At 40.1% G+C, this 576,716-nt stretch overlaps 3 protein-coding genes, 4 long non-coding RNA genes and 1 other non-coding gene across 16 annotated transcripts; 4 read left to right on the top strand and 4 right to left on the bottom strand.

Moving 5' to 3' along the window:
* Window positions 1-58,338: 58,338 nt before the first annotated feature.
* On the bottom strand, window positions 58,339-68,013 carry TEX35 (testis expressed 35). Its single transcript, XM_055583651.1, has 9 exons — window positions 67,975-68,013; window positions 67,195-67,245; window positions 66,509-66,577; window positions 65,527-65,583; window positions 64,787-64,846; window positions 59,641-59,705; window positions 59,220-59,409; window positions 58,844-58,887; window positions 58,339-58,574 (listed from the first exon to the last, which is right to left on the bottom strand). The coding sequence occupies exons 1-9, from the start codon at window positions 68,011-68,013 to the stop codon at window positions 58,514-58,516; spliced, it is 636 nt and encodes a 211-aa protein (XP_055439626.1). The 3' UTR covers window positions 58,339-58,513.
* Window positions 68,014-72,352: 4,339 nt separating this feature from the next.
* LOC129654045 (uncharacterized) lies at window positions 72,353-74,218 on the bottom strand. Its single transcript, XR_008715357.1, has 3 exons — window positions 74,118-74,218; window positions 73,349-73,630; window positions 72,353-72,584 (listed from the first exon to the last, which is right to left on the bottom strand). It is a non-coding gene; the product is annotated as an uncharacterized LOC129654045 (long non-coding RNA).
* A 26,773-nt stretch (window positions 74,219-100,991) lies between these two features.
* RASAL2 (RAS protein activator like 2) lies at window positions 100,992-503,880 on the bottom strand. 7 transcript variants are annotated; one of them, XM_055582761.1, is made up of 19 exons: window positions 503,876-503,880; window positions 296,526-296,653; window positions 284,165-284,291; window positions 204,013-204,119; window positions 163,555-163,664; window positions 142,437-142,590; window positions 140,606-140,704; window positions 139,499-140,053; window positions 137,173-137,317; window positions 130,083-130,227; window positions 129,216-129,452; window positions 127,353-127,554; window positions 125,116-125,315; window positions 122,781-123,642; window positions 114,666-114,800; window positions 112,518-112,720; window positions 111,218-111,305; window positions 108,247-108,277; window positions 100,992-105,876 (listed from the first exon to the last, which is right to left on the bottom strand). In XM_055582761.1, exons 4-19 carry the CDS (start codon window positions 204,046-204,048, stop codon window positions 105,734-105,736), a joined length of 3,345 nt encoding a protein of 1,114 aa, XP_055438736.1. In that variant the 5' UTR covers window positions 204,049-204,119; window positions 284,165-284,291; window positions 296,526-296,653; window positions 503,876-503,880; the 3' UTR covers window positions 100,992-105,733. The 7 variants fall into 7 exon arrangements, with proteins under 7 accessions (XP_055438736.1, XP_055438729.1, XP_055438731.1 ...); XM_055582754.1 differs by lacking the exon at window positions 503,876-503,880 and adding an exon at window positions 491,978-492,330; XM_055582756.1 differs by lacking the exon at window positions 503,876-503,880 and adding an exon at window positions 491,978-492,330 and having other exon boundaries at window positions 125,116-125,294.
* On the top strand, window positions 208,080-218,294 carry LOC129653272 (uncharacterized). The gene is made up of 4 exons (XR_008715033.1): window positions 208,080-208,194; window positions 215,037-215,111; window positions 215,941-216,002; window positions 218,002-218,294. It is a non-coding gene; the product is annotated as an uncharacterized LOC129653272 (long non-coding RNA).
* LOC129653273 (uncharacterized) lies at window positions 495,852-511,864 on the top strand. 2 transcript variants are annotated; one of them, XR_008715034.1, is made up of 3 exons: window positions 495,852-495,935; window positions 508,806-508,917; window positions 511,626-511,864. It is a non-coding gene; the product is annotated as an uncharacterized LOC129653273 (long non-coding RNA). The 2 variants fall into 2 exon arrangements; XR_008715035.1 differs by lacking the exon at window positions 495,852-495,935 and adding an exon at window positions 500,854-501,934.
* Window positions 511,865-523,543: 11,679 nt separating this feature from the next.
* On the bottom strand, window positions 523,544-531,493 carry LOC129653269 (uncharacterized). Its single transcript, XR_008715032.1, has 3 exons — window positions 531,401-531,493; window positions 524,349-524,374; window positions 523,544-524,022 (listed from the first exon to the last, which is right to left on the bottom strand). It is a non-coding gene; the product is annotated as an uncharacterized LOC129653269 (long non-coding RNA).
* Window positions 530,460-573,167, top strand: LOC129653268 (quinone oxidoreductase-like protein 2). Of its 2 annotated transcripts, none has more exons than XM_055582753.1 (10): window positions 530,460-530,596; window positions 540,843-540,951; window positions 542,989-543,085; window positions 545,360-545,418; window positions 546,223-546,288; window positions 547,049-547,158; window positions 548,555-548,636; window positions 553,288-553,469; window positions 555,454-555,682; window positions 571,916-573,167. In XM_055582753.1, exons 1-10 carry the CDS (start codon window positions 530,565-530,567, stop codon window positions 571,982-571,984), a joined length of 1,035 nt encoding a protein of 344 aa, XP_055438728.1. In that variant the 5' UTR covers window positions 530,460-530,564; the 3' UTR covers window positions 571,985-573,167. The 2 variants fall into 2 exon arrangements, with proteins under 2 accessions (XP_055438728.1, XP_055438727.1); XM_055582752.1 differs by lacking the exon at window positions 530,460-530,596 and adding an exon at window positions 540,571-540,761.
* TRNAE-UUC (transfer RNA glutamic acid (anticodon UUC)) lies at window positions 557,494-557,565 on the top strand. The gene has a single exon. It is a non-coding gene; the product is annotated as a tRNA-Glu (tRNA).
* Window positions 573,168-576,716: the final 3,549 nt, after the last annotated feature.

The following is a 576,716-nucleotide window of genomic DNA, read 5'->3' as shown; positions in this document are numbered from 1 at the left end:
TGTCTCCCTCCCTAAGGGAAGTCTTGAGGTGCCGGGCATGCACATGTGGGAGTCTGCCTCTGGGGCTGCTGTCTTCATCCCTCCCTTTCTTGTATGTCTTCCACATGGGCTTCTTGTCCTGCAGCTGAGCCCCCACTGGAAGGATCATGGCAGAGCTCAGTGAATTTGCAACCTAAACCAAACCCCCTTTTTAAATACACAAAATCTTGACTGGAACACCAACAGAGAAAGCAAATGAAATTGGAGTTGCTCCCATCTGAGTGGGGGTTGGGGATGCCAGAGTCCCCTTCCTCTCCCAGGATGTTTTGTTGGGCACACGGTTTAAAAACCACCACTGTAGGGCTGCAAGATCTCTGAATTTAAAGTTAGAACACCCAGGTTCTAATCCGGGCTCTGCCACGTAGAAAGAGTGGGGCTTTCAAGAAGTCATTTAACCTCTCTTAAAGCAAAGTTGCTCAGTCATGTCCGACTCTTTGCGACCCCATGGACTGTAGCCTACCAGGCTCCTCCGCCCATCGGATTTTCCAGGCAAGAATACTGGAATGGGTTGCCATTTCCTTCTCCAGGAGATCTTCCCGACCCAGGGATTGAACCGGGGTCTCCTGCATTGTAGGCAGATGCTTTACCATCTGAGCCACCAGGGAAGTTTCCATCCATGAAATGAAGATAGTAATTCTTGTCCCCTTCAGCAGTTTCTGTGAACATCAAGTGTAACCATGTGGGTAAAAGCAGCTGTAAAATGCCATGGAAGTGTGAGACGTTCCTTTCCTTGGCTTCTCCACACATGCCTAGCCCACGACAGCTCCACATCCTTGGATAGGGGACAAAGCCACATCTCTCGGGACCCAAAGAGTGTGATTTACTTACTTGTATGGTTTCCAAAGAGAAATAGTCATCTCCAAGATAATATCTCTAAGGTTTTCCTCCCCTCCATGTTGTTATTTGTGGATGGGCTTCTTCACCTTTTTTCTGACTGATAGACCTACGTCTATGCCTCAGTCGCACACCAGGACGCCCAAACCGGCTTGCCCTCCGGCGCTTTCACCTGGACCACAGAGTCTGACACAGCAGGACTCCATGAGTGCTGGCTGATTTAGTTACTTGGCTTTATGACTCTCCGGGAAGACCCTTTTAGCAGGGAACACCCAGGCCATCTCCTCTCCCCTCTAAGCATACCTCAGGTCCATACAAAGCAAAAAAGCTGAGTCTCTCCTCAGAGTTGTGCCAGAGAAAACGTGATGCCTGATGTTCCCGTTGCTCGGCACTGTCTGTTTCAGCACTACATGCGGCGAAAGGCAGCCTGAGGTGTGATAACACACCCACTCCAGGCCCTCCCACCTGCAGAGCCAGAGGTCATAGGAATGAGGGTGGTGGTGGGGGGAACCCTGGTTCATCAGAAGGGACCATGTCAGCTCCTCAAAGTCATGGGCTGACTTAAATCGTGGTTTGATCTGGACGGTGGTTTAGTAAAAGATGGTGCCCACGCTTGTTCTCTGCTACCTGTCAGCTTGCCCACACTGCTAGGGGTCTCCTTCTATCGTGTGATACTCAGAGTGGGTGGCCTGAGTTGTAATCGTTTCTTCCCAGATAGTCACCAGGGCTTCCCTGGTGGCTCGGCTGGTAAAGAATCTGCCTGCAATGCAGGAGACCTGGGTTTGATCTCTGGGTCAGGAAGATCCGCTGGAGAACAGAATGGCAACCCACTCCAGTATTCTTGCCTGGAGAATTCCACGGACAGAGGAGCCTGGTGGGCTACTGTTCACAGGGTTGCAAGGAGTCAGACATGACTGAGTGACTAACACAGATAGTCACCAGCTCTATACCAAAGGTATATGCATGTTTGTTATATTAAATTGGATTGACTATTTTCTGGGTGGGACCTCAGCCAATGGTACAAATTCTGCTAGTAGAATGGTAGAGTGGTTTCAGGCCAATGATGCCAACAGTCACCTCTGAAGAGAGAGAAAGTTGACTTTGTTAAAAGGCTAGTGGTTTGGATGGCCCATTATGGGTAAGGTAGATGTTGGATTTCAAATGGGGACAACAATTTTACCCTGCATCCCATAGGCAAATAGAGCCTAATGTAGCAGTTACTCAGAAGAGATTTACTTCCTCCTTTTGCACCTGTTTTGACATTTCCTATAGTTTCATAGCCCACTTGACTTTAGTGGAACCACAGAGAGTTTTTCTGGAATTACAAAGCCAAATCTTGCATGTTCTTTTTCCTTTTTTTCTTTTTCTTAAACCTTGGTCCCTCATTTTAAAAGGTTTTACTGACATATAGTTGATGTACCGTATTATATAAATTACAGGTATACAATATAGTAATTCACATTTTCAAAGGCTATACTTGACATATAGTTATCCTGGAATATTGGCTATATTCCCTGTGTTGTATGACATGTCCTTGTAGCTTATGTATTTTATACACAGTAGTTTGCACCTCTTAATCCCCTAACCCCATCTTGTCCCTTTCTCTTTCCACTCCCCAGTGGTAATCAGCAGTTTGTTCTCTGTATCTGTGAGCCTGCTTCTTTTTTGATATTCACTAGCTTGTTATATCGGAGAAGGCAATGGCACCCCACTCCAGTACTCTTGCCTGGAGAATCCCATGGACGGAGGAGCCTGGTAGGCTGCAGTCCATGGGGTCGCTAAGAGTCGGGCACGACCAAGCAACTTCCCTTTCACTTTTCACTTTCATGCATTGGAGAAGGAAATGGCAACCCACTCCAGTATTCTTGCCTGGAGAATCCCAGGGACGGGGGAGCCTGGTGGGCTGCCGTCTATGGGGTCTCACAGAGTCGGACACGACTGAAGTGACTTAGCAGCAGCAGCAGCTTGTTGTATGTTTTAGATTCCACAAGTGAGTGATATCATGCAGTGTTTGTCTCTCTTATGTCACTAAGCACTGAATTTCCTTATGAGTGGCAGAGTCCCATGAAGAGAAAGAATAAATACTGTGAAAGGAGTGAGGTCACTAGCAGAGAATTCTAAGCCTTGAGACTTGAGATGCCTGGCAGCAAGATCCACTCTGCTTGCCAGAGCGGCACTCGAGGCTTTCACTGTTTGGCCTCTTCACACTGCTCAGATCTGCTCCTTGATGTTCCTCTGAAATGTGGTCACCCCTCAGGGCCAGGCTTTAGGACCTAGGTGTTCTCCCAGAGAATGATGTGGGAAGAGACGTTTCTTTGCCTCTTCCGCCCTCTCCACTCCCACAGCCCATCCTTGCGTCTTTCCATGGTGCCCACGAGACATCACCCACACTCCTGTGGCCACTACCCAGCTATCTGCACAAGCGGGGCTCCCTGCCATTCAGCCTGCCAGTCAGCTGTGGATGTGGTGTCACCTCTGTGTCCCAGGGGGACATCCTGACCTCAAGCTCATCAGATTTCAAGCTGAAGACCAGAGAACCCATTGGTGAATGGGTGTAAAATGTGTTTGGTGCCTACACTCAAGATTTAATTCTATGTATCACAAAGGGATAGGGAGTGGATGCGGCAATTGCAATTTCACTTGGTTCATTGGTATTAAATTCCTTCCCCACCAGATCTTTTACCAGAGCTGTTAATTTCTCCTCCATTTTTCTCCTTTAATTTTCTCTGCTTAGGGAGCTAATCAACCATGACAAGAATAAGACGCCAGCAGCCAGGGGAAGAGGAAAACAGGAGCCTGGATCCTCTGCAGTCTGGACCATGGGCTCCTGACCTGACTGTATCCCATCTCACAGGGATGAGTCGTCTCCCCATCTTCCTCCCTGCTTATAACCCAGGCCCTCCACAAGGGCCCTGTCTCCATGGGGCCCACTAACCAGGATGCAAGTCATTCAGTCATGTCCAACTCTTTGCGGCCCCATGGACTGTAATCCACCAGGCTCCTTTGTCCATGGAATTCTCCAGGCAAGAACACTGGAGAAGGTTGTTATTTCCTTCTCCAGGAGATCTTCCTGACCCAGGGCAGAAGTTCAGAAACTGTGACTTTGCTTCTGGGGTAGGAGGGGAGGAAGGAGCTGGCTGTTGCCAAGGGAATAAGGAGTCCTATATGAGTTTAAGATGTTCTTGGCCAGGGAACCGGAGGGTGAGCATGGAGACACGCCAAAGCCCCCAGTGCAGGATATAAAACAGAAGTGTCCCTGGACGAGATGATGGGGCAGCTGGTGACCCACTTTGCATGTGCTCCTGGGAGACTAAAGTTAGTTCTGGCTCACACCAGGTGGAGGGCTTCATTTAGCTCTGCCCCACCACCGTGCTGGGGGCTTGCTACACTTGAGCTACAACAGGGTCTGCCGCCCTTTCAGAGTCATAGATGGGGCTCCAAGTCATCACTGTGTCTGTGTAAAGGCAGGGGAAAGTCACAGCTACTCCTTCCCCTTCCCCCAGGTCTGGACATCATCGATGTAAAGTCTGGCTGATATGGACCAAAGGATTGTTGAGTGTTGCCTAGTTATCCTAAGGCCATCATGTCCTTCTCTCTTCACTCCACCCCAAACCTAAAATATCACCAGATTCCACAAGAGAGGCATTGCTAACAGGCTTCACCAGATCCATTTCCATTCACCTGTCTCCTGTTAGGGGCTTCCCAGGTGGTGCTAGTGGCAAAAAACCCAATTCCAGTGCAGAAGACACAAGAGACCTGGGTTCGATCCCTGGTCTTGATCCCTGATCTCCGTTGGGTTGGGAAGATTCCCTGGAGAAGGACATATTAACTCACACCAGTATTCTTGCCTAGAGAATCCCATGGACAGAGGAGCCTGGCAGGCTACAGTTCAAAGGTTTGCAAAGAGTCAGACATGGCTGAAATGACTTAGCAGGCATGCGTGTCTCCTATAACATTACTCCCTGTGCTTGTCACCCTTCTGACCTCTGACCCCATGATGACCTTCCTTTCTGTGGTCCAGCCTCATTTCCTTATACCCAATGCTCAACTTCTCAGGCCTTCAATTTTCTTCCTTCCTTCACTATGGTTTGCGTTTCCTTTGCAGTGAGTCGCCTTGAGCCATGCAGGCCCCCAGCTGTGCAGGACCCAGGAGGCAGGCACCCTGAGCAGGGTACCTGGAAGAGGGGAAGGGGTGTTGACCAAAAAGCCCATGGGAAAAAAAGGTCTGTGGGTTGTGTGTCTCATCTGTGGGATTTGAACAGACCCTTCAAGTGTTGGCCAGGAAACAAAGGCCCTGTTGGCCATACCCTAGGGGCACCCATGTTGTGCAAGAGGCATGATGCCCCCAACTGTGTTTTTGAAAGACTACACATTAGAAAGAATTTTTTTTTTCTTTTAAAAAGGAGTGGGGACAGGGAGGAAAGGGTGGTAGTCTTAGGATGTGAGACATCCTCTCGGCTGCCTCAAATCAGAGGTTGTCAGGGCTGGATGAAGTCCCATCCACGGCGCTCTCTGTGACCCTGTGGGAGTGTGGTAGGGAGGAGGGCCAGACAGAATAGAGATGGAGGAGCGCTCAGAACCCCTACCTCGGGCAGCCTGCCCGGCCAAGTGAGTGAGAGAACATCCCCTTTTTTGGTCTTGGAGATTAAGGGCAGTTATCTTGTTGGGAAAAAGTTATAGATTCTAATGCTTCCAAAACCGAGAGGCTGGTTGGTGCCTGGATGCTGATCACTAGAACAACAGGCGAGCCAGAGGAAAAGCTGAGGGGGACTGGGGCAGCGTTTAGGAAACTTGTCGCCCATAAAACCACCTGACCTGTATTTGAACATAGTCATTTTCGCTGGCTCGCCGACAGTGTGACCACCACAGAGCAGGCCACCTGCTGGCCTGCTGGGTGCTACATAGTGACAGCAAAGACACAGGAGGCTGTGTTCACAAGGAGTTAAGTAGGGGGAGGTGAGACAGGACCCAGGAACGCCCAGCAGGGTCTGTACGAACAAATATAAGAATTCCTTGGGGGAAGAAAAAAACGAATTCCTCGGGGATAGACAGCAACAGGGCAGATGGTCCCCAGCAGCTGCTACAGACACACAGACACACACAACCACGTGGGCCTCGAGACCAACCTTGGAGACTGACCCAGATTCCTCAGATTGGTTGGAAGCTCTCAAATACTGTTTCCAGTGGTTTATTCCGGAAGAGACGTCGGCTCCTCTGGGAATCACTTTGGAGCACGTTCCCTCTAGAGACCAGTCATAAACATCAGGGACCAGGTCCCCGCAGAGCAAAGTCACTCTATGTAGATGGTGGATCAGGCCCCAATAGAAGAGGCTCAGAACCCAGTAGAAGAGGATCAGAAATAAGGGAGCCTCAAAAATAGTAAAATGGCTGCAAACTCCCACTCCTAAATCAAGCCAGTCACGTTAACAGACCTCACACCTGAGGGATGGTTTTGTTTGTCCATTTCTCCCACATAGAAGGAAACAGGTGCTAAGAAAGGTAAGTTATAAAAGAAAACTCCTGGGACTTCCCTGGTGGTCCAGTGGTTAAGATTCTGTGCTTCCAATGCAGGGGGCGCGGGTTCAACCCCTGATTGGAAAACTAAGATCTGATGTACCGCAGGGCAAGTAAGCCCACCCATCACACCTGCTGAGTCAACACACTCTGGAGCCCGTGAGCCACAGCTAGAGAGTCCGTGTGCCGCAACATAAGACCCTACTTTCCCAACGAAAGTGCTGCAACTAAGACCCAATGCAGCCAAATAATTTTTTTTAATTAAATTAAAAAAAAAAAAAACAAAAACTACTGGCTTATCCTGATTAACTGGGAACAAACACAGAGATGACTTCTTTCCTATAAATGTGAAAGCTGTAGGGAGTGGAACCAGGAGTTCTCAACCAGGGTGCTCTTGGTAATATGGCCTAGAGAGTTTCTTTGCTATGACTGTCCCGCGCATTGTAGAATGTTTAGCCTGTCTCTGTTGACTGGGCCCTAGCTCCGTGTGCGACAACCAAAAATGTCTCCCGACGCTGTCAAAGGTCCCCTAGGGGCAAAGTCACGTGCAGTGGAGTCTCACTGCGACAGATGAAACGGTTGGGGTCCCAGGCTGTACTAGGGACAAGCCTCCCACTCATTTGGAAAGGGCTTGACTTCCAAAATGGAAACAGAATCACAGGAGGGTCAGTGAAGGTCACAGGGCTCAGCATGATCAAATTCAAATAACGTGTGGTGCCTTCTCGAGAAAAAAACATTTGAGGATTTCCAGGGTCGATATAAATTACTTTTATAGCGTCATTAGTTAGCTATGTACAGACATGAAACCAGGCATGTATCCCACAGGCTTGTAACTTCTACAACTATAAAATCAAAACAGCTTCACGATTGTGACAACCCAACAGCAAAGCAATAAATCTTAAGTTAACAGCATTCCTTTAATGAGACAGATGGCATGATTTTGTGGAGTAAACTGCCCCTGGCTTTGCCACTGGGTGCCAAGTCCTCCTGGGGGTAGGGCACTGTCCCCTGACTCACATCTCACACAACACGGTCTCTTCAAACTTCCATGAAAACTCTGGCTGTGAGCCTTCCATGAGGTCACTTGGCAAACGCAGACACCACTCATGAGGGCCACCTGTGCGTTCACCTTACCGGCCTGAGACAATTGAAGCAACACCTCTGGGCCCCAGTGTGATCATAACCAGAGAGTGTTGCTGGCTCTGTCAGCTTTAAGGTGGACTTACAGAGGACCCAGATGATGTACGTGTTCTTTAGAGTCTCATCCAAATGGGAAGAATTTCTTATTTTTAAAGAATTAAAGTTCCCACAGAGAACTCCCAAGAATACACCAGGAGACTCTCAGAGGAGTTCTAATCGGGTCTGATCCTCTTTACAGATGAGGAGGCTCAAAACCCTGAAAACTGCCCTGGGAAACGAGTGCTGAAGCTCAGGGCTGGCTGGAAAGGGGCCTGGGCTCTGGCGGCCAACGCCCTTTCCTCTCTGTCCCTGCAACACATTAGAGAATTCTTACATGAGACTATGCATAAGATTTAGCTTATTGTTTTAAATGTTCATTCAACTGAACATGTCCATTTTTTAAAGTAACTAAACTGATCTAGGGGGTTTCTTTTTACAAATCTCAATCTTTTAGTATTTGTTTGTGCACACTTAGTGCAGGTGTGTGTGAAATACAACACACACATTTACATAAAAGTTCATTAAACATTAACATCCAGTGTAGGGACTGGCCTGGTGGTCCAGCGGCTAAGACTTTGAGTTCGCAATGCAGGGGGCCTGGGTGTGATCCCTAGTCGGAACTAGACCCCACAAGTCATAGCTAACGATTTCTACACGTTGCAATGAAAGATTCCACAGGCTGCAACCAAACATCCCATGTTCCACAACGAAGAGCAAAGATCCCGCGTGCTGTGACCAAGGCCTAGTGAAGTCAAATAAATAAATATATATTTTTTAATCTTGAAAAATATCTAGTTTAGTGAAAAATTGTGAAGCAAAAACTCATGAAACAAAACATTTCCAGTGCCCAGAAGTCCCGAGTATACTTTGCAATCACAATCCTTCCTTTCCTCCAAAAGTAATTGCCACTAAAGGAAACTATAAGCAAGGTGAAAAGACAGCCTTCAGAATGGGAGAAAATAACAGCATATGAAGCAACTGACAATGAATTAATCTCAAAAATATACAAGCAACTCCTGCAGCTCAATTCCAGAAAAATAAACGAAACAATCAAAAAATGGGCCAAAGAACTAAACAGACATTTCCCCAAAGAAGACATACAGATGGCTAACAAACACATGAAAAGATGCTCAACATCACTCATTATCAGAGAAATGCAAATCAAAACCACAATGAGGTACCATTTCACGCCAGTCAGAATGGCTGCTATCCAAAAGTCTACAAGCAATAAATGCTGGAGAGGGTGTGGAGAAAAGGGAACCCTCTTACACTGTTGGTAGGAATGCAAACTAGTACAGCCACTATGGAGAACAGTGTGGCGATTCCTTCAAAATCTGGAAATAGAACTGCCATATGACCCAGCAATCCCACTGCTGGGCATACACACCGAGGAAACCAGAATTGAAAGAGACATGTATACCCCAATGTTCATTGCAGCACTGTTTATAATAGCCAGGACATGGAAGCAACCTAGATGTCCATCAGCAGACAAATGGATAAGAAAGCTGTGGTACATATACACAATACTCAGCCATTAAAAAGAATACATTTGAATCAGTTCTAATGAGGTGGATGAAACTGAAGCCTATGATACAGAGTGAAGCCAGAAAGGAAAACACCAATACAGTATAATAACACATATGTATGGAATTTAGAAAGATGGTAACAATAACCCTGTATGCAAGACATCAAAAGAGACACAGATGTATAGAACAGTCTTATTATGGACTCTGTGGCAGAGGGCAAGGGTAGGATGATTTGGGAGAATGGCATTGAAACATGTATATTATCATATGTGAAATGAATCGCCAGTCCAGGTTCGATGCATGATACAGGATGCTTGGGGCTGGTGAACTGGGATGACCCAGAGGGATGGGATGGGGGAGGGAGGTGGGAGGGGGGTTCAGGATGGAGAACACGTGTACACCCGTGGCAGATTCATGTTGATGTATGGCAAAACCAATACAATATTGTAAAGTAATTAGCCTCCAATTAAAATAAATAAATTTATATTTTAAAAAATAGAAGAAAAGAAAACTCAAACAAAACAAAACAAAAGTAATTGCCATCCTAACCTTACTTCTTATAATGATTCCCTGGCTTTTCTTTATAGTGTTGCCCTCTCTATATGCATCCCTGAACAACAGACTGAGTTCTGCCTGTTTGTGTAAGAGCTTCTACAAATTGCGTCTTGCTTCTTTTGCTCAACATTCTGTCTGTGGAATTCATCCCGGCTATTGTAAATGGCTCTGGCTCTCACTTATCCTTTCTAAGTTGGGCAGACATTTGGGTTGTTTACAGCTTGGGGCTATTAGGAACAATGCTTCTCTAAACACTCTTGTATATACCCTGATCCACAGGAAATACATACACATCTCCCTCCAGGGCATTTTCCCACAGTGGCGTTTCCTCACTCATCAACAGGGTGTGCAAATCTTCAACCTCAGTAGCCAATAACTATCTTCCAAAGTCATTACTTCAATTGAAAGTCCCACTAGCAGTACTTCCCATTATTCTCTGTCCTCATTAGCACTTATTATTGTCAAACTTTAAAATTGTAACTGTCGGGTGGGTGTGTAGAGATATCTCATTATGGGTTTAATTTGCATTTCCCTGGTTACGAAGAAAAAAAAAAATAAGGTACCTCTTGCTTCAGTCATTGGGCACATGAATTTCTTCCTATGTGATGTGCCTGTATAAATGTTTTACTGTCTTTCTATTGTCAAATTTAAATTTTCTTCTTAAATCAATATTACCTTCATCAAAATTTTGTTTGACACAAATGTATGCCCATCTTTCAAGGTACCTCTGCTTACCTGAGGACTATATACAGCTAGAGGCAAAATGTCTAAGATCAGCAAGTTTGGAAGTGATTGTTTTTTCCACTCCAAGTCATTAAAAAGATAACAATAGATATTCACAGAGGAAATACCTATCCAGATCTTTTTTCTTGCCTTCATTTTCCAAATTCAACATCCTTTTATTGAGTTTGCTCCCTCCTGCTTCCCCGTATTTTCCTAGAGAACAAACATACCCTTATATATCACCATACTTTATTAAAATCACCAAGAACAGACAAAGTCATTTATCATTCTATTCTGTATTTCTCAGTGTGGTGTGTTGTATGCACTGTTGTGAGTTAGCTAAATGTCTATAATGAAGTGGTTGAATATATGTGACAATGCAGCTGAGATTTTAAATAAAAGATGCATATACAACTCTAACAGTTATGATATCTAATAAAAAATAAACAGCTCAAGCCTCAGCTCTAGCTTTTGCTCCCCTTATCTCCTTTAGACATTTGGGGATGAGCTCATTGGCAAAGAGCAAAGCCCATATAATCTACCATTAAATAAATTATTCAGTAATCTGTGATGCCCTTGTAACATGAGAATCCCCTATTAAAAAAATAAATAGCTGCTCTGCTTATGGAGGCATGTGCCTACTGTATATAGTCTTTATAAAAGTTGCTTTGCTAGTGAACCCAATTAGACCTCTCTGGTCATCTACAGAATTGATGTTTGTTGCAGGGTTTTTATACTCAACCATTTATCACATGCATATGTACGGGTATGTGATATGTAAACACACACCCAGAGAACCATCAGAGACAGTCCAAGCACGTATGAGCTATTTGTTAGAGCTGTCTCTTTTTTCCCATAACACTTTGGACCCTCAAATAGGGACAAAGTGAGTACGGGACATTCTATAATAGGGATAGGAGTTTCTGGCTGTATCCAAGCAACTGGGTCTCTACTTTTTTTAAAGTAAACATTTAAATTGTCTGCTAAAAGCATCAATTTCCCTCCAGACAAATAAAAACGTGGACACCGAGTTTCCCCTCTTACCTCTCATTTTCCCCCAGGGGTGAGTGGAAGGCCTGGAAGCTGGGGTGGGATCCAGGCTACATGGAGTTGAGGAACTGAGGAGGCAGCTTACAGATCAGAACTGGGCAGAGAGCCCAAATGCATTCTCATTCAGGAAGGGCTAGAAAAGAAATAGGTGTCTATTTTACATAGTTTAATTTTTGATTACAAAAATTCTTATGAATGTAGAAACATAATTGGTATGTGGACTAAGCAATTCCCTCTATTGTAGGCCCATGATGGCCAGAATAGCTCATTTACTCTATTATTCATGCAGTATCTGTCACTTTTGAGTTGGCAATTACTGAAAATGTTTCAACACTGTATCAAGTCATGTCTCAAAAGCAGACACTGATAGAATACTAAGCATGTTGGAAAAAATGTAGATTGATGAGTGAAATGGAATTATGTGAATACTAGTGGAAATTAGGTGGAAAATTTGAAAATTTCCAACACTTCACACAGTTGTTTAGTAAAGAAGCTTCTGGAAAAAACAGTACACGAGACAGAGAAAGACCAATACTGTATGATATCACTTATCTGTGGAATCTAAAAAAACACAGCAAACTAGTGAATATAACAAAAAAGAAGCAGACTTACGGATGTAGGGAACAAACTAGTGGTTACCAGTGAGGAGAGGGAAGGCAGGAGAGGCGATATAGGAGTACGAGATTAAGAGGTACAGACCACTGTGTATAAAAACAAACTACAAGGATATATTGTACAACTAAGGAAATATTAGCAACATATAGACAATAATAGCTATAAATGAAATATAACCTTTACAATTGTAAACCACTATATTGATACCTATAACTTACTCATACTGTACAACTATAGCTCAATTTTTAAAAAGTAAAAAAAAAATAAGATAATGTATCAGAAAAAACAATGCATGAAAGTTGCACAAATGAGTTTACAATTAAAAGCTGAAATATAAAAAGATTTCAGAACTTAAATTACCACAATGAGGTTCTACTACACACCCATCAGAATGATTATAATATGAAGTTGTAACGATATCAATTATTGGCAAGGATGCATAAAAAACGAATCACTCCTACTTTGCTGGTGGAGAACATTTTGATAGTTTCCTATAAAACTAAACAGGCAGTTACCACATGATCTAGCAACTGCACTCTTGGGCAATTATCCCAGAAAATAAAAACTTACATTTTATCTTTATACAAAAATCTATATATGAACGTTCATGGCAGTTTTATCCATAATTGCCCCAAACTGAAAACAACCCAGATGTCCTTCAGTGGATGAATGATTAAATTAACTATGGTACCTCTATACGTTGGAATACAACCCAGCATAAAAAGAAACAGCTTATGAACACGTGCAAAAACTTGGATGGATCTCAAGGGAATCGTTGCTGTTGTTTAGTTGCTAACTTGTGTCCGACCCTTTACAACTCCATGGACTGCTGTGTACCAGGCTTCCCTGTCCTCCACTATGTCCCAGAGCTTGCTCAAACTCATGTTCATTGAGTCAGTGATGCTATCCAGCCATCTCATCCTCTACTGCCCTCTTCTCCTCCTGCCTTCAATCTTTCCCAGCATCAGGGTCACTTTTGAGGGAATTAAATTGAGTCAAAAAAGCCAGTCCCAAAGGTTTCATAGGTTTTTATTTCATTTATATAACATTCTTTTTAAATATGTTATTTATTTGTTTATTTTTGGCTGCACTGGGTCTTCATTGCTGCACTCAGGCCTTCTCTAGTTGTGGCTTGTGGCCTTCTCATTGCAGTGGTCTCTCTTGATGTAGAGCATGGCCTCCAGGATCCGAAGGCTCAGTAGTCATGGCTAACAGGCTCTAGAGTTCAGGCTCAGTAGAGCCGTGGACGGGCTTAGTTGCTCTGCCGCATCTTCCTGGAATCTTCCTGGAACAGGGATCAAACCTGTGTCTCCTGCATTGGCAGGTGGGTTCTTTACCACTGGACCACCAGGGAAGTCTTATATAACATTCTTGAAACAACAAAAACATAGTAATAGAGAACAGGTTGTCAGGGGTTCGGGCTGGGGGTAGTGAGGAGGGAGCAAGATGAGGATGTGTGGCGTTAGACAAAGGTTAACACAAGACATAATGATTGATAAACGAAACTCCACATGTGATGAAATAGCAAAGAACTAAATACACACACATACGACAAGGGAAATACGAATAAGATATGGGGATTAGACCGGTGTCAATATCCTGACTCTGATATTGTACCACAGTTTTACAAGATGTTTACCATTGGGGAAAATTGGGCAAAGAACTTACAGTATTTCCCTGTATCATTTCTTACCAACCACTGCACATGAATCTACCTCAAAATAAAGTGTTCAATTAAATTTTAAAAATTAAATGCAATCTGGTATTCTTATGATGGGCCTTTGTTAACCTTGTTATAGAAAGAAAGAATTCAGGTGTGAAGCTACAGAAAGACCAGTGGGGAAGCCCGAGAAGCCCGGAAAATGTTCAAAGTGGAGGACAAAAGCAGAGGCTGGAGTTATTCCTGCCCCTGTGCATGCACATGGGTGAAGGGAAGGCATCAGCGGAGGTTTTTTGGGCACCAGGGAAGCGTGAGAGGGGAGCTCTTAGCAACAGGGATCTGCTATGTGCTAGTGAGGAAGCTTCCAGAGGCCCAGGAAGGCAAGACATAGCAGCTCCCAATGGGGGCCCAATTTCCAGCCATGAGTTTTTTTTTTTTTTTAACTTCAGTAACTCAAACATCCTTGTTGTTGTTCAGGTGCTCAATTATTTCTGACTCTTTGCGACCCCATGGACTGCAGCATCCCAGGCTTCCCTGTCCTTCGCCATATTCTGGAGTTTGCTCACACTCATGTCCATTGAGTCAGTGATGCCATCCAGAAGACAGAATGAATCCACAAGCTGCTGAAACCCCATCATGTGTGTGTGATGGATTCAAACCACAGAGAACGTGGATGATCTTGGGGTGACTATGCAGGAGTCACCACAGCTTCAGTTGTGCTTCTGTTTGGTTATCAAACTGCAATTCTACTGATGCCCTCTCCAGGAGTGTATTCTCTGCGAGCAATGTGAGAAGGTGCTTGGGTTGAATTGAAAATTTGCCTGAGTTTGCAATTATATGACCTTCTTTATTCAGACCCCAATTAACTCAGCTTTTGGATAATCTATGGTGAAGAAAAAGAACTGACCAAGAATGAAAGAAATGGATGAGTCAATGCAGGAACTGGAAGTCTGTTCCCTGAGACCGTGGGTGGGCTCAGTGGAACCTGAAAACCTTAAGGCCTCACCCCATCTCAGAGCCAGATGTGAGTGGAAGGGGCTGATAATAACTTAATGACTGACTGGAGTTGGGGTGGGCGTCCAGGAGATTAGTGAGAAAAACAAAACAGGCTTAGTACTTAGCATTCAGTTCAAAATTGCAAACTTCAATACTGATTTCTAAATAACAATTCACAGCCTGTACTTTACTGGTTCCTTAATCCCACTTCAGAAAAAGCATGTTCTACAGCATTTGTTTCTTAATAGCTCTAGTTCTGATTATCTGTCATTTGGTTCTTTTGCTGTCCTTCAGGCTCTCATTGTTGTTCTGTGTTTAAAAGACGGTTGATGTCCTTTATTTAGGTATCTTAATGAACCTCTACCAGGCATTTTCAGCTTGAACAGTGAGATCTATATTTTTCACTCTCTTGATGGCCCGCCAGAGTAAAACAGATAGCTCGGGGTAAATATGGAAAAAAGATGAACTTTGGAGGCAGACAGAACTGTATTTGCCAACTGTGTGACCTCATCAACTTATTTAACTTCTCTGAATCTATATAGCAAAATACTTAAAGGTACAGGCTTTAGGAAGATGTGTTACATATATTCAATGAAATATTACTCCGACATTGAAACAAGATGAAATAATGCTATTTGTAGCAACATGAACGAAACTACAAATTGTCATATTGAGTGAAATAAGTCAGACAGAGAAAGATAAACATCATTTGATGTTGCTTATATGTGAAATCTTTAAAAAAAAAAACTTATTTATAAAACAGAAACAGACTCACATACTTAGACAACGAACTTATGATTACCAGGAGGGGATGGAGGGGGGAAGGCAGAGTTAGGGAGTTTGGGACTGACATGCACACACTGATATATTTAAAGTGAATAACCAAAAAGGACCTATGGTATAGAACAGGGAACTCTGCTCACTATTATGTAACAACCTAAATGGAAAAAGAATTTTTAAAAGAATAGATACATGTATATGTATAACTGAATCACTTTGCTGTACACCTGAAACTAACCCAACATTGCTAATCAACTATGATCCAATACAAAACAAAGTTTTAAAAAAAGTTTAAAACAAAACAAAACAAAAAGAGTATGATATGCACTGAGAGGAGATAAATTTTGTGAACTTTGTGTATTTCCACCCAGAAAAGTACAGCAATACATTGTTATTTTTACCAATTGGATTCGATTATATAAAATAAAATGTGCTGTATAAATACATATAAAAGTACAGGCTTTTGGATCAGACCACGTGGTTTGAATCCTAGTACCACTACATACTGCCTGAGTGTCCTTGATAAATTACTAAATGTATTTAAACCTTAGTTTCTTCACCTGTCAAATACATGTCACAGCTAGTTTCCCTCCTTCCTTAGTAATACACTCTTGGCTTTCAGCTGTGCCCATGGCCTTCTAAATAAAGGCCACATTTTTCAACCTCCCAGGTAGCTAGGTGTGGCTATGTGACTATGTTCTAAAATAGCATGTGCAATTTCTGCGAAGTATACTTAAAGGAAGGGTGTGTGCTCTTCTTCATCTCTTCTTTCATCTTATCTCCTGGAATGCAGATATGATGGCAGGGGCTAAGCAGTTATCTTAGACCATGACAGTGAGAGCCATACTCTAAGGGCTGGCAGAGTTGAAAGCTGAAAGAAGCTGCTCTCTCTGAATAGTTTGAACTTTCATTTAAATTCTAATGTGAACAAATACAACTTGTGTATTTAAGTCACTGTTAACTCATGTTTTTTGTCACATGTTATATGAACCTAATCCTAACTGCTAGAATAAAGATCAAAATAGCTACCAAAGGACATGAATAAAAGTTCTTTCCTCCATAAAAGCAATGAGAAAACTTGCCAAAATGATCAGAATCAACTTTTTTTTAAACTCTGAAAATTAGCAAAAGACTTTTTGGTTAGCCTATTTATTCAATTCGTAGGTATATAGTCAAGAAGAACCACTAGATCTCAGTAAGAACAGCAAGCTTTGTGGCATTGTAATATGACCCTTTTCCAGCTCTATGGTGACTTTGAAAATCAAAAGCTTCCAATTGTGCTGAAAATTAGAAACCTTCCAGCCACCGGAGGGGGCAAAATAGGATTGAAGCACCTTTAAAAACCTCATTCCCAGAGAAAGGTTGTTATTTGACTGTCTGGTGATCTTGTGAAAGACCCCACTGGCAAGGCTATCTTTATTTGACCTATGTTGGAGCTCACTCACATGGCAGGCCTTTTACTCTGGTATTTCTGTTGACAAAAATTCAAGGCAATTATTTGATTTTATAGCTGCCTAAAGTGGTAGGTAACAGTTGGGGCAAACAATAAGCTAACCAAAAAATTCAAAAGGAAAAACTGTGGAATGAAATGTTTATAGGAACTTTGAAAACCCTGACACTTTCTTGGGAATCTGCAAGGACGCACCCATTTGTAGGGCTGTGCACATATTCAGAAAACACCTGAGAAAGCCCTAAATTCTCACCCTGAAGCTCTGCAAAGGGAGGAAATAAAGGCTAAGACAGAGTTGTCCACTGCCTGGCTAAGAATTGAAAATGTGCTTCAACACTCTCCTCAGCAAAGACTAGGAGACTTATTAGTTCTAGGTATTTAAAGAAATCTCTGTGCAATCATTAGCTGACCACTAAGATAATTAAACAGAGACTTCAGTGGTCAACCTAACAAAGAAAACAGATTTAGTTAAAAAAAAAAAAAAACACTAAATAAATAACAGCAAAACAAACCTGGGAAGGGTAGAAAATCTGATTTCCAAAGTTGTCACATCATATTTAAAATATTTAAGGTTCAAAAGTATTACCAGACAAGTTAGTAAGCAAGAAAATACAGCCCATACACAGGAAAAAAGCAATCAATAGAAATTGTCCCTAAAGAAGTCCAGACATTAGATTTACTAGGCGAAGACCTCAAGTCAGCTGTTTTAAATTTATTCAAAGAACTAAAATAAATCATGTCTAAAGAAATAAAGTATAAGAATTATATATCACCAGAGAATATTAATAGAAAGATAGAAATGTCACATACACATATACACATATAAAGAACCAAATAGAAACTCTGATGTTGAAATGGAAAATTCACTAGGGGAGCTCAAAAGAAGATGGGAGCTGGCAGAAGAAAGAATTAGCAAACTGGAAAGATAGGTCAATTGCAAGTATCCAGTCTCAGGAACATAAAGAGAAAAGGAAGAAGGAAAATGGATAGAACCTCAAAGATTTGTGTGGGACAGCATTAAGTGTACCAACATATGCATAATTGGAGTTTCAAAAGGAAAAGAGAAAAGGCAAAAGAAAAGAAATAATGGCTTAAAAAGTCCCAAATTTGATGAAAAGCATCAACCTACCATTCAAGATACTCAGCAAACTCCAGGTAGTATAAACTCGACAGATCCACATCTGGACACATCAAAATGAAACTGCCAAAAGCCAAGGCAAAAAGAGAACCTTGAAAATAGCAAGAAGGAATCAACTCATCATATACAAAAAGTTTTCAGTAAAATTAACTCTTACTCCAGTTAAAAGGCAGATATTGGCAGAATGGATAAAAATAAACCAATACAATAGAACTATATGCTTTCTATAAGACATATGTTTTAGACACAAATAAATTGAAAGTAAAACAATGGAAAGAATATATCATGTAAACAGTCACCAAAAGAGAGCTGGAGTAACTATACTGATATCAGATAAAACATTACACAAATTAATTACATGTTATACTAACATATGACAAAATTGTTGCTAGAGAAAAAGAAGAAAATTTTATAATAAAAGGGTCAATCTATCAAAAAAGTCAAAACAATTACAAACCTGTACTTATCAAAGTCCCAAAGGACATGAAGCAAAAATAACAGAATTGAAAGGAGAAATACTAATTCAGCAATGTTATTGGAAACTTCAAAACCTTCCTTTCAATAATAAATCTAAAAATGAGACAGAAGATCAACAAAAAAACAGAAGACCTGAACAGCACTATAAACCAACTAGACCTGGCAGATCTACAGAATGTTACATTCAATAGCAAAATACACATTCTTCTAAAGTGCACAGGGACCTTTCTCTAGAATAGCCCTATGCTTGGCTATAAACAACTCTGAATAATATTAAAATCATACAAAGTACATTCTTCAACCACAAACTGTAAGCCAGTGACAGAAGAGAATTTGGGAAATTCACAACTATGTAGAAATTACACAACATATTTCTAAATAACCCATGGATAACAAGAAAGAAAGGAAAATTAGAATAAAGATATGTGAATGTCTCCTGCATTGCCGGTGGATTCTTTACCAGCTGAGCTACCAGGGAAGCCCACGTAAATGAAAACACAACATATTAAGTCTTATGGGCTTAAAACATGCTTAAGCCAAAACATGGCTTCTAAGCCAAAACCTTGCTTAGAAGGAAATTTGTAACTGTTAATATTTTAAAAGCAGAAAGATCTCATATCAATACATAATCTTACACCTTAAGAAATTGAAAAAGAAGAGCAAACAAAACTCAAAACAAGCAGAAGAAAGTGATAAAGATGAAAGTAAAAATAAAGTACAAAGAAGGGAAAAACTAGAAAACATCAACAAAAGGCCAATTTTTTTTTAAAGATTAGAAAATTGACAAACCATTAGCTACACTGACCAGGAAATAAGAGAGAAGGCTCAAATTATTAAAATGAGGAAGGACAGGGATTACACTGACCTTAGTGAAATTAAATAATAATAAGGGAATACTCATGAATAGTTGTATTCTAACAAGTTAGATAACCTTGATGAAAGGGCAAATTCCTAGAAAGATAATATCAAAACTACTAAAGTCGCCTTTGAGAGCTGGCAACTTTCACACCTTTCACTTCTCCCTGAAACTTCCATCCATAGTTCTTTCATTTTACCTATTGAAGCCACATGACATAATGCTAATCTGAAACCACAGCGCTCAGAATTAACACAGACCTGGTTGAGATTCCTCTTTAACTGCTCCTCAGATGAATGATTTGAGACACATTCCGCTCTCTGAACCTCCGTTCGTTCATCTTATATAAAATGGGAGCAATGATTTATATACAATTTTCTCACCAAAGCAAAAAGCCCTGAACCACAGGGCTTTACTGGTGAATTCTACCAAAAGTTTATAGGAAAATCAACACGAGTCTTTCACAAACTCTTCCAAAATATAGAAGAGGCAGGAACATTTCCTAACTTTCTATGAGAACAGTTGTACCTTGATTACAAAACCAGACAAAGACATCACAAGAAAGAAAGAAAGAAAGAAAGATAAAAAACTAGGAAACTGAATTAGCATATATTAAAATATTTATTTTGCTTTATAATATATATTAAATGACATGGTAAATATAAAAGGCGAGCACGTAGTACTCCATCCATGTTCATTACTTTCCTGTTTTCCCATAATAGAATCACCACTGTTTCCATTCTGATTTCCCTCTTCTATGTATAGTTAATCCTCATTATTTGTGAGTTTTGTATTTGCAAATTCACCTACTTACTAAAATGTATTTATAATCCCCAGATCAATGCGCATGTTGCTTTCATGCTTATTCATGGATGTGTACAGAGTGTTACCACATTTGAGTTGTCTGACACACAGGTTCCCAGCTGAGGCAAAACAAGTCTTCTTTTTTCTTATATCCTTTGGGGGGTTTGTTTAGTGATTTTTTTCCCCACATTTTTGTGCTTTTTTTTTTGTTGGTGGTGATTTCACTGTTTAAATGATCCCCAAGTATAATGCTGAAGTGCTACCTGCATTCTAAGGAATAGTGTCTGTGACATGCCTTATTCAGGAAATACATTGTATTAGATGAGCACTATTCAGGCATGAGTTACAATGCTATTGGCCATGAGTTCAATGTTAATGAGTCAACAATGTATTTTAAGTAGCAAAAGTGTTAGTCACTTAGTCATATCCAATTCTTTGTAACCCTCATGAACCGTAGCCCACCAGGCTCCTTTGTCTGTGGCATTTTCCAAACAAGAATACTGGGATTCGTAGCCATTCCTTTCTCCAGGGGCTCTCCCCAATGCGGAGATCGAACCCTGGACTCCTGCATTGCAGGCAGATTCTTTGCCATCTGAGCCATCTACAAAGCCCTATATTTTAAGTAAGGTGTCTTTAAATAGTTACACACATAAAACAACATTATTATTGATCAGTTGATAAAACTATTGTATCCAGAGGCTCATAGGAACTTAACTTGTATTTCCCAAAGGAGCAATGGTTCACTATTTTTATTTGCAATGACTTTATAGAACATAACTACCATAAGTAACAAGAATCAGCTGTTCGTGTACCCTGCTGTAATAGATTAAAACACATGGTTACAATATGTGAAGCTGCTTCCATCAACAGACTATTTCCCCATACTTTGAATCTGGGCTGGCCTTGTTCTGTTGGTCACTTGACCAACAAAATGTGGCAGAAGGGTTATGCAAGTTCTGGAGCCTACATTCAAGAGAGCTTGAAGTTTTTGCCTTTTTCGTCTTGGACCACTGTCCTGAGACTATCATGTCAGGAAGTCAGCTGAGTCTACTGGAGGAGGAGAAGTCACATGAAGAACTGAGGCACCCCAGCCCACAGCCAGCACCAACTTCCAGAAATGTGAATGAGGACATCTAAAATTTTTCAGTCCAGTCAATCCAACCAAGCATAGCTGTATAAGTAACCTCAGGAAAAGCCAGCATAGAAGCTGCCCATTCAACTCACAGAATTCCACAAAATTATAAAGTGTTGTTGAAACATAAGTTTGCAGTATTATGTTTATAACAGGAGCCCATATCTGATTCACCTGCCTGCTCAGAGTTCAGTGTGGCCATGGGACTTGCTTTTGCAAATTTGACACATGTCACCTCCAGGTGGAAGCATTTATTTGCTCTTGCTTGTTTTCTCTCTGCTGTGGTTATCAGGGAAATGTGTGTTGGTAAGGAAGAGCCTTCAGACTGAATGGAACTCAGAGTCAGCATGGGAGGACAGTTGCTCCGGATAAATGTTCAGACCTCAGATATGGTCTGAGCAACAAAATTTTGTTACATAAATCCTAAGATGTGAAGGCTGTTTTTTACTATAGCATACCTAGCCTCTTCTGATCAACACAGTTGACATAGCACAAATGGAGATTTAAACAGACATTTTCTACACAAGGTATTTTTCCTACCCACCCAAGAATTTCTAGACCCCTTTAGAAAGAGTTTAGGCTGATAGTTCAAAGCACAGTTGGCTATCTGGGATTAATTACAAATATTAATCAGTTTCTTTGAATCCATTCATTCCACATACATCTGTTGGTGTCTTTACTGGTTAACTGTACAAAAGACATTGGGCCACCCTGGTGGTATAATTCTTTGGAGAACAAAGAGCTGATCCTGAATTAGGTCAGTAGATACAGCATGCAGAGAACAGAACACCGGTCAACTGACCTTGCTGTCTTTGCTGAGCTGTGTCCCATTATCATAGTCAAGTTCACCTTACAGCTCAACTAGCTTGCAACAATTTTCTCATGTGTCAAGTAAAATGAGAAGTAAAATGTGCCCTGGAATATAAACGGCTGATAAAAAACAATGGTCCTTAAAAATAGATATAGTCATTTAAGATCTGGTTACATTCCCTGTCTTTGATATGTTAATATACTACATAGTTATATATGTGAATATGGATAACTATTTGCATCTTTATTTTTAAAAATGCACACCAAAACCTCTAGTTATCTCTATAGGTGAGGCCCCGCATAGTGACGGACACTAGTTAGGTTTGCAAATTGTAGCACTAAGTAAGTCACTAAGCACTGCTGTAGTCTCAGTGTTTGAGTCCCCTGAAATTCATGTTAAATCCTGAAACCCAAAGTAATATTATTAAAAGGTGGGGCCTTCGGGAGGTGACTAGGTCAGGAGGTCAGAGTCCTCATAATGGGATTAGTGCTCTTTTAATAAGAGAGGCCCCAGAGAGATAACTAAGCCCCTTCTGCCAGGTGAGGATACAGTGAAAAATCTGACCCAGAGGAGGGTCCTTACCTGACCATGCTGGCTCCCTGATCTGAGGCTTCCAGCCTCCAGAACTATGAGAAATATATTTCTGTTGTTTATATGCCACCCAGTCTGTGGTATTTTGTTATAGTAGCTTAATGGACTGAGACAAGCACTTGGTGGGTTTCTACACAAAACACCCATAGCTCAACAAGGTGGAACTGCGTTAACAAAGAAGATCCTCATTATGGAGTAAGTTAAACATGGGCTATCTCTGGCCATCACACAGAGAGACAGAAGATGGATTTACATGTGGGAAGATCCCCTGGAGGAGGAGATGGTAACTCACTCCAGTATTCTTTCCGGGGAAGTCCCAAGGACAGAAGAGCCTGGCAGGCTATAGTTCACGGTGTTGCAAGAGTTGGGCATGACTGAGCATGCATGCTGTGCGTGCTTGACAAACTGTGGATACACTTGGACTGAACACAAGTGCATTTTCCCACATCGTGGTTAGTGTCTTCGGCTGCTTTAGATTCAGTTCTCAGTTCAGTTCAGTCGCTCAGTCGTGTCCGACTCTTTGCGACCCCATGAATTGCAGCACGCCAGGCCTCCCTGTCCATCGCCAACTCCCAGAGTTCACTCAAACTCATGCCCATCGAGTTGGTGATGCCATCCAGCCATCTGTGTCCATTAAATTAGAATTTAAACCACTGGAAGGGGCTCCCCAGGTGGCTCAGTGGTAAAGAATTCACAGGCCAACGCAGAAGACGTGGGTTCTATCCTGGGTCAGTAAGATCCCCTGCAGGAGGAAATGGCAACCCACTCCAGTATTCTTGCCTGGAAAATCTCATGGACAGGGGAGTCTGGTGGGCTACAGTCCATGGGGTTGCAAAAGAGTCGGACACAACTGAGCGACTGATCACACACACCACTGGAAGCGTCAAGTACTTCTGAATTTCCTAATAATTTGTTTCACCGCGTGGGAATTATTCACTATCTTTCCTGCAGAATAACAGTAGCTCCTTCCTGTGGCTACAATCCTACCTCTACTAGTGTCATTCATTGTCCACAGCAGCTTAGCCCACAGTTTCCATTGATTCTGACCAGAGCCTTCTTTCTTTCCCAGCTACCCTTTTCCCTACAGTTCTGGGTGTTGTAAGCCAAAGTTTGGGACACCGGCAAGGATTCAGTTTGAGCCAAACCAGAAGAAATGGATTTGAATTTGAGTTAAAGGAGGAATGATTTGGAATAGGCATAAAGGAAGAATTCTTGATAAACACTTATCTTCAGGTTTGGAAACCGATGCCCTGATGAGTTAAGCCAGCCCCAGACCCCTTCTTCTATGATGAAACTCCAAGTGTGACCTGCATGTGACCAGGCACAGCTGGACTGCTCCGCTTCCCCTTGTTGACTTTAAAAATGCACAAATGAAAGTTGCGAGTTAAGTTTTATTCGGGGCAAAATGAGGACTGCATCCTAGGAGAGAGCACCTCTGGAGCTCTGAGAAACTGGGCAGGGGGAAGGCCAGTATATAAGTGATTTTTGTGAAGGGGGAGTACATGCAATCATGCACATATTTTTCCAGAAGTTTTCTGCTGGTCTCATAAAATTTTTGCTAGTCATGAAGAACAGCCATCACCACGAAGGATTTTAGTGCTTTTCTAGATATAAGGAGATACAGGAATCGGGCTTGTTAAATTGACTCCTGAAAAGTCTCTAACTCTCTGAAGGCCTGCCCTGCCAGGTTTCCCTCTGAGCACCGAGTGCCTCAATTCCGCTCTCCACCTTGAGCTCCTTTCAAGGAGGATTGAAGGTCAGTGGCTGCAACAGCACATGCTTTAACCCTTGTAGAGGTAGATGGCAAGTGCCCATGGCAAGTGCCAATGTGTTGTTGACATTCTCAGGCCCAACCAGTCCCATCCCACTTCTGCCACACACACCCCCTCCTGTATTAACTCTGAAAGCACCAACTAGTAACAAGGATCTGCTTAAGCCTTCGTGGGGAAGCAGAGGAGGGCACACAAACATCCTGCAGCCGCATTCCATCCCCTTTAGCATCCCTGCCCTCTCTCTGAAGTTCCTCTCCCAACCTCTGTTTCTGCCTCTCCCTCCCATGCTCACTCCACTCCCATCCTCCAGATCCCCTCTTGGAACCCCAGCACCTTGCACTGCCCCCTGAAGAAAAACAGAAACCAACACAACAACATTCAGCACCATAAAAGATCTGCAGGTCCCCAGTCTGGCCCATCAAGCCTCTGGGGATGGAGGTAGAGAGTTAGGCTCAGGAGCCCCAAACAGGAGGTTGACTTGAGGGAAAACTCGGGCCATTCTTCAGCTCTGAAGCAGGTCACAGCACCCCAAGGCTCCCTCAAGCAGCGAGAAATGAATGGTTCTGGTCTCCCTTGAGTTGAAGGCAGGAGTTTGGCTGTGTGGTCTTGGGTTGATCCCTACTGGATGCGTGGTTCTGCAACTGACTTTCTTGGTGAGGCAAAAAATCATGCTACCAAGAATACATCCACTTGCTAGAAGCCTGGACACTTTCCCTAGAGATCGAAGTTCCTGGGAAAATCAAGAATAAAGAGAACAGGGACAAGTGAAAGTAATGGCAGCAATGTTCAATAGAAAATACTCGGAACTAGACAATAGTTTCTCATTTGATCTGACCTCAGACTGGCTGCTTGGGGCCCTGGGAAAAATCACTCAGGATTTTTCTTATCCCCTGCTTCCTCCACTGTAAAAATGGGGATGCCCTTCCTACCTCATAGGGGTCATTGGGAGGCTAAAATGAGACAATTCGTAGGAAAGGATGTTGAGGGGAAAGAAGGCTTAGCAGTGAAACAAACAAGTTAGCTTGCATTTCTTTTTAGCTTGAATATAGAGACTCCAGGATATAGTCAGACCAGCTTTTTCCACATGAGTTGTTATGGCTCCTGACGTGTTGGTGCTTGTGCAGAGCTTACTCATTGTTTCAGAAGAAAGCTCCTTTTATTGTGAAATTGTGAAATCGTTGCCCTAGCAAACTATTATAGGATCCCTGATATGATGGTCAGAATTCCCCATGACAGAGTGTCAAGGCGAGGTTATTTCAAGAGATAGGTGAGCTTGAAGAAGCAAATGGGGTTGGGGCCAGAACCAAAGAGATGCTTGCTAGAAACACAGCTGGAACCAAGTCCAAACAGGCTCGAGAAAGAAGCCAGAATGTCTCAAGAAGGATGGTGGGTAGGGCTGAAGGAAAAGAGGGGAGTACCAACAAGAGCCCTTCATCTTGGAGAGCACACAAGTGTATTAAAAGTGTTTGCCTGCTCAGCCATGCAGTCATGTCTGACTCTGCAATCCCATGGACTGTAGCCCGCCAAGCTCCTCTGGCCATGGGATTCTCCAGGCAAGAATACTGGAGTGGGTTGCCATTTCCTCCTCCAGGGGATCTTCCCGACCCAGGGATCGAACCTGCATGTCCTGCTGTCTCAGGCAGATTCTTTACCACTGAAACACCAGGAAAGCCCTAATAAAGTGCTTATGCATCCATTATTTCACTGACTTCTCTAAATGACCTTATGAGGTATGCGTTCCCACTGACCCTCAGGAAACTGTCACACCAGCTCAGAGAGGTTAAGCAGCTTTCACAAGGTTACACGGCGAGTGCTAGGGCATGGGAGAGACGTGAGGTGGGGTAGTTCAGGAAGTGAGGACATTTGAATACTTTCCGCCACAACTTCTCCAGGACTTCCCTTTCCACTGTCGCATGTTACTAAAGACAGATGTCAGTCTCAAGAAAGGAGTAAATGTTAATGGCATTTGGAGGTCCAGCAGGGCCAGAATTTCAGTGGAAAGGAAAACAAATCAGAAGGCTGCCTTTTTTAGAAAAGAAAATCCCTAACTCTTTATCACTGAAACAAACTCAGTTCATGTGTCTCCCAGGTTTACTTGGCCTCCCACCCCCCCTACCCTGCCCCTCACACACCCCCCACGCACTTCCTTCCACATCCCCCGGTCCTCTGGCTTCAGCAGTTGCTCCTAATAACCCTGAGGGAACCCTGAGCTTTTGCATGATGCATGCAGAATTCCATGGACAGAAGAGTCTGGCTGGCTACAATCCATGAGGTTGCAAAGAGTCAAACATGACTGAGTGACTAACACAACAAAGAAGATAAACAGCCTGTACCCGGGTGTAACAACTGCTGAGCCCACGCTCCAGAGACCCTGAGCCGCAACTACCAGGCCCACGTGCTGCAAGTACTGAAGCCTCTGCATGCAGAGCCCATGCTGCGCAACAAGGGAAGCCTCCACAGTGCCACAACGAGAAGCCTACACACCGCAATGAAGTGTAAACCGCTCCCTCCCACCACCGCTGCAACTAGAGAAAGCTCGCACGCAGCGACAAAGACCTGGCACAGCCAAAAAAAAAAACCTTTACACATATATGTGACAATCTGTTACATGCATGAAAAAAAAAGTGCCATGATCATAAGCTCATGGAGTGAAGGCATTTTTAAATCCCCCAGAAGAAGCGGGTTCTGGAAACGTCAGGTGCAGTTGTTCTCACTAGGTGGGGTTGGGACGTAAAAGACAAGCCTTTGGGATCAGTCATGGTTTCCACTTGCTGTCCCCTTCCAGGAATCTGTCACACGTCACATTTGGTAACTTTATCAGGCAGGGCCATGGAGAGGCCGTGTTTGAGGCCAGAGTGCAGCTGTAACCTGAGTGTTCCAGGGAGTGGCCCTGGCTGGTCCCCAGAGAGAGCTGCTGTCAGGGGAGCAGGGCCAGCTGGAGCCAGGAGGCGGGAGCTGGGCGGCCCAGGCCCCTCCCTACACCTGTGAGAACCGCACGCCCTGCTGGAGAGGTGGGCGCTGGCCTGGACACGGACCAGGGAAGACAGACTGCCTCCCACCCGTCTTCCTTTCCTCTGCCTTCAGTCAAAACCCACTCTGCCCTTGAAGCCCGTGTCCTTCCCTTCCTCTCTCCGTGGCTGCCTTTGCCTGATGGTCTCAGGCATCTCTCATGCACAATGCAAGCTCCACACTGACCTTCTGACCTCCAGCTTTACTTTCCTCTCATCTGGGTCCCACCGTGAGAGCATCAGAATCGTGAAGGTGGAGATGAGGGTGGGACATGCGCAGGAGTTTAGGGCAGATTCTCAGGCCCTGCCCTGACCTAGTGAATGACACTTTTCCAGGTAGGGCCCAGGAGTCTGTATTTTTAACAAGTGCTCCAGAAGATTCTGCGGCAGGCAAAGTCATCCTGTCCTTGGCTGTCAGTCGAATCTTATTTAAACACAGATTTTCTCATCTCACCCCCTAGGTATGGATACCGTGGTAGGGATGGGATGGGGGTGGGTGTGTCTAGAAATGCCAGGTGAACTGGTGGGATCGGCCCACCTACAGTCTCCTTACCTGAGGGATCAAGGTGCTGCCATCCTGGGAAAGAACTCATCTCAAGAAAGGAGGCATTGGAGGAGGAAATGGCAACCCACTCCAGTACTCTTGCCTGGAAAATTCCATGGACAGAGGAGCCTGGCAGGCTGCAGTCCATGGGGGTCACATGACTGAGCATACTTGCATGAGGAGGGGTGGAGGGAGATGAGTTGATAGCAATAAACAGGTAGAATTGAAAAAAAAGAAAAAAGAAAGGAGGCAAGACAACCTTGACTACATAAGGAACACAAGCTTCAGTGAAGGCTGAGGAAAGGCTGGTGTTTCATACCAAAGCAATGTCTGGTCCTAACCCATGGACCTAGGGAGGAAGGGAGCTGTAAGTAGAAGCTGGGAGAACCATTGCACTAAACTTTGACACACAGACACAGACACACACACACACAGCAGCAGCAACAGCACTTTTATTTTTTTTTTAATCTTTTGGGCTCGACGCAAGGCATGTGGGATCTTAGTTCCCTGACCAGGGATCGAACCTGAGTCCCCTGCATTGGCGGCACAAAATCCTAACCAGTGGATCACCTGGGCAGTCTCAGCAGCAGCATTTTTTAGAGGCCCTTTGGGGAGAGCATTTCTCCCACTCCGCCAAAGGGCGACTATAGTGCCACAGGGCGTGGCATGGGCAATGATGCCCGATTAGAGAATGTGAGGACAGCCTGAATGGCAGCAGCACCCATGAAGGGACACCAGACCTCCTGCTTTAAGATGAAGGTCTCCCCGCTCTCACATCTAACCTCCCACTTTAGGTTCATCAGCTTCTTCCCGAAGGAAGCACCCTGACCTTAGTCGTTTCAAATTTAACCTCCACCCTCTGCATGTGGTTAGGCTGCAACTTCTGTGGTAGGTCTGACAACTGGTGATTGAGGAACTTAAAACCTTACCAGAAAACCTGAGAGCTGGGGGTCAAAGCGAGAGAGAAGCTACAAAAATCTTGGTAAATAAATACTTAGCATTCACTACACAGAAGAACTGTACAAAAAAGATCTTCACGACCAAGATAATCACAATGGTGTGATCACTCACCTAGAGCCAGACATCCTGGAATGTGAAGTCAAGTGGGCCTTAGAAAGCATCACTACGAACAAAGCTAGTGGAGGTGATGGAATTCCAGTGGAGCTATTTCAAATCCTGAAAGATGATGCTGTGAAAGTGCGGCACTCAATATGCCAGCAAATTTGGAAAACTCAGCAGTGGCCACAGGACTGGAAAAGGTCCGTTTTCATTCCAATCTCAAAGAAAGGCAATGCCAAAGAATGCTCAAACTACTACACAATTACACTCATCTCACATGCTAGTAAAGTAATGCTCAAAATTCTCCAAGCCAGGCTTCAGCAGTAGATGAACCGTGAACTTCCAGATGTTCAAGCTGGTTTTAGAAAAGGCAGAGAAACCAGAGATCAAATTGCCAACATCCGCTGGATCATGGAAAGAGGAAGAGAGTTCCAGAAAAACATCTATTTCTGCTTTATTGACTATGCCAAAGCCTTTGACTGTGTAGATCACAATAAACTGTGAAAAATTCTAAAAGAGATGGGAATACCAGACCACCTGACCTGCCTCTTGAGAAATCTGTATGCAGATCAGGAAGCAACAGTTAGAACTGGACATGGAACAACAGACTGGTTCCAAATAGGAAAAGGAGTATGTCAAGGCTGTATATTGTCACCCTGCTTATTTAACTTATATGCAGAGTACATCATGAGAAACGCAGGGCTGGAGGAAGCACAAGCTGGAATCAAGATTGCTGGGAGAAATATCAATCATCTCAGATATGCAGATGACACTACCCTTAGGGCAGAAAGTGAAGAGGAACTAAAAAGCCTCTTGATGAAAGTGAAAGAGGAGAGGGAAAAAGTTGGCTTAAAGCTCAACATTCAAAAACTAAGATCATGGCATCTGGTCCCATCACTTCATGGGAAATAGATGGGGAAACAGTGGAAACAGTGTCAGACTTTATTCTGGGGGGCTCCAGGATCACTGCAGATGGTGGCTGCAGCCATGAAATTAAAAGATGCTTACTCCTTGGAAGGAAAGTTATGACCAACCTAGACAGCATATTCAAAAGCAGAGACGTTACTTTGCCAACAAAGGTCCATCTAGTCAAGGCTATGGTTTTTCCAGTGGTCATGTATGGATGCGAAAGTTGGTCTATGAAGAAAGCTGAGTGCCGAAGAATTGATGTTTTTGAACTGTGGTGTTGGAGAAGACTCTTGAGAGTCCCTTGGACTGCAAGGAGATTCAACCAGTCCATCCTAAAGGAGACCAGTCCTGGGTGTTCTTTGGAAGGACTGATGCTAAAGCTGAAACTCCAATACTTTGGCCACCTCATGTGAAGAGTTGACTCATTGGAAAAGACTCTGATGCTGGGAGGGATTGGGGGCAGGAGGAGAAGGGGACAACAGAGGATGAGATGGCTGGATGGCATCACCGACTCGATGGACATGAGTTTGAGTGAACTCCAGGAGTTGGTGATGGACAGGGAGGCCTGGCGTGCTGCAATTCATGGGGTCGCAAAGAGTCAGACACGACTGAGCAACTGAACTGAACAATAAAAATAATAGGATGTCACACAGAATAATAACAATATTTGTGACATTTTTGCTTATCTTTGTTAATTTCCATTAGAATGTATAGGAAAATGTTAGGATCTTTTTTCATTATATATACATATATTTTTAAAAATTTTATTCATTTTTTGGCCATGTCGAGTGGCATGTGGGATCTTAGTTCCTCAATGAGGGATTGACCCTGTACCCCCTGCAGGGGGAGCTCAGAGTCTTAACCCCTGGACCACCAGGGAAGTCCCCTCTCTATATTTTACAGGAAATCCTTGTGAGTTAATTATGCTTTGCCCCTATGCTATACATACTGAGGCACACTGCCCTTACATTCTTGCTTCTTGGTTTAAATACCATCCTGGGTTTTTTTAACTCAGAATTGTGAGCTGTTAGCTGCAGGACTGCTCATAGGTCCCCCAGCTGCAGTATCACCTGGGGAAATGAGTAACTTGGATGTTTGGACAGAAAACACGCAGTTGTCCTCTTGCCAGGGTCAGAGAGTCCTCTCTGCTTGAGATCTTTGAGCCAAAGCTCATGCATCTCTGCTTCCCTCTTCTTGGATCTCACCCACATTTAAGGCCAAGGTCGGTCTCCCCCTCTGTTTTCTTCCACTCCTCCCTGGCCATCTGCTTTCCATCTCTAACTTCCATATCTTTCTTAGAACTCCTTCAGCTAAAAGTTCGGGAATCAAAGGAAGAGCTGGAGGAGGCCAGGCAGCACTGGGACCCCAGAGAAGGCAGGTATGCCCATCCTTCTCTCAGCCCTTCATCACTTTCTCTGGCTTTTCCAAAGGGTGGAAGTTGTGGCTCAACACCAAAGACAGGAGAAAGAATCTGCCCTTCTCACTTCCACAGAAACATCCCATGGACAGGCCTCCATGCCCTGGCAGGGTCACAGACCCACTCCTGCACTCACCTCTAGGGGAGAAGATGGATGCTACGACTGGTCACTCTCTTTATGCACCTCCTTACCCTCATCTTCCTATGACCCAAGCTCCAACAAGCAACAATAGAAAAATGGAAATCCACCATCACTTCACTACTAGAGATCTTTCAGTCACTTCCCATTCCACTTAGAAGAGAATCCCAGAGTTTAGCCCTGGCCTAGATTACCACAGGGTTTGGCCTCTGTGATTTCCCACCCTCATCTCCTATTTTCTCCCTTCCTATGGTTCAGCTATATTGGTACCTTCTTACTCAACCTCGGATAAAACAAACTCCTTCCTGCCCCAGGGCCCTGGCACCTGCTCCATCTGGGATGCTCCCCCCACCCCACCCCCTCTGGAGCCTCCCATGGCTGGCTTCTTCCCTGCTAAGATGTCACAACTTCAGAGAGGCCTTTCTGCATCCCCCATGTCCCTCCATCACACTCAACCCCTTTACCTTGCTTTATTTTCATCACAGCATAAATAGTCACCTCCTTCTTTCACAATTATTTATCTACTTGTTTACGACTGTCTCCTCAGAACATCGGCTTTAGAGGCCAGGGACCCGTTCTCCTTGTTCGTAGGTGTGACACACCCCAGCACCTGGCGTTAACTAGTGCTCAGCAGTAAACAATGAATGCAGACCTGGAGGTGGGGCGGCTTAGGAAGGCTGGGCTGTGGAAGTGGCACGGCCACTGGCAGGCACCTGGATCCTGGAGATAAGCAGGCCTACAGCTTTGACAGGTGAGCAGTGTTTCTTGGAGAAGGTGTGGGTGTCAGACGCTGAGAGTGGGTGCTCTTCCCTGCCACCTTTTCCAGTCTCTCTGTCCCCTTCCAGTCTACATCTGATTCCCATCCTCTGCTTTTCTCAGACTCATTCAAACCTGCCTTCTCACTTCTTGATTTTATAACGCCTATCACATAGATTAGAATATGCCAATGCTTTATTTGCAGTTGAGAAAGCAGCTAGCTGTTCACCTGCTTTCTAATACACACAGATAGTTTCCTTAGGCTGTTGTCAAAAGTTGGAAGCACTGTTGTTTCTGGCTCTTTCAAAGCCTAGTACAGTTACTAGTTAGATGGATTTGCCTTTAAAAAAAAATCTTATAAAATGATACAACATAATGATATTATTCTTTTGTTAAGCAGCTCTCAAACTGTGTAAAATGAGTGGGTCACAGGAAAATGAGCTGACCCTTAGACGCGTGACTGAATTTTTTTGCGTCTGAATTCATGTTTGTTTGCAATATTACACACTTCACAAAATTGCCCTTCCACAGCACCAGATTCTTAATTAAATGAACACCACTGCTGCAATTCCCTGATAAATAAAATGAACATTTCCACATGAATTAGAAATGCCAACTTGTTAATAGCTTCCCTGAGGTTTTGTTACAAAATCAGCACTGTTTTTGACACTGTTCAGGCATAATACATACCACGTGCCAATCTAGAAATGAGAATATTTTTCAGGCAGTTGCTTCCCAAGTGCAGACTGGATATTTCATCAGTCAGGTTTCCTCTCATTCCCCTTATAATCCATGACAATAGTTAATTGGTTAGAAAAATATCTCATATTGTTTTACTTACTTTAGTGAGATGTACCCAATTCAGATCAGTTGGAAGACAAAGCTGTTCTGAGCTTATTAAGATTAGAAAATTTACAACATTTAAAAAATACCAGGGCTTCCAAGGTTGGCAAAGACTAAGCGACTGAGCATGCGTGCATACACAGGGCTTCCTTGGTGGTCCAGTGGTTAAGAATCTGCCTGCCAACGCAGGAAACAGGGGTTCGATCCATAGTCCAGGAAGATCCCACAGGCTGTGGAGCAATTAAGCCTGTGAGCCACAAGTACTGAGCCTGTGCTCTGAGCCTGGGAGTCTCAACTACTGAGCGCATGTGCCCTGGAGCCTGTGCTCCACAACAAAACAAGCACCACAGTGAGAAGCCCACGCACCACGATGGAGCGTAGCCCCCACTCATCGCCACTGGAGAAAAGCCCATGAGCAGCGATGAAGACCAGTGTGGCCAAAAAATAAAACAAATAAATCTTAAAAAAAAAAACAACAGATAGTAAACTTCCTAAAGGCAGAGACCTTTAGGTCTATAGACCTATAGTTGACTATACCCATATTTGAAAGTGAAAGTGAAGTCTCATACAGATGGCTAACAAACACATGAAAAGATGCTCAGCATCACTCATTATCAGAGAAATGCAAATCAAAACCACTATGAGGTACCATTTCACACCAGTCAGAATGGCTGCGATCCAAAAGTCTACAAGTAATAAATGCTGGAGAGGGTGTGGAGAAAAGGGAACCCTCTTACACTGTTGGTGGGAATGCAAACTAGTACAGCCACTATGGAGAACAGTGTGGAGATTCCTTAAAAAACTGGAAATAGACATGCCTTATGATCCAGCAATCCCACTGCTGGGCATACACACTGAGAAAACCAGAAGGGAAAGAGACACGAGTACCCCAATGTTCATTGCAGCACTGTTTATAATAGCCAGGACATGGAAGCAACCTAGATGTCCATCAGCAGATGAATGGATAAGAAAGCTGTGGTACATATACACAATGGAGTATTATTCAGCCATTAAAAAGAATACATTTGAATCAGTTCTAATGAGGTGGATGAAACTGGAGCCTATTATACAGAGTGAAGTAAGCCAGAAAGAAAAACACCAATACAGTATACTAACGCATATATATGGAATTTAGAAAGATGGTAACAATAACCCTGTGTACGAGACAGCAAAAGAGACACTGATGTATAGAACAGTCTTATGGACTCTGTGGGAGAGGGAGAGGGTGGGAAGATTTGGGAGAATGGCATTGAAACATGTAAAACATCATGTATGAAATGAGTTGCCAGTCCAGGTTCGATGCACGATACTGGATGCTTGGGGCTGGTGCACTGGGACGACCCAGAGGGATGGAATGGGGAGGGAGGAGGGAGGAGGGTTCAGGATGGGGAACACATGTAAACCTGTGGCGGATTCATTTTGATATTTGGCAAATCTAATACAGTTATGTAAAGTTTAAAAATAAAATAAAATTAAAAAAAAAAAAAAGTGAAGTCTCTCAGTTGTGTCCGACTCTTTGTGACCCCATAGACTGTAGCCTACCAGGCTCCTCTGTCCATGGGATTTTCCAGGCAGTAGTACTGGAGTGGATTGCCATTTCCTTCTCCAGGGGATCTTCCCAACCCAGGGCTTGAACCCAGGTCTCCCGCATTGTAGACAGACTGAGCCACTACCTAGTATTTAGGTGGCTAACTTGGGCATGGCCCGTGGCCTCCCAAAGCCTCAGTCTCCTCATCTGTCAAATGGCCATAATACTAATGACCAACATTTCATAGGCTTGTTGTGAGGGCTAACTGCTTGGAAAGCACTCAACCAAAGGCCTGTTTTGTAGTAATCACCTAAAAGAGATTACCTGATTGTCGTTAGGCTGAAGAGGACTCAGTCATTATTGCTTGGTGAGGATGACCTGGCACTTGCTATTGTTCAACAAAATTGTCCCAAGCCCTTCCAAGAAGAGATCCCGTTCAGCCTCCTTCAAAGAATGGATGACTCATTTGTAGTTCATAGTACTATTTGCATACCAACAATTATTCTGCTGAAGTCCTTTAAAGAGCTGCTTTCTTAATTAAACCTAAATTTCTCCTTGAATGCCTGTTTGTCCACTGAACTTTCTTAGTAAATCTTTTAAGTGTAGTAGAAGAAAGTGTCAGTCTAGCCTGACCAAGTACATTCACATTTTAGGTGTGTGGCACACAAAAGAGTGAAGCTATGCTGTGTTTTAAATCAACAGAGCAACACACAGAACCGCCGCTACAAATGAGGCTCGTTTGTTTTTGAGACAGAGCCCTGGTACAGTCTCAGTTCAATGTCAGCCGCCATTCTCTCCTAATTACCTTCTTTGCTTTAAACTCCCTTATTTAACATTATTTCCATCTTGGAACAGAGTCTTTGAATTCATTATGGGGACCTGCAGTTTCCACTTTTTCATTTATTTAGAAAGTCCCCTGGTGGTGTGTTCAAGCTTAGCCAGGCATTTCATTATTTTGGTGACTCATTTCTTCGTTCCAGAGACGTGATAGCAACAGCAAGACAAAAATTAAACAAAACGTTAACTGAGTTAGCTAGGACATGCCTGGGCTGCCTCGAGCAGGCGAGGAGCCTAGAAGAAGACATCCAGGCAAGCCCCCAGGCTTGTTGCTAGAGACCTCTCCTCACCCCTCCCACTGCCAGCCAGGCAACCTCTGTATCTGTGAAGTGCCCCTATATCATTGCCTTAAGTTCCTCAGAGCAACACGAGGCTGGAAAGTCCAGTTCACATGGAGAATTTCTGGCATCCTCAGAATTCTGTACTAGAAAGTGGTGGCACAGGGAGACGGTCCCAGAGCCCAGCCCACAGACCAACCCCCGTTTCTGCCCAGCAGGCTCTGGCACCGTGAAAACTCTCTCATGGGGCTGGTGGACTTCCAGCTCTGTGTCCAAGCAGACACTGCAAATAGCTCCCCCTTGGCCATTCAGGGACTGGCAGTGTTGTCTGTCCAGGAGAGACAGATGTGAAGAGGGGCCTATGTGGCCCAGAGCACCTGGGGAATATTCCAGAAGTCAGAATATGGACTTAACCCATGAAACTGCTGCACCAGGAACAGGCTTCCTCTTGCCTGGATCTAAAGGCAGCGCTAACGAGACATCATTCGTCTCATTGAGGAAGTGGCTTCCCCCCCGAAGTGGATACTAGAGAAAGGAGTCCAGTCAAATCCAGTTAAGACTGGATTTGTTTTTTTTTTTTAATACTGTGGTGTATTCTGCTTGTTATAAAACTTCAGATGAGGTTAAAGAAGGGGAAGAGCTTAGATGCTGGTGTTGCTACAGGCAGCTCCCTGGAAGAGGTAAGACCTGAACCCGATCTCAAATAAGCATCTGGGGACCATCTGTCCACTGTATTTTTTATAAGAATTTATGACGGCCTTTTCACTTCATGTCACCATCAGTCAGATCATGCATTCTCTTGGGACATTTTTTCTCTTTGAGTTTCTGTCAGTAAAACCACTCTGGCAAGACCTTGGTTTTCTGCCCATCTCAGTTTTGGGTAGCCCTCAGAATGGAGTTTGCTCTTGTTTAGTCTCTAAGTTGTGTCTTACTCTTTTGTGACCGGATGGACTGTAGTCTACCAGGCTCCTCTGTCCATGGGATTTACCAGGCAAGAATACTGGGGTGGGTTGCCATTTCCTTCTCCAGGGGATCTCCCTAACCTAGGGATTGAACCCAGGTCTTCCGCATTGCAGGCAGATTCTTTAACATCTGAGCCACCAGGGAAGCTCAAGAGACCACTCCTTAAAGACCACCACTCCCACTCCTCACCTCCACTGCGTGTGCTTAAATGGTTTCAGACGAATTCTACCACATTCAAGGGCTAGGAAGGTTTCAGGATTTTCAGAGGCAAAATGTTCTGTCTGAAACAAGCGTCTCTGGATTATGTCTACATGACATAGGCACGTTCCTCCCGGCCCTCCAAGTTTGGCCCAGGATCGTCCCCCGGTCCTTTGCTTGGTGTTACAAGTAGCAAATCAGAGTGGGAACACTTTCATTTTCTCTGTCTCCCAAATACCATTTTGAGATGGCCTGGTGGTGACTTATGAAATAAATCTCAAGGCTCTGTGTAGCTGTATCTACTTGTCCTCCCCATGAGCCAGAGCGTGTCCTTTGTGACGTTCATATTTATAACTGTAAAATTTATTCTTCGGTTTTAAGGCAGGAAATGGTGACTGGCTTTCGCAGCTCCAGAATCAGAGTAGAAAAGGTGGGGACGTGGATTCCTCGGGTCTTCAGTGGAAAAGCCGAAGATCATTTTCCTGGCTTTTTGATGAGGTGGAAAGACTCTGGTTTGTGAATCACAGCAGCTGGGCTTGATCCCTGAGCCCCTCTTCGTCCTTTGTTGCATATACCCTGGGTGTTCTAGGCACCCAGGATGCCCAGGTGGGCAGCACCACGTTCAGTGGGGGATTGTGACTCAGGGCCAGCTGTTAGCCTCCCTCAGCCTTGCTTTCCTGCTCTGTAAACAATGACATGGACCCCTCTCGGGGAGAATGAGCAAGTGTAAGAAGTGGAAACACACCCCTGGCGCTTGCATGGTCAAACAGATCTTTCAGAGTCAGTGACCCGGAGCCCAGCGGCTCCCTGGAGGACCCGGGTATGCTCCTGTTCTAGTCCTGGGCTAGAGACCCTGCCCAGCCCATGGGGTCCCTGAGGCCTCTGTGGCTGCTGCAGAGCAAGTTGTCTCTGGTTAGCAAATAAGCTGATGTTTCTGTAGCTACAATCCAGAAGATTCCTGCAAGTCTAGCACCCTTCTGCCCAGCAAGGAAATGCATTATTTCTTTCTTAAAGACCAAAAAAGTAGTGGAAAACACATTGCAGAATCTAACTTGAAAATATAATTTTTAGAAAGTGACAAGACATTTTAGAAAAGTGATATTTTGAGAGGGTTCTAGATGCATCTGGAGCTGTTATGACCCTCTCAAATCTCTCATCTCAGCCAGAACCCATGTGTCCTCACAGAGCTGAGGGAACAGTCATTTTCCTGAACTCTCTTGAACAGTTTCTCTTTGGATCTGGCTCCATGTAATTGGGCAGCCAGTGTCTTGGGGACACAAAGTCAGAGGAAATTCTGAGCCAGGCACCATATTTGCTAGGAAGGTGGTATTGTTGTTCAGTTGCTCAGTCGTGTCCGACTCTTTGCAACCCCATGAACTGCAGCACACCAGGGTTCCCTGTCCTTCACTATCTTCCAGAATTTGTTCAAACTCGTGTCCATTGAGTTGATGATGCCATCCAACCATCTCATCCTCTGCCGCCCTCTTCTCCTGCCTTCAATCTTTCCCAGCATCAGGGTCTTTTCCAACGAGTCGGCTGTTTGCATCATGTGGCAAAAGTATTGGAGCTTCCACCTCAGCCCACCCTTCCAATGAATATTCAGGGTTGAATTCCTTTAGGATTGACTGGTTTGATCTCCTTGCAGCCCATGGGACTCTTCACCAGCACCACAGCTCAAAGACATCAATGCTGGGAAGGTAGAGAGAATGTTTTCCATTTCTCACTTCTTGCTCAAAGTGCAAAAATGACGGCCTGTCTGGCCTAGTTACTGCTTTCTGTATCTGCAGCTCTCCTGGCGCCAGCTCTCAACTTCTCATTAATGTTCTGTGATGATCCCCTCCTGGTGGAGCATCATCATCATCGCACGGGGTTATTAGAGGGCAGACACCAGCAGGGAAGGTGCTCTGGGCTTACTCTCACAAATATCATCTCTTGTATTATCACAGCAATTACAAAATACTGCTCTTAAAAATGCAATAAGGAAATACCCAACTCTGTAGACTCTGTATATCTGTCTGCCAGCTTTCTATTTTTATGATAGCAGGTTGAGCCAGACAGGAAAGTAAACCCCAGGGAAATGTAGTTACTTAAAGTTCTTCCAGGAGATAAGGACATGTAGACATTTTCTAAATTTTATTTAAAAACATTGTTTGTGCCTCTCTCATTCCAAGAAGAATAAAAAGAATGAAAGAAATTGTGATTGACAGCGCAAACATCTAGAGTTCAGGAGGCTCAGCTCAGAGGAATGGGGGTGGGAAGGCAAGGGAGGTGTTTTAGACTCAGATCAGAACCATTTAAGAAAAGAAAATTACACGGTTGCAGAATGCAGGTTCCATAATAATGGCTGGCAAATGATAATTTCATTTCTTACAGGATTTATCCAATGCTGAACAACTGTTTGAGGCTTCCCAAAATTCTAGGCTGATGCTAATAAAGAGCTTATCTACTGAAAGAATGGAGCTCAATGTTCCAGTGAGGTCAGGAGAAAGAAAAATAAGTAAAACTAGGCCTGGGAAAGCTGAAGAGGCTGAGTGCAGGGGAAAAAATGCTCTAGAGTTGCTGAACCTGAAGTCACACCAAGCCAGAGGAGACGCTCAGAAAGGAAGGAGGACCTGCTGACTGTAGGCTTCTCTCCGTGAAATGTAGTGCCCCAAAGCTTCGGCTGGTATTGCTCCAAGTGGAACCTAGCCACCATGCCTGGGAATCTCTTCCAGTGTCTGTTAAAATGCAGATTCCTGGGCCCCATCCTCATCTTCTCGAATTAGAATCTTTAGGAACAAGAAGGTGGAATCTGCATTTTATACAAATAGCTCAGGGGCACGGTATCCTGACGTTGCTCTTCAGCTCTCGGACATAGTTGGACAATGAACTTGAACGAGGGCCCTGCTACATGTAGAGAAACATCCCAGGGGTGTTGTGGATGTACCAAAGCAGCAGGAGGCGGGTTAGTGCCCTAAGACCTACACTCAAGGCCCGCGCGTAAATCCCCAGGTGCCTGTTCCAGCTCCACTTCCCTGTTCCCCGGCTTCACTCTCCCCAGAAAGCTCCAGTGCTCGTCAGTTGTTTCTCTTCTCACAAACAAAAGGCAGATTTGAATTGGGCAAATGGGGCATTGCCCAGAGGCAGAAGAAGGGGAGACAGCAGGTTTCCACAAGCATCTGAGAACCTTGGAAGAAAGTGCCAAACAACGGTACCCAGGAGGGCCCCCACTTCATCCTAGCTGGCCTGGGCCCTACTTGACAAGGTGTCTAGTCCAGCTACTCTCCGCTTCTCTGCCTCCATCTCCCCTCTCCATTCCCATCTCCCAGGACAGCATCCCATTCCCCTATCCGCCCCCCCCCCAACTCCCCAATATCTGCAGGAGATCAGGATGTGACAGGCTGGTTTACTACCAAATCAAGAAGGCTGACCCCAGATCTGGCCTTGACCATTGACCGCCTTGGGCCTTCTCATTTCACTTTTCAAGAGCTCCCCTCCTCCCTGCCCACCCCCCTCCGCCCCCACTTTCTTCCCCGGGCTCCAGCACATCTGTGGCCAAGCCCTTGTCTTGGAGGCTGCGAGATGAGAATCCCTAGGAGAGACGTTTCTGGAAAGCAAAGGGAAGGCCTCTGTCGGAACCGAGCTTGGATGAAGCTGCAGCGGACCTCCCAGGTCGGAGCTGCGAGGCCGGGGTCCTCTGTGACAGATGGAGGGGCCCTCCTCCTCCGGGGACCCTTTCCTTAAAAGTCAGCCCCAGGCCTCTGGGGCTCAGCTCCCTACGGAGTGCGGCGCCTGCGCCACCCAGTGGGCGTGGTGGGAACTGCACCCTGCGAGCCCGGCTCCCTCCCTCCGCTGGGGCTGGACACCGAGACAATGCCTGGCGCCGAGTGATCCGCGGGATCAGGTTGCTATCATTCCCTTACCGGGAACGAATCCACTTTTAGCAAAAGAAGAAACCGGAATGGTAGTAATATCAACAGCGTGGATGAAGACAGTAACATCTACTAATTTCAGTGGCGCCTGAAATTTCTCCCAGTGTCATGTTCTGGGCGGGTGGACTGTATCACAGCCCGTGGCAGAAGCGAGAGGCCTTATTACCAGTCTATGCAAAGGGAACCTTGAGGTCCATGCCTTAGTCACAGTCATTTATTCACTGAGCTCCCTTGTCCTTTAAACTTCAGTCCCTGACATGGGAAGGTAGCTGCCCAGGAAACTGCACTCCGCCCTGGAGCCGGGGTAGCTCTCTTATGGGTCTCAGAGCTTCTTGGAGAAAGGCTGGGCCAGGGGAAGGGAGGAGGGCTTCAGAGAAAGGAAGCGTGTTCTGTGGTTCACCTCCTTGCCCTGAGGATGCTGCTTCCGGCCCAGTGGTAATAGAACACGTGAATGGGGAGGAGGGAGGAGGGTTCAGGATGGGGAACACCTGTATACCTGTGGCAGATTCATTTTGATATATGGCAAAACCAATACAATATTGTAAAGTTAAATAAAATTAAAAAAAAAAAGAACACGTGAATGCTGGGGGCTTGTCCTCTGCCCACCAGCCTTTGACATTGCCCTCTGTCTGAGGTGGGAATAGGAAAGTGGTCCCTGGCAGCTGGAGCAGGACTCCCCCAGCCGACCAGGTCTGCATGCCCACACCTGAGGCTGCCTTAAAGCCCTGGATACCTCTCCACAGGGGGCTGGGAGCCTCACTGAGCACCATTTGTAGAAAATCAAGACATCGTGAAGACATGCGTGTACACATGCATATATTCGCATGGCTTTCTCCAATAGGTATTCAAGGGTACCCACAAGTTACCTCCTCAGAGAAACTTCTGCTCACCACCCTAGGACAACAGCCCCTGATCCACCTCCTGCATGCCGGCATTATTCTAGGCAGAGGGACAGGGTAAAGACGGGACAGTGACATTCAGAGCCAAGAGAGGGAGGGGAAGTGGTAGAAGATGAGGTGTGAGAGGTGGCGCAAGGCCAGAACAGGTTGGGGCTTGTCAGCTAGAGTAAGGGAGGTGACTTGTTCCTGCTGCCCAGTCCCTCCACTTCTCACCCCCAGACTCACACACAGCCTGTCCTCCGTACCTGCTTCAAGTCCCACCTCCCCCAGGGAACTGTCCTGATTCCAGAGGCCACAGATCTTGCCCTCACACCTACATCTCACACTGCCTTCCTCCTGCCCCATGTGGACCCTGCTGCACCAAAGTTTGATGCTCCTTAAAGACATGGAACAACAGACTGGTTCCAAATAGGAAAAGGAGTACGTCAAGGCTGTATACTATCACCCTGCTTATTTAACTTATATGCAGAGTACATCATGAGAAACGCTGGGCTGGAAGAAGGACAAGCTGGAATCAAGATTGCCGGGAGAAATATCAATAACCTCAGATATGCAGATGACACCACCCTTATGGCAGAAAGTGAAGAGGAACTAAAAAGCCTCTTGATGAAAGTGAAAGAAAAGAGTGAAAAAGTTGGCTTAAAGCTCAATATTCAGAAAACAAAGATCATGGCATCTGGTCCCATCACTTCATGGGAAATAGATGGGGAAACAGTGGCTGACTTTATTTTGGGGGGCTCCAAAATCACTGCAGATGGTGATTGCAGCCATGAAATTAAAAGACACTTAACTCCTTGGAAGAAAAGTTATGACTAACCTAGACAGCATATTGAAAACCAGAGACATTACTTTGCCAACAAAGATCCATCTAGTTAAGGCTATGGTTTTTCCAGTGGTCATGTATGCATGTGAGAGTTGGACTGTGAAGAAAGCTGGGCACTGAAGAATTGATGCTTTTGAACTGTGGTGTTGGAGAAGACTCTTGAGAGTCCCTTGGACTGCAAGGAGATTCAACCAGTCCATCCTAAAGGAGACCAGTCCTGGGTGTTCATTGGAAGGACTGATGGTGAAGCTGAAACTCCAATACTTTGGCCACCTTATGCAAAAAATTGACTCATTGGAAAAGACTCTGATGCTGGGAGGGATTGGGGGCAGGAGGAGAAGGGGATGACAGGATGAGATGGCTGGATGGCATCACTGACTCAATGGACATGAGTTTGGGTGAACTCCGGGAGTTGGTGATGGACAGGGAGGCCTGGCGTGCTGCGATTCATGGGTCACAAAGAGTCGGACTTGACTGAGCAATTGAACTGAAGACTCTTAAATTTATCATTGTCCAGTGATGCAATCCAGATTCCTGCCTTCTTGTTACCTGGCAGCTGGTGAGGGATGCCAGGACCCCTAGGGCTAGGGCCAGGGAGGGGAAGGGCCCAGGAAGGCCAGGACATAATGAGTAGGACTGCCTGAGAAGGGATGTTCATGGGAGAGGCCAAACCAGGAGGATCCCAGGGCTAGGGGCCATGAGCAATGCTGAGCTGGCCAGCGGTGAGAGCAGGTACACTCGGGTGGGGCTGAGGCAAGGGGAAGGTCAGGTGGGTCCCACCCAGAGCGGAATAAGGGTGTGGTAGGAGGTCAGCTGAGTCGTGGCCCCTGTATGGGAGTGGGGCGCCCCTCTGGGCTGAGAGTGACAGGCTCCTGCTGGATCAGAGGGAGGCCAGGCAGCACCCACACAGGCTGGGGAGACGTCCAGCCACCTCTACCTGGCAGGGAGGCTGTGGTGAGAGGACCTTGGTCTACCCCATGGTGAATACCTGGGAATGGAATTTTGGAAACTCAAATCATGTTTTCCCTTGAAAGTGTTAGTCAGTCATGTCTGACTTTGCAACCCCATAGACTGTAGCCCGCCAGGCTCTTCTGTCCATGGAATTCTCCAGGCAAGAATACTGGAGTGGGTTGCCATTCCCTTCTCCAGGGGATCTTCCCAACCCAGGGATCAAAGCCAGGTACTCTGCATTGCAGGCAGATTCTTTACTGGCTGAGCCACCAGGGAAGCCCATAATGAATCATAATTGCTTAGAAACTGCCTGCCTCAATTGCCAGGGGGCCGTGGCTTCTGACAGACTGACTTTAAACTCTCTGTTCCCTGTCAATTAGCCAGTTTAGCTTTCTGCGGTGGCCCTGATGAAAGTCGCCATTCAGCACCAGCCCTAGATCCTGCGGAAGGGATATTGTTGCCATGGAGATGGAGTCTGGGCTTGGCACTGCCCGCTTAGCCGCTGGGTGTTCCTGGGGTTGACTCATAGTCCAGCGTGCAGCAGGAGGCCACCTTTGTGGACCCCAAACCTTTCCTCCCCCAACTTGATCCCGACCACGACTTCCGCTGGCCAGCTGTTGATCCTAGATGCTTGCTACCTATGTGCTGCCAAAACCTGCAGCCCAGGAGCCCACGGCTGAGCCCACAGGAGCCAACCTGTGGCCTCCTTGGATCTCAGCCACACCTGAGACCCAGAGAGAAGCAACTCAGGTTGGACACAGTGGCTCCAATCGGCCTCAGGTGACTCACAGCAAACAGAATGATGTGGACGCCCAGTGTTTCACTTACCAGCTCACGTTGTATTTATCTGGCAGTGGCTGCACCAGCATTTCCCAGCAGGTTTACCCAGCTATTTAAATATGAGCAAGCTGGCTACAGTCCTCTCTCTCTCTGGCTCTGTGTCAGGATCAGTCACCTGGGGGGGTTGGGGCAGGGCTTGGTAATCACTGAAACCGCAGGCCTCCTGCAGAGATTAAATAGGGCTAGGGTAGAATCCTGGGCATCCCTGTGTTTCCAGAGCTTTCCAGGTGACTCGCCCATGCAGGCAGGGTTGAAACCCACAGACACACTACCTCCACCCCCAGTGCACTCATAAGCACCTCTGCAGCCTGGTCCTGCCCTCGGCTGGTGGACCTCTGATGTGAATTCAGCTACTCTCATGCCTCACCCGTAATTATTTCTGTATCCAATTCTTTCTCCTTGAGTTTTCATAAGGTTTAAGTTTCTGCTTCATTTTTGGATGGTGACTTGAGTGTCTCGTTCTGTAGAACACCTCTGAAGGCAAATTGTTATGTTATAGAAAATCTAGTTATGAGTAAGTATGTTGAGAAGGAAACAAGAAAGGTGATCTTATTGTTCTTAGTTCTTACATAACACTTTGTTATAAATCTTTTGTTTTAGTTTTTTTTTTAATTTTAGAGACCTTTGAACATACACCAAAGTAGGTAGATTAGTATCATGAACTACCACACACCCATCAATCTGCCAACCCCCAAAAATAACCAAACTGGTTCCATTTCCCACACACTTCCATTTAGCCCATCTTCTATTATTTTGAAGCAAATCCCAGATATCATACTATTTCATCTGTAAAAGTTTTAGTAAATCAAAAAAGAACTCTTTTTGTATCATAGTCAGTAATTCCTAGTGTTCAAATTTTCCACTTGTCTCTTAAATATGATACCATTAATATATAAAATATTTAAAAAATGATACAAACGAACTTATTTACAAAACAGAAACACTCACAGACTTAGGAACTTACAGTTACCAGAGGGGAAAGTGGGGAGAGAGGACAGATAGATTGGGAGTTTAGGACTGACATGGACACACTAGTATATTTAAAATGGATAACCAAGGACCTACTATATAGCACAGGGAACTTGGCTCAAGATTCTATAATAACCTAAATGGGAAACAAATTTGAAAAAAAAAAGGCTACTTCTATGGGTATAACTGAATCACAAATCACTTTGCTGTATACCTGTAATCAACTGTGCTCTGATATAAAACAAATTTTTTTTTAATTTCCCAATTGTCTAAAAATTGTCATAAATGGATTTTTAGGAAAACAGTTTGAATCAGGGTTCAAATGAGGTTCATCTGTTGAAATTGGTTGCTTTGACTTTCAACTGCTTTAATCTTTTTTTTTTTTCCTTGTAATTTGTTTGTTGAAGACACTGGGTTCTTTATTCTGTAGATTTAACCACAATCTAGATTTTGCTGCTAACCTTTCTGTGGTATAATTTTACAGGATCTCTGTCCGTATTTTTTTCCTGTAAATTGGTAATCGAGAGCTTAATAATTTTCAGATTTGGTTTCAGTGGTGGATATTCTTCCAACAGGAGGCATGTGATGTCTGTCTCTTTCCATATTAGATGCTGCAGATGGTCAATGCCTGAATCTTTTGAAATATCTGTTTCAAAATAGTGATATCTGATTCTATCATCTTCTCCTTCATAGAAGTATTCTAGCTTATAAATAAAGGAGGAATGATAGAATCAGATACTACTATTTCTCTACTGTTTCACACCTAAGGTAATTATTTGCTTTCCTCCATTTACCATTTCAAAACAATGAACTGCTTTCCTACCATCCTCCAACAGTGAACAGAGTTTAGTTTCTAGTATTACTATGAATTCATGGATTTTTAAACGTGTGTTTCAATTCGTTGCAGTTAATATTCTAATTGATGCTTCCCGTTTTGACCAGTGTGAGTCTCTTCCACTTGATTCCTGAATATTTTAAGCATGACAGGAGAAGGCAATGGCATCTTACTCCAGTACTCTTGCCTGGAAAATGCCATGGATGGAGGAGCCTGGTAGGCTGCGGTCCATGGGGTCGCTAAGAGTTGGACACGACTGAGCGACTTCACTTTCACTTTTCACTTTCATGCATTGGAGAAGGAAATGGCAACCCACTCCAGTGTTCTTGCCTGGAGAATCCCAGGGACGGCGGAGCCTGGTGGGCTGCCGTCTATGGGGTCGCACAGAATCAGACATGACTGAAGCAACTTAGCAGTAGCAGAGAACACTATAATCCCTGGTGGCTCAGTGGTAAAGAACCTGCCTGCAATGCAGGAGACGTGAGTAGACGCCAGTTCAATCCCCAGGTCAGGAAGATACCCTGGAAGAGGAAATGACAACCCACTCCAGTATTCTTGCCTGGAAAATCCCATTGACAGAGGAGCCTAGTGGGCTACAGTCCATGGGGTGGCAAAGAGTCAGACACAACTGAGCACAGCACAACACAAAGACTTGTACATTTTAAACAAGCCTCATCTTGTATGTTTTCTGCTTAGACTTAGAATCAGCCATCTCTCCCAAGGCCCTGGTGCCTTTCAGTGGGAAATGGTATTTGGAGACCTCGTTTTGGATGTGCAGAGTTTACGTACTCTTTCTATCTGACCAAAGTGTCCCCAGATTTTAGTTTCTCTATCCTGGTCTTCGAGTAGGTATTGACTTTAGTTCTGAGGCCACTAGCACTGAATCCACAAATGTTGATGAGCACCAGGTGCGGAGAGACAAAAAGAGCCTTCAGGTGTAGACAGTGGATGGAGGAGGAGGAGGCTGGGGGAAGCCTGCGAGAGCAGTGTTTCTCAAACATGAATGTGCATGTGAATTCCCTGGCAATCTTTTTGAAAGGCAGAGTCTGATGGAGCGGGCCTGAGGGGCCTGAAATGCTGCATATGTAAAAAGCCTCCGAGAGATGCAGGCATGCTGGTCCTCAGCTGCACTCTGAATGGCCAGGCTCTCCAAGTAGTAAGTAGTTAGTGGGGTGTCAGGACTAAACGCTGAAGGAACTCAGAGCAGGGATGAGGGAGCTGTCATAGAGGAGGCGGCATTTTGGCAGTGGCTTTTCTTAAGAACCAGGAACATAACAACAGAGCAGTGGCATCTTCACTTTTCAACTTTAAAGAAATTATTAAGGTGTAACATTCGTAGATCAAAGAGAACAAGATCCAGTTTTTGAGATACAATTAACACACTATAAAGTTCACCCTTTTAAAGTGTATACTTGAACCATCTTTCATATAGTCATAGAGATCTATAATTATTGGCACTATGTAATTCCAGAACATTACCATCACCCCCCAAAAGAAATCCCATATCCATTAGCACTCATTCCCCACTTCCCCCCGCCTCAGGCCCTAGCAATTACCAATCTATTTTATATCTCTGTGGATTTGCCTATTCTGGACTTTCAATATAAATAAAATCATACTAGATGTAGGCCTTTGTGACTGGCTTCTTTCACTGAGCATAATGTTTTCAAGGTCCACTCATGTCATAGCATGTATCAGTACATCCTTGCTTTTTATGGTTGAGTAATATTCCATGGTATGAACAGATCACATTTTGTTTGTGATTCATTACCAGCTGATGAACATTTGCTGTTATGAATAATACTGCTATAAATATTCATGCACACGTTGTGTGTGTGTGTGTGTGTGTGTGTAGCATATATTTTCAATTCTTCAGGGTATACACCCAGGAGTGGAATTGCTGGGTCATAGTGGTAACTCCATGTTAAAGTTTTTGAGGAAATGACAAACCGTTTTCCAAAGCAGCTGCATCATCTGTGGTTTGAGGAATAAATGTTTATACATAGCACACACTCGTATCACAACCACCCAGGTCAAGAATAGGATATTATCAGCACTCTCGAACCCTCCCCTGAACCTCTAATTTGACCTCTGTCACCACCAAGGGCTGGGGCTTTGAGAGGTAAAACCAGGGGAACGTGCCCTGTGGTGAGAGCAGCCTTATCAAAGGCATAGCAAACCAGGCAGGGCTTTACACCAGCTTTAAGTCCTTCTATGTGGACACATACCACTTTTTCCTGTTGTACCCATGCCTGGTGAGCAAACAGGCTTCCTCCCGCAGTGCTTCACTTCCTGTGCAGCCAGCGGACCCTTTCAGAGCAACAGCAAGCCCTGACTTGGGATCCTCTGGGAGGCCCCGGAATTGGGGTTGGGCAGCTGAAGCACGGAAGCAATGTGCCCAATGCCCAAGATTCGTCCCGAAGGACAGCTTCAGGGCCAAGCACCCTGGTGACGCTTCTGCAGGGCCAGTGGCTGCCGTGGGGGAGTCTGCCTTGGCCATGGTCCTGTCACCGTCCCTCCCAACCCTTCTGTGTCCACTTACCTCCCACCAGCAGGCCCTTTGGAAAAACCCAGGCTTTCAGAGAGGCAGGACTATCTGAGCAAGTCTCCCACAAGCAGGGAATTGAGAAGGGGCAGCAGTCAATGCAGCCTCCTGTTCTGCCATCAGGATCTTCAGAGCGTGCTCCACCAGGAGGTGCTCCTGGGAGGTGGCCCTTGCAGAGGCCAAGCCTGCCATCAACCACAGAGAGGCCCCAGCTCTGGGAGGACCCTGCTCCTGCCTCAGTGGTTCTCCTGCATCCAGCCCTGCAGACCTTCTCTCTCTGGTCTCGACCCAGCACACACACGCGCGCGCGCACACACACACACACACACACACACACGTCACAGTCATAGTCACAAAACTCAAAACTGCTCAGAGATGTGTTACCGACCTGCAGATCCTTGACTTGCCAATGACTTTTCCATACCAGTACCCCCACCGGAAGTCCCTCCTGCCAGCTCCTCTAAGAGATCGTGTGAGACCACCCCACCCTCCCCAAATAGGTGTTCTGGCTTTGTTTTCAGAATACCACCCCTGACACGAACAGCCTGAAGTTGACATGAACAGCCTGAAGTTGTCATGTCCTTTCAGCCCGCTCTCTGGGAATCTACCACCTAGAGGCGGATTTGGTTGGGTCTTCTTGAAAAGACGAACAGTGTCCCTGGGAGGACCAGCCTGCTGCATGTCAGCGTGTGTTAGTTTAATGGGTGACTCGGCTGCCAACACTGAGCTGACAAGGGCAGCTGCAAGCCTGGGGGTGTGGATGGGGAGTGGAGGGTGGAAAACCCTGGATCATGGTGACCATGATGGACAGGGCAGGTTGGGGCATGCTGCAGGATCCCTGGGCAGTCCAAGGCTCTGGAGAGATTCCCAAGTCAGGGTCTAGAAAGGAAAATGGGAGGAAGCCAGAGACTAACTTCTTAAGGTTATATTTTATATGCACCAGGCAGGGGCTGGAAGCCAACTTCCCTTCCTCTTCCCCAGGGTCCTCTTGCTCCTACTGGTCTCTCTTCTTCTCCTCTTCCCATGCTTACTTTCCTCTCCTCCACACTGCCCTTCCCCTATTCCTTTCCTCTGACCCTGGAACAGAAAATAGCCTTATTAGCTCTATTTCCTCTCTATTAAAGACTTAAAAGGCTTTAGCCTCAGGATCTAGCTGTTGTTATGGCATCACTTGATGGGTAAAATGCATGGTCTAGCCCTGCGCCTGACTCATCACAGGTGCTCAGCAAGTGCTGGTTAAGGGAATAAAAGCATGAATGAAAGTGACTTCATTTTGAGTTGCTAATGCCAGATCTGGAGGTGGACTTTTGGAACCCATCCCTATTTGAGTGACCACTGACTTTCCTGCAGGCACAGATCAGAGGTTTCTGTTGCCCTGGGCTCCCACAAGATTCCAAAGATGAAACCAGGGTGGGACCCAGGATCCAGACCCCTAATTTTGTGTGATTTATTTTCTTGCATCTTTGCAACTTTTGCTTCTGGAGGGGGCCAGTGGGTAGGGACTGATGGGGTCACAGCGCCCTCTGCTGGTGTATTTTCATAGGCAGTTTTTGCATATCTGGGTTTATATTTAATAATGTTTACTTTTGTCTTTAATGGGCTTGGGCGAGACTGGGAATGAGGATTTCTGGTTTTATGACAGGCTCATTTTTCATGAATGTCAAGACTGAAAGTGCCCCTTGGTGATAAAAATGAGTGTCAGGGTGGGCTCCAGACAATAATTTAAGTGAAAGCAGGTTTTGGTTTTAACAACCTCCCTGGCCCCAGTGCGTAAGTGTCAGGTGGAAACACCTTCTGCTCCAGGCTCAGTGCTGTATCTCTGATAGTAGCAGGCTCTCTCATTTGCTTTTAAGAGGCACGCATGTGGTTTTGTCTGAGTGAGCTGAGAGAAATTTCTCCAAGAGTGAGAACCAAAGTTGCCCACAGCGGGACTGGCCCCTGGACAGGGGCCGGCGCTGAGCTTTCTGTACTCATCATGAATCGTGGCTCCCCCAAAGCCAGGCGGACACTAAAGAGCTCCCGGGTAGGAAGGTAGTGGGCAGAGGGAGAGAACCCAAGGCCAAACTAACCCAGACTGTGGCAGCCTCTTGCTCGGTGAAGGCCCCTATTTTCCATACAGCTGATGGCACAGCACGGCTTCTCACACTAGAGCACACTGGAGTCACCTGGGAAGTCGTGTTAAAATGCAGGTCCTGATTCAGTAGGTCTGCCATATAGCCTGAGACTCTGCATTCCAAACAAGCTCCTAGATTATGCTGATGCTGCTGGTCTAGGGACCACACAGGGAAAGCAGGAGTGTAGAGGAAATAGATTCTGACATCAGAATGCTCAGGCAGAATTCTGACCTCACCTCTGCCACTTATGCTGTGACCTTGGACAGATTATGTTCATTACCTTCTCTGAGTCTGCTTCGTCCTGCACAAAATAGGGAAGATGACCATTTACGTGACCTCATAGAAAGACAGAATGACTTCATGGGGTTGTTGTAAGAATAAAATGAAACGATGCAGGTGAAGTTCTTAGTGCAGAGCCTGTAGTGTCCAGCACATGGCAAATATCTTTATACTCATGTGTCCACCCGGCAAGTGTCAACCCCCTGCTGTGCCCTTGGCACTGTCATGGGCCCCACATTGAGCAGTGACAGAAACACAATCTCTGCTCTCAAGGAACTTACATTCGAGCAGAAGACAGACCACAGACAAGTGAAATGGATAGGATGTGAGCTGGTGCTAAGTGAGCTGCAGAGGCCAACAAAGGAGAATGAGGAGGATAAGGAACACAGAGCATGAGCATACTGTTGTTTGTGCAGACTGGGAAGTGTCACTGGGAAGGTGACGCTGACATATATACACTGCTGCTGCTGCTGCTGCTAAGTCGCTTGAGTCGTGTCCGACTCTGTGCGATCCCATAGACAGCAGCCCACTAAGCTCCCCCGTCCCTGGGATTCTCCAGGTAAGAATACTGGAGTGGGTTGCCATTTCCTTGTCCAATGCATGAAAGTGAAAAATGAAAGTGAAGTCGCTCAGTCGTGTCCGACTCTTCGCGACCCCATGGACTGCCGCCTACCAGGCTCCTCTGTCCATGGGATTCTTCCAGGCAAGAGTACTGGAGTGGGGTGCCATTGCCTTCTCTGATATATAAACTGCTGCTGCTACTGCTGCTAAGTCGCTTCAGTCGTGTCCAACTCTGTGCGACCCCACAGACGGCAGCCCACCAGGCTCTCTCGTCCCTGGGATTCTCCAGGCAAGAACACTGGAGTGGGTTGCCATTGCCTTCTCCAATGCATGAAAGTGAAAATGGAAAGTGAAGTCGCTCAGTAGTGTCCGACCCTCAGCGACCTCATGGACCACAGCCTTCCAGGCTCCTCCATCCATGGGATTTTCCAGGCAAGAGTACTGGAGTGGGGTGCCATTGCCTTCTCCAGATATATACACTACCATGTGTAAAATAGATCACTAGCGGGACGCTGCTGTATAGCACAGGGAGCTCGGCTCGGTGCTCAGTGATGACCTGGGCGGGGGGCGGGAGGGAGGCTCAAGAGGGAAGGGACATATGTATATAACACAACATTGTAAAGCAATTATACTCCAATTAAAAAAAAAAGTTCATTTGGATTTTCTGTAAGATGGGGAAAATTCAAATGAACTTTCTGGCCAACCCAATATATGTTAAAACTCAGAACTGTACATTTCCAAAATTCAATGTATGCAAATACTTTAAAGTAATAAAGACTATTTTAAAATGAAAAAAAAAAGAGAGAGAAAGTAATTTTGAGGGGACGACCATGTGGCTAGCTGAAGAAATGGGAGGGACCATTTGTGAGTGCAAAGGCCCTGAGGAAAGAGTGTATATGGTGTGTGTAAAGAAGAAAGAGGAGCCCAGAGGTGGTGGGGAAGGAAAACAGGTAAGGGTGAGTGTGGAGGAGCAGGGTCCATCCTTGAGGGCATTGCCAGCATCAACTTTGGATTTTTCTCTGAGAGAAAAGGGCAAACGCTGGAAGTTCTGAGCATAAGAGCAACACAATCTAACTGACATTCTAAAAGGATAAGTTTGGCTTTTTGGGGATGGACTGTGGGAAATCCTCCTCTACTCCAGGAGCACTGTGATTGCTCAGGCGAGAGAAGAGGGTGGCGTGCAGAGATCCCTGGGAGCAGTGGTGGGAGGGTATGTATTCATGGCTATAAACATCTACCCACATTCATCTTGTTCCCTATTATCCCTTTTATTTTTGGCTGCACTGAGTCTTAGTTGTGGAATGCAGGATCTTTGGTTGTGGCATGAGAACTCCTAGTTGCAGCATGTGGGATCTAGTTCCCTGACCAGGGGTCAAACCCCAGCCCCCTGCACTGGGAGTAGAGTCTTAGACACTGGAGCACCAGGGAAGTCCCTCCTCTTTTCCTTTTAAATTATCCTTTGAGTGGGGTCCATTTGCCCCTTCCTCTGGGTGAACGCTTGGCTAGGGCACAACTTCATTGACCACTCCCAGGAAACAGAAAGATCCAAGGTGCTTCTCATCAGAAAGGATGTGGGGAGATCTCACCTGACTTTGTGTCTATTCTTAAGGGTCCTTCCTGGGCCATCTTTCTCCTCCTTAAAAAAAAAGAAAAGCTGTTAGTTTTATTATGCAGATAATGCAAGTGCCTTATAGAAACATAAGAGATTATAGATAAACACAAAGAATGATGTCAGAAATTGTCATAATCTTACTGCTCAGAGAAAACCACTGCTATTATTCTATTCTTGTATATTTCTAAGTCTCTTCGGTTCATTCAGGCTCTATGTGCATGCACTACACACACATATAAATTTTTTACCAAAAAAATGGGGTGATATTTGAATACTATGTAATACACCAATACTATTGATGGCATTAAATATATTACAACAACATATTATTCTTAATGTCAGCAGAGCATTTCATTTTATGGGTGTACCACAATTTATTTAACCAACTGGTGTTCATTTATGTTGTTTCTGATTTTTAAATATATACATGTCATAAATGACTCCTTGATGAGTATCCTTGTAGCTAAATCCTGGCAGCCATCTGTAATTTTTTTCCCTATCTTTTAAAGCATCTGATACATATCACCAAGTTGCTCTCAGAAATATTTGTGTGAATTAGACTCATCCTGGAGTTGCTCATCTCCCTACAGACACATGACCCATAAAAAACAAAATGAACATTTCTTGGTCACATTTAAAAGCTGATGTTGATATTAAAGTGTCAGGTGGGCAACTTTGCACCATTTTGCTTCACCACCTGCTGAAGGCCCATTCTTCATCTTCTGGGTCCTCTAGGATTGGAATTAGGGTCAGGCTTTCAGACTCACTGTTCAATCTCTGAGTAAGATCTGGATTGGATTTGGTTGTGGGTTGTTTTTTTTTTTCTAATATAGAGGGAAGTACCAGAGTCACCTTGGTCACACTTATCAGAGGGGAAGTCACCTTTCAAATATTGAAGAGGGTGCAGGGAGGCTCTAGGGATCCCTGAAGCCAGACAGGAACACTTAGGAAGGTGGGTGGGAAGTTCATTGCCATGGAAATGTATATACTCAGACCTGTTGCACCCGGGAGAGATGGGGCTCCTGACCATGGTGGTGGATGCCTGAGCCCACCCTTACCCACCTTCTGGAGCTGGCGGCAACCTGTGACCAGGGAGAAGGGAGGCTGTGAGTGCAGGTCATACCAGGGCCCAGGGCAGTGATGGGAAAGGATGATACAGTCTGGCCTCCTTCTGGGCCCAGCCCTGCCTGCCCAGCTGTTTCTCTGGTGACTCCTTGAGTCAGGGCCTGGGGCTGCAGCACCTGTTACCTGTGGGTGGGCTGGGGTGAGCCACTTGCCCTTCACTCTGCTAGAAATCAGACACCGAGATTAGAAAGGAAGGATACTGCTTTACAAGGGACCACTCTGACCTCTAGAACAGTCTCAATCCCCATACCATCTAATAATTTCTTATTGATTCATTTCCTAATATATACTTCCTCTCAAAACACTTTTTTTTTTTTAATATGGAAGTAGATCAAATCTCATTTCATTGCAGACCTCACTCTGACTGGAGTCAGTCCAGGTGTTGGGAAACTGCAATGGAGAACTGAAACTTTTTAATCTGGGAAAGGCAATTCTGACTTTGTCATCGTTGTTGTCAGAGTCGTCTGGATTTTTTTGAGAGTTGAATTCCTCCACATATGCTCTCATTTAGCTCTCACTGAAAGTGAAGTGAAAGTCTCTCAGTTGTGTCTGACTCTTTGAGACTCCATGGACTATATAGTTCATGGAATTCTCCAGGCCAGAGTACTGGAGAGGGTAGCCTTTCCCTTCTTCAGGGGATCTTCCCAACCCAGGGAATGAACCCAGGTCTACCACATTGCAGGCAAATTCTTTACCAGCTGAGTCACCAGGGAAGCCCAAGAATACTGGAGTGGGTAGCCTATTCCTTCTCCAGCAGATCTTTCCAACCCAGGAATGGAACTGGGGTCTCCTGCATTGCTGGCAGATTCTGTATCAGCTGAACTACCAGGGAAGCCCTAGCTCTCATTTCACCACTTTGAATTAGACGTGGTTACATTCACATTCCAGATGAAAACACTGAGTCTGAGAGGTGATGTGACTTACCTGCAGCCACACCATTGATTCATGTCCAGAGCCAGCTCACCCTTAGATTTGTTCCTCTTTGATCTCATCTCATTGCCCTTGGAAACACAACCAGCCCCAGAGAGTCACAGAGCACTGGCCCAGAAGTCAGAAAACCTGGGTTCTGGTCTTGGCTTTGCTACACATGGGCTGTGTGGCTGAGGGCACTTCACTGCACCTCTCTGGGCCTCAGAAGCCTCACTGTAAACTGAAAAGATCTGACCACTCTCTGAGATTCCTTCTAACCATGGGGCTTTAGCTCAGGCTTATTGGGTGGTAACAGAAAGCCGCTTTGCTTAAACAGAAATGGGCGCTGTGGTCCAAGGGTCTGGGACTCTCATGAAGCCAAGCCAGGGGCCAGAACCAGGCCAGCAGGGCTGAGGCCAGGCAGTGGTACTTGCTGCCCCCTCTCTGGAACTGCACGAGTCTCCACTTCTCTCAGCTCCTCTGTTTTCAGTCTTCTCTCTCTGCAAAACGGTTTATGTTTTCTGCAGATTACCTTTCTCTGCTTCTTTGGCCAATAGTGGCAGATGCCTCCCCAGCTCCTAATTACAAGACCAGTTCTGGGGGCCAACTGAGTCTCCCCAAATTCCAATTTCAAATTCCCAGGGACAGAAATCGACTGGGCAAGTTGAATCGGCTGTCCACCTTGTTCTGATCAATTGGGTCCTGTAGCACAAAGCAGAAGTGGTGGCCCAGGTTGGGGAAACGCGCCCTCCCCACAAGAGGCTCTGTTCTCAGGAGAGGAGTCACATCTTTTCAGAGAAGAGACAGGTTAAGCATAATTCCCTTCCAGATGAGGTGACCTTGAAACCAACAGAAAAAGCACAAGCTCACCAGCAAAGCTGGCCCATGGGAAGTGTCGGCAGGAATGGCAGGCTGTGGCTCCCTGAAGGTCTGTTCCTAAGGGTAGACACGACAGCTGTTTGACAGCCAGGCAGACCTGTCCCCCAACACACAGTGTCGTCCTTCTGCTGCCTGTGAGTTGGATGACGTGAAACTGGGACACAGGGGAGCTTGGAAAGGTCAAGGGACAGGGACTGCAGAGACCATGCCACCAGTCCTCAGGGCTTGGTTAGCACTGCGCGGTCATTTGCACAAAGAAGACTCAGCGCTTCAGCTGATCCTGGCAGCTGTTTCCCTGATGACCTTGTTTCAGTTCTTCAAACCGGCACATGGGTGATCTCTCACTGTATAACAAATTGCCTCAAAACCTAGCGACTTAAAGCAACAAGCATTTATTATTTCACAGTGTCTGTAGGTCAGGTAGTTAGGAGAAGCTCTTCTGGGTTCTGGCTCATTGTCTCCTCATGAGGTGCGGCAGTCAAGCGATGGCCAGGGCTGCAGTCTTCTCAAGGCTCAGCAGGGGCTGGAAGAGGGCTACTCACACCAGTGTTGGCAGGAAGCCTCGGCTCCTTGCCATGTGCCACTCACCATAGTCCTGCTTGGGTCCACACCCCATGGCAGTGAGCTTCACCCCGAATTGGTGTGCGAAAGAGAGCAAGATGGAAGCCACATGTCCTTTATGACATCATCTCAGAAGTAACACACCATCACTTCCGTCATATTCGATTCATTAGAAGCCAGACACTCTGTCTTGTCCTCACTTAAGGGGAGAGGAACTATGTTCCTCTTCAAAGAGTATTGAATTTGTGGGTCTATACCAAACCAGAACTGAGCACAGAACTGAGCCATACAACGTTCTCAAGTGTCTGGAGGTTTGGGAGTCAAGGGATGGGGTCTGGGGGTTGGGGGGAGGTCCTCTTTGGTGGCAGAAATCAGTCCCCAAAGATGTTCTAATCTCCATAACTTGTGAATATGTTATGTTATACAGCAAACGGGAAGTAAGGTTGATCATCAGCTGACCTTAAACTAAGGAGAGTAGCTGGATTATCTATGAGGGCTCAATGTAATCACAGGGGTCCTTCCAAGTGGAAGGAGGAGGCAGAAGAAGAATCAGAGTGATCCTGAACACTATTTACAGTAGCTAGGATACAAAAGCAACCTAGATGTCCATCAACAGATGAATGGATAAGGAAGCTGTGGTACATATATACAATGGAGTATTATTCAGTCATAAAAAGGAATGCACTTGAATCAGTTCTAATGCGGTGGATGAAACCGAAGCCTATTGTACAGAGTAAAGTAAGTCAGAAAAAGAAAAACAAATATTGTATATTAACGCATATATATATGGAATCTAGAAAAAATGGTACTGATGAACTTATTTGTAGGGCAACAGTGGAGATGCAGACACAGAGGACATTGAACTGAATCCAAAGAATTTCACTCATGGCAGCATAGTTTGTTGAAGTCCGATTTTCTCTGAATCTTTCTTCATTCTCATTTCAAGGCAGCAGCCAGGCTTCCCCTTATCTTGGTGGAGGGATTTTGGGCAGGACACAGCATGGGGCAGTGGGAGGTCAATGGCCCGCCCCCACCTTTAAAGGCCTCTGAAGGGCAAGGTCTCCTTCAGGTGGGGTGGGGATGAGGAAACATGCCAGAGAATAAGGGTGGATCCTCAGAGCCCCAAAAGGGAGCAAGTTCCCATGAACAGTGGAGCCTTAAGTCCTGCTTGGTAATGAGACCACAGAGGGAGGCAGTGCAGGCTAGACCCTGGGCTGAGGAGTTCCTCCTATTGCCCAACACACACACACACACACACACACACACACACACACACACACTTCTGGGATCATACAGAATAGCATAGGATATCTTCAGGGCCTTCCCTTTGACCTGGGACATCTGTAGAATCAGGTAAAGTGGAGGGAGGCAGTGGAGACACTAAGGATGACCTAAGGATTTCCCTCTGAACCATGAGGAAGCAAGAAGAGAGGCTGGAGTCTGAAACACACTGATTTTGATCTAAAAAAGTGATACTCCTTCCACACTCAAGTTTGAGCCTGATATTCAATACTTTGACTCCTGCTTTGGCTTTAAATGAAGATTTTACTCTCCGGGTGGAAGAAGCCGGGGGCAGGGTGGTATGTGAGAAGGCCGCAAGCCTTTCAAGGATAGTTTCAAGGAGTGGGGAGAGGCTGAACCCAAGCCGCTGATGTGTCCTGAGGCAGCATTAAGTTGGAACTATGTCCTCGGTCACACAGGAGTTGAAGTACAGATAAATCAGAAAGCAGGTCCAGACGCCAAGGGTGAAAAGGATGCCCAGGCGTGGTATGGAAGTTTCCTGTTATATGGGGAGAAAGTCAGGAGCCTGAAGCGAGGTCAGCTGGGCAGCTGGCAAGGCACCCTGCCCTTCACAGAGGCCTCTGGGCAGCCCCCAGGCTGAGCTAAGCAAGTCCTCCTATCTCGAAGTGCCACGCCCTCTAAGGCCTGGCGGATGCGGTGGGGGCGGAGCCTGCACAGGCTGGGGTTGATGGGAATGTGCCCTGGAGCACCGCCTTTGGGATGACTGGACACCCGATTGAGACAAGGGGCTTGCAGGGATCTACCTACCCCCGATCGTAGTTGTTCTGTGGGGTACACAACAAACATTTCTCCTGTGGAGGACAGAAACGGCACAAGAAAGATCATTTTTCCCTGGTCCAAGATGGCCAGGCTGCTGGGCACCTCATCGGGTCTTGCTATAGGAGAGGACAGAACAATATAGTTGCACTTGGGAGCGGGCGCATCCAGGGTTGAGTCCTACTTAGTCATGGTTTCAGAATCTCCCCAGTCCTAGAGGGCAAGACCCCAGAGTGGATTCAAGACTAGGGAGGCATCCCCAGGCCGGGAGAGGAATGGAACCCGGGGAGAGAGCCCAGGGGAGGTAGAGGGGAACAGGAGACCAGGGGCGTTAACACTGGGGCAGGGTGGGGAGGGCTTCACTTACAAAGCAGGAGTCGCACTGGTGAAGGGGATCCATTGGGTCTTTTGGTTGTTGTAGCGCCGCCATCTTTTTGTGAAGGGAGAGTGGTGCTCCACCAGCCCCATCCATTGTCCTGAGCCGGAGCTGTGGCTCTGTGTCTGTCTTTCCTATCAGCCTGAGTTCTTGCTGCATCTTCAGTCCTCTCCTAAGGGGACTGGGGAGTCAGGAAGGGGCAGAATTGGGGAGAATAATTTTCAACATGAAAGGAACTCACCAGTAGCATGGGTGGCCATGGAGGGTCTTGACTCCAAAGCCACTGGGGGCAAGAGAAACTAAGACAGCTCCTTGAAGGCTCTGGGAGTCCTCTGAACTTCAGGGACATTTGGCAAAGAAACGGAAGGAGACTCTTTAGGGATGAGGAGAGATGGGGGCAGGTTGTACTTACAACTTGCTGTTCTTCTGTATATTTATTAAAACATCCATCTTCTCATCCATATCCTTTTGCATTTCCTTCCAAAAGAGAATTCAAAGCTAGAATCATCATCATGAAGGGCTTCTGAAATCCCTTTCTCCTGCTTCACTCTGTGAACCACTGTGAGGCCACCTCCGCATATTACTTCCTCAAGAATCCTCACTGGCCCTGGGTGAGGTAGCTCACAGAATGTCCATGACACATGCCACCCACCCCTCCTTGTCTCCTTCGCCATTCCACGAGGAAGCTGAAGCACAGGCAGAGTCCTTAGGGGCTGGTTCAAAGTCTCCAAGTGAGTTAAAGGCCAGGATCTGTTTTACCTGATCTTACACCTGAATGAACTGGAGAAGGAAATGGCAATCCACTCCAGTACTATTGCCTGGAAAATCCCGTGGACAGAGGAGCCTGGTAGGCTACAGTCTATGGGGTCGTAAAGAGTCAGACATGACTGAGCGACTTCACTTCACTTCACTTCACTTCACTTCACACCTGAATGAAACCCTATCTGCCTTGGTTCAATGCCTATAAAATCATGGAACCAAGAAAGCAAACCTTATGACTCCTAAAGACACTTCTGACTCCAATGGTCTGACCCCTGCCATGTACACAGATCCTGGATATCTGTGTTTGTTCCATCTCTTACTCAATTCCTGGCAGAAATGGTCAATGCAAAACAGATAATAGTGCAAATGGCTCCTCACATGTATTGTTAGGAACTGAAATAATAATAAAGTCTTCTTGGTAAAGTTTAGAGCTATAAAATTTGACCTGGAAAAATTGGAGAGAAATAGTGGTCACAAAGAAACTCTAAGATGGCTGATGTTATTACTGATAGTCTCTGTTGAGGACAAAAATAGGGTTGGATTGAATATCACAAAATATAAATAAAAAATAATTTGCTTCCAGGAGAATCATTTTAATAATAAAAAAAATGAAAGATTTGGGAAGAGTTTACTGATCTGGGGTAGAAAATTAATCAAGGAATTCCTGTCAGGATGGAAATGATTTCCCAAAAAGATCTTTTTGAAAAGCACTTAAGTGTTTGTATAAATTTTGAATAAGATATTTGTATTCATAAGTAAAGTCAAAATATCCTTGAAGTCAAAATTCCCCCTCGGTCCAGGGACTTCCTCGGTGGTCCAAGGAAGATTCTGAGCTCCCGATGCAGGAGGCCCAGGTTCCATCCCTGATCGGGGACCTAGATCCCACATGCTACACCAAGACGTGTGCCACAAAGAAGACCTGGCACAGCCAAATAAATAAATGTATTTAAAAATCTCCCCTGGGTCCCAAACATCAGAGTCAATACATTCCACTTTCTTAGAAGTCTCACCATCACTTCAAACTCATACTTCAAACTGATCTCCATCATGTTCTCTTCTAAATTTGCTGTTTCCCTACTGTCTTTGTGACTGTCATCTCTTTCTTCTAGCCGTCCAGATTAAAACTGGTGTCATCATGGACGCTTGCCTCTCCTATATTCTTTCTACTGAATCAGTCACCAAGCATGCTGTTTTCCCTTCACTGCATCGTTCGGATTGACCCTTTTCCTTCTGTTCCTACACTGGGTCCAGCCTTCTTCACCTTGAGCGGGGATGCGGCTTCCTGTTTGATATTCTTGCTCCAGACGACCCCCACCTGCTCCCTGGTGCCCCCACCCCCACCCCGCCCCAGCCACCTTGCAAGCAGCTGCCAACTCAGCTTTCTGAAGTGCTGTTCCTAGCATGTTCTTTGATTAAGAATCTCCAGAGGCCTCTTACCGCTTACACAACCAAGTCCCAACCTGTCTGCCCGTCTTTCAAAAGCCTTCATTATCCATCGCCTTTGTGCCCACTCCGTTTTATTTCTCACAGTTTCCCCCAATGATCCCACTTATATGACTGATCTCCCCACTGACCGTGATAAGCTTCTCATTCCTCCTGCTTCCATGCTGTGTGCAAGCTGCTCCCGTGCCCAAAATAGCCTCCTTTGTGCCTTGTGATACCCAGCCCTACCCACTAACAAAACACTTACTGTGTTTGCATTTTAATACAGAAATAGCACAACCCTTTGCAGAAAAATTGGACAATACAGAGGAATATAAAAGGGAAAATTAATCTCATCATCTAGTGATAACAGCAATTAACCCTTTTGGTAGATTTCTTTCCAGTCTTTTTTCTATATAATTACTTACCTATTTTTTTTCACCTAGTTGTGATCAGCCTGTACATTATTGCTTGTATCTTGTTTTTTAAAATTCTCATTATAAGCATTCTTTCTAAACACTGTCTCCTATAGTTAATTTTCATTATATGTTAATAGATATATAATTTATTTGACTGTTTCTCTACTATTGAAAATTGTGGCTGTTGACAATTTTTTGCTGTTATAAATAATCCTGTGATGAACATCTTTTTATATGTACCCATGCAGGCATTTCTGATTATTCTCATAGGTTAAATTATGAGAAGTCAAGGAGTTGATAAGTCATGGGGTTTTGATATTTTTGATACCTTTTGTCTAAATTCCTTTTCAGTTTTATACTAACTTGTACTATGATCAGCTGTAAAAAGCATTCCTATCTTGATTTGTAATTGTCATAGATTAAAACTTGGTTTATTTGAATGTGGCAATTACCTAAGTTGTTTTCATTTGCATTTATTTGTTTATTCATTAGGTAAAACTTTGTATTTATTGCTTTTTAGTAATATTCTTATCTGTGGATTGTTCACATACACCCTTTCCCCATTTTCCTATTTGATTGTTAATGATTTGTGTGAGTTTTATATGTTATAGATAAAAACTTTTTGCCTATGTCAATCATATTTGTGGAAAATTATTTCCTTCAAACTGTTGTTTACTTTCTAATTATGTGTATGGTGCTTTTCTGTTATGATTTTTAAGTTTTTTGTATTGTTAAACATATCAGTATTTCTTTTATGATTTCTTTCATTGTAATTATATTTAGACCATCCAGTAAAATACATACAATTTATTATTTTTTTTAATTCACGTTATAGACTATTTCAGTTTGTAGTGTTAACTGAGTTAAGTTTTCCCCTTATATAATCAGGCAATATTCTTCTTTTTGTTTAATTTTTATTGGAATATAGTTGATTTATAATGTTGTATTAAAGTTTCTGCAATACAGCAAAGTGAATCAGATAAACATATATCCACACTTTTTAAAATTCTTTTCCCACGTAGATCATTACATTGAGAAGAGTTCCTTGTGCTATACAATAGTTTCTTATTGTTATCTATTTTATATATTGTAGTATGTATATGTCAACCCCAGTCTCCCAGTTTACCCTGCCTCCCCTGCCCCTCCCCACAGTAATCATGTTTATTTCCTTCATCTGTGGCTGTGTTTTTGTTTTGTAAGAAAGTTCATTTGTAACATTTTTTAAGATTTCACGTATAAGTAATATGACATTTGTTTTTCTCTCTCTGACTTACTTCACTAAGTATGACAATTTCTAGGTCCATCTATGTTGTTGCAAATGACATTACTTCATTATTTTTTATAGTTGAATATTTCATCATATATTCTTAATATTAATAATCTTGTCCTCACTGATAATTTCAAAAATCATCTTATTGTATTTTAAATTTTATAGAGCTGTGGTGCCCAACTGTGAGCATATAATTGAATCAACTGAGGATCTTTAAAAATTACCAATGCCCAGACCTCTGATTTAACGGCTATGGGGTGCAGCCAGCGGTAAAGAGAGGCAGCTCAAAACCACAGTACAGGTGATTCCAAGATGTGGCCAATGTTAACAACTACTGCTGAAGTGCTAAGGACCTGGTTCTCATCAGAAGCAACCATCTTAATCATGTAACAGCATTTTGAGCAATGGTGCCCCAGCTTGGCGGAGAAGGCAATGGCACTCCACTCTAGTACTCTTGCCTGGAGAATCCCATGGACGGGGCAGCCTGGTAGGCTGCAGTTCATGGGGTCGCTACGAGTAAGACATGACTGAGCGACTTCACTTTCAGTTTTCACTTTCATGCATTGGAGAAGGAAATGGCAACCCACTCCAGTGTTCTTGCCTGGAGAATCCCAGGGACGGGGGAGCCTGGTGGGCTGCCGTCTCTGGGGTCGCACAGAGTCAGACACGACTGAAGCGACTTAGCAGCAGCAGCAGCATACTGCTTTATTTCATTTGTCTGCTTATCCTTGGGCTGTACCACCTTCGTTTGATTATTGTGACTTCATTATGAATTTTAATATCTGGTAAGGGTAATGCCTCTTTACAACTCTTGAAAAATTTATAGGTAAATGAATTTGCCTATTTATACTTTTACATTGGTTGTTCTCCTGGGGAACATGAATAAAAGCCCAGGCTGCAAGGACCTGAGCTCTGTTTCTTAATATTAGTGCTCCCACTGATTCTGAAACTCAAAGTTTGAAAACTGCTCTTCTAGAAACTAGATAATCTTTTCAGTAATTACTGAATTCAAAAATAACCTTATTGGACTCTTGGATAGATTTGCATTTAACTTTCAAACTTTTAGCCTCACTGTACCACCCATTTTCCCTAGGGCACTTCCCTGGTGAACCAATGGCTAATACACTGAGCTCCCAATGCAGGGGCCCAGGTTCAATCCATGGTCAGAGCACTAGATCCCACATGCCCCAACTAAGAGTTCATGTGCCACAACTAAAAAGATACCGTGTGCCACAAAGAAGACCCGACACAGTCAAATAAATAAATATTGAAAAAAGAAAAAGACTCACTTTCTCTAAAATGACTTTCTGGTTACCCCAGTCCACATTCACTTGTCATGTCTTTAAACTCCTACTTAAGTGACAACTGGTCATCATTTAACTTTGTACTTGCATGGCTCCTGTGTGCTCAGCCCGCCAGGTTCCTCTGTCCATGAGATTATCCTGGCAAGGATACTGGAGTGGGTTGCCATTTCCTCCTCCAGGAGATCTTCCTGACCCAGGGATCAAACCCTCATCTCCTTGGCTCCAGCATTAGCAGGCGGATTCTGGTACTTACCTGTTATTTATGCAATAGAGTTTGAGTCTCTTACTAGATTGTAAGCACTTTCAGAGCAGGCTCTGGCTTCTCCTTCCATGATTCCTGGTACGGTACTGGCCCATGGAGGGCATTCCGTAAGTACTTACCTTCATAATCTCCACAAATTCCTGGAGTTTATCAAAATCCTTGTCCATTACATCCTTTATCTAGTGAGGAAGAAAGGCACGCAGCACATTACTGAATGTGGAGTTGTCTTTCAAGAGTTTTAAGGTAAGTGCTGTATCTGCTCCCCTGGAATGAGCTGATAAAGTTTAAGGAATGTTCTAACAATGACTTATTAAAGCCACTTCTTCCCAAGAGTCTGTGAAGGGTAAATGCATGTACCACCAAGTCACCACCAGCAGCAGCCTGGGCATAACTTGGATCTGGCCATTGTAAGGCTGCCACGTGGAACCCAAATCACAGCTCCAATTACACACTCTTGCCTGAGTATTTTCTTTGTTCACAAATATACTATAGGTGATTTCATCAGAGAAACAAGAGTTCTTGGTCTGCAGCTTGCTCAGGGGAGGAGAAATTGGTCCCTGATGGCCTCCAAATTCCAAGCCAGCCCCTCTCACTCTGTTACTAAGATTGTATCTCCCCATCCTAATCAATGAGACACCTTAGAGAGCCCTTATCATTCCAAAATTGGATTTAAGCCTCAGACATGAAAGAGACAAATAACCTAAGCTGCCTGACACAAGCACTCCAGGGAATTTGGGCTCAGTTAGTTGGATTGCTCTTTCATGCGATTTTCGAATTCCTTCACTATTCAGAGTTAGGTGTTGCATTTTCCTGGGAACTACCCTTTAACTCCATGAGAGGTAAAGTCTCATCCTGTTACCTGTTTTATCTCCTCCATTTTTTCCTTCAGCTCTTCCCGCACTTCCCTGAGTTCATTCTGAGGAAATAAAACAGAGGAGTAAAGAAATGTCTTGGATGGAAGGGAAACAGTCAAAAGAAGGAAAGATAAGATCCTGGGGCATAAGGAGCAGAAGATCATTGCCAGCAGGGAGGAAAGAAAGGATGCTGTTAAGAAAATAGTACAGTGGCATGCACTGTACCTCCGGATGTTGATGCACTGGGAAAAGGTCACACACTCCCTGCTGTGGTGTGGCCACCAAAATCACACGGTCTAAGTCTAATGGCGAGGAAGCATCAGACAACCGACTGAGGCCATTCTACAAAACAAATGATTTGTAATCCTCAAAACTGACAGTGTCGCAGAATACAAGGTCGAAGAACTGTTCCAGATGAAAACAGACATGGAAACTGGGAGCCAGGTGTGATTCTGAATTGGATCCCAAACCAAAAAATTTATACCCTCTTTTGTTATGAAAGACATTGGCAGGATAACTGGGGGAATCAGATTAAGGGCTGTAGATGAGAACTGTATCAACATGAATCTCCTGACTTTGATGTCTGGATGATTGTACTATGGCTGTGTAAGAGAGTGATCTTGTTTTGAGGAAATGTATACTGAAATTTCGGAGAACCACATGCTTGCAAATGGTTCAGGATATATATATAGTGTGTGTGTGTGTATATATATATATACATATACGAATATGATAAAAAGAGAAAATAACATGATAAAACATTTGGAAATCTGGGGGAAGAGTATACTAGAACTCACTGTACCATTTTTTGGGAAAATATTCTGTAAGCCAGAAATAATTTTAAAGTAGAAGCAGAAGGCGTGAAGTTGCAGGGGCCGGAGCAGAACTGCAGGGACCAGCAGTTTATCTGCCCCATACATTGCTCCGTCAGCTCCACCTGTTCACTGGGTTGGTCCAACCTGCTGCCTCCAGCGTCCCTACACCTACCTTTAGCTCCTTTGTCCCTCCTGGTTTGGTAAATGGCCCTTCTTGTTTAGCTCCTTTGTAGTCATATGTCTGTCGGTTGAAAACAGAAACACAGAACATTGGAAATAGCCATTGTGGGCAGAAGAGGCAAGGGAGATCCCCCGTAGGTTCGGCTCCTTGCTTCGGGCCTGGGCAGAGGTGAGAGCTGGTGGCCTGGCCCCACCAGCAGCAGAGTTTCCTCAGTCCTTCTCCTTTGTCTGAGCCCATCTCATTCCACTTCCTTCCTGGCCCGCTGGGCCTCAGCTTTCCATGCCCTCAGCAGTCATGCTCACTCCCGCCCCAGGGCCTCTGGGCGTGTGGCTTCCTCCAGCCCTGGTGCGCATCCTTGGCCCTCCAGCGGCCGGAGCCTTGTCCTCTCCAGGCTGAGGAAGGCCTTTCTGACAGCCCCCCAGACCTACAGTAGCCACCCAGTTTCGGCTTCCTATTTCAATCCCCTGTATCGTAGGTAACACTACCGAATTTTTCCTCATTTATTTATGCATCTGCTTTGTTCTATCACAGCAGAGTGCTCTCTCTCTCTCTCGTGTATCTGCCAGCACCTGGGACAAGTCTTGGCCACCAAGATCAGCGAATGACCCCTGACTCCAAGTCACCTCCCCAGGGGTCTCAGGCCTGGCTGCCGGGATGGCATCAAAAAAGCTTCTTACTTTGATCGGCTCCGGCTTCAATTCCAGGCAAACTGCCTTGTAGTTCTTGCTCTGCAGAGAGGGAAGGTGGGATTCAGGCTGCCAGGCATCAGGCTTGAGGAGGACTAGGGAAGCTTGGGGAGGACTGGAAAAAATTGGGGAGGACTCCCTCCAGCTCAACTCTGCCTGTCCAACTGCACTTAAGATCAGGCCCACACACCCCCAGCCCCTGAGCCAAGTCAACTCACATTTTGTCATGTTAAAACCCGCCTGTTCAGCAGGCTGCCCTCTTCTTGATGGGGGGCAAGGTCGGGGGGCTGGCAAGAGCACTTTGAGATAACTGAAGGAAGCTGGCTAAGTAGTTTTTCGGGAGCACTGACTTTGGAGGTAGACAGACAGACTGGAATCCTCGTCTCAGCCATCCTCCTCACTGGTTGTGTCAACTTAGGCAAGTTACATAGTCTCCGGAGCCTTTATTTCTTAATCTTTAAATTGTGGGTGATAATTACTTTTATTTAATGAGCTTCTTCTATGCCTTAATCATGTGGGTCAGAGGTAAGCCTGGCTGGGGTCATGGCTCCCAGAGTGGCTGGAGTTGGGGTGGACCATTTCAGTGCTCCTCGTCCTAGCGGGGAGTCCTTGCCACCTCAAGGCCTGGGGTCCATTCCCCACCCTCCTTCCAGGCTGAGAGGCTAGCTACCTCACGCTCAGAGGGAGAAGGAAAAGCCAAGGGTGTGCTGGGGACTCTCTGTACCCCCACTCCCGCCTCTACCCAGTGGGCGCTCAGCGTTTCCCCTTTACCAGGCTTGTCTTCTTCGGTTCCACCCTCTTGGCCGACATGATGGAGGAGGCCAGAGTGTTCTTCCACTTCCCAGCCTCCCCTCGACGGGCCCCCGTGACCAGGCCACTGTCCTAGGCAGCTTACAGGCTGAGGTCAGGAGGACCACCACCTCTCTGTGGGTGGAACAGCTGAGGTCACAATGCCCAGGACCTACACACCGGCCCAGAGTGTCACTGCAGTGTGAGCCTGGGGTGTCTTGGCCACTGAGAAGAGGACCTCAGGCAGGGTTCCAAAGCCACGAAGTTTCCCTCCGGCAAGGGGGAGGGGGACCCCCTGCAGAGTCCACCTGAAGGACCGCAGCCTGTACGGCCCAAGCACAAGGCACACCCTGGAGAAGGAAAAATTGTTGGCCACACCCCAGCAGGACCTCCCCCCACCCCTAAGACCAGGAGGCGGCATCTGCCCTCAACAATGAGTTTCTCCTCAGAGACCACTCACCTCCTCTCCTGGCCCTTCCTTGAGCCTGAAGCTATTTTGGGTTGAGGTGCCCTGAAGTTTCTGCAGTTCATGGTGTCCGTGCTGTGCTAACTCGGGGCTCTTGGTACCAATCTCGGCGGGATGATCTCTGATGCCCTGGCCTGACTTTACAGCTGGCCCTGCCCCTCTGCCCTCTTCCACCCAACTCCATTCTTCCTCCTGGTTTTTCTACCCTCCCGGAAGAGAGTCAGGGCAAAAAGCAATAAGTAGACTGTGAATGGTGAGAATCCTGGATGATGGGCAAGGAAGGTTACTGAGGCCATTCTGAGGGTAACTGTGATTTGTGTTTAAAAGACAAGTGGACACAGGGTGGGAAAAGGAGGGTGGGATGAATTGGGAGATTAGGATTGACATATATACACTACCATGTGTAAAACAGATAGCTAGTAGGGATATAGCACAGGAAGCTCAACTCGGTGCTCTGTGATAACCTAGATGGGATGGGATGGTTGGGGGGTGGTTGAAGGTCCTAGAAGGAGGGGATATATGTATACTTATAGCTGATTCACATCGTTGTATGACAGAAACTAACACAACATTGTAAAGCAATTATACTCCAATTAAAAAAAAAAAACAACCCACCAAAAGAAGTCTAAACAACATGGCCTCCCCTGAGACCTAAAATTATTCCATATCTGGGTTAGGAAACCTAATTTCTCTTCCCTCTTATCCTTGGGTATGCCTTCCTCCCTCTCATTTCAAATACTAGTTGCTCCAGAAAGGGAGGGCCAACTTGGAAATTCCTAGGACACACAATACAGGAAATGATGCAAATTGTGTGTTAAGTATGTGCCCGCATCCCAGACACGACTGATTGCACTCACCTGGCCATTTCCTGGGCCTGTGCCTGTCCTTCCCAGAGGCCCTGAGCTCTGGGACTTATTTTGCAGCTTCCATCCTCGGGACAGACCTTGATCTCAGCCCATCACAACCAAAGGAGAATGTCTGTCACTATTCATCTGGGGAGGGGGAGGGTGGGGGCAGGAAGTGGTGGGGAGTTTTCCAGGCTCCTTTCCCCCTCGTTCCAAATGAGGGGTTGGAACGCTAAGTCCTTTGACCACTGTGCTCCGTCCTTCCAGATCTGCTGACCGCATGGCAGGAGGGCCCTTTTTTCACAGGTTTCCAAAGATCCCACAGGCTTTAGCAGGAAACTGCAGTGAAAATGACTGACTCCTCAATGTTTACCAGCCTAGTGAAAACGGGCACCATCTCCTCTTTGTTGGGGATTGAGCTCCTCCTGGACCTGAAGAGAAATGTCCCTTTGTTTGGGGGAGCACTTGTTAAATGAGCCTCCTTCTAGGAAAAACTCACTGACCCATATATCAAGAAATTGGGTGTAAAAGAAATCAAGGTCTTGTTGTGAAACTGCTTTATAAAGTAGAAAATTTACACAGACACACACACACACACACACACACCATCATCATCACCAATTTGGACATCATGATTTGGACAGAAATTTGACCACAGACCCACATTTTGCCTTCATACAGTACTTGCTGTTCATGCCCTCAAATACATCACTGTTGTTATCAATATGTCCTGGAAGGGCTGGGGATATGTTTAATAAACCTAAATAAATGAGTCTGTTATTTTCTTCTCTAAGATTTTGCAACCGCTTGAGGCCCTAAGTGAACAGGAACTAAAAAGCCTCTTGATGAAAGTGAAACTGGAGAGTGAAAAAGCTGGCTTAAAGCTCAACATTCAGAAAACGAAGATCATGGCATCCGGTCCCACCACTTCATGGGAAATAGATGGGGAAACAGTGGAAACAGTGTCAGACTTTATTTTGGGGGGCTCCAAAATCACTGCAGATGGTGACTGCAGCCATGAAATTAAAAGACACTTACTCCTTGGAAGAAAAGTTATGACCAACCTACATAATATATTGAAAAGCAGAGACATTACTTTGCCAACAAAGGTTCGTCTAGTCAAGTCTATGGTTTTTCCAGTAGTCATGTATGGATGTGAAAGTTGGACTGTGAAGAAAGCTGAGCACTGAAGAATTGATGCTTTTGAACTGTGGTACTGGAAAAGACTCTTGAGAGTCCCTTGGACTGCAAGGAGATCCAACCAGTCCATCCTAAGGGAGATCAGCCCTGGGATTTCTTTGGAAGGAATGATGCTAAAGCTGAAACTCCAGTACTTTGGCCACCTCATGCGAAGAGTTGACTCATTGGAAAAGACTCTGATGCTGCGAGGGATTGGGGGCAGGAGGAGAAGGGGACGACAGAGGATGAGATGGCTGGATGGCATCACTGACTCGATGGACATGTGAGTCTGAGTGAAGTCTGGGAGTTGGTGATGGACAGGGAGGCCTGGTGTGCTGTGATTCACGGGGTCGCAAAGAGTCGGATACAACTGAGCGACTGAACTGAACTGAACTGAACTGAGGCCCTAAGTGGGAGCAGCCTTGTGATGTGGGTATTACTGTGGTATGGTATAACTTTGTTCCATGCAGGCCATAGGCCATTCTTACCTGAAGAATGTCAGATAGACTTTTCCTAAACCCCCTTCCCGGCAATAATCCACTGGTCCAGGGCAAGAAGTATATACAACCCTCCAATGTTCCAGTGGAGTTTGGTGAAAGGGGAGATTCTGAACAGAGAAAGAAGCAGCCACGTGTTTCCTTTCCCCAGGCCAATGACATTTAGATTCTCTTTTCTTTACAAATGTCCTGTTTTTCAGTTTCATGATAATCATGTAGTGTACAGGGTAGGGGCAGTGGGAAGAGAGGGGTTAAAAATGGCTTTAGGCCTCTGTATTTGACCTCTTGTGATTCCAAAGCTCCAGGGTCTGGTCTGTGATGAAGCCTGGGCCCAGCCAGAGAAGGTGCAGAGAACGTCATCCGTGCTGAGGGGCCCATTTGACCACAGGGGTCCCAATGTTCTACAGCCCTTTGATTCACAAAGGAGCCCAGAATCCTGACAGCTGTGGTCTCTGGACAACCTTGCACGTGACGTAAATGACCAACTCCTGGAACACCCTGCCCCATACTACAGTGCCTACTACTGACCCCCTTCTTGTGTGTGTATGTGGGGGTCCCCCTAGCTTCAGGGGGCCTCTCACAGAAATTTTATATCATTGGTTACTGTATTGTCCCATGTAGCTGATTTATATACACCTTGCCTCTACCCTGGGCAGGGTTCAGACATCCTTTCTCATTGACACATTGGTTACTATGCAATTTCTGATCCTTCCTGTGAACAATGTATCAGACCTCAGCTGGAATCAAACTCTATGCTATTGTTTCTATGGCATTTCTATCATGTGAAATTCTAGTACCTCTGTTTCAGAAACAAAGCATGATGTTCTCAACAATTAATGGTAAATCTCCAGCTACTGCAATACAGCTGAAGATAAGTGAAAAGTCAGAGCAAAGGCTTTGTGTGAAGATGGCAGGCTTTTTTCTCCTGTGTGTTCACCATGACAAGGACGCCTTTGCCAGGGCCTCCCAGGACCCAGGGGACCTGTTACTATCCCCACAGTCGACCGTTACAGAGTGGCCTGCTGTCTGAGATAAAGAGCCACCAGCCATCAGTGGCTCCCCCTACTCATGCCAAATGCAGCTCCTGGGACCTCCTTGCTTGGCTGGTGTCCCTTTGCCTTCTTTGTTTTTTTATTATTTGTTTGATGTGGACCATTTTAAATTCTTTATTGAATTTGTTTTATGTTTTGTTTTTCTGGCTGCAAGGCATGTAGGATCTTAGCTCCCCAACCAGGGATTGAACCTGTGCCCCCTGCACTGGAAGGCGGAGTCTTAACCACTGCACCACCAGGAAAGTCCCCCCTCATCATTTTTCACAAAGAGTGACTTCACTTGGCCTGTTCTTTGTAGGCAAACATGCACAGATACTCTATTTTTATCTTTTTGCACCAAGACATCTGAGATGAAGACCTTTTTTTCACAAGAGTTTGAAGGCTCCTCATGTTGGTTCTGCAGGGAGCAGTTTCTCCAGCGGGACTGTTCCCCTGCTCAGAAGGCTGAATCCACAGGCTCACCCTGGCCCCATCCCAGCCTTCTTCCTCGGGGCCACTGGCAGCACCCGGGTTCCTCTCCGTCTGCTCCTCTCTACATGGCTCTCGGGTGTTCCTGGGTCACGTGACAGACAAACACTTTGAGAGGAATTCTCTGGGCCCCGAGCTCCCACTTGAAGTTGAAAAAGGAGGCGTAAGCGAAACTGCTTTCTGGGTGGCAAAACTGGTGTGAAAGTCGTTCCCTGGGCAAGACAACTCAGAGGAAACCCAACACTGAAGCAGGCCACGGTCATTTGCTGAAGGCCCTAAACATAAGCATTAATTTCTTTCTATCTCATTCTTGATTAAAACAAAGCCCTCTTCTTGTGCCCCCACCACTCTGGCACCCGTGACAATGACAAGCCTCGCAGAGAGCTGTGAATCGAGGGGCCCTGCCTGTCTTGGCCACACACCTCACTGGCAGGTCCTTTATCCAGGCTCAGGGCCAGGCCGGGTCTCAGCAAGGAGCTCCGGGTCACTGTGTAGGGGACTCCACAGCAACACCCCGCCTGCTCATTCAACACTGAGCCCCGCCTGTGTGCCGAGCGCTCTGCTAGGCGCTAGGAGCACAAGGATACCGGACGTGGCCCTGGCCTCTAGGGACTGATCACTGATGGGCTGACAGGGCATCATTAGAGCCACACTTGCAATATAGTGAGTAAGGTCAGGGTGCTGAGAGCCCAGGGAGAGGCTCAGCCCGGTTCTCAGAGCTGGCTCTCTCTCATGTTCTTCTGGATCCCATTCCTGGCCTAGTGAGCTTCCCACTTCCCTTGACTTTAGAGAATTTCTTCTCTAAACCCGGCGCGGGAGGTGCGGAGAGCCACGTTACCTCCTACATACCAGACTTTCCCGTCGCAGATACCCGTCTCGGTCTCTGAAGATGACACGCTCCGCCCAGCTCAGTGGGGCCGTCTCCTCCATGCTGGGCCCTGTATGGCGAGTGTCTACTGTCTCCAGCACAGCGAATGGGTCTTCCTTCTGGCAGAAAGAGGTGCTAGCCTGTCCCAGCAGGGGTGTTGGGTACCGTATCAGCCTTCTCTGCTGCATCTGGCCCAAGTTCACTTTTACCTGGCCTTGTCACTCAGCACAGCAGCTGGAACTGGAGTTAAATCTACACATCCTCTAACAACAGAGCAAGAAGGTGTCCTCTGAGCCGCCTGTATGTCAGGCGTTCACCACCTCCCAGTGTCATAACACATGCCCATTCCCAGAAGTCCTGTGGGCGCCTGCCTCAGGAAATAATGGGATGTTCATAAATGGAACAACCTTCTGGTTTTGTGCCTGGATCTCCCTCAGCTCTCTGCTCTCAGAGAACTGGAAAACCGCAAGCCCCACGGCCACACAAAGGAGACTTTGCAGGGCCGACCTGATGCCAATGAGATTCGTCTTGCTGACCTCACTCACGAACCTCACCTGGCCTCCGCCCTGCTGCTCTCTGCCAGCCCCCCGCCCGCCACCCCCGGATGTTCTACGGGCCTTCTAATGTGCCTCCCACTTGGTTAGTTGGATTAGTCAGGGTTCTCCAGAGAAACAGAATCAATAGGACATCTATTTATATATCTATCTGTCATCTATCTATCTAGACATTTATCTTAAGGAATTGACTCACGTAATTACAGAGGCTGAGAAGCCCCATGATCTGCCATCTGGAGACCCAGGAGAGCCAATGAGGGCAGTTCCCTTCTGAGTACAGAAGACTGAGGTCCTAGCTATAAAACAGGCTGAGAAAGGATTATTTCTTACTCAGTCTTTTGTTCTGCCTAGGCCTTCAACAGATTGGATGGGGCCCACCCACATTAGGGAGGACAGACTGCTTTACTCAGTCTACCTATCCAAGTGCTAACCTCACCTAAAGCACCCTCACACACATACCCAGAATAATGTTTAACCAAATTCAGCCGACCCTTGAACGTGGGTTTGAACTACATGGGTCCACTTACAGGAGGATTTTTTTCAGTAGTAAATACTGCAGTGTTATGCAGTCTGAAGTTGGTTGAATCTCCAGGTGCAGAACTGTATATACCAGGGCTGACTAGAAAGCAATACAGACTTTTGACTGTCCAGCGGGTTGGCACCCCTATCCCCCACATTGTTCAAGGGTCAACTGTAGGACTTCCCCGGTGGTATAGTGGATAAGAATCCTCTTGCTGATGCAGGGGACATGGGTTCAATCCCTGGTCCGGAAAGATTCCACATGCTACCGAGTAACTAGAGCCCATGTGCTACAACTACTGAGCCTGGGTGCTGTAACGACTGAAGCCCCTACTCCTAGAGCCTGTGCTCTGCAACAAGGGAAGCCAGCACAACAAGAAGCCCAAGCACCACAATTAGCCCCTGCTCGCCACAGCTAGAGAAAGCCAGTGAGCAGCAGTGAAGGCCCAATACAACCGAAAAGAAATTATTTTATTTTTTTTTAAAAAAAGAAGGGTCAACGGTCTCTGAGCACCCTGTGACCTAGCCAAGTTGACATAAGATTAAACATCATATTACCTGTCTCTGCAGTCTTCTTGACCCATCTCCTCGTTTTCTGGAGCACAGCTCCTTTCCTTGAGTCGTGTCAGATGTGGCCTGATCTCGTGGTAATAACTGACCTCTGGCTTGGCCTCAGGCCCTGCTCACTGGGGCCCTGGCCCCTGGCTCTTCGGTACCAGATCCCTCCTTCCTCCTTTGTCCCTGTTGGAGAGCTTCCTCCCACCCCACTGCTGTGGCTGGCAGTTTAAGGCAAAGGTCTTCCAGGAAGACATTTCACTCTCTCTCTGCTCAGCTGTATGAATCAGCCCATGCAGAGGGGTGGGGTGAGGGTGAGGGGCCCACACCTCCTCCTCTGCTCACTCAGGGTGTTTTGTCCCCTGACACCCATCTGGTAGGAGGGTACTTGTCCATACCCTCCTGGTCCCCTGTTATTCCAGGAGGGAATGCTGTATTTCTCAGATTCCCTCGAGCAGCCCTTGACTGTCTCAGCCCACTTCTGAGCTCATTCTCTGCTCAGAGCCCCTGCCCTAGCCTCTCCAGGCTCCAGAATCTCAGCCTGTTGCTCTGTTTGGTTAATGCCAAATAGGTGCGCAGATGAGTGGGGCTGTAGGCGTGGTTTGCTCGAGGGATAACGCAGGTATAAAGTCCCTGGCTGGCCCATTGCTAAGGAGGGACTTTTGGTTTCCCTTAAGAGGGGCTTTGGGCTGGTGGGCCTGGATTCTCTGGTTCAGCGATTTCCTAGTGATCCTGCCAGCCTTCTTTCCTTACAGGTTAAACTAGAGTCAAGGGCTCACCTACAGGGATATGGGGAATCACAGGAATAAAATAGCTAGTGTCTTAACCAAGCATTTTGAATGTGTTTATTTTATTTAATCCACACAATGATCCTAAGAGGTAAGTGCCATGTTCTTTCCATTTTTCGGACGAGGAAGCAGTTGCAGAGCTGGGTGGAAGAGCCATGAAATGAAGCCAGGCAGCCTGGCTACACAGCCAGCAGGTTTATCCTCCTTCCCAGGCCACCTCAGTGGGAAAGAACCCTCCTGCCAATGCAGGAGACGCAGGTTCAATTCCTGGGTCAGAAAGATCCCCTGGAGAAGGGAATGGCAACCCATTCCAGGATTCTTGCCTGGGAAATCGCACGGACAGAGGAGCCTGGCGGGCTACAGTCCACGGGGTCGCAAAGAGTTGGACACCACTGAGGACTCAACAACAACATGTGGTTTGCACTCAACTAACTCCTTCCCCTTGGAAATGCAACCCCCCAACAGCATACTTAAAATGAAAAACTTAAAAGATATTAAAAGGAAATTAATAATGAATTTATTAAGTTATTGAAAGTACTAAAAGGATGAAATAATTGCTGAAGAAAATTATGTAAAATAGAACAAACCAAGAAGTTCACACATATATATATACACACATACAGTTATATGAAACAAAAAGAATTCAGTAGCTTGGGAGAGAAATGATCAAAATTGGAGATAATGCATGTGAGTTAATGAAAAGAAAAATAGTCAAATTAGGTAAATAGTATCAACTCTGGAAACATTTACTTTTCCCCAAATTTTTATTGTAATAAAACACACATAAAGTTTACTGTTTTATCTTTTTTCTCACCATGCTGTGCAGCATGTGGGATCTTAGTTCCCCAACTAGGGATTGAACCTGTGCCCCCTGCATTGAAAGGGCAGAGTCATCACTGCTGGGCTGCCAGGGAAGTCCCCTCAACCATTTTTAAACGTGCAGTTCAGTGGTGCTAAATGCATTCACTGTGCTGTCAGCCATCGTCACCATCCACCCCCACAACTCTTTTCACCTTGTAAAATGAAAACTCTGCACCCATTTGTTACCAAGTGAAACTGGGGTCTGCTCGCCCCACATATAGCAAAGCCAATCAATTGATACCGGCTTATGGTGAAGGAAAGTACAGTGTTATTGCAGGGGGGCAAGCAAGGAGAATAATCAGCTCATGTTGAAAAGACCTGAACGCTGATGACTTTCAAAAATGGGTTTCCAAAGGCAACCTTAGGGGTGAGGGCTGCAGGGTGTACTATCAGCTTGTGGACCTCTGATTGGTTGGTGGTGACACGGTGATGTTTCAGGAATTCTAATCATCACCATCTGGTTCCAACCCACCTGGGGTCCACATGCTAACCGTCAGCATGCAGCCGTCATCCCCCACCTGGCAGGGGTGGGGAGGGGTCTTAGTTTTTGCAGAACTCAAAGGTAAGTGTCAGATTATTATCTATACCCCTTTAGGAGGAACTTGGGTCCTGTGACTCTGTTTTATGGTTAAAGTGTTATTTAAGCTGTTATATTCTTCTTCTTGCTTGACTGCTTTTCCTTTGTTTCTGCATTCCCTCACTTCCCTAGTTAGTAACTGAATGGGTCTACTCTTTGGAACTCAGGGAAGGCCTAGGAGAAGAAAGCTTTTTTTTTTTTACAAACAAGAAACTGGGGACACAGAAAGACTTCTTTCCTTGGGAGGGCAATGCAGGGTTCTGCTCAGTTTTATATTAAACAACTGTCCATTTCCTCCTTCCCTAGTCCCTGGCAATCACCATTCAACTTTCTCTTTCTGTGAATTTGACTAAGTAACTCATATAAGTGGAATCATACGATATTTGTCCTTTTGTGGCTGGCTTATTTCTTTCAGCATAACGTCCTCAAGTTTCATTCATCCTGCAGTATGTGTCAGAATTTCCTTCTTTTTGAAGCTGAGTCATTGTACCACGTTTTGTTTATCTTTTCATCCTCAATGGACACTTGGGACGCTTCCGTGTTTTAGCTATGGTGAATAATGCTGCTATGAACATGAGTTTACAAATATCTCTTTGAGTCCCTGTTTTCAATTTTGGGGGGCATATACCCAGAAGTGGAATTTCTGCATCATAATTCTTTTTTAATTTTTTAAGGAACCTCCATATGGTTTTCCACAGTGGCTGATTCCCCCTGACACGTGTTCCTGCATCTCCACACCCTCACCAACACTTGTTATTTTCTGTTGTTTTGATGGCAGCCTTCCTAATGGGTGTGAGGTGGCGTCTCATTGTAGTTTTGGTTTGCATTTCCCCCTGGGTCAGGAAGATCCCCTGGAGTAGGAAACGGCAGCCCACTCCAGTACGCTTGGCTGGAGAATCCCATGGGCAGAGGAGCCTGGCAGGCTACAGTCCGTGGGGTTGCAGAAGAGTCAGACATGACTGAGCACACATGCATGCAATAACTAGTGATGTTGCATATCTTTTAATATTCTTACTGGCCAACACATTTACTTTTAAAGGAATAAAGTAGAATTTTTAAAAAATCAGTTATTAAAACAGCACTGAGAGGGGAAACATAAATGAAAATTTTGAGCCACAGTGGAGTCCAAGGGTTCACATTCCTCCTGAGGTACAAGTAAAAAACCTGTCTTCCGGATGAAGGAAGGCCGGCTGGCTGCCCAGTACTGTGTGCTACCCACCACTAGGTAGCGCCCAAGAGCAAAGGACCGGGGTGTCTCCCCAAGGGATCAAAGAAAGTGTCCATCCGGATGATGAGGACTGAAAACGGAGGCTCAGCTCTTACCAAATGGGTGCACCCCATGTTTCTTGTTATGTTTAACATTTGTCTATAAACATGTTTTGACTTTGCACCTATGATGGTTCCGAAGAAACAGGGCATTTTATAACAGCATAAAGAATAATTAACACATCAAAAAAAAGAAAGTGTCCAAGGAAGGCTCCAGTGACCTGTTCCAGGAGCCCCACTGCCTTCCAACTATGTGGGCATTTTGAGAAGCTCTCTGTAACAGAACTTTTCCCTCAAGCAGGAACAGCCCCATGGGGCACACTCGTCCAACAGTTCACATCCACACAGAATTATCATACATTGCTGGTGGGAATGGAAAATGATATAGCCACTCTGGAAGAGAGTTAGCAATTTCTTATAAGCATAGGCTTACCACATGACCCAGCAATCCCACCTCTAGGCATTTACCCAAAAGAAATAAGAACATATGCCCAAAGACTTGTTCATGAATGTTCATAGCAGCTTCATTCATAATGGGCTCAAACTGGAAAACAATACCAAACCCGCCAGCAGGACAACTGAATAAATAAGGTGTAGTGCCGTCTCTGGGGTCGCACAGAGTCGGACACGACTGAAGCGACTTAGCAGCAGCAGCAGCGTTTCCCTACAACGGACTACCCCTCAGTGATGAAAAGGAGTGAGCTACTGATATATATGACAAGATGGGTGAAACTGACAGACATTTTACTGTGTGAAATTCCATTCAAACAAGATGCTGGAAAATGAATCTACAGCCACAGAAAGTAAATCAGTGGTCGCCTGGAGCTGGAGTAGGGGAGGGACTGCTGAAGAGGGCAGGAGGGAACATTTTAGGGTGTTGGAAATGTTCTATGACTTGATTGTGGTGGTTCCACTGGTACATGCATTCTGCAAAACTGATCAGATTGTGCACTTTAAATAGGGGCATCACAAAACATATAGGTGCATCTTATTCTGTGCACACAATAAAATAAAAAAATAAGTGCACCTTAAAACTTTTAAGCTGGTTTAGAGACAAACAAGCAGATGATGCAATGCTTCTTCCACACTAGGATTTGTGCAGCCTATCATATCCACTGCAAAGATTATTTCATTTGATCCTCATAATGTCATTGAAAAATAGCTTTATGACCCTCCTTTCGCAGATAAGAACTGTTTAGGGAAACCCTTCCCCCAAGTCTTTCCTCCTGTGATTCTCTTACTCTCACATCATATCACACCATCCTCACAACTTCTGATACCAGACATACGACAATTTTCACCCACAAGGAGCAATTCTCTGTGTCCTGTAATTTAACTCAGTCTGACACTACCTGGAGCTTGAGTCAGATCCCATCGGTGAAGGGCTCAGTCCTACAAGCCTCTCCGCCCCCCTCCACCCACTTCAGACGCCAGTCCCTAGTCCAGGTGCTTTGGACCAAGTGGCTGCAGATGGAAGTTCCCACGACCCTCTGCTCAGGTACAACTAATTTGCTAGAGCGGCTCACAGGTCTCCAAGAAACATCTTACTCACCAGATTACCAGTTTATCACCAAGGGATTTAACTCAGGAACAGCCAGATGGGAGAGAGGCCTGGGGCATGGTAAGGACTCTCCCCAAACCTCTATGCATTCACCGACCTAGAAGCTCTCTGAACCCCAAACTTCTGGGATTTCTGTGGAGGCTTTTTTTTCCCCCTGTTTTTTGGCCATACTGCATGGCTTGTGGAATCTTAGTTCCCTGACCAGGGATTGAACTCAGGGACTGAACCCGCAGCAGAAGTGTGGAATCTTAACCACTGAACCGCCAGGGAAGTCCCTGTGAAGGCTTCATTACTTAGCCCTGAGCGATCATTAACTCTGAAGGATAGGGGGTTGGGGCTGAAAATTCCAAGCTTCTCATCATGGCTTAGTCTTTCTAGGTACCAGTTGCCATCCAGGAGCCCACCCAGAGTCACTTCATCAGAAAAAAAAAGAAGACATTTTTGTCACTCAGGAAATAACCAGGGCTTTAGGAGCTCTGTGCCAGGTGGTGCTAGTGGTAAAGAATCCGCCTGCCAATGCAGGAGACATGAGAGACGTGGGTTCAATCCCTGAGTGAGGGAGATCCCCTGGAGAAGGGCATGGCAATCCACTCCAGGCAAGAGCCCGGAGAATCCCATGGACAGAGGAGCCTGGTGGACTACAGTCCACGGGGTCGCAAAGAGCTGGACATAACTGAATGACTTAGCACATACGCGCCAGGTACGGGGTGGCAGAGACCAATATATATTTTTTCTATTATCTCACAGGCATCAAGGCTCTGAGAAAACCTCTCGAGTTGTGCTGGCTGGGTATTGTGGCCACAATGAACATCTCTAACAGAGAGCATGGACAGACGGTCTTTAGCAGCTCACTTTGCAGAAGAAAAGCTGTCTACTCTCAGGGAGCCTGTCCAAGTAATAAAGAAAGTATGGGAAAAATGCTACAGGGGCTACAGATCTAACTGGTCTGGGAGAAGAGATACATGGCGACTGTGGGAAAGTGAAAATTGTAGCCCCGCGCGTACCTAAGGCGGTACTGCGTCCGGGTGGAAATGCATTCCTAACCTGGCGGGTGGAAGAGGTGCCACAGGAAGCTTCCGTGAACGCTTTTGCTTCCCAGGGCTCATGCAAACCAAGTGTTTGTTCCTGCTCCCTTGGGAGGCCTGCTGCTTCCTTCTCTCTGTCCCTTTTATCCAGTTGGGGTTTCCTGACACAACTCAGGGAACCAGAGCTGTCCTCGCTCCCCTTTATCACCGGCCCTCCGTGTCCAATGTAAGTCTCCTCGTTGATTCATATTCTCAAGATCTCCATGGGTCAGACAGAATCTGAGGTAGGAGGGACCCCAAAGAGAAGAAGAATAGCAAAGCTCCTTCGTACAAACCATGGTGCCTCCTCTTCATTGAGAGTGTTTGCTGCACTTATTATGGGATGGAGCTTCCCTGGTGGCTCAGCAGTAAAGAATTCACCTGCCAGTGCAGGAGAGGTGGGTTCATTCCCTGGGTCAGAAAGATCCCTTGGAGAAGGAAATGGAAACCCACTCCAGTATTCTTGCCTGGGAAATCCCATGGACAGAGGAGACTGGTGGGCTACAGCCCATGGGGTCACAAAAGAGTCAGACACTGAGTAACTAAACTGCAACAGCATTATGGGATGAGGGCTTTGTGACTGTGGCCCAGTCTTGGCGGTCAAGGAGCTCTTGGAGTCGTGGGAGAGAAGAGAAGTGCATGTGGAACCCACAGTACCAGGAGCGGCCCTGGGGGGTGGGGGGATTGGAGGCTGTGCCTGACCCCACACTCGCTGCACTGCCCCAGGGGTTCCCCCCCGGGAAGCCTAGCAGGTCCCTTACATCATGAGACCGAGGATACCTAAGCGAATGGCTGGGTGAGAGGGTTCTGGCGGGGGTGGTGTTTCCTGGGCCAGGAGTGTCGCGATCTCTTCCATCCCCAGAGAGTGGCCCTGGCACACATGGGTTCTGCCACTGGGAAGAAGTCATCTGAGGCCATCGCTGCACAAGAGAATATTGTGCAGGACATTATTGTTGAAGCATGAACAATTTTTTCCTCTTTCCCTTTGCCCTTCCAATCAGAGGGGCTGTTTGCCCTTCCCTCCCAGGAAGGGTGTGAAGGGGTGGAGGGCAGGAAAAAAAAGTCTTCCAGGCTTTGGTTTCCAAAAGCTTAGCTCTTAGGGGAATGGAGAGAGTTGTGGGCATAAACAGGATGTTGGGAGGGAGGGTGGACGGGAGAGAGAGAGAGCTGTTCTTGGTTCCCCCAGAGAAAGTGTCTTGGCATCTGTTCTGTGCTTATTTGGGGTTGGGGGTGGGCAGAGCCTAGCCTGGGTGGGGGGCACTTCTATCCTCACTGAAGTAGGACTTGTGGGAGGGAGTCCACACCTCCCCGCCTCATGCTTTGCAGTGACCTGAGCTTGAATCACTGCCCTACTTCCTACCCTGGAGTTTTGAGCACGTAATTTCCTTCTTGGAGCCACAACGTTCTCACCTGTAAAATAGGATCATGACAGGTACTCCCTGGCGCTGCGGTTGTTGGAGGGTGGGCAGGGAAGAGAGCGCAGCGAGCCTGGCCCACACACACCAGCTCGCTTTCCCTCCTCAGGCCTCCCTTTTCTCTCCTTCCACTGGGCCCCTTGTCCCTCGGCCCTGGGGAGCCCAGGGCTCTCACCTCTCAGGCCATCCTCCTCCTCCCTCCCGCAGCAGCCAGCCTGGCCGGCTCGCCCCTCCCCAGCCTGAGCCCATTGCTCATCCCGGTAACCCACCTCCCCTGCCACTTGCAGGGGCACAGCCATCTTTTCTGCTCCTCTGTGTCCGAGCACCTCACACAGTGGCTGGCCTGCGGGAGGCACTGGGTGTTTGTTCAGTCAAATCTGTACAGGTGAGTAGGAAAGAGGAGGAGAGTGGGGATCAAGAAAGAAATGACCCGCAAACCAGGCACAGCCTCTTCCAGAGCAGGGGTGACTTTCCACCCGCTGTCCTGTCCTGCGTCATCGTCATGCCGGTCATGGGGCTGCGACTGTCCCTCTGCACAGCAGGTAAGGCCACCGCCCGGGCAGGAGGGCACCGGGCCCCAGGCACGTCCAGAGCAGGGACCTACAGGAAAGGTGGCCCTCCCTCAGAGGTGGCAGGTGAGACAAGTGGGAAGAAGTGACTGGTTTTGCAAGTCAGCTTGATGGTGAGAGCAGCCTCAGCTCGCCCTCCCCTGCCTGCATCTCCCCACCCCCCACAGCCGCCCCCAGCCCACCCCCACCCTCCAGGGGTCAGAGCCTGGAGTTTGCTGTTCTGTACAGAGTTTCAGTCCTTCATTTCTTCATTTACGCATCTAATCGACACACACAGTGCTAGTAGGTGCCAGTCAGGAATGGCCCCTGACTTCACAGAGCCCTCACCCTAGTGGGGGTTAGAGACATTGGGCCAAAAGCCAGGAAACAAGATCATCACGGAACGTGACTAAAGCAACGAAGGAGATGATCAGGGTGACGGGCAACTGTCACAGAGAGAAGCTTGTGCAGGATTTTTTAGTCTAGGGGTGGGAAGCTTTCTCTGAGGAAGGGGAATTTGGGCTGAGCTTAAGGGCTAAATGAAGGAACCTTGAAGACTAAAGCCAGAGAAAGGCCCTGAGGCGCTGGGCTGAACCTCATGGATGAGCTGGCTGTGTGCGGGAGCAAACTGGGGAGCCTGAGGAGCCTTCCTATGACAGCGGGCCAGGACCCACAGGCCTGGGGGCTGCGGTAAGGAGTGCCCCCCTTCCCCAGTAGCCTGTGGGAATGACCAGGTAAACAGTCAGAAAGGCCCTTCTGGTCGCAGAGTGGGGAGCAAGCTGTGAGGGCTGGGGACAGAAGCTTCGGGGCGGGTGCTATGCTGTCAGTCCCAGGGAGGGGAAGGTGGCTTGAGCCAGGTGGCAGTGCCCACGGAAAGAAGTGGAAAGTTCAAGAAGGTCCCAGATACACGCTGGCCGTAGAACTGACGGGATTTACCTAGTCAGAGACAGGGGGTCATCGACAGCAACTCCTGGGTGGGGCTTGAGGTGCTGGGGTGAGGGGCGCCTCACGATGGATGGGCTGGGAGGACCCGGACAGGCCGGATCCGCGGGGTGGACCTGTGTGTGTGTGAGAAACGGACATTTGGACGTGTACACCCAGCTCAGGGGTGGAGCTGTCAGCTTATGTGTTTCAAGCCAGGAGATCAGCTGGGGCAGCAGGGTTTTTCAAACTGTGGGTTGGGACCCCTTAGATCCTAAAGTCAATTTAATAGGCCACAGCCAGTGATTTAATTTAAAAAATTAAACAGCATCGGACAAAAAATTGTCAAAATGACTCACCTCTCATAAGAACGATTTTTTTATATTCCCTTTTCTCCATCTAGGGGTCCTCCAGCTTCTCTCGGCGACAGGCAGCATCTTCTCGGCCTCTGGTGGGTGTGAGGAGCGTCACTGTTTTCGGCATGTGCCTCGTCAGGCCTTTCCTGTGTCCTCCCCAAATGCACATCCTTGCCCTTCTGTGTGCCCGGTTTTGCGGTCTTACTTTCTTCCCCTTACGGCTCTGGTTTGTGGCTGGTTTCCTCAAGGATCAGGACACCCCGTCTCCCACCCCAAGGCCCTGGGCAGAGTAGTTCTTAACTAGTCCTCCTTTGCGGGCCACCTCCTCAAGGGGATGAAGTCAGGAAGGAAGAAAGGGAACATGGGGTTCTTGGTTCCTGTGAGATGTCCGATGTGCTCATTTGTTTGTTCACTCATTCATTCATTTTTAATACCTCCAGTCCCTCTGATGTGCTGGGTGACCCTGGGAATATAATAAGGCTGGTTCTTTGCTTCCAAGTTGCCTTGTCTGGTGGAGACAGATAAGCCAAAAGGTCCTTTTCCCTATGGGCTTTAAACAAATTCTGATGCTGGTCCCAGCGAGACGTTCAGATCTTTGCTGTCGGTGGCCTGGGCATCGGTGTATTTGAAAAGCTCCCCAGGTGATTCTAATGAGCAGCCCAATGATAAGCCCGCGAGTCCTACATCAGGGCAAAACCACGCTCTGACAAAGGGCCTTGCCCTGGGAGCCCCACCCACGGTCCTTGGGCCCTGGCTCTTTTCCCACTGGGTGGCCTTGGCTAAGTCACTTAACTCTCAGTGACTTGGTTTTTCAATTTGGAAAACAGTCGTAGTGATGTTTAACCTAGAGAGTTCTTGGAAAGGATTCAGTGAGCTAATGGCACACAGGGAGCGCTCAGGGAACACTCTACTGTTATTAAGCCCTAACAAACGTTCAGGGCTGCTTATACAAAGGGAGCCTACCAGGATGGGGCAGTGGGAAGTGGGAGACAAGAAATGCAAGGTGGGGGCACTGAGAGAGCAGGCTGGGGGGAATGAGGGGGTGGCTAGTCTTTCAGGCCAAGAGAGAGGCTTGTGTGAAGGCCCTGGAGGCCGAGTGGAGGGTGGGAGCTGGGGGGCGAAAAGTGAGAGGAGAGGCCAGGAGACTGCCCATGGTGTGGCTGGACACCTGGGATTCGCGGCTAGGGTAGGGACAGTGCTAAGATGACAACTCTCCCGCCCCAGCCCTGCAGCTGACCAGCGAAGGCAAGACCTTTTGGCGGGTGGCGGAGGAGCTGAGCTGGTCCGAGGCCCTGGGGTACTGCCGGCGGCACCACACGGACCTGGCCGACCTGCACAGCATGAGCGGCTGGAGCAGCATCAGGGCCCTCTACTCTCTCACCAGCAGCCATGAGGCCTGGATCGGCCTCTTCTTCGATGTGCGCCTTGGTGGCCTGAGATGGTCTGGCGGCTCTTCCTTCAGCGTGTTGGCGTGGGGCTCGTTGCCCACCTTCAGGGAGGGCCTCTGTGCCACCCTGTATTCAATAACCTTTCTCCCCAGCCTGGGGGCTGCCTGGTGCACTGCCCGGAGGCCCTTCATCTGCTACTACGGTGTGTTCAGAGTCACATCCGGGGCCTGGTCTTCCTCCCAGGATCGTCTCTCAGGAGCAAATGAGACAGAGCGAGTGAGCGAGCATGGGTCTGGCTCAAGTTCTTTCAGAGCACTACTAACTGACTGTTATCTTAACCCTCGTTTGCTACATTCTTCTCTGCTGCCTTAGTTTCTTTCTCTTCGGTCCCTCATTCCGAAGACTCCATCAGAGAAAACAGGTGTTAATTAGGGTAGACAGAAAGTAAAATCTGGAATGTTCCATTATGTCCCCTCCTTCTGCCAATTAAGGATCTGGGGAAAGAGGGGAAAAAAAGGGAGGGAACCAAGAAAGTCAGGTTGGGGATGCATGTGCATCTATGCAGAAACCAGAGCAGAATCCAGGGTCTATCTCCTGATAAAGCACAGTGTGGTTTTGTCTCTAGGGGCTGGGGGCATGTGGAACAGCCACTCCCTGGGAGAACCCCTGCTTTGGGGAGGCAGTTGGGTGCATCTCTGCAGATAACCCATTTACTTGATGCACGTGGTACTGGCTGTTGGGAAATGGCCCCCCCGCCACCATCCTTGCCCCTGGCTGGCTCCTCTCTACCCAGGCAGCCCTTGTCTTAAAGGTTCTGAGATCACAGAGGGAATAGTTATAGACAGCACCTTCCTTTAAGAAAAAGAAAAAAGGGCAATTTCTGCTTTTCTCTCAGTCAGCCAAGGCCCATCCCAGCTCCTCACATAGGGTCATGGAGGGCCAACCTGATGGGTCCCCACTTCTATGCTACACCATGCCCATCATGGGGCCTTGGAATGTAGCCCAGAGTAGTCTAGGTTTGATCTTGCGATTCCCAGGCCAGAGGAGTGGTGAGTGTGCCAGAGTGGGCGTGGGAGTCCCCTTGAAGGAACAGTTATGTTGAGGGAGCTTTCCCCAACCCCCCTGGAGCCTTTGGACTCTCCCTAGATGCTTCTTAACTGCATCCGCGTCTCTCCAGCTCTGCAAATCCACACACCAGCACAGCTCTCGTTGGCATCTGCCTGGCCCCCTCCAGCCTGTTCTGTACATAGTAAAATCTTAAAAATGTAAATTAAAAAAAAAAGTAAATCAGATCAATTTGCTTAGACATATTCAGTAGGTTTCCTTAGCACTTCTAATCACAGTCTTATACACGTGGTCCCATCCCTTCTCAGCTCTGCTCAATATATTCCTTCCTACTTCTTCGCAAGGCTGGCTTCTTCTTATATTCTCTTCAAGAGCAAAGAACTCACTTTGCCTTACTCCTGCTGCTATTTTTCCAGGGCCTGCAATAGCATTTGCCACACAACAGGTGCTCAGTATATATATTTATGGAACACACGTGGATGGGAACAAAGGAGCCCACTTACTCTGGAGCTAGGTTTCTCCGGGCTTCAACTTGGCAATTCCCAGTGCCCGCAGAGGACCCTGGGCAGCCCCACCTCCACCACATAACATGTGGCTTGTTTCACAGATCCTACTGTGGGGCCCCACACCCTCCTGGAGCCAGTTCTCAGCCTGATCGCCACTCCAAAGCCAGGTACATGCCCGGGGCTCCGCCTTCCCTGGCACTGGTCCATCTGGAGCAGGTGACTGTCCCTCCCCCCAAGCCCGGGATGCCTTGGCTTTGCCCCCAGGCTGACCTCAAGCAGAGGCTCAATGCCTTTGTTATTCATGGGGTGGGGGTGGGGGTGTGTGGGGGCGTGTGGTTCTCCAACCAGCCTGTGGTAGAGTCCAGCCTAGCCTGCACCCCAGTCTCTGATGTCCCCACCCCAGTGACTTGGGGGTGGTGGAGGTGTGGGCAGTACCTCTCCACAGTTGAGGCCCATCCACCTAGTCAAAGTGAGTGAAAGTTGCTCAGTTGGGTCTGACTCTTTGTGACCCCATGGAGTGTTGCCCACCAGCTTCCTCTGTCCATGGGATTCTTCAGGCAAGAATACTGGAGTGGGTTGCCATGCCCTCCTCCTGGATCTTCTTGACCCGGGGAACAAACTTGGGTCTCCTATCTTTCAGGCAGATTCTTTACCATCTGAGCCACCAGGGAAGTCCACATGGTGAGGGGACTATTACTGCCCCGGTATTTGACAAAGAGTTTCTTGGTGTAGAGAAATTTCAAAGGGAATTCACTCCTCAACCAGCTCTGTAAAGTTGGTTTTCTGCATGCTGTGGAACACAGCACCGTGGAGTGAAGACACAGGCTTCCAAGGCAGGCATACCTGATTTGAACCTCATCTTGCCACTTAGTAAGGCATGAGTTTGGGCAAGTCATTGCCTCCCTGAGTCTCCCCTTCCTCCTCCGTAAAGTGAGGTCTGCTTCTGGGGATTATAGTGAGGATTTTAAAAGATGATTTGTGCTGCAGGCAAAGCTCAGGGCTGGTGAGAAGAGAACTAGAGGTGCTTAACAAAGGGTAGCTTTAAAAGACCAGTTTGAATAGGGAAAATTAGGGAAGTATTAGGCAAATCTGGATGGGACTTGGTAAGCAGGCAGGAGTCAGAGCTAGGGAGGCCATATTTGAATCTGAGGATATGAGTCCCGATTCTGCAAACAGAGGTGTATCCTTTAACAGGTTTCTGGAATCAGTCCATGCCAAAGCACATCCTTTCCAAACTTCCCTTGCTCTGAATCACAGATGTTTGTGTGCTGCCCATAAGACAGGCCTGGCCAGGGGCAGGGTAGGCGAGGGCGTCTCGATCTGTATGAGCTCCACTGGAAGTCAGGACCATGAATGTCCAGCAGCCTCCTGTCCAGCAGGTGTGCCCCTCACCAGCCTTACCTCTTGTCCCTGGCTCTCCTGATGTCACGAGCCTGGGAATACCACACGCTCCCTCTATCCTGCCTCAACCTTGGACCCTCCTAAGAGCTGGTGTGGCAAGCACACTCCCTGGAAACCACAGAAGAGGCTGATTCTAAACCAGGATTATATTAGCCCCCTCATTACCTCCCTGTAAAGTTTAACCCTACCACTTGAGTGTTTATTATTTGCACATACTCTGTTAAATCATATATATTCATGACTTCATTTAATCATTTAAATTAAATACATTTAGGTACTATCCCTGTGTTGTTGTTCAGTCGCTCATTCATGTTCAACTCTTTGTGACCCATGGACTGCAGCATGCCAGGCTTCCCTGTCCTTTACCATCTCCTGGAGTTTGCTCACACTCATGTCCATTCAGTAGATGAGGCCATCCAACCATCTCATCCTCTGTCAGCCCCTTCTCCTCCTGCCCTCAATCTTTCCCAGCATCAAGGTCTTCTCCAGTGAGTTGGCTCTTCACATCAGGTGGTTAAAGCATTGAAGCTTCAGCTTCAACATCAGTCCTGCAATGAATATTCAGGGTTGATCTCCTTGCAGTCCAAGGGACTCTCAAGAATCTTCTCCAGCACCACAGTTTGAAAGCATCAATTCTTCGGCACTCAGCCTTATTAATGGTCCAACACTCCTATCCATACAGGACTACTGGAAAAACCATAGCTTTGACTAGATGGACATTTGTTGTCAAAGTGATGTCTCTGCTTTTTAATACACTGTCTAGGTTGGTCATCCCTGTTGTACAAATAGATAAACTGAATCTTAGTTCTTAACCCCTGCTCTCCCTAATGCACGTCCTTTTCCCCAGCTGCTGCTGTGACCGGTCCTTCATTCTCCCAATCTGGTATTTATTTATTTATTTTTCCAATCTGGTATTTAGTCTGCCTATAAAATTATGGATTTCATCAAACCTAACACCTGAGGATGGGGTAAGGGCAAGTGTCGGACTGGGACTGTGTCTAGCGGTGATAAGGGCTGAGCCGGCAGAGATCCTGGACCTCAGGCCTGTCTGTGGTCTCTATGTTCTTTACTTACAGTTGAGGTTCAGCTGGGCAACCTGTTCTTCAAGCGATTTGACCAAGAAAAGATGTGGCTGGAGGCAGTGGGGTACTGCTGCAGATACCACACAGACCTGGCTGACCTGCAGATGGTGACTGAGGAGATGGACAAGGACTTGAAATCCATCACGAGTAACACTGAGGCCTGGATTGGCCTCTACTTCAGCGCAGCCTCTGGGTCTCTGAGGTGGTCCAGCGACAGGGGTTCCAGCATCCCTGCCTGGCTGCAGCCACCTAAGTTTGGGGCAGGACTGTGTGCAGGTCTCAGTAGCTACTGGAGCTTCCCCCCCAGAATTTCTGCAGTGACCTGCTTTTCCCTGAAACCCTTCATCTGCTTTGATGGTGAGTGACAGTCACCCCCACTGGCCCTCGGCCCACCCAAGGCTAGACTGGGATGAGAAATGGGTTTTTTTGGCAGCTGGAGATGTTGAGGATAGATCTAAGGAAGTAGTTCTAGATTCTGTAGGTTATCAGAGTTCTGGAGCAGGCTTTAATTTAATTCTGGGGGATCTTTAAAGAATAGAACGGACCCCATCCAGTCTCTGGGCATTAGCAGTTAGCAATGGAAATTACTTATTTGGCAACAAAGAGGTTCAAAGTGTGGGCTTTGGAATCAGATTTTATTACTTGCTAGAAATAAGGTGAACAGCATCTCTGAGCCTCCTTTTCCTCATCTGCAAAAAACCAAAATGGCATTGATGATGCACCTCATATGATGGCTTTGAAGGATGAATGAGAATGAATATAAAGGACCTAGATGAGACCTGGACTCAGAGTAAATGCCCAGTAGATGTTAGCTACTGTTACTGTCCTTCTCACCACAAACACATGGGAGCCAGAGGCCTACCTGGTTATTCTGGATCGTGTGTGTGGTATGTCTCCTCAGCAACAGGCTTCATCCTGACTGTTCTTTCCATCTCCCTTTTCTTCTCTTTTGTCCCTTCCTTCTTATTTTCTTTGGTTTTATTGAGATATAGTTCAGTCCTTAAAATTCACTTTGGAAGTGGCCTGTATAGTGAGATTTAGTACAACCCAGTGGCCCAATCATCACTACTACCTAATTTTAGGACAACTGTATCACCCCCAATAAGAAACTCCTTACCCTTTAGCAGTGCCCCTCCTCCATTCTCTCCCACCTTCAGTCCTGGCACCCACTAATCTGCTGTCTCTGGTTTTACCCATTCTTGGCTGTTTCTTTTTGTGTTTTGGATTTGATGAGAATAGTGGTCCTTATCTATAAAACAGGAACAATGGTTCTTCCCTTGAAGAGCTGCTGTGCGGAATAAAGATCGTGAAGGGACCTCTCCTGTGACAGCGCCCTCCCGAGCTGGCTTCTGTAACGGGAGGCTGATCGTCAGTGTCTGGGGGGGCTCTCACCGGAGCAGCATGTCCGGAGTGGCAGACCTGGGGTTGCTGTGTGCTCCCCCATGTCAGCCTTGCTCTCACACTCCCCGTTGGCGTTTTCTTACAGATCCCACCATCGGACACTGGGATTTTGCAGCCCTCCCTCAGCTCTTCTACACGCCCTCCTCAGAAGTGACCATGGGGATGATGCCCAGGCCAAGTACACTCCCCTGTTTTCTGCTCCGTATAGGGTTGCTTTGAGCCTGTTCTTGGCTGAATTCAAGGGTCTCCAGGGCCTGGGATGTGGAGAGGGTGGACTGTATACAGTAGCACATGGTGGGCCCCAAGTGATCCTCCCAAAAAGGCCAGGAAGGAGCCGGAAAAGAGGTGAGCCGCCTGGGTGGGAACCATGGGCCACTTACAGAGCGGCAGTTCCCTGGCCCCTCACTCTGCTGGGCCAGCTGGGGTTCAGAGGAGAAGGGCTCGGTTACCATCAACCTCCCTCCTTGAACGAGGCCACTGGCCTTGCAGCTCCCGGGCCAGGGGACCTGTGAAAGTCTGTGTAGTCTCTCTGGTGAGGTCAAGAGACAGGAAAAGGGGAAGATCCCCTCACTGCCCAGCTGTGTAGTGCTCCTGAGGAAAAATCACCTGAGGCCTCTGAGGTCCAGAATCCAGACGGGGAAGCACAATAGAGGTGCCTGTCAAATCCCTTCTTTGGGAGGAGAGAAGATGAGAGCTGAGTTGTTGGGACCGTGTGTGGGGACATGGCTGGGAATCACAGGGATACTGTGCCTTTAGCGTTTTAAAATTCCTGAGGCATTTTCACAGCTATTACCTCATTTTGCTTCCCATGAGTTCAGAAGCAAACTAGGATAACTGAGGGCAAAAATCACAGTTCTGGCATCTTTACAGAGTCGGACATCAGACAAAGGTATTGTTGCCCTTTTTGAGGACACAGAGCAAGGAGACCAGCTCATGGACACACAGAGCTTTATTAATTCCGGGGACACAAGGCAAAGGCAGGGCCTGTTCTGAAGGCTGACAGCCAGCGGGAGGGGGGCTCCTGACAGGCAGTGCTGCCTGTGGTCACAGGCCTGGTGGGAAACACAGGGAAGGGCACTGTCCCAGCTCCTGTAATTATCCGAAGATCTCCTGGAGGGGGTGGTCTTGAAGTTAGCCTGCAAAGGGAATGGAGGGGGTCTGAAGGGGATGCTTAGGGCCGAGCCGGGAGGCCTGGATCCTGTAGGGGTGGGGGCCCTGTGAGCTGCTAAGGAACAAGGGGTTGGGCTGAGATGCTCGGGGGCTTGCTGGTCACCCAGGCTCTACCAGGCGGGTTCAGGAGCTTCCCCTGCCCGCCGCCGGGCTCCGCCCTGTCTGCCACGGGTGTGCAGGGCCAGGCGAGGAGAAGCCGCCCGGCGACTGCAGGTGCAGGGCCCTGGAGCCCCAGGGAAGCCTTCTCTCTGCCGTAGGCACCAGCTTCGGTCCCGCAGACGCCATGAAAGGTCGGGTTTCTGCAGGGCCTTTCCCACAGCAAGTCAGCCCGGAGCCCTCCGAGCTGAGCTCCAGCACCGTCGGCCCCAGCACCTCCGCCTCCGCAGGCCCTCCCGCACCCCAGCCCAGAGGGACAGCGTCACCGAGCCCTCCGGCCCACGTCCCAGTCCCCGCGGACGGAGGGCCCTGGATTTTGCCGGTCACCACCCAGAACATGTCCTTTGGTCCTGCGCCCCCGGCCTCCTCTCCGACGCCTACCCCGAGCCCCACGGAGCTGCTCCACTGGAGGAGCCCCGCTGTCCCTCAGGGAGTGACTGAGACCCCCCCCCGGCCTCCACCTCCAGCCCTGCTCCAGGCCCCGCACCCCCGGAAGACTCCGGTACCCAGGGTGGGCCCGGGAGGCCGCAGGAGGACGCAGCGGGCCCCTTGCTCGGCTCCACCCGTGGGGCCTCGGCTCACCTAGGGGTGATGGCGACCCCTGGGGCAGCCACATCCAGCGGGTCCAGTGGTGCCGAACCTCTGGGGACAGAAGAAAGCACCGCGGAGCCTTGGAGCTCAGGAAGCTCAGCTGTGCTCCAAAGAACAAACATGCGCCAGAAAGGGCCAGCCCAGAGCCAGGCCGCAGGCCCGGAGACAGCTGGCAGCCAGCCATGGCCCGACACAGGTGCCCGCCCGCCCGGGGGTTGGGGACCCCGGCTCCTCCTTTGGGGAGACCAAGCCCTAGTTTCCATGCCCGGGCCACCAGTCAGGGAGCTTGAGGGGGTGGGGGTGTGTGTGTTGGGCCACGTCTCCACTCTCTGGGTACCTTCCGGATCAGTCCATGGGGGAGTGAGTTTACCCCCTCATGCTCCCTGGATAATAATTTAGGGTGGGGCGATCTAGGGGAGGAAAATTATATTTTGGCTAGAGGAGTCTAACAGTCAAGGGTTAGACTGTTGGGTCCTCTACTTACTGTGTGGTCTTAGGCAAATTTCCCAACCTCTCCCAACTTCATTTTTCTCATCTTTAAAGAAAAATACTAGATGTCACGAGGTATCGTTCAGTGCCTGGCATCTGGCAGACATTCAATGAATGGTAGTTGTTTCTAATCTCAATTCAATAGTTAAATACTTAAGTGATTCATTCCGTCTGTCATCCCTGTCCTTACTTGACTCAACAGACAGGGTTGGCCTCATTCTCATTTTATTAATTATAAATGATTATGAATGATCACCATTATGAATTATTAAGACTGAAATCTCACAGGCAGGGGCTGTTTTATCTTTTATGCCTCTTTTTATCTTTCCCAGGCCTAGGATAGTGTTTTGCATACTGGTAGATGATTTAATTCAACAATCCTTTCCCGAGTACCTGTTTTGAACAAGGCAATGGATACCAAGATGAGCAGAACCTGTTTCCTGTTTCTAAGAGAGTTTAGTCTAATAAGGGCTAATAGAGACAACTAGGACAGTTTTTGATGAGTACTGCCCCCAGAAGGGTGAACCAAGAGCCTTGACAGGAAGATGACTCATTCATTCTGTCTGGAAAGGTGGTCAAGGGACAGAAGGTCATGGAGGATTTCACCAGGCAGCAAAGGCTAGAAGGTTCTTCTTGGCAGAGGGAACAGCATGAGCAAAGACAGGTAGACGGTGAACGTGTGCGGGAAAAACAAGCAGTTTGAGGTGACTGGAATGTCTGTCACATATTTGGAAGAGAAGTAGCAAGGGATGAGGGCTTCCCGGGTGGCGCTAGTGGTAATGAACCTACCTGCCAGAGTGGGAGACATAAGACCCTTGGGTTGGATTCCTGGGTTGGGAAGATTCCCTGGAGGAGTGCATGGCAACCCACTCCTACTGGGATGCTCTTGCCTGGAGAATCCCTTGGACGGAGGAGTCTGGTGGGCTACAGTCCACAGGGTTGCAAAGAGTGGGACACGACTGAAGCAACTTAGCAGGCAATCATGCACGAATCAAGGGATGAGGGGGAAGAGGTGGACTGGGCCAAATTCTGAGGGACTGGATCCTGCAGTCAGTGGAACCATCAGAGCTTTCTTCGCAAGGCAGCACAATGCTCAGGTCTGTAGTCAACAGAAGCAAGGTGGTTATGATGGCAGTAACGGCGACACGGGGCAATGCCTGTGCCAGGACGCTGAGGGAAAAAAGATGATTCAACGTTACGCGTGTAACACTCACAGCAACGCTGAAAGGAAACGTCAACTGTGCTTAGAAAAAAAGAAGAAAATGTGTGAAAATGTTAACAATGGTTACATTCAGGCAACAAGAATATGTGTTTCCCTGCCTTCTGTGCTCCTGGACTTCACAAAACTTACTCACGTCACTAAAGAAACGTAGAATACTTTGGGTGGGGAAAGAAGAGGGCACGTGGAGACACAGGAAGTGTGTGTGGGGGGGAAGACTTGCACAGTCTGGGAGAGTGAAGTCGAGGTCAGAACTGGAGCAATGGGGTGAGCAGGGACTTGGAGCTGATTTCACATTGCTTGCAAGTCATATTAACTGAAGAAATATAAATACAAACATATTTTGCAAAATGCTCAGCTTTGCTCACTGAATCACAGAAATGCAAATGTATTTACATTATTATTTTTTTTAACTTACCAGTTTAGCAACGATTTGGAGTGATAATGCTGATAAGAATGTGAGAAAATCAGCACTCTCAGATGCTGGATAGTGCATTAAACTGGTGTTCCCATTCTTGTAATGTGTGTCAGTTCTGAAATGTGCATACTCTTTCATACAGAAATTCTACCCTTGGCAGTTTATTAAGGAAATAATAGTACAAGGTGCACACACACAGTGATGCGTACACGCCACACACAGGTTGTTTGTTGCAGCATTGTTTATTACACTGAAAAACTGGAGGTGAAATCTAATGTCCATTGAAAGCAGATTGATTAAATAAGTTATGTACATTCAACGAAATACTATGCAGCCTTGAAAGAGAATAAGGTAGAACTTTATGCAGTCAAATTAAAAAATTCAAGTGTGTGAAGGATATTCTATAGCAAACTGTTAATAGTGGTTGTCCCTGGGTCAGGGGAGGGGACACTTTTACTTAAATACTTTACAATAATATATCACAAAACAATATGGTTCAAATATTCCATATTTGAAAAAAAAGACATCTGCAAGGCACTGACAGGACTTTGGTGACTGAACGTGAGAGCAAGTGAGGAGGGAGGGAGCAGCTGGGGTTATGTGGGGTCTCTGGCTGGAGAGCCTCAGGGGATGGGCAACCAGAAAGGGGGTGAGGGGGTTGCTGAGCTAGGCTTTGGAATATGTACTTTGAGGTGCTACCCCTTGATGGAGATGCTGGGGGTCCCTGGGTACCATGGTGGGGCTCTGGCATACCATAGTATGCTGGCAGACCACATAGTGGGATTGGGCTTGGGGTAGGAGCTACTAAAAATAAACATTTGACACTGAGGAGATATAATATTGCCCAAGCCCCACAAATCCTGGTATCAGAGACACTTTATGAGGGATGATGATGTAGACACGGGGTACATGAGCCTGTGGGGTAAGTGAAGGGTCTGGGAAGGACTGAGCTTCCCACGCTGGATGGTTTCTGTAGGATGGTGGCTGCCCAGGCCTGTCTTCTAGCTCAGGGGCAGTTACCCATCTCAGACCACCTTGCTCCTGGCTGTATTTGCAGTAACTCTCTTATTTTCCCTCTTGTAGGTGTGACAAGTGAAAGGAGTGGCACCGATATGACAGGCACAGCTCCTGCCACTCAAGCCCAACACTGGAGCTCAGCGAATCACCCAGAATCCACGGAAAAAACTCCAGCACCGAAACCAGGTAATTAACTGCTTCTGGCTACCAAGTTTCTCACTCTCAACAACCAATCAATTAAATCTGGACAGCCACTCCTCAGCATGGGGCACTCAAGACCTTTCTATGAAAGACAGCATGACATGTTGGGAAGGGAACAAGGGTGAGGATCCTAGAGTTAGCTCCCCGATGACTGTGAAAGCTCAGGGAGCAAATCTCCTCTTTCTCACCTGCAGAAGGAATGTGGTAAAAATGACCTGCCTTCATCACAGGGTTGTTCAAGTACCCAAAGAGATAGTGAGGTGCTTTATTAACTTTATAAGGTGGTCCTGTATGGTGCTGTAGTTCCTAGATTGCAGTGCTCAGGGCCAAAGGCTGAGCTTGTTTATAGGCTCGGAGAATCTAAGAGTTTTCTGGTGTAGAGTTGGCTTTTATAAATGTGGGTCCAGGGAGAGGTGAGTATTTCCAGCATGGTGTGGAACAATCTACTTGATAATTTTATTGAAAGGAATTCCCTGGCAGTCCAGGGTTTGATCCCTGGTCGGGGAACTAAGACCCACAAGCTGCATGGCGCATCCCCCCACCCCACCAAAGAGAAAACTTTTTTTTTTTTAAAGGAGGAAAATACAGGAGATAGAGCAAAGAAAATAACTGCCTGAGGGTGGCCAGGTTATGGGAGGAGAGCAGCAGTTACTCCACTCATGAGACTCTACTTTTGGCCACTAGCTGGTTTCTTTCTTCTCCTTTTAAAGTCCTAAATCACCATGTAGCCTCTATGGTGTCCGGTGGGCACTCCCTGATCGCTAAGAATGTGAAGTTTTCAGATGGCAATGAGATAATGTGCCTTGATCCAGGTAATACTTTCTTTTTCAGGGCAACTCTTTGGAATCCTCAAAGCAGATTTTCTCATCCCGGTTCTGATGGACCCAGAAGACATGAAAGACCAATTTCTGAGTGAGGTGAGACTTCTGTCCTCTAATTCTGATCAGTCAGATGACTTGACATGCAAAGCCATCCTGTCAAAGCCAATACATGGAGAGATAGTCTTGGAAAATGAGCTTATCTGTTACCATTGCCATCCTTCTGGCTCTGGTTCATCATGAAGGCTGGTTCACGCGCTCGGATCTTTTCTAACATTTTTCCTGAGCTCTTAGAAAAAAAAATCTATACAGCATAGTCAGAAGGACCCAAATTTGGATGATGGCTTTGCACTTGCTAGTGGTGTGACCTCGAGCACCTAAACTTGCCTCTCTGAACCTGTTTCCTCATGAATTAGGAACAACCATACCTAACTCATATGGTTGGTATTTGATTAAATGAAGTATTCCATAAAAAAAGTGTTTTGGAAATTGTCTGGCACATAGGAAGTGCTCAATAAACATTAAACATTATTATTATTATTAAATTATTGTTCTGAATATACATTTGTTCCAGGCTTTTGTTTATCTTCTCCTATTTTTTAAAAGTATCGTGAGACAGGAAATTGTGACGAGGAAGAACTGTTCCTAAATATTGTGACAAAAGCCCCAAAGTGATTTTCAGATATGACCTAATGGCACATTTTTCAGTGATATTAGATAATAATCATAAGATGTCAGAGCTAAAGTTCTTCATAGGTTATCTAGCCAAAATCACAATTTTACAGACAAGGAAACAGACTGATATCCATCTGTCAGCTTACTGCAATTTACTCATATGCCAAAGAAACAGCACAGAGGCAATTCATTCAAAAACCTCAAAAATGGAAGTTTCTAGAAGAGTGGTTGTGTGTGTGTGCACATGTATGTGGGCACACGTGTCTGCCTGGTGGTGGGGAGGAAACTGGAGAGCTTTTGGTGCATTTTTCTATTGAAGGCAAGTGTTAGTCACTTACTCGTGTCTGAGTCTTTGTGACTCCATGGATTATAGCCCACTAGGCTCCTCTGTCCATGGACTTTTCCAAGCAAGAATACTGGAGTGGATAGACATTCCCTTCTCCAGGGTATCTTCCTGACCCAAGGATCAAACCTGCATCTCCTGCATTGCAGGCAGAATCTTTACCATCTGAGCCACCAGGGAAGCTCTCACTGAAGGAAGAACAGGTGCAAATGATGCAATTTGGCCTCCGATAAAATTTTTTTTAGTAAAAGTTCAAGTAATAAGACTGCAGTGCTGAGTGTTAAATCTACAAAAGTCAAGGTACCCTCCCCCTTTTCTGGGTCAGGGGAGGGGGTTCCAAACCAGAAACCATCTACATTTTATTTTAAATTAAAACCAATAATGGGAAAATTGGGGTCAAGATGGGAAATTCCAGCTTTTGGTCACTTGTGTTGGAATATGGCTATCCTATATTAACAGAGAGAATTTCTATCACATATTTAAAGGATGGAATTGGCAGGGACAAGGTAGAATACATATTATCATTTTTACCAGCATTTAACATCCCAAACAGGAGGCAAAAAAAACACCTATAGCCAATTTACCCAGTTCCATGGATGGTGACAGAAGCAACATTGTAACACTCACACACACAGTGCTCAGAGCAAGATATGGACTAGCGGCCATTAACCTGGCTGAATTTAGAATCCCTTGGGTAATCCCTGGTCCAGTCCTTAGAGAGTTTCCATCTAATTGTTCAGTGGAGGGCCTAAAGGCGCATCTCCACGTTCACTTTTTCAAGATCTCAAGTGATTCTGATGAACAGTCAGGATTGAGAATTCTTGATTAAGTCATTTGTTTTAGGCCCCTTTATCATTAAACTTTGTGTGTGTGTGTGGGGGCGGGGAGTGGTGGTCTAACAAACTTGATTTATGTACTTTCCTATTGTTGAAGGCACTAACAACAAAAGGCAGGTAGCTGGAAGGAAGCTAAGAAAAGTAAAGGGTATGGCTGGACATAAAGGGTAGACAGGTGGACAGTTAAGGGCTAAGACTGGAAGGTCCCAAGATAGCATCAATGATAGTTTCTCCCTTTTTGATCTTTCAGATCCAAGACGTCTTAAAACTTACATTAGGTCATGAGCAATTCAGATTGAAATGGGTCGGCTTCGAAGTGAACAAAAAATAACACGTCTACTGTGATCTTGCACAATTTTCTCTGGATTTTGAGTGAATTTTAGTCTTTTAATTCCTAGTAGAATAGAAGAAGTAACTAGATATGTGAGGAGGCTAACTGGTGGAATTTGAGAACTAAACTTAGCATGTAAGAAAACTGCTTATGGGACCTGCATCTTGGGGTTTTAAAGAATGAAACAGGTAAGCAGAAGATGGGGGTAATGTGGAAATAATAACCTTGAGAATAATAAGCAAATAAGAACAACAACAGCAAAAAAGTCCCAACTAAACAACACTACCCTGAAACAAACCCTGTTAATCTATTGAGGAATTAAGAGAGGCCAGTACTGGTCTGGAGTGCTCAGTAGGGTTATCCTTCCATTTTCTATTCAGTTACAAGCTGGTAAAGAGATTTCAAATTTTCCAGAATGAGGAGCTTTTTAAGGGTGTTGTTACAATATGATGCATGTTATCTTTGCCCTTCAGCTAAATATTTTTTCCCTGTAAGTTGGGAAATTCTAAGACACGCTGTTCTTCATGTTAAAATATACCTTCAGCATAATATTCCTACATAGATTTTGTTACTGGTTCTTCTCCAAGTGTCCTAACACCCAGATGACATGCTAGAAATCAAACAGTAATATGTCAAATACAGTAGCAACCTTAGTCTGAAATGTTTAAAGTTAAAGTTTATTTGTATTCTTCATAGGAATATCAATAAAAGACCTCAAACGTATCTATATCTGTACATGTACAAGAACTGTCAAAAATTATTCACAGAACAAAAATAAATCTTCTTTTAGAACAAACCCAGGTAATGAAATGCTGATATGGATCTCACATATGGAACAATCTAAGTGCTACCAGCACAAAAATATGGCTTTAAAAATAAAATAAAATCTTGGGTTTTGTTTCTCTAACGTGTATTTCTTTCTTGAAATAAAAAATAAATTATTTAGAGCTATCATTGTAAAATAGTCATGTGTTTTAACACACTCTTATTAAGGCCCTGGAGATGAAGAACAAAGTCAAATTTAGAAGGTAAGTTCCTTACAGGTGTGATTCAGGTTAATATGCTGCTGTCTTGAGTTAATGTAATGAGGAAATGTCTAAGCACCAGTCAAAATTTAACCTTTACTATTTCAAATTTTCTGCAGGATAGTGGTCATTGAATCAACTAGTATTTAACCTTTTGGTGAACTGGGAATTGAAATTTTCCCTTGGGAGTGTAGAAATGACAAAAAAATGATATTTATTCTTAAATTTTTATACATCCCACACAGATGATTGAGGCCTCCTAAAACACAGTTTCTGTGAAAATCTTTTTACAGTATATAAATCTGGCTTTAAGGTTCAAACTAAAACATTTCCTGGGAAAAAACAAAGGCAATGAACACTAAGAACTGAGGAGAAAATTAAAATGCTGCTGAAATATGGACGCAAACCACCACTTGGCTCCTTGGGTGGCTCATGGCCAAGCCTTACTCAAACACCTGAGGATAAACCTATCGGGAACCACAGCTACTTCTTTCTGGACTCGACTCTCAGATCAGCGACATTCAACTTTATTTCTATGACTTCCCAAGGTATCAATAATGTTATCTTGGGTTCTTGAGATAATGTCAAACCAAGTCAATTTCAAGTCACTTTAACATATATACATATAACACATATGGTACATTTTAAAGAGGAAAGAACCACTCTCATACAATCTAACAGATGAGGGCATAACATCTAAAAATCTCAAGACGTTTGGGAATCACTGCTTGATGAGATGGATTAACATTCAGAAAAAGGAAGCCCTAAGAATCATGTGTTTTGCGTGGGTGCCCACATCGTGTTTCTACAGAAACTGCCTTTCTACGTATCTCGTATATTTTGAGATGGGGCAAAGGATGATAAATCCTTCTGTTTCCTTGAACCCGTTGGGCTTTGAAGAAGACTGCTGCGCATTAGCCCCTTTTGGATCATGTATCTTCTCAGGTTCTTTCACTCTTCATAAGATATTTATTCTACCTCATGCAAATTTCATCACTTTTGTCCTTCCTAAACTCTAGAGCATTCATAACTGGGTCATGACAAGAGAATGCTTCTAGAACTAACCAACAATCACTCAAACACAGAAAGAGAGTCTACTTAAAAATTTAACACCCCAACATATCTTGCTTTTAAAAAAGGAAACAAAATAGGCCCTTTCAATGGACATATTGATTAAAAAACCAAAGTATCCCAAATCCTTGGCCCTCAGGTACGGGGTGCGTAGGCAACTATTTACTGCTGAAGTGAGCAGGAGATTTCACTGAAGTGAAAAAGGGAAGGGGAAATGAAGAAGCAAGCCCATAATGTGTAGAAGATGGCCCCTGGAGAAGCGGCTGAAAGTACAGGGAAGCTGTGGAGTGGGCTCCAGAGCCGCTGAGTCCGGCCCAGTGACAAGTCTAGTGTGGTGTCAACTCTAGTCAGGGTCATGTGGGCCTTCGGTCATCCCAAGGAGGATTCCTTCCCCAAGTTCAGTCCCATAACCAGTCTTCTCAGAAACTCCAAAATGGAGATAACTAGAACTAAACCTAGATGGAAGGCAGAACAATCTAACCAATCTCACTCGATGGCAACGGTCCTGCTCTGGGGCTTCCAAAAAAGAACTGCTCTCAACCCAGTGCACCTCTGGGCCAGACAGAGAACTGAGGGTCGGCAGAGCTACAGATCTGTAAACAGACTAGGATCCAAAAAGCTTTACCTCGAAAGTCAAGTTAATTCTCAAGGGGATACAGCAGTCCTAGATAATCCTACTTTTTCTTTCATTGTCCAGCACCATCATAGGAGACGGTAGAAGTGGACCAGAGAAAGCTAATTCTGACCAATTCAGTGACAAGTGCAAAAGGCCAAGTTACAGCAGCATGATGAACTCATTTTACCACACTTCTCTTACAGCAGGCTGCCCTGGAGCCCAGCAGAACCTGGGTAACAGTGCCTGGAACATAGTAAGTGGTCAAGTGTTTCTCTTAGTTACCGAGTTACAATCTCCCTTCCATCAGGGCTTGTATTGCAGACACTCGGAATGCGATGACCTGAAGGAAATGTTATTACTTCTTGCTGCTTCAGCTCAGAAAGCGTATTGCTCCAGTGAAAATAAAAGGGAAGTATTAAGCTCTTTCCCTAAATCCTGCCAATGTTTGTCCTTATTAATGGCCTAGTCTGGTTGTCAGCTAGACAAGCATTCTGCCAGCACTTCATATGATTTCCAAACTCCAGCATTGGTCCACGCTGCACCCCATCACACGGTGACGTGTTGGGTGTTAGAGAGCGTGCAAGATGTGCTATCTTAATCCACCCACTTCTCTTCAAACACGCACCTCCTCCGAGTAAAACAGAGGTGTGTACTTATTTGGGCTGAAGAAAAGCCAATTGAGCAATACCTCCATAAAAATTATTGGCTTGTTGCTGACTTTCTCCATACTTAAAAAATCTTTTGGAATAAGTTCTGTAAGACTGCAGCATTCTCTAAACAAATACTCAGAAAAAATATTCAGATAGGAATAAGCTCAAAGGATAATCTAAAATTTAACATCTGGCAACTACACTGAACTTCTAGCTTACCTCTGATTTTATTATTTGTGTATACTCTTTCCTCTTCATTCAAGATAACCTGATAATAACAGAGGGCTGCATAAGCTATACAAACATTTTGGGCATCTAATCTTCCAAGTGAGGCAGCCATCTCAGAAGCTCACATAATGCCGATAAGATGTATTGCATCCATCAAAAACATAAATTTAAATTAAAAAAAAAAAATTTGGTTTTGTGTGTCTCCCCCAACCCTCCAAAATAGTTTATCAGACCTCTGTCATCCATAACCACTACCCGAGAACTTCCAAACCTCAATGCAAGACATCACCAACGATACATACTTAAGGCCACTGAAGCTGACCATTCTTTTACCAGGTTTTCTGAAGGCTTTTATAGAGAATGGCTAGAGCTAAAATAGTCACAAACAAGAACAGACCTATGTTTACATACCCTCTCCCCCAACATTGAGCACTACTTCAGAATTGGTAGTTTTTTTTTTTTCCTATTCAAATAAGTGATTTTGGCCACAGTATGCCCTCAACTTGGAGGGAAAGGGGATAAGAATTTATAAAATCATGACCAGGGGTCAAGAAAATACACAAGTGCCAAACTATGTGGCCTGATGTCTGCAGATCAGATGAGCACACCAGGCAGCTCCTGTTTTAGATCTTCGACAGGCAGAAATGGGAATGGTACAGAGGGGACATATTTCAAAAGACTGCGGGTTGGGGACCATGTGAGGTTGTTGAAATACAAGGTCAAACACAAAGATCTACTGGAGGGCAGTGCTTAAGAGGTCAGAGTGCAAGTCTGCGGTACAGTGGAGGGAAGCTTGGTGACTCTGCTGGGGCATCACCCAGAAGGGGACCTGATAAATGTTCTCTCATCCCCTTTGTAGTTCTAAGTACTCCGTTATGTGGAAACACTCACTCCATGCATATGGCTTCCTCGGGTGTTTTTTCCCCTCCCTCCTCTCCCTTAAAAAAAAAAAAAATCCCTAAAGTTTATAATTTAAAATAAACATCATTAACTTACTTGAGAAATGTGGTTGCTTTCTCAATATAAGCAATTGCTTAGATCTTGCTTAATGAGATTCTAACTCCTTTTAACATTAAATCCGACAGCATAGAAGTCAGGAACTTTTCCTATTTGTGCAGTTATATGTACATATGTGTGAATATATGTGTATATATACTTGTCTATATACTATCTGTCTAACTTGTAACATTTCATACTTCTGATAATCAAGGTTGCATTTAAGATGACGTTTCACACCTCTGGGGAAAAAAAAAAGGAAGTAAATGAACTTCCAAAACTGTTTCTGTCCTACAATAAAGCCATGGATGACAACTAGTGAACTGGGTTATTATTGCCAAATATACAAAGAGCATGGGAATAACAGCTGGAATACGCTGTCCTCCCAGTTTCAGTATTTTATTTTTCATTAAGAGTAATCACAACTTTTAAGAGAGCAATGCTTCTGATTTGGATTTCTTGTCCAAATTTAAAAGAAGAAGCAATTTAAAAGTGAAAGACTGAGATAAAATTACCCTGCCCCGACACCTGCTAGTACACTGGATAAAATCTTTATCCCAAACCAGAGTTGTAACTTACAAATAGAAGAAAAATTTTTAATTGGGAACTATTCAGAGCTTCCTGCTATGGTATGATATGGTTAGCCCTTTTCTGTACGGAAGAAAGGGTGTTTCTTTCGGATGGCTTATGGACAGTAGATCTGAATAACCTCTCCAGGGGAGAGTAAACTCTGTTGGTGATGACTGCTCCCACCACGGGGGAGGAAAGGGCAAGTGGGTGTGTGAAGATGAAGATGGTTTCTAGAGACACAGATATTTATAGTTTTGTAAACTCTAAAGAGGAAAAAGAACACCTTTTATTACAACTGGGGTTAAAAAAAAAAAAAAAGCCCCCTACCTAAAGTGGAAAAATTTCCATCTGCTACAGACAGAAGGAAATGAACATCAACAGGAGTTCAACAGAAACCCCTCCTAGAGTCCGGTTTCAATGCAACAGCTCTTATCTGCGTCCTCTGGGACAGTGAGTCCCCACGCAGATCAGCTGTCCATGTAGAACCAGTCCCGCTTGATCAGTGGGATGAACTGTTTCGTTTGGATCTTGGTAATTTGCATGTTTTCCTACAGGACAAGGGAACCAGAGCGGGGCTTTTAACCTGGCAGATGAATCCCTGAAAAATTCATTCTCACCATGTCCTGTCGCGGTCCGTGTGCTCTACCAGACAGATGCGTGGTCTCTACCTACTGAGCGGCTGGGCTCGACTCTCATTCACGTACACAGTTCCTACATTTCCTCCTCTAACAACTGCAGTGCTTTCAACAAGAGGACAACAATAATAAAAATAGCAATAGTTAAAAAGGTAATCTACATTATTAACTTCCTTTGGGTATATTACAGTGGTATTTTCTGTACACGGCCCAGAACTAAGTTCCCTATGTACACAGAGACATGGGGTGGGGGTGGGGGAAGCGTCGACCTTGGAAGTCTTAGCCTTATGCCCTGAAAGACAAGGTTCCTTTCTCCATTCCAGACTTGCTCGCCACCCTGCTGTTCTGAAGCAGCGGCATTCTGTAAACCTGGTGGGGCTGGGGAGAGGGCTGGGGACAGGAGAGTGGGGACGTTTCCTTCTGTCTCCTCCCACAGTCTGTCTATTTGTGAGGCCCGTCCGTCAGCAGCTGCTGTTTTTGAATTCACCATTCTCCGTGATGGAAAGCTTGGTGGGGTTGGTGGGGGAGATGCCATTTCGGACCTGCATGCTGTACCGTTCCTTCACCTGGGTCAGCGCGCTCATCAGTCTGGTGTTGGCCGAATCCAGGGACACGATCCGTTTTTCCTACAACACACCAAACGGGGCTTTATTCTGGCTCCATGTGGGCAACTGCGCCGTAATGCTCTACCAAATGACTGTTCTAATTAATGCTTTCTATCAAACAGCAGTGCACATGATGCTTCCCAGACAAATGGAACGTCTCTGCCTCTTTCTGCACCCGAGTCAGGCCAGCTTCCCCTGGGCCCAATGGGTTTGTGTTTCTTTTTCCCCTTCAGCATTGCAGGGTTTGTTACTCATCACCCCTTGGGACCCTAAGACATCACATAAAAATGACACCATGTGTTATTCAGACTATGAGACAGAGGTGTCAAGCTGCTTTGCTGTAGTAAGTGCTTTGGGTCAAAACTTAAACACAGGAATTAGGTGGCAAAGAAAGAAGCACCAGAGGTTTCATTTCACAGAGGAGAAGTGCATGTGATCTATGGGTTCTCAGCCCCCGAAGGGAGCACACCGGTCACATGTGGAAAGATTTCACGTGGTGCTCAAAACTGAAACAGTACATGGCGGCAGTTTATAGTCACCGACAGAGTGAGGATGCGACAGCGAGAGGGGGAGGAGCAGCCAAAAGCTAGACCGAGGGGTTATTTGAATGTGGGAAGGGAGATGTGGCCGGAGGGGGATGCCGGAAACATAACACATGGAAACAAACAGAAAACACAAGCTCCTAGACTCATTCCAGCTCAGAGGTACTCCAGGAAAGCTCCCCAATAAGGAAGACTTCTTTCATTTTACTTTTGAATCTCAGAAAGAAAAAAAAAAAGAACCTTAGAACCAATATCTTGGAACCAAAGACTGTTGAATACACGCATTAAAAAAAAGAGAAAAAAATGAAGGATCAAAATGGCAATTAGAGAAAAGCAGACTCATCTAAATTTAAAAAAAATAAATAAAAATCATCCCATCAAAATATCATTAGTTTTGCAAAGACTAGGAGAGAAATCCTAATCTTAGCTTCAGCAGCTAGGTAAATCATTCTAGAACCTTTCCAACATGAAGTTGCCATTTTCCAGAAAACAATTAAAAAAAAAAACACGTGAGGAACAACCCCCCCAGAGCCAAAAACAGGTTTCCTACCCAGGGATTGTTTTCATTTACTCAGGGAAAAGCATGGTAAGGAGAGTCATGGTCAGGGTTAGAGAGGACGCACAAACGTCCATGTGATGGATGCTATTCCTTGCTGTTACGGGAGTAGCTCCACACGGCTGTGAGCAGCGCTGCTCTGCTGGGAAACATGCTACCCAAGATGCAGAAGGAAGACCACTGCCCTGAGGGGGACGTTTAGGGAGAAAGCATATATTGGGTTGGCCAAAAAATTCATTCGGTAACAGCGTACACAAACCCGAATGAACTTTATGGCCAACCCAATACAACAGTAGCATCAGGTAAGGCTTCCCTTTAATCTGCTTTTGGGGGTGGGGTGGGAATCTATATGGAGCAGGGCTGGTGATCAGTTTCAAAAGTATGAAAAAAAACTAGCTCACACTTGTTAATATCATTAAATTTTTTTTCCTTTCCCTGATAGAGAACTCAGGAGGTAAGATACATATATATAAAAAAATAAGCATTATTAATTAACCACAAATCTAGCATAAGATTTATACTCTGGGAAGGTAACTTGTTTTAAGGATAAGCAAAACTTGAAAGAAATAAAGAACTACTAGGCTTTAAAAAAGATAATAATTAAAAAAAAAATTACTGCCAATGGAGTTTACTGAGGTAACAAGTTTAGATCTTTTAAAAGTCAGGAAGTAAGGGTTGGCTGGTGACTACCAGGGAAAAGGGGGTGGGAACCAGATATGATGTTCCCCCCTACTATGGTTAGAAATGATCTCTGAGCAGAAAGACTGGTAATATCTCAAAATGATTAAAAAAGAAGGTATTTCAGTATTAGGATAAATTATAATGTCCCAGTTCTAAGGACTAAAGGATTCTCTAGGGTTGACCCAAAGAAATTAGGCATTCATGAAAAATTATTTGACTCATAAAGGGTCAAAAAGAAGGCTAAGAATGGCTGTATTTATTTATTTCCTGCAAGAGTAACAACTAAAGTCAAGCAACCCTTTTATTCAACAGTTGAAAACTTCCAAGTGGACAAACTCCCTTTTGTAACTTCCCCTCCAAGTGCCAACCTTTCAAAATAAAACAAACAAACAAAAAAATCAAACAGGGACTTTTGAAAGTCAAGTTCAGTTGGCAAAAGATACCTTGACATTTTCATTCTGCCTGGCGTGAACGTCAGAGCAATCTAGTTCCGGCCTGACAGGAAGGGCTTTGAGTGTGGGGAGTGCAGGAGCTGGAATGTGTAGGAGGCCAGTGCATCGGGCCAGGGCTGGGAACTGCTCAGCTAGAGAACGGACGGACGGGGTTACTTGCCTGTTTGCATAATCTCATCTCCATTTATGACCTGTAATTTAACACAGTGGAGATATCACTTGCAACAGTAACTAGGCAGCTGCTCGCTTCTCCTAGGACGCCCTTTTCTGTTCTCCATTTGAGTCACCTGGAGAGATCCCTGGAGCAGGGGGGAGGTTGGGGTGGAAGGTGGCACAGTCCCTGGTCTGATGTTTAAGAAATGACCCCTTAGTACCATCACCAGGATCTCCTCTCCTAGGACAGGGTCACTAGGGGAATACTCATCATCTCCCAGTTCCAGTTAGAAAGCGGCTGACCCCAGGGGGGCCGCGGAGCATGAACTGACTCTAGGAGATGAAGAGGCTGAATTCAGGGTCAAGCCTGGTCTGGAGGGGCACATGGCTGCTGAGAGAGATGGAAACCCATTCACTGGGTACTTGTCCTGTCCTGTTTTGGGAAGTGTTGGGCCCGATGCTAGTACAAGGAAAGCAATTCACTTCAGAAATATTTTTTAACTGCCAGTGGCACCAAGGCAGGTATCAGGGGCACAGAAGTAAGTGTGCATTACCTCGCTGGGAAGCTTTCACCCCAAAACATGTCTTCATTCTAGCAAATGTTGCTGGAAGGGTTGCTCTGCTCCATCAAACACTTAAGATGTTAAGTTACTTATTCTTTCAGAGGAAGAGGTATTTGCTATAAAGGACACCAAAGGATTTTCACAGTCTTTTGCTAGAAAAGGATTTTTAATGTGTCAGTGAGATAGCAGCTAGAATTGGGAATCCCCTTCCTTTTAAGGGGATTATAATTTTTGAAAAGCTAGCTTTAGTGTTTATCATCTGTGCTGGGCATCATGCGATGATTTTCAAAATGTGGTCTAATGGACTCTTCAGGTGTGCTTTAGGGATCCAAAGTGAGCCTCCTCTTAAAATTTACTATATAGTAATGCCTGTGTTTGAATGTGTAATTTATGATATTTAGCTAACCTGGACATGATTTGATCCATTAGCTGAGAGAAGGCCTTGTTGTTGAGGGGTCAGGAGGAGCAGCTGGAAAGGGATCTATGGAAGGTGCCTCTGGTTCCACCAAAATAGTCCATAGAATCAAACCATTTGAAAACCACTGCCTTGAGGTATGGACCCAAACTACTGTCTAGTTTAGCCAGACTGCAAGTCTGACATTGACCAGTGCTTTGAGGATAACAGTTCTCCCATTCTGGAATGATGACACCCTCCTGTTAACTGAGAGAAGGCCCTTTCTTTCCAGAGCTTTTGAGCCCTGATGAATCTGTTTCCCTCCTTTGCCTTTACCTGCTATGCCTATGACTCCTGCTTCATGTCCAGCCATCTTACCTAGAAGTCAAAATCGGGGGTAGGGTAGGATAGAAATCTTCAGAAGCTAATGATGAGGCTGCCTCAACAGGCAACTAGGAAATCGGACTGTATGCACACAGCCATGAGTGGGACACCCCTAAGCTCCCTTTGCTAAGGCTGTCACGGTTTTAGACCAGCGGAAATTATTAAAACAATCTGTATTATCTCATCAGAACTAAAATCTATTTGGGTGTAGTTATTCATAGAACTCTCTCTCATGTTGAAAAATCCCAAAGTGAACACTTAGCAACACTAGTTTTCCTGACTAAACTGTCTTTACCCAGGCTGTTTCTCTTAAGCCTCTTGGATAAATGCCTGTCGAGATAGCCTTGTCTCTGCAACCCTTCCTTCTCTGTCATCCACCCTGGGGACACATTTAAAGAAAGGACCAACTAAGAACTTTCTTCTGATTCTTAGGAGGTCTAAATATCTGGAAACTAGAGTTCAAGGGTCCAAATCTTTCTGGGAACTGTGCTGACAAGAGAGCATGGGAACTCGCACTTGACTTCTGGGTCTCATGTGTATGAGGGAGTACGAGGCCCAGGACGCATACTTTCCGCGGTGGTGCTTTCAGCCTCACTCCCTATTCCTTTGAAAAATGTACCCCATCCCACATTAGCTCTGTCAGGAAACCAGAGTGGGAATGGCATGTGTGTTTAAGAATACTGGGTGGTTCTACCATAGACTGATACTGGCTGAGAGCGAGAGGAGAAAGTGGGACACACAAAGGCCTTGCTCCCATTTTTATTTCAGACTTACAGAAACGAGATGATACTTAAGGGTGAGAAACACAAGCCTGGCTGGGTGGTCTTTAGGGAGGGGATATATTCAGTGGCCAAACCAGCCACATCCAAACGGCACTTGCCTCTCGTTACTTGTTTCACTCTAAGAAATACAACTGTGTTTTGCACTGAAAAGATGAAAAGGCATTAGAAACACTTCCTGGGTTTTGCTCTGAGAACCTGTGAGGAGCCCCTGGCCATCATTGTGTCGTTAGCATCACAGGTAGAAGCTACAGGGAGCAGACACCCAGGTTCTGATCTCATCAACTGTAAGAGGCACTCCAAGCACAGCAGCAACGGGGAAGGGCGGCCAAGTGAACCCCAGGCACCGATGCCTGTCATGGAACCAAAAGAATAACAAGGCAGGGTGCCTTCTGCAGCCCTGTCTTTCCCCTGAAGCTCAACTACTGTTTGGGGCCAGAGGCTGATGGCACAGTGGACGTGACTGACGAGACCGTGAACGTCACAGCCAAGCAATGGTCAGTGGAGGTCACAAGCCAGACACATGCAGTGGACTTTTCACAGGTGCCCCCGAGAGAATGCCCTCCTTTCCAGAAGGAAAGAAGTAAACCCCGTCATGCACCCGGTTGAGATTTGTCGAGCACCTGTACTAAAGCAGGCTAAAACTTTGCTGGGTTAACGGATTCGTCACCAGTAAAGGAAGGAAAAGGTCGTAGAGGTCGCAAAGAAACATTTTAAAAAAGTCTTTAAAAGGTAATGCCAAGAACTTTCCAATGAGCCGTTTTCTGTTATGTGCCTTGGTGTTTGCAAAGGATGGGAAGTCGGGAGATAACAGTTATGATAAACCAGTTGCTTCCACTAGACTGAGAACCTGCTTACCTGTGCATCGATTATTTTTTGCTTTGCATCAATAACTGCCTGCATCTCAGCATGATCCTTCTTCAGTTCCTCTTCCACAGCCATTAGCCTAGAATGGGGCGGGAAGGAGAGACCAACAGCTTCAAGGAGCGAGCAGGCTAACACACAGAACAAGACACCCACACTCAGGACAGCTCAGCGTTGCCACTCCTTCCTAGCGCAAGATCTGCACTAGGCTCTGTCTTCTCACCTGCCTTGGGAGAAGACATTCAGAGCTGATGCCTCTCCTGGGACTGGATCCCAAATGTTTCCATCTCCTCTGCAGTAGCACTCTCACCATCATTATCTCCCTGTCTTCTATCAGATCCTTTCCTTAGCACAACTTATTTCATTTTAAAACAGCAAATCTACTGACACAAATCAAACCCTTTTTTAATCTCATTACTTTGTGACAGCTGACCTTTCCTGCCCCTGAACAGCTAAAAGTCCTCTGAGTGTAGGTCCACATAGTAGGTCTACTTTTAATCTCATGCATTTCATATCTTAATCCCCTGATGTTTAACCCCATGGAAGGGCTCTCAGTAAGACTGCTAAATCCTTCTGTGCTGCTAAACAACAGACTTCTTTCGACCTGCCTACGGCACTTAACAACTCTGAAGCACAGCGGTTATGAGCATCAAGCTAGGGCTTGACTACCTGGCTTCAAACCCCAGTTGCACCACTAAGTGACCTTGGGCAAGTGACTTAATGAATTTGTTGCCTGTTTCTTTATTTGTAAGAGGAGAATAATAATAATAATGCTGACCTCAGAGGCTGGCATTAAACAAATTATCAGTAACAGAGTAAACAAATCTTATTTGTAAAGTGCTTAGAAAAGTGCCTGGCCCACAGGCAGTGCTATGTAGTGTTTGGTAAAATTGCCCCCCGCCCTTGGTCTTCCTTGGACGTCCTTGGCCCTCTGCCTTGATTCTCTGGCTCTAAAGATGTCCAGTGTCTTAGACCTCTCTGGACTTGTAAAAATCTAAATTAGTCTTGGACGTTGGATACTGACACTTTTAAAATTCAGTTTTGCTCTAAGACCTGGTAAGTGAGTCACTAAGTTTTAACTGTTTCTGATTGTTACAACTAAAGGAAATTTGGCTACCTCAGAGGAAGTGCACTAAGGTCTCACATGTGGAAAAGTGTAAGAGATACAGCCAGCCTTCACCCCTGTAGAGAGTATCATGGAGGACATGCAGTGCTTGCTTTAGGATCCTCTAGCCATCATCCCACCTCTTCGTGCCCCGAGCCAGCCCATGTCCGCTGCCAGGCGGCCTCTGACCTGCTGATGATGCTCTTCATCTGGCTGTCCTTCTCCTCCTGCTGCCTGCGCAGCCGCTCCTCGCTGTCCTCCAGCCGGGCCTTGTACTCCAGCAGCAGCTTCTGCATCTGCTGCTCCTGCACTAGCAACCGGCGCTCATACTCCTCGAGTCGCCGGCTGGACACTCGCAGGCGCTCCTTCAGTTTGGTGATTTCCTGTTCGTACTAGAGCAGAGGACAAAGAAAAGTGAAAGTGTTAGTCGCTCAGTTGCGTCTGACTCTTTGTGACCCCATGGACTGCAGCCCGCCAGGCTCCTCTCTGTCCATGGGACCTTCCAGGCAAGAATACTAGAGTGAGTTGCCATTTCCTTCTCCAGAGGATTTTCCTGACCCCAAGGATAGAACCTAAGTCTCTCTCCAGCATTGCAGGTAGATTCTTTACCATCTGAGCCACCAGGGAGAGCAGAAGAGAAGAGGTGCCAAAGACAAGGAGAGAAGAACTAGAGTTACCCTGGTTTTAGATGTCAGTGATTGATTTTTTTTTATCAAACCCTAAGCAGTGTAGCTGGATGCTGGGTGAGCAGCCATTCCATGGGCTGCTGATACTCTTCAAAATGATCCCCAGGCATACATGGTAATGGAGCTCTGCCTGCCTCCTAAAATGACATCTTAACTCTGCACTCCAAATCTATATATTTATATATCATTCTCCACATTAAACTAGAGGTTGCTGCAAGCCACATCAATACCAATCTGTGATGGTATCCAACGGGAACAGGAAAAAAAAAAAAAGAAGGCCAGGCAGGCACTTAGAAGCTTAAAATAAGCCAAAAGCCAGCTGTCTACAAGAGAAAGGCTTCTGTAGCACCTCCTGTGTTGTAGGATCTCTGACATGGCTTGACTCATCAGATTGCCATTCTTTCACCCTTAGAATCAGCCCTTTAAAGAGCAAGCAGCACTTCTGTAGTGACAAGCTACTAAATCAATACTTTTATACAATATATTCTATCTGCTTCCTCCCTGTCCATGGAAGTGTAAAACACTTGGGTTCACAGGCTCTAAGCAAAAGGCCCACGTGTTCTTTAACACTGCCTCTCGGCCCACTTTTATGATGTTGTTCATCTGCCCAATTTGCCACTGCTTGTTGGAACACATATATACGCCTGTTTTCTCAGCAAAGTTTTATAGAACAAACTCTCACTCAAGTTTCATAGAATTCAGTTGGTTACCTGGTCCCTTCTTGTACTGAAGCTGCTGTGGTTGAGGTCTGAATAACTGGAATGTCAGATTTCTGGATGAGGTAAGAAGCATTAAGTTTTCTTGTATATGGTCAACTCAAATTCATTAGTCATTAAGGATAAACCTATATGTTGCTTTGTAAAATGCAATGTATTTTCACGTCGTATCTCATTTAATCAACAATTGGACAATTAGCTTCTGCTTATCCAATGTCATGGTCCTACACTATGCTTATTAATCCAGAAGGTCAAAGATGACAGTTCTTACAGTCTGAAGAGGCAGACTGCATCAATAAGCACAGCTTTTAGGGTTATGCTGATAAACAGAAGCTAGTTGTCTGGCTAATTAAATGAGATAATGCTGTACATGACATCATGGTTCTTGTGTCATAATCCTTTTTCTTCATGTCAACTTTTCTTAACAAAACTGAAGCAATAGTTAATGTCTTTTTTTTCAGTTTTTTTTCTTTTGATGTTGGTGTCTTCTAAAAATCATCTATAGCATTACAAATTCTTTATCCAGAAAAGGAGAAAAGGAAACAAAAAAAGGCAAAATCACTACAAAGATATAGAAAGGAAGTCTGGTCCAAGGGTAATTTTGGACGTGTTTAGTTATACAGAAACACAAAATATTCACTTAAAATGATTAGAAATGGATAACAGAATTTTCTTGAAATTCAGGGAACCCATATTAAAACAAAATATATATTAGAATGCATTCTCCCCTTGCACTAGAGCTTGATGTCAACTTGATGGACATCTCTGCATATTTTCACATGCAGCCACTACTGAAATAATATACATGAATATGCATCGAAGGGTTAACATAAGAGGTGAAGCTGAACTTGGGGAGATCACGTTCCTGGCTAGATGACCCTGTGGGTGGTCTGCCAGTGGGGACAGTAAGTCAATAAACGCAGACTACATCCTACCTTCTCAGCATGCTTGGCTTCGTCCTGATTTTGCTCAGTCTCTTCCACGTCCTCTTCATACTGCCCATTGTTCAGAACCCAGGCTGCTGTCCTCTCGACTGGGGACATTGTGGCGGAGTCCACAGGTGACTGAACCTGCATCAGAAATACCCGTTAGCATTTCCTGAAAGAGCTCATCTGCAGTTATGTTCCACAAAGACAGCTATTCTTGGAAGGCATAACTGTGATCCCTGTTTTTTGATAAATGCTCTCAGTTCTAAATAATATTACTGCCAGGGCTGGGGGTGAGAGAAGAGGATATCCACTGGTATAAGAATAAATATTCAGAAATATTGTAAACAGAAATCACTTCTAAGAATCTGCCTCCCCACACCACCCCCCCCCACCCCCAAAGAGGAAAAGCCAAGGCCTTAAAACTGTTAATTAGTCCAGTGGTTTCATTAGGTCATTACCTAATGAAATTACAGTGTTCACAGAGGAGAGAGAGAAAATGCAACTTGATGGCTGACTGCTCGGGTGAGGAAACACCTGTTTAACCAGGAATGCTCAGGAACCAAGGAACCATTTAATGCTAAACAACTCACAAGGTAGCTAACCAATTTATATATCAGAACGCCAAGTTCTTAATTTTCACATCAGCCATTTAGGGAAAGAGAAAAAAAACACTTTTCGCTACTGGTGTTTTGATATTGGTCATTTTTATAGAGCACTGACTTCTTGATGGGTTAAGATCCATAAGTTCATATTTTACCAGAAAGTTTCTTGATGAATATAGCATCACAACAATGGATATCAGCCTAGTCCAAGGGATATTTCTATCCAGTTAGGAGAGCTAGATAAACTGCCCTTTTGTAAGGGCAACAGAAAAGGATGCAGAATGAAAAGAATTCTGGCCTTGAGTAGCAACTCTACCACTTACCCTGTCCCTTAATCTCTTAAATACTTTTTTCCATCTATTGAGTAGGGTTATCACCACCACCACTATCCTGAGCATCTCCCTGGGAGTTCCGAGGATGGAATAATACAATGTATGTAAAAATTCTTTGGAAACTACAGAGTACTATAGAACTTAGATGTTATTACTATATTTATCTTAGAAACCTGGCACTGGATACGACAATTTGTATTAGGCTACTACTGGGTTTTCCTGGTGGCTCAGAGGTAAACAATCCTCCAGCACTGTAGGAGACATGGGTGGCTCGATCTCTGGGTCGGGAAGATCCCCTGGAGTAGGAAATGGCAACCCACTCCAGTATTCTGGCCTGGGAAATCCCATGGGCAGAGGAGCCTGGCATGCTGTAGTCCACGGGGCTGCAAAGAGTCAGACATGACTTAGTCACTAAACAATAACGACTGAACATTAGTGGTTCCTTCCTAAACAATGCTGGAAATAGACAGCAAGTTATTTTTCTCTAGCTTTTCTGAGAAATAGAAAAAAGCATTTTCTGTGAGTTAGCCTTTTTATAATTAAAATAAATTTCTACTCTATAAATAGTTGGAAGGGTATTTTCTTTCTCATGCAGAGCTATAAGCCTTAAGAATCTTTATCTTGTTCTGGAATAAAACTTGGTTAAACTCTAAATATATAGATATTTTAAAATAAGGAGTATTTTGATCACTTTGAGGTTTAGAAAGACTAGATGAAAAAAAAAAAAGTGGATGCAAAAGCAAAAAGGTTATTTGGGCAGACTGAAAAATATTCATACAAAAGTAGTAGGAGGGACTTTCCTTGGCGATCCAGTGGTTAAGATCCGCCTGCCAATGCAGGGGACGCAGGTTCGGTCTCTGGTCGGGGAAGATCCCACACGCCGTGCGGCGACTAAGCCCGTGAGCCACCAACTGCTGAGCTCAAGCGCTCCAGAGCCTGTGCTCCACAACGAGAGAAGCCACAGCAAGGAGATGCCTGAGCGCTGCAGCTAGAGAAAGCCCGTACGCAGCAATGAAGACCCCGTGCAGTCAGAAAGAGATATAAATACAATTTTAAAAAGTATGAAGATATTTCTTAAAGATTTGAAGAAGAACCTGGTTTGGTTGATTTATACAGATGACGGATATGCATCTATAAAAATGGCTTCATGCCTGTGGTACACAAAAGCAACTGGGAATGAACTTCTAGAAATTCCTTCTTTAAAGCCATTTTCTCCACTGTCTCAAGAAAAACATAAACATGTCTTAAACTGCAGTCCCCTCAGTTCTCAAAGTCTAACCTTCATCGCCACTGTGGTAGGGATGCTTCTTATGCTTCATTCATTTGTGGATCATTCTTATTATTTTTGTCATAACCACATTATCACTGACATATTATTTATTATAATCAATAATAAAACAACCATTTCCAGTTTGCTAAGCAATATTATCAGTAAAATCATGAGTTTGATGTTTTATATATATTTATAAATAATTCATATTAATAGTCAAATATTTTTCTAATATACATTAACATAATTACATGATTAATTAAATACCTTGTATACTTAAATTGAGTATCACACTTTGGGAACACTGATCTATAGAATTCATTTATATTAAAATAGGTGATAACTATCTACTTCAAAAGTTATTATGAGAAACAAATGAGAGAGCATATAAAAGCAGTTTGTAAACCACAAGTTCCTTCACACACACACACACCCTGGGTTCTCCCTCTACTGGATTTTGAAAGTAAAGCACAATACATTGCTTTAGTATTGGCAGAGAAAAATAGTTTAACAAGGGGTTTAGGTTTTACTTGACGTATGTACACCTGAAAGGCAAAATATTATGGTTCTGAGTCTTTAAAAATTAATAGAAAGTCCATACTTAGAGGAGACAAATGTCTTTTTAATTTCATAATCTTATCACTTTACTACATAGGGTACAGCAAAGCTGCTTTTCTGTGAAACCAGGATTTTCTTTTCAATTGCTGCTTGAGATAAAACAGTTGCTAAAATGAGTAACTTTACTGTTTGTAATTTATAACTTCAAGGAAGCTAATTCAATAGCTTTCTGCTTTATAGTTAACGATATATTGCTTGAAAGAACTTTCCTTCCCTGTGATTTGTTACAAGTAACTAATTAATGAGTGCCAATAAATGCACTACAAATTAATAGTATCCCTAAGAACATACTAAGGAGAGATCTTAGCCCCTAGAAGCATATTGAAAACAACAACTCCTTAGGTAATCCGGGCACTGACTGTAAAGTGAGAAGTTGGAAAAGCAAGAGTTAGTTCATTTCACTGGTGGTGGTGGTAGCTACCGTATCAGCACAGGGACTATGTCCAGTGAATTATAAGAGGGTACACTGGGAACTGGGCATTTCACCCTATTCCTATTTTACTGGTTAAATCTGCTTTTCCTAATATATATTCCTAGTACTTTGCACGGCCTACCGTGCACGCATGCTAAGTTGCTTCAGTCATGTCCAACTCTTTTTGACTCTATGAACTGTAGCCCACCAGGCTCCTCTGTCCATGGTATTCTCTAGGCAAGAGTACTGGAGTGGGTGGCCATTCCCTTCTCCAGGGGGGATCTTCCCAGGGGTCAAACCCGCATCTCTTACATCTCCTGCATTGGCAGGTAGATTCTTTACTAGCACCACCTGGGATGCCCCATGGCATATGGTAGGTGGTCAGTAAGTTTTGAAAAAATAAATCAGACTAACATAACTACTTGTATTTATGATAAAACCTAGAAAGGGCTGACTAAATCTCTGCAAGGAGATCAAACCAGTCAATTCTAAAGGGAATCAGTCCTGAATATTCATTGGAAGGACTGATGCTGAAGCTGAAATACTTTGGCCACCTGATGCAAAGAACTGACTTGCTGGAAAAGACCCTGATGCTGGGAAAGATTGAAGGCAGGAGGAGAAGGGGACGACAGAGGATGAGATGGTTGGATGGCAACATAAAGGTGATGGACATGAGTTTGAGCAAGCTCATGGAATGGGTGATGGATACGGAAGCCTAGTGTGCTGCAGTCCATGGGGTTGCAGAGTCGTACACAACTGAGCAATTGAACTGACTGAACTGATTATAAAAACAGAAAAAATAATACTGAACAAATAAGAAATAGTTATCTATACTGGAAGACAATAGAGGTGATATTTATTTAAAAATTATTTTTATTATAATATATTCTTCAAATGAAAGAACTAAATACTGTCTTTTATATTTATTTTACTGGTCTTATGAATGCTGGTCTTATTTCTTAATTAGACGCTCAACCCTTGAAGCATGGCCCCATATGTCACAGGATTTTTTTTTTGAATGGTAGTGACTATGTCATTGTGCAATGGATGCTCAATAAAATATCATCCATTTACTATTACTTTGGATTTTCTTTAGAATTCATACCAAAGTACAGTTTATCATTAGGAGAAAGATACCCTATGTTTTTCCTCCAATCCTTTAGAAGTACATCAAAGGGCTTTTTCTCAGAGATTGTTCCATCTCCTTTATAAGATAACAAAATTTATTTCTTCTAGTTTATAGTCAAACAAATTGAGAGGAGAGATTGATAAGTTGCTTAGCTATAGCCTTCAGAAGAACATTTTCTCCACTGATGTTCAACAGTGGATCATAAAAGATGAAAAAGATGAAATGAGAAGGAGCAGTAATTCCTAACAGGAATATCATCCTTCTGAGATAGAGCTTATATAGGGTGTCTCTGGGAAAAATAATTTGTTTTAGGGCAAAAAGGGCCAGAGAAAGCAGTTTCTATTGATCTTGGTTAGCCTGGCTATGCTTGAGGCTGACTGAGAATAGGCCAGTTCCCTGTTTAGTTACTAGACATAAATAAGACATGCTACTTTCAACTTCCTCCTAATCTGAAATAATCAGGTTCCCAAAAATGAAGGCCACTTCTCCTATCAACACCAAAGAAAGGGCTGACTAAATCAGTAAACTCTGAGAATCCTAGAAGAGGTTGGTTAGGGGATCAGATCAGATCACATCAGATCAGTCGCTCAGTCGTGTCCGACTCTTTGCGACCCCATGAATCGCAGCATGCCAGGGCTCCCTGTCCATCACCAACTCCTGGAGTTCACTCAGACTCACATCCATCGAGTCAGTATGCCATCCAGCCATCGCATCCTCTGTCGTTCCCTTCTCCTCTTGCCCCCAATCCCTCCCAGCATCAGAGTCTTTTCCAATGAGTCAACGCTTCGCATGAGGTGGCCAAAGTACTGGAGTTTCAGCTTTAGCATCATTCCTTCCAAAGAAATCCCAGGGCTGATCTCCTTCAGAATGGACTGGTTGGATCTCTTGCAGTCCAAGGGACTCTCAAGAGTCTTCTCCAACACCACAGTTCAAAAGCATCAATTCTTTGGTGGAGGGGTCAACAAATCCCAAAGTGAAAACTGGAGCATCATTCTAATAGACTTGGCAAATACCTAGTTAAAAAGCATCTTCAAATTGGAATTTCTAAGGTTAGGTAACATATTGTATCTGTACAACTCATATATTGTAAATAAAGTCTATTATGCACACAGAGTATATGACAGATCAAAAAAGATGAAGAGGAAAATGATTAAAAAGCCAAAAAGGGTCCAAAAATTAAAAGATGGCTTCCTAAAATATTCCTTCTCTGTAGATTGTTCAACTTCCTACTCAGTGGATGGAGAAGGACTGAAGCTAGTTACATTGTCAACAATGGCTGCTCCTTTGTGCCAAGATACAAATGGAATTTGCATGGGACAAAGCCTCCAATAAGTATAAATGCCTGTAGAACAATCCTCCAAAGAAATCCTCCAGTATTGGGGGAGAGAAGAATTCTCCAGCATAATAATTTGCAATTAAAATATGTAAAGGAATTTATGTAAAAAATGTGCTGATTAGATAGAACATCAGAGGCTTCATAGGAATGAGATGAGAAAAGCAAGCAGGAAAAAAAAAGAACCGAACAACAACAACAACATAAGCTTGAAAGAATAAACCCATCTGCATAGAAAAAGTCAGTGTTAGGGAAAAAACCAGAAATATGAGCAATCAAAATACAGCGATTTCCAGTTTAACTGATATGACAGTGGCATTACCAGCAAAGGCACAACCAGAGATGAATATTTAAAGTTGTGCTGGGGCATCTTGCTATGGCTATGCCCCACTTCAGGACAATGTAACAGAGACGTTCCCAAGCTCATTAATGGCTATGGCTAGAAAGCATTTTAATTGGTGTCTGAAGACCATTTTCATTTGCTACCTTCATCCATCTGGAAAGTTTTCTATTCCCACATAGAATCATGTAGTGCTGCCATGATAGGTGTTAAATTTCCATATAGCAGAGATATTACAAATGACAGTTTCAGGTGGTCACACAAAAGGCTATTTAATTTACAATATCTATAAATAGTCTGAATCATGGATCCTGGGAACTGAGGACAACATGATAAAGCAGGGAAGGGTAAGCATTCTTCTTTTCTGTTTAGGGTTTGAACCAAGTCCAACTTTGCAAAGTAGGCAGAGGGCCCTCTGACCTGTCTTGCCCCTCTCTGCCAATCTGATATTCTTCTCTACTCCTGCTCTCATCCTCAGGGCCTTCATGTTGCACTTAATGCCCCATGTAGACACTTGCCTCTACACAGTATTCCATCTCTAAAATTACTTTTCTCTTCTCCTCTCAATAAACACTTCAGTTCTCTTAAAGGGGCTGATCTCAACTAGAAGCTAGCATAAAAGCAAGTGTGGAAACTTATTCACAATAAGATGTGAAAGACTGATAGCTTCCTAACACAAATTAAATGTATATAAAACATATATATACACACAAAAGATATATAGAAAAGCATTTTCATTCAAAGAAAGGAAAAAAATTATATAATATAATCTTAATGTAAATTTTCTTTTTTCCTTTTCTTTAAATGAAAATGTGCATTTAATCAAATGAATTAATGAAATTTTGGGAAATATAACAAAAAAATATGAAAAATTTAAGACTGAAGAAAAAGTATTTCTCAGAAAAGAAGTGACCAACTAGGAGGTTTTGCCAAGGAACTTGGCTACCAGAATCTACCTAAGTTTTTCATCCCTTCTTCTACTTCTGTATCCAAGGATTCTGTAAACATTCTACTTTAAAAAAAAAAACAAACAATAATTATCAAAGTAGTGGCAAGGGCTCTGATTACAGCACAGAGGAGGCAGAAAGAGCCAAATCAGTAAATGCCTATCTATAAAAATGGAAATATATTAAAGAGATACATTGGTGCCTCATTGCAGTCTCCTCTGACCAGTGATTCTGCTGACTAAAGGATTTGTCATAGAACTTGTTTAATCACTTGTTTAATGATTAGTTTTCAAAAAAAATTCAATGAAGCTTTTTAGGAGAAATTTCTTTTTTAGATGAAAGTAAGATATGTATATATGTACTCTTAGTTTATTTCGAGAGCAAAATATGTCTAGGTGCCTCAAAATGTAATATGTAAGGAAGAAATGATTAAATTCTTAAGAAACCTTTCTTATTTGTGAAGAAAAAAGTTTGATAATTTTATATTAAGTTTAGATGTGATACTAGCTGGGCTTGTCCATGTAAACAGAGAAAGAACAGATTTGCATAACCATTTAGTGAATACTTGTCAACCACCTGTGTTTCTTTCTATATTATGACCTCTCTCCTTTACCTTGCCTCTACAGGTGTTCAGCTTATTTTTCTAGTCATTTTCAGGAAAAGGTGCATGGGACTTGCTATTTCCAGAGGGAACTGGGGTGTGGAGTAGAGAGTAGGTATATCAAACTCTTGGCTCAGAATGCAAAACTTTAGTTTGGAATCTTAAGAGAAAAAAATAAGGAGGATAAAAGTGCAGATTCCCAAAACACATCCTAGTTGATCTGGGCTGTAGATTTCATATCTTAAGTTTCCAGCCATTCCCTCAGCATCACAAGATTTGTGCTAGATGCTGAGAGGTAGCTCAGCTGCTTGAAGAGATGGAAAGGTGCCTGCGTGTTGAGTCAGGCTACATTCTGCTACCTCACCTAGCCAGAAACCTCCCAAACTTTTCATTTCCTCTTTCCATTAAAAGGTTGCAGAAGATCGTTTTAAGCCGAAACCCTGTTAGTGACGGCATTTCCCAGTGATGTATGGACAGAGAACCGAGGACACAGCAGGACCAAGCGGCAGGCAGTCCCGCTCTGGCGCTCGTCCCTACCTGCTGGGTCTGCTGCCTCTGGATGGCTCTCACTTTGGGTACCGGGCTCTCTCTGGAGGAAGAGGACTGCTGTCGGGACCGGCTCCCGTTCTGCAGGGGCTCGGCCACCAGAGCCGCCGATGCCACCGACATGCTCCCGGTGCTCCGCAGGGAGGCGCTGTGCGGCAGGGATGGCGGGGCTTTGGCTCGGGCGCCCAGCCCCGCCGGGTCCATCTTCCGGAGCTGGGTCTGCCCCGTGCTGTTCTGCCGCGGCAGGGCGAGAGGTATGTGTCTGTCGGGCATGGTGTGGCGCCTGGAGAAGTCCTCACTCTGCGTGCTCCGTTTGGTGAAGTCCTCCATGCTGCTGTTGCTGGGTCCGCTGAGTTTGAAGTCTTCACTGTTACTTTGGCTCCTGGAACTGGCAGTGCTTAGGTTCTCCAAACTGGAGTCCACAGAGGCCTTTGGCATTGCAGGAATGGGGTTACTGAGGTGATAGACAGGGTTCTGGAAGGACAAGGGCTGGAGGCTGCCTGGCTGGTTCAAGGCTGGGTGCAGGGGCCTTCGCACTTGGGGTGCACTCTGGGGGGTGCTCTGGGTCTCCCGCAGTTGCTTGATGCTGGCCACCTGAGTTATGGAGAGCTGGCTTCCGGTCAAGCGCATGGGCACGTCGAGTATCACAGACGGATGCTCCGCTTGGGCCGCGTGCGTCTCCTGAAGGTCCATGAGGGAGATGCTGCGGCCATTGGGGAGGCTACTTTCCTTTTCATCCTTTTCCGAGTAAGTCATGCTCTGGGAGGAGGCTTGCTGGACCAGCAATAATGTCTTCCCTCTGAAATAACTGTCTGTGTTGTCCTGGCTTGGGGATTTTAGTTTGTGCAAATCACTGTGAAAAAGGAAAGGACCCTTCATTACTCCTGAGGCAAATTTAACAGTTAAGATTTCCTCAACTCAGGCATATAAACTCCTCAGAAAGCTCACAGGCCCGGTGAGCCTTCCTTACTAGTTTCTAAGCCCAGATTTCATCATCACAATACTCAGAATAAGATCCAACATTTTCAGTTTTTCGCCAAAGGTAGGGGATAATACTGGAGAAGGAAATGGCAACCCACTCCAGTGTTCTTGCCTGGAGAATCCCAGGGACAGGGAAGCCCGGTGGCTACCGTCTATGGGGTCGCACAGAGTCGGACACGACTGAAGTGACTTAGCAGCAGCAGCAGGGGACAATACTGTGTAGACCACCTCCCTCCCTGTCTTAGATTTTTACTAGAATTCCAATCATTTCCTAGTTAGGTTTTAAACTACCCGAGGTATTCCAATTCACAGTTAATTGGTTCTGTCTAACCCTTCCTGGTAGGCTGCAGTCCATGGGGTTGCACAGAATCGGGCACAATGAAACAACTTAGCAGCAGCAGCAACCCTTCCAGGAGCCCTCAGTGTACAACCAAAGGATCCCTACTACAGGCACAGGTCTTGCCAATATAGAAAACAAAGTCTAAGTGTTAACATTGTATCCACCTGTCCAGCGGACACTGCTGCCGCTAAGTCGCTTCAGTTGTATCCAACTTTGTGCGACCCCATAGACCGCAGCCCACCAGGCTCCCCCTTCCCTGGGATTCTCCAGCCAAGAACACTGGAGTGGGTTGCCATTTCCTTCTCCAATGCATGAAAGTGAAAAGTGAAAGTGAAGTTGCTCAGTCGTGTCCGACTCTTCGCGACCCCATGGACTGTAGCCTACCAGGCTCCTCCATCCATGGGATTTTCCAGGCAAGAGTACTGATATTACCACTGGAGTGGGGTGCCATGCAGCCTGACACAACCAGTTCTAAATTGATTTCAACTGAGGTTCTCAGATCTCTGAGTGCTACAATACATGAAAATACCAATTTCATAGAGCCCTTAGTCTTCTATCAGGCAGGACATATGTTTTTTTAAATCACTCATTCCTGTCTGAAACTATAGCCTGCCAGGCTCCAATGTCCATGGGATTCTCTAGGCAAGAACACTGGAATGGGTAGCCATTCTCTTCTCCAGGGGATCTTCCTGACTCAGGGATCGAACCTGGGGCTCCTGCATTGCAGGCAGATTCTTTACCTTCTGAGCCACCAGGGAAGCCCAGGCTTTTTTATTTAAATAAGTTTTTTGAATATAACTCTACAATATCATTTTAGGAGAAAAGTATCCTAGATTATGTGTATTATTATGACAAACAATTGGATTTATCTCAGAAGATTCTTTCCAATTGCTCATGAGTTTAAAGCTGTAAATTCAAGAATGAAGTTCAATAGATTTCCCCACAAATCTCTAAACATCATCTCCCTCTGAGGTAAGCAGTTCCAGTTCTTTCCTAAGTTCATACCTGTCAGTAGGGTCTTCAAATATTTTCTGCAGCCCAGAGGAGAGGCTTCCACTGACATTTGGACTGGAGTTATGCTCAGTGAAGCGTCTCAGTTGCTGTTGTATTGGTGTAGGATTAGTCAGAGATTTGGTAATATCAGCAAGAACACGAGGGAGAGGTCCCAATTTTGCCACGGTTGCCTGTAGGAAGGAATTTTCACCCTAATTGGATAATAAGCATTGCGATATCCACCACAGATTGTTTTTGGGATAACGATGCCATTGATGGAGGGGTGGAGGTTGGAGGGAAGGGTAGGTGTTTGCGTATGGGAGTGGCAGGTTCATAATGCATTGTTATGGAGCAGCAGAACCATGGCGTCGAGATGAATGGAGGAGGCGAAACAAGATGCAGCAGACATTGAGGAAAGAAAGGAAATAGAAATTAGGATTATGCAAATAAAAATTAAAAGACATGCTCAAAACAACCAAACTATTGCCATTCCAACTAAAATAGGCATGCAAAGCAAACTAAATCTTTGGGAGGCTGGTAGATCAAGGGAGGGGAAGGGAGGGGAAGAACCAAACACCTTCTAACCAAAAAGGAATTTAGGACTAGAGGGCTGGCTAGTGTGATGAAACTTTCAAAGACAAGGGATCATGTGAGGAAAGAAATGCATGCCAGCATACAAGAAGGTGATGCATTCAGGGGTCCAGAGCACTGCAGGCCACACAGTTGATCACTGTCATCCGCTAGTCATTTAACCTTGGGAATGCTGACCTACTGCCAACTGAATTTGCATCAGCAAGACAATGTTTTTGTTTAAACAGCAAGATCAGGTAAACTCTATGAGATACATCTAGAGGTACTGCTGGTTTCCAAGACCAAACAGATTAATTAAAACGGAGAAAATGTGTTTACACAGTAAAGCCTGTTAAAAAGACTTTGCCCCTGAATAAACCAGGTTGATTTCACAAGATATAAATGTATCCACAGCCCACTGATGGTGTTATTCAGTGAAGAATAACCTTTTACAACTTGCTTTATCCATCTCAATCATTTTTTCCTTTGGGGAATTCTCTTTCTCACGGGGTCTTATGGGAATCCTTAATGATTAGGTAGTTTTATATGGCTGCCTCTGGGTTTTCCTTGTCTCCTCAACAATCAGTAGACTCCTGGTTGAGGACAAAGGCCATCTGAAGAATGTCTTTACTCATTCGACTCTCTTGAGCCAAGATTCTTATTCAAGGAATTTACCCTTAGCATAGCCGCAACTTAAAATCTAATGGGTCCATAAGAATAAGAAACAGTATTATTTTATAAATGTGTTGGTACCAGTGGACACCCTACCATTTATATGTCCTTACGAAACTAGTCTTTTTTAATAAGTTTTACTCTCTTCTTCCCCATTTTATTGGTGTGTCATTTTTAAAGGTAATAGGAAATGGAGGAAAACAATTACAGAAAAATAATTTAAATAATTTTGTTTTCTGCATTTATTCTAACATACCACCACAGATACTTATAAAGTACCTGTGGTAAACAAAAACATCAATAAATAATTATTATGATAAACCTAGCCAAAATATGTTAGACTGTTTTCCATAATAAATTCTATTCCTCTTTGCAAAATTCCAGAAGGAAGAAAATGATTGACAGGTATACATTTAGTTATTAATATGATATATACTTTTTAGCTTATAGTCAGAAAATAAAGGATTAAAATGATCATTTTCTATATTAATTCACATCTGCAGAGGAAAAAAATAAGGATTTTCAGATCCCGTATAACTCTATAGACACCAATAGTTATAGTAAACCCTCTGACTTGCATGATAAAATAAATCTCATGGTAAGTTACTTAAACACAATAGTCTCAGTATTTTCTTAAGTCCACACTTTTGTTAGAAATTACCGTATGAGGTTTCGTCTCATTCTACACTCCATGAATAACGCATCACACATCAATATTCAATATTAGTTTCTAGGCAAATACACACACATATTTATAGAGATATATACCCCATTAATCAAGGTAACTACTTTAAAATAAATGTTAATAATTTCATGAATTTCCTGGTTGGTTAGGGCACACATTTTACTCAGAAATAATAACAATTTCCTCCCAGACTTCTAGGTCAAAAGGTTGCTTTCAACTAGCAGAGAGCATGAATGTGATCACTCCGTAGACACTCTCCAGAATTCTTGTGGCTCAGGGTGCTCTACCTCCCGTCTCCCATTGCCCTTCCAGCCTACTTTACCTTATCAAGTTGGGAAACTACTTCCCACAGTAAGGAATGCAAAACTGAAAGCTCTCGGCCCAGATCAATGTAACCATCAAAGCCTGGGGTGTTTGAGATAGTGTCTGGATTAGAGATCTCCAAAAGAAAGCGCTTCATTCCACCCCATTCATGTTCCAAAAAATCATTCATGAATGCCATGTATTCCTCCTTGTTACCAAATCTGAAGTAGAGGGAGAGAAAATGAGAAAGAACATATTCAGGAAAAGAGATGTGATCATTTTGAATTGACTTTACACAGAGCTTTTTTTTTAGGGAGGTGACTAATTTGTTTTATTATTTGTAAGTGATAAGTATGAAAACATACTTTCTTAATATTACATTAATACTCAAAAGCTTTGAATAGCTTTCTATTCTCTATAGGGTAAAGACAAAGTCCTTTTTCCCTGGTATTTAAAGCCAGTATAAACATTATCAGTATAAACCTCAGTATCACTAGCTTCTTCAAAATCTCCCAAATATAGTCTACTTCTTTTCTTCTCCAAACCTTTGCTTATGCTATTTATTTCTACTAGAGAATTTCCTCTCTTCTTTGTCTGTCTAGGTTGTAGCTATCTTCTGGGCCTAGCTTAAATCCAAAGAACATGTTCTAAAATAAACTAGCAACAATTTTTATAAGAATTAGATCAAATATGGGTAAACATAGATTCCTCTGTTGGCATATATGTTGTGCACACAAAGTTAAACTCGTGCACTTTCCAAGAGCCACATGCTAGAAAACAGTGTTTCACTGAAGTTCTAATTTTTCCCTTCAATACACTGCTACTAGAAACATACTTAAGCTTCAATATTGAGAGAATCTGGGATCAATTCTGCCAGTGTGAACTGCTTCTCAGTGATTTCTTAAAATTATTTCCTATAAACTATAAAAATTACACGAACTTAAGAAAAATTTGAAAACACTGAAGAGTAGAAAGAAAAAAGGATGGCTGTACCAACTCCACCACACAAACGTATCTGCTGTTGACAGTTCAGTGCATTTCTTCTCCAGCTGATTTCTCCTAACTTCTTTTTGAAAAAGTTTAAAACTACAGAAAATTTCAAAGAATATACAGTGTACACCCAAAGGCCATTTACCTACTTCACCAACCGTTCACATTTTGCCAAGTCTGTTTTCACCTTCTCTCTTTTTTTGATTGAACCATTTTAAACTAAGTTGCAGACATAACCCCTAAGTACATTAGTACCTACTTCTCTAGAATAATGAATAACTCTTACACATACCAATGCCATTATCACACTGAAACTTTAAGAAAATGTTATTTATAAATCATCTCATATAGAGTTCCTATTTCACCAGTTATTCCCAAAATGATTTTAATAAATTTTTTTCCAATTCAGATCCAAACACTGCCTTGTTTCTTTTATCCAGAATAGTCCCCACTTCATCTTTTCCATTTTTCATGATATTGACTTTTTTGAAGGGGTCAGGCCAATTCCTTCCCAACTTTCTTATATTTAGGTTTTTGCACTATCATATTGGGGGATAAAAGCATATACACCATTTGGTGTCCTCTCTTTTTGGCTATCTCTTTTTTAAAATAGCACTTTTCATTTAATATAATTATATCTTTATCATTTTCCATACTATTCATAAACACATTTTGTAGTAGCTGCATATATTCCATTGGATGCACGGATTACTTAACTATTCCTCTGCAAAGTGAATATTCAAAGTGATGTCAATCTTTTTGCTGTTTTTAATAACATCACGATGAAAACCATGTAACATGAGTGATGAGGTGCCCCATGCTCATCTAAAGGTTAGGCCTCATGTACTTTTAAGTGACGTTTTGAGAAAGTGGTTACGGTAGCTCCGCCTACTTGGCAAAGTTGGCCAGGTTCTGGATGACCTTGGCAATGAGAGTCAGAGTCCGAGATGTGCGGTCATCAGGATACTCCTGCATGAGGTTGAAGAGACTGGGAGACATGATGGCCGGGCACAGAAAACGGAGAAACAGTGAGGCGCTGATGAGCCGCTCACTGATGTCCTGCTTGCCGCGGTTCAGGCACTGGTGCTTCCAAGATGCAAACACTTCTTTCAGCTCACGAGGAAAAACACTGCGGAAGAAAGAAAGACCAAAGGTAAAAGTGCTAGAACCCAAAAAAGCCCGGGTGGATCCCACTGTGGCCCCACAGAGTCAGACTATGAGGAGGGAATAACAGAGAGAACTCTTGATTCACGGCTGAGAGGTGGCGGACAAATCATAGACATCCAGATGGAGACCAGAAACCTGATGCTGTAAATCTCAGGAACTAGTGTAAACTAGGTTTTGCAAAGTGGGAAGATGGCATGCAGCTCCTCACTAACCCATTTGATTTACTCTAGCTCAGCGTAATCTCTCTACAGACTGCTCATCACAGATCTAAAATCTTACTGACTGCTGGTGAGAATAGTGATCAGAAATCATTAACGTATCTGTTTGGACACTAGTAAATATGTTTAAAAGTCCTTAAAGTACTTTTGGTATTCGAGGATGTGGGGTTAATATTCTGGGGAAAGATTACATTTATGTAGGTAGTTCAGGGGGACTTCTTACAATATAGGTTTAGATTTTAGACAAAACTGTATTAGGGAAACTTTCAACTTCTCTTCCTTTGGTTGGGAAATCACAGTTAACACTGTGATAACTTTCACATGAAAAAAGTCAAGTTCCATAAGCAGGGAATGAAGCACTGACAGCTGCTCACCAGTAAGAGTTGATGATCTTGCAGAAAGCCAGCTCACAGCACATTTTCAGGTTGCTCTGATGGTCCAGAAGTTCACTGGATGAACATTTGCTGGGATCCACTTCACAGTTTTCATCTGACTCATACAAAGCTTTGATGAACTCCCCTATTTGAAGAAGAGATGATGATGGATCGGATAACTATAAATAGTGTCTTCCTGAATAGTACAAAAGAATTTAGGATTTCTGTACTAAACTGTGTAATAGGGAACTCTTTCTGGTGCCTGACACGGCGGGCACAAGACTGTTCACGAAAGGTTATTGTTTTGGAAGCTAAGATTTACCACCTGCTACATGTCATGTTTATTTTCCTTATCCTGAAGTGGAAAAACAGCACTCATTAACATTGTCATCATGATATTTATAAAAAGAATAATGAAACTACTTTAAAAAATGCTACAACTTTACACCTTTTATCTGAAACCACAAATATATTTAATTAGCAGGAACTCATTAAATGCCTCTCTACGTTATAAATAATGTTGTTACTATTTTAGAAGAATAAATACCCCAGGTCTGACTAAATAGCCCGCCTAAGCTTTTAAGGGCTAATACTGGTGCCAAACTGAGTGCCAAACTCAGATTCAAGTAATTCTAGGCCTACCTCTCCTAATGGGGATAGTAATTCAACAGAGCACACAGCACAGCATCCCTGTATATCATTTGGATGTTTTTCCAAATAAATTTAGTTTAGATGCCCTGTTCATACATCTTATCCTTTGTAGAGATATGCCCAGTATTTCCTGAAAGAACAAATCTTTACCTAATCTCTTTATCCTCCTTTATGAACCATACCTTGTATCTGTTCTGTTCTATGCTTCACGCTATTTTGTGCTTACTTGGTCACACACGCGTCTCATCTTCAGGATGAATACCACTGAAGATCAGGGACTGGGTTCTATTCAAGTTCAAATCCCAAGCCTATCAAGTAGCTTCCAAAGCATTGCTGCTGCTGCTAAGTCGCTTCAGTCGTGCCCGACTCTGTGCGACCCCATAGACGGCAGCCCACCAGGCTCCTCCATCCTTGGGTTTCTCCAGGCAAGAACACTGGAGTGGGTTGCCATTTCCTTCTCCAATACATGAAAGTAAAAAGTGAAAGTGAAGTCGCTCAGTCGTGTCCGACTTCGCAACCCCATGGACTGCAGCCTACCAGGCTTCTCCGTCCATGGGATAAGAGTACTGGCGTGGGTTGCCATTGCTTTCTCCCCCAAAGCATTGCAGGAACTCAAAAAATAGTTGTCAGAAATGGTAGTATGGTTTTCTTTTTTTTTTTTTTAATACGTCTTTATGAAAAAGGAGTAGATCTTTCAAAGCTCCTTCCAAATCTGTTCATAGTAACTGAAGTTCAGGCTAGTTACTAATAGATATCATGGAAGTGAACAGTAACTTCTACAAAAAAATTAAGAAGTAGAAGCAATAACAAAGAGTATTTTCTATCAAAATGGCTAATACTAAGGTAAAGGAAAGATTAAAAAAAAATGGCTGTGATAGAGGATGGGAAGTGATTATTTGGAAGTAAAATGCTTGGAGGGCAGGAATTTAAATGATGCACAGAAAAGAAAGTGATGCAGAGAACAATTAAAGGCTATGGAACCAGACAGATCTAGGGTCAAATCCTGGACCCATCACTTAGCCAACCGTGGGGGGCCTGAAAAGTCACTTAACTGGTCTGAGTTTCGGGTGCCTTATTTGGAAAATAGTGTTAAGAACTCCAACCCGCTGGAGCTATGGCGAGGAATAGGGCATGAAAAGAAAAGTGTCTAATATGGTGCCTGGGTACTTAGTAGGGGTCCCCACAGTAAGTGTTATGTACATACTTTGTAGTTTTAAAATAACTTTTCATCAAGTAAAAAAAAAAAACCAAAGTTAGTAAAATAACTTTTCATCAAGTGAAAAAAACCAAAGGCTTTTAAATTGTTTACCAGCTCTCATAAGATTTCTACTGAACACGTTCTCAGTGTCACCTAGGCTCTGTGCGCCCACAGATTTCACCTCATTTAAAGAGTACCAGAATTTAAAACTAAGTCATCAATGTCAAATACTTGATGTAAAAATCAATCCACCTCTAAATTTATATCATTAATATTTGGCTTAATGAGTTGTACCTATTCTGGGGAAATAATACTAACTTGTGAATTCTGAGAGTATTTTTCTCTTTTCCTTCAAAAAAAGAACCAAATAAATAACTCAAGGGTCTGGAAGTAAATTGACTGTCTAAAGTTTTTTTCTTTTTACCTGATTATAATTAAAATCCTCAGAAATTGAGAAAACTCTTTTCACTTTTGAAACTATAACCTATGTGTCTGATAATGTGGAAAGTACCACACTGAAAAGTGAACTTTTATAGATCTGCACCTACAGGCTGTTTTGCTTGCTTGCTTGCTAAGTCGCTTTAGTCGTGTCCGACTCTGTGCGACCCAATAGATGGCAGTCCACCAGGCTCCCCCGTCCCTGGGATTCTCCAGGCAAGAACACTGGAGTGGGTTGCCATTTCTCTCTCCAATGCATGAAAGTGAAAAGTGAAAGTGAAGTCGCTCAGTCGTGTCCGACTCTAGCGACCCCATGGACTGCAGCCTACCAGGCTCCTCCGTCCATGGGATTTTCTAGGCAAAAGTACTGGAGTGGGGTGCCATTAGCTAATTACAAATTATTGAGACAGATTTAATCCTTTCACATCTGCTCTCTGGCCTTGCCGGGGGCCAGCGGGGGTGGGGGGGTGGGGGGTGGCGGTGGTGCGGCGCAGAGATTAGGGACAAAGAGGACAGGTGTTTAAATGTTTAAATTTGAGTTTGTCTACAATGTTCTAGGTCAGGAAGCAACAGTTAGAACTGGACATGGAACAGCAGACTGGTTCCAAATAGGAAAAGGAGTACGTCAAGGCTGTATATTGTCACCCTGCTTATTTAACTTACGTGCAGAGTACATCATGAGAAATGCTGGGCTGGAAGAAGCACAAGCTGGAATCAAGACTGCCGGGAGAAATATCAATAACCTCAGATATGCAGATGACACCACCTTTATGGCAGAAAGTGAAGAGGAACTAAAAAGCCTCTTGATGACAGTGAAAGAGGAGAGTGAAAAAGTTGGCTTAAAGCTCAAATTCAGAAAACGAAGATCATGGCATCTGGTCCCATCACTTCATGGGAAATAGATGGGGAAACAGTGGAAACAGTGTCAGACTTTATTTTGGGGGGCTCCAAAATCACTGCAGATGGTGACTGCAGCCATGAAATTAAAAGACGCTCACTCCTTGGAAGGAAAGTTATGACCAACCTAGATAGCATATTGAAAAGCAGAGACATTACTTTGCCAACAAAGGTCCATCTAGTCAAGGCTATGGTTTTTCCAGTAGCCATGTATGGATGTGAGAGTTGGACTGTGAAGAAAGCTGAGAGCCAAAAAATTGATGCTTTTGAACTGTGGTGTTGGAGAAGATTCTTGAGAGTCCCTTGGACTGCAAGGAGATCCAACCAGTCCATTCTAAAGGAGATCAGCCCTGGGTGTTCTTTGGAAGGAATGATGCTGAAGCTGAAACTCCAGAACTTTGGCCACCTCATGCGAAGACTCATTGGAAAAGACTGATGATGGGAGGGATTGGGGGCAGGAGAAGAAGGGGACGACAGAGGATGAGATGGCTGGATGGGATCACCGACTTGATGGACGTGAGTTTGCGTGAACTCTGGGAGTTGGTGGTGGACAGGGAGGCCTGGCGTGCTGTGATTCATGCGGTTGCAAAGAGTCAGACACGACTGAGACTGAACTGAACTGACAATGTTCTATAATGTTTCATTATCTCATTACTTTCTAGCACCCAAATTTCATGTGTAGAAATATGCCAATAGGTATGGATATATTATTGTTAAAAGGAAATTTGCCTCCACCGTCAATGGCGGGAGTCAGGCCATTTTAGAGCCCTTTCCGTATGTCACAGAAGATGGTGTTTCCTGTGTGTCACAGGACATCAACACGAAATCTGATTTCAATTAGAAAAGTAAAAGGGGTTAATGGATGAAAGATTTAAGTCTAATTGAGGCAGAGTCTATGCTATCAACATTAATGCTTTTAATCAAGATAAATGAAGACTGGCTAAAAAGCAGGCAGATATTCTTTAATTTGATTGGCAACTTTTAACTCAGTTTTCTCTGAGCATTCTTCAGGCAGTCTGCAAATAACATCTATTTTTTTTTTGCCCAAAGTGTATGAAATACAGTAAAACTTGAATTATTCAGAGTGCTCAGCTGTACTTATTAATGTGATTTTTTGGTTTTACTAAGACTTCACTGTGAAGTTTTTTTTATTTAAAGCTTACCATGAAGTCTTATTTAATTTTATGATTAGAGGCTCCTGCTGTAGCAAGTACAGTATCCTATGATGAAAAAAACAATCTTTCTAAGGGAACTGAAATTTTTGGACTTCTTCAGGGTTACTTTTGGAAAATCACTTATTACTATTTTGAACCATATAAAATAAGTCTTAATTTATACTGGTGCTAAGATGTATTCTGTAAATTGTTTTCAAAACAGAATTTGTCATAAAAAAATAAAATACAGGAGGAAAATTAGATACCAAGAATCTAGGATTAAAAGGCTAACTAGAAATATGGAGAGTTAGATGGGGAGAAGACAGCAGCATCTCTGTCCTGAAGAAGCTTACTAATTAATTTTGCTTGTGTCTTGGAAGCAGCACTCATTTTCACCACCCTGGCCCTTGCTCTTGGGTTACAAAAATGATAACAGAGATCTTTGTGGGGTTACGTGAATTTCTTCCCCTGCTCACTGAATTTTCATATCTCAATGAGCCAATCAGATATTTAATTATTAACTGTTCTATCAAAGGACTTGTCTCTCCTTTTCACTTCAGGAATTATTTCATTTGGAAATCCTGGTTAGTACATGGAATGGTGGAGTTTGAATATTTGATTTTTAAGCAGTAGATGGTCAATAAATATCTACCTCTTTATCTCCCCAGAATAGAGAATACTGTTTGAGATGCATCATTATTGCTTTTTATAAGGTGGTGCAAATCATTAAAGCAAACTATGATATATAATTCATGATATGACTGTAATAAGCTTTTTATATGACACTGATTCTGTACCTTTCCTAAAGTCAATGAAAGTCCATTTTCGCCATTCTTCTAAATTCCCATTAGATCTTAAACTAAAGCATATGGCTTAAAAAAAAAATGAAGATAGGAAGCAGGAGAAGAAAAAATTTACTTCTCTAGAGTGGGAATTAACTGCTACTACAGTGAGTCCAGCACTCACAGTCCAACACGGTGTTTACCTGCTGTTTCTCAAGCAGTCATTCACTTTTTACCTCCTGTGACCTGGCTCCTGAGAACAATCCCAGGCATCACTAATGAGCAAAATCAACAGCCATGTTTTTGTTTGACTCTTTACCTTCCTTAATCTCTGACTCTCTTAATGCTTTTTTCCTCTTGGTATCTAAGACTCTTTTCCTTCTTCTTTTTTTTTTTTCGCACAGGCATGCACATTTCCTCTATCTCCGATCTCTTCTCACATTCCTCTGCTTCCTTCTACACTGTAAGCCAGGAACACTGTCAGATCTGTCTTTGGCCCTATTCTCTTTCTCCTGTAATCTGGTAGTTTCACTGATTCCTTCCACATGGGTAACTTAGTCCTAAACTTCACCAGCCAGCTAGATAGAAGTCTTGGGATGTCCTGCCTAGAACCCCTGGGACTTCCCACTTGAACTTCAAGTTAAATACAGTGAAGTGAAAATATCATTTCTCATTCTTTCGAGAGTACTACTTTTATGTTCTCTTTCTGTTAAGAATCTCATCATCAAAAAAAAAAAAAAAAAAAAAAAGACTCTCATCATCTTTCTTGTCACTCGCAAAGGCCCCAAATTCACTGTAATATTTGACTTCCTCCCCTACCACACCCTGCCCCATTCCCACAAACGGAAGAGTTGCCAAGTCCTATTACCTCACTGGTGATTACCTCATTCAGTCTTATTTCTTGCCTTCAACACACACCTGTCTACTCTTGACAGTCACATGTGACTATTGAGCTCTTGAAATGTGGCTACTGCAAACTGACCATGCAATAAATGTAGATAAAATACACATAATTTCAAAAAGCATGAAAAAAAGTAAAGTATTTTGTTTATAATTCTTATATTGATGATATATTAAATAATATTTGGATATACTGGTTTGAATAAAATGTTATTGGAATTAAATTTACCTGTTTCTCTTGCCCCTTTTTTATACTGTGACTACTAGAAAATATCAATTACATGTGACTCACATTAAGTTTCTTTAGGACAATGCTGTTCTACATTCTGTGTGAAAGACTGGGGACATAAAGATAATGACAATGTTCTTTAAGGAACTCATGTCTGCTTTATCATAATGTACAATGAAGTGCCAAGGACAGTGCCTTACTCTAGTGGTAACACCTGAAGTTTATGACCAAACATGGAGCTGAAAGTGGGTGACCTAGTCAGTAAGAACTACTGATTGGAGAAAACTTAGTTGTCATGACAAAGCCTGTAGGTCTTGAAGGCAGAAACTGGGAGTCGTGGGAACTGGCAGGACTTTCTCCGTTGCTGATGCACGACAACAAATGCTAACACTTTCAAAACTTAGGTGATGTATTTATTGGGTTGGCCAAAAAGTCTGTTGTAGTTTTTCCATAAGATGGTATGGAAAAACCCAAATGAACCTTTTGCCAACCCAATATATCATGATGTAAATACCCAAGACTTCAGAGGAAACGGATCAACTAGATGTAACATCTCATTACTAACATCACTGTATGTCTCAGAATGTCAGGAACTTGAGGGCATGGGGGTACTGCCTGTGCTCATGAGCTTTCTCATGGTACATGGTATAAGAAACAGATCTTCTATTCCTCCCCTGGTGAGTATTGCCGACACTTCCTACAATTGAAACTCCAATTTTAACTCTTTAATCAGTTGGAACTAAATAACGTTCAGAATTTGAGTTCCAGTTGGTTGTTTCATGAGGGTGAAATAACCTAAAAGTCAAAAGGGAAAGAATAGAGATGTTTTTCTTCTCCATACCCAGTGCGTCGTGAAGATACTGTTGTCCCACCAGCTTGAGGTATTCCTCAATGGATTTGGTGGCAATGGTGTTCTCTCTGAAGATCAAGACATCATGTTCTCCACAACGATCCACCTCAGACATCACCAAGTCCGTCAGAAAATCCTGGTAGAATAATGTTCAATCAGGCAGAAAGCAACTGAATGTGAATAAATACTACACGTTAGGAGAGACTGATGCAATGTCAGACATCCTGGGAATGCTGCTTTAAAACTAAATCTACCAGATTCATTTGAAGGGAAAAGGTCAGTCAGGATAAAATTTGAAGTGTTACCAACTTACCAACCTTAAGTTAAAAATTCCTTCAAAGGTTTTCCATTGCACTTAGGATAAAGACTATAATCCTGCATGTGGCCTGCAAGCTTCTAACGCACGGCGCACAGCGCTGTCTGTTCACCACAGAGGTTTTTGCAAATGCTGTTCACAGTTCTGCTTCACTCCCACCCTTGCTCCGCCTCCATTTCTATGGCGTTAATTCCCTGGATCCTTTGGATTTTAGTTTGCGCCTCGTTTCCTCAGTGAAGCCTTGTCTGACCAACACTGCCTCTGAACTCCATTAGTCAGGACCCCTTGATCCACATTCTTGAGGCACCATGTATCTTTTTATAAATCTGCACTTCTCACTGTAATCACACATTTCTGTAATTATTTTACTAATATCTGTTTTTCCCAGAGACTGTGAGCCCCATGAGACCAAAGACAGTGTCTATTTTTGTTCACCTCTATATTCCACCGTTTAACAGTTTCTGACACATATTAGGTGTTCAATATAAAATAGTTACAAATTGGTCCATAGTATCAACATGAAATTTCTTAAACATCTAAACTCATTTTCTACGTGAATTATGTATGTATATATCTCCAGCCATCCATTTATCCATCCATTTACTCATCCATAGTGAAGGAAGGCATAAGGAGAAATGAAGCCCTTAAGAAATAGCTGCTTCGTTTCTCAGTAGTCTTAAGGAACTTAATTTAAAATTCAGTGTTCATTATTCAATTTGAAATCTGATAATGTCATATATTTTGAATATTATATATTCATTGGATATTTCAAAGTCTCCAAAATAAAAAACAGAGGGAATATGCTGCTTTACTTTTATTTTAAAATTAAGCATTTCAATATTAATGGGGTTCACTCTGGGATTTTTTTTCATCAGTGTGAGAGCTGTAGACTTAGGAATCACTACTAAAACTCTTATGCTAAGGGACAGGAAGAAACCTGGGGGTGATGGTAACACTCTGTATCTTGATTGCTGTGGTTTCCACGGGTACCTAAACTGTCAAAACTCATTGAATTTTCCCCTTTAAATGGATTTGGTTTATAATATGTAAATTGTACCTCAATAAAGGTGTTAACAAACCCTACATATATCCTTGAACCTCAAGCAAATGAAGAACAAAAAGAACATATCCATACAATTTCAAAGATGAGACTCAAAATTTCAATGATTTTTTTTTAACACCAGAAAGCTCAAAATTATCATTAATAAATTCAACCACCAAAATGACGATCAATAGGAAGGCAATTAAATAAGGAACTAAATATTGAATATATTGATATATTCTGATATGTATCAAGAAATCTTAAAAACACTTCATTGTTCGGTTCTAAATAAATTATTCTAGCGGTGAACTCCTCTAGATCTAAAATAGAATTTCACCATGATCACTTTGCATATAATATAATGCAGACTTTGCCTGGTTAAGTGAGCACGCCTCGCAGCACTGATGATTACCACAGTTCAGGCTGATCGGCGACTCTATCAATTGTTTAATGTTCTTCATACAATTGGTGTATTTCTCTTTCTATCTTTCTAGATTTTTACTTCTATCCAGGATGAACTGAGGTAAGGCTATCATGAGACAGCTAACAATAACATCCCTTGGTATTTTAATTCCAAATTCAGACATTAATCTCATGAAGACTCTTGCTAGTGACCAACCTGATTCAGGAATACTTCCTTCTGTGACTAGGTGATATATATAGTCATCAGTCAATCTTAATTTAAATATAGTGTGGAATAAAACAATCATACAACACACTTTGGAACTAAAGAGAAATAATCTTGCACACACTGGGATTATTACACCAGTCCTACCATTTATTTTGTTCGGTGATAAAGAGCGAGCGGTGCTATCTATATTTTGTGCAAATAAACTTTAAATAAATACTTGTTAGACTCTTCATTTTACTTCTTTAATTTTATAATCTCCACTTTTTCTGAATCTAAGAACCAATAATAGGTTTCCTTTCTGGGCAATGCAATCCCCCTTTCTACTTACCTTGGCCCTTCCCGTGCTTTGAAGAATGTGCACTAAGGCACAGGCTAGCTCTTCTTTATTTCTCACACTGATTACTGGTTCAAGAACAGAACATAACATGGTATAGTTGCTGGTGACAAATTCTGCAAACTCTTTGTATTGCTCCATAGGCAGAATGGTGATGGTTTGGAAACGTGATTTAATCCGAATAGAAGGTCCTCCTGTCTTTCCTTTGTTGGGTGTAGGTGTACTCACTGGGTACCACTTTTCTACAAACTGGCGACCAGTCACACTGGCAGTGGGGATGTTGACTAGCCCTACATAATTATTCTTGTCTTTTTTCTTCTTTTTTTCCACATCTTTATAAATGTGAACTGTGATGCTATGAAGAGGTGGAAGGCTGTAGAACTCAAAATGTTCACCCCAGAAGATATTGTCTGCTTTGGTCTTGCTGGTTGTACGAGCAAAGAGGGTATCATCAAGGCACAGTTCACAGAAATATTTCTTTTTAGGGGCAAGGTCCTTGGCTTCAATAATCCATAAACGGAGAACATTTTCAGCTCGTCTACAATTGTCCTACAAAGAAGTAACAAAGTTGTGTTTGAGAGCCGAAATCCCAGAAAGACAACATTTTCCTCTTAAAGTAAGTGATGCTATGTACTTCATTAAGGGCAGTCATAAAATAATGAAGGGGATTGCTATCTCATCATTCAAGATAACAGCAAGCTCTTAGAGAGCCACAACATTCTATTTCACTTGGGTTAAAGAAGTAACATCCTGTAATGGAAATTCTCGTATAGCCAGTCTTATGGCAACTGGATTAGCTTTCTGCAAATGAGATAGAGGTATGTAAGTAATTAAGAAATCTGTGTTCTAGTCCCATTTCTATTGTGTATCATACTCGGTTCTCACTTAGTCAAGTAACTTCTCTGAGTCCTCTTGTCCACACTGATAAAATCATGATACTGTCTGCAGTAAGATTATTTTGAGCACAAAATAATAAAACACGTGTTTGTGTTTAAAAGTTCTGTAAAATTTAAGGTATTATTAATATTACTGTATTTCCCTTCAATCAACTTACTGCTTATAGAGTTATACAGTTTTTTGGACATTCAAAGCCACTCTTACCTTATTTGGTTGAACTGTCCTGCGCAGGTTTTCCATCCACTTATCTCTCTCTGAAGCAGAGTTACAACTGAAGCATTTACTTCCACTTAAGTAGGTAACCTTCAACATAAAGATTAGAGATAAGGAAAAGGAAACATAGGGGTATCATTTAAGAGTTGGGGATATGCTGTGAACCCAAAATGATATGGTAACCAAAATGATATTTGCTGGCTTTGTGATATCTATGTGTGTGTCTACATTCACTTTTTGCTTTTTATCTACTTAGCATCTATACTTTTCTCCAGGTAAGGACAAAGGTCACTGAGAATTCAGCTTAGGAATCTAAAACTGGCCTACAGTTTAGAAAGAACAAAACTGAAAACCTCTAATTAAATTAATATTTTTAAAAATTACCTGCAAATAAATACCCTCAATTCTGAGTGAGTTAATAAAAAAATAATTAAAAAGGGAAGAAGATCTCTAACAGCTTATTTCTTGGGAATGCTTTCACACTATAATATTACAGAAGGCTATTACATGAAATTGAAAAGAGTTAGTAGTGTTGAATTAATTACTCTGGAACCCACTTCTCTTCTATTAGGCAACCAGTCAGTTGATTTCCAGTCATTAGGTTAGTTTGAATATTATTATCAATGTCCTTTAAAAAGGAAGTATGTTGTCTCTATGTCTAGTACCTACCACCTGTCTCGGCACACAGTCTGTTGAACTGATTTCCACAAATATGGCAAACTTTAAGAGACTTTTATAAAAAAGAACACCAATAAATGACCTGTCCAAATTGCTAACGTGGCTCACATAGTAACTTACTCTCAGCTTATAACCTAGTGAATTAGATCAGATGTTACGTTCTGTCTAATATGGTAGCTACTAACAACAGGTGGCTAGTGAGCACCTGAAAAACAACTAGTCCAAACTGAGATGTGTGGTTAAGTGTAAAACACACATCAGATTTTGAAGACTTAGTTTAAAAAAAAGAAGGTGAAAAGTTGATAATTTTATTTTAGCTACATGTTGGAAGTGGTAACATTTGGGTTTAATAAAATTTAAAATCACACACATGGCTTTCACTGTATTTCTGTTGGATAGAGCAGGTCCCTAAGAACAGTTATCAGATATATCTTTCAACTTTTACAACATCTAACATACGACTCATCATTAGTAATTTTGTAAGTCTGTGCTAATTAATTAAATCATAATGCTAACAAGTACACAGATGGTTTTGAAATTAAATTTTCAAATGGCCAATTGCATACATTAAGTTTGGGAAGGGAAAATTACCTTATAAAAAGTGATAATTTCCTGGTAAAGGGCAGTTTGTTCACTGAAGAAATTAGGCACATGCAATGTGCCAGGAAGCTAGCTAAGTGCAGAAAATAAAGAAGACATGATCCCAGATCTTGAACCACTCAGGTTTTAGTTAGTATGGTTTTGGTATTTTCCCCTCAAAGAATCATTAAAATTGGGGACTTAGGTTTTCAGAAGAAAAATAGTAATGTACTGTGTGATATCTTTCTCAATACCAAAAGATTAAAATACTAACAATAATTTAGTATTAATCTTGTGATCTCTGCTGAGAATGTACTAAGAATTCATTTATTTTGAAAGCAGACAAAGCCAAAAGGAATGAGAAACCATCATTAATAACTTTAATTACCAACATAATTAGATTAGCAGATTTCTAATTTTTCCCCTGTAAGTAGGTAATTTTCAGTAACTGAAAACCAGTTAAAATGATCAAATCATCAATAATACAGTAATGCAATCACAAGAATATTGGATAGAAAATCTCTTTGCTGTCTTACTACTCTTCGTTTTTCCTAGACTTTCCTACCTCAAAGCAGAAGTCTTGTCCAAGGATGCTGCTATGGAGTGGCTTTACCGATACAGGCTCCCCTCTACCGAGATCCAGACATTCCACGGCACTGCATGGGCTCAGCAAAGATTCATGAGAACGGGACTCTTTTAGTTTAGGCAGCCCACGAGACCTAAAAGTAGAAAAAGATATTTATGGTAGTAGTGTAACTACTTGGCCAATAAGAAAATAAAGGTCAAATGCAATGGAGGTTTAACAACAAATGGATAAATGCCTGAAGAGAAAAATATATCTGTAATAATGATGATAGGATCATATTCATGGGACACATAGAAACCACATATATATTCATGTGTGTGTGTGCACACATACTTTCTTTTTTCAACAAAACACAAAAATGTACTATAACATCACTAATCTCAAGGGAGCTGGAAGCTGCCCCACAGACATTGTTTTTTATTCTCATTCCTGTGCTGGAGATGGAGAAATAGACACCATTCAAGGTAGCCTTACGCATTTCTTTTTTATGCAAAGGTCTTATTTAAAGACAAATGGTTTCTTTTTTTCCCCCCATGCTATAGCTTTATCCTCTACTATCACTGACAAAGTAGTAGTGGCTATATCTTCACTGCTTTGGCAGAATAAACATACATATACATACTCAGAAACAAAGCCAAACTTTTCAACACAAGACCCTGCTTTTCAAAAGGTCTGATTTTCAACTCAATATGGAATTCTTTTCTGGCAAGCTTTTGTTTCTATTTATGCTTTATTGTACAAATATGAATGAACAGTAAAATGCCTTGAAGAAACTTCCCACCCTCCAAAGAAATGTTCAAACTCCCATCTAGAAGAAGAGATCTTTGTCAACACCATTCAGGGGTTCTGGTTCATTTTGTCCCCTAGTTGGAACGTGGGGAATTGCGACTCTTGCCACTACAGGAGCTAGTACTTCACTGCCTGAAGCCAAACAATATAAAACACAATATTCTTGAATCCAGAACTGGATAGCTATGCAGTTTTACTCAGTAATTATAGTATTTATTGACTGAAACACTCAGAGTTAAATACATATATTTTAAGTAGAAGTACTTAGTAATGGAGATAAAAAGAAATGTCTTGTAGAAAGGTATTTGTTTTTGTAAAATGCATTAAATAAGCAGCTTCATTCATTTCCTTGAAATAACCATGTTAACATTAAAAGGAACTGAAATACTTAATGTCAGAGTAGCTTGCAGTTAAATTATAAAGTAATAAGATATAGGAAACTAGTACTAAAGGCTGCTCTTTCCCTTCTGGTTCCATTCCAACTCTGTTTAATCAAATTCCATACATACAGTAAAAAACATCCTAAGACTAGGATTTTAGTCCATTCTTCTTTCCACACACAAAACATGTGTTCATATTCAGTAGTCTTTTTAAGGTCAAAGAGTCAATAATTACATTTACCGTTGATAATACAAAGTCTGCACAAAACCCACCTAATGTTTTGTACATAAAAATAGAACAATTTAATAGCTCCACATTTATTTCCTTTTGTTCTAGTGGATAAAACAATGTCATGTTATATACTGTCAACACAGCATATCAACTATAAATAACTAAATGCAAAAACAAATTTTAATGTAATTACCATACAACCTTTCCCAGTATGCTTCATGGGAAGCCTGGTTGAGGCAACAGGATACTATAACCGTTCCTAAATACAAATGAAACAACAATTCCAGCCCCTTTTTCCCAGGAGGAGTTGCCTGGAGAGGAGAATTCTCTCCCGCTCTGGGAGTAAGCCTCTCAACAGGGAAGATGAAGAAGGCATATTAAATAAGACATGCGACAAAAGCTTTACTTTTTTAAACTCTCTAGGAAAATATTCTAAGACATAATGTTATCTCAAATCAAATAAATGTCTACCTACGTGAAGCAACTGTACAGCCACCTTGGAGTGCACCCCCAAATCATAGCGCTGCCACATGTCACAGCACGGCAAGTCACTTTTCTGAACTACATCTCAGAAGACAACTCTGGTTAGAAGACAAGAACCAAGAGAAGATAGTTTCCCCTGCTGCCTTCAGTTACTGATAGCGTCTCTGAATAAACGTTTTCCAGGTGTATGTAACTTCAAGTCTTCAATAGCAGCAGAACAGAAACACATGAAACGGAACACGAAGTCATCTTCTAAACCAGCTGGGGGACAGGCAATATTCTTCTTCTCTTCTTCAGGCTGCATCCAGCCCCTCAGGTAACATAAACAAGGTTCCTGGGCTCTAGGCTGGGCCTGTTGCCATGGTGCTACACCTATAAGGAGATTAGAGCCCAAGGCAGCAGGGAGAAGCCGCCAGTGTGAAGGACTCAAGGAGCATGCTCTGCAAATGTGACCATTTTAAGGCAGAAAGGAAGGAATAGTGAGGCCCCACCCATTCCCATGAACAATTTTGGAGTCAGAAGCTATAGGGAGAAAACTGAGGCAATTCTGGGGGTGAAGGGAGAATCTGTTAACTCTGCCAGAGAACAAAGCAGTGATTTGTTTCTGGATAATCCCCAGCCCCCTACTAAAAGGTATTCCCCTCGTTCCACCTTGCAAGTATAATCTTTCTCTCACGTCCATTCTATTTCCTTTGCTGTCCTAGTTTAATGTTACTAGGTATTGTTTTTCATTAACTTACCTGAGTTAAATATTTTTTTCTTTTTAGAGAGGGGGTGGATAAAATTCTTTATTCATTGTATGCATAATGCTGAACAAATTTCATTTTGATACTCAGGCATAATTTTCAAATACAGACATAAAGAGATATTACAACCAAGCCACCTGGAATTAGAATTCAAAATTCCTCCTGGTTATGGAAATTTCAAGTTGTTCAGGATCTCCTTATTGTTCAGCATTTATGGATGTTTGTGTGTGTATACACACCGATACCAATGGATTGAACACTACATCTGCTAAACATTCAACGTTGCTACTGAATAAATAAGCAAGCCCTTCCTGTATTGGGAAGAAAGTGTCTTGGAGAAGACAGAAGTAATTCCCAGAGAAGCAAGCTTACAGTAAACAGGAAGATGGAGCAGCCTGGGAATGGCAGTGGTGAGGAGGCATTATCTGTGCAAATATGAAAGTAATCCCAACTCCCCTCTAAGTCACGTTTACCTCCTCCTGTACCTTCCTATGAGCTGATTTTTCTTAGATCTGCTAACTAGAGTTTTAGCAGCTTTGATTGTCACTATAGTTTACTTCTCTAAAGGAAAGAATGTGGATTTATTGAGAGAAAAATGGGAGTTTGAAACAATTCTCAGTCCAATCTGACAATGGCCTTCATCAAGGAAACGAGCCTTGAGAGTGGACATTGTGAATTCGCTAATTACTGGTTCTCTTTCTGAGCCCTGCACCCGCCTCAACTCCCATCATCCTAAACATCATGTAATAATTCAGGGTTCAAATATGACTATTTCTTGGTTTAATTGGGAACCTGCTTCCCACAAGCAATTTTAGTTCTAATTAAGGAAGGCTATATCCTTCAGTCAGTTCAGCTGCTCAGCCATGTCCGACTCTTTGCCACCCCATGGACTGCAGCACGCCAGGCTTCCCTGTCTATCACCAACTCCCAAAGCTTGCTCAAACTCATGTCCATTGAGTCGGTGATGCCACTCAACCATTTCATCCTCTGTGGTCCTCTTTTTGTCTTGCCTTCAATCTTTCCCAGCATCAGGGTCTTTTCCAATGAGTCAGTTCTTCGCATCGGGTGGCCAAAGTATTGGCACTTCAGCTTCAGGATCAGTTCTTCCAATGAATATTCAGGACTGATTTCCTTTAGGATTGACTGGTTTGATCTCCTTTACATTTTGGTTTACAGTCAGTAGATAACACTGAATTCTGTGTGAACTCCCAGAGCTCTAGCGATGTGAAAGGTAAGGGTTAAAAATCTAATTGCTTTGCTGATGAAAATTACCTGCTACTTCTGGCCTATTTAAGAGATAAACTACAAGGCAGGAGTAGCCTTCTATCACCCAAGACAGTGAATTAATATTATATTGCTTTAACCCACATTACTAGCTGAAATCAGTCTTAAAAGACAAAAGTAAAGTCGTGGGGGGTGGGGAGCCAACATGCATGCCATTGAATTTACTGAAGAAGAAGAAAAAAAAAAGGAGTCAAAAGACTCTGATTAGTGCAATGTTAAGTAAAACACAGCTGGATTTTTCCCAGCTCAACCATCCAATTTTTTAAAAGCATATTTCCCCCAAAGCACCAGTGGTACTTGGATGCACTAGCTCAATCTGCCACATGTTAACAGATTCAGTTCCAAATGTAGGAAACTTTTAATTAAAAAGACAACTGAAAAAATAAATGCTTATTGCCACGCAAAATTCTGTACTCCAGGGCAGGTGAATTTCTGCTTGGCGTGGCAATTATGATTCCAAACTGCTTCGCTGAATTCTTGAAAAGACAGCTCAGCCATAAACTGGGTACAGAAATATATGTTTGTGTTCACCAGCGTGTGTTCCTAAGGCACTTTATCTTGTCTGAAAATTTTCCAGGAAGAAATCAATAAAATTCGGTATCCTAGTACTCTAACCAACAAATTTACAAAGGGTCTAATCATTTTTTTTAAAAGTTGCATCTGAGCTTTCACTTTGGGGGAAAGACAGCTTTACTTCCTTCCCAGATTTTATTGTTTTTCAACCTGGTATCTGTGAAACCATCCAACTGATGTTTTCCGTTTGAAAGAGCAGATACTTTCCTATACTATAAAAGTTTCCCTACCTGGATTTTAGGAAAAAAAAAAAAAAAAAAGGAAGAAATTAGAGCTCATTCACCAGAGTTCTGCTTGTGTGCTAAAAAAACGTCCTCTTTGAGGATCCTTACAGCACCAGCTGCAGTGAAAGCCAGTCCCTACTGCTTATATTACTCACTGGTTTTTATGTTTGCTTAAAAAAAAAAAAAAAAACAACCACACAACCGCTCATGCAAAAAGCTATTTATGGAAACATAACATGTACTACTGATCTTCCTTCTCTCTGCTCGCAGCCTCTAGACAGGATGGTCTAATGAACCTAGCTGCTGATGGTGAAGAAGGATGTTTGTCAGCCTGAGTTTTCACTTAAATAAACCCACGGTAAGGAAATTTATCATCACAGTCAAAAACGACATTCAGCCTACCTTGGTTACATACACATGCAATGAAGGTGGACACAGAATGAAGACAAGATTATAGACATTAAAACATGTTCTGAAGGGCGAAAAACTCACCCAGCCTTCCATGACAGGCACTAGGGGAAAATCTCCTTACAGAAACTGTACCAAACTATAATACACCTTTTTTGTTCTTAAATTGCAAATGGAATAAAATCTACTAGTGCTTGTTGAACAAATTCAGTATAAACATCACTGAATTAAAACAACTGTACATATAAACAATATAACAATATAAACAATACTGAATTAAAAAAAAACATGAAACTAAACTAAATCACACTCACAAATGAATTCAATTAACACATTTAAATAGTTCAAGAGTAAGTGGGAAGATTAGTAACTATTCTTCCCTGAATTTAGACTTCAGTCTCACCATAAGATTTAAGTATGGGTGAAAGGAGGATAAAGAATTTAGAAATTGATGAAGTTCAATGACACTTCTTCATCATTCCTAAATTCATGCCTATTTGCTTTCCCACTGGTTTTAACCATTATTCGGTTGAATAAATGAATATATGTCTGAATCCATCTACTCATTCAATAGTTGCTTGGTGCACATTATGTGTCAGGCACTACACTAGATACAGATGGAAGTAAACAATGGTGAAGAAAAAAGGCAAGGTTGTTGTACTCACACATAGTTTATCATCTAGTGAGTTAACAAGCCATTATACCATGTGATAAGACCTAGGGAAAAAAAGATGCAAAAATGGCTCTGTGGGCACTTAGTAGGGGCCCTGGTTCTTTAGTTGGGGATTCAAAGAAAGTTTCATGGCGGTGAAAGTAATGTGATGGAGTGCTAAAAGTCATTAGGTAATTAAGGGTGGAGTGGAATTAGCTGTATGCAGATGTGGAGGTCCTGAGGGTCTGAGAGGGAATGGTCAGCATGTGAGAAAGCCTGTAAGAAAAATACAAATCTGGGGTGTTTGAGGAACTGAGAGAATTCAGCAGCGTGGCTCTGCTACAGGGTGGATGTGTGCTGGGGCGGAGAGAAGAGGCGTGGGGAATAATGAGGCCTGAGAGACACTATGATGGGACCAGTAGTAACGCGGGTGTTCCAGTTTGATCACAAAGCCAGTGAATGAACATAGAAAGATCGTGAGTGGTGGAGAGTGAATGACAAGATCAAATGTGTATCTGAACAAAGTATACTTTGGCTAAAAAGTGGAGAAAGGGGTACAGAGACAGGAGAGAAATACTGAAAGACTTAGAGACTGGCTCATAGATTATGATAGTAATCTGAGTAAAGACCATGAACTAGAACAGCAGAAATGTGAAAGAAGTAAATGGATTTGGGTGGTAATTGGAAGGTAAATAGGGCTCCCCTGATAGTTCAGTTGGTAAAAAATCTGCCTGCAATGCAGAAGACCCCAGTTGGCCTCCTGGGTTGGGAAGATCTGCTGGAAAAGGGATAGGCTACCCATTCTGGTATTCTTGGGCTTTCGTGGTGGCTCAGATGATAAAGAATTTGCCTGCAATGTGGGAGACCTGGGTTCAATCCCTGGGTTGGGGAGATGCCCTAGAGAAGGGAATGGCTTCCCACTTCAAATTTCTGGCCTGGAAAATTCCATGGACAAAGGAGCCTGGTGGGCTACAGTCTATGGGGTCACAAAGAGTTGGACACAAGTTAGCGACTTTCATTTCACTTCACTAGGAGGTAAACAGGCCTTAATGACTGCAATCCTGGGGACATCAGTGAGATGGCAGAGTCAAGGCTGAGTCACTCAGTAGAAAAATGGTAAAGTCCTTTCCAGAGATGGGAAGTGAGAGGCAATGCTGGTTGAGGCAAAGGTGGAAATAAAATCAAGTTTAGTACAAGTTTAAGGTTCCTATGTGAGTAGATGTTTGCTACAGACTGTTCTCCCCAATCTATGTTGAATTACTAACCTCCAATGTGACTGTATTAGGAAGTCTGACCTTTGGGAGGTGATCAGGTCGGGACGGGGCACCCCCATGAAGGGGATTGAAAGTGAAAGTGAAAGTCACTCAATCGTGTCTGACTCTTTGTGACCCCATGGACTGTATAGTCCATGGAATTCTCCAGGCCAGAATACTGGAGTGGGTAGCCTTTCCCTTCTCCAGGGGATCTTCCCAACCCAGGGATTGAACCCAGGTCTCCTACATTGCAGGTGGATTCTTTACCAGCTGAGCCACAAGGGAAGCCCATGAAGGGGATTAGCGCCTTTATAAAATAAAACCCAGAGAGATCCTTTATAAAATAGACCCCAGAGAGATCTATCACCCATTCCCCTGTCTGAGGACACATAAAAAAGAAAGGCTTTTGAACCAGGAAGCAGGTCCCTACCAGACACTGAATCTGCCAGGACCTTCATCTTGGACTTCACAGCCTCCAGAACTATAAGAAATAAATTTCTGTTGATTATAAGCCACCCAGCCTATGATGCTTTATTATAGCAGCCTCAACAGAGTAAGACAATGTGAATACTGAAAGAGAATATGCAGACTGAGAAAAGGTCCTAAGAAAATAATCTGAGAAATGCTAACATTTAAATCTACAAAAGTGAAAGAGACTGAAGACAGACAGAAAGAAAGACAGAAGGAAACCAGGAGACTCAGGTATCATAAAAACCCAGGGAAGAGAACTCTTAAAAAGCATGGGCCGTCCATCACTGCACAATACAGAGGGTGTTAAAATATTAATAGTAGCCACTGGGTGTATGAGCTGAGAGATAATTGGAGACTTTGGCAAGAGCAGTTTCAGTGAAATGATGAGGATAAAAATGAGACTGCAGAGGGCTAAGGAAATGAATGGGATGTGAGAAAGTGAAGACTAACTCATGAAGACTGATGATGAAGGGCTGGCAACTGGGAAAAGCTATAAGGAGGAATGAGGTTGAAATGGCACTAAAGAAGGTTTTCTCTAGTTAATCATTTTTTTCCTCTTAAATAATAAAGTAATACATGCTCTTGGTAATACATTCCAAGAGCTCAGAAGGACAGAAGGTGAAAAATATAAATAATGGTACCTCCCTCAATCTCCTAGAGAAAATACTATTAATGATTTTTTTGTGAGCCTCCTAGAAATTTTTTGTACAGACAACCAATTTGGTATACATATACATATGTGTATGTACGTATATACACACAAATGGATTTCTACCATACTTTTTTCCTTTAAGAGTATATTCTGGAATTCTGTCCACACTGGAAATATAGATATAACGTGCCTCTTTTTAATGATCACTCTGTACTCCCTTATATGGGCTTACAGAACTTTAAGCAATAATTGACAACCATCTACATTTTTTTTCTTTTTCTTTTCCTTTTTTTTTTTTTGGTGATTAACACCCAGGTTCAAAAAGTATCTTAATACATATACTCTGAAGCACATGTGCATGTATTCATGGTTTAAACTTCCAAATGCTAAACTGCTAGATCATAGGGTATACACATTTAAAGTTCTGATAATGCTAACTTATCCTCCATAATAGATAGTTATCAACTTAAATTCACACCAATAATGAATATGCTATTCATTTCTATATGCTATCACCACCAAAATGACACAGGGCTGAATTTTAAATACCTTTGGCAGTATAATTGGTAAAAACTGGTATTTCATTAATTGCTTTAGTATGAATTTCTTTAAATGATGAGGTTGAACACATTTTAAATGTATATCAATATACAATCAACTTCAGTTCTCTATTCTGTAAATTATGAAATGTTATTTCATGTTCTTAGACCATTTTTCTAATTGTTGAACTTAACCGATATGCAAATACTATTTGTAAATTAATTAAATTAGTATTTTTTCTGTCTGTAGAATTATTTCCCCCAGTTTATGCTTAGAAAAAATTCTTCCATTCCAAGAGCATAAGAAATCCAGCCTATAGTTTCTTCTACTGCTTTTAATTTTTCATTCTTTCCACTTGGATTTGGAGGGAAGGGACGATGATAGGAGCATAGTAGAGTGTTTGCTTTACATTTTACCAAATTGTAAAAATATAATGACTCATTAATTATTACTGCATGGTAATCTACTCTTAATAAGAGTTGTTTTGAGTATGTTTGTGCATATGTGTATGTGTGTGCATGATTTTTCCCTTTTTTTCTCCTTTCTCAATAATTTTCTCAGCAGGTGAGGTTTCCTATCAACACATGCAACAAAGAGTATAATGGAAAAGGCAATTAACTTGAAGCCAAAAGCCCTATGTATTTATGCCTGCTCAAATCACTCACTAGCCATGTGACATGGAACAAATAATTTATTCTTTCTGAACCTTAGTTATCTCATTTGTAAAATATAGATAACGATTTTTGGTCCTATACTTCCCACAGTTATTGTGAGAATCAAATACAATCATCTATGATTTTACAAATGTCTCATAAACTACACATACCATACAAATAGGACTATCATTGCAAACATAGCTTTTCACAGTGATATTACATGCATTAGTTCATTTTACATAAACTATTCATCTGGTTGAGGTTAGGATGGCTATTCTTGAATTATTCCTTGCTGGAAAAATATGAAGACAGAAGGAATAAATGTATGGAAATAAAATTTTTCTACTAAGATAAAGCAGTCTAAGTGAATTAAAATGCCATTGTGATATAATCAGAAACTTCAGTTGGATTTTAGCCCACAAAACTAAGGGCTCCTTAATTGGCCCATACCAGTAAACACTGTTAAGGGAAACTAATCTATAGCTAGACTGTATTGATTAATTAATGGCCTGGAATCCAATAATTTCTGAGAAGCTGTCATTCTACCTAAGTACACCATACTGAAGGAGATTCTTTATTATCTAGAATTTGTTTGGATTCTTACCTTTTGTTTCAGGCCAAGAAATTAAGTACTGTAATAGAACAGGCATTGTGGTAGAGGGTGGGGATACAAAGATTGTGTGTCTACTTGCGGAACTTCCCATCTGCCGTGGTAAGCAGAAACATGGAAAGATAAACTCAATAATAAGGTGTATACACTTGGTCACGGGTGGGTATCTGGCGTAGGTGCTTAGTTTAGGATGATGCATAGGAAGAACAAAGGAAAGAAATTAGGGAGCATGTGACTCCTAACTGGGGTATTGTTGCATCAGTATGAATTAGAAGTAAGCTTGTCAAAGGACAAGGTGTAGGAATAGGAAATGGTTTGGGGGACAGAGAGGGCAGCAAGATTAAAAGTAGAGACATATGAACAGTATAGTAAGTAAATGACAGACTTCTGGTAGGAGTAGAAGGTGATAATGCTGAGTTAGGGAACAGACAGAGCCATATTTCTACCTGTAGGTTATGCTGAAGATCGTAGATTAATCAAAGTATTATATACATGTGATGAGATATTAAAAGTGAAGTTTCAGATTGAGACTCCAAGATAAAACAGATATTGCATGCCAAAGTAAGGTATAAAGACAAACTGCAGAATTTACAAAGGGAAAGTTTTGGAACGAATTCCATTACCTTGAACCTCTCGGTCAGAACAAGACTATAAAAAGTGGTGAGTATGGAGAAGGGAAAGGATTCTCTGAGGGAGAATTTTGGAGAAAGCTGTGAGGCTCACCCCTTCCAGCTACCCGCCTCCCCCCAACACACATAAGGGTTTTAGGTAGGGAATGCATATAAAGTGGAGTTTGATTTTACCTGGGAAATCTAGAGGATGGGAAATGGCTAACTTTCGGTAGCAGAGCCCAAGTTGATACTTTTACATAAGGCTGCAATCTTAGAGGTTTGTCAGGGCAGAAAATTTGTGGATATTTCCTGTGGACCAGAGACTTGGAAGGGTAGAAACTAGAACAGCAATTCCTACCTAGAAACTGTGGAAGGAGTTGCAAATAAGTATCTAGAATAAAAATGTACCCACAAAACTAAAAAAAAAAACAAAAACCAACAAAAACCAGAAACAAAAACCATAGGTGAGAGTTCCTCAGAGATGATGTATTTCTGAAGAATTCCCCAAAGCACCCCATGATAGAAGAGTTGTGTTAAACAACTGTCAGGCTCAGAGAGCATAATGGAAGGCTAAGAGAGTTTTGGGCTTCCCAGGTTGTGCTAGTGGTTAAGAACACGTCTGCCAGTACAGGAAACATAGACACAGGTTCGATCCCTGGCTCAGGAAGGTCCCTGAAGGAGGGTATGGCAACCCACTTCAGTCCTCTTGCCTGGAGAATCCCGTGGACAGAGGAACCTGGCGGGCTACGGTCCATAGCGTTGCAGAGAGTCAGACCAGACTGAAGCGACTTACACACATGCATGCAAGACGGTATTCACTGTTTTCTTATTCCCTTTCCCCGCCCTTCTGTCTCCCATTGCCCCAGATCTGGAGAGTACCTACAACCACGGGTAGGTAAGCTGGATGGGAAGAGTAGATGAAGAGAGAACTAAGTAGTTTATAATATTTCCTTCTCCAAAACCAGACACATTCTCTGCAATTTGTTTGGCTGGGGTAAGTATGCGGTTTTGATTACTATTTGGAGAGAACATCCATAGGCTCTGGGTCAAGACCTTTATTTAGAGTAACTATAGATTAACTACGGAGAAGGCAATGGCACCCCACTCCAGTACACTTGCCTGGAAAATCCCATGGACGGAGGAGCCTGGTGGGTTGCAGTCCATGGGGTTGCTAAGAGTTGGACACGACTGAGTGACTTCATTTTTCACTTTCATGCATTGGAGAAGGAAATGGCAACCCATTCCAGTATTCTTGCCTGGAGAATCCCAGGGACAGCGGAGCCTGGTGGGCTGCCGTCTATGGGGTCTCACAGAGTCGGACACAACTAAAGTGACTTAGCAGCAGTAGCAGTAGCAGCATAGATTAACTAAATGAATTGTAAACTTAAATATAAAAGCAAAAAATCACAAAACCTTTGGAAGAAAACTTAGGTGAAAATCTCTTGGGACAGGGTCACAGACACATACTCCACCCACCCCCCCCCATAAAATTGCTGGTGGAAATGTAAAATTGTACAGGTACTCTGCAAAATAGTTCAGCAGTTTCTTAAGCAAGAACTTATATAAGCAAGTACTTATATAATCTAGCAATTCCACAGTAAGCTTGTGTACTTACTGTAGAGAAATGAAAACTTATGTGTACACAACTGTTCATACGGGCTTTATTCCTAATAGCTAAAAACTAGAAACCAATGTTCTCCAGTGGGTGGTTGGTTTAATTCTGGTACATCCGTATAATAGAATACTACTCAGCAATAATAAGGAACAAACTATTGACAGATGCAACAATTTGGAGGGACTTCAAGGGCATTTTATTTAGTGAAAAAAATGCCACTCTTAAATGGTTACACATTATACAATTCCATTTATATAACACTTGAAATAACAAAACCATAGAGGTAGAAAACAAAACGTGGTTGGTAGGGGACAGGGATAGGTGTAGAGAGGGGGGTATGACTGTAAAGAGTAGCAGAGAGTTCTTTTCTGGTAATGGAACAATTCTGTATCTCGATCATGATGGTGGTGGTTATACAAATCTACATGTAGGATTAAGCTGCATAGAACTATACACACACACAAATAAGCGCATATAAAAATTGGTGAAAACTGAATAAAGTCTGTAGTCCACTATCAATGTCAATTACTTGGTTTTGATATTATACTACAGTTATATCACTGGTCTTCCCAGGTGGCTCAGTGGTAAAGAATCCATCTGCCAATGCAGGTAATGTGAGTTCGGTCCCTGGGTTGGGAAGATCCCCTGGAGGAGGGATCTTCAGGATTCATACCTGGAAAATCCCATGGACAGAGGAGCCTAGTGGGCGACAGTCCATGGGGTCACAAAAAGTCGGACATGACTCTGACTGAGCACACACACACTATTGGGGGAAGTGCTTGCAAGACCCTCTCACTTCTTGTATATGAATTAAAAAGAAAAAGTTAAAAAAATTGGTTCTAATGAGGAGAAACAGAAGAAGCTGAGTATCTATATCCTACAAGTGAACACTACAGTTACTCTTAAATATCTCCTGACAGAGAATAAGCAGACTTTAAAGCCATACTTGGTCAGTGAGTCTCAGAATTGAAGACATCACTGCAGAGAATTTTACTTGAAGGACATTTGAAGGAATTGAGAAAATTCTATTCCATGTGCTTACTTTTACCTCAAGATGTTGATAAATTTAAGTAGCACTTCCAGAGCAAGGTTGGCAACCTGACCAGCATTCAAAATCCTGGAATGCCTGACAGTGTGGTATGACCATGGTTTTTCAGCAATTTCAAATTTTTAAAACTTTTCAAACTGCATTTCAACAAAAGGTAGACATATCAGAGTCTTCTCCTGTCCCTACACCCTTTCACATGATATGGCTTTAATGTGAAAATGCTGCCAATATTGATTCTAGGAAGTCACTTTACTGGCTTTTATCTGATTAGATGGCTTTGGAACAATAATGACTGTGACATCCTATTGATTTTGCCTCTAAAATGTTTCTCCTATCTTGTCTCTGATTCTTCATCCCCACTGCCAAATACCCTCTTTAGAGCCTTCCTTATTTCTTAAAATAGCACCCCCCCCAACCCTTAATTGGAATCCCAAATTTAGTCTCTGCAAACCAAGTCATGTGAAATTCCACTGCTGGATTAATCTATATATGGCACAATTCTAATCAGGTCACTTCCTTGCTCAAAAATGGTTAACGTCTCCCCACTGCTTATACAATAAAATCTAAACTCCCCGTTTGACATTCAAGGATTGTCCTGTGTATGGATTGCTGGGTTGAAAATAACCTCCACTCAGAATTTTGACAACACTGCTCCAGTGACTTTTGATTTTCAATATTCTATTGAGAACTGTAATGCAATCCTTTCATTCCTCCTTTGTATGTAACCTAATTTTTCTTTCTAGAAGCTTTTAAGGATTTTTTTTAAGCCCTGGTGTTGTGCTCTTTCATGATAATGTGAACTGGTGTGTGTGTGTGTGTGTGCTGGAAAGTCTTTTGTTATTTTTCACTTACTGGAATATGGTAGCCTTTCCACTATGTACATTTATATTTTCTTGTTTTTGGAAATTTTCTTGTATTATTTCTTTAATAGTTTCCTCTCCAAACTTTTCTAAGAAAACTCTTCTTTTATTAGAATCTTCTGGATTGATTTTCTCATTTTCTGTTCCACTTTCTGGGAAACTGACTAGACTTTAGTTTACATATTTTAATTTTCAAACTCTTGTTTCAGTGGGGTTCCTTTTCTTACAGCATATTATTGTTTTATAGATGCACAACCTTATCTTTTGAAAATATTTATTATGCTTAGAAGTTGTTTTTGGCTTTGTGTGTTGTCTCTGTTTCTTCTGAGTTCTTTTTTTTTTCCTCTCTTTTTTATTTGTTTTTTCCTCCTGCCTTTCATGGTGAAGAATTTCCTCAATATCTGGAGATTCTTGGCCATCTGTCTTTATTTTAAAGCATGAAAGAACTCAGTGGAAACTGTGTGCTGGAATACAGTTTACAGATTAATGAGCGTCATTGCAGAGTACTTCCTGGCCAGATGTTTTTTAAAAAGTAATTTAACATCTTTATTGAGATATAATTAACATACCATAAAATCTACCCATTTAAAGCACACCATTTTCAGTATACTCAGAATTGTGCAATTATCACCACAGTCTAAGCTTAAAACATTTCATCACTCCAAAAAAGAAACCTCATGTCCATTAGCAGTCATTTTTCCTTCATTTCCCTGCCCTATATCCCCAGCCTCCAGCAGCCATTAATCTGCTGTCTGCATAGATTTGCCTATTCTGGACATTTCACAGAAATGGAATTGTACATTCTGCCGTCTTTTGTGACTGGCTTCTTTCACTTTCCGTGAAGTTTTCAAGCTTTGTCCATACTGTAGCATGTATCAGTACTCCATTCTTTTTTTAAGACTGAATAATACTGTATTATGTGCATGTATCATCTTTTGTATATCCACTCATCAGTTAATGGACATTTGGGTCAGTATCATTTTGGGGCAATTATAGATAATGCTTATAAACATTCATGTACAAGTTTTTGTGGGGACATAATGTTTTCACTTCTCTTGTATATAATTAGGAGTAGAATTACCAGCTGAAATTGTAATGTTGCTGCTGTTGCTAAGTCGCTTCAGTCATGTCCGACTCTGTGAGACCCCATAGACGGCAGCCCACCAGGCTCCCCCGTCCCTGGGGTTCTCCAGGCAAGAACACTGGAGTGGGTTGCCATTTCCTTCTACAATGCATGAAAGTGAAAAGTGAAAGTGAAGTCACTCAGTCGTGTCCGACTCTTCATGACCCCATGGACTGCAGCCCACCAGGCTCTTCCACCCATGGGATTTGCCAGGCAAGAGTACCGGAGTGGGTTGCCATTGCCTTCTCCAGAAATCGTAATGGGGGAACATAAATGTTGGTATCTTTTTATCTGGTTGAGTTTCTCAAATTTGCTCTGTGATAAATGTAAGCCTGGCTGCTAGCATTTTAGAGCTGGGTAGGAGCTGAATCTTTCCAGAGCTCTGAGGGGTAAGCTCTTTTCAAGTCTGTAATTTCTTGCTCTCTTCTTTTGCTTATTATTTCCATCCTGAAGAGTACTCTCTCCATGTCTATTTCTCAGTTCAAATTATACTTGTTTTTTAAGGAATAACTCACTGCCACTGCCCTCTAAGGTCTTTCCCAATCCACCCAACAAGTAATCTGACCTCCCTGCACCATTTCTTCTTGGATATTTACTTCTTCTGTTGACTCCTTAAGGTTGGGCTGTGTCTTTACTTCTCTATATTCCCTGGTAGCACATGGCTTTCTACTCTGTACATAACTCTCACAATTACCTATGTTACTGTGTAACAAGATATTTGGTTTTTAGAAATATTATTTGGCAACATTTTACTTATGTCTATGCCCCACAGTTTCACAAAGGAAATTCTAAGTTTAAGAATCATTATAAATTGATCCCCAAGGCAACCTTGGCACCAAATTCTATCAGGGCCTTACAGCAGAGTTTATGACTTGCAGATCATTGACTAAACAGACCTGCAGGGTCTTTTGGATCAATTAAGTCTGCATGTTAAAATAACCTTTTAGTCTTTTGCACAGAAAAACTTACTGATCACATATAGTAAACCTTCTTTAGATGAAATGGACTCACTTACAACTGCTTTTCTGCCATCTTTAAGCAGTAACTCAGACCTCATGAGAATAATTTTACATTTTTAAAATGTAATGAGTGCTAAATAAGGTTTGAAGTTATCAAAAACCTTGACAAATTCAAAATATCATGATCACTACTTCATTATCCTTCTGATACCCCAGATAGAATATTTCCTCCTCTTGAAGGAGAGAGAGAAAGTGAACTGAACAGCATTATAATGAGAAATTTAATGAGAAAGAGATCCCTGGCTTCTTGAGTTCAGAGTTCTGGTCAAATTTGGACAGTTAAGCCCACAAAGACTGACATGATGGACCAAATGAAAATCTAAAACTTCTATATAATCTAGAGACATGATTTTAAAACACAAGTAACTGACTGGAAGAAAAATTTAACAATATGAGTAATGCTGCTGCTAGGTCACTTCAGTCGTGTCCGACTCTGTGTGACCCCATAGATGGCAGCCCACCAGGCTTCCCCATCCCTGGGATTCTCCAGGCAAGAACACTGGAGTGGGTTGCCATTTCCTTCTCCAATGCATGAAAGTGAAAAGTGAAAGTGAAGTCGCTCAGTCGTGTCCGACTCTAGCGACCCCATGGACTGCAGCCTACCAGGCTCCTCCGTCCATGGGATTTTCTAGGCAAAAGTACTGGAGTGGGGTGCCATTGCCTTCTCCGAATATGAGTAATAGTGGCTTACAATCCCTTGTAATAATAAAGGACTACTCCAAATCATTAGATAAAGGACAAATAGCTCAACAGAAAATGGGTAAAGGGACCAATAAGCAAGTCATAGAAGAAGAAAACTTCTGAAAAGATTTTCAACTTACCTGGCATTAGGGAATGGAAATTAAAACAAAGAAATGTCTGCTACCGCTACCTGACTTTTTTGTGAGGGGCAATACAGCATAAAGTTAAGAATGTACACTCCAGAGCTAGAATTCTTGAATTTGAATCACAGTACTGCCGTTTTCTGATGTGTGACCTTGTGCAATTCACTCATTTCTCTGTTTCAGTTCTCTCATCTTCAAAATGAGGTCATGAATGTAACTAGGGTTGTTATAATGATTAAATGAGTTCATTTATGTGAAGTGCTTGACCAGTGTATGACACGTAGTGCACACTGTGTGTGTGAGTGCTAAGTCGCTTCAGTTGTGTCAGACTCTTTGTGACCCTATGGATTGTAGCCCGCCAGTCTCCTCTGTCCAGGGGTTCTCCATGCAAGAATGCTGGAATGGGTTGCCAAGCCCTCCTCCAGGGGATCTTCACGACCCAGGGATAGAACCTGGGTCTCCTGCATTGAAGGCAGATTCTTTACCGCTGAGCTAGCTGGGAAGCCCAGTACATACTGTATATGTGTTTACTATTTCTATTCATCCATCATACTGATAAAATATAATGGTTGTTTGAAGGATAAAAGTAATTTTTAATATTGATGTATAGTTGCTGTACAATGTTATATTAATTTATGCTGTACAACAAAGTGACTTAGTTATATATATATATATTTCCCTCCGCCCCCAATAGTGTTTTCCATTATGGTTTATCACAGCATATTGAATCTAGTTCCCTGTCTATACAGTAGGACCTTGTTATTTATCCATGGATAAAAGTGAGCCTAATCTATGGGTGGGAATGGAAATTAGTACAGCTTTTTTGAAGAACAATTTGATATTGTGTATACTTCATACTAGTAGTTCTTCAGAAATCTAACCCCATCACATAAGGAGAGAAAGTCACATAACAAAAATGGTCATTACATCTCTATTTTAAGCCCAAGAATGGAGAAACAAAATATTCATCAGCAGGGAAGTGAAGTACACATGTTACAAAAAACTGTTATTGTTAAGAATTATGTAGACTTATATGACTGACATATAAAGTTGTCCAAAATATTTATCCTATAAAGCGAAGTCACAAAGTAATACATATAATATGATCCTACTTATGTGAAAGGCTTCCCTGGTGGCTCAGTGGTGAAGAATCTGCCTGCAATGCAGGGAACTTGGGTTTGATCCCTAGGTCGGGAAGATCTCCTGGAGAAGGAAATGGCAATTCACTCCAGTATTCTTGCCTGGGAAACCCCATGGACAGAGGAGCCTGTTGGGCTATAGTCCATGGGGTCGCAAGAGTCAGACACGACTCACTGACTAAACACCAACAACACCAGCTTTATGGAAACAAGCAAAATACACATATGTATGCATTTGTGTATGGATTTTTTAAAAAAAAAGGTTTGAAAATATACAAACCGTTAATGAGGTTATTTATATGGGAAGAAAAGGAAGGTGAAGAGGGACTTTTATTTTTTAAGCTGTACTTAATGTATTGAAACTTTTTTCTTTTACACAAAGACACAAGCATTTTACAGTACAATTTAGAAACTGCAAAAAGGGGTTGCTTACTTAGGTTTGCCTAGAGTTTCTGCAGACTTGCTATAAGAATAGAAATGTTTTTCTACTTAGATTTAGACACCATATACCATTTTGGAAGAAATGGCCTGATTTCAGCAACTGATGCATATGGCACAAGACCAGGGGTCTTTGGAAAATTTTCTTAATGATACCAGTAAGGTTACCAATTTGAAGAACTCAGTTGATTAAGACCTTGTACCTTAGTTCTATTTATCTGTGTTTTCAGATGATCTGACGGCAAGAGGGTCTTTTTTTTTTTTTGAACTGTGATATATTCAAACTTCTAGTGAGTATATCCCTATATAAGAAGAATATAGTTTCTGAAAAATTTCTGTTTAGAAAACCTCTATAAATGGATCTGAAAGACAGAAAGGATTATCTAATATTTGAGATTTATTAGCACTTTTTTTTATTATGCTGTATTTATTTAGTATGCTGTATTTGAGCCAGAAAGATACTACTGTTGACTGAAGCAGAATAGCATGGACGTCACATATAAGGAATTTAAATTATTGGAAAGGCTGAAAATGTACTGCCTATGTAATAGCAATAGCAGAGTCCAGGAGAGTATAATCCCTTGGTAATTCAATCCAAGAATTCCGCTAGGCTACCTAAAGCAAAACAGAATAGGAGAGAGCACTTGGTCTGAAATTGAGAAAGTGATATTTAGTGCAAGTTTATAAAATAAAGTACACCTACAAAAAATATCTCCTTGTCTTTCAAGTTTATACGTGATGCTACAGAGTTCAAGGAACTGGTGATTGAATTAGGAATGTTTTAGTTGCTATACCATATCCTTGTCCTTAAAAACCAATATTCTGAAAAATCTTGTCATTCTATTTTATTGAGACTTATTTATAAAATGATTTGAATTCTTACAATGATGAAAGTTGTAGAATAATAGGAATCTAAGGGAAAATATGAGAATAAAAGATTTTTTTAAATGATTACCTTTAAACAAAGAGGTATAAAAGAGATATCTAACAATACAATTGCACTGCAATTGAACATACTTGCAAATTTCACAGAACATCTCTAAAGTGGTTCAAGGATAAGAAGAGCTGATAAAGCTGTAGCCTCTCATCAATTCAGTATAGGGGAAAAGTTACTTTATTTATGAAATAAGAGTAACTCTCTGCTTGGCAAGTCTATAATCTGCAATTATGAGATTACAATCTATATTTCTACTTATTATGTCGGTAGCTGGAAATAATGGACTTATTACTGAAAAGAAAAAGAAACACCCAAGTATAAATAGGAGGATCATTATGAAAGGCAGACAAAAGTTTAAATCCAAACTCTACTAATTAGCTGTGTGACTATGGGCATGCTTCTCAATCTCTTTCGCCTTAGTTCCTCATCTGTAAAATAGCATCTAATCTCACTGCATTACATGAGAGACGACATTAAAAATACCGGGCACAGAGTAAGCACTCAATAAATACTGCTGATGGTGGAGATGTGTCAAGACACGAGAGTACCATTTCCTAAATTTTGAGCGTTGTGGAGACATGAATGATTACAAATGTGTCCTAGCATGCATTCAATCATTTCAGAAGGCTGCTATCCTTCAAGAGCTATGCATGTGAGGTTTGCTCAAGCTGGTAGTACTAATTATTGAAATCCAGGCTTCCTTTTTTAAAAAAAAAAAAATTTTTTTTTTTACTTATTTATTTGGCAGGGCTGGGTCTTAGTTGTGGCATGCAGAAGCTTTGATCTTCATTGTGGCATGTGGAATCTTTAGTTGTAGTATGTGGGATCTAGTTCCCTGACCAGGGATCGAACCTGGGCCCCCTGTATATTGGGAGCAGAGTCTCAGCCACTGGCCCACCAGAGAAATCTCAAGGCTTCCTCTTCATACATGCCTTCTAGATGTGACTGTAAATTAATAAGGCCGAGTCCATATAGTATACACAAAGAGCAAGACAGCAGTGAAGACCATGGACTCAGAGCAAAGTTGCCTAAGTTTAAATACCATTTTTGCTATTTACTAAGCAGAATAAACTTGGAACCTCTGTTTCTCAAACTTGTCATCTGTAAAATGGTGATAATATTAGTATTTCTCTTACAGGGTTATTCTAAAGATTAAACAAGATAAAGTATATAAAGCATTTAGGATAGTGCTCAGAAAATGTTAGCTATAGCCATCAGCATCCCTTAAAGCCATTCTACAGAAGAAAGATACACCTTGGACCACTAGAACACGATTCAACAGAAATAGCACAACTGACTCTTAAATTAGTTCTTAGGTATCTGCACACTCTCCAATATTATAAGATTTTTAAACTGGTTTGGTATGTAAGCTAATATTTTGTACCGTGCCTCAATATGAGCAAGACAAAAAAGTAAATTTTTTATCAGTTCTCTAGGACTATCACTGATGCACAGTTAGAGAAGACCAAAGTATCTTACCAAAATGCACTGTAAAATTGCTTTCTGTGTTTTAAGCAAGTGAATGCCTACCTGTCATCGGTATTGCGAAGAGAGGGAAGCCGAAAGCTCGTGTTTCGGTCAAGTTTTGATTGGCTTTTGGTCCTCTTGATGGAGCCTTTTAGGCGCTTGCTGAAGAACCCCTAGAATGAAAAGGCACAAGGTGATAGGAAAAAGAACAAAAGGGGAACTGAACCTTGCTATCTCCTAAGTCGTCTGCACTGCCTTTATAAAAACTACTCAGATTCTTATAATGAAGACCAGAAACAGAATCCAGCTTTTAATTTTTTAATTTGTAAAACACAGTTGCTGGAAACCACTTGGTAATGTGCTAAAATTCTTTTTCTTCCAAGATAACTGGGAGAATTAGAGTTTTTGATGGCACTTAAGTTCTTATTTCTTAAACTGTCTCTATACTAGCTATGGTAAAGAAACTTCTAACTTTTAAGGTCATATGTTGGTGGTCTCAACAGTGGCATAATTTGATCTGTGTCACCTTGGATATGGTATTTATGATGTTAACTTTTAAATATAGTTTAACTATTTCAAAATGAAATTGGTATGTATCATTTATGAAACCAGTGAAGCACCTAGACTTCAGAAGAGCAAACTGCCTTATAGTTTTTAGCCCCTGCTTGCTTTGTGCCACTTCTACCAAACCACCCAGAGTGCCTTGAACATCGTCCAGTCTTAGCACCTGGCAAATAATGGACATTCAAAAAAGCTTGCTAAATACAAAAAATAAATACAAGAATGAACATCAATGAACATTTCTTTTAAGAAACAATTCTACTGTTGGCAGATGAAAGGACATCTTACAGAGGTACCTCAAAATGTTTTGACAAAAGACTGTAATTCAAAGAAAAGTATTTTGATGCATGGAAATGACTCTAATCACCTGGTGATGAATATTATTAGCTTATAGAATCTGTGTACAATAATATTTCCAAAAGGAAGAAAAAAACACTAGGCCAATAACAGCATATCAAATCTGTTATATTCTTTTAGTTACCATTAAACCCCACTGTTTTGGAGTAAAGACTATATCACAATAAGCTAGGTTACACTTATCTAATAACTTTACAATAATAAAATCTCACACACAAATTTCACACACACACAAAATAATAATCTCACACAAAACACAGTACGTCTCTCTGAGCAGGTCAAACGTGATGGGGACCTGGCTCTGTTGCTATGCTCACGCAGGGTCTTGTGCTAAGGGTGGCTCCATCTCTGTGCTTCTACAGTTGCTGGAGCAGGATAAAGGAAGTGTGGGGAATCCTGTACTTGCTCTGAAAGCTTTATGTCACTAATGGTCTCATTTTATTAGATAAAAAAGCCACATGACCACGCCTAACTTTAACAGGGCAAGAATGTACAATCCAGAAAGATAAGTGGAGATATCCGGTGAACAGCAGAGTGGACTACCACTGCTATTCCACGCCAAGTATGGTTTGCAAACACATAAGCACTCTGAGAGAATGATGGAAATTACTTATTTCAATCAGAATTGGAACTATTTAGCTGACTGAAGAAAAATGCTTATGTTATTTCTTGTTCTTGTAGTCCAAAGAATAAGGATTAAAAACTAGAAAATATCACATAGACAAAATTCCCTAAGCTGTTTTTTATTTCCCAGGTTTTTTATTATAGGTGTTATTGAGATTGATTGGAGGGAAAAATACAAGGCTATTTTTAAAGTACTATATTTCCTAGAGACAGGCATTTGCCTGGTTTCCTGTATAATCTTGGCATCATTAGGGAAAGTCACTGCTATTTGTTCTCCAAGGCAGAGGTTTCATTTACTACCTTCTATAATTCAAAAAAGATGAGTCATCACATTTTCTTAAGAATGAAGTCAGCAAGTAGATCGAAATTTATAGAATTCTATTAGGATCATTTATTGTTGGTTCAAAAACCACAAGCCTAAGTTGAGATTCAGCCCAAGGACCCAACTAAATACCATATATAAATACATTTCTAACAAAACTATAGTTAAGTAGTTAACTGAGAATGTACTAGTAGATGTTCACTAATATAGTACTTTATCTTTCTGTGGCACTTTTATCTTATACTTCATATTTTAATCCATTTATTTATTAAATATTTATTTTATATGTACATGGTATAAAGCATCATAACAGCTATTGTAAGGGTACCAAAGATTAAATAAACTCCTTGCCCTCAAAAGGCTTGTAGTTTAATACAGGACTAGAAATAAATATAAATATATATAATACAACATGTATTAGGAAGGTACATGTTCTTAATGCCTGACATATTTAATCACAAAATAAAACTATCTTATTTCTTTGAATCTAGGACAACAGTGATTGTCACACCATTATTTTATGAATACTAAGAAAAAAAGCTGCCAATTAAACTGTAACAAAGTGACATCACTTAGACTCTTTATTTTGCATTAAAGAAGTTGTTTTTTTAATGACTTAGGTTGGCAGGTTTTGTCATATATCACATAGTGTACACAAAGAAAGAACATACACAAAACTGGTTAAGGTATTTAATGCTTCTTCATTCTTCTGAACTATTTTTTTTGACTCAGAGTAGTTGTTATTCATGTTTTTCCACAAAATACCATGATATATTCTCTCTTTTAAGAACACTGATGATGAATGGCATGTTTTAAAAGATAAACTATGGAGATGTTAAAAGATGAAAAAATTTACATCTCGGAATTGATGAAACATGGTATTATTTTAGAGAGGTACATAGGAAATTATTTCAGGAGTTCAGAGAAAGAAGAGGTTGCATCATCTGTTGAAATGAAGGGACATTATATGGAAGAAGTGGTATATGCTAGGTCCCAGAGAGAAGACATGATTTGGGTTTGGAGGAATTGAGGAGCAAGGGTACTCTATGGACCACAGCATGAGAAAAACACCACACAGGGTATATATTAAGTAGATTTAGTTTGGTTGGTAAATTATGAGTTGTAACGACAAATAAGATTGGGAAGTTGATTTGTCCAGCTATTGGGTTTGGGTGGACTCTGGGAGTTGGTGATGGACAGGGAGGCCTGGTATGCTGTGGTTCATGGGGTAGCAAAGAGTCAGACACAACTGAGTGACTGAACTGAACTGAACTGAATGTATAATTGGCAGAGACGAGATACCCCACGTCCAAAGTCAGGAGCGGTGGCCGAGAGCAGACACCCCATGTCCAAGGTTAGGAGCAGCAGCCGTGAGGAGATACTCCACGTCCAAGGTAAAAGAAACCCAAGTAAGATGGTAGGCACTAAGAGAGGACATAAGAGGGCAGACAGACTGAAACCACAATCACAGAAAACTAGCCAATCTGATCATATGGTCGACAGCCTTGTTTAACTCAATGAAACTAGGCCATGCTGTGTGGGGCCACCCAAGATGGATGGGTGATGGTGGAGAGGTCTGACAGAATGTGGTCCACTGGAGAAGGGAATGGCAAACCACTTCAGTATTCTTGCCTTGAGAACCCCATGAACAGTATGAAAAGGCAAAAAGATAGGACACTGAAAGAGGAACTCCCAAGGTTGGTAGGTGCCCAATATGCTACTGGAGATCAGTGGAGAAATAATATAAGAAAAAATGAACGGATGGAGCCAAAGCAAAAACAACACCCAGTTGTGGATGTGACCGGTGATAGAAGCAAGGTTTGATGCTGTAAAGAGCAATATTGCATAGGAACCTGGAATGTTAGGTTCATGAATCAAGGCAAATTGGAAGTGGTCAAACAGGAGATGGCAAGAGTGAACATTGATATTCTAGGAATCAGCGAACTAAAATGGACTGGAATGGGTGAATTTAACTCAGATGACCATTATATCTACTACTGTGGGCAGGAATCCCTTAGAAGAAATGGAGTAGCCATCATAGTCAACAAAAGAGTCCAAGATCCAGTACTTGGAAGCAATCTCAAAAACAACAGAATGATCTCTGTTCGTTTCCAAGGCAAACCATTCAATATCACAGTAATCCAAGTCTATGCCCCGACCAGTAATGCTGAAGAAGCTAAAGTTGAATGGTTCTATGAAGACCTACAAGACCTTTTAGAACTAACATCCAAAAAAGATGTCCTTTTCATTACAGGAACTGGAATACAAAAGTAGGAAGTCAAGAAACACCTGGAGTAACGGGCAAATTTGGCCTTGGACTACAGAATAAAGCAGGGCAAAAGCTAATAGAGTTTTGCCAAGAGAACGCACTGGTCATAGCAAACACCCTCTTCCAACAACACAAGCGAAGACTCTACACATGGACATCACCAGATGGTCAACACCGAAATCAGATTGATTATATTCTTTGCAGCCAAAGATGGAGAAGCTCTACACAGTCAGCAAAAATAAGACCAGGAGCTGACTGTGGCTCAGATCATGAACTTCTTATTGCCAAATTCAGACTTAAATTGAAGTAGGGAAAACCACTAGACCATTCAGGTATTACCTAAATCAAATCCCTTACAATTATATAGTGGAAGTGAGAAATAGATTTAAGGGACTAGATCTGATAGACAGAGTGCCTGATGAACTATGGATGGAGGTTCATGACATTGTACAGAAGACAGGGATCAAGGCCATCCTCAAGAAAAAGAAATGCAAAAAAGCAAAATGGCTGTCTGAGGAGGCCTTATAAACAGCTGTGAAAAGAAGAGACGTGAAAGGCAAAGGAGAAAAGGAAAGATATACCCATTTGAATGCAGAGTTCCAAAGAATAGAAAGGAGAGATAAGAAAGCCTTCCTCAGCGACCAATGCAAAGAAATAGAGGAAAACAACAACAGAATGGGAAAGACTAGAGATTGCTTCAAGAAAATTAGAGATACCAAGGGAACACTTCACACAAAGATGGACTCAATAAAGGACAGAAATGGTATGGACCTAAAAGAAGCAGAAGATATTAAGAAGAGGTGGCAAGAATACACAGAAGAACTGTACAAAAAAAGAGCTTCATGACCCAGATAATCACACTAGTGTGATCACTCACCTAGAGCCAGACATCCTGGAGTGTGAAGTCAAGTGGGCCTTAGGAAGTATCACTACAAACTAATCTAGTGGAGGTAATGGAATTCTAGTTGAGCTATTTCAAATCCTAAAAGATGATGCTGTGAAAGTGCTGCATTCAATATGCCAGCAAATTTGGAAAACTCGGCAGTGGCCACAGGACTGGAAAAGGTCAGTTTTCATTCCAATCCCAAAGAAAGGCAATGCCAAAGAATGCTCAAACTACTGCACAATTGCACTCATCTCACACACTAGAAAAGTAATGTTCAAAATTCTCCAAGCCAGGCTTCAGCAATATGTGAATCATGAACTTCCAGATGTTCAAGCTGGTTTTAGAAAAGGCAGAGGAACCAGAGATCAAATTGCCAACATCCGCTAGATCATCGAAAAAGCAAGAGAGTTCCAGAAAAACATCTGCTTCCACTTTATTGACTATGCCAAAGCCTTTGACTGTGTGGATCACAATAAACTGTGGAAAACTCTGAAAGAGATGGGAATACCGGACCACCTGATCTGCCTCTTGAGAAATCTGAATGCAGGCCAGGAAGCAACATTTAGAACTGGACATGGAACAACAGACTGGTTCCAAGTTGGGAAAGGAGTATGTCAAGGCTGTATATTGTCACCCTGCTTATTTAACTTATATGCAGAGTACATCATGAGAAACGCTGGGCTGGAGGAAGCACAAGCCGGAATCAAGATTGCCGGGAGAAATATCAATAACCTCAGATATGCAGAAGACACCACTCTTATGGCAGAAAGTGAAGAACTAAAAAGCGTCTTGATGAAAGTGAAAGAGGAGACTGGAAAAGCTGGCTTAAAGCTCAACATTCAGAAAACAAAGATCATAGCATCCGGTCCCATCACTTCATGGCAAATAGATGGCGAAACAGTGGAAACAGTAGCTGACTTTATTTTTCTGGCTCCAAAATCACTGCATGGTGACTGCAGCCATGAAATTAAAAGATGCTTACTCCTTGGAAGGAAAGTTATGACCAACCTAGATAGCATATTCAAAAGCAGGACATCACTGTGTCAACAAAGGTCAGTCTAGTCAAGGCTATGGTTTTTCCTGTGGTCATGTATGGATGTGAGAGTTGGAATATAAAGAAAGCTAAGTGCCAAAGAATTGATGCTTTTGAACTGTGGTGTTGGAGACGACTCTTGAGAGTCCCTTGGACTGCAAGGAGATCCAACCAGTCCATCCTAAAGGAGATCAGGCCTGGGTGTTCATTGGAAGGATTGATGTTGAAGCTGAAACTCCAATACTTTGGCCACCTGATGCGAAGAGCTCCCTCTTTTAAAAAGACCCTGATGTTGGGAACGATTGAAGGTAGGAGGAGAAGGGAACGACAGAGGATGAGATGGTTGGATGGCATCACCGAGTCAATGGACATGAGTTTGGGTAAACTCTGGGACTTGGTGATGGACAGGGAGGCCTGGCATGCTACATTCCATGGGGTTGCAAAGAATCAGACAACTGAGCGACTGAAGTGAAGTGAACTGATAATGCTGTATCTATCTTAAAATCCACCACAGAGATTAAACCTTAAAATTATGGTTGTTTACAGAATACAGATAAGGGAAATTGTAAGACGGCCCAGAGTGGTTGGTGAGGTAGTAGAAGCTACTACAAAATTCTGTTTTCATTTCCTTGATATAACTGAATTATGGTTTTCATCTGAGAAGACTATTTAGCTCAAAGCTTGGCTCCTTCTATACCTTTGCCTGGACCAACCAGGTTGCACTGAGCCTTCCAGCAACATTATTCCCTCTTTGAAGCCTCAGAGTGTACGGTATGTCCTCTTGCCCACCAGCCCCTCTGAGCAATTCCTTATATACAGGTCAGTAGGCTCTGTACTGTGAACAGCCCTAGCTACAGCTGAGTGGATGGGAATAATTGACCTAAAGCTACCTAAGAGAATGGTCCTGGTAACGGTTTTACCTCTAAGCACGTGGTATCATCTGGAAGATACTAACTGCTCTAGCCTGATCCCTAGCCATTCCCTGCTTAGTGCTTTAGACACCAGCAACTCTAAAAGCCTCCAATTTGTCACGTATCTCTGCTACTGCTCATATTCCGTCCCTTTTCCCTGTTTAAGTCATCCTTTCAGACTCAGCTGAGCCATAATCTCCTCTAAGGTGTCTATTTTGGCAATCCCTGATCCTGTTTAGATTAGTTGTCCCTCCTATGTGCTTCCAAGAATCTATAGATATAGCCAGTGTTACATTTAGCACGCTGCATACCCACTGATGTGTTAACAGTCGTCCCTGTTAAATTCTGAACTTCTCAGGACAGGGACTAAACAATTTTTGCATTCCTGGGCAAGGTTGGTATCTGGCCATCTAGTAGGGGCCCAATGTATGTTTGTAGAACTGAAATTAAAAAGGCAGTGAAATGAGTAAAACCCGTCATGGTGCTTCTGGTCAAGTGCCACCATGGAGAGAACAGGGAACCCTGAGTCAGGAAGTATGGCTTCAAATCCTGGCTCAAATTTCTCCTAGTTGAATGACACTGGACAAATAATAACTCTGAGGTTTCAGATTTCTTAGAGGTAAAATGAGGATTAAAAATTTCTCTTCCTAAGGCCATCTCAAAGAATAAGATAACTGAATGCGAAAGTACTTTTAAAGTAATGGAAAATGGGTACCTATAAGTATGAATTGAAATAAATCTAGGTTGAGAAACTACTGAACAGGTTGGTGAAATCATGATTTTTTTCCTTCTAGACACTACTGCAATGAAGAAAGCAAACTAGAAATAATTCCCACAGCATCAGGGATTTGGGGCTGTTTTGCTCAGTGATATATGCCAGTGCTGTAAGTGGTACCTGGTATATCGTAAGTGTTCAGTAAACATTTGTTGGCTAAAAGAATTTATTGAAGGCCTCCTGGGTTATCAAGCACTGGCCAGGTGCTTTCCAATATGTGGTGACATTTAATTCATGGAACAACTCCACAAAGTAAGTATTCAATAACTTGATTTAAGTAATAGAGTTTATAGGTGAGGAGTCAGAATTTAAATCCAGTGTAATGCTAGTACTGAAAAAGCTTCATTTATTCATATATTTATTTGTCAGATACTTGAGGCACTTGAGATATATCAATGAACAAAACAAACAAAACTCTTTTTCTTCATTAATCTTACATACCAGTGGAAGGAAGCAGACAATAAACAAAGAACAAAGTAAATTAGCAAAAGAAAGTGAAGTAGCTCAGTCGTGTCTGACTCTTTGTGACACCATGGACTGTAGCCCACCAGGCTCTTCCCTCCATGGGATTCTCCAGGCAAGAATACTGGAGTGGGTTGCCATTTCCTTCTCCAGGGGATCTTCCCAGCTCAGGGATTGAACCTGGGTCTCCTGCATTGCAGGCAGATGCTTTAACCTCTGAGCCACCAGGGATTCAAGAGAAAACCACTGTTAAAAACAGAGCTGTGTAAAGAGGATTGGGAGTACAAAGTGGTCATTGCAGACCTCATGAAGATTATATTGAATAAAGATCTGAAGGAGGTGAGTCAGCCTTGGTACTTCCAGCACACACTGGAAGGGAAAAGCATTCCAGGCAATGTGACTAGGCTCGGCAAAGGCTTTAAGGCAAAAGCATGCCTGGTATGATCAAAAAAAGAGTCAAGAAGTCACTTAGGCTGGAATGGAGAAAGCAGTAAGAAGAGTTGTGGGGAATGAGGTCAGAGAGGTAGCATGATGGTGCTGGTCTGGGGAGTGGGGTAGGCGGTATGCTGTGTAGATCCTGGAGGCCACTGTAAGGACCTCACCTTGTGCTCTGACTTCTAAGGAAATATACAATGAGAGACAAGACCATTCAAAGCAGTCATAAATAAGTATTTGATTTTCTTAGAAAAATACTCTCAGCTATGAAACTTTAATATGATTCTAAGCAGGAATGTGCAATATATGAGCAGTTCATTTTCTTCATGAACAGTTGATCACTGTCTATCAATAGCTGAGATATGGAGATGTTCTCTGGCTTTTCCCAAGTCACAGAGCTGCCAAGTGGCAGAGTAAAACTTCAAGTTCAGGTGGTCTGACTCTGGAACTCTTGCTTTTTAACCATAATACTGTACTAATTCTCCACATTCTAATTTCTCTTTGAATACTCTAAGCACTATACTATAATGCATTTTCCCATGTTCAGTTCAGTTCAGTCGCTCAGTTGTGTCTGACTCTTTGTGACCCCATGAATTGCAGCACGCCAGGCCTCCCTGTCCATCACCAACTCCAGGAGTTCACTCAAACTCACGTCCATCGAGTTGGTGATGCCATCCAGCCATCTCATCCTCTGTCGTCCCCTTCTCCTCCTGCCCCCAATCCCTCCCAGCATCAGAGTCTTTTCCAATGAGCCAACTCTTTGCATGAGGTGGCCAAAGTCCTGGAGTTTCAGCTTTAGCATCAGTCCTTCCTGAGAACACCCAGGACTGATCTCCTTTAGAATGGACTGGTTGGATCTCCTTGCAGTCCAAGGGACTCTCAAGAGTCTTCTCCAACACCACAGTTCAAAAATGTACACTATACTTAATTTCTACATGTATCTTATTATAGAATTATACATCACAAAGAAACAGAAATGCAATATGACAATTCAAAAATATGAGAGGAAAAAAGAAAACAAATTAAAAACCTCCACTAATATGACATTTGACTTAGAAAAATTTGCTCCTAAGGCTCCTATCTATAAAATTAAACTAGAGTAAAATTGAAATCCTACTGAAGTTACTTTTATATGTAACTGATTCTGTGGTTACTGAGAAAAAAAATCCAAATATAAAATTTTAAAATAGATGAATACCAGTTAGGAAAATCTCTCTCTCTCTTTCACATAAAGTTATGATATCTATGTCTTATGTTAATTTGGAGAGTAAATGATACTCCTATAAATGTACCCTAAAAATCCCATAGCATAAATGCAAACAAAGGAGAAGACTACAAATAAACTTGATTTCGTCCTTCTAAATGACTCAAACCTAGTCTGAAAGAACACCAATAAAACCCTTCAAACAAATCCTACCCCACCCAGGTTTCCTTTGAAATGCTCTTGCTACCATTTACAGTTCTTAAAAATAGTAAAAAGCTTACCGTTTTAAACAACAACACTCTCATGGCAATTGATACAACTAAAATGACTTAGATTAAGAAGTTGATACTCTTTTTTTGTCAAAATAAGGCTTAAAATTAGCAACAGCCAGTGAAAGATATAAAATCAAATGGTGTCTTTCTCTGGAGCTTGGTGAATGTTAAGATAGCGATAAAAGTTGTTCACCACCTACAGATTGGAGTAACCCCCAAAAGACTGAACTTGGCTATCAGGGCATGATTGGTAACTGAAATAAAACTGCTGCTATGCAACCGCTCTCAGAAGCCTCAGTGGTGGTGATCAGACACTGACTTGCGGGCGTCCTAGCGTTGCTGCTGTTCCCTTAAGACATAGAGAGGCAGCAGAGAGACATGTCATCACCTTTCTCACACACACACACACACACACACACACACACACACACACACAGTGGTGTGCAACAGAACCTTGCTTTAATCCTGTTTGAGACTTTTCCATATCAGTGACCACACAAGGGATTAAATGATTCTAGGTGATTAAGTAATTTTAATAGCAGTTCCTTAAAATGTTCTATGACTCATACCAAGAAAATGTCACCTTCTAGAACCCAGGTGAGAACTGTTTTTATTCTTGCTTTTTAAGTTTCAGTTTAATGAGTAAATTAGTCTCTGTGTGTTTTGTATATTTTAGCTCTTCATATTACTATGGTTCATAATTATCTAAGAAGGGTTATGTCATACATAATGGACTCTCTTGCTTGTTCTCTTAATGTAACTTAGGAACTTGTAGATGTTTGATAAATGTTAACTAAAATCTAATTGTAGAAAGCTAACAAGGAAAAAGGAAAAGGAAGGGTAACTGAAAATGTCAAACTTTACTTTTCAGTTATAATATGTTACTTAGTTTATCTTCCAGTTGTTGGAAGTCTAAACAGAAAGGGAAACTCCAGGTAACAAGGATCATAACAAAACAATAAACAGCTATAAAGTGCTTTATAGTTAATAAGCAGCTTCAGTGTGAGTAATTTCTCCTCTAGTGGGGCTTTTTGATTTAGGGTTATTTGTTTTGTTTTTGTTTGTCTACAAATTTGAGCATCACAGAGGAAAAGAAAAGGTTCTATCATAAATTACAATTGTTTTTTCTAGCGCAGAGCTCATGAATCAGAATCTCTGGTGTGAAGCAGATTGGATTTTTGACACACATCCAATGATTCTCTTTTGTTAAAGGAAGTGAAACTTTTATTATGAAACTCTTAAACATACAAAAGCACAGAAGTTAATAGAGTGAACATATATATGCACTAATTATATCTAAACTATGCCAATGATATTATTAGATTATATTAAAATATAAAAGTAAAATAGTATTATATAACATTATAATTGTTGTGTGTGTGTGTGTGTGTGTGTGTGCGCTAAGTCTCTTCAGTCGTGTCCAGCTCTTTTTCAACCCTACAGACTGTAGCCTACCAGGTACCTCTGTCCATGGGATTCTCCAGGCAAGAATACTGAAGTGGGTTGCCATGCCCTCCTCCAGCGGATCTTTCAGACCCAGGGACCAAAACCACGTCTCATATGTCTTCTGCACTGGCAGGTGGGTTCTTTAACACTAGTATCACCTGGGAAGCCCCATAATTATATATAGCATCATAATATAACTTATTGATATGCTTACCACTAGAAGATATAAAGCATACCTTCTCTATCCCCAATAATTTGCTGTAAAGATTTATCTTCACTTGATACAACACTGTTCTGCCATATTTCTTTTGATTATTATCTTCCAGTTAAAAGTTTTTAAACCTTTTATTTTCAACTTTTTATGTTTTAAATATATCTTTTCTATTAAAAATTATATTCATATAAGAGTAATTTATAAACAAAATTCACTATTTTTTAGGTATACAGTTTGATGAGTTTTGACAAATGTGTACTACTACAGTTGAGATACAGAATATTTCTATCACTCAAAGAATTTATTTGTGCCCCTTTATAGTCAATCCCTTCCTCCTTCCTCAGCCCTTAGAAACCACTCATCTGATTTGTTCCTAGAGTTTCATCTGTTCTAGAATGTTATATAAATGGAATTATGTGGTAAGGAGTCATCCTTCACTTAGCATACTGGTTTTGAAATTTATCCATACTGGTGCATGTGTTACTAGTTGCTTCCTTTTTATTCCACTGTACAGATGTACCAAAACTGGTTTACCCATTTGCCAACCAAGACTTTTGGGATGTTTCCATTTTGGATCCATTAAGAATAAATCCGCTAAAAATTTCTGTAAACAAGTCTTTACTTTTTAACAAGAGTTAAAAGCCATTGGAAATTCACAGAGGAATAGCAGAAAAGAAATGGTGACTGACTAACATAAATATTTCAGTGAGGTGAGTGGGGCGGGGATCTTGAGAAGGGAAGGAATCTCTGATATTTTGTGCTTTACATTTGGAAAAATAGTACAAAGAGTTTTCCCTTGTCCAGATTCATCTAACAGTAACATCTTATGTAACCATAGAATTATTATGACTTCCCATTCCCAAGTGGCTCAGTGGTCAAGAATCCACCTGTCAATGTAGGAGACACAGGAGATGGGGGTTTCATTCCTGGGTCGATCCCCTAGAGGAAGACGTACACTCCAGTACTCTTGCCTGGGAAATCCCATGGACAGAGAAGCGTGGCAGACTACAGTCCTTGGGGTCACAAAGAGTTGGACATGACTTAGTGACTGAGCGTGCACATAATTATGAAAACTAGGAAATTAACACAGTTACCATACTTAAGATAGGCTGGGATCTGGGACCCTTTGCTGCAGTGCTTGCACCTGGATAAGCATGTCCTCCAGCAACAAAATACAAAAAAACTATAAGGAACTAAAAATAACTGCATGCATGTAACATGTGCAGTTGGGGCAAATTATGAACAACAAGATACAAAAAGACCAAAAGCCCAAATGCCACTTCTGAGGAGCTGGAGCAAAAGTAGGGTACTGTGGATGCTCCCTGCACACAGCACCACAAAGGGGTGGGCAGACTACCCAAGCCACTTCTCTGGCTCAGCCCCTGTACTCACCCCGACCCTCACTCCATGTAAGGAACCTGCTCGCCTGCCCATAAGGAGACAGCAAGGAAAATTATTATCTGCTTTCACTCCCTCCTGCTGCAACAGGGCCCAGACAGAGCCCTGTCTGAACTTCTCGTCTCTTCTTACCAGTTGCTACTGATTAAGGTCAAGAACCATGGTCAGTGACATACTGACTGAAATTACAGAATTCTAATTTCACCAGTTTATCACTGTACTAGTTTTCTATTGCTGCTGTAACAAATTACCACAAACACAGTGACTTAAACAGTACAAATTTATTATTATACTGTAGGTACGAAGTCCAACACAAGTATCATCTGGCTAAAATCAAGGTGTCAGCAGGGCTTTATTCCTCTCTGAAGGCTCTATGGGAGAATGTGTTTTTTGCCTTTTCCAGCATTTTAAGGTCACTCATATTCCTTGGCTCCTGGTCATCTTCCTCCATCTTCAAAGCTAGCAGTGTAGTATCTCTCTTAAATGTTCTCAATTTCTAAGGCCTCCTGTTACTTGCCTGGGAAATTCCATGAACAGAGGAGCCTGGCAGGCTATAGTCCATAGGGAAGCAGGCATCAGTCACAACAAAGCAACTAAACCACCACCACTACTTGTTACTAGAATGAAACCACCTGGATAATCTAGGATACTCTTCCTACCTTAAGGTCATCAGCCTTAACCACATCTGCAACAGCCTCTTTTGCCATTTATGGCAACATATTCATAGATTCTGCATATTAGGATACGTATATCTTTGGGAGACCATTACTCTACCTTGCACACATAATTTATGTAATTAGTTTCTTATGGGTGGGCATTTAGGTTGTTTCCAATATTTTACAATTATAAACGATGCTGCAAGGAATACCTCGTATATATGTATTTTCATAATGGTGGAGGCTGTATTTTGAAGGCAGACAGCTAAAAGTGGGACTGCTGGATGGAAAGGTACATGTGCAGATTTGCTAAAATCCCTTCTAGAAGGGCTGCACCAGTTTGCATTCCCATCAGCAATATATGAGAGTGTCAGCTTCCCGTCACCAACTGAATTTATCATACTCAACAGTTTTTGGTAGCTAAAAGGTGAGGTAGTATCTCTATGCTGTTTTGATCTGCATTTCTGATTGTATGAACGTTGCTTTTATATGTTCAGAAAAATTTTTATAGTTTTTGAGAATTATCTATTCATCTCTTTTTTCAATTTTTCTATTGAGGTTTTGATAATTTGTCTCTCATTTTTAAGTGCTGATATCTATATGTTGTGCATCGGTAAGTTGTCTTTTAACTTTATGATGTTTTTTGACATGTCTTAAAATTTTTTTTTTTTTTGCCTCTAGCTTTTCAGTAACCATTCATTAAAGAAGAGTGTTTTTTAAAAGTAAAGAGGAATTCCTCTGTTTTCTTCTAGTAGTTGTATGGTTTATTTTTTACACTTAGATCCCTAATCCATTTGGAGTTTACTCTCATGTAAGGTAAAAGATATATCTCACATTTAATTTTATCTTTTTTTTTCCCCCAAAAAGGGCCACTCAGTTGTCCCTACACTATTTATTTTGAATACCAACTCCTCACAAAATCCTTGATTTCTCTAGAAGGACTTAGTCTCTCACTTTTAATTACCTAAGATCTTTTGTTCATACTACTGTTTTCCTGTCTTGACCGATAATTCTTGGTCTTTCAATTCTATATCCCCTTCTGAGTCTTAACTCCTAAAGGCAAACATTATTGAGCTCATCATTATATTACTTCAATGCTTAGTATACAGTGGGCTACCTAATATATATTTGCAGAATGCTAATAATGATTACCATTCAATATCACAGTAATCCAAGTCTATGCCCCAACCAGTAACACTGAAGAACCTGAAGTTGAACGGTTCTATGAAGACCTACAAGACCTTTTAGAACTAACACTCAAAAAAGATGTCCTTTTCATTATAGGGGACTGGAATGCAAAAGTAGGAAGTCAAGAAACACCTGGAGTAACAGGCAAATTTGGCCTTGGAATACGGAATGAAGCAGGGCAAAGACTAATAGAGTTTTGCCAAGAAAATGCACTGGTCATAGCAAACACCCTCTTCCAACAACACAAGCGAAGACTCTACACATGGACATCACCAGATGGTCAACACCGAAATCAGATTGATTATATTCTTTGCAGCCAAAGATGGAGAAGCTCTATACAGTCAACAAAAAAAAGACCAGGAGCTGACTGTGGCTCAGATCATGAACTGCTTATTGCCAAATTCAGACTTAAATTGAAGAAAGTAGGGAAAACCACTAGATCATTCAGGTATGACCTAAATCAAATCCCTTATGATTATACAGTGGAAGTGAGAAATAGATTTAAGGGACTAGATCTGATAGATAGAGTGTCTGATGAACTAGGGACTGAGTTCATGACATTGTACAGGAGACAGGGATCAAGACCATCCCCATGGAAAAGAAATGCAAAAAAGCAAAATGGCTGTCTGAGGAGGCCTTACAAATAGCTGTGAACAGAAGAGAAGCAAAAAGCAAAGGACAAAAGGAAAGATATAAGCATCTGAATGCAGAGTTCCAAAGAAGAGCAAGAAGAGATAAGAAAGCCTTCCTCAGCGACCAATGCAAAGAAATAGAGGACAATAACAGAATGGGAAAGACTAGAGATCTCTTCAAGAAAATTAGAGATACCAAGGGAACATATCATGCAAAGATGGGCTTGATAAAGGACAGAAATGGTATGGACCTAACAGAAGCAGAAGATATTAAGAAGAGATGACAAGAATACACGGAAGAACTGTACAAAAAAGATCTTCACGACCAAGATAATCACGATGGTGTGATCACTCACCTAGAGCCAGACATCCTGGAGTGTGAAGTCAAGTGGGCCTTAGAAAGCATCACTACGAACAAAGCTAGTGGAGGTGATGGAATTCCAGTTGAGCTATTTCAAATCCTGAAAGATGATGCTGTGAAAGTGCTGCATTCAATATGCCAGCAAATTTGGAAAACTCAGCAGTGGCCACAGGACTGGAAAAGGTCAGTTTTCATTTCAATCCCAAAGAAAGGCAATGCCAAAGAATGCTCAAACTACCGCACAATTGCACTCATCTCATACACTAGTAAAGTAATGCTCAAAATTCTCCAAGCCAGGCTTCAGCAATACGTGAACCGTGAACTTCCTGATGTTCAAGCTGGTTTTAGAAAAGGCAGAGGAACCAGAGATCAAATTGCCAACATCCGCTGGATCATCAAAAAAGCAAGAAAGTTCCAGAGGAACATCTATTTTTGCTTTATTGACTATGCCAAAGCCTTTGACTATGTGGATCACAATAAACTGTGGAAAATTCTTCAAGAGATGGGAATACCAGACCACCTGACCTGCCTCTTGAGAAACCTGTATGCAGGTCAGGAAGCAACAGTTAGAACTGGACATGGAACAACAGACTGGTTCCAAATAGGAAAAGGAGTACGTCAAGGCTGTATATTGTCACCCTGCTTATTTAACTTATATGCAGAGTACATCATGAGAAATGCTGGGCTGGAAGAAGCACAAGCTGAAATCAAGATTTCCAGGAGAAATATCAATCACCTCAGATATGCAGATGACACCACCCTTATGGCAGAAAGTGAAGAGGAACTCAAAAGCCTCTTGATGAAAGTGAAAGAGGAGAGTGAAAAAGTTGGCTTAAAGCTCAACATTCAGAAAACGAAGATCATGGCATCTGGTCCCATCACTTCATGGGAAATAGATGGGGAAACAGTGGAAACCGTGGCAGACTTAATTTTTTTGGGCTCCAAAATCACTGTAGATGGTGACTGCAGCCATGAAATTAAAAGATGCTTACTCCTTGGAAGGAAAGTTATGACCTACCTAGACAGCATATTAAAAAGCAGAGACATTACTTTGCCAATAAAGGTCCGTCTAGTCAAGGCTATGGTTTTTCCTGTGGTCATGTATGGATGTGAGAGTTGGACTGTGAAGAAAGCTGAGTGCTCAAGAATTGATGCTTTTGAACTGTGGTGTTGGAGAAGACTCTTGAGAGTCCCTTGGACTGCAAGGAGATCCAACTAGTCCATTCTGAAGATCAGCCCTGGGATTTCTTTTGAAGGAATGATGCTAAAGCTGAAACTCCAGTACTTTGGCCACCTCATGCGAAGAGTTGACTCACTGTAAAAGACTCTGATGCTGGGAGGGATTGGGGGCAGGAGGAGAAGGGGACGACGGAGGATGAGATGGCTGGATGGCATCACTGACTCAATGGATGTGAGTCCGAGTGAGCTCCGGGAGTTGGTGATGGACAGGGAGGCCTGGTGTGCTGTGATTCATGGCGTTGCAAAGAGTCGGACACGACTGAGTGATTGAACTGAACTGAAGTGAAGTGAATAATGATTAAACTGAATTAGGAAAATTCCAATTCAGTCAAGAAAGCAGGGAAAAGATCTAATACATCTGAAGGGAAAAAATAACCTCAATATTATTAAAATAAAACCAAATCTGGTATTTAAAGAGGAAAAAGTTAGTATCTGAAATACACACTTATATAGACCACCCTCAGTTCCTGCTAATGAGGTATATGTTGATTTTCTTACCACTAGAAGAGACTGATGATCTTAGTCAAGTTCACAGTGTATGAATATTAAGGAAGATGGCTTTCAGGAATCAAATAATTAGAAATGAAGGGTCAAAACTAAGAATGAGAACATTCCCCCTAAGTGAGGTCTATTAGTCTGTTGGACAGTCTCCCAGAGGTTATCATGGAAGCCTGAAAAAAGCATCATATAATATAATATGAAAGATGTTTTTTCATTGTCAGGGGAGATGAACTAGATGAATTTAATTGAAGTTTTCTAGCTCTCATTTCTAGGACTCTAAGAATAACAGCATTGCAGATGAAGGAGGGTTTTGGAACCTATTATTAAAAAAAAAAAAAAAAAATTTCCTGCCTCTGGTGAAACAAAATGCACCTAAAATCCATATTATGGAAATGGTAGTGAGTGAAAGGTACAAAGTAAAACAATCTAATTACTAGCCAGGACAAGCTCTTCTTTTTCTTTTTTAAGTACACAATTAAGTGGAAGAAGGCAGGGAGATGGGCACCAAGGAAAAGATTTTACTAGGCATAGTTATATAACTTCTAGAGGCTACTTCCTAACTGTACTTCTTTCTAATCTTGCAAAAATTTTCTTCTATTATGAGTTTAGGCTTCAAAATAATAACAAATTGGTTCTTAGTATACAATACCTTTTAATCTGCAAACCGGCAAGATCTTAAAATATTTGTGTGATATTTCATTATCATAAAAAAGGTACCATAGGCCTCAGAAGAGGTCAAACCATTTTCTCTTGGTCACACAAGGGAGATGCCAGCTGAACATACATTAAAAAAAGCTGAATATACATTAAAAAAATATGGGTCTTACAACTCTTTTCCCTATTCTTGGTCCAAATTCTTAAATGCTAATAAGATTCTTGTACTGATACTCTGGCAGAATTAAGAAGGCAGGTGACACTGGCCTTAGATCATATGGGCAGAACAGTGCGAAGCCTTTCTGAACTGCAGGTGGCTGATTTTAAGAAGTGCTGCTGAGTGACAGGGATGGTCTCACTGAATGCATGAACCATGAGCCCAGGTGGCCAAGGACAGATCATCAGGGTTGGACCTTCCCTTCTGCTAGATGTACTAGCTTTTTCTTTTTTTTCCATTGAACTTTTTAAAAAGCAGACCACATTCCTACACTTTCAATTATAATTTGAGTGAGAAGCAAACTAAGATAGTCCCCACGAGTCACTCTTTTTACCATTAATCTCATAGGGCTTCCAGTCAAAGAAAATGTTTTCTTTCTACTCACTGTATTCCACCCTTAATTCTATTTTCCTTAACAGATAAGGTAGAATCTTTTTTTTTAATCCAATATATAAAGTTGATTAATTTGAAACAATCTACTAATGATAAAAATGTTATGGCATAAAAGGTTAGTGTCTTTGCAATGTGTATATCTTGGGCAATCATGAATGTCACCTGTTTATTGACTTTTCATAAACAGATTAGGAAGAAGAAAAGGTCAGTGCTGGACTTAAATGAATAAGACAAGTCTTGATTTTCTAAGAGTTATTTTTTCTAATATTGTCCTTATTTTTTTAAGTTTCATTTTTACTGAAGTATAGTTGATTTACAATGTTGTGACAGCCTCAGGTGTATAGCAACGTGATTCAGTTACAGATATATATATATATATATATTTTTTTTTTTTTTTCAGATTCTTTTCCTTTACAGGCTATTATAAAATACTGAGTATAGTTCCCTGTGCTATACAGTAGGTCTTTGTCATTACCTATTTTATATACAGCAGTGTGTAAATCCCAAACTCCTATTTTATCCTTCCCATTCCCCTTTCATCTTTGGTAACCATAAGTTTGTTTTCTATGTCTGTTGATCTATTTCTATTTTGTATATAAGTTCATTTGTATCATTTTTTTTTTTAAGATTCCACACATAGGTGACATTATATGATACTTGTCTTTGTATTACTTTACTTAGTATGGTAATCTCTAGGTCCATCTATGTTGCTGCAAATGGCATTATTTCATTCTTTTTTATGGCTGAGTAATATTCCACTGTATATCACTGTATACCACATCTTCCTTATGAATTCATCTGTTAATGAACATTTAGGATGCTTACATGTCTTGGCTATTTTAAACAGTGCTGCAATGAACATTGGAGCACATGTATCTTTTTGATAAGGCTCTCTCTGGAGATATGCCCAGGAGTAGGATTGCAGGCTCATGACAGTTCTATTTTCAGCTTTTTAAGAACCTCCATACTGTTCTCCATAGTGGTTATACCATTTTTATTACCAAAATTACAGTAATCAAAACAGTATGGTATGGGCACAAAAACAGAAACATAGATGAATGGGACAATGGACTTTCACTAGAAAAGCCCAGAAATACACCCATGTACCTATGGTCAAATACTATGACCAAGGACACAAGAATATACAATGGAAAAAGATAATCTTTTCAGAAAAATGTACTGGGAAAACTGGACAGCTACATGTAGAAGAATGCAATTAGAACATTCTCTAACACCACACACAAAAATAAACTACAATGCATTAAAGACCTAAATGTAAGACCAGATACTATAAAAGTCCTGGAAGGAAACAAAGGAAGAACACTTTTGACATAAATCGCAGCAATAGTTTTTTTGATCCATCTCCTAGAGTAATGGAAATAAAAATAAACAAATGGTACCTAATTAAACTTAAAAGATTTGGACAGCAAAGGAAACCATAAACAAAATGAAAAGATGACCTTCAGAATGGGAGAAAATATTTGTGAATGGTGCAACCAACAACGGATTACACTCAAAACATATAAACAGGTAATATAGCTCAGTATCAAAAAACCAAACCACCCAATCAAAAAATGAGCAGAAGATCTAAATAGACATTTCTCCAAAGAACACATTCAGATGGCCCAAAAGCACATGAAAATATGCTCAGCACTTCTAATTTATTAAGAGAAATGCAACTATAAACTACAATGAGGTATCACCTCACACCAACCAGAATGACCATCATCAAAAAGTCTACAAATAATAAATGCTGGAGTGGGAATAGTGAAAAAGGGAGCATCCTAGAAGAGTAGTTTTTAAACTGTCTTGCACGCATACATGCTTAAGTAAGTAAGTGTACTTGCTCAGTCATGTCCGACTCTTTGCAACCCCGTGGACTGTAGCCCATCAGGCTCCTCTGTCCATGGGATTCTCCAGGCAAGAATACTGGAGTGGGTTGCCATTTCCCTCTCCAGGGGATGTTGCTTCAATTGCGTCTGACTCTTTGTGATCCTATAGACTGTAGCTTGCCAGGCTCCTCTGTCCAAGGGATTCTCTGGGCAAGAATACTGGAGTTGGTTGCTGTGCCTTCCTCCAGGGGATCTTCCTGACCCAGGGCTTGAACCTACATTTCAGGCAGATTCTTTAAGGCTGAGAATTCTTTAACTGGGGAAGCCCCTAAATTGTCTTGACTATGTATCAAATAAGTAAAATACTGTTGGTGTGCATTCCTAAAACTTCTCATCTATAAAACTGTAAGAATGTTTTGATATATGACTATAAAACAGTCAATAACATAAAAATCTTAAAACAGTGACACTTTAAAACTCAAACATTTATTATTTTCTTTCTGCAACCCAAGTGGACTGTGCAGTGTACTCTCTGAGGTATGTACACTCATTCTGGAGACTACCAACTAGAATATCACAGACCAAGGAAGGCAACGATACAGAAAAATGGTAATGGGTAAGTGTCCACTCTGAAGGAAGGACAGAGAAGGTCAAGGCTAATGTTAAGAAGACACTGGAGTTGAGTTCTGAAGGATGAAAATACTTTTAGGGAGTATAGAAGGTGGCCTTAACAGGCAGAAATGTACAAAGACACGTGGGAAAACGTGTTTGAGGAACTTAAGTTAAACAAAGATGGAGCACTAAGATACAACACTCTTCAGTTTGGAGGCTTAGAAAACTGGGGGTAGGGAAGAGGGTATTGAATATAAAGAAATGAGACTGGAAGGGCAGCTGAAAACTAAATAATGAAAGGCTCTCTGTGCCAAGTTAACTTTGGTTTTGATCATCCAGTAAAAAACAAGTTATATGCCAAAGGTTTCAGCAGGTAACTGATGATTTTTGAAGGAAAAGTTAGTTATGTCTGAAGACATTCATATGAGGGAAAGGAAGAAGGGAGAGAGGGAGGAGAGTGGAAAGAACCCACTGTGCAAGCCAAATAAAGTGTTCAAAATTTGGTCATGTCCATGGGCATAGGGGAGAGAACCTTCCCTGATGGCTCAGTGGTAAAGAATCTGCCTGCTAATGCAGGAGATGTGGGTTCAATCCCTAGGTTGGGAAAATTCTCTGGAAAAGGAAATAGCACCCCACTCCAGTATTCTTGCCTGGAAAATCCCATGGACAGAGGAGCCTGGCAACCTACAGTCACAGAGATTCCGATACAACTTAGTGACTAAACAACAACAACATGGGCATGGGACCAAAGAGAACTGCTAAAACACTTTAAGCAAGGGAGAATGACCAAGCTTAAATTTTAAAGAGCCCAGTCTGGCAACATTGTGAAAGCTTAAGTGGATGAAGGAGGACTTGGAGGCCAGGAGATGAGTTAAAATCTTTACTGTATTAGATAGGACCAGCTATACACTCTGAGGGGTTTAGTGAAAAAATATTAGGGCCCTTGTTCAAAAAGCAGGAAAACAGTATCATTAAAGATGATAAAATAAAAACATTTCCCAGAGTCTTTCTCTCTCCATTTGCCATGGTATTTTTACTTTGCTATTTAATGTCATGCTCCCTCAGACCCTCAGACTTCAGAGTAACCTGGGGCCCTAGACCACAGTTTAGTGTGTGGGTGACCCACTGGCTACCAGGTTGCCCTTCCCCAGCCACCAAACCCATGTGCCTGGCCCAGGGCAGGGAAGTTGAGCCAGGCTTCTTCCCATGGCTGCCACTACAACTCACTAGGATCCTGGAATTAAGGATGAACAAGAGGCTTGCCTCAACTGAGCTGTGGTCTCCAGCCACCTGCCAGACACCAGTGAAGATGACAGGTGGGGACAAGGACAGCCCTGCCAAGAGTGTGCAGCCCAATCCCTATGTTTCTCATGCTTGTGCACAAGTTATAGCTTGTGAGAGCTGTGGCTCAGTGAAGCAGAGGGTCAGGAAGGGTGGCTGGGATCCAGGGGATAGGAAAGTGGGGAACTCAGAATCCATCCCAGAGAGGCAGGAGGAGGTGGAACCGTGCCTTGGTTTCAAGCCCCTGCACATGCTCCATTGTTTCACTGGACTTGATTTACAAAACACAAATCCAAAAACAAACCATTAAGCATTTGAGATGGCAACCACTGAACATTAAACTCCATGAAGATGGCTTTCTTCTGTTCAGGCCCTGTACACTGCACTGATCTCATGCTCAAGAAGCTGGTTGTCTCACAGGTTTTTTGCTCTGAGAACTGAAGAAATGCATAGTACTACACAGTTAGAAGTTCAGAGGGAAAAGAGTTTTTGGGAAAAACACAAGTGGGTATAGTTTGCAGCAAGCTGAATTTAAATTACTATGGGGCACTGGAACTAAGTGTTAGGAAATACTAAAAGAAGACTGCTGCTGCTGCTGCTAAGTTGCTTCAGTCGTGTCCGACTCTGTGCGACCCCATAGACGGCAGCCCACCAGGCTCCCCCGTCCCTGGGATTCTCCAGGCAAGAATACTGGAGTGGGTTACCATTTCCTTCTCCAACGTATGAAAGTGAAAAGTGAAAGTGAAGTTGCTTAGTCGTGTCTGACTCCTTGTGACCCCATGTACTGTAGCCTACCAGGCTCCTCCATCCATGGGATTTTCCAGGCAAGAGGACTGGAGTGGTGTGCCATTGCCTTCTCTGAAAAGAAGACTGTTTAGAAGAAGATTATCCAAAACAATATTTTCTATCTTCTGATTTGTGGATCATTAATCACACTGCTATAAAAAGTCATAAAAACATCCCTCTAATATGAAGATCTCAGCACTAGCAAAAGCTAAAAGAATATTCCATGCAAATGGAAAAGAAAAGAAATCTGGGGTAGAAATACTTATATGAGTCAAAATAGACTTTAAAAGAAAGACTGTAACAAGAGTCAGAGAAGGACATTACATAATGATAAAGAGATCTATCTAACAAGAAGTTATGGCAATTGTAAAGACGTGTATCCAACAAAGGAGCACTTGCATACATAAAGCAAATAATAACAAACAAAAAAGGAGAAACTGACAGCAAGGCAATAATAGTAAAGGACTTTAATATCCCACTTACATCAATGACAGATTACTTAGACAGAAAATCAGTAAGGAAACATTGGCCTAAATGACATATTAGATGATACAGATTAATAGTTACATGATGAGAACATTTAATCCAAAATAGCAGACTGCACATTCTTTTCAGGTGCACATATAACATTCTCCAGGATAGATTACATGTTAGGCCACAGAACAATTCTCAATAAATTTAAGAAGACAGAAATCACATCAAGTATCTTTTCTAACCACAACAGTATGAGACTAGAAATCAACCACTAGGGAGAAAAAAACACTCTAAAAACAGCATGCTAGTAAACAATCAGTAGGTCACTGAAGAAATCAGAAATTTAAAAGAATACCTGGAGAAAAAAGATAAATGAAAACACAGGGATCTAAAACCTAAGGGACAAAGAAAAAGCAGTTCTAAGAGGTTTGTAGTGATACACGTCTACCTCAGGAAACAAGAAAAATCTCAAATAAACAATCTAACCTTATACCTAATCTGCAAAAGAAGAACAAACAAAACTGAAATTAAGAAGTAAAGAAATCATAAAAATCCGAAAGGAAATATTCAACAAGTGGTGCTGGGAAATCTGGTCAACCACTTGTAAAAGAATGAAACTAGAACACTTTCTAACGCCATACACAAAAATAAACTCAAAATGGATTAAAGATCTAAATGTAAGACCAGAAACTATAAAACTCCTAGAGGAGAACATAGGCAAAACACTCTATGACATACATCACAGCAGGATCCTCTATGACCCACCTCCCAGAATATTGGAAATAAAAACAAAAATAAACAAATGGGACCTAATTAAACTTAAAAGCTTCTGCACATCAAAGGAAACTATTAGCAAGGTGAAAAGACAGCCTTCAGAATGGGAGAAAATAATAGCAAATGAAGCAACTGACAAACAACTAATCTCAAAAATATACAAGCAACTCCTACAGCTCAACTCCAGAAAAATAAATGACCCAATCAAAAAATGGGCCAAAGAACTAAATAGACATTTCTCCAAAGAAGACATACAGATGGCTAACAAACACATGAAAAGATGCTCAACATCACTCATTATCAGAGAAATGCAAATCAAAACCACTATGAGGTACCATTTCACACCAGTCAGAATGGCTGCGATCCAAAAGTCTACAAGCAATAAATGCTGGAGAGGGTGTGGAGAAAAGGGAACCCTCTTCCACTGGTGGTGGGAATGCAAACTAGTACAGCCACTATGGATAACAGTGTGGAGATTCCTTAAAAAACTGGAAATAGAACTGCCTTATGATCCAGCAACACCACTGCTAGGCATACACACTGAGGAAACCAGAAGGGAAAGAGCACCGTGTACCCCAATGTGCATCGCAGCACTGTTTATAACAGCCAGGACATGGAAGCAACCTAGATGTCCATCAGCAGATGAATGGATAAGAAAGCTGTGGTACATATACACAATGGAGTATTATTCAGCCATTAAAAAGAATACATTTGAATCAGTTCTAATGAGGTGGATGAAACTGGAGCCTATTATACAGAGTGAAGTAAGCCAGAAAGAAAAACACCAATACAGTATACTAATGCATATATATGGAATTTAGAAAGATGGTAACAATAACCTTGTGTACGAGACAGCAAAAGAGACACTGATGTATAGAACAGTCTTATGGACTCTGTGGGAGAGGGAGAGGGTGGGAATATTTGGGAGAATGGCATTGAAACATGTAAAATATCATGTATGAAACGAGTTGCCAGTCCAGGTTCGATGCACGATACTGGATGCTTGGGGCTAGTGCACTGGGATGACCCAGAGGGATGGTATGGGGAGGGAGGAGGGTTCAGGATGGGGAACACATGTATACCTGTGGCGGATTCATTTTGATATTTGGCAAAACTAATACAGTTATGTAAAGTTTAAAAATAAAATAAAATTAAAAACAAACAAACAAACAAAAAAGAAAAAAAAATCAGAAAGGAAATAAATGAAACAGAGATTAAAAAGACAATAAAACAATCAATGAAACTAAGAGTTGGAAATAAATACAACTTTGCCATTTCACCTTCCAGGGTATCTTCCTGACCCAAAGATTGAACCCATGTCCCTGTGTCTTCTGCAGTGCAGGTGGATTCTTTACCATTGAGAAAGCCCTGATACTATACATAGAAAATCTTAAAGATATGCCACAACACTACTAGAGCTCATTAACTAATTCAGTAAAGTTGAACAACACAAAATTAGTACACAGAAATCTGTTGCATTTTTATACACTAACAACAAACTATTAGAAAAAGTTAAGGAAACAATCCCATTTACAATTGCATCAAAAAGAATAAAATACTTAAGAATAAACCTATCTAAGGAGATAAAAATCTGTACTCTGAAAACTATAAGATATAGATGAAACGAATTTAAGTGACATAAACACATGAAAAGACATACCATGTGCATGGATGGGAAAAATTAATATTCTTAAAATGACCATACTACCCAAGGCAATCTATATATTTGATGCAATCCCTATCAAAATACTGTATAGTCCATGGGGTCACAAAGAGTCGGACACGACTGAGCAACTTTCACTATCAAAATATTAAGGGCATTTTTTACAGACCTAGAACAAATAACTTTAAAATTTGCATGAAAACATGAAAGATCCTGAATAGCCAAAATAATCTTGAGAAAAAGGAGCAGGGCCAGAGGAATCACACACCCTGACTTCAGACTATACAACAAAACTACACTAATCAAAACAGAAAGGTACTGACATAAAAACAGAAACCCAGATCAATGGAACAGAATGTAGAACCCAGAAATAAACCCGTACTTATGTGGTCAATTAACCTATGGCAAAGAAGGAAAGAATATACAATAAGGAAGACAGAGTCTTTTCAATAAATGGGAAAACTGGGCACAAGACTGGAAAAGGTCAGTTTTCATTCCAATCCCAAAGAAAGGAAATGCCAAAGAATGCTCAAACTACAGCACAATTGCACTCATCTCACACGCTAGTAAAGTGATGCTTAAAATTCTCCAAGCCAGGCTTCAGCAATACGTGAACCGTGAACTTCCTGATGTTCAAGCTGGTTTTAGAAAAGGCAGAGGAACCAGAGATCAAATTGCCAACATCCGCTGGATCATTGAAAAAGCAAAAGAGTTCCAGAAGAACATCTATTTCTGCTTTATTGACTATGCCAAAGCCTTTGACTCTGTGGATCACAATAAATTGTGGAAAATTCTGAAAGAGATGGGAATACCAGACCACCTGACCTGCCTCTTGAGAAACCTGTATGCAGGTCAGGAAGCAACAGTTAGAACTGGACATGGAACAACAGACTGGTTCCAAATAGGAAAAGGAGTACGTCAAGGCTGTATATTGTCACCCTGCTTATTTAACTTCTATGCAGAGTACATCATGAGAAATGCTGGACTGGAAGAAACACAAGCTGGAATCAAGATTGCCGGGAGAAATATCAGTAACCTCAGATATGCAGATGACACCACCCTGATGGCAGAAAGTGAAGAGGAACTCAAAAGCCTCTTGATGAAAGTGAAAGAGGAGAGGGAAAAAGTTGCCTTAAAGCTCAACATTCAGAAAACTAATATCATGGCATCTGGTCCCATCACTTCATGGCAAATAGATGGGGGAAACAGTGGAAACAGTGTCAGACTTTATTTTGGGGGGCTCCAAAATCACTGCAGATGGTGACCGCAGCCATGAAATTAAAAGACGCTTACTCCTTGGAAGTAAAGTTATGACCTACCTAGACAGCATATTGAAAAGCAGAGACACTACTTTGTCAACAAAGGTCCGTCTAGTCAAGGCTATGGTTTTTCCAGTGGTCATGTATGGATGTGAGAGTTGGACAATAAAGAAAGCTGAGCGCCGAAGAATTGATGCTTTTGTACTGTGGTGTTGGAGAAGACTCTTGAGAGTCCCTTGGACTGCAAGGAGATCCAACCACTCCATCCTAAAGGAGATCAGTGCTGGGTGTTCATTGGAAGGACTGATGTTGAAGCTGAAACTCCAATACTTTGGCCACCTGATGTGAAAAGCTGACGCATTCGAAAATACCCTGATGCTGGGAGGGACTGGGGGCAGGAGGAGAAGGGGACGACAGAGGATGAGATGGTTGGATGGCATCACAGACTCAATGCACATGGGTTTGGGTGGACTCCGGGAGTTGGTGATGGACAGGGAGGCCTTGCGTGCTGCAGTTCATGGGGTCACAAACAGACATGACTGAGTGACTGAACTGAACTGAATTGAATATACAAAGGAATCAAACCAGACTATGTTCTCATACCATATACAAAAATAAATTCAAGAGTGGTTAAAGACCCAAATGTAAGGCCTCAATCCATAAAACTGCTAGAAGAAAATATAGGCAGTATGGTCTTTGACATCAATCTTAAAAAATTTTTGGAACTGTCTCCTCAGGCAAAGGAAACAAAAGCAAAAATAAACAAATAGGACCACATTAACATTTGCACAGTGAAGGAAACCATCAACAAAACAAAAAAAGCCTACTGAATAGAATAAAATGTTTGTAAACAATAAATCTAACAAGGGCTTAGTATCCAAAATATACAAAGAAGTTACTCAACTCATCATCAAAAAACCAAACAAGCTGATTAATAAATGGGTAAAGGACCTGAAGCGATATTAAACAACAACAAAAAAACCCATATAGATGGCCAAAAAACACATGGAATGATGTTCAGCATCACTAATCATCAGAGAAATGCAAATCAAAACCACAATGAGATACTACCTCACACCTGTCAGAATGGTTATCATCAAAAAGACAACAAATCTGACAAGGATAGCACTGAATCTGTAGATTGCTTTGGGTAGTACAATAATTTTCATAATTAATTTTTCTGATCCAAGAACATGCTATATCTCTCCATCTGTTTGTGCCATCTTTGATTTCTTTCATCAGTGTCTTATAGTTTGTCATTTGTCTCCTTAGGTAGGTTTATTCCTGGTTATTTTATTCTTTTTGTTGCAATGGTGAATGGGATTGTTTCATTAATTTCTCTTTTTGATTTTTTGTTGTTAGTGCATAGGAATGCAAGGGACTACTGTGTATTGATCCTGCAACTTTACTAAATTCATTGATTAACTCTAGTAACTTTCTGATGGTATCTTTAGGGTTTTTTATGCACAGTATCATGTCATCTGCAAACAGTGAGGTTTATTTCTTCATTTCCAATCTGGATTCCTCTTCTTTTTCTTCTCTGATTGCCATGGCTAGGACTTTCAAAACTAGAACAAAAAGTTTTTATGATTTGTATGGAAACACAAAAGATCCCGAATAGCCAAAACAATCTTGAGAAAGAAAAACAGAGCTGGAGGAATCAACCTTTCTGACATCACACTATACTACAAAGCTACAGTAATCAAGACAGTATGGTACTGGCACAAAAACAGAAATGTAGACCAATGGAACAAGACAGAAAGCCCAGAGATAAACCCATACACCTGTGGGCACATTATCTTTGACAAAGAAGGCAAGAATATACAACAGAGAAAAGACAGCCTCTTCAATAAGTGTTGCTGGGAAAATTGGACAGCATCCTAACTGAACATTTCCTAACACCATAAACAAAAATAAATTCAAAATGGATTAAAGACCTAAATGCAAGGCCAAATGTAAGAAAATATAAAAACTCTTAACAGAAAAACACAGGCAGGACACTCTTTGAATTGTGGTAAGATCCTCTTTGACACACCCTAGAGTAATGGAAATAAAAACAAACAAATGGACTTAATTAAACTTTAAAGCTTTTGCACAGCAAAGGACGCTATAAACAAGATGAAAAGACAACCGTCAGAACGGAGAAAGTAATTGCAAATGAAGCAAATGACAAAGGATTAGTCTCCAAAATACATAAGCAGCTCATAGAGCTCAATATCAGAAAAACAAACAACCCAATCAAAAATGGGCAGAAGACTTAAATAGACATTTCTCCAAAGAAGACATACAGATGATGAATAAATACGTGAACAAATGCTCAACATCGCTCATTATTAGAGAAATGTAAATCAAAACCACAATGAGGTATCATCTCACACCTCAGAACGACCATTATCAAAAAATCCACAAACAATAAATGCTGGAAAGAATGAGGAAAAAAAGGAACTCTCTTGGAAAAAAGGGAACAGTGGGTGGGAATATAAATTGATATTGCCACTATAGAGAACAAAATGGAGATTCTTTTAAAGATTAGGACTAAAACTACCATATGACCTAGCAATCCCTCTCTGGGCATATACCCTGAGAAAATCACAATTCAAAAAGACACATACTCCAATGTTCATTGCACCATTATTTACAATAGTCAGGACATGGAAGCAACCCAGATGTCCACAGATAGATGAATGGATAAAGAAGTTGTGGTTCATATATAAAATGAAATATTACTCAGCCATAAAAAGAAACAAATTTGAGTTAGGTGTAGTGAGGTCGATGAACTTAGAACCTATTATACAGAGCGAAGTAAGTCAGAAAAAGAAATATTGTATATAACACATACATATGGAATCTAGAAAAATGGTACTGATGAATCTATTTGCAGGGCAGGAATAGAGATGCAAACATAAAGAACATAAAGAACAGACTTGTGGACACAGCTGGGGAAGCAGAGGGTGAAGTGAATTGAAAAGGTAGCACTGAAACATATACATTACCATGTGTAAAACAGATAGCTAGTGGAAAGTGGCCGTATAACATAGGAGCTTAGCCTGGTGCTCCGTGACAACCTAAAGGGGTGGGGTGATGGGTGGGTGGGAGGGAGGTTCAAAAGAGAGCAGATATATGTATACTTGGGCTAATTCACACTGTTGCATGGCAGAAATCAATAGAACACTGTAAAGCAATTATCCTCCAATTAAAAGTAAATTCAAAAGACAACAAATAAGAAGTGGTGACAAGGAGACATGGGAACCTTTATACACTGTTGGTGGGAATGCATTGGTACAATACACTATGTATGTACACTAAATTGGTACAATCACTATGGAAAAGAGTTCAGAGGCTCCTGAAAAAATTAACAATAGAACTACCATAAGATCCACCAATTCCACTTCTGAGTATATATCTGAAGGAAACAAAAACACTAATTTGAAAAGATACACACATCAATGTCCAGTGCAACATTACTTACAATAGCCAAGATACAGAAACAACGTAAGTATCTGTTGATAGATAAATAGATGAAGAAGATGTGGTACGTATGTGTATGAACATGTATGTTTGTGTGTTATACACATACACAAGAATGTTATTCAGGCATTAAAAAGATACAATCTTGCCATTTGTGACAACATACATGAAACTAGAGGGTATTACACTAAGTGAAATAAAGTCAAAGAAAGAATGACAAATACAGTATGATCTCACTTATACGTGAAATGTAAAAACAAAACAAATAAAATAAAATGAAAATGGACTCATAGATACAGAGAACAAAATCGTGGTTGCCAGAGAAGAGACAGAAAAATAGGAAGGGGACTAAGAGGAACAAACCTCCAGTTATAAAATAAATAAGCCAAGGGGATTAATACAGCACAAGGAATATGATGAATAATACTATAATAACTTTGTTTGGGGAGAGATGGTTACTAGACTTATCGTGGGGATCATTTCACTGAATGCAAATGTCAAATCACTATGTAGTACACCTGAAAAGAACATATCATTGTACATAAACCAGATTTTAATCTAAAAAATAAATGATAAATTGAAAAATCACAGATGTTTAATATAAAACAAACAAAAACTTCAAAGATCCAGTAGAATGGTACTGGCATTGGTTATAAAATTAAATGGTCCGATGGTAGGAAGGCACCTCAGGGATACCATTGTTACCAGCACTGCTTGAACCTTGTTGACTATAGGTATAGCTAAGAGGGGTGAGAATACCTTTATGTACAGCTAACCCTAGTAAATTGAGAAGTTGGCAAGGTTCCCTTTACATATTTCTAACTTTCTAACATCTTTGAAAGGAGAAATCATCTGCTATCAGTTATACTTAGTGGCTAACTACATGCTCCCCTAACTGGGTAATGGCCCTTCAAAACATTTATCTCTAGTTGTGATATGAAGCGTTAAGCCTCTTGTTGTTGTTTAGGTGCTAAGTCACGTCCGACTCTTTTGCAACCCCGTGGGTCGTAGCCTGCTGGGCTCTTTCTGTCCATGGGATTTCCCAGGCAAGAATACTGGAGTGGGTTGCCATTTCTTTCTCCAAGAGATCTTCCCTGCTCAGGGACAGAACCTGTGTCTCCTGCATTGGCAGGCATGTTTTTTACCACTGAGCCACCAGGGAAGCCCAGTTAAACCTCTACTTCCCATTGAAACAGAAGAAAAATATCTTGGCTTTGAGGAGATGGCTTTATAGTAGTACACTATCCATAAGAATGAAGTATAATTGAGTTCATCCTACCCTCTTATCTTAAACAGCCATCTTTTCCTGTGCAAAATAAGTTGAAATCTCCACTAGTTAGCACCACTGCAAACCTATTTCTAGGAATAAGCATAGATTGAGAAAGGTTTCCCTCATTCTTCGATTCTTTCAAGTTTAGGCTCTTGGCAATATTCTCAGCCATTTCTGCTCCCTTTTCCTCCAGGTATTTGCTATTTGCTCTCTAGCCTCCTTAAGGGGTCATATCTAACCTTAACCCTTTTTTCCCTCCAGTTTTATATCCTAGGGTAGTTATCATTAAAAGATTTAAAAATCATAGCTGTCTTGGTTACAAAACAATTTGAAGGTATACTTAATATTTAATATCGTCAGACTATAATTTTTCTTTTCTGACATCCCTATATTTATTACATTATTTTTACCTGTGGTAGTAATATTTTGATAGACATATATTATCAATATATATTCATACATATATGAACAAAAAGGTATCACTGCAGGATGATCCTGGATTTTAGATTCATGTAGATGGTCAGGAAAGAGAAGGAAGAAAGATTAATAAAGAATCTTTAAGCAGCAGAGGAAAGAATTTTAAGTTTCCTGGAATACAACAGCAATGAGAACACAAAAACTGTAATAGTATTGTAGCTCAGAGGCCATGAATTCAAATTGAATATTTTACTGCTAAAACTGAGCTTCTTAGGCTGATCAGAGGTTACTCTGCCACAATAAAACATGCATTTTGCAAAATGAGACTGGTCATCTGGACTGACTGTGGTAAACACTTAGAAGGGCAACTAGAACACAACACAACTTGTCTGTGAGTGACAGCTGGCCACTGCGGGACTATCACTGCTGGTTTTTAATGGTTGGCTTGAAGGTACAGGAGGAGGCACGGGTGTTCACAGGGAGGACACTGACCAAGATGGGATCCTAATACCTTAGCCAATCATTTAGGCAAATAGTTCTCAAGCTTGGATTCACGTCAGAATCACCCGGAAAGGTTTTAAAAAATACAGAAGACTAGGTTAGGGTCCACAGAGTGTCATTTAACTGGTCTGAGGTGGAGGTCTGGCAGTAGTATTTTTTGAAGTTGCTTAGATGATTTGTTTAGACAATGAACACTTTCTGGTCTTTATTAAGTGGGCATGAAGCTTTCTCTCTCTTCGTTTAACTTGGAAAAGCAAAGACCTGATTGAGTATTCTGTTCAAAACAATGGCTAATACTGAGTCTGATAATCACACAATATTTAAAAGATGTAACATTTCTTTTTATTTCTTACAAGAATTTAACTTAGTCTACATGTATTCCTCTAAAGTTTTACTTTCTTCTAAAAACTACGCAAAGCTTTTATCTTTTGACAGTCTTTTGTATCTGGTATATCTGACTGGGAATGCTAAGGTGTCACTGTGACAAGAGCACAAGGAGGGTTACACAGGAATAGTTGGCTACTCCTGTAGTTCAACTTTGCTTTCTGGCTGTCTTGGCATATATTTTAGTGCCTGAATTCTTTCAGAGCCAAGCTCAAAGCTAATACAAATGAAGCAGCTGCAACTGCATTGTGTTACATTCACAGGGAAGGCCAGCTCAGACCATTGTGTTATGGAAATGAGAACACTGAGCAGGCACCTGGCCCTGAACACAGCCGCTTTCTTTTAGCCAAAGCTAAATTGATGGCATCCTCTAAGGAGAAGTGATACAGAAATCATAAATATCAATAGTTACTTTATAAATAGAATATTAAAGAAAGCAGCTTGTTCCAAAAACTCAGGCAATGTGAAACAAATACATACAGTTACAAGACGTTAGCTTATTCCCTTTCTGAGTTAAATTTAAGAACCCGGATAACTTTTATTGGTTTACTTATTTCTTCCCAATCAGTCTTGTGATATCATTTAAATGTAGTTTTAACAATATGTAAGACATACAATGGATGTTTTATTTAAAAGAAAACATAAATAGGACAAAGGCAAAAACTCTAGCAGGATGTTAAAGAAAAAATGAAAAACAGGATCTTTAAAAATAGATAAAAACTATCTGAATGACTAAAATTGTTCTTGAAGAATCTAATAGTGAAAACTCAGATCTGCAAAAACATTGTGAACTTATACATATGTATGATACCTAAATGGCTCAAAGAAATATCCACAGAGATAAATCATTAAGTAAAGAATCCTATTTAGTTTCACTTTTCAACAGAAGTAGGAACAATAAACACTATATAGATAAAATACCACAGCCCTGAATTTTAAATATAAATTAAGATCTCTTTGTTGAAGAGAAAAAAAAAAAGTAACTATTTTGCACAGGTGCACTCCTTTAAAATGATCTCTGAGTAGCTATTAAACACTTTAGTAATCCATTTGACTAGAGACATAACCTGTAATATCAAGAGAGTACGTGTGAAACATAATCACTTGACTCAGTTCTTAGATAACTCATATAGCTTTTACCCATTTAACAATTAACTTGTTGCTGGGCATTGTAGTAGCTGCAAAGATAAGTAGAAAAGATAATTTATTGTCTAATGAGGGACAGAGACTTATAAACAAATAACTGCAATTGGAATTAAGGTGAAGAGATATGGAATGAGTGTGGAGGAAGAGCAGAAAAACTATCCTGCAGTTCAGTTCAGCTCAGTCACTCAGTTGTGTCTGACTCCTTGCGACCCCATGGACTGTAGCACGCCAGGCTTCCCAGGTTATCACCAACTCCTGGAGTTTACTCAAACTCATGTCCATTGAGCCGGTGATGTCATCCTCTGTCGTCCCCTTTTTCTGCCTTCAACCTTTCCCAGCATCAGGGTCTTTTCAAATGAGTCAGCTCTTCGCATCAGGTGGCCAAAGTACTGGAGTTTCAGCATCAGTCCTTCCAATATTCAGGACTGATTTCCTTTAGGATAGACTGGTTTGATCTCCTTGCAGTGCAAGGGACTCTCAAGAGTCTCCTCCAACACCACAGTTCAGAAGTATCAATTCTTCAGTGCTCATCTTTCTTTATAGAAAACTATCCTGCAGATCTCTGCTTTTCTTATTCCTATGATTAGATAAGCTTCCCTGATAGCTCAGTTGGTAAAGAATCCACCTGCATTGTAGGACACCCTGGTTCGATTCCTGGGTTGGGGAGATCTGCTGGAGAAGGGATAGGCTACCCACTCCAGCATTCTTGGGCTTCCCTTGTGGCTCAGCTGGTAAAGAATCCGCCTGCAATGTGGGAGAACCTGGGTTTGATCCCTGGGTTGGGAAGATCACCTAGAGAAGGGAAAGGCTACCCACTCCAGTATTCTGGCCTGGAGAATTCCATGGACTGTATAGTCCATGGAGTTGAAAAGAGTTGGACATGACAGAGTGACTTTCACTTAGATGATTAGATAAAAGGGCAAATATATTTAAACATTCCCAAAAGCCAAGACTTTGCCTTAAGCTATAGGTTCAGTGGCCATATAAGTTCTCTTTTTTATTTCTTATGTTCTTATATTTAAACTTATTAACTCTGCTGTCTACTACCTGCATAAAGATGGATTAAACTAAATAAGGAATATATTGATACATGAATATACTAATTATCCATTTTAAGTTTTAAAAAATATAAATTTGGGGGAATGAGGGTGATATACAAAGGTTTAAAGGGCTCATTGCCATAGTTCTTCCCTGGCTCCCTTCTGCCTTATCTGGCAGTAGTCAGCACAATACAAGCAATGCTTACTCTCTGGCTTCTGAGGATCTCCCTAAGGCTATCCGCTACTCTAGAACTATCAGGGAGTGTCAGCTGAAAGGCAGGGGTGGGTGCTTGACTGGCCTTCTATCGAATGATAGCCCCAACTCACCTCTCCCCCTGAGTTGAGACAGTGGTAGCAAGAAGAGTCCCTTAGGTTAGAGTCAAGTAATTTACCAAATCGTCACAGTATTTACATAACTTGGTTCAGCTTTTGAACCAAGACAAATATTTCAATTAAACCAACCTTTAATGCTTTAATGGCCAGTAAAATTTCATTAAGTTTTGACAAACAAACCCACTCACAGTCTTGCCCCAACCTACCTCTTCACCTTCTAGCTTGCCATTTTTGCCTACATGATTTCCAAGTCTTGCTTCAGTGAAACTTTTCTATATTCCCTGGCAGCGAGAGTCACCTTATGAAGTGCATCTTTCCAAAATGCTATTCCCCCAGCCTGGAATACTATCCTTCCCCTGTCAACTATTTTCATTCAGCCTTTGAAATGCAGCTGAAATACTGGCTCCTTAACAAAGTTTCAGCTTACATAGTGAAGTGTTAAAAACCTGTGCTACGATGCCCAACTACCTCCTTACAAATCTGGTTATTTTTCTGTCTCTTGCTATAGACTATAAGTTCTCTTGAATGGAAATTCTGTTTTGTTCATTTCTGTTTCCCCAGTACCAAGTAGTGTGCCAAGAAAGTATCAATAATTGCATCAATATCAGTTGGTGAATCACCAATACTTTGCCCAAAGTAAGCATTCAAGAAGTGTGCCAGTGTCAACAATTTCCATCAAGACTTGTTAAAAACCTATTTCATCTGCCTTCAGTTCAGTTTAGTCATTCAGTTGTGTCCGACTTGGCGACCCCATGGACTGCAGCACGACAAGCCTCCCTGTCCATCACCAACTCCTGGAACTTGCTCAAACTCATGTCCATCAAATCAGTGATACCATCTAGCCATCTCATCCTCTGTCGTCCACTTCTCCTCCTGTCTTCAATCTTTCCTAGCATCAGGGTATTTTCAATGAGTCAGTTCTTCACATCAGGTGGCCAAAGTATTGGTGCTTCAGCTTTTATTATAGTCCTTCCAATGAATATTCAGGATTGATTTCCTTTAGGATTGACTGGTTTGATCTCCTTGCTGTCCAAGGGACTCTCAACAGTCTTCTCCAACACCATAGTTCAAAAGCATTATTTCTTTGGTGCTCAGCTTTCTTTACGATCCAACTCTCACATCCAAACACGACTTCTGGAAAAACCATTGCTTTGACCAGACCTTTGTCGGTAAAGTAACATCTCTGCTTTTTAATACACTGTCTATGTCTGTCATAGTTTTTCTTTCAAGGAGCAAGTGTCTTTTAATTTCATGGCTGCAGTCACCATCTGCAGTGATTTTGGAGCCCAAGAAAATAAAGTCTGTCCATTTCCGTTGTTTCCCCATCTATTTGCCATGAAGTGATGGGACCAGATGCCATGATCTTCATTTTTTTAATGTTGAGTTTTAAGCCAGCTTTTTCACTCCCCTCTTTCACTTTCAGATTCTTTACTATCTGAGCCACAAGGGAAGCCTCACCTTCCCTCAGTAAGCCTAAAGATAGATCTAGGAAGAATCAAGTCCTTTTGGAGAGTCCACTACCAGCTCCTTTTGGGTCCGTCTGATGGTTAATGTACTTGCTGTTCACCATAAAGACATGTGTCAGCAAAGACACCTGAATCTTAGAACCACAAGTACATGTGCTTAAATCTCACCCCTACTCCTTCATAAAGTTAATGTGAAAATGATCTTTGAGGTATTATAAAAAGTAACAAAGTTAAGTATCTCAAAGTTAGGTTCCTTTTTGTACTGCATTCCCAGAAAGTCTTTTGTGACATTATAAAAAAATTTTGTGTTGTTCTGAAAACTAGATATACTCTTCTGGCAACATTTAAGTGCTGTAAAGTCACATTAGCTATTGGGATCACATGGAGATTTAAAAAATACACCCTCTGTGGAAGTACTGCAGTGTCTCATTTAGCCAGCACATTTTGGTTTCTCTTAAAAGACTATAAATTATTTATCCAGCATTATCAAGGAGAGAGGAACTTCACAAACCATATTTTTCTGAACAAGGTTCATAAAGTTTCACATATCTTTAAGACTTTAAATATTCTCAATGGATATATATCACACAATATTACACAGTTTTTCACTTTTTAAAAAAAGCCTGGTATAAACAATAAAATTTCACTTTTCCCTGATGATTCAGGACTATTATTATCAATGTCAATTACTACATCATGCACCACCCATTCTGTAATACAAAGGTACCTTTAAGGACTATTGATAAGTATATAAAGCTATTTGCCTTTATCCTAAATGGATTCAGGTTGTTTTTATGACTCTTTGTTTTCTCATTTCCTCTGCCTCTTTCTTCTACTCACTGCCTTTTCTTTTTTTTTTTTTAATTAAAAAAGCCTTGTGTGCCGTTAAAAAAAAAAGTTGCAATCTGTGTGTTCTGATAGTTATTTTTCTAAATAATTGTCTAGGTGAAGACTTATGAATCGCTAAATTTTACTTAAGTGCATGGGTTTTGTGACTGCAATTTGCTATTCAAAGGCCTATTCTTTGCCTCAGAGTTTCCAAATCCATGAGGTGGCCGTGATTGTAAAAAGAGTAACAAAGGAGGGAATTCCCTGGCTGTCCAGTGCTTAGGACCCTCCTGAAGTCCAGCCCTGAGTAAGTGGTCTGTGTGTGTTAGTTGTTCAGTCCTGTCCGACTCTTTATGACCTCAGGGACTGTAGCCTACCATGTGCCTCTGACCATGGGATTTCCTAGGTGAGAATACTGGAGTGGGTTGCCATTCCCTTCTCCAGGTAAGTGGTCTGTATGTGGTGCTAATCTTCATGTATATGCATCACTGGTTTATTACTTTTACTCAAAAATAATTAGTCTTATTATTAAGGTCAACCTTAAATTAGCTGTTAATTTATTGTTTAAATATAAATTAAAACTGTTACTGCTAATTAATTCAAATTTTAAAAACCCAGCCATGACTTCAGATTCAATACAGGAAGTACTTCAATGTTACCACATTGCAGAGGCAAAGTCTTCTTCAGTTACTGATATTATAAAAAAAAAAAAAAAAATTAAGTATTCACTATTCTATTCTAGCACAATGGCATGAAAACTTCAAATTCTAACTCAAACCTTTTCACCATATTCTGCATATAGATAGATAGTTTCACTATATTTGATTGGTTTCGTCAGGAAAACAACAAGGGGAAGGGAGAGAAAAGACACTTTTTTCATTCATGAAAACAATTTTAAATATATAATTATGTCTGCTAGAATAAAGAAATTTAATAAAAGGTATAACATCCAGTATTTTATAATTCCTCTCATAATCTGATTGACTATTAATCCAACACTTGCTTGTGATCTTTAAAAATGAGAAGATTTGTAAACATTTGAAAGGTGTCACAGGAATAGTTATCCACAGACTCTACAAGACTGAGATATAACAAGGAAAAATCTCGCTTCCAGGATTAATGCAAAATAAAACATTCACTTTGGTTAATTTACAGGTAAATGCCAGCTAATACATCTCAAAATACCAGTTCTACCTAAAAGGTCATCCTAACTTTAAAAAATTGTATTGGAATAAAAAACACAATATATTAACTTGGCTAAATTTTTTTTTAATCCTTTTTTTTTCCCCCAATAGAAAAGGCTATTTCTACTTTATACTGATTTCTGTTATACCCATAATAATGACCAACTACACAGATGTTAAGTCTTACCCAGTTTAAAAACAATTAATTTTAATGATATGATTAGAAAGTAAGCATATTTCTTATTCAATAAACAAAGAAAGTGGATGAATTAAAATCTGGTCACTCCAAGTTATATCGAAGAGGTTGAAACAAGGGCTGCAACTGGTGGTCAGCTGACCTGTTCACTTACAGACTTTCCATCTCAGCCTTCTTTAGTACTCAATACTGACTCTCATTACTGTCTCATCAGTTTAAAGAATATTTTTAACAGGAATACTTCTTCCAGGGTATTTCTTAAGCACTTACTTGGGTGTCTAAAAGATGGCTTAAGCAAAGCACAGGCCTAGTTTCAGGATTAGAACTCACAGCTGTCTAATTCTCTGATAAATTGCTCTGCAACTTTATGAGTCTTATCGTTCTCTGCTTAGGTTCCATCACTTAAAATAAAATGTATGCCCCATTCTTTAAAGTAAAAAAAAAAAAAATCCTACCCACACCTTTATAGAATTATGATAGGTTTAACTAGTAACTTGATAAAGAGATTCTTGAGGAGCAAAATGTTTTGATTTCTTAGCAACTGTCTCTTACTCTAAAAAGAATAAAAGTACTCTTTTAAAGAAGAGCAGCACTTACTGGTACTTTGAAGGGTGAGGTATTCGCAGTGTCCATAGAGTTGGGTTTCTCAGATGTAGTGGTCCCTGAGATACTCCGTCTGCGTGGGGACCTTTCTGCTGGCACCTCTGGATGAGAAAAAAGAAACATTGATAAAAATCCAAATTTAGGATCTTTCACTAATCTGTAAAATTGTTTATTTTTTTTCTCACAAAAAATCAGTTTGCTTTAAAGATACATTATATTCTACATCGAAAATATAATTTGTCTCTTTATCTCTAAACAGATATTATCAAGACATTAAAGAAACTTGGTCACTGTTAAGAATATGCCTCAGTGTGATAGTTTGTATCTTTATCTATGCACATATAAAAAGTAATTTCCTCTGAGTTATGTTTAATATCTCTAAGTTCACTTAGTATTTGCATCTCACAGTATAGGAATCTACTGCTTTATGTCAGCCATATAAGAGTTAACAGAATCCAATTAACTATTTTTTATATTCATATGAACAAATTTAGCCTAGTGTTGAACATGATTTGATGGTGTCTGCACAAAGGTCAAAGTTCAGTTCTGTGCAGATAAGATGACTCACCAGCCTGCAACCAAAAGTCCATGAGAAGACAAAAAGCTGCTGCTAGGATAAAATAACATATATGCTTATGCAGATATAAAAATAGCTCAGCTTCTCCTTGTTCTGGCAATATGACCTCACTAAGATCTAACTCTGGGATCCTAAATCTGTGCAAACTGACCTAATGCATTTCAGATTTTGAAGATCATGTGGTATTCTCCAATTTAATTACTATATGCTATATTAAGGTTACATTTAAATTTTTTTATAGAGCGATACATATATATGCATATATATATGCACATACACACGCACACACAGATGATAGATATATACATATTATACCTTTATCACAACTGCTTCCCATCTCCACTTCAACTGACAGACATATAGGAATCCAGCTTCTCAGACAACATTAGATAATCTCAACATGGACAAGAAAAAAAAAAAAAAAAAAAAACACATCCTAAAAAAAGTATTCTGTGTTATCTTCCAGATCTTAAAAAATAAGGAGTAAATTGTGACTCCGGAGACTGACATTTTGATTCCTGCTGTTCTCCCTTTAAAAGATAGATGCAGTTTAAACTTCCATTTCTGGCCTCCTGGCCCCTGGGATCCGTGCTACTTCCACTTAAGAGAAAGCGTTTTTTCTCTGGCTCCCTCCCTGTGTCTTGCTCTTCCCCCTCCCTCTCTACAGCTTGCAGAGAGCAAGCGAGAAAGCAACACACAGGACTGCAGCTATTCAATCAATCGTTCCGGACTGCACATCCTCATTAGTTCCTTTCAGGCTATTAGCGGACGCCCAACCACTGCCTCCCCTCAGTTACAGCAAATTTCACTGTATTGCACTGATCTACAGAAGAAAAAACATTTCCTGAAATTTATATTCAGCTAGTGCCAAAAGGACACCATTTTACACAGACCCAGTAATGCACACAAATCAATCCCGCCTATGAAAATCCAATTGCGAGTGCTTACTCTATTACTATCTTTGATGCTGGACACTGATTTTCTTTCCATGACTAAACGTTTCTTCACAGTGACATCCTGACCAGTAAGATATAAGCCAAATCACAACAAGCCTAATGACCGAGAGGCTGACAACATAGAGTCTTATATGCCTGCAGTACAAGAAAGTTCCAAGCTATTACTGTGTTTTAAAATAACTTTAAGTCTCTCAACTTCCCCCTAACCATCAGTTAAATGAACCTTAATGTACAAAGCCATTTTCAGAATTAGGCACCCATGAATCCTAGCACATTTCTAAAAAATGGTAGTACAATTCACGGGAATGGCACAAAGCGCTGAATTTAAACAGATCGGTCTGTCAAAGCACACTGAACAAGACCTTCAGACTTCAGGAACATGACTTTAAAGGATGATTATCTAAGTCATGCAATTCAATCTGAAGGGCAGGCAGGTGGAGACGGGCTGGTGAAGGTAGAAGAAAACCTCATCTTCCCTCTGCCCATTACTGATCATTAGAAAGATACATGAGATTGACTATTACAATATAATATATTTCAGTCTCAGAATAACTGATGGAAAAACCAAATTGGGAGGAAAAAAGTCCCATTAGCAAGGATAAAATGATCTAGTGAACAGTTTTCCTTGACTTGCAATGTTCTGGCTAAGGAAAAAAAAGAATTTCCTTACTGTTTTCCAAACATCTAATTTTAGTTTTCAGGCATATGAACTCATTACGTAAATATATTTCAATGCTTTTATCTATCTGGAATTATTTTGGCTAAAATGAGCAACCACATTTCAAACCCTAACAATACTTTCTTTGTTGTACTTTTCTTTACATTCTCTTTCTGTATTACAAAAAAAAAAAAACCCGAACTCTGATGTAGATTAAAGAACGTCACTGGGTTCAAAAAGAAGAAATTAAATTACTTTTGACGTTTGAACAATTGTCTTTAAAGAGGGAAAAGTAAGGAAACAAAATAAGCTAAATCAACTGGTGATAAGAGGAGGAAGTCTACACTTCTTGACTTTCCCAGCCCCCACCACAACGCAATTTATCTATTGATGCAGAAAAGGCCTTTGAGTATTAAGGTTGTTTAGTGACCAGAAGATTCGTAACTGTTTGAAAGTTGAGAAAAGAATGTATATCCCCAAAACCAAAGTCCACTTTGGAATAAGGGAGTAGCCTCAGGAAAAGCAGAATTAATAACTTGCTGGATTAGTCACAGGCTGGCCAGCATGCTAAACTGATCTGGCTACCTTCAACTTTAAAGCTCCAAGCAGAAAGGAAAGCTGCTACTATGCTCTTAGTGCTACATTTCTGCTGATTTGGATGGAAAATCTATACCAGTTCCAGTAGGCCAAAATTAGACAGCTCTCTACCCTACCTGCCTCATGCTACATACGACTGCATTATTTTTCCCCTGCTGTAAAAAATGAATATTCACTTCATAGTCACAATATTTAATTACAGTCATGTTTAAAATATGCTCACTCTCTTAAGACAAGAGGCATATGATATTGTTTCGGTGGATAAAGGACAAAAACTAATTTGTTCATGTTCTCACCCTCTAAAAATAATGTTTTTCATCTTTAGATTAAAAGGTAAAAAAAAAGTTATAAAAAGCCACTTAAGTTTTAAATATATCTCTTCATTTCTTTTGCCATTGGGTATGAACTGAGATGAGGTGACAACTTAATAACAACGAGAGGTAGCCTCCACTACAGCTCCACGTAGGATGATGTACTGAACAGAGAGAATACTTGGGTGCTCTTTTTACCACCTTTACTATCTGTGTGATTATGTGTAAAGCCATTTCAACCTTTCCTGCTCTGGTCTGCATTAATAAGCTGGGTTATTCAGACCAACCAGAGATGAAGACAAGATGAACGAGTTTATCTGCTTTGACACAAAATTAGCTTTTTGAAAGAATGGGGCTCTCTAAATCCAAAATATATTATTGCAATGTCATTTCCTCAAAATACACATTTTCTTCTATGTCAACGTGCTTTCTTTTGAAAAGTGTGGTAAAATAATTGACAACTGGATAATTATAAGGACAAAGGCCCTTTTGGTGGAAGATGTGCCTATTCAACAAACAGAATTCAACCCTGTCTTTCAGACCTAACAGTGTGTTCATGGCCTTCAGTTTACTTATAATGAAGCCAATGTAGCAGATGGTGTTTCAGGGAGGGAAAAAGGAGGACAGAGAAAGGGAGATGAAGAAGTACAGTAATTTCACTACAGTAACCATAGTGAATAGGTAGAGGCGCTGAGAACTGATGCTTTTGAACCGTGGTGTTGGAGAAGACTCTTGAGAATCCCTTGCACTGCAGGGATCAAACCAGTCAACCTAAAGGCAATGAGTCCTGAATACTCATTGGAAGGACTGATCCTGAAGCTGAAGCTCCAATGCTTTGGCCACCTGATGCAAATAATCAACTCCTTAGAAAAGACCCTAATGCTGGGGAAGACAGAAGGCAGGAGGAGAAGGGACGACAGAGGATGAGATGGTTGGATGGCATCATGGACTCGATAGGCATGAGTTTGAGTAAGCACTGGGAGTTGTTGATGGACAGGGAAGCCTAGTGTGCTGCAGTCCATGAGGATGCAAAGAGTCGGACACAACTGAGTAACTGAACTGAGAGGCACTGAGAAGGTGAGTGAAAGCCAGTACTTAAGGAATTGAGGAGGTCAGCCTAGTAGATTTATCAGGGAGGGCCATTGAAGACAGGGAGGCCAACACAAAGCTTCTAGAGTAAAGTGCAGCTGGGAGGCCAGTGGGGCTGCAGTCAGGAAGTGGGGATAAATAATAGCAGAAAGACTAAGAGGAATTAGGGCAGGCATGTTCAGATCATGCGGGCTTTGTAGGCCTACACATAAGGACTTAGCTTTTTCCTCTGAAAGAAAAACCACCTGGTGAAATGCACCTCATCCAGATTTACAAGTCACACAAAAATACTATGGAGTACACTGAACCAGACAGTTAAAAATGGTTAAAATAGTATGCTTTATGTTATCTGACTTTTACCACAGTAAAGAAAATTTTTAAATAAAGAAATACTTTGGAGATACACTTCCTGACACTTTCTTAATTTTTTTTAAAGGATTTTGAATAGTGAATGTGTTTGAAATGATCCTATAATATTATTACGCTCAGAAAGAGATTAAGGCAATGCTTGTATGAACTGAGGGTTAGGTTCCAAAGGCCTGTGCAAATACCTTAACTGAGAACAAGTATCTGTTATGTAATGTCATTGTGATCAAATATAAGTATCAACTATACTTACTTTTTGTTCAGTCACATTTAACTAAATTTCATACACCATCATGTCATATATACATATACTCAACAATAACTACCCAGCTAAAAATGTCACAAATTCTGATAATGTCTACCACTTAGAATGAGCTACCTTTTTTTTTTTTTTAAGTGGAGGAGATGATTCAAAAATACTTTTTTAGGAGGAAAAGATGTACTTCAAAATTATAAGCACCTCTTTTATTAATAATTTGTCTAAGGAAGAAAAATTTTTATGGTAATTTGAGCTACTATTAAATGTTTGTAATGTGCTAACCACTGGGCCTAGTATCTCTATTAGTTCTTGGGGCAGTAGTAGCCAATTTTTTACTGAGGTAGTAGCCAATTTATTATTCTCTTAGATGAAGGTGGAGGCAAAATTTAAGAAAAGATAATAACCTTACCAATATGAAAGTAATTTCAGAAAATTCAAAACAAATGATAAACAGAATGAATAAAGATATTTATAAAGTTTTAATTTGGTGGATAATGATGTAAGGAACCAAAATATCTTTCTCACAGCAAAATTCTCTAGTTATGACAGACCAGAAAATATTACATATTCACAGATGCAGTCAGCTGGCATATATAAATACTTTACTAAATACTTCACATTAACAGCAACCCAAGCCAATTTCTAGTAGTTTTGTGTACAGAATTATAAAACATGAATGAATGTGAATGCTCTGTCAATTTTAATTACTCACATGTCCCATTAATATTTTTGACATTATATTTAGTAAGCAAGGATTCTAATATCATTGTCAAAAAAAAATTCTTTAATTCACTTCAAAAACTTTAAAAAAAATCAACCTCTCAACAAATCATGATAGAAAATTAAATACACACCAAAATGTGTTTCTTCACCCATTTAAGTCACTGGAATTTCAATGTATATGATGTTACTGTGAGTGAATCCACTTCACTATCATCATAAATGATGACAACAATAAATAGGATGTGATAAGTTCATGGCTCAAATCATTAATGAATGAGTTAAGCAAACAACTCATTTCTCCATGCTATGAATTCTAAATTAGGAGAATTCTTCTTCCACAGGAGGCACAGAAGACACTTTGGAACAGAAAAGGAAGGAAGGAACAATATTGGGAAATGGGCTTGTACCTCTTTAGTAAGAGGGTCTTTAATAACAAATGGCAAGTGTGAAAGAAAAAAAGGCTTCATGACATTTCATACTTTTTGCTGGAGGATTCCTTAAAGGTAATGGGAGCTTAAAGATGCAGGTAGAGAACAATTTTATGAAGGAAAAGTGACAAGAGCAAAGAGGAGAAAATTACACTCTGCATTTATATAGCTGCTAACACCATAGCACCTGGGTGTTTTATAGACTTCACCACTTGATTTTCAGTAGGACATTTCCCTGCCCTATCCCATTTCTACTGCTGTAAAGCCAAAGCACTGATAGTCACTACCATCCAGCTGCTCTGAAATACAAATCCCCAGAGCCACTTTAATTCATCCAATTTGTATCATTTAGACTGCAGTACTTCACTCAGACAAGCAGTCCTTTCAAGTTTGCATGCCCTCGACACATTTCAATACGTACAAATTGGTGCTAGGTACAGAAATGTAGTGAATTCTCAGAAAGGAAAGCCATCCGGTCTCTCCCACCTTTTCTTCACCTCAACAAATTTATCCTTTATTATTATTACTTCTAAAAATTCTTCTTGTTAATATAGTAGGAGAGCAGATATCCCTCTGGTCACGCAATCTGAACACCCACAAGTGTATCGTTTCTTTAACTTAGGGTTTCACATGATGATAATGGATGAGATGATAGAGCACAATTTTTACTGTCAACCAAAAAGACTAAGAAAACAGTTTAGGGATATTTATATGGTTATCTGGGATTCCCTGGTGGCTCAGACAGTAAAGCGTCTGCCCACAATGCGGGAGACCCAGGTTCGATCCCTGGGTTGGGAAGATCCCCTGGAGAAGGAAATGGCAGCCCACTCCAGTACTCTTGCCTAGAAAATTCCATGGATGGAGGAGCCTGGTGGGCTACAGTCCATGGGGTCGCAAAGAGTCGGACACTACTGAGCGACTTCACTTTCACATGGTTATCTTGGGCTTCCCTGGTGGCTCAGATGGTAAAGAAACCGCCTGCAATGAAGGAGACCTGGGTTCGATCCCCAAATTGGGAAAAGCCACTGGAGGAGGGCATGGCAACCCACTCCAGTATTCTTGTCCGGAGAATCCCCATGGACAGAGAGGAGCCTGGAGGGCTACAGTCCATGGGGCTGCAGAGTCGAACACGACTGAGTGACTAAGCACAGCACATATGGTTATCTTAAGTTTCAAATACAAAGCATATCTCTGGTACTTAGTGATAACAACTAGGGATCTTAGTAGTAGTAATAAAAGTATAACAAAGATAACTGCAATACCAAACTATCGTTTTTATTCCTTATTACATGGTAAGTATTTTATGTTAATTTTCTCTTTAATCCTCACAAATCTCTGGAATTGGAATTATGCCCCCATTTCACAGATGGGAAAGGAAGGAGATGATCTATTACTCCACTCAGTTTGCAGGGCTGGTAAAGGCAGAATCAGGATTAGAACCCATGCAGTCTGGATCCAGAGGCTATACTTTTAATTACCATGCATGCTATCCATTCCCCTTGTGTTTTGTATCGTGGACTGTAATGAATAAAAAGTAAGATAAACAATCATGGAAACTCCAGTTTTTCTCATTTCCTCTTAAAAATAACTCAAAGAACTCTAACAAGTGCACATGGTTCTTCATATTTTAAAGAGAATTAAATCGTACTCTTTGGTGGATAATTTACTGCAAACGAAACCCCATCAAAGGAAACTCTCAATCCTGGAATGCTGATGCCAATAAGAACATTCTAATGAAGAAACAAAGAGGGGTGAGGCAATGGGGTAAAGAAGGAGAAAAGTTAACTTGCTTAATGAAATGGTAAAAAAACGAACAAAAAAGGAATTAAGCTATAAAGAATTTCTACTACTGATTCTTTGAATTAAAAAGTAGAAAAAAGCTCTCCAAAAAATAAACTGCCCTTAAGGGGATGGATGAATAAGCAGAGCACAGAGTTTTTAGGGTAGTGAAAATATTATGTATGGTACTGTAAGGTAAAGTACATGTCATTATCTGTCCAAACCCACAAAATATACAACATTTAGAAACAATCCTAATGTAAACCATGTATTTTGGGTGATTATGATGTTAGTGTAGGTTCAGCAGCTGTAACAAATGTACCACTCTGGTGGAGGATATTGATAAGGGGGAGACTATGCATTTGTGGGGACAAGGGGACACAGGAAAAAAATCTGTAACTTTCTCTTAATTTTGCTGTGAACCTAAAACTCCTCTAAAAGAACAGTCTTCAAAAAAAGAAAAGAAAACCCATCCATCTGTCCACTTAAAGTAATTTTCAGTACACTTAAGTGGAAAGGTAACTACTTAGGTGAATTCTATAGACAAACATTGATAAAAAGCTTAAGACTTTAGGTTTAGAACGAACAGTCTCCAAATAACTAGAAAGCACTGTTAAGCATAAAACAACTGTTTTGAACATTTCAATCTAATTATTTATAGTGAAGTGAAAGTGAAATTGCTCCGTCGTGTCCAACTCTTTGTGACCCCATGGACTCTAGCCTACCAGGCTTTTCCGTCCATGGGATTTTCCAGGCAAGGGTACTGGAGTGGGTTGCCATTTCCTTCTCCAGGGGATCTTCCCAACCCAAGAATCGAACCTGGGTCTCCTGCATTGCAGACAGACGCTTTACTCTCTGAGCCATTTCCTTAATTTCATAGCTTTGCTTTGGTGAATAATATTTTGTCTTCCATTCTGGAAGACAATATGTCTTCTAATTTATGGAGATATTCTCAGACTTTACCTAAACTTTTCCTATAACTGACTTAATAATGTGTTCTCTTTATTAGTATGTTTCAAATATAATTCTGGATAAATCTGATTTATTCATACCATGATTTCAGTGTTCATCTCTAAAAATCTTTTGTAAAAAGATCTGATTCTTGATTATATCAGGGTACTTTAAGACTAATTTGGGTTTTATTCCCCAACAGACATTAACAGAAAGCACTGAAAGTACTGAAAATATAAAAATATATCAGCCTCTAACATAAAGATGAGAAATTAATCATCTACTGAGGACCAAATATGCATGAGGTGCTATACAAAAAACAAAAATCTCTACAGTGAAAGTAACAGAAAAAGGAGAAACCTATTATCTATAATTCTATAATGTTGATTGGTATACTTCAGCCACCAAACACGGTCAAGTCTCTCTTCGAATGTTGGCTTCATTTTGTTCTCTGTATTTCCACTACCATGTATCACTCTAGTGCAGGACTTTTTATTTTCTCATTGTAGATAATGGCCAGACCCTCCTAACTAATCTCATTAACTCCTGTCTCTCTGCTTAAAGCTATCCTGATCACCATTACCAGATTAAGCTCTCTAAAGCATTACTTTCTTGATATAATTACCTTCCCAGAAATCTTACAGATAGACAGTCACACATTGAAAAAAAATATCACCTAGCTCCTACCTTACGTACTCTTTCCTGCCAACACTTTGCAACAAATTGCCTTGGTCAGATGATCTCTGATCTTAAATGGGCCATATTAATTTCTCTGTGTCTGTCTTTGTTAATGGTGTTCACTTATCTGCCAAATCTAAGGTAATCTTCAATACCAATTTCAATTCATCTGCTTCCATAAAGCCAGGCCTAATTATTCACAATTCTTTGATTTCCAAGTAATATATTTGTGTAAGTTCCCATTACTTGATTATATGTTCTCTAGTTTGGGGTATCAAACTACCTAAATTTAGGTATTTGAACAATGGCAATTCTGTCTAAATTTTCAAAGGAAATAAATTTTAATAAATAGAACTCTCTCAATTTTAAGTATTTCTCCCACAATGTTTCCATAAACTGTTTGCATCCACTCTTTTCTTGCATGGAACACTGAAATAGAAGATATATGGTAACAAATAAATTTTAACTAAACAACTAAAAAATAGTTCAGCATAGTCTGTTGACTTCTTTCTCCTTTAATAAACACACGTGATCTCACAGAATTGCCAATTTTTTTGTATGTTAAAATGATAAAATAGCAATTTCATATGGTTCAACTTAATTCATAATAAAAATGTTAATAAATTTTCTATTTATTTCTAATTCACATATGGCATTAAAGCATACACGCCACTCCAGTACTCTTGCCTGGAAAATCCCATGGGCGGAGGAGCCTGGTGGGTTGCAGTCCATGGGGTCGCAGAGTCGGACACGACTGAGCAACTTCACTTTCACTTTTCACTTTCATACATTGGAGAAGGAAATGGCAACCCACTCCAGTGTTCTTGCCTGGAGAATCCCAGGGACGGGAGAGCCTGGTGGGCTGCCGTCTATGGGGTTGCACAGAGTCGGACACGACTGAAGTGACTTAGCAGCAGCAGTCAAGTTTAAAAATTACTCTCATTTTATGTCTATTAGCTTAAGTCTTACACTATAATTGAGATTTTGGTAAAGAAACTTCATGGGAGATTAAGTTTTTCCTTCTATGCATCATTCTATTTAAAAATTCACAAATTTTCAGGTTGTAGAAGCACACTTAAACATAAATTAATCAGTTTAAGTCTTGATGAAAGTGAAGTCACTCAGTCGTGTCCGACTCTTGGCGACCCCATGGACTGTAGCCTATCAGGCTCCTCCGTCCATGGGATTTTCCAGGCAAGAGTACTGGAGTGGATTGCCATTGCCTTCTCCAGGGGATCTTCCAGACCCAGGGATCGAACCCGGGTCTCCCGCATTGCAGGCAGACGCTTTACCATCTGAGCCACCAGGAAGCCTGCTTTCTTGGGATATCTGCTCAGCTTGATTTCCTCTAGTTTTTTATTTACATACCCATAAAAGAAAAATTTTTAAAGAACTTCTTCCCCCTCCCCTTTTCTAAGGATATCCCCTCAACAAAGGATGTAATACTTAAAAACTCTAAGGTAACCATGACCACCTATGGGCTCAATATGAATTCAATTTCCATGCTCAGGTTTTAGCATGGTTCTTAGCATTTTTTTTTAATTTAGATACTAAAATGTCTATTTATTCATTTGCAATAAAAAACTGAACTATCACTGATTGTAAATACTAATACAAGTGTGATCCAGCGTTTTCTTCTTTTTCAGAAGTCAAGCTATATGTGAAATCAAACCACAATCAGTGGTACACTTTAAACTACTGATTCAATTTCTTTAATGACTGTAAGTAGTAGAACTACTTACATTTTTATTCCTACTGTAGTCAATTTTAATAAATTATATCTTTCTTTAAAATGTTCATTTTCTCTCATCTTTTTCAAATATATTAGCATAAAGTTGTTCATGATAGTCTGTTAGGTCTCTGATTTTTGTAACTGTTCTTTTTCCCATTTTTAAGATTGTTTACTTGTGCTTTCTCTTTCATCTTGATCAAATCTTGACAGTTTTATTTTCACTGGACTTCTTTAAGAAACAAATTTTAGCTTTATTGATTCTGTTTATTTCTGCCTTCTGTTCTATTATCATCTGCTGTCATTTTCATTATTTCTTTCCTTTAACTTTCTTTTGGTCTATTCTTTCTTTTTCTACCTTGTTGAATTTATTGAATGCTCAATTGGCCCACTTAATTTTATTCTTTTCAATATAAAAGATTAGGGCTATAAGTTTCACTTAATAACTATTTTAGCAATATTTTATAAGTTTTGATATGTACGATTTTTAGGATGTTCAGTTCTATTTCCATTGTTATTTTTTTTGAATTTTTAACTTTAAAACTTTCCAAAAAGAAAAGTTTTAAGAGTAAATTTTTTTGGTACTAATTTTTGACTTAGTTCATCTATGATCAAGAGAATATGTTTGTATGATATAAAGAATTTGATTTGTTGAGATTTATTTATGTCTCAATCTATTGTTGGTTTTCATAAAGATTCCACATATACTTCAGAAGACTACATAATTGTCGGACTTCAGAATTCTATTGTGTCCATTAACTGAAGCTTACTGTGTTTTTTTTTGTATCTTCTATACCTTCAACTCTCTGTCCATGGGAAAGACTAAAGGCAGGAGGAGAAGGGGACGACTGAGGATGAGGATGGCATCACCAACTCGATGGACGTGAGTTTGAGCAAGCTTTGGGAGTTGGTAATGGACAGGGAAGCCTGGTGTGCAGCAGTCCATGGGGTGGCAGAGTTGGAAACAACTGAGAGACTAAACTGAATACGCTTAATAATTTTTGTAGATAGGGTCACAGATATATCAATTTCTCTGTATACTTATGTCAATTTTTGCCTTATAAATTTAAGGCTTTGTTTTTAAGTGCATATAAAACTGCTACAACTTTCTAGTGATTTTTATATTTTGTCACTACTATAGGGATCTCCTTTATTTCTAGCAACATTTTTTGACATAAAGATCCATTTGATTTCATTTTCATGGCTACGGTAGCTCTCTTTTAATCAGTATTTGCCTGGTATATCGTCTCCCAAAACTTTTACTTTTATGGAAGTTTTTTTTGTTATTTTTTGAGAAAATTATTTTTTTTTAATTTATTTTTTTGAAGTATAGTTGATTTATGTGTGTGCGCACACTTAGTCGCTCGGTTATATCCGACTCTGTGACCTCATGGACTGTAGCCTGCCAGCCAGGTACCTCCTGTCCATGGGGATTCTCCAGGCAAGAACACTGGACTGGGTTGCCATGCCCTCCTCCAGGGGATCTTCCCAACCTGAACTCAGGTCTCCTGCATTACAGGCAGATTCTTTACTGTTTGAGCCATCAGGGAAGCCCAGGAATACTGGAGTGGGTAGCCTATTCCTTCTTCAGGATACCTTCCTGACCCAGAAATCAAACCAGGGTCTCCTGCATTGCAGGCATATTCTTTACCAGCTGACCAGGAAAGCCCATAGTTGATTTATAATATCATGTAAATTTAGGGTATATAGCACATGATTCAGTCATACATATACATATATATCCTCTTTTTTAGATTACTCACCCTTAAAGGTTATTACATGGGTCCTTGTTGGTTATGTATTTCATATACGGTAGTGTGTATATGTTAATCCTAACCTTCTATTTTGTACCTTTCACCACCACCACCAAACTTTTGCTTTAACCTTCCTAGGTTCTTAGGTCTCTATTTTTTTTTTTTTTTTTTGGCTGCACCATGTAGCATGTGTGATCAAACTGGTGTTCCTTGTAGCAGAAGCTGAGTCTTTACTACTGGACCACCAGGGAAGTCCCACTAACATCTCTCTTATTCACAGCATTAAAAACAAAGATTAAGTCTAACATACCTTACTCTTAACATTTTCATATATTGTGTTTTCTGATATAGTTGGATTTTATTTTTACCATCTTATTTTTTCTAGTTACTGTATTTCTATGCTTTTTGTTTTTCTATTTCTCAGAATGACCAAGTTTTTAAAGTTCATTTTCCCCTCCACAGCTTTTGAAGCTATACACTCTATTTTTACTCTTTTAATAGTTGTCGTTAACATTTTAACATGTGTACCTAAAGCCTAGAGCTAGTTCTGATTTTTCACCTTCTGTTGAATAATTCAAAGATCTTAAAATACTTCAATTTCAATCACCCCTTCCTATCTCTGACATAACTACTATTGTCCACTATTTTAGTTTTACCTTATCACAACAGTGGTTATGAATTCCCAGGGGATTTTTGTCCTCCTCTCTCAACAGTCCAGACTAAGATAAATAAGATCTGTCAATTTTTGTGAGCAGATTTTTAAATTTCCATGTTCACGCTTCAAGGAACTCGTCCTATGAGGGACAATGGGGTGGGGCGTTCAGTTCTAATTCCTCACTTCAGTCCCTAAACCTATCTCCTAGCTTGTGACCATTATAACTTAACTTTCAGGAATTCTGAGTCAGAGAAATGCCCCCAGGGCAATTCACTACCTGGATTTTTTAGTTGTTATCTTTTGTTCTCTTCCTGGGAATTTTCTTTCCCTCCAGAGTGGAGAATTCAGCTGTTCAGTTTAAAATGTTTGTTTCAACAGATACTTACTTGTAAGTTCAGTATCTTAGCTCTCTCTTCTATCTAAGAAGATGCACAAGTCTCCCTAATTTTAAAAGACCTTTTTCTTTGTGTCAGTCACAGGTTTCTCCAGACAAGAGACTTAACCTGTCTCTGTCGAGTCCCTTGGGCTGCAAGGAGATCCAACCAGTCCATCCTAAAGGAAATCAGTCCTGAATATTCATTGGAAAGACTGATGTTGAAGCTAAACTCCAATACTTTGGCCACCTGATGCGAAGAATTGACTCACTGGAAAAGACCCTGATGCTGGCAAAGACTGAAGGCAGGAGGAGAAGGGAACAACAGAGGATGAGATGGTTGGATGGCAACACCAACTCAATGAACATGAGTTTGAGCAAGCTCTGGGAGTTGGTGATGGACAGGGAGGCCTGGCGTGCTGCAGTCCATGGGGTTGCAAGGAGTCGGACACGACTGAGCAACTGAACTGAACTCACTGTCTCACCATCTTCTGTCTTTCTCAATATTATAAAATCTGACTTCTCCCTCAGTTCTAATGAATCAAATAGCACTGATACCTTCACAGGTTATCAAAAGTCTCCTAATGTCCAATCCAGTGTATATTCTGACTTTTCTTGGGCTTTTGTAACCAATGACACTACTGACCGCACTGTTGACCTTTTCCATCTTGTTTCTGTTTTTTTGTTGTTCTTTAGTCTCTAAAGTCATGTCTGACTCTTTTGTGACCCCATGGACTGTAGCCTGCCAGGCTCCTCTGTCCATGGTGTTTCTCAGGTAAGAAACTGGAGTGGGGGTTGCCATTTCCTTCTCCAGGGGATCTTCCTGACCCAGGGATTGAACCCATGTATTCTTTACCGCTGAGCCACTTGCAATAACACACCATCCTGGCTGGCTTTCCCCCAACCATTACGACTGTTCTGTATCTCCTCTTTTTCTACCCACCCTATTACCCCCATCTTTGGCGTTCTTCAAGATTCAGTTCCTGCTCTCTACTTTTTCTCGACAGTCTCTCAATAGTACATCACCTACAATTGCTTCAACAGTCTTTCTTTTCTCTGGTGGCTCCCAAACACCACTCTCTACCTGTGACTTCATTTCCAATCATCAGAACTATATTTCTATCCAGATGTATACCAGTCCCCTCAAACTCAATATATCTAAATAGAAATCACCCTCTCTCCTTAAAAACTAACTCCCTTTTCCAACTTCTCTGTTCTTAGTAGTATTACCATCCTTCCAGCTTCAAAAACAGTCTTTGATTCATTTTGTTTCCCATTCCTCAGATCAGTCATAAATTCTGATCGATCCTTTGTAATCTGTCTATTCATCTCAATTATTCATCTGAACTGTGCAAATATTCATGGGTACCTGAAGTGTACCTGGGTACTGAAAAGACAGAGAATTGAGCCCCTGATGTGAAGGCATTCACAGACTAGATTAATAATAAATAAGGAAACACATAATTATAATATGGAGAGTTAAATGTTAAAATAGAAGCACTTATTTCATATCTGGACTACTGTCATAGCTTTCAAAGAGGTTTAACTGCTTCACGGTTATTCCCCCAATGTGACACTTTCAGATATGTCTTCCTAAAAAAACGATCTTGACCATATCTTTTTCTTGTTCAAGAATCTTAATTCTTCTCAATTGCTTTCAGGATTAACACTGTCACTAATTAGCCTGTGATGAAAGATCCTAAACAGTGAGCCACCAAATATCCTTCAAGTATTATTTCTCAACACTTCTTCAAATGAACTTTCCATTCCTTTCAAATCAGTTTACTCTTTAGACATGAATATAATTTAATATTCCTCATGACACTCCCTTCATATAGCAAACTCCACCATTTCCATAAAAATACATTCTATCTTTGAAGATTCAGATTAAAACCTATCTCTATAAGTTGATCTTCAGTATCACTAGCCAAAAATGATGTCTCTATTCTTCAAAGGCTCAAAGCAATTTTTTCCTGGATAAATCATCTTACAATCAGGTACTGCTTTATTTTATTTTTTCCATTGTTGTCTTGAATTATTAATTCTTTCTCACTTAATTGTACATAGTTCATGTTTTCTCCCCAACCAAACTCTATGCTTCTCAGCAGTTCTATCTTCTATTTCTTTGTATCCAGCCACAGTACCTAACACAGTATCTTGTTTATGAGCAAGATTTGAAACAGGGGTAGGGTTTGGAAAGTTCAGTTTGGATGAAGGAACACAGATGATATTAATAGAAGAAACAGCACATGCAAAGATTAGAAAGGGCAAGGTTTGTCCCAGATAGAGAAAATTAATCAATTTGGTAGAATGAACGGTCCTCCCTATCTCTGGCTTAGCAATGCCAAAAGGAATACTGGGATGTGAGGTGGAAGGGCCAGAATAATTTCTAAAGTAAGGAGTTTTATCTGACAGGTGATGAGGGAGCCATGGAATTTTTAAATAGGCTAATGAAGAGGGCACGGTTTCATAAGTTTCATCAAACAAGCAGTGCACTAAATTAACAGGAAGGCCTGAACATCAGTTGGGTAGCTATTGTGCAGAGATGAAGTAGTGGATGAACCCTGACCAGCACTGAGTGCTTTTCTTTCATCTTTCTCTCCTAGAGGGAAATCTGCCATAAAATTCCTTAGGTAAAGAAAGACAGTTGCATTGGTTATCTGATTCAATGTCCCTTTCAGTTCCACTTATCCTAGATTCACCATAAAGCAGATTGCTTTCTCTTGGCATCTTCACTGGGAGAAGCACATTTTCATTAATGGTAACTACATTAGCAAATGACTCGTAAGTTATTCCAAGCTATATCAAAGAGAGTTTGCTCCCACTTTAATGAATGCCTATTTATCCACAGATGGAGGTGTTTGCTATCCATGGTCAGGACTGAGCTTCAGTCCCTAAACTAAGACTGGCTATCACCCAGGGCTCAGCCCTGCCACAGTAGATACGGGATACCTAGCTATCTACTCACTCACTCACTAACTTCTTGCTACAGCCCTTGAGCAGAATCGCGACTCTGATTTATTTGTGTTTTACCTATTATATATGCCTAGGAGGTTTCCTTCCAATAGGTGGATAATTTGTAGGAATTTGTACTTTTCTTCTAAACATGTCCTAATATCCTTTGTCTTTATTATCACTATCTGTGGTTAAAGAAGAATGGGAGTGGGGTGGGAAGGGGGCACAAACTATAGTACTTTTTGTTTACCATCTCTATTTATTTGGTCAAATCCTTTTTAGGCATAGTAGGGAAATGGCCATAAAAAAAGATAATCTAGAGGATTGATAATCAGAGTTCATAAAAATATCATGCAAGAGCAAAGGAAAGATCTTTAGTGATGACTGCTTTCCCTGCCCACCATGCAGTGGTGGTTGGTTTTACTCAGGAATATTGATATTTGCTTTTCTTCACTGCTATTTCTCTATGGGTGTGGGGGAAGGGATTGTGAAGCAAGTAGATTTAGAGAGGCTTCAGAGAAATGAGGAGTTAAGAGATACATGCATTTCTTAAAGTGACCCAAATGCCCAAGATAAGTGAGGCGATGATAAACAAATTAAGAATAGGATTAATATCTAAATATATGTACCGAGTCTTTGTAGAATTAAAAAAAAAGATTAAGATGATTTTATACATCTAAATTGCATAAAAAAAGAAATCATTTGTGGAATTTTAAAGTTGAAAACCTAATTGAGTTAATAAAGTAGAAACGTATGCTAAATATAACAAAAGAAAGTAAAATAAGATAGAGATATCTTTTGGAATGGCAGAAGACTTTTCACAGGTCACAGAGAATACTCATGAGGAATAAATTAGAACACCATCAATTGTGCCCCTTTATAATAAAGGTATACTAGTATTTAGGGAAACATATGAAATTAATCAAATTTATAAAAAAAGATAAATTTGAAGGTAATTATTAATCTAGCAAAGTATTCACAAGTATAATTTTTATAAATATCAAACTCTATTAATTTAAGATATCTAAGTGCAATGGATTTATAGCCTAACTTTCCTAGGAATGTATTATATCAATAATACCATAACCAATAATTGCTTTACTTAGAAATTTATTAGAAAGCACCCGTAAATGGAAAGTTAAAGTAATAGTTGGTCCTTGTGTTCTCTTTTACATACTCAGTAGAAATCTTATATATGAACATTACAAATATTTCAAACCTTGCATAAAAGCTACTTCTTGATTCATATGTTGGCTTTTCTTGCACACAAAGCCTACTCCCACACTCACAAGCAAGCCTCATCTCTCTGTATTGAAAGGCATAGTAAAACAACAATATATTTTGGCAGGTAGAAGTTCTCTAAATACCACAAACAGCTGACCAGATGACATGGTAAGCCTTGCATGGAGCTGGCACTCTTTGTTAAAGCCAAGCAAACTGTCTCTTATTTCTCATAGCCAATGTTGGTGGCACTATTTCTACAGACATAAACAAAACTTGAAAAGCAAACAACTTAAACAAATTCTGTTAATTCCTCTTCCCCCTTTTAAAAATACAAAAGTGGATTTTAGACAATTTGGGGGTGGGGGGGCGTCATGCTCCCCAAAGTAAGAGAAGTTCAGACAACAAAGGGTTAAAAGAACAAGCAGAGCCCTACCGTACCCAGAAATGACAGAAGGCTCTTCTCCTCTTCCGTGCTACTATCCAACCACTCGGCCACATCACCGGGGGAAAGGAGACTCATTCTCCAGCCAGAAAACTTTTCCATACAGAGCACAAATACTGAATGATGGAGCGGGAAAAGAAATATACACAGACTAAATTCTTGGGGGTCTAACACCTAAATTGCTGGCTAGGCAGTAATAATGAGAGAGAAATTGTGATCCTCCCTCTACTCTGAATTCTGTCTCTGTGACACCAACCTAATACAACGGGGGGAGGGGGAAGAACATAGAGAGGGTTAAAAGAGGGTGATAGAAGAGAAGGGAGGAAAGGTCTGTCCTTCAGTCTCTTGGTGTTAAGCTTTAGCCTGAAAGAAAAGCCAGCATAAAACGGAATAATAATTTGTGTTCAATGTCAGGAGAGAGCAAAAGGAAAATAAAGAACAAAGATACTCAAAGAAAAAGAAACAGGTTCCTACACTGAGACAGCTTAGATAACCGGACAGCACAATAGCTAATCAGTTAAGTAAATCATATCATCAAACAAAAACAAAAGCAAAGGAACAAATTCAGCATTTTGTTTTGTTCTGAGAAGAAAGGTTTTCAAATTCCCTTTCAGTCTGCCTAGAGAACTGCAGCCCCTAACCCTTTCCTGCTTTAGCTGTTTCAACAGCATCCCAGCCCCCTTGACGAAGATTTCCTGCAAGCAAAGGCAGGTTGATAAATCTGTGAATAGGAAGCTCTCATCCCTCCTTTCTTCTGCTCCTCCTCCATCCCTCCCCCCACCTCGCATGGCGACTGCATTGATCGACAATAATGGAATCTGTAACTGACTGCCAACAGCAACATTAAGGATATTACAAGTCCACTTCATAAGAATTTGAGCCGGTGGTCGGAACTTGGGGGCAACTCTGGGCTTGTAGTCAATAGCTTTGTCTTTCTTAGCCAGAAAGAAAAGGGTGTGTGTGTGTGCGTGCGTGTGTGTGTGTGTGTGTGTGCGTGTGTGTGTGTGTGTAAAGGAAAGAAGGCTGAAGCCTGAAAGAAGTAAGAGAAGTGAGCTTGTTGGGCTAAAGATTCAGAGATCCATGAACGGAGCAAACTACTGTCCTTCAACTCCCGTCACACTTACAATGTCATTGCAAAGGAGTCAGAGCCAAATGGATTTTTTTTATGTGATTTACATTACAAAGCTACATGGTTTGATTTAGGATTATCTCACAGGCTTATACCTTATTAATAGGCAGAGAAAAATCAAGCAGAAGATGTATTTTGAGAGACCCATAAATCACTAATATCCCTGTTCTCTGGAGATTGATTGGGTTTGTTACTGTGAAAAAAAAAAAATCACTCAGAGCTTTCCCCTGCATTAGCAAAACATTAGCTCTGTTCCCCACAATCCACTCTTTCTTTCTATTCTAGCAATCTGCCTTCAGAGAGCATTCTTGCTGCTTACGGATTACTATCTCAATATACTCTGAATCCATACCCTCTTTCCCACGTTTACTTCATTATTCTTCATCTGGACTCTTATTCACTTTGTAAGTTCCCTGAGGACACAGCTTTGTAACCCTGGCAGCTAGAGCAGTGCCTGGCACTGAAGGGTTCACTTAATATTTACTGAAGTTTTGGTTGGCTGCTCTGAAAGTTTCAACAGCTTCCACTTTGGCAGGAGATCTCAGGCTGGATATTTCAGGATCTCTTTTTAAAATTAGCCATTTTGACAGACAGTGACTTAAAAGCTGTTCTAGCAGTGGCATCAATTGATTAAGAAAATAGAAAACATAAAAAAGGGGGAGGGAGGGTAATATGAATTCATAATGTTTAAATAAATCTGTATTTTGTTACTCAAAATAACTACATAAAATTGAAAAATAGTAATAAATACATATAAAAGACTTTTTTATTGAAATGTCTTGCTTGCTTAGCATCTAAGCATGGATTGATAATTCCTTTGTACTAACTTAATAACACACCAGTATTTCTGGAGCTCCCCGGTTGAAATCATTGGTCTAGAGCACCAAGTTCAAACTCTCTGGTGAGATATGGCTCTTATTTTTTTTTTTCTTGGTAGTGGCCCTCAGACTCTCCTTGGCTCAGCCATTCTGCACTGTTTACATCTCTCCAACGCCTCTTCACGTTTGACTTAGAGTAATCTAACAAAAGTAGGGAAAAAAGTCTACCTCCTTTGTTCTTTGGTGTATCTCTAACACGATCATTATCTGGCACACAGTAGGTGCTCAAAAATTTTTGTTGAATTTCATACTTCCTGTGAGGTATCATTCAACCATACGTACTTGACATTGAACTAATCCACTGAGGCTCAGCTCAAATATCACCTCTCCAGGTCTTCCTTGGCACTTTAATGCAGAGTTAACAGCTTTCTCATCCACACAGGCACTGTTATTACTCCTAGTACTTTTCCGAAATATTTTGTTTAGATAGCTATTTCCTCCGCTATACCTTTCGAAGGCAAAAGTGTGCTCTACTAATTAAAAAATTTTAATGCCTATATATAGTGAATGATTAGTAAATGTTCATTGTATGATATATTACTGAAAGACTGTGAGCCTATATACTAAAGATAGATTAATACAAAAGGATCCCATATGTTCCTGATGTAAGGTTCCATACCACTAGTCTCCAAATTAACAGCCAAAACAGAATCTAGTTAAGGAAAAGGTCTTTTATGTATTAAGAAAAGGCTGTACAGACAGAAAGGCATCATCAAAATAATCCAATACTATAAACTCACCTTCTGTAAACAAAATTAGCATATGAGGCACCTAAGAAAAAGTTCTAGGTTGAAATTTTCTCATAATATATAGAGTATCACACTGTTTTTCTTTGCTTACAATAGAAACTTAATTTGAATTAGTCCTCCTGATGTAAAATTTTCCTTACAGATAACGCAATGAAATTTACCTGAGAGTATAACCATTTCTATAGTGGACTGTACATTTTCCTAAAATATGAGCCAAAGACTTTGAAATACTGAAAGTTGGGCTCACAGTTAAGAAATAATGCCTGACTACAGTCTTTTCAACAAATGACCAAATCCTGTAGATTTTGGTGGTTTATTGTGTGCCTGAAGTGTACTAAGGACTTTAATCAACATTAATCAGCATTTGTTAACTTTATTCCTTATTTTCCTAATAAGGAATTTCCAGATACTGAAAGTATCTGGAAAACGTGACTGAAAGAATTTCTACTTGAGGGCATTTATGTTTTCGTGTGTGTGTTTGTGTGTGTGTGTGCACACGCACGCACATATGCGCATGCATGTGCTGCTCACCGGGCTATAACTTACTGAAGTATTTTCTAGACACTTTACTAAGTGTTTTACATATAATACCTCATTTAAAATTCTTAAATGACAATGTAAGATGCGTATTATCTTCATTTCACAGATGAGAAAACCAAAGATCATAAAACTTGTTCAAGGTAACAAAGGTAGTCAGAGAAATGAAATGTAAACTTCTCAATATTTGGCCAAGGTTCCCTACTACACTAATCTATATCCTACAAGGACTAATTTAGGCAGGAGTTAGCTAACTTCTCCCATCGAGGGCCAGACGGTAAACATTTTAGGCTTTGTGGGCTATACAGTCTCCTTCAGAGCTATCTGAACTCTACTGTGCATAAGTGTGTGATAAGTCTCTTCAATCGTGTCTGACTCTGTGCAACCCTACGGACTGCAGCCTGCCAAATTTCTCTGTCCATGGGATTCTCCAGGCAACAATACTGGAGTGGGTTGCCATGCCCTTCTCCAGGGGATCTTCCTGATGCAGGGATCAAACCTGTGTCTCTTACGTCTACCTGCATTGGCAGGCGGGTTCTTTACCATTAGTGCCACCTGGGAAGCCTATTAGAGCACAAAAGCAGTCACAGACAATGTTGATGAAAGGGCATGGCTGTATTCCAATACAACTTTATTTACAAAAAAAAAAAGGAAAAAACAAGCTGTGAGGTATTGTTTACTGACTCATGATTTAGGTCTACACTGTCAATTCAGTCAATATTTTTAAAGTAACTAATACATGTATAGTTGTCTGCCAGGCCCCTATGATTGAAAAATAAATAAAAGAATTATTTGCCTTGGTCAAAAAAGTTTTATTTTCATTTTAAGAACTGCATGACTGTCTTTTTATTTTATTTTCAAGACACTGAACACAAGTTATTTCATTTCCTTAGTCTCAAAGTCCTATAGGAAACAATTTTTATTCAAACAAAGAGTATAAAACATGTAGCTCTCTTCAATTACTTAACATTCCTGATTTTCCTTATAGCTGCCTATTCTTACACTTTCAGATGCACCTACTTGACAACATTAGTGATGAGTAAGTACCAAGCACTGTTCTAAGCCCTAGGATTCAGTAGTGGAATGAAAGGGGCAAAATCTCTGCCCTCATGGAGTTTATGTTCTGGGAGGAAGAGATAAACAATACATAAGATTAAAAAGTAAAATATATATTGTGTTAGATGGTGAATAGAGCTAAGGAGAATAATAAAGCAAAGAACAGCAATAGGTAATATTTGAGAGGTCTAAATTTTAGAGGTAGCCAAGGAGGGCACCTCTGAGAGACTGAATTTTGAGTAAAGGTTGCTAGGTTTCCAGGAAGAGGGAAAAACTAATAAAAAGGCCTAGAAGTAACAATAGTCAAGAGACCAGTGCAGGTAGATTGGAATGACCCTCATCTTCATAAAAGAAGACAAGGTCTGTGAAATAATAGGAAGCCAGATCATATAAAGTTATAGGGTCTTTGGCTCTTGCTCTTATTCAGATGAAGACTTTGAGGCAGGAGTAGTTCATTAGGCCTTACTTTCGTTTACATAAGAGCTTTATTGAAATAAAAGTCACACACCATAAAATTCATCTTTTAAAAGTGGTTTTAAATATCTTCACAAAGTTGTATAACCATCACTACAACTTAATTCCAGAACATTTCCTCATCTGAAAAAGAAATCTTGTGTCCATTAGCAGTTATTCTCCATTCTTTCTGGGCTTTCCTGATAGCTCAGCTGGTAAAGAATCCGCTGGCAATGTGGGAGAACTAGGTGTGATCCCTGGGTTGGGAAGATCCCCGGGAAAAGGGATAGGCTACCCACTCCAGTATTCTTGGGCTTCCCTTGTGGCTTACCTGGTAAAGAATCCACCTGCAATGTGGGAGACCTGGATTTGATCCCTAGGTTGGGAAGATCCCCTGGAGATGGGAAAGGCTATCCACTCCAGTATTCTGGCCTGGAGAATTCAATGGACAGTCCACGGGGTCACAAAGAGTCAGACACAACTGAGCAACTTTCACTTCCATTCTTTCTAACCTCTCGGCCCCTAAGGCAACTACTAATCTATGTTTCATTTTTACGAACTTTCCTATTGTGGACATTTCATATAAATGAATTCATAATGTGGCTTTTGTGCCCGATTTTCATTTACTTGTGCTCATGCTGCAGCATGGGTCACTACTTAATTGTTTTTAATGGCTGGATAGTATTCCGCTGACAGCCATTTGGGTTCTTTCCATTTTTAAAAATTATAAATAATGCTGTCATGAACATTCTCCTGCAAGTTCATGTCTGGGAACCTTTACACCTTAAAAGGATACCCAGGACTTGCCTGGTGGTCCAGTGGTTAAGAATCCTCCTGCCAGTGCAGGGGACACAGGTTCAGTCCCTGTTCTGAGAAGATCCCTCATGCCTCAGAACAACTAAGCCCGTAACTAGAGTGTAGCCTCTGCTCTTCACAACTAGAGCACATTCAACAAAAAAGAGCCAGTACAGCCAAAAATAAATACAAAAATATTTTAAAAGATATCCAAATAAGATGTATCATATAATCTGCTCTTTCCACACCAGAAATTCTAAAATTGTACAGCAGAAGAGAGTTATTTTCTAATTTTACAGGTACCATGTTTTCCTCCTAATTCTTCTAGGATTTCCATCCTTTTTGAAGAAACAAAAACTACTGATTCAGTCTCTTTTCCCCTACTCTACTGTTCTTATACACAGGAAAAGATAATGAGCAAAGGCAAGTAATATATGAAAATAGATCTTTTTATAAATTGATAATTAAAGTTGGCAAAGTTGGCAGTCTTTTTTTTGGGGGGGGGTAGTTTTACATTTTGATATAGTTTAAAACTTACATAAAAGGTGCAAGTGGAGTACACCTACCCTTATATACCTTTTATCTAGATTCACCAACTGTTTACATTTTGTTACCTTTGCTTAATCATTCTTTCTGCGTATACTGTTATTTTATATAGACATTTTTCTAAACTATTTGGGTACCTGGAGGCATTATGCCCTTTACTGCCAGTGGCTTCAGGGTATATTTTCTAAAACAAAGGACATTCTCTTATATAATCCAGAACAGCTATCAAAATCAGAAAATTTAAAACTGATATTGGTTGATATTTTAAGGATAAAATTAAATTTGCCTCTATGTGCAAAATCTACTATATTATATTTTGGTATCATACAAAGTCTTTGAGAAATAAACTGACTTTAAGCAATGGTGACTGAGAAATCATAAGTACTGACTGCAAATATAATTAATTCAAAGAAAGTCTACATCATATAAAATAATGTCTGTTGTATTTTTAAAGGATTACTACTGAACTTACTAACATTCAATACACTGTTGTGATAAAGGACTAGAAGTAGAAACAACTAGTTTTCAAAAAAGGTAACTAAAGGATAAGTAAAGTGACTGCATTTCCATCGTGATATTCTTTTGGATATGTACAACCTTTTGCCTCTAAAGTGAATGTCAAACCATAACGTTTCCTTTTATTTGATGAGATGTTTTACTATAAGAGGAATAGAGCTGAATTTTACAAAATCTTCAGTTCAATACATTTAAATAGTACCACATATACACATATATATGTATATGTGTTCCTCAAATCACTTACATATTATAAGCTATATATCAATGAATGCATTCAAGCATTGTTTTCACTTGTCAGAAACATTATGTTATAATTAAAGCCAAAGAAATAATGAAGCTAAGCTGAATTTTTATTCATTTGGATTTAGGAAGCAGCACTTTTGAAATGTGAAGCCACAGAGAAATATGGATGTTAACACTGTAAGAGGCATTCCTATTGTATGATTATTTAAAACAGGTAATATCCTCCAGTGAAAACTGGTGTTAAAATGTAAAGCAGTTTTTTAAATAAAGGTAGTAACACTATTATCAAACAGAAGCTTAAAAGTAATGTGTCAAAGACTAACGGCAGATTTTGCTTGAGGAAGTTGATGACTATATAGAATTAAGATAATTAGATTCCTTAAACACTAAAGCTATTATTTTAAGGAAAAAATGTAAATAAAGTGACAACTAGTTAATGAACAGAAAGTTCTTTCTCAAAAAGATCCAGAAAGCAGCTAACATATAATTATTCTTAAATTAATTTTCTTTAAAATAAAAAGTTAAACTTTACAATTAATTTTACTCAAAGCAATTCCTGGAGTCTATTATTTAGTACCTAACACAGTATCAAGCAAATAAACCCTCAATATTTATTGAGTGAGTGGGTAGACGGATGGGATAAGCCTACACATCTAAGATTATCGATGCTATGCAAGTAAAGTGAATATATCTTCTGTAACATCTCTAGAACCAGCAACAGTTTGAACATTTGTATCATGAACAATAAAAGATCAAATATATTGTGTGTTTAAAAGGTACTGAAGGTAGTACATGAAGTGCTTTGCATATGCTAACTGAAAACTGGCATTTGCCATCTGCTTCTACAAGACTTAAATCACTAGTCACTTCAAGCTGCTGACCTTCAACACACCCTGAAAGGAGTTCAGGGTGGAGATCAGGAATGAGGCACTCTGTGCTGGGGGAAAAACGTGTGGAACAGGCCTTCAGATAATTATTTTTAGGAGATGATTTTGTGAGCCCCAATTTTTTCATATCTAAAAAAATACTAGAATTCTTAACATATATACTTACTTTGCCCCTTCTCCCCCCACCACACACAACCTCTTCAGCACAGTTACTCTACTCAGAGCTAACTGACATCCTATAGTCCTCATTTGGCCCCTAAATAAAACTTAACTCACAATTCTCGTACTGTGTATTTTTTTTTTTCAGTCAATAGAGTTTTAATCTCATTTATTCCTCATAACAACCCTGTGTGGTAGTACTATTTCCCCCATTTTATACCTGCGGAAACTAAGGTTTAGAGAAAACAAACTAAGGTTTAGAGAAAACTAACTAAGGTTGAGAGCAAGCAAGAAGATCAAACCAGTCAATCCTAAAGGAAATCAACCCTGAAATTCATTGGAAAGACTGATGCTGAAGCTCCAATACTTCAGCCACCTGATGCAAAAAGCCAAATCATTGGAAAAGAGTGATGCTGGGATGCAGGTTTGATCACTGGGTTGGGAAGATCCCCTAGAGAAGGAAATGGCAACTCACTCCAGTATTCTTGCCTGGAGAACTCCATGGACAGAGGAGCCTGGTGGGATACAGTCCATGGGGTAGCCTTTGAGACTTTGCGACTTTCACTACACTTTGACTAATGCTGGGAAAGATTGAAGGCAAAAGGAGAAGGGGGCATCAGAGGATGAGATGGTTGGACAGCATCACTGATGCAATGGACATGGATTTGAGCAAACTCCAGAAGATAGTGAAGGATGGGGGAAGCCTGGTGTGCTGCAGTCCATGGGGTCACGAAGAGTCAGATACGACTTAGTGACTGAACAACAACCACCACCACAAAGATTGAGAGAACTGACAAAGTCACACAGTCAGTAAGGGGTTGGAGGTGGGAGGTGCCAGGAGTTAGATATTCCTTTTCGAGAGTTGACCCTCCTAACTACATTCCATATTAGAGTTTTTTTCTATAAAATTTTTAGATATTTTGGGAAAGGTTTGAAAGGTGAACAGTTATTAAGTGGGAAGCAAAATTGTTTATATTGTTCAATGATCTGAGATAGCACAAGAAGGGTAAACAAATTGTGTAGTAATCCAAAGATCCCAACAAAATCGGGAAGCCAGATCCCATAGTTTCTAAAGTGAAGGAATGAAAAGATCAACTTGGATTCATAGAGTATAGACATTTGTTTTATTGCTTTCTACCTTTCTGATAACCTGTTTGTTTTTCACATGTATCTTTTAACAAAGGGAAAGTTAGTGCATTGGCACACTTGGCACAGGGTAAGTACTCAATATTTGTTAAATGAATGAATAAATGAAAATATTTTTCCAGGCCTGATCAGAATATGTGACATGGGTATTTGACCCTACAGGTATTTTAATGAGGCTGTTTGATGCTGTGCTTGACAGATTTGCTACTGCTACTTTTACAACGGAAACCATGTCAATTTTTATCCATCATATTAAGTAATTTTTTCAAGTTAGGGAATCTAACATGCTTGGAGAAAAAGAAAAATATTTGGTGGACTTAAAAGAAAACCTTACTTTGGACATGTGGTACTTAATAAAAATTAATGGGTACTAATGATTATGGATACATAATGATTATGATAATTGAGTGTATATATTATTACAACTCAAAAAAAATCAAGTGGTTTCACATCTTTTTTGGTACTAAAAACAATAACTATCAAAAAATTTCAATAGATTTATTTTCACTTGGATTGTTAAAATGCCATACAAAGACATGCCCAGAAAACAAACACTGCAATCAACTCTTTATTTTCCTTTGGTTAATATTTGAATATGCTGCAAATTGGGCTTTAGTAAAAGAATGAACTGGAACAAAACAGTTCAAGAGATATGCAAAAATTGCTCCATTTGATCTTAAGTTTAAAAGGCAGAACTTCTTTACTATTATCTACCTGGGAGGTCATTCATACAAAAATGGAACACATAAAATTGTGGCATCTAAAGATGAATCAGAAAACAAAACAAAATTGTTCCTAAGAAGCTCATGGTCTATGTACTTCTCTGATGGTCCACCTTTATTACCCAGATTTAAGGAGACTGCTAAGTCTCTTCAGTCGTGTCCGACTCTGTGTGACCCCATAGACGGCAGCCCACCAGGCTCCCCCGTCCCTGGGATTCTCCAGGCAAGAACACTGGAGTGGGTTGCCATTTCCTTCTCCAATGCATGAAAGTGGAAAGTGAAAGTGAAGTCGCTCAGTCATGTCCCACTCTTAGTGACCCCATGGACTGCAGCCTACCAGGCTCCTCCGTCCATGGGATTTTCCAGGCAACAGTACTGGAGTGGGGTGCCATTGCCTTCTCCTTTAAGGAGACTAAGTATCTTTAATGTCTTTCTCATTTAAACTAAGCTGATCCCTAATGAAGAATACATTAAAAAAAAAAAAAGTACAACCCAAAGAAAGGTAAGAGGATAGTACATTATTATTTGAAGGCATTTTAGGTTATAATTGCCTGAATAATCTACTCTTCTATTTAAGTTTGTACACAGACTGTCATGGTGCTTCCCCTCCCTCTCTTGGAAAACGAACATTGAGTAAGATATTCCTATTGCAACCCCTGACACACACATTTAAAATAAAGTCAAAGTGGATTGAGTATCTCTATATTTCAAAGAAACTGCAATACAACTGGAGCCAGATGCCTCCTCAGGGTTATTAGGAGACAGCCTCTCTGCTACCTGATGATCTCAATCTTTATGCTCAGTTGCTCAGCCTGTCCAACTTTTTGCAACCCCATGAACTGCAGCCTGCCAGCCTCCTCTGTCCATGGGATTTTCCAGCCAAGAACAGTGGAGTGGATTAGGTAGGGCAAAAAGGATTCAAGATTATTTTTCAAAATGTCAGTGCTGGTCTAGAAAGGAGTACTTTCCCTGCTTATCTATCACCCCTCCCTTCACTAACAAATAAGCACCAAAAGAATCACTTATAAAGACTAGGTGTGTCTGAGCAGTCATTCATCCCAGGTTAGACAGCTGAGTTTAGAAAAAGCAGAGGAACCAGAGATCAAATTGCCAACATGGGTTGGATCACAGAGAAAGCAAGAGAGTTCCAGAAAAATATCTGCTGCTGCTGCTGCTAAGTCGCTTCAGTAGTGTCCGACTCTGTGCAACCCCACAGACAGCAGCCCACCAGGCTCCCCCGTCCCTGGGATTCTCCAGGCAAGAACACTGGAGTGGGTTGCCATTTCCTTCTCCAATGCATGAAAGTGAAAAGTGAAAGTGAAGTCGCTCAGTCGTGTCCGACTTTTAGCCACCCCATGGACTGTAGCCTACCAGGCTCCTCACTCCATCCATGGGATTTTCCAGGCAAGAATACTGGAGTGGGGTGCCATCGCCTTCTCTTCTGCTTTATTGACTACGCCAAAGCCTTTGATTGTGTGATCACAATAAACTGTGGAAAATTCTTCAAGAGATGGGAATACCAGACCACCTGACCTGCCTTCTGAGAAATCTGTAGGCAGGTCAAGAAGTAGTTAGAACCAGACATGGAACAATGGACTGATTCCAAATTGGGAAAGGAATACATCAAGGCTGTATATTGTCACCCTGTTTATTTAGCTTATATGCAGAGTACATCATGTGAAATGCCAGGCTGGATGAAGCACAAGTTGGAATCAAGATTGCCAGGAGAAATAACAATAACCTCAGATATGCAGATGACACCACCCTTATTGCAGAAAGCAAAGAGGCAATAAAAGCCTGTTGATGAAAGTGAAAGAGGAGAGTGAAAAAGCTGGCTTAAAACTCAATATTCAAAAAACAAAGATCACAGCATCCAGTCCCATCACTCCATGGCAAATAGACAGAGGAACAATGGAAACAGTGAGAAACTTTATTTTCTTGGGCTCCAAATTCACTGCAGATGGTGACTGCAGCCATAAAAAGACCCTTGCTCCTTGGAAGAAAAGCTATGACCAACCTAGACAGCATATTAAAAAGCAGAGACATTATTTTGCCAACAATGGTCCATCTAGTTGAAGCAATGGTTTTTCCAGTAATCATGTATGGATGTGAGAGTTGGACCATAATGAAAGCTGAGCACCTAAGAATTGATGCTTTTGAACTGTGGTGTTAGAGACTTGAGAGCCTCTTGGACTACAAGGACATCAAACCAGTCAGTAATAAAGGAAATCAGTCCTGAATATTCACTGGAAGGACTAATGCTAAAGCTGAAGCTCCAGTACTTTGGCTACCTGATGTGGAGAACTGACTCCTTGGAAAAGACCCTGATGCTGGAAATGATTGAAGGTGGGAGGAGAAGGGGACGACAGAGGATGAGATGGTTGGATGGCAACATCGACTCGATGGACATGAGTTTGAGCAAGCTCTGGGAGTTGGTGATGGACAAGGGAAGCCTGGTATGCTGCAGTCCATGGGTTTGCAAAGAGTCTGACATAACACAGCGATTGAACTGAACTGAACTGAGAGAGCTGAGGCAGGAGACCTGCTGCAGAAAGGCAGGTAGCGGGAGGGGAGGACAAAGCCCATGGTTTGAATTGTGTCTCCCAAAAATTCATGAAGGCTTAACTGCCAGTATCTTAGGACAGCACCATATTTGGAATACAGCTGCTGCTGATGTATCTGGTTAATATGAGATCATTACAGTGCAGCTTAATCCAATATTGTTGATATCCTTATAAATTTGAGAAATTAGGACACAGAAGCGTGCGAACAGAGATAACACCATATGAAGATGAAGGCAGAGACCAGGTAATGCTTCTACAAGCCAAGGAATGTCAAAGATTGCCAGCAAACTAGGCAAGGAATAACGCAACTCTGGAGAAAACAACCCCTCCCCCCCACTCTTGGATTCTACCCAGTGGCAGACTTAGGGCAGGTAGAGGGGCTGAAAGTTTGTACAATTTGCAGGCTATCTTTAAGAAAAACATTACAAAGTTACAAACACAAATCTCTCTTTTCTGATTTTCTCTGTTTTATTAAAATCACTTATGCTGAAAAGATCATGAGGTTTGTGGCTGCCATAGAAAGAACTTAATTCAACAACAGTAATACAGTCAAAGGTTTGTCCAAGTTCTATAGCCATTTATAACAGAATCATTCATAGTTCAGAGAAAGATAACATCACTTGGCTATGGTGTGGAATCTATGGTAATAAGTCACTGTCTTTTTTTCCTCAAAATGTATCCTCATGTTTCAGCAGTGATATATTTATTAGTCACTGTGAAGAGAGATTCTCAGGTTTTTCTGTAGATAATTTAAAAATAACAAAACTTTAAATCTCTTAGGAAATTCATTAGTGATGTTTTATTAAATAAAATTAGATAAGCAGACTAAAAATATAAGTATGAGGTCAGTATGCTCAGTAACAAATACTTAAATAGTCTAAGGGGTTTTGAGAGTACTAGAAAGGACAATATTTATATTACCAACGACCTACTGGATTTAGTCCTCCTGGCTTTATATCTGTGATGTGGGAGAAATAAATACTTTAATAATATGTTATTATTTGAACTGTGGTGTTGGAGAAGACTCCTGAGAGTCCCTTGGACTGCAAGGAGATCCAACCAGTCCATTCTGAAGGAGATCGGCCCTGGGATTTCTTTGGAAGGAATGATGCTAAAGCTGAAACTCCAGTACTTTGGCCACCTCATGCGAAGAGTTGACTCATTGGAAAAGACTCTGATGCTGGGAGGGATTGGGGGCAGGAGGAAAAGGGGACAACAGAGGATGGGATGGCTGGATGGCATCACCGACTCGATGGACATGAGTTTGAGTGAGCTCCAGGAGTTGGTGATGGACAGGTAGGCCTGGTGTGCTGCAATTCATGAGGCCGCAAAGAGTTGGACACGACTGAGCAACTGAACTGAACTGATGATAGATAAAAGATAATAACCAAATAATCAAAACAAAAGATGCTGAGAGGCAACAGATAATAACCAATACCCCTTCTGAAAGTAATCTTAGAATATTTGGAATAGACTAAAACTTTAATTAAAAAAAAGATATATAAAATAAAATTAAAAAAAAAAAAAAAGAAATCGGAGAACGCAATGGCACCCCCATTCCGGTACTCTTGCCTGGAAAATCCCATGGATGGAGGAGCCTGGTAGGCTACAGTCCATCGGGTCGCTAAGAATCAGACACAACTGAGCAACTTCACTTTCACTTTTCACTTTCATGCATCGGAGAAGGAAATGGCAACCCACTCCAGTGTTCTTGCCTGGAGAATCCCAGGGACAGGGGACCTGGTGGGCTGCCGTCTATGGGGTCGCACAGAGTCAGACTGAAGTGACTTAGCAGCAGCAGCATATAGAAATCAGTGGTTCTGTTATATACAAACATAAAACATTAAAAACGTGTTTTTAAGGTTGGGATTAACATAAAGATATCTATAATCAGCACTTGTTTAACAGGATGTAGGCTCACCAGGGAGAACGCAATGGCACCGCACTCCAGTACTCGTGCCTGGAAAATCCCATGGACAGAGGAGCCTGGTAGGCTGCAGTCCATGGGGTCGCTAAAGAGTCGGACAGGACTGAGTGAGCAGCAGTAGCAGCAGGCTCACCAGAGTCAATTTATGTTATTGGTAAGAGGTTTTAGACAATGTGGTTAAGACAAGCAATAAGGGATATAAATATCAGAAAGAAAGAAACAAGTGATAAATATATGCAGAAGATAAGACATAGTATTCTTTAGTGAGGATGGCAACAAGAGACAAGACAATTAATTGAAAAAAAATACAAGGATTCATTAATATGATCAGGATAAAGATAAATATACAGTATTTAATATATATATGCTGAAAATAAAAATATATAATTCTTTATGTATCAGCAATTGTCAATTAGAAAAATAAAGGGAGAAAAGATTCCATTAAAAAAACCTTATAGACTAGGGATAAGATTAATAAAAATTTTAAGACATTTGCAGAAAAAATATGAAACTTTATATATGATAGACAGGAGTGCTGTTAGATCCACAAGGGAAAAGAAAGACTATTCAATAAATATGGCAAGTAAAAGTTATCAATATGAAAAAAGCATAAACATATAACATAAAAATCAACTCCTCTTTGAGTAAGAGCTTAAAAGTCAAGAACAAAAATTTAAAACTCCTAAGAAAAATTATCTTGAGGCCCTGGGGTAGGAAATAATTTTGTAAACACAAAATATTAACTTTAAAACACTGATAAGTTTGTCTACACAAAATTAAGAACTTTTGTCCATTCAACGATCTTAAAAAAAGAAAGTGAAAGGACAGGTTACAATTTGAGAATATATTCACAATACACACAACTGTTAAGGGTTACTATCAAGAACATAAAAAGAACTTCTTCATCAGTTCAGTTCAGTTCAGTCGCTGAGTCATGTCTGACTCTTTGCGACCCCATGGACTGCAGTATGCCAGGCTTCCCTGTCCATCACCAACTCCCACAGTTTACTCAAACTCATGTCCATCAAGTCGGTGACGCCATCCAACCATCTCATCCTCTGTCATCCCCTTCTCCTCCCACCTTCAATCTTTTTCATCATCAGGGTCTTTTCTAAGGAGTCAGTTCTTCACATCAGGTAGCCAAAGTATTGGAGTTTCAGCTTCAGCATCAGTCCTTCCAATGAATATTCAGGACTGATTTCCTTTAATACTGACTGGTTTGATGCTCTTGCAGTCCAAGGGATTCTCAAGAGTCTTCTCCAACACCACAGTTCAAAAGCATCAATTCTTCGGTGCTCAGTTTTCTTTATAGTCCAACTCTCACATCTGTACATGACTACTGGAAGAACCATAGCTCTGACCAGATGGATCTTTGTTGGTAAAGTAATGTCTCTGCTTTTTAATATGCTAGGTTGGTCATAGCTTTTCTACCAAGGAGCAAGGTTCTTTTCATTTCATAGCTGCAGTCACCATCTGCAGTGATTTTGAAGCCCAAGAAAATAAAGTCTCTCACCGTTTCCATTGTTTCCCCATCTATTTGCCATGATTGATGGGACCAGATGCCATGATCTTATTTTCTGAATGTTGAGTTTTAAGCCAACCTTTTCACTCTCCTCTTTCACTTTCATCAAGAGGCTCTTTAGTTCTTCTTCACTTTCTGCCATAAGGGTGGTGTCATCTGCATATCTGAGGTTATTGGTATTTCTCCCAGCAATCTTGATTCCAGCTTGTGCTTCATCCAGCCTGGCATTTTGCATGATGTACACTGCATATAAGTTAAATAAGCAGGGTGACAACATACAGCCTTGACGGACTGAGGAAACCAGACACTTGGAGGGCACAAACAGAACCTTGTGCACACCAGGACCCAGAAGAAAGGAGCAGTGACCACACAAGAGACTGACCCAGACTTGCCTGTGAGTGTCCAGGAGCCTCTGGGGGAGGCGTGGGTCTACAATGGCCTGCTGCAGGGTCGGGGGCACTGAGTGCTGCAGTGCATGGGAACTTTTGAAAGAAGTCACCATTATTTTCATTACCTCCACCATAGTTTGGCCTCAGGTCAAACAACAAGGAGGGAACACAGCCCCGCCTATCAACAGAAAATTGGATTAAACATTTACTGAGAATGGGCCTGCCCATCAGAACAATACCCAGTTTCCCCTTCAGCCAGTCTCTCCCATCAGGAAGCTTCCATAAACCTTTTTTTTTTTTCAATATAAATTTATTTATTTTAATTGGAGGCTAATTACTTTACCATATTGTATTGGTTTTGCTTTTATCCTTATCCATCAGAGGGCAAATAGAATGAAAACCACAATCACAGAAAACTAACCAAACTGATCACATGGACCACAGCCTTGTCTAACACAATGAAACTATGAGCCATGCCCTGTAGGGCCACCCAAGATGGACGGGTCATAGTGGAGAGTTCTGACAAAATGTGGTCCACTGGAGAAGGGAATGGCAACAACTTCAATATTCTTGCCTTGAGAACTCCATGAACAGCATGAAAAGGCAAAAAGATAGGACACTGAATGATGAACTCCTCAGGTTGGTAGGTGCCCAATAGGCTATGGGAGATCAGTGGAGAATTTCTTCATATTAATAGAAAAATCCTAACAACTCAATAGAAAAATGAACAAGAGAGAAAAATAATTTCACCAAAGCATTAACATATGCAAAAACTATTCAGTATCACTGGCAATCATGTTTTGCAAACCAAACATTTACTCTTCATTACAAGACTAAAATTTAAAATTCTGACAATATCAAGTATTAGGGATAATGTGAATCTCTCATACACATTATTGGTGGAAAATAGTTTGGCATTTTTAGTCACCCTAAGACCCAAAAATTCCACTCCTAGGAATACAGCAAAAAGAAACTGCTGCAAATGAATAAGATACGTTCAAGAATGTTCATAGTAGCACTGATACTGATAGCAAAGTTTAGTTAACAAACCAAATACACTTCAATGAAAAGATGGAACCCTAGTACCAAACCCAATCTAAAATCTAAATTCGTTTGGCATACTCAATAATGTAAAAGTCATACAGGAGTCAAAAATATAAAGAACACAGCAACAACATGGAAAGATATTAATCATATAATATTTAAGTGAAAAAAAATAAGTCCCAAAACAATATATAAAACTTGCCTTTTATATAATGGCACCCCACTCCAGTACTTTTGCCTGGAAAATCCCATGGATGGAGGAGCCTGGAAGGCTGCAGTCCATAGGGTCACTGAGAGTCGGACACGACTGAGCAACTTCACTTTCACTTTTCACTTTCATGCATTGGAGAAGGAAATGGCAGCCCACTCTGGTGTTCTTGCCTGGAGAATCCCAGGGATGGGGAAGCCTGGTGGGCTGCCATCTATGGAGTTGCACAGAGTCGGACACGACTGAAGTGACTTAGCAATAGCAATAAAACAACTAAAACTTAGAAATGGGTATGAAAGATGATTCTCCACCAAATAATGTATATACTCATCATAATCCCAGATGAAATGTCAACAAACATTTTTTTTTTGTTTTTGCCTGGCAGTGGGGGATGATTTGCTTCTACAGTTCATTTGGAAAAGTAAATGTATGAGTGAAAAGACAAATACATTTGAAAAGGAAGAACTACCTAATTAGAGAGAGTTTGCTACCTCAGTAGGAGAAACATATTAAAATCTATAATCATTAAAACACTTTGATATTGACATAGGAATAGAACAATAGAATTGTGGAACAGAAAAAGAATCCAGAAAAAAACACACAGACATTTAGCTGATGATACAGAGCACTTTTCAAATCAGTATGGAAAGAGTAGGCTATTCAACAAAAGGTGTTGAGACAACTGACTCTACAACTGAAAAAAAAAGTCTCATTTCAAAAATACAAAAATAAATTCCAGATAAAGACCTAATCTTACTGAGAAAGGCCTTTGTAAGCATCACACAAAAGCCAGAAATTACAACAGAAAAGAGAGATTAAGGAAACATAAAAATTGTAAACTTCAAATAGAAAAAAAAGACATCCTGAGCAAATCAGCAAGGCTTTTAACAGTATCTATCAAGTGTGAAGTGTAAACTACCTTTGTCTCTATTTCTAGGAACCAGTCCTACAGATATATCAACACAAGCAATTGAACATAGGTATGTATGTATGAAGATGTTTAACAAAAAGTTGGTAGTGGCAAAAACTAAAAACACTAAGTGTTCTTAAGCAGGGGAACAGGTAAATCTACAGTGGAATAATCTGCAGCCTTTAAGGATCTACAGGTATAAATATAATGAAATGAAAAGACATCTTCAATGTATTATTTTTCTTTGAAATATTAAAATAGCATAACATTTTAAAAATATTAAAATAACACCGTTAGATGCCTAGGGATTTCCTGAGAGTTTATAGCATTCTTCAACAGTAAAATAACTTGAGAATGCACAGGTCTATAACTTTTTAATTCAATAATTTAAAAAAATTCAGGACTGTCATTCATCAGTTGATGAGAAATATGAGGCAGGGTCACATGTTCATCAACAGTTAATTTGGCATCAGAATCAGTTTGGCAATATTTGCACAATTATATTGTGTTCTTATTTTATTAAAATATGGGTGGCAGATTGAGAATGAAAATGCTGCTGTCACAGAAAAGCACAGGCCTCATAAAACTAATATTAATGGAAAGAAAGATAAGATTGTTAACCTGCCAGAATTAGAGTATCATTAACTTCAATGGAATAGTCTATATTCAATTTGAGAGGGGAAAAAAAGAAGCACAATTAAGAATCATGAACAAGGGCTTGGTGTTTATAATGTGGATATATATGGTACCCACATTTTTGTATAATCCTCTACCCTTGGGTGTACGTAGGACCCAAGATCTGTTAATAAAATGGGATAGCCACTCCCTTAACTCAGCTGTATTATATGGCAAAGATGAGTACAGTCACTCTTGTGATTAGGCTGCATTTTATATTGGACTCCATCATAGCAGACTAGAGTAAGATTCTCTCATTGACTCTGAAGAAGTAAGTTGCCATGTTCTCGGAGTGCCACAGGAATGAGACCCAAAGGTGATCTCTAGGAGCTGAGAATGATTCCTTCCCAATAACCAGCAAAAAAGAAAGGATCCCAGTGCTACAACTACAAGAGGACTCTGAGCTCTGGATGAGGAGGCAGTCTGCTGATATTTTGGTTTCTGACTTTGTGATACTCCGAGCAGACAACCAACTACACCCTGCCCATACTCTGGTTCTGCATAAACTGTGAAATGATAAATATTAACAGGTGTTGCTTTAAGTCATTGAGTGTATGGTTGTTTATAACAGCAAAATAATAACTAATAACTAATGTAGTGTGCTGACATGAAAACCTTAAGCTTGAGTAAAGCTGATGAAATATGAATGGGCATGAATTTGAACAAACTCTGGGAGATAATGGAGGACAGAGGAGCCCAGTATGCTAAGGTCCATGGGGTTGCAAAGAGTCGGATATGACTTAGCAACTGAACAACAAGTGGAGAAGACTGTTGTAAATGAATACAGAAACAGAGCTAAACACATGCATTTTAATGATTCAGAATTGGCAGGATCAGAAGGAGGGGGGCGATTTACCTGAGAAGAGAAGAGAAGCATGGTCAAGAATATATCATGTTTGTGTTTTTGCAAAGAAAAAGAAGGAATTTAACATTTATTATCTTCTATTTATTTTGTTGGATACTTCCACATTCCACAGTGATGAAAAAGCGGTTTTAAAATGTTTATTTTTCTTCCAATAAAACAAGTAATCACATATCCTCTAAAGCATAGAAATGCTTTTAAAGCAAAATGATATTAAAGCCTAAGTACAGAAAACTCATTAAATTTGTATCATGAACTAATTAATAACTATATGTAAAAATTAATGTGCTTGGTATGAGTACATTTATATCTTTAGATATATATCTACAGTACTATATATATATATAAATTGTTACTACTGTAAAATATTTAGGACATGAAAATTAGTGTTTTATATGTCTTTGAGTGCTTACAAATAGTACTTTGAAAGCTTATGGACAGTCTGGTAGTTCTGTTATTCACATCTTGCAGTTTTCTTCTGAAGATTCACTTACAAACCCAGTCTGTGTGAGACTTTCCCCATCTAACCCTTTAAATGACACCAAATGTAAAGTTCCTGACTGCACACATAGATAGTTCAGGTTTAGCTCAGTTGTGTCCGATTCTTTGCGACCCCATGGACTGCAGTATGCCAGGCCTCCCTGTCCATCACCAACTCCCAGAGTTTACTCAAACTCATGTCCATTGAATTGGTGATGCCATCTAACCATCTCATCCTCTGTCATCCCCTCCTCCTCCCACCTTCAATCTTTCCCAGCATCAGGGTCTTTTCAAATGAGTCAGTTCTTCGCATCAGATAGCCAAAGTATTAGAGCTTCAGCTTCAGCATCAGTCCTTCCAATGAATATTCAGGACTGATTTCCTTTAGGATGGACTGGTTGGGTCTCTTTGCAGTCCAAGGGACTCTGAAGAGTCTTCTCCAACACCACAGTTCAAAAGCATCTATTCTTTGGCGCTCAACTTTCTTTATAGTCTAACTCTCATATCCATACATGACTACTGGAAGAACCATAGCTTTGACTAGATGGACATTTGTTGGCAAAGTAATGTCTCTGCTTTTTAATATGCTGTCTAGGTTGGCCATAGCTTTTCTTCCAAGGAGCAAGGGTTTTTTCATTTCATGGCTGCAGTCACCATCCGCAATGATTCTGGAGCCCCTCAAAATAAAGTCTGTTACTGTTTCCATTGCTTCCCCATCTATTTGCTATGAAGTAATGGGACCAGATGCCATGATCTTAGTTTTTCTTCAAAGTAGTCATAAAAATCTATACTCTCATCAGCAGTGTGTTCTTCCTTTTACTTTAGGTTCTTGTCTAGAACCCAAAACAATTCTTTAGGTTCTTGTTTTAGAATCTAGAACAACTCCTTTTGTTCTAGACCCTTGTCAACATTTGGTACTTTTTTTTTTTTTTTTTTTTTTCATTTTAGATATCTTGATATAATTTTGGTTTAAATTTGAATTGTCCTAATGAATAATGAAACTTTTCATATATTGAATAGCCATTTGGATGAGCTCTTTTAAAATGAGCATTGAAGCCTTGCCTTTTTTTCACAGGTGTGCAAGAGAAGTTAGTTATGTATTATGTTTGGATATTAAAATTTAAAAATAATCTCTTTTTAGACTGTCATAGAAAAATGTAAAATAAGCAATATCTGGATTAAACCTGAAGAGCCTTTAAAAAAAAAAAAACTAGTTTCTATTCTCCTGTAACATGGGTTTGACAGGGGAAAAGAGAAAGAAAAAGTCTATCTTTAAATATTTAATTTAAGAACTAAGCAAAATGAAAATGGTCTTATAATTTCTGACACTGGAAGAAACCTACTGGGAAGCTGTCATAAATCACAGTACTTTACAGCAATAAAATAGTCTCATCCTTGAAGTTCACTATTTCTAGCTAATTAAAATTTCATTGTCAAATACATCTTGCAGTTTGTTCATATTTTACAGTTTCTCAGAAGACATGCTTCTGAGAAAAACTGGTAAATAAACTGTTGGATTTTCTTTTTAAAAAGGACCAGAGGAAAGCCTGCCTTCTGGTTTTAAATATCCTTCCATTTACAAACAAAACAAATAAAACAAGCAACTTCTAAACTTTCTAAAAAGACTCCTGCCTTTTACATTACAGTAAATTTGCTTTGAATAGTACATTTTGGTTTTGTTAATAAAAATGTTTCCAAGAGAGACTTGTTTTCATTCTTTGTAACGACAGCAGTTACTCCTAGGCATTCTTCCTTACACCCTGTTTTTGGTTTTGTTAATAAAAATGGTCAACACTGGCTCCAATTGGGGAAAAAAAAAGCTAATTCTTTGGAAAATTTATCTTAAAAAGCTGATCATCAAATACTAAGTGCTTATACTGTATTTATAAGAAAAAGAAATGAAGAAAACCAAAATTATTAAAAATATATTTCACAATTTTAGCAACTGTCACTGTGCAAATATTTGCAAGTAAAATAATAGTACTCATAAAATAGAGTGATATTGTTTCAGGAAACTACTGTGATGTTTCACTGAGTTTCAAGTGGAGGCAAAAACGCTTCAAGAAAAATATCAAGATGTATGTAAGCTAACTATTCAGTTCAGTTCAGTTCAGTCCCTGTCGTGTCCTACTCTTTGCAACCCCATGAACCTCAGCATGCCAGGCCTCCCTGTCCATCACCAATTCCTGGAGTTTACCCCAACTCAAGTCCACTGTATTACTGTGATACAATTCTTTTACCATATGCAGACAGTAATTAAATAATCTACTATTCTTTCTTTGAGTGATTTGTCTCTCACACTTTGAGAAAATGCTAAGAAATATAACCATACTAAACAAAGTCTTAGAAATGAGCTCATCATAATGAGCTCTTGGTATACAAAAAATGATTATCCTTCCCTGTTCATAGACATATCACGTCTTGTCCCGTCCTTTGACTGAGCAAACTCAATTCTTTCACGTGGTTCTTTCTGTACTCCCTTTGACACACCACTTCTTTTTTTTTAAAAAATGAAATAAATTATTTCATTTATTTACCTGACACTTGGGGAAGGAGAAGGCTAACCACTCCAGTATTCTGGCCTAGAGAATTCCCTGAACTGTATAGTCCATGGGGTCACAAAGAGTCGGACACGACTAAGCGACTTTCACTCACTTTATAGTCTAGGTGTTTCTAGAAAAGGGAATTCTTGTAGTAGGGACCCAAACATCTCATCTTCTCCTATCTCACTGGAGAGACCGGAAATCAAATCAACTACACACAATCTATTTGAAATATAATCTAGCTAGAAAGTTACAAACCAGAGTATTAAAAAGAGAATATCCATTTTTTTTAGTCTTCATATTAACTAAAGGTAGTAACTGTGAGTAGTTAACTATACAACAGCAGCATGCTGCTAAGGTTTTCAAAGGTGCTCTGCAGTCTGTGGAATTAAATGCAATACATCAGAGAAGGCAACTTGTCCAACAGGTTGACTATGCTAGGTGTCACCTGATCCTGAATGACACTGGCTTGATCCTGGCACCCAAACCCGCTTGCTTACTTTAGAAAGTCTAACAAAAGATAGCATGCAGAACCAGGTCATTTTTCTTCTTCAAAGAAGAGAACTCTATTAACCTACACTAACTTCACAACTTGCTATTTCAGCAATTCACTTATTTATAAAATACCTCAAACCTGAGAATGACAGAAATGTGGGGTTTTATAATCTCATTCCTGATAAGAACTCCTCACTGGCTCCCTCTTCACGTGTATAAGTTCAGGGAACTCTTCATTCAGCACAATGGTAAGGTCTGAGTAGGGGTGAGCGAGGTACCAGAGAAGATAAGAGCGAGCAAGGTACCAGAGAAGATAAAGACCTTCATCTGAATTTTAATGACGATTCAGTAAGTCTCTCCTATTTGTCAAATATGCACAAAGAACATATTCTCAGTGGCAACGCTTTAGGCTTCCAAACACAAGCTGACATCATACCCATAATTACATGTGGAGCTTTGATAGACTGAATTCCGATTAGGGCGCGCACACACACATACCCAGAAAGAAAAAAATAAAGAAAAACAAAAGACAGCTGTCTGAGGATTGACATTGCTGACTCATGACTCATTTTCTCGACTCACTGTTTACTGGGAAACAGCAGGACACTACCAGTTATTCTCTCTCCGCACTACAGAATTAGGTATTTTAGAAAGTTTATGCAACCAAGTGTAAGAATCTTGTGAACCTTATTTCACCACACAGCCACCGGCTTCTTCACGAAAACTGATATACAGGCAACTGAAAACAAGAACCACCACAAACAACCACTAGAGAGCGTGAAAGAACAGAAAGAACAAAACCAGTGTGACTCCCTCTTCAGAAGCTGCTGAAGGTCAAGACTGAAGCAGAAGGGGAAACTCAACCATGTGTCTACATAGGATTTCCAGAGTTTTGAGTGGCTAATCAGGTTACCTTTATGAGTAAAGAATTAATTTGATAATTCAGTGTTTTATACATCCAGCCTCAAGCTTCTGCCCCTTGGACTGTCCTTCATCTTTACTTTTGTTTATAGAGATTTCATTCTTACAACTTTAAGGATACAGAACCCAGAATTATATCCCAAAAGTATAAAGAAACTGTAGTGGGGAAGATGTATTAATAAATCCTCTAAATGAGACAAAAGTTTTGATCAACTATAGCCCAACTTTTATCAGAAAAATGTCATGGCTACATTACAGAGCTCTTTACCTTCTTTGCAAATTTAATATATAAACTATATGGATATATATTTCATGAAAAAATTTAGAAAAACTAGTATCAAGAAAAAAAATCATGAGTAGTGAAAATGGGCCCGCTTTCAAAAAAAAAAAAAAAAATGGTCAAAAGAAAATTGTTTCACATACATAGGAGAATTTCTTTCCTCATGCCATTCATTTCATCCTACCCACTCCCTTCCCATTTACAATGTGCCTTTAGTTATAAAATGGGCACCTTATTAGCACAAGTGCCTTTCGAAACATAAACCTGCATAATCTGACATTTGTATTCAGGAGAGAAAAAGGAGTCATGTGTTTCCTTCTAATATTTTTCTCTTTCCAATACACAGTAGCAAACTTTATAATTATCAGATTGGTTAATAGTTTTTTTCAACTTAGGCCAGTAAAATACCAGCAATAAATTAATGACCTGATTGTCTCTAACATGGGGAAATATACCAAGGCCAAAAGTCCATTTTTGTCTGTCTATCTAGCTATCCATCCATCCACTCACTCATCTATCATATACACACATAACATAATATACATGCACGTATCATGGCAGTCCTTTCACATACTCCAGCAGGATAAAAGATGAGAGAAAACTCTAAGCCCTGTGTAACAGAACGTGAACACTGTTAAATTGGACAGAGCATTATGTCCTCATTCTCACAGCCATCAGTCCTCTTATAAACAGTGTGTTTTAATAATGGATTCGGCAGTACGACAAACAGTCTCTTGTTTCCTACTGGGTGGAGAATGTCACTTTGTAATTTGATTTCCGATAGCCGAGAGCAGTAATGAAACTGCTCCTTACAGCTTACTGCTCATCACTCACAGACTTGTAAATCACAACCCCATTTACACAGACTTACTCAAAAACTGGAATAGCAGGTCAAGCTTTAACACAAAAACACTACATCCCTTCACTGTGCTTGGAGCCAAATCAAGCTAACTTGTTCCCCGGGATTGTAAACAGCCATGACAGATCCTTTTGACAGTGGCTATCTTTACTATTTAGCTCACTAGAATAGTGTGGTCTCTCTCAACTCCACAATGGTCTCCAGAAAAATGGAAAGGGCAGCAACCTTTTCAGAGACTAAATGAAAATGTATGAAGACAGATGTTCACTGACTGTTGTGACTCTCAAGATCCTCCACTTAAGTTACCCTCAAGCACATAATTCATGAGCTGAAGTAACAGAGGACCCTTACAAATGGAGAGAAACTGAGCTGGGTCTTAGATAAGGAAGTGACTGCTTCAAACAGTTGGATAATTTTAAAATGTTATCTTACATTAAAAAAATATAAACATAGAGAAGGCATTGAATATGGGATCAGATCAGATCAGTCGCTCAGTTGTGTCCGTATGCTACCCAAAAAAAGTTTTACTAACTTCAATTATACAGAAAATGACTAAGTCCCAAAGTCTTTAAAAGAGATTAAAATCAACTTGAATCTTAATTTTGTATATAGGCATTTAGAATATGCTACAGCTATGTAATTGTTTACATAAAAGCAACATATAAACTGCAGTCCTTTTCCTTAACTGAAAGCTGCTTTTTATTCTGATAAATACCAATACTTTGCTATATATTTTTGGTTTTGAATGAATATGATAACAATATTGATGACATCCATCTGCCAACATCTCCTCCCCATAATATTTCAATCTAGATTTATGATGTATTTGGTCTTTGGGCAATAACTCATGGTACCTGAGCCAGCAGACACAGCATGGACAAAGTATAAAGCCTAAATGTATCTGGAACCATGAGAAAAAAACCAGTAAACTGCAAATAAGGAGATCTGTATTTTCATTTCAATTCTGTTCTAATGCTGTGATCTTGAGCAAGCACCAAATCCCTTACACCTCAATGTTCTCATTGAAAAGAAGAGTGTGGACTGCAGCAGATGACTTCTCAAGTCTCTTCCAGATTTAACTTTCAATGAGCTAATTAGTTAAAGTTTCTGACGTCATCTTTTGGCAAAGGATATTAAAAGTCTACCTTGGTGGGGGGGGGGTGGGGGGTGGTGGGGACAAGCAAAGTTCTCATTTGAACTCTTACTGCTGTCTATGGATCCAACCTGTTGAACTTGCCAAATGAAACAGATTTACTACATGCTACTGAGATTCAGGCAAGGCTGTTACATTATTATTAATGGCTGATATATTTTGTCTCTCTCAGAGAGAAATGGGCTATATCCATTCCTAGGTATCTTAGTATTTCATAAAGAATCTAGGGAAAAACTAGAATAAACATCCACTCCAAATGATTAAAAGAACAAGTAAATGTTGCAGTGTTAGTACTTTGCTATGATCATCACACCTTTAATTTATCTGAGTTTCTCAGAAGGCTATTTTAGATCTGGATTTTGTACTGGATGTTGAGTCTCCACACAGTACTCCTGTGAACTCACAGTTAATGAAAACCAACCCATTTTTTTGTTTTTAAAGCCGATAAGTACAAAAGTAAATAGTCATTTCATTTGTGAATTCTGAAAAAGCACAGATACCCTTTAAATACATACAAACTTTTAACTTCTGTCTCAGAAGGATTCTAGGAACTCTTACCTGGGGTCTGCATTCCGTGAAGTTTCTGGGTGTTGCTAACATGATCTTTCCGGCATGCCAGTCAGAAACTCAAAACACTTTCTATACCGCACTAGCTGTGCTTGTTCACGCTCCTGCTCTCTCTCTCTCTCTCTCTCTCTCTCTCTGTTTTTTTGCTCCCGCTCAATGCCTCAGACAGATTGGAATGCAGAAAAGCCAGAGCCAACGCCAGTCAAACTCACCCCCCCAACCCCCCCTCCCCCCACTTCTTTTGCTAGAGAGCACCGAACAATAGCTATCCTTCCTGCTCACAGCCTGTCTCTTTCACAGCACTGGGTGCAGGCAATCTAGTTCAGGAGAAGCAACGTGATTTACCAAGCAAGGTATTTAATTCACTTTTTCTGTCCCATGGGTGGATGTGTACATCTGTGAGTTTTAAGAAGCGATTTTTTTTTTTAAAGCAATCTATTTCAAAATCTGTCCTGTTTTAGGAATAGAAATATAAAACAAATTTCAGAGATTCTTATTTTGAGTGTTATTGCTGAATTAAAAATATAAACTTTTCAAAGTACAAAGCCCAGGGAAATATCTTACAGCTGATGTATATATAGAAGTCTGTTAACACATATATTGCTATCTTAAAGTCACTCAGTGAATCACTTTATCACAACAGTAATATTTTAAATTTAGAAAAAGAAAAACTTAATTTCTCTGAAACTTTTCATTCAGGTCTTAAGCTAGAACTTCATTTTAAAAATAAACTATAATTAAAAATTAATTTTATAAACAGAATGGTTCCTAACTGATTAGTCAATAAGTTGTGATGAAACTATAGATAGTATCAGTATGCTCAGTCATTATTTTGGTTTGTTTGAAAATCTGACATATTTCTAGGGTTTGTTTTTCTCTACATTCCAAAAAAAGGAGGCAGGTCAATGATGTAATCTTCATTATTGGTATGATGACCTAACACATTATGCAGCTGCTCAGTTGCTGAGGTTAGCATGTCAGGATTGATCAATTAAAAAATTCACTCTTTGAATTACTGAGCGGATTCCACCTGCCACTTCAGACAGTGGAACAGGACAGAAAGGAGAGGAGCACAGTTTCAATCTGTTATCTTTCCTTTCACAAAAGCTGATGGAAATACATTTATTTTATCTCTGTTTACGTGTTTGTATATATATGTATTAAATGTAATATATCTCTCATATACGATCAATATATTTTCACACAGATATATTTGTAATGTATGTACATATATGTGTGATAAATATGAATGTATGTATCTTTGGCACCCTATTTCCTCTCCCCTTTTTTCTCTCCAAGTTTCAATGATGCATAAAGTCTCCTTTAATTCCATCATAATTTGATTTTAGTTATCGGGTTTCATTTTACTTCAAGGATCATAATACTCTAACACTGCATTTTCCTCTTTTACTTTGGGTTTCGTATTTCTACTTCAGAAGAACTATTCCTGTAAACCCTATGGCTACTCAAATAAGAATTATAGGGGGAGAAAAGACATAAAACATTATACAGAAAGAACAAACTAAGAGTTTGATTATGAAGACTTAAGAGACCATAGACTCCCACCTTGCCCTCTGAAACAAAACACCAACACCTCCTACCCTCTTCACACCCAGGTGAGCTTTAACCTTTATCATTATTAGTCTCATATGTTTTGTTAGTGTTTTAGTTGCTAAGTCATGTCCGACTCTTTTGCAATCCCATCGACTGTAGCCTTCATGGCTCCTCTGTCCATGGGATTCTCCCAGGCAAGAATACTGGAATGGGTTGCAATTTCCTTCTCTAGGGGATCTTTCTGATCCAGGAATCAAACCCATGTCTCCTGCATTGACAGGCAGATTCTTTACCACTGAGCCACCAGGGAAACCCAGCCTCATTTATAATCAACCTTAAAACAGTGCAAAGTACAATGAGATTATTTTTACTTACTATTCCTCAGAATATTTCTAAAAAATAGGTCATGACTCCCATTATTATCTTCAAGATTTAGAGTCTAAACGGTGAGACTAAATTATGAGAGAGAGAGATTTCAGCTCAATGAAAGGATGTCAGAGCCACTGCAAGGGACTTTCCGAAGGGGCTGCCTGCTATAAGAGACAGTTAGATTCCCTAAGGCTTCCCACACAGGTTGGCAGCCCATCTGATGAATAACTGTAGCACAGCAGTTCTCAAACTATGCTACTGAACAACACTCAGGTTCTGATGATAAAAAAGAACAGCGGGTTTCTCTAATGGTCCAGTGATTAAGAATCTGGCTGCCAGTGCGGGGGACACGAGTTCGATCCCTGTTCGGGGAAGATTCCATGTGCCGTGAGGCAACTGGGACCGCACACCGCAAGGACTGAGCCTGCACTCAGCAACAAGAGAAGCCAGTGCCATGGGAGGCCTATGTACTTACAGCTAGAGAGTGGCCCCCTTGTGGCAGCTAGAGAGAGCCTGAGCACAGCAAAAATGACCCAGTGCAGCTGAAACTAATTAATTACTTAAAAAAAAAGTTTAAGGTCATTAGTCTGATAAAAAAAAAGAATAGCAATCTTTCCCGAAATGACATAGAAAGTTCATGTATTCAATTTTCTCAAAAGTGAGTTTTTTCTTCTTGAATGTATTTTACAATGTTAGAATCTATTACTCTTAATTAACCTTAAAGATGCCTGGAACAGTTCCAAATTCAGATCAATAATGACATTTTCAGATATTTGAAGGTGAATCAGAACAATAATTTATTGAGTTCTGCAAAGAGTACTTTTACTACTACCTGGAGTTCTGATACTTGAGTAAATCTGAGTACTCTCAAGGAAACAATTTTTTGCATATCCAAATATGACGTTATTTCAACACTCTTCAAAGGATATCATACGCCATATTTTGTTATTCCTATATTGCACCTTTTTTACAAATCTGCGTTCCTGTTTGTAATCTCCCGTTTCATGTCTTCCAGCCTTCCTGTTTGTTGCTGCTTCTCTATCTAGAAGTTTCTTCCTTGCCTGGTCTGCTTGTCATACTCTTATCTACTCTTCAAAACCCAGATTTTAAATTATATTCTTAGGGTGGTTTACCTCATTTCCTATGCAGAGATGATTACATTCTCCTTTGTACTATTTTTTTTTTACTCTCTAGTAGTTTCTTTTTCTTTATAGCTTTCATCATTATCTAACATTATACTAGTACTGATGTTTAATGTCTCATTTCACATTCAGAATATGATGTAGATGAAGAAGGGGCTTGTTCTGGTTTTCAGCTTTATCACTAGAGCCTAACACAGTGCCTGGCTTAATAGGTACGTAGTAAGTGATGCTTGGATGAATGGAAGAATATATTTCATTTACCAAACCTTTTTAAAGTACTTAGACTGAGGTGTGCTTAGAGTAACTTTGAGGACACACACCACAGCATATCCATTTTTCTGATGCCAGAGGCTAGCACTTGTATGTAAGTGAAACAGGAATGTGTGAGTTCAAGTAACTCACTGAAGCCAATCGTAAGGGAAAACGGTCATTTCATCATTTACCCAGTTAAGTCTTACTTATACTAGGTGAAATCCTGATCCCTAGATGTTGATTTTCGAAGTAACTTTAAATGTCCATGAACGCACAGCCATGCATTGAGCTGCCAAAGCCAGGGAAACGCAGCTTCCAAGGTAGGGACTGGAGAGACCAAGAACATCTTCAACTACAACACTAGGAAGGTGTTCTCTAGGAAGCTGGGGAACCCTGAGTAAATGGCTCATCCTCCAGCCACAAACTTAAATTGCAAAGTAACTGAAATCCATGTCCATGCAGAATATCCCTCGTGGGTTTTAAGAGCCTTGTAGAGTCTGAAGAAGGTTTGAAATGATATAATGGATCACACAAGATGAACCCTTAATTCAGCACTCAGAATCTTCATCCTGGTTAGATGAAGGCACTTGAGCCATTTTATTTCTGCAAATAGCCACAATTTTGTCAATATCTGGTTTTACATTTCTCCCCCATACAGACAGTTTGATAGGGTTGTCTTCACTAACCCATCTTACACTGTCATGAGCAAACTCTGTACTTAATAATAGTTCCATTAGGTTGAACTACATGAAAATGCCATTTTTTAAAAGTCAAAAACAGTCAAATATCAGCAATGATCAAATGAATAATATGAAAGATTCAAACACTGGATGAAGGGGGTTGGAGCAGATAATTTTAAATGTCTTTTCTGATTCTGAAAATCTGTATTTTAATTCAAACAGAAATAAGAGCTAAATCAAATTCAAAATTTGGTCATCATCTTGTCAAACTATGGTTCTATTATAACTTAACATAGCACTTTCTTCTTGTCCTTTTTGGAACTAATATAGTGTCTGGCCACAATAAATGTTTAGTAAATATTTGCTAAATAAACAAATGGCTTGAAAACAGGTATAAGTAGACTACTGAAGGCTGTATCTTATGTGACTTTCCAAGCTCAGTGTCAACAAATATTGGTTTTGTTTTCAGAAGGCTAGGATATTTTTTTCCTAGTAATGACTCAATCAAATAGTATGTTTTATAAACTTTGAAGAATACGGATAGTGTATTTTTCCCCTACCCTTTACAAAAGTAATTAGGGAATTCTGACTTTGGTACAGGTATAGACGTCAGTGTGATAGCCATTGGTTGTTGCTGTTTAGTTGCTAAGTTGTGTCTGACTCTTTGCAACCCCATGGACTGTAGCCCACCAGGCTCCTCTGTTAACAGGACATTCCAGGCAAGAATACTGGCGTGGGTTGCCATTTCCTCCTCCAGGGGAATCTTCCTGACTCAGCGATCAAACCCACGTGGTAAAGAAGCTGCCTTTACCAGCTTCTTTACCACTGAGCCACCTGGGAAGCCCCACGACAGCCATTAAGAAACTCTAAAACCATAGGTGCACGATTTTCTGAAAATTAAAGGGCACAAAAATTAAGCTAGTTGAATATAATGAAGTTACCTGCACATCCATTTTCTTATTAACAAATTTTAAAATGAGCAAACAAAAAATCCCATTAATATATGCTGTCTCCTCTTCCAAGCAGATACACATACCAACAGCAGTCAAACTGAGGTGTACATCACTCTACATGCATGCTAAGGTGTACATCACTCCATATGCACACTCCCTCTTCTGAACAGATAGATGATCAGAAATACAGCTTCCTCTAACCACAAACAGTTTCTTTTAATGTCTCCTCAAAAACCAGACTAACATTCTGATGCTGTGGCTTTCCCACTGCATTCTTTTCGGAGTTCGTATTAGAAAAGGAAATCATTGTTTATAACTGGAATGACAAATATCACAGTCACCCACTTACTCAAAAATACCACTGAAATTCTAATTTTTATTTCATTTTATTTGTATATGATGGGACCACAAGGCAAACTTCTCTTTTGATTTAAAAAAAAAAAAAAGGGGGGGCATTATAGGGACCGAGGACCTATTAGTCGGATGGTTAGCAAACACTCACAAGTGTTTAGAGAAGGCACATGCCAAACAAGTGACCGTTCTGATGGCTGCTCAATGTTTCTACAACTCCTGGCGAGGCATTAGAGCATTGCCTTGCTTCTCCAGCAAAGATGATTTAGTAGACTGCATCTGCTTACCTGAAATGGCCACTGGCCAGGAGAAAGCATTACAAAGAGCAGGCAAAACTCACACATCAGTCACCTTTCTCAACAGTCAGGCTCTTATAGGAATAGTGCCATATTTCAAAGGAAAAAAAAACATCTATGTGGAAAACTCCAAGCAAATCTTTTTCTACTTTCAGTGTATGAGTAAACAATATACTATGGAAACAAAAGCAACACTTCTATTTCTGTGAAAAAAAATTCATTAATAAACATCAAAAAGCAACTAAAAGCATTCTGGGGCAGGGCTGGATATTAATGGAGATCTCAGTGTGTTCACGGAGCCAGGGACATGCCTTGTGACATTGGCTCTCCTCATTTAAGAGCTTAAGCTGAACTTTAATAAAGCCATCAAAAACTCATTTTCTTCAGTGCCTTTGAAAATATAACTATCTGCTCAGCTTGTTGATTTCCTGTTAAGCTCATCTACTGTCACAACTGAAGAATTTAGTCCACTTTCCCCATTTAATGCAGATAACATTTGGTTTCAGTAAAAGTATGTCATTAGGCATTTGCTTTTGCCTTAATGTTAAAGAATATTTGTATGTGTGGGCTACTGTTTCGATAAACCTACTTATGAAAAGCAAAAAATATGGTACGGTCAACTTTTGCACATCACTGACACAGTAACGCATACATGTACTATAAAATCCAAACACTACTGCATCATGCAAGTTACGTGGACTTTATTACTTCCATTATTCTCTTACAACTGTCTGAAGCAAGCTAAAGTCTAGTAGAACTCCAAGAGGTAAATTGTGAAGCAAAGAGGACATCAAAAATGGACAACGGACACGTGAAAAGATGCACAATATCATATCAGCAGGGAAATGCAGTGGAGAATGAAATGGCAACCCACTCCAGTGTTCTCGCCTGGAGAATCCCAGGGACAGGGGAGCCTGGTGGGCTGCCATCTTTGGGGTCGCACAGAGTTGGACACAACTGAAGCGACTTAGCAGCAGCAGCAGGGAAATGCAGATCAAAACTACAATGAAATATTATCACCTCACACCTGTCAAAATGGTCATTATCTAAAGACAAGGGACAACAAGTTCTGGTAAGGATGCCACAAAAAAAAAAAAAAAAGGAACCCTCATACAGTATTGATGGGAATATAAATTGGTTCAATTGTATGGAAAACAATATGGCGGTTTCTCAAAAAGTTAAAAGCAGGTCTACCATACAGTCCAGTAACTCCACTATTGAGTACATAACCAAAGGAATTGAAAACAGTGTTTTTAAGAAATATATACACTCCCACACTTATTGCAGCTTTATTCACAATATTCAAGATACAGAAACAACCTAAATGCCCATCAACAGATGAATGGATAAATATGAGATGGTTTATATACCAATGAAATATTATTCAGCAGTAGGAAAGAAGGATAGCCTGACATTTCTGACAATACGCAAGGATCCTGAACACAGTTTGATAAGTGAGGTAAGTCAGACAGGGAGAGACCAATACTGTATGACATAAACTTTATATGTGAAATATAAAATGTCAAACTCAAACAATCAGATAATAATGGTGGTTACCAGGGGATGGGTTTGAGGGGATAAAACTGATGTTTAAGGGTACAAACTTGCAAAGGATAGTGTTTAAACAGGCCACAGTGATCTAATGCACAATAATAAATATAGGCAACAAAATTGTATCACAATTACATAACGTGATAAATAGTGCTACAATGGCTATCATGTTACAATACATAAATGTTATCAAAGTAACATGTTGTACACCTTAAATTAACACAATATTATATGTCAAATAGATTCAAATAGATTTAAGGGCCTAGATCTGATAGATAGAGTGCCTGATGAACTATGGAATGAGGTTCATAACATTGTACAGGAGACAGGGATTAAGACCATCCCCATGGAAAAGAAATGCAAAAAAGCAAAATGGCTGTCTGGGGAGGCCTTACAAATAGCTGTGAAAAGAAGAGAAGCGAAAAGCAAAGGAGAAAAGGAAAGATATAAACATCTGAATGCAGAGTTCCAAAGAATAGCAAGGAGAGATAAGAAAGCCTTCCTCAGCGATCAATGCAAAGAAATAGAGGAAAACAATCGAATGGGAAAGACTGGAGATCTCTTCAAGAAAATTACAGATACCAAGGGAACATTTCATGCAAAGATGGGCTCGATAAAGGACAGAAATGGTATGGACCTAACAGAAGCAGAAGATATTAAGAAGAGGTGGCAAGAATACACAGAAGAACTGTACAAAAAAGATCTTCATGACCCAGATAATCACGATGGTGTGATCACTCACCTAGAGCCAGACATCCTGGAGTGTGAAGTCAAGTGGGCCTTAGAAAGCATCACTACGAACAAAGCTAGTGGAGGTGATGGAATTCCAGTTGAGCTATTTCAAATCCTGAAAGATGATGCTGTGAAAGTGCTGCATTCAATATGCCAGCAAATTTGGAAAACTCAGCAGTGGCCACAGGACTGGAAAAGGTCAGTTTTCATTCCAATCTCAAAGAAAGGCAATGCCAAAGAATGCTCAAACTACCGCACTCATCTCACACGCTAGTAAAGTAATGCTCAAAATTCTCCAAGCCAGGCTTCAGCAATACGCGAACTGTGAACTTCCTGATGTTCAAGCTGGTTTTAGAAAAGGCAGAGGAACCAGAGATCAAATTGCCAACATCCTGTGGATCATGGAAAAAGCAAGAGAGTTCCAGAAAAGCATCTATTTCTGCTTTATTGACAATGCCAAAGCCTTTGAGTGTGCAGATCACAATAAACTGTGGAAAATTCTGAAAGAGATGGGAATACCAGACCACCTGATCTGCCTCTTGAGAAATCTGTATGCAGGTCAGGAAGCAAAAGTTAGAACTGGACATGGAACAACAGACTGGTTCCAAATAGGAAAAGGAGTTCGTCAAGGCTGTATAATGTCACCTTGTTTGTTTAATTTATATGCAGAGTACATCATGAGAAATGCTGGACTGGAAGAAACACAAGCTGGAATCAAGATTGCTGGGAGAAATATCAATAACCTCAGATATGCAGATGACACCACCCTTATGGCAGAAAGTGAAGAGGAACTCAAAAGCCTCTTGATGAAATTGAAAGTGGAGAGTGAAAAAGTTGGCTTAAAGCTCAACATTCAGAAAAGGAACATCATGGCGTCCGGTCCCATCACTTCATGGGAAATAGATGGGGAAACAGTGGAAACAGTGTCAGACTTTATTTTTCTGGGCTCCAAAATCAGTGCAGATGGTGACTGCAGCCATGAAATTAAAAGACGCTTACTCCTTGGAAGGAAAGTTATGACCAACCTAGTTGGCATATTCAAAAGCAGAGACATTACTTTGCCAACAAAGGTTCGTCTAGTCAAGGCTATGGTTTTTCCTGTGGTCATGTATGGATGTGAGAGTTGGACTGTGAAGAAGGCTGAGCGCCGAAGAATTGATGCTTTTGAACTGTGGTGTTGGAGAAGACTCTTGAGAGTCCCTTGGCCTGCAAGGAGATCCAACCAGTCCATTCTGAAGGAGATCAGCCCTGGGATTTCTTTGGAAGGAATGATGCTAAAGCTGAAACTCCAGTACTTTGGCCACCTCATGCGAAGAGTTGACTCATTGGAAAAGACTCTGATGCTGGGAGGGATTGGGGGCAAGAGGAGAAGGGGACAATGGAGGATGAGATGGCGGGATGGCATCACTGACTCGATGGACGTGAGTCTCAGTGAACTCCGGGAGTTGGTGATGGACAGGGAGGCCTGGCGTGCTGTGATTCATGGAGTCGCAAAGAGTCAGACACGACTGAGCGACTGATCTGATCTGATTAAAAGATGGTTCAGATTATTTTTTAATAGAAAATCCATTCCCCAAAGAAAATTTAAATTCTTAAGCAAGGGGAAAATTAATCAGTGGTACTTCTATTCAGTACTTCTGAACCATTAGGATGGTGACAGTAATAAAATTAGACCCTTTTATTCAATTTTATTCTAGGCTCCAAGAGGGCAACTCTATCCCATTTTATGATATTAGTCGTTTTACATTTTCATTTCAAATATTACATTTTGAAATACATATATGTTCCCCCTATTTTTTGAGAAGGGTTATATTTGAAAGTTCCTAAGTAATAATATGAGATTTTTATCTTATTTTAAAAGCTGAGATGAATCATCTGCCAAAATGTAAAACACTGTGGACATGAAAATAACTCCATGAATAATCATTTTTTGGTTTAGAAAATATCAGTAAATATAAAAAATCACTTCAAGAAGTTAAAACTTTCTTCTAAATATATGTCCATACAGTTAAAACAATTTATAATTATCAAATAAAGTTCTACATAATAAGAAATAAGTTAGTCTTCCAGAAAAGGTAAACACCCTGATAGGAAAGGCACAGAATTATGAGACGAGGCACACAGTCAATTTTAAACCAGCAATCCTACCAAAAAACAATAAACAAACAAACAAACAAAAATACCATGTAGTTCAGTAACAAAAACACTACATTCAAGGATTTACCATCTGCTTTAATAACAATTTTTTCTGTCACAATGGATAACATATTTTCTCTTGGCAATAAAACACAGCATATAAATTTACTATTACTGAAGCTAAAAACCATTGAAAAACTTGAAAATCATCTCTGAGAGATTTGTTTCAGTGACAGTAGTTATGTATCCCAATAAAAAATGAAAAAAAAATTTTTTTAACATATTCAAGAATTACGATCATATGCTTGAACTATATTCTTTAACCTATCTTCAACAGTGGTAACTATCAATAGATAAATCTGCCCTAGGATGTAATAAAATCAGAGCACAGATGGCTTGGGCTTTTGAATGAATTTAAATCTAAATAACCTGTTTAACATACTGGTCTTTAAAAATCATATTGATAGAAAACAGAGATGAGTGAACAACAGCTATATTTCAGGGAAGTCTAATACTTAACTGATAATTTACTGGGGTTACAAATTGAGAGATAAAAGAGAGGTTAATGAATTTGCTAAGGAAATAGTCACTGGTGACTAAGGACAGACTCACACTCCTATTATTAGATCACTCAGGAGGCCGTTCAGAGAAGTAACAACAGGAATGTCTGTGTATGAGAACTGGAAATAGTCCTTTCCCCCTTGTGTTAGGAAATAAATACAGTGGTTTCCATCTCATTGGCAAGAGAAAGGCCACAGCACTGACTTTAATTAAGGATATACTTTTGTCCTTAGAGAAGTTTTAGGACAAAATGAGTCTGTAAAATATAATTATTATGGATCATGCTTCACCCTGTACCATCAGCTGTTGCATGATCTAAATGATCATTCAAAAACATATAAAACATTCAAAGCTTCCTAAGACATTTATGATGCATATTTTAAATTCTACACCATACCCAAGCAAACGTGAAATTAAAAAGAATATGATGAATTGGAAAATGCTGTAAATATATACTGCATCCTTGTTCACGGTTTAATTAGACTCAATATTTATTGAGTGTTATTAAGTGCCGAACATGTTATGTTCTTGGTGAAGAAGTTCTCTAAATGATGCGTGAAGTTGCATCTTTAGTAAACAGAATTTCATTCATCAGTTATTCCTAAAACTGCCAACAGCAACAAAACCCTTCATATTCTGTTTTTATATTTTTGAATAAATGACTGCACATTATTTTCCACTAAGTGACAGTAAAACAGATAACTGCTAATAAATTTATTTTTTTTTATGGTATAAGGAAATAACCATTGACAGCGTCATAGGACGCAGGAGTAGAGAACTCTTCCTCTTTTGTTCATCACTCCAAGGCAAGCAGCAGAAAGAGCATAGAGGTTCACAGGACTAACTCTAGGGCCAGATTACCAGGTTCAAATACCAGCAGTGCCAGTCACTACTTACAGAAGTCCTGGAAAAGCACCACCTTGGTTTCATTAAATATTTAAAAAGCAAACAAATAAAGATAATAATAGTACCTAGCTAACAGAGTTTAGTAAGTAAATATTTATTTGCCAAGTGCTTAGAATAATCCCTGGCACAAACCACTATATAAGAGTTTGTTAAAACAAAATAAAAATAGTATTTTGTGTGTGTGGGTGAGGGAGGCTGTAAAAGGCAGGGAGAGGGGGTTGTGTAAGAACTATTAATATCATTCATCCCTGATTTGACATGGCATCTTTCCTTCAAAAAGCTTTGTGATAAATATCTGTATGGATTTCTTTATTTACCAGCTATCATTTACAAGCTATCATTGCCACAGACTGTCTAAACTGTTTTCTTTTCCTTCCATTTACACTCTCCTTCTGTTTTTACGCTTAATTCTTTTATCAGAGAACACTTTTAATGCGTTTATAACATGATCTAGCATACACCCCCTGCAACTGCCAACATGTGATAAAATCTGTGAAAGGAAAGGAAAGTGAAGTGGCTCAGTCGTGTCTGACTCTTTGTGACCCCATGAACTGTAGCCTACCATGCTCCTCCAACCATGGGATTTTCCAGGCAAGAGTACTGGAGTGGGTTGCCATTTCCTTCTCCAGGGGATCTTCCTGACCCAGGGATCAAACCTGGGTCTCCTGCATTGTAGGCAGACGCTTTACCCTCTCGGCCACCAGAGAAGCCTGATAAAGTCTGTAACTTTGTCAAAAGAATATTATTCTTACCAAGAATATCTGAAATAAGACACTATAGACCCTACACTGTAATTATAGGTGCTTTGATATGAAAATGCTGACATTATAAATTACCCAAGGAGAGGTACAAATGAAATGCTCTGTGAAATAACTTCTCAGTAGGTATGTAGGATAGTAGCTTGAAGGATCTTGGGTATATATTTCAAGTAGCAATAGTAAAACAAAGTAACACATCACTCTATGTTCCTCATATTCCAGGCCAGTATTAGCTCAATCTTCTGGACTCACCCAGTGAAATAATTTTCAGGAAAGACTGTGTGGGGCTTACTAGTCACCTGATCATAATGCTGTAATAAAGCGGAACTGAAACTAGCTGTGCTGGGTCTTTGTTGCCGTGCGCGGGCTTTCTCTAGGGGCGGAGAGTGGGCGCTACTCCCTAGTGGTGGTGTACTGGCTCCTGACTGCAGCGGCTTCTCTTGCTGCAGAGCATGGCTCTAGGCACGCAGACTTCAGCGCTGAGGCACACGGGGCTTAATTGCTCTGTGGCATGTGAAATCTTCCCCAACCAGGGACTGAACCCACGTCCCCCACATTGGCAGGTGGATTCCCATCCATGCCTTCACTTTAGCAGCCAACAACATTTATATTTTTTCTGCCACAAATGACTCTGATAAGGCAATTTAATCAACAATATCATCAACCAAAATACATTAATGTATAATAAACACTGATCTAAATATTACTGGAAATAGATTTTCTTCTATACTATTATTAGCAAGAAGTATATCCAGAGTGGTTGAAAGAAAGGGTGTTAAATTTCGTCAAATTAATTTTGGGGTGTGTACTTCATTTCTGATTACATTTTTACTATCTGTGACTTTTTTTTTTAATGAAAGGAGTTGCTTTCATGAAAAATCTGGAATCTAGAATGCTTGTCATGATCTATTAAACAGTACATAGAAGTGCCTAAAACCCTACCATCCCCTTATTCCAATTTGGATTGGACACTCTCTCAGCTATCCAGCTGCCATCCCGGGACTTCCTTTCACCAATATTTTGGGGATTTCCTCTGTCTTCTTCTTGTCCTTTTCAATATTCCCCTTCTGTTACTTGACAGATCGTTTAGCTTGAAATATAATTTCAGTTTAGAAGTCATGTTCACTTGGAACTTTAACAGCACTACTCTGTGGTCTTAGCCTCTAACATTGCTGTCAAGAACTCAATGCCACTCTTACTCGAATGTCATATAGCATATTTTTGTTTCTGTTTTCAATTTCTGAAAACTCTTAGAAGGTCCTCCTCATCAAAGATGTTTTGAAATTTCCCGAAGATGTGCTTTGAAATAGGTGTTTATTTATTCACTGTGCTGAGCACTTTGTAGACTCATTTAACGCGGAAACTCATAACCTATTTACAATTCTGGCAATTTTTCTTTCAGATCTTGACAAAACGTCTCTTAAATAGTGCCATTTTCCCCTGGTCGTCTCATACAGAATAACGATCTTCTGCTCCCTTCCCCACTCAAACCACTCTCTAGATTCTGTACCCCACCTCATTCCTACCCACCCCATTGTCTTCCTGCCCTTTATGCCTTCAGATTCAACAAGAGATCATGATGCTATTAATTACAGTCTCCATGGCATTTTAACAGTTTTCTCATATCCAGTTTCTAATTTAAAAACACTTTTTAGCTTCAAGAATCCACCTTCAAATATAAATGGACACTAGAATATACTGTGCTTTTACAGAAGCTATTAAGAGGTCCTCAATGAAAGCAACTAAACCTTGATATACAAAAATATTAGAATTTTAAAAAGAGTTTGGTAATTTTTAAGTTTTATTCCAAACAGAAAAGAAATGTTAGTTAGAATGAGATTATTCTATTTACCCAGACATTATTACTACAACAACCTGGTCCTTCAGTAAGACCCTCACGAGGCCTGCATGATGGTGTGACAGCAGTGCTGCAACGGCTAAGTCTTAGTGCCCCCAAATTCACGTGTTGAAATTCTAACCCCCAGCACGGTGGGATTAGGAGCTGGGGCCTCCAGGAGGTAATCAGGTTATGAGGGAGGAGTTCTCATAAACAGAACTGGTACCCTTACAAAAGGGACCCCAGAGAGCTCCCATGCCTTCTTCCCACCATGAGTTAGCATATAGGAAGTCAGCAGTCTGCAGCCCAGAAGAGGGCCCTTCAGTTCAGTTCAGTTCAGTCGCTCAGTCGTGTCCAACTCTTTGCGACCCCATGAATCGCAGCACGCCAGGCCTCCCTGTCCATCACCAACTCCCGGAGTTCACTCAGACTCGGTTCATCCAGCCATCTCATCCTCTATAGTCCCCTTCTCCTCCTGCATCAGAGGATCCCAATCCCTCCCAGCATCAGAGTCTTTTCCAATGAGTCAACTCTTCGCATGAGGTGGCCAAAGTACTGGAGTTTCAGCTTTAGCATCATTCCTTCCAAAGAAATCCCAGGGCTGATCTCCTTCAGAATGGACTGGTTGGATCTCCTTGCAGGCCAGGGGACTCTCAAGAGTCTTCTCCAACACCAGAGGGCCCTTAGCAGACATTAAATGTTTGCTGTTCAAACCACCCACTCCATGGTATCCTCTTATCACAGCGGGAACTGATTAAGACAAGTAATAATATGATATAGGAATGTATTATTTAGGCATAAATATAATAGAGTAGTAGTCAAATTCACTGCTAAGTCTTAGGAAAGCTTGTGAAAATTATAGTATAATTCTAATTTATTAACCAAAAAAACACATCTAGTTACAAAAAGCTCATCTTTACCAACGACCCTGTGCTATATCACTTATGTCAAACGTTATTAGAAGAGGCCACGTTTCCCCCTCACTCCTATTCTGCAAGGGGTTTCTTTTTTGGGAGGCTTATCTACCATTGTGTAACTTTCTAGCCTTCAGCGGCTGCTCCAAGGCTATTTTTATCTAACTGTTTTTTGTGTACTACTGATGATAGTCTGCTTGTAAATATATTTTTCTCTCTCTTACTTTCAGTCACTCCCAATGTATTATTTCACTGGCTCCCTTCCTAGATCATCTGGTTCCTAACACACATCTGGATACTTCCTACAATTTCTACTTTTAAAAAACTAATTACAAAAGGTTTGTTTAAATATGCTTTTGACTCTTATGGCACTACTTTGATTAAAGTAAAAGGGAAAAAACTGAAAGACCTCTAAATTGAAAAATAAACTGACATAAAAGAATAATCTGTATCACCAGTTCTCTTCCTATTTCAAGTTTATTTCCTTCCCATCCCAAGAATTCATCTTCTTTTTATTCTTTTCTACCTTGAGTTTATCTTCTTATTTTCTACTCTGCAGAGTTAGAAAAAAATATGCAAAACACAATCAAAATTATTTTGGAAGCAAAAGAAAAAAATGAACTAGATGGGAATTTCCTGTTGTGATATATTAACTATCAATTAAAATGGAAAACAGTTAACCTGTAAATTTCTGAAGAAAAAGAAAATAGGCTGTACATTTCCGAGAAAAGAAGTTAACCAGAACAATCCAACAGACACACAGCTTTATGAGAAACTTGGGAACTTCCTTTCTTGAGCATTGTTACTACAGAAATTAGACGGCAGGTGAGTGCCAAGAGCATGCACGTGTGTGTGTGCTCAGTCACGAATCTGTGTTGGACTCCTTGTGACCCCCTGATCTGTAGCTTGCCAGGCTCCTCTGCCCATGGGATTTCCCAGGCAAGAATACTGGAGTTGGTTGCCATCTCCTTTTCCAGGGGATTTTCCCAGCCCAGGTATGGAACCAGCATCTCCTGTGCCTCCTGCACTGGCAGGTGGGTTCTTTTACCACTGAGCCACCGGGAAGCCCTTAGGGTCATAACAAAACAGGTTTCATCCCTGGAGGCAGCTTCAGTCTGTTTTGGACACAAACACAACTAGATGTTCCACCTCTGATTTACAAATCCTTCTGTTTGAAATACAAACTAAAAAGGCTTTTGTAAGTAGCTGAGCCAATCCTGTTCCCTGCTCCTCCTCCCTCCAAAAAAAAAAAAAGAATGGGGAGGGATGGAGGAGGAAACTGAGAGGGAGGGAGAGATGGGGGATAGGGGAGAGAAAGAGAGACCACTGGCACAACTAAAGTAAGCAATGTTTAGATAATTTGGCTCAACTTATCTAAATCATATATTTTTTCATTTTGGAAAAGTTCCTATAGCAGTCAAAAGCCAAGATTAAGTCTCAAAATTAAATCTCAAGACGCACTATATAAACAACTCCACTCCCATCTTTCTACCTCAAGTTACATAACAGAATGGTGAATTACGGCTGTACTTTAGAAGAAAAGAATTTGCCAAACTGTGCAAGTAAAAATGGAAAAACAAATGAGTAAAGTCATGAAATACGGAGACAGGATATTGCCTAAGATGCCACACCTCCAATTTCTTTATTGGGTTAATTTAAACCTGTCCAGGCAAAATGAGAAACTAACACTTACTCCATTATCTCACTGGTTCCATGGTTTCGTAAGAGTCAGAGAGAACTGAAGTTTGTCTCAAATCAAAATTTATGTTGTTGGTCTTGCATTCTTCTTTCAAACCATAATAAAAATCTCATTGGATAAGGAAGCTGAGGCTGAGGGGTAATGATGAGAAGAGGTGGAATTTGAAGCCAGTTACAGTAACTTCAAACCTTGTGCCATTTCCACTGCCCATGAGTGCCTCTAATAAAGCAACCCTTCCAGAGAGAACAGTCACAGACATGCACTTTCTTTCCTACCACAGTAAACTTCCTATCGATGAAGTAACTGCTAAATCTGCTCTTGCGATTTTGATATACTAATTAATCTTATAACCGTTAACTCCAACAATAGCACACACGTTTGTGCTATCAAGCTGAAATGCAACATAAAGGATAAACTGTCTGGACTTCCCTGGTGGTCCAGTGGTTAGGAATCCCCCTGCCAATGCAGAAGACACAGGTTTGACCCCTGGTCCAGGAAGATCCCATATGCTGCAGGGCAACTAAGCCTGAGAGCCACAGCTACTGAGCTAGTGCACCTAGAGCCCATACTCCACAACAAGCGAAACCCCTGCAATGAGAAGCCCTCACACAGCAACTAGAGAAAGACTGTATAGAGCATGGAGACTGTCAACTGCAAATTGGCACTTACCAAGAGCACTGCCAACGACTGAACAACAAAGGCTTTTGCCATCTGCCTCTATGGAGATTGAGCCCCATGCTGCTATGGCTGTTGACCTTCAACAACCCTCAAGGGAGTTCAGGGTGGAGTGAAGCACTCTGTGCTCCAGGGAAATTGGTGAGACAGGTCTTTAGATAGTTGGATGTTTTTAGAAACAGATTTTATGATCTCAATCCTTTCATCTCCCCATATCTAGAGAAGCACTAAACCCCTTCACGGTGACATCAGATCCTCATGACTAACAAAAAACCTTTTGTAAAATGAGTGCTTCATGCGATGGCACCCCACTCCAGTACTCTTGCCTGGAAAATCCCATGGATGGAGGAGCCTGGTAGGCTGCAGTCCATGGGGTCGCGAAGAGTCGGACACGACTGAGCGACTTCCCTTTCACTTTTCACTTTCATGCATTGGAGAAGGAAAGGGCAACCCACTCCAGTGTTCTTGCCTGGAGAATCCCAGGGACGGGGGAGCCTGGTGGGCTGCCATCTATGGGGTCACACAGAGTCAGACACGACTGAAGCGACTTAGCAGCAGCAGCATGGTATTGAACTCCCCCTTCACCAAAACCTTATATATGGACTTTCCCCCACTGCCGCTTTGGAGCAGTCTCTCAGAGCTATGCTGCCTCCCGGACTGCAGTCTTCATTTTGCCCCAAACAAAACTTAACTCGCAACTCTGAGGTTGTACATCGTGTTTTAGTCAACAAGACTCAGCACAGCAAAAAATTAAATAATTTTTTTAAAAAGATCATTTTCTGTTATTAAAAGGATATATTTTCTCTTACCATTCTGTATAGGAGCAAGATAATATTTAATAAAAGCTATTTACTACTAACAAAATCTTTTAGAAAAAAAAAAAGCATAGGTGTCATGCTCACAAACACTGCTATGGTTACAATATCAACTAGCATGCATGCTGTATCACTTCAGTTGTGTCCGACTCTTTGCAACCCATGGACTGTAGCCTGCCAGGCTCCTCTGTCCATGGGATTCTCCAGAAAAGAATACTAGAGGGGGCTGCCATGCCCTCCTCCAATCAACTAGCAGCACAGCCCAAGAGATCAGATCTGACATGTGCAGCCAGGCACACTGAGTGCTATGACTTGTTAACATGGACAGTGGCGCATACCAACTTCGCACTTATCAGAACCAACAGTGGTGATTGCAGTAACTGTTTATAGTCCTTGTGGCCACGTAATGATGCTAATTCTCTGATTTCATTCCAAAAATATTTCTCTGAAGTGGATGTGGTTTTCCCTGCGGAGGGCGGCTAGAGGGAAAGAATATTTCACAGCTAAGATTATCTTTTACTTTGAAGTGTCTCACCTGAAAAAGTCAAGCAAGGGTTTCTCTAGTGTGTCTCATGTCAGTCATCTGCTCAACAAGTAGTCACTCATTTATTCGGCAACAATGCACAAAACCTGCCAGTTGCCATGACGACACCAAAGTGAAGCTACAGTCTTGTCAACTAAGAAGTTCCAATCTGGTAAAGAAGATACACACCAACAACTTATTAAAAGGGTAAGGACATAGATTCAGTATTAGATGTAAAAGAGGAACTGCTTATCAGAGATAAATGCTATGAATTCTGATTAGTGGAATAAAGGAAACAATTGCCAAGAGGAGATATCTAACTGGGCCTCAGGACAAATGTGATTATCACAGATGAGGGAAGCAGAATGAGAGACTACAGCAAGACAACCAGGCTGATGGCCCAACATGAGCAGAAGCTCAAGTATGAGAATGCATGGGGAACCTGAAGTAGACCTATGAGCCCAGAGAACCTAGAGAATCTGTGATGGGTAAAAAAAAGATGATGTGAGAGAGTCAAGTCTGGTCAGAATACAGAGAGCCTTTAGTGTCATTGCAAATTTGAATTTTATCCTATAGACAACAGAGATCCTGTAAAAAGCATTTAAAGAAATAAAGTAATATGACACTTTCCTGATGGTCCAGTGGCCAAGACTCGACCTTCCCAATGCAGGGGGCCCAGGTTCGATCCTTAGTTAGGGAACTAGATCCCATATGCCCGTGCAGCAACTAAAGACCCTGCATGCCCCAAGGAAGACTGAAGACCCTGTGTGCCACAACTAAGAGCCAGCACAGCCAAATAAGTAAATATTTAAGAGAAAGGGAAAAAAAAGAGCCAACAATAACTTAAAAGAAAGAAGAAAAGAAATATGATTCAAATAGGGCTTTTAAGAAGATAATGCTGAACAAGCAGTGAAAGGAGATACATAGAAAGAAGAAAAGAGAACCGAGAGAAGAGATACAATGCGTAGTTATTAAGGTATCAATGGCACCCCACTCCAGTACTCTTGCCTGGAAAATCTATGGACAGAGGAGCCTGGTAGGCTGCAGTCCATGTGGTCGCTAAGAGTCGGGCACGACTGAGCGACTTCACTTTCACTTTTCACTTTCATGCACTAGAGAAGGAAATGGCAACCCACTCCAGTGTTCTTGCCTGGAGAATCCCAGGGGCGGGGAAGTCTGGTGGGCTGCCGTCTATGGGGTTGCACAGAGTCGGACACGACTGAAGCGACTTAGCAGCAGCAGTAGCAGCATGTAGAAACAAATGAGTAAGTTAAAGTTAGGAGGACTAGAAGGATGGTGGACATTTAGCAGAAATTCGGTCACATAAGAACAGGCTGTAGGGGAGGGAGGGGGTGAAGAAGGGAATTACACAAAGAAAATGGCTTCAGTTTTGAACATTCCAGTAAAGATGTTCAGACGACCAATTGGGAATTCAGGTCTGCAACTGAGAAATTGAAGCCAGAAATAGAGACTTAAAAGTTATTAGAACCAAGGTGGCATTTAGAAACATGAAAACAGGGTAAGTCATCTACTGAGAAAGGACAAAGCAAGCAAAGAAGGGTAAGGATAAGACTTCACAAAAAGGGAAACAGTAAAGAAGGTACAGAGTGGGAGAAACACAACCAAGAGAGAAAAACTGTTGCACAAGACAGGAGAGCTCTACAGAGGGAGGGGAGTCGATTATCACAAACTCTGAAGAGAAAGAGTGAAGAGGACAGCAGTGTGGGAACTCACCACATCTCTGATATGACTGGAAATTTCAGGGTGGGGGTGAAATCAGATTTCAGGTTCAGAACAGAATTATCAGGTAGTGAGCACAAATAAATTGCTTTTAGAAAAGGCTGATGAAGACCTGAGATAGCCTTCAAGTGTCCTAACTTCTAGTCAGTTCTAGAACCAGCTAACACAGTAAAAACTTAGAATTTGCTTGTGATTAGTGTTAGTTGCTCAGTCATGTCTGATTTAATGCGACCCCATGGAGTGTAGCCCACCAATCAGGCTCCTTTGTCCATGAGAATCTCCAGGCAAGAATACTGGAGTGGGCTGCCATTCCCTTCTAAGGGGATCTTCCCAACTCAGGACTCAAACCTGAGTCTCCTGCATTGGCAGGTGGATTTTTTACCATCTGAGCCACCAGGGAAGCCCTAGGGCATGTTGCCTCCCTGTTCCCTGTTGGGGAAACCAAACCCTGGTCTCCCACGTGACAGGCTGGATACTCACCACCATACTAAGAGGATGGTGGATGTTAAGTCAATCAGTGAGAGAGCAGAACTGGGAGTGACTCAAGTATGCTATTTGGGTGTTAACTTATCTAGCTTCTAAAATAGAGGGGACTGGTGCCCCCTTGAGCCATGGGGCGGCTGGCTGCATAGGAGCCATGCCACCCAGGCGCAGGGCCCACACGCTCTTAACAGGATGGTAAACCTGTGGCCACGACGTGGCACTGGCTCTTGTGGGAGAGGTGGGTGCTTGTCCTGGTCATCCGGCTTTTGCTCCTCTACTTCCTCACCAGCACCTTCAAGCAGGAGAAGAGGGCAGTAAGAGATCGGAATCTCCTCCAGGGTCAAGACCGTGATCAGCCCGTTCCGTGTAAAGTACAGTTTAACTGGGGCAATGCCAGTCAGTCCAGCAACCAGTGCAGAACTCCAATCAAGGGAAGCACCTCATCACGGACGAACATGGCTGCGTTTGTGACAGGAAAGATTTGCTGGTGGATGGCTGCTGGGACAGCACTGTCTCTGACACAAAGCAGTACTGCTGTGGCGACTGCCTGTCCAGCAAGCAGATTCTCCTGGTGCGCTTCCTCAGCAGCGACATTCCAGAACCCCTCACGGCAGTTGAAGACCACTTTGAATTGTGCTGGGCTAAACGCAGGACCTCACCCCGGCCTCTTCAGAGGTGGGCCTTGAACACCCTGTCCTGACATCTAACATCATCTAGAGACTCAGATGCTCTTCCCTTTTCATCCTGAGCCAGCCTTCCAGCAGCTCGCACCATGTGCGCTCAGCTTTCTTCCTAGTGGTATTTGGAGATGCTTGCTTACCTGTGTGGGGACACTGTCTTCACCAGAAATTCTGCCTTGTTGTCCTGGGGGTTCTGTCCTCACGGCCCAGGCCCCTGTTGCAATGACTGTGCTGCTCAGCCATGGACAGCAGGAGCCTCAGAAAGTCACCTGTGGGGTGGCCTCCTCCTTTTCTGTCACAGAAACCCTATCTTAAGGTGACTCCTAAGTAGAGATACATCTCACAACTGACTGTAAGTGCTGGTCCTTTATTGCTTTCAACTCCAGGAAATGCAACGTACAGACCTTCAGTTTCCCTGTGATTTACAGAGAAGAACAAAATTCAAGTCTCCGTCAAGGTCCCTTAAGAGACTCACATCTACCCTCCGTGGGCGCTGGCCATGAAGGCTGCCGGCCCACATGCTCGTGCCGCTCCTGTGGTACTAGTATGACACTGGCCCTCTCTGGTCAAGATCGAGGGTCTGTGGGCCTCAGATCAAGATGTCACGTGCTCCTGAATAGCAACGCTCTTTGCCCTCAGGAGTCACATTACCACACGCTGTTCTTTCTCAGAGCCCCACACGAACCCCAGGATTGGGCAAGGTCTTCTTCCTTGCTCTTTTCTGGTTGTTCAGCTGTTGCCCTTGAAACAGGGCCCAAGCCCGCTTTCAGCATTTTTATCTCAGCAGAGGTTTTTCCTTGGGCCTTGTTTGCCTTCCTATATATTTCTGCAGTCTGTGTGGTGGAAATTTCCTTTAAATTCCTCCTATTACTTCCCTGCTGGTTCAGTGGCAAAGAATCTGCTTGCCAATGCAGGAGACACAGGAGACGTGGGTTCAATCCCTGGGTCGGGAAGATCCCCTGGAGGAAGGCATGGCTTTTCTTGCCTGGAAAAGCCAATGGACAGAGGAGACTGGTGGGCTACAGTCTGTGGGGTCACAAAGAGTCAGGCACTACTGAGCATGGGGAAAACACACACACACACACACACACACACACACCCCTTCTCATACTTATCTTCCCAAAGAAGTCTGTCCCCCTAAGTCAGCTTTCTTAGAGGGTGAACTGCACACGCACGCGCACACACACACACACTACTTCTCACGCTTATCTTCCGGAAGTAGTCTGCCCCCCTAACTCAGCTTTCTTAAAGAATGAACTGTCTGACAGTTGTTTGGCAGTTGTTTTTTAGTGTTAGATCCCAGAAAATCTATGCAGTTCACATTGGACTTTTCATATTCTGTGTGTATTCACCAGTGCCAAATCAGACTTTGTGTGTGTGGAAAATAAAATAGAGTAAAATTTATAAATTAAATGCTTATAATAATAAAGTGGGAGGAAGCTGATAAAAAGCATTTACCTATGTTGCTTATCACTTCAGGTCTAAGAGGATGTTACAACTAGCATTGAACAAACATGGAAACTTGCTTTAGTTATTGTCTGATTATTTATTTGCTTAGATTTCTATGTCCTTATTGTTAATTCAATCCCAAATTCACTTCCTGTTTTCTCAGTTAACTCAGATATATCAGTGTGGTCTTCTTGGGGAAGTCCTCACAGCAGTCTTCTGACTGCTCCAGTCTATACTGGGTGTCATTATTCTGAGGCTGTGTACCTGGGTTCTCCTTGCAGGGTTCTCCCGAGGGCTTCCTGCATCTCTCCCCTGTGTCGGATCTCCTATCCTATATCCCACATCCTGCTCATTCTTGGTGGAGAATTTATCCCATTTAGCTTCAGGAGAAATGGTGTGTAGGAGGTAGTTTTTTAACCTTGCATGTCTGAAAATGTCTTTATTCTCGTGTGCTATTAGTGGCTTAGAGCTATATGATACAGAATTCTGCACTGAAATACTCTTCCCTCAGAAGTCTGACGCCCTCCTCATTATCTTCTAGCTTCTGATATTGCTGATAGAAGCCGGAAGCCATTCTCATTTCCGGTCCTTAGTTTGTAATGTCTTCCCTTCCGTTGGCAGTTTGCAAAATGGCCTCTTTGTCATCAGAGACAAATTGAAATTTCCCCCAAATTTGCCTTGTCATAGGCACTTAGTAATTCCTTTTAATCTGGAACGTCATATCCTTCAGTTGTGGGAAATTTTCTTAAAATATTTTGCTAGTGATTTCCTCCCCTTTGTTTTACTTTTTCTGGAACTCATTGTTTTGACTTCCTAATCTGATGCTCTAATTATTTTATCTTTTTCCCCCTTTATTTTCTGGGCTATTTCCTCATTTTCATCTTCTAACGCTCCTATTATTGAGTCTTATTTCTGTTATAATTTTTTAATACACAGCAGAAAGCGGTATTTTGGCTCGGTATTTAATATTCAGTTCTTGTCTCATGTATGTCATATTTTCTCTCTCTGAAGATAATCACAACTTTTTTAAAGTTTTCTATTCCCTGTATATCTCTGCTTCCAAATTTCTTTAATTATTTTCTCATTTGTTTTGGATTTTTTCTTCCATGCTAGAGGCTTTCCCTCCAATGACAACTAGCCTCGGGAATGTCAGTGTCCTTAGGTCTTTGCTCTTGGGCTGGTACATTCTCCAATGACACTGATCTCTTGCCTGGAGGGTAAAGGCAAAGTGAGGGAGACAGGTAGAGGAGTCTCATCATTCAGTTCGCAAGTGTTCATTTTATTCCCTTGTATTTGGTAAAGCACCCTGTGCTCTCCATTTTGCCTGGTATGCCCCAGTCCAGAGACCCTTGAGTTTTCTCCCCCAGAGAACTGACCCGCAACCTTACATTATGGTAGAGATGCGGGTGGGAAGAGCGACTGTCTAGTGGTCTTGGGAAGAGGAGAAGACTGAGGGATCTACTACTATACATTCCTGAGGCCATCGATTCCTGGACTATTGGAAGATTTTGTGGTAAAAATCAGATTGGTTCTTGGCTTTCTTTGCTGCTAGATTAAGAACTGGCTTTCTCAGGTCAGGTAGGTCATTTACCACACTTCCTTTGCTTTCCAGCATTTGATTTATTATTATGTATTACTGGTTTTTGTGGTTGTTTACTTCTTTGCCATTTTCCTTATTCTTGAAGGACTATGTCTTTAAAGGAATATCCCATTACTATAGCTGTAGTGAGGTTTCTGAAAGGAATACAAGTACATGCTTACGTTCAATCAACCATTTTTCTCCCCAGAAGTCTAGGCTGAATCAAAAACCATTCCTGATTGTTTACACCACTCGTTACCATTCCCACCCAATTCTCCAGTCACCAGAGTGGTTTACTGAGGTCAGTATTTCCTCAGAACAAGTTGAGAGTGGCCCCTCACCTGGGCATCCCATTTTAGAGGGCTCTAAGTAAAAAAAAAAAAACGTTTCTTAGACTAACTTAAATATTAACACATATGATACAGCTTTCTCAGCTCAGCAAGTAGCTCGTCCACAGTTAAACACTGACTTCCTTCACTTCTCCTTCCCCAGTTCTTCTGGACTTGCAGCAACCCTTACAATAAATAGCCTTACAAATGACTTAATTGAGTCAGAAAAGGAATCTTTTACTTAAGACACCTTACTCACATCTGTTGGATATTTTACGAAATAAGGACAAATCAACAATGACAATTAAATGACACACACCCCTACTTGTAGGGGTACACATAATTTGCACAACCAGATGTGCAGCACCGCCTTTGAATCACCTTTCACAAAACTAAACTAATCTCTACTATTCCAGGATGAGGGTGAGGAGGAAGATAAAAGGACAAATCAGGAATCTAAACATTCCTTTATAACTTAGAAGAATTGTGGTCTGACATCTTGACTTAAAACCCATTTCTTCATTTAAAAAATGAACATTTAGCTGTTCATCTAAACTTAGCTCATATGAGTGAAATAAAAAGGACTTTAGTACCAGCAGGCCTGCAGCCACTGAATGAGGCAGAGCATGGCAGCCTTCGGGGCCGGGGCCAGCCCCATCCATCAGCCCAGCTACCATAGTCCCAACACAACAGAAAGGCCCACAGAGCCCATGCAGGGGCCTCTGGTGACCAGGCAGAGTGGACTGCTAGTCTCATACAATGTCTCCTATATAAGTCACTTATCCAAAATCAGGAATGTAACTGACCTACTTAATACAGGGGAAGAGAATTAGGCAAAATAAGGAGACAGAAGAATATGTCCCAAACAAAGGAATAAGTCAAAGTTCCAAAAGAAGAACTAAGCAAAGAAGACATGAGCAATCTACCCAATAAAGAATTCAAGGCAATGACTTCATATAAACGTGCTCGGTGAACTTGGGACAAGAATGGATGAACAGAGTGAAAAGTTTAACAGAGTTAGAAAATACAAAGAAGAACCAAACAGAGTTGAAGACTACAATAACTGAAATAAAAAACATATTAGAAGGAATCCAAAGCAGATTAGATGGTGTGGAGGAACAACTCAGTGAAGTGAAAGACAGAGCAGTGGAAGTCACTCAAGCAGAATAGAAAAAAATACAAAAGAATTAAACAAAAACATAAGGGTAGTTTTGAAAATACCTCTGAGACAACATCAAGTGCACTAACATTCACATTCTACCAAAAGGAGAAGAAACAGACAGGGGAGGGCAGAGAACTTACTTGGGGATATGATAACTGAAAATTTCCCTAATCTGGGAATGTCTATAATAATAGTTAAGGGATAGACACAACAAAAGATGTAAAGTATGATGTCACAACATTAAACATGGTAGGGAGTGTTAAATGTAGGGTGGTCAAAATGTGTTCAAAGTTAAGAGAGCATCAGTGTAAAATCATATGTAAACAGGTTGTTACACATGAACTGCATGGTAAGTACAAACTGAAAATATATAACAGATACACACCAAAACGAGGGAAAGGAATCCAAACATAACACTAAATTCTATGAAAAGAAAGCCAGGATAGCAATACTTGTATCAGAAGAAATACACCTTAAAACAAAGACAGGAGACAAACAAGACGTTACATAATGATAAAGGGATCGATTCAACAAGAAGAGTTAACAATTGAAAATACCTACGTATCCCACACAGGAGTACCTAAATACATAAAGCAAACATTAAAGGAAAAAATTGTGAGTAAGACAATAATAGAAGGGGGCTTTAATACACCACTTACCTCCGTGAACAAATCATCTAGACAATCAATAAAGAAACACTGGCCTTAAATAGCACATTAACCTATTTGAATGTAAAAGAAATATACATAGAACAGTCCATCCCAAAGCAGGAGAATACACATCCCTCTCAAGTGTACATGAAACATTCTTTGGGATAGATCACACCTTAGGTCACAAAACAATATCAGTATATTTAAGAAGACTGAAATCATGTTTTCTGAACATAACAGTACGAGACTAGAAGTCAACCACAAGAAAAAAACTGCAAAAACTACAAACATATGGAGGCTAAACAATATGTTAGTAAACAACCAATGGATCATTGAAGAAATCAAAGGGAGAATAAAAAAAGTAATACCTGGAGACAAATGAAAATGAAAACACATGATACAAAAACTATGGGATACTGCAGAAGCAATAGTAAGAGGGAAGTTTACAGTGATACAAGCCTACCTCAATAAACAAGAAAAATCCCAAATAAACAATCTAGCCTTAGACATAAGACAGGAACTAGAAAAATAAAGAATAAGCAAAATCCAAAGATAGAAGAAAGTCATAAAGATTAGAATAGAAGTACAAGGAGACAAAAGAAAGAAAGAAAAGATCAGTGAAACTAAGAAGAGGTTCTCTGAAAAGATAAAAATTGATAAACCCTTAGCTAGACTCATAAAGTATACGAATAAAAAGAGAAGGATCACATAGATAAAATCAGAAATAAAAGAGCTTATGATCAACAGCACAGAAATACAAAAGACCATGAGATTACTATGAACAAGTATATGCCAATGAAACGGACAACCTGGAAGAAATGAACAAATTCCTGGAAATATACAATCCCCCAAAACTGAATCAGGAAGAAACAGAAAATATGAACAGACTGATTGCCAGGAAGCTGAATCAGTAATTTAAAAAAAGCTCCCAACACACAAATGTCCAGGGCCAAAGGGCTTCACAGGTGAATGTTATCAAATATTTAAAGAGTTAATACCTTTCTCAAACTATTCCCAAAAAGTGAAGAGCAAGGAATGCTTCTGAACTCATTCTATGAGGCCACCCTTGCCCTGATACCAAAATCAGATAGACATGACCCCCCCCAAAAAATAAATAAAATAACAAAGATTACAGAACAATATCACTGATGAATATAACATGCAAAAAATCCTCAGCAAATATTAGTAAACTAAATTCAACAATACAATAAAAGAATTATATACCATGATGAAGTGGACTTTATCCCAGGGAAGCAAGGACAGTTCAATACCTGCACATGATACACCATGTTAACAAATTGAAAATAAAAATCATATGATCATCTCAACAGATGCAGAAAAAGCTTCCAACAAAATTCAATATCCATTTTGATAAAAACTCTCAACAAACTGAGTATAAAAGGAACATACCTCAACATAAGAAAGACCATATAGACAAACCCAGAGCCTACATCATATGAAACAGTGAAAAGCTGAAAGAATTTCCTCTAAGATCTGTAACAAGACAAGGATGCCCACTCTGGTCACTTTTCTTCAATACAGTACTTGAAGTCCCAGTACAGCAGAAAAGAAATGAAAGGAATCCAAACTGGAAAGGAAGAAGTAAAACTGTCACTTTGTAGATGGAATGATACTATATATACAAAATCCTAAAGATGCCACCAAAAAAAACTATCAAATAAATGAATTTGGTAAAACTGCAGGCTACAAAATTAACATAAGAAATCTGATGAGTTTCTATACACTAACAAAGAACTACCAGAAAGAGACGTTAGGAAAACAATCCCATTTACAACTGTATCATAAAGAATAAAATACCTAGGAATTAATCCAACCAAGGATTAAAAGACTTGGAGTCAGAAAACTATAAGATATTGCTGAGAGAAATTAAAGACAACACGAACAAATGGAATTCTCACAGATGGAAAGAATTAATATTTCCAAAACGATCATACTTCCCAAAGCAATTTACAGATTCAGTGCAATCTCTATCAAAATACCAATAACGTTTTTCACAGAAATAGAACAAAATATCCAAAAATTTGCATGAAAACACAAAAAACCCTAAAATAGTCAAAACAATATCAAGAAGGAAGAACAAAACCAGAGGAATCACATTCCCTGATTTCAAACAGTGGTACAAGCTACAGCAATCAAAACAGCATGGGACTGGCATAAAAACAGACACAGAGATCAAGGTAAGACAAATAAACTCAAGCTTATATGGTCAGTTAACCAAAGAAAAGGAGGCAAAAATATATAATAGCGAAAAGACAGCCTCTTCAATAAATGGTGTTGGGAAAACTGAACAGCCACATGCACAAGATTCAAACTGGACTACTTTCTCACACCCTATGCAAAAATAAACTAAAAATGGACTAAATACCTAAATGTAAGACCTAAGATCATAAAACTTATAGAATAAAACAGGGGCAGTATGCTTTTTAACACCGCTGTTAGCAGTATTTGTTGGACTTGTTGCCTTAGGTGAAATAAGCAAAAGCAAAAATAAAGAAATGGAACTACATTAAACTAAAAAGCATTTATACAGCAAAGGATATAGAATCACATACAATTTTACACATATAAATTTAATAGCCAATTTAAATACTGACTGCTACCGTACACAGATTATTATTTATCAACATTTAAAATTCGATCTGAGAAACAGACCCAAAGACTTAGAGAACAAACTTATGGTTACCAGGGGGAAAGGGAACGGTAGATTGGGAGTCTGGGATTGACACGTTCACACTGCTATATTTACAATAGATAACCCACAAGGACCCACAGGATAGCATAGGGAACTCAACTCAATATTCTGTAATAAACTAAATAGGAAAAGAATTTGAAAAACAAGGATAGATGTATAATGAACCACTTTGCTATACACATGACACTAACACAACATTGTTAATCAACTATGCTCCAATATTAAGTAAAAATTTTAAAAATTAATGTGAAAAAATAAAATTCTATTTTTTGAAAAATGGAAGGATATGTTTCTTGCAATATTAAATCTTCATTACTCTCATTTTCCCTTTTTTCAATACTATCATTACCATCCTATACCTCGAAGATTCTAGCATCTTTAAAATCTTCGTAAGTTATCTGGATACTCCTAATAGTGAATGTCTTGGGAATAAAAAAGATAGTCATCATTATTTTATACATAAAATCAGATCTCAGATTAATTTAATAAAGAGTCAAAGCTAAGATCTGAATAATCAATATCCTCTATAATTTTGATTAAATGAGTTATCCTTTCCAATAATTTCATTTATGTTTTGGAGAGTATATTCTGTCTTTTAATATTCATTTTCTTCAAAATTTCCTCAAATTTTCATCACATGGGTCAATAAACAGGAAAACATCAGTGCAAGGTTAGTTTTTCCTCAAGGTTTTTCCAATTTAGTTTCCCTCTTTTTGGTGGTATTATTTCAGATCTTGTGTTCAACTTTATTTACACAAACATGAAAACTGTGCGTTAGCTAACACTGACTCTCTAAGACTTTTGATATTTTTTCCCCTATGCTTGGTAACATGTACCAAGGGCATCCTATGTGAAATTGTAATTTTTAAGTACACTTATCAAATACTTCCAGGTTTTGAGGACTCCATGATAATGAAACAAATTTAATGTCACAAGCACAGTTTTTTTAAAAAATCCAGAGATTTTGTAAGTAAGATCATGGGGTACTTTTAAGATTTTATCACAATGTAATAAAACAGAGGCACGAAGATCTCTGCAGCTTTGAGTTACTAGATATTTGGTTTTAAACATGTCGGTTCAATTTCATTTTTGAGAGCTGAGCAAAGGTGCAGTAATGAGTGTTTGCACTTTCTAACCAAACCAGCTTCATGAGGACGTTTCTGATGTTACCTACAAGCAAGATTCTAGCTCATCTCAGGCTCTGACTTTGTTCTGCCCACTTGAGCATCAAAGCATTAACTTTACTGGAATGTCAAAGAAGTGCAACAACCAGACTGGACAAGGTTCTCAATTCATCTTTGTGCAATCCCCCAGCCAGGCAGCAGACAACACACAGCAGTAGAGACACATTTTCTTCTATATATCTATGCATCACAAAAATGTTGCCTACAGTTCAGCTTCCACTTTCTCCCATTTAATACTGTTCTTAAAAGGTATCCAAAGGCTTTTTAAAAAGCTGAATTCATATAGGTTATATTTACATTGAAAATGAATATTTACCAATTCATGTGGTCAACTTATATACCTTCCTGTTTTGTTTTTATGCAAAGACTCTACCATCTGAAGAAGTGATTTGTTTTTGAAAATTCAGCAAATTGTGCTTTTGCATGGTTTGAAAAATCTTTTTTCTGATGAATAAATTAAAATCTGGATACTGTCACCAGGGGAAAGTAGTTTTCTTCTTGGTTTACTAAATTTGGAAATGGGTACTTTAGGCAAGATGTTCATACACCTTAAGAAAATATCTCACTTTCAAGAGAAAAGAATTTGCTGCATCAAAATGTTGTGTCAAATGCCATGGTAAATATAAATTTTGTGTGTCTGGGGTAAACTCCTGAATGCAAGAGACTGGGAACTAGTGAGTGAGAAGGACATTCTATGCTTATCTATTCCCCACCTGCCTCTTCACACACACTTTCTTCTTCTGAGTTCTTGACATTTATTAGGTTCCTCAAAACTGTGCATTTGCTCATGCTGAACAATGTGAGAGGCAGAAATACAGGCCTTCCCAACTTTTTTACATTCAAGTTTCTTTACCAGTTTGAAATCTCCAAAGTACAGTAAATTGGCAGCCACTAACAAAAGTTCTTCACAGATCCTTTACACTCATAGAGCTCTTTTCTGTTACAAATTCTCTGAGGTAGAATAAAAGGTGCATGTTTTTCATGAGTGGGTAATTCTTCATAGCTGACTGCCTCACACCTGAAATCAAAATGCATGCCATGGTTTCACATCCGCAAAAACTGATCTGTCCTCCCTGGAGTTACTCTACTGGAGAGGAAGAAAGAGAGAGCTTGCAAAGGGAAAGAACCCTGCAAAACGAAGGGTTTCCCGGCACACTTGACTGACTCACTTGCAAACAAAATTCTTGTACTGTCATTCTTCTTCTCTGGTCCGTCCTTTACTAATGCTTCCTCATCTTCCTAACCTCTAAATGTTCCAGAGCTTAGTCTTCAACTTTTCCTTTCTACCTAAATACCCTTCCCTGATGATATTCAATCTCATGGCTTCGAACACCATCTATTTGCTAAAAGCGTGTGATCTGTATCTCCAGTCTGCACTCCTCCCTTAATTTCCAGACTCACACATTTCTACTTGTGTATCTAATAAGATCCTCAGACTTAAGATGTCCAAACTGAGCTCCTAGTCAGTCCCACTTTCAAACTTATTTCTCCCAGTCTTAAAAAATGACAACCTCATTCTTCTGGCTGCTCTAGCCAAAGTTCTTCCTTCTTCCATTTCTCACTTCTCACATCCAATCCAACGAGCAAACTGGCTTGCTGGCTACACCTTCAAATATAATCTGGTCACTTCTCAGCCCTTCTGCTACCACCATTATGGCCCAAGTTCTTTCATCTCCTTTCCAGATTATTGCAGTAGCATACTAATTGGTTTCTAAACTTCCATTCTTGCTTCCCTGGTCTCAGTATAGAAGTCTACGGCTTCCCCCTCCCAGAGTAAAAGCCAAAGCTCCCACAATTACCTCTAAGACCTTTATGATATGCCAAAGAGCTCAATGCTGTCATCTCCAACTACATCTCCAAACCACACACAATATACCACAATAATAGCATATACTGTGAACAGTCATCAATAATCTATCTTCCTCAAAGAATTTTCTAAAGGCAGGAATCTTATCTTGTACCTCTTTTCATTCTTAGGGACTGGCATAAAATATATATATATGTATATCTGTGTGTATATATATATATAGAGAGAGATACAGCAATTACTCAATTAAATATTTGACAGTGGAAAATTCTGCCTCAAGACAAATCACTGGGAAATAAAAATAGAACAACAGAATAATTATCTAATTCAACATCAGATTGGCAAGTGAGGAAGAAAGCCTCAGAAAGAATCTTTTCCTCTCTAAAATTTATGAGTGATAACTCCCAGTGCTAAATTTAGGAAATCCACTCCAAAAATGATGATGGATGAGCATGAATCAAGATGGCTGCCAAATCTGTTTTCAAGAACAGAAGGTAGAGGGCTGGCTCTGGAGTACACATCTTAGTCACTTCATCTTAGTTTGTCTTGGGACCTGTACCTGGAATGTTGGCCATAAATTTAACAATGTACTATATATTCCCTTTCTATAAAATCAAAATAATCACTCAGACTATAATTGCACTTCCTCAAAATCAACTGATTTTTGTGGATCAAAGCATGAATAGTCAGAGAATCCTAGAGAAGGTGAGAAAGAGAGTCATCAACATAACATTACAAATAATGACAGCAAAGGAGTTGAAAGAAGGCAACTCTGAGGTAGTCCAGTTCACACAAAACTTATATGTGAAATACAAACAGGCTATAAAATGGTCACACCCAGACAGGTTTGCAACATAACTTAAGCCCACACCTAAACTGGTTTCAACACATTTTAAAGAAGTATAATGGAAACAGGATCAGAGGATAATCTGATTCTTCCAAGTATGACCCCTTGAAGAAGTGTTTGCTAACCTGACTAATGTCTAGAAAAGCAACAAATGTCACAGGATAAAAAGGGAACTAAAGGATTCAAATTCTGACAAAGTTCCATTTAGAAAATGAAAAGATATGAAGAAAAAGGCAAAAACAAACAAATCTTGATTTTAAAAACTACAGCAAAATCACAGAATTATCCATATTAACAAAAAGAGAGACAATAAATGATTGTTTTACCTACCTACAAAGTATCTATGACTAAATGTCTAGGTGCACTAAACAAACCCTACTGCTACAATGTAAAAATACCAAAACAACTCCTGTGTTTCCAATTCTTTCATTATTTCATTTAATATTATTTATATTCCCTTAAAATTACCTATTTTAATTATCTAACTATCCACTGGTAAGTATGAAAAGGCCAAACAGATTCATTTGGTGAGAAACAGAAAGAACTGCTTTGATACTGACAGTAATTTCCTTAGTATGTAACAATTCAAGTGGGGTTTTTTGATGTCTCCCTTGTGTCAGCCACTCTAAACACAAGCCTGAAAATAACTTACATAGGTCGTATATAATTGGCTCAGGTAAATTAGCCTAATCCAACTTTACACTATGCAAGACAACACCAGCAGTTCTGTGCACAGGACACAAGCCATTCGATACTGTTTTCAACCAAAACTGACTCCCTAGTGCCTCAACAGGACCATCTAACACTCTTTAAAAATTTAAAGCCAAGCAGTAAAACCAGAAACAACACATCAATCGACATGCCTAGGATTTTTCTACAACCACGCTAGCGCTCAGATAAATTTTATCTCTGTGAAACAACTTTGCTATCGCTTGGTTATAAAGAATAAAACTTTCTAATGACCTCTGACTATATTTTAAAGTACTTACTTAACAGTAAATGCAAGATGTTTTCTTTTATTGTAACACTCTCAATAACAAGTCCATAAATTACCGGATAAAAATTAGTAATTTCTTTCCTTTTGCATAGTAGCTTACCCAGTTTAGTGGCGCCCTCTGGTGGGTATTCAGGAAACTGACCCTCGGAAGGAACACTGACAGTTCTCCGCAGGCATCGCCCTTTGGTGGAATCCGCCTGCTGTTCTTGTCCTCCGTCCACAGGTATCTAGTAAACAAAAAAGAGATGAAGCTTAATTGTGCCATGAGTACCTTCTGAGCGAATGACATTTTTAGGTGATGATGGTAGGAGTGTGCAATCATCAGAGCAAAACAGAAGAAATGGAGAAATAAAGTCTACACAATGGTTAAAGTATTACTAACCCCTTTCAGGAAGCTTTTCTTTAAAAAAGAAAACGGAAAGATCAGGAAAGGTGAGTATGTAAATGAGCTTTCGTGAAGTATGCACAAATCACATCCAGGTGTGTATCTGCTTGAGGAGCTTGGAACACAAAAACAAGACACCCACACAAGTTAAGATTCTTTCACATCAGAAATCTGTTGCACGAGTTCCAATTCTGCCTACCGTTCAGTAAGGAAATGGAAATACAACCAACCAGAATTCCAAAATTCTTGTAAAAGAAGGTTTTGTTAGATAAAAGTAGTAAAAATCACCCAAATTTTCTCCAATTTTAGAAGTAAGCACTTAGAGATAGTTAATACTAGCATATATTCTTCCACAAGTGAGACTAGTTTTTGAAATTCTAAAAAATATTTTTTTCTGGCATTTTTCTTTCTGATTGTACACGTGGAATGAGAACTACAAATGGTATAAACGATGTTTGCTGCCATTAACTATTTTATAATTTACAGACCAGTAATCATTGTGAAGTAATGAGATGGCTCGAAGTTCCTTTTGCTTCCCCCAGTTTTGGTAATTGCAAAAGACCAAGTCATCTTACTTTGGGAGAAGGGCAAAAACTTTTCACAATGAGATTTTATTAGTAACCTCTATCGGAATTAAGAATAGTGTTCATAACATCTTAAATAGTTTGGCAAACTATGTCAGGAATTATGGTACCAAGGCCTCAGAATCATGCCCCCGCCCCTCACTCAAATGGACACTAACCGCCCTTATCTGAGTTTCAGGCTCAATCACAAAAAGAGGAAGTTACAGAGGGAAAAACAAGAACTGGCTAGGGCCAAGCAGGCCCAAGATAGCGGAAGACCTGATCTCCGGTGGACCTTGATCTTCATTATTCGTTCCCTGTTAATGTATTAGCATGCTACATGACACACCCTCAAGCGCCATGACAATTGGCAATTGCCGTGACAACTGGAAAAGTCCATGTAAGGACTGAAAAGGAGTGCCCCTCAGTCCTGTGTACAAACAGCACCCTGTTCTCAGATAGCTCATGAATATTCCTCCTTCTCTTTACTCAATTCTGTCCTTTTTACCTCAACCCTTCTATATAGACGGTATCTCCACCTGAATGAGGTTGAGAAGTTGATTTGCGAACTAAATTCTCAGAAGTCTCTATTTCTTTGGTCACTGAATAAACTATGTGCCATTCTATTCTCAGCACCAGTCTCGCTATTATTGGTTGTGTGAATCTGAGTGGAAAAAGCACCTCCTCGACCAAGACCCCTCGGCCTAGATTAGGACCCCGGTGTGGGTGCAGGCAACCAATTCGGCAACAATTAATCATAGTCTCTAATTCTTATGGCTCCAATACAGACATTTTTAAACAGATTTCAATAATGACTAGTATTAGGTTCCTACCATGCACAAAGCTAAGGAATTACATGTGTGACATTATGAGGGAGCTATTATTATTATCCCCGTTTTACAGATGAGGAATAATTTATTTCTCCAGGTGATTACTATGGGCACATCAACTGATCCAGCAAAACTGGGACGGATACAAGCTTAAGTGTATCTGCTTCCTGCTTCGCCTCAGTAATTCAAGTCCTATGACTGGGTCAAGGGGACGATACCAAAGGAGGTTTTCTCTGCGTTACTGAGAGTCTGAAGAGCAAAATTCTCATGTCTTCATAGGACTGAAAATTTTCACACTTTATAAAACTAAAACTTCCCCGTTTCCTCATTGCTACAACTACAGTTACTGCTAGTGGAATTAAGAAAAGTAAAATTCTAAAACATAAGGGGATATGAAATAATAGCATCAGTAAAGACATTAACTCTTCCAAAAGCTCTGTAATAGAAAACTTTATGAACAGTAATCTAAGTCATCTGCCCCTTTCAGGATGGAAATGATCTCTACTTAAATAATTAAGAGTAGCGCCCAGAGGTTAAATAACCCCCTGCTAGTAGGGAAGGTAAAAATGTATCCCCTTCCTGACGAAGGACAGAATGGAGGTAAATTTGGGGGAAAAAAAAAGTAGTTTGGATTTTTGAACAAACAGATGAACCTAAATAAACATAACTATTTTTGCAATAGTTCCCCCAAAATGCCTATTATCTGAATTAATGAAGACCTAAGCCACAGAGAAAAAAGGAGTTATTTTTTATATTTTAGGAGGGAATGACCTACTATCTTTTCTGTGGAAACTCATAAAGGCCATAACCAGGAAAAAGGAAGACATGGTTTCCATTATCACATATTTTATCTGTATCATATCTAAGAAGAGAATAAATAAAATATGTCAAGCATCTTATTTGGGCCTAAATGTCACTCACAATTATATTCTCAAAGTTTCAATGCAGATTTTTTCTTTCCCACAGTTGAAACTTAAAATATGATGAATGATTTTATTCACAGCATCACTCTTCAGTTTAGGGCATTTTATTTCTGACTCAGTATAAGGGAGAATAGTGTTTACTTTTATTCTAAATGTGTTTCTTAAGAATCATTTCCTTTTACAACACCATTGATTTGCTTCTTACATAAATTATCCTTTTAAAGATATTGACCTGCTTCTTAAAAGTTAGAGGTATAATATTTTAAGTATCTTCAAATGAACTAAGCAAGAGTTTTACAAATCTCAGCCATACAGCCAAAGAAAATTAGTTTTTAAAAAGACAGCTTTAAAAAAACAATTTTTTCCATTCCAATTGTCCTAATTTAGCTTACTAGTTCACATTTACTTGTATACTGAATTACTCTAAAAGTTGTGCATCTTTCAGGTTCTATAACATGAGAGAAATTTTTATCTTTCTTTCAACCTCTCTTGGCTTATACTGTGCGTCTTCTGACATTTCTTTTTCTTCAAGGAGAGTGGTGACCACCACTCTTTAGCTGCCTATTGTCCAATGTTTGAAAAATAGCTGCTATGTATATTTCTTGGTCCAGTCTTGTGTTGTTTGCAATGGGAGGGCTAGTCTTATACCAGTTACTCCATCACAGCTGATGCCAACAGCCTCCAGTTCTCTCTTATCCAAACTACTAATATAGTCTCTTTGTTGGGGATATTCTGCCCCTTAAATCTATTCTGTATGTGGGTTAACAGAGTATTTCAAAAATGCAATCGTAACCATGTCATTCTGAGGCTTAACAGCCTTCAGTTGCTCTCCTTTGCAGTGGTATTCAAAGAAGAGATGGTATGCTCGCTCGTATGTGGACGTGACAAGAAGGGTACCTCTCTGCTTCAGTTCAGTTCAGTCGCTCAGTTGTGTCCGACTCTTTGCGACCCCATGGACTGTAGCACGCCAGGTCTCCCTGTCCATCACCAACTCCAGGAGTTTACTCAAACTCATGTCCATTGAGTCGGTGATGCCATCCAACCATCTCATCCTCTGTCATCCCCTTCTCCTCCTGCCCTCAATCTTTCCCAGCATCAGGGTCTTTTCAAATGAGTCAGTTCTTCGCATCTCTGCTTCAACCACACTCTAATCTGGAGTTTACCTGCTGTACAGGGCTTCTATGTAAGCTTTTCTACAAAGAAAGGGTTGTTCTGCTAAAAGTGTCTTAAAACCACTATCTTACAGAGTAAGTACAAGGTTCCTGATATAGTATACCAGGTTTTCCACAATCTGGCCACTGTTTGGGTATCCAGCTTTGCACTTTACATTCTAGGAACACCAATTTGCTTGCGTTTCCGTAACATATTCCCTATGTTGCAGTTCAGTGCCTTTGCTGAGTTTGTTGTCTCAGTCTGAAATATTTTTTTTCTCAGTTTCTTCTCTATTCCATACCTGCCAGGTCACTCTGATCACCCTGAGACCTAGGACAGGCATTGCCTCTTCAGGAACCTTCCCTTCTATCAATCCCCTAAGGGCAGGTTAGGGCACATCTCCTGAGATTTCTCCAATAATACATCTTTCTTTGCCACTATACTTATACATGGGATCATAATTATTCATCTGTGCAACTGATTCCACATAAGTTAACAGCTTTACTTACCAGTAGATTCTCAAACCTTAAAACAGTTACAACTCACAAATGAATAAATGAATATTTGATAGGTGGATATGGAGGCCATTTTACACAAACGAAAAAATATAACATCAGCCAAGACGTTGGTAAATATACTATTTTTTTTTACTTTTGGAACCTGGAGTTAGTCAATTTAGCTAGAGCCTCTTAAGGCGGAGAAGTGGGAGAGAATACCAAAATATATTATAACCACATGGGAGGGCTTTAATACCAGGCCATGCATAATTCAGGAAGCACTGGGAAACCATTCAAGATTTTAGATCAGAGGAATAGTGGTCTCTTAATTGGTCTGTCTCCTTCCTATCTTTCCCTCTTCCAATACATCCCACAGATTAATATTCATAACACATAACTCTGACCCCTTTCCTTTCTTAAGCTTCCTTTGGTAATTGGCCATTGCCAACAGCATCTTAATGACAACAGACTGTAGTCCTTTAGAATAAACAGATTTCTTTCTTTTATTCTATCCAGTTTACTTGTGCTATTTATCAAATGCCATTTTAAAATTATATATCCTATTCCCACAACTAAATTTGGTACTGGAGAGAGAGGAAAGAATTGTGTCTTATTCTCTGTAACTCTGAACAGTGAATTCACATACAGGGGCACATTATGTATCTGCTGAATAACTTAAAAGCAGCTCTGAATGAAATATGCCATGGGTAGTTTACTCCAAGATAAATAACACTTGATTTTAGTTATTTGCACAAAGCCTAACTGCTATTTTCATCAATATATCTGAGTGTAAATACTGCTTTCTGAAAGGAAGAAAAATATTTTTAAAATATTTTGAAATTGCATTATTACTACTTTGAAGCCTTTACATTAGCATCCCAGCTTTTAAAATTCCAGATACAGAAAGTAGAGTTTGAATGAAGGAAAAAGGAGCCATTCTTAATGGCTTGTTATCGCCAAAAGAAAGAAACTCAGAAATTAAGCTTTCTTTTGTACTTTTGTATTGGTTGCACTCCGGGGGGTGGGAGTGGGGTCATGATTGTCTTCTCTACGTTTCCCTCTGCTCCTTAATCTCTAGTTTACTTGGTCTTATCTCTTGCAAGCAAAATGGAATTCACATGGCCTCCTACGTCCTCTTTGAACCATGCTGGTGCCAAGCCAGCTGGGGCCTATCCTGGCATCCAGGCAGGGAAGTGTATTTCATAACACATAAGCAATGTTTGCTTGGCACAATTTGCATGAAGCAATTTACTGAATCAGTGAATCATTTCTCAAGGTGATATTCCTGGCAGACTCTCAGCATTCTGCCCAGGTCTATCCTTCTGCTACCTTCCCAAGCGGGTAACTTCGTGCATTCAGCACGCTTCCCATGTACATCCTCCCCATCCTGTTTCCACTGCTGACAGGGAACATGCAGAGTTAACAGAGAGCATTAAGAGATCCCACACACTGAATACATGAGTGAGACTAGACTAATAGAATCCTCCCACATTCCAACAGTGTCTGGCTAAGGATTCAGAACCCTCTTACTTGATCTTATTAACACAGCGATAAACACCCCCATGATTAGTTGATTAAGGTTTAAAACAGCTTTTTAGGATAATTTTGGCAGGAAATTCCTTAAACTCCTTGTTTCAAGGAATTGTGAATTGTTCAACACAAAACTCCAAGGATAAGAGTTATATTCCTCATGATCGTGTGGGTGGAATGTAAAAGAGTAACAGTGTATTCAGGTTCTTCCACTAAAAAAAAAAAAGATTTCTAGTCTTTTCCTACCATGAAATTAACAGAATGTTAAATAAAATTCAAGTAGCAGGTATAACCATGCCTTAACATTTTCTTATCCTAGAGACTTAATCCAGTTTTTCCTACTTAATAATGGTAGAACACACCTGTCTCAAGACATTAAACTGTTTCTGTAAACTTGTCATCCCCTTCCTGGTCTATTGCAGTAACATAACTCATCTATTTCCTTCCAATCCCTTTCACTCAATTTTCAACATGATCAACAGAGTTCCTTTTCTAAGAAGCAAATGTGATGTCATTTCCCTGTTAAATACCTTTCCATGATCCAAATCATTTCCAGAATAAAGTATAAATTCCTTAGCATGGCCTTTAAAGAACTTTATTCTTCACCTCTTGCCAGCTATCCGTCTTCCTTTTGCAAATTATATTCCAAGAATTCTGAACATTTTGCAGTTTGCCAAAGAGATGTGAAATGTTTCTTGACTTTGCATCTTTATATGTATATGGAATATCCTTCCCATCTTTTCCTCCAAGTGAGCTTCTGTTTGTCCCTAAACACATGACTCAGTAGTAAACTTCTCTGTAAATCCTTTTTTTGCTATTCTCCACTTTAAACCATATAGTATCCAAGGCAATATCTTAGTTAATCTTTCCCTTGTGGTAATATTATAATCCTCTTAAAAAATTGCATTGAGGTAAAATTCATGTACCATAAAATTAACCATCATAAAACGAGTAATTCAGTAACATTTAGTACATTCATGATGGTGTGCAGCCACCACCTCTGTTCCTAGTTTCAAATGGGTTTTAACTTTTAATTTACCTGAATGTGTTCCTAACAAAACTGCATTTTTTGCGACCACAATACTGCACACATAATAGGTGCTCAATAAATAAAGATGGAATTTCACATTCAACAACAGAAAAGCATCTTATGGATTTTTTTCCACTTTTATTATCCAATCTTAGAAAAAAAAAATATGTTATTACACCTAGTGTTGAGAGAAGACTTATCACATAAAAAAGAAAAGACAGAAGGTTCGGCTCTTTTCAAACTTAAATTTAAAAAAATGGATATTCAGAAATTAAAAGTTTATAATTTGGCTATTTCAAAATTCATTCAACAAATATTTGTTGAGAATTTACATATGTGTCAGGAACTGTTCTAAGTACGGAGGGATGCCGTATTGAACAAAACAGACAAAATCCCTGCCTTAGCGAAGGGCAACCCACTCCAGTGTTCTTGCCTGGAGAATTCCCTGGACAGAGAAGCCTGGCAGGCTACAGTCCATGCGGTCACAAAGAGTCAGACACAACTGAGCAAATAACGTTTTCAAAAGCTTATATAAAAGAGACAAGAAGCATGATAAATTATATAGCATTTTAGAAGGCGGTAAATACTACAGGAAAAAAAAAATAAGATTCAGGTAATTAGATCAGAATTTCTGAATGGAGATACAGGGAGGGGTTGCAATTTTAAGTAATTTGGTCAGAGTAGCCATATCAAGCAAGTGACATACAAGCAAAGAGCTGGAGAAGGTGAGAAAGTGAGTCATGCAAATATCTGAGAGAAAAGTCAAGGCTAAGGTCAAGGTAGGAACGTGCCTGATGTGCTTAAAACAGGGACAAAGTCATATCCAGGTAAAGGTGTATAATGGGCAGGTTGATACATAAGTCAAGAAAAGAGTTGTGTTGGCTTAAGACATACAATTAAGATCATCAGCTTTAGAGGGCTATTCAAAGTTATAAGATTGGATGAGATTCCTAAAGAAGTGAAGTTCATGGACTGAACTCCGTAGCACTCTCTCATTGAGATCTGGAGAGCAGGAGAGAAATCTCCAAAGATGACCCAGAAGTAACTGCCAGAGAGAAAGGGAGCAAACTAAGAGAGCAGAGTGTCACGAAAAGCAATGTGAAGAAAGTGGTGCTAAGAGAAGGAATGAATGATCAGCGCATTAAATGCCACTAACTTAAAGATTAGGTAAGACAAGAAGTGAGAAGTGACCACTGAATTTAGCAATGTGGAGGTCACCAGTGAGCTAAATAAGCGCAATTTTCACAAAGTGGCGAAGGTTAGAGTGTGAATGAAGTAGGTTTAAGAGAGAATGGGAAGAGAAGAATTAGAAACAAAGTGGCTAGAAGTTTTTAAAAGTTTTTGCATGAAGAGAAGCAGAGAAAGGGATGGTAAATGGAGACAGAAGTGAGATTAATGCAGGCTTATTTTTTTCTTTTTCTCATGCAGAAATAAGAGCATGCTGATAGGAACAATCTAGCAGAGAGCAAAGAGTTGAAGATGTAAAAGAAATAAGGGAGAACTCCCGGTGATATATTCTTGAATAGGCAAGAATGGGCACAGGGAGGGGCTGACAGCTGGACCTTGGATAATCCAACCACAGTGAAAAGAGGAAAATCAATGTATAAGGAAATAGTTGCTGGTGGATGTGTAGACATAGTAACAGAGTTCTCTTGAGTGCCAGAATTTTCTTAATGAAATAAGCAGCAAAATAACAGCTATAAGTGAGGGTAATAGAGAAACAGAGAGAAGGAGTCAGAATATATGAGGAAATGTAAAAAAATCATCTCAGAAATCATTCTGGATTGTGCTACTCAAAGTATAGTCCAAGCTCCTGTACTGCTCTGTTTTGTTGTACAAGTTGTTTAAACAATTTAACAACGTAGAAATTAAGAAGTGTGCTTTGTGTCACCAGTAGATTCATCTCATTTTACAGCACACTCTCTATAAACATGTACAATTTTTGTAATTCTATTTCTTCTTTTCTTATTATGACTATTGTTGAACTGCAATTTCATTTTTTTGTTAAATCTAATAAAAAATTTGGACTTAGACTTTTGTCTTTTTAAAACTTCATATTGCTTCACAATTCATATTATTGTGTTTTTTTATTCATGATGAAGTAGGGAAAAAATTGGTACCTCACCACACATAGATTGAGAGGGACGAGTCCAGGAGAGTTGGACAGTAATTAGACTAGGAAATGTTCTGTGATTGCCAAGGAGCGTTAGAGGCTCACATGAGGTTTGCAGCCATTAGTTAAAGACCATCAGTGTGGTGGAGTGATTCTCTCCAGACACGTTATGCTCCGTGGAAGCAGAGCAGGATAGATGAGCAGCAGGATTTAACTGACCTATCACATTGCCAAGTGAATATGACATGATGCAAAAGGGGGCGGGGGCAGCAAGGAAACAGTATGCAAAGATTAAAATAAGTGATCATGGAATTCAAGCTGGATGAAGAGGGAAGAGAGGGTAACAGAGGTATGAGGGACAGAAAAGTGACAAGATCAATGGCCCATAGGTCCCAAAAGGATTGAAAAATTGTTGGCAAAAAAGGATGAGCTAGAAAGATAGCAGGCGATGGTCAAATAGACAGGCACAATTGAGAATGTGAAGAAGCTGTAGCAATGAGGCAAAAAGATTCTTGGAGGAGAGGAGTTTGGGAAACTTAGAGCCAGTGTGTTGAAGGGATCATCTCTGCAGACACTGGAATCCTCACAAGTGAAGGCAGGAGTAGTGCTGGAGATAATGATGATGAGTCAGGAGCTAAAATCAGTATGAAATGAGGAGAAATGACGGTGTGGGGTGGGGCTAGAAGATGACTATAACATGAGACTCAGAGTTTGGACTTTATAGGGGAAAAGTGGGTGAAGAAACAGGAAGCAGCCGTGAAAGGAGAAGGATGCCTCCCACAGGCAGCCTGGTATGAAGGCCATGAGAGGAAAACAGCCATTGCTTGACAGGACCTCACGCAAGGCAGTGTCCTCAGAAAGCTACAGATTCTCAGGAGATCTAGATCAAGGAACTCCTTCAGAGAAGGGGTGAAAGAAAGAGCTGATTGGACTGATGACAGACTATGAGTTGCAGAGGGCGTAGTGAAAGGGTTGCAAGAGGTGGGAAAGGATGAGGGGAAGGCAGAGACAGAAAAGGGGGTTTACAGAGTCACATGGAGAGTAGAAGACAAGGGTTCCCCTGATGCCTAGGGCTACTCTTGATGGCTAGCATGTTGATATCTGGTAGAAACCAATACAATACGGTAGCACAATTATCCTTCAATCAAAAATAAGCAAATTTTTTAAAAAAGGGATAAAGTATGTAAGAAATCATTTTAGAAATCATCATTCCTCATGGACAGTTATTTCATGGGACTAAAGGGGGTCCAAGCCTAGATTACTCAATTGATCATGGGTTACATCATGGTTCTCTCTAAGGCACGCTCCTGACCTTGCGCTATGTATCTTTAGGCTATTTGGTTCCTTACATTACTAAATTGAAGTAGATAAGGGCAAAAAGATGGTAAATGATTCGTTCCTATCACTCCATACTAATGGCTCTGATAAAAAACTGCTGACAGAGTAGACTGGTTTAAATGGGCATTCTGAATGATCTGTTTATTCAGATTAGATAATTAGAAATATTCTATACTAATATGTACCCTACCAATTTTTATTATGTAGCTACTTAATAGAAACAAAACAACATGTACCATCCTATTCCAGAAAGGGCTGACCTTTACTGAATTATTTTAATAAAATCAAATTTAATTACATTACAATACTGGAGAAGGGTCACAGGTAGGGAAATGGTAACAAAAGTAAGGGACATTTTCCAATGACTAGAGAAAAAGAATAACCAAGTTCATAGAGGGCACATTAGCCAGGCCCTTGCAAGTAAGTACCACTTATGAAAAGAAAAGATGAAAATCGAAATTGCTTTATTGGTATGACCTTGCCTTTACGATGTTAAAGAATGCTGAGTAGGAGAAGAGATGGGAAAGGAAAGGTACAGAGTGGGAGGAGAGAGAGAAGAGAAAAGGGTATAGGGATCCACAGGTAAGAATTAAGAAATGTATTTTTGGTGCTCTGCTTCAACTGAATTCACTTTTATGGAGGGATGACTTATGGAGCTAGTATTCTACTTAACGGCTTTCTAGTTATTTATATATGTTTTTAGCAATTCATCTTTCTCTTTCATTGAATGAGATCCCTTCTTCTCTTTTCCTCCCCATTATCCCTCTTCTTTGTCAAGATCACACTCATCCTTTTTTTATGCTGTGGAGGTTGGGAGCAAGATGGTTTTCTGGCCCTACCAAGTCAACCATCTGATAAATCACCAAGAGGCAAACAAATTATTGGATGTGGAAGAATGTGCACACTGTAACAGTTTGAGGAGTAAAGTAATAATGGTATATATGTAAGTGCAAGGGTTTTTTTACTTAGAAGCACAGAAAATTTACCTGGAACTCAATGTCTGTACTTAGTACATTCTGTCTCTCCAGATCTATTCTTTGCCCTTCTCTCCCTTGCTGTGCTTTAGGAAACAGATTTCTGGAACACATCAAAAGCAATCTTTTTCTTTGGCTTTAAGTTAGGTTTGGCCAGTAGGTAACTGGCAAGAAATCAGAAAGCAGGAAAAGAGAGCAGGCGTGTTTGTTCTCTAGTGTTTCCTCCCTGCTGGCCATTTTTGTTTTGGTAGAGGTGGTGTTTTCTTGTATACAGCCAAAGCTACTGTCATTGGCCCTCTTGTGCAACTACAGTTCTCTGGGTTCCAGAAAAACTGCTCCTTTCCCTTGCCCTGAAGGTCTAGGGTGATAACTGCTTTAATGTGTATACTATCACCCTCTGGTGGGTCCCTTTTGCTGCCATACCTCTGTATACTCCCTTCATTAAACTTCTTTCAATTAATCTGCTGACTGTGCCATTTGTTACTTGTAAGAAGCAAGATTGATATAATTTCTAATAGCTGTGCTGGGCTTAGTTGCCCAGTCATGTCCGACTCTGGGCGACCCTGTGGACTGTAGCCCACCAGGCTCTTCTGTCCATGGGGATTGTCCAGGCAAGAATGGAATGGGTTGCCATGCTCTCCTCCAGGGGATCTTCCCAACTCAGGGACTGAACCCAGGTTTCCTGCATTGCAGGTGGATTCTTTACCATCTGAGCCACCAGGGAAGTCCTTCTAATAGCTGTTGCTGCTGCTGCTGTGTTGCTTCAGTCGTGTCCAACTCTGTGTGACCCCCCAGACGGCAGCCCACCAGGCTCCGCCATAGACTGATATAATTTCAGGGCCAGGTCTACACAATCCAACCCATTCTCATTCCAAATTTCTCAACTCAGTATCTCTTTCACTACCCCGTAGTGAATATCCAGCCCGGTCTTGAAGTCACTGCTTCGTGACAATCATGTGTTCATCACGACGACACTGGCAGCGCTTTGGAACCACTTAAGAGTCTCCATTCATAAAGCCTCCATTTTCATAAGTGTAACTCATCGAGATGCAAATTTAAGACTAGATTATTTTAGGAATTTGGTCAGAAAAGGGAAGTAGCTTTTCTCAGTAACATCCAGCCTCACCTCCTTCTCCTTGTTGAGCAACACCAGCTGGCTGTCTGTGAGGATGCAGTACTTCCGCTCCCATGTTGTCGTGTCGGTGTAGGGCGACTGGCCACAAGACAGACGGTGGGTAGGTGGCCCTTTCACATCTGTGTGACAGACACAAAAACAAAAGGGACAGATCACTACCATGCTTGGTAAATTCACATTTCAAATGGAAGGTGCTTCAAAATCAAGGGAGGTGGGCTAAACATAAACCTAAATGGTTAAGCCGAAAACTTAAAATTCCTCTGAAGAAAATATAAACAGTTTTTTGACAGAGGGAAGATTTTGCCCTATAGTCTGCAAAAAAAGAGGGCTGAAACACTTTGGGAAGAATTGTTAGTACAAATTGGACACGGTAATCACCAGTGGACATGCACTAAAATAATGGGAGATCACTTCAGGGCAAAACCAGTTATCACTCAAAAGGAGGAGGTGGGGGTGACTCAGAAACAAGAATAAAGGATAGATATCTTTCGGAAGAAGATGCTGCTTGCTGCATGTACACTCAAAGAGTACTGCTGAGCTTGAATTTAAAGAGTGAAGTTATTGGCAGCCTACATCTTCAAAATGGCTTTATTTTTGGTCAGTTGTAAAGATTTTAGAACTGGTTAAACTATAGCATCATATTACCACTAGAGGCCAGTAAGATCTTAAAAACAGACGATCTAAACATATTACCCTCAGGGCTCTTAAAGGTTGGAGGCATATAATATAATACCAAAGTTAAATGTTTCAACTATTCTAGAAGTCTCATCTCCTATGTTACTTTTCTTTTATTGAGATATGACTGACATGTAACACTATATTAGTGTATAACATAATGAGTCAATACTTGTATACACTGCAGAACGATGATCTTAACAAGTCTAATTACCATCCGTCACCGTAATAAGTTAGAAAATCTTTTTTCTTTTGATGAGAACTTTTTGATTTACTCTCCTGGCAACTTTCAAGTATCCACTACAACACTGTAATCGCCATGCTGCAGATGACATTCACATGGCTTATTATAAGTGGAAGTTTGTATCCCTTGACCCCCTTCACCCATGTCACCCACCATCCTCTTGCAGATCATCATGCTGTTCTCTGTACTTGTGAGTTTTGTTTTCTTTATATTAGATTTTAGATTCCACATATAAGTGACATCACACAGTATTTGTTTTTCTCTGACTTATTACATTTAGCATAATACCTTCAAGGTCTATGTTGTCATAAACGATAAGATTTCATTTCTTTTTCAATGGCAGAGTAGTATGCTGTTCATCCACCAATGGGCACTTGGGTTGTTTCCATTTCATGACTATTGTAAATAATGACACAATGAACACAAGGATGCATATAGCTTTTCCAATTAGTGTTTCCATGTTTTTTGGATAAATATCCAAAAGCTAAATTGTTGGGCTGTATGGAAAAGGAAATGGCAACCCACTCCAGTACTCATCTGGGAAATTCCATGGACAGAGGAGCCTGGTAGGCTGCAGTCCATGTGGTTGCAAAGAGTCGGACATGACTGAGCGACTTCACTTTCACTTTTCACTCTCATGCACTGGAGACAGAAATGGCAACCCACTCCAGTGTTCTTGCCTGGAGAATCCCAGGGACGGGGGAGCCTGGTGGGCTGCTGTCTATGGGGTCCCACAGGGTCAGACACAACTGAAGCGACTTAGCAGCAGCAGCAGCAGCACAGTAGTTCTATTTTTAATTTTTTGAGGAACTTCTAAACTGTTTTCCATAGTGGATGCACCAGTTTACATTCCTACCAATAAGGCACAAGGGTTCTGTTTTCTCTACATCTTTGTCATCATTTGTTATTTCTTGTCTTTTAGAAAATACCCATTCTCATTGGTGTGAGGGATATCTCACTGTTGATTTTGATTTGCATTTTTCTGATGATCAGGGAAGCTGAATACATTACATATGTGTTGTCCATCTATATGTCTCTTTGGAAAATTTCTGTTCAGATCCTCTGCCCATTTTTCAATCAAACTGCTGTGGGTATTTTTTGTTTTTTACTCAGTTGTATGAGTTCTTCATATATTTTGGATATTAACTCATTAGATATATGATTTATAAATATTTTCTCCAGTTCAGTAGGTTGCCATTTCATCTCATTGACAGTTTCCTTTGCTGTGCAGAAGCTTTTTGTTTTGATATAGTCCTGTTTCTTTATTTTTTTGTTTTTGCCTTTGTTTTAGGGGTGAGATCCAAAAATATCACTTCAAAATTTTTTTAATATGAACTGTTTGCTCATTTGGGCTATTGAAAAACTTGACACATATCTTAACTATAAGTGCATATTAGATCCACTGAGTAAGGCTTTCATGATGTTTCAAGATATATCAAAAGTTCTTTAGCCATGAAGGACTAATTCCTCTCAGAAATACAGTGTAGGAAACATTAAACATTAGAATACATTACTTATTACTATTTAGTTATTACACTAGAGGAGCACTTCAAACTGAAGAAATTAAAAAACAAATGCCCATGAGTGCAGGAGAGTTGTAAATATCAATAATAAATAAGTGCATTTTTTCTATTAGGTGAGAGTCTTCATTACTATTACTTTCCATAGACTTTTAGTCTTTTTATCACAGGATGATAGGTATTTCTGGTACTGACCAACTTCAAGGAAATTCAAATAATTTCCTACATGTTTTATGCTGCTAAGTTGCTTCAGTCGTGTCCGACTCTGTGCGGCCCCATAGACGGCAGCCCACCAGGCTCCCCCGTCCCTGGGATTTTCCAGGCAAGAACATTGGAGTGGGTTGCCATTTCCTTCTCCAATGCATGAAAGTGAAAAGTGAAAGGGAAGTCGCTCAGTTGTGTCTGACTCGTAGCGACCCCATGGACTGCAGCCTACCAGGCTCCTCCATCCATGGGATTTTCCAGGCAAGAGTACTGGAGTGGAGTGCCATTGCCTTCTCCATGTTTTACGCTATAATTACTCAAATATGCATACCTATAGGTGACGATCTGTAGACAGTAAACAGGTCAGTATTCAGGGCATTAGGTGTATGTATGCCTCTCTTCTTACATCCCCATATGTGTCCAACATTGTCATCAGCACTCCTTCTGGCTAACTTCGTTGCTCTCTAAAAGTCTATCTAAACTTGTCGCTTGGCATGTTTAGGGAGCTCATCAACTACCCTCCAAAATAAGTCAAGATCCAAGAACAACTAATGTTACCAGGGCTTGGCGTGACATGCTTACTAATTTTTAGAAGTTCACTGTCTTTCCTCTTCCCCTTGTTTTTCTGCTTCTATCTCCTGTGAACTTCGCACACCAGTACCTGCTGCACAGGTAGCTTCTCCATTCCACACCAAGTCTCTCCTACCTTCAACTCTTTCATTTCAAGCATTTAAAGTTTTGTTTATACTTCAAATTTTCCTAAAATTATCACAAAAAGCTTTAAAGGAATTAATTCAGTAATTCTTGGCAGATAAAAGATTCTTGCCTGAACTTAAAAGCCATGTCAAAGCTGATTTTCTTCACACGATTTGGATAAACAAATGGGTTACATTTTTACCACAATGCAGACCTATTTTTAGAGTCAAATACCAAGATCACTTAAACAGAGAGGGATGCACCTACTTTATGTAGAAATGTGGTGGTTTTGTGGCCTAGACAAGTTTTCACTCAAATGACTAACCTTCTTATGTAAGTTGGCCATGGATGACCTAAACTGCCCCCTGCAATTTAATCTGAATCTTATGATCCACACTGAGCAAGAAGATGTTGATAGGCTCTGTCCGTAAAAACTAGAATATGGAAAACTTTTATAGCAGGAAACCCAGGGTTCCTGACAAAATATCAATCTGCCACCAGCACTGAATTTAAGAAAACCTGAATTATCTTGCCTGTGTCAACCTGAGTAATCATCTTACAGTCTCCCTTAAAGTCCTCCCCTTCTCCAACGTGAGCTTCTCCTAGTTCCTTCACGCTATTGTGAAACAAGACAACGTCTCATGAAGCATGCTGGGGACCCTGAACTACTCCTCTCCAGTGTTAAAGGTAGAATGAAATAGAAAGCAGTACTTCCACATTTTAGTTTTTCTGTCTGTCTAAATTATGAGGTTGATTAGCCATGTCATAAATTTTGTAGTTTCACATTTTTTCCTACTATCTATGGTCCACATTTTGATCACTTTATAAGACTGCATTAAAAGGAAGAAAACAAGAAGTCAGAATAAGTGGGATATTTTGTTCTTTTTGGCATTTCTGGGTTAAGATTTAAAGGGCATTTTAAGTAACAATCTAAATAAGATATTTCTGAAAACCTATGAATTTAATTTATTCATTCTACTGTGTCCTCATTTCCATAGCTAAATGAAGGTTTAATAGTACACTTGTAAAGCCTGTTTACTGAGGCTATATTAAACTCAGGACAAACTCACATTGTTGCCTAATTTCACTTTACCAAGTCTATCAATCCCTCCCCCTCCCACTTTCCCTCACTCCCACCCTCTTTTTCTCTGGCTCTCTTGACATACTTCTAATTTCTGACTTTCAATTGCATTTAGTATCTAAAATTCACTACTGAATAAAGTAACAACTTTAGAATTACAAATAAGAATCTTAAGAGCAAAACTGGAAGGAAATTTTCGATTGCTGCTGTCCAATTCCTGTAAGGATACCAATGATACTGGACATTACCCTTATTACAAAAGTTGAATAATTTTAGAAACATTAATAAGAATCAGCAGTTACACAATGAACCCCATTGGAAAGTACTTCTTTGAGACTGGATATTATTATGTAGACTAATAATTTCCAAAATCTTTGATCTCATGATTCCTTTACACTTTGTAAACTGAGGACTTCAAAGAGTTTTTTTGTTTGTTTGTTTATGTGGGCTATATTTATCAATATTTACCACATGAGAAATTAAAACTAAGAAATTTTTAAAATATTTATTCATTTAACAACAAGAACAAACCTACTGCGTGTTAGCATAAATAACACATTTTTGATGAAATGCAACTATTTCCCAAAACAAAACAAAATAGTGAGAGGAGTGACAATATTTGAAGTTTTTCAAATCTGAATATAGAAGACATCTGGGTTCTTATATTTGTTGTGATATTTAATCTTATGCTTTATGTTGTTTTGGTTTAAGTATAAGTGAAAATCTAAACACACAGATAAACAGTTGGAAAAGGGAGAAATATTTTAATAGCATTTTCAGGTAAACGCAGGTCATATCTTTCAGTTGTTCTTTCAAGTAAAAGTGGTGTTCATGAAAAATAAATGATAAGTCTAGCTCCCAGATCACTTTCCACTAATACTTTCCCCGGAGATAACTGTCATACTTCAGAATGCAACTTAAGTGTACTTCCCCTCTCATCATACAGAATGTTAAAAAGACATAAACTCCAAAGGTTAATATATAATAAAATTAAAGATTTTCACTGAGTTCTCAAGGATATCCTTAAGGAAAACTGGCTTTTTTCCCCCCTACTATCAGTGGCAGAGAAGATTGCATGACTACTGGCATAGCATGGTCCCACAGCCTTGATTCCTGCAACTGCATCAACAGTTTTGCTTATAACTCCTTTTGTATCAGAGTAAATGTCAACACAGTAAAAACAAACAAACAAAAATAATCTTAACCTCAAAGATCAAGGGCACCCTTTCTAGGGTTCCACAGACCATACTTTAAAAACCACCGCTTACATAATAGGAAGGCAATGAAAGATTCTAAGAAAATTTGGTAATAGTTTGTAAGATGAAGTGGGGAAAAGACCAGAGTTCTTATACAATGAGTGGGAGATTAATGTAATGGCCGGGGCGTGGGATGATTAGGGTCATAGACTGGTGACAGTGGAAAAAGAAAGAAAGGAACTATGTGAGTCAAATTTTGAAACAGAAATCAACAATGCTGGTAACTCTCTAGCTGTTTGTGGGGAAAGTACAGCACAAAAGAGCTGAGAGAATAAATAGCAATTAATACAAATACAGATTTATAAATACTCATAAGACAGGTTATATAACTGTAATTCTGCTTTTGTTTCAGCAGGAAAGTTTAAGACAAAGATTTTTCAAGAAAAGGCATACAGAAAATCCAAAAGGGAAGCTTTTAAACTTGAATTTAATTTGAAGGATTCACTGCAATCCATTATATCCACATCATTTCAAAACAGCATTGAAAATACCATTATATTTTGTCTACCTATAAACCTAGAAGTCAAACTCTGGGCCTCTTCAAATGCTAATATAAATTTAGTAACTACTTGACAAAGAAACAACAACAACTAAAAAACTTCTCTTGTATGTGTAATCCTTCCTTGTAACTTTTCCTCATACCAGAGAAGGAAGCAAAATAGCCTATCGCATCAACTGATGAAAAAGAGGAACCAAAATGATATGATAGAGCTGGAAATTCCATTAGGCTTATCTATAAATATCCACAAAATAATTTTCCTCTTAGAGAGTAAGCATTTTGTCTCTTCCAGACTTTGGGAGCATCTCAGAAAGACTTAAGAGTAGGAGAGTAAATGAAGGGATCTGATAGGAAACAGAAAGAGGCATAGAGGAGAATGGAAAAGAATAAGTCTATAATCCAAATATGGAGAGTGTAAAATAAAAAACTGCTTGAGAAATTTTATTTTTGTCTATCATAGCTCCTCAGAAGTTCATCTGAGTTGTTTCTAACTTATATCCATTTACTAACTACAATGTTTTTTAAAATTCTAAAATTCTAAATTAAATGCAACTTGTAAAACTTTAAATCTATTTAAAGTTTTGGCCATCCAAAACAAACTTTACAGAGGATTCTATAAAGAGAAACTTCCATTTAAAACAACCCTAATGTTTCATTCACTCTCAATAGTTTTTCATTAATTCTTAGTACCAACCATTAAAAAAAACACACACATAGTTTTGGGAAATCTACCTATAAGAGGGACAATTAAAATACATTAAAAGAGAAACACATTTCTAACAAGCAGCTGTAAACTGCACAGGTCTGAACTGCTGTAGTAAGATTAGTATTCTCACATATGTGTTTATTCCCATGCCAGAGACAACCTGGCTTAGAAAAGACAAATCTTCCCCAATATTTAAATTTTCAATTATCACATTTTTTTGCTTCTGAATTTGGTGAGAAGTCAAAGTCAGAGTACAAGCATTACTTTATAAGTCTCAGAATTGGAGTGACCACTTTCTTACAGAAGCAAAAAAAATCTAAATAACTTTAAAACAGAGCTATTTGCTTAAACTAGCTAAGAACATGTCAATTTCCCTAAAATGACAAAGGGCTATTTTTCTCTTCACCAAAGTGTCCGGAACAGTTTTATTAGAAGTTCAAGTTTAAATATCATTTATATTAATAGGTCAACTAACATGCTGGAAAAGGTCAATTTTCATTCCAATCCCAAAGAAAGGCAATGCCAAAGAATGCTCAAACTACCACACAGTTGCACTCATCTCACACGCTAGTAAAGTAATGCTCAAAATTCTCCAAGCCAGGCTTCAGCAATACATGAACCGTGAACTTCCAGATGTTCAAGCTGGTTTTAGAAAAGGCAGAGGAACCAGAGATCAAATTGCCTCAAATTGCCAACATCCGCTGGATCACTGAAAAAGCAAGAGAGTTCCAGAAAAACATCTATTTCTGCTTTATTGACTATGCCAAAGTCTTTGACTGTGTGGATCACAATAAACTGTGGAAAATTCTGAAAGAGATGGGAATACCAGACCACCTGACCTGCCTCTTAAGAAACCTGTATGCCGGTCAGGAAGCAACAGTTAGAACTGGACATGGAACAACAGATTGGTTCCAAACAGGAAAAGGAGTACATCAAGGTTGTATATTGTCACCCTGCTTATTTAACTTACATGCAGAGTACATCATGAGAAACGCTGGGCTGGAGGAAGCACAAGCTGGAATCAAGATTGCCGGGAGAAATATCAATAACCTCAGATATGCAGATGACATCACCCTTATAGCAGAAAGCGAAGAACTAAAGAGCCTCTTGATGAAAGTGAAAGTGGAGAGTGAAAAAGTTGGCTTAAAGCTCAACATTCAGAAAATGAAGATCATGGCATCTGGTCCCATCACTTCATGGCTAATAGATGGCGAAACAGTGGAAACAGTGGCAGACTTTATTTTTTGGGGCTCCAAAATCACTGCAGATGGTGATTGCAGCCATGAAATTAAGAGATGCCTACTTCTTGGAAGGAAAGTTATGACAAACCTAGATAGCATGTTTAAAAGCAGAGACATTACTTTGTCAACAAAGGTTTGTCTAAGGAAAGCAATGGCACCCACTCCAGTACTCTTGCCTGGAAAATCCCATGGATGGAGGAGCCTGATGGGCTGCAGTCCATGGGGTCACGAAGAGTTGGGCATGACTGGGCGACTTCACTTTCACTTTTAACTTTCATGCACTGGAGAAGGAAATGGCAACCCACTCTAGTATTCTTGCCTGGAGGATCCCAGGGACAGGGGAGCCTGGTGGGCTGCTATCTGTGGGGTCGCACAGAGTCAGACACGACTGAAGTGACTTAGCAGCAGCAGCAGCAGCAGCTGTCAAGGCTATGGCTTTTCCAGTGGTCATGTATGGATGTGAGAGTTGGACTGTGAAGAAAGCTGAGCACCGAAGAATTGATGCTTTTGAACTGTGGTGTTGGAGAAGACTCTTGAGAGTCCCTTGGACTGCAAGGAGATCCAATCAGTCCATCCTAAAGGAGATCAGTCCTGGGTGTTCATTGGAAGGATTGATGCTGAAGCTGAAACTCCAATGCTTCGGCCACCTGATATGAAGATCTGACTCATTTGAAAAGACCCTGATGCTGGGAAAGACTGTAGGTGGGAGGAGAAGGGGACGATAGAGGATGAGATGGTTGGATGGCATCACTGACTCAATGGACATGAATTTGGGTAAACTCTGGGAATTGGTGATGGACAGGGCGGACTGGTGTGCTGGGGTTCATGGGGTCGCAAAGAGTCGGACATGACTGAGCAACTGAACTGAACTGAACATGCTATATTTTTTAAAGGCAGTTCTTTATTTTTCTGATAAATAATAAAACCCTTGCCCTGCCATAAAACTTTTAAAAATGTGGTGTGTGCTTGGCTATCTTCTACAGGCAGTTTCTGCTACAACAGAAAAAATGTTACAGCTGTCATGTGGAGATAATTTTTAATAATGCCACTAACCATAGCAGCTGCTCAGTAGCCGCCCACTAGATATTAGAGCTAAATGACCAAATTATTTTACAAATGTGTTAATGCTGTCTGCTGGAGACCTAGTGAAGCTGCCATCCATTACCGCCATCAATACACTTTGTGACTCTGCTTCACTCTTAAAGGATGGACAGGAAACACAAACTCTAACAGGATACTAAAATGAAACCTAATTTTATTTTATCCCCCTGCTACCTTTCCACCCTCCATATTCTGTCAAAATGTCAGAAAATATCCTGTTTCCAGAAGAAACAAACAAAAATGTTCTTAGATTGATAACCATCCAAACACTAAAATGACTGTCTGTGAATTCTGTTTTGTCCTGACATCCTATGAATCTTTAAGCTGGCAAGTTGCGTTACAGTGCATATGGATCAATGGCCCCAGTAGATTTAAGTATGGTCACACTCACCTTAGTGAATAATAAACACGCTTTTGATAAAATGTTTAAAATAAAAAATTAGGCCATAAATGTTTACCTTTATGAAAATACAAGTCTTACCATAATTTCCCTATAAGGTCATAACTATTTGTTGAAATGAATTTACATTGCCTTTTAATCTAAGCTAACTATTTTATTTTCCTTCTCAATGAGGAAGGCTTAATTTTCATGCTACTTGATCACTCGTGTCTAGTCAGGAAATCCCCTATGCTCACTGTCACCTTTTTAAAAAGAGAGGACAAGTAAGAGATAATAAAGGATTCTGGTGGATTATTTCCTTTGGGTTTCAAGGGCTTCCCTGGTGGCTGAGTGGTAAAGAATCCGGCAGCAAATGCAGGAGACTCGAATTCGATCCCTGAGTCAGGAAGATCCCCCGGAGAAGGAAATGGCAACCCACTCCAGTATTCTTGACTGGGAAATTCCACAGACAGAGAAGCCTGGTGGGCTACAGTCTATGGGGTCACAAGAGAGTCAGACTCAACTGAGTGACGAAACAACAGCACAGTTTGCGAACAGGCTCTTTGCTGTCTCCTCAGTCTCAGCAGCATCAGGGCCTAAGCAGGGGTGAGTCTAACTCTGCTCCATCACAGTTATTTGACAGTAAGTTCCCTGAAGGCATGACTGACAACTTTCTTGATCAAGGCAACACTTTTCTTTGTAGAAGAACTAATTTTAGTTTGGGAAACACTTCCTATGATGGGTCCACCTTGCTTCTCCCTTCCACATTATTAGTACACAGTTTGCATTGTATCTGATCACACACGCCATGAAGCAGTAGGCAGAGCAGATCATTTCATTTTCCTTCACTTTTTACATATGCATTAGAAGAACTAAGTCCCATAACTGCCATATTGGACCAAGCACTGCTAAAGGAACATGAACTATACAGCCCGGGTAACCAAATGGAATGTTATAAATGATGCCACGATAAGGTGACAAATGATAGTCAATCACGGCTTGTTCTTCAATCCCAATAGACCACTCACATCCATGGTTTTCAGAAAATACTCAAAATAATTCATTTGTATACTCATCCTTAGAAGGAAAAAAAAAAAAAAAGGTCTATATTCAACTCTTCTTAAACAGTCAAGCACTGTGCAAATTTAAGAGAAGTGTAAGAAAACAGTAGCCTGGCTCTTAAAACATAACCATGTTGTTGTAGAAATGATTAAAATTCAAGATCTTTTTTATACCTCATGTTCCTGTTACTGGTAGAAAAATGAACTAGACTAAGAATTAATCTCAAACACTATGTACTACTCATCCTTCTTGCTATATTTTGTACCTCTTCCTATATTAATCTATCCCCATGCCTGCCTGTTTTTGAATTGAATCTCATCGCTTTCCTTCAGGGGCAGCTGCTGTGGGGAAAGAATTAGAGCCTTTAAAAGAATGTGATTCTTAGAGGAGAAAGGAAACAAAAAGAGTAAATAGTTTACCACTATTGAGAGATCAGTTTCTGGGTTTTTCACAACTGGTTATACAGCCTGGAGCATCCCAGGGACAGCGGAGCCTAGTGGGCTGCCGTCTCTGGGGTCGTACAGAGTTGGACACGACTGAAGTGACTTAGCAGCAGCAGCAGCAGCTTACAGCCAATACTGTCATTATCTCACGCTCTAGGGGAGCAGAAGAAGACAGACTGAATTAAAAAATAAAACTTGTCAAGACTTTGGCAGCATTAAAAAAATGTTACTAGCTCTACCTCCCTGTATCAAATGGAGTAGAACACAGACCTAAATACGCATCTTTCCTGAATTGTGACCTGTTTGGACCACAAACCACTGAGCTTACAGTGAAAACTATCAAGGAGATATCACAGGCCTCACTAAGGGATCCCATCAGTCACTCACAGCTAAATCAACAACCTGATTCAGTCAGCAAGGTCCTGACACAACTCTGCTGACTTATGTGAGAAGCAAAAAACCTTTCTTTTCATCAAAAAACCAATGACCGCAAATGAGTAAGAGGTAGCAAACAACTACAATAGAATATAAAGCAGTAAAATGAAGCGTTTAGCACTTTTTCTTCAATACAATCAACAGAAATAGAACACATATTCCTCTTATCTAAATCTAATCTGTTTCTAAAAGTGTGTTGGATGGCAAATTTTCACATACTGGAGACTATATCCTAAGTAGAAATTGAACAATTCAATTCAAGCCCATCTAAAAATACCAATTAATTTCCCCAGATATTAAGCATTCTTTAACCTACACATGCAACCCACAAAAAATTTCTAAAAACTTTCTAAATTAAAAATAAACATAAAAAATCACTAAATATTTAATTAAGCTATTACTGAATATGTTTCTGCATATATTCAGTATTGGATAAAAGTTACACTTTCTTTTTTTACTGCAAATGTGCTAAGGTAAAAAACAATTATTTGTTTGCAAAAGTAAAAAGAAAAAACAATTATCTGAATGCAAATATTAACTATGAGATAACAAAAACTAAATCATTTTCATTTTACTTTTTCTCGCAAATAGGTAAAAATAACTATATAGTACATCAGAACATGTGTACAGTCAAATTTATATTTTTTAACTTCTTGTCTTTTGCCTCTCAGCCTTTATCATTTCCATCTTTACTCCCAACATAAGAGCTTTTCTAGGCTCACCTACTTTTCACAGGCTTTTCCATTATCTTAAAGAATTTTAGATAAAAGGAAACCCTTAAATAACATCATCATGAAACACAATCCTGTTATGAAAACAACTGATTCAAAGACAATAGTTTACTCCATATTCCCTCACTCAGGTTAATGTGCAACCTAATGTTTTTGGCCAGAACACACACATAAGTTTCTTTCAATGATATTTCAATGTGAATAGTCAATTTTAGGTTAAAAATTTCCAAGAGATTGCAGCAAATATTCAAATGGTGAGAGTTCAAGATATCGAGGGATACATTCACATTATAGATAGTAAAGAGAAAAAAATGAATATAGGGAAGCAAATAATGATGAAAATCAAGTGGGAGAAGAAATTAAAAAAATAAAGGTCAACAGGATAAGAAATGCATAGAAGAGGAAGAGGGGTATCCTTTGGGAAACAAATCAGAGTTGAAAGATATCTTAAAGGTCAGTAAAAATACCTCTTAAATTCATAGATTAATAAAATGAGGCTCAGAGATATAAAATTACTTATTCAAAGAGACACATTTAGCACAGTTGTCTCAGAATTTAGTCTGACTTATAAACTAGGATTTTTTTCTAGCACATCATAAAGCTTCTCCTTGTTTTTGTTTCATTTGGTTTTGGTTGTAATTCAGTAAGCATTTATGTACTGTGTGTAAAGCACTCTACTCTACACTACAGATCTAACAGTGCACAGGACAGACCAAGCCACTGAACTCAGGGAATTTAAATTTAGTTGAGGGGACAAACACTGTACAATCAGCATGTGGTTAACAATTATGATAAACACTACTTAAAAAAGCAGTATAGGGTGCTGTGAGAGTACAGAATGAGAGCTATGAACTTAGTCTGGGGCATTACAGCAGCTGAGAGCATGCTTAGTGGTATGTCAGTATGGAAGGGAGTCTAAGTATTAGCATTTCAGGCAAATGAAATCATAGGTCCCAAAACCCTTGAGGAATAAAGTGGCTCTGCTCCTTCAACAATCTGAAAAAGAGGACCTAAGGCAGATGCATGGGAAGCAAGGAGGTAAGTACAGAATTAGGGGGTTGCTGAAATAGCAGCTCAGCTGGTAAAGAATCTGTCTGCAATGCAGGAGACCCTGGTTCAATTCCTGAGTCAGGAAGAGCCGCTGGAGAAGGGACAAGCTGCTACCCACTCCAGTACTCTTAAGCTTCCCTTGTGGCTCAGCTGGTAAAGAATCCTCCTTCAATCTGGGAGACCTGGGTTCGACTCCTGGTTTGGGAAGATACCCTGGAGAAGGGAACAGCTACCCACTCCAGTATTCCGGCCTGGAAAATTCAATGGACGGCACAGTCCATAGGCACAAAGAGTCAGACATGACTGAGCGACTTTAACTTCACTTCACTTCAAGATCACTCAGAGACCTATACACCAAGTTAAGGATGTTGATCTTGAGCCGAGGAAGGAAAGGAAGCCCCTGGAAGGTTGTAATAGGTAAGTGACACCACTGACTCACATTTGTGTGAAGAAGTGAACGGGGATTTCATTTACTTAGATGAAGAATTCTGAAAGATAAGGTTTGAGGGAGAAGCTGATAGATTTAGTTTAGGTTACAACCAGTAAAAAAAAAAAAAAAAAATCAGTCAAAAGCTTGATTTGCCTGTCTAAGTCCAAAACTTCTAACTTTGGTTGACAGAAGAACCTGGAGTTTCTTCAAAAGGTCCACAAGTGCCTTATTCAAATTTAATTTCAAGAAATATATAGAAGCTACTGGGATAAAATGGCAGATTGAACACATACAATTTCAGTCCTTCTCAAAACCCCACAAAACTACAGTAAAGATAAATTCATATTTATATGTAGAGACAGCAATAATAATCCACAATGATAGAGAAAACAGAGAAGAAATAAGTGAAATTTTAGAAGCTATAAAGAATATATTCAAATGGTAACTGCCTTAATCAGGCCTGAGAAAACTGAATCCTGAGATAAGGCTTAGAAAAGGTAAGAAACTACCCAATTTATACCAGAGAATCCTCAAAAAGTTCAGGGATAGGCCAGCACTAGGTACCTCTCAATGGGGAGAAGAGATGGTCTAAAATAAGAACTAGATAAAACTGATTGAAGAATCAGAGACCCCATAAACACAGAAAGCAAACTTATGGCTACCAAAGGAGAAAGATGTGGGTGGGGGACAGGATAAATTAGGAAACTGGGAGTAACATATACACATGACTATATAGAAATGAGATAAACAACAAGGACCTACTGTTTAGCATAGGGAACTGTGCTCAATATTTTCTAATAACCTATATAGTAAAAGAATCTGGAAAAGAATATATATTATATATGTGATGTATATTGTCACCCTGCTTATTTAACTTATATGCAGAGTACATCATGAGAAATGCTGGGCTGGAAGAAGCACAAGCTGGAATCAAGATTGCCGGGAGAAATATCAATAACCTCAGATATGCAGATGACATCACCCTTATGGCAGAAAGTGAAGAGGAACACAAAAGCCTCTTGATTGAAAGTGAAAGAGTAGAGTGAAAAACTTGGCTTAAAGCTCAACATTCAGAAAACTAAGATCATGGCATCTGGCCCCATCACTTCATGGCAAATAGATGGGGAAACAGTGGAAACAGTGGCTGGCTTTATTTTGGGGGGCTTCAAAATCACTGCAGATGGTGATTGCAGCCATGAAATTAAAAGACGTTTACTCCTTGGAAGGAAAGCTATGACCAACCTAGATAGCATATTCAAAAGCAGAGACATCACTTTGCCAACAAAGGTCCATCTAGTCAAGGCTATGGTTTTTCCAGTAGTCATGTATGGATGTGAGAGTTGGACTGTGAAGAAAGCTGAGTGCTGAAGAATTGATGCTTTGAACTGTGGTGTTGGAGAAGACTCTTGAGAGTCCCTTGGACTGCAAGGAGATCCAACCACTCCATTCTAAAGGAGATCAGTCCTGGGTGTTCTTTGGAAGGAATGATGCTAAAGCTGATGCTAAAGCTGAAACTCCAATAGTTTGGCCACCTCATGCAAAGACTTGACTCATTGGAAAAGACTCTGATGCTGGGAGGGATTGGGGGCAGGAAGAGAAGGGGACAACAGAGGATGAGATGACTGGATGGCATCACTGACTCAATGGACATGAGTCTGAGTGAACTCCGGGACTTGGTGATGGACAGGGAGGCCTGGCGTGCTGCTATTCATGGGGTCGCAAAGAGTCGGACACGACTGAGCGACTGAACTGAACTGAACTGATATATATATTTTTATAATCACTTTGCTATATACCTGAAACTAGCACAACATTGTAAATCACTTCAATTAAAAAAAAATCAGACTCCTAAGATTATTTCTCTGAATATTTTATCAGTAACTATCCCCACATTCCCCTTGCCTGGAAGGGTAAAATAAAGAGTAGACTAAAGGATGAGTCACAGGTGAGAAAAGCATCCTGAAAACGTATAAGAAATGCTAAGAAATGCTTCCTTCAAAGTTCTCTTCACCTGGTCCATTTGTCTCTCATAACTGGCAGACAGACTTTTACTTACCAGGCAGACAATTACAAAAGCACTCTTTGGGAATCAGATCAGCTCAAGAGAAAAGAATCAGAGATACTAACCAAAGGAGCTCTCCCAACCAACAGCCCACCCAGATCACCTTACATTAAAGCCCTCAGTGGACAAGGCCCAACCTCATACTCAGATCTTCCAGGCAATTTTCTCAAATCCCATTCTTAATCTGGAGCAGACAAACAAGAATTACCAGAGATCAGAGGAAAGCTGCTGACATGAGAAAATAGAGATCAAAATAGAAAAAAACACAACTTGAAATAGACATAAGTGATGTAGGAGGAAAAAAACAAACAAACAGCCATCATTACCTTAAAGAGATATGAGAAGAAAATGGCATCCATGAGACAAAAACAGGATAATTTTCATAAAAAGCAACATTCATAGAACTAAAACAGCTTTTGTATATTAAAAAAAAAAACCATAGGAAAAAATGTAAAACAAAACTCAATAATACAAGTGGAAGATAAAGTTCAGAAAATAATCCCAGAAAGTAGAACAAAAAGACAAAGAGATGGAAAAGAAAAAGGAATATTGAATAGTGGTTTTAAAATATATGTAAGTATGATGGCAAATAGATAGGGAAACAGTGGAATCAGTGGCTGACTTTATTTTTTTGGGCTCCAAAATCACTGCAGATGGTGACTGCAGCCATGAAATTAAAAGACGCTTACTCATTAGAAAGAAAGCTATGACCAACCTAGACAGCATATTAAAAAGCAGAGACATTACTTTGTCAACAAAGGCCCGTCTAGTCAAGGCTATGGTTTTTCCAGTAGTCGTGTATGGATGTGAGAGTTGGACTATAAAGAAAGCTGAGCGCTGAAGAATTGATGCTTTTGAACTGTGGTGTTGGAGAAGACTCTTGAGAGTCCCTTGGACTGCAAGAAGATCCAACCAGTCCATCCTAAGAGTGATCAGTCCTGGGTGTTCATTGGAAGGACTGATGTTGAAGCTGAAACTCTAATACTTTGGCCACCTGATGTGAAGGGCTGACTCATTTGAAAAGACCCTGATGCTGGGAAAGATTGAGGGCAGGAGGAGAAGGGGATGACAGAGGATGAGATGGTTAGATGGCATCACTGACTCAATGGACGTGAGTGTGGGTAAACTCCGGGAATTGGTGATGAACAGGGAGGCCTAGCGTGCTGTGGTTCACGGGGTCGCAGAGGCGGACACAACTGAGTGACTGAATTGAACTGAAGTATGATAAGGACGCTGGGATGATTGTATGTGGCAGCTAAATCCTCATCTACCATTACAGAAAATCAACAAAAAGCTCTAAAACTAAAGAATAAAGAAACAGTATTATACATAATGCTTAGAAATAATGAGATGCAAATGCCAGAATTGGAGAAGGAAATGGCAACCCACTCCAGTATTCTTGCTTGGAGAATCCTATGGACAGAGAAGCCTGGCAGGCTACAGTTCATGGGGTCTCAAGATTCGGACATGACTTAGTGACTAAACCACCACCACCAAATGCCAGAATAAAAAGCTAGAAGAGTCAGAAGTTTACGCTTCAGATAAAAGGGACAGAGGTAAGGAAAGCCAATAGATTTTGTGAAGAAACAAGCAGACAACCCAAGTGAAAATGGGCAAAAGACATGACTACAACTTCATTAAGAAGAGCATCAAAATGTCCACTTAACATGTAAAAGGTTATCCAGCTTTAATCACCAGGGGAGTACAAATTAAAACCACAGTGAGATACTACTATACACCCACCAGAATAGCTATAATGAAAATATAACTGTTGGTAGGATATAAAGTAACCACAGGAGGGAGTGTGAATTGGTACAACCACTTTGGAAAACTGACAATATTTACTAAAACAGAACATAGAAAAATATCTAGAAATCCTATTCCCGGATATATACCCAACAGACATGTGGACACATATTCACCAAAGACATGTGTAAGAATGCGCATGACAGCAGTATTTGTAAAAGTAAAAACTAGAAAGAAGCCAAAATGTCCACAAATAGAAGGGATAAATTGTGACCATTTTTAGATGGAATATTATATACCAATGAGAAAGAACAACTACATGTAACACCATATATAAAGCTTACAAATACTGAGCAAGAGAATTCAGACATAAAAGATGTATAACAGCTGATAGAAAGTTCAGAAATGTAAAATTCACCTACAATATTAAAGTCAGCATCCCAGTTACTCTTTGGATATACAGTAACTGAAAAAGGATAGACATGAACTCCCGGAACACTAACAATGTTCTGTTTCTTCAGCAGTTACTCAGGTATGTAGCCTTTATGCAAATTCATCAAATGATACATTAAGCTATAGGATTGTGCACTTTTGTGTACATTATATTCCAATAAAAATTATCTTTAAAAAGGGTTCTTCTGTTTGTAAGTTGTGTGACCTTAGACAAATTACTCAACCTCAACCTAAGTAAACCTCAATTTCTTCATCTTTAAAGTAAGGATGACAGAACTAGTCCCTTAGAGATTTTTGTGAGGCTCACATGAGGTAACACACATCAAGGGCTTCACAAAGTGCCTCACACCTACTAAGCACACAATGAAAGTTTGTTAGTATTATTGTTAATCACTTGGCCATTAAAAAGGTGGAGGAAATTACTATATGGTCCCATTTTAAACAAATCTAACTCATATGAAATGTAAATTTAGCTGTGTGTAGAAATAGTTTTTAAAAATAGATTAATAGTAGAAGATAGCTCCAAACAGTATTTGAAACTATGTTAAGTCTATTTATATTTTCATATGAGTATGTGTGAATGCATGAATTATTATAAAATCTGAAGGCAAGTAGTAGAAAAAGTCTAAAGGAGCTGCAAGTAGCCTGCATGGTACAGAAACTAGCTGCAGTAATGGGCATGGAAGCTAACTTGCTCTTTTGAGTTCAGTCCTTATAGGACACACTTGTAACTATGTCCATCTACTACTTTGATTTAAAATTAAATTTTAACTCTAAAAAATTAATTTTAAAAAGGATTAAATTTTAAAGTAATTTTGTTCAACTAAAAAATATGTAGCTAGGTGCGCCAAAGTAGAAAATGATTGAAGACAAGTTCTAAACTTAAGTTGATCAATATCAAGCTGATGGACAAGAAACAAAACACATCAATACATCCATAATTTAACTTCTCTATCATGGTACAGAGTGTGGGTGGCATAGAAATGCTAACTTTGAGTCCTCAGATGCTTAACTGTCTCTATTAATAGTTAGAGAACCACCTGTTACTAGGGAACCACCTATTTTTAACTAGTTCAAGTCTACTTAAAGACCCTAGGAATCAAAAATGAAATGCTGCCTATAAGGCTTTAAATGTATTTGCATATATATATATATATGTGTGGGGGGGGTGTCTGTATAAATATATAGCATTTAGAATATTGAGTTGAAACTTAACACTCTTCATGTGACCCTCTAAGGTTTTAATTTCCCCCGAAATTAAGGATAAAGTTCAAGCTTGTTTTAGAAAAGGCAGAGGAACCAGAGATCAAATTGCCAACATCCGCTGGATCATCAAAAAAGCAAGAGTTCCAGAAAAACATCTATTTCTGCTATACTGACTATGCCAAAGCCTTTGACTGTGTGGTCACAATAAATTGTCAAAAATTCTGTAAGAGATGGGAATATCAGACCACCTGACCTGCCTCTTGAGAAACCTGTATGCAGGTCAGGAAGCAACAGTTAGAACTGGACATGGAACAGACTGGTTCCAAATAGGAAAAGCAGTACGTCAAGGCTGTATATTGTCACCCTGCTTATTTAACTTCTATGCAGAGTACATCATGAGAAATGCTGGGCTGGAAGAAGCACAAGCTGGAATCAAGATTGCCGGGAGAAATATCAGTAACCTCAGATATGCAGATAACACCACCCTTATGGCAGAAAGTGAAGAGCAACTACAAAGCCTCTTGATGAAAGTGAAAGTGGAGAGTGAAAAAGTTGGCTTAAAGTTCAACATTCAGAAAACGAAGATCACGGCATCTGGTCCCATCACTTCATGGCAAATAGATGGGTAAACACTGGCAACAGGGTCAGACTTTATTTTTTTGGGCTCCAAAATCACCGCAGATGGTGACTGCAGCCATGAAATTAAAAGACCCCTACTCCTTGGAAGGAAAGTTATGACTAACCTAGAGCATATTAAAAAGCAGAGACATTACTTTGTCAACAAAGGTCCTAGTCAAAGGACTAGTCAAGGCTAGTACCAAAGGGACTAGTCAAAGCTATGGTTTTTCCAGTAGTCATGTATGGATGTGAGAGTTGGACTATAAAGAAAGCTGAGCACTGAAGAATTGATGCTTTTGAACTGTGGTGCTGGAGAAGACTCTTGAGAGTCCCTTGGACTGCAAGGAGGTCCAACCAATCCATCCTAAAGGAGATCAGTCCTGGGTGTTCTTTGGTAGGACTGATGTTGAAGCTGAAACTCCAATACTTTGGCCACCTGATGCGAAGAGCTGACTCATCTGAAAAGACCCTGATGCTGGGAAAGATTGTGGGCAGGAGGAGAAGGGGACGACAGAGGATGAGATGGTTGGATGGTATTACCGACTCAATCGACATGGGTTTGGGTGAACTCCGGAAGTTGGTAATGGACAGGGAGGCCTGGCGTGCTGCAGTTCACGGGGTCACAAAGAGTCAGACACGACTGAGTGACTGGACTGAACTGAACTGAAGGTAAGGAATACAGTAGTTCATTATACAGGAAAGTAATACTATTAGTGCCTTGGCACATACTGACCTCGGTTAGGATTCTTATATAGTAGCTGCTTATTAAAACTCAACCCTGATTTCAGGACATATGAACTGTTTACAAAGGTCTGAGAGAAGAGACTACCAAAGCCAGAAATTTGGCAGTGAGGCTCAGCATCATGACAAGACTCATGTTCCCAACTCAGGTTATTTGATTAAGTTAGCACACTAGAATAAGCAGAGAACAATTTCTCAATTTCTGGTTCAAAGAAGAAATTCTGGCTCAATAACTATTAGCTCTTATTAAATCCCACAGACAGAGGAGCCAGGTGGGCTGCATTCCATGAGGTCGCAAAAGAGTCGAACATGACTCAGCGACTAGACAACAACAACACTATCACTGTTATTGAGAGGCATATAGGTTGAGTGGTTAAGAGCACAGACTCTGAATAAGCCTGACTGATGAGATATCCCATGGCTTACCAGCTGTGAGACTCTAGTGAATATACTTCACCTCTCAGGCCCTCAGTTTTCTCATTTTTAAAATGGGAATAATATGGTAACCTCACACAGATGTGGTAAGGATTAAGTAAGAAATGTTAAGCATGTAGACAGTGTCTGGTGTATTTTAAGACTCCAGTAAATGTTAGCTCTTGTTTTTTTCTGTTTATATCACATGTCTGAAACAATGGATTTGTCTCATGCTATGCTATGCTAAGTCACTTCAGTCGTGTCCGACTCTGTGTGACCCCATAGACAGCAGCCCACCAGGCTCCCCCGTTCCTGGGATTCTCCAGGCAGGAACACTGGAGTGGGTTGCCATTTCCTTCTCCAATACATGAAAGTGAAAAGTGAAAGTGAAGTCGCTCAGTCGTGTCCAACTCTCAGCGACCCCATGGACTGCAGCCCACCAGGCTCTTCTGTCCATGGGATTTTCCAGGCAAGAGTACTGGAGTGGGGTGCCATTGCATTCTCCGGATTTGTTTCATAATCCAATTCAAAACTATTGTTGCTGCTAAGTCGCTTCAGTCGTGTCCGACTCTGTGCGACCCCATAGACGGCAGCCCAACAGGCTCCCCCGTCCCTGGGATTCTCCAGGCAAGACACTGGAGTGGGTTGCCATTTCCTTCTTCAATGCATGAAAGTGAAAAGTGAAAGTGAAGTCGCTCAGTCATGTCCGAGTCTTAGCAACCCCATGGACTGCAGCCTACCAGGCTCGTCAGTCCATGGGATTTTCCAGGCAAGAGAACTGGAGTGGGGTGCCATTGCCCTCTCCATTGCTAAAAATATTGAAATAAAATGAGGGGGAAGACAATTTAAGCTGTGAATGATCTTCAAGATTATAGAATATATATAAATAAATTTTTGGAATTTATCCAAATAAATATTTGGAAATATTCTGGAGGAAAAACCAAACTACACAGGTTTGCTCTAACAAAAGGAAACTTCATCTGTTATCATCCGACACGTTTAGGTAGATTGTTGTGCCATGAATCTACACATCATTCTTGACGCAAACTTTACAAAGGAGGAGCCAATAAACCTATAGCCGTTTGGCCATAGAAACAATTACAAACAGAAGTGAATTTAAGAGAAGAAACAAGCCTTTTCTTTTTTTTTTTTAAAGACTGGTTTGGTCAATTTAATGCACATCACTTAAGGCAATCTACCAATTATGTCCCAGATTGAGAGAGAGAGAGAGAGACAGAGAGAAAGAAAGAGGGGAAAAAAAAAATTTAATGGCACTGTTTTAATCTGACCAATTAGTTCAAACACTCAGCTCTACAAGTCTCTTACCACTGCACAGCTGATGGCTAACCCTGAGAAGAGCAATTAATCCTCATCTGTTTCTCTACATGTTTCAATTAGTACAAAAGCATGTATGTACTTCTCCAAAGCGATCACAAGAATGTAAAACAAAGAGAAATTTAGCATTTCTAAATTCTTTTAGAATATCTGATATTCTAAATAAATATTTAGATATTCTAAATATTCTAAATAAATATTTAAATATTTCTAAATAAATATTTATTTAGATATTCTAAATAAATATTTCTGATATTCTTTTCTTTTTTGAAAAAGTTGAATCCAAACTCAAAAGATTAAGGGATGGATAGTAAAGCTGTCATTAGTTCTTAGAATTAAAGCCTGAGAGAAAACGTTGTTTCTCTCTTCAGGTGCTTTTCCAAAACTATCTAGACTCCTCTGTAGGGCCACCAACAAGAGATCCATTGTGTGGATCTGTAAATTGTGTGACGTCATTGAAACACAAGCACCAATTGGTATCACAAACAGTCTGTGTTTCCAAGGATACCAGGAACTTTAAATACCCTGCAGTTATACAGAGCCCAGGAGCACGACCTTCATAACAATACCAGGAGCCTGCCCACTTTCTTTTTAGTCACTGTTTCAAGCAGAGAAAAGGCACTGATTTTGCCCCAATAATTACTCCAAATAATATTCTCAAGAACATTCCTCAATCATTCAACTATTCATTTTTATATTCTCAACATAATGACAACAAAAAAGAGGATTAAGAATTTCCATAGCCCTACTAATAGAGATTCTCAAAAGGCCAGCCTACAGTATCTTTAATGAAACCACATTACAGATTTTTAAAATGCAGTGCACATAGACACTTCTGATTGATCCCTACAGTAATGTTTCTCTGTATTATGGAATACTCTTTCAGTAACAGAAGAATCACTTCTTCCTTGTGTGCCTTTCCTGGAAAAGTTGTTTTCCCTTAACATTAGCCTTAAGCTCACACATATGACTTTAGTATATAAACTTACTTATTCTAACTAGAGTAACTACTGCAACATAGAAACACTGGCTAAGTGTGAGGTGATTGTAATTAACTATATTATTGTTAAAAGTCAAAACAAGTTTATAATCTTTTATAAAGGACTCTTTTAAAAGGTGGTCATTTAGGGATGAATTGTTATAAAAGGTCTATACCTAAGCTCTTCTCTAACATCATTCAGAGTGAGACCTAAAAATGTATATTATCCTTACATCAGCTTTGTGAAATGTTTCCCATTAATTATGTGTGCCGTTGAGATTCTGAACGGTTCCAAAGGTATTTTTCTATTTAGAGGATAAATATTTTAAGCAAGTATTTCTCTAAATGCAGTCTAGAAGCAGAGAAGGAAAACTGAACTCACAGAGACCGCCGTTAGACAGTTCTCAAGAGCTATCTGACTAGAATGGCAGCAGCAGCACGTTCCAAGCTTACAGCTTCAAATGGAAAGCCACACCTCGTGGTTTTTCTCCATTCATTATACTACCTCACATTTGGACGGTTACAATTCCAAGAAAAGGTAAAGAAAGAGACTTTCTGTTTAGCCAGTTTTGTATGTTTTTTTTTTTTTAAATAACATCACTGATGATAAACTCCTTTCAGTGATGGTTGTATTAGATGCCTACTTATTCAAGTTATTAAGTAATGAGTTTATTTTAGGGAGCTTATACATTGCTTGGTATTTTTAAAGATGTATATTACAGTGTTTTAATGCTTAGAAAATTCAGAATCTTGGTTAAGAAAATAATTATTTACACCAGTGATTTCTTTAACCATTCTTAAAACTCTTTTTAGTAAAAGTAATATGAAGAATGACATATGTAAAGGGTCAACTACATGATCCTAAAAATACAGAAAAGAGATATAAAATCTAATTTTTTTTTTTAAACTTTAGAAAGCCATTGTGAGCTTTATGTAAGTCACTTAGGGCAGGAGTCCCCAACCTCTGGGATCTAGTGCCTGATGACCTGAGGTAGAGCTGATGCAATAATGGAAATAAAGTGAACAATAAATGCACTTGAATCATCCTGAAACCATCCCCCCCTCCACCTCACCCATGGAAAAACTGTGTTCCATGAAATGGGTCTCTGGTACCAAAAAGGGTAGGGACTGCTGCCTTTAAGCCTCCAAAAGTAACAAATTCATCTAGTTATCAGTGCTCACACTGCAATTAACGAGGAAGGGTACAGGAAGATATCTATTAAATTTAGAGAGGCACTGGCAGAACCTGGAAGCCAAATAAAGTTTAAAGTACAATTCTCAACGGCAATAATTACAACAGAGAACCAGATCATAGGTTCTGTGCCTTCCAGCCATAAAACTGAATTTTGTGAGGGCATACATTTTTATCAAGTCAAGATTTACACGTAGGTGCATTTCTTTATCCGTGGACCATGATCATAAGATGTCATTAAACATATCTTGCCTATAATAAATCACAAATAATTCTGTCAAAAAACGGGCATCTACTAAAAGTAATTATTTACATGGAAACATCTTATCTTATTGTAAAAGGACCTAATTTCATCGATTAAAAACCAGTTTCACTGTTAATAACTATGCTTTCAAAATGTCAAATCTAGTCAAGAGTTTGAGATGAGTAGCTAAGAAGCTACTCAATAACTCCTATAATTTCATACTTTCCACCACATCCAAGTAAGAAAACAAGGAAGAGTGGGGAAACAATGGCCAGAAGCCTGAAACAGCAGGGCAAATGGAAGAAGCAATGTCCACTGAAGCACACAGCAAAGAAAGAAATGCCAGGATGTTACTTCTAGAGGCTACGCAGACTGAATCCCTCTCTAGCACGGCAGACCAAAAACCAACATGCATGTTTTCATAACTATGCCAAGAACAAGCACATGAAGATTATCTGGATCAACAGGTGAAGCATATGAACCTATACAATCTCTAGTGGTTTACTATGTAGTTACTCTCTCAGTCCTACAATAACTTAGATGAACAAGAGGGCATACCTATTAATGGACTGATGACACAGAACTGAGTGTAATGGACACACAATCAGGATCCAAAATTATGATAACTGAAAAACTGTGCTAAATTTAATAAGCTATAATTTACTGATAACATACTGTTTGCATTCTTTGGTGTCCTTTCTCAGTCTTTGAGAATGATTTTTAACATAGTATTTATAGTACCATATTGTTGTTATTGTTGTTTAGTCACTAAGTCGTGAGTCGTGTCTGACTCTTTTGCAATCCCATACACTGTAGCCTGCCAAGCTCCTCTGTCCATGGGATTTCCCAGGTAAGAATACTGGAGAAGGTTGCCATTTCCTTCTCCAGGGGAATCTTCCCAAGGGCTCGAACCTGTGTCTGCTGCGTAACAGGTGGATTCTTTCTCACTGATCCACCTGGGAAGACTCACTGTACCGTATCTCCAGTTGTACCATTGTACCAAAATTCGAGTGAATTTCCTGATGTTGAAAATATAGGTTCATGCCAATCTTCCTATTTTGTAGATAATTTCACAACAAATATCACAACCAAAGTTTGTATGTATCTCTGTTTCTTAGAATAAGCTGTAAGAAATGTAATCATTCAATCAAAAGTTTACCGGTTTTAAGATTCTCATACACATTTGTCAAACAATCCATCAGAAAAATGTATGTGCAAATTTATACTCTGCAATGTAGAAGATGAAGACATCCATTTTGACATATCTTGAGGAAAATGCATGTCATTTAAATCTATCAATTTTAAAGGCTAGAAAAATGCATGATCTTAAGTAACTGAGTACTGCTTTAAGTAAATCATTGTCCTAGACGTTAGGGAGAAACGTACAGAGTCCATTGTGACAGACACATAATCAGATATTACCAATACAATGTGATACACACAAAGAAGAAATCGGTGCTGTGGGTAAAGAGAAGAGGGAATAATTATTAAATTTAACAGTTACAGGCATCCAGAAATGGAACAGAAAACTGTATATTCTTATCAATGATTTAGGACAGAGAGGACAACAACTTGACCTCAAACTTCTTATCAATGATGGTATATGTGACTATTAGGAAACGAGGTCCAGAGTATACTAGATGCCTCTTTTACGTGATCATTTTTAAAATTTTAGGAAGCCACTGTCAGCTAAACAAAGAAGTTTTAAAGTTGTACTTGCATACCTTAAAAAAGTACTGATATATTTTAAAATCACACATATAAATGCAAACCCATTGTCCAACCTTTTGATACAGAGCCAAGCCTTCTTTTAGAAAGTTAAGTGTCTTGACCCATAGTTCTGCATGGTGCTTTTACACAAACCACACATGGTGTAAACCAACTATGGCTTACAGTTATTTGATTATTTTCTTTCTTTAATGAAAACCTGAAGACACCAATGAAATAACTGGAACACAGAGTCCTTCCAAAATTTTTCCCCAGTTTTTTTAATAGTTGATTCATCAGATTAAGAGCAATTATTTGTAACAACCTCCCTTTATTTAGTCTTTCCAAGATACGAAAATTAAATTTAACAGAAACAACTTTTGGCATCCATATTTCATCAATTTACAAAGCATTAAAATTTAATGTGATTACAATAATAAGAACAAACTAGTGGGTTTGCAAAGAAGCATCATTGGCTCTTGGTAAACTTCCAGCTTCAGTGAAATGTACATAAGTGAGAGTGCATGTTGGAGAGCAGAGCTACAGCTCCAAGTGTCCAGTGCACCCTGAACGACAGTCAGAAGGTTTCACAGAGGGAATGTGCGAAATCCTTCACTTCTTTTATTAAATGCTCCAGCTCTTTCAGCAAAGCTACTTATTTAGGCTATAGAAAGACTTCTGAGTTATGCGGAAAATAAAGCAAAATCATTTTATTTGTAAGCTAACTTATTCTTTCTTCTTTGGAAGATTCTAAAAAAAAAAATAAAGGCTTTGTGTAAACCAGTAATCAATTATAAAATCTGACAACAAAAGTCAAGTGTTAAAATTTAAAATTCTAATATTCAAAATATTGAAATATAATTCTAATTAACTTAATTAAGGATAAGATTTAGAAAAAGGATCCTATAGAATCTACCATTACTTTTCTCCTCTCCCTAAAACTAGAACGGAAACCTCTCTATTAAATCCATTTTCTAAAGAACGACTGTCTTACAAGTTTACTATCATATCATCTTTCATATTCAGGTTTAAATTTCTCCCTGGCAAAAGGCATTCTTCATGTCACTGTCACAATCTGATTTACACTGAGCAGAAGTCTTAATGAGAACTCTAACAATGTTAACAAAAGTTAAGACTGTAGAGGAAGATAAAACTGGAAACATAAACATACACGATAAAGACATCGATCTTTCTTGAATTTCTAGCTGTGCTAAAACAAGTTTTATAAATTTATTTTTAAAATGACAAAATTAACATCTACTATGAAGTGTCAGTGTCATCTACTTAAAGGACATAAAGTGTCATCTACTTTATCTTTCTGGGCTCCAAAATCACTGCAGATGGTGACTGCAGCCATGAAATTAAAAGACACTTACTCCTTGGAAGGAAAGTTATGACCAACCTAGATAGCATATTCAAAAGCAGAGACATTACTTTGTCAACAAAGGTCCGTCTAGTCAAGGCTATGGTTTTTCCAGTGGTCATGTATGGATGTGAGAGTTGGACTGTGAAGAAAGCTGAGCGCCGAAGAATTGATGCTTTTGAATTGTGGTGTTGGAGAAGACTCTTGAGAGTCCCTTGGACTGCAAGGAGATCCAACCAGTCCATTCTAAAGGAGATCAGCCCTGGGATTTCTTTGGAAGGAATGATGTTAAAGCTGAAACTCCAGTACTTTGGCCACCTCATGCGAAGAGCTGACTCACTGGAAAAGACTCTGACGCTGGGAGGGATTGGGGGCAGGAGGAGAAGGGGACTACAGAGGATGAGGTGGCTGGATGGCATCACTGACTCGATGGACGTGAGTCTCAGTGAACTCCGGGGGTTGGTGATGGACAGGGAGGCCTGGCGTGCTGCGATTCATGGGGTCACAGAGAGTCGGACACGACTGAGCGACTGAACTGAACTGAACTGAATTCTATAAAGCACTTATTTATTCTGTGTATCCTTGAGGCAGAACCAGTACCCTGCCCCAAGGCTGTACCATTGATTCTTTCCTGTCCTTACCTCATCTTTGAATCCCTTCCCTTCCTGGATTAGCAACTATTTGGAACTATATGGAACTCAGGGAAGGTCATGGAGGCTGGAGTCTGTTCCTACAAGCAATGAGGGAAACAAAAAGACTGCCTCAAATCTGTTCAGCATGCAAATGACTACCTGGAGAATCAAGTGCTTATATGTTTTAGAACATATAATTTAACTCCTTAAATTGTGTGTTTTTCATGAGTAACATTATCACATGGTATAACAGAAAGAGCTTGAACTATGAAATCAAGGCAGGGCTTGGGAGAAGGCTCAGTTCTACCTTTTCCTCACTCAGATCCTTAAGTCCTTAATATGTTTTGGAAAAATAAGGATCAAAGGCTGACATGCCCAGCAGCCCCACAGAGTCCTGCTCAATTTCACTCCTAGGGTACTCATGAATGCCAAGCCTGTTCCCAAAGTGTTGATTTATGAGTCAGTCCCTTGGGTGGTACCCATTAACGGTTGGGGTACTAGATGAGACGCTGGCAACTTGATTCAGTTGTTGGAATGAATGAGCTGGGGGCCGGGGGGATGTTTACCCTATCTATCAGGTGCCCCGTGGTGTCTCAGTTAGCATACCAGCTGACTAGAAGCTGAAACTTCAGGCAACAACTAGGAAAGTCAAATCCCTTCCAGGCAGAAATTGAGAAAGCAGCACATTTTTGCCTGACTTTCTGGCTGAACCCCTCACCCCAGCTGTGGAGGGGCCAGGGAAGGATAGCTGCAAGGAATGCTTGAGTGCCCATTTGAAAACTGTCTTTTTTTTTTTTTTTTTTTTTTTGCTTAATATGGTAGTGTGGGATTTATGAATGCCAAGTCATGCTGGCAATCAGGGCTAGGTGACATGACAGACCATCACTCAGCTGGCAATTATAAAAATGGGGATACTAGACAGACAGACACACTCCTTCCAAGTAGAAATTGGAAACTTAATAACAGCAAGTCAGTGGGAGACTACAGGGGAAGTACCCACTGGCTTTGTCAGTCTCCCAGGAGGACCATTCAGCACCTGCTGCTGCTGCTGCTGCTAAGTTGCTTCAGTAGTGTCCGACTCTGTGCAACTCCATAGACAGCAGCCCACCAGGCTTCCCCATCCCTGGGATTCTCCAGGCAAGAACACTGGAGTGGGTTGCCATTTCCTTCTCCAATGCATGAAAGTGAAAAGTGAAAGTGACTAGACACATGCGAATTAGAAGTTTAACCCTCAGGCAACAGTTTATAAAGGATGCTGTCAAATCCATTCCAGGGAAAGACTAGGAGATGGGTGTGATTCTGCCTATTCCCTTTGCAATGAACCCCAAGGGAATAATTGTGGTGAGTGCTCACACACCCAATCAGCAACTATTTGTTTGCTATACTCCCTGTGGAAGCCTTATTGGCTTTCAGAGCTAGGTGATTTGGGGGCCAGTACCTCAGTATTAAAAGTTGGGACACTAGTTTTGCAATTGAAACCCTGTCACTCCTCAGAGAGAGGCTCGGAGTTGAGGTTTCCCTCACAACTATATGGTCCTATGTCTGAAATGAGATTTATGGCAAGGATGTATCTCAGCCTTTCCTACCTGTTTTGAGATATATATATATGTATTTTAGTTACCTAATATATAAACTGGTACTCAGCTAATTTTTGGACTTCTCTCAGAAGGAATCACTCTGTGCGTAGGTGTGTATTCGGGGAGTCCAATGCAGGAGAGCAATTTAGAACCCCCTATGTTGCTATCTTGTTGATTTCTCTCTCATTCTTGTTTTGATTTGCATTTCCTTGATGACTAATGATGTCTAGCATCTTTTTTTTTTTCCTGGACTGGTGTTTTTCACTTTTCATCTGCTTTTTACTTAGCATATCTTCCTTGGAAAAAAGTCTATTACTTCACCCATTTTTAATATTGGGTTGTATTTTATATTTTTTAGAAGTAAAGAGTTCTTTACATATTCTGGATAAAAGTCCAAAATCAGATATTTGATTTTCAAATATTTTCTCCTATTCTATGGGGTTGTCTTTTTTTCTTTCACTCTCTCGATGGTTTCCTTTCATGCACCAACACTTTTTGATTAAGTTCAAATTATGTATTTCCTTTTGTTGCTCATATTTTTTGTGTCATTTCTCAGAATTCTTTGCTAAAATAAGATCAGAAAGATATACCTCCATATTAATTTTTCCAAGAGTATTACAGTTCTAGCTCTTATGCAGGTATTTCATCCAATTATGTATCTGGTGTGACGTAAGGGTCCGATTTCAATTTCTGTATCAGCCTATCAAGTTGTCCCAGAATCATTTGTTCAAAATACTATTCTTAACGGTAATAAAAACAAAAATAAACAAATGGGACCTAATTAAACTTAAAAGCTTTTGCAGAGCAAAGGACACTATAAACAAGATGAAAAGACAACCCTCAGAATGGGAAAAAAATATTTGCAAATGAAGCAACCGACAAAGGGTTCATCTCCAAAATATACAAACAGTTCATATATAGCTCAGTATCAGAAAACAAACAACTCAATCAAAAAATGGGCAGAAGACTAAAGAGAAATTTCTCCAGAAAAAACATATAGATGGCCAATAAACACATGAAAAGATGCTCAACATCGCTCATTATTAGACAAATGCAAATCAAAACTACAATGAGGTATATCACCTCACACCAATCAGAATGGACGTTACCAAAAAACCTATAAACAATAAATGCTGGAGAGGATGTGGAGAAAGGGAACCTTCCTGCACTGTTGCATGCGTGCATGCTAAGTCACTTCAGTAGTGTCTGACTTTGCAACCCTATGGACTCTAGCCCATCAGGCTCCTCTGTCCATGGGATTCTCCAGGCACGAATACTGAAGTGGGCTGCTGGGCCCTCTTCACTGCACTGTGGGTGGGAATGTAAATTGATACAGCCACTATGGAGAACAGTATGGGCTTCCCTGGTGGCCCAGTGGTAAAGAATCTGCCTGCCAATGCAGGAAATGCAGGTTTAATCCTTGGGTCAGGAAGATCCCTTGGAGAAGGAAATGACAACCCACTCCAGGATTCTTGCCTGGGAAATCCCATGGACAGAGGAGCCTGACAGGCTTCAACCCATGGGGTTGCAAAAGAGTTAGACATGACTTAGTGACTAAATAACAACAATGGAGACTCCTTAAAAAACTAAGAATAAAACTACATATGACCCAGCAATCCCAGTACTGGGCGTATACCCTGAGAAAACCACAATTCAAAAAGATACATGTACCCCAATGTTCACTGAAGCATTATTTAGAATAGCCAGGACATGGAAGCACCCCAGATACCCATCACAGATAAATGGACAAAGAAGAGGTGGTACATATATACAATGTAATATTATTCAGCCATAAGAAGAATAAATTTGAGTCAGTGGTAGTGAGGTAGATGAACCTAGAATCTGTTATACAGAGTGAAGTAAGTCAGAAAGACAAAAACAAATATTGTATATTAACACAAACATATATGGAATCTAGAAAAACAGATTCTATTTTTGGGTCTATCTGCAGGGAATGAATGGAGATAAAGAAGTAGGGAATGGACCTGTGGACACAGCAGGGGAAGGAGGCGGGGGATGAATTGAGAAAGTAGCACTTGACACATATGCACTATCATGTGTAAAACAGACAGCTAGTGGGGAGTTGCTGTATAACACAGGAAGCCCAGCCTGGCATCTGTGACAACACAGAAGGGTGGGATGGGAGGAGGGGGGGAGGCTCCAGAGAGAGAGGAAATATGTATAATCATAGCTGATTCATGTTGCTGTACGGTAGAAACCAACACAACACTGTAAAGCTATTATCCTTCAACTAAAGAAAAAAAAATACTATTCTTCCCTTACACTGAATGGTCTTAGCACCCTTGTCAAAAAACAGTTGACCTTAACCTCATGATTTTCTTGACTTCAATTTTATTCCATTGACATATATATCTCTGTCTCTGAGCTAGTAACACACTGTCTTGATTATTGTTGTTTTGTAATAAGTTGTAAAATTGGGCAGTATGAATCCTCCCACTTTTGCTACTTTTCATTTTCAAGATTGTTGTGCACATTCTGATTCTCAGAATTCCATATAGATTTTAGATTCAGTTTATTATTTCTATAAGGATGCCAGCTGGGATTCTGATAGGGATTGCACTGAATCTACAGATCAGTTTAGGGAGTACTGCCATCTTAACAATATTAAGTCTTTTAATTCATGAACATGAGACTTTTTTTGATTTATTGAGGTCTTCCTTAATTTCTTTTTATTTCTGAATTTTTGAAGTTTTGAAGATTTTCAGGGTAAAAGTTCTGCACTTCTTTTGTCAAACTGAATCCTAAGTATTTCATTCTTTTTTTTTTTTTTTTTGGTACTATTGTGAATGGAGTTCTTAATTTCATTTTTGGATTATTCAATGCAAGTAGATGGAAATATCACTAATTTTTGTTTATTTATCTTGCATCCTACAATCTTGATGAACTCATTTATTTAACAAAATTTTAGTGGATTTCTTAAGATATTATACTTAAACATTTCATTTTCAAAAAGAGATAAATATTTCCTTCCCAACCTAGATGGCTTTTGCTTCCTTCTGCTGATTTTAAGTAAAATGTCAAGTTGAGAGGATGTCATACTGGAGTAGGACTCAAGTCCTTTATAAGAAGAAGGAGATTTGAAGACCCAGAAGAGATACACCAAAAGACCATGTGATGATGGAAAAAGAGATGGTAGTGATGAAGCTAAAAGTCAAAGAATGCCAACAGTCAGCTGAAGCTAGGAAAAAGATTGAAACAAATTCTCCTTGACACCTAGATTTCAGAGCCTCCTGTGTTTAACCTACTCAGTTTACAGTAATTTGTTGCAGCAGCCCTAGGAAACCAACACAGAGACTATCATGGTAATCCAGGCAAGATGGAAGATAGACTGGGACCACTGTGTGGTAGAAGAAATAAAGCAAGGTCATATTAGGGAAATATGTAAGTGGTAGAAAACACCTGACTTAATGATGAACTGGATTTGGTGACAGAAAGGGAAAACAAAGTGTTATTGAAGAACCCTCAGTTTCTGGACTACCAACCTAGATGGTAGATTTCATAATATTTCTTGGGATTTGATCATTTTTCTAAATATGATTATAAACTTTTTGCCTTTAACTTATCTAAAAATTCCTTCTTGTGTTTTCTGGGCCAATGTTTGTGTTCTAATCTTAATAATTAACAGACTAGTTAATTCCTCTTTGTACACAGTGTTTCAGAGATCTGCAATGGATGGGAATAGACTAAAAGAAACTGATTGTCAGTTTCTAAACATCACATCAAAAAGTTCTTTTAAAAATAAAATATAATATTAATTTTCTAATCTTAATGTGACTACAAACTTTAAAATATAGACCTTACTTTTTATTTAAATATCAATGTTCATATTGCCATCTCACTGGGATAAGATATTCTCATTCTAATATTCTCCTCCAGGTATAAGTGAATAGCAAGATCCCAGGGTGAGTGTACTATTTAAATATTCATAATCTATACATTGATTATTCAAAAATTTTTGTTTGTTTATTTTTGCTTTTATTTCCAATATTCTAGGAGGTGGGTCATAGAGGATCCTGCTGCGATGTATGTCGGAGAGTGTTTTGTCTATGTTCTCCTCTAGGAGTTTTATAGTTTCTGGCCTTACGTTTAGATCTTTAATCCATTTTGAGTTTATTTTTGTGTATGGTGTTAGAAAGTGTTCTAGTTTCATTCTTTTACAAGGGGTTGACCAGTTTTCCCAGCACCACTTGTTAAAGAGATTGTCTTTAATCCATTGTATATTCTTGCCTCTTTTGTCAAAGATAAGGTGTCCATATGTGTGTGGATTTATTTCTGCACTTTCTTTTTTTTTTCCCATTGATCTATATTTCTGTCTTTGTGCCTAAAGGCTGGTTTATGAGGTGTTCCAGTAAAAATGTCACCTTGTAGGGGCCATTCTGTAGTTCCTCATTTATTTTTTTTTTTTTAATTTTATTTTATTTTTAAATTTTACATAATTGTATTAGTTTTGCCAAATATCAAAATGAGTCCACCACAGGTATACATGTGTTCCCCATCCTGAACCCTCCTCCCTCCTCCCTCCCCATACCCTCCCTCTGGGTCGTCCCAGTGCACCAGCCCCAAGCATCCAGTATCGTGCATCGAACCTGGACTGGCAACTCGTTTCATACATGATATTTTACATGTTTCAATGCCATTCTCCCAATTCTTCCCACGCTCTCCCTCTCCCACAGAGTCCATAAGACTGTTCTATACATCAGTGTCTCTTTTGCTGTCTCGTACACAGGGTTATTGTTACCATCTTTCTAAATTCCATATATATGCGTTAGTATACTGTATTGGTGTTTTTCTTTCTGGCTTACTTCACTCTGTATAATAGGCTCCAGTTTCATACATTTATAATACAATAATTCATGGATTTAGAATATAATTTTTCACTTAATCTTATTTTCACAATTTAGATTTCTTTCAAGTCCTCAGAATAACTCTTGAAATGACAATCATTCAGGCTAAAGCTTGAAGTGAATTATAAGGAACAAAAAGCCACCTAAAATAATTTTTTACAAGTTTCCACTACTTTACTCTCTTGAATAACAAAACTTTTAACCTTTATCTTTAAAAATATAAATTAGCACTGATATTGGAGTACAGTGAGAAATCAATTTGGCAAATTAATACCTTTTCTGACCTGACCATCTGACTCTTTGAACCTGATAAAAATACTTAGCTAAACCTTTCTCATTTAAAATAGACAAAATCTTACATAGGATTTCATTTCATATACTGCCTCTACCTGCAATCACTATCGGCTATATCATTAATGATAATGTAAGAATAAAGTAAACAGTTACATTTAAATTTTCCATATTAGAATGTAAACATGAGGAAAAGAATTCCCTTATCTTTTTCCATGCACATAGTAGCCAATAGATCAATAATTTACTGAGTTAAATTCATTAAAATATAATTCTATTGTGGTAGGAGAAGAGACTAAATGTTCTCTTAAGTTACTTTTTAGTCATATTTTATTGTCATTATAATTAATCAACCAATCATTCTTTGTCCCTACTTTCATACTTGTTCATTTCTTTGAAAAAAGTCTACATTATAATTAAAACTAAGTACAAAAATGAGAAATTATTCTTCAGTCATTACCTATAATTCATACATCCAATTCATACATACATATATGTGTGTGTGTGTGTTTTTCTAACATAATGTAGCAAGGAGAATCTGTTTTTAAATGGTGAAGAAAACACAAAAGAAAATGTATTTCTAACATAATGTGGCAAGGAGAATCTGTTTTTAAATGGTGAAGAAAACACAAAAGAAAATGTATTTCTAACATAATGTGGCAAGGAGAATCTGTTTTTAAATGGTGAAGAAAACACAAAAGAAAATGTTCTAACAGAAGTATCATCACCCACACGTTATACATATATAGTAACTTTGGATTACTAGCTATGCTGATTAAAAACTGTATACATATTTAATGAGCAAGTGAATGTCAATGTGGAGATGAATAGAAGTTATAAGTTTATATAGCACCTCCCTCCTACAGATCTCAAAGCATTTTCCAAAAATTGATTTTACCATCTTTCAAGAAGTGAGCAGATGGAAAGATTCTTCTAGCTTTAGACTGCAAAATTTATACACAAAAAGGTTAAGCAGTTTCCCAAAGAGTCCAAGTGAGTCAGGAACAAAACAGAAATAGAACCCCAAACTCCTGATTCTTAATTTCACGCTGAAGTTATTAGACCTCACTTAACCCTTACTTTTTCTGATCTTAGGATTTTACAAAATAATGTTAGTAATAACACCAGCAAACATAATACTTACTAAGTACTAGCCAGTGACTGTACTAAGAGATTATATGCATAATCTCATTTAAGCCTCATAGCATCCCTGTGAGGCTGGAAGTAGAATTACTGCCATATTACAGATAAAGAAATTGAGGCACAGAGAATTTGAATAAACTGCACACTGTTAGTAAGTAGTAATGTTGGGATATGAACCAAAGTAGTCTGACTCTATAGCCCACAACCATAATCATAATGCTATGCAACAGAAGCAATACCCACAGGAGTCAGGAGATTTGGAATCTCATTAATCTAGATTTTGTACTTACTAGCAATTTGGTCATCACTGGAATGACCACATGTCCCAGATTATACCTGTTGTCCCAAAGTAACTGCTAACAATGCCCCCTTTCAATCTTCAAAAGCCTCTCTGTTTAGATTATAAGTTATAAGGTTATCTTAGTATTAGATATGTCTTTAATATTTTACTCAAGTGTACAATAAAGACACAAGTAAAGAGCTTTTAAAGTCTTTCTAAATTCTAAACTAATATAACAAAATAATAAAGTTTTAGGGCACAAACATATAGGAAGGTTTTTGTTTATATAAAGTATTCATTGTAGTCCTCACAGTTCTAAATTCTTATAGAGAAATAAATTTACCCAAAACAAAAATGTTTACTAGCTAACTAACTCCTTACAAAACTCAATATCCACTTGAACAGTATCCATCCCTAAATCTTTGTTAATCACTATTGAATACACTATGAACGCAAAATAACTGCGCAGTCAAACTGCTAATCTTGCACAAAAGAAAAGATAGGACTTCACAAAGCTGATGAGAGCTATGTTGGCAAATAACTTGGATCTCAAATAAAAGTTCTTACAAGAAAGGAAACAAAAGATTTGTATTATTTAACAAGTGCAAAAAAATGACATAATCACAGGTTATGCACTCGAAACAAAAATGTGACTAACAAAGGATTTAGAATGAGTCTTGGACCAGACAAGATGGCACAGACTCATTTCTTCCTGCTGTTCCCTGTTATTAATAAATACAACTATAAACTTTGGAACTTCAAAAGGTAGCCACAAGACTCTGAAAATGAAAAGAAGGCCGACTTGTTAGGTGTCCTCAAACTGGAATACTTCTGAGATTAGTTTCAAGGTTCAAGTATGTACCAAAAGGGGTAGCATGAGAAATAGGAGAGAGGCTACAGGAACTGGATTAAGCTCTAAGTTGGTACCACCCTGGTAAATATAGACAGTCTAGTTTTCATGCTGCAGTGAGGACAGCATAGGGTGTCCAAGAAGAAGAGATGGGGGAACTCCTAATGGACAAGACGAGCCCTGTGGAGGCTCTGGTATGGGATATTCCCAAATATCTGGGGTGTGGAACTAAGGATAAGTAGAAGGGCTGTTTTGGCTTGGTTATGTGAAATAGATAATTCTAATTTTCACTGAATTGACAGAACATCTTACAGCACCAGGTTCAACAAAAGGAGGTGATCCAGACCTTGCCCCAAACCTAATAAAAGAAAGTGGCCTAGGTAGCCTCATTCATTTCAACGACAGTAGGCAAGCTCAACAGCACTGGCAAGGGGGTACTGATAGGGAGGAGGTCTCAACCTAGGAAATGTTCTCCTTAGTCTCCAGACAGAAGGATCCCACCACAGCAGCCCAGCCCAGAAAGTCTCTTTGTATCCATGGCCTGGAGATTTTCTTCTCCCTTCTAGAAGCACAGATGGCCTATTCTAGGGAAGCTCATTCCACTCTTCCCAACTAGCACTAGCAGGGACCAATAAGAGGCCCAGATAAAGCAAGCAGACCAAAATAGTGCTGCAAAGGACTTGAAAATTATATTGTCATTGGAACCATGCCCCTCAATGGTAGGCCTATAACTACATGATAAACCTAAATAGGGTAACTGCTGGTTAAAATAAAAGATATAAATAGGACCCAGAGTCTCCTAATAAAGCAGCCAAATGTTCAAGATTCAATTAAAAAAAAAAAGTCATCCATCATACCAAGAAACAGGAATACTAAAACTTGAATATAAAAAGAAAATCAACTGAGATGAATCAGATGTTGAAATTATCTGGGAAGGAATTTAAAGTAGCCATCATAAAATACTTTGCAAACAATTAAAAATTCTCTTAGAACAAATTAAGAAAATCAAAATTCTCTTTAAAAAACCACAAGGAAATTACAGAACTGAAAAATACAGTAACAAATAAAAAATCTCACTAGACTAGCTCAATAGTAGAATGGATATGACAGAAGACAGAATCAGCAAACTTGAGAACAGATGAACATAATTTACTGAATATAAGCAACAGACATAAAATAGAAAAAAATAATTTAAAAGGAATAAAGACCTGTAAGACGACATCTAAAGATCTAATATTCATATCATTAGGGTCCCAAGTGAGGACAGAAGAATAGGGATAAAAGAATATTTGAAGAAACAATGGCTGAAGACCTCCCAAAGGACAGGCGAAGACAAAAGCCTATAGATTCAAGTTAAATTAATCCAAACAGGATAAATTAAAAAATAAAATCCAAGATAAAACACACCATAATTAAACTTCTGAAAACTAAAGACAAAGAAGAAATACTGAAAGTGCCCAGAGAAAAATGACTATTATCTATAGGAGAACACCGATTAAAATGACAGTGGATTTCTCATCTGAAACGACAGAGATCAGAAGGAAGTAGGACAAATTTTTCAAGTGTTGAAAGTAAAGAACTGTCAATTGCAAATTCTATATCTGGTGAAACTATCCTTCAGAAATGAAAGTGAAATAAACTCATTTCTCACAGATGAAAGAAAACTAAAAATCACTAGCATACCTATCTTTAAAGAGCAGCAAAAGAGGGTTCTTCAAACAGCAAGGAAATGTTAAAAGAAAGAATTTTAGAGCACTGGGAAATAAGAAAAAATGGAAAATACAGAAATATGAAGATGCATCATATTCTATCCTCATGAGTTTTATAAATATTTATAATTGAAACAAAAATTATGATACCATCTGATACGCAAGACAATGATATTTTAAAGTGGAGGGGCCTAAATGGAAGTAAGATTTCCACACTTTACTCAAAGTGGTAAAATGTTGATACCAGTATACTGTGATGTTACATATGAATATTGTTAACACTTCTAGAGAAGCGGTCCCCAAACTTTGTTGGCACCAGGGGCTGGTTTCATGGAAGACAATTTTCCACAGACCATGGGGTGGCAGAAGGTTTCTGTTTTGCTTGCTGCTCACCTCCTGCTGTGTAGCTGGTTCCTAACAGGCCACGAACTTGTACTGGTCCATGGCCTGGGGGTTGCAAACCCTTGTTTTAGGCCAACCACTAAAAAAACTATGCAAAGGGATACACTCAAAAACACCATGAACAAATCAAGAAACAAACCTGTGGGTGAAATAAGGCAGTTCTCTATCCTGGTGCTTGAATAGTGCTCAATGAGTGAGTGAACAGTTGAAATGAGGAGACAGCTAAAAGTAAACACCATAGCAAAAGAACATAAAATCTTCATATGGAAAGAACTTTCCAAACAAAGCAGCCCAATTGTAGCCTCTGCATGTACCTCTCTGTATATGTATATATGTGACAGGGGTGGAAAGTAGAACTCATCTGCACTATTATCTGCATTTAGCAGTTAACCAAATGAAGACTAAAGCTGCCCAAGATACTGCAGTGATAACTTAGGAGGCTGCCTGCTATCCTCTCACTTTTCTCAGTGCAATCCTTAGTCATCCTTCTCTAGCAGAGGAAGTGAAGGTATTAATAAAGTTTACTGAATCTCACTCACCATCAACTCTCAACTTATTCTAGTTAATATAAACATAGAAGGATAGAAATATCACATTGATGGAGGATTCAGGTCTAACTATCAGGGCCTCCCACTTCTCACCTCTAAATCCACAGTCATCTTAAAAGAGAAAAGAGCTGCTTCCTGGAAATATAATACTTATCTCCACATAAAAGCAGTTCTCCCCATATATAAAGTGAACTTGCTACTTTCTCCACAATGTACTTATTGTCAAATGACACATGTGAAAGGGTTTGAGAGCTACAAGGAATCCCTAAAATATATAGTACTTTTGTTGCAATACAGCTATGAGATCTTTTGATATCTGCACTGAGTATTTAATACAGTTACTCAACACTCTGCATTTTATGGACTTCCCTTGTGGCTCAGCCGGTAAGGAGTCTGCCTGCAATGCAGGAGACCCGGGTTCGATCCCTATGTTGGGAAGATCCTGTGGAGAAGGAAATGGCAACCCAGCCTAGTATACTTGCCTGGAAAATCCCATGGACAGAGGAACCTGGCAAGCTACAGTTCATGGGGTCGCAAAGATTCGGAGACGACCGAGCAACTTCACTTCTCTCTCTCTACATTTTATACCAAGAACAAACAAGATTTATATCAATAATACTCCTTTAAGTAACTGTTAGTCGCTCAGCGTGTCTGCCTCTTACCAATCCCCTGAACTGTAGCCTTTGAGACACCACTGTCTATGGGATTTCCCAGGCAAGAATACTGCAGTGGGTTGGCATTCCCTTCTCCAGGGAATCTTCCTGGCCCAGGGACTGAACTTGAGTCCCCTGCAATGTAGGTAAATTCTTTACTATCTGAGCCAATATAAGTTCTAAATATTAAATACACAGCACTCTGGAAGAAAACATGATTATCAACACCTACATATACTGGTGTATTCATAAATTCATCCTACTTTTAAATTTTATTTTAAAATTGCAAATTATTTATTCTTTCTCCATAATTTTTCTCTGTGCTTTATGTCCTACATTTTACTTTTAAAACAGTTTTACTAAATTAGAACAATGCAGCAACAGGATATAACAGAAGAGCTTAGTTTTCCAATAAATTGAAATAGGTATAAATTTTAAAAGGAGTCTTGAAAGAACTAACAAACTCTTCTAATGATTTTTTTTAAAAACACTGTAGTAATCGTGCAGAGAAAGCAAAATTTGAAAAAGGATGTCATAACTTGTTATCACACAATTTTGTTCAGAGAAAAGACTCTAAACAAAAGTTTACATTTAGCTCTTTAACAATTAGTTCATAATTGCCATTAAAATCTAAATTTTGATTAAAAGATTAAAAAGTTTATTTTCAAAATTTAGATTTCCTATTTTATCAAAATAAAATTCTTAGCCTTCTTCTAGCTCCCTCTCCATACATATACATATGGATTATTTAGTATGAAATTTTGGCAACTGCTTTACACAATTTATTTTAAGTGATATTTTTCTAATACTACCTACTCTTGGATAAAAAGTTCCTTGGATCTAATATTCAAAGTAGTCTAATGTTGAAAAAGAAAAACGTCTAAAACTAACAAAAATGGGTCCATTAATACTGTTTAAATGAATATTCCTCATTGGTCAAAAAAAAAAAAAAAAAAAAAACACTGTGATGAACACTGAGCTTCAGAAAAGATGGGATTCACAAGAAAATATTAAGTTCCTTTTGGCTGAACTAAATGATACACTTTAGAATTCCACAGAGAACAGGTACCGGAAAACATTATTCAAAGATATACAGTCTCAATCTAGGGACTAACAGCAAATTCTGAGGCATAACTGTCAATCCAATAAATTGGGATAAAGGCTAAAGAGGATTAATAAACTAGTTACAATCACAACTTCTACTCCCAACCAACACCTGTTCACTGTGGACAACAGGTGTTCATAAAATATTAGGGAAAGGCCAAACCCTAAAGTTAAATCACAGGAAGAAAAGCAACTCAATCACTGACACTAAATATAAAATAATCAAATAGAGAAATTTGAGTCAAATATTTTGTTGTTATTACAGACTATTCCAGGTACCAAAATATTAAGAAATATTTATTAAAAATGTTTAAACTGAAAAACATTTTAATGTCATTTGTCTCTTTTTAATAATCTAGGAAGAGATCTTTATTATATTAAGGGCACAACACCTCCATCCAGTTCAAGGACCAATACTATTATAAGAAGGCTTATTTTTTAAAACCCTTGGCTTAGGATACTGTTAAGAGAATGGAGGTAAACAAAACTTAAGTGCTAGAATGTCAGTGCCTATTCTTCACATATTAGAAACATCATACAATCTTAAAGCAGGCTTCTTACTCTGAAATTCTGGCAAGTGATACCGTGAAATAGATGTGTTCCACCAGGTACATCTCTGAGCAGTCCCTTGGGGAGAGAGTAATGTCTAAACACTTAGATTAAAAATATTCATTATAAGTTGCTTAAGATACTATTAATACTACCTAGGAATATTAAACATGGTTTTCTGGAAGAAAGGTTAAAGAATGGAATCACAAAGTATGCATGACAGCTATCATTGTTTTACCTATACCTAATCTCTTGTATATTATTCTGTCAATAGTATAAAATTTTTACTAGTTACAATGTATGTAGGGTATAAAGCACCATACTAAACATATACCAAGCACAGATTCTGTATCTCTTTAAAAAAAAAAAAGCTTGGATCTTAGAATAAACCCACAAATGCTGACAACAACTCATATGTTCTAACCACCAGATACCACTCTTCTCCAGAACAACAAACCACACACATAGCTTTCAAAAATACCCTTTATTTTCACCACAGTTATGGTTATATACTGTGCTAAGTTATAAATGAATTGGTATCCCTTAAGTTTCAAACTACTTTGACATTTTGGTGACAGTGTCTAAAAACATGGGCACAACACAGGATTTCTGTTTTGTAAAGGCAAATGAATAAATTATCATCTTCAAAACCAGAAAGTATAAACTAAGAGAAAAAAAAAATACTAAGGATATCTCGATGAGAAAATTCACAAGAGAATGACAGGAAAAATGCCTGTGGTTTACTGACTAAAGCTCAGTCACTGAGAACCTGTATACTCATATGGATAAGGTTGCATAATCATATATTCAGTCATTACTCATCTTACTCTTCTCCTTGCTTACTCACAAAGATATATCGGCCTTGAGTGTGAGAAATTTAATGAAAACTGCCTCAGGCAGATAAAAATATGACAATCATCCTGGCAATGAAGACAAATCACCATGTTCATTACAGTTAAGCTACCAGTAGGAAACTCTAGATCACAGAAAACTAAAAACATATATATGTTTCTGTTTTTATTACAGGTGTAGGAAATTGCCAATTACTGCATGTATTCAAGTAAGACTAAAATCTTATAAATACCTTATACAAATGTTTACTAAAGAAATATATAGATATAAAACACAAATAAAACGGCAAAACTATTACATATTTAGACTAACAGATGGAAAACTTAAATGTGACTTAAAGTCTCAAAACATCAACCCATTATTTAGGATGAAAGGTATGTCCTTTACAAAATAGAAGGGCAAATACCCAAGAGAAATGAAAACATGTCCACATAGAAACTTGTTCATGAATGTTCAATGCAGCATAATTCATAATATCCCCCCTAAAAAAATTCAACGTCCATCAACTGATGAATACATTTAACAAAATGTGATTTTCCATATAAGAGAATATTATTTAGTCATACAAAGAAGGGTTGATAGATGCTACAACATGGATGAACCGTGAAAACATTATGCTAACTAAAAGAGGCCCTACAGAAAAAGTCATATATTGAATGATTCCATTTATATCAAATCTAAAGGCAAATTTATAGACACAAAGAACATTAGTGGTTAGGGGCAAATTGGAAAGTGACTGCTAATAGGTACAGGGTTTCTTTTCAGTGTTATAAATTTGAGCAGTGTGGTTACAAAACACTGTGAATATACTGAAAACAACTAAATTGTACAAAAGGGCAAATATTGTGTAATTCCACTCGTATGAAATGCCTAGTCAAATTCATTGAGACAGAAAGGAGAATGGTATGTGTTCAGGGGCTGGGGAGAGAGAAGAATGAGGAGGTACTTATTAATGGACACAGAGTTTCAGTTTGGGAAGATGAACTACTATGAGATCAAAGGTGATGATGGGTGTACAATGCAAATGTACTTAATTCTACCGAACTCCAAATTTTAAGATGTTTAAAAATATATAAAATTTTTAAAATCTTAAAATGGTAAACTTTATGGTATGTATATATTACCGTAATTCAAAAAAAAAAAAACAACTGAGCTGTAATTTTAAACGAGGAATTCGTATGGTATGTGGATTATATCTCAATAAAGCTATTAAATATTGATAAACATGGTATGCATGAAAGTAAGAATGTTAAACTTGCCACCATGAGTTAACTTCAAGCCTATAATAGTAAAAGTTGAGTGGCTCTGCTAACAGACTCTGGTTAGCCTGGAGTTAGATGGCCAGATGTGCCAAGGTCAGGGTGCTAGTCTTGACACACTCATTACCCTCACACTACAACCTCCACTACTCAGAGGATTGACTGCATCCTCTCCAGTGAGGTCAATGTCCATGTATGTCTTCATATGGGACCTGGTCTCTGCTTTGGAACTCAAGCCCCTTTATTCCTCAGTGTTCACTGGACAGCTATTCCCACGTTCTTGCAAACCACTCAAACATCACAGGCTCAAAGAGGACTGCAAATGGAGGGTGAGAAGAGCGGCTTGGAGTCAGAGAGACCTGGAACCACCATCGCTAGCTATGTAGTCTAAGGGAAGTAACTTCGATTTTCTGAACTTCTACTTCCTTACTTTTAAAATGAGAATAATTACCTCACAAGATTATTCAGAGGATTAAACCAGATAAATACACAGAAAGTTCCCAGAGGCTAGAAAACTGAGCATATAGAAAATACTCAGCACATGTCTATGGCCTTCCCCTATGAACTTGTTCTACTTCTTTATTCTCAAACTTGGTTAGTGGGGTCACTGTGTTCTAAATCTACAAAACCTATTATAGATTCCTATTTGCCTTCTGAATTATTCTTCGAATTGTCAATCTACATCAAAAAAGAATTTTTAAGTCTCTACCCTCAATCATTATCAATACTTTAATTCAGGCTTTTATCACATCTCACTCTGGCACACTTAATTGAATCTCTCCATCACAGTCCTCCCTGCATGCTAACATGAAATTATCTTCCTAAAATACAAAGCTTATCTCCTGCTTTAAAATCTCTATTAAAACTTTAGCTTGGTACTTGGCAGAGAACTCTCCAAACACAGACCCTCCATTCACTTTTCAATCCCAGTCACATCTTCTCATCTTCAAACCCTCTACACTTTTTACTTCGTGAACTTCTCACCAGTCCCTAGATGCAAGCCTGGCCTTCACACTGTCCTCTCTGTCTAGAACACCTCTAACTCCTTTATTAACATGGAAGACTTTTCATTAATCCAAATCTCTTTCAAATGACATGTTCTCAAGGACTGCTATTTATCTGTTTACATGTCTGCCTCTTCACTATGTTGTAAACTAGTGTGGAGTGTGAATAATGGGCTATATTCCTTTCTGTAGCATCCTCAGCAGCTGGTGATGAAGAAAAAATGGAGTCCATAAAAAAAGGACGATCTGGATCCAGGTACTTTAAGGTATCAGACCCCAAGATAAAAAGTCACAGGTTAATTTTGCTCCAACCTAAATGCCAGAGACGCCTAATGTTTGCTGCAAGTCACAACATAAAGTTCCAAAAGTGAAATAAACTAGTAATCATAATATTTAAAATGAAATCTTCTCTGATTTTTTTTTTCTCTTTTTCCTTTACTCTGCTTATTAAGACATCATCGGAAAACCATGAGCAACTGAAAACCAAGGAATTACTAGTATTTATAGGCTTGAGGAACAAAAAATGACCCCACTGCAACTACAACTAAAAAATGTTTTACTTGGATGCTTAGGCAAGTTTTAGAATGGTTATTGAGAATTCTACTAGTTCTCAGCATAGGTGCAAAACTAGAATCTCTGATTTTGGAAACTAAGACTAACAAAAAATTCTAACACTGAGAGACAGGTCAAAATTACATACCTATGAATAGATAAAATCCTAGAAGGAAATGGTAACCCACTCCAGTATTCTTGCCTGGAAAATCCCATGGACGGAGGAGCCTGGTTGGCTACTGTCCGTGGGGTCGCAAAAAGTCAGATACGACTGAGCGACTTCACTTTTTCTATATTTAGAGATAGCTCAGGTTAGCTACACCTAAGATTATTAGGTGTAGCCTAAAAAACTATTTCAAATCCTAAAAGATGAAGCTGTTAAAGTGCTGTACTCAATATGTCAGCAAATTTGGAAAACTCAGCAGTGGCCACAGGACTGGAAAAGGTCAGTTTTCATTCCAATCTAAGGAAGGGCAATGCCAAAGAATGTTCAAACTACCACACGATTGCACTCATTTCACATGCTAGCAAAGTAATGCTCAAATTCTCCAAGCTAGGCTTCAACAGAACATGAACTGAGAACTCCCAGATGTTCAAGCTGGATTTAGAAAAGGCAGAGGAACCAGATCAAATTGCCAACAGCCGTTGGATCATCGAAAAAAGCAAGGGAGTTCCGGAAAAACATCTACTTCTGCTTGACTATGCTAAAGCCTTTGACTGTGTGGATCACAACAAACTGTGGAAAATTCTTAAAGCGATGGGAATACCAGACCACCTTAACAGTCTTCTGAGAAACCTGTATGCAGGTCCAGAAACAACAGTTAGAACTGGACATGGAACAATGGACTGGTTCAAAATTGGGAAAGGAGTAGATCAAGGCTGTATACTGTCACCCTGCTTATTTAACTTATCATGCGAAATGCCAGGCTGGATGAAGCACAAGCTGGAATCAAGATTGCTGGGAGAAATATCAATAACCTCAGATATGCAGACGATACCACCTTTATGGCAGAAAGCAAAGAGGAACTAAAGAGACTCTTCATGAAGGTAAAAGAGGAGAGTGAAAAAGTTGGCTTAAAGCTCAACATTCAAAAAACTAAGATCATGGCATCTGGTCCCATCACTACATGGCAAATGGATGGGGAAACAATGGAAACAGATGGAGACTGCAGCCATGAAATTAAGACACTCACTCCTTGGAAGAAAAGCTATGACAAACCTAGACAGTGTCTTAAAAAGCAGAGACATTATAGTCAAAGCTATGGTTTTTCCAATAGTTATGAACGGATGTACGAGTCAGACCATAAAGAAGGCTGAGTGCCAAAGAATTCACGCGTTTGAGCAAGGAGATCAAACTAGTCCATCCTAAAGGAAATCAAGCCTGAATTATTCATTGGAAGGACTGATGCTGAAGCTGAAGCTCCAATACTTTGGCCACCTGATGCGAAGAGCCAACTCATTAGAAAAGACTCTGAGGCTAGGAAAATTGAAGGCGGGAGGAGGAGGGGATGACAGAGGAAGAGATGGTTGGATGGCATCACCAACTCAATGGACATGTGTCTGAGCAAGCTCCAGGAGATGGTGAAGGACAGGGAAGCCTGGCATGCTGCATGCAGTTCATGGGGTCACAAAGAGTTGGACACAACTGAGTGACTGAACAACAACTTAAATTTCTAGAAAATGAGCATGAAAAAAGATACTGGCAGCCAGGAGAGGGTGAGATAACAGCTAAATAATCTTTTTTTTTTTTTGGAAAAAGCACTAGGATATTTTAGATAAATAAATAAACAGCCAGGAAATTTTATTTATTAATATATTGGCTCTCTCATATAAATTTATTGATTTACTTAATAACGATTAATTTAAGCTAAATTACTTTAAGATAAGAAAATCAAACCAATTTTTGTTAAGGAAAGTCTTTGCATATAAAGCACATATTTTTTTCATTTTATTATTCAGATTGCTCAGAAAGTACATAACCACATGGAAAGAGTGAAATTTGATCATTCAAGCATGAGAAAAAAAGGAAAAGAAAATTCTACTTTCAAGAACAGATTCATTGGGAAAAAAAGAATGTATGCATATGTGTAACTGAATCACTTTGTTGTATAGCATTAACACAACACTGTAAATCAGCTATACTTCAATAAAAAATACTTTTTTAAAAAAGAATAAATTAATTGAAGACTTTCATACAAATTCTATGAGTGAAATAAATGAAAATATTCAAGTGAGTTCCTTTTATTGACTATACCTAATAATTATCTGAATTTCTATCAATTAATTTACTTACTAATACAAATTCAGCTAATTATTAGGTATAATCAATAAGTATGAGGCAAAAATAAATATAAATCTTATTAATGTTGGAGGTTATTTTACTCAGCACATATACATATACTGAAAATCCATGTGAAAATAATTTAAAAGTTGAAAGCACTAAAATAAAACAAGACGCAGTAAAACAATTTTCAATAATAGTGAATGCAAAATATTAAATCATCTTTTTCAAAAAAATCACTAAATAATTAGTGAATGAATGAATTCACTAGAGATAATTTCTAAAGTATTTTATCACTCTAATATTCAGCAAAAGATTACATTTTATTGAAGGAGCTAAAATGGAATGCATACTTCACTCAAAATAAGATTTTAAAAAAAATTACTGTGCAACCTCAAAGACAGAAACAAAGTTACAGATGACTTACTAAAAAAAAAAAGTGCTAGCACACCTCAGCAAAAAATACTTCAAACAAGGTATTGACCATACATAGGTTATCCTAGATATTCGATGCTAGTGAAATAATGGAAAAAGAATGATTAAAAAAAAAACTCAATAGATGACAATAAGGCATTTAATTCAGTAATCAACTTAAATTGATACTCTAAAATATCAAATATAAAAGTTCTTAATGCAAAAAAAACCATATTTAAATCTAGAATCAAAATCATATTTTCTGTAATAATACTAGTTATTAACTCTAAATACTTATATAATAACAGGAGTTACCAGTGGTTGTTGCTAAACATTTAACACTGCAGCTCCTGAAACATATCCATCCACCCCTACCCCAACCACCACTCTTCTTTGATTTGTAATATTTCTGGACTTTAAACAGTCCAACCGTGGCTAATTTTAAGCTATCACTGCAATGTCACTATGGGAATTGGGAATAGATGCACAAAACTGGCTTTTGCATGGTTGGCTTCAACACACCACTGGGTATTAACTTCTATTGAGTTCTTACTACCTGACAAGCCCATGCTATGGACATAACACATCCTCTTTCATTTAATCTTCACAACAGCCTACAAAGAATGTATTGCTCAATCTTACAATTGAGGAAACTGAGGCTTAGAGAGAGAGAGAAAATAATTTGCTGAATTAACTAATTAGTGGTAGAGACAGAATTTTAAAATGCTTTAATCACTTTAATTATCACTCTTCATTCATGACCTATTATCAGTAAGGGGTTATGCATGGCCTGATTTGTAAATTAATCAATTCGTTCATCTTCTTATTTGTACTGCAATAAATATCCGTAAAACCATAATTCCACCCTTAATGAAAATAATGCCAGTAACTTACATCAGCCTATGTACTCCTTCCCTTCATGTCTCCTCAGTTATCCCCAGCAAAGGTAAATACTGAAGTTGGTGTTAATCATTCTCTTAAGGGTCTCCCTTAATCATTCTCTTTAAAGCCATGTTTAAATCCCAAATATCTCTAAAGAAAACCTTTGATTCTTGACAACTATATTATGTTTCTTTTTAATAATCTTTCAATATAAAAAAATATCCTTACTTTAAATATGAGGAAGGTCAGGCTTAAAAAAGTCAAATATAAACTCACAAAGAATTACTTGGCAAATAAATAGATGACATAAAAAGAGTTTTAAAAAAGGTCTTTTATGTCTTTAATGAAAAGACCAATCTTTTCATTAAAATATTCTGCTTCTAAAATAAGGTGATTTTAAATACCAGATAATCAATCAGTAATAAACTATAGCTCAGTACAAATATCAAGGTACTTCCTTACCACCTTTAAAATTAACTGTAATATATGCAATAAAAACAGGGCCCAATCACAAGTATAAAAATATTTGCAGGTTTTTTCTTATCAATGAAAAAAATTACAGAAGTTAAGAACAAATGGAAGTTTGTAGATACACACACACACACACAACGGTGTTCTTGGGTGGGAAAACTACATACTGTAAAAAACTGTGACAGTTCTGTTGATTAAACAACAAATCAGAACTTAAAGTACTCCCATAATCTGAGAACATATTTGGTGGCTTAGTCGCTAAGCTGTGTCCGACTCTTGCAACCCCGTGGACGTAACCCACCAGGCTCCTCTGTCCATGGGATTTTCCAGGCAAGAATAATGGAGTGGGTTGCCATTTCCTTCTCCAGGGGATCTTCCAGATCCAGGAATTGAACCTGGGTCTCCTGCATCACAGGCAGATTCTTGCATTGCAGGCAGATTCTTTACCAACTGAGTTATGAGGGAAGTCCCAAGAACACATTTAGAAAATAACATTTAGACAAAATTGATTTATAAACATATAATTAAGACGAACATTTTTTAAGTCTAATACAAAAAGATTTCAGGGTGTATCTTCATGAACACACAGCATTATTATTATTTTAAAGCTATCATTAATTGAGCTCTTACTAAAAAGTAGTTAAAAGTGCTTGACACATACTATCTGATTTAATCCCTATAACAATTTCATGATGTTTGAAATACTAACTCTAGTTTATTGAAAACAAAATAAAGAATCAGGTATGTTATGTACAAATTTTTTAGAGTTTTTTTTTAACTTTCATAATTGGAGAAAAGACTATTTCATTTTGGAGGAAAAAACATTGCTTTTAGAAATAGAAAAATCTGTGAAATAAGAGAAACTGCAGAGAACATTTAAAATAGACATAAAGACATTCCAAATATATTAAACAAAAACACTACCATAAAACAAAATTACAAGTCAGCATCTTTAATGAATACAGACGCAAAGATTCTCAACAAAACATTAGCAAACTGAATCCAACAACACATAAAAAAAGACCATACACCATGATCAAGTTGGATTCATTCCAGGGTCAAAAGGATGGTTCAATATACACAAATCAATTACTGTGTCACACCACATCAACAAAAGACAAGACAAAAATCACATGATTGACTCAAAAGATACAGAAAAAGCATTTGATAAAATTCAACATCCACTCATAATTTAAAACTCTTACAGAAAAGAGTATACAAGGAACATATCTCAATATAATAAAAGTTATTTATGACAAACCTATAGCCAACATAATACTCAACAGTAAAAAGTTGAAAGCCTTTTTGCTAAAATCTGGAAAGAGACAAGGATGTCCACTCTCACACATCTATTCAACATAGCATTGAAAGTCCTAGCCACAGCAATCAGATAAGAAAAAAGTAATAAAAGGCATCAAAATTGGAAGAAAAGAGGTAAAATTATCATTATATGCAGATGACATTCTATATATAGAAAACCCTAAAGTTTCCACACAGAAACCACTAGAATTGATAGTGGTTTCAATTCAGCAAGGTAGCAGGATACAAGATTAACACGTAGAAACTGCATTTCCTTACACTAACAATGAAATATCAAAAAAGGAAAAGTAAAGAATCCCTTTTAAAGTCACATTGAAAAAATAATTTAGGAATAAATCTGACCAAGGAATGAGTGACTTATAATGCTGAAAACTACAAAACACTGCTTATGGAAACCGAAAATAATTCAAAAAATGGAACAACATCCCATGCTCTTGGATTGGAAGAATTAATATTGTTAAAATGGCTATACAACCCAAAGAATTCTATACATTTAACACTATCTCTATCAAAATACCCATGCCATTTTTCACAGAACTAGAACAAAAAAATCCTAAAATTTGTATGGAGCCATAAAGACCCAGAATTGCCAAAGCAATCCTGAGAAAAAAGAACAGAAGTATAGGCATAGCCCTCCCAGACTTAGACAATGCTATAAAGTTATAGAAATCAAAGCAGTGTGGCATTGGCAGCAAAACAGACATATAGATCAAAAAAAAAAACAGAATACAGAGTCCAGAAAGAAATCCAGATACCTATGGGCAATTAATCTTTGACAAAAGACATAAGGATATATAATGAAGAAAAAATAGTCTGCTCAGCAAGTGGTATTGGAAATGCTGGACAGCCACATGTAAATCAATGAAGTTAGAACATTCCCTTAACACCATACACAATAAACAACTCAAAATGGCTTAAAGACTTAAATATAAGACATGACGCCATAAAACTCCTAGAAGAAAACATAGGCAAAACATTCTCTGACATAAATTGTACCAATGTTTTAAGTTAAGTCTCCCAAGGCAATAGAAATAAGCAAAAATAAACAAATGGGATCTAATCAAACTTGCATATTTTTTCACACCAAAGGAAATAATTAACAAAATGAAAAGACAACCTATGGGAGAAAGTATTCACAAATGATGCAACCAAAAGGGCTTAATGTCCAAAATATACAAACAGCTCATACAACTCAATAACCAAAAAAACAACCCAATCAAAAAATGGGTGGAAGACCTAAATAGACATTTATCCAAAGAAGATATACAGATGGCAACTTGGCAAATGAAAAGATGCTCAACATCACTAGTTATTAGAGAAATGCAAATCAAAACTACAATGAGGTACCAAGTCACAGTGGTCAAAACGGCCATCACCAAAGTCTACAGGTAGCAAATGCTGGAGGGGGCGTGGAGAAAAGGGAACCCTCCAGCACTGCTGGTGGGACATAAACTGGTGCAGCCACCATGGAAGACAATACTGAGACTCCCTCAACAACTAAAAATAGAGCTACCATATGATCCAACAAGCCCACTCCTGGGCACATAACCAGAAAAGACAAAAACTCTATTTCAAAGATACACACACCCCAGTGTCCACAGCAGTATTATTTACAATAGCCAAGACATGGAAGCAAACTGAACGTCCATCAACAGAAAAATGGATAAGGAAGACGTAGCGTGTGTGTAGTAGTCATTCCACTGTGCGGAATACTATTAAGCCATGAAAAAGAATGAAATAATGCCATCTGCAGCAACAAGGATAGACCCAGGGATGATCATATGAAGTGACACAAGTCAGAAAGAGAAAGACAAACACCGTATGATATTACTTATATGTGGAATCTATACTATAACAAGTAAACTTATTTACAAAACAGAAACAGACCCACAGACAAAGAAAGCAAACTTATGGTTACCAAAGGGGAAAGGGAGTGGAGGAAAAGTCTGGGATTAGCAGATACAAACTATTTATAGAACAAGGACTACTGTAGAGCACAGGGAATTATATTCAATATCCTGCAATAAACCACAATAGAAAAGCGTATGAAAAAGAATATATATATCTGAAATCACTCTGCTTTATACAAGAAACTAACATTGTAAATCAACTATACTTCTACTTAAAAATTTGAATAAAAAAATTTTTTAAAATATATACTGAAATCACATAAGAGAGAAATTTGTTACAACCGTTATTAATGTTACAAATAATTTGTTTAGTTCTATATCTCATTTCACACAACTAAATCTATCTCAGATAGAATATAATTAATCATTTCCAAAATAAATTTTTAAAATGATGAACTATAAGAACATATTTGTACTAATGTTAAGATAAGTTTTCTACATAAATCAAGAAACAAAGATGGATTACAAGCATGTTTTCGAGTTTGAATAACTCTTTTAAATTGCTTAAATTTTATTTGAAAATCAAAATATTTGGGATAAATGTAAATGATTTTAAAACCTACAATGCAGAATAATTGAAAAAAATGAAATACTGCTACATCTACTCAGATTCCACTTGATAGTCAAAAGAAACAAAAGAAAGTCTACTTGTAAAATAATCAATTATTATATTACAAATATAAGCTATTTTATATAAAAATGTACCACTTCACTAATAAAAATATAATCATAATGTTATATACCTATTAAACTAATAATCATAAAAACTGGGCTTCCCTGGCGGTCCAGTGGTTAAGAATCCAACGCAGGGGACATGGGTTTGATCCCTGGTGCAGGAAGATCCCATATGTTGTGAGGCAACTAAGCCCAAGCACCACAAGTACTGAGCCTCATGCCACAACTACTGAAGCCTGTGCACCTGGAGCCCATGCTTTGCAACAAAAGAAGCCACCACAATCAGAAGCCCATGCACTGCGTGAACAGCAGCTCCTGGTCGCCGCAACTAGAGAAAGCCTGCACACAGCAACAAGACCCAGAGCAGTCAAAAATAAATAAAAATAAATGTTTCAAAAACCATAAAAAGTGTTTATTAATTAAGTATATAATAAGCACTGGGCATCTTGTTTCATTTACTATTTATAATAAGCCTACCAAATAGTTATCATCAGCCCACACTTTACTGATGAGAAAACGAAAGCTCAGAAAGGTTATGTGAAATTTTCTCAGGCATATAACTGGACAGCAGCACGTGTAAAATCGTGAAGCCACTAGTCCAACCCCAAAGATCTTTTCCTTCTCCTCACCCTATGCCATGAGTCAAACACAAAACTATAATAAACTAAGGCTTAATTACCAATCTGGTAAAGTCATGGGGGAAAACTGTACTCATAAATTGTTGTAGACATTATTAATGTTTTATAGCTTTCAAGCAGAAAATCTTACTATATATATATAACGAGATACAAGATGATTATATTCCACAGTATAATCATTCCTGGTATACTCTCAAAGAAATAATACAAACCAGGAAAAGGTGGGTAATGCATGTACCCATAAAGAAAAATTGTAATGGGAAAAATATATAAACAACTGAAGTGTCCAGTAGAGCCTTCTTCCACATTTCAATATAATAGATTACCAGAGTGTCCAATATCCTCAACATTTTCATTAATGCTCAGCAGATGGGAATGCAAATGAAATAGTCTTAAAAGAAAAGGAGGAAGATAACTTACACCATTCATAACCATTTCAAAAATAAACACACATAAAATGAGAAAAATAAGATAAAGTGATATGGCCTATTTTTATCTAAAGTTACTTAACTTTATAACAAATTAAGTTTGAGCATACATCTGACCTATGCTATATAATATTTTGAAATTTTTGCTAATACATTGCATTAATGGCCTCATTATTTGTGAGACCTTTGTTTCCTGGTGATATGGAATGAACTGTGTCACCCTAAAGTTTATTTATATGTTGAAACCCTAGGTTCCAGTGTGACTATGAGCCTTTAAGGAAGTAGTTAAGGTTAAATGAAGTCAGAAGGGTGGTATGTGTGTTTGTTGCTAGTCATGTCCGACTCTGTATGACCCCATGGACTGCAGTCCACCCGGCTCCCCTGTCCATGTGGGTTCCTAACCTAATGGGACTGGTGTCCCTATAAAAAAAGAGACTAGAGAGTCACCTGTGCTCAGAGTAAAGGCCAAGTAAGAAGATAGTAAGAAGACAGCCCTGACTACAAGTTGAAGAAGCCTCAGAAGAATGCTACCTGACCATGTGTGTGTATGAATGCTACCTGACCACACACGTGTGTGTGTGTGTGAGTGTGTGCACTTGCCCGCCCAGTCCTGGGATTGCTGACTCATATGGTAGTTTTTTATTCCTAGTTTTTTAAGGAATCTCCATTGTTGTTGTTTAGTCACTAAGTCATGTCCGACTCTTTGCAACCCCATGGACTATAATCTGTCCATGGAATTTTTCAGGCAAGAATATTGAAGCGGTTTCCATTTACTACTCTGGGGGATCTTCCTAACCCAGAGATTGAACCTGCATCTCTTACATCTCCTGCACTGACAGGCAGATTCTTTACCACCAGGCCACATGGGAAGCCCAACAGTTATGAAGACTATATGTTATCTTTGTCATTTGATCTGTTTAGTTAATCCTCTTTTATTGGTTGCTTCAATTTACTTCCACTATTGCAAGCATGGTGACATCATTAGACATGGGCCCAAAAGAGCTGGAACTATTTTTAGCTATAAGAAACACAAGTCTTATTTTTTTTTTATACTGTATCATTTGATCTATATACTGTAGCAGGTAAAAGAACATATATTATACAGCTGGAGGGTTAAACACAGTACAGTAGTGAAACCTTTAAGCTTTTATCTCTTCAATTTGGTATTGATCCTGAGTACGTATATTTCAGGCTTCCCAGGTGGAGTTAGTGGTAAAGAATCCACCTGTCAACGCAGGATACTTAAGAGACATGGATTCAATTCCTGGTCAGGAAGATCCTCTGAAGGAGGGCATGACAACCCACTCCAGTATTCTCCAGTATCCTGGAGAATCCCATGGACAGAGGAGCCTGGCAGGCTACAGTCCATAGCATCACGAAGAGTCAGACATGACTGAAGTGACTTAGCACACATGCACACATGGTATATTTCATTGCTTTAAGCATAAGATTCTGTATTTAGCTATTATTAGATATAAGGAATTATTACTTGTTTATGCTCGGAACACGCTCAGAAGAAGTTCAGGCTCACAGAATTTAAGAAGAAAACATTACAATTTATTTACATTTTGTAATTATAATGAATTCAATAATTGGGTATCCTCTTTCTCTTTACTATTTTTTAAAATTATCATCCCCATATTTTTACTTTCTTAATATAAATAATATCAAATATACACTGAATATAGTAAATCAACTATACTTCAATAAAAAGGGAAACAACATTTTGACTGCAAAAAATGAAAACTCAATGTAAATATATATTAATTACTAAACAACTGCTATGTGCCAAACACTACTTTAAATGCTTTAAATACATGCTATATTTAATGCCTCTCATATATTGCAGTTCATATGGAACAAGAAAAGTAACAAACACTAGCGGGTTTCAAATTTTAAAATTTATCGATTTTCTTAAAGACATCTATATTCTAATAATCCCACACCTTGCCACAATACAATAATAGCAACTCTGATAAGAACAAGTTCTACTCACACTGCATTTGTGAACAAATACTACATAAACTATAATTTACATAATATTTTCAAATTTCACTTTGTAAGAAAGAAATTTCCATGCCACAGAAGTGTAAAGAGAAATTCAGAGATTAAACTTCACGAGTGCAAATTGGCATAAGATAGAAGCAGAATTCAGATCTCCTTGGCCAATTGTATTCTTTCCCCCAAGGAGAATGAGAAATAAAGAAAGGTTCACAACTGCCGAAGTTTAGAAAACCACTTGGGTAGACTCTAGGCTGGGCAGAAGCTATAGTCCAAAGAGAAAAAGAAATCTCTACCCAGGTGGCTCAGCAGTAAAGAATCCATCTGGCAATGAGCCTGCTAATGAAGAAGCAGGTTCGATCCCCTGGAGAAGGAAATAGCAACCCACTGCAATATTCTTGCCTTGGAAATCCCATGGACAGAGGAGCCTGGCAGGCTACAGTCCATGGGGTTGCAAGAGTGGGACACGAATAAGGGACTAAACAACACACAAGAATTAGCTCCAGTTTTGGCATTAAACAGTATCCTTCTGTTTTAAGAGCTTGACTCTCCACCTGTGAAGCACTCAGGAAATACCATACATAGTAACTGATAAATAAAAACTGCTGATCTGATAGAACACTATGTACTGTGCTTTACCTCTAGGACCTGAAATCCCTTAGCATAGTACCTTTCACTCCAAATATGTCTCTATTTGCATAATTATTGTATGATTAGAATGTGTAATATATTATGAAGTAATAAATATAAAATGTTTATATCACTTCAGTTTAGTCGCTCAGTCGCATCCGACTCTGCGACCCCATGGACTGTAGCCTACCAGGCTCCTCCGTCCATGGGATTTTCCAGGCAAGAGTACTGGAGGGGGTTGCCATTTCTTTCTCCAGAGGATCTTCCCGACCCAGGGATCAAATCCGGGTCTCTCACGTTGTAGACAGATGCTTTACCGTCTGAGCCACCAGGGAAGTCACTTCAAGTAGACCATAAATGTGTAAAAAGCTAGGAAACATTCTCAGATGATTTCACATATAAGTGGGCTGCCAACAGGTTGGTGAAGTTGCTAAAAACTGAAAGTTAACTACAAAAGTCCAAAAAGGATTGTAAATACAAACAGCAAAAATAGATTTCTTTTATCAAATGTATACACATTAACTACTGGGAGGCATTGATTCTAAGAATTTACTATAAACTCTTATCCTTTGATTCGCCTTTACTTAGATCATCCTATGATCACCTGGCAAGGAACAGACATACTAGTATCCAAGGAAATGCAATAACTTAGTCTCTAAAATATTTTAACAGGATGTTAATAGAGGCACATCAAGAAAGACTTTACTTTCAGTAATTATAAACCAAGAGTAAGAAGAAAATATATTTGTAAGCCAGAAAGAAAAACACCAATACAGTATACTAACGCATATATATGGAATTTAGAAAGATGGTAACAATAACCCTGTGTACGAGACAGCAAAAGAGACACTGATGTATAGATCAGTCTTATGGACTCTGTGGGAGAGGGAGAGGGTGGGGAGATTTGGGAGAATGGCATTGAAACATGTATAATATCATGTATGAAACGAGTCACCAGTCCAGGTTCGATGCACGATACTGGATGCTTGGGGCTGGTGCACTGGGACGACCCAGAGGGAGGGTATGGGGAGGGAGGAGGGAGGAGGGTTCAGGATGGGGAACACAGATATACCTGTGGCGGATTCATTTCGATATTTGGCAAAACTAATACAATACTGTAAAGTTTAAAAATAAAATAAAATTTAAAAAATAAATAAATAAAAAGAATGTATATATGTAAAAAAAAAAAAAGAAAATATATTTCCTTAATAGTATAATTAAAACTCACTGGGCAAAGGAAAATCTAAAGGGAAAACAAGGTTTAGGAGACATACTGAATTTTTGGCACAAATACACTTGGAAAATTACTCAATTTTTCACTGACATTATTTTTAAAGAAATTAAACTGTATTCTAGTATGAAAATTGAATTCAACAATTTCCACAATTTTAGAAAGAATTCAAACTTCTGCTGATGTGGTCAATCTCACAATTAAAGATAAGATAAAGTTTTCTAACGCAAAGAGCATATCCAAAAATGACCTCAACTCAACAGAAATATTATCAGTATATTAAGGTTTTAAAAAATAAAACAAACAAAAAAATCAAAAACAAGTCTTAACTCATAATTGAAGCGTTCGTCAGATAAGCTCAATCACATCCAAAGCAATCAGATAAAAATTTAAGGTTTCTTTTGGTAGCTTAAAACACTATCATCAATATAAAACATTTTAAAATGTAAACAAATCCTGAGTTTATTTTAAATATTGACGATTCTGTTACCTGAAATGAATCATACACCAATTTCTATTTTGTAACCTAAATATTCAAGATTTGCATCTTTTCCTTCCATTTTCAAATTGTGTATTACCAAGACATGAGCAGATCAGAAGTCCTACCTATTAAAAGTATCAATACAATCCAGCTCTAAATAGCTCTAATAACATTTGTCAATTTTTATGAAAAGATAATAGAAGGAATTCTCTTTAACTCTCAACTTTGTCAGGAGGAGATGATTTGATACTTTCTCCCTCTAAACTGTATTTAATGTACAAAAGTAGATCAATGGGATTAAAAAGGGTAAAAGACAAACCAAAACAAATAATTTTACACAGGCCCCAAAATGAAGAGTTCAGAGTATAACAAAATAAAAAAAATTCCTTCTAAATCAATTTTCTACTATTAATTACTATCATTCATTGAGCTTCTAAAATAGAGTTTAATACTTTTTTAAAATTGGCCTAATTAAGTAAATTATTTTATAATGAGCAAATAGGATGTTTTATTCATTATAAAACACAAATAATTAAAATCCCTCTTCCCCCTTATTCATCACAATATACCTTCTCTTACTGGCTCACTGGTTGACCCTCCTTTTAGATTCAGCATCCTGGAGAAGCCATTGGAAAGAGTAGAGAAAATGCCACGGATGAAATATCCCTGCTGCTCAGACTCCACTGACCCCACTGAAGTTGGCCACCGTCTAACAAATCTGACACTGGAGCAGGGTTCTGGCTCTGAAAGAGATCTGCTGAATGGAACCCGAAGTGACCGAGTGTTTACCAGGTTCTGCTTCTCCATTGATGTCCCAAGGACTTCACTGCCAGAGGAAGAAATATTATCCCCAACCATCCTTGGCAGGACTGCTTGTTGTTGTGGTTCATCCAAGTCTCCTTTATTATTTTCCAATTGCTCCTTTTTGTCCCCTTTCAACCTTAAGCTGGGGTGTGTTTGCCACCGATAAGCACCCAGTGGCTTTCCTAGACTGGAAACAGCCTGTTCATTTTTCTTCCTCTTGCTTTTCACTGGACCACGCCATGGATAACTCTTTAAGCTTGTTCCTATCTCTGAGTGTGCATAAGCAGGTTCTGACAAAGATCTTCGATAGCTTGGAGGACACGGTGATGTTTGTCTCTTAAAGATGCTCATCTTCCATGACTCCATTTTTTAACAACTTCTTGAAACTTTAAATTTTTTGCTCTGCAGTCTTTGCAGTTGAACCACACTTGTCCGTGCAGTCCAAAATATTCAACTGCTTAAACAGCTTTCTTTGTGTGGCTTTGAACCACAGCAGATGTTGCTGCTTAAGAACTGGTGTCATGTTATTACCCCCATTTTCCCAGATCTCCAAAATTTCAGCAAGCACCCAAAAATCTCCTGTCTGAAGCAAATGATCTTCAGAATACAGCAAAAGAAGATCATCTCACTTCCTGCAGTAGGTTACATTTCTGCACTGAGTTTTCAGGAAATGGTTTTTTAAAAAAAAAAAAAAATGAGAAGTGAAATAAAAGCAACAAAAAAAACCCCACAGACACCTTTGGGGACCAATAGCAGTTAAGTGTTCACTATGTGAATGATATTGGGTTAAAAACAGATTGTGAAAGTACTCAAGCTGACTTACACACTTTCCAGAAGAAGAAGAAAAAACTTGCCTAAAAGTCTGCTCTCTAAGTGACAGCTCTTCAGGATAGTTTTTAAAGTTGGCATTTCAAGAAAATTCTTGCTATTTACGCCACAACTTCTCTCAAAGTTAATATTGTTTTACAACCAATAGGTAAAGTTTTGTGCAAGAGGCATTGCAAAGATGAGGGGAAAAGGACAAAAGAATGCCAAAATATAAAGCCATTTTTAATGTAAACATACTAGGGAGAATTTTAAAAGCACAAGTGGACAGAAAAAGAAAAGGGATAGTGGATACTTGCTATGAACTACAGCAAAGGAAAAGGAAAATCTTAAGGCAACATCTTGTGGGAACTGGAACACAGGAAAGTACATACTTAAATGATTTCTAAAAGGGAAAAGTTTGCTTTATAAATCTAATTGGGGTAAGTTGTCTGGAAAAATATTCCCTATCTATTTAACCAAAAAAATTCCTTTATTCCTCTTTGTGCTATTTGCAACCTAAAAAAAAAAAAAAAAAAAAAAAAAAGAGCTGACTACTTAAAATTTTATTAAAGCAAAGTACCTTATATTGAACCAAGATCATGAATGCCAAGTTTTTTTGCTGGTTAATTTTTTTTTTCAACTGTCAGCTCATAAACTCCTGAAAATAGGGGTTTCAAATGGAAAGCCTGACAGACTTAAGACCATCAATAAACGAGATAAAACATGGCAATCAGATCACTTTGCAAGCTGCATAAAAGATGATGATTTCATGTGGAAAACTAAAAAATCATCCATTTGTAGAATATGTACAATGAAAAAACAGTTCTTAACTAAGTCTCTTTCTTATTATTGCCAAACAGTAAAGTTAGTAACATATCTATTCTTTGAAACATGTTAAAATGTTCTAGTTATTTCCATTATCATAAAATAATAATCTCATCTTCATTTGTTTATATAGTCTCTAAATTTACACATTTCTGTACTAAGTAAGTGTTGAAGTACTCAGCTTTCCCAAAAGTATAACAAATCAAATTAGAGTATATTACAATCATAAAATTTTCTCTTGGCTTAAAAAAGACACTTAGAAATGTGAATCTACAAAAAGAGAAAAACAATAAACATTAAGTTCTAATCTCTACTTATGACACATCACACAATCCACCAAAACTAATCTGTGATGAAAAATAAACCTAAATGTAAAATATAAACTGATAAAGCTTATAAAGGAAATCACAAGAGAATATTTTTGTGAACTGAGGATAGGCGAAAATTTCTTGGGATTAAAAAAGTAATAACTGGACTTCCCTGGTGGTCCAGTGCTCAGGAATCCACCTGCCAGCGCAGGAGACACTAGTTCGATCCCTGATCTGGGAAGATTACACAGGCCGCAAGGCAACTAAGTCCAAGCACCACAAATACTGAATCTGCATTCTAGAGCGCATGAACCACAACTACAGAGCCTGTGCACCTACAGCCTGTCCTCTGCAACAAAAGAAGCCAAGGCAAAAGGAAGCCCACACACCACAACAAAGAATAGCCCCTGCTTGCCACAACTGAAAGCCCAGATGCAGCACCAAAGACCGAGTGCAGCCAAAAATAAAGTAAGTTTTATAAAAAGTAGTAACCATGATAGGAAAACATTAATAACTATGAATTCCTAAAAATTAAAACCTTAATACGTCTAGAAGACAATCAATAAGCAGTCAATAAGCAAGGTACAAAATGGGAGAACATATTCACAATAAAATGTCTTACAATTTGTACCACAAAATATAAAATTGAGAAGGAAATGGCAACCCACTCCAATATTCTTGCCTGGAAATCCCATGGACGGAGGAGCCTGGTGGGCTAAGTCCACGGGGTCGCAAAGAGTTGGACATGACTAGGAAAAGAGAGTTGAACAGACCCTTCATGAAGAAAGTTAAATGAATGGTCAATAAGCATAGTGGGAAATGTACTCAACATCATTAGGACTGAGAGAAAAGCAAATTAAAGCCAATAATGAGCTATCATTCACTAAAATAGCTAACACTTAAACGGCTAATAACACCAGATGGTGTGAGGATGTGGAGCGACCAGAAACCTCATAATCAGTCATGAAGTCATGAAATGATACAATTGCTATGGAACAAATTTGACAATTTTATTTTCACAAGATAAACATACATTTATCCAATGCACATCACTTCCACTCATAAGCATTTACTCAAGAGAAAAGAAAATACATAAACTTGTACTTCATGTTCACAGCAGCTTTATTTACAAAACCCATAAACTGAAAACAACCCAAATGTCTATCACAGTAGACTGGATAAACAAACTGTGATGGTTTCATACACTGTATACAACTCAGCTATAAAAAGAATAAACTACTAATAACAAAACAATGTGAATGAAAACCACAGATATTATGCCAACAAAAGAAACTAGACACAAAAGAGCACATGCTGTATGATTCCATTTCTACAGAGTTCTAATAGGCTAAACTAATTTTTAACAGGGGGGGGGAATCAACAAAGCAGTTGTCAGTGGTGGAAAGCATTATTAACAAGAAAGGGGCACCAGGAAACTTTCTAGGGTTAAGGAAATTTTCTTAATCTTGATATACATGTGAATATGGGTATATTTGTCAAGACTCATCCAATTGTTCTTAAGATTTATGCATTTTCCCGTAATTAAGTTTTACCTTTAAAGAACTGCAAATACTACAGTTAGTAGGTTTACTTATCTAATTAATGAGTTAGCAATTCTGAAAGCACTTTCCACGTATTTAAGACTTGAGAAAAGGAGTAAATGCATTGAAGATAATGAATGAATAGGGATGAATACATACATAGAGACAGACCTACCAATACTGGAACAAACCAATACTATACACCTCCAGATATGTTGAACTGTGAAAGCATAGCTTGTGATTTGTTTCTGTAAAAAAAAAAAAAAAATGCATAACCTAAATCTAATCACAAGCAGCATCAGATAACCTTGAATAAAGAAGATCTACGAAATAACTATATCCTTTGCTTCAAAAGTGTCAAGGTCAGAAAAATAAGAGAAAAGCTATAGAACTGTTGTAATTCAAGAGACTAAGGAGAAACAATGAAAAGTAATGCATAATTTTGGATCTGATCCTAAAATGGGGAGAAAAGCTATAAAACAACATTATTGGGATAACTGACAAAATCTGAATATGGACTATGGTTAGATAATAGAATATTAAGATTTCTCATTTTCATTATGAAAGAGAATGTTATTATTCTTAGGAAATTCCCACTGAAGTATTTTGGGATCTTAGAGGCATGGTGTTTCCAATTTACCCTCAAATGACTCAGGGAAAAACTACACATAGAAAGGTATATAAAATATGACCAAACAAACAGGGTAAACTGTACATAATTATTGAATCTAGGGGAGTCCCTTGGACTGCAAGGAGATCCAACCAGTCCATTCTAAAGGAGATCAGTCCTGGGTGTTCTTTGGAAGGAATGATGCTAAAAGCTGAAACTCCAGTACTTTGGCCACCTCATGCGAAGAGTTGACTCATTGGAAAAGACTCTGACGCTGGGAGGGATTGGGGGCAGGAGGAGAAGGGGACGACAGAGGATGAGATGGCTGGATGCATCACGGACTCGATGGGCGTGAGTTTGAGTGAACTCCGGGAGTTGGTGACGAACAGGGAGTTGCGGCATGCTGCAATTCATGGGGTCGCACAGTCGGACACGACTGAGCGACTGAACTGAATTGAACTGAAAGGGTCCCTGGTAGCTTAGTGGTAAAGAATCTGCCTGAAATGCAGGAGATGCAGGAGACACAGGTTTGATTTCTGAGTCAGGAAGATCTAGAGAAGGAAATGGCAACCCACTCCAGTATTCTTGCCTGCAAAATTCCATCGACAGAGGAGCCTGGTGGGCTACACTCAGTGCGGTCACAAAGAGCTGGACATGACTGAGCGCTTGTGCACACGCACACACACACACAGACACACCCACACAAAGGGTATATAGAAGTTTCTTGTATGCTTGCAAATATTCTATAGGCTTGAAATTACTTCAAAATAAGACAGTACACACGTAAATTTTTTTAATTTCAAAATTACTTCCTTTGGGTCTATAGCAAATATTTTATTATTAATACTGTAATGGTCCCTATTTCAGAATATCTTTTGAGTAATACTAATAAGAAAATATCTAATTTCACAGGTTTCATGAGAGGGAAGTTAATCAAGATCACCCTATTAAAACACCTCAGTAAAAATTAAAACTACGATTTTGAGAAAAGTTGCACTACAGGAGTAGAACTTAAGCCCCATAATTAGCACTGTAAAATTCAGAGACTCAGTGTTAAATGAGAAAATACTTTTACACACTAAATAGGTAAGGTAAGAATAATTATACTAGTTTCTAAACGCATCAACCCAATTCTTTCAAGGAGCTACTACAATTCTTCTTACCATAAACTTCCCTATTTAAAGGAATATGGAAGTGGAAAATATTAAACAGCACAGAAAAAGATTCAAGCAAAATCAGAAAGCAAAAGAAATACAGAGTGAAGAAGTGACAGTCTCTAAGTAGGGATAATCAAAGAAATGAAGAAATTCACCTCTCTTAGAGTTGGCTAAAGTTGGATTTGGCAAATGTTTCAGATTCTCTTCTATCATTATGATCGCTTGATATCATTTGTTCGTTATTTCTCCAAGTTTTGTCTTTCACCTGAATTTAAGACAATCACTTGACACCCTGCATTTTCTAAATCTTATCAAATGTATACAACAAATTTATAACTTTTAAGAAAAGATTCCAAGTTTTATACGTTTTTAATTAGAAACTATGACACTACCACTGAATTACCACATTCATTATGAATCCTAATATAAAAACTGGCTACTGATTAAAGTGTCTTAACAAGAACGCTACTGCCACCTCAAGTATCAGCTATTATTCACCTCCTTAATATATAATTTGTAATATTTAAAGCACAGCTTTAAGAATCACTCTAGTTGCTTAGCCAAAAGAAACATCTGAATTCTCTAAATAAATATACAAGTATTTATATTGGTATGGGGCCATTTTTATTTTATTTTATTTTGGGGGGGGGCATTTTTAAAATGGTTATTGAGTACTTGCCACATATCAGGCACTGAACTAAGACTAGAGGAACAAAAAAGAACAAAACATACACTGTCCCTGCCCTGCTGAAACTGCCAGCTAACCAAGAACGACTGATACTAAGAAAGGGAGTCTACAGGATGCTTGGAAAGTGTGATGCAAGGAAATTTTTAACCATGTCTAATTTGAATGCAGAGTTCCAAAGAATAGCAAGGAGAGATAAGAAAGCCTTCCTCAGTGATCACTGCAAAGAAATAGATGAAAACAACAGAATGGGAAAGACTAGAGATCTCTTCAAGAAAATCAGAGATACCAAGGGAACATTTCATGCAAAGATGGGCTCAATAAAGGACAGAAATGGTAGGGACCTAACAGAAGCAGAAGATATTAAGAAGAGGTGGCAAGAATACACAGAAGAACTGTACAAAAAAGATCTTCATGACCCAGATAATCACACTAGTGTGATCACTCACCTAGAGCCAGACATCCTGGAATGTGAAGTCAAGTGGGCCTTAGGAAGTATCACTACAAACAAAGCTAGTGGAGGTGATGGAATTCCAGTTGAGCTATTTCAAATCCCGAAAGATGAGGCTGTGAAAGTACTGCACTCAATATGCCAGTAAATTTGGAAAACTCAGCAGTGGCCACAGGACTGGAAAAGGTCAGTTTTCCTTCCAATCCCAAAGAAAGGCAATGCCAAAGAATGCTCAAACTACTGCACAATTGCACTCATCTCACATGCTAGTAAACTAATGCTCAAAATTCTCCAAGCCAGGCTTCAGCAATATGTGAATCACGAACTTCCAGATGTTCAAGCTGGTTTTAAAAAAGGCAGAGGAACCAGAGATCAAATTACCAACATCCACTGGATCATCAAAAAAGCAAGAGAGTTTCAGAAAAACATCTATTTCTGGTTTACTGACTATGCCAAAGCCTTTGACTGTGTGGATCACAATAAACTCTGGAAAATTCTGAAAGAGATGGGAATACCAGACCACCTGACCTGACTCTTGAGAAACCTGTATGCAGGTCAGGAAGCAACAGTTAGAACTGGACATGGAACAACAGACTGGTTCCAAATAAGAAAAGGTATATGTCAAGGCTATATATTGTCACCCTGCTTATTTAACTTATATGCAGAGTACATCATGAGAAACGCTGGGCTGGAGGAACACAAGCTGGAATCAAGATTGCCGGGAGAAATATCAATAACCTCAGATATGCAGATGACACCACCCTTATGGCAGAAAGCAAAGGACTAAAGAACCTCTTGATAAAAGTGAAAGAGGAGAGTGAAAAAGTTGGCTTAAAGCTCAACATTCAGAAAACTAAGATCATGACATCCAGTCCCATCACTTCATGGCAAATAGATGGGGAAACAGTGCAAACAGTGGCTGACTTTATTTTTCTGAGCTCCAAAATCACTGCAGATGGTGATTGCAGCCATGAAATTAAAAGACACTTACTCCTGGGAAGGAAAGTTATGACCAATCTAGACAGCATATTAAAAAGCAGAGACATCACTTTGTCAACAAACGTCCGTCTAGTCAAGGCTATGATTTTTCCAGTGGTCATGTATGGATGTGAGAGTTGGAGTATAAAGAAAGCTGAGCACTGAAGAATTGATGCTTTTGAATTGTGGTGTTGGAGACAACTCTTGAGAGTCCCTTGGGCTGCAAGGAGATCCAACCAGTCCATCCTAAAGGAGATCAGTCCTGGGTGTTCATTGGAAGGACTGATGTTGAAGCTGAAACTCCAATACTTTGGCCTCCTGATGCGAAGAGCTGACTCATTTGAAAAGATCCTCATGTTGGGAAAAATTGAGAGCAGGAAGAGAAGGGGACGACAGAGGATGAGATGGTTGGATGGCATCACCGACTCAATGAACATGGGTTTGGGTGGATTCCGGGAGTTGGTGATGGACAGGGGGGCCTGGAGTGCTGCAGTTCATGGGGTCGCAAAGAGTCAGACACAACTGAGCAACTGAACAGAACTGAAGGCACAAGGGACAGAACCAATTTCTTTCCAGTTCTCTTGATCTTGAGATTATACTGTTATACTCAATTCTACTATGTCATGCGACACACATTTCTAAAAATCATCACACTTTACAAATTCCACAATAAAACTTCAAGGCTTTTGAGGAAGGTGGGTTTGGGAAGAAACATTTAGAAACAATGACACATAAAAAAAGATAAGCTAATAAAAACTGTAGACCATTTTGCACATGTTAAATGGTTAAGAAAAGCCTAAATGCTAAAATAAATACATCATGTTAATTTAAAAAACCCCTGAAGTTTGCCTGTAGAAGTGGGCATCAGAAGGGTTGTGGCTTTTTCATTTTTGTGACATGATGGAAGGAGGGTTATCTGAAATCTAAATGACAGCTGTAACGCTTAAGTGGACAGATGTGGCTCATAACAAGTGTGGGGAATTGAGGTGGCTGGTAGCTGGTCAAGATGTATGCCTTTCAATACTTCCTACAGTATCATGCTTTACTTGGATACAGTTTTTGGTATGTAGCTAACATTTCTCAACAAACGGCACATAAGCAAACAAAATTCATGTAACGCTCCAACTGTTCCCTACTATCCATCACATGATACACATCCTCATTTTCAAAAGAAGCATGACATAAAATAAATTTCACTTTAAAAAACTTTTGAAAAACTCCTGAAACATAAAATAATAATAATTTTCTTTTTTAAACACCAAAAATAAAGCATGATAGTAGAGCTGACTATATCTTCTCTTTTCCATAATACTGGTATGGTATTAAAAAAAAAAAAACACAGGTAAAAATATCAACAGGAAGCCTTACCATTGGAAGGCACAATAAATGCACAGGGTTTGAAATAGTTCTTGAACTTAGTATATTCCACTCTTTAGTTCAAACTTTTCACGTTTTTTTTTTTCTTTCTCCTCAGAAAGACCAGAACAATAACAACAAAGGGATCAAACTCAAGATGTGGGCACAAAGGACCAAGCATAAAGATAATGCAACAGATCTGCTTCTAGGCCAACGCTTCTCATGCTTTAGGGTATGAATGAATCACCAGGAGATTGAATTAAAATGTAGACTTTGCTTTAGTACACATGGGTGAGAGCCTGAAATTCTACATTTCTAATAAGCTGTAAGTGATATGTATGCTACTGATTCACGGGACAAATTGTGACTAACAAGCTGTAGACAGATTTTTAAATAAAAGGACTAAAGGAATTCTAAAGGCTTCCATGAGATTCAGTAAAGTTCTCCAAAATAAAAACATCGTATTGGGATTACAGGACAAAGTGAGAATATTTGCTTGAAATATTCTGTGAGAGTGACTATGAACATCACATAGAGACTTTGCTCATGGTCGTGTGCAGAGAATTAAAGATACAGCAATCCTAGCCAAACCTCTTCCTTGGAGACAGCAAAGACTATCTACAGCATATAAATAAAGCACAATTAAAAATTCAACAATCTTCTGCATTTTAAGAACTGCGGTATTTTTTTTTTAATGGAAGGAAGCAAGGGACGGAGATGCAAATGACCATCTATAGGAGGATGTCCAAATAAATCACAGTACATACCATGCAAAAACAACCACATATATTTAAATGTGCTAGAAACACACACATTTTTAAAGAGTGATTGCCTGTAGGGAGTACAACTGAGATATCATCTTAGATCTTTATGGTTCTATTTTTTAACTATGAGTATACACTATAGTCACAGTAAGAAGAAAAAAAAAACAGAAATTTAGGTGGTAAGAAGTCTAAGGGATAAGGTATAAAAACAAAATATACTATAAAAAGTAGATCATGATCCCACTTTTACTGAAGATTATCATTAATATGTCAGTATACATATGATGGAATTTGCATAGAGAGAAATTCTGTTCCTATTTCTTTTAAATATTTTCTTTTTTAAAAATAATAAAATGTGTTCTTATTGCTGCTAATAGATTTATGTTTTTATATTATTAATTTCTATAATATATGAAATTTTATAATGACTATATATTTTTATTTCTTTTGAATGCACAAAGTTTAAATAAGCATATTTTTAAAATCTACCCAGAGCAAAAATGGAAAATTTTAATATCAACCCACAGAATCAGAATTAGAGAACAGAGAACTAAATAAGACATCATATATTAACTTAACCAACACTTAAATATAATCAAATGAGGCTAGAGAAAAAAATTTGTCCATGACTACTTAGTCAACAGCAAAAACAAACAAACAAAAAGAACACATGGGTATCCTAATTCCTAATTCAGGATTCTATATAACCTCTTTAAATTAGCATTTTCCAACTATGGTTCACAGAATACAGTTGAGAAATTTAGGTTTACGGGGCATAATTGTGACACTGAGTCAAGATATTTTATTGTTATCTAGTTTAAATGCTAAATTCTTTATTTTTTAAATATTAAAATAGGATATCAGTTTCTCATTAAAATGGCTTTTCTTATTTCTTTCAACTAAGGGAAGCAAGCAGAGATGAAAAGGCAAAACTTGAGCTTTCTCAGATTACAAATACTAGTCTGCCACCACTTCCTATCTTTTAAGACACACCTTTTCTATACCAAAATTCTATCCTATAAATCTCACATGCTCTTATGTAATAGAAGATATGACATAATAAAATTAACAAAGAGTTTAGGAGTTAGGTTACTGGAACAACAGAGTACATACTTCTTAGATCAACTAATGAAAAGCTTTAAAAATAGGATTAATTTCTATAAACCAGAAGAAGACATCTTTCAAAAATACAAAGTCTTTGTTTATTCAAAGCTAAGTAATTAATAACAAAACATCCCCTTCCCATCTCCTATCACTGGAGTACATCTGCTTCCCGATGAAACACTTCCTGTGGCAAAAACTACCTCCTTTCTAAGTAAGAGAACTCAAAGACACACCTGACACGTACACAACTGCTTCTCATTTAAGAAAGATATGTCTAGAGGAGCTAAATAAAGGTTATTCTTAATAGACAACTCTCAGAATTTATTTTTAATAAAATGTTTTAAAATAAAAACCAAAACACAGATGACTTCTATCATTAAAGTCTTTTAAAAAATAAAAACTTCTGGTTTTCCTCTAAACATCTCTGATCACACCTTCTCTATCTCCTGTGAGATTCATTCTTCCCTATCTAGTCTCTAAATGTTAGGAGTTTATCAAACTGGGTCCCAGGCACCCCATCACCATATTCTCACCATGCATATCATCTATTCACAGTTACCACAGCAACTTATACCTCCAGTTCAGACATGATCTCCTTTGACCAACATATTCATATATTCAATTAGACGTTTTGTGGCCTCTCAAATTCAAAACGTATAAAACCTAACCCATGATCTTTCCTTTAAAATCTGTTCTCATTCCAGTGTTGCTAATTCTAATAAAAATAACATCCACTCCACTGTACCAGTCCCAAATCTTAGTCATCTCCCTCTCTTACCATTCAATATTAAATCCATGAACTTCGCTGATCTTCCCTAAGTATATTTAATCTACTTCTCACCATTTCCTCTCAATTAACTGCTATCATTTCTCACCTGGATTATCCTACATTTATCTACCTACATCTACTACAGTCCCCTGTAAATCATTATTCCTACTATAGTGAGAATAATCTTTTCCAAATACAAGTTTCCTGCATACTACTTTTCAATTGCTTCCCACTACTCTATAAAACTAACACAAAACATACCAAAATTCCTCAACATAGCCTGGGCCCTACCTACGCCATCCCTTCAGCCTCCTTTGAATCCTTTCAGTCCTTCATACTAACGCTCTCCTTCCCCACTGCATGGCTTTTGCCCACGATGTTTCCTCTACATGGAAGGATTTTTCTCCCTTCACCAACTGCCTATTCATGCTTCAGATTTCAGTTCAAGAGTTACTACTTCCTGAGAGAGCCTTTCCTGACTTCCCTGACTAGGTCAAATCTCTTTTTATAGGCTTTTACAGTCCCAAGCATCTTCCTATTACAGTTATAACTATTTTTGTACATTTCCTTGTGAGATTATTAATCAGTGATTGTTTCACCCACCAAACTATACTTTCTATGCCTGTTTTATTGTCTATAAAGTCCTCAGTACTTGACATATGATAGGCACTCAATAAATATTTGCTGAATTAATAAAAATCTGACAAAGACCTAAAATAAAAGCACCTGACTTCAGGATAGTAGTAACAAGGGTCAGTAATAATGAGTTTAACATTATCTCTCATACCAAGAAGATCACATTAAAACACATATGATGAGGGAGAAGGACAGAGGAGAGAAGACAGTCACCAGGGATTTATCTTTCTTGAACCAAGTGACTATCTGTTTCTTCAAGGATATGGAAAGAGAGGAGTATTAACAGAGGAAAATAAAAGAATTATGTCAAATGAGATAAGAGCAGGAAAGAGGCAAGAAATATTGCTTCAATTGTTAAGATTTTCTTCCCCCAGAAATGTCGATTTATTTGACAGAAACTATTACCTGGCTTTTCTAGATTTTCTTAAAAAATTATTTCTAAGAAAAAAATCTGGCATCACTGGAGAACATCTTGAAGAAGCATAAAGAGGTAACTACAAGCACTTAACGAATCTCATACCTTCTTCAATGAGTATAAACTTAGAAAATGAACAACATTCTGATAACTTGAAATAAGTATCAGTGTTTTATCAATACATCTGATAAATGACAAAGCAGCTTGTACTAAAGTAGACTTAGTTCAGCGCCAAAACTGGGGTTGTTAAAGGAAGGAATTAGAAATATTTTATTATTATAAGGTATTGCACAGATGGTGACTGCAGCCATGAAATTAAAAGACGCTTACTCCTTGGAAGGAAAGTTATGACCAACCTAGATAGCATATTCAAAAGCAGAGACATTACTTTGCCAACAAAGGTTCGTCTAGTCAAGGCTATGGTTTTTCCTGTGGTCATGTATGGATGTGAGAGTTGGACTGTGAAGAAGGCTGAGCGCTGAAGAATGGATGCTTTTGAACTGTGGTGTTGGAGAAGACTCTTGAGAGTCCCTCGGACTGCAAGGAGATCCAACCAGTCCATTCTGAAGGAGCTCAGCCCTGGGATTTCTTTGGAAGGAATGATGCTAAAGCTGAAACTCCAGTACTTTGGCCACCTCATGCGAAGAGTTGACTCATTGGAGAAGACTCTGATGCTGGGAGGGATTGGGGGCAGGAGAAGGGGACGACAGAGGATGAGATGGCAGGATGGCATCACTGACTCGATGGACGTGAGTCTGGGTGAACTCCGGGAGTTGGTGATGGACAGGGAGGCCTGGCGTGCTGCGATTCATGGGGTTGCAAAGAGTCGGACATGACTGAGCAACTGATCTGATCTGATTGCACTACTTGGGAAACAATACAGTATCATTTGAAAGTGGACTTGGATTAATTGCTAATATATATTACAAATTCTAGGGCAATCACTTAAAAACTTTATTAAAAGGTAAAGAAGAAAAAAATAGAATCATGTAAAATGATCAATTAAAATAAAAAAGACAAAAAGGAATGGAAGACAAATACAGAAACAAAGAACAAGGGTAACAAACAAATAATACAGGCAACAAATAGAAAACAGTAACAAATATAATAGATAATAATCCAACTGTATCAATAATCCCTTTAAACATAAATGGTCCAAATATACCAATTAAAGACAGAGATTGTCAGTGGGGATCAAAACACAAGCCCCAGCTACATGTTGCCTACAAGAAATCTGCTGTATATATAAAGATACAAATACATTAAAAGTAAAGGGATTGAAAAAGATGTAACATGCTAACACATATAACATGCTAATCAAAAGAAAGCTAAAGTAGCTATACTAATTTCAGATAGGGTAGAATTCAGAGTAAGAGAAAAACTCAGGAATAGATAAAGGCTTATGTAATAATAAAAGAACCAATTCCCTAAGAAAATTGAGAATCCTTAATGTATATGTACCTAACAGCAAAGTGTCAAATTATGTGAGTTTAAAAACTACAAAGAGAAATAGACGAATCTCCTATTATAGCTGGAGATTTCAACCACACCTCTATGAGAAAGGGACAGTTCAGTAGGCAGAAAAATCAGTAAGGACACAGCTGAACTCCACAGCACCTTCAATCAACTGGATATAAGTAACAACTAAGAGCACCACTCTAGACAACTGCTACCTTTTAACAAGTACTTTTATTAAGTATCATTGGCTTTTTATGTTAGACCTTGAAATTTTAGGAGCAAAGAATTACTGTTAAAGTCAGTTTGGAGATAAGGAAGTGAGTCAAGACTATCATACAAACAGCTGGAAAGCGGCAGCTTTTAAACTCTGTTCCTTCTGGTTGTGTTACATATGCCTTGAAATAAAATAAAAAATCAGAAGCAAATTTAACAAAAGAAATAAACTTTTAGAAAAAGAAACAGAATTTCATCAGTAATATAATAGTTACCTAGAAATATCAATTAATAAAATGCTCTGGTTAAGTTGACTTTAGGTTTAACTAAGAATCGAGAACCTTTGTTTGAAATTGTTTACTTTTTACATTTTTTTTTCTAACAGGCATTAGTTAATTTTATGGTCTCAGTGAATAAACACTTTATTTAATTATTTCAGGCTTCCCTGGTAGCTCAGCAGTAAAGAAGCCACCTGCCAGTGCCTACCAATGCAGGAGACACAGGTTCAATCCCTGAGTCAGGAAGATCTCCTGGAGTAGGAAATGGCAAGCCACTCCAGTATTCTTGCCTGGAGAATCCCAGGGATCGGGGGAGCCTGGTGGGCTGCCGTCTATGGGGTCGCAGAGTCAGACATGACTGAAGCAACTTAGCATAGCATAGCATAGTGAAAGTGGGTGAGGTAAGAGTCCTAATGTCTCCTCAGAAGAAGAATTAAATGTATAATATCAAGAAAAAAATATTGTCATGTTACTTTGCAAGGCAACCCAGAGTAAATCATTTAAATAATTTAAAACTAGTTGTCCTAGAAATGAGAAGGCAGGGGAGGAGGGGAGTGTTGTTTTTCATTACAAGCCTTATAAGTTATTAAAACACACGCACACATTAGTCTGTTTAGCGACAAAAAAATCATCTATCCCACCACTCACTCAATGAACATTTTAGTTTACTCTCCTGGTATTTTTTAATGCATTAAAAATAGGTATATTTATTTTCTTATGATCAATATCCTAATATTAGACTTAGCAGGTAATCTAGTGGTTAAGAATCCACCTGCTGATGCAGGGGACATGGGGCAACTTCTTTGACCCTTGGTCCGGGAAGACCCCGTACGACATGGGGCAACTAAGCCCGTGCACCACAATTACTGAGCCTGCTCACCTAGAGCCTGTGCTCCACAACAAAAGAAGCCACTGCAATGAAAAGCCTGTGCCCTGTTAACTTGAGACTAGCCCTAACTCGCCTCAGCCAGAGAAAGCCGGCGCACAGCAACGAAGACCTGTGCACCCAAAAACAAACTTAAATAAATAAAATTATTTTTTAAAAATCAGAGTGTTTTTATATAACACATTTATAACCATCATTAAAATGTTTTGAGATCATTAATTTTATTCTCTGCATTATATGGCACTGAATGGATCACCATGATTTATTATGTGATAATAAACAGCCCTTCCTTTAATGATGGACATTTAATTGCTCCATAATTTTCACTGGTGTGTCTTTATCTTAAAAAGTAACACTGTGATAAACAACTTAGTAAAGATCTTTGTCTAAATCTTTACTTTTCTGGAGTAGATTCTAGAAACAGAATTGAAAAAGGAGATAATGGTGAACTGCCAAGAATATGGATAGGCCTTATACCCAATTTCCTGTGTCATTAGTTCCATTCCTTGTGTGTGCATGTGCTCAGTCGCTTAGTCAAAGTGTTAGTTGCTCAGTCGTATCTGACTCTTTGCAGCCCCATGAACTATAGCCAACCAGGTTCCTCTGTCCATGGAATTTTCCAGGCAAGAAACTAGAGCAGGTTGCCATTTCCTACTCCAGGGGATCTTCCCAACCCAGGGGTTGAACCCACATCCCTTGCGTCTCCTGCATTGGCCAGCAGATTCTTTACCACTAGCACCACCCGAGGAAGTTCTATTCCTTATTAGCTGTGTAACTTTGCTCGAGCTTGTCACTTGACCTCTTTCCTCATCTCTAAAATAAAAATAATACTTCTCTCGGAGTTTTTGTGGACACTGAGACAGCACACCAAATGCCAAATATCACACAAACCTACTGTTGATAACTCTTAGCTGATGATTTGATCAAGTAGAAAAAGAAAGGTTGAATACTGGAGAGAGAAAAGCACTGGAGTAGTAAGGTCTAGTAGCAAATGGGAAGGGAAAGGGAATACTAGAGATAAAGTACAGTTTAGCCATTTGGTCTCTAAAATGAGATCTTAAAGAACACAACAGAATGCTACTCCTCTTTCCTCTCTAGCTTTCTATATTTCTATCTTTCCTCAAACTTTCATGTAAGCTGGCCTGCTTAGTATACAAGACTATAAAGGGAACAGAGTTCACAGAGCAAGAGAAATACACTGATGAGACTTTTATACATAAGGGAAGGGCAAAGGACTAGAACTAAGGAACAAGGCTGGAAGGAACAGTCAGAAAAACAAAACTAGGACAGAAACATCACAGAAACTCGACAATAAAGAACTTCAAGGATAGTATGGTCAATAGTGTGAAACAGAAGTCAATAATGTTCAATATTTAGAAGTTGCTGTTAGATTTATCAACTAAAACCTCTATGATTTCAATAAAATGTTAAGTATAGATGCCAGGTTCCAATAATCTAGGAAGTAACTCTGTATCTGGGCTTTAAATCATTCAGGACAGAAATCACTTTATGAAAAATTCTTTAAGATCTACATTTTTTAATCACTTAAAAAAAAAAAAAAAAAAAAAGATCTAATACACACACACTCACTAAATAGTCATTCAGTCATGAACACGAACCAATTTTTCTGAATGACAAAAGAAGTTCTAAATAACTGGCTTAGTTACTAATTGACTTGTATATATTCGACTATAAATATTTTAACTAGTAATTCTAGTATTTCTGTTCCTTTTTTTTCATCATGGATATATGTTAGGCCAAGAATGAATTTGGCCAGGAATGAATTTGGAAGTCTTTATGTATTCCCCCAATTATGAAGTACAATTATATTCCATCTTCTGGAACAACATGCATGATAAATTTTAACTGAAATTAGTCCAGTGGCTAAGCCTCCACATTCCTAACGCAGGGAGTCCGGGTTCTGTCCCTGGTCAGGGAACTAGATTCCACACGCCGCAACTAAGAGCTCATGCCACACTGAAGATCCTGCATGCCCCAACTAAGACCTGGAGCAGCCGAATACATGAAAAATTTTTATAGCAAATGATTTGTCTTTAACTTGAAAAGCATTTTGTAAACTAATTGGAAAAACCCATGAAACAATTTCATAAAGGGCTTTGATTCTTTCTGGATAGAACATAGAACGATTTAATCAAATCTTAAAAGTCTAGGTGTCTCAAAATACAGTGTTGTCCTTTTTAACTTGTGAAAATTTTCAATATTTGTGGCTTAAGAACCACTTCCTCCAACTTTTTACCTCCGTCAAGACCACCAAGTAGCTTTCTTCTGGAGATCATTTTAAAATATGCAAAAATCTTCCAGTCTGTAGCTGCCACTTAGGAGGATACTGCAATCTACATGTGCTTGAGGAACGGAGTCAAATTATCAGCGGTACAGAGAGGGAAAGTGTTAGTAGAAAGCTACATGTGCTTAGTGCAGGGTCTGGTTTCCTCTTGTCAGCCTCCTGGTGGCTGAAGATTGAATTTTTGCCTCCAAAAAAATTACAGGAGTCTCTGTAATAGAACTTGTAGACCTTCATATATTTAAGGTTATACATAGCTGTAGTTCCTTCATTTTCACCACTGTAAAGCATATTCCACTGTATGAATTTATCATCATTCACTTAACAAATCTACCAACAATGGACATTTGAATTGTCTCCAAGTTTTTGCTGTTAGGAACTTTCTTATACATGTGTCTTGGTACATGTACTCAAGAATTTCTGTAGGGTAAATATGTGGAAATGGAATTGCTGGGGCATAGGCTAGAGCATGTTTAACTTTAGAAGATAAAACCAAAATATTTTTTAAAGTGCCACACCAATTTACAGTCCCATGAGAAGTATTAAATAAGAATTTCTATTGCTCTATATCTCTTTTAATATTAATTCTAAATGTTTAGTGATCTGATGGTATGTGACAGAGCTTCCTTGTATTTTAGGCTGCATTTTCCTAATTAGGTACTACGATTTGTGATTCCTCTTTTGTGAGATGCTATTTGAAGTCATTATTCATTTTCTACTGGGTGGTTTGTCTTTCTCTTATTAACTTACAGGTGTTCTTTATTTTAGATATTAATCCTTTGTTTTACACACTACAAATATCTTCTCTCACTTGTGACTTTTCTTTGACTTCTCCTTCTCTTTGTAGTGCTATTAGGTATTTTTAAACAGTGTTTTAATGAGTGTGAATGGCCCTCAAATTTGCAAAGCAATAGATTTTTAGGTATATGCCATACCACTGACAACTATTTACTTTTTTTTAAAATCAGTGAAAACAAGTACCACAAGGGGAGAAAAGGCTTCTGAGAATTAAACAGTCTACTTTATTTCTTAAATTAAAAGCCTATAATATTTTACTTCCTTCATTTTTTTCATTGACTATGGTTACACTGATATCCTCAAATAGTTATGAGATGTAGAATTGTCTAAGTCTTTAATCTGAGGGTAGTGAATTTATATCTTTAATATGCCACAGAATCCTAAGATCTACATAAGCCCCTTGAAAACTGTGGACAATATATATTAATAGTATGGAAAATACTAACACACGTATGTGAATAGTATGAATTGAGGGGAAAATGTCAGTAATCTATTTTTTTATGATCACATCTTTGGAATAATGATTCCAAAATATATAATTCAGAGTCCACTATAATTAGCTTATTTTTTTTTCTGGACATGTTAAGTGTTACACTTTCAAGAGTTTTATACAGAAAATAATGTGTAGCTTGGAGAACAATTTAGTTTTCATGTCAGAAAAAAATGATTCATCTTTTATAGCAGTTTTATGAGAGGGAAAATAGCAAGTATGCTAAAGAATAATACATACCACTTGTTGAATACTTAACATCTTACATTAATTCTTTTTAATTTTCACAGCAGCTTATAAAGTAGGTATTATTCCCATTTGATAGATGAAGAAAATGAGGCTAATTCCCAAAGCTACACAGTTAAGTACCAGAGTCATAGGTATTAAGTGGAAGAGCAATATTTAGCAAGAGGCAGAGCAATAATTCAACACAAACCTAGTAACTCTTAACCCTTGTAATAATCAAAGCTGCATATTATTGAAAAATCACTTACAATCAGCTGTTCAAAGGCACTTAATTAAATAACAAATATTCAATGACCTAATGAACTTTTACTATAAGGAAAGTAGTGTATTGACTGCTGGCAAACTAGAAGTGGTCTGGATTACAGGTAGAATATAAGCTTTACAGTCAAAAAAAGATGAGGTCTAGCTGGTCCCACTCACAACTGTCTAACTGGCTGATCCTGAGCAAATCACTTAGCCTTACTTTACTCAAATAAAAAAGAGATTACACTGAAATTGAATTCTGTATGTGTGACTGTGTGGATCAAAATAAACTGTGGAAAATTCTGAAAGAGATGGGAATACCAGGCCACCAGACCTGCCTCTTGAGAAACCTGTATGCAGGTCAGGAAGCAACAGTTAGAACTGGACATGGAACAACAGACTGGTTCCAAATAGGAAAAGGAGTACGTCAAGGCTGTATATTGTCACCCTGCTTATTTAACTTACATGCAGAGTACATCATAAGAAGCGATGGGCTGGAGGAAGCACAAGCTGGAATCAAGATTGCAGGGAGAAATATCAATAACCTCAGATATGCAGATGATACCACCCTTAGGCAGAAAGTGAAGAAGAACTAAAGAGCCTCTTGATGAAAGTGAAAGAGGAGAGTAAAAAAGTTGGCTTAAAGCTCAACATTCAGAAAACTAAGATCATGGCATCTGGTCCCATCACTTCATGGCAAATAGATAGGGAAACAGTGGAAACAGTGGCTGACTTTATTTTTCTGGGCTCCAAAATCACTGCAGATGGTGATTGCAGCCATAAAATTAAGAGCTGCTTACTCCTTGGAAGGAAAGTTATGACCAACCTAGACAGCATATTAAAAAGCAGAGACATTACTTTGTCAACAAAGGTCTGTCTGGTCAAAGCTATGGTTTTTCCAGTGGTCATGTATGGATGTGAGAGTTGGAGTATAAAGAAAGCTGAGTGCAGAAGAATTGATGCTTTTGAACTGTGGTGTTGGAGAAGACTCTTGAGATTCCTTTGGACTTCAAGGAGATCCAACCACTCCATCCTAAAGGAGATCAGGTCTGGGTCTTCATTGGAAGGACTGATGTTGAAGCTGAAACTCCAACACTTTGGCCACCTGATGCGAAGAGCTGACTCATCGAAAAGACCTTGATGCTGGGAAAGATTGAGGGCAGAAGGAGAAGGGGATGACAGAGGATGAGATGGTTGGATGGCATCACCGACTTGAAGGACATGGGTTTGGGTGAACTCCGGGAGTTGGTGATGGACAGGGAGGCCTGGAGTGCTGTGGTTCATGGGGTCGCAAAGAGTTGGACACGACTGAGTGACTGTACTGAACTGAACTGATACACAATTTTATAGAGATGGGCTTCCCTGGTGGTTCAATGGTAAAGAATCCACCTCCAATGCAGGAGACACGGGTTTGATCCCTGGGTTGGGAAGATCCCCTGGAGAAAGGAATGGTGGCAACCCACTCCAGTATTCTTGCCTGGGAATCCCACAGACGAGGAGCCTGACAAGCTATAAGTCCATGGGGACACAAAAGTGTTGGACGCAACTTAGTGACTAAACAACATATATATACATATAACTGATTCACTCTGCTATACAGCGGAAACTAACATTTTAAAGCAGCTATAAACCAATAAAAATTAATTTTAAAAAAAGGATCGAAAAGAGGGTCTATGGCATTTATTGTGGACTTCGCTTGATAACATGACCTGTGCTTATCCTATGAACCATATTTAAAGAACATTACACAGCTGGCAGGTGGAGTTAAAACACAAGATTCACCAGTCAACATTTGTGCAAGATAATCAATAAAGGTAACTGCCACATGAATCCACTCTGATTTATGTCATGGCAGAATAATCTGAAATGGTTGGGATGGGTTCCCTCAAATGTGATCCAGATTTAAATATTTTTTTTTCATTGCTTCTTGTTTAGTTGCAGAAATCTGATCCAACCAACAGTCTTTATTCCTTTAAAAAATAATTTCCCTGATTCTCAAGTTGTGACTCAGTCTGGCTGTGTCTGTTTGCCTCCTGCCAAGGATCAGCTTTTCTGTGGGAACTGGAAATGTGCGCATACCCAAGAAGTGATGCAAGATCTGAGCTTTCCGTGGGGCAGTGCCAGCATCCTAGGACTTCAGACTGCTGCACTTCTTCCCTCTACTAAACCAGTCTCTCAGAGATGGAATGCGAAGGAAATAGCTGTGCAGCCTTAGAGGGGGAAGTCCTGGAAATTACACACTCAGTTGCCTACTTAGTCACACTTTCAAGGCAGAAGACTGTATGCCTCTAAATTCCTTGTCATTTTCATCTTCTGGCGATTGGAGGCCAAATTTAAATTTGCCCATCTGTTGATGGGTTTGCTTAAGCTAGGTCAATACAGTCTATCATCTATCTATTCATTAATTTCTTAATTACTGATTTCATTATTTAAAGAAAATATTAAGTCCACTTCAATAAAGATGTGTCATCTTAAACACTTTTAATTTTAAAGTAATCTAGACATATCTAAAATTTCTTAATTCATGAATCTATTACACTGTCAAATGCATTTTACTTTATATTTTAGTTTTATGTATTTCTGACTTATTCACCAGAGTTTAACCTGCTGTGAAAGAAAGTGCTGCACTCAATATGCCAGTAAATTTGGAAAACTCAGCGCTGGCCACAGGACTGGAAAAGGTCAGTTTTCATTCCAATCCCAAAGAAAGGCAATGTCAAAGAATGCTCAAACTACCTCACAATTGCACTCATCTCACATGCTAGTAAAGTAATGCTTAAAATTCTCCAAGCCAGGCTTCAGCAATACGTGAACTGTGAACTTCCAGATGTTCAAGCTGGTTTTAGAAAAGGCAGAGGAACCAGAGATCAAATTGCCAACATCTGCTGGATCATGGAAAAAGCAAGAGAGTTCCAGAAAAACATCTATTTCTGCTTTATTGACTATGCCAAAGCCTTTGACTGTGTGGATCACAATAAACTGTGGACAATTCTTCAAGAGATGGGAATACCAGACCACCTGATCTGCCTCTTGAGAAATTTGTATGCAGGTCAGGAAGCAACAATTAGAACTGGACATGGAACAACGGACTGGTTCCAAATAGGAAAAGGAGTACATCAAGGCTGTATATTGTCACCCTGCTTATTTAATTTATATTCAGAGTACATCATGAGAAACGCTGGGCTGGAGGAAGCACAAGCTGGAATCAGGATTGATGGGAGAAATATCAATAACCTCAGATATGCAGATGATACCACCCTTATGGTAGAAAGTGAAGAAGAACTAAAGGGCCTCTTGATGAGAGTGAAAAAGCTGGCTTAAAGCTCAACATTCAGAAAACTAAGATCATGGCATCCGGTCCCATCACTTCATGGCAAATAGATGGGGAAACAGTGGAAACAGTGGCTGACTTTATTTTTCTGGGCTCTAAAATCACTGCAGATGGTGACTGCAGCAATGAAATTAAAAGATGTTTACTCCTTGGAGGGAAAGTTATGACTAACCTAGACAGCATATTAAAAAACAGAGACATCACTTTGTCAACAAAGGTCCGTCTAGTCAAGGCTATGGTTTTTCCAGTGGTCATGTATGAATGTGAGAGTTGGAGTATAAAGAAAGCTGAGCGTAGAAGAATTGATGCTTTTGAACTGTGGTGTTGGAGAAGACTCTTGAGAGTCCCTTGGACTGCAAGGAGATCCAACCACTCCATCCTAAAAGAGATCAGGCCTGGGTGTTCATTGGAAGGTCTGATATTGAAGCTGAAACTCCAATATTTTGGCCACCTGATGTGAAGAGCTGACTCATTTGAAAAGACCCTGATGCTAGGAAAGATTGAGGGCAGGAGGAGAAGGGGATGACAGAGGATGAGATGGCTGGATGGCATCACCGACTCAATGAACATGGGTTTGGGTGAACTCCGGGAGTTGGTGATGGACAGGGAGGCCTGGCGTGCTGAGGTTCATGGGGTCACAAAAAGTCAGACACGACTGAGCGACTGAACTGAACTGAACTGAATCTGCTAGGGCCCAAGTTCCTTCTACTCTCCAAGCAGAGTACTCAGTAAAGGTATCATCAAATAGACATTAAAATACATTGAAAGAAGGCTTCTCTGGTGGCTCAGTGGTAAAGAATTCACTTGCCAATGCAGGAGACATGAGTTGGATCCCTGGGGTAGGAAGATCCCCCATGCCCCGTGGCAACTAAGCCTGCGCACCGCAACCACTAAGCCAGTGCTCTAGAGCTTGAAAGTGCAGCTACTGAAGCCCGCCCACTCCAGAGCCTACGCTCCGCAACTAGAGAAGCCACTGCAGTAAGAAGCCCACACGCAGCAACACAGAGTAGCCCCCTGCTCGCTGCAACTAAGAAAGCCCATACAAAGCAACAAAGACCCAGCAGACCCAAAATCAAATACACAAAAGAGTATGATGGGATACCAAGTTGCAGAGGCAAGGAGAAAACATCAGATGGGCACAGTAACCTGCAAACTCTCAGGGCACTAGTTTTCAAGCCCCTCTTCATTCCAGCACCCTCCTCCTCTGCCAAAAATTCTTAAAACCAGTATTTCTAGCAAGTTAAACTCTGAGTTTTCTTTTTTCTCCCAGTTTGTGTTCTACTGTTAGTAAATCCATGCATGTGTTCATCTTTTTATCAAGAATTGTTTTTATAAAAATTTGATTCATACAAGTCTAAGTTTTGAGACTAATAAACTGTCTTCTTTCCTTTCTAGAAAAGGAAGTTTTTTCCATCCAGTACGTATTGATATTTAGAGCCTTAGGGTTTTGTTGCAACTTTCATATTCAGTACTTATTTCATTCATTAAACAGACTTTAACTTATTGCCTGCTATGTGCTACCAACTTTCCTAGCTCCCCAACTCTTGAAGATTATTTTTACATTTTCCTTAACTAAAATAAATGAATTAATAAAAGAGTTGATAGAATGAAGGCCCCTTTGGAGTGAAGTAGGTACAGAGGATGGGTTACCCAAGTCAACTTGGGTTAAGTCAAAGAAAACTTTGCAGAGAAGGTCATATTTCAATTGAGATTAAATAGGAATATGTACTTAGTGAAGGCTAAGTTGTAAATAGTAAAAAAGGAAATTTTATTTCAAATAATTTCTGTCCTACTTAAAGCTTAGTTTTCAGACCTCTGGTGGTCCACAAACTTTTTGCTGTGAGACTCTGTAAGATGAATACAAAGATAGAGACTAAGTGTTTAGAAAGCTTTATAGAAATTTGACAGAGTAATTTTATATCTATTGAATCTAAAAAAATTAAAGCTTGGTTTTTTATTTCATTTCTCTAGTTATATGTTTTTGTTGTATTTTGCTAAAGTACTGGTTCACAACAGATTGACAAAAATTTTTAAACAGAGAGAGTCTTGAGTCGTGCTATTATTAAATGCATCTAATTCTAACTATAACTCTCGAGTTGTTCCCTCTTTTAAGCTTCTTTCTGGATTTAAAGGGAACTCAAAAAGCTTATCCCCTGACTTCAGGAAGAACCTCATATATCAGTAAGATGATGATTCATTTTAATTAAGAATCATGCTAACAATTCAGCTATGCTGACTGAACTCCTTAAGCATCTTAGTGGAGTGAGGAACAGCTGGTTCACATTCTTCCCACATGTTATCAAAAGTAGAAGCAACTAGATGGTGATAGAATACTGTGCTATTTCATTTTTCTAACACTTGAAGCCATTAATCCTTACACCACATCCTTACAGCCATGCACCTCTTCAGAATCATCTTTATTCAAAGCACACAAGTGTATATAGAAAAAAAGACATGTTTGATTCAGATATAAATTCAAATAAAGACAGGTCTTCACTATCTAAAAATTTATGCTGTGAAATGGTGAACACACAGTGAACATTCATTCCTGCCTTAAAAAGGGTTTTTTCTTCCCCCCGGCCATGAAACCAAAATAAATTTTAATATGCAAAGAATCGTGTACTGAAAGCATGTAAACTCAGAAATGAAACCTCAAGTCAATTTTTCACCAAAGTCATTAGACCATATACTCTTTTTTTGTTCTTTACTATGCAAACAGCAATTCATTCTAATTGATGATGGATTCTTTCCTGGCAATCTTAGCAGTTGCTGCTTTCTTTTTAGATTGCAATGAATCAAGACACCAATCTGATTTATAAAATACCAAAAGGTTTGACAGTATACAAAGTAGAATTGGATGTAATGTAAAACCACACAAATATTTAAGATACTTTAATATGAGCCTTCACACAATTTCTCACTTCTCCTCTAATTAATAAGATTATCCTACGGTTTCACAAAATTCTGGATATGTAGAAGTACCTTCAGGTCTTTTGGTGCCTGTTTTGGAGATACTAAAAATACAGACATACATATAGGAAAGCCCAATATTTGTCTAAGATGAGATGAAAGAAAAAATGGGCTAGACTCACTTCTTTGCTATCTGTCTATCAAGGAGGAATTACAGTCAGTAGCAAGGTTTCTCAAATCTATTGTAGACCAAATGATAATCCTTTGACTGTGTGTTTGGTAGTGCATGCTGGGGGAGAGCTGCTCTGTGAACTGAGGATTTTGAACAGCATCCCTGGCCTCTATCCACCAGATACCAGAAGCTACCTGAAGCTAACCTCATTCCCTAGTCACAACAATCAAAAATGTTTCCAGACACTCTCCCCAGATCAGAACCGAGTGACAATACAGAAAAAGAGTTCCAAACTTTTTTCCCCAACATACTGTCAGTTTAAAAAAAAAAACAACTGAGCATACATCTCTATCTAGCTAAATTTATTTATAAATTATATATACAGACTATTGTACTAATGTTACATATACTGTAAAACATAAATTTAAGCAGAATGAGATTTTTAAAATATCAATGAATTGCTGATACTTTGAGACCAGGACCCAGAGGATTATTTTTTGTACTCCCCAAGGATGTACACACCACCCTTTTTTTTTTTTTTTTTTTGGCTGCACCCCACAGCAGGTAGAATCTTAGTTCCTCCACCAGCGGTCGAACCGAGCCCCCTGCATTGGAAGTGCAGAGTCTTAACCACTGAACTGCCAGGGAAGTCCCATACCATACTTTTAAGACAGCTGGTATAGATTACATTCACAGACATAAGATCTGTTTCTTTACTGGCTTGGTTACTGATTTATACTGAGACATTCAGACCATTAGAATTAATATAACTCTAATATACAGTATAAATTATGACCTTTGTTGAAAAATGAAAGAATCCTAAAGCTTCCAAGAAAGTATATTAATTAATTTCTTGATATTATTAAGAAGTATGATCTTAAGACCAATGACTTTGGATGAATTCTCTGGTTGACTATGATCCTTCCTTCTTCTATATCTGATACTTGTACACATTATTAGTTCAAAAAATGATAGAGAGATGCAGTACTCCTATCACTTCCCACAAAGTCCCACAATCCTTATCTTCAAACTGACTCTACTACTGGACTACGAATGAGTTACTACATCCTTAATAACAATCATTTCTTATTAAAAATATGTGGGGTATATGTACCAGGAAACATAAGAACTATAATTACAGCTATTGCAAAAAGTCTCTTATTTATGTCATAATATAATACGATATACCCACATGGCTTTGGAGACTACCATGAATCGTTTATTTATGGTGACCCACGGTTGATAGTGATGCTTTGATATCTGTGTAATGACTCCATTCTTTACAAAGGCAACATAAACCAACATTTGAAGTGGATGGCAATAATCATGGTTACTGTCTATGGTTACTACCTTTATTTTTGATGCTTCAACAACCATGTGGGTCTTTCTTTTACAATTGGTGCTTATGAATTCTGCCCCATATTAAGAAAACTTAATAGTCCTATCTATGAATAAAAACAGAAGAAACATCTAAGGACTAGGGGGTATAAAATTGAGAAATTAGGTATTTTTAGTGGCTTCTAGGCTTCCCTGACTGAGAAGGCAATGGCACCCCACTCCAGTACTCTTGCCTGGAAAATCCCATGGACGGAGGAGCCTGGTAGGCTGCAGTCCATGGGGTCAAGAAGAGTTGGACACGACTGAGCGACTTCACTTTCACTTTTCACTTTCATGCATTGGACAAGGAAATGGCAACTCACTCCAGTGTTCTTGCCTGGAGAATCCCAGGGACAGGGGAGCCTGGTGGGGTCCATCTATGGGGTCACACAGAGTCGGACACAACTGAAGTGACTTAGCAGCAGCGGTAGTAGGCTTCCCTAATGGCTCAGATGGTAAAGAATCTGCCTGCAATGTGGGACACCTGGGTTTGATCCCTGGTCAGGAAGATCCCATGGAGAGGGGAACGGCAACCCACTCCAGTATTCTTGCCTGGCAAATTTTATGGACAGAGGCTACAGTCCATGGGAATCACAAAGAGTCAGACACTACTGAGCGACTAACACACCACACCACAAAGTCCTTCGCCTTAAAACAATGAAATTTAGTTCATATTTAGGCTAATATAAAGATATTTGTAAATAGTGAGTATAATTTACCTTGTAAACAGTAATGTTTGTTGAATTAGAATCAAGCACATAAATGTTTGTTGAATTAGAATCAAGCACATAATCAGAATGTAGGTTTAAGGATTTTATTATCTCCAGATCTATTTAAACATGCTTTGTGACAGGAAATATTTTAAATAATCTGTGAAGTAAAATTACTTTAGTGGTAGACTTTCCGGTGACATAATTAATTGCGCTAACAATGAAACTATAGTCATCCATTTCCTGCCATGAGCAAGTAACTCATATTGAACTTGCCCTCCTAGTGTATGTAAACAACTAGAAAACCAGACACAATATATGAAACAAGAGTTTTCAGATATTAGAAAACAGGAAACACAGGACTGTGATCCACAGGAAAAGGAAAACATATCAGATAAACCTTATGATAATCCTGGGTTTTAAGCTGGAGGCATTTTCTGAATATTGGCACAGGGAAAGGAAGAACACAATGGTCTCACTGAATTTGAGGAGACAGAAATGGGAGCTCAGGGAGACTGAGGCTGATTAAAGAAAAGGAAATTACACAGAGAAAGAGATCCAGAAATCTGAATGGGGATCCCTTTGAGTGACTGGTTGCATAATTAAGTTGCATGTGTGGAGGATTAAACTTTATGACTACTGGCCAAGAAAGCTGCTAGGCAGCTATCAAGTGGAAAATCCTCACAATGCAGGACTGGAAGACATTTGAGATCCCTGAAGTCAAAAAAGAAATCTTGTTTAATACCCAAAGCATTTACAGATATCCCCCAAGAGTAGCATTGGTAGCAGGACTAAATTATTCCAAGGAATAAAAAGGCTACTTTAGACCTGTCCTAACACAGCTTTAACTCAAGCCTCAAAACTAAGAAGGTGATTCTCAATAAATGTAAACTCAATCACAATTAGAGGAAGACAACAAAAAGCAAAAAATTAACAATGTAAAATTTACACTGTCCAAAATTCAATCAATAGTTACTACCCATGTTAAGAAATAGGACAATATGAAACATTATCAGTAGGAAAATAAGTCAGGAGTTACAATACCAGAAATGAAAGAGATGATGGACTTAACAGACATTATAAAAGAACTATTAAAATATGTTTAAGGATTTGAAGGAAAACAAGATAAGAGGCAAAGAAATGGAAGATATTTTTTAAAAGACTGGATGGAATTTATGAAACTGAAAAATATAATATCTCAAATGAAAATTTTACTTGATGGATAGATGAGTAGACCAGATTCCACAAAAGAAAATATCAATGAACATAAAGAGAAAGAAATTCAAAATATATCAAGTGGAAAACAGATGTGGGAGATGAGGCTGAAAATAACGACCAGCAGTCTGTGGGATGATGTCAAGCAATTCCTGAAGGCGAGGATAACAGGGGGTAGGATGGAAATAAAGTTGAAGAAATAAATCTGAAATTTGTAAAAATCTGAACTGAAAATCTATAAAACAACAAACCCCAAGCAGGATAAAGCCAGGGAAACCACATCAAGACACATAATACAGTTGACCCTTGAAAAACACGGGGCTGGGGTGGGGGGCGCTTAGAGGTGCAACACGGCCACATATAACCTTACAGCTGGCCTTCCTCACTCCTGGTTCCACATCACCAATTCAACTAACTGTAGATCTTAGTTCACATTGATTAAAAACAATCCACATACAAGTGGACCCCTGCAGTTCAATCCTGTGTTATTCAAGGGTCAACTGTAATTAAATTGCTAGAAACTAGTTATGCAAAGAAAAATAATAAAGTCAGCCAGTGGGTTGAAGGCTATAACATGAAAAGGACCAAATATGAGAGTAACTTGATTACTCATAAGAAAAAAAATCAGGCTTCAAGATGATGGAACATTTTTATGAGCAGAAAAAAAAAAAAAACTGTCATACTGAATTCTGTATTTGGGGGTGGGGGGAAATCTTCAAAAATGAAAGGAAAATAAAGACATTTGGGGAAACAGAGTTGAGTGAATTCACCACCGCTTATAGCTTAGTTAAGGGTAAAACAAGCAGAAGGGGGAAAAAACAGAAATCAATGGGACTGAAAATGGGAAAACAATAGAGAAATAGCAACAAAACCAGAAGCTAGCTCTTTGAAAGAATCAGTAAAAATTTCTAAATCTCTACCCCGGCTAACCAAAAATAAGAGACAAGTTAGCAATATCAGGGAGAAAAAAAAGAGAATCATAACTACTGATCACACAGACATTACAAGGATAATAAATGATATTATAAACAACTCCACCCACAAAATTGACAATTTAAGAGAAATAGTTTCTGAAAATCATAACTTATCAAAACTCACACAAAAATTTAAAAACCTTAATAATCATGTCTATTAAAGAAAATGAATAACTAATTGTAATAGGAAAGAAAAAATCTGACTCCATCTTGGATCTGTTTCTTTTACTTTAACCTCTGAATTCTACTGCTTTTGCTACAAGTTAATCACTGAAAGGATGTTGTCTATAACTTAAAGTATACATAATGGCCTGTCTCCAGGGGACTCTGCTTCCCATGCCTGAACCTTGAGCTAAAATACCTTTGTTTTAGTTCACAGGAAACATCCTGACCAGGGCCACCTGTAAATGGTTGCATGCAAGAAGAAATTAACACATGGGCATGGAGTGAGGGGGCACTGAGGGCACTGTGGAGTCCGGCTGGAACCAGTAAATATTTGCAACAACTTATCATCTTTTTTACTTTATCCCCTCACCTCCCCCTCTTTGCTCTATAAAGGCAAGTAGCATCCAAACCTGGGCAAGATGGTTATCTGGGACACTAGTCCACCATCTTCGCAGTCTGCGGCTTTCCTAATGAAGTCATTGTTCCTTACCCCAACACTTGTCTTTCGATTTACTGGCCTGTGGTAGGGAAAAGCGGAGAAGGCAATGGCACCCCACTCCAGTACTCTTGCCTGGAAAATCCCCATGGATGGAGGAGCCTGGTAAGGCTGTAGTCCATGGGGTGGCTAAGAGTCGGACACAACTGAGCGACTTCCCTTTCACTTTTCACTTTCATGCATTGGAGAAGGAAATGGCAACCCACTCCAGTGTTCTTGCCTGGAGAATCCCAGGGACAGGGGAGCCTGGTGGGCTGCCGATGATGGAGTCGCACAGAGTTGGACACGACTGAAGCAACTTAGCAGCAGCAGCAGGGAAAAAGCAGTACAAGCTTGGACTGCATAACATAATTAATAATTTAAAAACAAAGAACCAGGCCCAGACACCTTTAGTGGTGCTGCTGCTAAGTCACTTCAGTCGTGTCCAACTCTGTGCAACCCCATAGACGGCAGCCCACCAGGCTCCCCCGTCCCTGGGATTCTCCAGGCAAGAACACTGGAGTGGGTTGCCATTTCCTTCTCCAATGCAGGAAAGTGAAAAGTGAAAGTGAAGTTACTCAGTCACGTCTGACTCTTTGCGACCCCGTGGACTGCAGCCCACCAGGCTCCTCCGTCCATGGGATTTTCCAGGCAAGAGTACTGGAGTAGGGTGCCATTGCCTTCTCCAGCCTTTAGTGGTAGATTCTACCAAACATATAAGGAAAAAGCAATGCTAATACTTTATAATCTCTTCCAGAAAATAAAAGCAGAGAAATCACCTTCTAACTCATTCTATGAAGTGAGAATTTTCCTATTACCAAAATCAAATAGAGACATCACAAGGAAAAAAAAAAACCTACAATCTCTCATAAACATTGACATATAAATTCTCAACAAAATATTAGCAAATCAAATTCAATAATGTATAAAAAGAATTACAGACCACAACCAAGTAGGATTCCAAGCAGGCAAGACTGGTTCAATAACCAACATAATCCTATATAGCACAGGGAACTCTCCTCCATGTTACATAGCAGACTGGATGGTAGAAGAGTTTGGGGGAGAATGGATATATGTGTATATATGGCTGAGTCCCTTTGCTGTCCATCTAAAACTATGACAATATTGTTAATCAGTAATATTCACCAATAATAATAAAAGTTTAAAGTAACAGCCAAGGTAATCTAACATACGAACAGGATAAAAAGGAAAATCATAAAACCATCTGAGAACAAAAAAAGACTTGGAAAATCCATATAGTATTTTAAATCAACTATACTTCAATTAAAAAAAGGAAAAAAATTCAACACTTGTGAATTTAAAAAATCTTTCAGCCAATTTCCTCAACTTCATAAAGAACATCTACAAAAGAACTTACACAGCTAGTATATTTAGTGGTAAGAGACTGGACACTTTTTCCCTATAACTGGAAATAAGGCAAGGAAGTTCTCTCTACCACTCTTAGTCAACACCCTACTAAAAGCTGTAACTAGTGCACTAAGACAGGTAAAGACACTTTTTATTTCTTTAGAGTAAAAAGCCATCTAGATCAGAAAGAAAGGAAGAAATAAAACAGCCTTTATTTGCAGATGACATGGATATCTGTGGACAAAAACATCAAAAAATCGACCAAAAAAATTTCCTAGAACTGCAGCAAAGTCACAGGATACAAAGTTAACCAAACAACAATTACTTCCTATACAACAACAAGAAACAATTGTAATCATAAAATTTTTAAATATCATCTATAACAGCATTTCATCCTCTTCTAAAAAAGAAAAGAAATACTTCATTAAAAAGTCTGTATAGAATCTATATAAAAAACTACAAAATGTTGTTGAAAAACTCAAGATGTAAATAAACGAGGAGCTATTCCATATACTGGAAGATTCATTACTGAAAAACAGTCATTTCTACAAACTTGATCTATATATTAGGTTGGCCAAAAGTTCATTCAGATTTTTCCGTAACATCTTAGAAAAACCCTGAACAAACTTTTCATCAACATGCTGCTGCTGCTAGGTCGCGTTAGTCGGGTCCGACTCTGTGCGACCCCAGAGACGGCAGCCCACCAGGCTCCCCCTTCCCTGGGATTCTCCAGGCAAGAACACTGGAGTGGGTTGCCATTTCCTTCTCCAATGCATGAAAGTGAAAAGTGAAAGTGAAGTTGCTCAGTCGTGTCCGACTCCTAGCGACCCCATGGACTGCAGCCTACCAGGCTCCTCCGTCCATGGGATTTTCCAGGCAAGAGTACTGGAGTGGGGTGTCATCGTCTTCTCCGATATATCAACATAACCTCAACCAAATTTCTAGCAAATTATTTTGTGGATACTGACAAACTGTTTTAAGGCTTTATAAAATGGAAAAAGTCTAAGAATAACCAACATAATACTGAAAAAGAACAAAGATGAAGGATCACATTGCCAGATCTTAAGACTAACTATAAAGCTGCAGAAATCAGGACACCGTGGTATTGGCAAAAGAACAGACAAATAGATCAATGAAACAGAATAGAGAGCCAAAAACAGACCCACAAATATATAGTTAACTGATTTTGACAATATCAAAAAGGCAGTGCAACAAAGGATAAGTCTTACAACAAATCAGATGTCTATATGTAACACAATGAACCCAGACACAGATCTAATACCTTTCACAAAAATTAACTAAATATAAAACACAGACACAAATGTAAAATACAAAATTATATAACTTACGGAAGAAAACAGAAAAAAAAATCTACGTGACCTGGTATTTGATGCTTCATTTTTAGATACTGCATCAAAAACACACAATCCACGAAAGAAAAAATTGACTGAGTAGGAAACTTGAGCTTTGCGAAAGATACTGCTAAGTAAAAAAACAAAGCCCATATTTTCTGCCAAGAAAATATTTGTAAAACACATATCTGATAAAAGATTGATCTTCAAATTACACAAGAATAATTAAAATTCAACAGTAAGAAAACAACCTATTAAACAATGGTAAAAGATCTAAAAAGATACCTCATCAAAAAATACACAAATAGCAAATACACATATGAAACGATGATCAATATCATATGTCACTGGGGAAATTCAAATTAAAACATCAATAAGACAGCAGATACAAACTATTATATTCAAAACACATAAACGACAAGGTCCCACTGTATGGCACAAGGAACTATATTCAATGCTTTGTAATAAACTATAATAAAAAAGAATATGAATATATACATGTGTAATTGAACCACTGAATTGTACACCAGAAACTAATACAACATTGTAAATTAATACCTCAATAAAAAATTTTTAAGTAAAAAAAAGACAGTAAGACACGACAACACACCTATTTGAAGAGCTAAAATCCAAAACACTGACAGTACCAAGAGCTGGGAAGAATGAAGAGCAGCAAGGACTCTCATTCACTGCTGGTAAAAATGAAAAATAGTACGGATGCTGTGAAATACAGTTCAGCAGTGTATTTTCTTGCACTTTCTTGAAAAGCTAAACATAGTGTTACATAGTCATATGACCAAGCAATCACGCTCCTAGGTATTTACTCAACTGTCTGAAACTTACATCCACACAAAAACCTGCACACAGATGAGCACAGCAGCTTTATTTACAATCATTACAAGAAGCAACCGAAATGTCCTTCAGTAGGTGTGGCTATTTAATAAGCTATTAAACAAAAGAAAGGAATGAGCTATCAAGACACATAAAAACATGAAATCTTAAATATATATTATTGGGTGAACAAAGTCAGTTTGAGAATCCTACATAATACCTGTGATTTCAACTGTATGACACTCTGGAGAAGGCAAAACCATAGAGATGGTAAACAGAGCAATAGCCGCCAGGGTAGGAAGAGACAGAGGTGTCGAATAGGTGAAGTAGAGGGAATGTTTTCATGCAGCAGAACTCCTCTGAATGGTACTGCAACTGGGGATACGTGATACTATACATTTGTCAACATACAGAACTTTATAGCATAAAAGATTGCATCTTAAAGGATATAAACTAAAAATAAATCATTCAGGAAGTCTGGGGATCCCAGGATTGAATGCAGAATGTGATAAAAACAAACTACTTCTCGTACAAATGTGTGAAACAATCTCACTGAAGGTGATGGGGCTAGCAAGTGCTACAGTAAGGAAATTTGGAGTCTGTAAGACGAAAAAGAAACTATATAAAAGCACTCTAGGTGATGAAGTTATTTCCCACAGAGATGTGGATTAACAATTCTAAAACCCATAGACATGTATACTGAAACTGAACAAATAAGCAAAAGGGTGTTGGACTATGGGAGCCAGGCTTCTCATTGCTGGAGTGAGAAATTACAGATAAACCAGGGAAGGAAGGTAGAAGGATCCATGTAGTAACAGATAAGCATTAGCGACATCAGTATGAACTTAGGTTTTAGCTTATACAGCTACAGATGGTCACAGTTTAAAGTATTTATTGATATGTGTATATACATGGGTCACTATACACACATATATTTCCTTCCTCTGTCAATACCTGTGGCGGATTCGTTTTGATATTTGGCAAAACTAATACAATTTTGTAAAGTTTAAAAAAAAAAAAAAAGAGTGGGAAAAAAAATAAATAAAATAAGAGAGCCTAGAAACAACAGTACCTTATTATAAACAAGAACACCCAGTGCTCAGATCTTGAGTCCTATTACCATTCTCCAATAAAAGAAACCAACACTCTTTGGAGAAATAGCCGACTCCAGGGCTGGAGTAGCAAACATGTAAGATGGGCCTGTAGCATCTTGTACTGCCAGGAAGTAAGGAATGTTTTCAAACTGAAGCACAATGATGGGGACTGTCAAAAAGACCAAGAGCCAACTAAGATACAGTGTGAAAAAGAGGGGAGAAGAATGACTTCACAGTGTAGAAACTTGACAAATGCTAGCACAGCCAGGTGATCAAGGCCAACATCAATAGTGTTATGTTCTTAAACAGAATACCTGAAACGGTAGAACTACTAGATGAAAACAGCTAAAAAGCTTCTTGACATTGGTCTGGGCAATGATTTGGGGTATATGATGCCAAAATCACAGTCAATGAAAGCAAAATATACAAATGAAATTATATCAAATTAAAAAGCTTTCACACAGCAAAGAAACAATAGAAAGGTAACCTAAAAATGGGAGAAAATATTTGCAAATCTTGTACCTCATAAAGGGCTAATATCCAAAATACATAAGCAACTTCAACAACTCAACAGCTAAAAATCAAATAACTTAATATAAAAAATGGATAAAAGCCCTGAATAAACATTTTTCAAAAGAAGACATACAAACGGCCAAAAAATATACAAAAGGGTGCTCAACATCACTAACCATTAGGGGACTACAAATCAAAACCACAGTGAAGTATCACCTCACATTTGTTAGAATAACTATAGTCAAAAAAAGAAAGAGAAAGATAAGTGTTGATGAGAATATGGAGAAAAGGGAACACTTGGGCAACTGTTGGTGGGGATGTAAATTGGTACAGCTTTATGGAAAATAGGATGGAGGTACCTCAAAAAATTAAAAATAGAACTACCATATGATCCAGCAATCTCACTCACTTCTGGGTATACAGCCAAAGAAAATAAACCTGGATCTCGAAGAGATATCTGCACTTCCATCTTTAGCATTATTCACAATAGCCAAGACACAGAAACAATCTAAGTGTCAACAGACAAATGGATAAAGAAAATGTGAGATACACACACACATATATATACATACACACACATACATATACAATGGAATACTATTTGGCCTTTATAAAGGAGGAAATCCTACTATTTGCAACAACATAAATGAACTTGTAAGACATCATGCTAATTAAGTCAGACAGAGACACAAATACTCTCTGTATATAGATCTCTATATAGAGATCTCTCTCTATATAGAGTCTGAAATAGACACACCATAGAATGTGGTTGCAGAGATTAGAGGGACAGGGAAAATGGAGATAACTGAAGCAGGACAAAGGCTCAGTTATGAAAGACGAATAAACTCAACTCATCAAATGCACAGTGTACTGCGACTATAGTTAATAATACTGTTCGGTAAACTTAAAAATTTTTAAGACAGCAGATCTTAAATTCTCAACTCACACACACACACAAAACTATGCGAGGTGATAGGTATGTAAAATTAGCTTGACTGTGGTGATCATTTCACAATTTGTATCAAAACATCAAGTTGTACACCTTAAATATCTATGATCTTTGTCGGTTATACCTCAATAAAGCTTTAAAAACAGTGTTATGTTGACAGCATGTACACGTGACATGATCTAATGAAAATGGCACTTTACCTCTGTATCTCTCCCCAAAACACTCCTAAGCCAAGTCTAATCATGAGAAAAATGATACATGAATCTCAACTGCAGCACCTAACCATTACTCCCTAGAACTGTCAGGGTCGTCAAAAGCAAGGAAAGTCTAAAAATTAAAAAAAAGGAAAAGAAAAGAAAATTTAATTGATAGGGGAAAAACAAAAGAAAAACAAGGAAAGCCTGAAAACTGTTATGTCCAAGAAACACCTAAAGAAATAAAGACAACTAAATGTAATGGGGTATCCTGGAGAAGATCTTGGAACGGAAAAAGTACATTTAGTAAAAACTAAGGAAATACACATAAAGTATGAACTATAGTTAATAATGGGCTTCCCTCGTGGCTCACTGGTACAAAGAATCTGTCTGCCATCATAGGAAACGTGGGTTCAATCCCGGAATCAGGAAGATCTCCTGGAGTAGGAAATGGCAACCAACTCCAGTATTCTTGCCTGGGAAATTCCATGGACAGAGGAGCCTGGTGGGCTACAGTCCACGGGTCACAGAGTCAGACATGATTTAGTAACTAAATAACAACAATAGTTAATATATCAATATTGGGTTCAACAGTTGTGACAAATGTGCATTAGTAAGATGTTAATAATGAGGAAAATAGGTGTGGATAGATGGCAATGCAGCAGTATCTTTATAATTTTGATACAAATCTAAAATTATTCTATCATTAAAATTTTGTTTAAAGAAAACATAGCAACATTAGTGTCTACACATATTGACTACCACTCTTACACAACACACACAGGCTCTCTTTTTTCCTGGAACAAGCAGTAAATTATGAAAGAAAAATCATGCAGAGCACAAAATACAGATACGATCAAGATGCCATTTACCTTGGATTTCTACCTCTTTCTTGTCTTCAAAGTGTTGCTGGCATTTTCAACGTGCAGGGATTTACAGTGAGAGGATAAAGTGTAACTGGCCAGCTATGAAAAGGAAGAGGGAAGTAAAACACTAGTTGATGTCCCAAACACCTCTTCCCCAGATCAGGGAGCGGGGAAGGGTACACACTTGACAACGAGAAGATGGCTAAGTCCTGAAGATCTAATGCATAGCACAGAGATTATAGTCAACAATACTGTATTATAGACTTCAAAATCACTAAGAAATTAGATCTTAAATGTTCTTACCACAAAAAAGAAATGATAAAGATGTGATGAGATAGACATGTTAGCTAAAGCTACAGTGGCAATCATACTGCAATAAGGTAAATGTATCAAATCAACATTTTGTACAACTTCAGCTTATACATGTTATATGTTGATTCTCTCTCAATTTTTATAATAAATTGGGCGTTCCCTGGTGGCCTAGTGGTAAGGATTCTGGGCTTTCACTGCCACGGCCTGGATTTAATCCCTGCTCGACCCTGGGTTGAGATCCTGCAAGTTGTGCAATGCAGTCAAAAAATAAATAAATCAAGTTTTATATATAAATTACACAAAAGCTGGGGGGTTTTTAGAAAAATTAATAAAATTGAAAAACCTCTAATCAGATTGATCATGACAAAAAAGCATACAAACTACCAGCATTGCAAGTGAAATGGTGATATCACTGCAGGGTCGAGAGACATTAAACAGGTAAGAAAATACTATAACTAACATCCTGTCACTGAATCCAGTGACTTAGAATGGCATGTATATCTTAGCTGATATCAAAACTGGCCTAAATTTCAGTTTCTTCTCTCTAGCTTTAACTGGTACCTCTGTTGTAAGCTATGGTTATTTGTGCACAAAGTGTGTTTCACTACACTATGCTCCTTTTTATAAAGTCCCCGTTCAGGATTATTTTAGTATTTTACTAAATAAACATTTTAGATACTTTTAGTTGCAAAACCAACTATAAGAACTGTGGCTAAGGTTGGGTAATGGTGCCTTCTTTTCTTCTTTCCAATATCCTATTTTGATACTAGATTATTTTGCAAGAGTGAGAAAAGTTAAGATTTATAAAGTTAAAATGTGTTATCTTTCTTGTTGGGTGTTAATGCCACTTGGCTCAATTTAGCCTTTATATGCGCTTCATGAAAGAAGCTAACTACTATTAAAATAACATTTTAGTAAAATACATGTTTTCTAGTGATCGGTTATAAACAGAAAAACTTTTTAATCTGGTATGTTATACGTCTTAATGCTACATGTAGAAATAGAATTTCACTGTAGATAGAGCATCCACATTAATAAATATTAACATTTCATAATCAGTCTCTGTAAAACTCAAGTGAATGAACACTCATGCTAGATGTGTTCTAAAACCCCTTCTCTCTCTCATTGTTATTTATAACAATGAGCAGTTTTGCAAATGCTGAATACACGACAGGATATTTGGCTTTCTTTTTTACCCCAGAAAACTGTGATCATTTTCTGTGTCATATGAATACAGGATCATTATTTATTATCTACATTAGCTACTTTGTTGGACTGTTTTTGTATGCAATGATGTGGTCACTGGTTGAAGATAGTGAGTAAGAGCAGTAACAATACATAATCACTTGCAGGAAGGGGGTTGTCTGAACACAATCCCATTTAAAATGTGGTAGCCATTATTATCTTTTGCTATAATCTGTGTGGCCTCTTGAGAGTGAAAAAAATCACAGTCGTTTGCTACCATTTTGAATAAAGTGGTGATTTTTGACTCTTCCCCCATTCCAACATGGTCTGAATCAGTTACTCTCAAATTTCAGTCTTAAAGCTCCTTTCTTCCTTCTTCTCCCCCTCCCACTTTCAATCCCTTCTCTTCCAGTTCTTTATTTTCTCAAGTTAAAAGAGCAGTACTCTACTTTTAGCCACAAAGGAAAAGGAGTATTGTAGAGAAAATATAGTCTTTAGAATTAGACTGACAAGAGTGAGAATTTTGCCTTCATCAAAGAAGTTACTTTGTTTTTAAGGTCAGTAGTAGACTAGAGCCTGCTCACACTGCTGGAGGGCCAAACATTCCCTTCTCTTCCCAAGTTCTCTTGACTGACTTCATCTGAAATTAGTTGATAGCTTGAAATCAGCCATGATGGAAGCATTTGCTCCACAGAAACTAGCAAATGCTTTAAACCAGGGCCTTTTTTTTTTTTTTTTTTTTTAAATAAGGAATCAGTTGTTGAGCATTCACCTACACAATACTGGCTTACTTTCCACATTTTTCAAACAGGCTGATAACATCAACTCTGAAAATATGTTGCAAGGATTTCAAATACTCTAAGTAAAACACCTAGCAAAATGCCAGACGTATATAAAGCATTTAGTATGCGGTAGATGGAACACTGTTATGGTATTACAGAGTCTGGCTATCTGAAAGCAGAGCATTAAAAAAAGCATGTAAGCCAGGAAACCAATAATGAAAAAGTGTAACAGACCCTATTTGCAGGGCAGGAATAGAGATGCAGACACAGAGAACAGATATGTGGACGCGGCAGGGTGGGACGCGGGGAACGAGATGAGCTGGAAGACCAGGACTGACATGTATACACTACCATGTGTGAGTTAGATGGCTAGTGGGAACCTGCTATACAACAGAAGGAGCTCAGCTCAGTGCTCTGTGATGACCTAGAGGGGTGGGATGGCAGGCAGAACAGGAGGGGTGTTGAAAAGGGAGGGGATATATGTACATATACAGCTGATTCACTTCATTGTACAGCAGAAACTAACACAACATTGTAAAGCAACTATACCCCAATAAATTAAAAAAGAAAAAAAGAGCTGACCTTTATTTTAGTAGGATTATTGGATCCTTCAGAATTTATAAATGGGAAAAATTAAAATAGTATTCCATAAATACACCTCGATTAATGGGAACAGTATCCTTTTTTGCATCTACTCCAATTTTCCAGGTTCCCTTTTAATTATCATCTCCTCTGTTTAACTTGTCAGCCAACACTTGTGCACACGTGTTCAGTCACTCAGTCGTGCTCAACTCTGTGATACATGGGCTGTAGCCCACCAGGCTCCTCTCTCCATGGCATTTTCAAGGCAAGAATACTGGAGTGGGTTGCCATTTCCTCCTCCAGGAGATCTTCCTGACCCAGGGATCGAACCTGCATTTCCTGAGCTCCTGCATTGGCAGGCAGATTCTTTATCAATGAGCTGTCTGGGAAGTCCATCAGTCACTACTACATATCATATAAATGCAGACTTTTTGAGTAGTGACTTGGAAGGATTCAGAAAGCCACAAGACATATGAGGAAGCATTATAAAAGGGAAGTCATGAATGGAGGTAATTTAGTAACTGTAATTACTTCCTTGGTAGCTCAGACAATAAAGAATTTGAAGGAGACCCAAGTCTGATCCCTAGGTCAGTAAGATCCCCTAGAGAAGGGAATGGTTATCCACTCCAGTATACTTGTCTGGAGAATTCCATGTACAGAGGAGCCTGGCAGGCTACATTCCATGGGGTCACAAAAGAGTCAGACACAACTGAGCAAAGAACGCTTTTCAGTAACTGTAATTAAGCATGTATTAGGTTCACCATTAGGATCATCTGTTCACTATTTCTTTAGACACTGAACCAAGATCTTGGCTTCCACTGGAAAAAGAGAAATTTAAATTAGTGTGGAAAGCAATATCAAAATTTTAATTTTCATTATTATTTTTATTATTATAAATGTGACTTTCTCCTAAACAAAGTGGTAGAAGAGAAGGGATTATTGCCACCAATAATCTTGGATTGTAATCCACACTCCTGGGTCTTGTGTTTGAAGCTTTCCCAGTTTACTGAAGACTTCAGAAATTTGAGCAAAATCCCTTGCCTATAGTGTATGCATAACAAACTGACTTACAATACTTCATTTAAAAAGATCACTTGGAGACCTCCAAGTGTCTCAGAGTAAAAAGTGTTTATAAGTCTGTTTAAAAAGATACTGTTTTTCTTCCCTTCATCAAATAATGATTTGAATGGTTTTCTACTTCAGCTCTTATAAATAAATACCAGGTTTTCATTCTAGATTATTGCTCTGTTGCAAATATCACATAAATGAAACAAATTATTTAAATAATTTTTTTATTTTCACACTGTTTCAAGTAGTTAGTACCCACATTTCCTACTCAGTCCTATCTATCCTCTGTCGCTGATTTACTACTTCTATTGAAGTTCATTTTTTTATAGTAACGTCTAAATCGGAGAAGGCAATGGCAACCCACTCCAGTACTCTTGCCTGGAAAATCCCATGGATGGAAGAGCCTGGTAGGCTGCAGTCCATGCAGTCGCTAAGAGTCGGGCACAACTGAGCGACTTCACTTTCACTTTTCACTTCCATGCATTGGAGAAGGAAATGGCAACCCACTCCAGTATTCTTGCCTGGAGAATCCCAGGGACAGAGAAGCCTGGTGGGCTGCCGTCTATGGGGTCACACAGAGTCGGACATGACTGGAGCGACTTAGCAGCAGCAGCAGCAGCAGCAGCGTCTAAACGTTTGCACTGGTATTAAGAAGTCCTCAAATTCCTTTCTCATCACTGATGCAAGTCTTAAGATTACAAATGCTCCGAAAGTCAAAAATTAACTCAATAAGCAACACTCAACATAGAACTTGAAAACCATAATCACAAGAGAGATAAACTCTTCAATATGGAATTCAAGTTTTAGCTATGAATAATTTGAAACTTTATGAAATGATGAACATCAAGATTAGAAATGTTGAGACTTCTGTGGTGGTCCAGTACTTGGGTATTCACCTGCCAATGTAGGGTACACGGGTTCTGTCCCTATCTGGGAGGATCCCAGATGCCACAGAGCAGCTAAGCTAAGCCCATGTGCCACAGCTACCGAGCCTCCATGCTGCAACTGCTGAAGCCCACACACCTATAGCCTGTGCTCCACAAGAGAAGCCACTGCAGTGAGAAGCCCATGCACCGCACCTGGAGAGGAGACCCTGCTCACAACTAGAGAAAGCCATTGTGCAGCCATGAATACCCAGTGTAGTCAAAAATAAATAAATAATCTTTTTTTTCTTTCTTTTTTTTTTTTTACAAAAAAAGATTGGAAATGTTTTTCTAGTCTAAAACATAATAGTTGTTGTTGTTCAGTTGCTCAGTCATGTCTGACTCTTTGCGACCTCATGGACTGCAGTATACCAGGCTTCCCTGTGCTTCACCATCTCCCAGTTTTCTCAAATTCATGTCCATTGAGTTGGTGATGCCATCCAACCATCTCATCCTCTGTTGTCCCCTTCTCCTCCCTGCCTTCAATCTTTCCCAGTATCACAGTCTCTTCTAATGAGTTGACGCTTCATGTCAGGTGGCTAAAGTATTGGAGCTTCAGTTTCAGCATCATCCTTCCAATGAATATTCAGGGTTGATTTCCTTTCAGATTGACTGGTTTGATCTCCTTGCTGTCCAAGGGACTCTCAAGAGTCTTCTCCAACACCACAATTCGAAGGCATCAATTCCTTGGCCCTCAGAGTTCTTTATGCTCCAATTCTTATATCCATACATGACTACTGGAAAAACCATAGCTTTGACTGTACACACCTTTGTCAGACAAGCAAAGTAATGTCTCTGCTTTTTAATACTCTGTCTACATTTATCATAGCTTTTCTTTCAAAGAGCAAGTGTCTTTTAATTTCATGGCTGCAGTCACCGTCCGTAGTGATTTTGGAGCCCAGGAAAATAAAGCAGTATGGGGCATTATCTATTATTAACTACAAAAAGTATTTACAGAATACCTTGGAATTAGTCAAGTTCTATGCTCCTTTAAATTCTAGAGAAGGAAATGGCAACCCACTCCAATATTCTTGCCTGGAGAATCCATCCCATGGACAGGGGAGCCTGGCAGGCTACAGTCCACAGGGTCGCAAAGAGTTGGACACAACTGAGAGACTACACTAAGGTCCTTCAAATTAGCTATTTATACTGAAGTTGTAGGCCTGCTCCCTGCCTACCTTCTGGAACCATCTAACACCACCAATGACCCTTCCCACTCAGCATTATTTGGTTTCTTTAGTTTTTCTAACACACTATCCTTCATCACTCCAGAGGACGCCTCCAATGATGTTCCTTCAGACTAAAATGTTCTCCCAGTGCTCCCTCTACTTTAAATCCCAATTCAAATATCACTTCCTCAGAGAAGTCTCGCCTTATCTCCCAGTGAGAGCCATGTTCCTTTTCTTGACACCGCTTACCAGTTTACATTCACATATCCATTGTTTGTGTAACTAAACTTTAGGCTCTATGACAGCAGGAACTGTCTATTTCTGTTCATCATTATAACCTCAGGATGTAGCACAATCTCTGGCACATGGTAGGTAAATGAATGAATGATATCCACAAATTAATACAAACTAAACTTCAAGACATATTAACCAACATTAGATGTAATTCAAGATCACAGCATAACTACTGAATCCCAAATAACACTGCTGGATACAGTATTATCAAAATTTAAGGAAAATATCATATTGAAGCCTATTGGTACCATCAAATGTATTAGCTTCCAAAGGCCTAACTCAGGCACTTTATTTTTTCTCAATAGCAAGGAGACACTGAGTAATTCTCAGACAGTATCACACCCTGTATGCATGATACTGTTCTCTCACCTACTCATGTTACCCACTGTACCTTTAAAAAAAAAAAAAGAAGGAAATATTCAGAGGAGGGCGATTCCAGAGATAGCACATTTCAGATCTGTTTACCATATAAAAGTCTACACTGACAGAATACTCCAAGTAGAACATTAAAATTACAATTAGTATATATAGTCTAATATTATACGATTGACCAACTCTGATTCAACATCAACTGTCTAAAGCAATTATTAAGAAAGATTCATATAATAAGAGAGTTTGTGTCTCCCTTTGCCTGGTAAAGTAATAAAGTTATGCTTTTCTACTTCACCCAAAACTCTGTCTCTGAGAGTTGATTCAGCAGCAGTGCACAGAGAGGTCAAGGCTTTCAATAACTATATACCATAACAGAAGTCTCTTTAAAATTGTAATTTGTAACAGCACTAATTATTATTCCACAGACATTAAAAAATTTCCTGTGATCAGGTGTTATTAAAAAAAAAAAATTCTGAACTCTACTCAGTACTCTGTAATAACCTATGATGGAAAAGAATCTGAAAAAGGATATATGTATATGTATAACTAATCACCTTGCTACACACATGAAGCTAACACAACATTGTAAATCATTGCCAATATAAAATAGAATTTATTTTAATTTAAAAATAAAATTAATGTTGATGTATGGCAAAACCAATACAATATTGTAAAATAAAAAAAATAAAAAATTTAAAAAAAAAAAAAAAAGGAAAGATTGTGAGGCTGAGTCTAAGCTCCAAGAAAAGAGAACTGTGAAAGATTATTAACGAAATGTCAGCGGGTGTTCAAAAGCCTAGGAGAGTAGTGGCAAATAGGTAATACATTTGCCCATTCTAGTTAAATGTCATGTATTTTTTTATTTATGAGAGAATTTAAAATGTTTATGCATTTTGTGAGTCACATGAATGTTTTTTATCTGAATATATAACTGGAATATATGCCAGTAGGGGAAAACAGCATAGGTTAAAAAGGACAGTGCCTTGAGAGGCTGTAACTGCCTAAATTACTGATTGCCTAGACAAAACAAAGAGGCTTTCACTACATAACCAGTTCTGACAGGTTTCTCCAACTTGAAAACCTTAGCACAGAATGTTTCCACTCTGAAAATATCACCCCACTTTCAATGCCATATGGAAATAGAAAGTTCTGACACAATAAGTTTTTAAAACATGTGAACCAAATGGAATAAAATCATAAAATATAAAGTGCTATCACCATTACTATTGTTGTTTGAAAAAGAAAAGGTTCAGAAATGATATCACATACCTTCTCACCATCTTTAAAATGGAATGAAAGTATGCTGCTGCTGCTGCTGCTGCTGCTAAGTCACCTGAGTCGTGTCCGACTCTGTGTGACCCCATAGACGGCAGCCCACCCGGCTCCCCCGTCCCTGGGATTCTCCAGGCAAGAACACTGGAGTGGGTTGCCATTTCCTTCTCCAATGCAGGAAAGTGAAAGTGAAGTCGCTCAGTCATGACCGACTCTTTAACGACCCCATGGGCTGCAGCCTACCAGGCTCCTCCATCCATGGGATTTTTCCAGGCAAGAGTACTGGAGTGGGGTGCCACTGCCTTCTCCGATGAAAGTATGGGGTTGGCCCTAAAGTTCGTTTGGGGTTTTTCCATAACATCTTACCAAAAACCCAAACTTTATGACCAACCCTATATTGATCCTAAATTATTTTCTAATAAAGATCAAAGTGCAGTAATGGTCTAAAAAATAAACTGCATTAATTAAACTATTTAGTTATTAAATAATAACTATAAAACTCCATAGCCATTATCATTATGTGCAGTTTTTCAAAAGAATGTCAATGTTTATAATAAACACAAAACAAAATGTGATAAAAATAAAGTTTAAAACATAAATATGTTTTATATTTAGGCACATACATGTATGCACAGAATACTTCTGGATGGATCAGTTCAGTTTAGTTGCTCAGTCGTGTCCAACTCTTTGCAACCCCATGGATACCATGGCATTAATGGTTAGCTCTGGGAGAGAGGCCTGAAAAGCTGGGTGGGTCTAGAGCAGGAAGTGGACTTCCCTTTCATCATACTTCCTTGAGGTTGTTTTAATGTTTTCCGTATCATATGACTTTCTCCCCTAAAAAGTTAATAAAAATTTTCTAAGTTAAATGAATGGAATTAAGTAGGAATAATTAACCATTACTATAACTTAACTAAAAGGGGGAAAAATCTAAAAATCATGGAAGATCTAAGATCTCTCTGAGCATTTTAATGAGAAAACTGAAACAATTAAAAAATTCTGTTCTCCCAAAGTTAGTAGTCAAGTCAGTGACATCGCCTCTAAAATCTAGAACTAAAATCTAGAATTATTCTCAGTAATGTGCCAAGTACTGTATCATTCTATCTCATCTTAGTTATAAAAGTATCATGAGCTCCAAAGAACAGCAGAACTAAAAGCATCTCTTGACAGACTCAAGGTAAGCAACATAACAGCAATCAGGATTTGATAGTAATTTTTACTGATTTAAAACAGGCAACTCAAGCTGAAATCTGGCAGGATGATTATTTTTTAAAGGGAGCTCAGGAAGGAGCTGAATTTAGCTCATCAAGGAACTAGCTGGTGCCTGCAATTGTCCTTGAAAAGTAAATGCCAAAGTCAAAAGGTTCATGCATGAACTCTTTGGGCTGCTTAAATCCAGAAGCAGAAGCAGGAAACTAATTAGCCTCTCATTTATGATCTGTTTGGGCCTTCTTGACTGACCTAACTATAACTCATCTCCAGTGCAACCTAATCATTTAGGGAATTTAGTCTAGAAACAGTTCAATTTCATCTAAGCTATGGAATCCATTGGGCTTTCCTTATAGCTCATCTGGTAAAGAATCCATCTGCAATGTGCAAGACCTGGGTTTAATCCCTGAGTTGGGAAGATCCTCTGGAGAAGGGAAAGGCTACCCACTCCAGTATTCTGGCCTGGAGAATTCCATGGACTCAATAGTCCATGGGGTCACAAAGAGTCGGACACGACTGAGTGACTTTCACTTCACTTCACTTATGGAATCCATAACTTAGGTGCCACCCTGATAAGAGAAGTCCTCATTAACTCTTCTTCCCCCAATGATACACTCACTTGAAAGATATTTTAGAGCATCATTCAGTTTATATTCAATATGTGTTAGAAAAGACACTTTTATTTCAGCAAAAATAAATGCATTTAGATTTTTCCAATTTAATATATTAGAATCTTGTATTAACCTTGGATGGCAAATAAAAAAGGAAATACAACAAATATTAGAACAGAAAAATCCTTAAACCAATTCCCAAATAGTTAAGACATAGAAAGATACAGATGAGAGATACAGATATTCTAAAAAGACAACTAGAAGGAGATACTGTATGACCCAAATTAAGCATTTAGAGAGAAGTCTAGACTTCTCTATTAGAAAAAGATCATATGATAATGCTTCTTTCATGTCATACACATTTATTAGGACACAAAGACTTGTCTTGCAACTTCTTAGAAAAAGGGATAGAACAAAGGAAAAGGCTGCATCGACTAAGCAAAATTTATCCACCAGTCACTGCCTCTCCATACAGTATGAACTATGGTCACACATACGGGAATAACTGGAAAGAAGGGGAGACTTAAAGAGAAAAGAATTTTATTAAAAAAAAAGAATTTTTTTTAATGTTAGACTTGATTATTAATAAAAAAATACTTTTTAAGCTTGTTTGTCATAACTGATATCCTGGAAAGCTTTACCCAATAATTAAAACTCCTCTCCTGGAATGTGGCAGGATAAAGATTCAATGACAATATGTCAGCTTTTCCTTTTAAGTTTTAATGAAATGGTTTCAAGAAATTTAATTCATTTTCAAAAATGGATTTCCTCAATTACAGGATTTCAATCCTACTTTTACTAGTCAAAAAGGGAAGAAGTGATGGTAAAGGTGTGTCTGTATGCGTTTTAGTCTCTCAATCACACCCAGCTCTTTGCAACCCATGGACTGTAGCTGGCCAGGCTTCTCTGTCCATGGAATTCTCCAGACAAGAGAACTGGAGCGGTTTGCCATTCCCTTCTCCAGGTGACCTTCCTGACCTAGGGATTGAACCTGGGTCTCCTACACTGCAGGCAGCTTCCTTACCATCCGAGCCACCAATCTCAGTGAACCTCAGGAAATGTCACTGTGCTCCAAGGTTCAAAGAAAGAGAACCAACTCCTTCCACACTTGTTAGAGTCCATCAGGACCTCAGGGGCTCTTTTAACTACATATTCAAAACTATGAACCATTTGTTTAAACTGTGTAATTTCAGGCAGTACTCAAACCCCAGATTAGGACTTTTGCTCTAAAAAAGAATGATAGGTTTATACACTATCAGCCAAGGCAAATGTTATATTTAGACATATGCTACAATGTGATGATAGTCTTTTATTTTATAGTTCACTTATTCCTTGTACCCTATGGTAAAGATCATTATTTCCGGAAACAACAATACTATGAACAAGCCACAAAAAGCTTACTACAGACACACTGGACTGTCAGAACTATTATCCTATTCAGCATTTCTCTAGGGTAGTGGTTCAAATTAGGGGATATGCACCCCTAGAAGGCACTCTGGAAACCTGTGAGGGTATTTTCAGTTACCACACTAACTAGACAAAGGGTTGGAGTTCTCTTTCTTCCCTACCATTCTGGAGAGGGAGGAAGAAGAACAATCAGGTTAAACATCTTGAAATTCATGGCTGTTTCCACACAGTGAAGAATGTCCCACCAGACATTCATGTAGGTGAAAACCTAGTTCATAATGATCTAAGCCTAAAACTTAAATCTGTTCTACAAATAAATATAAGGTTGTTATTGTTGTTCAGTCACTAGGTCGAGTCTGACTCTTTGCAACCCCATGAACTGCATCACGCCAGGCTTCTCTGCCCATCACTAACTCCCACAGTTTGCTATATATGTTTGTCTTTTAAGAGTTCACTAATATAAGGTTCAGTTCAGTTCAGTTCAGTCTCTCAGTCATGTACGACTCTTTGTGACCCCATGAACTGCAGCATGCCAGGCCTCCCTGTCTATCATCAACTCCCGGACTTTACCCAAACTCATGTCCATTGAGTCGGTGATGTCATCTAACCATCTCATTCTCTGTCGTCCCCTTCTCCTCCTGCCTTCAATCTTTCCCAGTATCAGGGTCTTTTCAAAAGAGTCAGCTCTTTGCATCAGGTGGAGTTTCAGCTTCAACATCAGTCCTTCCAATGAACACCCAGGACTGATCTCCTTTAGAATGGACTGGTTGGATCTCCTTACAGTCCAAGGGACTCTCAAGACTCTTCTCCAATACCACAGTTCAAAAGCATCAATTCTTCAATGCTCAGCTTTCTTTATACTCCAACTCTCACATTCATACATGACCACTGGAAAAACCATAGCCTTGACTAGATGGACCTTTGTTGACAAAGTGATGTCTCTGCTTTTTAATATGCTATCTAGGTTGGTCATAACTTTCCTTCCAAGGAGTAAGCATCTCTTAATTTTATGGCTGCAATCACCATCTGCAGTGATTTTGGAGTCCAGAAAAATAAAGTCTGACACTGTTTCCACTGTTCCCCATCTATTTCCCATGAAGTGATGGGACCAGATGCCATGATCTTCGTTTTCTGAATGTTGAGCTTTAAGCCAACTTTTTCACTCTCCTCTTTCACTTTCATCAAGGGGCCCTTTAGTTCTTCTTCACTTTCTGCCATAAGGGTGGTGTCATCTGCATATCTGAGGTTATTGATATTTCTCCCGGCAATCTTGATTCCAGCTTGTGCTTCTTCCAGCCCAGCGTTTCTCATGATGTACTCTGCATAGAAGTTAAATAAGCAGGGTGACAATATACAGCCTTGACATACTCCTTTTCCTACTTGGAACCAGTCTGCTGTTCCATGTCCAGTTCTAACTGTTGCTTCTTGATCTGCATACAGGTTTCTCAAGAGGCAAGTCAGGTGGTCTGGTATTCCCATCTCTTTAAGAATTTTCCAGAGTTTATTGTGATCTACACAGTCAAAGGCTTTGGCATAGTCAATAAAGCAGAAATAGATGTTTTTCTGGAACCCTCTTGCTTTTTCAATGTAGTTTTGTACAACTGAATATATACTGAATTTCTAGGAACACCATTACCAATTAAATAAAGATTATATTTTGTTTCAGACTTTACCAAGTTGCTTACCTTATTGGAAAAAGGTGTTACCAACAGCAACACCACCTGTGGATTTTAACTGCGAAAGAATGATAAACACCTTTATCAATCTGCATTTGACAGTACTACAATCACGGTGATTCTATATTCAAGTGTAATAAGCATCTGACTACCTCATCATGTCTTCTAGTGTAGTCATGCTTGAGTATTTACATATTGAAGCACATACTATTTTACTCCAAAGTTGTTGCTCAATCACTCAGTTGTGTCCCACTCTTTGAGGCCCCCTGACCTGCAGCATGCTAGGTTTCCCTGTCCTTCATTAACTCCTGGATTTTGCTCAAACTCATGTCCATTGAGTCAATGATGTCATCCAACCTTCTCATCCTCTGTCACCCACTTCTCCTCATGCCCCCAATCTTTTCCAGCATCAGGGTCTTTTCCAACGAGTCGGCTCTTCACATCAGGTGGCCACAGCATTGGAGCTTCAGTATCATCCTTCCAATGAATATTCAGGGCTGATTTCCTTCAGGATTGACTGGTTTGATCTCCTTGCTGTCCAAGGGACTCTCAAGAGTCTTCTCTAGTACCACAGCTCAAAAACATCAATTTTTTGATGCTCAGTCTTCTTTTGCCTGAACTCCATGAACCTGGACCAATGTGAAGGTAAGAATTAGGAGGAACAATGTGCTGATAGATCAGATTACTTTAAAAGGCTTATGCTTTGTTTCTTCTTCTTCTTTTTTTTTTTTTTTTTTGACCCAGAGAATGCAGTTTTAGTCACTGGACTTCCAGGGAAGTCCTCCTTATCTTTTCAACTCATATTTTCAGGGTAAGACATTTCTTTTGGATGGCCTAGAGATATACATGCAAGCTAAGTTGATTCAATCAAGTGCAACTCTTTGTGACCCTATGGACTGTAGCCCACCAGGCCCCCTGTTCACGGGATTCTCCAGGCATGAATACTGGAGAGGGCTGCTACTTCCTCCTCCAGCGGATCTTCCCAATCCAGGGATTGAACCTGTATCTCTTCTGTCTCCTGCATTGGCAGGCAGGTTCTTTATCACTAGCGCCACCTGGGAAGCCCAAAGATATATAACATGTGAATAAAAATACTCCATACTCGGGGGACGTCCCTGGCGGTCCAGCAGGTTAGGACTCTGCACTTTCAGTGCGGGGTGCGATCGAGTCAGGGGAACTGCCAAGAAATTTAACCAAAATGAATTCACTGCTCCCATTCAAAGTAGCTGAGATAAAGTGCCATTAAAAGTAAGTGAGAAATGATGAAGGAAGAAAGAAATGGAATGCTTAATAATTCAAATCAACAAAACTTAAAAACGAACTGATAGTTTTAAACAGAAAAACACCCGCACTGCTATGTATGTGCATTTGGGCATGCGTACATAAGTGTGTGTGTGTTTAATTGTAAACAGATGCTGATATATGAACGATTAACATCTGAAACCTGAAGATCTGAAAAAAAAGACAGAGCAGAATTCCTGAATAAGTAAGATATATGAAAAGAGCATGAATATATGTAAACAGTATGTCTTTCAGAGGACAAAGTAAACTGAATCAACTTAAAAAGTGAACACAGAAGGACCAACAACAACAACAAAAAAAGCCAAAATCCACCAGAGAACTCCCCTTGAAAAGCATGCCATAAAACTGGGGAGAAAATTTTAAATAGTTACATATGTGAATGAATACTAAAAATATTTTAATCCTCCTAAGAAGTGTGTTTCTAATTAGATAGTCCCTTTTCTGATTACATATTTTATTGTAATGAAGGAATTAACTTTGCCTTAACTATTGCCACAACAGCAGCTGTTAGATCTCACTTTGTAGCCTCCTCTTACGCGCCCACCAAAACATGTGTATACTGTGTCTTAACATACTTCTTCCAGGGAAAGACCACAGAACTTCTGTATCAGTTTAGCTAGTGCCTAATGCAATTTACTGTATCTTTTTCTATATTAAAATAGAGGAGATCCTTTAATCTATTCCATAAACGTTTAATTCTCTGATCCTCATTCTATTCCTTAAAAATGCAATCAAGAATCTACTTTCAAATGTCTTGGAATCTTTCTTAGCAATGAAGTAGTAGAAGGTATTGCCTATTTTCAACTTATATGTTCAGAAATGAGGAGAAGTTTAAACCAAGACAAATCTAAAATAAATCAGGGTGAGGAGGATGGGGAAGGACATAGTCACACACTAAGTATTTTAAGAGTGGAAATAAATGTATTCATAATCACTTAGCCAAACTGCTAATCTATTTTAAACCTTCCATTCTTCCATGACGTGTATTTCTTTAAAATATAAAACTGGAATGTTAAGAAGGCAGTGCTCTGGCAAGCATAAACACCCTAGTAATTTTTACAAGTTGCTTTTTGGAAAGGCCCACCCACCTAACTCCATCCCCATTTTAAAACTGTGCTGTCCCATAATTAAATAATACAGCCTTCATTTTAAACTTCAAACCGTTCTCTATATTTGGAACTTGACATATGGTTGCAAACCCTAAAAGGCAAATTCAATAATAAATGGATGGCAAGAAAAAAAATTATCTATAAACTTCAGAACTGTGGAGAGGAATCTTTAATAAGTATTTCATAAGCAGGACCAATAAGACTTCTGCGGATCTCTTGTCTTATACATCCTCTAAGGTTAAAAGATAAAGACTATCTCTTGAATATACTCAAAAGTCAGCATACCCATTAAACACCCAAAAAGGAAGGCAATTAGTGTCAACTATAGTGATTAAAAAGAACACTTTTCAATTATAAACTCATCCAAGAATGGACATACTGAAAAGCCTCATTTTAAAGATATATAAAAATAAATGAATACTTCACCAAAATGAAATCTTCTAATAAGAACTGTCACCAAGGATCCCTTTGAATTTTTCTAAATTGTGAATACAACTTGTCAATCACAGAGGGGAAAAAAAGTAACCGTTACAGTTAAGTAAGACTTGGAAATATTCAAATATAAACAGACGTTAGGCATTTTTCTTTGAGTACACACTGACTTTAAAACAAAAAAAGGTAGTCATAAAAATGTAGAAAAATTGACAAACGGCACATTTTAAAGAGTAGGTAGGCAACTGTGTATACCAATGCTAAATATAATTTTAAAGATCATAGCTTCTATTGCTCTATTGCTGCTCTAATAAAAGAGGAAAACTAAGGATAATTTCACTGATCAGTCCTCATTTTCTTAGAAATCTTAAATTTAAATAAAAATTAGTTTTGTAGTTAAAAGACTAAACTTATAGACCCACAAATAACTTCAACTCACTGTGTGTATGTGCGCACTCAGTCATATTCAACTCTTTGTGACCCCATGAACTACAGTACACCAGGCTCCTCTATCCACGGGATTTCCCAGGCAAGATTACTTAAGTGGGTTGCACTTTCCTCCTCCAGGTGATTATCCCAACCCAGGGATCGAACCTGTCTGTATCTCCTGCATTGGCAGGCAGGTTCTTTACCACTAATGCCACCTGGGAAGCCCTAAATCACTAAACATGCTAGTCATGCTTATGTCAAATGTTCTACAGCTCATATATGGAATCCAAGGTTTTTTAATATATATATTTTTTAACATGTACAGTGATTTGGGGCTTCCCAGGTGGCACCAGTAGTAAAGAACCTACCTGCCAATGCAGGAGATACAGGTTCGATCCCTGGGTCAAGATAATCACCTGGAGGAGGAAATGGCAATGCACTCCAGTATTCCTGCCTGGGAATCCCATGGACAGAGAGCTGGAGCACAAAGAAAGCTGAGCACTGAGGAACTGATGCTTTTGAACTGCAGTGCTGGAGAAGACTCTTGAGAGTCCCTTGGATGGCAAGGAGATCAAACCAGTCAATCATAATGGAAATCAGTCCTGAATATTCACTGGAAGGACTAATGCTGAAGCAGGGGACCAAAGAGGCTGAGATGGTTGGATGGCATCACCAACTCAATGGACATGAGTTTGAGCAGGCTCTGGGAGTTGGTGATGGACAGGGAAGCCTGGCGTGCTGCAGTCCATGGGGTCGCAAAGAGTCAGACACGACTGAGTGACTGAACTGAACTGACTACAAAAGAGTTCATTCTGTGTGACCCACTATCCACTGCTCATATGATGGTACAGACAGAACCACTGACTGCTGTGAGGTCAAATATAAACTTATAGGCAAAAATCTCAGAAATACAGAGCCTGTTATGCATTCCTACTAACTTCCAAAGCTAGCAGTGCTATTGCTGAGACTTTCAAGTTCCATTCAAGGCAGAACATACCACAATCCCAAATTTAAAAATGAGACATGAAAGTGGGAGTAGAAAATATCACACTCAAAATAGAAGTGCCCTCTCCCAGATTACTAGTGAAAACTTCTGATTATGAATCGCTCCTTTATGAAGTATTTTAAAGGAATTATCTCTGAAAATTAAGCTAAAGGTGTGAAAAAAAAAAAGTCTTCTAGTAATAAGATTTCTGATTAATTTTCTTCTTGGAGAATACATCCATTAGGTTGCCCAAAAACTTTCATTCAGGTTTTTCCATTAGATGTTCAAAGAACTAATATTAGGTTCTTTAACTATTAGATCAGATCAGTCGCTCATTCGTGCCCGACTCTTTGTGACCCCATGAATCACAGCACGCCAGGCCTCCCTGTCCATCACCAACTCCCAGAGTTCACTCAGACTCACGTCCATCGAGTCAGTGATGCCATCCAGCCATCTCATCCTCTGTCGTCCCCTTCTCCACTTGCCCCCAATCCCTCCCAGCATCAGAGTCTTTTCCAATGAGTCAACTCTTTGCATGAGGTGGCCAAAGTACTGGAGTTTCAGCTTTAGCATCATTCCTTCCAAAGAAATCCCAGGGCTGATCCCCTTAACTACTAAGTTGCCAACAAAGGTCTGTCTAGTCAAAGCTATGGTTTTTCCAGTAGTCATGTATGGATGTGAGGGCTGGACCATGAAGAAGGCTGAGCGCCTAAGAATTGATGTTTTCAAACCGTGGTGCTGGAGAAAACTCTTAAGAGTCCCCTGGACAGCAAAGAAATTAAACCAGTCAATCCTAAAGGAAATCAACCCTGACTATTCTTGGAAGGACTGATGTTGGAGCTGAAGCTCCAGGACTTTGGCCACATGAGGGGAAGATGTGACTCACAGGAAAAGATCCTAATGCTGGGAAAGATTGAGGGCAAGAGGAGAAGGGGGCAACAGAGGATGAGATGGTTGGATGGCATCACCGACTCAATGGACATGAATCTGAACAAACTCAGGGAGATGGTGAAGGACAGGGAAACCTGGCGTGCTGCAGTTTATGGGGTGACAAAGTGTCAAATACACTTAGCGACTGAACAACAATGTATCTGTGTATGTGTGTATTAGTCACTCAGTCATGTCTGACTCTTTGCAACCCCATGGACTGCAGCAGGCCAGGCTTCTCTGTCCATGGAATTTTCCAGGCAAGAATACTGGAATGGGTTGCCATGCCCTCCTCCAGGGGATCTTCCTAGCCCAGGGACTGAACTTGTATGTCTTACGTCTCCTGCATTGGTAGGCAGGTTCTCTAACACTAGCATCACCTAGAAATGCATGAAAAGTGAAAGTGAAGTCGCTCGTCGTGTCCGACTCTTTGAGACCCCATGGACTGTAGCATATCAGGCTCCTCAGTTTATGGAATTTTCCAGGCAAGGTACTGGAGTGGGTTGCCATTTTCTTCTCCACGGGATCTTCCCAACCCAGGATCAAACCTAGGTCTCCCGCATTGCGGGCAGACACACTACCGTCTGAGCCACCAGGGAAGTCCAAAGTGAAAGTGAAGTAGCTCAGAAAAGCATAAACATGTTTTATTTTGCCAGTAATAAAGACAGCTTACTTTCTAGTCTACCATTTTCATTTTTTTGGTTTGTCACAGGACCTGAAATAAGACTAACCCTTAGCTATTTGTGTACAATCTCTGATTTCAACTTTAATCAGTGTGCTAAAAGTGTAGAGAGTATTTAAGTTTAAAAGTACACAGGATTTTATGAAGACTAGAACATTCGCAGGTGGGTGCTTGAGGAATTTTCTGCCCATTCTGCCAGAAGCAAGATGCCATCTGCTTATGGCATGAATCAAACTACTAACCCTCAGCAGTTTCCAAAGTTGACAGGAAAATCTGGTTGTTTAGTTAACATTGAAAACACACTCTAAATCCAAGATGAACTGTTATTTTTAAAAATGCTCTTAGACATAGTTAAAAACTTGTTTTCCCATTTAAAAGCAGCTGTCTGTTTTTAGATCTTTCTTTTTCATACAACTACTTTAAAAAGAACTGAATTATGAGAACTGATTTCAAAATAGTACCCTCAAGTAACTGAAAAATCTATTACTTTGATTATCTGAAAAACAAGCTCATCTTTTATACTGGAAATTATTTCTCTCTTGTATGATACAGATATCAACAATACTAGTGGGGGAAAAAAAGCACAGTAAAATCATTTACATGACTGTTTCACAACAGTTATAGGAAACTATAAATCCTCATTCTCTCATTCTTTCTTTAGCTCCTCTCTAATTTAAACTTCAAGTCTTCTGGGCTAAAGTCCACTGTCATTCTGTCATTGTGTTTAAATAGCATAAAACACGAGTAACTAGTAGCTTATGCACATTCTTAGCATGCACATGTCTACAAGCCTTAAAAAAAAAAACTCGCTAAATTAGACAATATTTTGCCAGATGTTGGTAGAAGAAAAAAATCTCTCACTGGATGTATCAATTAGGAAAGTTTTTTGTTTGCTTTGAATAACAACTGAAAATGCATTTCTCAGAACAGAAGCTAGAAAGAATTGCAATAAAACTAAAAAATCCAAAAAAATGACTAAAACTTTAAACTAAAAAGTGACTTGCATTCACTGATTTCTTTCCCTTATTTTTATTTCCTTCTTGAATGAACATACTAATAATGAGATATCTCACATGCTAGTAAAGTAATGCTCAAAATTCTCCAAGCCAGGCTTCAGCAGTATGTGAACCGTGAACTTCCAGATGTTCAAGCTGGTTTTAGAAAAGGCAGAGGAACCAGAAACCAAATTGCCACTGGATCACTGAAAAAGCAAGAGAGTTCCAGAAAAACATCTATTTCTGCTTTATTGACTATGCCAAAGCCTTTGACTGTGTGGCTCACAATCAACTGTGGAAAATTCTGAGAGAGATGGGAATACCAGACCACCTGACCTGCCTCTTGAGAAACCTATATGCAGGTCAGGAAGCAACAGTTAGAACTGGACATGGAACAACAGGCTGGTTCCAAATAGGAAAAGGAGTTCGTCAAGGCTGTATATTGTCACCCTGCTTATTTAACTTATATGCAAAGTACATCATGAGAAACGCTGGGCTGGAAGAAGCACAAGCTGGAATCAAGATTGCCGGGAGAAATATCAATAACCTCAGATATGCAGATGACACCACCCTGATGGCAGAAAGTGAAGAGGAACTAAAAAAAGCCTCTTGATGAAGGTGAAAGAGGAGAGTGAAAAAGTTGGTTTAAAACTCAACATTCAGAAAACGAAGATCATGGCATCTGGTCCCATCACTTCATGGGAAATAGATGGAGAAACAGTGGAAACAGTGTCAGATTTTATTTTTTTGGGCTCCCAAATCACTGCAGATGGTGACTGCAGCCATGAAATTAGAAGACACTTACTCCTTGGAAGGAAAGTTATGACCAACCTAGATAGCATATTCAAAAGCAGAGACATTACTTTGCCAACAAAGGTCCATCTAGTCAAGGCTATGGTTTTTCCTGTGGTCATGTATGGATGTGAGAGTTGGACTGTGAAGAAAGCTGAGCGCCAAAGAATTGATGCTTTTGAACTGTGGTGTTGGAGAAGACTCTTGAGAGTCCCCTGGACTGCAAGGAGATCCAACCAGTCCTCTGAAGGAGATCAGCCCTGGGATTTCTTTGGAAGGAATGATGCTAAAGCTGAAACTCCCATACTTTGGCCACCTCATGCGAAGAGTTGACTCATTGGAAAAGACTCTGATGCTGGGAGGGATTGGGGGCAGAAGGAGAAGGGGACGACAGAGGATGAGATGGCTGGATGGCATCACTGCCTCGATGGACATGAGTCTCAGTGAACTCCGGGAGTTGGTGCTGGACAGGGAGGCCTCGCATGCTGCGATTCATGGGGGTCGCAAAGAGTCGGACACGACTGAGCGACTGAACTGAACTGAACTGATTGCTGTCTTTTAAAATGATATAGAACTTTTTAGTCACATCTGATTCATATTAGGCACCTACTGATTTTAGTCCCATGAAGATGTCTGTTTTCATTAAAAACGTTCCTCTAAAAATTACTGCTATTTGGATAACACATCTTGATTTTTTTAAGTGCATTAATTTATAAATCCATTAAATGACCACACTGGTATTATCATACAGCTATTATTTTCACACTTCACAACACTGGGACCACAGCACATAACTCATTAAAAAAAAAATTCCTTCTATCTTCTTTGTTTCCAGGACCTTTAGGAAACAAGGTCTTCTTTTACTCTGAGGAAGCTGAAAACAGATGAATATGACTTTGGGAAACCAGGTTTATTGGCATTTGCAACAGAGATAAAAGTGGGTTTGGGGAAATGTGTGAGTATGCATGTGTATGCACAAGCTTATAAAGAAGAGGAAAGGTCGTGAATGCAGTTCTACCATCTTACACAGCTTCTTCAACAGTGAAATGAGGAGGGAGGTTTGGCTTAAAGGTTCCTTTTAGTTCTAAAAATCAAACATTCACTGAATATCAATTATTAGGAACATAAAAAAAAGAATAAAACATAGTTTCAGCTCTAAGGCTGACTTGACGAAAAGCTCAATCACCACGTTCACCATATCTACATACTTCTGGCCTTAAAGGTCATTTGATTAAAAACTCAAACACTGGGACTTTCCCAGCAGTCCAAGGGTTAGTACTCCAAGCTTCCACACAGCAGGGTGCATAGGTTCGATCCCTAGCTGAGAAACTAAGAACCTGCATGCTGCATGGCACGGCCACCATGTTCACTATTTATAAATAATTTTATATATGCACATGTGCACATGCACGCACACACACATATATGAAATGCTTGAGGACCAAGAGCACGTCGTTAGAAAAAACTGAAAACTTTGCTCTCGTGAAATGGGAAAAATAAGCAAAAATTCAAATACAACACTCCACCAAAATAAGTAGCTTATCAAGCACCAGACTGCCTGAGATCAGGCTTTTAATAACATGCTTAATTACGAGCCATACATACTTTTGTCTCCTTTAAAAAAGAGAAGACAAAAATACAGCTTTCTTAGAGGAAAAGGACATCAATAAATATAACGATAGCTTATTTTCTGGAAAATGTTGAGAACAAGGAAGGGGAAATACAGTTTACACCACACACATATACATACATACATACACACCCCATGATGCTATTTTATCACTGTAATTCTTGCTTAGATGCTTAAAAATTAAATACGTTTCCCATGAAGATTTGGAGCCTGTTCTATTTAGACAGAACCAACGTTTTTTAACAATTAAAAATGACAATTTATCTGATTACTGGCACAATAATAATCGCCAAAACAAAAGAAAGATGTTTAACGGGCATCCTGAAACGCACCACATTTTTTGGCTATCCCACCTAGTATTGGCAAATAGTAAACAGTATTGGCAAATATGAGAGCTAATTCCATTACCAGTTGCCATACCTTCCTTCCGTGTAGTGTTTTCTAAACTTTTTATCTTGAAGTAATTTAGACTCACAGAAGAGTTGAAAGAACTGTACAAAGAATTCTCATAAACTCTTTACTCAGATTCTCCCAACATTCTTATTTTACTGAATATGATTTATCACTCTTTTTCTTTAACAAAAAAGTATGAAAAAGAATAAAATACTTAAGAATAAATATTTCTTCAGTTCTAAAAACCAAACATTCACTGAATATCAATTATTAGGAACATAAAAAAATGAATAATAGAAGATCATTATATCTATTACTGTGGACAAGAATCCCTTAGAAGAAATGGAGTAGCCATCACAGTCAACAAAAGAGTCCAAATGCAGTACTTGGATGCAATCTCAAAAACGACAGAATGATCTCTGTTCATTTCCAAGGCAAAGCATTCAATATCACAGTAATCCAAGTCTATGCCCTGAACAGTAATGCTGAAGAAGCTGAATTTGAATGATTCTATGAAGACCTACAAGACCTTTTAGAACCAACAACCAAATGAGATGTCCTTTTCATTATAGGGGACTGGAATGCAAAAGTAGGAAGTCAAGAAACACCTGGAGTAACAGGCAAATTTGGCCTTGGAGTACAGAATGAAGAAGGGCAAAGGCTAATAGAGTTTTGCCAAGAGAATGCACTGGTCATAGCAAACGCCCTCTTCCAACAACACAAGAGAAGACGCTACACATGGACATTACCAGATGGTCAATACCAAAATCAGACTGATTATATTCTTTGCAGCCAAAGATGGAGAAGCTCTATACAGTCAGTAAAAGCAAGACCGAGAGCTGACTGTGGCTCAGATCATGAACTCCTTATTGCCAAATTCAGACTTAAATTGAAGAAAGTAGGGAAAACCATTAGACCATTCAGTTATTACCTAAATCAAATCCCTTACAATTATACAGTAGAACTGAGAAATAATATATGAGACTAGATCTGAAAGACAGAGTGCCTGCTGAGCTATGAACAAAGGTTCATGACACTGTACAGGGGACAGGGCTCAAGACCATCCCCAAGAAAGAAATGCAAAGAAGCAAAGGGCTGTCTGAGGAGGCATTACAAATAACTGTGAAAAGAAGACAAGGGAAAAGCAAAGGAGAAAAGAAAGATATATCCATTTGAATGCAGAGTTCCAAAGAATAGCAAGGAGAGAGAAGAACGCCTTCCTCAGTGATCAGTGCGAAGAAATAGAGGAAAACAATAGAATGGGAAAGACTAGAGATCTCTTCAAGAAAATTAGAGATACCAAGGGGACATTTCATGCAAAGATGGGCTCAGTAAAGGACAGAAATGGTATGGACCTAACAGAAGCAGAAGATATTAAGAAGAGGTGGCAAGAATACATAGAAGAACTGTACAAATAAGATCTTCAAGACCCAGATAATCATGATGATGTGATCACTCATCTACAGCCAGACATCCTGGAATGGGAAGTCAAGTGAGCCTTAGGAAGCATCACTACGAACAAAGCTAGTGGAGGTGATGGAATTCCAGTTGAGCTATTTCAAATCCTGAAAGATGAGGCTGTGAAAGTGCTGCACTCAATAAGCCAGCAAATTTGGAAAACTCAGCAGTAGCCACAGGAATGGAAAGGTTAGTTTTCATTCCAATCCTGAAGAAAGGCAATGCCAAAGAATGTTCAAACTACCACACAATTGCACTCATCTCACACGCTAGCAAACTAATGCTCAAAATTCTCCAAGCCAGGCTTCAATAATACGTGAACCGTGAACTTCCAGATGTTCAAGCTGGTTTTAGAAAAGGCAGAGGAACCAGAGGTCAAATTGCCAATATCCACTGGGTCATCAAAAAGGCAAGAGAGTACCTGAAAAACATCTATTTCTGCTTTATTGACTATGCCAAAGCCTTTGACTGTGTGGACCACAATAAACTGTGGAAAATTCTGGAAGAAACAGGAATACCATATCATCTGACCTGCCTCTTGAGAAACCTATATGCAGGTCAGGAAGCAACAGTTAGAACTGGACATGGAACAGCAGACTGATCCCAAATAGGAAAAGGAGTACGTCAAGGCTGTATATTGTCACCCTGCTTATTTAACTTACATGCAGAGTACATCATGAGAAACGCTGGGCTGGAAGAAGCACAAGCTGGAATCAAGATTGCTGGGAGAAATATCAGTCACCTCAGATATGCAGATGACACTACCCTTATGGCAGAAAGTGATGAAGAACTAAAGCGCTTCTTGATGAAAGTGAAAGAGGAGAGTGAAAAAGTTGGCTTAAAGCTCAACATTCAGAAAACGAAGATCATGGCATCCAGTCCGATCCTTTCATGGCAAATAGATGCGGAAACAGTGGAAACAGTGGCAGACTTTATTTTTCTGGACTCCAAAATCACTGCAGATGGTGACTGCAGCCATGAAATTAAAAGATGCTTATTCCTTGGAAGAAAAGTTATGACCAACCTAGACAGCATATTAAAAAGAGACATTACTTTGCCAACAAAGGTCCGTCTAGTGAAGGCTAATGTTTTTCCAGGAGTCATATATGGATGTGAGAGTTGAACTATAAAGAAAGCTGAGCGCTGAAGAATTGATGCTTTTGAACTGTGATGTTGGAGAAGACTCTTGCGAGTCCCTTGGATTGCAAGGAGATCCAACCAGTGCATCCTCAAGGAGATCAGTCCTGAGTGTTCACTGGAAGAACTGATGTTGAAGCTGAAACTCCAATACTTTTGCCACCTGATGCGAAGAATTGACTCACTGGAAAAGACCCTGATGGTGGGAAAGATTGAAGGCGAGAGAAGGGGACAACAGAGGATGAGATGGTTGGATGGCATCACCGACTCAATGGACATGAGTTTGAGTAAACTCCGGGAGTTGGTGATGGACAGGGAGGCCTCGTGTGCTGCAGTCCACATAATCACATAGAGTCAGACACGACTGAGCGACTGAACTGAACTGAACTGAAGAATAAATATATCAAAAGAAGTGAGAGACCACTATATTGAAAACTATAAAACACCAGTGTAAGAAATTAAAGATGACCTTAATAAACAGAAAGATAATCCAAGTTCATGGATTGGAAATCATTACAATGACAATACTCCCCCACCCAAGTTAATCTACAGATTAAACAAAATCCCAATAAACATCCCAGATGATTATATATTGGCAGAAATTGATAAGTTTATTCTAAAACTTATAGAATTACAAGGTACTCCCAAATAGCTAAAACAATTTAGCTGTTGGAAATTAGTATTTAACTTTTAGCAAAAGAACAAATTAAAATATTCACGTCTCAATTTCAAAACTAAATACAAAGCTAATAATTAAGACTGTGTGGTATAGACACAGACAGACATATAGATCAAGGAAACAGAAATAACCCTACACATTTATGAACAACTGATTTTGACATGGGTACTAAGATAACTTAATGTAGAAAGAAGCCTTTTCAAAAATAGTGCTGGAATGACAGGCTATCCAAGAAACTGGACTTCATAACTCCCACCATACACAAAAATTGATTCAACATAGATGTATATATTCTGGACACTAGTCCTTATCAGTATATTTATTTGTGATTTTAAAATATTTTCCCCATTCTACAAGTTGCCTTTTCACTTTCCTGATGTCTTTCGAAGCTAAAGCTATAAAACTTTTAGACGGAAATATACGCGAAATTCTATGTGACACTGGAGTAGTCAATGGTTTCTTTGATATGACACTGAAAGCGCAAAATGAAAAGAAAATGCAACAGGACTTCACTGAGATTTTAAACTTTCATGCTTCAAAAGACATCATCAAGAAACTGAAAAAGAAAAAACAAAAAACAAAAAAACAACGACCTGCAGAATGGGAGAATATATTTTCAATCATATATCTGATAGGGTGTAGTAGCCGAAATTCCTAAAAAATCAACCATCAATTTAAAAAACGGGGAGATTCCCTGGTGGTCCAGTGGTTAAGAATCAGCCTTCCAATGCAGTTCTTCCCTGGTAGCTCAGATGTAAAGAATCCACGGGAACCATAGGAGGTCCCGGTTCGATTCCTGGATCTGGAAGATCCGCTGGAGAAGGGATAGGCTACTCACCCCAGTATTCTTGGGCTTCCCTGATAGCTCAGGTGGTAAAGAATCTGCCTGCAATGCAGGAGACCTGGATCTGATTCCTGGGTTGGGAAGTATCCTGGCCTGGAGAATTACATGGACTGTATAGTCCATGGGGTCGCAAAGAGTCAAACATAATGGAGCAACTTTCACTTTCACTTGCAGGGGACTTGGGTTCCATCCCTGTGTGCGTGTGTGTTCAGTCACTCAGTCACTTCCAACTCTTTGCAACTCCATCGACTGTAACCCTTTTATCCCTAGTCAGAGAACCAAGATCCTACATGCAACCAGACAACTAAGCCCAAGCATCCCGGAACTACTGAGCCTGTGTGCTCTAGGGCCCACAAGACACAGCTAAAAAGAAGCCTGTAAGCTGCAACAAAGAGCCCACATGCCAAAACTAGGACCTGACACGGCCAAACAAATAAACATTTTAAAAAAACAGGCAAAGGATTTGAATAGACAGTTCTCCAAAGAAGATACCCAACGTTCTATAAACACATAGAACGATAGTCAGCATCATCAGTAACTAACGAAATACAAAGCAAAACCATAAAAAGATTCCACTTCATACCCACTTAGGGTATAATGAAAAAGATGGACAGTGATTAAGTGTTGACAAGGATGTGGAAAAACTGGAATCTTTCCTCATCACTGGTGGGATTGTAAAATGGTACATTTCAAAATTTCTTCAAAAAGTTAAGCACAGAGTTACCATAAGACCCAGAAATTTCACTCCTAGGCATATACCTAAGAAAATTGAAAACCCATCAACAAGTTTGTTTACAGTTGTTCATATCAGCATTATTTATAATAGTCAAAGAGTAAAAGCAAAAAAAAAGACCCACATGTCCAAAAACTGATGAATGTGAGGTATCTGCACAATGGAATATACAATCATAAAATAGAATGAAGTCCTGATACATGCTGCAATATGGATGAACCTTGAAAGCATTATGCTAGGCTAAGTAAGCCAGTCACAAAAGGCCACATTATATGATTCCACATATATGAAATGAACAGAATAGGCAATTCTGTGATGACAGAAAGTAAATTAGCTGTTGCTTCCCTGATGGCTCAGATGGTAAAGAATCCTCCTGCAATGCAGGAGACCCAGATTGTATCCCTGGGTAGGAAAGACTCTCTTGGAAAAAGAAATGGCAACCCACTCCAGTATTCCTGCCTGGAGAATTCAACAGACAGAGGAGCCTGGTGGGCTACAGTCCATAGGGTGGCAAAGAGTCAGACACAACAGAAGGGCTAACATTTCCACTTTCACTTTCAAGGACGAGGGGAGAGGAAAATGGGCAGTGACTACTGATGCACAGAGGGCTTCTCTTTGGGTGATGAATACTCTGGAATTAGATAGCAGTGATGGTTGCACAAGCTATTGGGTAATATTCTAAAAACCACCTAACCGCACATTTTTAACAGGTGATGGCCATAATATGTAAATTATTTCTCAACTTTTAAAATTATAATATATGAGGGGAACTGTGTCTGAGACCTTTCTGAGCAAAAAGAGAAAGAAAAACAGCAGGACAGACACTTGGGAGAACCCTCACCTACGTGGAAGAGAGAGGATAAGAAGCCAGAGAAGCGATCAGAGAAATACAGACTTTATTACATCTTGGAGAAAACCACAGTTAGCAGCATCAAATCCTTTAGGCAACTGATTCTGAGTGATGGACATACTTATTACAATAAGTTTCATCCAGCTTAAGTTCTCTCTCTTACAAAAGCCTGGCTCCTATTCTCTCCTCCTTCTCTGCTGCTGCTGCTGCTGCTAAGTCGCTTCAGTCGTGTCCGACTCTGTGCGACCCCATAGACAGCGCCCACCAGGCTCCCCCATCCCTAGTTGGGGTTAATTCTGTACGTTATCGGAAGCACTCAAGCTATCTTCTTTCAATGTGTTCCACAAGTTACACTGTTCACTGTCCAATTGACTTTTTGTTCATTAGACAGGACTGGTAAACATTTACTCAATAAATTTAATATAAATGGGATCCTTTTATTACATCTGATCCTGATTTCATTTTGTAAGTTTACTTATTTAAAGAAAATCTATTCTCTTGACATTCTCATAAAGTAATAATTTTATTACTTTATTGTTTTTATGAAGATACTGGTTTTTTCCCCTCTGGACAAGTTCTACTGTAGTTTTCAAAACTACAGAACAAATTTTCCAGAAATAACTGGAAATTTCAAATTGGATTTCTGCTTTGGCCACAGGCATCCAAAGTGGTATTATACAGAATACATGCAGAAGGGGACAAAAAGATTTTCTTATTTTTCAATAACTGTCTAATAAGTGAAAGCATTTTAGAAAAGAACAAGTAGATATGCAGACCAGTTTGGTTTGAGACACTTAACCTGCATCACTTTGTTTTATTTTACTTTCTAGGGCATCTGAAAAACTACTAGGCTGTAAGCAGACTGTCTGGTCAGTTAAGACAAAGTCTTGGCACCTCTTTGAAATAAGATATGCCAGGTCTACCCTCCTGTATTATGTGACTGGCCTAGTTAGAGGATATATATACACACACGATAGTCAGAGAGATAACATCAATATGGATGCTACAGGGTCATATCCCCTGGGCAATGTTTCTTTTAGCAATGATGTGCATGCTAAATTAAAAAAAATTATGTAAGAAAGATAAAGAATACTAAAATAAAAACCCAACATAGTCATTGTAATACTAATTTGAACAATTTAGTTAGAAACACCAAACATTATAGGCTTAAACTTTCACTCTTTAGAAACTATATTTTATGTTCCAAGAATAATTTCTAAATTAAGTCTTCTATTATTTATTTTACTTATATTCCAAACTTCAGGATATGTTTTCCCTGATTCCAGTACGATTAACACTTTTTTAAGCCTGTATTTTGCCAATACAGAGTTTACAAAGTAAGTATCACCCACTAATCTAAAGGCTATGGTTTTTTCAGTAGTCATGTATGGACATGAGAGTTGGACTATAAAGAAAGCTGAATGCCAAAGAATTGATGCTTTTGATCTGTGGTGTTGGAGAAGACTCTTGAGAGTCCCTTAGACTACAAGGGGATCCAACCAGTCCATCCTAAAGGAAATCAGTCCTGAATATTCACTGGAAGGACTGATGTTGAAGCTGAAACTCCAATACTTTGGCCACCTGATGCGAAGAGCTGAATCATTTGAAAAGACCCTGATGCTGGCAAAGACTGAAGGCAGGAAGCGAAGGGGACGACAGAGGATGAGATGGTTGGATGGCATCATGGACTCGATGACATGAGTTTGAGTAAACTCCGGGAGTTGGTGATGGACAGGGAGGCCTGGTGTGCTGCAGTCCATGGGGTCACAAAGAGTTGGACACAACTGAGCGACTGGACTGAACTGAATCTAAAGTTAAGCCTTAGAATCTAGAAGTCATCAGGAAACATTTTTATCACCCTACTTTTTAACACTTGCATGGTTTTGTTTTTTTTTTTGGTCCCACGTTCTTTGACCTCGGAAATATCAGGATGAAATGGGTACCTGTTAAGAAAAGCATCAAGTAAATTTTAAAGGAGAAATCCATTTGTGTGTTTCCACAAAGAACTTGGGGAATTTGAATTATAAAAAAAAAGAAAGCATAGGGTATCAAAGTAATAGGTACTACTAATATTTTGAGAAAGATACCATGATACTAATGGTTCTTCTGTCCATTACTACAATAAAAATCACCACCATTTACGGAATACCTACCACCATGTGCCAAATGCTACATATAAATTGTTTCCTAAATTTAACGATTAAAAAGAATATTATTTTCCCTATTTTACAAATAAGGTAAGTAAGATTTGGCTAACTACTTTGTCCAAGTACACATAGCAAATGAGGCAGAGCAGGGTTTTGAATGCAAGTTAGTCTAATTCCGAAAACTATTCTTTCATTATACTACGATGTCCCACTCTCTCTTGTTCTAAAGCAAGGCTGCAAACTCAACTGTCAACAAGAGGTTTGCAATTAAAATAAAATGTATGCAGTGAGTTAAACTAATGGAGAATAAAATGGTTTTGCAACCAAGCATACACCTGTCTAACTAACCTGGCCCCTGAATATATCGTGCAAGCAATAAGAAAGCAGTCAAACAAAACAATCCATTGGCCACTCATTTTCTGGACACATATAACTCAGATGGTAAAGAATCCGCCTGCAGTGTGGGAGACCCAGGTGATCCCTGGGTTGGCAAAATCCCCTGGAGAGGGCATGGCAACCCATTCCAGTATTCTTGTGTGGAGAATTCCATGGACAGAGGAGCCTGATGGGCTACAATCCATGCAGTCACAAAAAGTCGGACGTGACTGGATGACTTTCACTTCAAAAGGTGAAAAGTACTTCTAATTTGAAAACGTATTTTTTGAAACATTAGTGGTTTTCATATGAGATTTGTAGGACTGAAACCAGTTGTCACTGAACTAAATAAAACGTTGATTGACTTTTAAAATAACTCCTTTACCTTTTGACTCTTACAAACTTGGCAGCAATAATAAACTTTACAGTAAAGCATCACTTTAATACTGATAGTCCCTTACTTTTGTATATTGCACTAACAAAGGTACACTTGAAGACAATGAGTGCAGGTCTAAAAAGAGACATATACGCTGTAACTGTGGTAACACTCTCACAGTACTATTATCATATCCCTAATTAAGGATCCTTACTATTCCAAACCAGCTACCCAGAGAGCAGCAGATTACCCTCAGAGGCACCTCAATAATCTCTGGCTTTGGGAATCAGAACCAGTTATTTCTCCATCCTGCAGGCCTACAGTCCTTCCACTGACCAAGCCCCAATCTCCACAAGAATAAAACCTGTGTGGTAAAACAGCAGCAGGATGATGGGAAGGAAACAGCAGGACATGACGGAATCCCAAACAGATGGGCGCCACTGTAAGCAAGTTCCAGGCTCTGGCTGTGCGGCGATCCAGAGAAGCACCTGGTAATGTAATTTCGGGGAGGCTTCTTCCACAAGGCCAGACAGTGAAAATATCTAAACTATTGCCAACCCAGTCACACTAAGACAAAAAACAGTGTGAATGATCTGGGGCACAAAGTGCCACAGCGCAATAGTTCAAAATCATCAAGATTCAGGAAACAGAATATTGAAGATGGGGATGCAGAAAGGAGTTCTGGAAATCTATATAATGTTCAGAAATAGAATTTATGGAAGCCAAGGCCCACCAACTATATATTATCATTTTATATACACAAAGAAAGCTATCCACACATCAGGTATTATAAGAAAAGATGTTACTCAGGAGTAGACATTTAGGCTAAATAGAATTTCAAATTTATAAATGAAATGCTGCAGTGGTCTAGGCATTCACAAAATGACACTATCATGGATCTTTACATATATCACATTTTCCAACCTGTCCTAATATTATGTTTATGTTATTTTAATTAGTATCATCCATCTGTACACATCCCTGAATCAGGTTTTTAACACAGACCTTTTTCACTGTGTTTTTAAGACCAGTATTTATTGGAAAGTTTAATAATGCTTCATGTCTTTAGCTCATTTTCTCTCTTCTCCACCCAATCAACAAGACCTGTTCGAATGCCAATCATCCAAAACTCGATCACTTACCTTCCTAAACAGATATGCTAAATGGCTCTAAAACAGTCGAGTACTTTAACTGACATTAATAATTTAGCCACTCTAATTTCATGTATATTTCTTTCAAATAAAAAAGTATGCATCTGAGTATAGGGGACATTCTGACAACAAGAAACATACATATCTCCTAGTCCCATCCATAATTTACTGTTATAATCATCTAAATTCCATATCAACATTCAAATCATATTCTAAACTTATTGTTTACAAGGAATCCACTAAACGCCTAACTCACATATATTCATTCTAGAACTACTTGATATAATAAGATGGGGAAAGGAGTAGAAATCATACAATACTTACTTACAGAGCAATGATTTCTATAATGTACAAAATTAAAATTAAATTCAGGTAAATGAGAGAAAATTCTCAAAACAGTAATTTATATAACTATTGTTTCTAAATAAATAGCTTCATTTCTTCTCATTCATGTATGTTCTTTCAACAGCAAATAGTGAATAATTTGGTGGCTCAATTCCAGTGTTTAATCTGACTCAAATGAAATCATTTTTAAACCTCCAGTTATAAATTTGGGGACTGCAAGTTTCTATTATAAGGAGTAATTACGAGCTCCCAGCTGTGAAGTAAATATTACCTAAACAGAATGTCTTAAAATAATCTTCGCAATTAAATACCTAGTAATCATTAAACAAGGTGAAAAATACAAGGTTTATCAGTGTGTGGGGGACCAATGGAGCATGATTTTACAACAGGTTTCTGGAAACTATGAATTCAACTGGCAGATTACTAATCACCAGGAAGGAGAAAGGATCTTGGTTCTAAGGATCTCTGTAACAACTTAGATATAGATGTAATAGCACCTAACTATATTGCTCCCTGCATAGAACAGAGTTACAATATTCTCAAACAAAGCCCTGTATTGTATACCATAGTCTGCTGAAAGATAGTCATCAGTGGTAACCAGTCATTCATGGGACTGAAAGAGGAAGTCCAATATAATCTGCATCAAAGAAAAAAAATAGGCTGGCAAGATGACAGTGATCCAGCAAAATCTGTCTTCTCTGCTATAAAAGATGTAGGAGGCTGCTTTAGAACTGACTAAAAAAATCTCCTGAAAGACATTAACAGAATTTTTTAAAGATAACATGTAAATTATGACAATAGGATGTCACCACATTTCTGATTTTTTTTTTTTCTGAGCTATCTTCTTCAAGACAAGAAAACTTCCTATGAATGTCTCAAATTTTAAAAATAAAGGGCAAGTTTATCAGGAAAAATATGCATAAATTATAATCAAGAAATTTTGTTAGAAGACAAAGCATGCAACCAGATGAAGGTGACTCAGAATGAAGTCAGTTATATCAGAATGGCATCGATATCCTGAAATATGCTAATGCCCTCTGGGCCAAGAGAAGAATATAGAATCAAGATTCTGTTTTCTGGTACTGTATCTAGATTATCTGCCTAAATCCTTGTTTATACTTTATAGAACTAGATTTTAGTGTAGGAAAAGACTGAATCCATGACAGAACCAAAGGAAATGACTCTGTTTCTTTCAACAGTATATCAGTCACCCAGGCTCAAAATCTGGGAGTTCCTTTTCCTTTCTTTTATGCCATATAATTAATTGATTACTAAAAACGAAGCCTTCTCTCAAAATACTCCTTATCTAATGTGCATAGCCTCAGAATATCTCCTTCAAACACTGATTAATTAAATTACATGGTAGGTTTAACATGTGTCCACAAATTCTTTGATACACCTCCTTCCAGGGGGTGCAGCTTAATTCTCTTCCCCTTGAATAGTGACTTAGTGACCTGCTTCTACTGAACAGACTATGGAAAGAGAAAAACAGCAACTTTGCAGTGGAGAAACCTGGCATATACCACCCTACCAAGAGATCAAAGTTAATATCACTAATGAATGGTAAGCCACGTTGCTATCAAGTATCTCTTGATATGATATGGTGAGAAGAGTTCTTCACATGTATGCTATTCTTCTTAGAAATTGGGCATAAGTCCAATTTAATCATAACAAGACATCAGCCAAACCCAAACTGAAGGATGTTGTACAAAATATGTTACCGGCTTTCTTCAAAAGTATCAATGTCATGAAAAACACAGAAAGCCTGAGAAAGCATCACAGATTGGGAGAGACTAAGAAGAGAGGCTGAAAGCAAAGAACTAATGAGCCTCTTGATGAGGGTGAAGGAGGAGAGTGACATAGCCAGCTTAAGACTAAATATTAAAAGAACTAAGATCATGACATCTGGCCCCATTACTGCATGGCAAACAGGAGGGGAAAAGGTGGAAGGAGTGACAGATTTCCTCTTTTTGGGCTCCAAAATCACTGCGGACAGTGACTGTAGCCATGAAATTAGAAGACGATTGTTTTTTGGCAGGTAAGCGATGACAAACCTAGACAGTGTGTTGAAAAGCAGAGACACCACTCTACTGACAAAGATCCATATAGACAAGGCCATGGTCTTCCCAGTGGTCACACACGGTTATGAGAGCTGGACCATAAAGAAGGCAGAAGGCCAAAAAATTGACGCCTTTGAACTGTGGTGCTGGAGAAGACTCCTAAAAGTCCCCTGGACAGCACCAAACTGGTCAATCTTAAGGGAGAGCAACCCTGAATATTCACTGGAAGGACTGATGCTAAAGCTGAATCTTCAGTATTTTGGTCATCTGATGCAAACAGACAATTCATTGGAAAAGTCCCTGATGCTGGGAAAGACTGAGGGCAGAAAAGGGCATTAGAGAATGAGATGGCTGGACAGCATCACTGATGCAATGAACATGAACTTGGACAAATTCCGGAAGGTGATGAGGGACAGGGAGGCCTGGCGTGCTGCAGTCCATGGGGTCACAAAGAGTCAGACACGACTGGGTGACTGAATGACAACAAGGAGAGAGGACAATTAAATGCAACATGATATCCTGAATTCAAGCTTGGAACAGAAAAAGGGTATTAGTGAAAAAAACTTGTGAAATATGAATAAAATCTGTACTTTAAGTTAATAGTATTGAATCTGTATTGGTTTCTTCATTTTAATCTAAAGTTATATATAATATTAACATTAGGGAACTCAATCTATTTTTGTAACAAATGTAAATCTAAAATTATTTCAAAATAAAGGTTTTTTCCCCCCAATTTTTTAACCATATCTTCCCTTACTTTTAGAGAGCCACCACCCTAGCTCATAAACTTTATCACTGCTGCTGCTGCTAAGTCAATTCAGTCGTGTCCGACTCTGTGTCACCCCATAGACGGTAGCCCACCAGGCTCTCCCATCCCGGGATTGTCCAGGCAAGAACACTGGAGTGGGTTGCCATTTCCTTCTCCAATGCATGAAAGTGAAAAGTGAAAGTGAAGTCGCTCAGTCATGTCCGACTCTTCGCGACCCCATGGACTACAGCCTACCAGGTTCCTCCGTCCATGGGATTTTCCAGGCAAGAGTACTGGAGTGGGGTGCCATTGCCTTCTCCGAAACTTTATCACTACTACCAAGATTTTCCATATTTCTATGTCTTTAGGATCTGCCCTCTCCAATTTATCTGACACATATCAAAGTATCAATCTTAATTTACACCACCTCTCTATTCAAAATCTACAGACTCAAACCTATAAAGGACTACTTAGTATCTCAATATTATTTATCACTAAGCTCATCACTAAAAGGCATCTGCAAAACAGCTATATACTGCTTACCTAAGGAAATGGCAACCCAATCCAGTGTTCTTGCCTGGAGAATCCCAGGGATGGGGGAGCCTGGTGGGCTGCTGTCTATGGGGTTGCAGAGAGTCAGACATGACTGAAGCGACTTAGCAGCAGCAGCAGCAACCTTATATTACTAACAGAGATACTTATTTTTAATCACACGCTAGTGACAATTTCAGAAAAGAATAAATTCAGTAATAAAACTGGGTATTCTGAGCAATAATGGAGGTTCTAAAAAAAGAAACACATATTTTGTTTTATCAATAGAAAGATTACAATCTTGTTAGGTATGTAATGATTATTTTATATTTTTATCTTATTTCCTATCACTTTACCAAAATTTAGTAATTTTCAAAGGTTTTGTTCAGTAGATTCCTTTATTTTCTAAATATTTGATCATATTTTTAATAAAACAATCTTATTATATTTCCTATTATTTATATCTACTTTTGGCAAACGTTAAGAGTCTAAATTAATTTTGATTTAACTTGAAAACAGTAACAACTCTGGACAATTACAAATGATGACAGTATAAAATGTAGTAAACACACAGCTGACCCAGCGAGGATAACTGGTCACAGAATTACCAAATCTTATCAACACGCCCTAAGAAGCTTCCATGGAATGCTTTGCTTCCTTTTCCAAAGAAGCTTTTTCAGTCCATTTTAATGCACAAATAGTTTTATAACTACCTACCTTAAAATATTTTAATTATATCCAGCCATTCTTTCATGGATATTAACAATGTGGTTTTAAAGTTTATACGGAAAGGCAAAAGGCCCAGAAGAGCCAAGACAATACTGAAGGAAGAGAACAAAGTTGGATGCTGATATTACCTGGCTTGAAAATTCCTTTTGCTGCAAGAATCATGACACTGTGGTACTGGCAGAAGAAAAGACAGATAGATCAATGGACAGAATAGAGAATCCAGAAACAGACTCATAAAAATATTTCAACTGGTCTTTGATAAAAGAGCAAAAGCAATAAAAGGGAGAAAAGAAAATCTTTTCAACAAACAGTCCTGGAACAACTGGACATTCACAAGTATAAAATGAATCCAGACACATATCTTACATCCTTTACAAAAATTAACTAAAATGGATCATAGATCTAAGTGTAAAATACAGAACTATGGAAGCTGTAGAAGATAACACAGAAGAAAACCTAAATGACTTTGAATATGGTGATGCGTTTTTAGATACAATATGAAAGACATAATCCATGAAAGATATGAGATGGGTTTCATTTAAATGAAAAACTTCTGCTTTGCAAAAGACAATAACAAGAGAATCAGAAGACAAGCCACAGACTAGGACAAAATTATATAAAATAGACCAAAGACCTTAAAAGACACTTCGCCAAAGAAGATATACAGATGGAAAAACAAACATATGGGGAAAATGCCCCACATCATATATCACCAGAGAAATGCAAATTAAAACAAGCAGATACCACTAACCCAAAATAGGCCAAAATCTGGAACACTAACAATACCATATGCTGGTGAGGATGTGGAGCAACAGGAACTCTCATTCATTGCTGGTGGGAATGCAAAATGATACAGACAGTTTAGAAGACAGTTTGGCACTATCCTACAAAACTAAACATACTCTTTATCACATGAGCCAGCAACTGTACTCCTGGGTAATTACCCAAAATACCTGAAAACTTAGGTTCACACAAAAACTTGCACATGGATGTTCACAGAAGCATAATTTATAACGGCCAAAACTTACAGCCAAGCAAGATATCCTTCAGTAGGTGGCTGAATAAATAAACTGTGGTACATTCAGACAATGGAATATTATTCAACACTAAAAAAAAAAATGAGCCATCAAATCATGAGAAGACATGGAAGAACCTTAAAAGCATATTACTAAGTGAAAGAAGCCAATTTGAAAAGGCTACATACTATATGATTCCAACTATATGACATTATGGAAAAAGCAAATCTATGCAGCCATTAAAAAGATTAGTGGCTGTGGGCAGGGGAGGGAAATGAATAGGCAGATTCTTAGGACAGGGAGGGCTTCCCTTATGGCTAACCTGGTAAAGAATCTGCCTGTGATGTGGGAGACCTGGGTTCAATCCCTGGGTTGGGAAGATCCCCTGGAGAAGGGAATGGCTACCCACTCCAGTATTCTGGCCTGCAGAATTCCATGGATGGTATAGTCCATGAGGTCACACAGAGTCAGATACAACTGAGTGACTTTTACTTTCATTTTTACTTCACTAGGACAGTGAAATACTCCATATGATATTATAATGATAGACTTATATCGTTATACATTTCTCCAAATTCATAGAATGTATAACATTAAGAATGAAAGTAGACTATGTGATGTGTCAGCGTAGGTTCATCCTTGATAAAAATGCACCACTCAAGCATTATAGTGAGAGATGTTGATAATGGGGTGGGTGGTTAGGTGATAAGATGTGTAGGGACAGAGTACATGGGCATTCTCTGTACTTTCCTCTCAATTTTGTTATAAATTTAAAACAACTCCTTTAGTCTTTTTAAAATTATATTTATGAATACACAATATATATTCTTATGTATGATTCTTTATAACTGCTTCAGTCTGTTACTTTGCTTCTCTTTCCTTCTCTTCATTTAACCTTATGAGCTAATTAAATCCAAGCATATGTTTTGCCTCTCTAAGTCATCTGACCGCCCCTTTGGTTTTTCCTTTGTCTCAGTGCTACAGATTTGGGGAAGAGCACTGACAAGAGTCAAGCAAACTGGGACAGGAACCTGACTCTACTTACAACCATACAACTTCTCCAAGTTCCAGACTCTTTATCCCTAAAATGAAGTTTAGAGACTAAACAAACTTCCAGTTCTTCCTTGCCTTAACTCTTTACAATTCTGTAATAGGTACAAGTGAAATAAATGTAAAGAGATCTGGGAAGATGGTGATGAAGGCTGTAGACTTTTGAATTTCCCTAAATTCCCCCATAAAAGATAGCTAAACCAAAAATCTACATGACATTTATAACAAAACTAGACAAAGTTAAATTCCTATGAACCTCAAAACACAAGCAAACAAGAAAATAACACCAACAGCTACAAGATGTGTATAATCAAAGATTCCACAACAACACGAACTGACCTTAAATTACATTGGCACATGCTTTTATGAATGTGCAAGAACCCAGGGAATATAATTTCCTTGAGCTCTTCCTAAAAACAGACTATAAACTAGCACTGTCCTGTACAAGTCTCTGTGATGCTGGAAATGTTCTTTCTGGGCTATTCAATACAGTAGTCACTGGCCACATGTGACTATTCAGCATTTGAAATGTGACTAATGTGACAAGGAATTTAATTTTTAATTTTATTTTAATTAATTTAAACAACTATGTTGCCAGTTTATTATTGTGCAATAAGAATGAACATCATGGAGAAGGAAATGGTGGCCCACTCCAGTACTCTTGCCTGGAAAATCCCATGGATGGAGGAGCCTGGTAGGCTACAGTCCATGGGGTCGTGAAGAGTCAGACACGACTAAGCAACTTCACTTTCATTTTCACTTTCCCCTTCTTGAAAACCTTCTGGCTAATCCTGTTATCTTAAAATGTAAATTATGGGAGTGGGTCTGGTAAAATTTTCACAAACTTGAGACATTCCTTTGATTTATTGTAATAACTAATTAAAAAGTATATAACTCTTAACACTAGTGAGGGGGCCACTCTCCTTCCCCCTTCTGTTGTCTATGTCAGAAGCTTTCTCTGTCCCTTGTTATACTTTAATAAAACTCTGCTATTTAAAAAAAATAAAAGAATGAACATTAGACAACCAAAATGACTGGCCTGCCATAAAGACAGGCAATATCTTGAAAAAAAGACAGAAACTTACCTGGATCTCAGTCAAATAAACATAAAATGAAATTCTAAGACCAGGGAAATATGAATAGTGATTGGATATCAAATGATTTTTAAGAAATGATTAGAGGGATAGAATAATATCATAGTTCTTATCTTTTATAAATGCATATTAAAATATTTATGGATGAAAAAATTACGGGATTTGCTTCAAAATAATCTGAAGTTTGAGTAGGGAGTGAACTGGTATAAACAAAACAAGACTGGCCATAAGTTGATCATCACTGACGCTGACTGATGGTCACATGGGACTCATGACACAATTTTCGCCACTTCTGTGTATGTTTGAAATTTTCTATCAAAAGGTTAAAACATAAGAGAGAGATGGAACAGTTTCTATGCCTGCATAACAAATTATCCCCAAAACTAAAAGTTCAAAAAATAACAATATTCATTTATTAGTCTCACAGTATCTGAGTCGAATTTGGGACAAGTTCTGCCAGTTTTCTCACATGGAGTCTCTCAGTTGGTTACCGTCAGATGTCAGCTTAGGCTATATCCAAATGAAGGTTTGATCGGCTCTGGAAGATCAATTTCCAAGGTGTCACTCACCTGACTGGTAAGTTGGTGCTACTTGTTGATCAGGGTAGAGCTGTGTACAGTTTTTCAGATCTCTGACACCAAATATATGGTGTCTTTCCAACACCAGTTCCCCAAATCCCTATCACCAAGTGTCCAGCAACTCAATTCATTTAATTCTGACATTAACTACTCAGAGTTAGCACAGAGCCCACAGGTTAAAAGCTCAGTCCTAGGTGCTAGTCACAAGTCTACAGGAGGCCACCCATACTTCTGACCAACTGGCTCTAAACTGGGGGTTCCTACAACCCCCTCTTCAGGTTCAATAATTTGCTAGAGCAACTCTCAGAATGTAGGAAAACATCTTACCTCCATTAACCAGTTTATTACAAATGATACAACTCAGGAACAGCCCAATGGAAAAGACGCATTGGCATGATATGAGGGCTGGGGAAGGGGAGTGCCTGCGGAGCGTCCATGCCCTCTGGGGCACATCACCCTTCCAAGACCCCCATGTGTCTACAAGTCTGGAAGCTTACCCTGTCTCACTGTTCAAAAGCTTCTAAAGAGCTCTCTCTCTTGCCTCTTCTTCCCTCCCTAGAGGTCAGCTGGTGGGTTGAAAACTCTTACCTTCTAATCACTTGTCTTTTTGGAGAGCACCCTGTATCACCTCACCTACACAAACTCAGATGAGATAGTGGCTCATTATGGGTAACAAAAGACACTCCTTCCAAGGATACTAGGGGCTCTATGCCAAAACTGGAGACAATGACCAAATATATATTTTTATGATACCTCAAGCTGGAGTCCTGAGTTCCTTTCTCGGTGGGCTTCTCTCTGTAAAAGGACATAGATGTCTTCCAGGTACCATAGCTGACTCCCCCCAGAAACAGCAATCCAAGTGCCGAATTTGTAATCATGTGTTCCATGATCTAGTCTCGGATGTTCAGTTCAGTTCAGTTCAGTCGCTCAGTCGTGTCTGACTCTGCGACCCCATGAATTGCAGCACGCCAGGCCTCCCTGTCCATCACCAACTCCCGGAGTTCACTCAGACTCACGTCCATCGAGTCGGTGATGCCATCCAGCCATCTCATCCTATGTCTTCCCCTTCTCCTCCTGCCCCCAATCCCTCCCAGCATCAGAGTCTTTTCCAATGAGTCAAGTCTTAGTAGTCTCAGATGTTACAAGTCATTATCTCCACACTGGGTCAATCAGCCAAGATTTAGTGTGAAAGGGGACTATACTAGGGTGTGAGAACAAGGAGGCTTGGATCATTAGAGGTCATTTTGGAGGCTGGTTACCACACTACAATTGACTCTCATTATTTGTAGTAGGTATGTTCCATAAGGTCACTGCAAACACTGAATTAGTGATTACTGCACTATTGCTCTTAAGGGGAACAGTTGGTTAAGTCTCTGTGTGCCTCTGCTGACAACTCTTGCTTTATGTGTGTTTCTGTTTAAAGCATCTCAGTATATATTGTTGACTCACTAACACTAAATTCACAGTCAACAGCACTATAATTCATGCCTCAATGAAGTGTTTCTAACATACATGCTTTCTTCATAAAGTACATCACAGCCTTCTTGAGCTTAGGAAAAGACAGCACTTATTATACCTGGGTACCATTTTAAATAATAAAATCACCAACAAAAAGCACAGAATAGGATAAAATGTGGAATTAAACAGACAGCAAAAAGAACACACTTCTACGGCATGAGAGTTAAACAAGAAGGTTAGAGCATCACTTTGTTTAGTTTCAGCTGGGAACCTGCACATCCAAGGACTCAATTTTTTGCTGCTCTGCAAATGGCCACAAACAACATTATTGATGTGGGGATTGGGGGGGTTTTCAGTGATCATTTGTGCTTACTAAATAGTAACTCCATAAGGAGAATGGTCTAAAATGTGATACTCTATCATGCTTAAGGGAGCATAAGGCCAATTAAATGAATCCTTTTTTAATGAGAAATTTCAGCAAATTTTACTGATACCTCTGTTATTTTAGAAGCAACTAGTTGCTTTTTATTAATATTCATTTTGCTTTTTACTTTTAACCCCAGGTAAGCATCTTGTTTGATGCAGACGTTTATTTTCTTTGCCCTGGGGAAAAGTTTTGAAGAAAAAAAATCTACTGAACTTTCCTAATAATCATTTTAGGGATATAAGCATTGAAGCATTGTTTTACCTATAAAACAGAAAATGTATAAAAGGCCTAAATAACCTTTTATTCAGCCCCCACAAACACTAAAAAGCAGGCGAACAAACAAGAAGCCTAGCTAAAATATACCCCTAAAAATGGACAGTCATCCTTTTGTAGCTGAGGGGCGGTGGGGGTGGCAAGGGATGGGCACTCGTTCCAAGATACACCATGGATACCAACATCTGGGATGCTCAAATACCTTATATAAATGGCATAGAATTTGCATATAACCTATGCAGATGCTCCCATATAAGTTAAATCATCTCTAAGTTACTTATACCTAATAATAATATTTAATAATACCTACGTAAATAGTTTCCTGCAAGATCAAATTTAAGTTTTTCATTTTGGAGCTTTCTGATATTCTTCCCCTTGAATATTTTTGATACCTGGTTGGTTGAATCCAAGGAAGCAGAACCTATCTATGGATGTGGAGGCCAACTGTACCATCAACATCCAGGTACAACTCTGCAACTTTACATACAAACTTCACACATTTTGAAGCCTGGATACAATAACCTGCATTAAAAAAAAAAAATCACAAAGCTACACGTCTTTAAAAGCGTTGAGCTCATTCAAACCAACTGTTCATTAAACTGCTACACTGATAACATTGGAATTGTATTCAGAAGACATGAATTACTGGACCAGTTCTTATACCAGCTTTGGTCAAGCAATTTATCTTCTCAAAAACCTCAATTTCCTTTTCTTTGAAATATAAAAATTGTCCTATAATGAGAACCCTTCCAAATCTATGATTTTATAATTACTTCCTCATAAATTATAATAAAGGATGAATCCTCAACCCATAGAGATCCACATTTAACTATCAAAACCGTATCTCTAAGGCAGCTGTCCCTGACATATCCACCTCTCCAAAGATTACAAAAAATCCCCAGTGAAGAAGATATCTCTCCTTCACTACTCACAAGTTCTTACAGACCTTACTTCCCTTTCTCTTCCCCTTTCCTCCCACTCCCAAAAGCTCAGGGAAATGTAATATACCTAAAGTTTAAGAGATCCTCAACTATGGTTTAAATAAACGATGATGATGATCATGATGAAAAAATTCTGAACTAGAGACAATCCCCATAGAAGCAACGAGTATTTAATATTTTTATATCATGATACTTGACTTTAATCCCTGCACGTGTGCTCACTGGTACCTGACTCTCTTTGACTGCACGACTGTAGCCTGCCAGGCTCCTCTGTCCATGGGACTTTCCATGCAAGAATACTGAGGTGCGTTGCCATTTCCTCCTCCAGGGAATTTAATCTCTAATGTCTCTATTAATGTAACAGCAGGTGATATTTTATCTTTCAAGGAGAAAATTATCAATGGATTCCTAATTTGCCTTCAAAAATACCAAACAGTTAAGTCCAATAGGCTATAATTTCTTAATTGAATCAGACAACAAAATAAGGCTTTCAATTTAAAAAAAAAAACTCAGAAAATTGATAAAAGATGAAAAGTTTAAGGAGCAAATTTACCTAATGACTTAACAAGAAGCTAATCTACACTCTAACTCTCCAAAAGAAGACAATACTTTTTAAATGGAAAAATTACAAGTGGAACCATCTACAGCAGAAAGCACCACTAATAGAACTCATGATGTTTGCAAGTTGGGGTTGTGGCAGTTTCCAAACCCAATCCACTAACAGCCATTTCTAGCCTAACTGTTTCCATTAGCTAATGAAAGAGGGTAACCAACGGTCAGACAACAGATAATTAAGAATCAGAGTGATCCTATTTGTACACTAAATGTAATTTATTTTAAAGGCAACAGAAAATCATTCAGACTGCACTATTTGATCAAATCTGCATTCCATTTAGGAAGGTGGTAGAAGGGAAGACCCGGGAGAGGGTTTAAGTAGAATATAAGAATAGTTTTGATTTCATACAAAGAAGAACATTCTTTTAAAAGTGACTACTTTGCTCGAATGTGGCTCACAAAGAGAACATGGAATCCCTCTTCCAGTTTGGCAAAAAAAGGTAAATTTATGATTAAGGCAAAACGTGGAAAAAACAAAGACAGCACACACCATTAGGTAGATAATAGAGAATTAAGAGATGACACTTGGAAAAGACTGCCATGGCTAAAGAGGCCCTGGAAAAAATATTTAGGTTAAGGGAAAAAAAAAGAATTAAAACCACAACAATTTTGGAATTTCTTTTATTGACAATGTATACCCAAGTCAGAAACAAAAAAATCTACTTCATGATACATGTTGACTTAAACAGACTTTAGCATGCTCCTTAAGAGGCTAAAACTCCTACAAGTGCCTAGTATGTTCCCTGTATACATCAAATACTCAAAAATATCTAAGTACATAAACTCTTCCTATCTTATTCTCCATAACTTAGGAATCTCTAAAGGCTTCTTAGTTTTCATATCACTATGTAGCACATAAAATAATGAATAGTTTAGAGATAACTTATGTCCTAGAATAACTGAGTTCAACAAGCACATTTTTATACTGGTTTAGATCATTCACATGATAAAATCCTCCCTGATAGAATACTTTTAACCATCTATATTTAACAGAAGGAAGGAAGGGAAGATGAAAGGGGAGGGGGTGGCACAAACAAGCAGGCACCTAACTTATCACAGCAGTCCTGCTTTGTTTTGTTTTTTTCCAGATCAGAGAAGATTCAGAAGATAATGGGAAAATTATAGTAAAAGAAAATGTAATTTGCAAAATTAGAAAGGCAATCTCTAAGACTGCTTCAATAAGCCCACATATTTACACGTTGATATTCATTTAAGTGTTGACTAACAGCTCAAGTAACCTTGGACTCATGCTCATGCTCACTTGCTCAGTCGTGTCCGACTCTGTGCGACCCTATGGACCATAACCCACCGGCTACTCTGTCCAAGGAATTCTCCAGGCAAGAATACTGGAGTGGGTTGCAATTTCCCCCTCTAGGGGATCTTTCCAACCCAGTGATCGAACCTATGTCTCCTGTGTCTCCTGAATTGTCAGGGGGAATCTTTACCACTGCACCCCCTTGGAAGGCATGGACAACTCTCCAATCTTCTAAACTATAATAAACAGTAAAGAATAAAATAGATGAAACACATTAAATCTATTGAGTTTGCTTTCAATAAAATCACTGTTTAAAACTGCCATTAAAAAATAAATTCACCATTAATGAGACAGTAACTAAATGGGCTTCCTTCAGACAATTTAAGATGTGTATATGAAACTTGCCCCTAAAGGGTCAAAATTAAAAGTTAAAGCAGTTTACCAAGCCTTACTCTTTCCTGACACTTCTTTACTCCCTCACTTTTGGTTTTATGCCTTTTTAAAAAATGAGTTTAAAAAAAATTAACATGTGAGAAACACCAGTTACTCCAGTGCAGATGCCTGTGGTAAACTAACAGCTCAGTCATTTTATGGAAAGTCTGGAAAATGAAATCCACATCACCTCAGAAAGAAAGTTGTTCAGTAAAGTGAGCTTTCTCCAACTGTGCATTATGTAGACTGCGTTGTTCTCTTACTGCATCTCAGACCAGCAGGGGAAAAAAGGCCCGCTTTGTATAATCTTATTTATTTGCCAAAGGGAGCCTGTGAGCTTATATATTTTAATAGACTGTTCATAATCACTTACCCATTACTGCTTATCTAAAGAAAGATAAGGAGAATAGAATGGAAGGAAAAGGTGAAGACAAAATATCCACTACTCCTAGTACAAAAGTTCAAAATAAAAAAATTTGAGTTATTTACCATAAGCATCTACTTGTGGCATAACCAATTCAGAGGAAAATTTAATTATAGCTGTAATGTCCAACTTCATAAATAATCCAAGTTGTAGGAAATAAATGAACCAATCTTAAAGCTGGAAACAGCCAAAGGCTACTGCTAAAAGGAGGCATTTTATGCTATTAAGTGACTTTGGCATTCATAACAAGCCTTTATATAGACATCTCCACCCGCAGGTTAGCCTGACATTACGCCATGCTGAGACTAGGTGGGTGTGGGAAAGGTTACTGCCATCTATCACTGTGAAAATTAATAGCTTTGAAAGAGCTGAAGAAATAAAGGTATGGCACAGCAACCTTGTAGCAAATATAATTTGCTACCAAAAAAGCGTAGGCAAAATCCATTCATAACATTTCCTTCCCAAGGCCACCTACATGCTAATTCATTATTCCAATGCCAAAGACAGCAGCAGGCACACATACTCAGCCAATAAGTCACCATTATAAAAGCTGCATAAACATTTCCAGCTCAATCATCTAAGAATAACAGAATGAGACAGGAACATGTTTCCCAAGCATCTCAGCAATAAAACTTGGAGGACCTTTGACAACAACATGACTGCATGCAAAAATAGGCGCAACTAATATTTTTTGAGTGTCTCATGGAATAATTTATATATCTCAAGTTTTCTCCAATTTTCTTTTTGAACATCCGAAAACAAAAAACGAACTCTCACTGGAATTGATATGTACATAACAACTAAATAAAGCTTGCAAAGGACAATGTCAGAATCCCCTTAGGACTCCAGAGCTTGAGTATGAGGAGTAAAAATAAGAAAGATTCTTTCTTCTCTACAGTGAAAAGTCAAAGTATAATCTGTCTTATTTCCCAGAGGTACCTTTTTAAAAGCCCCCTGAATATATGTCCATGTCCCTTCCAATAAGGAATTTATAAAAAAGACTTTGCTAGTAGATGACTAAAATTAATTACAAATTTGCAATAATGAACCAAATTTTCAGATATCTCAGTAGAAACAAAAGCTATTAATATTATTTCCCCCTCTATGATAGAGAATGCTACTCTCCTAGCCAGTACATACTTTCTTCCTTAATAATGGAGCCCCAGCTTTACGTGGGGGCAGAAATGCAATAGTTTAGCTTTTCTTATAGCTAGGTGTGGCTACATGTCTAAACAAGAGGTCTGCTGATAGATAACATATAAACAAATTGTGGTATATCTATACAATGGAGTATTACTCTGCAATAAAAAAAAATGAGCTATGGAGCCACCAAAAGACATGGAAAAACCTTAAATATGTTAAGTGAAAGAAGCCAGTCTGACAAGGCTATGTACTATATGATTCCAATCACAGAACATTCTGAAAAAAGCAAAATTATAGACAGTAAAAAGATCAATGATTGCCAGGAATTCAGGCGGAGAATGGAGTAGAAGAGAGATGAAGAGGTGGAACATAGGGCATTTTTAGGGCAGTGAAGGTATTCAGTATGATAATGTAATGGTAGATACATGACATCATGCATTTGTCAAAACCACACAACTGTACAATACAAAGGATGAAACCTAACCTAAACTAGGGACTTTAGTTACTAATAGTATATCAATACTGGTTCACCAACTATAACGAATGCACCACACTAATGACAGAAGAAACTGCCTGTGTTGGGGGCTGGGGTTGGGGGAGACCTGGGTGGTATGAGATCTCTGTACAAGTTTCCTACAAACCTAAAACTGCTCTAAAAAATAAAGGGTTTTTTGTTTTTTTTTTTTTAAGATTACGGGGTGGGAGTCGCAAATGGTAGGAGATACAAAGAAGAAAATGTTCACAGTCACTGGTCTAGTCTAAAAAGAAAGGATCTAGCTATTTCAGTTTTAAGTTTTAATCAGCTTTCAGAGATTTTAGAATAATGTAGAACAGCATTCAAATCCTCGTATCTACTAAGAGGACAAGCTCTTCAACCTCTCTCAGCATTGTAAAATTGAGGTAAAAATATCAACTTTACATACGGTGTATGTAAAAAGGAAAATGTTATATATAGCAAAGTAAATATAAGTGCACTTGTAAAGTGCTCACACAGAAGAGTGCTTGACACAGAAGGGCTCAGTAAAATGCACGCTTCCATGGTTTTATCATGAAACAGCTGAATCTGTGTAGATACTATTCCCATGAAAGGTAACAAGGCATCTACCTTAATTTACCACAAAGGAAATCACCCTGGAAAAATCTACAGTAAAAAAAAAAAAAAAAAAAAAAACAGATTATGATAATTGATAACTTTATATGGCAATATGGCCTTCTCAGGTGACACAGTGTTAAAGAATCTGCCTGCCACTGCAGGACACACAGGAAACGTGGCTTCAGGCCCTGGGTCAGGAAAATCCCCTGGAATAGGAAATGGCAACCCACTCAAGTATTCTTGTCTGGAAAATTCCATGGACAGAGGAACCTGGTGGGCTACAGTCCATGGGGTCACAAAGAGATGCAACTGAGTACTCTCCACCTACCTAAGATGGCATATAGCCCATGTCACTTAGTGAACAGTACCATATGAAAAGAAACAACTTCCTTGTTTTCTTCCCTAATATCAGAGGCAACTTTCCAATTTGGTAAAAACTAAAGAATATTTTATATATAAGCTGTAACAAATCCATAATCAGAAAGAAGAATGAAATAATGATAAGGAGCTAGATTAGAAAATTCAAGAGCTCATTAATCTTCCCTGCTTTGTATGTATTATATATTTTTAATATTAAGGAATTCAGTTTTCTTTTTCAAAATGTTCGGTGGAGAGCACTTTGTGTTCCAGAGAAAAGGTATTATATAATCTTAAAATTAAAAATAAAGCAGCCAACCACAATTGTTATATTTCTAGTAGATATTAAAAAAGAGCTAACATGTATAACATTTACTATGTAAGTGCTTTATATATATATATATACTAATTTCATACTCAAAAGAACCCTTTGAGATAAGTACTATCATCAAATCTCTAAAAGTTGCTAGTTGTCATGAAGGTATCAACAAAAGATTTTCAAATAACTTCATCTCTATTTTCACATGGCTAACAGTAAGACACAGCAATCATAAACATGCATCCCAATTTCAGAGCGCTTAGAATATGAAAAAAAAAAAATTTGCAGTTCAGAAACAAAGGAAACAGGACATTTGCATTCTATCTAGAGATGAGTGAACTATGGAATAAAAAGGTCCTGCTATATGCTCAGGGTTATGTGACCACAACTTTCCATTCTGAAGAGACCAACAGAGACAGAGATGTCTGTGATACATTACAAAGAGAACATGCATGATAAAGTCAGTTCTAATTCATGTCACTATTCTGAAAAAGTATTTTTAAAAAAGCATTCACAGCTGAGATAGATCCATAGTATGTGTGTGCTCAGTCACGTCCGACTCTTTGCGACCCCATGTGGCCTGCCAGGCTCTGTCCGTGGGATTCTCCAGGCAAGAATACTGGAGTGGGTTGCAATTTACTCCTCCAGGGCATTTTCCTAACCCAGGGATCAAAGCCACATCTCCTGCATTGCAGGTGGATTCTTTACCATTACGCCACCTGATGAAGCCAAGATAGATCCATATAAGGCATAAAAAGAACCACCATTATGACAGCCATGCACAAGAATATAGGAAATGGTTCACCTGACAATGTCAAGGAATTTGAGAACTAGCTCGTGAGTTTAGATTGGTTATCAATTATTATTCTCATGTCTCATAAAGTTGGGCCAAAGATCTTTAGATTCCAAATAGATTCTTGCCCTGTATAGACAAATGTAGACATCAATCACCATTTTTCTATTTCTACAGTAATATGAATGCTTAACTGACATATCTAAAAATATTTAACCTTAATTTTAACTTTGTCATTCACATGGAAAACTTGTGAAAAACATAAAAATGACAGAAAATTTATACTAACCAGTTTTAGGAGCTAATATGTAAATGTCCTCTCAATTAAATCTTGCCAATGACTTTACTCTTTAGGACTGCATTTGAGAACTTACTTAAAGGACATAACAAAGTAGATGCAATGCATATATTAGACTGATACTGGTTTGGAAAATCAATTCTAAAGAAAACTAGTATTAATCATCTCATTAAAAGATGAAAATATGCTGAAAGGTAGAGAGCTAGGGAAAAAAGGCAAAGTAACACTAAGTGTTCAGACAATGGTAGGCTCTAAATGGTGGGAATTTAACTTTTTTTTTTAATCTAAATATTTAAGTAAAATATAAAGGATGCATACATATTATCATTTTCAAAAACACATCTGGACTACTTCTATACTAATAAAAGTGCTTTTTAATTTTTTAAAGGAAGGGAAAGAAAGGAAAGGAAACAGAAGAGAAAGGAAGAAGCAAGGAAGCAGAAGAAAAGAAAGAAGATAGAGGAGGAAGGGAAAGGGGCAGGGAGGGAAGGAAGGAAGGACAGAATGGGAAAGAAGGAAGGAGAGACATGGCTTCAGAATTAGACAGACCTGGTTCAAATCCTGCATCAGTTAACAGATGTGCGACCATGGGCAAGTTACTCAAGCTCTTAACTTCAGTTTCTGGAGAATATCACCTGTGTTGTAAAAGTGTTTATAAGGATTAAATAAGATAATTAAGTATACCTAACAAACAAAAGATCCATTAAATATTAGTCATTTTCTTCCTCGTCCTTCTCCATAGCTAACAGAAGGCAGGAAAAAAACATCAGGCTCCTCTCCCGCATGCTCTGGCAAGCGTAGAGCAGGAGAGAAGGGAGAGCATCTCTGTTTCCACAGCATCTTTGGCAATCCAAAAGAAGATAAGTGATGGGGAAAATACGGTACCTGCTACAGACACATTATCTTTACTTAGTTTAAAAAGCAAGTATCTAGTATAACTTTAACTGACTCATCAAAAGTACAACGTCATGATGTTTTGGCCACAAACAAATCATTTCAAAAAATCCTTCAAGTCTGCTGCTGACTATTCTGAAAGTCAAAATAGGTGATTAGAAAGCATCAGTCAGCATCTATGGCTGACTTTTCCTAAAAGCACTGACAAGATTTTGCATTCTGTGAAATAAAATTCCCAAACATTCCTTTCAAAGTTGTTGTTGTTCGGTTGCTAGTTCAGTTCAGTTCAGTCACTCAGTTGTGTCCGACTCTTTGCGACCCCGTGGACTGCAGCATGCCAGGCCTTCCTGTCCATCACCAACTCGCGGAGTTTACTCAAACTCATGTCCATTGAGTTGGTGATGCCATCCAACCATCTCAAACTCTATCGTCCCCTTCTCCTCGGCCTTCAATCTTTCCCAGCATCAGGGTCTTTTCCAATGAGTCACTCTTCACATCAACGTAAACAGAGATTAATAAATTAATTGCCAATATTATAACCTACCAAATATCCCAGATGCACAGCAACAAAATGTCGTTAGTATGAAGAGAAAAAATGGATGGGAGTATATGTGCCTTTGAAGTGTTCCAGATAATCTGCTTAGCCAACAGTAAAACTGTGCAACACTCCACAGAAAAACAACAGAGGGAGATAGCAGAACTTACTTCAAATGCTCAATTCCGAACTTTCTTTAAAATGCAGTAATTAGAAGAAACAGGACAGAGGGAAAAAAACAACTTCAATTCAGAAACAGGGCAGAGAGGAGGGGGTGAGTCTGTCTCAGTCCCTGCAGTTATTTTCAAGTTCTTGCTGAGAAAGGACCACAGATCTTATGGATCTCCTTTACTCACTGGATTTTGAAAAAAAAAAGAAGAAGAAAAAATCTTGAAATCAAGTAATAAACATTAGATTCTCAGATTATGAATAATAGAAGAAAACTAAAATCCTCTTCTGGGATTAACTGCAGCCTATTGCCTTAAAATTTGGGAAATCAGAGCTGCAGCCCTTGTGGATTTAGACTCTCCAATGGCTTCCACTATGCTCAGAATTAAATACAATTAAGTGTTTGCCCCAACCTCAAAGAGCTTTGATTTGGCTCCTACCAGCCTCTCCAACCTTATCCGCACCTCTGTGCAGACCCAAAGCCTTTGATTAGCTCTCTAAACTGTCAAGGTCTTTACCTGTTAACTTTGCACATGTTACCCCCACTGCCTGGAGAGGGGGAACCTTTAGGTCTCAGTTTAAATACATCTCTTCAAGGAAACTTTTCCTGATTGCCTTATTTTCATTCTTTAAGGGAGAGGAATAAAAATGAAGGTAACTAAGATGTACTGAGAATCCAAGAAACACTGGGCAGTGCTTTACATGATTTCCACTCAATCTTCAGAGTAAATCTCAAGAGATTGTTACTATTCTTATAGACGAGGAAACAGACTCAAGAGATTAAATAGCTGGTCCAAGGTCACATAGGTAATATATAACAAATATTCAAGCCCGAATTTATCTAATCCCAAACCCACAATCTTTCTGCTGTACTGTATTGCCTTTCTGTTGAAACAGAAACTGTCTTACTAGGAGGAAATGTTTAATTAAATACAAAGCTACAAAAAGTATCATAGTTTACATAAATATCTAGAACAGTCTGGATAATTAAATCTATTCAGAACTCTCATTTGCTATCTGTTTTCTTTTATATTAGCACTTAACTAACTAGGATCATTAAAGGAACAATGGCTATTTCCCCTAAAATACAAAGAGTTCATAAGATATATTTAAAACGTTGTTATTTCTCTTCTATATTTTACACATTTGGTATAATAGGTAAATCAAGCAAATGAATTACCTAGATGTCTGAGTTTAGACTAAAGGGTTCAACTAGCACAGGAATAGATTTCTGTTGTTGCTAAAATGCAGAGAAGATCTTTTAACATTCTTCAATTAAAGTTTACAAATTGAAACAATATGAGGCAAAGCTAATTTGAAAATATTCACAAGTACTCTGCAGATCTATTTTATCTTAGTTTCTTGTTATTTACATAAATGCTTAACTTTCCCAACAAGGACTACAAGTCCTTTAGGGCAGAAGCCTTAAGCTATATATATCCACAATACTTTTCAACAGAAGAACTCAAAGTATTTTTTAAATGCCAGGTATTAGAAAAAAGAAACCAATTTCTTTTATATACCCTTCTTTGTGACCCCATTAACTATAGCCCACCAGGTTCCTCTGTCCATGGAATTCTCCAGGCAAAAATACCAGAGTGGGTAGTCATTTCCTTCTCCAAGAGGTTTTCCTGACCCAGGGATTGAACTCTGGTCTCCCACATTGCACGCAGATTCTTTACTGTCTGAGCCATCAAGAAAGCCCGTTTATATACCCTATGTTAGATTTAAAATATGTCCAGCCATTCTTTAATGTTCCTCCCATTAAAATACGAAGCCTAATTCTCCTCCCCTTGAGGGTGAGTTGACTTAGGGACTCCCGTCTAAAGAAAAGAATAAGGCAGAAGTGACAGAATATAATTTTTAAGACTACATTGCCAAAAGCACTGCAGCTTCCTCGCTCCCTCACTTGAATCACTCAGGGCAACTACCACGTCCTGGGAAAATGCAAACAGCTCTACAAAGATGTCCTCTGCGACTGAGGCTTCCTGTCAACAGCCAGCAAGGAAGTGCAGTCTCCTAACAACAGTCACGAGTGAGCCATCCTCCTGCCCCAAACAAGCTTTCAAAAGATTCCAGTCCCAGTGAGATCCTGACTACAGTGTTCCGACACCCTGAGCCAGAACCCTGCTAACTGGCTCCTGAACTTCTGGCCCACAAAACTGAGACAATAAATGTTCATTATTGTTTTAAACTGGTAACCTTTTTCCTTTCCCAATATTCATCAGAATATTGGGGAGCGAGGCAGCTATTTATTTAGAAAAGATCCTCCCACATGATCCTGTCACAATTCTCCCTGATTTGAGGATTACTGATATAGGACATAATTATCTGAAAATAAATGAAATGCCCTTTAGATATTGAGTACAGTAAGAAAAAGGCTTTATCAGACTTAGCACTCAGGCTCTCCCAGGAATTCCTAACTAGTATGATTTATCTAAACCTCAAAGGGATTCTTCCTACTCTCTCTTTCACATGGTGGGCTTCCCTGGTGACTCAGATGGTAAAGAATATGCCTACTATGCAGAAGACCTGGGTCTGATCCCCAGATCAGGAGGATCCCCTGGAGAAGGGAAGGGCAGCCCACTCCAGTATTCTTGCCTGGAGAATTCCATCGACAGAGGAGCCTGGTGGGCTATACAGTCCATAGGGTCACAAAGAGTTAGACACAACTGAGCGACTAACACTTTCATATGAGTCCTATGAAAAGGCTTTCATATGGAGCAGGTCAGAGCTCTACCTATAGGGAAGAGGGCACAAGCTCCACCCAAAATTCTTACAGAAACTCTAATATATTAAAGTACCTAATTACACGTAAGGCAAATTTTCAAAGTTTTGTTAGACTGTAAGTTATAGAGTAACTTAAAATACTAGCGCTCCCACCAACACACCCCCCAACCTCCTGCAAAAATAACAAAAAACAAAAAAATAAATGGTCAGCAACAGGGAGCTGTTTCCTGGTAGCACTTCAAAGTGTGAGAAAAGTAAATATCCTTCTTGCACACATGCCACATTCAAGTCTGTCCTGCTTTTCACAGAATTGGCAGGTTTACACATGGCTGATAGAATGGAAAGGCAGATGACAGGCAGTTCGTTTCATGCCATTTAGAACTTAGAATGCTTCCCACAATCACCAAAAAAAGAAAGAAAGCAAAACACATAAAACTGAAGCTATTTCTTCAGGCAAGTGTATGGAGGGCTTACAAGTAAGTAGAGGAAGAGAACAGATACGGTAAGAGAAAGATGACGGCAGACAAAGTATTAAGCACTTTGTTGTTGTTGTTTAGCCCCTGAGTCATGTTCTACTCTTTGTGACCCTGTGGACAGCAACATGCCAACCTCCTCTGTCCTCCACATTCTGTCAGAACTCTTCCCTATGACCTGTCCACTTTGAGTGGCCCTGCACGGCATGCATCACAGCTCCACTGAGTTACACAAGCCCCTTCGTCACGACAAAACCATGATCCACCAAGGGGCGCTGAGCAACAACACATAACCAAATTGTACTCTTAACTCCTGGATTTCACTTCCTTGACCCAATCAAACTCCTCTATCATCTAAATTTCCAAGTTGCAAAAGGTGAATGAAAGTAATATAAAAGATGTACAAATCATACAGTTATAACTATATAGTTATATTCATCCTCCAAATCTCAAGGATAAACCCATCCTGCTGTTAAAAATTCCATCTCCAAGATAAATACCCAGAAAGACTTCTTCCCTACTAAAACAGCTATCATTCATCAATTTGTCTGTCCATTTCTGGAGAACAGCTTCTACTACAGTATTGTATTGTTACTTAAAGTTATTGTTATTTGTGTGTGTGTTAGTCGCTCAGTCATGCCCGACTCTGCGACCCCACAGACTGTAGCTCGTCAGGCTCCTCTATCCATGGATTTCCGAGGTAAGAATACTGGAGTGGGCTGCCATTCCCTTATTGTTGTTTACTTTCTCTCTCTTTTTTTTTTTTAAACACTTACTGTGAAAATAAAACAACCATAGCAAAAATTTTAGAAAATCAAAAATTATATTCTCCCACATCCAGACTTTAGTTCTATTCACCAGAGCTAATGGACATATCAGTGATGTATCAAAATGATATATCAGTTTCTTGCACATCTATAAAATTGGAAATTACTTAATTTTCACAAATTTGTATTTTGTTTCCTTCTGCAGGGTAGAACCTACCTTTATTTATTTGCATCCTACCCAGCACCATACATGTAACAGAAAATAAGTATTTGTGGATTTGGTTTGTTATTAAAAAGACCTACTATTCATTTACTCCCAGAACTGACAATTTCAATAAACATATTTGCTTGCTTGCATATGTTTCATATAACTTGAAGTGGATACACCTATACAAGCCATGTCATAGCACTAAGATAACTGGAACAAAACATATAAGTTATGTTTAAATACAAAAATAAAGAATTCGATCCTTCTGGAAAAATTCTTCAGTGTCCCACATATCATCTCACTGTTGTAACACCTTGCATATCTGAAGATAATTTATCTAGTAATTTATGTTATCTTCCCTTATGAGCTACTTACTTTTTAGATTAAAAAACATTAACAAGATTGTTTATCTAATTGTCAGGCCTATGGAAAATTAGAAAAAAATAAGAGGAATAAAAACAACTATAAACACTGATAGTAGTAAAATATCAAACGAAAAAGAAGAAGCCATAAAACAAGGAAACAAAAACTAGAAAGGCAGATATGCACACTCAAAAAAAAAAAAAAGGAATAGCCAAATTGGGATTTTTGATAAAGGAATAAATAGTCTTATTGAGAGCATTCTAGTACCATGTAATTGCCAACTTTTAGAAAGATGTAAAGGTAATGCCACCTATTGATTAAGAGTTCATACTCTGTGGTCAGACTGCCCAGAATTTATAATAGGATTCTGCCACTCAACTCATGTGACTGGCAAGCTAAAATTATTTTACTGCCCTAGGAGTAATTCAACTAATCCTCAGTCTAAAGATACTAACACTTAATTTGTGGATTGATGAGAAAATAAGATAATTGATATATATGTTCAGCTTAATGCCAAGTTTCTGAAAAACACCATTACCCTCACCACTCTGAAATGGTTAAATAAATGAGAATGTTAAATTAAGTTTGATGTTTACTTTCTAAGAAGGCAAGAAAATGAATCTGAATATTCCCATTCAAGAAGCTTGCCATTGAGAGGATCTTGGCACTCAGAGGGTTATACTCTAATTATCTGGAAATTATACAAATCCATCTCATAACCTAACAAAACGAAATTACAAATGTTTTATATTTTTAAGTGTAAAAAAAGGAAAGAGGAAGGAAAATAAAAGGAATATATGACAGGAAAAGCAAAGTCAGAAGAACAAGGTTAGTATTTGATTATATCTGCTGACTTCCCTGGTGGCTCAGCCTGTAAACCATCTGCCTACAATGCAGAAGACCCGGGTTCAATCCCTGGGTCGGGAAGATCTCCTGGAGAAGGAGATGGCAACGCACTCCACTATTCTTGCCTTGAAAATCCCATGGGCGGAGGAGCCTGGTAGGCTACAGACCATGGGGTCACAAAGAGTCAGACACAACTGAGTGACTTCACATTCACGCCTAATAAGGTAAAGAAAAATATCTTTAGCTTTCAGATGTATCCCTAAAGGTAACCCCCAAAAACTGGAACTAAATCAGATATACTAGAAATGACATATGGCTTCTTTATATTTCCTATATGATAAAGTATGCAAGTCAATGTACCCTGTGGTCAAGGTAGTATCAAGATTTAACTTGTATAAAATATAACAAAAAAAGAATAAATTATCTCTCATACACAGAGGTAATATAGTTGAGGTTACATAAGATTTTTATGGAAAAAAAAAATGTTCTTTTGTAAGCCAAAATAATAAGTGTGACCCAGAGCAATATTTAAGAGCAACTTACCATAAAACAGAAAAGAAAATTAAGCATTTTTCTTAATATCCTCTGAAAGTTGTATGATCTGCCAATTAGCAATGATATATTACTGATACTGAAATTTGGGTAGAAGTCAGTAGCCAGAGGCCCAGAAAAAAGTAGAATAAAGATGTAGCTTGATCTTTTAAGCAAATCATGTTTAATGCAGCCATAATTTAAAATGTGTTATACTTCTTTTACAAATTGCCCTGATGAATTTGGAATAATATGGAAAAGACCATTTCTGTATTTGAAATAAAGATTTTCCTTCTTGAGTTAGGTAAATGGTCATAGCCTTAATATCTTATTTTAATTATTCTAACTTACTGTGCTGATATAAAAAATGTTTCAATGTATGTACAACATATCAAAAATTTACTAAAAGTCTTACCTTATGGTCAATTGTATTTTAACAAAGATGTTAAAATGTGACAAGGAAAGGATAGTTTTTTTAAACAAATAGTGACAGGATAATTGAATATCATGGAAAAAATGAATATACAGACTCTTATCTCATACCACACAAAAAAATAAAATTGAAAATTGTTCACAGACCTAAACCCAAGAGCTAAAACTACAGAATTTCTAAAAGAACCACATATCATCATTATGAACTTAGCTCAGCAAAGAGTTCTTATATATGATTGTTATTGTTTAGTCACTAAGTTATGTCTGACTCTTTTGCAACCCCATGGACTATAGCCCACCAGGCTCCTCTGTCCATGGAATTCTCCAGGCAAGAATACTGGAGTGGGCAGCCAGCCATTCCCTTCTCCAGGGAATCTTTCCAACCCAGTGATTGAACCCGAGTCTCCTGCAATGCAAGCAGATTTTTGCCCATCTGACTCACCAGGGAAGCCCCTTATATATGATACCAAAAGCCTGATTCATAAAATTAAAAAATTGAAAAGCTCAAATTCACCAAAATTAAAAATTCTGCACTTCAAAAGACGTAAGAAATAAAAAGACAAGCCATAAACTGGGAGAAAATATCTTAAAATCACATATCCTTTAAAAAAAGCTTTGTATTCTGAATATATCAATAATTTATAGAACTTAACAAGATAAACAGCTCAATTTTAAAATGGGCCAAAGATATGAATTAACATTTCACTAAAAAAAGATACAGGAATGTCTAATAGGCATTCAACATCACTGGTAATCAGGAAAATACACAAATTAAAAGGTATTCAATATCACTGCTAATCAGGAAAATGAAAATTAAAACCACAGTGAGATACCACTTCACACCTACTAGGATAGCTATACAAAACACAGACACACACAGAAAATAAGTGCTGCAGGGGATATGGAAAAATTGGAAGCCTCATACATTGTGGGTAGAAACGCAGAATGGTGCAGGTGCTTTAGAAAGCAGTTTGGCATTTCCTCAAAAGGAAATAACATAGGGTTATTGTATGACCCATCCCTTCGACGAAAACATAACAAAAACTTGTACATGAATATGCACATCAGTTTTATTCATGAGAGCCAAAAAGTAGCAACAACACAAATGCCCATCAATAGATGAATGAGTGAACTATGTGTGATATAGCAGTACAGTGGAATATTATTCAGCCATAAAATGAAATAAGATACTGATTCATGCTAAAACATGTGAACTTTGAAAACATTTATGGTGAGTGAAAGAAACCAACCACATATTATTTGATTCCATTCATATGAAATACCCATAAAAGGCAATTTAGCTAGTCAGAAAGTAGATTAGTGGTTGTCCAGGGCTGAGCAGGAATTAACTACAAACAGACATAAGGGAATTTTGTGGGGAGCAATGGAACTGTTCTAAAATTGGACTGAATTGATGGTTGCACAGCTGTATAAATTTACTAAAAATCAGTGAATTGTACAATTACAATAAGTGAATTTTATGGTAAGCAAAATTACACATCGATCAAGCTATTTACCAAAAATAATATACCAAAAAACTGTAGAGTGTAGTATGTTTCAAACCACATAAAATGGGTCTCTTCTTTCTGTTATAATGCTACTAATATGAAACACTGAGTAATTCACATAATCCTTACAAAATAAATTAGATTTAAATTATCACAGCCCAGGAACATTAGACACATGGAGATTAAGTAACCTGTTATTCAATTAATAAATTGCTAAACCAGGATTGGAACTCTAGTTTATCTGACTTCCAAGTAACAAAACTGACAGGTACTTCGTTTCTAAAATGCAATATGCATTTTCTATATGGGTCAGTTTTTTTTAATTCTGAGGTTTTTCAACAGGAGAGATTCTCTAAGTCACCAAAGAGATCCTAAACACCCAAGAAGCGACACAGAAAGAACACTTTATCAGGGTCAGAAGGCCCATGCTGATAAACATTATGTAAAAATGAAAACTGAACTAGGTTATCTTTCTAAAATAAAATTCCTTTCAATTTTGTTCCATAAAATGTCTTCTGAAGAAAACATTTTCACATAGGCTTTCTACAGCTTTCCATAACATAGCCACAAAGGCAATCCTTTGTTCCTTCCTAATTTTTTATACGCTTTAGTAAGTAGGGTAGAGAGGTACTGGTCTCTGGCCCTCTTTTCTACCAGTCATTCATTGCAAATTTCTATTCTTTAGGAACAAAGCAACAATATCAGAATTCAACTGAAGTTATGTACAATTGCCCTGATCAGAAATTGAAGGAGAAACATGCCTATAGGCTAGCTCAAAGAACAGCAACAAAAGTTTGGATTTAAGAATAAATATTGAGAAAAGAAAAACAAATGTACTGAAAGCCTTTTTATGCAAAGATTACCACTATATAGGAATTTATCTCTAGCATAGAAATAACAACATTACAAATAAAACTCTCATTCCACTTCTTTCTTGTCTTAAATTTCCTTTAGGTATGTATGTATCTTAAACGAAGTTCCAAAAAGATGTGTTCTTCCCAGATAATCTATCCTTGAAATTTCAAAAATCAGAGAAAGCAGTATCAATGACACAAAGAATAAAAGTTAATGCTGTTTTTATTATTTCCACAGGAAAAAGGGGACTAAACTTTCTTATGATTTTAAATGCTTTCATTTCAGAACAGAAAGCATTTTTTTCACACAGCCTAATTTTTAAGAGGCTACATATCTCACTAAAACTCAAGAATAATTCAAAGTCAAAAGAAAATGTGAACTTATACTTGAATATACTGTCATTAAGGACTGGGTAATAGTGACTGCTAAAAAGAAAGTTATTTTACAAACAAAAACCTTTGTTAAGTCTCTTATCTTCAAACCACTCTGTCCTCCTATCTGTGACACATTTGGGGAATAATAAAATTAATAAAAGAAGAGGAGAATCAATCTAAGAATATAATCTTTGGGTCACACAATGTGACCGAGGGCAAAAGAAGGTATACAAGGAAGGACCAAAGAATGAAATCCAGTCTTAATCTCCTAGTTGCCCTAAGTGGATGTTTGCCTCCCTTGAGGCCAGGCCTCAACCACTGAGTCAGATTTACTCAGAGTCATGAGGAGGCAGACAGCACATGACTGCATGCTGTGTAATGCATGACACAGACCTGAAGCATTAAAACACATCTAACAAAAGTCACTTATGGGGACTTGATAAATGCAACTGTCCCCTTCTTTTCTTCCCTTTCCCCATCTTCTCCCATGGATCAAGAAGAATGACTTGCAAAGGGTAGTGCAAGTAGAAATCCCTTGAAAAGGCAGCTTGGTCTTTCAACATCCTTACTCTGAAGCTTTTACACATTTTAATTTAAGAGACTCTGAAAGTGAAGGAATGTTAATAATAAACCATTCAATATGACTACATATACATGGCCAAAACCACTTTTTTAAAGAACAAACAAAAAGAGTACTACCTGAAAGAATGGTGTTTCTTCCCATCTTATCCAGAGTGCATATACACAGTGGATAGCCCATCGCAGCTCTCCAGAGTATTATGCAACAATATTTCCAGAGATGAGAATTCTGATTCTGCTTTGTATGCCAATCTAGTCAACTAACTGGACCCATCTTTCTACTTATTGCATTTATTTACAGTCTATATCCTATAAAAATATATACGGTATAAAATACATACATATATATATATATACTGTATATCTTTGCATGTGTTTGATACATGTTACCTCAACTAGACTACAGGTTGAAAAGTGAAAAGTGTTAGTCACTCAGTTGTGTTCAACTCTTTGCGACCCCATTTAATGTAGCCCACCAGGCTCCTCTGTCCATGGAATTCTCCAGGCAAGAACAGTGGAGTGGGTTGCCATTCCCATCTCTAGAGGATCTTCCTGACCCAGGGATTGAACCCAGGTCTCCTGCACTGCAGGCAGATCCTTTACTATGTGAGCCAGTAAGGAAGATTATAGGTCATTTGAGGGCAAAAACCATGTTTTCTACTTTCTGGTATACACTACAGGTTAAGAGCACAGACTCTGGAACCATATCATCCCAGCTCAAATCCAAGCTCTATCATCAGCTTTGTGACCTTGACCAAGATATTTACCTTCCCTATGCCTCAGATTTCTCATCTGCAAAGTGAACAGCTGTTGTAAAAATTATATAAGCAATAAATTCTGAGTGCCTAAAAAGGTGCCTGGGCCTCCCAGGTGGCACAGTGGTAAAGAATCTGCCTGCCAATGCAGGAGATACAAGAGATGCAGGTTCAATTCCTGGGTCAGGATATCCCCTGGAGTAGGAAATGGCAGCTCACTCCAGTATTCTTGCCTGGAACATCCCATAGACAGAGGAGTCTGGTGAGTTACAGTCCACAAAGTCACAAAGAATCATACACAACTGAGCGATTAAGCATACACACATACACACAAAAGTGTCTACCATTTGGTAAGCATCATAAAATATTAATTATTATAATTACCTGCCTGCACCCACTATGGGCTTCCATGGTGGCTCATGGTAAAGAATCTATCTGCCAATGCAGGAAATGTGGGTTTGATCCCTGGATTGGGAAGATCCCCTGAAGAAAGAAACGGAACCCACTCCAATATTCTTGTCTGGGAAACCCCATGGACAGAGAAGCCTGGCAGGCTGCAGTCCATGGGGTCACCGAGCCAGACACGCCTTTGTGACTGAACAACAACAAAACCCTCTAAAGTACCTAGCACCAAGCTTTTCTTCTTTAGTAGATGTTCAAGTATCTGCCAATTGGCAAAAAAAAAAAAATGTACAACACAATTTTTCTAATTCACTGCTATATAATTTATGAACAATGTAGTCGCCACAGTTCAAGAACACCTTCTTTAATTGTTTAAGGTATTTTGCTCAATTAGTCTAAAATGTAGCATCATATATCCCTACTTTTCAATCTAGTGCTAGACTATTTTTCATACATAGTTTTTAATAGCAAACTTCTAAGATAGAACATTTAAATACACTATATTTTTTGCTATAGTAGGGACACTAAATTTGATCTAACCCATAACATCTTTATGGCTCCAACTCGTAACACAATACAGTTACTAGGAACTTAATAGGAAGTTTGCATAGAACGACTAGTCATATCAAAACTTTGCACTAGGGGTGGGAGAGATGTGAGAAAAAAAAATCATTTGATTGGTAACAGAACCAGAATTATAGCTTTTTAAAACCAGTGAGTGGAGAAGGCAATGGCATCCCACTCCAGTACTCTTGCCTGGAAAATCCCATGGATGGAGGAGCCTGGTAGGCTGCAGTCCATGGGATCGCTAAGAGTTGGACACGACTGAGCAACTTCACTTTCACTTTTCACTTTCATGCATTGGAGAAGGAAATGGCAACCCACTCCAGTGTTCTTGCCTGGAGAATCCCAGGGACGGGGGAGCCTGGTGGGCTGCCGTCTATGGGGTCGCACAGAGTCGGACATGACTGAAGCAACATAGCAGCAGCAGCAGCAGCAAAACCAGTGAGCAAGTCAATACTAACTGTGAAAAGGATGAAAATGTGTGTGCTGGAAAGGTCTAAGGAGCAGATTAAAAAACAACTACTAAAGCACAAAACAGATTCTTCAGTTTGACAGTCCCAGCTATGAATATGAGAGAGCAGGAAATTGAGGACAATCCAATTTTAAGCTGGTTAGAATATCACGTACATTATCAGAATACAGGAAAGCCTACTGTTATTTTTCTGAAAATAATTTAAGTTATTAATTTTAAAAGCAAAACAAAATACTTTTAGAGACATTTTTCACAATGTACCAAAAGAAACACAACTTGTGATATTAAAGCCACAATAAGATACCACTTCACTCCCATTAGAATAGTATTATCAAAGGAAAGGAAGAAAGAAGTAACAAGTGTTGGCAAGGATGTGAAGCTTTGTATATTTCTGTGAGAATATAAAATGTCAAAAAAATAAATAAATAAATAAAAATAAAATGTCATAGCCACTGTGGAAAACAGTACGGTGGTTCCTCAAAAAAGTAAATACAGAATTAATATACGATGCAATTCTACTTTTGAGAGGGTACAAAGATGCCTAAATAAACTGAGTGCAGAGACTCAAATAGATATTTGTATACCAGTGTTCCAGCATTATTCACAAAAGCCAAAAGTGGAAGTATCCCAAGTGTCCATTGATACATGAATGGATAAACAAAATGTAGTATATAATACACTGGAATATTATTCAGTTTTACAAAGGAAAGACACTGTGACACATGCTATAATATGAATGAACCTTGAAGACATTATGATAAATCAAATAAACAGTCACAAAAGGACAAATATTTTATGATCCCATTTATAAGAAGTACCTAGAATAGTTATGGAGAAGGCAATGGCACCCCACTCCAGTACTCTTGCCTGGAAAATCCCATGGACGGAGGAGCCTGGAAGGCTGCAGTCCATGGGGTCACTGAGGGTTGGACATTGAACGACTTCACTTTCACTTTTCACTTTCATGCATTGGAGAAGGAAATGGCAACCCGCTCTAGTGTTCTTGCCTGGAGAATCCCAAGGACGGAAGAGCCTGGTGGGCTGCCGTCTATGGGGTTGCACAGAGTCGGACACGACTGAAGTGACTTAGCAGCAGCAGAATAGTTAAACTCATAGAGATAAAGTGGAATTGTGGTTGCCAGGGTTAAGGGGAATAAAAGTGGGGAATTGTTATACAATGGGTACAGAGTTTCAGTTTGACAAGATGAAAAAATTATGGAGATGAAGGGTGGTGATGACTGCACAATAATGTGAATGTACTTAATGCCACTGAAGTGTATCATTTAAAAATGGTTAAAACAATCAATTTTATCAATACTGCTGCTGCTAAGTCGCTTCAGTCGTGTCCGACTCTGTGCGACCCCATGGACTGCAGCCTACCAGTCTTCTCCGTCCATGGGATTCTCCAGGCAAGAACACTGGAGTGGGTTGCCATTTCCTTCTCCAATGCATGAAAGTGGAAAGGGAAAGTGAAGTCGCTCAGTCGTGTCTGACTCTTAGCGACCCCATGGACTGCAGCCTACCAGGCTCCTCCATCCACGGGATTTTCCGGGCATAGTTTACCACTATATGTATGTATGTCGATTGACTGATTGAGCAATCAATTTAGAGAGAGAACAGTCCCTTGGAAAACAGTACAGCAAGTTCTTATAAAGTTAAACATACTCTTACCATATGACCCAGTGATCAAATACTCCTAGATACTTACCCAGGAGAAATAAAAAACATATACCCAGACAAAAACCTGCATGCCAATGAATAGTGCAGTTTATTCATAGCTGCCAAAAACTGAAAGCAAAATACCCATCAACTTGCAAATGAACAAATAAACTGTGGCATATTCATATAATAGAATACTACTTGGCAATGAAAAGGAATGAAATACTGACACATTACAAATTTTAAAACTTAAACATGGAAGACTCTGAAAAGAATCATGGTAAGTTAAAGAAACCAGAAATACTCTATGATTCCACTTATATAACATTCTGGAGAAAGCAATAGTATACAGTTAGAAAGATCAGTAGTTGCCAAGAACTAGAAGTGGGAGAGGAGGACCAACTGTAAGGGAGACAAGGCTACCTTCGGGGTGATGCAAACATTTACTATAGACTATAGATGGAACTTTACTTGACTGTCTCTACTTATCTAAGTTCACAGAATTGCACCCATAAAAGGGGTAAAATTTATTGTATGTAAATTATAACTGAGTAAACAACAAAAGCCCAGAGTACTATGATCAACTGAAACACTCCTACTGCCATAAGCAACCTAAATAAGTATTCAATTTGTAAGACTAATTTTGTTCTGTTGTTGTTCCGTCACTAAGTCATGCCCAACTCTTTTGCGACCCCATGGACTGTAGCCCACCAGGCTCCTCTGCCCATGGGATTTCCCAGGCAAGAATACTGGAGTGGATTGCCAATTCCTTTTCCAGGGGATCTTCCTGACCCAGGGATCAAACCTGTGTCTCCTGCATTGTTTACCACTGAGTCACCGGGGAAGCCTGTAGTTGTTATTCAGTCGCTAAGTCGTGTCTCTGAGACCCCATGGAGGGCAGCATACCAGGCTTCCCTGTCCCTCACTATCTCCCTAAGTTTGCCCAAGTTCATGTTCATTTTGTCAGTGATGTTATCCAACCATCTCACTCTCTGCCAACCTCTTCTATTCTCTGGAGAAGCCTACTTTACTCAAATAGGTCAGAAGTAAAAGCCATGTTTCTAACATTGTCCTTCAAATTTGCATTTTATTTCTAAAGACAAGGGCTGACTTCATCAAGGCAATACACTAGAAATAACCAAAGGGTAAGCAATAAATTGAAAAATGGCCTATATAGTTCCCAAATAATTCTTTGGGAACTTATCTTACAAATCACAGTAACCAGACACGGTTGTTTTGGCAATGTGGCAGTTTCTCCCTAGTGCAAACTCAAAAGCACTCTCCTATAGACATAATCACCAAGTATCACATAAAGTAGGATGGTCATGCATTCCCTTGCATAGAAAGTTACTGTTTACAAACTCCTTGTGCTTCTACTTCATACAATTATTTTCTACCACTCCCATGCTGAAATAGAACAATATACATTAGGCAAAACCTGTGTTAGTCACTGTAACTGACCATAAAACTGGGTGAAATTAACAGCTCTTGTTTTCTACATCCATAGAAAGTGTTGAAGTACTAAATTTCCTACACTTTTGTGAAAAATTTCTTTCCGAGTTACTAGGTTTCTAATTTACCCAAATTAGTAAGTATATATTCTATGCTGCAAATGAAGAGATACCATCCCAACTGCCTTATGAAAAAAATCTAGGGGAAAACTTTAAAATAAGGTAATAAGAATACAGTTCCAGCATGGAATTCCCTGGCAGTCCAGTGGACAGGACCTAGTGCTTTCACTGCTGTGGTCCGGGCTCAATTCCTGGTCGGGAAACTAAGATCCTAGAAGCGACGGGCACAAGCAAAAACATATAGATAGATAGATAGATAGTTCCAACAGTGTTCAACAATCAGATACTTCAATTCTTCCTGAAATAAAAAGCAAAAATGATCTGAAACGTGCTGTTGTTGTTCAGTGACTCAGCTGTGTCCAACTCTGTGACCCCATGGACTGCAGCATGTCAGGCTTCCCTGTACACCTATTAAATACATAATGCCACAGGAATAGGGTAAAATGCAACATATCCACTACAAAGGGAATAAAGCTGAAAGAAGCGTTTTGGGTGACCAGAACTTCCTTAGCGTACTTTTCCTGGCTAATGTTAAGGCATCAACTCTAGAAGACTTTTGAGAATTCCTTGGACTGCAAGGAGCTCAAACCAGTCAATCCTAAAGGAAATCAACTCTGAATATTCATTGGAAGGACTGATGCTAAAGCTGACCCTCCATTACTTTGGCCACTTGATGCAAAGAGCCGACTCTTTGGAAAATACCCCAACGCTGGAAAAGATTGAAGGCAAAAGGAGAAAGGGGCAGCAGAGGAGGAGATGGTTATATAGCATCTCTGACTCAGTGGACATGAATTTGAGCAAACTCTGGGAGATACCGGAGGACAGAGGAGCTTGGAGTGCTGCAGTCCATGTGGTCGCAGAGTCGGAGACGACTTAGAGACTGAACAGTAACAATCAACTCGCGCAAGCTGTTCCTATGACTGGCTGTTAGGACTTAAGAAGGGTAGGAGATCATTTCTCAAAAACTGAAACACAACATTCTAAACTCAAGTTTTTTTCTCTCTTTATAGAACTTCCTTAATTACTGGATTAAAATGCTGCTGCATTAATACAAACACATTTATGGAGATTCTACAACTAGAAATATTTCCACTTTAAAAAAGACAATTGACTTCAATAAACGTGATTCAAAATTTCTTTTTAAAAGAAGCCAAACTGTCTGATAAAAACTGGTTATAAAATAAAAGCAAACCACCCTCCACATGGGGAAGGGCGATTTTAAGAGAAGCTGTTGTCATCTCATACTGTGCACATCTAACAGGCTATCACACACAATGTAAATAACATTTTCTTAGTAAGGACTTTGATAAAACTGTTGAAAGAAAACTAAGGTTTAATCAAAATATCTGCCAAATAAACACCCTAATGAAAGAGTAACCCAACAGCAACAGCTCGACAATTTACCCAGCTACTCATTTACAAAGAAAAAACAAATTGGCCTCTTGTCCATTGAACTCTTACTGACGGAGGATATGGTCTGTAAACCAAGTTATATTTTAGAATATGGTCTATAAACCAAGTCATATTTGAGAAAGCTGGTTTGATTAAGACTGCTGCTGCTGCTAAGTCGCCTCAGTCGTGTCCGACTCTGTGCGACCCCATAGACGGCAGCCCAACAGGCTCCCCCGTCCCTGTGATTCTCCAGGCAAGAACACTGGAGTGGGTTGCCATTTCCTTCTCCAATGCATGAAAGTGAAAAGTGAAAGTGAAGTCGCTCAGTCGTGTCCGACTCTTAGCAACCCCATGGACTATAGCCTACCGGGCTCCTCCGTCCATGGGATTTTCCAGGCAACAGTACTGGAGTGGGGTGCCATTCCCTTCTCCGTTGATTAAGACAGGGCTTCTCAAACTAAGACACTACTGATGTTAGAGGCAGGATGATTCTGTGTGGTAGGGGGCCGTCCTGTGTACTAAAGAACGTTCAGCAGTACCCTGCCCTCCATCCACTAACACAAGGAGCCCCCTCCCCCCACCCCAGATGTGACAACCAAAATTGTCTCCGGACATGGCCAAACATGAAACATGTTTGGCAGGAGGGCAGAGCTGCCTCGGGTTGAGAACAACTGCTCTAAGGACTGAACAGCTTTGACAGTACTTCAGACTCTCCCTTCTTCTCGCCTCTCATAACTTAATAAATATTAACCACCTTTCCTCCCAGTGATTTTCAAACTTTATGCCCAAGGCCATCGAGGGCCAGGGAAATGCCTTGGGAGCGTTTTCTGGGGTTCTGGATATTTACTTTCGAGGAAAAAAATTTGAAAATCCTAACAAGGATAAACACATCACACAAATTTCATACAATATTAAATAAGAAATCTCGAGTTTTATCCCCCTGCTTTCTCTTTTTATATTTTAAATCAAGGCGAGTTTCAGAAAAACTAACATGTGAAAGAACACTAGGAGTGAGCGAGTATACTGCAAGTTCAACGTGTAGCTGATCTATATTTCTTCAGTACAATGGGAAATGAAATGTACCCTTTAGAAGCCTTAGAGTACTTTCTATCTGCTTTAACAAACATTAGATGTTTAAAGAGCTGAAATATAAAATTCAAGTCCACATTGAATCCTCAGGAGAAACAAATAAATTAACACTGTAATTAGATGTTAGCTGTATTTTAAACCTCTAAAAATCTGTTTTTCTCCCCTAGATGATAAAATTTATTTTTCGCCAGATTTATTGAGAAACTGACAAACATCACTGCATAAGCTTAAGACATACAGAATATTTTGATTCTTAAATTGAAAATACATATCCTTGTTCTTACCTGCCTTCAAAGATCTTCTAATTTAACTATGTAAAACTATGTGTTAACATATGTTTAACTGTGTTAAACATATGTTAAACATAACTATGTTATGTAATGTGTATAATCATCTGTAAAGGAGATCTCAAATTTTAATGTGCCTCCAAATATCCTGGTGCTTGTTAAAATGTAAATCCTAGGCACAGTTCCAGAGATTTTGATTGGTGGGAGCTGGGGATAGGAAAGGTCCAATGATGTGCATTTTTAAGAAGCAGTCCTAGTGATCCTTATGTAGATTGTAGAAAGACTCATTTTTACTAACGCTAGTTGACATGTTGAATGTGGGACCACAGTAACTGCAATGAAATTCTAGCAATCCCTATCCACAGACTATACCACACTTCGTAAATTTATTACCACCAGCCTCTGGTCAATTCAACTAAGATCTAAAAATAAAAACACATTTCAAATATAATTAAATGGTCCAGAGTTGTGAGTAAGCTAAGAAATGAAAAGTAAACATTCCAGATTCATTTTATGATTAATGGCCAGACTATAAAATCTGATCAATCTGTACCATCAATTTTTACCTCATGCAAAAACTACAGTTAACCATAGCTATAATTTTATCCTCCAAAATAAATAAACCTTTATTGGTTATAAAAATCTTAGCTCCCTGATAAAGGTTTTTCATGTATCCCAAAATTATTTGCTTCTAATAAATAGTACAGTCAGTTCACACATCAGTCGTTTTGATTCATTGTCTTCCTGGATACACATTAAAATGACATGCTAGGATGCAAACAGATAAATGACTTCTCAAGTCATTTTAACATCCAATCATTTTTACTGCATTCCTACTACAGTCTTCATTCCTGAAGACCTGAAAATATTATTTAAGCAAATGGCCATGTCAATTTCATGTTCTCCATTTTTTACTCAGGCATAGTTAAAGCAGACAGCATCCTTTTCTTTTTGAGTCAACGTGCCTCCCAAAATATTCCATTTTTCAAAAAGCACTGGCTTTATAAAATAGCTGAACAATCCCATACTTGCCTCTCTTTTCTAATACCATATAAAAACACAATTGCTAATAAAGCACACTAAAATTTCCACATTTCACCTAACATTCCAAACCCATTCACTTGAACATTTCATGAGTCAGGCTGGTGGCACATTCAATCATTGATTTTTTTTTTTTTTCCCAGCAATAACAACAGGAGTCAGCTCCATGGATTCCATGCTTCTTTGAGAAGACTTAGGGTGCCCTTTGTCTTCAAGGTACAGAATACCATAAATAAAAAAACGAGGCAGTCCTAGAGCCAGGCTTAGCTTTTAAAGAACATCTATCTCCAAAAACTTCCAAAGGAACCCAGAAATGAGAAACATTATCAGAAACACTAAAACCAAAAATGAACTTTGTTTAGTGAAAAATGCTAAAGATAAAAAAGCATGCCGGGTTTTTTTTTTTTTCCGCTTGTTGTTCTTTGTTTCTTTTAAGCAATGTGCAGAAAAACAAAAGGCAGAGAGATCTAGAGTTTGAGGGGAAAGAGTGTAATGACAGAGACAGCAGAACTACTTGATTTCTATTAATAGAAAGAAGTCCTATTAATACACTGAGGGCTTCTCAGGTGGCTCAATGGTAAAGAATCTGCCTGCCAAGCAGGAGACATGGGTTCGATCCCTGGGTTGGAAGATCCCCTGGAGAAGAAAATGGCAACCCACTCCAGTAATCTTGTCAGGGAAATCTCATGGACAGAGGAGCCTGGTGGGCTACAGTCCATGGGGTTATAAAAGAGCTGGGCACAACTTGACAATTAAAACAAGAGCCGCAAAAAACCTACATTGAGTCTCTAAGCAAGTCCCAACCTTCAGCCTCAGTTTCTTCATTTATAACCCTATTTCACAAAGTTGCTATGAGGAATGCAAAGAAAAATGTTAAGTCATACATACCCAAGAACTACACGAATATGGCTTCCCTGGTAGCTCAGCGGTAAAGAATTCACCTGCAATTCAGGAGACACGAGTTCGATCCCTGGGTCTGGAAGATCTCTTGCAGAAGAAACTGGCAACCCACTCTAGTGTTTTTGCCTGAGAAATCCCATGGACAGAGGAGAGAGGCCAGCTATAGTCCATGAGGTCACAGAAAGAATCAGACACGACTTAGCAACTAAATGACAACACACAGATATAAGTCTCTAATCCCTTAGTAAACAAATTTTTTGTAAAAGGAACATTAAAAGGAAACTGGAAAAAGAAAAATTTATTCACAAAACTCTGAAGATGATTGTATGTAAAGAAAATATTGTACTGATTTTCATAAAGGAGTTCGTGTAGGTCTCAGAAACCTATCAGTTTAGAAACCTAAATCACCACTAAGTTTGATAACATTCACCTGGAAAAAGTAGAAAATGTACAATGAAATAGGTGTTTTCTGAAAACCTGGGGGAAAGAAGGTTACTGGGACGCTGCTCCGATTCCTTTTAATACACTAAAAGAACTTTAAAGAATCATATCATCATATTCCAAATTTTAACTGTGCTTTATTGATAAGATATTGCTATTTGCATCCTTCCCTTAAGGTACATTTATTTTCTAATATAAGTAAATCTACTTTAAAATGCAGCTTTACTTGTTACTTGGAAGGCACATTTAAGGGCTTTCTCTAAACTAAAATATAAAAACATCACTAAATGCTTAAACAGAATGGGTTAGAGATGAGTTCATCCTAGAATTTGAACTCGATTGAGATGATAGCCCAAAAAGCTATTCAGGCCAAGTCACCCAAAAGATTACTATTTACAATATTATCAGTGACTTTACTACTCAAAGAGCTTCCAGTTCAATCTATTAGAGAAAGTTAAAAGGAATGTTTTGATTTTTGAAAACACAAAATAACCTCATCCCAAGGTCTTCAAAAGTATCCTTTAAAATATGGCATGGATCTGCAAAGTCAGAACAATACTTATCTAATAGGACTATTACAGGATGAGATTGAGACATATTTTGTGTATGTTCTGAACAATTATTAAGTCTTACACAAAAGTTAGGTGTTTTATAAGCCTATGCTTAGCTCATCAATTATCGACTGATTAATTAAAGCAATAACCTATTTTATTAAAAAAAATTGAGCAAAAGTATATTTAACTGTAGTTCCTTTTAAAAAAAAAAAAGTAATGTTTAACATTGACTAATGATCTAAAATTGAAATTATAAAAGACCTTTCTACCATTTTATTACCCTAGTGAATTCTTCTTGTATATAGATATTTTAATGTACACAAAGCTTTAATTAACTGAGGTAGTATACTCCCTCATGGAACCCACACCCTCACAAAGTCATAGTATTAAAGAAATATTACTGTTAATTGTGACTATCAAATCCATTAAAGAATAGTAAAGAAACTGTTAGCTGTGAGACTATCAAAGTGAACAAATATTCCATTCAATAAGCAACTTTCAATACAATAAAGGAAATTAAACATACACAAGTAAGTAGAAAACAAGTTAGATGGTGAAAAGTTCCATAACAGAACTGTAAACAGCTTAACAGAAGTTTTAGAGAAGGGAAAAATTATTTCTAGCTATGGGGGAAAGTAGGCAAAGAGATGTCAGGGAAGAAGTCATATTTGTGCTAGGTCCTAAAGGATGAAGAGGACTCTGAAACATCCCTAAATAAAATACACATCTCCCTGGAAGAAAAAATGCTTCTATTTCACTGGGAAAACAAAAACAAGCAACAAAACAAACAGCTGTATCTCGTTAAATAGTACCAACATCCCTCCAGTATCTATTCGCAATTAAACCACAACCTACGCTTTTCAAATCTCCCCACTCTTCCCCACATATCTCAGTGCCCCATATCTAATCCTTCACCAAATTTTATCCATTTTAACCTCCTAAATATCTCTCAAATCTATTCTCTTCTCTATCACCATCTCCCTAGTCTGAATTACCATCATTTCCTGCCCCAATTATAACAACAGCCTTCTGACTGGTCTCCCTGCTCCACACCAATCTATCTTCTATACTGAAGTCAGAGTGGTCTTTTCTAAGGCAAATAGAGCAGGCACTGACTTCCAGACCCAAATCCTGCACACATAGCTACTTCCTTTGCTGCATCTTATACCATGCATCCTCTATTAATCTGTGATCCAGCCACTCTGGTCTTTATTCAGAATTCCTCAAATTTGCCAGGCTCACTAACACCAGGACCTTCGCACATTACCCTCTTCATCTGGAACACTTGCCCACTCCTAACTCCCTTCACCTAGTTAACCCCTATTCACCCCACAGATCTTAGTCATTGCCTTAAGAAAGTCTTCTTTATTCTCTCATACTAAATTAGATCAGTTAGTTATATACTTTTAGGGCACTGTGTACTGTCTTATACAGTATTTGTGAGAATTTTAGTTTTATATTTAGTTTGCATTTGATTGATAGTTACCTTCCTGACTAAACTGTAAGCACCATTAGGACAAGATTCACAAATAACTTTGCTTCAGGTTAGATCCGCCAACATACATGTCTGTTCCTAAGTCAATAAGTTCTCTTTTCAGTCAAAATATCTAGGGTGAACCAACAAGTATAGACGTCACTGTCACGCCTACACGACAAGCAGTTTGTATGCCAAAAGAAGGCCCTTCATCAACTCACCCCTATTTGTGCTTCCCATAGTCTATTTGGCAAAAATTATACCTTAACTTTTTAACCTAATAATAAGCATGATTTAGTAGCTTAACTGACTGCTAGTTATGTGGCTCAGACAGTAAAGAGTCTGCCCATAATGCAGGAGACCTGGGTTCAATCCCTGGGTCAAGAAGATCTCCTGGAGAAGGAAATGGCAACCCACTCCAGTATTCTTGCCTGGAAAATCCCATGGACAGAGGAGCTTGGTAGGCTATAGTCCATGGGGTCGCAAAGAGTAGGACACATCTGAGCGACTTCTCTTTCACTTTGACTTTTAAGAAGACTAGATGTTTAGTTTAAACGTAGAAAAATTGACTTTGCTTGCCAAGAATCAGTGCCTTCAGAAAAGGAAAAAAGGATTTCGTTGATTTATTCAGGTCAAATAAACATTCCAACTTCCACTCCACCATTTACAGGAAGAGATGTGCTGTGAAATTTGTAGTCACAGCTTATGCCATTAACAGTTTGTGGCATATTTGGAGGAATTTAAAAAGTAGTGTATGAAGGCTTTTTATTGTACTGAGTCAGATGGCTATATGGGTGACACTATGGAGATACAGTGACCTCGTTGAAGTACTGACTTTAAATAAGTAAAACGCACTAAAGAAATCCAACTTGTTCAAGCTTCAATAACTCAAGATCATACCTCCCTGAAGAGATGAAAACACCAGATTTAAAATCGCAGAAGGAAGAATACTGCTGATTTGCTCCAGGACATGCTATCACTCAGGGCCAAACCAGATATGGGAGGATTTCTATTGATCAAGGTGGATTAACAAGGACCAGAATTACCCTACTGCCTGGAACAAGTAAAATTTTTATATTTTCCCATATTATTTAAATCTTTTTAAAAATATAATCAACTATTTGATGCAAAAACAATATTTTTGTAGAGTTTATAAGTAGAAGTAAAATGCATGACAATAGCACAAAAGCCAGAAAGTTAAAATCATTAAGTATAATGTTATAAGGTTCTTAACTATAAGTGAAGTAGTGTAATAACACTTGAAGTTAGACCATTACAGATTAAAAGATATATACTATAAACTATAATGTAAAACAATATAGAAAGTAGAATCGTAAAAAATACAAAATTACTTCAAAAAGCATTAAAAGAGTAAAATGAGAGAAAGGAACAGATATGAGAACCAAAACAAACAGAAAGATATTTATAGTAGATTTAAACCCACCCATTCAATTTAAATGCAACCAATCACATTAAATATAAATAATTAAGTATAAACACATTAAATGTAACTAGTCCAAATACCCCAACTGAAAGACTGGATAAAAGATCAAGACTTAACTATATGTTGCCTAAAAGAAACCCACTTTAACTATAAAGAGACAAGTGAATTAAAAGTACTAATAAAAGGATGGAAAAAGAAATTCCATGTCACAAGTCACAAGAAAGCTAGAATAGCTATATTAAAGTCAGATAAAGCAGATTCCAGGACAAAGAATATCACTAGTGATAAAGATTGGAGAAGGAAATGGCAACTCACTCCAGTGTTCTTGCCTGGAGAATCCTAGGGACGGGGGAGCCTGGTGGGCTGCCGTCTATGGGGCGGCACAGAGTTAGACACGACTGAAGCAACTTAGCAGCAGCAGCAACAGTGATAAATAAGACTATTTCATAATGATAAAATACAAAATGATATTATGTCTTCATCAGGAGGATATCATAACCTAAATGTCTATGTTCCTAACAACAAAGGTTCAAAATACACAAAGCAAAACCTGATAGAACTACAGAGAAAAATAGGCAATCCGCAATTAACCAAAGACTTCAACAAAGCTGTCAATAATTGATAGCAAATCAAGAATACAGAAGACTTGCACAACACTATTTACCAACTAGACTTAACAGGTATTTATAAAACACTCCATTCCACAATAGCAAAATACACATTTGTTAAAACAAATAAGTGCACACTATACTGAGTCATAAAGCAAGTCTCAATAAATCTAAATGTATTCAAATCATACAAAGTATATCCTGACCACAAATTAGGAATTAGTAACAAAAAGACATCTGGAAAATCCTCAAATATTTGCAAACTATATAAACCTCTATAAAGCCCATGAGTCAAAGATAACATCAAAGGAAAAATGAGAAATTATTTTGAACTAAATGAAACATGCCACAGCACATTTGTGAGGTGGAACTAATGCAGTATTTAGAAGAACATTTACAGCACGGAAATGCCTTTATCGGGAAAGAAGACAAGTTGCAAATAAATGGCCTGTGCTTCTATATTAAGAAAGTAGTAAAGGGATATCAAAACAACAAATGAAACCCAAAGTAGATAAAAGAAAGTAAATAATAAATATTATAACAGAAATCAGTAAAATTTCAAAGAAGAAAAAAATAGGAAAAAAGACAGTGAAACCAAAAGCTGATTCTTGGACCAATACATTTGATAAACCTACCAGACTGATGGAGGGTAAAATAGGGAAGACAGAAATTTACAATATCAGGAATAACAGAGGTAACATAATTAAAGATTCTGAAGTTATTAAAAAGATAAGGAAATATCCTAAACAATTTTATGCTGATAAATTTAACTACTTAAGACAAAAAGGACACAATCCTTCAAACACACAAACAACAAAAGATCAAGAACAAATGAATAACATAAATTTTATATTCATGAAAGAAACTGAATTTGAAGTGAGAAAAATTTTACCACAAAGAAAATTTCAGGTACAGATGGCTTACCTGATGAATTCTACCAAACACACAAAGCAGAAACAATACCAATTCTATATAAACTCTTCCAGAAAATTAAAAAAGAAACACTTTACAATGCACACTGTGATGTCGTGCATGCATGCTAAGTCACTTCAGTTGTGCCCAGTGCTTTGCAACGGTATGGACAGTAGCCTGCCAGGCTGCCCTGTCCAGGGATTCCCCAACAATACTGGAGTAGGTTACCATGCCCTTCTCCAGGAGATCTTTCCAACCCAAGGATCAAATTCCAGTCTCTTATGGCTCCTGCAATGGCAAGCAGTTTACTTCCTTTAAAGTAAACACAGTGCAATATACCACACTGTGATTTCAGGACACTCTAACACCAAAGCCAGAGAAATAACACAAGAAAACCACACACCAATATTCCTCCATGAATACAGATACAAAAAATTTTTTTTTTCTTTTTTTTTTGGCCATACCACACAACATGCAGGACCTTCATTTCCCCACCAGGGATCAGGGATCCAATCCAAGCCCCCTGCATTGGAAGCACAGAGTCTTAACCACTGGACTGACAGGGAAGTCATTAAAATTCTTTAAGATAATTTTAGCAAATAAAATGAAGCAAATCAAGCAACATATAAAAAGATAATAAAACATCAAGACCAAGTAGAGTTTTATGCAAATGTGACAAGTTGGTTTAAAACTCAAAAATCAATGTAATTAGGAAATTTCCTGGTGTCCAGTAGTTAGGACGTGGCACTTTCACTGCAGTGGCTCAGACTCAATCTCTGGTTAGAGAACTAAGATCTCACAAGCCACATGGTTCTCCCCACCCCCCAAAAAAACAATGGAATTAATATTAACAAACTAAAAAAGAAAACCTATGTGACCACTTCAGTAGATGCATCTGACAACATCAATTCCTGATTGGGAGGAAAAACCTATTAAGAAACTAGGAACAGAAAGGAATATCTTAAAATTGATAGGGGGCATCTACAAAAACACCAACAAACCTAAAGCTAGCATCACACTTAAATAGTAAAAGACTGAAAGCTTTCCCCCTAAGAGAGGCCAGGATGTCTGCTCTCACCACTTCTATTCAACATTAACCTGGAGGTGTTAGCCAGTGCAATCAGGCAAGAAAAAGAAAGAAAAGGCATCCTGACTGGAAAAGAAGTAAGTCTTTATTTGCAGACATTATGTACAATCCTCGTATAGAAAATCTAATAGAATCTGCAAAATACCCACTAGAAATAACATGTGAGTTTAGCAAGGTTGCAGCATACAAAGCAAAAATGAAAAAAAGAATCTGTTATAGTCTATACACTAGAAATAAATTAGAAACAAATTTTTAAAAATATACCACCCACAATATCATCTAAAATTGTAAAATACTTAGGAGTAAATCAAACAAAAGATCTATAAGACCTGCACACTGAAAGCTTTATAGAGAGAAATTTTAAAAGACAAAATAGAGAGATGTACACTATTAATATATTAATTCTCCCCAAATTGATCTATAGTTTCAACACAACCACACTCAAAATCCCAACAGGCTTTTTGTGCAAAATTGACAAGCTGAGTCTAAAATTCATTTGGGCATGGAAATGATGTAGAAGAGCTAAAATAACTTTGAAAAAAGAAAAAGAGAATTTGTACTTGACCTCAAAACTTATTACAAATCTACAGTAATAAAAACAGTATTCTCTGAGTCGAGATAAACAGTAGAATGATGGGATATACCAAAGGCCAGATACAGACCCCCTCCCCCCATGTATATTTGATTTTCAACAAAGGTACAAAAGCATTCAAGTGCTGGAAAAAACAGACTGTTTAACAAATGGTGCTGAAACTATTAGATATCCATATTTTAAAAAAGAAATTTCAATCCTTATTTTGGACTAAATACACAAAAATAAAATCAAAATGGATCACAGACTTGAAATTATAAAACTTTTAGAAGAAAACATAGGAAAAATCTTTGCAACCTTCGATTAGATAAAAATTTGAGTAAGATAGGAAAAGCACAATTCACAAAATGAAAAGATTCATCAAAATTAAGAACTACTCTTTGAAGACAGTGTTAAGAATATGATCAGGTATGTCACAAGCACTTAGGAAAACAGTTTGGCAGTTTCTTAATGGGAAAAAGCAACTGCAAATCACATATGTGATTAATAATTTATATCCTGAATATGGAGGCTTCCCTGGTGGTTCACTGGTAAAGAGTCCACCTGCCAATGCAGGAGACACAAGTAGATTTCTGGGTTGGGAAGATCCCTGGGAGGAAAGCATGGCAACCAATTCGTTTTCTTGCCTAGAAATCCCATGGACAGAGGAACCTGGCGGGCTATAGGCCATGGGGCTGCAAAAGAGTTGGACACAACTTAGCAACTAAAACAAACAAAAAAATCCAGAATACAGAAACAACTCATGTAATTCAATAAGACAAATCCAATTTATTTATTTAATTAAGTACAGATGATTTACAATGTTTTGTTAATTTCTGCTATATGGCAAGGTGACTCAGTTATACATATGAATACATTCTTTTTTATATTCTTTTCCATTATGATTTATCCCAGGACACTGAGTATAGTTCCCTGGGCTATATAACAGGAACTTGTTGTCCACTGACAAAACCAATTTCAAACCAGACAAAAGATTTGATTTGACATTTCACTAAAGAAGACAGATGAATGTCTGATAAGCATATGAAAAGATGCTCAACATTAACTAGTCATCAGAAAAATGCAAATTAAGATCACATTGAATAGGGCTACACAGCTCCTACATGGACTGAAATTAAAAAGACTTATCATACCAAGTGTTGGTAAGGAGTGAAACTGGAACTGTCATACCCTGCTGGTGGTAAAATGATACAAGCACTTTGGAAAACAGTTTGGCAGTTTCTTAAAATGTTAAACATAAACCTACCACATGACCCAGTCATTCCACTCTTAGGTGGTTGCCCAAGAGAAATAAAAGCATATGTCTATATGAAGATTTATACGCAAATGTTCACAGAACCTTTATTCGTCATGGCCAAAAAACTAGAAACAACCCAAATGTTTAGGTAAACTGATAAATAATCATGGAATATTTACTCAGTGGCATACTCCTTGGTTAAACAAAGGAATTAACTGTTGATATAAGCAACAACATGGGTGAATCTCAAAATGTACTAAATGAAAGAAATCAGATTACAAGTAAGTATATATTACATGATTTTTATATTTATATAAATTTTTTATATTTTTTATTAAATTTTTTAATTAAATTTATATAAAAATTTTGAAAATCCAAACTAACCTATAAAGACAAAAAGTAGACTAATGGTTGTCTGGTGATGGAGTGGGAGGGATGGCACAGAAGGATTATCAACAGGTGCAAGGAAACTTTTTAGAAGAATTAGATGTTCATCTTCTTGATTGTGGTGGTGGTTTCATGGTTATTTAAGTCTGCTGTATATCAAATATAACAAATTGTTTTTTTAAGATGCATGTATTTTTTTAAGACATATGATCAGAATGTAACATTTTAATTCACTTCCCGTTGCCATATTGCCCATAGCTCAAAGAATCACAGATTTTGAAGAACTGCAATTCATTCATGCATGCGTGCTAAGTTACTTCAGTTGTATTTGACTCTTTGTGACCCCATCGACTGTAGCCCGCCAAGCTCCTCTGTCCATGGGATTCACCAGGCAAGAATAATAGAGTGGGTTGTCATGCCCCCCTCCAGGGGATCTTTCTGACCCAGAGATCGAACCAGCATCTCTTATGTCTCCTGCACTGGCAGGCAGGTTCTTTACCACTAGAGCTACCTAGGGAAAGTTAAATTCATAACTGATTCACACAGCATGCTATGTTTAAATCATGCTTTAAGTTTCTGAGTCCTTGAAATACAAACCTTAGGATATTTTTAAATTACAAAGTATATGCACCATAAAGCCAGGTTCAAGAGGAACTGAGATGAGAACACAAATCAAGCCCAACAAGAGGCCAGTGTTCCTAGGTTTCTGAAAAAGAACACAGGAATTCTATAAATATCCTAAAATATCTCTTATATGGCCAAGCTCTGATCAATGTTTGGGTTTACTTGGCTCTATAAAAGTAGATTCTCGTTTCAGAATTTCTCATATCAAAAGGGAGAACCACTTGAAGTGTAAGTCCTAGAATAAATAAAGCTATGCCCCAGATGAATACAATTCATGGTTCTTATGACTGTGTGGTCTCTTAAATTTCAATATTCTTACTGGCTTGGTCAAGCATAAATAAAAGGCTGACAAAGACACGCTTTCAAAGGGAAAAAAAGTCCTATTTTTATATTTTGTATTACTGCTAAAAATACATAAATTTAGATTACCATTAGAATTTGTATAAACTTTTTTATATGTAGAAATATTCACACCACTCACCACAAACAGCTTTCTCATGTTGTCTACAGTTAATAAAACTTGGACAGCTCTACAAAGATGTTCAATTATGACACCCAAAGCATACCCAGCACATCAAATGTCATTATTTTACAGTTAGAGTGCTGTATAAAGCACATAGGTAAACCACAGGTTCAAGGTTCAAATTAACAAACATCACAGTGAGTGCTTTTTATAATAACAGTTTAAACTTTTTATCTATGAGAAACCAAATTATATAGTAGTGAAGAGAACAGATTCAAGAGTGAACTGCCTGAGTTCCAATCTCATACTAGCCACCCACTTGCTCCATAACCTTGGCCAAGTTCCTTTACGTCTCTGCGTCTCTGATTCCTCACCTATAAAATCCAGATAATAACAGCATTTACTTCATAGGATAGCTACAAAGATTAAATAGACATAAAGAACCTAGAACTGCACCTGGCTCATGTAAGTATTCAAGAAGTTTTACATTACTGTTGTCCTTATAATCATGATTATGACTATCACTGTTATTAAGTTAAGGTTACTGTATGGGATAATTAACACTTATTACTGATAATATGAAAACCAAGAATATGTCTAAGAATTAATATAAAAGAAAGATGTAAATAGACATTTTTCAAAAGAAGATATACAAACAGCCAAAAAGCATATGAAAAGATGTTCAACATCACTCGTCATAAGAGAAATGAAAATCAAAACCATGATGAGGTATCACTTCACACTAGGATGGCTTTAATAAAAGAGAATAGAAAATAACAAGAGTGGGTGCAAGGAGGTAAAGAAACTGGAACCCTATACATTGCTGGTAGGAATGTAAAAATGCACAAATGCTGTGGAAAAGTTGTAGTTTCTCAAAAGTACGTATAGACAATGAAGAGGGTTACGTAACATTGTGAATTTACTTAATATCACTGAATTGCATGTTTAAATAATTAAAATAAAATGTGGTATGTATATTGTACCACAATAAAAAAAAAAAAGAGTGCAAAAGAACATATTGGTTACTCTCTCCAGCATCCTCACTTTTATTCCTTCCATTCACCCGTGAACTCAAACCCATTTTTACCTATGTGGTTCCAAAAGAGGCACAGAAGGTAGGATAAGACATATTGCTAAATTCTAAGAGTGCTTCAGTTCAGACGAGTCACTCAGTCATGTCCAACTCTTTGCGACCCCATGAATCACAGCATGCCAGGCCTCCCTGTCCATCACCAACTCCCGGAGTTCACTCAGACTCACGTCCATCAAGTCAGTGATGCCATCCAGCCATCTCATCCTCTGTCGTCCCCTTCTCCTCTTGGCCCCAATCCCTCCCAGCATCAGAGTCTCTTCCAATGAGTCAACTCTTCTCATGAGGTGGCCAAAGTACTGGAGTTTCAGCTTTAGCATCATTCCTTCCAAAGAAATCCCAGGGCTGATCTCCTTCAGCATGGACTGGTTGGATCTCCTTGCAGTCCAAGAGACTCTCAAGAGTCTTCTCCAACACCACAGTTCAAAAGCATCAATTCTTCGGCGCTCAGCCTTCTTCACAGTCCAACTCTCACATCCATACATGACCACTGGAAAAACCATAGCCTTGACTAGACGAACCTTTGTTGGCAAAGTGATGTCTCTGCTTTTGAATACGCTATCTAGGTTGGTCATAATTTTCCTTCCAAGGAGTAAGCGTCTTTTAATTTCATGGCTGCAGTCACCATCTACAGTGATTTGGGAGCCCAAAAAAATAAAGTCTGACACTGTTTCCACTGTTTCCCCATCTATTTCCCATGAAGTGATGGGACCGGATGCCATGATCTTCGTTTTCTGAATGTTGAGCTTTAAGCCAACTTTTTCACTCTCCCCTTTCACTTTCATCAAGAGGCTTTGTAGTTCCTCTTCACTTTCTGCCATAAAGGTGGTGTCATCTGTATATCTGAGGTTATTGATATTTCTCCTGGCAATCTTGATTCCAGCTTGTGTTTCTTCCAGTCCAGCGTTTCTCATTATGTACTCTGCATATAAGTTAAATAAGCAGGGTGACAATATACAGCCTTGACCTACTCCTTTTCCTATTTGGAACCAGTCCGTTGTTCCATGTCCAGTTCTAACTGTTGCTTCCTGATCTGCATACAAATTTCTCAAGAAGCAGATCAGGTGGTCTGGTATTCCCATCTCTTGAAGAATTTTCCACAGTTTATTGTGATCCACAAAGTCAAAGGCTTTGGCATAGTCAATAAAGCAGAAATAGATGTTTTTCTGGAACTCTCTTGCTTTTTCCATGATCCAGTGGATGTTGGCAATTTGATCTCTGGTTCCTCTGCCTTTTCTAAAACCAGCTTGAACATCAGGAAGTTCACGGTTCACAGATTGCTGAAGCCTGGCTTGGAGAATTTTGAGCATTACTTTACTAGCGTGTGAGATGAGTGCAATTGTGCGGTAGTTTGAGCATTCTTTGGCATTGCCTTTCTTTGGGATTGGAATGAAAACTGACCTTTTCCAGTCCTGTGGCCACTGCTGAGTGTTCCAAATTTGCTGGCATATTGAGTGCAGCACTTTCACAGCATCATCTTTCAGGATTTGGAATAGCTCAACTGAAATTCTATCACCTCCACTAGCTTTGTTCATAGTGATGCTTTCCAAGGACCACTTGACTTCACATTCCAGGATGTCTGGTTCTAGGTCAGTGATCACACCATTGTGATTATCTGGGTCGTGAAGATCTTTTTTTGTACAGTTCTTCTGTGTATTCTTGCCATCTCTTCTTAATATCTTCTGCTTCTGTTAGGTCCATACCATTTCTGTCCTTTATCGAGCCCATCTTTGCATGAAATGTTCCTTTGGTATCTCTAATTTTCTTGAAGAGATCCCTAGTCTTTCCCATTCTGTTGTTTTCCTCTGTTTCTTTGCATTGATCGCTGAAGAAGGCTTTCTTATCTCTTCTTGCTATTCTTTGGAACTCTGCATTCAGATATTTGTATCTTTCCTTTTCTCCTTTGTTTTTCGCTTCTCTTCTTTTCACAGCTATTTGTAAGGCCTCCCCAGAAAGCCATTTTGCTTTTTTGCATTTCTTTTCCATGGGGATGGTCTTGATCCCATGGGGAGGTCTTGATCCCTCCTGTACTTAGGAAAGTCTAAAAATGCTACTTTAAACAGCTCATGACATATTTTAACACAAATATATTAAACTGGAAGCAGCAACTTAGGAACTTGGATAATAGAAATAAGGTAATATCCCCAAAATGTACTAGATTGTAACTCACATTCCAGTCTTACTCACATTCTAATATAACTTCACCAAGAATCTTTACATCACTAACCTTACATGATTACTTCCCAATAAAATGGAGAAAAGAATGATCATGTTTCATAAATTTATTGAAAAAAAATGTAGGGTATTTTGAGACTGTAGGGAAAAATCCAACATTGCAAAAACATATCATTTTATATAATATGCTCACAGGTAAATGGAATAACATTGCTGGTTGTATAAGCAAAACATTACTATTGCCAGTTAAGCTACAGGTAAGGAAAGATTACTGGCATGAAAAAGTAATGCAACTATTTCTCAAGGTATGACAATCAAGGGGGGCTTCCCAGGTGGCACTAGTGGTCACGAACCCGCCTGCCAATGCATAGGACTTAAGAGACGCATGTTGGATCCCTGGGTCAGGAAGATTCCCTGGAGGAGGGCATGACAACCCACTCCAGTATTCTTGCCTGGAGAAAACCATGGACAGAGGAGCCTGACGGGCTACAATGAATGGGTTCTCAAAAGAGCTGGAGGCAACTGATGTGACTTAGCACACGGGCATGACAATCAAGTTGTACACTAAAAATACCTAAAATGCAAATACCTAAAAATATCCTCAAAGTGATTAAAGGTGTGCTTGAAAAAGAATGACTTTGGACTTTCTAATCTGAGCAAAACAGCAAGACTTATGGCTATATCAAATCCTCTAGAGCAGGGGTCCCCAACTTCCAGGATCTAAGCCCTGATGATCTGAGGTAAAGCTGATGCAATAATAATAGAAATAAAGTGCACAATACATGTAATGCACTTGAAACATCCTGAAACCATCCCTTGCCTCCTCTATCTCAGGTCCATGGAAAAACTGTCTTTCACGAAACTGGCCCCTGGTGCCAAAAAGACTGGGGACCACTGCTCTCCAGTATCTTTCTGTTTCAATAGGAATCACCACATATGATACTGTTCTTTACCATGTTATCAAATAAGATTCAGACATTAGCAAATAAAGCATTTCTATGAGGATGAAAACTACTCTGAAGTCTTTATGAAGCCAGAAAATACTAAAAGTTCACTCATTTTTTAGATTTGAACCATGTCTTTGGTTAGTGCTGGGCATCTTTTTCAAGGTCTGTTCTTTGAATCAGGCTAACCACTATCCACTGGGCGAAACTGGTCCACTACAAAACAGAAATGTATACTAGAAAGGCCTTGGGCTTTCTCACTCAGAGATATGCCTGAAATTTATAAACAAACAGAAAATTTAACAGTCAAGCCTACAGAAATCAAGGGAAGAAAATACTTATATGTTATATCCTGCCCAAATTTAAATCAAACAAAATCTCCTACAAACTTCCACAATATTAACTGGATACAGGATTCTACATTTCGTTCTTAAACCGCTCTATGTTACTATTAAAAGTTAAACTACTTTGTTCCTTTCTAGTTTGCTTCTATTACATGCTAAACAAATAGCTAATGGATAAAAGACAATTTGGGTATGATTTCAACTAAATAGCATTTTAGAAAAGGAGAAACTATGGAGGCAGTAAAAACATCAGTGGTTGCCATGAGCTTGGAGGTAGTGGGTAGGGAAAGATGAACAGAGCACACAGGATTTTTAAGGCAGAAAAAAAATCTGTATGCTTTGACTCCATATTCATGCTTCCCTCATTCACTGGGAAATATGCCATTAATCAAAAGGAGTACCATTGAGAAAAAACTCAGTTTTGAAGGTAAGTCATTTGAAGGTAAGTTCTAATGACTTACCTTAGCACATATTTAATATGTGCTAAATAACATTAGAACTCTGAGCATATTTAATAGGTGCTAAATAACATTTAAGACACTACATGCACCTGTATGCTCAGTTGTGTCCAACTCTTTGCAACCCTATGCAATGTAGCCCACCAGGCTCCTCTGTCCATGGGATTCTCCAGGCAAAAACACTGGAGTGCTTGCCACATCCTTCTCCAAGGGATCTTCCCAACCAGGGATCAAACCTGTGTCTCCTACATTGGCAGGCAGATTCTTTACCTCTGAGCCACCTGGGAATTTCACTACAGGAAATCTATGCAAATATACTTCAATATGTTGAATGTAGCAATACGGAAGTAGGACTTAAAATTATGGCCATATTTTCATATATTTGTGGGAGGAACTGCTTTCCAGGAAGGTCACACAAATTTGGCACTAAGTCTCAGGCCTTTAAAAACATACTCTTCTAGGAATTCGGCCTAAGGAAATAGTCAGAAGTTCAAAGATCTGTAAACAAAGAGAAGCAGTAGACTGTAAACAAAAAAATTTTGAAAACTGTTAATATTTAAAATAGGATAATGGTTAGATAAGTTATGTTAAATTAGTCATTGACAAATTATATTTTCAAATAAGCTTCAGTAATAAAGCAGTGTGACACTGGCATATGAATATACAGAGACCAATAGAACACAGTAGAAAATCTTGAAATAAACTAAATTGTATATGACAATCTAGTAAAGGATAAAGGAGACATCTTAAATCAGTGGGGGAAAACATGAATTATTCAATAAATGTTGTTAGGACAACTAAAAAACCATCTTTCTGAAAATGAAATTATATCCGTATCTCATACCTTATACCAGGATGAATTTCAAATGGATCAAAGATTTAAATGTATTAAGAAAAAAGAAAGAACTAGACAAACCATGGGAGAGTTGGAACGTCAGAATAGGAAAGGCCATTCTACCAGAAAACCAAAAAGCCATAAAAGACTGATATATTCAACTGTATAAGAATAATTTCCTCATAGAGGAAAAGAAAAACAAAACACAAATTAAAATACTGTCAACTCACAACAGACAAAGGGTTCTTAACATATTAAGAGTTCCTGCAAATCACTAAAGGATCCAACAACCCAATAAAAAAGGGCAAAAGATATGTACAGTCACAAAAAAGGCTATATTTAAATGACTCTGTATGATACTCAATCACACTTAAGGTAAGATTTGAAAAATTAGAACAATGACTATTTTTTACTTTTTAGATTGTCACATTAAAAAATACTTGATAATTCACTATACAGGAACATGGGCACTCTCATACACTGATGTATTAGTAGCTTAGTAGTGTCTGACTCTTTGTAATCCCATGGACTGTAGCCGGCCAGGCTCCAATGTCCATGGAATTCTCCAGACAAAAATACTGGAGTGGGTTGCCATTTTCTTCTCCAGGGGTTCTTCCCAACCCATGAACTGAACCTGGGTCTCCTGCATTTCAAGCAGATTCTTTACGGTCTGAGCCACCTGGGAAGCCCCATACTTTGGTGAGAAATATAAATAGGTACAACACCAAAGAAAAGCAATTTGAGAATATCTTTCAAAATTTTAGAAAACACATGTCTCTGACCTTGTCAATTCCATGAATTTTTGTTATAGATATACACAAGCAAAATGGTTTATTTTCAAGATTATTTATATACTATCTCCTGTACCAGCAAAACTCAGGGTTAAATGATGATTCTTCAATGCATCAAGCAGTCATAAAAACAATATGGAACCACTTTACGAATGGACAGGAAAATACATCCAAGATACAGTGATAAGTATGTGTGAAGGGGAAATACAAGGGAGGAATAACACAAAGTGTAGATCAACTCCTATAATGGGTTATCATTTCCGTTTTTAAAAAAAAAGGAGGAAAAAAGCATACACAGAGTAAAAACTATACTATCAATTCAGATACAAAACAATTAACAACAACCAGCTTCAGATCCCCCAGAACACCAGACCAACTTCCTTTGGGGGCCTATTCCAGCCATTTTGTTAACCTCACACACACACACAAAACTTTTTTGACCATGCAGCTTGTGGCACTTCCCAACCAGGGACTAAACCCACGCCCTTGGTAGTGAAAGCAGAGTCCTAACCAGTGGACAAACAGGGAATTCTGGACCCTGAATTTTTTTTTTTTAACCTAAATTTCTTGGATCCTACACTAGGCAGAATTTTTTATCTATCTAGCTACTTCTAGGGGCTTCCAAGATACCACCAATGGTAAAGAATATGCTTGCCAAAGCAGGAGAAGAAAGGGACATGGGTTTGATCCCTGGGTCAGGAAGATCCCCTGGAGGAGGATATGGCCACCCACTCCAGTATTCTTGCCTGGAGAATCCCATGGACAGAGGAGCCTGGTGGGCTACAGTCCACAGGGTCACAAAGAGTCGGACATGATGGAGCATATCTACTTCTACACACAAGAGACAGGTATGGAAGGATACACAAAAATTTCAAACATTTATTGATTGTGTGTGGGGTTGGGGGGACAATGATTGCTTGCCAGATGCCAAGTGAGGGGTGAGGAGGAGGGGTGAGAGGCCTCATGGTATATCCTTTTATACCTTTTGAATTTTGAAAGAGAGAAACGTATTCAGTTCAATTCAGTTCAGTTCAGTTCAGTTCAGTTCAGTCGCTCAGTCGTGTCCGACTCTTTGCAACCCCATGAATTGCAGCACGCCAGGCCTCCCTGTCCATCACCAACTCCCGGAGTTCACTCAGACTCACATCCATCGAGTCAGTGATACCATCCAGCCATCTCATCCTCTGTCGTCCCCTTCTCCTCCCGCCCCCAATCCCTCCCAGCATCAAAATAGAAATATATTGGAAAATTTTTAAACATTGTGAAAGCCAAAAGGAATACACTATTAGAAAAAAGTGTGATATACAATAGATGCAATATGATACCAAATATGCACAAATGAGTATATCCATACAGAAAAGACTGAAATAAAATACAATAAAATATTAAAATAAGAATTATCTCTAAGAGGTAGAATTACAGCTGATTTTAATTTTCTTCATCTTTTCCTGTAATTCCAATTATTTACATTAAGCATGGATTACATTGATAATTAGGAAAATAGTATTAATTTTTTAATGATATGAATCAGAGAGATAAGAAATTGAAAGGGAAGATATAATATAGTTACAGGTATTATCCAGGGTTCTAAGGATCATAAATGAAATATTCAAATTTCCTTAAAACATCCCTCCAATCACAGAATAAAGAATTTAGGAAGAGACCTAATCTGGCCTCTAGTCCACCTCTAAGTTCACCACTAAGAGATTATTCTTAACCTCCTACTTGGTGGATGTTTTGACCATTTTTGTTTTCTGTTACCTAGGTAATGGTACTTCCAGCACTTCCCTTAAAGACTGTGAAACTAACAATCTGGTATTTCTCACTGACCTTCAGCTTTGAAAGGCCACCTCCCTAAGGGAAAGCAGTAAGATCTAGAAGCTAAAACAGGAGGCTTGAGGAATCTGAGGTTAAGAGTTCTAATCCTGACAAACTGTGGAATTTGTCTCCAATTTGGGGAATAAGCTACATTTCCTGAGCCAGTTCCCTTACTGAGGAAACTTAAAAAGATTATTTAGAAAAATATTTAGGACCACCAACTTTTTAACTTTTCACACTACTCTGAATTTTGTTTTCGTGTCTTATGTTAAAATTTTTCCTTTCTAAATTTTCACTCTCCCAAGGAATATCTGCAAGTATTACCAATCTCTTAGACCCAGCTATCTGGGTTTCCCTGATAGCTCAGTTGGTAAAGAATCCACCTGCAATGCAGGAGATCCCGGTTTGATCCCTGGGTTGAGAAGGTCCACTGGAGAGGGATAGGCTACCCACTCCAGTATTCTTGGGCTTCCCTTGTGGCTCAGCTGGTAAAGAAGCCACCTGCAATGCAGGAGACCTGGGTTCGATCCCTGGGTTGGAAAGATCCCCTGGAGAAGGGAAAGGCTACCCACTCCAGTATTCTGGCCTGGAGAATTCCATGGACTACAGTCCATGGGGCCACAAAAGAGTCGGGCACGACTTAATGACTAAACAACAATACCTGCAAAGGACACAAGGTGAACACAACTTGAGCCATGCTGAAGATAACTTATGGGGAAATGAGAATGCAATCAGTCTCTAAACTGGATCCTCAAGTGCAAAACAACCGCAGACAACTAATTAATGTAACTAAACACCGGGTGAAGGAAGGTAAAACTCAGACTCCTAACACCTGAACCCTGCTGGTAGCAATAAGATGAGCACTACTGTGTAACAGCACAGCAAGTGAGGTTTTTTAATGCTCTCAAGGGCTCCATTTTTCTTTTCTTCTCTCTCTTTTTCACTATATTCCCACTAACCCCATTGAGCTGGGCCTCAGGACGTCCTTTTTTCCCCTACTATTTACATATCATGTACTTCTTGATGGCTTCCTTCCCACTAGAAAACCAACCACATTAAACTTGTAAAGGGTTCTCTACCAACAGGTCTTGAGAAGCACTTGATAGCCTTTGGGAAGAAACACACATTAGAGAGCAGGTATCCCACCGCCAAGGCCGGGTGAAGCGGTTTCAGTAGGGCCCTCAGCACACTTCAAATTCCTCCTCCTGGTTAACAAGATGGAACACCTCTCTAGTTACTTAAAAGTGATTCCAACAGGGCAGGACAAGGGAGCAGACAGCTGAATTTTTTCTGGATTAACTCAGCCATTAGTTGAATGCTTTTTTGTGGTTCACCTACTTAAAAGGTGATCAAACCACTTTGTGCTACTGAAGAGGGCAACTGCTAAGAACAATTACATAAACCCTCTGCTTTAATTTACCTCATGCTTCTTTCTAATGAAACCAAGTGTTAGAAACCACTGCCTTGCCACCACTTCCTCAGTTATCTTAGTAAAGCCTACTTTGCCATGTGAATCCCTTTTCTTTTCCTTAGCAAATCAGAAAAAAATTATTCCACTCAACATAACAGGACACAACTGTACATCATCTTTTAAGGGGCATGCACTGAATCATATTACCTGAACAATATTATATTAATATATCATATTAATACATAGTATATTAATATATCTGAAAATATTATCTAAAAAAGATAAAGGCAATCTTTATTTATTTGTTAAATATTAAGTATTTGTTTAATTTAAAAATTAAACATTTGTTTAAATTATTCTCAGATAAACAGGGCATTCTAGAATTTCATTTTATTTACTCCAGAGAATGTATACAGATCCTCAATTCCATACCAGCAATTCCTAAATCCAAAAAGCTGTGAACAGTTTTTTTTATAACTTCTCTAGCAGTAAACCGACCTACAATGACATCATATTATGTACAGTCTTATACCATACTTGGTGTGAATACTCATTTATTTAATTGCTAAGAGCTACTAACATGACTGATTCTTGTTAAGTTTCTCCAGATACCCCAGGGGGTTTATGTCACTGTATATATACCATATTTTCTAAAATCAAAAGTTTTGAATTCTGAAACACTAGCTCAAATGGTTTTGGAAAAGAGATTGTGGATGTACAGTTTCTATTCTGTAAAAATATTTTTGTTCTTTGAAAATGAAACAGCAAAAATGGATAACCATCAAGGACCAACTGTATAGCACATGGAACCCTGCTCAACGTCATGTGGCAGCCTGGATGGGAGGGGAGTTTGGGGGGAGAATGGATACATGTACATGTAAGGCTGAGTCCCTTCCCTGTTCACCTGAAACTGTCACAACATTGTTAATTGGCTATATCACGACACAAAATAAAAAGTTTAAAAAAAGGAAAGAAAGAAAATGAAATAGCAATAAACCAACATGACAGACGGTATAAAAATACTAAGATATTGTAAAGGAAATGATCCACCATCTGTGACATTCGTAGAACACAGAAGTTAAATGACTACACAAATTTTCTCTCAAAGGCAAAAGGGGGGTCTGTTTGAAATCAACATAATTTAAAATAAACATTATATATCTAGGCCTTCTTGAAAGTTTTAACTTCAGTGGAGAACTGTCTACTACCACTGTGCATACAATCTATTGGCGATCCCAGGAAATTTAGGTGTCAACACTCCAAGTCAGTGTGCCATCCTTGATGTGCCATGACTCCTAAAGATTCCTAAAACTAATACTGATTTGTAAAAGCTCAATTAATAGCATTTGAGGAAATTAAAACACTTAAAGTAACATGAATATGTTTGGGGATATACTGAGTACATATTTACTGATTTTCTTCTGGCAATCAATTAGCTAAAGCACGTAAAACTTTTAGTCTTGGTTGAGCAACTTCATTTATCTACATGTTAATACACAGTAGGAGTCATGGGGTGCATATTTAAGATGTGTAAGAATGAGTGATTTGCTAAGAATATTCAAAGTGAATTATGCTAAGATCATGCTGTGTAAGGCCAGTTGAGTTAGTCACAACTAATTCATACTGCACTAAAATAAAACAACTTCCTGGACTTGTTACTGGTTGCAACATTTTAAGTAAATATAGAAACATTCTCTAAAAATGCAATAAAATATACTGTCTAAATTAAAACACCATCCTTTAATTGATGGAGCATAAATAATATTATTTACTACAACCAGGGAGGACTTCTGTCCCTACCAACTCATATCCAGTTCATGAGAAACTCTTACCAAATTTTCATTGCCATATTTCTAGAACTGTATGATATTTGATACAGCATGATTAATTCCCTTTTTTTCTGCTTGCTGAAACTGTACCAGTCTTTAGAAACTTTCTAAGAGGTCTCTACCAGTCATTAATAAACAATGAGCCATATATTAGCTTAATGGTATACAATAATGCTGTTATTTATTAACTGAATATTTTAGATAAGTCCTTCCCATACTATTAAAACAATATGGTTTCTTGGTGATCACTTCATCATGATAATTGTATTTCCCTTCTAGTTATTAAAGAGCACTGCTGTGCATACACTTGCAGACCTGTTGTACTGATGGACGCAGAGCTCCAATGCCGCCACAGCTAGAGACCGGTATCTTAAATTTCCCCCAAATAGTGTCCTTCACTCATCATCCACTCATGGTAAAGTAGTTAATTTTAACGTCCTCATTGTTTACCAGAAAGCACAGACAGTGAGGCTGGCTTCGCCGCTCCCGTTTCCTTTTGCTGGGCTGCTGAGCTTTTTCAGCCAATTGACTTCGCTTTGAGGCTATAAATATCTGAAAAATGTTCTGCATTTGATGCTCTTGGATTCTGCATCCATATTTAGCTGTTTGTGGCATGCCTTTGTTTAAGCTACTCTACCACCCATACAGTCAGTCAGGTTGAGATCTGGATGGTCAAAGGACAGATGGATCAACATCCAACAGACACTGACTTACCACGGGGGAGGCATCAATCTGCTAGACACTGTGACAATGAAGGGAGTGGCAAGACAGGAATACAAAGATCAACAAGACAGACAGACTCTCTGGTGTCAAAAATTTTATAGTCTTGACGGGCATGGGCACAACTTACAATAACAGTGGGAGAAGACAAATGAAACATTTTACAGCTAAAAGAAAATGAAGAATAGCATGATTTTCTCTTAGTCCTGTCTCAAGGATGTGCATTTGTTTGTGTTCTAAATATAGATCCACGTATTATAAAGCTCTGAACATATTCCAAAAAATTTTCCACTCATGACAACACACAAAACTCTGGATATAAGTATTACCTACCAAAGAGCCAGACCTATCAGTAGCAAACTCAAAACGGTGTCCAGTCTTCAAATTTTGTGAGGCAAACTAATAAAATATTGTTTTTAAAAGTTTGTGTAAATAAATAAATAAAAGTTTCTGTTAAGATATCTGAGGGGAAAGGGGTAGTTCTGTTTCTGTTTGCATACTGATTTCAAACATAAGTATATTGCAGAGGATGTGAGCCATAACCAGAAGCCAACAGCACTTAATACAGCTCTTTACTTTAAACCCTATCTTTAAAGCCCACACGGCTATTTTAGGTCAGGTCTCAAAAATGAATGAGCTGGATCTGAGACCCCCATCCCCACTTTCCTATCTTGTGAAAACATTCCAAACAAATATACATTTGCCCTCAACATTCCTTCTTTCAAAACTCAGTTCGTTGACCTTTTGATAAAAGTGCTCCCCAGAAACCCGACAGTCATGATTTAAGTGCATTAAAGGCTTGCTTGATGCCTGGCCTCAAGTCAGGCTGGAAGTGGGAGACCAAGTTGTAGGTAAAATAATAGGTCAGGCCATAGAATCAGAGAACTTTAAAGCTAAAATATACCATAGATACCAATTACTCCAGACGCCACATTTTATGTAGAAACCTAAGCACACGGACTTAAAAGTACTTGCCCAAAGTTAGACAACAATTTGTGGCAAAGCCAGAATGAAAACCCAGGTTCACAATCCCCAGCTGCATACTCTACACTAGTTTCTGGATTTCTTTAAAAAGCATTTGAATACATTCATCAAAGTCTCTTCCAGTTGTGTAAAAGAACCTTGATGTTCCAAAACAATCAGGATTTTGAACACACAAAACAAACAAATAAGAAAATCAAAACAAACTTTTCCAAATTGATTTTCTACATTCTATTATTTTTGCATCAAGGCTTTTCTAAGAGCTGTACAATAGGCAACTTAAAAACTACCCAAGGATATAGAAAAGTCAAGGGTCATTAAGATAGTTTTAGAATATTTACATCAAACTAAAGACAATAAAGTAGATTCCTCTAAGAGCTGCCTTAGAGGAAGGAAAGTAGCAGTACTAAATAGTAAATAAAAACTATTTCTGGTTAACTGATAGGGAAGACAAAAAAGCTACAATGCAGTAGAAAGTCTGCAAATTAACTCTGAAATGCACATTATATACGTGTTTGTGAGAGAGAATATACATGTATATATTTAAGAGGGCTTCCCTGGTGGCTCAGATGGTAAAGAATCCGCCTGCAATGTGGGAGACCTGGGTTCGATTCCTGAGTTGGGAAGATCCCCTGAAGGAGGGCATGGCAACACACTTAGTATTCATGGGATTGCAAAGAGTCGGACACAACTGAGCAAATAAGCACAGCACATATATTTAAGAAACAATATAGACATACACACACATATATACATACACACACACACAAACCTAGGCCTAGGAATGGACTACAAAAACAAGCACATTCATTTTATGGGTTACATTCAAAGTATGTAGCTAATACTAGGTCTAGAAAACCCAGACAGAACTACTGAATTGTCATATATACATATTTTTGCAGTAACAAGGTTAACTTCATACAAAAAAACAATATGCAAAAGAAGTATATAAGAAAAGATAGGACAGAATAGGAAAAAGCTGTAACCTCCAATATACTTTAATTCAAGTTCAACTTCAGATTTTCACCAACCTTTGTTATAAACCATTGGCTAAGTAGGACTAGCAGGTGAACGAAAAATCAGGCACTGAAGTTTTTAATCTGCTGAGACTGAACTGGATGACCTTGCATCATCTCCCACTTCTTTGCTTTAATTCTTTCAGTTAACTAAAATAACATCAAGAAACATTTACAAACAGCCAGCAAAATACAAAGTGCTGCATACATAAATCTTTTTAAAAAAGGCTATAAAAACTGCTGGAGTTTTAGAACTGCAAGGACCATTAAGAGATTATTTAATCCAATCCACTCATTTTACAGATGAGGAATAAGAGGTCAAAAAAGTGATCTGATCTGCTCCAAATCACATAGACACTTAGCGGCAGAACTGAGACAAAAATTCGTATCTCTGGACTCCTAGTTCTATGATCTCTCTGACAGTGATAGACAAAGTCTTGAAATCAACTAAACTATCCAGGAAGACAACTTCAAAGTCACAGTCACTCCTGAGTAGTAAACACATAACCTGCTCAGGATGGGAAAAAAAAAAAAAAAAAAAAAAGCCAAAAACACATAAAGTAATTGATCACTATAGGTTTAGATGCACGTGACTGCAGGATAACACCTTAAACTTGTGCTGATTTCAGGTGCTTCAAGTTTTCCATCTTATACTCAGCAACATGAGTAATGTCTTGTATATCCCTGTGAGCTAAGTGATAAACACCTTGACGTTTCAATGATTTGGAAAGCCACAGCTCAGTCCTGAATGCCAGGCTATAAATCTCTGGGCTACAGGTTTTCAAAATTAGCATGGCTTAAACGCTGCCACAAGGCTTGCCCTTATAGAATCTCATCATTCAGTTTTAATTAAAGAGGTGGTTACTAGGAATGCAGAAAGGGAAAGTTTTAGTGTGTTCATCACTTTTTAACTTGCTGAGTAGCAATCCAGTCACTTTACAAAGAGCACCAGAAACAATAGTGCAATCTCAAACAATCCACACCCCTTGGACTAAGTGCTTGCCTTTGGAGAGTGAGGTTCAGAAAGAGGTTATAGAAAAGTAAGACTGTTCCCCTTCCCAAAGAAATACTTTTGATTTTTACTTTATTATCTTAACCTCCACTAAGCTTTTTCATAATATCTTGGTTTGCAGTCTTCCCTTGCTCAAGACTGATTGATTTCCTGGTGTCTTCTTCTTGAAGGTCGGCTGACCCCCTCCCTTGAAGTAACTACCTGAAAATTAAGGCTTTATATCCCAACTCCACCTTAAACTTACTGCAGGTACCTGAAAAGGTCCAAAGACTATACTGAGTCACATCTCTCTCAAGTACAAGTCTGCAGAAACTTGTCAGAAATGCACCCCCAGAACAAAAAGGGATGTTAGGAAACAGACCCAGGATGGATGGGGACTGAGAACGGATGGGACTGAGACCTGGGGAATGCATTTCTGCCTGAGCAAAGAAAAGAAACATCAGCCTCTAAGACGGCCTTAGGTCCTTACCGTACACGCGGACCCAGCTCTGTTGCTGGCACACGGACTCCAGAAGAATCCGATCCAACATGCCACCGGCCATGGCCCCACTGACCGGGACAACCGCGTCCAGCTCCTCCGGGGGGAGCGGCGAGTCGGACTCGAATCCCGGGAACATCTCTGGCCAGGACAGCGCCTCCGCGGCTCCTCCGGACGACAGGGAGAGCTCCATGGTGCCCCGGAGGGACAAGGCGGCGGCGGCGGGGCGGGCGCGCAGCTCCGCGCCCTGCCTGCGGAAAGGGGAGGCGGAGAGCGCAGTAGCGGGGGCACGGACCCGAGCGGCAGCCGGCGTGGACGCGGCTCACCTCCTTCCCCGCCGCCCACTGCCCGCGGCTCGGGCTCTGCAGCCCACCTGCAGCCGGCGGGCGGGACCCAGGCCGGGAGGCGGATCCAGCGTGGCCCCGGGCGGGGGGTGGGTCCGGGCTCAGGTGTGGGTCCCTCCCGGGAGGGACGTGGAAGGACCCGGGAGAGACGGCTCGCCCGCCGGCCCCCTCGGAGCCGCCTTTCTGTGCCCCCGCCGGCGTCTCCCGCGGGCCGATCGGACCGGGGCTGGGGATGGAGCGGGGCCGGGCAGGGCTGGGCTGGGGGCGTCGCCGCCAGGGGCCGCCCCCTTTGACCGGCTCCCGCCGCCGCCGCCGCCGCCGCTCAGGGGCTCCGAATGTCCACTCCCTCAGCCTGTGGGGAGGGCGGTGGCTCCGGGTTCTCGCCCGCCAGTCTTCAGCACCCTCCCCAGGAATGAACCCGGCCCGCCCCCTAACTCTCAGGCCACGGCTCCCGCCGCGGCTGGGGCTCCGGCTCCGACTCCGCCGCGGATCCCACAAGCCCGGCAAGCCGCGGCGGTGGCGGCGGCAGGCGGCATCCCAGGGTGATAGGCCGGAGCAATCGAGGGCCGAGGGCCCAGCCGCGTGTGCAGAGGAATAACGAGGCGGAGGAGGAACTGCTGCCGAAGGCAGGAAAAATCGGACACCGAGTTATTCACCCAGCCGGTACCGCCTACTTCCCAAATACTCTCTCCCCCGACCGCCCTACAGTGCGTTTCCCGGTCTCCCGGTCTCCCCAGCTGCTGCTTGAAGTGGAGCCGGCGTGAAGAGGCGGGGAGGAAAAGGGATGCGGGAAATTTAAAAAAGAAAGGAAAAGAACTTCCCTTTCCCCTCTCCCCCCTCTTCCTACCCCTTTCCTTGTATGTATGCATTTATGTCTATATTTATTTGGACCAACGTTTCTTTCTTATTGGACGGAGAGATTGGAGAGGCTGTTTTATTTTACAGTCACCCTAGGGGAAACGCTTCCTTCCTTCCCAGAGAGGAGAGTTGGCAGCGGGGTCTGGGATTGTAGAATTGTGTGGTATCCGCACTCTGCGCCCTGTCCGCGCTAAAGCTGGACTTGTCATCGGTTTAGAATAGCATGGCTCAGAAGTGTGGTGTGGATGGATGGACGGGCCTCGCAAGCACATGAAATGCTCAAAAGCCCCGAATTAGCTAAGCATATTTCTCTTTTTTAGCCTTTGATCTTTGTGCAATATCTTGGCTTTTTTTTTTTTTTTTTTTTTGCCAAATCTTTTAATGATATCTCTTGCGTTTTATTTTTGGTGTATTTGTAGACTGTCTCCCTTGACCTTGGGTTTAATTTTATGCCCACCCAAGGAGATATTATTTACCAATTCGCTTTAAGAGTGGCTGGAAAAGTAATAATTCTCATTTTAAAACTGAACAGTAACAACTTAAAAGTGTCTTGCAAATAGTACATCTCCAGCAGTGTTTCTTGAACATGGTTATGTAAAACCGAACAAGGATTCCACAAGAGTGTGTGTGTGTGTGTGTGTGTGTGTGTGTGTATATGTTTTCTCTTTTTGGAGGGTTTTATTCTGTGTTTTCCCCCTGTTTTTCTCTACTTAGCACAACAAGACAAGGAGACATTTTCAGTTTCTGTATTGTTTGGGTTTATCAAGAGCTATGAGGACACATTTTGTCATTTTCTCCAAACTCTTATTTAGAGTAATAGTGCTTCATAGCAGAAAGTAATCTTAGAGAGAATCTGATCCTGCTTCTTGCTTAACAGGTGAGAAAACTGAGGAACAGTCATGTTAGCTGGCAAAGCTTCAATGATAACTGGTTACTTCAGCTTGGAACCCTTTGTGATTAAGTTTGTTGATATGTGGCTTGGTGATGTATTGAAGTGATCATTTCCAGTATCTAGAACCCTGATTTCTTACTATCTGACTCCATAGTCAGACTTCCTAGTCTAAGTATCAGATAGCTCAGTGTTTGGGTGGACAAAAGAAAGTGCTGAAGCTAGAGATTTAGAGCCTAAATTCTGCACGGAGCAGAACTAGAGCATTTTTAGGTACATTAAATTGCTGTTTAAGTCATGGTAACAAAAGTCAGAGAGCAAGGAAGTAATGGGCATCAGATGTACATATTTGAGCACCTATTAGTCAATATATAAGGAATTTATTTACCCTAGCGGTTATTTCAGAGCAGCATCAGAAGTGCTGTGTGAAACAATCACAATTTTTTTTTTCCTCTTTCTAGCTTGCTCTCTAATTGGCATCATTCATTCTTGAGCGGAAGAAAAAGCTTTCTACCAATCCCCAATAATCCTACTTTCTACATCCAGATTTCCCAAATCCCAGTTCCTGCTTCACTTCCCCATTCTGACCCGACTGGCTTCAGTAGTTCTATAGTTGCTTACGTAACAGTATGCCTGGAATTTATCTAATGTTTATAACTTAAAGAGATAATACTTTTCACAATCTGAAAAATAATTGTATGAGATAGAGCAGAACCAGTATTTTTTTAAATCACCATTTCGCCAGTGAAAAAAATTAAAGCATAGACGTCTATTAAGCAACCTACCTAAAGTAACATAGCTAGTTCATAGATTAAAACCCTAACTTCCTAATTTTTTACCTCACTGATGGATCTGGATTCCTTCAGGGTTCCCCACCACCCCCCACCACCTTACCTTTGGCAGATGGTTGGATGGCATCACCAACCCAGTGGACATGAGTTTGAACAAATTCTGAGATAGTGAAGGACAGGGAAGCCTGGCATGCTGCAGTCCACAGGGTCGCCAAGAGTGGGACACGTCTTAGCCACTGAACAACAACAACCCCCCTTTGGCAGGTAGAATTGTTCTAACAGTTGTAGAGCCAAAAGTAAATATTTCATGGCTTTTGTAAATTTTTATCACTTAAAAATATTGAAGAAAAATCAAACAAGCAAACAAAAGTGATAAACTAATTTGCATTGCTGGGAGGCAGTCAATCCTACTTGAATTTATACCAGTGGTATCTGCCTGGTATAATCCCAGATTTTAAAGTGAAGATAAATCCTCTGCTGTTAAAGTCTTAATTTACATTGTAGTTTGCAAACAGGCCTTTGTGTGTGAAATACAATAAAGTCTCATTTCCCTGCCTGCCCTACCCCCTTTTTTCTTCCCTCTAGAGCCTCTGACACTAAGCTCTCAGAGGTGATCTACATATTTATTGTCAATGGAATTCAACTCTAAGAATCTAACCCAAAACTCAAAACCAGAAGGAACTAAAAAACTGGGGAACTGGAGGAGAAAAGATAATAAGTTCCCCTGATCATACTCTGAAAAACAAAGCCTGACAATAACCTGAGATTTCAAAAGAAAGAAGCCTTGGGTTCTGAGTGCCTGCGTGCTCACTCAGTTATATATGACTCTCTGCAATCCTGTGGACTGTAGCCCACCAGGCTCCTCTGTTCATGAAATTTTTCAGGCAAGAATACTGGTATGAGTTGCCATTTCCTCCTCTGAGGATCAAATATGCCTCTCTTGAATCTCGTGCATGGGCAGGTGAATTCTTTACTGCTGAGCCACCTGGGAAGCCCCTCTAAGTACACATTATCAATATAAAGAAGAAATGAGGATTTGGAATCTTGACTGTCAACTTGAGGACCAGGTAGGTACACGACCAATTTTCTCCTCTGTTCATCTGTCAGAAAACACAAAACTTCCCTGGTGGTACCGTGGAAAAGAATCCGCCTGCCAATGGAGGGGACGCAGGTTTGATCCCTGGTCCAGAAAGATTCCACATACCAAGGAGCAGCTACACTCACAGGCGCAGCAGCTACAGAGCCTGCACTCTAGAGCCTTCAAGCTGCAGCTACTAAACCTAGGTGCCTAGAGCCCGAGCTCTGCAAGGAAGAGTAGCCCCTGCTTGCTAAGGCTAGAGAAAGGCCTCTCGCAGCAACAAAGACCCAGAACAGCCAAAAATAAATTTAAAAAAAGAAAACACACACACACACACACACACACACACACACACACACAAAGAGGCTCCTTCATCACAAAGGCCCTTACTCTTTTCTTAAATCCAATTCCTTCCAGGCAATCTAGACACTAGCTCTAAGGCCCTAATCCCCCAAGCAGTTACACAACTATGGTTCACCAGCCACTCCCTTTCAATATTCCCTTTCCCCTTGGACACAATGATGTGGCACTCTCTTGATTATGTTCTATAACACTGATTATGCCCAGTTCATCAAAATGGAAGAATTCAGACACTTCTCAAGATTCTGTTGTCCATCTTCCTCCTGCCTCACTCTCCAATTCCTTGGTAATCTTTTCACCTGGAGGATTTCAGCTCCTTCACTTAGAGAATGTTGTCTCTAAGATATCCATTTCCAGCTGCATCCATAGTACTGAGGTCCAGTCAGGAGTGTGTAAATATTGAATACCTCCACTAAGATATGCATGCTCCCTGTACTTCAGACACGCTGCATGAAAGGTGAATTCTTTCCTGGTTTTTCCTGCCCAAACACCCTTCTCTTCTTGAATTTCCTTTTTATGTTAGAAGCACTAGTAGGTTCTTAAACCTGGAGTTAACTTTGAATCCCCTCCTCTCTCCCTAGCTTCCATAAATCCAGCCCATTTGGAATACTTTCTGTTCCCACTGATAGCATGCGAGCTCAGGATTATGCATTAGCTTTTTAGCTGTTCTCTTTCCCCTGAGATCTTTCCGCTTCCACTTCATCCTACACTTTGCTGTAGGTGACTTATCCTAAAGCACCGTTCAGACTAAGTCACACCCAAGATCAGAAAAACAGCTCCCTGCTGCTACTAAGTAAAATGCACACTCTACCAAGATTAAAAGGGCCTCCCCAATGTGCTCCCAAATCAGCACTGCTACCTGACTCGTAGCCTATGCTCATATAGCCACCCCAAATGGCTCATGTTCCCAAATACATCCAGCACTTTTCTTGCCCCTTGCCTCCTCTTGTTTCTTATATCTGAAATGGCCTTTCCTCTGTCTTTGCCTACTAAATACTCACCAACCTTCGCCTACTAAATACTCACCAACCTTCAAGCCCCTACCCCTTCCCCCATCAAATGTTGATGTCCTCCTCCAGCAAGTTATTTCCTATCATCCAAGCTGGCAGTGATCTCTGCCTCCTCAGAGTTCCCATGGCATTTGTTCATTTCTGCCCTCTGGAATCAATCACAGTTTATGTTGTGGTATCGTCTTTTGTGTAATTCTAATATCTGCTATTAGGTTATAAGCATCTTGAGGACAGAGGCCTTGGGTTAATTCATGTTTATTCCCTACAATGTCTCACATACCAACCCCTCAATGAAACTAGAAGCCAGGAAACAAGAAATTAAACTGAAAAAGAAAACCTGGTTGGGTTCATAGATGTTTGGGATTGCAAAAGACACTTACAAAGTTAATTTGATGAACCTTTGCCATGTAACCCCATTCTCTCCCAGCCTCTCCCCCATTAAGAAAAATAAATATGCCAACAGAAATAGAGTCACAGACATGGAGAATAGTCTTGTGGTTGCCAGGGGGGAAAAGAGGGGGAGGGATGAATTGGGAGATTGGGATTGACATATACACACTGCTGTATATAATAAAATGGATGCTAATAAGCTGCTGCCTTATAGCACAGGGATCTCTACTCAAATTCCATAATGACTATATGGGGAAAGACTCTGAAAGTAAGTGGATATATGTATGTGTATAGCTGGTTCACTTTGCTATACAACAGAAACTGACACAGCATTGTCAATCAACTATACTCCAATAAAAACAAACAAACAAAATATATGTATATATACACCTAGACCCAGGAAAATGACCTGGCTTGCCCAAGGTCACACATTTAGTGACAGATGAAGACTTGGAATTCAGATCTGAATCGTAATTCGTCAGCTCCATCAACAGATTGTTTCCTTCCTCCTCTTTTCTGTGCTTCTCTAAATGGATGTTTTTCTTGTTGATAAAGGTTTCCTAAGTAAAGTAATTTTACTCTTTTACATATTATTTAAGCTTAAAGCATTTGTGCCACATTTCTGGCCCCACATATAATTTTAGCAAAATTATACTTTTTTTTTTTTTTTATAAACCAAAGGACCAAACAGAGACATCAGAGAAACATCTGGTCTGATTCATCAGGGTAGCAGCAACATTTCTATTTATACATGAGCACAGCCCTATCTTTGTAGCTCTCAGCTGTTCCTCATTGCTTAGTATGTCCCTCTCTTCAACCTTGTCTGTCCGTCATCAAAAGAGCATCCTGCATCCTGAGTCTTAAGCAGAATCCAATGCAATGGAAGAAAATAGATTCCCTACTCCCTAGAAGGGGTCTGTATTTAAAAGGAACTGTTTCTCTACTTTCTGTCTTTTAATTCAAGAGCCTAGGACAGCAAGTCTCAAGTGGTTGGGTGACTGCCATTCATTCCACTGCATTCTGGGTAGAAAGAGTTGTATAAAAACCAAAGCTGTGGCATGAGTCAAGTTTGGAAGCAGGTCAGACAGAAAGGAAGTGAGTAGTCTAAATGGAGAAACTGAGGCTGGTGCTGAGAACTTAAGGAACACAGACTCTCCTTATAGCAACATTTGACAGTGATTGTAAGTTAGGAACGGTTGGATCTTAAGCATTCATTGGCACCAAGAACTTAGGAATCTTCTCGGGTTTTATAAGTACTCTTTTATACCTGGCCTGTGTTCCCTAAGAAAAAGTCACTGTTTATACCAGCCAATGACCATATTGTTTGGGAAAGCAGTAGAACAGACCAGAGACAAACAGACCTCCACCAGTCATTTCTTCTTGGCAAAATCTCCTTCAAAGTAATGACCTCACCTCAACATTCAATTACAGGAATGCAAAAAGAATAAAAACACTCAGATGGAACCACAAGGGCCACTGACATCAGGCCTCATTAAAGCCTTTAGAGGTCCTAAACATTGAAAAGAATAAAGTGCCCTACCTCGCCCCATGTAATTAAAATTAAAACATCACAAAGTATTAAAGCAACAAAGTTTTGATATTTTTTCAGTGATGACCACTACAGAACCTGCTTTAGAAATGGCCAGTATCAAACTCTTAAAACTTCTGTGTGTGTTTTTGTGTACTCTTGCTTTTGCCAGCACTCTGAACATCGCATCTTTTCCAGCTCTGCCTGGAATACACAATACCAATCATCTATTAACTAACACAATCTATGAAGGGGGTAATCTTTAGCAAGTTAATTCCTGTGTTTTTCTAGTAACCATAGAAACACTAAGTTACTTCACCCTAGTCAAAGAAAATGACCCCTTCCTTAGCATTGTAGTTCTGATGAGGCCTCAAAAGATGCAATAAAAAGACATCAAAGCCAAATGATTCCAGAGACGTGATGTTTTAAGTTATTTCACTGTCTTTATATTACCTTGAGTGGAGAAGGCAATGGCACCCCACTCCAGTACTTTTGCCTGGAAAATCCCATGGTTGGAGGAGCCTGGTAGGCTGTAGTCCATGGGGTCGTTAGAGTCGGACACGACTCTTTCACTTTCACTTTTCACTTTCATGCATTGGAGAAGGAAATGGCAACCCACTCCAGTGTTCTTGCCTGGAGAATCCCAGGGACGGGGGAGCCTGGTGGGCTGCCGTCTATGGGGTCGCACAGAGTCGGACGTGACTGACGCGACTTAGCAGCAGCAGCAGCAGCATGTTACCTTGAGAGCAATACTATCATCATTGGTCAACATGTGATGGCTGCACTGGCCCATTTTCATTTGCCTCTAGTTTAATAAAGGTGTTGAGACATCAGTTACAGTAGCTGGAGCCTATTTAAGATGACTCTTGTGAGCAAAGACAAGAAAATATCTAAAATATATCCCAAAAGGCTGTCATCTAAATATGGATTAAGATGGTCATACCTCCTGAATGTCTTACCATTGTTGATCAGGGTTGATTGCTACTGAGAATAAGAACTCTGGAAACTTTTTTTTCCCCTTAAGATTTATTTATTTGTTTATTTTGGCTGTGCTGGGTTTTTGTTGTTGTGAGCAGGCTTTCTCTAGTTTTGATGAGCTGGGGCTACTCTCTGTTGCACTGTACCAGCTTCTCATGGCAGGGGCTTCAGTAGCTGTGGGTCACAGGCTTAGTGCTCCATGGTATGTGGGATCTTCCCAGACCAGGGATCAAACCTGCGTCCCCTGCATAGGCAAGAGGATTCTCAACCACTAGACCACGAGGGAAGCCCTGGAAACTTTTTTTGATCATTTTTCCCCTTGGTCTATAACAGGACATCCTCACAGGACAACTAGGGAGGAGCTAGAGATTTAGAAGCTAATAGTCAGAAAGTGGGGAATTGAAGTTTAAGATTGCTTAGCTATATTGTCTGAGTGATGACAAGATATAGAATGTGGTTCTGGAAAGTGGGTAACTGAATAGAAGAGAAAGTCATAAGGATTAAAGAAGTACGAAAATTAGGAAGCTAAGTTATTGAACTTTTAGATTGGTGGTAGATGGGATAAAACAGATGACTGTGGGTTAAGTCTCAAAGTCTTTGAGGAATTAAAGGAAGCAATCAGACGGGTGGTTAGTGGCAGGGAGGAGGAAAGAATAGCAATCACCCTTAAGAAAAGGATGAGTTACATTAAAGTGATGAGTGATGGTCTGGAAGTAGCAGTGGGGTTACAGATAGCCAAATGCCAACCCCTACACCTCAAGTCACTCTAGAGCACAGCAAAACAAAGTGAGAAAATTAACAACCCCAACCAAAGATATTTGCAGGGCAAATCCTAGCCTTGAAGGAAATCCCCTTAATTCAAGACAAGAAGTAGAGCATATACCTCCAAGAAGAAATATTAAGAATTGTTGAGTATTTTATTACAATGAAATATTGACTCCAGACCACTTAGTGGAAAGGATAAGTAAGGAGTTTGTAAGTGACAGGTACAAGAAATGAAAATGAAAAGGTTCATAGCATAAGCTGAAAAAGTGAGAAAGTACAAACCATTAAAGAAAGGGACAAGGGTTAAAGTGAGAACTGGTGACTAGAAGCATTTCCCTTTTAATCAGTGACTGAGAATTATAGGGAAGAAAAAGAGCCAAGCTTCAAATATTATATTTTGGTGCACAGTTTTTGGTATCCCAATAGGGTAAAGCTTCTGTCAAAATGCAGGGATGTGGTAACGGCTGCCACAGAGTTTATAAAGAGGCTGTGAAGACAGAGATTCTAAACAGGCCATGAAGACTTTATTCTTAAACAATCTGTGTCTCTGTGTGTTTGGAGTTGTAGCAGTAAGCCTAGTTAGAACAAAGCTACTCTTTAAATTTGTGGCTCAGCAAAGGGGCCATTTCTCCATTTCATGAGAACTCAGATGTATTGATCTCTTTATTCGATTCCTGGACTCTCTTAGTCCCATGTTCTACTTGGAACCAGTAATTGCTCATCTGAAACACTCTCACACCAATCTCTTCCATTCCCTCGCAGCCTGGCCTATAGCATCAACTCTAGATCATTCCTACAGTATGCTTTTTTCTGCTCCTTCTTCTTAAGTAGCTGAGGCTGGAGAAAATAACATAACCTAGAGTCTTGCATTGCTACAGATTTAACTCATCTGGGCCTTCAGAGACTCCATCAGTCTCTTAAGTTATTTTTGATCAATTGCTGCTTCCATTCTCTCAGGTAAATATACCTAATCTTGGGAATTCCCTGGTGGTTTAGTGATTAGGATTTGGTGCTTTCCCTGCCGTGGCCCGGGTTCAATCCCTGGTTAGGGTACTGGAATCCCACAAGACTCATGGCACAGCTAAAATAAATATATACCTAATCTTTGTCTCTCTCCTCAAGACCTGGTCAATGATGATTCTTATTCTCAAAATGTTTCTGCCTCCTATTTCAAGGAGAAAAACTGAGGCCACCAAACAAGATCTCCTTCAAAGTCCCCAACCCACCACCATCTTTTCCTTCAGTCTCAGAGGAAGAGTGGGCTCTCTTCTTTTTCGAAAGCCAAACTATCCCACCTCTTTTGGCTTCAAACAATTATCTTCTCTCTTTTTTTTCTTTCAACCACACTTTTAGCACTAAACTAGTACATAAACTAAGGCTTCTTCCCTTAGTTTATGTGTTCAGCTCTCTCATCTAATCAAAAAGCTCCTGACCTATGAAATCCACTGGTATCTGCAATTTTCTTTAAAGTACATCCATAAAATAAGATGGGTTGGTGAATGAATAGATGGACAGATATGTGATAAACCAAATATAGCATGTACATATGCAAATCCTTTGATGCTTTTTCCTATTGAATTTGTCTTTATCTCCATGAAATTTACATATACATTAATATATACTGAAATGTACTTTTCTTATTCTATATTGTGTTTTTAAGATTTATCTATGTTGATACTCAAGGATCAAGTCCGTTCATTTTAACTGCTGTGTAGTTTTATACCATATAAATATTCCAATATTAATTTATACATTCTGCTACTAATTGCTGTTTCCTAATTTTTATGATTGTGAACAATAAGTCAGTGACCACCCTTAAGGCAATTCTCCTTTTGCATATGTATGTATAAGTATTTCTCTAGATAATATGTCCAGAAATTGAATTGCTATGTAGTAGGGTACACACACCCCAAAAAAGTGCTATTTCTCTTCTATTTTATGTCTATCAATAAAGTCTTATCATTTGTTTATATAAGTATTAGATTTTTTGGTTAGATTTATTTTTGAATACATTATGGCTTCTCTTGACACTATAATTTAGATATTATTATTACTCTATTTTCTAATTGGTTATTGCTTATATATAGAAACACTATCCATTTTTGAACATTGGTTTTGTGTTTATCAAACTTAAAAAACTTTCTGCTAAGTACCGATTACATGTCAAAAGATTGTCTTGAATGTTCCTGTCGATAATCATATTATTTTCATATAATGAGTATTTTGTTTCTTTCTTTCCAAACCCCCATTTCCCCACCTTGTCTTACTACATTGGTTAGATCCTCCAGGACAATGTGGAATAAACACAATAGTTATGTCTTGTTTCTGACTTTAAAGAGGATATTTCTGTTATTTCACCATTAACTGTGATGTTTGCTGAAAGTTTTTCATATTACTAATTATTTGATCTATTTCTAGTTCTCTAAGAAGGATGTTTTAAAATCATAAAGTGAGTGTTAAGTTTTACTAAATATTTCTCTTTGTATTTATCATGGTGGTCATTTAGTTTTTTCCCTTAATTTGATAAGCTGGTGAGTTACATTAACAGATTTCCAAAAATAAAGTATCGTTCCATTTCTGGGATAAACCCTTCTTGATTATATTGTATTTTTAATGAATTGTAAATGTTTTATTTAGTGTCTGTGTATCTATATTTACATGTGAGACAAGCCAATAACTTTCCCCATCTGCTGCTGTCCTCATTTGGCTTGAATGTCCTTCCTGGATACCCAAGGGGGTTGCCTCCCTACACAGTCTTCAACCCGTTACTGCTCTATGACCACAGCTCTCAAGATGACTTCCAGGCAGATACATTGAAAGTCCTATATTGCAATGCATCTGTGACATATAACAATCCATTCCTTCTTAAAAGTTACTCTTTATTTTAATTACACTCACCCGTTCTCTCATTTGTCTCCGAGCATTCCTTCTCTACCTTCTTTTTTGGCTTATTTATCTTCTCCTTGGAATCTCCCTTGACCAGCACTCGTTTCACTTTTCAAGTTTTCCTCGGTGATCCGACACAACCTCAGTGTTTCAACTATGCCGATTACAGACATGAATTTCATTGCTGTACCTTTATCTCAGATCTCTCCCTTCAGTTCTAGCTGATCCTGGCTCAGTCTGGCTGTCCTAAAGTCAGCTGGGACTTCACATGTTTAGAATAGAACTCTCTGTCCTCTCCATCAAATTAGTTTCTCCTCCTGTAGACAGAATCCTAACTCTTGACCCCATATTTGTCATCCAAGAGAGAATTCTTTGGATTTTTCTCTTTCATTTCTCAAATCCAATCAATTACCATGCCTGGCAATTCAATTTGCTCAACATCACTTGATGTGTTCCACCTCTCCATCTTCACAGATGGCGTTCTCTTCATCTTTCACCTGCTGCTGCTGCTAAGTCGTTTCAGTTGTGTCCGACTCTGTGCAACCCCATAGACAGCAGCCCACCAGGGTCCCCCATCCCTGGGATTCTCCAGGCAAGAACACTGGAGTGGGTTGCCATTTCCTTCTCCAATGCATGAAAGTGAAAAGTGAAGTTGCTCAGTCGTGTCCGACTCTAACGACCCCATGGACTACAGCCTACCAGGCTCCTCCAACCATGGGATTTTCCAGGCAAGAGTACTGGAGTGGGGTGCCATTGCCTTCTCCCATCTTTAACCTAGACTAGAACAAAATTTATATAATAAATCTCATTTGTTTTTTCTGCCTCAAAGATAGATACAACCACAGGTGCCACGACAACCACTTTCTAATTGTTCTCTTTACAATTTATTTAAAACTCAAATTTTGCCATTCCATTTTTCTGCCCCCAAACCCTCTGTTTCTCCATTACAGGTAGAATTATCTACATTTTGTAACACAGTATTCAAATCCCAGGGTTATTTAGCCTTTACCTTTTTCTCTAGCTTCATTTATGTCTTAATCTTGTCTCCAGCGACTCAAAACCCTGTGTAGCCTATGCATTTTTTTCCCCTTCCATGTCTTTGCCTTGTTGTTCCTTCTAGAAAGCTCCACTTCCCTTCACCTCATCTACCCCAACCCAAACCTGATTGCCCATCCCCCAATCTTGACATGACTAACCTTTCATATCCTTTAAGATAGAACTCAGTTGTCAGCTCATTCAAAAGCCAAACTGATGCTGACCCCTCCTGCAGGTTTCACTAAGTGCCTCTCTTCAATGAGCTCATAAAAGTTATTGTTATTACTATACTTTGCAACTATTATTGCATTATAATTATTTGTTTATGTATCTCCACTGGATGGTGAACTCATCAAGAGAAACAATTGGGTTGTATTCATATTTAAAGTTGGAGAGCTTAGCAGAGTATCTAGCTCAGAAATATTTGTTGATTTCAATTAATAAATGATTTAGTTGAACAGAATATGCTCTTTGAAGAAGCTCTGTGTCTTTGTGATTTTTATTGCTTAAAATGTAGCTTTCACTGGGCTTTTCCTACCACATAGACTTCATAAATTTAAATGTTTTTGTTCTGGCGAACCAACTCTAAGAGTATTAATAGTGAAAAACAGTGACCTCTGAGTGTAGCTAATATGGTCTAGATTGGAGTATGGAACCACACGGGACAATGGAAACAAACAAAGCAGGATGGAGTGATGGAAGGAGAGGATACAAGCCGGAACGAATACTGCCTGCCATCTCTAACTAGGGTTTTCACTAACACCGTGGTGCCGAGTGATGGATATTTATCAGTAGAATTTCGCTGATAGTGGCTCCTGGATTGTCTGGGAAGTCAGATATCACCTTGAGGTTTACATAAACTCATCTGGAAACCCCATCCCATGTCTTATGGAGAAACCAATGCTCTCCCCAAACTCCCTGAAGTTTCTCTGGGCTCCCCATTCTCTTGATAATCAGGGTTTGATTTCTGGCTTCTGCTGAACTCTGCTTCTTCACTGTCTGTCCTGCAGCTGTTCTTTTATCTTCATTTGGCACTGACTCAAGGCTAGGTTATAGCCCCTCCTCCTAGATCTCCCACCCCAAATTCATGAGAGGCAGCTGTATGCAGTAGACTCTTTCTGGAGATTCAGAGATAACATTTGCCAGATAGGTGGCTAAAAGGCAAATACTCTGTACTCGTCGGCTGCCAATTTACAACTGCAAATTTGATCTTCTTGCTCTGTTTCTACCAACCAGAAGTTCAGCCTCCTGACATTTTGCCTAGCCTCCTCTCCCACTCTTTCTCCTCATTTACTTCTTTTCTCTTCTTGTATTTTCCAATTTCTTATGAAGAATGATTTTGTGATCTTTTGTTGTTTCTTTACAACACATACAGAGCTTATACTTTCACTCCTTAGGCATCTCTCAAGATATTATTCTAAACAAAGACAAGTTTTACCTATAAAGAAGGTAATGCCAGTTCATTAAATAATATTTTCTTATGACTTGATTAGTTTCTACTTATGATACATATATGTTTATGTGTCAGAGAGCTAAAAATGTAATATTCTTCATTTTAATTCATATGATTGCTTCTTCCCAACTAAATTTTTTTTTATAAAATCTTATGTAAAAGAACACCTTTAGTTCTTACTAATGATTGGTGCCTCTGCCAGGAGGTACCAACCAACACATATAATCACCATCCTGGCTTATAAGTTGGGACAACCAAGAAGTAGTTGTTATGGAATTTTGTCTGAACTGGGCCTTAAAATAGTCTCAACTCAAGTCAATACCTTTAAATAAACATTCCTATGTTTGATACATGTGAGGTGTGTGTGCTAAGTCACTTCAGTCATGTCTGACTCTTCATGACCCTACAGACCATAGCCAGCCAGGTTCCTCTGTCCATGGGATTCTTCAGGCAAGAATGCTGGAGTGGGTTGCCATGCCCTCCTCCAGGGGATCTTCCTGACCCAGGAATTGAAACTGCATCCCTTATGTCTCTTGCATTAGGAGGCGGGTTCTTTACCACTAGCACTACCTGGGAAGCCCTTGATACTGTATATGTGGCTAATTGGAATGGAATATTTCTGAAGAGCAACAGAACAAATATTGATGGTTCCTTAGCTTCTGGAATCCCAAAGAGATTTTTCTCTTTTGGAAAGACTTTAATTCATTGTTTCCAGCAAATATTTGTCAAGAGCCTACTGTGGGTCAGGCAGTATGGTGAACCCTGGGGACTGAGTGGCAAAAAAAAGAGTTGAACTCTCTGCTCCATTGGAGCTTATATTCTATCAGGGAACACAGTCAATAGGAAGGAAACAGATAATCACACACTGTGGTGAGTTCTAAGAAGAAGGTCAGCATGGCCAGTTGATAGAGAACAAGTGGTGGGGAAGAGTCGTTTGGGAAGTCCTCTTTGAGCTTTGACCTGTTATCTGAGACCTAAGAGAGGAGAAGGAACCAGTCATGCAAAGAAATGGGGAGATCAGTTAAGAGGCCGTTGTAACAGCCCAGAATAGAGATAATGGGGGTTTAGGCTGGGGTTGTAGCAGTGGAGAGAAAAGAAAGAGGTAGTCCAGATAAGTTTGGTGGTACAACTATAGTAGCATTGGCTGATATTACATATATTCAAAGAGAGAGAGAGAGAATGAGGGATAATGTCTATGTTTGTGGCTTGGACAACTATGTAGTTCATTTGGACACTAAGATGAAGATCAGAAGAACAGGTTTAGGTTCGGAAATCTAGTGTTCCATTTTGTATCTATACATTTAAGATGCCTCTTGAACATTCAGATGGTGATATCGAATCTATGAATCTGAAGTTCTGGGAAAGGTTAGGGCTGGAAATACCTATTTGGAGTCATTCAGCACACAGATACCATTTAAAGTCACAGGATTGGATGAGCTCTCCAAGAAAGAGTTATCCCTGGAGAAGAGGACTCAGGCCTGAGCACACTTAGAGGTTGTACAGAGAAATGAGAGGCAGAAAAGGACTGAGCAAGAGTGGCCCACGAGGCAAGCTAAAGCCAAAAAAACACTGTACTTTGAGGTCAAAGAAAAGATGGGCCAATTAAACCAGGGACAGACCCCATGTCCACTCTATGCTGCATACCTCAGTGTAAGATTCTGCTCAACCTGTATGTTTTCTTAGCCTGTAGGTAGAGGTCAAGAAAGGTTTCTAACATCAAACCTTCCAGAAAAGTTTTTGCAACCTAACTGGGTGTCTGAAGAGGTATTTGCATGTGTTCTGGTTCTTCCAAGGCTGTGACTGAACACAGTAGTGCTAAGCAGTCAACAAGTGACTCCAGGCTGCCTTCATGTTGGCGTGAATCTGTTGGCTGCTTCTTGGTGGATAATTCCAAAAGATCTTTGTGATGAGAACAAAGTGTAAAGGCATGATTATAAAATTAGTATGGGAGTTTCACAATTTCCATGGTAAAAGCTGGATCATCTTTGTTAATCTGTGCCTAATTCCTTTCTGCAGGAGGCAGGAATAGCTAGAAATAAAGAGCCGTGCCTCTTTGTCATCCAGTTCCTTTGGTTAAGTCCAGCTCCCTGCTGAAAGTAGGAGCATCAGTGGAAAGAAACCCAACTTTTCATCTTATCTTACTATAAACAGCACTGACATTCGAAAAAGCATGCCTTTGATGGCAAGTCCTGTGCCAATGCAGGATACAGCCATTTTGATACAGGCTGTTTTATTACAGTCAATTTGCTGACACACAGCTTTGACACAGTCATTTTGATGCCAGGAACATCTTGATGTGGCTGCCTTGAAGTGGCTGTTTTGATATGGGAACATTTTGATTCTGCCTAAAAACAAACCAATAAACTTTTCGCCTAAAAAAATTATTGCCAAATAATGCGCATTGACAGACCTCCTCAGCCATTCCCTGAGCCCAATCCCACCTCCCTCCAACAGATGCTGGACTGTAAAGGTGGGCAGGAGGACCCCTGAAAGGAGAAAATCATGATGAGGGAGGAAGGAGACTGGAACCGTGGACCCAGCTCAGCAATACAACCTGAAGAGAAAGGTAACTGCTCTTGAACCCACCCTGTCTTCGCACCTTAAAAAAGTCAGTTCATCTCCATAAAATGGCAAGTGGCTGAATAAATTCTGCTCTAAGAACCCCCATCCTTAATCCCATCCCCTCACCTTGCAAGAGCTGTGCCATGACCAGGCATTTCTTTTCTTTTCCAAAGAAAAGAAAACTAAACAGAAGCTTGCTGCTAAGTCACTTCAGTCGTGTCCGACTCTGTGCAACCTCATAGACGGCAGCCCACCAGGCTCCCCCGTCCCTGGGATTCACCGGGCTCCCCCGTCCCTGGGATTCTCCAGGCAAGAACACTGGAGTGGGTTGCCATTTCCTTCTCCAATGCATGAAAGTGAAAAGTGAAAATGAAGTTGCTCAGTCGCGTCTGACTCTTAGCGACCCCATGGACTGCAGCCTACCAGGCTCCTCCATCCATGGGATTTTCCAGGCAAGAGTACTAGAGTGGGGTGCCATTGCCTTCTCCAAAACAGAAGCTTAATAACATCTATACTTCCTGTATGAATGGGAGATACCCAAGAAACAGTAACTCCAAGCAGGCATTTCTTTGGCAGGATATGTACAATTGAATGCTGCTGCTGCTGCTGCTAAGTCGCTTCAGTCATGTCCAACTCTGTGCGACCCCATAGACGGCAGCCTACCAGGCTCCCCCGTCCCTGGGATTCTCCAGGCAAGAACACTGGAGTGGGTTGCCATTTCCTTCTCCAATGCATGAAAGTGAAAAGGGAAAGTGAAGTCGCTCAGTCATGTCCGACCCTCAGCGACCCCATGGACTGCAGCCTTCCAGGCTCCTCCGTCCATGGGATTTTCCAGGCAAGAGTACTGGAGTGGGGTGCCATTGCCTTCTCCACAATTGAATGAAACACCTACTTTTAAGCAGGGAGCTTAGAAAGAGCTACAGCCCTGCATACTCAAACTGGAAACCAGCAACTCCAGGCTGCCAAGCAACAGAAGTGGACATGGCAGAATCATACAGTTGGGTTGGTCCAGGATTGATATTTTGCCATTCAGATGTGACTAGATGATAGGGAAAGGAAAATAAAATGCCTTAGGCCCATGGTCTCACTTATATTATCAGGGATCCATCAGGGATCTATTATCAATTGTCCAATTAGTTGAATGGAGAATATAAAATGACTTCCTTTAGAACAAATTCTTTTTTCTCTTCAAGAGCTCACTCTTTTAGCAATAATAGAACTGAAACACTCTGGGAAACCAGTTAAGTCATTAATATGATTAATGGTATAATTTCTCCAGTACTAGGTGTTCATATTATTCACATACATGAGATAAAATATTAAATATTTTCAAAAGATGAATCTCTGTCTATTTCTGCCACCATTATCTCTTTAAAGATTTGAAGTGTTATTTAATTGACTTTGAAGATGTCCTTGGAGGGTATTAAATGAAATGTAATATGAAAATCTATGCAGTGCACATGATTTGTTTTCTCAAAATATGAATTTCCCCCCTCCCCAAACCCATTTACTTCTTTTACTGCAAGCATTTCCTATTTTATTTTTGTTTCAATCCTTCCCAAATACTCTGATTTCAATTGAGGTCAGTAGATAATGTATTAACTCTACTATGTGCCAGTCATTTTGCTAGGTAATACATTTTGCTAGGGAACAAAAATATAAATATGAATCAGAAATAGCCTGCTCTCAGAGAAATATTGAGGGAAATTAGACTTGTCTAGAAACAAAATACAAAGATAGAGTTGTCACCAGGCACTCATGCATTTGAATATCATCTGATAAACTGGCATAATTAGAATGACTTGGGACCACAATGACTAGATTTATTAAGCCCCATTGGGAGAAGGAAAGGGAAGATGGCATTTAACTGTGGATATCCTACTTGGGTGATAAGCACTGTGTTGTTCCACGAATCTTATCTCATTAATCCTTCGAACAGTCCTATTTTACAAAGGAGTAAACAGCAATTCGGCAACATTAAGTACCTTGCCCAGGATCACACAGCCCAGGTTTGGTGTTGGAGGCTTAATTTAAACCTGGAGGAATCCGTGCTCCTTCCAGTCCCCTCAAGGAAGGCAGCAGTGTGAATTACAGTTGAGTCAAGAGAAGGATTGGCAGCTCTTGACACTGATGTTTGAAAGACTGACTTTGGGTTATTAAAACTATATAAATAGAAGGGAAAACACACGGTAGTCATAGCCAATCTAGATCCACCTCTGAGCAAGTCTGCAGGCACTTCAGTCAAAACGGCTTGGTAAATATCACTTGGTAAAAGCTTTGCTGGGCTGTCAGTGAGAGTAACAAAAAAGTAACAAAAACATAAAGTTTACCTTTTAAAATGACTACACCAATTCTTTAGCTTCTTTTTTAAAAATGTTAAAAAAAATTTTTTTGGAGTATAGATTTACAATGATGTGTTAGTTTCAGGTGTACAGCAAAGTGAATCTGTTATATGTATACAATATGTCCACTCTTTTTTTTTAGATTCTTTTCCCATCTAGGTCATTATGGAAATATTGAGTAGAGTTCCCTGTGCTATACAGTAGGTCCTTATTAGTTATCTATTTTATATACAGTAGTGCCTATATGTCAATCCCAATCTCCCAATTTATCCCTTTCCTGCTCTTAACCCCTGGTAACAATAAGTTTCTTTCTACATCTGTGATTCTACTTCTTTTTTGTAAATAAGTTCATGTGTACTCTTTTTTTTAGATTCTTCATGTAAGAGATATACTGCTACTGCTGCTAAGTCACTTCAGTCGTGTCCGACTCTGTGTGACCCCATAGACGGCAGCCCACCCGGCTCCCCTGTCCCTGGGATTCTCCAGGCAAGAACACTGGAGTGGGTTGCCATTTCCTTCTCCAATGCATGAAAGTGAAAAGTGAAAGTGAAGTCGCTCAGTCGTGTCCGACTCTTAGCGACCCCATGGACTGCAGCCTACCAGACTCCTCCATCCAAGGGATTTTCCAGGCAAGAGTACTGGAGTGGGCTGCCATTGCCTTCTCCGATAAGTGATATATATTTGTCTTTATCTGACTTACTTCACTCAGCATGACAATCTCTAGGTCCATCCATGTTGCTGCAAATGGCATTATTTTGTTCTTTTTTATGACTAACATTTTAGCTTCTTGAATGTAGAAATTTACTTTTTACTCCAATGAGAAAAAATAATAATTATAATCAACATTTATTGAATACACACTAATGCTGGGCTCTCTGCTGAATATACAGAATCACAGATTGAGATCATGGATTTAGAACCAGGTTTAGAGGGTTCAAATCTTGATTTCACTACCTGTCGCCTATTACCTTCACTGAGTTACTTAACTTCTCTGGGCCTTAATTTCCTCATCAGAAAGACTCCATAGTGTCTGATAAGTAAGCATCTAGTGAGATCAGCCATTCTGATGAAGCTGGAGTGTGTTTAATGACTATCCTGGGTCATGAGTGAGTTTCCTGAGTACATCCACCCATCAATAAATCCAGGCCTCCTTCCTTGGGGTTCACTGCAAGGTGGGGGGTCACGTACACAGGGTGAGCAGGATGGAGCCAAGTGTCAGAGCACGGTGGTCATCACGGCTGCCGGAAGGCACTGTAAAATAAGGGGAAGTCTGTGGTAGAAGCAAGGTCCTCATATGATGCCAAAGGGAAGTTGAGCTGGCAGAACCACCAATGTGGATCACAGTTTCAGGGAAGTCAGGTGGTCTGCTCCCACTTGTGCCTGGCTGCTCCAACAAAGGTCCCACAGTGTCTCTGATAGCCAGACTCTGAAATAATCCCCAGTGGTCCCCACTGTTTAGTAGTCACTTGCTCATACAGTTCCCCTCCCACATGGCATCAGGGTTGATCTATGTAACAGGGCACAAGTGATCCTATGACACTCCCAAGATTAAGTAATAAAAGACACTGTGACTTCTGTCCTGGTCTCTCTCTTCTCTTTTTCAGATCACTTATTCTGGGACAAGCCAGCTGCCCTATCTTGAGCGTCCAGATGGAAAGGCTCACATGGTGAAAAATGGAGGCCTCATGCTAACAGCCATCTAAGTGAACTTGAAAGTATTATATTCTCCAGTTACAATCAAGTCTTCAGATGATGGCACCCCAGCCAGTTGCTTCATTGCAATCGAGAACCTGAGCAGAAAAGTACTGAGTTAAGCCACTCCCAGTGGGTTCAATCCCTGGGTCAGGAAGATCCCCTGGAGGTGTGTATGGCAACCCACTCCAGTATTCTTGCCTGGAGAATCCCATGGACAGAGGAGCCTGGAGGGCTGCAGTCCATGAGGTGACAAAGAGTTGGACTCAACCTATTTGACTTGGCATACACACAAGCCACTCCCAGATTCCTAACATTCAGAAACTGAAATAATCAATGTTTGCTTGTTTTCTTTGATGCTAAGTGTGGGGGTAAATTGTTAACAGAACAACAGATCACCAGCACACACGCACACACACACACACCCTCCTCTCTCCACTCCTTTTATTTTTTGACCATGGACACATGGCTTGTGGGAACTAAGATTCCCAATCAAGAGCACGGCAGTGAAAGCACCAAGTCCTAACAATTGGATCACCAGGGCACAGCCTCAGCTTCTCTTCTTTCTCTCCAGGAAGGAGGGAATCTTTTCTACTCTTTAGGGAAAATCAACCGCCCAGAGACAATGCTTCTCTTCCTATCGGAGTCAGATGTATTGATTGACTGGCATAATCTTCTTAATGGGTTTGTGTGCGTGCATGCTAAGTTGCTTCAGTCATGTCCAGCTCTTTTCCACCCTACAGACTGTATCCTGCCAGGCTCCTCTGTCCACGGGATTCTCCAGGCAAGAATACTGGAGTGGGTTGCCATACCCACCTCCAGGGGCTCTTCCCCACTCAGGGATCAAACTGGTGTCTCTTGCGGCTCCTGCATTGGACACAAATTCTTTACTGTTGAGCCAATGGGGAAGCCTCCTTAATGGATTTGGATGTTCCCCAAAAAGGAGACATTTTTTTCTCCTTTTTCTCTCTTGTCCTCCCTCCCCTACTCTACTTTCAAGGAAGGGAATTTGCTAATAACTTTAAGTTAATATATCAAAAATATTATTCTACCAAATGCATTATCTCCTTTAATAACCCTATGAGATGAGTGTTCTTATTATCCCCATTTTCTCACAAAAAGTTATCTTGCTTTAGGTCATGTAGCTGGTAGGCAGCCTAATCAGGATTGAACCTCAAGTTTGACTGACTCCAGAAACTGCTTCTAACTATCAGGCAATATCACCTCCTTACACCAATTATTCCAATGTGTGATATTAGAATCTAATGAAAAGATGATATTTGTGGAGTCTGCATATCCACAGTAAAGTACAGCACCTAAAATGAATCATTAGTGAGTATTGGTTCCAAGAAATATTTATTTATTCTAAGTACAGTTAAGTAGCTGACATATCCACCTATGTTTCAAACTTGTTTCTGGAGTAGGATAAAACACTTTCCCAGGCAAGCTCCTCCATCTCACACGAAGCAGGCAATTTGGCTAAAAGCAGACGTACTAGTGGGAGAGGTTCTTCGACTTCACTCCAGACCCAGCTGAAACCCTTATAGCACATTCCCTTCCATTCTCCAACGTGGCTCTCACATGTTCTTCTTTCTCAGCAAATCTGCAGCCATCCTTCCCACCCACACATGTCGCTTCCCCTTCACTCTCAGCAAGTGACTCCACAGCCACAGACAGGGAAAGTACAAGCCACCCTAGACAACCTCGGATTCCGCCCAGCATCCTGCAGCCTGGCTCCCACCAGACGCACCCCATCCTTCTCCTCTGGGATTACAATGCAAGTCTTTCTCCTTCTCTCTGCAGCTGAAACCCCTGCCTGTCCTTTGCATCCCAAACCCTTCCACTTTCTCAGGAATCTATTGTTTCCTTCTTCTCTCTTCACCGCCCACCTTTCCCTCCCCAGTGAAATCCTTTCATCAATATATAAAAATGTTTGTCTTCGCTTAATAAAAACAAAACAAACAAGCATCCTCCCATGGTCTCTGCTCTTTTCCCCTTCTCAGCCTGGTGTCCCTCTTAGGAGTTGCCTGTGCCTGCTGTCCCTCATTCTTTACCTCCCATACACTCACCCTCACTACATCTCAGTTCATGCCATCAACGTTTTTCTCAAGCTACATTACCAAGGACACCAATGATCTCCTTACTGTAAAATCCTAGGACACTGTGCACTCCATTCATTTCCTCCCCTCTCAGGGTTTGACACTATTGTTCACCATCTCTTAAACTGCTTTCTTTGCTTGGCTGGACTGTCTTTCTTCCTCTCTAGCTGTACTTCTTTAAAGCTCCTCTTCCGCTGACTTTCCCTTGGAGCCCTGTCCTTTTCATTTCTCAATCTGTACCCCATTTCCAGTCAAAACTGATGATCACACCTTTGACTATCTCTGAAATCAACTCACTTATTTTCATTTCCTCCTCCGCTGTCTAAGCCAAGCCTGTCTCCTCTAACCAGGATTACCACCAGCATCCCCTGACTAGTTTGCTTGCCTCCAGTCTTGTCCTTCCCTAATCCATTCTTTATCCTGCAGACAAAGTGATCTTTCTAGAGTACAAAATTTTCAAGATAAAACCCTAACTTCCTGGCATGGCGTGTGTGACCTCTTGTGACCTAGCCATCTGGCCACAAAAGCTCTCTCTCCTTTGTGCCCTCTCCATTGACACAGTCTCCTGTCTGATCTCAATGAGTGGATGCTGGATTCTCTGCTAGCAATCTGTCCTTCGGTTCAGTTGCTCAGTCGTGTCCAACTCTTTGCGACCCCATGGACTGCAGCATGCCAAGCTTCCCTGTCCATCACCAACTACTGGAGCTTGCTCAAACTCATGTCCTTCAAGTCGGTGATGCCATCCAACCATCTCATCCTCTGTTGTCCCCTTCTCCTTTTGCCTTCAATCTTTCGCAGCATCAGGGTCTTTTCAAATGACTCAGTTCTTCGCATCAGGTGTCCAAAGTATTGGAGTTTCAGCTTCAGCATCAGTCCTTCCAATGAATATTCAGGACTGATTTCCTTTAAGATGGACTGGTTGGATCTCCTTGCAGTCCAAGGAACTCTCTAGAGTCTTCTCCAACAACACAGTTCAAAAGCATCAATTCTTTGGCGCTCAGCTTCCTTTATAGTCCAACTCTCACATCCAAACACGACTACTGGAAAAACCATAGCTTTGACTAGACAGACTTTTGTCAGCAAAGTAATGTCTCTGCTTTCTAATATGCTGTCTAGGTTGGTCATAGCTTTTCTTCCAAGGAGCAAGCAGTAACCCAAAAAAATAAAGTCTGTCACTGTTTCCATTGTTTCCCCATCTATTTGCCATGAAGTGATGGGACCAGATGCCATGATCTTAGTTTTATGAATGTTGAGTTTTAAGCCAACCTTTTCACAGTCTGTCCTTTGTATCAATTTAAGTAACTCCTCCTCTTGGACATCTCTCCTCCACTAATTTATATGCCTGCATGTTTCTACCTATTGTGGATTAGGCTGAAGTACTTTCCCAGGCAGGCTTTTGAGTCTCATGCAAAGTCAGGAATTTGGCTAAAAATGTATATCACAGTGATGGGTAGCTTGAGCCAACATATCTCCTAAATACTTTCTGATTTCCTTCATTTCCTTCAATCATAGAACATTTGTCTGATTTCTCTCTTTAGACTCAAGGCACTTAAGACCATAACCATCAAGTACAGTGGTTAAGAATTTGGGCTCTGGAGCAAGATTGCCTGGATTCAGAATCAGACTCTGCAATGTCCTAATTTTGTGACATTAGATGACTCGCTAATCTATGCCTTAGTGTTGTCATCTGCAAAATGGAGGTGATAAAGTACTTACAGAGTTGCTGTTAAGATCAAATGAGAGAAGCTAAGGAAAGCATTTTGCATGGTGCCTGGCATATAGCAAGCACTCAAAAGAGAGCTGTTATTATTTTTTAAATATAATTTTATTTATTTTTTACTTTTGGCCGTGCTGGGTCTTCATTGCTGCAAGGGCTTTTCTCTAGTTGTGGCAAGCGGGGACTACTCTGTAGTTGCCATTTGTGAGTTTCTCATTGTGATGGCTTCCCTGTTGCAGAGCATGGGCTTTCAGGTATGTGGGCTTCAGTGGCTGTGGCTCCCAGGTTCTAGAGCACAGGCTCAGTAGTCATGGCACACGGACTTAGTTGGTCTGCGGCATGTGGGATCTTCCTGGATCAGGGGTGGGACCCTTGTCTCCTGCATTGGCAGGTGGATTCTATACTGCTGAGCCACCAGGGAAGACTTGTTCTTTCTTTTGAAGGCAGGTACTGTACCATTTATCTCCATAGAGCTACTCACTAAATATTTATGAAATGAATAAATGAAGGAAATGTTTGTATCTAAGCTTTGTCATCAAAATTCTTCATCTTAAACCAAAAGTGATTAATAAATAAGCACCATGCATAAAAACTACACCAATACTGTCACTGGTCACTTGGAGCTTTTGGGAAATGAGGTCATTCTATTTCTACCCAAGCGCTCAGGGAATTATTCTCCCTAGAGGAGGGAGGTCTGAATCAAACAGGACACCTCAAGGTTCTTGAAGGCGTCATGACTGACTCTGAGGTAATGTCTTCTTTACGTAAATGTGACTGTTAAAAGCAAGGAAACATTAAGGTAACTATTTCATGTTTCCCAGTAATTTAAGACTACTGGGCCTTCCATTCTGCCAGTGTCACAGACACCTGCATCTCTAATCCTGCTCGAGGGGAGGGGCTGTGTTCTTAGGGTGCTTTCCCTTCTCTCCCGTGAAAGCTAGACTTTAGTTTAGACATCACAAACTTTTGTGATTTAAAAGTCAGGCTTTGGACTTACCTGGTGTTCCAGTGGTCTGCCTGCCAAGGTAGCGGACAGAGGTTCAATCCTTGGTCCGGGAAAATCCCATAGGCCTTGGAGCAACTAACCCCAGGCACCACAACTACGGAGCCTGTGCTCTAGAACCCTTGAGCCTCTCCGCAACAAGAGAAGCCACTGCAATGAGAAGCCCACTAACCACAACTAGAGAAAGCCCCGCCCTGTGCAGCAGGGAAGACCCAGCAGAGCCAAAAAGAAGTCAGTTTTTAATAACAAAAGTACCACCACTAGAGGCTTTGATCAGGGGAGAGATAAAGCAGAGTAAAATTATTTAACAAAGGAGGGTTTTTTCCCCAAAGAAACAGTCAACAAGGGAACTGAGGAGCCTAAGACAAGTATCAGAGTAAGAGAAAAAACTGCACCAGACATGCATAGCAGCAAGCTGCCAAATATGTGTGTGTGTGTACGCATGCATGCGTGCTGTGTCTGACTCTGTGCAACCTTATGGACTGTAGCCTGCCAGGCTTCTCTATCCATGGCAAGAATACTGGAGTGGGTTGCCATGCCCTCCTCCAGGGGATCTTCCCGACCCAGGGATTGAACCTGCAATCTCTTACATCTCCTTCATTGGCAGCTGGGTTTTTTACCACGAGCGCCACCTGGGAAGCCTGTGTATGTGTATACATATGTAAATAAATAAATGTGCATCCCACTCATTATTACTCATTGCCTCCCTCATTGGCCTCCTGCCTCTTCTAGGGATAGGGAGGCACTGACACAGTATTTTTGTCTTCATAAAGGAAGGCTGGCATCTAGGGAAATGACCTTGATAGACTGAACTATAAATACAATGTTAATCAGAGCAATTTGCTCTTGAATTGTTCCCCCTTTCCCATTATCCCAAAGCAACTCTATGAGAGAGGCAAAAAAGCACATTCACTAGCCACTTAATGAGTGTGCAAGTAAAGGTCAAAGCTTTCAACCCAGTGGGAAGGTAACCTGAGTCCTGCTTCCAGAGAAAAATTTCCCGAGATCGGCTACATCTAAATAGATCCCATAGATCCCTGGGCCAAAGGGTCTCTGTCTCAGTGTCATAGAGCAAGATACTCAGGAAAATAAGGTTAGGGTTTTAAATAACATATAACTACTCACGTTTGCTCCCTAAACAACCCTGAATCCAAGACCAGCCATCTTGCAAATGTCCGTCCTTCAGAATGTCTGGGATGGGGAGAAGCCTATGAAAGAGGATCAGTCTATTGTCATTAATGGGTAAAGGAAACAGCCACTCATATTCAGAGCCTATTGGTAATAATAAAACAGTACATTACTTTTGTTTGTTGTATACTCTTTGTTGTTAGTGTTAAATGCTCAATTGTGTCCAACTCTTTGTGACCCCATGGACGGTAGCCTGTCAGGTCCCTCTGTCCATGGAATTCTCCAGGCAAGAATACTGGAGTGGGTTGCCATGCCCTCCTCCAGGGAATCTTCCCAACCCAGGGATCGAACCCTCATCTCCTGCATTGCAGGCATCTGAGCCAGCAGGGAAGCCTATACTCTCTTTGGATGTGAGCATTATTTTTCAGGTCAAATAAATGGTTGATTTCAACAACAGCAGCCCTCTAAATATCCTCCAAATAAACCTCATCAAGTGGACATTCCACCTAGTGAAAAGAATATTTTCAGCATAAAGGTTGAACACAAAGAGAAGCCCTTGGTCCTTTGGCCTAAGAGGCTCTGCGGCCAATTTAGCTGCTGCTTTACAAGTCAAAAGCTGGCTTTTCAGCTGCCAGCCCTGGGTCCTCCACGTGAGCCTGGGGAGCTCTGCCTCTAGTGACCCGCTGAGTAATAAAGGATTGTGGAGTTGCTTTGTTTCTTTTTGTTTTTAAATCAGAGCTAAGCTGACAGTCTACATGAAGATGGGGAGGGCCAGGGCAAGTTAAAATCCACCTCCGGCTCCACAGGGAATGAAGAAGCTGAGGCTCGTTCCTGTCAGCAGGTGTGAGTCAGACACACAGGGAGCAGCCAAATGGAGTAAGAAGGTGCCATTTTGTCATCAATGTTCCCACCACCACCGCACAGAAATGAATAGCTGGAGAAAATGATCCGGGATAAAAGAATGGTCCGGCTGGGAGTCAGACTGAATAGACGGTTCCCACTGAACACTGCTTCGTTATGCAGCTTTTCCTTTCAGGGAGGGATTCCGATTCTTGGTGGAACCAATTGTGACAAGGGAGTGCTGACAACCCTGGGAACCAGTAACGCGGGCCTTTGATTTGTTGCTTTGAAGCCCAGTCCTGTCGCTGAATTGTTAGTCGAGTTAGGCAAGTGAACTTGGCCTCCATGAGTCTGAGTTTTTAAAATCTGGATCTGTAGGCTTTATCTTTAGATTAATGTTTATGTATGGTGCCCAAGTTGAGGATACCATCAAGTTAGTTTTTCACCATCCCCCAAACTTCCCCAAGAGTACTCTTTTTTGTCATTTTGTTCTATTTATTTATTTATCTGGGGGCTTCCCTGGTGCCTCCAATGGTAAAGAAGTAGCCTGCAATGCAAGAGACCTGGGTTCGACCCCTGGGTTGGGAAGATCCCCGGGAGAAGGGAATGGTACCTACTCTAGTATTCTTGCTGGGGAAATCCCATGGAATGGCAGTTTACAGTTCATGGGGTTGCAGAGAATTGAACACGACTGAGTGACTAAGCACACACACACTTATTTACTTGGGCTGCACTGCGTGGCTTGTAGGATCTTCCCCAACCAGGAATCAAACTCAGGCCCACAGCAGTGAAAGCATGGTGTCCTAACCACTGGGCCACCAGGGAATTCCCTCTTCTTGTTTGTTTCACACTAAGGGTTTGTCTTTCCATCTCTTCTCTTCTGGTCCCTGCCTGGAGGGATAGCCACTGGCTAGATGTTTAGCCCACACTAGAAAAGTATCAAAGGAGCCTAAATAGACTCAGAACAGAATTGTCTCATAACTAGTTTTCTAGTGAAAAAGATCAGAATTTAATCACACTGCCTCATTCTATCTCATTTATCATTTCTGTATGCTTAACTGTTTCTATATGTTTCTGTAGCTTTAACTGTTTTGTAAGCTAGATGTAGTTCATTCAAAATTAATTTTAAAAGGAGGACCTGCAGTTCATCCCAGAGAGTGGGAGAATTTCTAGAAATCCTTTCAATTGTTACAAAGTCCAGAATTTTAAACAGAAAACCCCACTAAATATTATTTTACAATTCTGTGGTTCTCAACCAAAGTGCACACTGCACATATTTTGGGACCCCACTCCAGATCTACTAAAGCCAAATCTCGGGTCCTTTGGCAAGTGAAATTGGCAAACTTGCTACCATGTGATTCTGATTCCTGCACTTGGATGAGAACCACAGAAAAGGTTACTCAGATCAAATGGACTCCAGGTGACCCTGGTGGAGCCTTGTCTTTCTCAAGAGATGCTTATTTCTTCCTTCCAGTTGCTCAGGCCAAGAGCCTTGGCATCATTCTTAACTTTTATTCTCACACCTCACATCCAATCCATCAACAAATCTTGTGGGCTCTGTCTACTTTCAAAATGCGTCTAAGAAAAATAAATGTGTTCATATACTTAGGATTCATCACTTTTGCTGATACCCTAATACAGTCTTTTTTTCTATCAAGAAGCTATAGTGATTCTTTAAAATTAATCATTTCGTTTCTTTGCTCCAAAACCTCCTGTGGTTCCCCTTTCAGTGACAGTAAAAGACAAAGTCCTGACCTTAGCATTCAGGGCCCTGCTGACCTAGACCCTGCCACCTGTCTGCCCTTTCCTCCTATGCTCTGCTTCTCCAGCCACAGCGGCCTCTTTGCTCCTCTTAGCACATTCTCATCTCAGGTCCTGCACATTTGCTCTGCTCTCTTTCAAAATATCTGTCCTCCACAGGCATCCGCATGGCTAACTCCATCACCTCCAACAAGTCTTTGTTCATGTGGCCTTTTCCATGACCTCCTCATGGTTACTCTGACTGATCTTGGGTGGTCTCAGCCTGCAGGAGCTCGAAGCAGGGCTTGGGTTCCCAGCCAGAGATAGAGGCTAGGTCACAGCGGTGAGTGCACCAGAGCCTAGCCACTAGACCAGTGGTCAGTGACAAGGGCCCTGGTCCTTCAGCTTTGCAGAAAAGCATTCCTACAAAGATGGAAAGTAGTGAAGCAAGTGTTTATTAGGAGAAAAAAGAGTACAGTGTGGATAGACACATGGGTGGGCTTTGGGACAGAATCACCGAGTTGCAATCTCGTGGCAGTTTGAATTACTTTTATGGGGCATTTCTTCCAGGTTTCCTTTGGCCAATCATCTTGATTTGCCTGGTTCACAGTCTCTATTTTGGTATATCTCAGGATCCTCCCATGTAGGCACACCCATCTCCTAGCCAAGATGAATTCTACCAAAAATGTGTATGGGTATAGCATCCCTTGACATCACTCACTGTTTGATCTCCAAGAAAGCTTTCTGAGCTGTTGTGTGGCTGGGGAGGTCTCCTGACTTCCAGAATGAGAAATATGTGGTCTGGGCAGGGCCCATTCTCCCCCCTTAATTGTCCCGCTATTCTCTTCTTGGAGTTTCAGTCCACAGGGACTGAATCTCCAACTGCTTTACTCTGGGGGAGGGAGGCACCTAGCTCATGACCACATGAGGTCATGACCTCATGACCACCCCAATTTCCTTTATCCCAACTCTCCCAGTTGCTCTTACTCTGATCTACTTTTCCTTTCTCCCCCAAAGCACTTATCACCTTTCTATAGATAATGTGTTTACTGTGTTTTGTTTATTCTTGATCTTCTGTTCCTGGAATATAAGCCCCATAGAGCCATAATCTGTATTTGTTTTGTTTTCTAATGTATCCCGAACTGTGGTGTTGGAGAAGATTGTTGAGAGTCCCTTGGACAGCAAGGAGATCCAACCAGTCCATCCTAAAGGAAATCAGTCCTGAATATTCACTGGAATGCTGAAGCTGAAACTCCAATACTTTTTGCCACCTGATGCGAAGAACTGACTCATTTGAAAAGACCCTGATGCTGGGAAAGATTGAAGGTGGGAGGAGAAGGGGATGACAAAGGATGAGACGGTTCAATGGCATCATTGACTCAATGGACATGAGCTTGAGTAAACTCTGGGAGTTGGTGATGGACAGGGAGGCCTGGTGTGCTGCAATCCAAGGGGTTGCAAAGAGTCAGACACAACTGAGCAACTGAACTGAACTGAATGTATCCCAAGCCACCAGAACACCAGAATACCAGAGCACATAGTAAATGCTCAATAAATACTTATATCATTTAATGAATACAAATTCCTGAATCTGGAAAGAGCAAACTAAGTGCTGAATGCTGCCTCCACAAAGTTCGATTCTAACTGGGTTTGCTGCTATGGGGACAATCAGAGCCTGTCTGAGATTTTAAGACCTTTGTGGTCCTGTTGCCACAAATGCCATGAAGTAGGTTACCCCTGTTTTTCAAATCAAGAGCTGAGAGTTGTTGAACTTCTTCTATGCTGACAACCAACAGCTAAATCAAATCATTGCTAGAAATTTTACTTTAGCTGCATGTTTGTGTGTTACGTTTTATTACGGAGGAAAAGGAGTGAAACAGAATATGGCTTTAGTCGTAGGACCTCCAGTTTCTACCTGATGGGTAGGGGTCAAATACCAAACTGTGAGAGGGTCCCTCTCTGAAACAAGTTAGTAATAGAAATGCAATTCATTACAGAGAACATTTTTTTTTTTAAGAGAGGGAGATTTCACTTCAATATCTATTTTTATTTTATTGGATGTTATTTTAATCTCCCCTCAAAATGGTTTGCCCAGCAGGGCAGAGAGATCAAGAGCATCATGGTGGCGATCTAAGGCGGTAGCACTCACCCTCACTGGAAACAGCCTCTGAAACCTTCCCCCTCCCAGGACAATGCTCTTAATTAGCCGCACCATATTTCTCAGAGAACAAAAGCTCCCCACCCCTCACAGGAAAAGCTTTTCCAGGAGATATCTCGTTGGGGAAGCGCCAGGCACACAACAGGGAGAGGAGAACAGACAGGCTGTTCTGGGCTCTGCAAAGAGATGCAAACTCTGGATTCCCGCGGGAGCTACAGAGGTTAGCGGGCACATTTCTTCTCCACGTGACGAGCATGTGCTTCATAAGCCCTGAGGTGACCAACTTCAGAGGCCCCCTTTTCTCCTCCCTCTCTCTTGGCTCCTGGACGGGGTTAGGGACCTTGGCGGTGGGTGGCAAAATCAGTTGGAACCATCTCCAGAATCGAGCATCTGGGGAGCAGTAGGGAAGGAACTGGGAGTTTATTTCAGGTGACAGACATAGAGCAGGCCCCTATTTTTTCCTGAGACTAGAATAATATTTCTGGAACGGGGAGGCTTGAATCATATGTCTCTTCATATCACTGTGTGGGAAGTCTCAGTTACCAGCCTAACAATGGAAGAGATGTTGGTGCTTTTAGGACTTGGTGGGGGCCCAGCAAAGGAGTCTGGGAGTTTGAGGGGGGAGGAGGAGAGGAGGGGAGGAGGGGGAGGTGGGGGGAGGGGGGAGATGGGGGAGGGGTGGGGGGAGAGTGTAAGCAGACAAGGCAATTACCTACCAGCAAAAGGACTGCCTCACCTGAGCCTGTTTAGGGAGCAAAGAGGAGAGGGTGAGTCTTCTTTCCAAAAACAATTTTGCCCTTCTCCCCCTCCCCCGTCCACCCCCATTAAATGTGTTTTTTGAAAAACACTGAGAAAAAAAAAATCTTGTTTAAGTGCCTCTTCCTGAGTAAGTCCACTGTCAGGAAAGGAAAATCCAAACGGCTCAAATAGTCTATTTTTGTGCCCAGAGGCTCCAGGCCCTGCACACAGACTCTTCCTTACCCTGAAGGAAAGGAAACTGGGCGTGAGGCCTCCCTGTCACAGAGGCCGGAACTGAGGAGCTTGTATTACTCGAAGGCCTGGTCCCCGTACAACCTCCATTTTAGGAAATAAAGATATAGTACAGGATGCTTTGGGGCTGGCCTGAGTGGTATTGGTAAAAGAAAAAAAAAAAAAAAAAAGAAAAACTTCTCTGATTGTTCTGTAGGCAAACAATCGTGGCACTAGATTTTAACCGGAAAATTCAATCAGTTGCCTCAGTGTTGTGCTTCTTCTGGTCGTTGGGGTTTATTGCTCTCGCCTGCCTCCTGGCTACCAGGCATATAAGAATGAGAAGCCTGATTAAGGGTTTTGATACGCAGACCAAGCCAAAGTCCTAAGTCAGTAACAAGCATAATAAAACAGCAGTCACCTAGGTAGATAAGGCCTCCCTTTGTACATTTTGCTTCAACTGTCTACACCATTTGCATGTTTGTTGTTTCTCCTCTGTACAGCCTTTTACCCAGGTCAAGTGTGGTGCTTAGGACATCCAACCAAGGAAATGGGGTTCAGACCACTCCCCCTTCCAATCCAACAAGGCCTTGCCTCCACTCTGCCTTTCCTGAGGACCACAGGGTACACTGCGAAGGGCGGGCCAGCTTACAACAGCCACGCCTCTCAGGCTATTCCTGTCTCCTCTGCTATCTCCCCTGTGAAGCTGACCTTAAAAAGAAACCTCTGCTTCTAAAGGGTTTCCTGGGGAGTTGGTAACTGGGGATGGAGGAAGGAAACTGGAGAGGTCCAGCTAAAGGCAGAGACTAATTCCTTATTGACTTATTAACAGTGACCCTGGCTCAGGCAGAGCCTCCTAAAATACACATCTGATCATGGCACTACCCTTGCTCATAATCCTTCAATGACTCCCCAGTACCCTTAGGATAATGTCTCCATATCCCCCTGAAGGCTCCTCATGAGCTGGCCTTGGCTTGCCTTGCTCTCCCCCACCCCCTATCCTGCCAACACACACACACACACACACACACACACACACACACACACACACACACAGTGTGGCGCACATCCCCTGCCCTCCCTGCCCAATTCCACCAGTTGAATTCTACTGAATTTCTTTACAGATCCTTAAATAGCTGCTTCTTCTCTTCCCCAGCTTTCAAGCATGCCTTTCCTTTCTGCTCCTAACTCATCCTTTAAATTCTTTCGTTGACTATTTCTATTTCATGAAGCTTTCCTTCACCACCATGACTCGGAGTTAGGTTTCTCCCCTGTGAGGTCCCACAAGCCTTGTACTAAACCTATCACTTACACACTACTTTGTAATTACGTGTTCGTTTGTCTGTCTGCCTTGCTGGATGGTAAACACCCAGGGCAGGACTAAGGCGTCTGTCTTGCCCACCGTTTTCTTCCCAGTGTGCTGGCCAGTGCCTGGCACGCCACAGTGCCCCGCAATGATTCGTTGAATAAATGGGCATTATGCCAACATGACAAAAGAAGTCCCTATGGTCCTCCCCAGATTTGTATTTGCATGTTTATTTAAGTGTCTGCTGAGACACTAGGAAGAGCCCTGAATTACAAAGACATGTTTTGGGACTTCCCTGGTGGCCCAGTGGCTAAGACTTTATTCTCCTAATGCAGGGAGCCTGCGTTTGATCCTTGGGTCAGGGAACTAGATCCCACATGCTGCAACTAAGAGTTCAAATGCCACGACTAAAAGATCTCACAAGCTACCATTAAGACCCCAGGCAGCCAAATAAATTAATTAACTGATATTTAAAAAGAAAAGGCTTGTGTTGGACTGCCCTGGACCTCCTTTCTCCTTTTCCATGATGCCTTCCCCGAGATCTGATGTGTAATTTTCCCAGTCAGCTCAGGGCCACTGGTGGAGTTCCTCGTTTGTGCATATACTGGCACCTGTTTGTGTCATATTTAGTCATTTATTCTATTTTTCCTTACTTTGAAACTTAATTTACAATTAATTATATTTTCCAAATGGTTTCATACGTATGCTTTAATCTTTCCCTACATTTTTCTTGAAAATAGGAAGATTGTCTTCTTTTAGCAATCCTTTTGGTATCTAATGCTGTTCACAATCTGTGTTCAATGAATAGAGGTAGGATGACAAAGTGAAACTTTTCTGTAGGAATTGAATTTATTACAGCGCCATTGTGGACATGCCCGCTCGATATATTTGGTGATGTGGCAACTGGACTGTTTCTTAAAGGAAACTGCGGTTCCAGGATGGGCTTGGAAACTGTAGACCAGAACAACTAGGGCACCACAGCCCTGGTCCATTGGCAGAAAGCCCACAGCCCGGGGAAAATGTTGTTCCAGGGTGCCCTCTAGTGATCTGAGGCACCACTAGGTCAGAAGCCAGGGCCAGAGGCTCTTGAACTTCAGCAGGAAGCAGGATCCAGGGGGAAGCCTAATAAAACTCCAGATGCCAGATTGTGATGCCAGATGGGAGACCAGTCCTTCTAATCAGTACCTTCAGGGTTCTGATGCATGGTCCACAGGTCATACTTTGTGGAATACAGACTAGGTGATGCCCATCAGAGAAAATGTGCCAAATACATAGTCTGAGAACACTCGGTCTCATTTTTCTGCTTGTCAGGCTGGACCACTGACTGCTGGCTGACTCTTCAGATGTGGATGTGAGTGAGAAAGAGGGAGACACAGAGGTAACCTAGACCTCTGGAATGAAATACAATCCAGGATACACAAGAAGAGTCAGCAGCATTTTTAGCTGGAACACCGAGCAAACGTTTTAGGTAGATTGTGTTATTAATACCGTCTCTTGAGGTCTGTTCTCCAGTCTAATGGAGGGGAGCTCCTCTCCTCTTTTTGTGCCCTTCCTAGCAATGGGTTCTTATTGCACACACACTCCACGGTGAACACTGTGTCAGACTGTTCACATATATCAGTATATTATCTCTGGAAGTCCCTGGAATGATCCCAAGTAAGGCATGCATTATGCCATACAAGCAAGGGGAAAGATTGCAGGGCAGCTAGTTCAAGCATAGGCACCAGCTAGAAACCACTTTCCTGAATTCTGTACTTATGTTAAGAAAACTCACTAGCAAGATAAATAGAGCAAAAACCGCATCCTTTTCTCTATTGTAAAGGAGCTAATTCCTACTCTGAAACCAAGTAACATCCATCAATGATAAAAAAATTTTTTTGTCTCTGAATTCCTATCTGTACAGTCATCCCTTGATAACCTGGGGGAGTGGGGGGGGTGGACTTTGTTCCCACACCCCCCAGTGGATACCAAAATCTACAAATGCTTAAGTGCCTTATATAAAATGGTATAGTACAAGGACTTCCTTGCTGGTCCAGTGGTTAAGACTCCACGCTTCCAATGCAGGGGGCATGGGTTTGATCCCTAGTGAGGGAATTAAGATCCCACAGGCCATGTGGCACAGCCAAAGTGAAAAAAAAAAAAAAAAAGAATTAGTGTAGTACAGTCTGCCTCCATATCCACAGATGTGGCACTCATGGATGCAGAGGGCTGACTGTACTTTCCTTCCTTCCTCTTGATAATTTCAGTTGAAGGCTGCTTCTTTAATTAGGGGCTGTTAGCACATTAAAAGGCAATGGCACCCCGCTCCAGTACTTTTGCCTAGAAAATCCCATGGATGGAGGAGCCTGGTAGGCTGCAGTCCATGGGGTCGCTAGAATCAGACACGACTGAGAGACTTCACTTTCACTTTTCACTTTCATCCATTGGAGAAGGAAATGGCAACCCACTCCAGTGTTCTTGCCTGGAGAATCCCAGGGACGGGGAAGTTTGGTGGGCTGCCGTCTATGGGGTCGCACAGAGTAGAACACGACTGAAGTGACTTAGCAGCAGCAGCAGCACATTAAAATATTTGTTGAACCTTGCAAGGTGATAAATTACACTGATTTGCAGTCTAGTACTTAGGTCTAATTATTTTATGTACTTTCTCCTGTGCTAACAGCACCTAATGAATTTAGTTAAATGGTAAAAATCACATTTATTGAGTGTCGATGTGTCCGGACACTGTATTGGCTGTGGAAATGTAAAGGAGACTAGGTGAGGCTGAGTGCCTACCCCACGGGGGATGAGAGTCTAGAGAGGACATTATCTCTGATGCAATGTGATGAGTACCTTATCAGAAATATGAACCCAGGGTTAGGATAGCACAGGACAATTACTTGTCTCCATGGGATAGAGAAATGCTATCACAGATATACTCTAATATTCCAAACATTGACGAACATTAGGATTTTCATGGGGAGTGGGGAAAACCCCATCATTCATTTCCAAACTATCTTGGATCAAATCACTCTTCTCGCAAATAACAATATTTTCTTCCATACTACCCTCTCCTCCCTTACTGTATCTTTAAAACAAAACATAAGATGCTGGCCTGATACCATCTGATTTCAGTCCTGCTCCTTAGCTTGTCTGGAAAACTTTAAGCATAGTCTCACAGAGCCCTTAATGAGAAAGCTCATTAAAAAGCCGTCTGAAATGGGGAAACAAATTATATGCACAACACAGCCCACTCTTTTCCTCTTCATTTCCTTCTCCCTTTCCCAGACTGCGACATTATAAATGAGAAGGCGAAGTGAGTCATCAGATTGGAAAAAGGCACTGTCGCATGGATCTGTCTTTACCTTGCCGCTTTGATGACATTTATCTTGCTTCACTGCAGCACTGAAATGTTGCCCAAACAGCAGGAGGGCCCTGCATGTGTAATGATGGCCTTGGTAAAGCCTTTGATTGTGTGTATTTGGGTGGAACTTAAGCTTGTAATTGGGGAATGTGCACATTGTCAGATTTCAGAGCCTCTCCCTAGAAAGCTTGTTTATTCCTGGGGAAAGGGGAAGTTTCTTTCCTTCTAGGTGTATCTGTGACCACCTTTGGAAGGTTTTCTCCAGAGTATGACTTCAAGATGGCAACAGTCATATTCAGGGCTGACCCAGCTACAAGGTGTCTTGTTAAGTCACCCTGTACTCCTCCCAAGTGGGGAATTTCATGAGTTAGGATTGGCTTCCAGCCTCCTGGCTCAAAAGGAAGTGATGGTAGTGATTGTCCACTGGGAGGAAGACAGGGGAGGTGGGTTTTATTTTTTTCTTCCTTCTTTTCATCTTGGAGTTTGCAAAAGGAACGCTACAAATGCCAAAAATTCCTTCCACACCTGGTAGCTGGGCAATGTTTGCACTTGGGCAAAACTTTGCACTGCCTTGCCCCTTGATGTATATAAATTGCTAGGGTTGAAGCACTTACAATAAAACACTTGCCACCTGGTTCCTTTCTGTACTGAGGTAGAGAGCTCCTATCCTTTAAAATCAGAAGACTAAGGTTGAGGTCCTGCCTATAAGCTTCCTGGCTGTTTGACTCTTGAGAACTTGCCAAATGCCTCTGAATCTCTAAGCTTACCATGTGCCAGGCCCTGTGCCAGGCATCAAGAATGCAGAAATAGAGAAGTCACTGGCTCCACCCTGCAGTCCAGTGTAATCTCTTGGGGAGACAGGTGCAAACACAGTTACAACACAATGTGGGATGTGCTTTATGGAAGCTACAGAGGAGTTCCCAGGGAAGTGAGAGGAGTGGGGACTTGGTATGTTCTGGAAATAGGAGAAGAGTGAGAAGGTGAGCGGTGGTGAGACTGTGGTTAGGGAAGGGCTCCCAAATCAGGAGCTTGAGCAGGATTTTGAAAAAAACAGAGAGTTCACTTAAAGAGAGAGAGAGAAAGATGATAGAAAGAACCCTGGCTAACAACATTAAAGAAGTGGCAGAGGAAAGGAACCTTAAGAACAAAACTGGGCGGTGGGTTGAGAAGTAGGAGGAGAACCAGCAGAGACTGGCTTCAAATGCTGTAAGAGGGAGGCCAACTGTGATGGGGACTGACTGACAAGCATCCATCAGGCCAGTGGCATTTAGAGGAAGAATAGAGTGGAGAGCAAATGGGAAGAGAGCAACAGAGCCAATGAGCATCTGCCTTTTATTATTATTATTGAGGTATTATTGGTTTACAATATTATATTGATTTCAGGTGGACAGTATAGTGAGTCAGTATTTTTACAGATTGTACTCCATTAAAAGTTACTATAATTCCTTGTACAATACATCTTTGTAGGTTATTTATGTTATACATAATAGTTTGTACCTCTTAATCCCTTTCCCCATGGTGCCCCTTCCTCCTTCCCTCCTGCCACTGGTAACTGCTAGCTTGTTTGCTGTATCTTAAATGTTTCTTGTTATATTCACTGGTATGTTTTATTTTTCAGATTGCACATGTAAGTGATATCATACAGCATCTGTCATTCTCTATCTGACTTATTTCACTAAGCATAATAGTCTCTCGATTTAGCTATGTTGCTGCAAATGGCAGAATTTCATTCTTTTTTATGGCCGAGTAATATTCCACTGTGTTTACATCCAACATCTTCTTTTTTATCCATTCATCTTTTGATGGATACTTGGGTTGCCTCTGTATGTTGGCTATTATAAATAGAGCTGCTGTGAACATTGGGGTCCACATATCTTTTCAAATTAGCATTTTAATTTTTTTCAGGTACTTAGGAGTGGAATTGCTGGATCATATGACAGTTCTATCTAATGAGCATATTTTTAACATTGAATGGACTTGTGTGTGTGTGTATGTCGAGTTTTTTAGAATCACAAAGAGATGAACAAAGGTTTTTGTTGTTTTTGTTTATGATTAAAGCATGTATATGGTTATATACTATAGCACAGGAGGCTGTGGAGAGGGAGAAGTTAATTTCAAGGGGAGAGATGGGATTAAATGGGGTTAATTCTTACCTTATGGAGTCCTTCAGGAAATAGTGAAGGACAGGGAAGCCTAGGGTGCGGCAGTCCATGGAGTCGCAAAGAGTCACACATGACTTAGCGACTGAAAAACAATGAGTCTTTCTGAGGATTAAATTAAATCTCCTGGGGAACCTTTTTTGTAATGAGATACACACATGTGAATATGATTATCCTGCTATTGAAATAAAACCTGAGTGCATCACAAGGCATTTGAGCTCACTTATCACTGGGCTCTGAGATAGGCAAATCTCCCTCTCCATAGCCTTTTTGTGTGAGCTGCTTTCCTACTTCCTCTTACTACCACTTTAGACCTAGAGCCCAAGAATGAATTGAGCCTTCCTTGACATTTCTTCCTGCCAAACAACACAACTCACCAGTTCCCCTGGCTCACAACAGGAAGCTGGGGGTTGATAAGTGAGAAGCAATTAAGGGAGAGGACAGGAGCCTCCGCTTTGTCAAGAGGTGGGACTCGCATCCAGCTCTCTTAGAAACTGGCTTTGTCAGTTTATTAACTTTTTATCAGATAACTCTGGAGCCACATGGACTGTGAAGTAGACTGTCTCTCATAGACACCAGTGGCCCCTTTTCCATCTCAGCTTCATGAACTGTAAGTCTTATTAGGGCAGGGATTTTTTGCCTGTTTTGTTCACTAGCAATTAGAACAGTCTGGCACAGGGGTGGTGTGTAATAAGTACTAATATTAATAAGTGAATGAATTTATCCATTCATCCATCTTTCCATTTACTCAGTCGAAATGGACCAACCATTAAACTCATCCTAGATAAAGAGAGACAAATAATACTTGCTAGCATTTTTTAAAAAGTACATTCTGTGCCAGGCACTTTACATATATTAGATTATAATCATTTTACAAATGGGAAAACAAAACCCAGAAAGAGGTCACTTGGATGAGGATATATGGCTGGAAAGTGGTGAAGCTGGAATTCCTCCCTGAACCCATGCTCTTTCTACACCACCATCTGCTTCTCCATTCTCATCTCTCACCATTCTCTGACTCAAATCATAACTTCAGTCACAGCTGACCACCTATAATTCCTTGAATGTGCCACCTTCTCCCTCATACGTTTCTTTGCCTGGGACACGTTTAATTCTGCTCTTTGTCTGGCTAATTCTTCCTCATCCTTCTTCTAGGAGGCTTTCTTGAAATGATGCTCTCCAGGTGGGGTAGGTTGACCTCTGTGCTCTCACAGCCTCCTTTGCAGCGCAAGGTCAGGACATTTCGCAGGCATTGTAGAAATCTTTTTTTTTTCCTCATGCTGCATGGTTTTCAGGATCTTACTGCCCAGACCAAGGGTCGAACTCATGCCTCCTGCAGTGGAAGCACAGATTGCTAACAACTGGACCACCAGGGAAGTCTCTTAGAAGCCTATTTTCATGTGCCTCTCTCCACTAGATGGTGAGAGGTTCAAGGATAGGATGCCATCATAATAGGAGCTGCCATTCATTGAGGGCTGCCATGTGCTGGCTTTTTCTGATTTAATTCTCACAGCTACCACCTGAGGAGGCCATTATTACATTTGTTTTATCGATGAAAACAAAGATGGAGGCTCAGAGAGGTTAAATAACTTTCCCAAGGTCACAATGGCTAAGTGACTAAGGCAGGAATCCAACATAGGTACATCTGGTTCCAAGGCCTAAATTCTTTTCTTTTTCTTATGTTATCATCAGAACCATCCACAGTGCTCACAGCTTAACTGTTGGGATAAACAGATAAATACCACCTGGACAATGAGATTAGCGAGCTAATCCAAGTTTATAAAGCTCTTGGGGGAAACATGTAGAAGGAAAGGAGTTGTCCTCTTTGGGGGAGGTGGGGTTGGAAAGACTTCATAAAGTTGCCAGACTGCTTGGGAACTTGTAAACTGATTCCATAATGATGGCTTAAGATGGAAAATAGATTCCTGCATCAAATGTTGGTGGTTAGTTTTGGGGCCCATGGCAGACATAGCCCAGGTCACCACTGCTTCCAAATGAGTCCCTCTGGGTGCCAGGAATTTAGTCCAAATGCCTGCTGGTACCTGCTTAAGTGGTAACCAGGCAACCAGTCAGCACATTGTTTCATTAAAATCTTTTCGTGTGTGTGTGTGTATGTGTGTGTGGTGTGTGAAAACTACTTTACATAATCACCTTTTTAACCTTACTACACTTTAAATAAAATCAATACATTTTCAAGCTCTTGGCTATAAGGAATAGGGTAGTACTTCTAATTATGTGTTACCTTTTCCTGCTCTTGTGTCTTAACTGCAGGCATCCCTGGAGGCTGGTTTCTCTCTATTCTCCTCTTCAGGGAATTCATCTATTTTTCTAGGCTTGAACTGCTGTAAAATTCCTATAAAATTAAACTTAAAACTACACGTAAAAAGCATGGCTCTGTAATGTATGGCACAATACCCCCTTTGTCTGCCCCACAACGGTGAGGGAGGAAACAGTGGGTGGCCGGCCTCTGGCATCAGGCAATTAGGAGGCTTCTAAACTGCTCCGGTTCCTAGCTGTGGCTTCGGGCAAGTTTCTTACTCTGCATTCCCGATCTTTAAAAGAGTGAAAATAATAGTAACAGGACTGTTGTGAGGACTAAGAAAATAATGCAAAGGCACTTAGTGACTGGTTTGCTCTAAGTTAGCAGTAAGTGCTGGTTGTAGAAATCACTATTATCACTTGCATCACTGGCAGGATAAAGCAATTTGGATGACAGTGATTTGAAACCTATGCAGTATTATGAAAATGTGAAATATTATTATGTGTATTGTATTGTGTGAAATCCAAAGAGCTTGATAGAAAGGGCATTGAATAAGAAATCAGGAAAGCCAGGTCCTAACAGATCCTAATCCTACTTTAGCCAGTGACGTGCAGTGTGACCTTGGGCCAGTCCCTCTTTGAGTCTTCATTTTCTCACTTGTAGATGAAGCAGTTTTTTAAATCATCTTTCTAAGAAACTTGTTTATTTTTAGCTGTGCTGAGTCTTCCTCGCTGTGATTGGACTTTCTCTAATTGCGGGGAGCAGGGGCTACTCTTCCTTGTCTTGCGCGGGCTTCTTGTTGCAGAGACTTCTCTTGTGGAGCATGGGCTCTGTGGTGCTCAGGTTTCAGTAGCTGGGGCTCTCTGGCTCCAGAGCGCAGACTCAGTAGATGTGGCACACGGGATTAGTTGCTCTGTGGCATGTGGGATCTTCCTCGACCATAGATCCAACCCGTGTGCCATGCATTGCAAGGTGGATTCTTAACCACTAGACCACCAGGGAGGCCCCATTGCTTAGATCATTTTGATGAGCCACCCCAGCTCTGAAATTCTAGTATTCCATGAAGCTGATAAATTATGTCACAAATCTTACAGGATTCTTGGAATAGACTAGAAGGTTAATATGGCCCACATATATCAATAACCAAAGTCTTAGATTGATAAAAGTTAACCCCAACTGCAACAGTCAGAAAGAGCAATCTGGGGGAATCCAGTGAAAAGGCAAACTACAACAAAGCTCAAGACTCTCGGGAGACATCTTTTTGGTAGAAGATAATAACATATCTATAATGGCAATACTGCACTAGTCAGGAAAAAAGGATCAGGTTATGTGTACCAGGCAGATGCATCCTTAAACAGGAAAGTATGTGCAAGACCCTTTAACATTTTTGGGTGTGGCTTTGAACAGTGAAGTGCTGGTAGCTCTCTTACACAGCTTGTGGGGCATCAGTCTTTTTACCTTCCTCATGTCCCGAGTACCTACTTTGTGTTAGATGCGGTGGTAAACTGGGTCACTGAGACACACAGACTATTGTCAAGATGCTGACCAACTATTGGATAAAGCCTTTTAACCCTGTGAGCTTCTTTTACGTGTTCCGTGTAGTCCTGCATGGTGTTAATGTTGTTTATACATTGCTTTTCTACTATTCTGTGAAAGCATAGCTGTTTGTGTATTCATCTCTCTACCCTCAGCCTTCCAGCAGCTTCTGGGAGTTAAATATTATCTCTTCAAGTGAGTTGTACCAGAAGGAAGAGTCATCTGTTACTCTTTTACTTCCTAATGAGCCCTCTAACTGGTTTATAGGGCAATTATAGATTCGTTCTCTTTCTTCTCAGAGGACTCATTAGTCCAGATTTAGCTGCTTGTTCTCCTCCAGGACTTAAATTTTATTCTTCCTCCCCTCTTTCCTACCTTGTTGGTGGTGGTTTAGTGGCTAAGTCGTGTCCGACTCTTGTGACCCCATAAACTTTAGCCTACCAGGCTCCTTTGTCCATGGGACTTCCCAAGCAAGAATCCTGGCGTGACTTGCCATTTCCTTCTCCACTTTCATAACTTACCCCCACAGAAAACAAAATGACCAAAAATGATGACAAAAACTAGATAGTACCGTGTGGTGGCAGCACATTGATGGGCAAACGAAATACTTCTTTCGCCACTATAGCAACTACTGTTAAATGTCTTATCACTTACCTTTGAAGTTCCTTGGAAAAATGAAAAATATTTTGCATATAAGTGCTTAAAATCCCCTCAATTACCTAAGATATTTTCATTTCCTTCCAAGACTCTTCTAAAAGGGATGTCTGCTATTTTTTTCAGATACTGTTATGAATGTAGAATGAAGTATTGGTAGATTTCTTCAAACTCACTGATTTTCATTTTCCCTGAGGATGACAAGGATATTATGAAAATGACAATAGAAAAATTTCCATAAGAATACTTAATAAAAAATAAAAAACCTGATGCTTAAAGACACTTCCAATTATCTGGAAAATTGATACTATGTAACAGTGAGAGACTTTATTTTTTTGGGCTCCAAAATCATTGCGGGGGGGTGACTGCAGCCATGAAATTAAAAGATGCTTGCTCCTTGAAAGAAAAGTTATGACCAACCTAGACAGCTTATTAGAAAGCAGAGACATTACTTTACCAACAAAGGTCCATCTAGTCAAAACTATGGTTTTTCCAGTAGTCATGTATGGATGTGAGAGTTGGATTGTAAAGAAAGCTGAGTGCTTGAAGAATTGATGCTTTTGAACTGTGGTGTTGGAGAAGAGTCTTGAGAGTCCCTTGGACTGCAAGGAGAACCAACCTGTCACTCCTAAAGGAAATTAGTTCTGAATATTCATTGGAAGGACTGATGCTGAAGCTGAAACTCCAATACTTTGGCCACCTGATTCGAAGAACTCTCATTTGAAAAGATCCTGATGCTGGGAAAGATTGAAGGTGGGAGGAGAAGGGGATGACAGAGGATGAGATGGTTGGATGGCATCACTGACTCGACGGACTTGAGCTTGAGCAAGCTCCGGGAGTTGTTGATGGACAGGGAAGCCTGGCGTGCTGCAGTCCGTGGGGTTGCAAAGAGTCAGATACAACTGAACAACTGAACTAAACTGGAGTACTCATTCAACAATTCAGTGATAAGCGTGTATTAGGTGCCTAAAAGTTGCATTGTGCAAAGTACAAACATAAAGGAGATTAAGAAATGGGTGTTCTTTCAAGGAGCTTAATTAAACATTGCTTGCTTTATGTAAATCAACTATAATTCAATGCAAAATTGCTTACTTTATATCTTGTATAAATACTTATGGGAACTTCCTTGGTGGCTCAGATGGTAAAGAATCTGCCTCCGGGGCAGGAGACCTGGTTCGATCCCTGGGTCAGAAAAGTCCCCTGGAGAAGGAAATGGCAACCCACTGCAGTATTCTTGCCTGGGAAATCCATGGACAGAAGAGCCTGGCAGGCTACAGCCCATGGGGTTGGAAAAAGTCAGATACAACTAAGCAACTCTTACTTCACTTGATAAATAGTTAATATTTTACAAAATATTTTCCACATGTAAACTCATTTCATTCCAAAATCAATCCTCATTTTACATTTCATGAACTTGAGATTTCTTGTTGCTCACTGTTATTTGGTAACCAGAATGTTGACTGCTTAAAAAAATAGTTTTGTTTCTGGTTGTGCTGGATCTTTGTTGCTGCCTGGGCTTTTCTCTAGTTGCGGAGATGAGGGGCTACTCTTTGCAGCAGTGCTCACTGTGGTGACATCTCTTGTTGCAGAGCACCGGCTCTAGGGTGTGTGGGCTTCAGCAGTTGCAGGCTCGTCGGCTCCAGAGCATACAGGCTTAGCTGCTCTGCAGGCATGTGGGATCTTCCTGACCCAGGGATGGAGCCTGTGTCTCCTGCACTGGCAGGTGGATTCTTTACCACTGAGCCACCAGGGAAGTCCCAGAATGCCATTATGATGATGATAATGTTGGTAATTCTCTACTCCTTGTGGTTTGATTTATGTACATAATGACTAAGAGTTTACAAAGTATTTCATGGAAGATAATGTCTTCCACTTTCTCACCCTCCAGTCCTTGTTCCTCTTCTGCTTAGTTTGCCCCTGAGGGGGGTGGGGCTAAAATGACTACCAGTTTCACCACCACCCCCGCCCCGCCCCTTGCCCGTGCTCTTAAGAGAACAGTGACCTTCACTTTTCTTGAATTCTTTTCCTACCAAAGCCTTTCTTTAGGCCATAATTTTAGAAGTTCATTGCTACTTCATTTTTGCTTTCTAGTTTTCCTTTATTCCATTCCTGGTCATTCCATAATTCTGTGCTACCTTGGACTATTGTTTCCATCAAACAGAAAGAGAATTTAGCAATTTAGGGATTATTTTACCTGATGCTTTCACTTTTGAGGGGAGGAACTGGACTCCACAGCATTGAGAATTGCCAAAAACACACAAATAGGTGGTAGAGTTGGGCTTGAACCTCAGAGGCTATATGCTCTTTGACCAGATGTCCTTTTTGGGGAGTTTATTTTTGTTTTTTGGCTTCTAGACTTGCAGGATATTAATTCCCCTACCAGGGATCAATCTAGACCTTCTGCAGTAGAAGCACAGAGTCCTAACCATTTGAACTGCCAGGGAATTCACCAGACTAGCAAAGTAATGCTCAAAATCCTCTAAGCCAGGCTTCAACAGTATGTGAACCGTGAACTTCCAGATGTTCAAGCTGGATTTAGAAAAGGCAGATGAACCAGAGATCAAATTGCCAACATCCGTTGGATCATCAAAAAAGCAAGAGAGTTCCAGAAAAACATCTGCTTTATTCACTATGCCAAATCCTTTGACTGTGTGGATTACAAAGAGCTGTGGAAAATTCTTAAAGAGATGGGAATACCAGATTACCTGGCCTCCTGAGAAATCTGTGTGCAGGTCAAGAAGCAACAGTTAGAACCGGACATGGAACAATAGACTGGTTCCAAGTTGGGAAAGGAGTACGTCAAAGCTATATATTGTCACCCTACTTATTTAACTTATATGCAGAGTACATCATGCAAAATGCTGGGTTGGATGAAGCACAAGCTGGAATCAACATTGCTGGGAGAAATATCAATAACCTCAGATATGCAGATAACAACAACCTTATGGCAGAAAGCAAAGAAGAACTAGAGAGCCTCTTGATGAAAGTGAAAGAGGAGAGTGAAAAAGTTGGCTTAAAACTCAACATTCGGAAAACTAAGATCATGGCATCCGGTCCCACCATTTCATGGCAAATAGATGGGGAAACAATGGAAACAGTGAGAGACTTTATTTTTTTGGGCTCCAAAATCACTGCAGGTGGTGACTGCGGCCATGAAATTAAAAGAAAAGCTATGACCAACCTAGACAGCTTATTAGAAAGCAGAGATATTACTTTGCCAACAAAGGTCCATCTAGTCAAAGCTATGGTTTTTCCAGTAGTCATGTATGGATGTGAGAGTTGGATTGTAAAGAAAGCTGAGTGCTGAAGAATTGATGCTTTTGAACTGTGGTGTTGGAGAAGACTTTTGAGAGTCCCTTGGACTGCAAGGAGATCCAACCTGTCACTCCTAAAGGAAATCAGTCCTGAATATTCATTGGAAGGACTGATGCTGAAGCTCCAATACATTGGCCACCTGATGTAAAGGACTGACTCATTTGAAAATACCCTGATGCTGGGAAAAATTGAAGGCAGGAGGGGAATGGGACGACAAAGGATGAGATGGTTGTATGGCATCACTGACTTGATGGACATAACTTTAAGCAAGCTCTGGGAGTTGGTGATGGACAGGGAAGCCTGGCATGCTGCAGTCCATGGGGCCGCAAAGAGTCGAACACTACTGAGCAACTGAACTGAACTGAACTCAGGGTAAATACATAATTCATTAACATAGCTTAAGACAAACATAAGTGACTGAACTGAAGACAAACATTTCCATAAGAAAAATGCATTGGTTAGCTCAAGGTTTGAGAAAAGTTAAGTTCAGGTGGAACCAGGTGTCATTATGGCAACACAGAATTTTAAGAGAAACCTCTTTTTAAATTTGTGTAGAGAAAGGGAAAACATCTAACACTTGTTGGTTACCTCCTGCCCTTTAAGAGAGAAACAAAAAATGTCTGACACTTGCAGCCTATTTCCTCTGTTTGGAGACCCCCAGCTTTCCTGCCTGTTACCCTCTCAAATCCTAGTAATATGTTGAAGGCAGCCATAAAGCCTTTATGCATTTAGGATTTTGCACATGCAGAGGTCCACCCACACGGACCCTAGTTGTTTATTTATACCTTGTTTTGTTGAAGTATAGTGGATTTACAAAGTTATATGTTACAGGTGTACAATATAATCATTCAATATTTTTTAGAGTTATTATAAAAAGTTAAGGGAAGAGTTTATATCAAAAGATGTGAGGTCAACAGGGTCAAATGTCCTTTTGAAGCAGTCAAGAAATAGTCTATTAACAGAAAATACTTTTGTCTTGGAAAAGAGTACTTTGATAAAAATCAATAATTACCCCCAAAGTTATAAAATATTGGCGGTATTCCCTGTGCTGTACATTACATCTTTGTTTCTCATTTATTTATACCTAGTAGTTTGTGCCTCATATTCCCCTTCCCCTATCTTAACCCCTCCCCTCACTTCCACTATTAACCACGAGTTTGTTCTTTATACAAGAACCCCAAGTGTGGGTTAAAAGTCTCCCGAATTGGCGACAAAAAACGACAACAAAGGTTAATCTCCGGGAATCTAGTTCTATCTACTCTTTTTTCCCCTCCACCCCCTACACGCCCCGCCGCGGGCTCCACCTCCGGGGTGGGGGGAGGGGGGCGGTCCCCGGGGGACCAGGGGGTCCGGCGTCCGGGAGAAGCTGACTGGTGGCGCGGTCCGGGCTGTTGCCGCCTGCCTGGGTCAGTTCATGTCACACGCCCCCGGGCCTGTCGCCCAGCGCCCTCGCGCTCTTCCGGTCACCGGGGCGGGGCAGGCGGCGGCGGGCTCTTACTGCCGCACTCGTACCTCTCCCCTCTGGCGACACTTGCTCTGGGCCATGGCGGCGGCGTGGGGACGGTGCGTGTCTCGGGCATGGCTCTGCAGGTGCGACCTGACTCATCCCCAAACCCCTAAGGGCGGCCCCAGTTTCGGCCCCAGTAACTCGACCCTTGTTCCGCTTTGCAGAACGGCCTGGCAGGGCTGCGGCCGAAACTACCGCGCCGCGCTGTGCGCCGAGTTGAAGCGGCCCCTGGTCATTGAGGAGGTGACCCCTCGCCCTGTCCAGCCGCACGAGGTAGGTGACTGGCCGGGCCCCTGGACGACCCCTTCCCCTCGGCCACCACCCATGACCTGCTAGCTCCCCTCCCGGACTGAGTTCCCGAGTGCTCAGCTAGGGGGCGCCCGTGAGACTGGAGCACAACTTTCTGCTGGGCTTCTTGATGGGCCCTTTCCAGGGTCACAAAAGCCCATGCAAAGGGAAGATTGTTCCCCAAAACACAAATGTAGAAGGCCCCAGAGCTGTTGCCTCAGAAACAGAGAATTCTAAAAAAAAAAAACAACAGAGAATTCTGATTTGCACACGACTTTGCATAACCGCCTGCAAGTTACTGATTTAACACAGATAAATGGACCCCATTCTTTGCTTCCCCTCCTTCAGTTGCAGCATCTAATTATCTGCCCTCCCTCCTCCCCTCAGCCAGCCCTATTTCCATGATAATGTGCCTTGTGCCCTCCTCTGGTGTTCTGCAGTGATTTGGGGTGGGTGGGATTATGTTAGTGTTGTGGGCATCTACCCACATTTAGGGAGGTGGAAAATGTGGTGGTCACTTTGGCTTTGCCTCTCGACCACCCTGGTGACGCTCATCTGGTGTGGAGAAAGAGACCGTCTGACAAGGTGAAACAGGCAGTGAGTCTCAGGGTTGGAGACCCCTGGGAGGGGAAGAAATGTGGCTGCAGTCCCAAAGTATCACTAATGCGGATCCTGGGACTAAATGGATAATTTGGGTAACTGTAGGCTAGCAGCCAGCCCTGCTTCCTGGGATTCACATGCTGAAAGACATCCATGTTGAGTTAAGGTAGAGTGGCTTCAGGAATTTATATGTGCTATGCATGTCAGCACACAATGTTTGAGACAGTCATTGAGAGAGCACACAAACAGGTTGAGAGCTGGGCTTCTTTGTTCTGTTATTTGCCCAGACTGTTGTGTCAGGAATTAGCTCATGAGAGCTGGGACTATGTGAGTTTATCCATCATTAAATCTCCATAGTCTGGAATGGTGCCTGGCATGTGGCTGATGCTTAAAATATTGTTGAATGAATGCATTTTGTTCATAAAATATCTTCTCATCAATCTGGTCACCTCTGTATGATATGGGAAATGTAAACAGATAAATGAATGTCACGGATTCTGTCTCAGCCTTCATTTCCTCCCATGATTCCAAGCCCTGTTGAGTTGGGTGGGTATGTGACAAGTAGTTGTTTAACTTCAGGCTGCATCAGGTTTATCTTGTCAAAACAGGTTGCTGGTCCTCTAAAGTTTCGATTCAGTAGGTCAGGGGCTGAGAATCTGAACATCTAACAAGTTGCCAGGTGACACTGAATCTGGTAGTCTGGGGACCACACTGTGAGAACCACTGCTTAACAAGGGCTACAGAAACTGCTGCCGGGCTGCCTCTGCTCTATCTCTGTCATGAAACACATAAGCTGGGGAGTCTAGTTCTCGCTTCTAGAATTCCTGAATCCCAAAACAGCTGATCATATTACCCTCTGCTTAAAATCTTTTAATGGCTTCCATTGTTCCATCTATCCTTGGGTTGGGAAGATCCCCTGGAGAAGGAAGTGGCAACCCACTCCAGGATTCTTGCCTGGAAAGTCCCAGGGACAGAGGAGCCTGGTGGGCTGCAGTCTGTCGGGCCGCAAAGAGTCGGACACGACTGAGCAACTAAGCATACACTGGGCCTTTGCACAGGCCACTGCTTTTGTCTGTGCCAGGCTCCCCCTCCCCACTTTTGAATAGTTAACTCCTCTCAGTTTTTACTTCCCTCAAAGGTCTAATCTCCCCATTATGTGCTTTCATAGCACCATATATTTCTGTCTGACATTTTGTGTAGGAGTTGTAGTTTAGCCCATAAACTTTCCTAATTATCTGGTTAATGTCTGTCTTCTGTACTGTACTCTTAGCTCCTTGTCCATTTTGTCTTGTGATTGTGCACCAGTACTTAGTTCAGTACCTAGCATATAGTGGACGTTCAGTAAATATTACCATATAATTGAATGAACTTTGTCTCCAAAGATGTGTACTGATCTGCCTTGTTGCTTTATTTCCTTTGCAGGTCAGAGTTAATGTTCATTTCTGTGGGATTAACTTTGCTGATATTTTGGCCTGTCGGGGTCAGTATCAGGAGAGGCATCAACTTCCCTTCACACCCGGTGAGTATGAAAGGGCAAAGTGATTGCTTCAAAAAGAGAAGATATAGAGACTTTTAAAAGAGCTGCCTGATGGACATGTCAGATCAGATCAGATCAGTTTGCTCAGTTGTGTCCGACCCTTTGCGACCCCATGAATCGCAGCACGCCAGGCCTCCCTGTCCATCACCAACTCCAGGAGTTCACTCAGACTCACGTCCATCGAGTCAGTGATGCCATCCAGCCATGTCATCCTCTGTCGTCCTCTTCTCCTCCTGCCCCCAATCCCTCCCAGCATCAGAGTCTTTTCCAATGAGTCAACTCTTCGCATGAGGCATGTACACACTGCTATATTTAAAATGGATAACCAACAGGGACCAACTTTACAGCATGTGGAACTCTGCTCAATGTTATGTGGCAGCCTGGATGGAAGTGGGGTTTGGGGGAGAATGGGTACATGTATGGGTGTATCTGAGTCGCTCTGCTGTTCACCTGAAGCTATCACAACATTGTTAATCAGCTATACCACAAAACAAAAAGTTCAAAAAAAATCATAATTGGTAAAAAAAAAAAAAAGACCCATGTGCTTCATGAGTAGTTCCATGGTGGTGTTTGCCTGCTATCAGTGGTGATTCAGATATGTCAGCTTCGGTACTTCCCTGGTGGTCCAGGGGTTAAGACTCCATGCTTCCAATGCAGGTTTGATCCCTGGTTGGGAAACTAAGATCCCACATGCTATGTGGTATGGCCAAAAAAAAAAAAGACATCTCAGCCTCACTAATTAGAATCACTAGATTCTAGTGATTCTAGTGCTGTGAGGGAAGGTTCTATGACTGTCTTGTTCAACATTATCCTGCCTGCCCACCCTGGCCCCATTAGTACTCTTGTATCTGGCTCATACTAAATACTCAATAAATACTTGATGGATTGATTGATTGAAATACAGTTGACAAGCAGTGTTATGTTAGTTTCAGGTGTACCAGTGATGTGACATTTGCATACATTATGAAATAACACTACAATAAGTCTAGTAACCATGTGTCCCATACAGAGTTATTACAATATTACTATTTCCTTCTGCTGTATATTATATCTCTGTGGTTTTATTGTTTTCTAACTAGAGACTTGTACCTCTTAATCCCCTTCACTTACTTCATCCACCCCTTAATAAATACTTTGAAAAGGCATAAATGAATAAATAAAATTTTATGTATTACTATGCTCACCAGAATCCTGATCAGAATCATCAATGGCCATAGTCATTCTCTTTCATTCCTTGACAGTTCCTCAATTTTACTTTTTCAATGAAGGATCATAAACATCTGGTTGCAGCTACAACTCTCAGTCCTCACAAATACATTCCCCAAGAAACCTAATATCAAAGGATCAGAAAGAAGATATATAGAGTTTATCCATTTCTTAGTGGGCTGCTCTCTGACTTGCATTATACTCAATCTGATTACATTTAGATCCCGAGTATGTGGACCAATGACTCATTTTTGTTGGTGAAATTTATTAAAAGAGATATAAGTATAATTTGGTGTATATCTATATATATATAAGTAATATACAGTTATATACTGTAAATATACAGTACATGTATATTTTATACAGATAGACACCACTAAGGATACAGTGATTGCAAAACAGTTGCAGTGTTTTGGCCTTAGGGCATTTGGTTATGCCCCAACAGTTGGAACCGGTTCCCTCTGTTTGTATTTGCTGACATGCTGGTTGAGGGGGAAGATGTCTTACTCAACTGAGTTTTTATTCTGGCAGCTCAAGTGGGAAATGTATGATCATTAAACTCAGAAATTTTGGAGGTGGAGGAGGAAAGAGCAGACAACACCAGTTCATCCAACTGAACCAAGTGCTGTATGCATGAATATAGTTCATGTCCTTGAGGGGCCTCATAGTCCAGAAGAGGAGACCTGGGAACAGATAAATACCATATGATGAATATTATCATGGGGGTGCTGGAGGAGCCCAAGGCCCCAGAGATCAGGGTCAAAAGTACTTGTATACTCATGATTCTCTATTCTTTTGCCCATTCTTGAAATTTTCATTTGTGTCATGGTAAGAATGGAACTGCTATAGCTTTTCAAGTTGTATCATGAAATCTTAATTCACTTTCCTGTGTGTTGGGTATAACACTCCTATTCTTCCTAGATGGGGTAGGGGGCGGAACACAAACCCTTTTGGCTCCAGAAAGCTCATAGGACACCCTGTCGATCAGAGTTTTCTTATTTCTCTGGTGCTGGGCTTTACAGATAACCTGATCTTTAAAATTTGTTTTAGGAATGGAGTTTTCTGGGATGGTATTGGAGACAGGCACAGATGTCAGCACGGTGAAAGAGGTAAATTAGTTGAATCTGGGGAACTGATGTGTGGGTAACTATGAGAAATAGTTTGTAGCCAGAGGGTCTTGCTTTTCCTGGACTTTGCCAGCAGACACCAAAGGCAGAGCGGGGAGAAACGAATTCTGAATTGAGGGAAGGAAGCCTGGCCTGGCTTAGTTAAACGTTTTATTACTAATGAAAGGCAGCACCTGGGTTTTAGTTACTGAAAGGATAGAGAATTCTCAAGTTTCAGTATTTTGTGAGAGCAATGAATACTGGGATTCTAATTCATATCAGTTTTTTCCTTTCTTGGTTAAGTCATCGTCCAAAATGTGCTCAAATTGGCTTGGCCGCCTGATGGGGGTTGTGTGAAAACAGCTGAATTGTTTACTAAGTAGTAAAACTGAATAGATAATTAAGGGAACCTGTGTCTTGCTGCTGCTGCTGCTAAGTCGCTTCAGTCATGTCCGACTCTGTGCGACCCCATAGACGGCAGCCCACCAGGCCCCGCTGTCCCTGGGGTTCTCCAGGCAAGAACACTGGAGTGGGTTGCCATTTCCTCCTCCAATGCATGAAAGAGAAAAGTGAAAGTGAAGTCGCTTAGTCGTGTCTGACTCTTAGGGACCCCATGGACTGCAGCCTACCAGGCTCCTCCATCCATGGGATTTTCCAGGCAAGAGTACTGGAGTGGGTTGCCATTGCCTTCTCCGCTGTCTTACTGGATCAGAAAGAACAATTTTCTTTCTTTTTTGGATTAATTTGGGAAGGGGTCATGGCAAGAGCGTACATTTGAACATACCCTTAATGGCATTTTCCCTTCAGGGAGATCGAGTCATTGGCCTGCCTGACTTTAGTGGTATGGCTGAAGAATGCATCATTGACCACAAGGTAGCCCTACTCCTCAATATTCATCCTTGGAGATTCTTTTTCTGCTGTCTTTCATTTTCACCTATCCCTCAGTCCTTCTCCTTTCTTTTTTTTGTATTCTTTTGGTTATATCTTGTTTCTCAGCCAAGCACTTCTTTCTTTCAAATGCTAAACCCTTTTTTTTTGGTTTGCTTGTTTTGGTGTGACAACCATTGCATAGAGCTTTGTTTGTGTCGAGTGGTTTAATGAAGAAGGGCATTTTGTTTTCTGAGGCCTGGAACAATCGACTGGCTGTCCAACTGGACCATAGTTAGGTGGTTTTGGTAGAAAAACTGGTTTGAAGCCTGGATGTAATGAACTTCTTCCCTGCACCAAGCTTGTGCAAGACAGTCCTCCTGGGAGGTAGCAGGCTGATGTAGGGGTGTGGTTGTCCAGGATGTGAACGGTGCCCCCTAGTGGTGGCTAGTACACACTTTTTTTTTAAAACAGCTTTATTTAAGGTAAAATTTTTGTACCATGTTATTCACTTATTATATTAATACCGCAGTGGCATGTGTTATAGCCTGTGCAGATTGGTTCCTTCCTGACCCAGATGCCAGCTTTAGGATTTTTGAAAGCTGATGTGCCCAAGTCTTGAAATTGACCATCACTTGCTTGGTCTTGACTGGGCTTGGTTCCTGACATGTGTTGCCCTTTGCAAGTCAAGTCATAATATGTATTGAGCAGCCTTTATGAAGAGGTACAGTGCTTAATCTGTAAGTCACTGTTATCTCTTTTATAGAACCTGTGGCAGATTCCAGAAAAAGTGTCTCTCCGAGAAGCTGCTGCTCTGCCCGTGTCGTATGGCACTGCTCTTTTCGCCCTGGAGCATCGGGCCTGTACCCAGCCTGGGTAAGGACTGTGTCGACGACAGAGGGGTAGATGGTACCTCCTCTAATACCAGAAATGTCCACCAAGACCGTGGCCCTCTGTTTCCTTCCCTGACCCTGTGTACATTCTAAGTCCCTTCGGTCATGCCTGACTCTTTGCGACCCTATGGGCTGTAGCCCACCAGGCTCCTCTGTCCATGGGATCCTCCAGGCAAGAATACTGGAGTGGATTGCCATGCCTTCCTCTAGGGGATCTTCCCAACCCAGGGATCACTCCGGAGTCTCTTACATCACCTGCATTGGCAGGCAGGTTCTTTACCACTAGTGGCACGTGGGAAGCCCTCCCTGACCCTTACCTCACGGCTATCTAAGGAAAAGCCAAAGGAAGGGAGTGGCCCAGGATTGGAGCCTGGTGACAGTGGGGATACCCTTTTGCCTGAGAGGGGACGGTAGACTTGGCCAATATGAATTTGGAGAAATCTTTCTCTCAAGTCTGACCCCTCTGGAGATCACTTCCTAGAAAACCTTACATTTTAGAGAGCTGGTTTATTTCAACTCATTTCACTCTGGTTTTAATGGAAGTCTGTGGCATTTGTTTCTGTGAGGCTTGGCTGGGCATCACAGACCACAAATACCATAGGCAGGTGGTGTGTTGGTAAAGAATCCACCTGCCAATGCAGTGGACACGGGTTTGATCTTTGGGTGGGGAAGATCCCTTGGAGAAGGAAATGGCAGTCCACTCCAGTATTCTGAAAAGTCTCATGGACAGAGGAGCCTGGCAGTTTACAGTCCATGGGGTCTGTAGACTGGAGTCCATTTGTGTCTTACAAAGAGTGAGACAGGACTGAGCACTGAGTGACTGAGCCCAACACACACAGTGGTATTTGCCTCTGTGAGGCTTGGCTGGGTATACTTAACAGGTATTTCAGGCTCAGAGGTGCTGAATTTCTCACTTCACCGGGAGCGTTCCCACAGCTTCTTGCTCTTTTCTGAGAGCTCAGAATTGCTCCAGGGAGATGGGCTTAGAAGAGCGGCGACTGCTACGTGATCATCGACTTCTAAAAGTTGGCAATGTTTAGTATGGGAGTGATTTTAGGAGAGAATTTAAGAAGCAGAAATTGGAGTGGTAGCGCAAAGGAAGGCTACCAATGAAATGAGGAAGAGGCTACCTAGAGAGATTAAGGACCCTCACCTGGGAATTCTTCAGGACTGGACCAGATTAGCACTGATCTACATATATAACACGGCCTAAGAGGCTGGAGAGTGTTCATGTATGTGTACGTGCACATGAGGGGTTAAACTATATGAACTCTCAGTTCTCTTCTTGCTTTCAAATGTCCCATCTTCAGAATGTTCATGAAATCATATTGCTGGATGACTTTTGGTTTCTTGAGTAACACTCCTCTTTCCCTGCACAGAGAAACTGTTTTAGTGACGGCAGCAGCTGGAGCCACAGGCCTCGCCGTGATAGATGTGGCAACAAACATTCTTCAGGCCAAGGTATTTGCAAGTTCAAGTCTCCATTAAAAAATATCATACCTCCTGCTTTCAAACATGGAATATATTCCTTTATTTATAAAAAAATCAGGTGTGAGGTACTGGGAACGTTAAGTAGCCTGGAGTAGGGTCTTGCCATCTATTTGCTTGCAGACTAGTGAGGGGACTGAGGAGTAAGTCTCTTGTGCTTCCAATTATTAGACCTTGGTAAGATTCAATTCGCCTCACAGCTTCTGAAGATTCTATTCCTTCTACCTGTAATGCTCTAAACTGTCTCCCCCTGAACTTCAAACTTAAACTCAGGTGCTGCTTTTTCAGGGGAGTATTCTCTGTCCCTCCCCTCCATGGAACTATTTCTATGTGGTCTCCGAGCGTCCTGTACTTCTCTTTCATAGTGTGGTTAGCCCTGTTGGATCAATGTCTCCTTCCCACTGGACTGTAATCCCCATCAAGGCAGGACCAGTATCGGTTTGATCCGTTATTATAATCGCAGCACCTAGCATGGTGCTGAGACCATCGTAGGCATTCAATAATTATTATTATTTTGTAAATTTATTTATTTATTCAGCTATGCTGGGTCTTAGTTGCAGCACGTAGGCTCTTCAGTCTTCATTATATCCTGCAGGATCTTTAGTTGTGACATGTGTAACTCTTAGTTGCTGCTTGTGGGGTCTAGTCCCTTGACCAGGGATCAAACCTGGGCCCCCTGCTTTGGGAGTGTGGGGTCTTAGCCACTGGACTACCAGAAAATTCACTAAATAATTATTTCTTGAATGAATGAATAAATACATGAAAGAAAGACCCAATTCTCTATATGGGCTTTTCTTGGAGGCTGTGAGTGTCAGAGAAAAAGCATTTCTTAGAGAAGGTGGACGTTTACGCTGACATTTACAGTTGAATAGCGGAAGAAGAGGAGGGAAGGGAAGGCCATTTAAGCCATGGGAAGACAGAGACATAGGTACTAACATGATTCCTTCAGGGAATGGCAAATAGCATCTGTGGAGCAAAGGATGTGGGCAATGGTGGGGGGTGACTCTAGAGAGGTGGAAGGGATAGGATCATGAAGCACTGAGGAATCTGAACACTTCTTGGAAGCTGTCAGGAGCTATTGAAGATTTTGCAGAGGAATGACATGATCATCTTTGCATTTTTGAAGAGTTCGGTTTGGTAGCGATGGGGATGAACAATGGGGCAAGGTCAGGGGGTCAGGTGTAGTCTGGAGGCAGTAGGGCAGATTCTTGGAGCAATTGAGGCCAGAGGCGATGATCCTTGAAATAGGGCACTGGAGGTGATGATCAGAAAGATACCAAAGCAGAAGGAAATAGAGAATTTGGTGACTGGAGAGCATCTTAATATGGTTGAAGGAACAAGGACCTTGAAGTTGGCCTGCTGCGTTGTGCTTAGTTGCTCAGTCATGTCCGACTCTGCGACCTCATGGACTGTAGCCTGCCAGGCTCCTCTGTTCCTGGGGATTCTCCAGGCAGGAAGACTGGAGTGGGTTGCCATGCCCTGCTCCAGGGGATCTTCCCAACCCAGGGATCCCGCATTGCAGGCAGATTCTTTACCATCTGAGCCACCAGGGAAGCCCTGGAGTTAGCCTGACCTAGGTGCAAATCCTCGCTCTGTCTCTAGCTTAACAGCTTCAGTCACCTCATTTGTATGATAATGCTTTTCTCATAGTGTGGTTTTGGGCATACTGAGATCACATGTGTCATGTACCAGTCTGAGGCATAGTGTGTTGGGGAGGATCCTTTACAAAGGGATCCTGGTATTATCAGACATTGAGTGGGAAGGCACAAACTAGATGCACTTAGAGATTTGCCATTTGCTGGGAATGAGAGCCTAGGAGGAAGTGGTGAGCTCAGTTTTGGATGTGCTGAGTGTGAGCTTCCTCTGGAGCCTAGAGGCACAAAGATACTGTCCCGGTTTGGTGATAATTGGACAGATCTGGAATTTCTCCAGGTGGCAGCTCTCTTCTCACATTGACTCTCTTTTGGGAAGGACATGTGAGTTCTGAAACTAGTCTCAGATACCAGGAGGCTCCTCATGAGATATTAACACATTCACACTCAAAATAAGGGCTTATAGCACCTCTCTTAAGGGGGAGACCAAAATTAGTCTCATTGTTTAGAAACACTGACTATTTTACATTTCTGGGAAGACAAGACTGTACTGTTTGTTTTAAATAGATACAAGAAATTAAGTAGAGAGAAAATTTTGCTTTAGTTCCAGTATTTAATCCCAGGAGATGTGGATTCGATCTTTGGGTCAGGAAGATCCCCTGGAGGAGGAAATGGCAACCCACTCCAGTATTCTTGCCTGGAAAATCCCATGGACAGAGGAGCCTGGTGGGCTACAGTCCATGGGGTTGCAAAACAGTCAGACTCGACTTAGTGAGTGAGCATGCACGCGTGTATTTTCTTTAGCAGGAATAATGGTTTTAAGCAAAAGCAAACAAACAAAAAAATAATGTCATCATGTCACTGCTCAGAACATGTCATTTTGATAACACCTTCCATTCACAGCGTCTCAGGTTGCTTTCACATTGCCTGCACAGCAATTATCTTACCCTAGGTCCTCACAGAACCCATGGGAGATGGGGAATGGAAGTGTTTATTATCCCTATTTCACAGATAAAGAAAGTGAGGCACCTGGAAAGAAATGATTCCCAGCAAGCCTCCCTGGGACTTACAAGGAATCCTGGAGTTGGAGTCAGGTGCCCAGCCCTAGTCTGGTGTGTGCCCACTGTGTGCCCACTGTGTGTGGGTGCTACTGTGCAGGGCAGCCGTTTGAGGGTTCCATTGGGGAGCATTTGAGGGTAACTTTTAGCTTCAAATAGCTATGGGTGATTCTGAACTCTTTTAAGGGCACAGATGTTCTTGGGTGTTTGAATGCACATTCTGAATGTCACCTTGAAGCCAAAGTGCTTGGGGTGGTGGGGGCTGCCCAGTGAACAGGCACCTCTAGGCAATGTTGAGGGATTCCCTGGTGGCTCAGACAGTAAAGCATCTGCCCGAAATGCGGGAGACCTGGGTTCGATCCCCGGGTAGGGAAGATCCCCTGGAGAAGGAAATGGCAACCCACTCCAGTATTCTTGCCTAGAAAATCCCATGGATGGAGGAATCTGGCGGGCTACAGTCCATGGGGTCTCAAAGAATCGGACACGACTGAGCAACTTCATTCATGGAGGCAGTGCTTCAGTGTCTGAAGCTTTTCTGAAGACTTCCAAACCTCAGACCTCCTCACAGTATGGCCTACAGCCTTTTATGTCCTCTTTGGCAGGCCATAGGCATGGCTTTCTCCCAGCTCGAAGGAGTGGGCTTCGGTATCAGTAGCATTGGATTTGGATAGTTGTTCTACCACCTGCTACATGAATAATCCTGGCTTAAGTACTTAACCTCTCTGGGTCAATGTCTCCATCTTCAGAATGGGACTAACTGTAAGTCCCCCATAATGTTCTTATTAGGTTTAAATAGAATAAATAATTGCCTATGTTTAACAATAGATTCAATTTATCTAACACTTTGTTTCCCAAGTGCTTATTCCTTTTAATTTTAAAAATATATCTTAGTTTATGGATGGGGGTAACTGAAACTTAGAGAAGTTGGCAGGTAATGCAGACAGATGTTGAAAGCATAAACTCTAGAGATGAATTACCTGAGTTTGGATCCCAGTTCTGCCTTCCATGAGCTGTGTGACCTTGGGCAAGATACTTGACTTCTTTGGCCTGTCTCTTCATCTTCAAAATGGGGATTATAATAGTGTGTATATTATTGGGCTATTAAAGTGAAATGAGTTATTAATATATGTAAGGCATTTAGAATAGAGTCTGGCACAGAGTAAGCACTATGTAAATGTTAGATCTTACTAAGTAATTTGCCTTAAGTAACACAGCTAGTTAGTAACAGAGCCAGGATTTGAACTCAGGTCTGTCTGACTTTAAGCTCTTTCCACTGAATCATGTTTTACCCCCTGAGAAGCCCTTCCTGATCTTCTAGCTCTAGGTTAGGTGCCTCTAGCTTGCACTTCGGAGCCCTCTGTGCTTCCCCCATCGTACTGCTGGATCATGCTTTCTTGGCTCCAAGCTTGGTATTTAGGTTGTATCCTTACTACTTGACTCATAATGGGTACTCAGTAAATGATGGGCTTCCCCTGGTGGCTCAGATGGTAAAGAATCCACCTGCAATGTGGGAGACCTGCGTTCAATCTCTGGGTTGGGAAGATCCTCTGGAGGAGGCATGGCGGCCCACTCCAGTATTCTTGCCTGGAGAATTCCCATGGACAGAAGAGCCTGGTGGGCTACAGTCCATGGCGTTGCAGAGAGTCAGACACGACTGAGCGACTGAGCACAGCAATAAATAGTGGTTTTAATTTTCATTTGGAGAAGACGTTGTGTCTCCTGAATTATTTCTTGGCTAGACCCATTGAGCTTCCAGGGTTCCTGGAAATGTGGACCCGGTTGTCAGTGGGGCATGGAGAGGCCAGTGCATTGATGCTATGTGATGGGCCTGCTGTGTTGGATTGAGGCTGGTGCTAAGACAGAGGTCATATTGATTTCCTTGAACAGCACCCTTTGTTTGGAGGCTGGGTGGGTCAGGTGAGCCCCTCTTGCTATGTATTCTGGACCATCTGAAGTGTTGTGTTCTTCATGTAGGTAATAGCTGCAGCTGGAAGTGATGAAAAGTGTCAGCTGGCGATGCAGAGGGGGGCACAGTCCAGCGTGAACTACAGTCGGGGCAGCCTTAAGGAGGCCGTGGGGAAGCTGGTGGGCAGTGGCGGGGTGAACGTGGTCATTGACATGGTGGGAGGAGACATCTTCCTGGAGGCTCTCCGCAGGTAGGTGAAGTGGTCCTCCTGGGTGGGCTAGACCGGGGGCTCTGCTGAAACCTTCCCAGACCTCTGGCTTCCTTCTGGCCTTGCTGCTTTCTTGTTTTTGCTGCTCACTTTTCCTGTAGGCACTGGCATCAACGGGAACAGCTGAGTGGGTGGGCGAAAAGGAATAGAAGCAGAGGGAAAATCAGGAAATGCTTAAATATAGCAAAAACAAAATAGCCAACTGGAAAATATCCAAAAAAAAAAAAAAAAATAACCACAGACTCTCTAGTTGGCAATATCAAATGCTTTAGAAATTATACATGTGTTAAATTCAGCTCTGCCTGCACCCACTAGCTACTTTATATACATGGTATGGGTAATTCTTTTTATTTTTAATTAAACTTTTTATTTTGCATTGGAGTATAGCTGATTAGCAATGTGATAGTTTCAGGTGGATGGCAAAGGAACTCAGCCATATATATACATGTATCCATTCTCCCCCAAACTCTCCTCTGTGGGTAATTCTTGAGGAGATCACTGTTTGGATGTTAGAATTACTGGGGTGGCAGACCCCCACTTCACTATGCACCAAGGGAGAGTCTCTGGATCTTACTGGTTTCCGAAGCTACCACCAGTATAGGTGTCTTCTTGACTTGTTTTATTAAAGAAAAAATCCCTGGAGATTTCATGGGACTGTTGTATCTATACTAATTCTCATTCTGTTTCACCAGGAAGTCTGCAGTGCTCTCATAGTATTAGCTTCATTTCTCATGTCATCCTGGCAAGCATAGTTTTGTGCTTTATCTTAGTTTAAGGAGAAGAAGCAGAGAGAGCAGCTTGCCCACAGAAGGGATCCGTGTGGTCCCCTTACAAGACTGGTTAGTTCCTCTGCTCCTTACTGTCTTTCTTGCTTATGGCTTATTTTTTATCTTTTCCTACTGAGAAATCCAAACTGGTGCAGAATGGTTCCCCCCTGCTAGTTTGCAAGGTCAAGAGGAGTTCCCAACTGGGGATTTAATGCATGTTGCTTTTTTTTTGTTAATTGTGGTAAAATACAGGTAACCTAGTATTTAACATTTTAACCATTTTAAGTGTACAGTTAAACTGGTTCACCATCTCCAATATTGTGTAACCATCTCCAATACAAACTCTGTACCCATTAAACAACTGCCCGCCAACTCCCATAAGCTCTATTCTATTTTCTGCCTCTCTTAATTACTGTCCGTTGCTTTTTCTTCCCTCATACTGTTTTTTAGTGTGGTAAAAAGTATATAACAAAAGGCTTGCTATATTAACTGCTATAAAATGTAGAGTTCAGTGGTGTTAAATATATTTACATTATGAAACAGGTCTTCATGACTTTCTTCTTGCAAACCTGAAATTCTGTACCCATTAAATAACTCTCTTCTCCCCTTCTCCCCAGCCCTTGGTAATCACTATTCTACTTTGTTTCTATGAATCTGACTACTTTAGATACCCCAGATAAGCAGAATAATACAATATTCATTTTTCTGTAAGTGGCTTGTTTCACTTACCGTAATGACCTTAAGGCTCATCCGTGTCTTAAAATGGGACAGAATTTCCTTCCTTTTTAAGACTAAATAATACTCTACTGTATGTATATAACACCTTCTGTTTACCAATCCATCAGTGGATGGACATTTGGATTGTTTCCACCTCTTGGCTTTTATATATAGTGCTACTGTGAACTTGGCTCTTCAAATACCTCTTCAAGACTCTGCTTTCAGTTCTTTTGGATATAGACTCAGAAGTGAGATTGCTGGGTTATATGGTAGTTCTGGTTTTGAGTTTTTGAGGAACCTCCATGCTGTTTTCCATAACATTTGCACCATTTTACAATCTCACCAATGTTCCTTGAGGGGTCCATTTCTCTAGATCCTTGCTAACACTTATTTTCTATTTTATTTTTAATAGTAGCCATCCTGGTGGCTGTGCATGTGCATTGTCTTTTATAATCTTTGTTTTTTCCTCCTTTTCCCCTCAGCCTGGCGTATGAGGGCAGGATCGTGGTGGTAGGTTTCGCTGGAGGAACCATTGCTTCTATACCAGCCAATCTTCTGCTGCTGAAGAGTATTACTGCCATGGGGCTGTACTGGGGCAGATACCGGCAGCAGAACTTTCCCATCTTCTCCAGAAGCCTGTCCTCAGCACTTCAGTACTGCCAAGAAGGGCGCATCCAGCCACACATTGGAGAGGTTTTTAAACTGGAAGAGGTGAGATGCTTTTGTGTTCAGTTGTTGAGTCGTGTTTGACTTTGCGACCCCCCTTGGACTGTAGCCCGCCAGGCTCTTCTGTCCATGAAACTTTCCAGGCAAAAATACAGGTGTAGGGTGTCATTTCTTCCTCCAGGGGATCTTCCTGATCCAACAGTTGAACCCACATCTCTTGTGTCTCCTGCATTGGCAGGTGATTCTTTACCACTGCACCACCTGGGAAACCCCTGAGACACTCTTAAGGAATATGATATAGCTAGTCAGTCAGTTCAGTTGCTCTGTCATGTCTGACTATTTGTGACCCCATGGACTGCAGCACGCCAGGCTTCCCTGTCCATCACCAACTCCCAGAGCTTGCTCAAACGTATGTCCATCAAGTCGGTATTACCATTCCAGCCATCTCATCTCTGTCGTCCCCTTCTCCTCCTGCCTTCAGTCTTTCCCAGTGATATAGCTAAGGCCAGGAAATAATGTATCAAACTATGGGATAGTTTCTCTCTGCATTCGTGTGTGCTAAGTCACTTCAGTCGTGTCTGACTTTTTGCGACCCTATGGACTGTAGCCCACCAGGCTCCTCTGTCCAAGGGATTCTCCAGGCAAGAATACTGGAGTGGGTTGCCGTGCCCTCCTCCAGGGGGTGGATATTCCCAACTGAGGGATTGAACCCCGGTCTTCTGCATTGCAGGCAGATTATTTACCACCTGAGCCACCTGGGAAGCCCCAGTTTCTCTCTAGATACTATAAATCTTCCTTATATGGAATTAAAGGGTGAAAACACAATGGGGTCTCACAGGTTGCAGGGTCATAGGATTTCTCTGTCTTGTAGGTTGTATAGTTATACACTCAGGCTTGGTAAGTCAGAGGGAAACTGAAACTGTGAAGGCCATGAAGGAGCTGGATTTTGAGAGCTCTGTCTACATCACTGGTGTCTTAAACATAGGGTTGTGATAGTACTTTAGAAAATGATTTACTGGTGTTGATATGAACTCTGAACTGCACAGCATACGAGTTTAAAAAGGAAGCCCTTCATTTGACCTTTGGTTTTAGAATGCAGACTCTTTTAAAGTACAACCAGATGATCTAAGCTGGAGTTCTGTGAACAGAACAGCAAATCACGCTCGGTATCATATGACTGTAATTCACCCATTAGTCACTGTAGTTAATTTTGTTGGCTATTCAAGCCCTTTTTTCAGTCCTTTATAGCCCCATTAATGTGGCTTCAGCGTCCTCCAAAGTGTAATTATGTGCATGCATATGCAATGTAGTTGCAAATGCAAATCTGTTAGATATTCACTGTGAAGGGTTTTTTTTTTTTTTTTTTGGACAGTGCTGCATGACTTGTGGAACTTTAGCTCCCAAGCCAGGGATCGAACCTGGACCCTGACAGTGAAAGTGCTGAGCCACTGGATTACCAGGGGATTCATGGAGTTGTTGTTGTTTTTTTTCCTTAATATGTTTTACTCTTCAAAAGACTGTTTTGGTAACTCTAGTCAGCCACTGGTGGAGGCGATGTTTTGTTCATATGCAGATTAGTGGAGCCCAAGGTGCCAGGTTTCATTCTCTCCACCTTCCATTTTTCCTATGATGAGATGAGACACATTCTTCTCAAACATGGTTTACTTTCTTCCTCATCTTTTTGGTATGTCAGTCAAGAAGGTAATGTTCAGTGGTAAAAAGAGAACCTTATTGGCCATCAGAAAACTGATTGGATTCTGTTTCCAGCTTTGTCCCCATCTATTTGCAATTTTGTGGAAGTCCCCTCACCTTTCTGATCTTTACTTTCCACATCTGTAAAGTGGAGGAGTAGGCATTCCCTTGTGGTCCAGTGGTTAGGATTCGGTGCTTTCACTGCTGGGGCCCAGGTTCAATCCCTGGTGGGGGAACTAAGATCCCATGAGCCACATGTCATGGCCAAAAAAGTGCTGAGGGATAGTATCTGTGGCTTTCAGTTTATACTTCAAGCCACATTCTGAATGAGAGTGAGCTGCTTGGCTCTGGGGCTCCATCTCTGCTGGGACCTCAGTGAAGAGAAGTGAAAGTGAAAGTCGCTCAGTCGTGTCTGACTCTTTGTGACCCCATACAGTCTGTGGAATTCTCCAGGCCAGAATACTGGAGTGGGTAGCCTTTCCCTTCTCAAGGGGATCTTCCTAACCCAGGGATCAAACCCAGGTCTCCCGCATTGCAGGCGGATTCTTTACCAGCTGAGCCACAAGGGAAGCCCAAGAGTACTGGAGTGGGTAGGCTGTCCCTTCTCCAGCGGATCTTCCAAAACCAGGAATCAAATGGGGTCTCCTGTATTGTACGCAGATTCTTTACCCACTGAGCTATCAGGGAAGCCCCGGGACCTCAGTACTGCACGTTTTATTTCTTGTGTTCATGCTTTTCTTTTCGGAAAAGGTTCTGTGGCTTAAAAACTTGAAAACCATCAGTTTAGAGAATTTCTGTGTCCCTTTCCTCTTTTATTATGTGACTTGTAAACTGAGGTTTGCTTTACCTGAGGCTCATATACACCTGCTGATAAAGGATAAGAACAGTTAGGCAGTAGCCAAGTGGAAACATGTGCTAGTTTGAGCTGTTTCTTCTCTGCTTTGACGTGTTCTGCTCAGGCATGAAACAAAGCTAGAGGTGATTGTTGTTTTAATTACCCACACTGAAGTTCTCTCTTCTCTTAAACACAGATTACCTACTTATTAACAGTTCTCAGCTTCCATTTGCCTACCTCTGCCATGAGGACTCTGCATGTAGGATTTTTCTAGTTCTTCCCACTCTGCTGACTTTTCTGTGATTAACTGTTGTCTGAGGGCATGTTCCCTAGCACATTTCAAGCATGTCATTCACACTCTGTCCATTGACTATTTCTTCCCTTTCTTCTTTCAGTATGCAAGCTATTTAGACTAGTAGTAGTAATGGCAGCTCACAGACAGTAGGTGTTTATTCTGGGTCAGGAACTGTGCTAAGCGCTTTACAGGCATTGTCTAACCAGTCTCACAACAAACCTTTGAAATATGAACAATCTTTTATCACATGCTACAGATGAAGAAATCAAAACTTGTAAACGGTAAGAAACCTGTCCAATGACATGTAATAACGACAGACCTGGAATCTAGTTCAGGTATGTCTCTGACTCTAGAATCAGAGCTCCTTAAGGTAAGGTCAGACTCTGTCCTTAAACAAATCAGAAACTTTCTTCTTAGAAACCGTATCCTAGAATAGGAAGTTTATCCATCTGTCATGGAAGCATCTATGTGAACAAACTTATTGTTAAAGTGACCAGGAGTCATGAATTTTTTAAAATGAAGATTAAATGAAATTATAATTAATTTCACTAAACTTTAAAGCCTGGGTAATAATATTCTTTTGATGTAAATCAGTTAACATATTGGACACATTTGTCAGAACCTGCTTGGGCTTGAAAAATGACCGTAGTACTTGTATTTATATAATACCAGAGATATCGGTGCTTTCCATCTCATATTTTCTCCTGAATATGTAGAATATTGGTTTGGCCTTGATAGTTGATATTAATATTGTTCCTGACCAGAGTTCTTGTACTCCTTAATCAATAGAAGTTGATAAGAGGCCAGAGGAAAAAATCAGGCAAGGCTTCACAGAGACAGCAAAAAAAGGAGTAGTTTCCCTTGCTTACTCCCTGAAGTGAGGCAAACTGGTCCCTCAGATGGGGTGCGGGCAGGGTCAGGCTGGAGAGGGCCTTAGGTGGTGTGCCCACCCCCTTGGTGGTGCCGTTTGCAGAGATCATGCCGCAGCCCCCCGGCTTTTGCCCCCAACACCTCAGAAGTAGGTTTTTCGTCTTTTTGTATCATGTTGTTCATAATTTGCCCCAACTGCACATGTGTGCAGTTAGTTTACTTTTTAAAAGAATATTTGCCTGCTGTGTGTCTTAGTTGTGTCACACAGGATCTTCAGTCTGTTGCAGCATGCAGGTTCTTTTGTTACGGCATGTGAACTCTTATTGTGGTGTGCAAATTCTTTGTTGAAGCATGCAGGATCTTTAAGTTGCAGTATGTGAGATCTAGTTCCTTGACCAGGAATTGAACCTGAACCCCCTGCATTGGGAGCATGGAGTCTTAACCACTAGAGCACCAGGGAAGTGCCCATGCAGTTATTTTTAGTCCCTTTCAGTTTCTTTGTGTTCTGTTGCTCGAGGGGACATTTGTCCAGGTGTAAGCAGCACAGCAAAGGGTCCCAGCTTCTAGTCTGTTTAAACATGGTCACATATTTTGTATCATAGCCTTTTTAGTAGGCATGAGGTATGAACGTCTGTAACCCTCTGTGCTTCTCCTTTATCCACTTGTAATTACTGGTTCCATGTTTGTCATTCCCATAGTCCATAAACTCCACGGAGGCAGGGATCATGTGCTGCTGCACCTCTGTGTCTCTGGATTCTGCTGGGTACACAGTATCTGTCGGATGAATGATTGAGAGTATGGGGCTCTAGGGTCAGGCCACCAGAACTCACACCCTGGCGCTGCGACTTAACTGACTGTGTGACTTACATCTTTGTGATTTAGTTCCCTCATCTGTTGGGAGGGCAGTAACATACCCAACTGTTGCAGGAAGGGGGGCCCCTTCCAGGCCCCAAAAGTGGGCTCTTGCCTAACACTCAGAAATTAATTGTCTGAGGAGATACAGGTGCTGACAAAACAAGAGACTTTATTGGGAAAGGGTGCTTAGATGGAGAGCAGGAGGATAAGGGAACCCAGAACTGCTCTGCCTCATGGCTTGCAATCTTGGGCTTTTTGGTGATGGGCTTAGTTTCCTGGTTATCTGTGGCCAATCATTCTGACTCAGGTCCTTCCTGGTGATGCACACATTGCTCAGCCAAGATGGATGTCAGGGAGGAGGATTCTGGGAGGTTGTAGGACACGTGGAGTCTCCTTTTGACCTTTCCCAGATTCTTCCGGTGGGTGGTGGCTTGTTAGTTCCGTGTTCCTTACCAGAACTTCCTGTTGTAAAATAACTCACACAAATGGTTACTACATCTGGCACCACCTGGCCAGGGTGGGTGGTTGCAGGCAGTGTTTCCCCTGACACAGTCTCCCTGGGTTGACGATTAAAGAAGATAATACACATAAAAGCAGATAGCAAACACGTTTAAAGGAAAACGTGTGGTCATTGTAAAATAACAGAGTTGAGCTTTTTCAGTCCCTGAACTGCAACACTTTGCATTGACACTTTGTGCATGATAAGTCGCTTCAGTCGGGTCGGACTGTTTGCGACCATGTGGACTGTAGGCCTCGAGCTCCTCTGGTCCATGGGATTCTTCAGGCAAGAACACTGCCATGCTCTTCTCCAGGGGACCTTCCCAACCCAGGGATCCAACCAGCGTGTCTTATTTGTCTCCTGCACTGGCAGGCAGGTTCTTTACCACTAGCGCCACCTGGGAAGCCTGTTGACACTTTAGAGGACAGGATTAGAGACACAGTCTTCAGATTTTGAATTTTTACTAGAATTTGTTGTTTTCCAAACTGTTATATGTCTGTACCATGATGGGTGGATCATGAATTAGCACTGTGATCTGCTCAGAGGGTGGCATTATTTGGATGTGCTGGGTTTCTTTTCTGTAGGGAGCCGCCCACACACATCTCGACCTGACACAATACTTCACGGATCTGAACTTGTTTTGTGAAGGTTGGGTGAGGTCACCCCATGAACAGATTTAATGGCTAGAAATTGTTTGAGGTTTCCTCAGTGTATCTGTGGAATATTCTAAAGAATTAAATTACTCTGTTTTGATAGGATGTGTATTATTTTAGTCCATTGCTCTAGACCCAGTTTATGGGCTCCTCACATCAGCCAGCCCCCTGCCCTAGGCCTTGGCCACTTATCACACTTCTCTTGTCCCCGCAGTGATGCAGCCCAGGGCCCATCCCTAGGGTCCATCTCCTGACGCTGTTGACGGTCTCATACTTTCCCTAAGTATAGGGCTGATCTTAGGCAAGGTCGCTGCTTTGTTCATCAGGGAGCTGCTGAAGCTCTAGCTTCTCCAGAAACCAGATGCGGGGCTCTGGGTAACACCGTCCAGAAGTGTGTGGGAACTCCCCCGCAACTGGACAAGCTGGGACAAGTGAGAGACTGGAGATAAATCGCTTGCCTTTCCTCTTTTCCTGATGGCTGTTTCTATGTGCCTTGGGTCCTATACTGCCTCTCCGGAGAGGACCCATGTGGACAACAACCAGGTGCATCTGCTCCTGAAGCTATGAGCAGTTCAGGATTGGTAACACTCATCTTGTGCTTCCTCTTCCTCCTTCCTTGATTCACCCGTTTCCCTCATCCTGCCCCCCTAGCACTGCAGTGTAGCATTAGAACATATGTTTTGATCAGGCTGTATTTTCTAGGGAACCCAGGCTGACACTTAATATTGAAAATTTATTTATTTTTGTGTTTAATAATATATGGCTTGACTTTTTTTTAAAAGTCAGGTTTATTGAGGTATAGTTGCATATTCAAAATCCAAAATTGCATATTCAAAATTCTCCAAGTCAGGCTTCAACAGTATGTGAACCATGAACTTCCAGATGTTCAAGCTGGTTTTAGAAAAGGCAGAGGAACCAGAAATCAAATTGCCAACATCTGTTGGATCATTGAAAAAGCAAGAGAGTTCCATAAAAACATCTACTTCTGCTTTGTTGACTATGCCAAAGCCTTTGACTATGTAGATCACAACAAACTGTGGAAAATTCTGAAAGAGATAGGAATACCAGACCACCTTAACTGCTGCCTGAGAAATCTGTATGCAGGTCAAGAAGCAACAGTTAGAACCATACATGGAACAATGGACTGATTCCAAATTGGGAAAGAAGCATGTCAAGGCTGTATATTGTCACCTTGCTTATTTAATTTACATGCAGAGTATATCATGTGAAATGACAGGCTGGATGAAGCACAAGGTGGAATCAAGGTTGCTGGGAGAAATATCAGTAACCTCAGATATGCAGATGATATCGCCCTCATGGCAGAAAGCGAAGAACTAAAGAGTCTCTTGATGAAGGTGAAACAGGAGAGTGAAAAAGCTAGCTTAAAACTCAACATTCAAAAAATTAAGATCGTGGCATCTGGTCCCATCACTTCATGGCAAATAGATGGGGAAACAATGGAAACAATCAGAGATTTTACTTTTTTGGGCTCCAGAATCACTGCAGATGGTGACTGCAGCCATGAAATTAAAAGATGCTTGCTCCTTGGAAGAAAAGCTATGACCAACCTAGACAGCATATTAAAAAGCAGAGACATTACTTTGCCAACAAAGGTCCATCTCATCAAAGCTATGGTTTTTTCAGTAGTCATGTATAGATGTGAGAGTTGGACTCTAAAGAAAGCTGAGTGCTGAAGAATTGATGCTTCTGAACTGTGGTGCTGAGAGTCCCTTGGACTGCAAGGAGATCCAACCAGTCCATCTTAAAGGAAATCAGTCCTGAATATTCATTGGAAGGACTGATGCTGAAGCTGAAGCTCCAATACTTTGGCCACCTGATGCAAAGAACTGACTTATTGGAAAAGACCCCGATGCTGGGGAAGATTGAAGGTGGGAGGAGAAGGGGACGACAGAGGATGAGATGGTTGGATGGCATCACAGACTCAATGGACATGAATTTGAGCAAGCTCTGGGCGTTGGTGATGGACAGGGAAGCTTGGCGTGCTGGGGTCTGAAAGAGTCGGATATGACTCAGCGACCGAACTGAATTGCATGTAGTAGTGAAAGTGGCTCAGTCACGTCCGACTGTTTTTGACCCCATGGACTGTACAGTCCGTGGAATTCTCCAGGCCAGAATACTGGAGTAGGGATCCTCCTTCTGCAAGGGATCTTTCCAACCCAGGGATCGAAGCCAGGTCTCCCTCATTGTAGGTGGGTTCTTTTACCAGCTGAGCCACCGGGGAAGCATATAGTAAAACTTTGTCTAGCTTTGACAAACATACAGTCATGTAAGCACCGCCCTGCAGTCAAAATGCAGATCATGTCTGTCCAAAAAGTTCCCTTGTGGTCCTTTGTCATCAGTCCCCTCCTCTCACCCCTGCATCACCTGGAAACCATTGATCTGCTTTCTTTCCCTATAGTTTTGTCTTTTGCAGAAGGTCGCATTAATGGAATCATATACTACACAGCCTTTTGAGTCTGGTGTCTTCAACTTTGCAAAATGAGGTTCATCCATGTTTTTGCCTAAGTCAGTAGTTTTTTCTTTCACCAGTTAGTAGATATTTGATTATTTTCAATTTTTGGTGATTATGAATAAGTTTTTTTTATAAATGTTCATGTATATTGTTTGTATACAAAGGTCCATCTAGTCAAAGCTATGGTTTTTCCAGTAGTCATGTATGGATGCAAGAGTTGGATTGTAAAGAAAGGTGAGCGCTGAAGAATTGATGCTTTTGAACTGTGGTGTTGGAGAAGACTCTTGAGAGTCCCTTGGACTCCCAGGAGATCCAACCAGTCCATTCTAAAGAAAATCAGTCCTGAATATTCATTGGAAGGACTGATGCTGAAGCTGAAGCTCCAATACTTTGGCCACCTGATGCAAAGAACTGACTCATTTGAAAAGACCTGGATGCTGGGAAAGATTGAAGGTGGAGAAGAAGGGGACGACAGAGGATGAAATGGTTGGATGGCATCACCGACTTGATGGACAGAGTTTGAGTAAACTCTGGGAGTTGGGGATGGACAGGGAGGCGTGGCATGCTGCAGTCCATGGGGTCGCAAAGAGTCAGACACAACTGAACTGAACTGAACATTTTTATTTACTTTATGACTGAGATTTCTAGGTCATGTGGTAAGTGTTATGCTTAACCTTTTTTTTTTTTAATTTACACATTTAATTGGCTTTATTTATTGAGCAGCAGATTCCCCGACTGCCCCTCCCAGTCTACAATGGTGGCTAGATGACATCATTAGATAGCAATACCGATTTAAGACTCTCTGATAGAGAACAGAACATCCCCCCATTTGGGGAAGGGGTGAGGAGGAATGGATTGGGAGTTTGAGATAAATAGATGCAAACTGTTATATATAGAATGGATAAACAACAAGGTTCTGATATATATGTGTGTGTGTATGTATATATATATATAGAGAGAGAGAGAGAGAAAGAGAGTACAGGTAACTACATTCAATATTCTGTAATAAACCATAATGGAAAAGACTATGAAAAAATATATATCTTTAACTGAATGGGGGCTTCCCAGGTGCTGCTAGTGTTAATAGAACCCGGCTGCCAATGCAGGAGACATAAGTGACACAGGTTTGACCCTGGGTCGGGAAGATCCCCTGGAGAAGGAAATGGCAACTCACTCCAGTATTCTTGCCTGGAGAATCCCGTGGACAGAGGAGACTTGTGAGCTATATAGTCCACAGGGTTGCAAAGAATCAGACATGACTGAAGCGACTTAGCATGCATTCATAACTGAGTCACTTTGCTGTACATCAGAAACTAACATGTTGTAAATCAACGATATCTCAATTAAAAAAAAGGAACGTCAGTTTAAAAGCAATCTATGCAGAATTCTAAATATAACAGGTGCTTATGCTCCTCAAGGAAGGGCAAGCTAGACGAATAAGTAGTTTGCTCTCTATACCTCAGCTGCTGAGAAGCAATTCTGTTACAGGCTCTACAGCCCATGATTTTGAAGGCAAGGTTGCTACTATTGCATTTCTTTCAAAGCCCATAGTACATAGATTTTCTTTCTTTTCGTATATTCTGGATTAGAAACTGGTGCTTCAATATACGGCCTTCCCAGGTGGCTCAGTGGTAGAGAATCCGCCTGCCAATGCAGGAGACTTGGGTTCAACTCCTGGATTGGGAAGATCCCCTGGAGAAGGAAATGGCAATGACTATCTGTGTGGACATTTCAGTACAAGCATTGTACTGGTCTGATACTATATGTTTACCTTTTAATAACTATCAAACTGTTTATCCAAGTGGTTGTAATATTTTGCATGTCCCCCAACAATGTAGGAACATTGCTTTGCACCTGCCAGAACTTAGTGTTGTCAGCTGTTGTCTTTAATTCCAGCCATTCAGTGGGTGCGTAGTGTGGTATTTGATTCTCGGTTTAATTTGCATTTCTCTAATGAATAGTGATCCTGAGTATCTTTTCATATGCTCCTTTGCCAGCTGTATCTTTTCTGGTGAAATGCACTGACTGACTTGTAAAAGAAGATTCAGGTTCACTTCTATCAGAGCAGTGGTCTGATAAATATAATTCAACTATGACAGTGTATCACTGACTAAACATTTCTACCTTTTAAAAACAATCCCACTCAGTCCCCGATATACTTATTCATTCATGAGTTTGTTTTATTCATCAAATGTTCGCTGGGTACATTCTGTAAGACTTAAGGAATTTTTTTTTTTTTTTTTAGTTGGGACAGTCTCAGGACAGTGCTGTGTTAGGAGGAAGAGCTGCTTTCTAATGGAAACATGAATCAGCATAATATATTTAGGGAACTGTAGGTTACGCTGACTGGGGCTTCCCAGGTGGTGCTAGTGGTAAAGAACTCGCCTGCCAATGCAGGAGACTTAAGAGACCTGGGTTCCATCCCTGAGTCAGGAAGATCCCCTGAAGGAAGGCATGGCTGCCCACTCCAGTATTCCTCCCTGGAGAATCCCATGGACAGAGAAGCCTGGCAGGCTACAGTCCATAAGGTCACACAGAGTTGGACACAACTGAAGTGACTTAGTACAAACACACACACACAGGTTACTCTGATTACTCCTGTCTAATGAGCTAATTAAAAATTCCAACAGCAGAACCTAAAACAGGTTCTCACCCTGCCCCTACATTCCAGGTTGCTTATCTCCAGAGACAAATGTAATTGACTTCAGCCACGGCAGGGCAGAGAACCAGGGTGCTGGATACAGTCTGTGTATCTATCTAGGCATCAGTATGGAGCAGCCTCTCTCTCTGTGACACAGCCTGTAGGATACAGAAGAGGTTGGGGGGGCAGGGATGTCCCCAGCTATCTGAATTATCTATCAAAAGACTCTGGTCTAAAGCCATGTGCTTCACTTCCTAGTCTCTGACTGAGAGTCTTATCACTCATTAAATATCTAGTTTCGACACCACCAGTTGTCTATTTTCCTAGCCCAGATAGAAATCGAAAGGTAGAAAGGGGCAGAGCTGGGTTATTGTTAGAAGCAGCTGTCACAACAGAGGTAGCATCTGGACACCAAGTTAACAGAGCATCTACAAAACAAAAGGCAGAATAATGGATATTCAGAATTACAAGATTCCCAAGTCATGGAACAAAAAGGTTCTGTTTCCTTCCATCCCCCATATTATCTTTTAAAGAAGTTAGATAAATGTGCTACATTTTTATGAAGATTTATATGCAGACTGATTCAAAATAAGTTTTAACATTTGAAGGGACAGCTCTCTTTTTATGTTAACATTCATTTGCAGAGGATTCCTCATGTCTCTAGGATGCCAGGTGAAGAGAAATACCACTCTCTTCAGTTATGTTTGTTTCCCCAAGTATTTTCTGTTGTTGGCCTGTGACAGATCTCCGGGAACAAGCGACTTCTAACTGACAGGGAGAGTGATGCAGCTGTGAGTCACCTGGAGACGTATCTTTGAGTTATTGACAGGGTGAAGATGAGTGTTTCAGACATCTGTCTTAGACATCTCCCACCTCCTCTGAGTACATCTAAATCTGCATAGATTGGGAAGGTCCCTGTAAGGCACAAAGCTCTGAAAGACACATGTTCCTGAGAAACCAGGCATTTCATGCTGCGGGGAGATTGCCACGATTGATTTGCTTCTGTGCTTATTTTTATTTAGTTATTTTTCTTATGCTTTTGGGGGAGGATTTCAAGGGGAAAGGCTTGGTTAATCAAAATCCTCTTTCAAAGCACATTTTCATTGTTGGACCACACAAGGCCCCTCTTTGGCTTTTATGTCTGTATATTTATGGCTGTCTCTATTTACTTACTCCCTTATCTTCCTTTCCTCCCCTCAGAGTCAGTCTTTATAATGTATTTGATGCTTATCTTTGGATTTAAATTTCTCTGTAAAACACACAGAATCATTTTGTGTGCTAATCTATTTTCAAGTGATGTAAATGTGTGGTAGATCTTATTCTGTTTTTTATTTTTTCATGCAGTGCCATCTTTTAAAAAAAATATTGATTTATTTGGCTGCTCCAGGTCTTAGTTGTGGCCCTTGGGATCTTTGATCTCTAGTTTCCTGACCAGAAATCAAATCTGGGCCCCCTGCATTGGGAAGTGTAGTGTTAGCCACTGGACCACCAGGGAAGTCCGAGTGCTGTCTTTTTAAAGATCGCCTCACATTGCTGTTCCTATGTCCAGTTCATTACCCTTCATTGCTGCATAGTAGTCTCTGCATCTACCATGGTTTACAGATCCCTTCCCTAAAGATAAAATTGATGTGATTGCCTGCCCCTGTGATTGGTGCTATAATGAACAGTCTCATGGGTGACTGTTAGGACTTGTGCAAGTGTTGTTATGGGAGTATTTTCCCAGGAATAAGGTAGTTGGGCCATAGGATGTATGCCTATTTTATCTGACTGCCAACTGTTCTCCAGAATGACTTGCCCTGTCTACGCCTCTACCAGCAATGCATGAGAATATTTTTATTTATTTACCACCCGTCGGTATATAGCATGGTGGCTCAGCTGGTAAAGAATCCGCCTGCAATGCGGGAGACCTTGATTTCAATCCCTGGGTTGGGAAGATCCGCTGGAGAAGGGAATGGCTACCCACTCCAGTATTATGGCCTGGAGAATTCCATGGACTGTATAGTCCATGGGGTTGCGAAAAGTCAAACATGACTGAGCAACTTTCACTTTGACTTTCTTTCCAGCTTTCTGATTGCTTATTCAAATTTATAAGCATAAAGTGGTATTTTACCATTTTAATTTGCATTTCCCTGGTTTCTAATTATTTTTAGCATCTCTTTGTATATTTGCTAGCCTTTCAGGTCTTCAATTCTTTGAACTATAATTTAGCCCTTTGGAAGTTTTCTATGGGAGATTTCTCTTTCTTACTAATTTGCAAAAGTTCCTGTATAACCTGTGGTTCTCAAACTTTAACGTGCACAGGAATCATGTTAAGATATACATTATAATTCAGTAAGAGTGGGGTGGGGCTTAAGGCTGTGCATTTCTAACAAGCTCCCAGATGATGCAGAAGCCTGTGGTCCTGAACCACAATGTGATTAACAAGGTTCTACGTGTTAGTTTGGGGGCTTCCCAGGTGGCTCAGTGGTTAAGAATCCACCTACCAAGCAGGAGATATGGGTTCAATCCCTGGGTCAGGAAGATCCCCTGGAGAAGGAAGTAGCAACCCGCTCCAGTTTTCTTGCCTGGGAAATCCCATGGACAGAGGAGCCTGGCGGGCTACAGTCCCTAGAGTTGCAAAAGAATTGACTAAAACGACAATGTTTGAGGCTTTGAGAAAGTCTGTCCTTCCAAAGTTGCCAAGTGTGTGTCACCTTTATTTGGATTTAATATAATCAAACACATCAATGTTTTGCCTTGTGATTAATACTATTTGGGAGCTATTTAATAAGTCCTTTGTCATCCCTGGTTCACAGTGATTTTCTTCTCTATTTTTCTTTTTTAACTTTGTACTTTCATTTCACATTTAAGGATTTAAATCCATCTGAAGTTACCTTTGTATTAGGTATAAATTAGGTAATCAATTTTAATTTTTCTCCTTATAATGAGCTTGCTTTCTCAGACTCAGTAGTTCATTGTTTCTCTATTGATTTGTGATACTGCCTTTGTCTTATTTTAAGTTCCCAGGTACACATGTGTGTGTCTGCACTCTGCTTTCCATTCTGTTTCCTTGGTTCACATGTTTATTCCTATAATAGTATTGCACTGTTTTGTATTTATAGCTTTGAAGTATATTTCAGTATCTGGAAGAGTAACTCTTCCACCTGTTCTTCTTTTTCAAATATGACTTAGATATTTGTGAATCTTTATCCTTTTTAGAAAAATTTTGAAATAAATTTCTTAAGTTCCTCAAAATTCTAGCTGAACTTTTGAATGGAATTGTGTTGACTTTAGAGATTAATTTGGGGGAGAAGTGATAGTTTTACAGTTTTAAGTTCTGTAATTTGTAAACAGGGACATTTTGCTATTTATTCAGATCATTCCTGTTTTTAAATAGAATTTAAAGTTTTTCTCCTTAAAATCTTCTGGATTGCCTGAGTTATGTTAATTACAAGTACTTTTTGTTTTTGTTGTTTTTGTTGCTCTTGAGAACAATATTTTCTGTTGTGTTTTCTAGTTGATTATTTTTGATATAGAGAAATATTAATAATTTTTGTAAGTTCATCTTATATCTTGTTAAGTTTCCTCCATGTCTTTTCATGATTTGATAGCTCATTTCTTTTTATCACTGAATAATATTACGTGGTATGGATATACTACAGCTTGTTTGCCCATTCCACTTCAGAGGGACATCTTGGTTGCTCTCAAGTTTTGGCAAATATAAACAAAGCTGCTATAAACACTCTTGTGTAGGTTTTTGTGTAGATATAAGTTTTCAACTCATTTGGGTAAATACTTAGGAACACAATTACTGGATCATATGGTAAGAATATGTTTAGTTTTATAAGAAACTGCTGAACTATCTTCCAAAGTAGCTATATCATTTTGCAACTACTATTCCCACCAATAATGAATGAAAGTTGCCATTGCTCCACATCGTTATCAGCATTTGATGCTGTTAGTTTTGAATTTTAGATGTTCCAACAGGTGTGTAGTAGGATCTCACTGTTGTTTTAATTCTCTAATGACATATGATGAATGTCTTTCGTAGGCTTATTTACTGTCTGTATGTCTTCTTTAGTAAAATGTCTGCCTAGACCTTTTGCACATTCTTAAATGGGGTTGTTTGTTTTCTTATTGTTGAGGTTTAAGAATTCTTTGTGGATTTTAGATAAAAGTTCTTTATCAGATATATATTTTGCAAATGCTTTTCTCCCAGGCTGTGTTTTATATTTTTATTCTTTGAAGTGTCTTTTGCAGACAGCAGTTTTTAGTTTTAATGATGTCCAACTTACCAATTTTTAAAAACTTAATTCATTTATTTATTTATTGGGTCTTTGTTGCTGTTTGAGGGCTTTCTCTAGTTGTAGAGGGTTGGGGAGCTATTCTCTGGTCGCAGTGCAGGGACTTCTCATTGTGGTGGCTTCTCTTGTTTCAGAGTATGGGCTGTAGTACCTCTAGCTGGAGCTGACGGACTCTAGAGCTTGGGCTCAGTAGTTGTGGCACACAGGCTTAGTTGCTGCACAGCATGTGGAATCTTTCCAGACCAGGGATTGAACCTGTAATCCCCTGCATGGGCAGGCAGATTCTTATCCACTGTACCATCAGGGCAGTCCTACCAATTTTTATTTTCCTAGATTATGCTTTGATGTTGTATTTAAAAACTCATTGCCAAGCATAAGGTGCCTTAGATTTTTTTTTCTTGTTTTCTTCTGGAAGTTTTATAGTTTTGCTTTTTACATTTATGTGTAAGATTCACTGTGAGTTAATTTGGTGAAAGACATAAGGACAGTGTCTTGATTAAATTTTTTTTGCGTTGGATGTTCATTTGTTCTATCACCTTTTTTTTTTTTTTTTAAGAGTACTCTTTCTCCATTGAATTGCTTTTGCTCCTTTGTCACAGATCGGCTGACTGTATTTGTGTGGGTCTATTTTTTGGTTCTGTAATAGTTCCGTTGACCTGTCTGTTTATTCTTACACCACTGTCACAATCTTGATTACTGTGGCTAGTTTTTAATTTATGTTTTATATCTTTGTATTTCTAAAAAAGGATTTCAGAGCGATTGTAATGTCAGTTGCACTGGAAACAAGGTAATTAAAAAGAAAAAGAAAAAGAAAAAAAATTGTAAAAAATTACACTATTGATCCTTCTGGCAGTGGCTCCATTCTTTTCAAAAGCTAGAATATTCAGAAATATTACAGTAGAGTATGGGCAGGCCTGAAGACTTTTAACCTGATGTTATTTCTCTGATAATATTAAAAATTATAGTTTAGACAGAAAAATTCTGAGGTTAGATTATCCTTATTGTTTTCCTTTGAGTTTGTGGTGATCAGTTACTTAGTTAATATTGCATTAGATAGTTACATACATTTTGTTGGAGACATGGTAATACTTCAGCTATTTTAAGAATTGATCCAGTAACAAATCTTTGTTGAAATATGCATAGTTGCAAGTCTGACCACATATTTTTGGATTTTCTTTTTAGGTCAATGATGCCTTCCTTCATGTCACACAGCGTAAATCCACAGGCAAGGTGCTTCTCTCCCTTAAATAAATTTTCACTTCAGCAAACTCAGCATGTCTAAATCCAAACTCATCATCTTTCCAAAGAAACCTGATTTCCCATCCATGTTTTTTTCCATATTACCACCTTCCTTATTAATCCAGTTTCAAGATCTTTTAGAGTCATCTTTTATTCTGTTTTCTTATTCCTAGATAGTGTGATCATGTACTTTATTGTCCAGACTTGGACACAGTTGAGAGTGAAAGGATGCTGTTAGTAATTACACCAGGAGAACAGGTGTCCCAAGATGTATGATCACCTATTCATAACGCATCCATGGCCAAGTTTTGTCATCTCCACCTCTAAAAGTCTTACACACCACATCCTCTTTTCCATTCTGACTAATCATGTCATACCTGCTAATTCCAGTGACCTCCTAACTAACTTTCCTACCTTTAATCTACCCCCTCCCTCTCCATTCTTGTTATATGTTATTGCCTTGGTGACCTTCCCAAAGTGCAGCTACAATTGTGTGTTGTCTCAGAACCCTACAATGGCTCACCATTGTCTCCATGGTGGTGTTCGGACTCCTTGAGCGAGCATTTCACCATGACCAGGATTTTGCCCCTCTCTGCTTTCCGGCCCATATTGGACAGCAGCGTTGGTCTCTCAGTGTACACTGAGATTGCTTGTCTCCTCCACCTTCCTCTTCTCAAGCTATTTCCTCTTCTCCCTTATCTTTGTTAAACATAAGCCTTCCTGGCCTCTGAAACCTACCTCTGCCACGAGCTTGCTCCCTCAGGTGTGTGGCCATCTCGTCTCTACTTTCCTATAGCACCTCCCTCAGGCTGTGTCACATTCTGCCTTGTACCAGCAGGAGTGGCATGTATCATTTTCTCCTGAAAAGTGGATGTTATAGTCTCCACCTCACAAAGTTATTCTGAGCAATACATGCAGTGATTGGGCAAAGCACCGGCACACAGTAGGTGATTAGCACTTGCTAGTTACTTTAGTTCTTTCTTTCTTCCTTTCCCAAGATAGCATAAGTTCCTAGAGAGCAGGTACCATGTCTGAGTCACCTTTGTACCACACACACACCTAGCACAGTGAGTTACCCTTGAACTGAATTGAATTTGAATGATCTGAAAGTCTTAAATTGTGGGATTAAATTAAGAACATGTTACCTTGGGAACAGCCCACATGTTCACCAACAGACCAATGTATATACATACAGTGGAGTACTATTCAACCTTGAAAAAGAAGGAAATTCTGACACATTCAGAACGTGGATGAACTTTGAGAACATTGTGCAAATTGAAGTAAGCCAGTCCCAAGAGGCCAAATACTGTTTAATTCCACTTATGTGAAGTACCTAGAAATGTCAGATTCCTAGAAACAGAAAGTAAAATTGTGCTTGCCAGGGCCTGGGGTAGGGGGGAGGAAATGGGGAGTTATTGTTTAATGGGTCTGAAGTTCCAGTTTGGGAAGACGAGAAAGTTTTGGAGATGAACAGTGGCTGCAAAACAATGTAAACATAGTTAATGCCACTGACCTGTTCACTTAAAAATGGCTAAAAGGGCAAATTTCATATTGCATATATTTTACCAAAATAAAAAATAAAAGAATATATTACCCTCACATCTGAGTGACTTTATTCAGAGAAGAGAGCAGAGAGTAAGGAGAGTGACTAGCTTAGGTTGAAGGATGCTCCTGTCTTTGCCTGCGTCCTGGTCTGTGGGGAGAGGTCCTTTCTGTTTTGGTTATAAACATTGTTCTCCAATCCTCCTTATTGCCACTCAAAAGGAGGGAAGTAAGATGGGGGCAAAAACACACACCCGATACCACTGGAATGGAGGTACTTCTACTTGGTTTTGATGAGCTCCAGTTCCAATAAGCATGGTAAGAAGCTTTGTTTTCTTTTTCTAACCATTTATCAGAAGTTAAAGAAAACAGAAAACCATATAAGATGCTGTTGAAGTATGCTTACAAGCAGGTATGATACGATCATTAAACCAAGCAGTGAATTGACAACTAGATGAAATAGACAAATTGCTTGAAAGATGTAAAATAAGAAATTCAACATAAGAAACAGAAAATTGGAAAGAGGCTTTGTTTTCTGATAAATATCCAGGCCATTCAAAAACACCCATCTTCACAGGGTTTCCTCACCAAAAAGCTTTTGGAAAAACTGAATTATGAAATAGAAAGTGAACATTTAGGGAGATAATTTAAAACTGAGAAATTAGTAGAAGGAAGGGGGAGGGGGATGAGATCAGGGACCCACCATGTGTCTGTTGTGGGCCCACGTGGAGCTGCCATGAGAGCCAGAGCTCAAACTTCTTCCATGCCTGGCTGCCCATTTCAGTCTCTGGGGGCTGCATGCTCTGTGGTTCCATTGAATGACAAGGCTCTCTTCGCCTGCATTCTCCCCACACTTACTTCTTAACATGAGCTAATTTTGTATTTAAATGAAATTTAGTTTTCAAAAATATCAAGACACCAAATTTAGAATTTTCTGATACCCTTTGGGATAATTGAAAGACATGCTGGATAGACCCCAGGAGAGAAGGAAGACAAATTAAGATTGAGAAAACTGTACAACCTCTCCCCCTCCCCCAGGCAGCTCCCTTTCCCACTGTTCAGAGCTGATCAGTAGATGTCACTAGTAATAAAGATCGATTGTCTCCAGCTCACTAATGTCAAAATGACTTAGATCGAAAGAGGCAGTCATTAAGGAGAGTGAGTTTCTTCGGGTTTAACAAGTATTGGTTAGAACCCCTAATGACCTGTTCTCTGCTTGCCTGTGTTCCTGCTTCATTGGAATGATTTGATTTGAAAGCATTTGACTCACATTTTAGTCATCGTTTGGTTGTTCCACCATCTGAGCCATTAGTTAGTCTGAAAAAAGAATCAGTGCAGCTCCAAGTGACAGCATTTATTCTATATTCACAGACTTTTCCCAGCTCCCCATTGTAGGCTGGCTGCTGAAGAAATCACTCCCACACAGCTCCCTCTTCTTTTTCTCTAACTGTGGGTCTATCCACCCGCACACACTTCTTTCGACAACAGAAGTGGGATTTTGTGCTGTTAGCTGTGGGGTAATCCTGTCTGCATATCACCCGTGTATTTGTCCCTGCTCCTTCCTCTGCAGTCTGCATGGCTATAGAAAGCTATCTTTTCTGTTGGAACTAGGGTTGTTGTTGTTCAGTCGCTAAGTCGTGTCTGACTCCTTGCGACCGCAGGGACTGCAGTACACCAGTTTCCCTGACCTTCACTCTCTCCTGGAGTTTGCTCAAACTCATGTCCATCGAGTCAGTGATGCCATCCAACCATCTCATGCTCTGTCACCCCCTTCTCCTCCTGCCCTCAATCCTTCACAGCATCAGGATCTTTTCCTATGAGTTGGCTCTTAGCATCAGGTGGCCAAAGTATTAGAGCTTCAGCTTCAGCATCAGTCCTTCCAATGAATATTCAGAATTCCTTTAGGAATTTTTTGGACCGTAAAGAAGGCTGAGCACTGAAGAACTGATGCTGAAACTATGGTAAAGACAACAAAAGATTTGTTCTTTGGCAAGTAAAGGAAAATAATAGTAATTACACAAAATCACTTTTATTTAAAACCCAAACTAAGTAAACTAAGAAAAATTCACATTATTATTTCTTTCTCTTATTTGCCTTCCAAGATTGTATAACTGGATCAAGAGCAGTGATATTTCAAAATGTTTACTGTTTATACAGGTCATGCAAGGGAAGGAAATGGTTGTATATGATGTACATCCTCATTATGCACTTGTTCAGTTGCTGTGTCATGGTCAACTCTTTGGGACCTCATGGACTGTAGCATGCTAGGCTCCTCTGCCCTTCACTATCTCCTGGAATTTACTCACATTCATGTCCACTGGGTCAGTGATGCTATTTAACCATTTCATCCTCTGCTGCCCCATTCTCCTTTCCCCTTCAATCTTTCCCACTATCAAGGTCTTTTCCAGTGAGTTGGCTCGTCAAATGAGGTGGCCAAACTATTGGAGCTTCAGCAACAGTCCTTCTAATGGATGTTCAGGGATGATTTCCTTTAGGATTGACTGGTAGCAGTTATTGAAAAGAATGAGACAGGGACTTCCCTGATGATCTTGTGGCTAAGATGCTCCAAGTGCAGGGGGCTTGGGTTCAATCTCTGGTCAGGGAACTAGATCCCATGTGCCGCAACTAAAGATTCCATGTGCCAAGCTGAAGGTCAACTCGGCAAGTTGAAGTTGGTGAGTGCTGCAACTAAGACCTGGTGCAGCCAAATAAATCAATAATGAGAAAAATCAGGGAAGACAAGAATATGTTAGGACCCTGTGGCAAAAGAAAGCATGGTGAGTGAAAGGGGTTGAACAAAGGCTAGTGGTACTGGAGCCTAAGAAATGAAGGCGAGTGTTGTGGGATGAGGCTTCGGGGGGACCAGGTTAGGCAGTGCTGGTAGGTCAGTTCTGGGTGTTTTGCCTTTACACTACAGCCAGTGGGATTCCATTGAAGGGTTCTAAGCAAGGGTTGGGAAGGGATGGAATGCCCAGAATGGCATAGTCTATAATGGGCAGGAAGGATTGGAGAGGAGATCAATTAGGAGTCTGTGAAAGTCCCAATGAGATAGGATGGTAACCTTGGACTACATTGGTGATGATGGGGAAGGAGAGAAAGGAAAGGATGAGAGCTGTGCAGCAGGAAGAGAGAAATGTTGAGATGACTCCTAGTTTCCTTAGAGGTTTTTTGAGAGGAGGGACATCAAATGAGAATTGGGGAG

The sequence above is a fragment of the Bubalus kerabau genome, chromosome 5 (assembly GCF_029407905.1).
Source record: "Bubalus kerabau isolate K-KA32 ecotype Philippines breed swamp buffalo chromosome 5, PCC_UOA_SB_1v2, whole genome shotgun sequence".
Lineage (NCBI taxonomy): Eukaryota > Metazoa > Chordata > Mammalia > Artiodactyla > Bovidae > Bubalus > Bubalus kerabau.
This window is presented reverse-complemented; position numbering and strand designations above follow the sequence as displayed.

Bases quoted from the DNA above. Each gene is read 5' to 3' on its own strand.
- TEX35 (XM_055583651.1), bottom strand. From the start codon at position 68,013: ATGTCGGCCAAGAGGGTGGAACCGAAGAAGACAAGCCTG. The intron at 67,246-67,974 runs GTAAAGGGGAAA...CCCTCTCTGCAG, and splicing joins AACCGAAGAAGACAAGCCTG to AGCAAGAACTACAAGGCAGT. The intron at 58,888-59,219 runs GTAAGTGAAGCC...TGTCCTCCACAG, and splicing joins ACCAGTGCGACTCCTGCTTT to GAGAAATGTTTGTTGTGTAC.
- RASAL2 (XM_055582754.1), bottom strand. From the start codon at position 492,179: ATGGAGCTCTCCCTGTCGTCCGGAGGAGCCGCGGAGGCGCTGTCCTGG. The intron at 204,120-284,164 runs GTAAGCTACTAT...TTTCTCATCCAG, and splicing joins AGAGGGCGCCACTAAACTGG to AGGTGCCAGCAGAAAGGTCC. The intron at 114,801-122,780 runs GTAGGGACGAGC...TTTCTGATGCAG, and splicing joins AGAGGCAGCAGACCCAGCAG to GTTCAGTCACCTGTGGACTC.
- LOC129653268 (XM_055582752.1), top strand. From the start codon at position 540,586: ATGTCACACGCCCCCGGGCCTGTCGCCCAGCGCCCTCGCGCTCTTCCG. The intron at 545,419-546,222 runs GTAAATTAGTTG...TTTTCCCTTCAG, and splicing joins ATGTCAGCACGGTGAAAGAG to GGAGATCGAGTCATTGGCCT. The intron at 547,159-548,554 runs GTAAGGACTGTG...TTCCCTGCACAG, and splicing joins CGGGCCTGTACCCAGCCTGG to AGAAACTGTTTTAGTGACGG.